The 576,716-nt window shown below is 39.3% G+C and overlaps 4 protein-coding genes and 1 long non-coding RNA gene across 13 annotated transcripts; 3 read left to right on the forward strand and 2 right to left on the reverse strand.

Annotated features, from left to right (window-relative positions):
- Positions 1 to 62,566: 62,566 nt before the first annotated feature.
- ABCA1 (ATP-binding cassette A1) lies at positions 62,567 to 443,209 on the reverse strand. 9 transcript variants are annotated; one of them, XM_089432766.1, is made up of 43 exons: positions 442,902 to 443,209; positions 442,298 to 442,362; positions 441,881 to 442,006; positions 441,649 to 441,782; positions 438,816 to 438,895; positions 368,290 to 368,461; positions 367,591 to 367,673; positions 357,331 to 357,547; positions 356,680 to 356,975; positions 356,238 to 356,298; positions 356,022 to 356,108; positions 351,020 to 351,252; positions 350,674 to 350,788; positions 350,489 to 350,578; positions 343,624 to 343,847; positions 343,370 to 343,482; positions 330,567 to 330,673; positions 329,914 to 329,976; positions 300,058 to 300,144; positions 267,860 to 267,958; positions 267,543 to 267,727; positions 251,756 to 251,810; positions 251,587 to 251,658; positions 249,029 to 249,739; positions 248,679 to 248,857; positions 232,699 to 232,909; positions 231,738 to 231,821; positions 212,563 to 212,604; positions 212,373 to 212,469; positions 212,016 to 212,143; positions 211,779 to 211,883; positions 211,342 to 211,488; positions 170,428 to 170,700; positions 170,187 to 170,322; positions 169,023 to 169,102; positions 168,812 to 168,919; positions 168,567 to 168,717; positions 102,070 to 102,206; positions 101,878 to 101,952; positions 101,441 to 101,738; positions 99,772 to 99,905; positions 63,097 to 63,155; positions 62,567 to 62,989 (listed from the first exon to the last, which is right to left on the reverse strand). In XM_089432766.1, the coding sequence occupies exons 4-43, from the start codon at positions 441,733 to 441,735 to the stop codon at positions 62,908 to 62,910; spliced, it is 5,763 nt and encodes a 1,920-aa protein (XP_089288892.1). In that variant the 5' UTR covers positions 441,736 to 441,782; positions 441,881 to 442,006; positions 442,298 to 442,362; positions 442,902 to 443,209; the 3' UTR covers positions 62,567 to 62,907. The 9 variants fall into 9 exon arrangements, with proteins under 9 accessions (XP_089288892.1, XP_089288889.1, XP_089288890.1 ...); XM_089432763.1 differs by having other exon boundaries at positions 441,881 to 442,140; XM_089432764.1 differs by having other exon boundaries at positions 442,298 to 442,464.
- LOC149166829 (uncharacterized) lies at positions 84,422 to 87,040 on the forward strand. Its single transcript, XM_089431416.1, has 2 exons — positions 84,422 to 86,069; positions 86,194 to 87,040. The coding sequence occupies exon 1, from the start codon at positions 84,520 to 84,522 to the stop codon at positions 85,822 to 85,824; it is 1,305 nt and encodes a 434-aa protein (XP_089287542.1). The 5' UTR covers positions 84,422 to 84,519; the 3' UTR covers positions 85,825 to 86,069; positions 86,194 to 87,040.
- LOC149166830 (uncharacterized) lies at positions 127,659 to 144,567 on the forward strand. Its single transcript, XM_089432570.1, has 3 exons — positions 127,659 to 128,390; positions 128,552 to 128,974; positions 144,455 to 144,567. Exons 1-3 carry the CDS (start codon positions 127,751 to 127,753, stop codon positions 144,565 to 144,567), a joined length of 1,176 nt encoding a protein of 391 aa, XP_089288696.1. The 5' UTR covers positions 127,659 to 127,750.
- A 2,835-nt stretch (positions 443,210 to 446,044) lies between the features above and the next one.
- LOC149166831 (uncharacterized) lies at positions 446,045 to 446,614 on the forward strand. Its single transcript, XR_016260475.1, has 2 exons — positions 446,045 to 446,391; positions 446,474 to 446,614. It is a non-coding gene; the product is annotated as an uncharacterized LOC149166831 (long non-coding RNA).
- A 2,427-nt stretch (positions 446,615 to 449,041) lies between these two features.
- On the reverse strand, positions 449,042 to 449,719 carry LOC149166832 (uncharacterized). Its single transcript, XM_089430275.1, has one exon. The coding sequence runs from the start codon at positions 449,717 to 449,719 to the stop codon at positions 449,042 to 449,044; it is 678 nt and encodes a 225-aa protein (XP_089286401.1).
- Between the last annotated feature and the right edge of the window lie 126,997 nt (positions 449,720 to 576,716).

Below are 576,716 nucleotides of genomic sequence, written 5' to 3' on the forward strand. Positions count from 1 at the left end.
TTCAGCCCCCTCTCAGTATTTCCAACATGGAGAGTGTATGGTAAGACATGAGTGAAGAGTCACACATCCACTTTTGTGGGGTTGCTCCAAAGTCTGACCAATCACTGCTTGTTCTTGAGTTTCTATTTCCTTTATCTTTATGCGTAGGAGTTTAGGTAGACCGAGGATAGCAAGGGTAGATTTATTTTCAGTTATAAATTTCCTACAACTTTTGGATCAGTTAATATACCCATTCTTACCGCTACTAATTGATATGTAGGCCTGAGACAAGAAGGAGGAAGTGTTGATGCCAACGTGGTTTTGGATCAGAAATTCTTAGATCGAGGGGAAAGGATCATTCAGCAGGTTGTCTTTGACAACCCTGTAGGAGAACCAGTTGAACAACAAGACAAGTTGAACGAGAAATCAACCAACATCAACCGTCTCTCAATACCCCATGTTCACACCATAATCAGCAAACCCCAACGGGTGCCGGTTGCATAAATGGATCACCAATATAGGGAGGACAGACACAACGAAGAATGCCAAGAAGAGGGAGAAGGTCCTTAACACAATGGGAACCTCTTTGGAGGGGGCAACCAGGAAGACGAAGAGGAGGTTACCTTCGAGTTCCCTATCCTAGATGTGATTTGTGATATCACCATGAAAAGCATTTTGATGACATCTCTCCCATTATTCTATAGTAAATCATTTGAACATCCTGATGTCTTTCCTTTTGAATTCAATATTTTATGTTGCAGTTATAATTACTATGACGATGCAGATAAACTTAAATTGTTTCCTGCCACATTAAAAGATGCAGCCCTTAGGTGGTTCATGAGTCTAGGGCAACACACTATATACACATGGGATGACATGAGATCAAATTTCCGTAAAACGTATCAAGATTTTTGTGAAATTATGGACATCAATGATATCCTTAGGATCTAGCAAACTGAAGATGAAAACCTAAAGGAGTATCTTGAACGATTCCTATACAATTTTCACAAATCTTGTGGGTCCAGCCTAAATGAAAATATTATTAGAAGTATGTTCCTAAAAGGGTTGAGAGATGATTGCATCAAAACATTTGTTATGAAACCAGCGCAAGAAAAGATAGAAAAGATAGATCAATGCCTTAGAATTCAGCCTCTTTGAGGGGGCAACCTCCTTTACATTACATAAATGAACAATTCTTGGATGATTCAAATGAAAAAACCTCCTTTCTATATATAGGAGTCTAAGGAGTCACAATATAACCCAGCCGACCTAATAATAATAATATAAAGCCACAAAAATAACAATAGAGGGATTCTATGGGGCACAGTAATAACAATATGGGGGCAATAGGGGCACAAAAATATTAATAAGGGGTACAACTACAATAGTAATGGGGTAATCACTAGTATTATAGGGACCCAACATGCCCCTCTCCTTCAAAAAAGTGTTGTCCTCAACGCTTGAGTAGTTCTGGATACTCTCGTATAAAATTCTCATCCTCCCATGTGGAATCCTCAGCGGATAAGTTCTTCCACTTGATAAGATACTCCAAAATTGATCGATTTCGTCGCTGTCGAATCTTGTTTCTATGGCTGCTTCTGGTTCCAATATAATTTTTCCTTCCTCGTCAAGTTCTGGCAATATTGTTTGAACTGGGAGCTTGTCGCCTATAACCTTCTTTAAACATGAAACATGGAAAACTGGGTGCAATTGAGAAGCTGCAGGAAGCTCCAATTTGTATGCCATAGTACCAATCTTTTGCAACACCTTGTATGGACCATAATACTTTGGTGATAATTTATTATCCTTCTTAGCTTGCTTGAGGGACATTTTCTTATATGGTTGTAGCTGTAGGAATACCCAATCACCTACATCAAAACTTCTTTTGCTGCGATGTTGATATGCCTGTTGTTTCATTCTATTCTGTGCCAACACAAGGTTATCCTTTAAGAGTTGGAGGACTTGTTGTTGATGTTCGATGTGATGTTCCACTACCTGAACCTTAGAATTTTCTCTTAAATATGATGTGATGGATGGTGGTTGATACCCATAAAGTGCCATAAATGGGGTCATTTTTGTTGCTATATGGAAGGAAGTGTTATACCACCATTCAGCCAGAAACAACCATTTGACCCATTGTGTCTGTTTATCATATACAAAGCAACGAAGATATCCTTCCAAACATTTGTTTACTATCTCAGTTTGGCCATCAGATTGAGGATGATAAGATGACCTAGGAGCTAACTGAGTACCAAGACAAGAAAATAATTCTGTCCAAAAATTTCCAGTGAAAATGGGATCTCTGTCACTTACAATAATCTTTGGGTTTCCATGTAGCTTTTGAATTGTTTCCATAAATGCAGTAGAAACTGTACTAGCTTTAAATGGATGTGATAATGCAAAAAAGTGTGCATACTTGGTAAGTCTGTCAACTACCACCATGATGACACTCTTTCCCTCAGACTTGGGTAAACCTGTGATAAAATCCATTGAAACTTCCTCCCAATGTTGGCTTGGAATGGATAAAGGTTGTAATAGACCCGGTGTCTTAATTGTTTCAACTTTATTTTGTTGGAAAACCAAACATTCTGCTACAAACTTTTGAATATCTGATTTAAGGCCATCCCAAAAAAATTCCTTCTTAACCCTGTGGTAAGTTTTTAAAAATCCTGAGTGCCCTCCTAAGGAAGAAGTGTGCAATTCCATAAGAATCTTTTGTTTTAGCTAGGAATTCTTACAGAGGTATAAGCGATCTTTGTACCATAATGAATCATTTTGCCAGCTAAATGTATCAAATGTACTAGAATCTTGTTGTAACTTTTGAATAAGTTCCCACACTTCTTCGTCATTCTTCCATTCCTCCCTTGCTTCATTTATCCAATCTGGTTGGATAATAGAAATGGCACACAACAATGCTTCCACATCCTCATCCTTTCTTGAGAGTGCATCTGCTACCACATTTTTCTTCCCTTTTTTGTAGATGATTTCAAAGTCATAACCCAACATCTTTGTGACCCACTTTTGTTGCTCTTCAAAGGATAATCTTTGTTCTAAAAAGTATTTAAGGCTATCATGATCCGTTTTTACCTTGAAGTGTCTTCCCATTAGGTAGGGTCGCCATTTCTTAAGTGCATGGAGTATTGCCAACATTTCCTTCTCATAAATAGCTTTGTGCAAAAACTTTCCCTTGATTGGACAACTTTCAAAAGCAATGGGTCTTTCATCTTGCATTAGAACAGCACCAATTCCATTTTCTGAAGCATCACATTCCACAATAAAGGTTTTTGTGAAGTCCGGTGTAGCTAAGACCGGTGCTTGGCACATTTCCTCTTTAAGATGTTCAAAGGCCTTTGTTGCTTCCGGAGTCCATGAAAATGCATTTTTTTTCAATAATGTTGTTAGAGGTGCTTCTATTCCCATAATTCTTGACAAACTTGCGATAATACCCTGTCAACCCGAGAAATCCTCGCAGATGCTTTATGGATGTGGGGATTTTCCATTCCTTAATGGCTTTAATTTTGCTAGGGTCTACCTTAACTCCTTCATGAGATACAATATGACCCAGATATTCCACCTCCTGGACTCCAAAGAAACATTTGGATCTTTTTGCATATAATTGTTTCTCCTCCAATAGTTGTAACACCCTGTCAACATGTTCAACATGATCCTTCCAAGACTTGCTGTAGATTAGTATATCATCAAAAAATACTAACACAAATTTTCTAAGGAATGGTTTGAAAATTGAGTTCATCAAACCTTGAAATGTTGAAGGTGCATTGGTAAGGCCAAAAGGCATGACCAAAAATTCATAATGACCCTCATGAGCTCTAAATGTTGTTTTCGGAATGTCTTCAGTCTTCATTCTGATTTGATGATATCCTGAATGAAGATCCAACTTGGTGAAGTAAATTGATCCATGCAATTCATCCAATAATTCATCAATGACAGGAATGGGAAACTTATCTTTAATAGTGAGCTTGTTGAGCTCCCTATAATCCGGACACATGCGCCATGATACATCCTTCTTGTGCACCAATACTACTGGAGCAGAGAAAGAACTTTGACTCGGTTGAATTATACTAGCCTCTAGCATTTCTGCAACCATACGTTCAATTTCACTCTTTTGGACATAGGGATATCTGTACGGCCTGATGTTTGGAGGAACACTTCCTGGAATCAGATGAATAGCATGATCATGATCACGCATAGGTGGGAGACCTTTGGGAGTCTCAAATACCTTGGAATGATTGTCCAGGACTTTTTGGAGATCTGGAGAAATAGATGGTTCCGATGTGGAAACATCTAGCGAACATAATTGTGCAATTACACCTCTTTGTTCCTTTTTTAGAAGCTTTTTCATACCATTAGAGCTGATTATCTTTCCTAGTTTCCCTGCAATACCCCTTAATTCAACTTCCTTTCCTTCCGTAGAAAATTTGATGAAAAGTTCTCAAAAATTAAAAACTATTGTACCCAAGGATTGTAGCCATTGGATTCCTAGTACAACATCAGCACCTCCCATTGGAATGGAAAGCAATGGGCTAGTCAATACATATTCTCCCATGGATAGCTTGATATTATGGCACTTTCCAGAGCAATTTATTGTTCCTCCATTTGCAATCATCACTTGACACTCTGGTGCTGGATATAGGAAGCAATTCAATTCTTTTGCTACCTTACAATGAATAAAATTGTGGGTGCTTCCTGAATCAATCAACACTATTACATTTTTCTTCTTGATTTGTCCTTCTATCTTGATGGTTTGAGGAGTGGTAATTCCCACCAATGCATTACAAGATATGGTCGGATTCATTTGTTCTTCATCTAGGCTTTTTTCCTGGGGTATATCCTCTTCTTTTGACCTTTCTTGCTCCTTTTCTTCTTCCTCTTCACAATCCATGTAGAATAATTTCTTCTCAGCACACTTATGACCTTTAGTGTATTTGCTATCACAACTGTAACAAAGCCCTTTTGCTCTTTTTTCTTCCAATTGTTGTGGTGTCAACCTTATAGGTTGTGGAAGACTAGGGGCAACAACACTTCCGTCTTTATAGTTGTGAGTGGTATGCTTTTTGGTTGCCATAATTTTGCTTTCCATTTTTCTTGCTAACCTGAATGCCTTCTCTAATGAATCAGGTTCCCAAAGGGGAACAATATGTTGGATATTATCCTTTAAAGACCCTATGAACACATCAATCCTATGCTCCTCTGGAATATCTTTTACCCTTATGTTCAATTTTAGGAACTCCTCAATGTGCTCCATTATTAAACCGTTTTGTTTGAGACTTATCAATTGGCTAAAAAAAGTGTTGCTTTTTGTATCCTCATAATGTGCTATCAATTCTTCCGTAAAAATTTCCCAAGGGATAAATTGTTTACGAGAGCAAAGCCATTGATACCATACAAACTGATTTGGTTCCAAATATAAAGTTTCCATATGTACCTTTTGTGTGTTTTTCACATTATTGAGATCGAAAAATTGCTCCATCTGTAATATCCATGTTGCGGGATCCTTGCCATCAAACTTCCTCATATCGATTTTTGGAATATGGTGGGTCTTCGATCCAACATTAGAGTCTATGGAATCATGATTAACATTTCTTTTGTTCTCATCATGAGTTTCCTTTAGTACCCTTTCACCATTAGTGACCATTTCTTGTAGCAACTTATTCATATTTATCTTCAATTCTTCCATCTTATCATCCATGCCATCAATTTTAGCGTCCATGTCATTCATCTTAGCTTCCATGCCATCTGTATTAGCTTCTAGGCCTTTCTTTAAACAATCCATCTTAGCTTCTACACCTTTCTTTAAACCATCCATCTTAGCTTCTACATATTTCCTTAAACCATCCATCTTAGGTTCTGTTGTTTTTTGTGCAAGTGACACTTGTTGCACTTGTTCTTGTAATTTTGATATATCATATAGCATTTCTTCCTCTTTTTCATGAGTCATGCTAGAGATTTCAGGTTTCTTACTAGGTGTTTGCATTTTCTTTTCTCGGGGCATCAGTTACTGATAATAATGCTCTACTATGCCCTTTGAATTCCTTCAAAATAAATTTTCAAACCAAGCTTAAGCAAAAATTTAAGAAAATCTACACACCTTTTTTCACTTTGTAGGAGCTCGATATTGCCTCTGATGTATCTTTGTACTTTCCAATCATCTAGTTCTGAATTTATGACCTGCAGTAGCCCTTTGTATCCTCTTTCCAATGCCACAAGTCTGACCCAAATTGGATTCTCAAAGGAAGAGTTATGCGAAATCTCCCACAATGACTTGATTATAGACTAGTTCAGTAGAGCGAACTTGTACGACGTGCCACGAGTCACTGTTTCGACCTCTGGATCTGAAAAATGCATACAAGAAACTACAGTCCATCCTCTTTCGGTACCTTCTTACGAAATTGCAATCTAATCCCTAGAGAGAAAGTTATGACGATTTTCCTCGGGTCACCTGTTTGGAATGTAATTCAAGAGTCTGTAAAAAGACCAACTTCCTCAGATCATATCTCCGCAAATATAGCGCGAAAAGCTTTGAAATTCGGACCCAAGGTTCGGCGTGATTTCTTATAAAATGGGGTTTTTTTGCAACTTCTGAAACGTCGCAGAAAAAAAGTTATAGCGAAAATGCCACGATGACCTGTTTGGAGCAGCGAAACCCTAGAATCCAAAGCTCTAATACCAAATGTTATGAAACCAGCTCAAGAAAAGATAGAAAAGATAGATCAACGCCTTAGAATTTAGCCTCTTCGAGGGGGCAACCTCCTTTACATTACATAAATGAACAATTCTTGGATGATTCAAATGACAAAACCTCCTTTCTATATATAGGAGTCTAAGGAGTCACAATATAACCCAGCCGACCTAACAATAATAATATAAAGCCACAAAAATAACAATAGAGGGATTCTATAGGGCACAATAATAACAATATGGGGGCAATAGGGGCACAAAAATATTAATAAGGGGTACAACTACAATAGTGATGGGGTAATCACTAGTATTATAGGGACCCAACAACATTAAACCTACTTAGTGGTGGAGACACTTATAAGAAGCCATTTGCTGAAGTAATTGAGCTTTGTTGCACCTATTCTAGGAGCCAAGCTAAAGTAGGAAAAAAGCTTTGGGAACTTAGAGACAATTCTAGAGACTATGTGCAAAAGAAAACTGCGGCTAATGCTGTTACAAGAGTTGAGCTGGGAAACCTATTAGAAAATTTTAAAACTGATATCCTGAACACAATCAATGACCAGCTAGACACCATGAAAATCAAACAAAAACAAGAAGCCGAGAAAGCAGCCATGGCAGTCTTTTGTTCCAAGTGTAGGCGTAAACATGCAGAGAGGGAATGTCCTTTAAACACCATTGAGGTCTGTGGAATCTGTACTCTAGAACACCCAACCGAGAAGTTCCCATCACTTCTCAGCTTATAGGCCATCTACAAGGGGAATGCTGAAACCATTGACCAATCTCAAGCGACCAAAAGACCCACCTAGAGAGGCCAGAGTCAAAATATGTTTCTAGATCCAAATTCTCAAGGTTATAGCCAGACTCAGCCTTGGACCTTTCCTGCATCCTACCCTCCTTAGGCTACTCAGCAACCACAAAATACTACCTGGAGCTAAAATTGGAGGAAAAACCCCTATGCCAACAGTTATCAACCCCAGCCCCAATTCTATGCGCCTTATCCAAATATGCCAAGTACTTCGTATAATCTGACCATGAAAATCTATCAGCAAGCGTATAACCCCAACATGTATCAACAACCTACGCCGCCACCACCTCCTTTGCATCAATTATTACATGCACCTACTGATCCAGATTTAAACAGGAACGCAACAAATTACAGAGATAACCATAAATACAGAGATGCAATAACCATAAACACAAAGATGCAGCAGAAATAATGCTTCATTTCATTAATGGAAAATACTGAACTATGCTTACAACCAGAAATGGAAATAAACCAGCTAGGGCAATGGTAGCTTATCTCTGAGAAGAGATGTGCGGCTACATGCCTCCGAACTGTGTTACAATGAGGCTCGAAGGCCTATTTACTGTTGATAAACAATGGAAAACCCTTAACATTCCGAAATCTAACCCTAGAAGATGAAACGCCAAATTGTGGGCCCCGTTTGGGTAAATTGGTACATCAATTTCCTGGGGTCGTAACTTTGGCATACGATCTCCGTTTGACGCGTACGATAGCTCGTTAGAAAGATCTATCCGAGTACTACCACTTTGGGAGGCAACATGGGTCCACGGACCCATCTTGCCCCAGATTCCCAAAAAAACGTCGTTTAGGGCCTCAAAACGGCTCCGAAAGTTCACGACCTGAAAAATTGCTAAAAATAGTAAATTGTGCTGCAATTTAGGAAACTGAAAATACTGAAAGAGACAGTTTGTGGGGGTCCAAATGGGATAGGTGGGTGGCCACCAACATCCACATGGATCATTCCTCCCCCCTTAGGAAGCAATGGTCCCCATTGCGTTGAGTTCCTCCATCTGCTGAACTTGGTCCCTGGTGAGCTGTTCTGCAATCTTTGATGTGTTCAGAAATGGTGGGAAGCATGGTCGACGACGGTCCACATTGATCACTTGGTGCAAGCGAAGGAATGGAGGAATGATGTGCTCCAAAGCATTGTTCCCCATAGCCTTGGTACTGCTGTAAGGACCATGTTGGAGTGATCTGAGCTTCTGATGGGTTCTGGTAAGGCGTTCTTTCTGTCGATGCAACCAGACTTTGTTGCCCACCTGAAACTTGTGTGGTACCCATGTGGGTGAGGAGATGTTGTTCCTGTGTTTTGTCATGACCGTATCCCTTTGCTGCTGCTGCTGCATGGAGGAACCCTTTGCAGGGGTCATGGATGTAGCAACGATCTTCCCCTTATTTTGGGAGTGAACCAGACAGATGAATTTCCTGGTTTGTGATATGAGCTTGCTGCCTTTTTTGGTAGTGATCAAAGATGTGGCGGTAGGTGGGGCTACCTCTGGTATCCTGTATAATGAATTATTTAAAGAAATAATGACAGCATGAGGCCGACTCATACACAGCATGTCACCTCCACAAGTATGGCTGGCCTAATAGTACATCACAAACATCCAGAGGTGTAACATCACACAATACCTCATCTGTGAAGGGTTTGATGCTGTAGGGAAGGTGGCACTGCTGGCGAACTTTCAGATCTCGTCCTTCGTGAAGCCACCCGATACTGTACGGCTGCGGGTGCGATGTAGTCGGTAGGCCCAACCGCTTCACGACCTCTGCTGAAATAAGGTTCTTTTGGCTGCCAATGTCGACAATGAATTGTAGTGGCGAACCCTTCACCCACATCTGTGAGTGGAAAAGACGCTCCCCTTCCTCTAGATTTTCGGGCTCATCTTTCTGGATCTTTGCGGTGGCAACAGTGGCGCTGGGATCCGCATCAATGATCTGCTTCCCTTTGCCATTCCCCCTGTCGGGTTCTGGCTCAAGGTCGGAACATGCATCTGATTCGGAAGCCTTCAACTCAACCACCAGTGACTGCTTGGTCCGGCACTCACTTGTGTTATGAGTGGGACTCTTGTGGAACTCACACCACTTCCCTGTGTCCTTCTTCTGCTTCATGGTGTTGTTCTTTTCTTGCGGCTTCGATGGGTTGTCTTGGGTCACCCCACCTTGGCTTTGTCCTTTGGGCTTCGGATTTGCAGATCCAAAGTCTCGCTTCTTCTGTTTGAACTTTTGCTCGATTTTGACAGCGTATCGGTATGCTGTGCCGAGTGAGGGGATGTTCAAAAACCCCATCTCTTCCTAGATGTATTTGTGTAGGCAGCCGCGGTATCTGAGTACTAGATGCAGCTCAGAATCTTTGATACCCAACTGTGTGCGAAGGGTATGAAAAATGTTTCTGAACTCCGGCACATCTTGGTCTCGTCCCTGCCGTAGTGTGGTCCATTTGATGTATTTGTCCTCATAGCTTCTGACGAGGTAGTACTGCTCCTTGATGGCATCTCGAAAGTCATTCCAAGTGGGTGCGGCTGAAAATAGTGAGCATGTACTTTCATCCTTTTGCTCGCAGTAGGTTTCCCACCAGTCTTTGACGTGGGGGGCTGATTTGAGAAGAGCGAAAACAATCTTTTCCCGATTTGAAAATTCATGAACAGAAAAATAACCCTCTAGCAGATTTAACCATTTATCTACGGCATCTGCGTCTATCTGACCCTCGAATATGGGGATTTCAAAATTAACTTGTACCTTAAAGGGCATGGCATTTCCAGAGTAGCTGCTGGAAGCCGATGCGTCACTTTTGGGTAGCCGCTGAAGGATCTGGGCAAAGCTGTCCATCATCGCGTTCCGTTGTCGCTCGAGGGCTTCTTCGAGCAAGATTTTGATAGGATCTCCTGCTCCCTCGTCTTTCTTCTCATCCGCCATGGGAGGCCGTCGGGATTTGCAAGGCTGGTCTTGCAAAGGTTCGACCAGTTCAAGCCCTAACTCCTTATATCCCAACCTCGTTGAGGACATCCAAAGAAAAACAGAGAAAAAGCAGACCGCTCTGATACCACTGATCCGGATTTAAACAAGAACGCAACAAATTACAGAGATAACCATAAATACAGAGATGCAATAACCATAAACACAGAGATGCAGCGGAAATAATGCTTCATTTCATTAATGGAAAATACTGAACTATGCTTACAACCAGAAATGGAAATAAACCAGCTAGGGCGATGGTAGCTTATCTCTGAGAAGAGATGTGCGGCTACATGCCTCCGAACTGTTCTGAACTGTGTTACAATGAGGCTCGAAGGCCTATTTATTGTTGATAAACAATGGAAAACCCTTAACATTCCGAAATCTAACCCTAGAAGATTAAACGCCAAATTGTGGGCCCCGTTTGGGTAAATTGGTACATCAATTTCCTAGGGTCGTAACTTTGGCATACGATCTCCGTTTGATGCGTACGATAGCTCGTTAGAAAGATCTTTCCGAGTACTACCACTTTGGGAGACAACATGGAACCATGTTGCCCCAGATTCCCAAAAAAACGTCGTTTAGGGCCTCAAAACGGCTCTGGAAGTTCAGGACCCGAAAAACTGCTAAAAATAGTAAACTGTGCTGCAATTTAGGAAACTGAAAACACTGAAAGAGACAGTTTGTGGGGGTCCAAATGGGATAGGTGGGTGGCCACCAACATCCACCTGGATCACCTACTAACCCATCATCTTCGCAAGAACCTGCTACCATAAACCCACCCCGACCTACATTGTTGCTTGCGCAACCCATACCTAACCCAAGCCATAATAGGTTACCTCAACCAATGCAAAACATTGATATTCAACCTTTTCCTACATACATGATCACTGCCATTCCTATGAATTAAATCCAATTGCGATAAGTAAAGGTAGTCAACAAAGGAAAATGAGTTGTTATTATCCAAGAAGAGGTACCCTCCACATCATCCAAAAATCATTCACAAAAAAAAACAACAACAATCACAGAAAGAAGAATCACCTGAACCACCGTACCCAGAAATACTAATTGTAAAGAAAGAGGAGATCCTGCTTGAATATGATTTGGAAAACGAACTTAGGAATGTCTGCATTAAAATTCCGCTCTTACAAGCAATTAGAGACATTCCCATATATACCAAAATTGTTAAGGATATTTGCATTAAGAAACCGTGGAGGAAGGGGCATAAAAACTAGAATGTCAAAATCATGAGCCAAATGTCCACTATGATTTCTGATATTCCTTCCAAATACAATGACCCGGGAACCCCATTGTCACCATTGAGATAAATGGAGTACTTCTGCCAAACACTCTCGTGGATCTAGGGGCAACAATAAATGCAATGACCTATGAAACAATGACATCATTACAACTACCTGGACTTAAAACCACCCCTATCCTTTTAGAAATGGCAGATAAATCTGTCGTCAAACCAATAGGATCCCTAGAGGACATAGTAGTCACTATTGCCTCTTGGAAATATCCCATAGATTTCATAGTCATTTCTCCAAAAACCTCTAGGCCCGGACACCCTGTGGTCCTAGGACAGCCATGGCTGGAAACTATTGATGCCGTCATTGGATGCAGAAATGGAGAAATGATTATTTCTAATGGTCCTCACAATCAAACATTGTCTATTTTTCCACCTGCTCAAACAACTGCCAAAGTACCATTATGGCTCGAAAACCCATATGGAGACGAAGACTGTATGTTTCCCTTGTTAACATTAAATCAGTCTAGAGGTCTCTAGGAACATTCTGATGAACATGTTTTGCAACAGTTTTTAGATGATAACTCTTGTATTGATTATCACATTTCTTTTAATGGTTATCATCATGTGTTTAGTGATGAGTTTCAGGAAACCTGACACCCAGTTGTCTTCGCCTCTTTTACAGCAATGGGGGAAAGCCATGAGCTCACCACAGAACCTGTGGAAATCTTTGAAGGAAAAATCTTACATATCGGTACAGGATTGGCTGCAGACCAAAGGCAGCAGTTGATGAGTATGATTCATGAACAAACTAGAGCATTCACATGGGATTTCTTGGATACGAGGGGTATACATACAGACACTTTCATCCACCATATCTATGCGAATTAAGAAATGAGACATGTTCGGCAACCACAAAGGTGTATGAACCCAACATTAAAAGACATTGTCAAAGATGAGCTTCATAAACTTTTGGCGCAAATTTCATCTACCCCATTTCTGACAGTAAGTGGGTGTCGCCTCTGGTAGTGGTTCCAAAGAAGAATGACAAGTGGTGGATCTGCGTTGACTACAAAGAACTAAACAAGGCCACATTGCGCAACTATTTTCCATTGCCCTTCATTAATCAAGTCCTTGACACGCTTTAAGGTAAGAAATATTTTTCTTTTCTAGATGGGTACAATGGGTACAATCAAATACAAATAGGTGAAGAAGACCAGGACAAGGCTACCTTTACATGCCCTTGGGGTACTTATGCATATAGAATCCTCCCCTTTGGTCTTTGTAATGCCCCTGCCACTTTTAAGAGAGCTATACTTGCCATTTTTCTCTGATATGATCCATGACTATGTGGAAGTCTATATGGATGACTTCACAGTCTATGGAGATGACTTTCCGTGAGCTTTGGAAAATCTAGAGAAGGTATTGATTCGTTGTTAAGAAGTTGATCTAACCCTTAGTAGCAATAAATGTAGGATGATGAAAACTAAGGGACTTGTTCTAGGCCAATATGTGTCATTTGAAGGGATTCAAGTTGACCCAGCAAAAATCAAGGTAATCTCACTTATCCCTATTCCGAGCTCGCAAAAATAGGTAAGAAGTTTCTTAGGGCCCGCAGGATATTATCGACGATTTATTGAGAAGTTCACTAGAATTGCAGTACTTTGTATGGAATGTTGACTGTCAACAGGCTTTTCAGGTACTGAAGGAAAATTTGTCAACAACCCTGGTGCTAAGAGGACCAAATTGGTCCTTACCATTTCATATTTGTACAAATGCTTCAGATACTGCATTAGGAGCGGTTTTGGGACAAAGGGAGGACAACTTTCCCTATGCCATTTATTTTGTCAGCAAAAATCTCTCTCATGGTGAATTAAATTATACGCTTATTGAAAAAGAGCTGTAATTAGTTGTGCATGCTATAGGAAAGTTTAGACATTATATTACCGTTTATGAGACATTTGTCTATACAAATCATTATGTTGTTAGAGTTTTAATGAATAAACCTATTACTAATGGTAGGATAACTAGATGATTGTTGCTTCTACAAGAATTCAATATAACTATAATTGATAGGCCTGGAAGAGATAACTTGGTAGTTGATTTCTTATCTCATTTGAATCTTATGCAGGAAAACATGCCAATGCCAGTGCCTGATGAATTTCCAGATGAAGCATTATTTTCCATTTCCACTATTACTCCTTGGTTCGCTGATGTCGCCAATTATCTGGTATCAGGAAAACTACCTCAAAACATGTCGGCCCAAGAGAAGCATAATATAGTGCAGCGCAGTGCTAGTTTCTCTTGGATCGAAGGAGATCTATTTTATATCGAGCCAGACTTGGTTATGAGGTGATGTGTGCGGGAATATGAAATGCATGATAAGTGCCAATCACAACGAGCCTTGTGGTGGCCATTTCACCGATAAAATGATAGTATATAAAGTTCCATACTGGATACTATTGGCCTACACTCTTTAAATACGCCAAGAAGTTTGTTTTGAGTTGTGATACTTGCCAACGAATGGGGAGACCAGTTGCCTCCGATGAAATGCCTCCTCAACCACAAATTGCCATTTAACCCTTTGAGAAGTGGGCATTGGACTTCGTAGGGCCCATCTCCCCAATGTTAAACAAGAAGAAATATATTTTGGTGTGCACTGATTACATCACCAAGTGGGTGGAGGCTAAAGCCTTGTATGCAACCACTAAAAAGGCAGTAGTAGAATTTTTGTTCGAGGAAATCTTTACGAGATTCGGTGTGCCTCATGAAATCGTCACAGACCAGGGTACACCATTTACATCGAAGTTGGTTAAGGCACTCATGGAGCAGTATCAAGTTAAGCATCACAAATCAACTCCTTACCATCCCCAGGTTAATGGGCAAGTGGAGTCCATGAACAAAGTTTTCGAATCCATCCTTACAAAAACAATTCCACTGCATCACAAGGACTGGGCAAATAAGTTACTAGAAGCACTATGGGCTTACCGGATCACTTGGAGAAATGTGACCGGACACACACCTTACGAGTTAGTCTATGGTAAATACGTGCTCTTGCCCATCAAGTTCCATGTAAAAACATTCAGAACTGCCACTTAGTTGGGCATAAATCTAAATGAGGCTCAAGAGCAGAGATTGATGCAATTGAATGAACTTGACGAGATCTGACAAGATGACTACCACAGAAATGCATTAGTACAAAACCAAAGAGCCCAATGGCACGACAAATTTATTAAGAAGAAAGTCTTCCATCCAGGTGATTGGGCCTTGTTACATGATAGTAAGTTTAAGCATTTCAAAGGTAAATTCATGGCGGCCCTATCAGTCGAGTACCTAAAGGTCCTTGGGGTCGAGTACCTAAAGGTCCTTATCAGTCGAGCCCCCTAAAGGGTGCGTTAGCACACTCGACTGTCAAGGAGAGGGACGGAGTCACTCACTATTCATATGGTGAGGGTCCTCTCGATGGCGGCCCTCTCCTCTCCCTTATGGTCGAGTACCTAGTAACTGAAGTTTTTTATAATAGTTCAGTTCATATTTTTACTATCGATGATGATAAGACTTATTTTGTAGTAAATGGTCATCGGCTTAAAGTTTATCATAAACCACTTTCATGTGATCTGTTTTTGCAGGAAGTTCGAAGGGGTCCAGGTTTGGAGCCGATTCATGCGAATGACCAGCCCCTACTAGTTCAGCTGATTAATTTATATATATATAAACCAGTGGGATATCACTTTTCATATTTGCAAGTGGTCCTCCCCACAGCCCATGTAGAATAAAGGAGGAATTCACTAGGAGCAAGTTGATTCCTTTATCTAGGTCTGGTGGATTACTTATGGAAAAGGAACTTGTGGAGTCTTCTTTGAAAGATTTCAGACTCTCTAAACATGAAGCTCTCGAGCATTGACTGATCCAGGCTCACAAATAATATGGACCAGTATTAGTCTAGGGATTCCTTGAGTATAGAATTGTTCTTTTCCGAGCTCAAGGAAATGTTTACGGAAAGGAAACCCCCTAGAGTCTACTATGGGCAATTCAGACTCTCTAAACATGAATGCCTCGAGCACCAACTACTTTAGGCTCATTAAAACAATAAAGTAATGGTAGTTTAGGGATCCTTTGGGCATTGAATTATTCTTTTCCGAGCCCAAAGGAATAATTACGGAAAAGAAGCCCCCTTGGAGCTCTCTTTTTGGACATTTCCAGCTCCCTAAAGAAGAAATGCCCCAGGTAGTCATCATTCCAGGCCTGGTTAAAATCCATGGATTGATAAGCAATTTCTTTTTCTGAAGACAATGAGCAGCATGATATATGGCATCAAGTCTAAGGGTCCTGAAATTATATTCAAACAGGCTATGCCCTATACTTTGTCTAAATTCAATTTGTTATTACATATGAGGATCCTAAAATTATGTTCAAACAAGCTATGCCCTATACTCTATCTAAATTCAATTTGTTATTACATATGAGGATCCTGAAATTATGTTCAAACAGCCTATGCTCTATACTCTGTCTAAAATACAACTTGTTATTACATATGAGGGTCCTGAAATTATGTCCAAATCTGTGTCTTATAATTACACATTTTCTATCACAGTGTGTGTGAAGAAGCCCTTCTGGATCATGAAGAGATTATTTTTATATATATGTCAACATGTTTCCTGAGTCAGTACTTGTCTTCACCAGCAATCAAGGATGATTGTGGTTAGCAAATCAATCTGTGTAAGTACAGATCCATAGGATCAATACTCAACTTGTCGAGGTCACAAACATGTCAATTGAGTTCCATTTTCAAAATTTGGATCACAGCACACAATTGCAGCTAGCATTACTTATATTCAAGTTCCGGTAAGCTGCATCAAATCAAACAATCGACACAAAATCACTAAAGTGGTTCAGGTACGCGCTCGTATTTTGCTTGAATTTGACTAGTAAGTGGTTAAAATGTATATTGTGTGCCTCTGAACCTCTCCTAAAGTTCGCCCATAATCATATACCATGCTTCCTCACCTGTCTATTCCACAACAATTACCCTCCAGCACATTTAATGAGACATGAACCACAGCCGCCACCCACTCATGATTCATACTTGTTGTGTGATGATGTCTGCCTTGCCCGCGCTTGGCCATTGTTTCATGGCGCCTCTCAATAATCATGAGGAGGATGCACCGCCTCTCGGCTGTGATACTCACACACTCCCTTAGATGCTTGCACACTGCAATCAAACGTTCGCACTCTGAACCAGTTGTGGATGGGACGATCATCATAATGGTAATCGATCTCACATTTCCAATCCATCATAATGGTGATCATTCATCCAAAATTAATACAAGGGGTGTCTGCGACTGTGGTTATAGAATCAGTGAGAGACCAAAGGTGTAGAAAAGAATTGGGAGAAAAATAATTGCAACTGAACGCAGGCACCATGGGGGTTGATCGACATGAACCTACCTTCGGCCAGTTCGCGCACAACACAGAGTATCAACAATGCAGTGGTATTTTGGAGGAAAAGGGTTGGATGACCTTTCTGCAAAGGTTTCAAGGTTACAATGACCAAGTTGCTATGGCATTTGCGCGGAGTTTTGATGGAGAGCACGCCCAAGTAGGCAACTTAAATTTCAGAGTCACAAAAGAATCTGTGAGCAGGGCCATTGGGCTACCGACCGTGGGTGAACAATTCTTCAAAGGTGGGCAGCTGGAAATTCCAAATTGTACCCTGTTTTTAAAGCCTGCCTACAAGTTGATCAGTTGGGCAAAAGGAGTGCTACACAACTGCATCGAGGAACGATGGCACCCATTACTTACGATGTTGCAACGCTTTGTGACCTGCGAGGGGAGGTATGTTGTTGTATTCCTTTACCATATCCGGCTAATGATCCATTTTACTGAGGACAGACAGTTGAACATTCCTCACTTTCTGAAATTAAGTTTGCACAAGATGGCTAGAGGCATGCAATCGCAGGGCAGGAAACCCGAGACCACATTATACCACCATAGCTTAATCAAAATCCTCTTGGTCGCTGAGCTCAAGAAGAGGAAATGGTCATGGGAAGATTTCCTAATTGAGGAGTTTCCTGGGCAGGAAACCTAGAACAAGGGTCGGCAACGAGCAGTAGGCCGCTCCCTAAAATTAGATGATGCCACACCCCCATCCAAATCTGAATCTACACCTACCCACTCTCCCACTCCTGTTTCTAAACTCCCCCAAACAGTCGATGATAGTGTGAAGGATGGTGAAAAAGCAGTTCATGTGGAAGCCCCAGTGGGCTCACAAAGGAAAAGAAAACGAGATCAGGCCAAGCCAAACCAACCTGAGTTGAGCCCCATTACAAAAAGCGACACATTCAAATCCCTGGTAGAGCCTTCCCTAAATCCCGAAAGCGCCACACTAAAGTCCAAATGTCGGTGACCCTTGTTTCCCTTCAACACTCCCTTGGCATCTCTAGCCGAGACCTATGCTCAAGGCCGCCATCGGACTCGAAGCATGGCTTAGGCCCTGCAGTCCAACGCTGAAGGCACCAGCTCAGAACGTATCCATATCTCATCCTCCCATGATATTGATGTCTAGCAATTTGAAATATCCCTTGAAAGAGAGCCCATTTCCACGGCCAAGGTGAATATCCTTGCGGATATTGCATGAGATATGGAGACCTTGTCTCCTGCCCAACCTTCAGCAAGAAGGAGCATCACAAAGGCTAGTCTGCATCATTCTTCCCCAAGAGAATGCAAAGGAAAGTCGCCCGAAGGTAGTACCTCACAATAGTCAATGACACCAACCAAAGCTCCTACATATGATGTTGAAGAAAACTTAAAGATCTGACTTGTCAAGTTACGGAAAATGATCACCAAGCTCAGAGAACAGGCCAACAAATATAAAGTTTTATTCCATTTCGTCAAGGATGTGAACCAGCAAGTGCGGGACTCCAACATGAAGTTATATGCTCATAACAATGCCTTGACCAGAAAAAACAAGCAACTACTATGTTGGAAAGCGGCAAGGAACAAGCCTGTTAAAAGATTGAATGCAAAAGGGTTAGCTCTTCAATTTCAAAAATGTTCACCACCAATCAAACAGGGGATCGAGGTATTGATCAAGACTGTTGGTCTTTGACCACGGTCTCTTTTTGGTTAAACATAGTTTTATTTTTGGCGGATGCATGAGGACATGCATCATAATCAGCGTGGGAGGATGTTGATCCCCCGTTTTGTTCCCACCACTACTGTTTTCCATCTCTATTTTGACCTTTTAGCACTCCTAAACCTAATCCCCTGCCATTCTTATTGCCCTAAACACTGTCATAATCTTACTATGAGCTAAAGTCTTTCATGGTAGCATTTTGTTGTTTATTAGTGAATTTAAGTGAATATGAGTAGCTATCCATGAACTAACTAATCACTATGGTCGAAGTGTAGACATTATAGCAGATGAACAAGGTGACAATAGGGGAATGCAGGCAGTGAACCATAGTTCCTCCACTTTCGTACTCAATAGCCATTTTGGGTTCATACCTATAAGAGGTTGTATACTTCTATATGGGCGAGCTACCTCCAGCCATGTTTGAATGTGTTTGACTCTAGTCACGACAAAGATCCTCATTATCCTCTCTAAATTGAGTGTTGGCATTATGATTCAAGTGTTGTCCTTGATGGCAACTCACTCAGAGGCAGGTACAGGTGATGGCAACTTAATCAGAGGACAGATCTTAGTACAGCAGGTCAAGAAGGTTCATACACGCAGGTTCATTAAGCCCAAGTCGCGTATACACGCTGGTTCACTATATACCAAGTCGCGTGTACGCAGGTTCGCTATATACCAAGTAGGGTATACACGCAGTTTCATGAACGGAAAAGAGCGTACACGTCAGAAAGCTTACTTTTGATCTGTGGTAGTTAGTCCTTGGAATTTGTGCCTATGGTTTTGGACCATGGAGTCTCGACAGACGTGTTGATCCCTAGTATTGAGTTGATGGTATTGGGTTACTATGGTTTTGGACCGTGGTATTGTGAAGGGCCTAAAGCTATATAAGGAGAAAGATCATTAGGCCAAAGTGTGAGTGTGTGAGTGATGAAGATCTGAGGAAGTGTGAGATCCAAATGCTGGTTATGGGTTGGTGATCTGAACCAAGGTTTCACTCATGTGGAGGATGATGGAACGAGATCTCAAGGCTTGGAATAATTATCTTCATATGGTTTGACTGTGGACAGACTAGATCTACTGACGCATGTTTATTATTATTATTATGATCTGGGTATGTTTTGATGTCTGATATAGCTGCGGAGTTTTAAGCTTGAATTTGCAGATCTGTACGCAGGATGGTTTTGGTAAAAGAGCGTATACACGCAGGTTGGGTTCATCCAAGTAGCGTATACAATGTGAAGTATGATATTTGAAGATGGAGTTGTATCTGGCTGTTGTTATGATGTTGACAAGGTTTCAGTGATTCAGTATTGGGTGTTTCAGTGATTGATGATGCAGGTTGTACTACAATGGTGATTGTCTTATGGATCCAGTATGAAAATGTATGAAACGTGGTCCCGGGAAGATCGTAGGCCGGCACCTACGTACTGGTAAACATATTAGCCAGTACAAGAGCCAGGGGGTTGTAGCTCCCTTCCAGGAGCAGCTGGAAAACGAGTGAAGGTTGTAGCCTTCTGTAGGGTTGGCACCTACGTACTAGTTAATGGATCGGCTAGTACAAGAGCTATGAGGGTTGTAGCCCTCTGCAGGTTGTAGCCTGCGTGCTGGTAAATGACTGCACCAGTACATTGTAAAAGAATTTTCTTATTAAAGAAGAAAGAGACGAATTGCAGCAGGTGGTTTTCACCCACATTAGGTTTCCACCTTATATCATGGTGTTCATGTGTGTGGCTTTTGTGTGATGATCTGTTCTTTTATACTGCACCTGTTTACTGTTAATATGGTTAGTAATGTTCTGATGCATTTACTGAAGATAAGCTAACTGAATCATAAGATTACTGCATGTACGCTAGTTGCCCTTAACGAAGTAGCGTATATACGCCGATATCCTTAACTGAAGCTGCGTGTATGAATATGAATATGAAATTGAAAAGTTTTATCTGATCTGATAATACTGATTCACCCCCCCTCTCAGTATTATTTCCAACAATTGGTATCAGAGCAGGTCCTTCAGAGAAGCTTGATCGCTTGAAGGAGATTCGTAGAACAATGGGGAAGAAAGCGCATCAGAAGAAGAAAACAGCTCAAAGGAACAATGACAACCTGCCGTTGAGTGGAAGCAAGAATTCAGATCCTGAATCACCTCAGATTGAAGATGGACAAGCAAATGAAGCATCAGATCAAATCATAGATCAGCAAGATCTACCTAGCAAAAAGGAGAATGCCCTCAAAGAAGAAATCATTAGATTAGAAGATCAGTTGGAATGTGCCTCCAGAATTCGACAAATGCTGCTAGCGCTGAATAAAGAGCAAGAAAACGAGATCCTCAAACTAAGGCATCAGCTGGATGAAGGAAGGAAAGCTGAAGAGACCTTGAAGAAGCAATGTCTGGAAAAAGAAGAACAACATCAAGTTGAGGTAAAAATCTTGAAAAGTAAATTAGAAGAAAAAGATAAACTATTACGATTTCAAGATAGTACTAAGATCTTGGATGATATTCTTAGTAGTCAAAGGTCCCCTGCTATCAAAACTGGTCTTGGTTTTCATGAGTCTATTGAAGGTGAATCTGGTTCACAAAGTAAGACAAGAAACTCTAACGCAAAATCTGAAAGGCTCTACAAGGAGATGAAAGGACAACCCCATCAACAACCAAGGAAAGAGACTCCTCAAAGAAAATCTTTTACTCCTCCCATGAATAATGTTGAATGCCATGTATGTCATAATCTTGGACATGTTGCAGCCATATGTAGAAGAAGAAGGTTTCAAGACCATCATGCAGAAAGATCATCACATTCAAGGTACTTTAATGGATATTGCTTTTCTTGCAATATGTTTGGCCACAAAGCTGCTGATTGCTATAAGAGGAATATGAAACATGTAAGATGTTATGCATGTAACAAGTTTGGACATAAAGCAAAGGATTGCAGGAACAAAGCTCATGATAAGAAGAAATCATCAACATGCCTGAAGATATGGAAGAAGAAGGAAGTTCAGTCAGAAAGATGTGGCACAACACAGGGTACTCAGCACAGCACAGACATAACAGACTCAGGGGGAGCTGAAGGTATAGAACTTCAGTGTTCTAATTCTCATACGCAAGTTTAATGAAGGGAAGTCGCGTATATACACGAGTTTCACACTGCAAAATCGCGTATATGTCAGTCTGAAGAAATGCAGTGGGGATAGGCTCAGAAAAGGGGTCTGATATGATTCAGTCCAATATCTGCTCTCTTGGTTAACGTTTACAGTCTGCTGAGGATGTTTGGAAATGTTTTGATACTTGTAAGATGTTAGAAGTGTTTAATCCTAACTTGATGATGATGAGATCTTGATGCTTATTACTGATGTATGCATGATCAGATCTAACTACAGATGGCACAGGCTCAGGGGGAGCATATACTTCAAATAATGCATTGTTGGCATTATGGTTAGAAGTTGTTGATAAAGTCTATGAAGCTAAATGATACATCTTGCTGTTTGATCAAAGGAATGGTATTGCAGGCTGTTGCTTATGGTACAGATCATATATGATGAATGATAGTCATGGTCTTGAATGAATGGCTGGTCTTAGAACTTGCATCTGCTCAGGGGGAGCATGGATGGATTGATACAACTTGGCATGTACTCAGGGGGAGCATGGATAGATTGGTACACTTTGGCATATACAAAAGGGGAACACATTTGGAGATTTCAGCAGGTACTCAGGGGGAGTATGGACAGCAAAAGGTATACCAAAGAAGAGAATATCTTGGTCCGCCCTTTGCCCTTGATGTCAAAGGGGGAGAGTGACTTGGTGTGGTGGTTGCCATCAAGTCCAAAGGGGGAGATTGTTGGCATTATGATTCAAGTGTTGTCCTTGATGGCAACTCACTCAGAGGCAGGTACAGATCTTAGTACAGCAGGTCAAGAAGGTTCATACACGCAGGTTCCTTAAGCCCAAGTCGCGTATACACGTTGGTTCACTATATACCAAGTTGCGTGTACGCAGGTTCACTATATACCAAGTAGGGTATACACGCAGTTTCATGAACGGAAAAGAGCGTACATGTCGGAAAGCTTACTTTTGATCTGTGGTAGTTAGTCCTTGGAATTTGTGCCTATGGTTTTGGACCATGGAGTCTCGACAGACGTGTTGATCCCTAGTATTGAGTTGATGGTATTGGGTTACTATGGTTTTGGACTGTGGTATTGTGAAGGGCCTAAAGCTATATAAGGAGAAAGATCATTAGGCCAAAGTGTGAGTGTGTGAGTAATGAAGATCTGAGGAAGTGTGAGATCCAAATGCTGGTTATGGGTTGGCGATCTGAACCAAGGTTTCACTCATGTGGAGGATGATGGAACGAGATCTCAAGGCTTGGAATAATTATCTTCATATGGTTTGACTGTGGATAGACTAGATCTACTGACGCATGTTTATTATTATTATGATCTGGGTATGTTTTGATGTCTGATATAGCTGCGAAGTTTTAAGCTTGAATTTGCAGATCTGTACGCAGGTTGGTTTTGGTAAAAGAGCGTATACACGCAAGTTGGGTTCATCCAAGTAGCGTATACAATGTGAAGTATGATATTTGAAGATGGAGTTGGATCTGGTTGTTGTTATGATGTTGACAAGGTTTCAGTGATTCAGTATTGGGTGTTTCAGTGATTTATGATGCAGGTTGTACTACAATGGTGATTGTCTTATGGATCCAGTATGAAAATGTATGAAACGTGGTCCCGGGAAGATCGTAGGCCGGCACCTACGTACTGGTAAACATATCAGCCAGTACAAGAGCCAGGGGGTTGTAGCTCCCTTCCAGGAGCAGCTGGAAAACGAGTGAAGGTTGTAGCCTTCTGTAGGGTTGGCACCTACGTATTAGTAAATGGATCGGCTAGTACAAGAGCTATGAGGGTTGTAGCCCTCTGCAGGTTGTAGCCTGCGTGCTGGTAAATGACTGCACCAGTACATTGTAAAAGAAGTTTCTTATTAAAGAAGAAAGAGACGAATTGCAGCAGGTGGTTTTCACCCACATTGGGTTTCCACCTTATATCATGGTGTTCATGTGTGTGGCTTTTGTGTGATGATCTGTTCTGTTATACTGCACCTGTTTACTGTTAATATGGTTAATAATGTTCTGATGCATTTACTGAAGATAAGCTAACTGAATCATAAGATTACTGCATGTACGCTAGTTTCCCTTAACGAAGTAGCGTATATACGCCGATATCCTTAACTGAAGTTGCGTGTATGAATCTGAGTATGAAATTGAAAAGTTTTATCTGATCTGATAATACTGATTCACTCCCCCCCCCCCTCTCAGTATTATTTCCAACATTGAGCAGACACCAAGATTGGGATTGGTTGAGGGTTGTTAGGATAAATCAGACAAGTTGTTCGAGCCACCCGATCTGAAAGAATGAATTAGCTAAGCTGTTAGGATTTACTATCCATGGTTCAGTTTGTTTCAACTTAGTTAATGCCTATAAAAGGATGCTCTGTAATACTTAGAAGCTAACTAACATAAGTTAAAATTATCACTGTGTATCCTTCAGACTTATTATTTTTAAGCAAATATGTTTACAATGGTTGTGCATTAAGTTCAAGTTAAATTGTTCAATGGTTCAATGTGGGTGATGAACTAATTGTGATCGAAGTCTCTCATTTTTTGTAAGTTAATCAGCAACCCAGGTGTGGTTGGGCCCATCCATCTAGGTTCAGCTCTGTACTATTGCCTAGGAGTATACCTGTGTGAGAGATATAATCACTCTTCATTTATCTTTGATTCATTACTAGTTTACCTTATGTGTGGAGATTTTCCTTAGTTTTGAATGATTGTATTACGCTGATGATATGATGCTTTTAGGCCCATTTTCTTCCGCAATCCAAATATAAATATCTTGTGTGACCATCGCTCTTGCTTTCAAGGCAAATACCTTCTCTATTCATGGACACTGCACATTGTATTGGACTGTGATTGTCATAGATGCATATGAAGTTCGTTGAATTACATTGTCATCTAATGCTTATGATGAGCTAGTTTATTGATTGACAACGCAGAAGCTAATTTCAAATGTCTAAATTGGATAACGTTTTTAGAAATCAAAGTTGAATAGAATCTGAGTTTAATTTGGATTGTGATTAGTCGATTTCAAAATCGCTTCTCTTGCTTCTTCTAGTAATTGAATTGATTGAATCTCTTCTGAATTTTTTCTGCAGATGTGTGTGCCATAGAAAGTATTTGTTTCAGGTTTGATTATTTGGAATAATTCGATTGGCATGAGCTTGATTTAGTTTAAGTCAACTGGTTTTATCTTAGGTTATTTGCATGAATGTGTATACAAAAGAAGCATTGCTTTCAGAGTAATTAATTTGAATGGTTTATTATAGCTTCAGTTAGCTTCATTTTTCAAGTGGATTCTCAGTTGTTAAGTAAACTGCGTGGATTGATTTCAGAGTGCAAAAGAGTGATCTAGTGTTAGTTTTCAAAGCAATTTCCTTCGGTTCATTTGGACTGCTTCATTCCCCTGTTTCGTTTGAATGCTTGGTTATATTTCCATAGCTTAGATGCCTAATTGGATTTCAAAAGCAGAGTATTGGTTTGTTAAGGTTTCAAATAGGGTTGTTTACATTTTGGAGATTGATGCGACTGTAGGGTAGCTTTGAGTACAGTTTCTCATAGTTGTTTCATTTGATTGCCATGTTTGAATAGAGTTAGTGCTTGACTTTGTGCTTGCGGTCATGATCAATTAGGAACTTGTATGTAGCGTGGTTGATAGTAAAACAAAGTATTTAGATTAGTGCTTAACACCAAGATCCTTGGTTTGTTGACCAGCTAGCAGGGTTAATGAGTCATTGAGTACAGTTTGATTGTTTAGCTAGAATTGGATTATCATTACAAGTAGTGAATCTTCAATTCCTTCGAGTGTGGATTGTAAGAATTATAACTTGAGTGTTTCGATTGATTAAGTTTTATATGCAGCCTGTTCGACTAGGTATTCATTCTCATCACCTAGAATCTGTGATAAAGAGTCAAGTCACCTATAAGTCCAAATTTCAATTCTAGTTCCAAATAGGTTAAGTTCATAGAGATTTTGGAAGTCTTTAAATTAAATTTGATTATTGATTCTGCTTGTGCTAGCTAGATGTTTGATTTCTTTTGAGTTTGCAAGCACTGGTGTGTCTATTACCCAGTTGATCATTACAAAAGAAACGTTAAAACTTTGACCTAGAACTGAATGAAGGAAGCACAAGACAGCTCGTGCTTACGAGCCTGGATTGACATATAAATATTAGGAGATTAATTCACCAATTTAATCTCTCAACAGTAACGTCACAGGTCTCCAAATAAATCAAAGATGCATGTAGACCATATGAAAGGGCTCAGATGATGGTGTAGGTGATGCCACATTAGTACACAAGTCCTAGGTCATCTTCCAAGTGCATGGTACAACTGTGGGATCAGCGCGACATAATGAACCAGGTGCATCTTCCTCGTCTAATAGGTGAATCTCGAGCAATTTCTAAACATCTTCGGGGATCCACGGAGTGTCCTCTATTGTTGTGGAGGACCATGGGTCTCTACACACACCCTACATGTGTCAATGTAGCCCTTTAGAGGGTTCAGACCCCGTATAGGGAGACCAAACCCAAAATGGAGAGCATCTGTAATCTTGCATAAGATCCAATGTGTCCCTGCACCTTCCAACATATCAAATCATTAAAGTAATGAAGTAAAATAATTTACAAATCATAGACAATAAGCAGTGACTTCATAATAGCATGCCCTTCCATAGTGGGCTTTGGCATGTGTCAATGTTTCCAAGCTCCAAAAGTGGTTAACCAATCATCCTATTAGGTGGTTTCTACTTCTAAAGGGGGTGATATGTTCATGGTACATCCATCAAATGGTGGTGGCATGTGATATAATGATGAAGTGGAGTAGGGGACAAAGGGCCAAAACATGGGTCACATCCCATGGCACAAGGGTAGGTAATAAAAGGGAAGCCCACACTTAGGTAAATAATGTAGAGAGAGCAATCGTGTTACATGAGTTACCCTGACCTAGATTTTTCCACCCTTCTTCAAATGGCATTTTCCTTTTGCGATTTTATTTGGTTAATTGCTTGAGGCTCAAAGAGATGAGACCATGATGTGCAAAGTATAGCAGTGGATACCCTCTTTTGAGGTGGGTTGATTCATCACCCACTGGGGGTTGGGACAATCATGAGTTCTTGAATGTTAAAGGAGTCTCATCAAGGGCCTTTAGGAACCAAGGTGATGACCATGAAAGGGGAAGAGCTCATGCAATGACTTTTTCCCACGTGCTAAATGTGTTTGTCTCAACCATCTTTTGCATTTTATGGTATAATTTCTTGTTGAATGTGGTCAATTATGTTTTCTCTTTTCTTTTTAGCTACATCAACCTTGGAGGAATCATTCCAAGCCTGACCCAAGATGCGGGGCAAGGGGAGGAGGTGGCTAACCTTATGTGGACCCAGTGGAGGAATTTGGACCTCGGTGGGATAAGTGATGAAAGGGAGTATAATGAGCACAAGAGGGATGACATGCATGAATCAGGGAGCAAGACCACACATCTAAAATCAAGGTTTCCCATGAAATACCATCCCAAAATCCCAAAGGTCAGTAAAAGAGATCCCATGGGACTAGGGTTCAAGGTTAACACCCCAAAAGAGATCTAGGGGACAAGGGCACAAACCTAGTCCACTCTTTCCGCCAAATTCCCCCATTAATTCATGCTCAATAATTTCCATAATAAGCAAACTAAAGTACTCAATTACCAAATGACAAGACATACCTTTAGGTTTGGGAGGCCCACCTTCAAACATATAATCATGACAAATGGGTGATGGACCACATGGTTGGCTCAGGTGGTGGATAAATGGCACAACGAGCTAGTTGGGGTTGCAAGGTGTTGTTGGCAGCCGACTGAGGACCATCATGGAGAAAAAAAATATTCTAAGGATATCACCTACAAAATGGTGGGTAACAATACTAGCAATGTGTAGTTTAGCAAATGGACTTGGATGACAAGGATTTTGTGCAGTTGACTCATAACCTTGATGCTCATTTTTTATGAAGTCGCAAGTGCCTACATAGCCTGAGATAGGATGGCACGTCTCCAAATAACCCAAGCGGGAGGCTACTATGCTGAAACTGATGAATATGAAGTAAGTGCCTACTAGAGCAGGGTGGGGAGGGGGCGCACGTCTCCAAAGGGAACCCGCTCCGAATGCTACTCTAGATATAAAAACTAATTTAAAATGGGCATAACTCTGTCAATATAAATCATAATATTTATTATAACGTGTTTTTCAAAATAGAATGATCATTATACATCTTCCCATATGATTGAAATCCCTATCTGGACACTTTGGAACTCATATCCGCACTTTAACTGTCTCGTCATAAAAAAATGTTCTGAAAAAAATAGTTGATTTTAAATCAGCGATATCTCCCTCATCTGAACTCCAATTCGACCATTTTTTTCAAATTGGATGATTTTTAAAGAGGAACCCATATCTACAATTTTTTATTTTTATTTTATTTATTTATTATTATTATTATTTATTTATTTATTTATTTCTTTTTATTTATTTATTTATTATTATTATTATTATTATTTTTTTATTATTTTATTTATTTATTTTTATTTATTTATTTATTTATTTATTTTTCCTGAAATTCTGCACAAAAACTGCAAAAAATTATAGGAAAGTCGTCGTCCATATATTGTCGTCAAAAAAAATTCTACAACATAGCTGATTTTAAATCAACGATATATCCCTGATCCAGACTCTGATTTGGCTTATTGTTTTTTTGAATTTGGGTATTTTTTCACAAGGAATCTAGATATGTTATTTGTTTTTGTAAATTTTGCACCAAAATTTTCATATATGATCTGCAAACTCACCGCCCTCAAAAAAAAAAAAAAAAACTAACTTCCTTCTTTGCGCAAGAAAGTTCTTTGTGGAGGTCATAGCATGTGCATGAAGTTTGTTGAAGATTGTTTAAAAATTTTAAAATTGAGATATGCGTCAAAACCTCATTCCCATGGAGTTGTAACCTAAATTTGATACCATTGATCCAGATCTTAGGGGGAGGCCCCCAAGATCTAAAAAATTGAAATGGGTCTTGGGGGGGATGCCCCCAAGATCTGAAAAATTGAAATGCTAGAAGAAAATAGGAAAACACACATTAAAGAAAACCACCAAGAAACTCGTTATTAAAATAGAGAATAATTGTAAAAATTGCATTGTGGTAGAAAATATGTCTTTTTACAAAATGTGACTTGTTACTTATAATCTTTTTTTAGTTATAATACCACAGGTAAATTCCATGGGTGGGTAGATACCATGGGTGATTGAATACCATGGCTGGATCTCACTTACAATACCATGGGTGGATGCCACTAACAATACCATAGATAAATTCCATGGGTGGATAAATACCTTGGGTGGATGTCACTTACAATACCATGGGTATATTCCATGAGTAGATAAATACCATGGGTGAATGCCAATTTCCATTTAGATCAGAAACTTCCATAAAATATAACTATAACATCATGTATAGATGGGTCTAGAGAAGAAACAAATGCAAGAAGACCAAGAAAATGAAAATGTCTAAGTAGATTTTGTAAAAGCAAAAGGTCATGACGAATCTCTAATGGAAGAGGTTGAAGTTCAAAATGATACGGTTGAAGAGATGGTTCACAAATTATTTTGAAGATTTGGCTTGTTAACTCCTTGTTCTGTGAACGTTGAGAAGGGGGAGTTTATGTACCAGTAGTTGTGCTTTTGAAGATCTATCTTTTTGACAAAGATGAAGAAGTATTCATTCAACACTATGGGTAGCTTCAATGGAGTAGCAGTTTTGGCAGCACAAAATCATAAAAGGTCCAATGTCGTGGATTTATATTGACAAGTAGAATTAGTTGTGGCAATCCATATGAAGCATAGCATGACAGGGTGAGGCATGATAGGGTGAGGCATGACAAGGGGAGGCAGATTGTTGTAGCTAGTATTGAGGAAGGCATTTCAAAGTAGACAGAAATATTTTCAAAAGACAGAGGAAAGCATTTCATCAAGGGGAGCACATGCAGGTTACAGGTCCATAGAAGCAAGAAATTTGTCAAGAGATTCACCCTTTGCCATTCATGTCAAAGGGGGAGAGAAAACAAGGCAAAAGGATCATAGGCATGGAGTCAAGGGGAGCAAAAATCGCAAGGAGAGTATGTGTTGCCATCGATGATAAAGGGGGAGTTTGTTGAATGGTGTTGTCATTGATGCCAACGTTTGATAATCCACAATCTTAATATTTGTCTGGATTGCATCAGTGGGAAGCTCCAAATGAAAATATGGTTGGAAACCCTAGTAACCCTCCATTTGTTGAGGTTTTCGCATATGAAGCTCAGAGAATTTGATATCAATATCATCTTTTTTGGATTCCCCTCATCGATCTGATTCCAGTGGTATATGGCACGCCACGAGAGCCTTCACGGTTTGTGAGTCATGCTCATTTAAAGATGAATGACCCAACTTGTGGGAAAAAATGCCAAAGGGTGATGATGAGGCAACTTCCCCTTGGCTAATACAACACTCATATCATAAGGCTCCTCATCAAAAACTAAAATAAGATATCTTGTGGCAAAAGGCTTAATTGTGAATATTTATTCTTTTAATCAAGGGCATGTGAGGGTTTTGTTTTAAAAGACATTAAAATTCAAAATTTAAGAAATGGGTTTTCCCTCCAATGCATTTAAATTTCAAAAGCCAATCTCCCTCTAAATAGGAACTCACTGCCTTCTATGAAGCCCCTCCAAAATCTATAAAAAGGAGCTATATTTCACCTCCAATTATATGAAAATTTCAAAAACATTCTTTGTGATTGAGGTATAATCTTCTTGGTCCAGTGGAGACGTTGAAAATGAGACAAGAGGTAGAAGTGGAGAACAATTTTTGGTCACGGTTCTTGGATAAGGGTTTTTAGTTATTTGCGGGATCAATGAAGGAGTCATCTTGAACATCTGTTGTATGGCTCGACCCTTATTAGGGAATCCAACTCTACATCAATTCCTCTAAGACTAGCGAAGGAGAGAGCGCTATTGTTTTCGTATGATACATAATTATCTATCAAAAGGCCTAGGACATACAGTTTGGTTGGGCATTATTGTCAAAGGACTAAACCCCGATAAACAAAACATGTGGTATCTTTGTCTATATTTCTAAGCTATGTGACCTTGAATCACAAATGAATCAGGTTTCAAATACTAGCCATGATTATAGTTCTAAAGCAACATGAAGGTCGCAATTTTCTCATCATATTTTTGTGCATGACATGAGGAATCTGAGCTCTAGATTGATCATCAAGTTTAAGGTCTTCTTGCAACCTATTCTGAGGTTGCAAGGTATCCATCCTTGCGGAAATGTTTGTAGACATTGAATATTACCTCTGCACTCCGTTTGGTGACTTTGTGGCATACTTCTTGATTCCAGTATACTTGTGAACCTAACGCATCATATCCGGGCTTGTATAAGATCTTGTCAACTGGTATTTGAATGAATAGTGAAAGGGTAAGGTTGTAAAAACTTCAATGATGATTGGAAGTCCCTTTGATGATACTCACTTGGATCACTAGAAGATCTATAATGGTGGCACAATCCGTTTACATGGAGCAATAATATAATCATGTTAAACAACCTATACATTGTCCTTCAATGACCAAATTTGTTGGCAGTCGATTCACTGTGGAGCAGACAAGAATCTATATCATATTGTCAATGGTTGGCTTGAAAAGGGGATATAATTGAAAATACACTTAGGAAGCATTTTGGTGTGATATTCAATTAGCATGACCTTGAGTACAATTGGAGGGATGGCCTGCAAATGCTTGGAAGCTTCCCATGAAATCATAATACCACAGTTGCTCAGAAAATGCACGAAGGGAACAAAATTGTGCTTGAAAATAAATAACGACAGTACAACAAGTAAAGGAGTGACAAGCTCTTGATGTGTCACTAATCTTTCAATGTGTTCTCTCATTGAAATAGGTGTCATTAAGCTAGCAACACGTTTGTTCCTCAAAATAGTATATGACAACTAATACCGAAGTTTTATTTGGGTGCAAGTTCGACATTTATATTTGGGTGCAAGTTCAAAGGGTAAGTTGAGCTTTTTGATTCATTAAGACTATTTTGTCGCATGGTTAGCATTTAATGGTCATTGGCACCAAAATATGTTAGAACAGTCAGAAAGTGATCTTTTGTAGAGAATTTAATAATTTGGTTCAATATGGTTACGTTAAAGTTTTTGAAGCCAATATTGTTCCAAATTGATAACTGAAAGAAGCATTGGGATCAGAACTCTGAGACAAATCTAGTTATAGTAAGTTTATTTGGTAGTAGTAAGGTTTGAGCAGGTTTTGTTCAGCAAATTGAGATGATTAGTTAGGGCTTGGACTGAGGCATAATAATATTATGAGGAGAAGTTTTTAACAGTATTATATAATGCTACATGTTTGATGAGCTAGGGTTTCATATTATGTCTATTCCTAAATGTTTCACAGTTTCTAGGGTTTTGGCAACTGATGTGCTAATGCTATCTTCACAAGCAGAGGTATTTTGGAAATATTATTGTTGAGCAGGGAAACATGTGGATCAAGTGTTTTGACAATATTGATTTGTGCCTTGAATGTCAGAGAGGAAATTGATCTGAAGATATGCAGAGAAGTATCTGTTGATGCAGCTAGGGTTTGATGCACAAACTGAGTAGAGGAAGATTTGATTATCAGAGTTTGTAATTACAGTTCTTTTTGTATCAATTATTGAGTGCAGGGGGATCCAATCTGAAAATTGTGAAACGTGGTATGTCGGTTGATTAGGGTGGTAGGGTGGTATGAGTTAGGAGAGTGGAGTCTCCTTCAAGTTGGAGCCTGAGAACACTTCAAGGTGGCAAGGTGGTGCTAGTGCAGGTTGGAACCTACACATGGAATTGGAACGCATGTCCGTTTGCAACTGGTAAATAGGGTGTTGGAGCATCCTTCAGGTTGGAGCCTATAAACCAAGGAGTTGGAGTGTCCTCCCAGTTGTATTTGGCAAACAGGGCGTTGGAAACCTCCTATAGTTTGGAGCTTATAAATGTGGGGGTTGGAGCCTCCTTTAGTTGGAGCTCAAAACGTGATGTAGATCTTTAAAAGACAAATATTAAGAAGCATTCAGTGGTTTTTGTCCTAGATGAATTTCCAGCTAAAAGTTTGTGTCTACTATCTTATTATTGTGCATTTTTGTAAAAGATTGTGATTGAGAGCAACCACATAGTATGTAAATATAATGAGTCAGGTGGCTTAAATATGATGGAGAGATAGATTAACATTGAAGATAGCCATTCATGGCTTGATATGAAACTAGTAATGGTGCCCATTGTGAAGCACACATTGCTCAGTGGTATAGCAGCTCACTGGCCAGGGGGCAACTCCTAGGTTCAGTTCCTAGCCCATCAAATTTCTAGGATGAAAATATGGGTTGAGGAAAGTGATGAAAGTATGGGTTGAGGACAATGAGTTGGCATGGGTGGATGGCAAGGTGATCAATGTTGGAAATGGGCAAGTTGTTGTTCTTACAAGCAAGCTGAACAATGATTGATATAGTACAGGTGACTAAAGGAGAAGCCTACATGTGAACAACAAGTTGGTAGCGATCAAAAGGAGATGATCTTTGTGTGAGCATTGGAGGCAAAGGACACCCTAGTACAAGAGTTGGAAGACAAGGTTTGTAAACCCTAGAGAAAGCCTTGGAGTGATGAATGCAAGTAGAGTTGGTGTGATTCATACTTGGTTTATCTCCTTGATAGCATGTGGAATGACTTTGTGTTGATGTTAACTTTTGTTAAGCCTTTGGTGTGGCTAGATAGCTTGATGAATGGTTCGCTAAGCCTAATCCACGAAATGAAGAAACAAAGAAATATAAGCTTGATGAAGGAGGAAAGGATCAAGAGGAACTTGGAGAATTCCTTACAACACTCAGCAATTTCCCTCTTAATCAAGAGATAAGTATTTCATATTTTTCTCCCTTGATTATTATTATTTTATTCCTTGGTGAGCCACTTGTATTCGTATTTTTTTCTTGGTTATGGTTTTTCTTCCATGACCTCCTGAATGGAGGGAAAGAATGGGTACATTATGGTAACTACCTATACAATGATTCATGCATCAAGTGGTGGCGTCAAGAAGTTTGTGACAAGAGGGTTCTCTCAGAAAGAGGGAATGGCTTACGAGAAGCTTTTTTTACTCCTATCATCGGCGATCAAATTCTTGGGCTTGATCATAGACTAAGAAAGAAGTCATTAATGTTTGAGCTGGCACAGTAACACTGGAAGGACTTGCTTATGTGGCAAAGTGAGAAATAATAGTAGAAGGAATTGATTACGTGATAGAGGAAGCAAAAATAGAAGAAGGACTTGCTTACGTGAGAAACTGAGCAGTAATAGCAGAATAAATTGTGTATATAAAATAGGAAGCAACCAAAAGGACATGGCCAAGTCACTTCATCTCAGATATGGTGCAGAGAGGACCAATATAGCTCTAGTAAATATTCAAAGATGAGCATATTGTGGACATACTTCAAAGACGAACTTAATATGATGTTGAATGTCTCCCTCATTGAAGGGAATGATGAAATCTTTGCAAGGTAGAGCAAACCATCTCCTAAATCCATAAAGGACTTAGGTTGGGTCTTAAAGACTGACCAAGGGAGATGGATACATTCACCTTTGAAGCCAGAAGGAATTGGCTAGATCATAAAGGATTTTGACCAAAAAGGTGAATAAAGGAAATTACAAGGGAAATTATAAGATACAGTCACTTGAGAAGCTAGAAGTACTTGGTTAGGTCATAAAAGACTTTGACTAGAGGTGAATGACCTAGGGAGATTATAGGATTGGACATGTCTTTTCTTGAGAAGCGAGAAGGACTTGGCTGCTAGAACAACTTAGCTAGGTCAACCAAAGGAGATAGATGTAATTCACCTTTGATGCTAGAAGGACCTAGCTAAGTCATAAAGTACTTTGACCAAAAAGGTGAATGGTCCAAAGGAAAATTATCTTCTGTGAAGCCAGAAGGACTTGGCTGGGTCATAAAGGACTTTGACCAAAGGAGATTGATACATTTTCCTAAGGATCCATAAAGGACTTTGGCCAAAACCCCTAGATACTCATGTGCATATGAGTTACATTGCCCACTTCAGGATGGAGTTATCTATAGACGTGCATCAACATGACAAGCTCATAAACTTTTCTTAAAGGAGAAATTTCAACTAAAAAAAAATCAGTTGTCACCAGGGAGAATACATCCCTCGCTAAGAGGGATTATTGATTTTTGTGTAGCATTGGGAGGTATAATTGCATACTAAGAGGCCTCCTAAGTCGGCCTAGAAAAACTATGGAAATTAAAATAAAATAAATTTTATTTCGGGTTTCATGTAGGCTCGAAAGGGACAAGTCGATTCCACAATGAAAGAGTGTGTCCTTTAGGGTAAATGCACCCATTTGATGATGTGACACTTCATTTGATCACTCACTCATTTTTTTTCAAAGATTTGATCACTTACTCTTTGTCATATGATCTAGGTGGATATTGGTGGCCACCCACCTATTCCACTTGGACCCCCACCATTATTTCTTTTAGTTGTTCAGTTTCCTTAATTGTAGCACAGTTTACTATTTTTGGCAGTTTTTCGGGTTCTGAACTTCTTGAGCCGTTTTGAGGCCTTAAACGACAGTTTTTGGGAAAACCACTAGGAAATCCACAGGAAACAAATACACATTTTTAACTCGGTATTCTCTATCAACAGTTGTAGTCCTCGGATAGATCTTTCTAACGAGGTATCGTGTGCGTCAAACGAAGATCGTATGCCAAAGTTACAACCTCGGGAAATTGATGTACCAACTTACCTCAACAGGGACCATAGTTTGGTGTTTCATCTCCTAGGGTTAGGTTTTTGGATGTTTAGAGTTTCCCATTGTTTCTCAATAATAAATCGGCCTTCAAGCTTCATTGTAACACAGTTTAGAGGCATGTAGCCGCCACATCTCTTCTCAAAGATAAGCTACCATCACCCGAGCATGTTTATTTCCATTCTGTATGTAAGCATATTTCAATTCTTTGATATTAATGAAATAAAGTTTTATTTCCGCTGCATCTCTGTGTGTATGGTTATATCTGTAATTTGTTGCGTTCATGTTTAAATTCGGATCAGTGGTATCAGAGCGGTCTACTCTTTCTCGATCCTTCTTTGCATGTCCCCAACGAGGTCGGGGTATAAGGAGTTAAGGCTCGATCTGGTTGAACCTTTGCAAGATCAACCTCGCAAACCCTAACGGTCGCCCATGGGGGAAGAAAAGAAAGATGAGAGAGCAGGAGATCCTATCAAAATATTGCTCGAGGAGGCCCTCAAAAAACAAAGGAATGCGATGATGGATAACTTTTCTTAGATCCTTCAACAGTTGCCCATCGACAGCACATCCACATCCAGCAGCCACTCTGGAGGCACCACTCCTTTTAAGGTACAAGTAAACTTTGACATTCCCATATTTGAGGGCCAAATAGATGCAGACGTCGTAGATAAATGGTTAAATATGCTAGAAGGATATTTTTTTGTTCACGAATTTTCCATCCAAGAGAAGATTACTTTTTCTCTTCTCAAAGTCGCCCCCAGATCAAGGACTAGTGGGAAACCTGCTGTGAGCAGAAGGATGAAAGTACACCCTCATTTTTTTTAGCCACACCCACTTGGAATTCGTTCAGGGATGCCATCAAGGAGAAGTACTACCCTGTCGGGAGCTATGAGGATAAATACATAAAGTGGACCACACTGCGGCAGGGAAAGGACCAAGACGTGCCAGAGTTTACCAATGATTTTCATACCCTTCGCACGAAGTTGGGTATCAAAGATTCTGAGAAGCATTTGGTACTCAAGTACCACGGCTGCCTAAACAGGTACATCCAGGATGAGATGGAGTTCCTAAACATCTCTTTGCTCGGCATGGCATACCAATATGTTGTCAAGATCAAGAATAAGCTTAAACAGAAAAAGCAAAACTTTGGATCTGTGAATCCGAAGCAAGGGAAAGGTGCTCCCAAACCGCAAAACAAAGGACAAAGATAAGGTGGGGCGACCCAAGACAACCCGCCAAAGCTGTAAGTAAAGAAAAACAACGCGAAGACGAAGAAGGACAAAGGAAAGTGGTGTGAGTTCCATAAGATCTCCACTCACAACACAAGTGAGTGTCAGGCCAAACAGTCACTAGTGGTCGAGCTGAAGGCTTCTAAATCAGATGCATGTTCTGACATTGAGTCAAAACCCGATAAGGCGAATGACAAAGGGAAGCATATTATCGATGGGGAGCCCAATGCCACCTTTGTCACCACAAAGACCCAGAAAGATTAACCCGAAGATCCAAAGGAGGAGGAGCACCTCTTCCACTCCCAGATGTGGGTAAAGGGTTCCCTGCTACAGCGCATTGTCGAAAGCGGGAGCCAAAAGAACCTCATTTCAGCAGAGGTCATGAAGCGAATGGGCTTACTGACCACAGCACACCCACAACCGTACACCATCGGGTGGCTTCACCAAAGATGGGATCTTCGCGTCAGCCAGCAATGTCGCCTTCCATATAGCATCAAGCCCTTCACAGATGAGATATTATGTGACATTGCTCCTCTTGATGTTTGTGATGTATTATTAGGCCAACCATACTTGTGGAAGTGACATGTTGTGTATGAGTCAAGGCCTCACGCTGTTATTGTTACCTTGAGAAATAAGTTGTACATGATATCGGAGGTAGCATCGCCTACCGCCATTTCTTTGGTAACTGCAAAACAATGCAGTAAGATCATTTCCAAAACCGAGAAATTTGTTTTCGTGATGATACGCCCTCAGGAAAAGAAGAAGAGGGTGGCCACAACCTCCAGATAGGGCCCCTTCGCACGACAACAACAGATGGACAAGGTCGCGGAGGAGTACAAGGACATCTTCACCTCCCCCGCAGGGGTGCCTCTACAATGTCAGGTCAAGCACTCCATCGATCTGACCCCAGGTGCATCGTTGCCCAATGGCCCAATCTATCAGCACTCTGTTCTGGAGAACGACGAAATCAAGAGGAAGATTCAGGAGTTGTTGTAGAAAGGTCACATCCGACCGAGTTCATTACCCTGTGGGAGCCCAATCGTGTTGGTACAAAAGAATGATGGGACTTGGGGACTTTGTATTGACTATCGGGCACTGAACAAGATCATTGTTCGGAATAGGTACCAAATCCCACGGATTGATGACCTTCTTAACCAATTTAAAGGGGAAAAATATTTCAGCAAGATCGACTTGAAGTCTGGATATCACCAGGTACTAATCAAACCCTCTGATGTGTTGAAGACTACCTTCAAAGACAAGGAAGGCCTTTTCGAATGGTTGGTTATGCCTTTCAGGTTGATGAATTCTCCTACAACCTTCATGACGCTGATGGATGACATCTTGAGGCCATTCACCAACTCATTTGTAGTGGTATACTTAGATAACATCCTGATCTTCAACCAGAGCTGGGAAGAGCACCTCCACAACATCCGACAGGTTCTCCAAACACTGCAGCAACACAAGTTGTGTGCTAGTTTGGAGAAATGCACTTTTGGCATGATCTGGGTTTAGTATTTGGGATACATTATTGATGAACGGGGGGGCATGTAGATCCATCCAAGATCCAAGTCATTCGGGATTGGCCAACCCCAACCACTCTGACAGAGCTCTGCAACTTTCTAGGTATTGCCAATTTCTATTGTGGGTTTGTGTTGGGGCTCTCTCATATCACTTGGAGCTTGAATAAATTCACCAATGGAGGAGCGAAAGAAAAATTATTTTGATCTGAATCTCAACAGAAGGCATTCGCAAAGTTGAAACATCGCCTCTGCTCTGCAGCAGTGCTCACATTACCAAACATGCAACAACCATTTGAGATCGAGACAGATGCCTCTGACTATGCTATTAGGGCAGTCCTTACTCAATAGGGGCATCCAGTGGCATATCACAGTGAGACATTTTCAAACACAGTCCAGAAGTATTCCACTTATGACAAAGAGATGTATTCCATTGTGAAGGTTTGTCGATAATGGAAGCATTACATTTTGGGGAAGGAAACAAGCATCCACACAGACCACTGACCCCTGTAGTTCATACAGACGCAAGGGAAGTTGCTGAATGATCACCATTAGAAGTGGTCCACATACTTGCAACAATTCCATTTGAATATCAAATACAAGAAGGGCAACACCAATAATGTTACAGACTGCCTCAGTCAACCCTCGATCACAGCGTTAACCACCATGCTCACCTCATGTGGGCACGAGACCTCTGATTGGCCACTTCTCTACAAAAGCGACCTAGAATTCGGCCACACATACTAGACGCTCTTGGAGGGTCATCAAGTTCTAGATTTTCACCTCCAGGATGCACTGTTATGCCACCTGGGACACCTTTGTATTCCTTGAAGCGAGCGTGCCAATATGATTTGGGAAGCGCACTATAGTCGGGTTGTTGGGCATTTCAAGGTTGAGAAAATAATGGCAGTACTGCAGAAGTATTTTTATTGGCCGAATCTTCAACAGGATGTCGAGAAGTACATTTGATTTTGCACTGTCTACGTCATTTCCAAACTGACCATCAAAAAGCAAGGCCTCTATACTTCGTTGCCTACCCCTAGTCGACCTTGGGAATCTATCTACATGGATTACATGTCGGGTCTTCATTCTACTAAGCATGGAAATGACTATGTTTTTGTGGTCGTCGACAAATTCTCGAAGATGGCCATTATCACAGCCAGCAAGAAGAATATCACAGCAGAAGCCACTGCTAAACTCTTCTTTGAACGAATGTGGGTACACTTTGGGATCCCATAGTCTATTATCTCTGATCAGGACAATAGGTTCCTCAGTACATTTTGGTCTAGTCTTTGGTCGGTGTTGGACACCAAGTTCACTAAGTCCACAACTTTCCATCCCCAAACCGATGGCCAGACAGAGGTCGTCAATAGGATGAGCGTACACATTCTGCACATGTACAACTCAAAGCATCCATGCACATGGGATGAGAGCCTTCCCTATGTGTAGCACAACTATAATCGGGCTCTCCACAAGTCAACTGGCCATAACACTTTTCAGGTGGGCTTGGGATTCCAGCCACTATGTCTCATTGATGTGGCCATACCATTTACAGCTACTTAGGCAGATTCAGCTCATGCCTAGTCTGAAGCCGACAAGGCAAACAACGTCATTGAGCACATTCACCAACAGGTCCATGACATATTGGAAAAATCCAATGCTAAGTACAAGCAGCGGCATGATCAACATCGAGTGCCACGCAAGTTCCAGGTGGACGACAAAGTTTGGCTACATTTGTAGGAACGCCTCGCGTGGCAACTCCGCAAGCTTCACTTGCTTCAATATGGGTCATACATCATCACCAAGGCAGTAGGGGACAATGCCTTCGAGCTAAGTATTCTGCCATTCCTTGGTTTGCACCCAGTGTTCAATGTGGACCGCCTTTGGCCCTACTTTCCACCATTGTTGAACACATCTGACATTGCAGAACAACTCACACCAACAAAGTTAAACCCAGATTGCATGGAACAAGCCACAACTGATCAGATCATGGACACACGGATCAAGAACACCTGACAGCAGAGCATCCAACTATATCGAGTCGTCAAAGCAAGCCAATTCCTTGACCAAGGCAAGTGGTTCACCAAGGACCAAGTTCAACAGAAGTTTCCTCATCTCATGGAGGAACTCAATGCAATGGAGACCATTGCTTCCTAGGGGGGAGGAATGATCCAGGTGGATATTGGTGGCCACCCACCTATTCCACTTGGACCCCCACCATTGTTTATTTCAATTTTTCAGTTTCCTTAATTGTAGCATAGTTTACTATTTTTGGCAATTTTTCGGGTCCTAAACATCTGAATCCATTTTGAGGCCCTAAACGACGTTTTTTGGGAAAACCATAAGCGGAAAATATGAGTTTTCAACTCGGTATTCGTTGTCAATAGTTGTAGTCCTCGAATAGATCTTTCTAACTTATGCCACTTGGGACACCCTTGTGTTCTTTCAAGCGAGCGTGCCAAGATGATTTGGAAAGCGCACTGCAGTCGAGTCGTTGGGCATTTCAAAGTCGAGAAAACAGTGGCAATAATGCAAAAGGATTTCTATTGGCGAATCTTCGACAGGAGTTAGGGAAGTACATATGATCCTACACTGCCTACGTCATTTCCAAACTGACCATCAAGAAGCAAGGCCTATATACTCCACTGCCTACCCCTACTCGACCTTAGGTATCCATCTCCATGGATTACATGTCAGACCTTCCTTCTACTAAGCATGGCAATGACTATGTTTTTGTGGTCGTCAACAGATTCTCGAAGATGGCCATTATGGTGGCTTGCAAGAAGAATATCACAACAAAAGCCATTGTTAAACTCTTCTTTGAACGAGTGTGGATACACTTTGGGATCCCACAGTGTATCATCTCAAATCAGGACAATAGGTTCCTCAATACATTTTGGTCCAGTCTCTGGTCGATGTTGGACACCAAGATCACAAGTCCACAGCTTTCCATCCCCAAACTGATGGCCAAACAGAGGTCGTCAACAGGATGAGCGTACACATTCTGCACATGTACAACTCAAAGCATCCACGCACATGGGATGAGAGCCTCCCTATGTCCATCACAGCTATAACTAGGCTCTCCACAGCTCAATTGGCCACAACCCTTTTCAGGTGGGCTTTGGATTCCAGCAACTATGTCTCATTGATGTGGCCATACCCTTTACAGCTACTCAGGTTGATTCGGCTCATGTCCAGTCCGAAGTCGACAAGCCAAATAGCTTCATTGAGAACATTGAGCACATCCACCAACATGTCCATGACATATTGGACAAAGACAATGCTAAGTACAACCAGTGCCATGATCAACATCGAGTGCCACACAAGTTCCAAGTGGACGACAAAGTTTGGCTACATTTGCAAAAGGAGCGCCTTGGTGGGCCCCACCGCAAGCTTCGACCACTTCGATATGGATCATACACTATCACCAAGGCAGTAGGGGACAATGCCTTCGAGCTCAATATTCCCCCATTTCTTGGTTTGCACCCAGTGTTCAATGTGGACTGCCTTCGGCCCTACTTTCCACCATTGTTGGACACATTCGACATTGCAAAACAACTCACACAAACAAAGTTAAACCCAGACTGCATGGAACAAGCCACAACTGATTGGATCATGGACACACAGATCAAAAACACCCGACAGTAAAGCATCCAACTATATTGAGTTGTCAAAGCAAGCCAACTCCTTCACCAGGGTAAGTGGCTTATTAGGGACCAAGTTCAGCAGAGGTTTCCTCATCTCATAGAGGAACTTAATGCAATGGGGACCATTGCTTCCTAAGGGAGGAGGAATGATCTAGGTGGATATTGGTGGCCACCCACCTATTCCACTTGGACCCCCACCATTGTTTATTTAAGTTTTTTAGTTTCCTTAATTGTAGCACAGTTTACTATTTTTGGCAGTTTTTCGGGTCCTGGACTTCTGACGCTGTTTTGAGGCCCTAAATGACATTTTTTGGGAAAACCACAGGTGGAGAATATGGATTTTCAACTCAATATTCGTTGTTAGCAATTGTAGTCCTCAGATAGATCTTTCTAACGAGGTATCGTGTGCATCAAATGAAGATTGTATGCAAAAGTTACGACCCTAAGAAGTTGATGTACCAACTTACCCCAACGGGGCCCATAGTTTGGCATTTCATCTGCTAGGGTTAGGTTCATCTGCTAGGGTTAGGTTTTTGGATGTTTAGAGTTTTCCATTGTTTCTCAATAATAAATAGGCCTTCAAGTTTCATTGTAACATAATTCAGAGGCATGTAGCCACCACATCATTTCTCAAAGATAAGCTACCATCGCCGGAGCTAGTTTATTTCCATTATATATGTAAGCATATTAGCCACATGTGGGAGCAAAAAAATGATCAAGTGACTGACGTTTGGATGGATTTTGTCATAGATTTCTAGACAATTTATTATAAACCTTGCTAACAAACAATTTCTCATAGAAGAAGAATTGCTAGGTTTTCTCCCAAGTATGAGTTTCCCAGGAAAAATTTGTTGTCTCTATTATGCATGGTTGTCTCCTTTTTATCTTATTGTTTTGTTGCATTACTGTTGAGATTTTATGTGTATAATTGCTCAATGATATCAATGGCATAAAGATAAATTGTTAAAGATCATTAGATAGTAATTATCATATCAGCGAATTTGGTTTCTACTCTGTATCTTGTAGAAAATTCAACACATACATCTTAACTCTCATCTGAATATTGTGGATGCATGAGAGAATTCATTGTTACTTAGAACCTAAAATCTATTTTGAGTGAGTGATCTTGACATGGGCTGATGAAAGTATTTGTTGTTTATTCTTATCACTAATCTGGAGTGAAACTCTGAATTAAACAACAATAATAAAGATGCTTGAATTATGGAAACCATATATCCTAATGCTCAATGATGATGCACTTGAAGATAAATGTTTTTTCCTGAGTAGTCAAATTTATATAAGTGATACATGCTATGCTTCCTTGGTCTATAATGGCATTGAGCTCTTGGCATTTACTTTGATGGTGATGATAATTACCTCCATGACAATGGTTGTGATGAGTTATGTTTCGATTGTGACTATATTATCTTTGTGAGTAATATCAAGTTGTCTTAGTCAACTTATCTTCCAATTAAGGGTATGCACAGTGAAAGGATTTGATTCATTGTGTTGGGATCGAAAATAACCAAAATAGTCTCAACACCTCATTTCTATAGTCATGAGGCCAAAAACCAAGCAATTTTAACCATGGGATGCAAAACCAGCCACAACCAAAGGACGTTTTGTTTGAAAAAGAGACCTCAAAAAAGTTGTCACCACTTCAATATTTATTATACTTGTAATTTGAAAGAAGTTTTTCTACCATAAACAACACCTTAAAATGCCTTTGTCACCAAAAAAAAACATGATTTTTCTTTTTCTAAATAGCAGAGCTCAATGTAGATTAGAAGATACTATAATGTACTCTTAATATAAATTTCTTAGCAACAACCCATGTAACGCAAAGCCTTTAACTTGATATTGACAATGCAAACTAAGAATTGTACACTTGATCTTTACATAGAAACGTGAATTAATTCTACCAATACAATATAGTCCCATTTGAATTAGAGTAAGGTCAAAAGCAAGGATGACTTTCAAAAACTAACATTTGGACAAAATGAAATAAAAATAAGCTTGAAGCTCCTCCATAGACCAGTTTGTTGAGGTTGCACCATGTTAGTTTTTGTCACATCAGACAGGTGTTCTAGTCTTGACTTTGGTCAGAGAAGCCAAAAAACACAAGATCTCTGAAACCCAAAAAAAGTTTAGGGAAAAAACACCTAGAGACAACTCAATTAAATTAATTGATCAATAATTAGAAAATGCCTAAGTCTAATTTAGGGAAATCGATTAATTAAAGGGAATTAATTGAGAAAAGTGTGAATGCTCTAAAAAATCACATATTGAGTTTGAGATGATCTTAGCCATTGATGGGGGTCTAATCATGGTTTTTGGTTCACCAACGAGAAATTATAAGAGCAGGACGATGGGGATGGACAAGACACATCAAGTGAGTGGGTGAGCTAGGCAGATAGAATTTCCCAGAGAGTCGAGATTCAACCGGGAAGAGAATTCAAGCCAGAGGTCAATAGTAGAGATTGAGTAGCAACAGGGTGATCCAGTGAAGTTTTCCAGTGTTGGAACGAGTCAGTGAGAGAGGTTAAGTTATTCCATAGGAGGTTGAACAAGGGCTTGCGCAGAGACTCAAGGAGGCAGTTCGATTCAGTTGAAGAGAAGGTCGATTCAAGTGTCGGGGTCTGGGATAATTTTCCAGAGGGCCAAATAATCACTACAAGAGGCAACAAGAAGTAGGACGTTTGATTCAAAGGAAGATTGGGGGAGCGCATGTGAGGGACTACGCAGGGGTATTCAAGAAGCCAGTTCTTGTGGCCAGTGTATTGCAGGATTGCTTGTGGAGAAGACAAAAATTCCCTCAATAATTTTTCCAGTAATTTCTTAGGAGATGATTGTTAGTTTAACATCCATATGTTTGTACTCAGATTTTTCTGCTGAAGAATAATAGTAAAACCCTCATTTGTTGCACTCGTTTTCCTACATTGGGTTTTTCCAGGGATATTTGTCCAAAATAATGGTGTCAATTTTAATGTGTTCACTCTATTTTCTCAGTACCAGTTTTATTTCCATAGTGTTTTTTATTGTGAAGAAATTGCAGTGTCATTCATTTATTATTTTGTTGTAACAAAATAAACTGTAGCATTTCAAAAAAGTCAGTTAAAAGAATAAATTCCAGTTGTTGCATTTCAAAAAAAATCACACACCAACCAAATCAACATGGCAACAATCCATGCTGATAAAAAGATTTAATTGACCTACCCAAAGCCTATCGATTAGTTATTGTGACTATTAGATGCACACAACGACAAAGTGCATTTTCATCCCCTTGTTGGTTTGACTTACATCTAATCTTGCCACTTGTAGCTGATAATTTGTGATTGATATAAAGAAAAAAGAAAAAGTAACTATAAGAGACATGCTGCTAAGAGTGTATTTTTGTAATGACCCATTTCGGTTCTTAAGCAAAAGGGTATTAGCGTGTATATGATGTAGGCATATGATAGCTACATATGCATACATCACATATCTTGCACTAGTATACTTACTGAACAATTATTCAAAATAACTAAATTATTTTAGGGAAGCCTAAAAATTCAACACCTCCAAAAGATACATCAAATATTTCATGATTATAAAGTTACTAAGTAAAATTAACACTTTTAATCCCCTTAATGTAAATATGTACAAATATTTATTTTTAAATATAGATTTTATATATATATCTAACAATTTTTTTTTCACAGGAACGGTTATGGATTGTATTAATTGATTGGCCTAAATGCCAGACTTCTGATTACAATGGGAGTGAGCCAGATCCAAATAGAATCGACCTCCTGTAGTACTGTGGGGCTTGTATTCCGCTTCCAGCTCTTTTTGGGTTCAACAATGGAGTTGATTTCTCTGATTTGCCCAAGCTTGAATATATAAACAAACTGATTTAGTATCAAACAATAAAACATATCAGTTGAAATGATTACGGAATTGGATCCCATGTTTCATCCCCATCTCTTACCATTGCCCTGGTAGAGAGAAGAGCAGCTTTATTACCTTCAAGATCTGCTCCTTTGTTGTTGTCTCTCAGAACATGAAAGTATTTCAGGTTTTGAAACAGCTTCCCCAAGCCTTTGATTCTATGTACCAGCCTTGCTAATCTTAAATCCGGGGGGTAGTATTGGTCACCATGAGTTTTATAATCACTTGGGAGTCCCCAAGAATGTTTGCCTCCTTAATTTCCAATTTCAAGAGCAGCTTTAGACCTTGGTAGAGGGCCAATGCTTCAGCTTGAATGCTGGAGTTGATCCCCAGACCCCAAGCAAAACTGTGGATCGATATGCCTTCATTGTTTTTAACAGTTCCTCCTGCCCCAGCCTTGCCAGGATTTCCTTTTGCTGCCCCATCAAAGAAGAGAGAGTGCACCTTTTGGTTGGAGATCCAATCTTGAAATTCTTCCTTATTTTTTCCCCTTATTTGCCATTCCTCGGGAGAGAAAATGTTTTTGTCGGCTTGGCGAAATTGCAGATTTAAGGAGGTCCCCCAAACAGTATCTAGCTGATTGAGGTTCGAGTCGTCTTTTTGATCTCCCAGGCATTCTTTTAACTGTAACTTTATCCTAGCCACTACCACCTTGACATCGTGCTGGATGCTTCTGAAAATTTTGTTGTTTCGCTCTAGCCAGATCTGCCAGCAACAAATTTTGAGGAGAGAAGACCAAGCCACTTTAATCACTTTGTTTTTGGGGGGGGACCGGGATAGCTGTTCTGCCAATTAGCGAAAAGATCAGTTATGGAGGCCGGAAGATCGAAATTGGGGTTCCAATGGTCCATCAACTCTCTCCAGACCTGCACAGCGAAGTTGCATTTTAAAACGAGGTGCATGGCACATTCCGCCTTCTCTCTGCACAGGGAGCACCTGGACGGGCCATAGAATCCATGCCTCTGCAGATTGTCTTCAGTGAGTATTTTTCTGTGGCATAGGAGCCAACAGAACATGTCGATTTTGGGCAGCGAGGGGATGCCCCAAACTGCCTTCCACGGAGCCGGATCAGGAGGGACGTTTGGAATTGAGGCGAGATTCGCATAGCCTTGAGCAACAGTGAAACCTGCAGTTGAAGTCCCCCAGCCACGCCTGTCTTTTCTGCGGATGTGCGAGGGGGCAACTCCATTCAGCATAGCGCGGAGGCAGATGGAGTCCTGAAGGAGATCCGAAGGTAAGTCGAACAAGCTCCAGCCAGCCCAGCGCGTCCCTTCCCACGTGGAAATATCCCACAGCGTGGATTTTCCTGAAGCAGTCAGCCAATCTCTCAGCGCCTTCACGGAGGGGCAGTCACCAATCGGATCGCGATCCATGATGCGATCGGTCCAAATATTAATTTTTTTCCCATTTCCAGGGATCCAGTAAGCCTTGGAGCGGATTAACGGGGCAGCTTTGGAGCAGAGTCTAGCAAATGGAGAGGTGCCTTGGGGGAGAGGCCCATCCAGACATCTTATCCTCTCGCCTTTGAAGTATTTCCTCCAAAGCGCTAGCTGGGCCCAGCCAGGCTTGGGCGCGATAATTTTCCAGAGGAGCTTGGCTCCCATGGCAATGTTCTGCAGGGGTAGTTTCTTGAAGTTTAGACCTCCCTCCATCTGAGGCTTGAGGACAGTCTCCCAATTAATAAGAGGGGTTTTCCTCTCATTTTGTTTGCCTCCCTTCCAAAAGAAGTTTCGAATGTGCTGGACCATTTTCTGAAGAATGCCGACTGGAGCTAGGAGCACTGAGAACTGAAATAAGGGGAGACTTCTGAGAACGGATTTGATAAGAACAGACTTGCCTGCAATGTTTAGCCAGTTAAATCCCCATGCCTGGAGTTTGATCTTGAATTTTTCTATTTGAGGCAGCCAATCCCTGCTATAGGCACATTTGAGAAAGATAGGGAGCCCAAGATACTTAAATGAGGTCCATACTGAGGAGGCAGCAAATCCTAAGCATCTGGAAATGGAACTAAGCAAAGAGGGCATGGTATTCCAGCAGTAGATGTGGCACTTTCCCTTGTTGAGACTACTTTCGGACGCCATGCAAAACTCATCAAGAGCCTCTTTGAATCTGATGGTAGAGTGGATCGAAGCAGCCCCAAGGAGCAGGGTATCGTCTACAAACAGGGCATGGTTGATGTTTTGGACTCCCCTCGCAATACAAATCCTTGAAATCTCCTGCTCTTGCATTTTTTTATTTAAGTGGAAACTGAGAGCGGAGGCTTGAATAACAAACAGGAGAGGGGACAGGGGGCAGCCCTGCCTTAGTCCTCTTGAAGCTTTAAAGAAACCTGCAACTCTGTCTTTAACTAGAGGAGAAATCCATGGCTCCAAGATGCAAGCCCGGATCCAGTTTATAAAGCTCTCCCCAAATCCAAATTTTTGCAAAACATTCAAGAGAAAGCTATGTCTAACACGATCAAAAGCATTTGCTAAATCCATTTTGATAGCCATACCTTTTTCCTTGCGCTGCTGGCTTGAAAGGATTGCCTCTTGAACTAAAATGAAGTTGTCCACCAGCTGTCTTCCATGGATGAAGCCCCCTTGATTCTCTGGAATGATTTTAGGGAGAATATGCTTCAGCCTGTTAGCAATTATTTTGGTGATCAGTTTATAGCCAGTATTGCAGAGAGATATGGGACGAAATCTATTGAAGGAGTTGGCGCCCTTCTCCTTGGGGATGAGTGCAAGGAACGAGGAATTTGTGCTTCCTCCAATTTTCTGGCAGGCTTGCGATTTTTGGACCATTTTATAAAGATCTTTTCCCACAATGTGCCAGCAGGTATGGAGAAATCTGGCGGAGAAACCATCAGGACCTGGGGCTTTATCTGGGTCCATGGCAAAGAGAGCGCTTTTGACCTCCTCCATGGTGACTTTGGCTTCTAGATGGTGATTTATCTCAGCTGAGATTGAAGGGGGAACCCCGTCCAGAAGACAAGAGTTCTGAGTCACATTCACCTCTTCGCTGTACAGATTTTTGAAGTGGAGAAAGGCTGCTTGTTTGATGCTTGTAAAGTCTTTGTGAATGATAGACTCTTCTTTAATTTCAGCTATGAAGTTGAAACTTTTCCTGGCTTGAGTTTGCTTGTGGAAATATGAAGAGTTTCTGTCTCCTGCTTTGAGCCAAAGGCAGCAAGATTTAATCCTCCATGTTTCCTCTTCGTCCAGGCAGGCTTTATGATATTGTTGTTGGAGTTGGACCTCTTTGTCAAGAATTTCTTTAGACACGTATACCTCTTCCGAGAGCAGATGATGGGCTTCTAGCTGACTTTGGAGCTTTTTCCTTTCAGCTGCTGGGTTAGGAAGAGTTTTGGCCCAGCACTTTAGGGCAGATTTCACTCTTCTGAGTTTTTCTTCCCATATGTAGAATGGAGATCCGTTGACTGGCTGGGACCAAATTTCCTTGACTATCTGCATAAAGTTGGGTTCCTTGATCCAAAGAGGGTTGAACTTGAAGGGGATGGGGCCAAGATCAGAGTGAGCCCGGAGATCAAGCTTAATAGGATTGTGGTCAGAGGTGCTACATGGAAGGATATGCATACTAGCGTCTAAACTAAGCGAAAGGAAGGAACTTTGAACAAAGAATCTATCCAGCCTTGCTGCAATGTGTCCAGGGCCTATTCTTTTATTTGACCACGTGTACTTACCAAAAACAAGCTTGATATCTAACAGAACCCAATCTTGAAGGAGATCCTCTGCCCATTCCCTTGTCGGATCTCGCACAATGCAGCCTCCTAGCTTTTCTGAGGAATGCAGCGTGAGATTTAGGTCTCCTGCAATGATGACGTTTTCTAGATTGCCCAGATTTGCTTGGTTTCTTATTGTATCCCAGCAGGTCTTTTTTTCTCCAGCATTAATCGACACATAAACATTGAAGAGGCAAAAAGTTTCTTTAGTAACTAGATGTTACATCTTTAGCATCAACCAGTGAGTATTTGAAATCGCAGATACTAGCGAGAACCTGCGATCATTCCAAAGAGTACCCAACCCTCCAGAGGCTCCTCGGGCTGAGGCAGCTATTGCTTTGCTCTTATTCCAGAGTTTTTTACTTGAATGAAGTCTGAATCCTCCATCTTAGTCTCTTGGAGAAGGAGTATGTCTGGGGCTTCTATTCTTATTAAATTTCTTATAGCCTCTTCTTTGGTTTTGCTCCCCATACCCCTACAGTTCCAGGAGATTATTTTCATTATTTACCTTTGCTTTGCTGGGCTCCCTTGGAGCCTTGATGCTGGTTTCTTGCCATCTTCGGCTTTTTTGCTAACAACCTCTCCAGAGTTGGTTGACTGCCCTACAACTTGTCCTTGTACGTTTCGTACTCTCTTTTCTCCCGATCTGTCTTGCGCCCTCTTGTAGATCTCCTTACAGAGGCTTGGGAATCGCCTATTTCTCCTTCCTCCTCCGAGTCTTCCGATTCTTGATCCTCTTCCTCAACTTCGACGGGGGTTCCTTTGGAGCTTTCTGCAACGCTTGTATCCTTGGAAAGGTTGGGCAGATTACCTTTTTCTAGAGTCACTGTTTTTTGGACCACGACTTCATGGGTGTCCTCTGGCTGTGAGCTAAGAGGATCGAACCTGTTTTCTGGGGCAGTCTTAGGCGGGATCTGCTGAGCAGGGGCTTGATGAGGACCTTTGCCATTGGTGCCTCCCGCCTTCTGTGTCTTGAGAGAAGTTTTAAATCGTTTGACTTGGTTCCAACCATCCTCCTTCCCTTGCATAGCTTCACTATGGGATGGGCAGCTTCTGGCTAAATGGCCATAAACATGGCATTTCCGGCATTTGAAGGGCCACTGTTCATAGTCTAGTTTCTGCATGTGCGTCCAACTTCCTACCTTGATTTTGATGGCCTCTGGAAGTCCCACCTCCAGATCTACCTCTATGCAGATCCTGGCACAATCATATTGATCCTTGTTGTTCGCTCGATCTATGAATTTCCCTAGGGCATTTCCAATGTGCATCAAAGAGTCCCAATTCCAGCAATGCACTGGGAGATTTGGAAGCCTAACCCAGACCGGGACAGCTTTGGGTACATCTACCACTGGATCGAAGTTTGGAGTCCATTTATTCAGGTACAGACCTTGAGGGCCCATGAAGTAGGAGCCATTTCGAAAGATCAGATCTTTATCATCCTTTGAAGTGAATTCGAAGAGGAAGAATCCTCGCCCCAGAAAGTAAGAGGTCACACTTTCTTTGATCAACGACGCCCAGTTTCTGTTGACCCAGCTCTTAGTGGTTTTGGGGGATGGCCATAGTCCAGTGAACTGGCTGATGAGAGCTCGCTCGGACAAAGACAATGCAACCTGAATCGGGGTTTCTGGAGGAAGAGAGATCTCTGGAATATCATCCAGTTTCTTGACAAATTTCGCAGCTTCAACATTCTTCTTCTTTGGGAGTCCTTCCAAGAGCCGGTTAAAAGCCTCAGCTGATGAGATCGGCGGAGGGGGAGGGGAAATAGGCGCCTGGGGAGTGCCCAACACCTCCATGGACGCAAGCCCTAAGGGGAGCCTGCCAAAAGCAATCAGGGAGCAGCTCAAATCTCCATGGATCAGGCCGACCGCAGGGTGGAGAGGAGCTCCGCGCGGACACGCCCGCAGTGAGCTGGGCGATGGAGTGCAGGCACGTGCGCTGTCTACAGGACGCGCGAGGAGCGGATCTCAGGGGATAGCAGAGCCGAGGGCTAGATTAGCAGAGCCCAAGTCAATATATATATATATATATATATATATATATATATATATATATATAGATATATATATATATATATAACAATTGACAACTATTCATTTATTCTAAAAAATAAAAATTAAGGCTATGTATTAAGACATTTGTTAAATGTTATAATTCCAATAAAATAAATTAAAACTTAAAATTCATCCTCCACTTTATATTAGCGTATAATGCCTTGAAGCAACACGTAACATGATGACGAATAGATAAAAGGCAGCAGAAGGAGAAAGGAAGCGGAGGAGGCGATCATGGAGGCGACTAGGGTTCCGAAACCTGGAAGCTGCTTGGAAACCCGTAAGGGCCACGGCTAGCCTGCAAGGTCAAAGGGGTGCAGAACAGATGCCGGCGCGGTTTCTCGTTTGACTGGCAGCTGGAGGTTAATCACTGCGACGGTATAGGCCTGATAAACATATCCACGAGAACCTTTTCACTTTGTTTTTATTACAGTTTGAACAACCGCCCTTATTTCGTTTCTCCCAACAAGAACCGTGAGGTTTCCGCCATTGACCAGCAACTGCTCCTAGATAACCATGGTTAACCCCGCAGATTTTGTCGATTTGGACCCAGCATTAGAAGACATTTTGTCCATGTGGGGGAAAGACACAAATGCTCAGGCTGTGGAGCACTATTTTGGAGCTTTCGACCTGTCGAGGCTTGGAGAAATAAACCCGAATGATACTCCTCTGTTTCCTCTAGTGGACAAGGCGGCGGAAAACGCGGAACTTCATTCAAGCATAGCAGACGGTTACAAGCAGAGCGACGGCGTTTCGACTCCCAGAGGAGCAGCTGAAGAAGGTTTACCCTTGGACCCAAAAGGTAAAAAAGACCCTTCGCGTTTTCGGTTGACTAAGGGTTTTGAAGATTTTCCCATTTTAGGGCTCGCTGCAAGTAACAGCCCTCCAAGGGCCTCTGAGGGGCTTCCCCCGATTACTAGGGTTTCGCTGCCAAGGGTATCCCATACCCTTGAAGGGCCGTTTGCTCAGGGTCCCGGAGAGCTACCTGGTGAGGCGCGGGCAGTTTCTGATGGACCGGCTAAGGGACTGTCATCTTCTGGGAACGGGGAAGCAGTTTTGGCGAACCAAAATCCGCCTCAGCCGGAGATAACATCCAGTGGGGGCTATCCGCAGACAATCGCAGATAGGAACGTCAGCCGTAAGGGTTATGATACCCAGGTGGAAGATTTAGGATTCAAAGGGGCGAAGAGGAAGTCTCAAAGACCCATTGGATCTCAGGCGATAGAGGGCAACCTGGTCCTTGGAATGGAGGTAACTATTGAAGAAACCCTAGCTGTTGCAGAAAGCACGCTGGTAGGAAGAGTTCGAGGTAAGAAATACTCCTCAGAATTTCTGCAAGTGTGGGGAGAATCCTGTTTTGTTTCAGACAGACCACTTCAGTTTGAAGCTCAAGTCCTAGGGAAGGGCTGGTTTAAGCTCGTTTTTGTAGATAAAGCTTCGGCAGAATGGGTTTTCCAACGCAACTGGCATATTGGGAACATTCCCATTCTACTAAAGAAATGGACACCCATGTTTGATGCTTACAAGGAGAGAGCCGATGAGTTTCCTGTGTGGATTCGGGTCCCGGGTTTGCCCTCCTTCCTGTGGACTGAAGAAGTGTTTAAATCCATTGGTAACCGGTTGGGGAAATATCTGGAGGCAGATATGACCTTTTTGCACACAAAGGATCGATCGATGGCGCGTATACTGGCCACCCTTAATCCGAGCAGAGGCTTAGCAAAAACAATTAATCTCCAGTATAAGGATTACGTCTTCGAGCAGATGTTAGATTATGAATATCTCCCGTTCCGATGCCATCTCTGTCATGAGTATGGGCATCTGGCTAAAGAATGCCCATTGATGCGAAGGAGGCGACACTTTCGGCGGGCCTCAGCGAATAGAGGAAATGTCCAAGACCATGATCAGCTATCCACGGAGTACGAAATCCCGGAGACGCTCGGAGGAGAGGATATGGAGGCAGAGGAAACTGATAAAGTCCCAGTGGATGGAGAGGATATGGAGGCAGAGGAAACGGATAAAGTCCCAGTGGATGAAAATGCCCCGCACCAAGAAGGAAATCAGGGAACTGCAAACTTTTCAACAGTGCATGAGGTGGAACCTGTCAAAGATTCGGTGACCGCGGAGGAGCATGTCAAGACTGTCCCGGCTATACAAGCTCATTGCGAAGACGAAGAAAAGGGTATGTCAAGAACCTTTACTTCTACACATCTTTTGTCTGAGCATGTTCCTGTTCCCCCGCATGTTATTTCTCAATCCTGTAATGAACATGAATATAATACTTATGAATCCATGGAACATAATTCCATTATGCTTCAATCCGGAAATGTTCATGAAAATAAAGCTGATAAACCTGTGGAAAATAATACTATATCCCCTTCCATAGACCTTATTGCTGATGCTTTACCAGCTCTGGATATTAATCGTGAAGACCAATGGCCACCCCTCTCTCTTTCGGTTGCCAGATCTCCCTGTCCATATAACCTGAGATCTTTGGGAGGGAAACTTAGTGATCCTGGGACTGTAGGTGGATTGGGACAAACCTCTGAACATAGCTGCCTCAAAAATAAGCGAGGTAGGAAGTCAGATATGTCCAAAGCTAAGATTAAAGCTAAGCTTGACGTTGCAGACGGCAAACAATATTCTATACCGGGGGTTCTTAGAGCAGCCCATCCCCCTGAGAATGTTATTAAATGATTTTGACATCATGGAATTGTAGAGGTTTGGCCAGCAAACCTAAAAAACTGGCATTAAAAGAGTGGATAAACAATTCTAATCTGGATGTAATCTTTCTGCAAGAAACTTTGGGTAAGGCCGTAGAGGTTGAGGCTTTGCTAATAAATATTTTACCAGGTTGGTTTTTTACTGCTGTTGACTCTTCTGGTCATTCGGGGGGCATTTCCATTGGAATTAAAGAAGGACGGATTAAAATTATAAACCAATGGGCTATGAATTCTGTTTTGGGAATGGAGGTTCTCTCCCCAGATTTCTCTTTCCCTATTACCTTGGTAAATGTGTATGGGCCCTGTCAGGGCAGGGAATCCTTTTGGGATAATCTGATGATGAAATCGGTGATGCAGACTCCTTACTTGCTTCTGGGTGGTGATTTAAATTTCTCCATTGGCAGAGCTGAAGCTTGGGGGCCATCTGCCAGAGAAGACCCTCTTTCTGAATTCTTCCTTAACCTCATATCGGATAACAATTTGACTGATCCTTCTCCGATCAAATTAAAGCCTACTTGGAGAAATCGAAGAATGGGTGAGGATCGAATTGCCAAAAGACTTGACCGTTTTCTGATAGCTGAGTCCCTGTTAACAAAAATTCCCTTGATCAAACAGTGGGTTGAGGAAAGAGGAAACTCGGACCACTTCCCTGTTTTTCTTGACCTTTTCCTCCCTCCCCCCAAGCCCCCAGCCCCTTTCAAGTTCAATCCTGCTTGGCTCCAAGATCCCTCTTTCTGCAATCTGTTCAATAATACATGGAGCCACCCTGTTCCAAACTCTGATGAGGATAGGAGTTTTTTGTTCATGGAGAACCTTAAAAATTTGAAGAAAGCCACAATCTCCTGGGCAAAGGAAAGAAAGCTGAAGCAAAATGAGGAGTTGGGAAATATTAGGGAGGAACTGAAGCAGCTGGAAAGTATGGAGGTTGATGGTTACTCATCTCAGTCATCCAAAGACAGAATCCTCCATTTGGAGAAACAACAAAATAAAATCCTACTGGATAAGGAAGAAGAATGGAGGATAAAAAGTAGGGCAGTCTGGATAAAATCGGGGGATGAGAATACTAAGTTTTTTCATAACTTTGCTAAAGGTAGGAAAGCTGCAAATACTATTTGGCGCCTTAAAAACGAAGAAGGGAGGATGGTCAATTCTTTCTCAGAGCTCTCTGGGCTTGGGAAAAGACACTTTCAGAACATTTTCTCAGATTCTGGGGAGGCTACGATTGCAGAAGTCCTCCAAACGGCACAAAGCTTTCCTAGGTTCATTGAGGAAGATGAATAAGAAGATCTGTCCTCCCCGGTCTCAAAGGAGGAGGTTGAAGCAGCTATGAAGCTCATGGGCAAAGACAAGAGCCCAGGCCCTGATGGCTGGACAATAGAGCTGTTCCTCCATTTTTTTGATCAATTGGGAACAGAAATAACTGAAGTAGTTGAAGAGTCAAGACAGAAAGGAGAAATCTATAGACCCTTCAACTCAACTTTCATAGCTCTTATTCCGAAGAAGGATGATCCGGATAGTTTCGAAGACTTCAGACCAATATCCTTGTGTAACTGCATCTACAAGATTATTGCAAAGGTTATTGCTCTCAGATTAGCACCAATCCTATCACAAAACATATCGATGGAACAATTTGGATTTCTGGATGGAAGACAAATTCATGAAGCCATCGGGGTTGCCCAGGAGGTTATTCATAGTATCCGGATGAAGAATAAGAAGGGTGCTGTGCTCAAAATTGATTTATCCAAAGCATATGACCGGATCAGTTGGCTCTATTTGCGAATGTTGCTTACACATCTCGGTTTCAACTATTCTTTTGTTAGCTGGGTCATGGGGTGCATCACAAATGTCAGTTTTGCAGTTTTGGTTAACGGTGCGGCCTCCTCATTTTTCAACAGTCAGAGGGGATTAAGGCAAGGGTGCCCTTTATCTCCCCTTCTGTTCCTTCTTGTGGCAGAAGGACTAAGTAGACTAATCCATAAAGCCAGAAGGACGGGAAAGGTAAAGGGTATAGAGGTAGCAATCAATCTCTTCATCACTCACCTCCTTTTTGTTGATGATATTTTGATTTTCACTAATGGCTCCTCTGATGAACTAAAGGAATTAAAATGTATTTTTGATCTCTTCCTTAAAGCCACTGGAATGCAGATTAATTCTGGAAAGTCCCAAGCTTGTGTGGCAGATTTTGAAAGAAGGGAAAGGAACAGTCTGGCTAATTTATTTCCTTTCCCTATTCAGCCTCTGGATACTCCTTTCAAATATTTGGGTTTTTGGCTAAAGCCTGTAGGCTACAGAAAAGAGGATTGGAACTGGCTCATAGCCAAAATTGAAGCTAGAATATCACACTGGAGCTTCAGGTGGCTTTCCAGAGCTGGGAGGCTGACTCTTATTAAATCTGTTCTCCTAGCTATTCCGGTATACTGGGCTGCCCTGACTTGGATCCCCAAAGGAGTGATGGAGAAAATCAGGAAAATATGTAGTAGATTTCTTTGGGCCGGCACTAAGGAATCCTCAGTTCTGCCTTGGGTGGCTTGGGACAAAGTGGCCAGACCAAAAGAATGGGGTGGATGGGGCATTAAAAGACTCCCAGAATTCAGTCTCTCTTTAGCTGCAAAATCCGGATGGAGGCTAATAACTATGGAAAACTTATGGACAAGAGTGGTAAAAAGGAAATACATTGACCCCATCCCCCTGGAAGACTGGATCCGAAGTCAAAACAAGAAGATAAAAAATACTTCTGCCATATGGAAGGCCACGGTGGAAGCTTTCTCCGTGATCGAACAAGGCTTAGCTTGGAAAGTTGGTGATGGTAGTCTAATCAAGATTGGCAGAGACCCTTGGGTAGGATGCAATGAAGATTATGCTCTGTCGCCTGGACTTCTCAGACATCTGGACAGCAAAGGTATTACATCACTAAATCAAGTGGAGAAGGTGGGACAGTCTACTATCTGGGGACAGGCCTGGAAGGATGATGTCGAGTTGGGAATCAATGTCAGGTGGAAGGCTGAGTGGGAGGTCTTCATAAAAGAACTTCAACGTTCAAATGTCAGGATAAAAGATGAACCTGACTGCCTGCTTTGGGCCCAGAGTAAAACAGGGGATTACTCGCCCAAAGATGGATACCTTTTCTTGATGGGAAAGAAAGGTTGGGGCATTCCGGATTGGTGGGCCAAAAAATTGTGGAAACTCAAAAGCCCAGCAAAGGCCAGACTGTTTCTATGGTGTATCTTAAAAAGGAAGATCCCAACTTGGGAAATTCTACAGGCTAGATTCTTAGTTGGGCCTGGAAGATGCCCGTTGTACAAGTCGGATGATGAATCCATAAACCACCTTTTCATATCTTGTGCTTTCTCTAGACAGGTCTGGGAGGAGGTTTCTGCGCTGCTCAAGATAAATGCTAGGTGGGGCCTCGATTCTTTGGAGTCAGCTTGGAGAAAATGGTGGCAAGACTTCCCTGATGGAAACCTGAGAAACTTGCCTCTCATATACTGCTGGGGAATATGGCTTGCCAGGAATAAAAGCACTTTTCAAGACAAGGACATTCCCTCCTTCGTCACAGCCACTAACATTGCGGCCATTTACTCTGCATTACCGCCTCCTGAGCAAAAAGAACCTAAGCAAAAGCAAAAACAAATCAACATACAAGAAGGCATTCCTTGGGGTTTTTTTGATGGGGCTTCTCAAAATAACAGGGCAGGAGCTGGCCTGTGCATTCATATCGATCCTGATCATTCATTAAAAGCTTCTGTTGGGCTGGGTTATGGCACTAATAACTATGCGGAATTATCAGCTCTTCGTTACCTTTTATGCTGGCTTATTCACAGAAACATAAACATGATACAGATTTTTGGGGACTCCCTTAATGTCATTAATTGGGTCAATGGAAAAGCATCTTGTCATAATCAGATATTGAGAACTCTTGTGGAAGAAATTTTCTTATTAAAGGCATCTTTTAATATTTTTTCTATCTGCCACATTTACAGGGACAAGAATGAAGAAGCAGACCAGCTATCTAAAGCTGGTGTACAACAGGATTTGGGCAACTGGGTCATAGAAGAGATTAGACAGGGGCATTCAGTCAGATCAAATATGCCTCCTTATGCACAGTCTCTTTGAATTTTGTCGTCCAGTTTCTTTTTGACAGCAGTTTTGCAGCGGCATTATATATTATATGTATATTCTTGTATTTTCCAGCTCTATTTTTCTTTAGATCTTGATTTCAGTAGCAGCTTTTAAAATTCACAGCAAACAGACTTTTATACTTGCTTCCGTTTTGAAACTGCTCACGGGCCTTGAGACATCTATATTTTTGTTTATTGGGGTTGTTTTCCTTCTGTTGAAGGAGATCCCAGTTTTTGTTTCACATTTTTGATACATGGTTGTTATTGCACCTCCTTTGGGAGGTTGACTGTAAAGGTTTTGGGTCCTACAGAACAGCAGAACAGCTCCTTAATTGTTGAGCAGAACAGCAGACTTATGAGCCAGATGTGGTGGCATATGTTTCAATAGCTTGTAAAACTTTTTATCGCTCTTAATAAAAAGTTGTGATTTTTTCCCCGGAAAAAAAAACATGATGACGAATGAATCAAATTGGACAAGGTTGATGGAATAAGGTGGCGACCGCCTGAAGACAAGTATTTATCCATGCACAAAATAATAGAAAGGGGAAAAAATTTGGACAGAGGAAGAAAATTACAGAGGAAATTCCATGCCACTGATAAGAAAAAGTTTGAGCTCAGTTGTTCTTGAAATTTTGGGCACGGGGGACCAAGGTACTTGAATTCGAAGTACTTTGGAGCTAGATACTAAAGGTGTGTCCAGTTTGGCAGGGTGGTTTTGGTCGTTTTGGTAACTTAGCGGGAGCAAGGGTTGCAACAGAGCAAATTTTCAGCCATAGAACACCAGAGCAATTGTCAGAAACACCATCAGACAGAATTCCAAGTAAGTACTATCAAATGAATAATTAGATTTCAAATTCTCTATTTAATCTGAATAACAAATTTTGTTAAATTCTGTTAAAAATATAGGGTTTCTCTGAGTAGCAATTCCATTAAATTTCCTAAATTGAGTATCTTACAATTTTATGCTAGTAAGAGTAGATTTTAGTCAAATTTTAACGATTAAATACAAATTCAACCATTATTACACTGCTTAGCCAATGAAATGGTTCTGCAAAATTATGAAGTTAAACATTCTCTGGGTAAATAATTATGGGCTTCTTAACCACAGCACCCAAAGTAGAGCAGAAAGTGTCCAAATGAGTCCCATCAATGACAGCCTCCAATAGATCTGTCACTTTCAAGCTTGCAAGTTGAGTAGGAAGGGCATCTTCTTTTAGGAAGATATGTGGGACATATCAACACATTCATGGAAGGATTCATGTTCTCTAGCTCAGGGGTTTTGATTGGTTGCCTCTGATCATCCATTGATTATGGAGTTGATATGGCTCATTTCCCAAAGGGGCATGTTCAAAATGAACATTGGGATGCCAATGCCATTTTGAAGGGTTTGGGGGTGGAAATTTTGTAGGCCCTTGCAGTAGTATGATTCCTAGCCATTGCATCCATTGTAGCTCTGGTACCTAACGTGAGATGGGTGTTAGTTGTTCTGGAAGATAGGTGGGTGTGCAGACTTCAGAGTGTCTAGTTTATTCAACTTTCTTATAAATGTGAGTTTTTCACTACCTCATTATCCCCTCCAAGGCCAGGTTGGCCAACAGTGGGCTCTCCCATGGTGTTTGCCTACTTTCCACCAAAGATGGTGAAGCATAATTACGAGAGTGCCAATTTGCTAAGATTTCATGGAAGTACGTTCAAGACCACTATTTATTTCTCCTTCAGGGCAGGATTCTTTGTGTGCTCCTTTGTTTGGGGATTGCAGCACTTTGGTTCACTCCTTTGGGATCTGGCAATGCTTGCAATTATTGGCCTTACTCGTCCTCTCGAAGGTCAGGTTTAAGCGTATTTTAAAGCATGTGTAGTTCTCTGTCTGCATTTGATTCATGTGGCATGATGAGGTATGCCATCAACATTTTGCTAAGGGTGCTTTGTTAATCAAAGATGAACAGACACTAGATTCCTTAACATATGCAAACATTATTTCAATTTTAGTGACTCTATGGAAGAAGTTATGAATTTCATTGTATATACAGTTTCACCCTTTGATCCTCTGTTTTGTAAATAATTTTCTAAGTCATCAAGATACGGATACGGATCCAGATTCGCTAGTTTTTTTAAAATCCAGGATCCAGATACGGCAATGATACGTCAAGTACAAAAAATACAATAATATTAATAATAGACACAAAATACATACTTCTTAACATATTTTTGACTTGACATATCAAAATGTTAAAATGCATACCTCAATTACTTCTCTATAACCTTTTTTTGGTCTTAATCATTAAAAAAAATTATATTATGCACTAGCATAGAGTAAGACCTACAAATTGTTTGATAACTTTAAAAACCTTTTACTAATAGAAGTCCAAGCAATTTCAAAGATATAATGGCTATCATAATTTTATAAAATATATAAAGTTGAAATTATAAATTTGAAAAATGTGATAATGTATTCTCTACAATTTTAAAAGTTTTGTAGCAGAATTCCTTTGCTTACCTACTCAAAGTTAGCATCGATGGGAATATACTATATATGCATTATATTTGCATGAAAAAACAAATAAGTTTTGTAGCAGAATTCCTTTGCTTACCTACTCAAAGTTAGCATCGATGGGAATATAATATATATGCATTATATTTGCATGAAAAAACAAATAAATTTCTCATTGTTACACTCAAACTTTGTAAATAAATTATATATTGATATATTTTTTTATATATTAAAGCTAAATCATTTTCATACATTTTGTGCTTTTACCATATATTCAAGTTCATCTTTAATTATCTCTTCAAATTAACAAATTGTTGTTTTTTAAGTTTGCATTCATAAAACACCATCATTAGTTTACACCCACACACCTATATTTTAAGATTATTAAGACAAACTAAATTTAAAATTTTATATATATCTATCTATATATATATATTTGAAATTTGCATAAATTTTATATATCATTTTAAATTTTAAATTAATTAATAAAAATCAGAAGGAAAAAATATATATATGTTAAAATTCCAATTTATAAGTCAAAACTAACTAAATTAAAAATAAGAGCACAAAAATGCCAATATTAGGGAGAATATAAAGTCTTCTGCTGCCCCAGAGGTTACTCTATCTATGAATCACAAAGGTTACTCTTTCAATGAATCACTTGCTTTTTTTGTCTGCTGTCGTTCCAGTGTCAAGAAAGAAAATAAAAAACTCTGCAGAACTATGTACTCTACGTCTACATGAGACCCAAATGTGATTCCCACAGACACCACGAAAACAAAGTAAAAACCGCATGGCAAAAAACTTAAAAATCCGGAAAAGTGACGCGGGATCCGTTTCCAGATTTCAACATCCGTTTCTAGCAAACATAAATACGCCACGTGCCGGTTCTTGGATGTCTTTAGGCAGATCGGATCCGTAGATCCTGTACCCCAGAAGGCCGGATCCCTTAACTTATTAATTTTATGTACATATAAGACAATTATTCAAAAATTAATAAATATGGCCCTTTTTTATTTCATTGAAAACTACAAATAAGTTCACTTACAAAATCTTCCATAGAGAATTTCTCGTTTCTAATTTCTCGATGACAAAAGACTACAATTGAGTAGACTGCACCGTAGCTAACAAGGCAATGCAAGTGGTTATCCTTTGTATTCTTGTAGATAGCATGTGTGGGTGACTAGATTATACTTCAAATACATATATAGAGTACAGGAGCTCCTCACGTAAATGTAGAATTTATGTACATCTTAATTGTGTACAAATTGAAAGACCAATTGCTGTGTTCCTGATCTGATTTCCTTTTCATTACCTGAAGATCTCTAATTTGAGTAGTAATACAAGAAGTGCAGGTATAGAATCCGGGTTAACAGAAATTCCAGAAGCTACAAAATTTTTATTGTCAAAAAGCTTTTCACTGCCAAATGCCAAGATATGAGCTGCAAATCTGGTAATGCAATAGAAGCATAAAAGGTACAGATTATGTCTAATGCAGGTCTTCACTATCCATAAGCATTTGAGGGGCCACTATATTACATATATCTCACATTATCCTGTTTAGTTGTCAAAAATCAAATTAACCTCTACTTTTTACAAAATCACATATTCTATATTCATCCTGAAAATGTTTGCAGCTAGACGACACATAAGATATAACTAACGTTTTGTACTACAACATTAAAAGCCTAAGTTGAAACTTAAGCTTCCTTACTGGTTTGCGGCAAAATGATTGAAAATTGTCTCCAACGTCGACTGACCAATGCTATATTCAGCAATACCAGCTATTTCTCTGAAGCCAATTATTGTGAAGTCAATTAAAATAAGGAAACTATAAAAAGTTTACTACCTAGAAATTAGAATAAATAACCACATTTTATTTGAGTTTTTGAAGCAAACCTGTTCATTTCCAAATGACCAAATATGTCTGCAAGAGATGCCCCTTCTCGATAAGGTAGCTGCATCAAAGTAACATACAAAATAGCAGATACAATAAGAAATTACTGAAAGAATTCCACTTGATACCATCCTTAATTCAGCAGAAAGGGAATCAAATAAAATAACTTAGATGAAGTTAAGGATCAATAAAATTTAGTTTCATAAGAGCAGAAGCAAAAGAAAAACAGGGCATCAACTACAATGGGGAATGAACTCGATACCTTTTCCACCTTTTGGCCTGAAAGCTAAACTAAGCGGAGATGAACAAAACAGAAGAAAAACGACTAGCAAATACAGGAGGGCTTACACTCCAGAAAGCACACATCTACATGATATATTCATGGCCAACTTATTAGTAGCACATGCATGTCTCACGTTGACCATAAAAAGTATCATTTTGTGAGGAAAAAAAATAGTTCGTTTTAAAAGGATAGGCATCTTCTACCGTTGCACAAAAGCTAGCATAGTCAATGCAGCAGATGCAGTCATTGACAGATCTGGATAACTATGCAGCTCATGATGTTGCAAATGTATACTGACAGCATGGTTGCACATTTTATCCTGCAACCACAATGAAGTAAAGATACCTCTTTTTTCAACCTTTTCAAGCAATTGATTCCTTTAGTATTAATATTTCTTTACCAAAAATGTGGGCTGTCGAGGAGCCTCCAATAGCCTCGAGGACATAAAAGACCCAAAATGCAACTTAAGACCAATCACTTGAAACTGGAAGGAGTCGAATGAAACATATAGGGAAAGTGCCAATATCACCTTGTACAGTCCCTTTCACTTCAAGCTAGTGCTTACTAGACTCAGGGAGACATCTCTAGTGATCTCAAGTAAAACAGAATATTCAAGTGTACCGAAGAAAAGACCTCAAATGAGCAATATGTACTTGCTGAAATCCCACAAAGGAACAAGATGCTAAATTATCACTTATTCGTAAAAGCAACAATTGTGGTTCTTACAGTGTATCATGTCTCTTATTAGGCCGATTTGTGGCAGTTCCATCTACCATATAAGTGGGAAATCCTCCATACACATTATCGAATGGCTATTCTTTAGACAAGCCACCATTCATCAAGTTGGACTCGGCAACAGCCACTGTGTTGTCTATCTTCAGTGCCCCTGTTGCTTCCTAGGCAACTGTTGTTACTACCATTTACCCAACTGCCACCCCACCGTCATTTCCTAGCCATCAATCTTTCATTCTATCCACAATTTATCCTACCCTCCACCCTGTAGCTATACCCAATCATCGTCTCTTGCTATCTGCTGTCCCCTGTGCTGAAAATTGTAGCTGCGATCAGTATTTTCATTGTCAAATTCAAAGGAAAAATATATTGTTTTCTAGCCTTCCAAGTCAACCTCAACTTGACAGGTTGGCCACACCATTTGAAGGGGTTTCACCCAAGGTCAAAACCCACTTGTTGTGACTCCTATATATTGACATTCGTTGGACCCCATTTGATCATCATCATCATCACATCATTCGACCTGTTCCACAAGGAGAATCTGCTCACACGTACGAAGAAGATCTGTTTGACCAGCAAGTTGACTTCTCTGTTCTCTGTGTTGACCAAAGTTGACTTGTTATTTCTGCTGCTGTTTGACTGAACTCTTGACTGAGGTTGGAGGCCAAACTATTCTGGAATTATTGACAATCTGTTGACAGAATTTAAGTAGTTGTTCTGGGCATTGACCAAACTCTTGACTGAGGTAAAAGATGGAGGTCTGACCGAAGTTTAACTGTGGAGTTGCAGACCAAATTTCGGCCTTTTGACCAGCTGACTGCAGGCCAAAATTTGGCCCTTTGACCAGATACAGACTTGTGAGCAGATCATTGATTCTCTCTCGCTTTTTGACTCAGTTTGACTTCGCATTTAATGTGGTGAATGGTTGACCTTTGACTGGAATATTCTGATGTATAATTTGGATGAATTGCTCTCTCTCTCATAAGGAAAGATTACCGGGTTTCCCCCTTGGGATTTGTCCCAAGAAATTTTAGTGTCTTTTGTTTTATTGTTTTTACTGTGATCTCTATTGCTCTACAGAAGTTAATGGTTGAAATTTTCAAAGTGTAACTGCTTAATGATTGGAATGCTCTAAAGAAGTCAAAATTGTATCATTGGAAGTAGAATCTGGAAAAAAATTGTTCTCGTCTTGTCTGCTACTAGAAAATGAACATGGTATCAGAGCCTATGGTAAAGAAAAGAGCATGAGATCACTCTTGAAGAAAACCTACCCTACATTTGAAAAAGATTGATCATCTACACATGAGGCGGCCCTGAAGATAGAGTCATTTCTGTTTGCCCCAGAAGCCCTAATACATTTCAAAATTGAGCTCTGTCCTTAAGGTTGAGCTATCTGACCAAAAGCCTCAGGAAAATGTTCAAAATAGCCTCAGATAGTCTGAAAATCTGAGAAAATTACATGGAGACTAAAGTCTTATGATTCCTCAGACCAGGTCTCAGTAAGGCCGAAATTCTTGTTGAACATCATTTGAGATTTGAAGAGGCCGAAATTACCTCTGTTCTAGCGGCACCAAAAATCTCAGAGCTTATGGGCCAAGTAGTCTCAGGACTATGGTTGGGACAAAGTCTCCATATAAGCAAGAAATCCAGCAGAGCCAGAATCTATAAAAAGGACCTTGAAGACCATCAATAGGTCACAAGTCTCTTATTGTCACAAGTGATAAAAGTCTGAAATATTGAACCAGAGCGAAAGTCTAAAGTCATCTCATAAAACTACAAGGATAGAGGCTGTGTAATTTCAGAGGAGCACGAATTACCAATCTCCATGAAGCTTAAAGTCTTAATCTCATTTTTTTGTAGAAGCCGAATTCTCAAATTGATTCAGAAGTAAATATGATGTTAGCTTAAAAGATCCTTGTTCTATACATAATGAAAGGTTATGAAACCTAGACAAGGAGCCAAACTAAGGTTCCTTTCAAGAAGGCAGCTCGAAGAAATTTAAAGAGACCTTTGTACTAACGAGATCCAAGTTGCAATAAGATCTGAAGTCTGACATGTGAGGTATGTATTGTCATAAATTCTGAAGTCTCAGTGATATTTTTTTTAGCTCTGTCTTGACATGATCTGTACAAGATTCCTATCTCGTGAAGATTGAAGGAACTCACTAGATCAGTAAGAAACCCTCGAGAACAGACATCCATACTTCGATGATTTGATATGGCAATGATATTAAAATATGATGATGTTGTATTATGACATGTTGAGTAAGAGATGCTCAGTTCTTTTTTGAAAACAAAGTAAAAGGGATCACTGTCACAGAAGTCCATTCAAGTGAAGAGAGGCCGAGTCCCTCTTCAAGGTTAAAAGTACAGGTCAGAGAAGGAGTCATCCGAAATGTATTAAAGTTTTCTGACGTTTGTTTTCACTTTGGTAAAGGAACTAAAGAGGTTTCTAGTTCGAAAGATTAAGTATGAAGGTTAATGTCTCCTAGAACCTCTGGAATGTGAGATGCATTATATAAGACAGTCATGTATGCATCTATTCATGACTGATATGATATGAAAAATGCAAAGTCTGGATGTTAAGGTTACAAAGGTTAAGCAGCATCGACATTTGTTGCCACAAACTCTGTTGCACATCAAAGGAAAGAATGTTTTTGGATTGGAAGAGATTTTCTCTTATGGCTACTGAAACTGAAGAACTGATGCCACAATTAAAGTGATTTACAGTGATGAATCAGTCATGGGAATATAGACCTACAAGAAAACCAGTGAAGCCAATGCTTAAGAGGTATGTACTATCTATGACAGTGTTGCAGGAAGCGCCCCCCCCCCCCCCCCCCCCCCCCCGGATCCTAGGCCGGAATCGCGTCCCGTACGGAAGCGTTCCGGAAGCGCCCTAGGAAGCGCGATTCCATTTTTTCCGAAGCGCGATTCCAAAATTTTAATGCGCTTCCTGGGATTCGGGTAAGGATTTTAGAGAGCAGTTTTGGTGATATGACTGAGATTACTATCTCGGATCTCATAGAAGATTGCGTTGAAGATTGGGTTCAATTTTGTTATGTATCACAATGAATGCGGATTGCAATGGAGACAGTTCTGTTATGTATTACAGTGACTCAATGTTATTCCTATCACAGTTTCGATGCTACCTTGATTTCGATGCTATTACAGTGATCACACTTCGGTGATATTACAGTGATCACACTTCAGTGCAGTGATGCAGTCACAGAAACTCGAATTATCTCTGAAATAAAATTTGGGTACCACAGTAAGGTAATGCAGATTAAAGGTTTTGTGCTACCACAGTCTTGGTGCCTCAACAGTAAGAACAGTCATCAATAGATTTTGGTATAACTACAGTGATACAAATTTGGTATCACAACAGTGAGAAAGTTTTCATCACAATAAGAAGATCTTTGTACCTAACACAGTCTCAATGATAAGGGTTCGGTGAGAAGGTTTCACTGTCAAAATCTTGACGCATAACAATGATATTACAAGGATAAGGACTTTGCATCACATACATAGAAATTCGATCAAGGCACTTCAGAGTTTCGATGATATTATGTAATGCTTAAATCAAAATTTTCCCATTTAATTTTACAATTGAATTGCTAAATTCATGTAATGCTTAAAAATTTGATGTATGTTTGTAATAGCTAGAATATAGATGATTGTTGTACATACTAGTAACTACAATGGAATCATGGATGCCATATCTATCTTGATTTATGCAAAAATATGCATGTTTTCATGTCTTCTACAATTAATTTGGTATTTGGGATGTTTGTTTTGAGTATAAATGCAAAAAAATATAAAAAAATATATATATATAGCAGACGCTTCCGCGGACGCTTCGCTTCCTAGATTTTTGGAAAATGACGCTTCCGCGCTCCGCGCTTCCGCTTCGCTCCCGCTTCGTGCAACATTGATCTATGATCTTTATTTGAAAGATTCCTGGATCTCAATATTCCTTTGTTAAGGAACTCTGTTCGTGAAGACCAAAGTTGAGGTCTGTAAAATCTATGAGTACAGTATATCTTGAAAATTGAAATGAGACCATAAGGTATTCTTGTAGAAACCTTTAAAGGGGGCAGGTATGAAGAAGTCTCTTCATGAATAGTCTTCAAGGAAATGTTGTGATACGAAAGTTGTATAACAAGAGGAAATAACATCATTACAATTCGAGCTGTAAGAAAGGATATTCAGAAAATGATGTCTATATTATGATTGTTGGATGATCAGTCTTGAAAGAAGGAAATCACTATCATAACACAATTTGATGACGGAATCTTGATTACAATGAGGCCGATTCCCTTTTCAAGATCAACGTCACGTACAGATCTGGCATTGTCCCATCATAACAGACCAGGGTATTGGATGGACTTGTTGTTGCCAAAGATTCTTAGTTTTTAAAGATTTGATGACATATGTGCTGGTGTGGAAGACCTTGCATTCACTGATGGTAAGGGTACTTGAATTTATTCCTTGCAAACTGAAATGAAGACCTAATTTTTGGTTCTACAATGAGAAAGCAAGAATTACCTGGACCAAGGACAATCAGTTGATGAATTGGTGATGAGTTCCATGACTAGTGTAAAGTACACGACAAATCTAGGGTTTTGACATTTGAATATGAAATTGAAAATAAAAAATTTGAAGACCCTTGTGTAAGCAACAAGGCTAGGATAAGTAAAACAATATGGTTTATGGACAAAACCCTAGGAGTGATTGCTTCCGCTCAAAGAAGAAACCCTAGCTCCTGCTGCTGGAATTTCTAAGTCTATCCATTAGAAATTCTTCCTATACTACCTGATTTATTTCTTCCTACTTGTCCAGTTACTTAACAAGTTATTTACCATGTAAATACTGAAAATAAATACAAGTACAGTATCAACACATATAGATCATCAACTAAAAGAAACAAGCACACAAGTGACACTGTTGTTTTTGGACTAATGTCCCCGGAAAAACCCAATGCAGGAAATCCAGTGCAACTATTCAGAGGGTTTTATTATTATGCAGTTTTCATAATACAACCTGGGTGCCATAAATGGCTCACCCAACAGAGAATTCCCTCGACAATAGTACCTCTCAGTCAGAGACAGATATTCCGGCTAAATCACCGGATGAACGATCCCACAGCAACAATGCAGCTTCCGCTACTCTGCGTCACTCTGATAGGGGCTGAATCACCCTATCTAGCTCTCCAGCTCTTATCTGTCCCACGAAAATCTCCCAGCGTTGCCTCTAGGGCCTGCATCAGCCTATCTGGCCCAGCATCAGCCTCTGGAGCCTCTGCGTCTCATGTGCTGACCCTCTGGCTCTGCGCAACTCCTGGCTGCCTCTGTGTGGCCTCTGGCTGCGTCTACGTGACCTCTAGCTGGCTCTGCGTCAACCTCTCCCCGCTTCTGCGTTGATCCTTCGGTACTAATTATGCCTCTCTGCTATGTATTCACTGCCCCTCAGCTGCAACTTAGATCACTTCACTCAATTTCCTCAACAAACCCTGCCCCATAAAATCAAGTTCTTGATTTCTCTCGGTGTGTTCTCCAACTAACCCTCAAGCCTCCTCTTATACTTTTCTCGTTGGTCCATTAACGGTCGAGATTAAATCTCTAATCAATGACTAAGATTAGATTTGGCTTGATCCATGACTTTTGGACCATTCTAACCCAGTTTTATATTAATTCACATTAATATTTTATTTTTCCTAAGTTTAGACTTAGGAACTCCATTAAAAATATTAATTATTTGAATATTTCCCAAACTGGTTAGATTCTTCCCAAACCATTTTTGGGTCTTGGAGATCTCATGTGCTTTAGCCTCTCCACCAATTTTCAAGGCTAGAGCACATCCAATGCTACCCCAAATCAACACTCCCTCTTAGCGAGCATTGTGCTCTAGTAATACTCCTCATTGAGTATCACCCTGATCATCCAGCATCGGTCCCTATGCTGATGCTAGGCTTCCCTGCCTAACGTCCTTTGCACTGCCACATCATGTACTGCTACCCATGGCCCTGCCACTGCCACTGCCACTGCTGCATCCATACGGCAGCTCCCTCTGCATTCGTGTTGTTGCCCATGGCCCTGCCATTGCCACTGCTACATCTGCACTACATCCCCTCTCATCATGTTGCATCGTGCTGCCCATAGCACTGCCACTGCTAACTGCTGCACTGCAACTCAGTTACTGAGAAGTAAGTAACTAATCCTCCCAATTCTTACATCTCTGTTAGGCTAGAAACACTCCCGATGCTAAAGCTCCCTCTGTCGCTGACAAGTGCTCCCTCTACTGATGTCTGCGTTGCTGCAACAACTCCATGCATCTCGCACTGCTACCTCACGTTGCCCCGGGACTCCTACACTAAAGCACCCTCTATCACTCCATCTACATCCATCTCTACCAACATCTGCCAGTCCTACTACTCCTCTTCGGGGCTCCCATAGCAAGGTATAATCCAAGAGGTTGTGTACCTCGAGGATCCCGCCCCTCATCGCCTATAGTCCGTCTGACTACAGCTCGATGTCTCCCCACTTCCTCTCAAGTGGCGCATGAGCACTCATGGCACAATCATCATCTATCTCCACTTCTTTCTCCGCCCTCACTGGCGCTGCCTTGGTCTCAAAAGCCTCTCCCTTGCTCTTCTTCCTCGGACATTGGTTCGCGTAGTGACCCAATTCCCCATAGTGGAAGCATTTGACCTTAGAGAGGTCCTTTTTCTGTTTCTCCTGCTCTCCCACAGATGCTAGGGCAGCATCCTCCTCTTCCTCCTCCTTGATTCTAACCCCCTTGTCGTTGCTTCCCGCCTTGGTTAGCCATCTGATCTCTTCTTGATGAAGAGTCGCCCATAGTTCCTCCCAATCCGAAAGGCTCGACCTGCCCAGTAAGCTCTAGACAAGTACCTCCCAATCCTCTGAGACTGCGTTTAATGCGGTCCTCACCAACATCTCCTCATCTGTCGTGGCCCCTATGGAAGTTAGTTGGTCCCAGATCTCTATCAATCGCTCGAGGAACATATCTATCTTCTCTCCCCTCTGCATCTGGTATGACGCAGCTGATTTTCTAGAAGCATCTTCCTCTGCACGGAAGTATGCTGATACAACTTCTTCAGGGAATCCCACATCTCATTTGTTGTGCCCTTCTCGGCAATATGTGGTACCACATGATCCTTGACCTCGTCAAGAATGATGCACTTAGCCCTAGCCATTACCTCCTCGTACTTCTCATTTTCAGCCGAGTCAACTGGGATCGCTATCATTTTCAAGACGAAGTGTTTGATGCGATACCTGTCTAGAATGGACAAGATCCTGGCCTTCTAGACTACAAAGTTCGAAGCTCTATCCAATCTACCCTGATCTCTTAGCCCATTCACCGCCATTTCGTTGCTCCTCTTTCGACTCTTTTGAATATCTTAACTTCCCGTCTGGAAGTTCTCAGTTTGATTCCCTCTGAGCCTCTAGTTCCCTCCTGGAAACCCCTCAGCCAATGTCGAGATGCCCCACTCTGATCGTTTGTGCAAGTGCACCACTAATCCAGATTTCTTGGCTAGAAATCCTCAGCAGCAACTCCCTCCTCCTTGGTCTTGCCCCATTAGGTATTGTTCTGACCAAAGTACCCCACTAGCTTTGCTCCGTAACTTACCCATAACCTCCTATGCCCCAGCAATCTGAAGGTTAGAGCCTCTAGGCTCTGTGCAATCTCGGCACCGACACAGTCTGCATCTCCTGGCAACAACGTCGACCCTTCCTGACTGAGGAAGCTGACCGGCACTGCGTAGGTCATGTCTGCTCCTCTCTGCCTCAGCGTTGATCCTCCTCCTGGCTCGAACTGATGATGTAGGCTCTCTACGTCACGCCTTCCTTGCTGCTTTCTGCTAGGAACAACTTCTATCACTCAGCACAGTTGTTTCTGCTGTTGCTGCTTTGCTCGGTTGATGCCTTCAGTTATCCTATGATCTGCAACCTCACTCTGATACCATGTTGGAATTTCTAAGTCTATTCATTAGAAATTCTTCCTGTACTATCTGATTTATTTCTTCTTACTTGTTCAGTTACTTAACAAGCTATTTACCATGTAAATACTGAAAATAAATACAAGTACAATATCAACACATACAAATCATCAACTAAAAGAAACAACCACACGTGACATTGTTGTTTTTGGACTAATGTCCCCGAAAAAACCCAATGCGGAAAACCAGTGCAGCTGTTCAGAGGGTTTTATTATTATGCAGTTTTCATAATACTGGCTCACCCAACAGAGAATGCCCTCGAAAGTAGTACCTCTCAATCAGAGACAGATATTCTGGCTAAATCACCGGATGAACGATCCCACAGCAACAATGCAGCTTCCGCTGCTCTGCGTCACTCTGATAGGGACTACGTCACCCTATCCAGCTCTCCAGCCCCAATCTGTCCCAAGAAAATATCCCAGCGCTGCCTCTAGGGCCTGTGTCAGCCTCTCTGGCCCAACGTCAGCCTATCTAGCCCAGCATCCACCTCCAGGGCTCTATGTCAGCCTCTGGAGCCTCTGCGTCTCACACGTTGGCCCTCTTTGGCTCTGCGCAGCTCCTCGCTGCCTCTGCGTGGCCTTTGGCTGCCTCTGCATGGCCTCTAGCTGCCTCTGCGTGGACCTCTCCCAGCTTCTGCATTGATCCTCCCAGTACTAACCCTGCCTCTCTGCTATGTATTCACTACCCCTCCGCTGCAACTCAGATCACTTCATTCAATTTCCTCAGCAAACCTGCCCTAGAAAATCAAGTTCTTGATCTCTCTCGGTGTGTTCTCCAACTGACCTTCAAGCCTCCTCTTATACTTTTCTCGTTGGTCCATCAACGGCCAAAAGTAAATCTCTAATCAATGGCTAAGATTAGATTTGGCTTGATCCATAACTTTTGGAACATTCTAACCTAGTTTTATCTTAATTCACATTAATATTTTATTTTTCTAAGTTTAGACTTAGGAACTCCATTAAAAATATTAATTATTTTAATATCTCCCAAACTGGTTAGATTCTGCCCAAACCATTTCTGGGTCTTGGAGATCTCACGTGCTTTAGCCTCTCCACCAATTTTCAAGGCTAGAGCACATCCGATGCCACCCCAAATCAACACCTGCAAGGAAGGAATGACATGATGATGGTGATGATGTGGACGAGGTTGATTGGCAAGTTGGATGTAAGAAGGCTATGATCAAGAGGGAGCCAACATGTTCTCAAAAGATAAGTATTTTATAACTCTCTTTCTTGATTATTACTATTATTGTTATTTTTACTATTAGTCTCTTGTCTTTGCATATCTTGCTTGGTTGTATTTGTTCTTCCATGGCTTCCTAGTAAGGATTGGAAGTACATAATGAACATTGTCAAGACTATGGCAGTCGATAAAGATTGGAAGGAAAAAGTAAATCTTATGACAAGAAAACTATGTTGAGAGATATCGAATTGGATGAGCTCTAGACTCGAAGGGAGAAGAAAGATTAGCGAGATTGAAGCTTGTTTAAATCTATGTCAGTTGTGACTTACAAGATGAAGATTGCTAGAAGTACAAAGCAAAGAATTACCTCAGTAAGAGGGAGAAGACTATGAAGTCAGACACCTTGTGCATGGTACTCTCGAATTGATGGCTATTCGATTCTACAATGAGTGATGCTGATCCGTTGTTGAAAATGAGCCCGTGATTTTGATTTCTGACTAAGGTTGAGGATCTCTTTGTCTAGCATAAGGGGGAGCTGAATTTTGTGAATTTGAGATGAAGGATTTGGGTCTAATGCATTATGAGAAGTTTGATGAAATCTTTGCAAGATCCTTCAGAAAACTTTGACATGATGGACTACAAGTCCTTGGACACTCACATGGCGAGAAAATTGTAGTTGTAAGACTCAAACTCTGACTTGGTTGATCCTACTATGTATGGCTCATTGAACTATCTGGTTAACAACAAACTTGATATTTGCTATGTTGTGAACACGTTGAGGCGATTCTTAGTTGAGGCCCTACATGTGCATTGGGTTGCAGTCAAACATATAACGAGATATCTACGTGGCACCATTGATTATGGTTTGAGATATGTTTTTAATGAATAATTGCAACTGTATGGTTTTGCAGATACCGATTAAGCTAGATTCAAGCCTGTTGTGAAGCAATTTGGCTTCAAAAGTTGTTTGTTGGTTTGTTTGATCAAGTGTTGAAATCGACTGTGATGTATTGTGACAATCAAAGTCATGTGAAGCTTTCGAGAATCCGCTTTTTTAGGACAGGTTGAAGCACATTGAGATCACATGTCACTATATCGAGGATGTTGTCCAAAGAAGAGTTGTGAGGCTCAAATGCATGCGTATCAATGTGCAGGTTGTTGATGTTTTGACAAAGCCACTATCCCAAATGAAGTTTTCTTGCTTCCGGGAGAATCTTGGACTTGCTAAGAATTCCTCTTAGAGAAAGAGAGCATTGATTGTAGAGCATCATGAATCTTCCATGGGCTTGGTTGAGAAGATGGTTCTGGTTACTCCCTTGGGTCACTGAGTTTGACTAAGAAACCATTATGGTTCGGGAAGTTGGTTTTGAGGCTTGGAGTGATCCCTTAGTTCATTATGTTTGACCGAGAGACCAGCTGGTTTGGTCAGGGACATTGATTTTCAGTACTCTCCCTTAGGTCATTGTATTTGACTGAGAGACCATTTGGTCACGGAGATTGGCTCTTTTGACATCGAGATCAAGATTCCAATGCTGCGAACATCGACATCAAGATAAAATTGGCAAGGGTCTGAAAAACCAAAAAATCGGGAAAATCAAGAAAATATCGATAAAAATCGGCAAACATTAGCAAAATCAAGATACCATCAAAATATCTGTAAAAATCAACAAACATCGGCTAGGCCAAAAAAGTCATGATTTCAAGATAAAATCGGGATGTTATCCAAATGTTTGCAACACTACAAGGTTCCCCCCTTGCGTTATGGACTAAGGGACTACACAGTTGGGGAGTTTGATATTGAGATAGGGATTCCTCCCTTAGGCCATTGGTTTTGACCAGGAGACCATTGGTGTGGTTAGAGAGTTTGATCTTATTACTTCCTTGAGCCATTGTGTTTGACTACACAGTTGGGGAGTTTGATATTGAGATAGGGATTCCTCCCTTAGGCCATTGGTTTTGACCAGGAGACCATTAGTGTGGTTAGAGAGTTTGATCTTATTACTTCCTTGAGTCATTGTGTTTGACTGAGAGACCAAGTGGACTTGGTTGGGAATTTTGTTTTTGAGCACTCTCTTGGGTCATTGTGCTTGACTAAGAAACCATTTCATATGGTTGGAAAGTTTGGCCTCATGAACAACATTGATTGATCCCATGGTCTATTGGGTTCTAACCTTGATGCATTGGTTTTGGCTTGTGGGATGACCTTGATGCTATGTACCTTTCCTTATGATGAAATTTATACATCTGTTGAGAGAGAGAATGAAAAGTACCTCCCTGGCTAAGAGGGAGTGTTGAAAATTGTAGCTACGGTTGGTATTTTCATTGTCAAAGTCAAAGGAAAAATATATTGTTTTCTAGCCATCCAAGTTGGCCTCAACTTGATAGGTCGGCCCCACCATTTGAAGCCTGTTGTGACTCTTATATATTGACATTTGTTTGACCTCATTTGATCATCATCATCATCACATCATTCACCCTATTCCAGAAGGAGAATCTGCTCACTCATGCGAAGAATAAGAAGATTTGTTTGACCAGAGAGTTGACTTCTCTGTTCTCTATGTTGACAAAAGTTGAGTTGATATTTCCACTGCTGTTTGACTGAACTCTTGACCAAGGTTGGAGGCCGAACTATTCTAGAATTATTGACCATCTGTTGACCAAATTTATGAATTTGTTATGGGCATTGATTGAACTCTGGACTGAGGTAAAAGATGCAAGCTTGACTAAAGTTTGACTGTGGAGTTGCAGGCCAAATTTCAACACTTTGACAGTTGACAGCAGGCCGAAATTTGCCCCTTTGACCAGACACAAACTTGTGAGTAGATCGTTGATTCTCTTTCTTTTTTACTCAGTTTGATTTGGCATTTAATGTGGTCAATGGTTGACCTTTGATTGGGATATTCTGATGTACAATTTAGATGAATTATAATACTATAATATTGTAAGTAGTTATCCGGAATAAAATTGTTCTAGTCTTGTCTGCTGCTAGAAAATCAACACCATACAACACAAAGACTCATCCTTGGCACCAGTTACCATCAACCGTTGTAATATTCAAGCCAACATCATTCTTATGCCTACCTATTCCATCATCACAATCAATTGCCAATCCACTAGTCTCATAAGCCACATGATTGGGAAGCATATCCAACATCATCATTCACTACATCTAGCCACCCCCACATCTTCTGTTCAACTACTATACCTCTTCCTGGTGATCACATTCACATCTGCAATCACACTTACACATTCAACAGATTAAATAGCACCAAAATCGATCTTCTTTTCAATCACCAAATTTCATTCAATCAAACTTAGACTCAACAGTCCTATGTCAAAACCAAGCTCAAATGTTGAAAATTGGATTGTTGATTAGACCAATTAACAACAAAATTTAAGGAGAAAATTGATCAGAGACCAAGATGGTGGGAAGCAAACAAAGCTAGATTAAATAAGATCAAAACTAGAAATCACGGAACGACTATCAAACTTGGGTTATAAAAGACATTGCAAATTTGCTTCAGCCAACAAAATTTGTCTCTAAATATGTTGGGTACTGCAAAAATTGGCAACTAGGGCCAAATTCCACTTTGGACAACTCTTTTGAAGAAGATAATTGTGGCATTGAATTCCTCTTTTTGAAAGGACAAAAATCGACCTAAAGATCACTATATTTGGATAAAGAAAAAATATATTTTTGAATTAAGCCATCTCATGTATAATTTATCAAGGTTGGCTTGGGGTTAATTTTACAAGTGAAACCCCTCTCCATTTCCTATAAAAGGGAGTGCCCTCCATCATCATTTGATCATCACACACACACATCCTTTCTCTCTGAAATAGCTGCAGAAGGAATGTGTTTCCAGTGAAGGAAGAAGGGCTAGGGCAATGTCATGACAGGGCTGTTCAATGGGCTGGGTCCCTTAGGCAGAAGGCCGAGCTTCTTAGGGACAAATCTGGGCTTATTTGTGGACTTTTTTTGGGCTTAGTCATCTTCTATTGCATGTCTGAGTTTTCTCTGAGGTTGGCTGCGGGCATCAGGAAGAACTGAAGAGTGTGGGTGTGTTTTTATGGTGAGAAATCCCTCTCCCAGGTAGTCCGTACCTTCAGGACCCTTCTTCAAGCAGGCCGCAGGCCTTATCTTGCTAGATATTGGGCCAAGAGGGCAATTATACCCAGGTGGGGCTCAGCCCTAATTTGGTGAAGGCTAGTTGACGTGGAGGGCTGAATTAAGTTCAGAAATATAACAGAGGGAGGACAGATTGCCTTGGAGGTAGGCCGTAGCAGTAGAAGGTTGTTTTGGATAAGGTCTGTAGCAATATGCCTCATATCCTAACCAGGAGCAGCAAGCAGCAGTCTTAATCTCCAGCACCTAGGTGGACGATTGTTCAGATTGGACAGCTTATAGAAACTACTTGATGAACTGCATGTTGCCCTATCCAGCCTAAACTTCTTCAGCAGTATGTCACCAGCTCTTGAAGGAAAAATATGTTTGCTTCAGAATTACAACAGTGAGTAGACATTTATTTATCTAAGGATTGTGATTCCAGATCTTCAATCTGGCATGTCAATCTTGACATTGTATTATTGCACTCTCTCTCTCTCTCGCTGCTGAACATTTGATTATAATAATAAGAAGAATTGATCAAGGGTTTGTCCCTGGCTTGAGCCATATTCTTGTGTTCTTTTGTCTTGGCTTGTCTTTAGCGTTTATCGTTCATGTTCTTTCTTCAGTTACTGTCCAGTGTCAATATGATAATATCTTATGTGATGGTTAATGGAAATAATGTGGATTGATAAATGGGCTCATATGGAATATTGAAGTAATTGTACTAAGCAAAGAACATGTTAATCAAAATTTAACATGGTATCAGAGCTCTAGAGAGGACAAGCCCAAGAAAGAGTAAAAGAGAAAGAAATCACTAGGAGGAGTTTATTGATAAGTCTCCTCCCTCTGCCGTCTGAAAATAAGTCTGTAAAAAGTTGAAACGGTCTCAAAATATTCAAAATATAAAGAATAGAAGCAGAGAGAGAACCCTCTTTGGAAGCCCTTATCAGTGACTAAAATTACAGGCCAAGTTCCCATGATCCCTGTGTTCAAAAAGGTAGCCAAATTGCCATGCAAGTTTGTATATCTTATCAAAGGAAGCAATTCTGATATAAGAAGTTTACTAATGGACTCATTTACCTCAGGACCTCACACACTCTACAGGACTATGACTTGTACTAGTATCCTTATGACTGTCTCGCACTTGCACAAATACAGGACCTTGGTTTAGCATTGACATTCAGCTCTTTTATTTTGATCACATCAACATGCCATGTATATCTCGGCATTATTACAACAGCAATATAGCATGATTGCTCATAGTTATGATTGTACTGATTGTCATCTCAGGATCTGTGGCATCATGTATCAGTTTCTATAGCCATGTACTGACATGATTTCATCGCATAGCAAGGAGCAGAAGCATTATGGCAATGTATGTCTTGAGAATTTTTGAATCATATACATTCATTCAGAATCAGTTGGGTACAGCTCTGCCCAAAATCTCGAGTTCTGTTGGAACCAAATAAGTTGAGATGGAGCCGAGTCTCCTTATAGTTGTAAATTTATCCATATGACTGAAGGGCCATAATCTGTCCCTACCCTCTAAGAAAGCCAACCTCCAGCAGTCATAAACCTCCGTCATGTCTTAAGAATGGAAGACTGTCTCTGTCATCAAGAAGCCTGCATCCTTCCTTGAACTGATTATATTACAAATTCAAGCTGTAATTCGAATCAGATTACGAGTTTCACATAGAGACTGAAAGTTTAGTTTGATTCAAAGGTAATTCTGTATATCTCTCCTGCAGCATTGTTAGTATCGCCTAATGGTGGTCACTGTAGCAGCCTATCAGTAATTAATATGCAGCCCTTCATTTATTGTTCATGAGTACAGAGAGGACAAATTTATATTATTGATCAAATGACCTTGAGTATATTGACAACCATGGTGAAATGATGGACAGTGGAAAGCATATTTTAAATTATAGTCTTGGCATTCATGTTGTACTACTATAGTATTTGTTAATCAGAGATGTGTGAGCTCATGGATTAATGCCTGAAAAGACAAAACTGTATCGTTGCCCTATCTATCATCTTGTAGAAGGTTTGTTGGTATACCCAGTTGTCACGACAGTTGAAGATATTTCAAATTCTGAAGGGAATCTCTAGTTTGTCACTATGAGTTGTTCAGGACAGAATCATTGTCGTAAAATGCAAGGCATCTCCAGACAACAATAGTATCCATGACCCAAAAGGCCTGATTGGAAGTGAATTAGCTTGACTCCTCAGTATCATTGTCAAGAATTCTCAAAGTAACAACAGGTGCATCAACTTTCATGATACAATGGGTTCTATCATATACCCTGCATCTCTGTTGGCTGTAAGAATTGAATAAAGGATAATAGACAGTATGTGTGCACCTGTATACAGAGTTCTTGTTTATTACAGCACCTTTGTCTTTGGCATCATGGATAAGGGGTGAAGTTAGAAATCTCCACTCTAAAAGAACACATATGAGATCTTGACACCCTATTGCAGGTCTTTGATCAGTACAGAGGCAGATGTGAAGATTTCTCGACACAGATGGGGATATGCATTTTCATCACTGATGATAGCAAGGAGGAACCTTACCATCTATCCGAGTCTCTGATGACAATGTGGCTATCACCATTACTGTCTGAGCTATCACCATTATCTTGATCTCCATGACAATAGATAGGCTTAGGAGATGATTGCAGTGCTCCTGTCGTTTCCGTAAGTTGACAACATACTTCCTCCGGCCTAATCAACCAAATCATCGAAATCTCCTCCAGGAAATTTAAAGGGAGTTGAAGTTTGTCAGCTCCTCTTCAAGCAGAAATGATCAATTGGCTTCATATCTCCTTTTGCCCAATGATTATTACAAAAAGGATGTCCATATCCAAGATCATTAGATAAGTCAAGACAGTTGATTATGATATAATGACTCTAATAATGATATGATACTTCTTTGATATCTGAAAAGCCACATGACAAGGATTGGATGACTTTGGCTCTTGGACCAAAGGATTAATAGCAGGCTACAGATAACTCGATGGGCAAGGTTTCTTTCCCGATATTCAGAGGGATCTATGATTCAGTTATTAATGATGATTTTCTGCAGATGATGATCCTCTCTCTTATCAATGTAAGAAGGAGTTGATTTCTTCTTCAGCTTATAATCTGATGAGATGGAGAAGCTGCTGATATATAGGATCCCTGGTGTTCTTGATAAACACCCATCATATGCCTCGCTATAAAGACTCTGAGTGGATCCATGGATAAGCCCCTTAAAAGATAGCTGCTTATTGAGATATTTCTGTAAGGTCTGAAGTACATTGCCCAAACTTGCTGGTCTGACAATATGATAAATGGAAAGTGCACATCCAAGTGCTATAACTCATGGAATCCACTGTGAATAAATCAAAGTCTGAAGTCTGTTACTCTAAAGCAGTATTGAAGCCAAATGTATAAATTTAAGGAAACTCTTCAGTAGTTGTTTATGCACATATTGTTGTATATTGCAGAATAGGATTCAGAGAATCCAGTGTTTCACCTGTTGACACCAAATACCATTTTATATGGTTACAGCAAAGGACATTCCTGTTTTATGGCACGTTTGAGTGGATAAATCTCATGATGAGCGGGTTGCCTGATGGACACTTTGCACTCTGGAAAGACAAGCTTAGGCTTGTGTGTGAAAAATTGGATGCCCAAATTTCTACTGCAGCAACTGATTATGTTTCTTCTATTTGTTAATTACTGAACAAAATTATTTATTGTTTCCTATAGTAAACACCGAAACTAATACACTTCAGCCCTCACCATTTAAATAAAATGCGTAAACAAGAAACTGAACAAGAAAGAAATACACAACACATCTACACAGTTATTTTTGGACAAATGTCCCCAGAAAAACCTTGTGTGGGAAAACCGGTGCAGCAGCTGAGGGTTTTATTATTATGCAGCAGTAATTTCTGAATACAATCTCTAGATGCCCTCCTAGCTATCTAGTACAAAGAATATCACGACAGAGAGATAAGTGAGATTACCTCACACTATCACTAGAGATCTGACTGATCCAGCCACTGAATGAACAGCACCTGGCTGCCTCTGTGCTGCCTCTGCGCAGTCACTGCGTCAGCCCAGCGTCACAGCCTCTAGGGACTGCGTCGCCCCTTCTGTTGATCGATTTTCTGCCCAGGAACTTCGACTTTCACCTCCCAGTCTCACACCCCGGCTTTTAGCCTCTAAAATTGATTCCTCTAGCAAATTTTAGGACCTCCTCAAGGCTCTGCATCAACCTACGCTGCCTCTGCGTGGCCCGACGTCAGCCTCTTCTGGCTCTACATTGCCTCTCCCGAATCTCTCTTTGCCTCCTCTGCTGAGTATTCCCGGATTGGGAGAAATCTCCAACCAAAACTATCCCTACCCCTTACTGCAAAATCTCATTTCGAATTTCTCACCGGCAGTTGCTCTGCTTCAAAAATTCAATCTTCTGAACTCTACTCAATGTCTCTTCCAAATGCCCCCTCAAGCCTCTTTTTATAATCCTCCAGTTGAGAATCAATGACCCATATTAGATCCTACTCAATGGCTTAGATTGTTTTTCTTTGATCCTCATCTTCTTCTAGAAGTTTCACCAGGAGTTAGATTGATACCCTTTAATTATTTTAATTTCCTAGTTTAGACTTAGGCACCCATTAAAAATAATTAATTATTTTAATAAAACTAATTCCGAGTGGAATTTCCCAAAACAATTTATGGGTATTGTCAAATACATGTGTCCAAGCCTCCCTGCAAATTTTGAGGCTTAGAGCACATCCGATGGTACCAGAAACCAACACTCCCTCTTAGCGAGGAATGTGCTCTAGTAATACAACCTGCTGAAGCATCACCCTTCTTTGTAACACCTCCCTCTGTCACTGATGTTTGACATCACTGCCCACCAACTACTGCGCAAAAACTGCATTCGTACTGCTGTTGACCTTGCCACTATCAACACTGTGTCTGTATTGCAACCCTTCTCCAAATGTTGTTGCTACTACATCAGCAACGAAAAAGCATCCAAAATTACTGAAAAGGTGTTCAGAATGTTGCATCTGTCGTTGGAGTTTTGACGGTTGCTAATCTCGATTCTCTGCACTGACCCTCTGAAGCCTCTGCACTGTTGCTAACTTTGCGTTGTCCCAACTGCACTGCTGCCAATTCTGCTCTATGTTGCTCAGTCTCTGGTGCTCTTAGCCACTGCAACTATCCCACTCCTCTACACCAACTGCCCTGGTCCATCCTGCTACTACTGATCTGGGCTCCTATAGCAAGGTATTGATCCAAGAGGTGGACTCCTCAAGGATCCTGCCCACCTGCAATTCTTTCGAATTACAGTTCTATATCACCCCACCTCTGGGTGATCATGGCAAACTCCTCCTCGATCTATGCAGACGTAGCCTTTGGATCATGCTTCTCGTCCTTCTCCTTCTTCTTGAGAGGACACTGTGTAGCGTAGTGACCAAGTTCGCCACACAAGAAACACTTGATCTTCGAAATATCTTTCTTCTTCTTTCGTTGCTCCTTCTGACCCTTAGATGCGAGGGCTGCATTCTCATCCTCCTCCTTGGGCTTCGACCCACTGTTGTTGCTACCATCAAGTTTACACTTGACCAAGTCTCTCCTCATCTCTTCTTGCTGAAGAGCGGCCCACATTTGTTAAGATTAGGTATGTTCTATGCTAGAGCAATTTATTTAAATTTTCACAGTTAGCAATCACATCAGCATTATGATAAACTGCAGATAGAACATAAATATAATATGCAGAAGACAAGCCAAGACAAGAGGACACAAGATATGGCGCGAGCCAGGGACAAACCCCACAATGTGTGGGGAAACCCTTTGATCAAATTTTCTTTTATCTTCAAAGTTCAGCAGAGAAAGAGAGAGAGAGAGAGATAATACATTTACAACAGAAGTCAACACTTTGACTTATCTGGATCTGAGCATAGATCATTTCTTATAATGATGAGATCAGTTGAAGACATTCTGTTTCAACCAGTGTTGTTAAAATCGCGATTTTATCGTAAAAGCGCGATTTTTTAATTTCGCCGATTCAAAGCGCGATTTTTATCGAAAAAATCGCCCCTTTTTTTTATAGCGATTTTTATCGAAAAAATCGCGATTTTTTCGATAAAATCGCGATTTTTTCACTTAAAATCGTGAGGGCGCGCGGCAGCGGGGTTTTATATGGGAAAAACGATTTTTTTTTAATTCATTCAGCAGTCCGCCGCGGAGGAGAAGGAGAAGAAGTGAGGGAGAGGGTTGCCGTCGGTTGTGGGAGCGAATCGAAGCGATTTTAGGAGGAATCCAAGCCAAGATCGCCAATTTGTCCATAAACCAGGTATGTAGATTAATTTTTTTTTTGTTTTGGTTCTATAAAAACTTTGTTTTTCATTGTTTTTAAAGAATTTTTGGAAATTTTTCATTGATTTGGGATGGGTTATTTGTTATGACTATGAGAACCAATTTTTTATTTTTATTTTCTCATTTTCTTTAAACATTGTTTATTTTTTTTTATTTTTCATTGTTTTTTGGCATTTGGTTGGGTAACTTGGGTTTAGAAATTGGGATTTTGGAAATAATTAGCTTGTAATTTTGCAAATGCTAAATTGTAATTTGTATTTACTATTATCATTTATGTAATCCTAAATTCCTATTTCCTAATCCTTATTTTTCCATAGGTTTGCAAATTCAAAATTCAAAAACAAACATGCCAAGGAAATTGGATCCTTTCTGGGAATATGGTGACCCTAAAACTCCGAATGATAGACAAAACTTGTATTGCAAGTTGTGTGGAAAGGAAATATTCGGGGGGTGTACAGGTTGAAGTTCCACCTTGCACAAATCCCTGGACGTGATGTGGGGCCCTGTCTAAAGACAAATGCTGAAATTATCCAAAAAGCCATGAGAGCATTGGGAGAATTAGAGCACACTAGAGACGCCAAAGAAGAACTCAAAAGGCAACTAAAAAGGTCAGTTGAAGAAAGTGGGCCAAGTGGCACAGGTTCTACTGCAGCGTCAGTCAATCCGGTAGCTGCATCATCATATTTTGTTCCTCGAACCACACCTGGTTCACAACCAACTATTGGTTCAATGCTAAAAAGAACTGAAAAAGAAAAAGCTGACAAGTTGATGACAAAATTTCTCCTCTGGAGTGATATTCCTTTCAGCATTATAAGGAATAATCCATTTTTCCAACCTACTGTTGATGCTATTGCCAGTGTTGGCCCGGGGTACAAACTCCCTTCTCTTCATGATTTCAGAGGCCGGCTTCTTCAAGATGAAAAGCGTGACTGCACCCAAAGATTGGAGGATTTTAGGGCATCATGGGCACAAACAGGATGCACTGTTATGTCAGATGGTTGGACTGACCAAAAGGGGAGAACCCTTATAAACTTCTTGGTTAGTTGTCCCTTGGGGACTATGTTTATCAAATCTGTTGATGCAACTCATCAAATCAAAGATGCAAAAACTTTATGTGATTTGCTGGATGTGTTTATTTTGGAGGTGGGTGCAGAAAATGTTGTCCAAGTCATAACGGACAATGCTGCAAATTATGTTGCTGCTGGTAGAATGCTTATGGACAGGCATCCTACTTTATTTTGGACACCTTGTGCTGCCCATTGTATTGATTTGATGTTAGAGGACATTGGGAAAATTCCCTTTGTCAAAGAGGTTGTTGACTCATCAAAAAGCATCACAAAATTTATTTACAATCACACATCTGTGCTTAGCTTGATGAGAAAATGCACCAACAACAAAGAGTTGGTGCGCCCCGCCATTACACGGTTTGCGACGAGTTTCATATCTCTTCAATCCCTCTTGAATTCTATGTGGGATTTGAAGAGAATGTTTCTTTCAGAGGAGTGGCGTGCTTCGTCAATGAGCCGCAAACCAAAAGGAGAGGCCGTCTGCAGACTAGTTTCATACCAGGAGGACTTCTGGGCGGGAGTGCAGGAGGTGTGCGCTGTTACAGAACCTTTGGTAAAGGTTCTTCGGTTGGTTGATGGTGAGAAGCCCGCAATGGGCTATTTGTATGAAGCCATGGATAGGGCCAAAGAAGCCATTCGGTCCTACTATGATGACAAGGGAGATGATGGGTTCCAGAGACAACTCCTTCTATGGAACGTCATTGATGAGCGATGGAACAACACACTCCATCGTCCCATTCATGCTGCTGGCCTTTTCCTGAACCCTGCATTTTCTTATGCATGTGGGTTTAATTTTGATGTTGAGGTCGTGGAAGGATTATTAACCTGTGTCCAGAAGATGGTGAGAACTTCAGAAGAACGTATGGAGGTCTCTAGACAAATTGAGCAATATAAGTTGTCAGCTGGCACATTTGGCTTTGAGATGGCTGTCATTGATAGGACGGTTAAAATGCCAGGTATTTTTTAGTTTGTAGTATGTACTTTGTAACTTTGTTTCAAATTTCATTGTTTCTTCAAATTCCATTTTTTTCTTATGTTTATTTAAAATTTTCTTTGTAATTTTGTTGTAGACGCATGGTGGAAGATGTATGGTGGCAGAGTACCCCTTTTGCAAAATCTTGCCGTGCGGATCCTCAGCCAAACATGCAGCTCCTCGGGATGTGAGCGCAATTGGAGTGTATTTGAAAAAATACACAACAAGAAGCGCAATAGGTTAACACTTAAACATTTAAAATATTGCAAATTTCCAAATAAATTTTTGAATTCATTAAAGTTTTAAACAATATTTTTTTTATAATATTAATTATTAATTTATTATTTCATGAACTTTGTACAGGTTGGAGTCCCATAGACTTAATGACATGGTCTATGTCTACTACAATCTTCGATTGTGGGTGAAACAACTAGAGAAGACACCTGATACGGAAGCCATCTCATTGGATGGGATTGACACCACTGCTGAATGGAGGGTTGAGACCGAGAGGCCTCTCATGGATCCCACTGAGGATTGGTTAGTGCAGGATGAGGGGGAGGAGGAGGGGGAGGAGGAGCAGGAGCAGGAGCAGGAGCAGGAGCAGGAGGAGGAGGAGTTGGAGGAGCAGGAGGAGGAGGTGACACCGCCTACCCGGGCTACCACTACCACCAGTAGAGGACGTGGTCTCCGTCCACCTCAGCCTCCTGTAGCTGCTACTACTAGTTCTTCAGCTTCTAGAGCACGTCAGACTCCACTGCCATTTCCACCACCACAGGCACCAGCTTCTACATCTAGAGGGAAAGAGAAAGTTGTGCCATTTTCTCGCAAGAGGGGCAGAGGAAATCAATAGGATTAGACTTTCATTTTATTGTATATGACATTATGACATGATGAGATACATTATCATATTTTTTGTTGATATTTTGAGGCTGAGTTGGACTTGGGACTCAGGACTTACTATTCAGGACATGATTCAATGTTATGTGTGATTTTAGCGCTAGAAATGATATTAAACATCTTATATATTAGTTTTTTTATCATATTTATGTGTCAATGTATTTATTTTATGTTGTAGATGGTTTAGATATTAAAAAAATTGAAAAAAAATGAATATTTTTGTGCCAAACGATTTTTTCCCGCTTTTTTCCGATTTTTTCCCGATTTTAACGATTTTTTCCGCTTTTTTCCCGGCGCCGATTAAATCCCGATCGCGATGTGTGCAACACTGGTTTCAACTGAATCTCCAAGGTGAAAACTTCACCTATCCATTTCGTTCATCTGCTGCACCTTACCGTGTAACACCATCATGCTGCATCATGCATCTTCATGCTGCTCATGATCACTGTGCTGCCCATACATCAAGTTGTCCATGACTTCATACTTCATGTTGCTCATGCATCATCATGCTGCCCTTGCATCATCATGCTACAACACTGTCAGATCTGCACTGATGAAGGCTTACGATCACCCAATCAAGCCTTCAAATTTGCTCCCACAAGCTGTCCAACAATCTGATCCAAAACTAGTCAACTTCCTTGATCCAACACAAGGCACAAATTGATGTTCCAATCTGTTTTCACTGTTGTTCCTAACTGTGACTAGTTAGGGCATCCATATGCTGCAACAGCCCTTAACCAAGTCACCAAACAACCTTCAAAAACAGTGTCCTACCCTTGTATAAGTCCTCTGCCTCCACGTTGTTGATTAGGGCTCAATCTAGCCACCAAACAGTCCCATGCAATGCCTTTTCAGTGGGCTTAGGGCCTGCGGCCTACCACAGATGGCTTCCTGTACCCACGGCCTGCTGAAACAGAGTTTCCAGCCCATACATAATATTCAAAACAGCCCAGAATTCTGTCTCCTTTATTGTGGCCTTTCTGCTGGTTAATTTTCACTCCAAAACAGTCATAGGAGTGACCTAAAACGTCCCTTCTTCCTTCACTGGAAATGCCCTTACCTGTGCCCAATAAAACAGAGATTTAGGGCCCAATAGACTGCAGATTTAGGGCACCTCTGTTTAGCGTGTAAGGGCCTCTTTGGACAGCGTATAAGGGCTCTTTGGAACTGTGGATTTAGGCCTTCACATACGGCTGGTTCAGACCTTTCCAACTGTGGCTTAGATAACCTTTATGACTGTAGCTAGATCTCGTTTAGGGTTTCCTTTCACAGCGTTCAAGCCTCCCTTTACTGCGTTATGGAAGCCTCCTAGACTGCGTAGATTAGGGCTGCTGATTGACCTGCGGCTAGGGCACTTGAGCTCTAATCAGACTGCGGTTATGCCTTGTTTGACTGCAGCTAGGGTAAGGCTAGATCAGCCTTTAGAACAACGTATTCTCCTCTAGATTTCTCTGTCCACAAAACCCAAACACGTGGAGAGAGATCACAAGTGATGTGTGTAAAATGTCTTCAAGTTCTCTTCTATTTATACTAAAAACGTAGAAGTTGAATAGACACGTCGGCTGGGCTTCTAGAGCCTACATAAGAGCTGGTCGGCTTGATAATAATTACATAAACAAAATAAATTCATATCTCCATAAATACTTATCGGAATTGGATGATCTTTGGATCAATCCTACACCTCTCGACGAGAGGGATCCAATAAAAATATCAGCTGCCATAAATAAGCTGACCCACATGGAGTTTTGACCTAGTTGCCAATTTAACACTCCCTCTCAACTAGGGGGAACTCCATCTGTTGATCCATATGTCCGACTGTACTATCTCTGCCATCAGTGCCCTGCACTGCTCTGCCCATCTTTGCTCAGCTCTGCTGGCTCTGCTCTACTCTACTCAGCTTTGCTTAGCTCTGCTCAGCTTTGCTGGCTCTGCTAGCTTTGCTCTGCTCAGCTCTGTTGACTCTGCTACCTCTGTTCTGCTCAGCTCTGCTAGCTCTGCTCTGCTCATCTCCGCTGAACTATGAAGAAGAAGAATTGATCGAGAATGAGTCATATCATTCTCCACTGACCTGAAGTCAGTCTCAGAGTGCATACCACTAGTCCCAGACCAGTCTCAACTGACCCGAAGTCAGCTTCATAGTAAGTACCACTCCTACCACTGGTCCCAGACCAGTATCGCAGTCTCAGAGAGTGTACCACTGGTCCCAGACCAGTCTCAACCGACCCGAAGTCAGGGTCATAGTATGTACCACTCTCACTGGTCCCAGACCAGTACTGCACTGACACGAAGTCAGTCTCGGAGTATGTACCACTGGTCCCAGACCAGTCTCAACCGACCCGAAGTCAGCGTCATAGCATGTACAACTCCTACCACTGGTCCCAGACCAGTATCATTGATCCCAGATCAATGGAGGACATCCTAGCGTAGGGAGTACGGTAGATACAACGATGCGTCCATCGGTATTACTATGGTCCCTAACTTCATTTCCCTGCTCATTGATCAGATGAGAGGTACTTCCCATGAGTCCCAGGGAAGTAGGAAGCCTCGACAGGAGAACTTAATCAATCCTGTCCTCACAGGAGAACACATCAATCCTGCTACAATCGCCATGGAGAACACATCAATCCAGGCTGCCATGGAGAACACATCAATCCAGGCCTCACAGGAGAACTAAACATCCTGCTACACAAGAGAGCGAATCATCTTGTCCCACAAGAGAGCGAATCATCTTGTTTCAGTGCGCACCACCAGGGGAGGGTCAGTCACCCTGTGGTCGTATGTTGCTCCAGTGGAACTGCAAGCCCCCAGAGCTCCCAAAGCTCAATGTATGCAACATGCAGGACCCTTTTACAAAGGTCTCTTGATGACTCCAAGTCATTCGAGAAAATCACAAATTTGATCTTTCCCTCGGGGCTTTAGCGACCTGTATATCATCTCAGTGCGATGGAGCCTCCTTGCTCATCGACTTTCCATATCCCAGATAAGGCAGTATTTGATGTCTATCTGCTGGAGCAATTGTCAAATACGGGATTCCTCAATAATCGAATCCCATCTCTGGTTGTCACAGAGATTCACAATGGTATTCATCATGTGTACAAACAGCTCACTGAAGAGCTTCAGCAACCAGACTGCCTCACAGAAGGCCATACCATCAGCAATGTATTCTGCCTTGGTGATGCTCAGAGTCACCGACTTATGCTTCCTGCTCATCCAGGATATCAAGGCAGATTCCGAACAGCACTGAGAAGTGCTCTAGTGATCCTCCATACTTCCTGCCCACTCATCATTCGAATAATCATGTGGTTTCATATTTCCGGCAGTGTATCTCAATTCATGAGAGATTGTGCCCTGAAGATATCTCTTGGCACCAATCTAGTGAGGCTCAACCAAATATGAGCTCACCATGCTAACTGCAACACAGATGTTCGGACAGAGGTTCTCCAAGAACATCAACACGAATGAGTTTATGAAACTCAGAGGCATTTCCCAAATCTGGTCCGACATCATTACCATATAACTTCTGAAAGTTAAGATCCTCGAGGCAGTCACAAGCTTGCAGCTTATCTTCTCACATTCAGAATCCAACTCCCTCTATCTTCTACAAATGAGAGGGTCTGCACCTGTTAGACATAGGTGTCGGTACGAGAGGTTTATCATCCACAACCTTCGAGTAATGGTTTGGATCGGTTTCACTCCTCAGCTGCATTAGACAGCTATCAATCCTCTCATACTACGCCCGAGGTGATTTTCTTCAAGCCATAGAGGGATTTCTTCCATCTGTATACATGAGTCTCAAATTCCTCGGGTTGTTCCAAGCCTGTGGACCTTTCCATTGACGAATGCCACCATAAAACCTTTGACTTCCATTCCCTTTTTCAGGATAGTTGGCGTCGGCTCCAAGTGTAATCCCACGATTGTTTCCATCTCTGTCAAATTAGAGAGTGCACCCTTCTATCTGATGAAGTGCCTTGAAGTACTACAACCAATATGCCAGATTCCCAAAGAATCTAAAGGAGAGGGCCAATACAAGATAACACTCCTTTATCAGAAACAACATTTGGTTCTTCTTACCAGGGTTCATTGCTTCCTTGAAGAGTTGGATGTGTCTTTGATGACCTGCATCTCTGTCATTCGAACACTCCTTCGCATAAGGGCAGAACTCATAACCAAGACATCTACCTTTCCATCCACCCTTATATCCGAACTTCCCAATGAAGTGATCTTTAGGTATACCATCAGAAGTTCTGTTACGCCATTCTAATAATATGCTCTGCTTCAACTTCACCCTAAGTGAAGTGTAAAGAACCCATTGATCCTTTTGTCTTGTCCCAACTATCTTTGGTGATTGCTCTTTCACTCTTGCTTGGGCATTGTCTTCACCTCAACTCCGATACCATGTTAAGATTAGGTATGTTCTATGCTAGAGCAATTTATTTAAATTTTCACAGTTAGCAATCACATCAGCATTACGATAAACTGCAGATAGAACATAAATATAATATGCAGAAGACAAGCCAAGACAAGAGGACACAAGATATGGCGCGAGCCAGGGACAAACCCCACAATGTGTGGGGAAACCCTTTGATCAAATCTTCTTTTATCTTCAAAGTTCAGCAGAGAAAGAGAGAGAGAGAGATAATACATTTACAACAGAAGTCAACACTTTGACTTATCTGGATCTGAGCATAGATCATTTCTTATAATGATGAGATCAGTTGAAGACATTCTGTTTCAACTGAATCTCCAAGGTGAAAACTTCACCTATCCATTTCGTTCATCTGCTGCACCTTACCGTGTAACACCATCATGCTGCATCATGCATCTTCATGCTGCTCATGATCACTGTGCTGCCCATACATCAAGTTGTCCATGACTTCATACTTCATGCTGCTCATGCATCATCATGCTGCCCTTGCATCATCATGCTACAACACTGTCAGATCTGCACTGATGAAGGCTTACGATCACCCAATCAAGCCTTCAAATTTGCTCCCACAGGCTGTCCAACAATCTGATCCAAAACTAGCCAACTTCCTTGATCCAACACAAGGCACAAATTGATGTTCCAATATGTTTTCACTGTTGTTCCTAACTGTGACTAGTTAGGGCATCCATATGCTCCAACAGCCCTTAACCAAGTCACCAAACAACCTTCAAAAACAGTGTCCTACCCTTGTATAAGTCCTCTGCCTCCACGTTGTTGATTAGGGCTCAATCTAGCCACCAAACAGTCCCATGCAATGCCTTTTCAGTGGGCTTAGGGCCTGTTGCCTACCACAGATGGCTTCCTGTACCCACGGCCTGCTGAAACAGAGTTTCCAACCCATACATAATATTCAAAACAGCCCAGAATTCTGTCTCCTTTATTGTGGCCTTTCTGCTGGTTAATTTTCACTCCAAAACAGTCATAGGAGTGACCTAAAACGTCCCTTCTTCCTTCACTGGAAATGCCCTTACCTGTGCCCAATAAAACAGAGATTTAGGGCCCAATAGACTGCAGATTTAGGGCACCTCTGTTTAGCGTGTAAGGGCCTCTTTGGACAGCGTATAAGGGCTCTTTAGAACTGCGGATTTAGGCCTTCACATACGGCTGGTTCAGGCCTTTCCAACTGTGGCTTAGATAACCTTTATGACTGCAGCTAGATCTCGTTTAGGGTTTCCTTTCACAGCGTTCAAGCCTCCCTTTACTGCATTATGGAAGCCTCCTAGACTGCGTAGATTAGGACTGCTGATTGACCTGCGGCTAGGGCACTTGAGCTCTAATCAGACTGCGGTTATGCCTTGTTTGACTGCAGCTAGGGTAAGGCTAGATCAGCCTTTAGAACAACGTATTCTCCTCTAGATTTCTCTGTCCACAAAACCCAAACACGTGGAGAGAGATCACAAGTGATGTGTGTCAAATGTCTTCAAGTTCTCTTCTATTTATACTAAAAACGTAGAAGTTGAATAGACACGTCGGCTGGGCTTCTAGAGCCTACATAAGAGCTGGACGGCTTGATAATAATTACATAAACAAAATAAATTCATAGCTCCATAAATACTTATCGGAATTGGATGATCTTTGGATCAATCCTACACCTCTCGACGAGAGGGATCCAATAAAAATATCAGCTGCCATAAATAAGCTGACCCACATGGAGTTTTGCCCTAGCTGCCAATTTAACAACATTCCTTCCAAGTCTAGCAATTTTTCCTTGCCCAAGATGCTCTGGACAAACACTTGCCACTCTTCTAAAACTGAGTTTAGGGCTAGCCTCACCATCTCGGTAGGCTGAGGTGTTGACCCAACAATTGCTAACTCATCATGGGTCTCCTAAAGCTTTGCAAGGAACGGATCAATGAGTTCCCCCCTCTGCATCTGTAGGGATCTCATCTTCTGCTCCATGTACATCTTTTGTTGCTCGGAAGATCCATGATATAGCGTGGAGTCATGGACAAGGCATCCCACATCTCCTTGGTAGTCCCTTTGCCTGAGATGTGACATACTACATGATCCTTTACTCCATCGAGGATCATCCGCTTGGCCTTCGCCATCTCTCCTTCGTAACATTTGAGCGAATCTGGATCCACGAGCTCAGCTACCACAATGCCGACATAAATATTGAGAAAATGTTCATCCAAAAGGCACGACATCCTCGCCTTCCAGATCACATAGTTGGATGCACCACCCAACCGATCTTGACCTCGCAATCCACTAGCTACCATCTCTACCAATCGAAAAAGTCGAATGACCTCCTCTCTCCTTTGCGCCACTGTTGGGCTAGCTTACGCACTCCCTGTTGGAGTCAGTAGATCTGTTGCCCCTTGTTGTTTCTCAGCAAATGAGAATTCGAATTCCCTGGCTAGGAATTTTCCAAGGAAAAAATTCCCTCAAGTGTCTCTCTCTCTCCCACTGACGCTATTTTGACAGCAACTGCTGCAAAATATCTGCGCCCCAGCAAAAGATCTGTTCTACAAGGAAAAATATGCTACTCCCTTTTGCCACTAGAAAGCTTCAATCTAGAAATCGAATTTCTCTGTCAACTCACTCAAAGAAATCGATTTCTCCTCAAAACTTCACCCTTCAGGCCTTTGAACTGTGATGCCTCTACGATTTCAAATTACTTCCTTTGTAGTGAATTCAAACTCCTCTTCCTTTTCACTTTTGAGCTCTTCTGCTCACGATCTATTCTCTGATATCACATAAAAAAAATTGACGCCCAAATTTCTACTGCAACAACTGATTATGTTTCTTCTATTTGTTAATTACTTAACAAAATTATTTACTGTTTCCTACAATAAACACCGAAACTAATATATTGCAGCCTTTACCAATTAAATAAAATGCGAAAACAAGAAATTGAACAAGAAAGAAATACACAACACATCTACAGAATTATTTTTCGACAAATGTCTCGGGAAAAACCCAATGTGGGAAATCGGTGCAGCAACTGACGGTTTTATTATTATGCAGTAGTAATTTCTGAATACAATCTCTGGATGCCATCCTAGCTATCTAGTACAAAGAATATCATTGATAGAGAGATAACTAAGATTACCTCACACTATCACTGGAGATCTGGCTGATCTAGCCACTGAATGAACAGCCCCTGGCTACCTCTAGGCTGCCTCTATGCAGTCACTGCATCAGCCTAGCGTCACATCCTCTAGGGACTGCGTCACCCCTTCTACTGATCGATTTGTTGCCCATGGACTTCGATTTTCACCTCCCAGTCTCACACCCTGGCTTCTGGCCTCAGAAATCGATTCCTCCATCAAATTTTGGGACCTCCCCAAGGCTTTAAACTGCCTCTGCGTGGCCCTGCATCCTCTTCTAGCTCAGCGTTGCCTCTCCTAGATCTCTCTCTACCTCCTCTGCTGAGTATTCCCGGATCGGGAGAAACCTCCAACCGGAACTATCCCTGCCCCTTACTGCAAAAGCTCACTTCGAATTTCTCATCAGCGGCTGCTTTGCTTCAGATATTCGATCTTTTGAACTCTACTCAATGTCTCTTCCAAATGCCCCTCAAGCCTCCTCTTATAATCCTATAGTTGAGAATCAACAACCCAAATTAGATCCTAATCAATGGCTCATATCATTTTGGCTTGATCCTCATCTTCTTCTAGAAGTTTCACTCACAATTAGATTAATACCCTTTAATTATTTTAATTTCCTAAGTTTAGACTTAGGCACCCATTAAAAATAATTAATTAGTTTAATAAAACTTATTCCGGTGGGAATTTCCCAAAACGATTTTTGGGTATTGTGGAATACATGTGTCAAAGCCTCCCTGCAAATTTTGAGGCTTAGAGCACATCCGATGCTACCAGAAATCAACATTGCGGTCTCCTTGAGTAAGAGCGAGTAAGATCAGTTAAATATTTTCTTCATCAAGATATGCAAGAAGCAGAGGATTGCTAAGTAGATCTCTGTTGTAAATCAATATGTTTGTTGTGTATACATCTATATGTTATGAGGCTCCCATTGACGATCCAATACCATCACCAAGATATAGTCTTGCAGGCTGGCATTGTTCCCTATAAGAAGGGATCTTTGGTTAAGATTGAACATTGAACTCTGGGAGCTCATGGGGCCTTGGGGTACTTCTTGAGCTATGAGCGACCATAGGGTGAGTGGTTCACCTTCCCCTATAGGTGTGTGGTGTACAGGGTGAATGGTTCACCTTCCCTTGTGATACCCCATGATGGTTGACATGTGTGTAGGGTGAGTGGTTCACCTGCTCCCACAGTTGATGACACGTGTGTAGGGTGAGTGGTGCACCTTCCCCTATGATTGATAAGATATGCATAGGATGAGTGGTTCACCTTCTCCTGCGGATACCCAGTGAGGGATGCATATAGGCATTTGTTGATTGTCACATGTGGACATGTCGGTGGGACGCAGTTCATCATTTCCCCACATGTAGGATGCTCATTCCTTACGACTGATGGTTGACATGTCGGTAGGATGTGGTTCATCCTTTTCCCACATGTAGAATCTTTCCTCTGATTAATGGTTAGCATGCATATAGGACGTGGTTCATCCTTTCCCTACTCTTGGTGGTTTGCATGCATGTAGGATGTGGTTTATCCTTTCCCTACATGTAGTTGTGTCATGTGTTTGTACGATGTGGTTTCCCCCTTCCCTACGTGTGGTTGTGACATGTGTTTGTAAGATGTGGCTTCTCCTTTCCCTACGAATGGTTGTGAGCAAGATGTGAATCGTGATATATTCTTTCCCAGTTGATGTTCTTGCATCATCCTACCCATGTAGTCCGAGACACATGGGAACTATCTCTCATCTGGCCAATGAGTTGGGAAAAGTGGATAGGGACCATAGCACTACCAATGGACGCATCGTGTAATGACGTACCTATAATTACAAATAGAATGTGAATATTAGCATGCGTGGAAATCCATATGATAGCTACATATGCATGACCCGCATGTATTGCAATAGTATACATACCGAGTAATATGGAAGAATATCTAAACTTAAGTTAATAAATCAATCATCGAAGTAAATTTCTAACTTATCAAAATATAATGTATATATTAAGTTGGGTACTTAATATGTATACCACCCTTACATATACAAATGATAAATCCTTAATCAAAAGAAAATATTAATTATGTTACAAACTATAATTGTTTAGATAAATAAAATAATAAAACAATTTAATTAAAATTATAAATTAAATTAATTAATTAAATATTTGAATAAAATTAATATTAAATAAACTAATCAAATACAACATATATAGTCTATCCTCAAAAAGAATGAGCCAACTCAATCAAAATTATATAAAGGCTGAAACAAAAATCAAATCTATAGCATGCAAAGTTCCATGTAACAAGGAGGGGCACAGAGACGGGAAAGGGAGAAAAGTGGTGAGCCAGAGAAGTAAAAGGAAGTACCACTCAGACGAAGGAAATTTTTCAAGACCTCTAAACCAAGACCAAGACTCTTCCAAGACCAAGCCAGACCTTCTTGATAATGTGCTTCTTCTATCCAAGTCAAACCCAATCAAATTTCTTCTCGTTGCACAACTTCGACCCCCAACTATAGAATTTTGGTCTCCATTGCAAGTTTGAAACTTTTGGCCCCAGCAAACAGTTGTTACTTCCACACGTGAGGGAAATTAGGGCTTCCAAGGTTTCGTTGCTCCTTCGCTTGGGTTGCTTCTTCTTCTAGGGCTAGTAGGTGACCTAATAGTCCTTTCTTGCATCAATTTTGACCATCTTTCTGCAACTTGAAAACTTTGCTTGTAGCTATAAAACCCTAGCCTTATCTTCGCACGTGTGAGAGAGAGAAGGAGAATCAACACAAAACTTCATCTTCTTCCTTCTTTTCTCCTTCGCTAGCCTTTCTTCTTCTTCTTCTTCTTCTTCTTCTTCTTCTTCTTCGCTTGGATGATAAGAGAATGAATGAATGCCCATAGGAAGTCAAATTCTCTCCTGTATATAGGCTTCCAAGGAGGATGGCATGCCCTAACGAGGCCAAATTCTTAATTGCAAGGCCGACTTGGTCTTCGAGGGGTATTCTGACACTTCAAACCAGTGTTAAAAATATCGGTATCGACAAAATATCGGCGAGGGTCTAGAAAACATCTTCTCAGAAATATCATCGAAAATATCGGCAAGCATAAAATATAATTTTTTCAAATTTTTAAACATAGCCGATATTTTGCCGATATTTTCAAAATATCGCGATATTTTGAAAATATCGCAATATTTTGCCGATATTTTCTCGGCGATGTATCGTTTTGCCGAAAATATCGCGATATTTTCGAATATCGCCGATATTATCAACAATGCTTTAGACACAAAAATAATTCTTTTGACATGTTACAAGATGCCCAATGTGGTCTTCTTCATATGACAATGACTCAATTGACTTATTGGCTCTATAACAAACCCTAGAAGCACTCAATGGGTGCTTGCCCTATAAATAAAATGACCTTGAGAATGAAACCCATGCTATAAAAATAACAATAATAATTTTCCTTTCTTTTACAATATACAAGAATCAAGAGTACATTTCTTATTTATACAGACGGAACCTAGTTACTTATTTCAACAATTAAGTCACAGATTTTAGGGGCAGATCAGAGGATACCTAAGGCAAGTTCTATTGTTATTCCTTAGCCAAGACTATATCAGGCCTGTTCTGAGGTCCTTTTGGAGGCAAAATTGAAAGCTGGCTGAAGCAAATCTGTGCCAAGGAATCATACACAATCACTGCAAGATCAAAGTCTCAGGTATGAGTTTTCTAAGTTCTTCTATAAGTTATTATTATTGCACTGTGCAATGAATAAGGTAAATGCTTAACAAGTTTCAGTAGAAGGCTAAATGAACTAAAAGTCTGATCTACAGCAGTCAACCATAATCAGCCATCTTGAAGACTGTGATTTGGGCATGTATTAGCAGGGACAACAGTGAAATATCATTGATTGAATGCCATTGTAAGTGGGTCATTATCCATGGTACAGGAGCCCACAAAATTCTTGCTCTATCTTTTACTTTCAAGGTGGCAGAGTGGTGCTAGTGCAGCAGATTGAAGCTAACAAGGTGTTGGTGCATCCTTCCAGTTGGCAGTTGTAAAGCTAGTGTGTTGGTATATCCTTTTAGGGAGTTGGTGCTTCCTAATAAAACTGAATGCTTTCTAACTGAGTACTAGGGGGTTGGTGCTTCCCTTCAGTTGGTGCTCATAAATTTTTGTACTCATCAAATATATTAGAAAGCATTGTGATTTTCTACCACATTGGGTCTCCACATAAAACTTCTTGTATAAAATTGATGTGATGTGATATGGTGTGATGTTGATTATCTGATTTGATTTATGCCAATGATATTTAATGCTCTGAAAGTGCAAAATTAATGAAATTAACTGAAATACTGATTCACCTCCCTCTCAGTTTTTCCAACAAATTTAAATATTCTTAAATACCAAATAATACAGTATTTTATATTATCACTACTTTGAGTATAAAAAAATAAATCTCAAATTAATTAAATCATAATAAAGTCACATTGGTCCTTAAGTTATCTACTGTAAAGACTTTATACAATATGTAAGTTATAACGTATCATATACAATATATTATATAAATTATGCATAATTGTTGTTTGTGTACTGAAGGCTGTTCTACATTGTCACAATATGATAATTGCTAAGTAAGTAGGGTTAGTATAAGTTAGTTATTAAATAATATTATATTCATGATTATATTATAATCATTGTTATTAGGGTTAGTATAAGTTAGTTATAAAATAATATTATATTCACAGTTATATTATAATCATTGTTATTATATTATATTTATTGTTCTATATAATACACATTTGTTAGTTACATGATGTATAAGTTACTTGTATCATATACAATATAAGTTATGTATATTCAATGTTTTGTGTGCCCCTCTCTCTCTCTCTCTCTCTCTCTATATATATATATATATATATAACTAACAAATATGTATTATATATAATAACAACAATGTTTATAATATAACCAAGAATATAATATTATTTTATAACTAACTTATATTAACCCGACTTACATAGCAACTATCATTAATGAGACAATCTAGATCAACCTTCACTAAATAAAACACACACACACACACATTGAGTTTTAGTTGGGTTTCTCTAGTGCTTGGGAGGAATGATTGTTACCGTCCTCACCCAAGTTCAATTCCCACAAGTAACATGATGTGCTCACATCGAATATAATGAGACAACGAAGATAAACCATCACTACATAACAGCTCTAACTTAGTGTAACATGGCATATGCTTTTACTATATTAAAATTTTCCTTATGAAGCCTTTTTTAAACCCCAAATTTACTTTAATACATCACTTGATAAACCAAGTTGGACGTTTAATGTTAATTTTTTTGGCTGTCTACTATCTTGAAAATGTAATAGTAATTTTATCTTCCTGCTTAGATATATAAGCATTTCTCCAAAAGAATATTGTAAACAACTTTCATGGAAACTATAAATAAAACAAATGATATAGTTTATGGTGGCTAAATGACCAAGGATTGATGAATGAAAACCTGATAACTAAGGCTGTAGCCATTGCGCCCTTGAAATGTTGCACCAGGAAATGATGAAAAAACAAAAGAATTGATTCTTGCTACATGCTCTTTTGCTAGCCACCACTCGCAAAAAACCCTCAATGGAATGCCACCTGAAAGGAAACCACTCGGAAATCAAATAAAACAAAGGTAAGAAACAACAGATCAAACCTTGACTACAAGAAGAAGTAACAAAACTTCATCAATGATGGTGTTCTTGGTTAATGGACAACACAGATTTTGCTAATTAACATTTATTAGGCAACAATTCATATACATAAATAAAGGCAAGCTTGAGTGGATTACAACTTTGCACTCAAAAAACAAGCAAAAAATAAGTAAGAAACACCATATGAAACCCTGATTACAGGAAATAAGAACAAAACATCATTGATGTTGTTCTTGGTTAGTGAACAATGTAAATTTTGCTAGTTAACATTTATTATGAAACAAATTATATACAATAATACATACATAAAGGCAGGCTTGAGTGAATTACAACTTTCCACTTGGAAAACAGACAAAAGAAGTAAGAAATACCAGATGAAACCTGAATTACTAGAAGTAAGAACAAACTTCATCATAGATGTTGTTCTTAGTTAGTGGACAATACAGATTTTGCTAATCAATATCGTTCATTTATTTAATTCAATTGCGTATCTGTTCTATATGGGTTTTCTGTCTAATGTCCTTTTTATGTTGGATTTTCCTTTGGTAGATGAACTTTGTTCATTTCAGCCTATCAGTGTAAATACCTAAAAGACAACATTGATTTTCAATAATAAGCAAAAGGCACATCCCTTGTTTTGAGTGGCATCTGTGTTGGCTACCATGTTCATCTGAAATATGGACTAATTTTCATGGTCATTGTGTTGTGGCATAGCTTCTCCATGTTATTTTCCTTTATCATGGATCCCTTTCCCATATGACATCACAGTCCTATTACTTCAACATGGCTTTGTGAACATTGGTATTGCAATCTATGTGTGTACACTATCATTTCCATTTGAAATATGAACTAACTTTCATGGTCACCATGTGGTGGCATAACTTCCCCGTGTATCTTTCCTTTATCATGGATCCCATTCCCATATTACATTACAATCAAATTTGGACGTCAACATGGTTTTGTGAAGGTTGGTATGGTCATCTTTGTTGTGGTATTAGGAATCCAATACTAAAGTTACAATGTAAAAAACTCATGGTATTATTAATGAGTTTGGTAAAATTATATTAGAATATTTGTTATTAAGTGGTTAGGAAAATAAGGTAATATAACCATCACAGTAATCATTGAGTTGAATTCATGAGAACTGCCAGCATTTAAACCTAGTTCAGCTGATCAGGTGTCCTCTAAATTGATTGTTTTCAATCAGACATCAATATAGTAGAGTTTCAGCTGCGGATGTCATGTCATCCCTAATCACTTATATTGGGCAATGGATGACATTAAGTTTTAGCCTGATGTTGTACATTAGGATGTATATGTATGTGGCCTATGCATATCTTATAATATGAAGGAAGTTCATGTAAACACACAATTGCAGCTTTGCAGACAAGAAGCATTTGGAGAACACAAACTCATGAAATAAAGAATAAAAAAAATAGTAATGTGCCAAATAGATCTTCAAAAAAGAATCGAGCATACCATCACGGAATAATTGTTCTGATAATTGCTCACTAAAAACTCCATCGATGCAAGGGCTGTTTGAAATTAGGTTTTGCACATACTCCTCATTGCCTAGTCTACGCCCCGCAACAATGATCATTTCATGTGACAAATTAGTTTCTGACATGTGAGTGGAGGAGCCAGCCTCTGATCCTCCAATACAAATTTCCAGATCACTCAAGATACCTCTAGAATGGCTCGGAAAGTCAAACAACATATCTTGTAGAGTATTGCACAAGTTATCTAATTCTACCACACTAACATCAACAGATTTCACCTGCAATTGAAAATAACATGCATTTATCAGAGAAATATAAAACCAGGTTAATAAGAATGACAGCTGTAATTTTGAAGAAACATCAAATCTATAATGTGTTGCCATTGTAAAATCTAATCCATGTCTGACATAAACTAACCTCAAGTTCAAGATAGTTGCCAAAGCGTGTTTTCAAATGTTGAGGACTTCCAAGACAACAGAGCCGCCCCCCAACCTTTACAAGTCAACAAATGCATCAAATTACCAGTCATTGCATGGTATCAAATAGAGACAAACCTTGGGAAGTGAATATTTGTTCTTAGAAATTTCCAAAGAAATTATGGAGTTGTACCATAATTCCAATGCGTGTACAAAGGGCCTGTGCTTCATTCATGCTATGTGTTGTCAGGATAACTGCTGTTTTCCCTTGCCTAGTTGATATACGTGAGATGACATCCCACATAAATCGCTTTGCAATAGGGTCCATACCTGGTCAGTATCAGATTTCAATCAGTACCTAAGCATGTGTTTTTAAGCTAATAACCCCTAGAATACATCTATAAGATTCTAAAAAGCATCTTGAAAGAAACCTCCTTGGAATGTGCTAAACCGCTGTTCTAAAAGGAAATAGAGCACACATTTTCCCAAGTATATCAAGTAAAACTTACTATACAAAAGGAAGGCAATACAAAATGACTGAACTATGTGGGAAAATATGCGAAGAACAGCAAACAGGAAATACATGAAAACTATATGCAAATAAGCTTTTAATAAAATAAAATTAAAAAATCATAAGTTTGAGAAATTCGATGAAACAAATCCCAAATTGCAACACAGAATGCATCAAAGAAGATGCAGATAATATTTTTTCCCAACATTTCCTGTAACTTTACGTTCAAATTAGGCTGTAAACATTCTTTATGCAACAAGTCCCATGATATATTGTGCTGCAACGTTTCTCTAGTATTAATTAACTTTTCAAGTTTGTTAACTGTAACGTAACTTTTTGTGTCTATTCCCTCGTACAGCATGCAGAATTAAATGGTTGCCCGCTACAGTACACAAATTTTCTCTCACCAATTTTCTCATACTATGAACAGAGACTCCCATATACCTTTTATGATTCCTAGCTTCATAAACAACTCAATTCCCTTGGTAGAAACACAAAACTAAGCCCTTTTTGTGCGGATGATTTGTTTACACTCAAGATAAAGGAAGGTCTTTCGAATATTCTCAAAATTAGGTAGATTATATAAGTGATTCGAGTTAGTACAATGACAGACCATGAAATTGACACAATAATATTGACAATATTGGTATTCATTTATTGATGGGCAATCTATGTTATCCCACAGGTCCCAATGCAGAAAAAGAACGCAAAATAATTAATGAACTCGATGAATTGTGATATTTACTGTCCTTGAAAGAGAAAATATTAAGTTGGGTGGTTCACTTTGAGAAATGTTGCTCTCCGGGTAAAGTTAATAGTTGGCCTGCTCCACACAGGGAGAAAATTTGTCAGTATGGTGCAGTTCAGTGAACCTAGGAGATATTGGACAGACCATCCTAGATGACATATCAACGACTCACTGGTATAGAATCTAGATACCCCTCAGAATCCTTCATTTCAACAAAACAGTAATATTCAGTTTGCACCACTTTATTGTTGTCCATCTTCCTCACATAATAATAGGGCTTTATGCATCTTAATGAGGCAATTTGCTCTAGAAGTGTGGCATCACTGTTAGTAAGTCCATTTAGGGTGCGGTCCAACGAACCTAGGAGATATTGGACCGGCCAACCCAGAGGCCATCCCAATGCCTCACTGCTATTGTTAATTTCGCAGATCAGTGACAAATTCCAACCATGGAACTAGATCCCTCTTTTCGAGACGACCAAAATTGACCTTTGAAGCACTTGATTTGGACAAGGGAAAATGTATTTTTGAAGTGAAGCCCACATGTGCACAAATGGACAGGTCGACCCTAAAAGGAAATTGTACACCCTTGGAAACCTATAAATACAAGTCAAGTGACCCTTGTTTGGACATCAACATCAAGCATCTTCTTCTTCTCTCTTCTTTGGATTGGTTCGCACAGGTCTGAAGCGAGTTCATGGAATTTGGTTCGTACAAGTCTGAAATTGCAAGGTTTTCGTCCAACTCACAAGAGGAAACCCAAGGCTTTTCGTCTTGGGGCTTACAGAAGTTATGAACCATGTTCTGAAAACCTCTCCAACAAGAAAATATCACAACTCCAAGACATCCCAAAATGATCTGTTTCCCCTCCTTTTAAAGACTTGATGGATGGCTCTCCAACTTCTAGAAGTATTTTTTTTTGTTATTTGAGTGCCACTCTAGAAGCTTCTCCATCTTATTTTATTTTAAGTTACTTTATTTTATTTTAGCCACTCTTCCCCTTTTTGGCCTTTTTCTCTCCTATTAAACATCTTTCCCCTTTTTTATCTAATAAAGTGACTAATTAAAACTCACTCTTTAACCATGTGAAATGATTATTCGGCCACCATACTTTTCCCAGCCACTTGAAGTCACATTTCACTATCCCATCATGTAGATCTCTTTGTTTCGGTTCCAACAAGCTAGTACACTAAGGTGTTCCTCCAAGTATTCTGCTCCCAGCTTAAATATGTTGATTAAACCCCATTTTATGGGAATTATCAAAATCCAGCAGAACCAAGAATAAGTTGTGCAGAACTGACCCTGATGATGAAATATAATGAGCGATCCCCGCCGCCCCCATAAAACTCTTCAAAACCCCTCTGGGACCTCTGATGACGTAATCTGGCTCCTATGAACTGGTCATCACACACCCTGAAAATCCACCTTAGTTGTATTATAAAAAACACTGAAAATGGGGACATTACAGAAGATCCCAAACCAAGGGAAAAAACACAACCACCTTTTCTTAGAGAAGTTTGTCCTAGTCAACAAGGAATATAATTTGAATTTTCCAATCAAATCAAATCAAACTGACCAGTAACCAAACTCAGGTCAAACCTATTCAAACTGTCCATGAATAGCCTCAGAAATTTTCAGACTGCCACAGATTTCATCCTTCCATTTTTCTCAGATTTCATTCTGTATTTGCCTCAGATTTCATCCTGTATTTGCCACAGATTTGTCCCTCATTAGCCCCGAATTTCTTCCTCAGAAGAGATCTCTACAATCCGAAATTCCTGCCCAAATGGAGAGGACGAATAGCATATTTATAGTGGTCAAATGAGCCCAAGTGTTGTGACCTAAGTCACATGACACGAGGACACGAGACACGGAGGACACGTAAATACGTGGTATTCAATACGAAACGCAGCGACCTGGAAACAGGACACGGGGGACACGTTTTATATATATTTAATAAAAAAAAAATATATATATATATATATATACCGAAATATAGTTTTTTATCCATATTAAATTGCAGGTTGCAGCTTATCTAATCAAATTAAAATATAATTACTTCTCAAAGTTCATAGTTCAATTCAAACGTCAGATAACTTGATGTGCATTATACAATTCAAACTTTAGAATTGAACCGACTCACAGACGCTGTGACAAATATGGGAGTAACTGTGTGTCATGTACCCAGTCGCCTTCCCTTGAGCAGTGGGCCACCATCTGAAAGGAATTCTTTCATTTCTGCCCATCTGATTTTTGTAACAGGTTTCTTATGTAATCTACAAGAATTTTTTTGATTACAAAGCTGATATTGTTTCCATGGAAACTGAACGGTCATGAATCAGATAATGATTCTCATATATTGCAGAGGATTAATGAACAAAGACTTGTTTCTATTCATCCATTATAACCAGGCTTTACAGAGAAAAATTACAATAGTTAGCAATCTGAAAATAGTGCCATGCATATATAATTCACATATACTGCAAGGCCCCATAAACATAAGCAGCATCAAGTAAGTCCACATTTCATTTATCATATTATGATCTTCGCATTTAAAGAGCCATAATTTATTCATTTTCAAGCACACGTATGAAACAATGAAAATGCCAGGAATAACAGAGCTTAATAGAACAGCAAATAGGAGTACTCAATCAAATCTGTCCATGGCAACTGGCTACATCAGAGCTATTCACCACCCAGCCACCTGCTTTCAACATGGGCACACCCCTGAGCTGGGCTATGAAGCAACAAGGGCTAAGGAACTTTCTACTGGGCTCGATTCTCCCTCAACCCAACCCAAAATGCTCAGGACTCAGCCAAGTCTCTTGCTACAAATATTTCAGGCTTCTCAACCATCCTTGAATCACCGTGCGGAATTCTCTTCTCTGCTATGCACTCTAGTAGAAAATCATCTCAGTCCATCTGCTGATTGCCCTCTGGTGAAACCTGGTATTATAGTCTTCCAAATGTAAAGACACGACTCGAAAACGGAGAATACGCGTATTCAAAAAGTATGACACGACTAGAAAACGTAGAATACGTATTCTATTTTTAGAATACGTTAAAAAACGTATTGGACACGTATTTTGGACGTTTTCGTGTCCAATACGCAAAATACGGGACACGGCACCCTAGGGGACGTGTCCTGTGACTTAGGTTGTGACTGTTGAGTTGAGCCAACATGAGCTTATGGAGGAGCTGACCTTATATTTTTTGAGGAAAAATTCAAATTTTACTTCTTTTAGAACCAACTTGAAATACAATTCATATTTGTCATTTCCTTTTATTTTGGAGGGCTAAGACAATTTATGAAGACTTACCATAGCTACAAAATTTCAACACGTGACTTGATAATGTCAGCGATTCTCAACCTCAAATTGTTTGAACTAGCCTATAGAATGACTCAGCTACCCTTGTGCTTATTCTCCAATCAATTTGTCATTGACTTCATAAATTTGTTGTGAGAGAAACCCCACGAGCCCTACTACATCTTAACCCTTGGTGACTGGTAATTCGACCTCCAAATTAGCTTGAACCCTTATGATTTCCGGCCTCCACTCAATTTATTATTGGATCCTAGGTCTAGTAGTACTAATCGACCCTCTTAGATAATGAAACACTTCGCCTATTCACTTAGGTTCACAATGACCCTCTTAGATAATGAAACACTTAGCTTGTTCACTCAAGTTCACATTGTTCATAAACATTGAGATTTTTTAAACACACACACACACATATATATATATTATTCAATAATGGATGATGGAATTTACAAGGCTAGGGCAGTTCTCCTTTATAGGAGTTCACTGGCCACGAGCCCAGAAGACATGTCCCTTTGGACTGATGCCTCCTCAAAACTAATTGAGTAACCTAGCTTAATTTAAATTATTAACTTAATTATTAATTGATATTTATTTATTAGTATTTTGTCATTTTATTATATACATAGTCATGAAATATTTAATTCATAACATTGCCTCTCCCTTAAAAATGCTTTTTCCTCAAAGCATAGGCAATGTTGGGTGTTGCTGAAGAAAACGTTTTGTCTCCCATGATGAGTCTTCCTCTGGTAGTTTTTTCCATTTGATAAGGTACTCCTTAATAGTCTTGGATCGTAGTACCTTCTCTCTAGAAGAGAGTATGCCTTCAAGTTCTAAGATGATCCTTCCTTCTTCATGAGTGTCAGGTATTTTTACCTTTTTGAGACTTGATACATGGAATGTATTGTGGATTCGACAATTGTCTAGTAGCTTCAATCCAGAGGCCATGCTACTTTTTTTATTATTATTTGGTATGGTCCATAGTATTTCAAAGATAACTTATTTTTCCCTCCTTGTTTTAATGATCATTGTTTATAGGGTTGAAGTCTAACAAAGACCCAATCTCCTGTGTTGGTCAGCTTGTTGCTACATTCTATTACGTGTCTGTTGACCACTACATGTCAACGACCCATAGCAGTACACCCCTTTTTTCCGCAAAAGGGATAGCGCCTGATCGATGTGTCTGTGCTGTTCAGCTATCATTATCAGCCTGATCATCATGTTATAATGTAAAACTATTCTACATGTGTATAATGTAAATAATCTCAACAAATCCGTGTCGTGTATGTAATTGCCTAGGTAAACCTACTTTTCTAGTGATGATCTACATTCTGGGAGGTTTTTTGTCTCACTGATCCATTCTCGAATGGTCGGCAGAGTTTTCCTTCAGCCTTACCCCAAAGCCGGAATGGATTTTGTCACTAGGATCTTAGGCGAGTCCTAGTGTTATAGATCGAGTCTATGTAAAAGTGATTTGGGAATAATCATAACTATTTGGTTAGGTTATTTTATTACAAATTGCTTGGTCTATTGGATTATATTTGTGTCGCAAAAATGGGTAGCCTATGGGGGTCTTTTTCAAATGGGTTTTACCCCTTATGATATAAAGTGTCTCGAGAGTTGAAAAAAATAATTTATCCCCTTATAGGTTAATTAATTAAATTTTCCGGCCAAAAAATTAATTAAAATCATAAGCCAAAAATTTAATTAATTCAAGATCCTAGGTAAATTTAAATTCTCCGAAGGCAAAATTCATTGGTCCTTAAAAATCAAAATTTGAGAGGTCCCGAGCCTAAGGTAAATTGATTATTTTGCTAAATTTTAACCCTTTGGTCCCTAGCGTTAAGTCAAAGTCAAAATTTTGAGAAAATAAATTCAAAAATTAAATTTTTGAATTAATTAAAATGCATTTAATTAAAAAATTCGAATTTCCTCAAGAATTTAAAATTTCGACGAATGAGATTAAAAGAAATTTTGATCCTCATCAATAGTCGAGATTGCTTTGACAAGGATCACTCGAACTAGCCGTTAGAGGATTTATCTTTCAATAGGAAGTCATTTGTCAGTCAATTCATCCGACCTTTGAGTCGTGTGTTAAGCGAAAAGCTCTCGTGTAAATTTTTATTCCGATAATAAAGAAAGACTTTGGGGTTAATTTTCACCGATGTTACTCTTCATGGAAGTATTGTAAGATGTGTAGTTTTTCATGTGTAAATATTTTTTAGCCATTGATAATAGCTTCTGAAGAGTGATTTCAGTACAGGTATCTTGCTTAGTCGTTAGGGTTTATGTGATAATTTAAATTTGAATGTAATAGCAAGTATCTCTTTTTATTTAAATTTTATTATCATTTTCTCGCTCTATTTTGATGGTTGAATTGAGTTTTGCAGGAAAGTCTTGATTTTTATGATCATCGAGCGTTTGGGGAAGTTTTTAGTTGGACTAGCGAACTCTCGATCGTGTTTTATGAAAAGCCCATCTTAAATTGTTCCCAAGCTTATCATAAGATATTTTTTACTGGTGATGCATGAAGGGTTTTGAGCTCAGCACCTCCTTTAAACTTTAAAATTTTAAATTTTTTACATGCGAAATCAATAGATCTGGTCATTGAGAGCCTTAGATTATTAGATCTGGGAGCAGAGTTGGACTCGCACTCGCCAGATCTGATAGATCTGCCATTCCTGTACATAGATCTGTAATTATTCTTAGTTTTCTGACTTGGGTTTTCTGGGTTTTAGTTTTTATCATTGTATATATTGTTTGGGTGTTTTCTTGTTGTCGTGCAACTACAGATCTGAAGAAAAAATCCGTGTAGAGTCCAGATCTAGGCCCTGGAGGGTAAGATCTGGATCTTTGGGGTTTTATTTGCAAAATTTTGAAGGGAATGTTATTCAGCCTTTGCAATCCAGGGGTTTAAATTTAAATATTTTTTTAATCTGGAAATTTTTTTAAGGGTTTCACTAATGAATCTTAAGCAGAATATATGGATGTAATCAGAGATTTCTGGAATGTTCTCTTGGCTTCTTGGGCCACCATTTTGTTTGCTGCCTGCGGTTTTTTGCATTTTTTCTAAACAGAAATTTCAAAATTTGTATTTTAAGGAGAGGCCCACAACTACAGCTCTGCGGTTCCATTTTCCTCACTCTTTAATTCCGTCCAACCTGTAGTTGTTCCCTCCCTATACGCAACCCTTATCTATTCCCTCACTACTTGCTGCGTGTTGCCTGTCTGCAACCCTAACCCATACCCTCATACCCCTCGAAAGCTCCTTGCTGCTTTGTCCATCACGTTGCCCAACCCGTCTTCTTCCTTGCTCCATCCCCTCTCCTCTACACAGTACACACAGCTTCCTCCATCCTCAAACTTTCGTCCCTTTCCTTATCAGCAGCCTCTGCGTGATTTCCCTTCCTCTCATCTTCATCGTTGCCATCGACCTGTGTTTCTTCCAAACACTGCCTCGGCCCTGCAGCTTTCAGATTCCATTGACTTGCCCTCCTCGCATCCCTCCCCTCGCTGCAGCTTGAAACCTTGCTGCCCTCTTCCAAGCTTAAACCTGCAAACAACCCTGCGTCCTTATCATGTCTGCTACCAATGATATCGTCAACCTGCGACAGGCTTGTCCCTTCCTCGCTGCTTCTTTCGTCGTCGAGCAGACTCGACCTCCTCCGTCATCCAGTTCCATCCCCATCGTCAGACCTTGCTTCCTTTCCCTTGCCGCAACACACTCAGGCTAACCTGCACAACGACAAACAAAAACATTCAAAAAAAAATTTATTTATTTCATGTATGTGTTAGTTTAATTAGTTCTTAGTTTAGTTAGTTCTTTTATTTCTTATTTTTATTTCATTTGTATATTCCTTTAGTGTTAGCGTAGTTTTTTAATTTCTTTATTTGAAGTTTGGTTTTGATTCTTTTTTTTTTTAGTTTAGATAATTTCTTTTTATTTTTCTATTCGTTCCACTTTTATGTTATTTGTATATCCATTAGGATCAGGGTTAGAATATTTTTTCATTTTTTATTTGAGATAAATTTTTATTTTATTTTATTTTATTTTTTTCACTTGATTTCATTTCATTTATATTTGTTTTTATTTATGATTTTTTTATTTTGTTTTCCCTTTTATTTTCGATTATGATTTTTTTTTCTCACTAAAAAATCTAAAAATTTCCTAAAAAAAAACTTAAAAAGTCTAAAAATCTTAAAAACATTAAAAAATCCTAAAAAATTTTAAAAATCTAAAAATTAAAAATGAAATAAATTAAAGGGATTTGGGCATTCACATTAAAAAATTTAATGTGGCCTATGGCTCATTAAAATTTTAATTTATTAACCCTTTTGATTTATTTTACTTCTTCAATTTGTCTAAGGAATAATTAAATTGTTTATCTAAAGTTCCTTGGTGTCTCTTCATGGTAAGTAATTTTTCTATGGTCAAAGTGCGATAACTCTTTTAAATCATATTCGCTATAGGAGAAAGTTAAATGTTCTAGCTCTGAATTCCTAACGAAAATCATTTTAAATCTGGAATCTCTTGCATATTAAAGTTTTGGGCATTTTGCAATTAATTGTTCATGATCGTCACTTTGCCACATCTACAAGTTTTCTCTGGATGACTTGTTATTATTTAGTCTATTGTTAATTCAAATTAAAGGCATTGATCTGTAGTCATTTATATCTTGTAATTGTGTCTTATTTTAATTGACCAAGACTTATTCTACATTCGTCAAGTTGTCCATCATTAAAATCTCCTAGAGCCCATGTTCCACAGGTTTCTCATCCATTTACCTTAGGGACTACCCCACTTGACTTGCCTAGGAAAGAGTCTAAACGGAGTGAGTAAGGATTAGAGTGATAGCCCTTACTCTAAGCATTGTTGCGGTGCCTAGACACTTTCTGCAACAACATTTTTTGGCGTTGTTGCCGGAGACCGATTTACTGGGCCTTGGCTCTACGACATTCATCTTTCATCTTTCTATCATTCATTTTAGCCGGCAATGCCAACATTTTTTGGCGCCGTTGCCGGGGATAGAGTTTTTCTGTCCTTGGTTTCCTCGACATCATTTTAATCATCTCATCTTTTCCGCCATTCATTAGCCTGTCAAGCGGCACAACATTTTTAGGCGTCATTTGATCTTTTCATCGCTTCATCTTTCGTCATTTCATTAATCATTTCATCTGCACTTTTAGAACCTAGAGATATCGGTTCGTTTCTTGTTTGGATGGCGACTCCACTTCTATCATCTATTATTTCTCAGACAAGAAGTCGTCCCTTATATCCAGTTGTTTTTGTCTTTTGGATCCTAGAGCTAGATTCATGTTCAAGTGGTGACTCCACTTCTTTCATTGCTTACAAGAATTTCTAATAGAAGCTCGTTTCTTGTGGATCTCTTGATTTTCTTGAGTAGGGACCTCTCTCTAGCATCCATTTGATCCCTCCTTATCCCTTCAAGCAAGTCATCATGGATGATTCATTTACCTCGTGTCATTTTACTGATTTTCTCCATGATACGCCGGAAGAGGCCATTCATAAATTGCCTTTGTTCTCGAGTGGTGATTCAGTCGCAATCGCTATTAGAAAGCATATATGCAGTTTTACTCATACAATAATCAAATATTGTAGTTCTCCCCAATATAAACATGAAGATGTCAAAATGCACCTATTTGACTTTTCTTTAGAGGGTGATGCTTTGAATTGGTTTCATAATTGTCTTGAAGATTCTTTCACTTCTTTACAAGACATCATCAATGCTTTTACAGATCGATATGGTGATCACGGTGGTCTGCCTTGTGCCCCTATACTATGCAACAAAATGAAAGTCATCTTGTAAAGGATCCAACTGTCAATGAAAGATTTCAAGACAATTTTCCGTATCAGAATGTGCCATCCACTTGTACCATTGCAAGACAAATCCATGATAGTGGAAAAGCAAGAACAAGTTATCAGATCAATGTCGACAGTGAAAGAGAGAATGATTTGCATCTTATAGAAGAACTAAATCAGTTGGTTAAAGACATACAATTCAGTCAAACACAGCTAGTAAAAAATATGGAGCTTAATCAAGAAAAAAATATAATTGATTACGTCAAGGATATGAGAACTTTGTACACTCAACTGGAAAAACATGATGAGGAGATGGAAATCATGAAAATTAAACACTTCGATCACGTAGTCACCGTAGTAGAAAAGTGTGCTCAGAATATGGAGGATATGAGGACTGACATGCAGAGTCAGCATGCTAAGGAAATGGAAACCATGAAAGCTAATCATGACAAGGAAATTAATTCTACGCAAAGCAAGTTATTAGACCTAGAGGAAAATATGGCGATCATGGAATTTAATCGTTCAAATCATGTGACTGCCATGGAAACAAGTTATCAAGAAGAAATAAGTTCGATTCAAAACAGAGTGTCAACTATGGATGAAAAAATGACCATCATGAGATTCAATTATAATAATCAGTTAGAAAATCATGAGAAAGAGATAAACTCTATGCAACATTGCTTGATGACCATATAAGCAGATAATGACAAAGTAATAAAAAATATGGACGCTGGTCAGATATGTCTTCAGAATAAGTTATTGACCATGGAGGAAAACCATGCCAAGGAAGCCAGTGCTATGAAGGATGAACACTCTACCTAGATGGATGCCATAACAATACAGGTACAGAAACTTCAACATCAGTCAGAGGATGAAAGAAACAAGGAAACTTCAATAGATCATAAGCCTCCCTATCTGCTGTAGCAAGCTCCATCTTATTATGAGGTCATTTGTTCCATTGAAAAGTGGCTAATTGAAGGTGACTCGGACAAAATGGAAATTAATAAGAATCAAGTTGATGCTTGCATGTTTGATCCACTAGTCATAAAAGATCAAGTTATAACTCATGACACATGACACTGATCCATCATTCTTGACAGAGCAGATGCAGAATGAAGAAAGACATGTCATGCATATCATACATACTTCATCTGAGAGTTTTGAAGCGGAATGTTCCACATCATCAGTGATACAGCCTACCACAAAGAAAAGCCTCAAGAGAAACAGAATGAGAAAGAGGTTTGATGCATCAGATGGTCGCGAGCAGCTTGATTCTCGGATAGGGAAAAGTCCTACAGTATGCAGAATTGGACATGGCACATCTGAGAAACAGCCGACAGATTTGCCTGAAAGCAAGCAAATGCTCAGTATGCACTATATTAAACACAACTGATACCATGGGGCATCTTTGTATTGTATTTCTAAAAATATTAAAAACATTAAACACATCTGATGCCATGGGGCATCTTTGTATTGTATTTCTAAAAATCTTAAAAACATTAAACACATTTGATGCCATCTGATGCCTGCTACTTATGTTATATTGTCTGTTGCATGGATGCAGATTCTGAATTCTCTCATTCCTTTGGTGCAACAACGTGTCCCCAAGTAGAGCCATATGTTGACCACTACGTGTCAACGACCCATAGCAGTACACCCCCTTCTTTCGCAAAAGGGATAGCGTCTGATCGACATGTTTGTGCCATTCAGCTATCATCGTCACCCTGATCATCACGTTATAATGTAAACCCATTCTGCATGTGTATAATGTAAATAATCTCCGCAGATCGGTGTCGTGTATGTAATTGCCTAGGTAAACCCAATTTTCTAGTGATGATTTACATTTCGGGAGGTTTTTTGTCTCACCGATCCATTCTCGAATGGTCGACAGAGTTTTCCTTCAGCATTACCCCAAATCCTGAATGGATTTTGTCACTAGGATCTTAGGCGAGTCCTAGTGTTATAGATCGAGTCTATGTAAAAGTGATTTGGGAATAATCCTAACTATTTGGTTAGGTTATTTTATTAAAAATTGTTTGGACTGATAGATTATATTTGTGTCACAGAAATGGGTAGTCTGTGAGGGTCTTTTTCAAATGGGTTTTACCCCTTATGATGTAAAGTGTCTCGAGGGTTGGAAAAAAATAATTTTTCCCTCATAGGTTAATTAATTAAATTTTCTGGCCAAAAAATTAATTAAAATCATAAGCCAGAAATTTATTAATTCTAGGTTCTAGGTAAATTTAAATTCTCCGAAGGCAAAATTTGTTGGTCCTTAAAAATTAAAATTTGAGAGGTCCTGGGACTAAGGTAAATTGATTATTTTGCTAAAATTTTATGCATATGGTCCCTGGGGTTAAGTCAGAGTCAAAATTTTGAGGAAATTAATTCAAAAAAAAATGAATTAATTAAAATGCATTTGATTGAAAAATTCGAATTCCCTCAAGAATTTAAAATTTCGACGAATGAGATTAAAAGAAATTTTGATCCTCATCAACGGTCGAAACTGCTTTGACGAGGATCACTCGAACTAGCCATTGGAGGATTTATCTTTCAATAGGAAGTCATTTTTCAGTGAATTCATCCGACCTTTGAGTCGTGTGCTAAGCGAAAAGCTCTCGTGTAAATTTTTATTCAAATAATAAAGAAAGACTTTAGGGTTAATTTTTGCCGGTGTTACTCTTCATGGAAGTATTGTAAGATGTGTCGATTTTCATGTGTAAATTTTTTTAGCCATTGATAATAGCTTCTAAAGAGTGATTTGAGTACAGGTATCTTGCTCAGTCACTGGGGTTTAAGTGATAATTTAAATTTGAATCTAATAGTAGGTATCTCTATTTATCTGAATTTTATTATCATTTTTTCGCTCTATTTTGATGGTTGAATTGAGTTTTGCAGGAAAGTCTTGATTTTTTAGATCATCGGCCGTTCGGGGAAGTTTTTAGTTGGACCAGCCAACTCCTGATCCGTGTTTTCTAAAGAGCCCAACTTAATTTGATCCCGAGCTTATCATAAGATATTTTTTACTGGTGACGCATGAAGGGTTTTGAGCTCAGTACCTCCTTTGAATTCTAAAAATTTAAATTTTTTACGTGCAAAATCGATAGATCTGGTTGTTGAGAGCCTTAGATTATCAGATCTGAGAGCGGAGTTGGACTCACGCTCGCCAGATCTAATAGATTTGTCATTCATGTACATATATCTATAATTATTCTCAGTTTTCTAAGTTGGGCTTTCTAGGTTTTAGTTTTTATCATTGTATATATCGTTTGGGTGTTTTCTTGTTGTTGTGCAGCTACAGATCTGAAGAAAAAATCTGTGTAGAGTCCAGATTTAGGCCCTGGAGGGTAAGATCTGCATCTCCGGAATTTTATTTGCAAAATTTTGCAGGGAATGTTATTCAGCGTTTGCGATCCAGGGGTTTAAATTTAATTTTTTTTAATCTGTAAAAAATTTTAACGGTTTCACGAATGAATCTTAAGTAGAATATATCGATGTAATCAGAGATTTTTGGAATGTTCTCTTGGGTTCTTGGGCCACCATTTTGCCTGTTGCCTGGGGTTTTTTGCATTTTTTCTAAACAAAAATTTTGAAATTTGTTTTTTAAGGAGATGCCCACAACTACAGCTTTGTGTTCCAATTTCCTCACTCCTTAATTCCATCCAACCTATAGTTGTTCCCTTTCTGTACGTAGCCCTTATCTGTTCCCTCATTGTTTGTTGTGCGCTACCTGTCCGCAGCCCTAACCCGCACCCTCATACCCCTCGAAAGCTCCTTGTTGCTCCGTCCATCACGCTGCCCAACCCGTCTTCTTCCTCGCTCTATCCCCTCTCCTCTACACGCAGCTTCCTCCATCCTCAGACTTTCGTCCCTCTCCCTATCTGTAGCCTCCGCGTGATTTCCCTTCCTCTCGTCTTCATCACTGCCTTCGACCTGTGTTTCTTCCAAACGCTGCCTCGGCCCTACAGCTTTCGGATTCCATTGACTTGCCCTCCTCACATCCCTCTCCTCGTTGCAACTCGAAACCTTGACGTCGTCTTCCAAGCTCGAACCTACAAACAACCCTGCGTCCTTATCATGTCTGCTGCCAACGATACCGTCAACCTGCAACAGGCTTGTCCCTTCCTCGCTACATCTTCCGCCGTTGAGCAAACTCGACCTCCTCCGCCGTCCAGTTCCATCCTCGCCATCGGACCTTGCTTCCTTTCCCTTGCCACAGCACACTCGGGCTAACCTACACAACAACAAACAAAAACATTCGAAATTTTTTTGTTTATTTCATGTATGCATTAGTTTAGTTAGTTCTTTTATTTTTTATTTTTATTTCATTTGTATATTCCTTTAGGGTTAGCATAGTTTTTTAATTTCTTTATTTGAAGTTTGGTTTTGATTCTTTTTTTTTTAAGTTTAGATAGTTTCTTTTTATTTTACTATTTGTTCCACTTTTATGTTATTTTTATATCCATTAGGATCAGGGTTAGAATATTTTTTCATTTTTTATTTGAGATCGGATTTTGCTTTGGTTTTTTTTTTAATATTTTGACTTGATTTCATTTCATTTATATTTGTTTTTATTTATGATTTTTTGATTTTGTTTTCCCTTTTATTTTTGATTTGATTTTTCAATTTTAATTTTTTTTCTCGTTAAAAATTTATAAATTTTCTTAAAAAAACTTTAAAAATCTTAAAATCTTAAAAACATTAAAACATTAAAAAATCCTAAAAAATTTTAAAAATCTAGAAATTAAAAATGAAAAAAAGGATTTGGGCATTCACATTAAAAATTTAAATGTGGCCTATGGCCCATTAAAATTTTAATTTATTAACCCTTTTGATTTATTTTACTTCTTCAATTTGTGTAAGGAATAATTAAATTATTTATCTAAAGTTCCTTGGTGTCTTTTCATGGTAAGGAATTTTTCTATGGTCAAGGTGCGATAAATGTTTTAAATCATATTGGCTACAGGAGAAAGTTAAATGTTCTAGATCTGAATTCCTAACGAAAATCATTTTAGATCTAGAATCTCTTGCATGTTAAAGTTTTGGGCTTTTGCAATTAATTGTTCATGATCGTCACTTTGCCACATCTATAAGTTTTCTTTGGATGACTTGTTATTATTTAGTCTATGGTTAATTCAAATTAAAGGCATTGGTCTGTAGTCATTTATATCTTGTAATTGTGTCTTATTTTAATCCATCTATTTTGATTGACCAAGACTTATTCTACATTCGTCAAGTTATCCATTATTAAAATCTCCTAGAGTCCGTGTTCCACAGGCTTTCTCATCCATTTACCTTAGGGACTACCCCCCCCCCCTTGACTTGCCTAGGAGACAATCTAAACAGAGTGAGTAAGGATTAGAGTGACAGCCCTTACTCTAACCATTGTCGCGGTGCCTAGACACTTTGTGCGACAACAGTGCCACTGTTAGACTTTCCATTAACAAGTTAATAATTCTTTGGTTTTCTTCTAAGTGGTCCTTTACTACTTGTACCTTAGAATCGAGTAGCGCAAAATCCTTCTATCTGGGTGGTTCATAGCCATATAGGGCTTGGAAATGAGTCATTTTTAGCTTAGTATGATAGGTGGTATCATACCACCATTCGGCCAGGTGTAGCCATTGAAAACATTTGTTTTGTTTGTCAGTGACGACAACGTTGATATGTTTCCAAACATTTATTTACAACTTCAGTTTGACCATTTGTCTAGGGGTGATAAGTTGAACTCATGTTGAGAGATATGCCTGCTTGGTGGCAGAAATCTTTCCAAAAATTGCCTTTAAATGTTGCGTCTCTATCATTGACAATAACCTAGGGAAAACCATGTAGTTTGTAAATGTTTTTACAAAACACATCCGCAATTTGCTTAGTTGTGTCAGTTTTCTTGATTGCCATGAAGTAGGCATATTTGGTGAGTCTGTCGACTATGAAAAATATCGTGTCCTTACCATCAGACATAGGTAGTCCTTCAATGAAATCCATCGAGATTTCCTCCCATTTTTTATTTGGTATATGTAATGAGTGTAGTAAACCAGGGGTTGGGATATTTTCACTCTAATTTCTCTGACAAACATCACATTTCACGACATATTTTTGGATTTCCTTACTCATACCCTTCCAATAGAATGATTGTCGAATGTTATAGTAAGTTTTGAAGAATCTGACATGCCCAGCTGCAAGAGAACTGTAAGATTCCTTTAGAATATTCATTCTAAATTTGGATGTTGGGATCAATGTTTTAAAACTCCGACTCCGACACCAACTCGGCCGAGGATCGACTCTGACTCTGACTCCGACTCGATATCGACTCGCCAGCTCGATTTCAATGACTCGATCGTTGTAAAAAATGCATTAAACATTTATTTAGGCATAATTTTAAAGATTTTCATTCATGTTTCCAAACACACAGCATTAGAATATAGATGGAAGACAACATATGATCAAAGTAGGCTCATGAATATATCCATTATATCAAAATGGCACCCAGTGCACTGTCCAATAGTATATAGTAGTTTGGGGCTCTTGTTGAGTCTGTCTTGGTGGAGGAGGTCTATTTGACTCAATTTACATAAAAAACCAATTTTCTTCTTTGACAAATAAAGCCCAAGAAGGATCTATTACATGAAGACATGGACTAGGACTTATGACATAAACCCTAGAAGCCTACAATGGAGGCTTTGACCTAATAATAAAATAATAAAGCATGGAACCCATGCTAAATAAATCATTTTTCTTTTATAATAAAATTTATTTTTCTTTCTTTTGACAAATAAATTACATCATGACTCAAATACAATTATGAACACCGACACTAGTTACATTCTTCAACATTTCCAACTCAGGGACTTATCAACATAGCAACAGTAATAATGAAGACACACCAATTTCTACAAATCACTATCTTTCTCCAAACATTAGGTTTGTCATGTCCAAAACAGACTTACTCCAACAAGGTCTGCTATATGACAGAGATCCTTTTTCAAGTTTTGACTACTTTGGGGTGTAAGGAATAGACTCCATGACTTAGCATCCATGCTTCATTTTTGCAACGTAGATCTCATACTTGACATTCTGCAAGACTTCGCATATACTTACAAAATGAGTACTAAAAATTGCCAAAGCCTCCTCAATAGGAGGTCAATACCAGCAACATGTACTTCATGGATTCGTATACTATTCACGGCCTCTTTTTCTAATATATGACATTAGCTTGTTTGTAAGATAGCTAAGTAAAGACCTTGAGTATTGTACACATGATCCTTTAGAGAGCTTTGCAAAAACTTCTCTGCCTCCAATTAGCAAGATATGGTATGTCATGATTCTTGAAAGATGATCCAGCATCTATTAGATGCTTTGACTGTCATCAAGCTCGTAATGTCCTGCTTCTGAGCATGTGATACATTAGCTTTAAAAAAATATTTGTTAACTCACACTTAATTTTCCAGTATTGGTCTTTGAGTAAGAACCTAAATTATAATGTTGTCATTTGAGATATCAAATTTGACAGATCATGTGTGATTCCTTCAATAGTCATCATACCAGTCATCAATAGTCAGCAATTAATAAAAAAAATTTAAAAAATCGCAGTTTTTTTGGTGCCTGGGCCGCTGTACGTAACCCGGTCGGGTTGATACGGACTCGGCCGAGCTGGCCAGGTTAATACCGAGCCAACCGAGTTGTTAGACAACTCGGCCAGCTCGGTATTAACCTGACCGGCCGAACCGGTTGCTTGGCCGAGTCACAAAATTGAGGCCTGGCTCGGACCAACTCGGCCAAGTCGGTTCCAAGCTGGCTGTTTTTTAAAACACTGGTTGGGGTTAGGTAAATTCTACCTTTTTACCATAATATGTCATTTTTCCATTCAAAATTGGCATATTGACTGATATTTTCAATCATAGAACCACAATCCAAATCCATGGCATATTCAACTCGTATTTTGTCTAACCACTCAAGAACAACTAACAAGGCAACGCATGTTGTGTTGTCATCATCCTTACACGAGAGTGCATCAGCTACAAGCCTACAACATTTTCCTTTCCCCTTTTGTGTAGTATTTCTAAGTCGAATGCTGAAAGTTTCTCCATCCAATTTTGCTATTTTGTTGACAATGTTTTTTGTTGAAGTAGATATTAGAGACTATTGTGATCAGTTCGGATTGAGAACTTACTTCTGAGCAGGCACTGTCATCATTTAGTTAAAGCATGTATGATGGCAAGCATCTCCTTTTGGTAAGTAGATTTCAAGCTTTCCCGTTTGTTAAGTTTCCTGCTCTCGAAAGCTATAGGGTGGTTGTCCTGCATTAACATTGTTTTTTTTCGAACCCTGAAGCATCACATTCGACTATGAATGGTTTGTAGAAGTCTGGAGTTGCCAGTACTGGTGTGGTTGATATCACTTTTTTTAGATTCTTGAAGCATTCGTCTGCCTAGTTATTCCATTGAAAAGTGTTCCTTTTTAACAAGTTGGTCAAGGGCACTGTCAAACTTACATAGTTTTTTATGAACCTTCTGTAATACCCAATTAAACCTAGAAATCCTCTTAGTTTTGATATGTTCTTGGCTTTGGGCCATTCTTTGATTGCTTTGATTTTGTTGGGGTCCACTTTGACTCTTTCCCCAGATACAACGTGTCCCAGCCTCCAGGCATTCAACTTCCTTTTGCCCAAAGGTACATTTGATAACTTGGCATAAAATTGACTCTTCTCTAATACGGACAGTACTCCCTCTAGATGCTTGAGGTGCTCCTTCCACGTCTCACTGTAAATGAGAATATCATCGAAGAAGACTAATACAAATTTTCGGAAGTATGGAGGGAAGAGTTCATTCATGGTTCCCTAGAAGGTGGTTGGTGCATTCGTTAAACCAAATGGCATTACCTTAAACTCATAGTGCCTTAAGTCTTTTCAACGTCTTCTAATCTCACTCGAATTTGATAGTAACCTGATCTCAAATCTAATTTTGAGAAACATTTTGCGCCATGGAGCTCGTCTAGCATCTCATCAATGAATGGAATCAAAAATTTATGTTTAATAGTAATTTTGTTTAATCCTCTGTAATTGTTGGCTTAGTGGGTCCTGACCCAGGTTCAAAGTTAGTTTTGCCAAACAAATTCCTACACTACTAGCCCTTACGGCATCAATCCGTAGAGCACAGACTAAAGTCTCACTCTAAGCAGTATGGGGGGATGCTGGAACCAAGTGTCCGCACCCAGAGATGGTTATGATGTTGTTTTATGCACTAACCCTGCCTTCGCACAGATCGATAAGCCCTTAAGGTTTATCGATATGACTTTCTCTTACCAGCCTCTAGACCTTCGCGAAGGTCTACGACTGTCTTTCACGGACCTTAAACAAGCGAATCAACTACTTACACGCTTCTGAGATTGCTTCTACTTCTGTATTTACCCAAATCAGCTTAAGTGTCTGATAATTTTAACATGCATTAAGATATTCTTCGCGTAAACAGATATTATGACTTGCGTTCATATAACAATGTAAAACATATAGATTCGCGCATCAACACAACATTAAATCATAAACCCATTATTCATCATAACATAATCGCATTCATTCATAACAGAAGTAAAAGGACAAAACACAGATATTTCCAGAATAGTCTCTTTATTGATACTTCAAATTTGCTTACAGACTCAAAACTACCCTGCGCACTCAGCTGCAGGGGTCTGCGCACTCAGCTACGGACTCTACTCTAGGCCTCTATGCACATAGCTGCAGAGCCTCTCTTCTACTCTAAGACTCTTCGCTCGTCACTTCTACTGACCCATTACATTCATTCTTCGCTACCCAAAACTTGCCTTAGACTCTCTAAGACTCTCCTTTTTATACAATCCCATGGTCCGTAGACCATGGGTAGGTCTATACAAACCGACACAACTTACATAAAAGAAGGGAAAAATCCCTTTATGACACTTTACATCTACGCGCTCTACGACCACAACTTGCTGAGACTTTACATTTTGTATACAAAAACTTGGGCTTTCAGCCCCAAAACTCGGGCTTTTGCCCCAAAATTGACCTTAGGGAACCCTGTCCCAACAGTAATCTATACACTACTAGAAAGACCCATCTTTCTTCCTGACCAATACTATTGATGCAGCGTATGGACTTCTACTTTTCGTAATGACTCCATGCCTTAACAGATCTTGTATTAATCATTCTATTTTTGTTTTATGATTATGGGGGTAGTGATATGGATTTACATTTACTCGTGTTGAATCTGGTTTGACTTTAATGATATGTTCAATTTTCCTTTCAGGGGGCAATTTCATCGATAGATCTTGAAAAACCTTCTCATATTTTTGGATTAGGGATGAAACTTCAAACTGTTGGTGAATCCCTTCGAACGATAATAACTCTAACTGTTGACATTGTGCAACGAATACTGGGGCTCCCTTGCGAATAAGCTTTTTCATTTGCTGAGCAGAGATGACTTGGGTAGGTGGGGCTTAGAACCCGAACAACTTATACTTCTTTCCATCCATTTTGAACTTAATGAACTGCGTTTGATGATTTGTCGAATACGTACCTAGTGTTTGCAACCATTGTACTCCTAAGACGACGTCTACTCCTCCTAAAGGGACGATATAAAAATTGGACTCCATTTCATATTCATTCAGTTGCATTTTAACTTTATGGCACTTTCCTACCCCATCTATTTGTTTTCCATCTGCCAGCATAACTTTTAAATCTGCTATGAGGTATCCAAAAATGTTCAATCTCTTTGCGACATTGACATCTATAAAGTTGTGTGTACTTCCTGAATCTATTAAAATGATAATATTTTGTTTCTTGATATGTCCTTTAAGCTTCAATGTTTATGTTGAGCTATCCCCAATGCCCATGATGGTTTCCAGAGAAATTCGTGGCATATTCTCTTCTTCTGGATCTGGATTAGGGGCCTCATCTTCTTCATTGCTTTCTCCATCGGAGCTATTCTCTGAAGATTCTTCTTCTTGTTTTGCTTCGCAGTTGTAATGTTTTTGCATAGTGCATATGTGCCCTAGGGAATATTTGTCTCCACATGTCCAGTACTTGCCATCCCTTTTTCTTTCAACACTTGACTATTGTTTTCCAACATTGTGCATTGGTGGTGGAACATACTTACCCGTGTCTTCTAAAGACGATTTACTTGACTTCCCTTATGAGTAGTTGTCTGAATTTTCATTACTGGCATATGGTGCTTTATGGAGTTCATATTTTTTCTCAACAACTGTTGCTACATGTCTAGCTTCTTCAATGGTTTGGGGTTTATATAATTTTAATTCTTCCCGAATATAATCCTTAAGGCCACATTGATACATTTTTAGTAGCTCTTCGTATGAGTATCCCCTTTGCCTTATAGCTAATACTTACCACTCGTGGTTGTATTCACTTACCGATCCTTTCTGTTTGAGGTGAACGAATTTTTCGTAGACATTGTCTTCTTCTTCATCATTAAACCTTTTTCGCATGGCATTTTTAAAAACTTCCCAATTGAACAAGAGAGTCACACATCTGTTGGACCACCATAGGAAACAATCATATACTTCCGCTTCCAAGTTGTTGGATGCAGTCATGACCTTCTCTTGTTCAGCTATTGGTGGGTTTGCTCTGAAAATGGCATCCATTTTATCTACCCATACAATGGTACCTTTATGGTCCTTACCATTGTACTTAAGGTAATTCTCCTTTAATTTTAAGGTAGTCTCTATCGGGAAACTTTGTGTGGTACTGATTTCCTTCGAACTGTATATGCGGTAATCATGGCTTTTCATGCATCAACAAAAATTCATGACTTGGAAAATTTTCGCTTTCCGGAGCCTTTGGACTTTGCGTGGTTGAGGGATTAAAAGGTGGATTAGCTCCGCCCATAAATTGGCTCATCATGCTCTTAATTTATTTGATATTCTCTGCCATTTGGTCTTGGCTCTTCCCGAATTAGCCTTGCTTTCTTTCAACATTATCAAGGCACTTGCGCATTCTGTTGAGTTGTTCTTGAAATTTCTTCGAATCGTCGTCATTACTCCCCATTTTGTTCTTCTTTTCCTAGTGGACCCAATTTTTTTATATATAATAGTTTTTTTATTTATATAATAATTTTTTTAATAATTAAATAATTTTAATTAATTAAATTTATTTTGGAATATAATTATAATGTAAAGCGCTCAACTATATATTGTTCACAGTGTTTACAGTGTACACAATGTAATACTGTTGATGGTATATCAAAAGTATATGTATTACGTAATATAACTATCGACCATATAACTATGATGCAAGACCCTGTATATTACTCACTATGTATTAATGCAAAATGTAAGTGTATTGAGCCACGCTGGAACAGATCACGGTGTATCTCTTATATATATACCGAGGCTGCACGAACCGACGTCAACCTTATCCATTGACCTTCAACCAGGGGCCACATCATTTGACAGTGGAAGACAGCACGTTTTATTAACAGTGTGGGCAGGGTGCATTGTTTAAGTAGTAGACAGGGAGAACAAACAAGCGGTAAGACTGGAACGCGACAGAGGACGGGGATCGATGTGTGACTGTGGTGGGTTCGATGGTTGGTGTAACAGAAAACGACTATTGATGGAAGCGTAAAGAGCATGGTGCAAGAGAGAGACGTAGTTAGTGCAGAGAATTGATAAGACTGTGGTTGCACAACATTTGCAGGTGGCAGAATCGACCGCTCTGATAACAATGAAACACTTAGCTTGTTCCCTCAAGTTCACAATGCTCATAAACATTAAGATTTTTTAAACATATATATATATATATATATATATAGATATTATTCAATAATGGATGATGGAATTTACAAGGCTAGGGTGGTTATCCTTTATAGGAGTTGACTGGCCACGAGCCCAAAAGACACGTCCCTTTGGACTGATGCCTCCTCAAAACTAATTGAGTAACCTAGCTTAATTTAAATTATTAACTTAATTATTAATTAAAATTTATTTATTAGTATTTTGTCATTTTATTATATATATAGTTATGAAATATTTAATTCATAATAGATAACCCATCAATCGGTGCCTAACACATAAAGAATTTTGCCCAATATGCAACCTCGGCCTTCACAAGGGATGAACATATTGTTCTTGTTATCGGCTCCCATGACTTGATATGTTCTATTGTCCAACAATTGTGAGTCCTAAACCTGGTGTACACAAGCAATGACTCGCTACCCTTGCCACGACTTAGATGCCTAACACCACAAACTTTGCGCTCCACTGATGAGTTTAGATGACATGTCGACTTTCACACTGATGATGATTCAGCCCTTCAATGAGTTAATTCCCCAAGCTACTACAATAAACAACTCCATGTTTGCCTATGACGTGACCTTGTTAACAACAATGTGCCAGCCCTCTAATTAACATTCCTTCACACGTTACATCCACTACAATAATGCCACACAACGTTACCAGGGAAATTCTTGGCATGTTAGGGATCGATCAGTTGTCACTGCCGAATTATTTACACCTAAGTCCCAGCTTGTGAAGTTTCAAACCTGCTTTGAGTTAAACATTCTTCAGCAGCCAATAAATTCAATGTCACACGAACTACTCTAAGACAGTGTTTTACGAAACGGCCATACCGAAACGGAAACGACCGTTTCTGACCGTTTCATTGCCAAATTTGATGACCCGGACCATGACCCGGTTCGGCTGGCCGAGTCAGCTATGACTCGGCCGAGTCAGCCAATGACTCGGCCGAGTCATAGCTGACCCGGTCAACCCGGCCGGGTCCCGTAATGACTCGGCCGTTTCAATAAAGTCCGGCTGGGCAGCGTATTTACCAAAAAAAAAATGAATTTTTTGCTGATTTTTGATAAAGTTAGTTAGGGTTTGTGGAGCTGAAAGGGTTATTGTGATTTGTTTAATGCTTTTGGGGTCCATTTCCCCCTCCCAAACTCTATTTAAGACAGCCAAATGCTCTCATTTCACTCACAGCAGTGTTATGCATTTGAGTGAGAGTCTTCTTTGAGAGTTAGTGAGCAGTTCTTGAGCTTGTTTTGGAGCAGCAGTGAGGAGTCTTGGAGGAGCATTGTAGCTGGAGTGAGGAGCTTCTTGGGCAGCCATTTGGAGCAGCATTGAGGAGCTGATTTTTGGAGCAAGCTTGAGGAGGCAGTTTGTGCCTGGAGGTATTTTTTTCCACCCTTACAAATCTGTTTTTGCTTAGTAAATTTTAGTTGCATATCAAGAAAGCTTCGAGAGTGTTTTTTGTCAAATAAATGAACATTGAATCAATTTTTTTTTTTTTTTTTCATTTTCAGATTGTTTTCCTAGTCAAAAAATGGCACCTAGAGCAAAAGATCCTGCTTGGGCATATGTTGAAATGGTTGATAGTCAGATGTGTTGCAAGTTTTGCCATAGGAAAATTAAGGAAGGTCCTGGGGGGATTAATAGGCTGAAACAACACTTGGCAGGGATTAAAGGCAATATTACTGCATGTCAATCTGATCAAATTGAGGAGATTAGAAAGAATTTGTTGGAAAGCTTTGAAAAATTTAAAGAAGAAAAGAATAGGCAAAAAGAGATACAGGCTGAAATTGGGAGGAAGAGGGAGATACAAAGAATGATGGCTGCCAACCCCCACTATGAGTTTGAGGGTTCTTCCTCTATCCCTCAAACTGATGCATCAAACCCTTTCCGTTATGTTCCTCCCTCTTTTGCTTCTGTTCAAGATAAGGGAAAGGGTAGAATGAAGGGTGATGGGACTATCAAAAGTTTTTTCACTCACTCAGGCTCCTCTCCATCAGATGCACATGGTCCTGAAGTTAGTATTAGTAAAGGTCTTGCTCAGCCCACTTTAGATGACCATTGGAAGAAAGAATTGAGGGAGACTGCTTGTGACTACATAGCTAGATGGTGGTATGATGCTGATATCCCCTTTAATGCTGCTCGTTCACCATATTATGAGCCTATGTTTGAGGCCATACATGCTGCTGGAAAAGGCTTCAAAGGCCCTACTATGCAAGAGCTAAGGGGGTTTCGTTTGCAGAAAGAAATTCAATCAATTAATGAGTATTTGCAAGATTTCAAGGAATCATGGGCAAGAACAGGGTGTACCATCATGTCAGATGGATGGACTGATCAAAGAAACCGTACCATCATAAACTTTCTTGCCTTCTGCCCACGGGGAACCATGTTTTTAAAATCAGTTGATGCATCTGATAAGGTAAAAGATGGCCACTTGTTGTTTCAGCTATTGGATGAGGTTATTCAGGATGTGGGGGTGGCTAATGTTGTTCAAATCATCACAGACAATGCCTCTAACTATGTTCTTGCTGGTAGACTGTTAGACGAAAAACACAAGACCATCTTTTGGACCCCATGCGGTGCACATTGCATAGACCTCATGCTTGAGGATATTGGAAAATTAGATTGGGTCAGAAACACTGTAGATAATGCCAAAAGCATAACAAAATTTATCTACAATCATACACTGGTTTTGAGTCTCATGAGGAAACACACTGGAGGCAAGGATATCATTAGGCCTGCCATCACTAGATTTGCTACACATTTTTTGACATTGCAATCTATGCTTTCCCAACATAGAAACTTGCAAAAGATGTTTTCCAGTGATGAATGGAATCAAAGCAGTTGGTCTAACAAACCAGAAGGCAGAGAATTGAAAAGGAAAGTCCATGATGAAACTTTTTGGAGAAAGGCAGCAGAGATTGTGAAGCTTGCTGACCCACTAGTTAAGGTGTTGCGGTTGGTGGATGGGGAAAGGTTGGCTATGGGCTTCATTTATGAGGCTATGGATCAAGCAAAGGAGCAAATAAAGACAGCATACAAGGATAGAGTGGCAAAGTATGGGCCCATTTGGGCAATCATTGATGAAAGATGGAACAATCAACTCCATCGCCCTATACATGCAGCTGGGTATTTTTTGAACCCACGGTATCATTATAAAGCTAAGGAGTCAGGAGCTTTGAGGGGGGAGGTCAGAGATGGACTGGTTGATTGCATTGAGCGCATGGTCCCATCGGAGTCTGATCAGCTGCTGATACATCAGCAGGTCACATCCTTCAGCAATGCAACAGGTACCTTTGGGAAGAACCTAGCAAAGATTGCAAGAGAAGCAGATGAGCCAGGTAAACAAAAATTTCAATTTTCAATTTCTTAATGGTTTTACTTTTTTTATTAAAGTTTGTTAAATCATTTATAATTTGAAAGTTAGATATAATTTGTAATTTTGTTGAGCTTCAGCCTTCATCTAACTCATAATTCATTACACTCCTATGTTTTTTTGCAGCACAATGGTGGGAGGCCTTTGGTGGCCAGTGCCCTGAATTGCAAAGGTTTGCAATTCGTATTTTGAGTCAAACTTGCAGTGCATCTGGGTGTGAGCGCAATTGGTCTGTCTTTGAGAGGATTCACACAAAGAAGAGAAACCGTTTGGAGCAAAAACGGTTGAATGATCTAGTTTTTGTCCAATACAACCTTCGGCTCAGACGGAACCAATTGCTGAACAAAAGACCTGATTCAGATCCCATTGTGTTGGAAGACATTGACCCAACATCAGATTGGGTAGTGGAGAGTCGTCTACCAGAGTTTGATCCTGATGAGGATCTTGATGAAATTGATGTTGGAGATCCACTGCAGCGTGTTCAGTTGAATGTAGATCCCAATCCACCAGCCTCAGTCTCACAGCCAGCTAGTAGGACTCCAGTTGTAGGTGCTTCCTCTGCTCAGCCACGACAGAAGCGCAGCCGCATTTGTACTCTATCTCAGCTTGCATCTGCTGCACAGCCTAGTGGTACTGGCACCACTTCTACAGTTGCAGTTGGAGACGATGATGATGAGGAGGAGCCATGGGGCCCCTTGTCTGACTCTGATGATGATGATCCAGAGATTGGTCGAGATGATCTTGGCTCCTCTGGCAGTAGCGACTAGCCTCCTTGGTTATTTGTATTTTGTTTTGACTCTTGAGTCTTTGATCATGTATGACAGACTACAGTTGACTATGTATTTACTATTGCCATTGGGTACACCGTACCATTTTGATATAATGGATTGGTTCATGAGCCTACTTTGATCATATGTTGTCTTCCATGTATATTATAATGTTGTGTGTTTGGAAACTTGAATGAAAATCTTTAAAATTATGTTTAAAATATTTAAAATTATGTTTTTTTATAAAAAAAATAAATATTTAATGTATTTTTTACAACGACCGAGTCATTGAAATCGAGCCGGCCGAGTCATTACCGAGTCCGAGTCCGAGTCCGAGTCGATCCTCGGCCGAGTCCGAGTCCGAGTCCGAGTTGTAAAACATTGCTCTAAGATGCCTCGCAACTAATTCCTGTCCTCCTCTTTGCTCAGCACCTATCGGTCTCGGCCTCCCCTTTGCTTAGTACAGCGATTTAATTGTGAAAATTCCACAACTGGAATCCCTACTGCAGCAATTGATGATATTACTCCTATTTGTTAAATTCCTTTAAACAAATTAATGGCAGTTTCCTACGGCAAAAATCGTAATACATACACTGCAACCTTCACTTAATTAAATATTATGCAGAAACAAGAGCCTAAGCAAGAAAGAAAATACAACACAATGGACACCATTATTTTTGGACAAATATCCCTGGAAAAACCCAATGCGGGAAAACTGGTGCAGCAAATCTGAGGGTTTATTATTATTAAGCAATAGAAAATTCTGAATACCTCTCTGATTATTCAGTTACAGAGAGAAATACTGGCAGAAAGATTTGTGAGATTACCTCACACAATCACTGAAAAAAATCCCAACTGATCCGGACTCTAGATGAAGTGCCTCTAGCAGGCCCTACACGCAGTCCCTGCGTCAACCTCTCTAGACACTGCGTCACCCAGTTTGCTGATCGATTTGCTGCCTGGAATCTATGCTCTCAGCCACCCGGTCTCACACCCAGCTCCTGGCTTCTGAAACTGACTCTCCCCAACAAAATCTCGAACTCTCTCACCCTCTTCGCTACCTCAGCGTGGCCCTGCGTCAACCTCTGCGTCTGGGCTACTGGATCTCTCTCTGCCTCTCTCTGTTGATGATTCTCCAGCTGAAAAAAAATCTATCTCTGGATGTTATCCCTACCCCTCAACTGCAAGAAATCTCCTCGATCAGAACTTCCTCTTGAGAACTTCTCACTTCAAAAATTCGATCTCTTGATCTCTCAGTGTATCTTCCTAATGGCCCTCAAGCTTCCTTAAATAATCTTCACATTGACATTCAACGGCCCATATTAAAATATAATCAATGGCTAAGATCATTTTAGCTTGATCCTCATCTTCTTCTAGAAGTTACTCCCACAATTAGATTAATACCCATTAATATTTTTAATTTCCTAAGTCTAGACTTAGGGTCCCATTAAAAAATATTAATTATTTTAATAAAATTGTCTCTAAGTGGAATTTCCCAAAACACTTTCTAAGTTCTTTGGAATACATGTGCCCAAGACTCCCTGAAAAATTTGAGGCCTAGAGCACACCCAATGCTACCCCAAATCACAAGGGATGAACATATTGATCTTGTTGTCGACTCCGGCGTGATATTGTTAACAACAATGTGCCAGCCCTCTAATCGGCCTTCCTTCACACATTATATCTGCTACAATATTGCCACACAATGTTACCGGGGAAATTCTTGGCATGTTAGGGATCGATCGGTTGTCACTGCCGAATTATTTATGCCTAAGTCCCAGCTTGTGAAGTTTCGAACCTGCTTTGAATTAAATATTCTTCACCAACGAATAAATTCAACGTCACACGAACTACTCTATGATGCATCGCAACTAATTCTTGGCCTCCTCTCTGCTCAGCACCTATGGGTCTTGGCCTCCCCTTCGCTTAGTACATCAATGCATATCAAGCTCAATCTTGCACATGTACTAAATCTAGTCATCCAATAGAATCTCAATCCTAGCATGATCATCCTAGCCCTCACAACGGCAATCTACTATGACTTGAGCTTCTCAACCTTTAGTCAATGGTGGAATCGACCCTCAATTTCATCCTTCTAAATAATATCAACACTGATTTGATCCTCCCAAGATTGGTGTTGCCTTCATTCTCGGTACTTGCAATTAAATTCATGATTAATCCCCAGTGAGGAATTTGAGTGATTCCTCCAAATAACTAGCTAGGGTGTATCTTGTAACATCGAAACTAGTATTGAACCTTAGGGAGGATGGTTTCAGCCCCAAAGAAGATCTATACTCAGGGTTACAAACCCCCATAGAAAGCTCAATGAGCCCACAAAATCAATTTAACAAATATGCAATCATATCTCCTAATGTTGAACGAAGTGGGGACAAAGTGGGTGTGTTTTTTGGAAACAAACCATTAGAAGCGTCATTTTCCAAAAATCTTCGGAAGCAAACCATCTCGAAAGCATATATATATATATATATATATATATATATATATATATATATATATCATTGCATTTATATTCAAAAAAACATCCAAAGTGCCAAATTAGTTGTAGAATATATCAAAGCATGCACATTGTACACAAATCAATATAGAAATGGCATCCACAGTACATTAATGATAAATTATTCGAGCATCAACCATCTAGAATCTAGATTCCTCTCCTGTTGTCTAACCTTTGCCTCTACTTCGATTCTCTAGGGATATTAGTCAACATTACCCAATTTTCATCAAGTTGCCTAATCCAAGCCTTATAATACGGTAGAAAAAGCTTACCATGCCTGCTCAATGATTTTGACTTGAGTGAAGGGTACATTTTTGCTCAGGCCATGACAAAGGAGTTCAACAATCAACACCACCAACATTGCGGTACATATAGGGCTTGGTGCTCTTTATTAAATGCCAATCACATTCTCTCATACATGATATAATCTAATGAAATACCACAATCCAATTGATCATGAAATCCTGAAAACTGTTAAGTCGCTGAATTTTGAATTAGATATGAAATTCTATTTTCTCCATATGAAGTTCGATGAAGTTGGAACCACTCTCAAACATCCTGAGTCATTTCATGGTAATGTTAAAAATTTAATTAGAAGGATGAAAATAAAAGATAAAGGAGAAAGTCATTGTTAATTTAAGAATTTAACAATACTATTAGCAGGAACTACGAAGTGTATAGGGAGTATCAAGGGAGCACCTTGGGATTGTCCAGGAAGCCTGGTTCCTCACATAGCGATTTGAAAATTCAAAAAATAAATAAAAAATCCCCTAGGGAACCATAAGAGTGGTTTCCGAAATCGTGGCAAAATTGCGGTTCAAAACCATCATGGTTCCAAAAGTCCTACAAGCGTGAATTTCGGGCAAAACCACAATTCTGCATGGGACGTGAATCCAGCTTTTGAATAGGGGGGGCGGGGTTCCTGGAGCATTGGTATCTCAAAATGAGCTCCTCCTTTCCGATTATTCAAATGGCTATCTGAATACCATGCATCCTTCTCTTCTTTTAATAAAGTGACTTTACAGTATTCTCTTTCCTTAATCACTTTTAACTTAATTATTCCCTAATATTTCTCAATTAATTCCAATTTGTAGCCCATGACAAATGACTAGCCCATTGAGTTGTTCTTCATTACCCACTTTTGGAGAAAGGGGCATTTCAAAAATGAAAGAGGAAGAAAACCCATGTCTCATATTTTCCAAGTTCCTCAGAGCATTGGAGATATAGCATAAGGGTGTGATGACGTAGCAAATGTAGTGATGATGTGACAACGCAAGGCATGATATGGAAAACTAGAGCAAGATCAAGGAAAATTAACAGCAAGTTACAAAAATCCTAGGTGGCAGAATCATTAAATTCACCAAGGCATTGGAGATCAAGCAAAAAGTTGGTGATGCCAAGTTTACTATTCATTAATGGTCAAGTTATCTAGTCATTAAAGCTTCAAACTAGTAGTTATGGACAATCAAATGGAATGTTGGGGTGTTATGTACCTGTTGCACACATTTTGTCAAAGTTCCAAGGAAGTGGTTCTACCAAATTTTCTCAAAGACCCGGATCATTAGCCAAGAATTTTTTGTGTCATTGTAAACCCATTCTGCAAATTTGTAATGTAAATGATGCTAGTAAGACTGTGTATATTTGTAACAACCTAGGGAAGCCTATTATTTTGGTGACGAATTTCATCCTAGGAGGTTTTTGTCTCATTGATTATTTGTGTTTCTAAACACGAATAATCGACAGAGTTTTTCCCTCCAACCTCACCCCAAAGCTAGGGTGGAATTTATCGTCAAAGTCTTGGGTAGTCCTAGTGTTTTAATCGAGTCTTTTGTAAAAGAGATTTAGGAATAATTTAAGCTATTTGGCTAAATTATTTTATTACAAGTCACTTAGTCTACTAGATCATATTGTGTCGCAGAATTGGGTAAGTTTTATGAGGGTCTGTAACGAATGGGTATTCCCCCTTTGAAGGTTGAATTTGTAAAATCTTATGTAAAAAATATTTGAGTGCATGGTCCCTCATACTTAGACACCATGGCTAAAATATTTGAGAGTGAAAAAATAATTAATTCCCCCATGAGTCAATTAATTAATTTTTCTGGCAAAATAGAATTAAATCCTAAGCCAGAAAATTAATTAATTTAGAGTCAATTAAAATGTTAAAAAAAATAATTTCTCCAAGTGGAAAAATTCGTGGGTCTAAAAGAAATTAATTTTTGGAAGTCCCCCACCAAGGGAATATTGGAAACTTCAAGAAAATTTGGACACTTGGACCTTGGTAGTTGAGTCAAAGTAAAAAAAAAATAAGAAATTATCTCAAAATAATTCTTTTTGAGCTAATAAAAAATGGCTTTAATGAGAAATTCGAAAATTCCACAAAAATAATTATTTTTGACAGCAAACGTTAAAATATTATCAAAGATTTATCGACAATCGAAATAATTTTAATGGGGGTCAAACCAACTCGCTGTTATTTTCCACTTGGAGGAATTTCTCTATAAATAGAGGGCATTTTGCCTCTATTGATGGATCTGGATCTTGAGCTCTAGTCTGATGTAATTTTGTAAATGCTAGTGTAAATTCGTTGTCCCGCTGGGAAAATTTTCATCATCATAATAAAAGACTTCCGGGTGCAGTTCATGGTGTCTTTGTCACACTGATTTGTGGTATGTGCTGGTATGTGCATTCCTATATCGTGTTTCAAATATTAACTAAATCGTTATTTCATTGTAGATGATAAGAACATTCTACTGATAAGTTTTGGGCTTATCTTTAGTGATCTGATTCATTGTACGTTCTACTAGTTTCTTCTTGAGAAAATATATAGAGTTTGCAGGTTCCCCAACCCTTGGGCTCCAAGTTCACAAATTGTGGCACAGACTGACTATGTTTGGATTCCGAGTATTTTATCTGATTTTCTAGCTTCACTAAGGCTGTGGTTTAACATTTATTTTTCGAAATACATCTAGCCATTGTCAAGGTTTATAAAAATTATATTCTTGAAAATCTTTCTAAGCATTGTACATTTGTATATTTTGTAAATATATTTTGTATAAAATAATTTGTAAATAATTTTATCCTGCTAACCCTTGTTTTGCAGCTAGGGTTTGGGGTTTTTGGATTTTGAATTTTTTGTATATATTGGGATTTTGGGAGTTTGTAAATTCATTTGTGCAGGTAGGCTCCAAGCTAGATCTCAAGGTTTTCCAGGGTTTCAAGCCTTGAAATATTTTCGTGAGGGTTTCTATAGGTGGATCTAGGCCTAGGAAGGCAAGATCCACCATCTTTTTCCCCTCCAAGCTCAACACTCAACCAAAAAGGAATACATCCAGCCCTTTGGAGGCGATTTCATGGCATTTTGGGCACATCTGGAAAATCTGAGGTGAAATTTGTGGTTTTACAGGGCATCCGAATTTGTTTAGGCCTTCTAGCCCTAGCATAGCTTCTTTCTTTCCTTGTCGTGGGTTTTTCTTCCATACTACACTAGACATAGGCTGTTCTTGGCTTCCTCCTCCTTCGTCTACCCTCTTTCAAGCTTGTCGCATGCCTAGTCTGCCCTTTGTGCCCCTCTTTTCCCTTCCTTTGCTAACAAAAACCTCCCTATCCTTGGCAACTGTCTAAAAGAATCATTTAAGGTCTTATATGAATCAATGGCATAAGTGTTTTTCTCCTTATTTGCTTGCTTCCTTGAATAATCTCATCTAAAGTGAAAGAAAGAGGAAAAGTCTAGGCTTGTTTGGCATTAATTCCCTTACTATGGTCATAGCAATGTTGCACGAAGCGGGAGCGAAGCGGAAGCGCGGAAGCGTCATTTTCCAAAAATCTAGGAAGCGAAGCGTCCGCGGAAGCGTCTGCTATATATATATATATATTTTATATTTTTTTGCATTTATACTCAAAACAAACATCCCAAATACCAAATTAATTGTAGAAGACATGAAAACATGCATATTTTTGCATAAATCAAGATAGATATGGCATCCATGATTCCATTGTAGTTACTAGTATGTACAACAATCATCTATATTCTAGCTATTACAAACATACATCAAATTTTTAAGCATATTATAAAACATGAAACATTTAAGCATATTATAAAACATAAAACATAGAGCATATTATGATTTATCTAGCAAGTGAGCAACTGTCAACATTTGTCATGTCCAAAATTCAAATAATAATGTTTACAAAATATGTCACTTGGTCACTGCCAAGCCAAAAAGGTTCAAAATTCAAATTCACAAATCTACAAGTCTAATGAGTAATCTATGACAAAAAGTAGTAGATTGTGAATATATCTACTAATCTCTCCTCCTTCCACCACGAATAGAACGTGGTGGCGGGCCTCCACGTGGTGGCAATGAAGAAGATGGTGCCTCTGGAAGTCGTGGCACTGAAACTGATGAAGAAGAACCCCCTGCTGTTGGTGTTGAACCATGGAACCTAGGAACCAAGGGACCAGATGAGGGAGCATCTGCTATATTTATATTTTTTTTGCTTTCATTTGTCACCCTAACCCAAGGTGGACCCACCCGCAACAAGCAAACTCACCTAAAATTTAAAAAAAAATTGAAAAAAAAACGATTTTCTAAATGCTTTTCCGGAAGCTTTTCTGGAAGCGTCTGGGAAGCGCCTGGGAAGCGCCTGGGAAGCGTCTGGGAAGCGTCGTACGAAGCGCGCTTCGGCGCTTCGGAAGCGCCAGCACTTCCAAATTTCCAGGAAGCGTCTAAAAATTTCGGAAGCGCGCTTCCGGGGGCGCTTCCGTACGGGGCGCGCTTCGGGCCTAGGATCCGGGGGGGGGGCGGGGGGGGCGCTTCCTGCAACATTGGGTCATAGTATCTCACTGTTGTCATAATACTTTCATTCAAGCTTCTTGAATTAGTAAGTTGTGCCATGAACACAGGTAGCATTGAAAAAATTCATTATTGTTGCTCTTTTGATAGTACTCATTTTAATTGCATTGTCTACATTGAAGCAAGTTAGTATTGGTTTGGTACACTAACACATTTGCTCGTTGTGAGTTACCTAAGGCTTCAAAGTTTGCAATAAGATCACTCTCTAAAAGCACTTGACAAACCAAATATCATAATCCAATCATTTTGCTAAGTTGTTGCTCAAGAGCTAATCTAAGGATCCAAGATATTGGTGTTTCTTGCATCTAAGAGAATATTGGCATTAAGCACAAATTGTGAATGGTTTGTATTGCCTTAGCACCTTGTCACTTTGAAATCTAATTTGCTAATTGTGTATAAGTTTGAATCATTGCTTAATAAGTGCTCTAATTGTTTATGGTTCCCTTGACATTTATTTTGGACAATAATAAACCATTGTAAAGGATATTTCTTACACTTAAGCGGTTGTCTTGCTTCCTTGGTATATATTGTTGATTTTTGGTAGCATCGGATGTGCTCTAAGTCTAAAAATTTGCAGGGAGGCTTAGACACATGCTTTCTCCAATACCCAGAAATCATTTTGGGAAATTCCACCCAAAGACAGTTTTATTAAAATAATTAATTATTTTTAATGGGACCTTAAGTCTAAACTTAGAAAAATAAAATAATTAATAGGTATTAATCAAAACTGTGGGTGTAACTTCTAGAACAAGACGATAATCAAGCCAAACTGATATAGGCCATTGATTAGAAGTCAATAAGGGTCGTTGGTTGTCCAACAGAAATATATAAGAGGCTTGAGGGGCACTTAGAGAACACACAGAGGGGAGATCAAAAGTCCTATTTTCTGAAGTAGAGCAGCTAGCTGCCTAAGAGATTTTCGATAGTGATCTTTTACAATGAACAGCAGGAATAGTATTCGAAGGGAAATCTTTCCCAATCAGAGAATACTCAGCAGAGAAGAGAGAGAGACATCCAACAAAGGCAGCACAGAGCCAGAGAGGCTGACGCACTGGGAGGTGCAAATCGAAGTTCCTGAGCAGCAAATCGATCAGCTGAAGGGGTGACGTTGGGCTGACGCAGTGGCTGCGTAAAGGCAGTGCAGGGGCAATTCATTCAGTGGTTGGATCAGCCATGATTTCCAGTGATAATGTGAGGTAACCTCACGTATCTCTCTATCAGTGATATTCTCTGTAACTGGATTATCGAGAAGGCATCCAAAGATTGTATTTAGAAATTACTACTACATAATAATAAAACCCTCAGAGTTGTTGCACCGGTTTTGCCCGCATTGGGTTTCTCCGAGGACATTTGTCCAAAAAAAACTATGTAGATGTGTTGTGTATTTCTTTCTTGTTCAATTTCTTGTTTCCGTATTTTCTTTAAATGGTGAAGGCTGCAGTATATTCCTTTCAGTGTTCACTGTAGGAAACAGTGAATAATTTGGTTCAATAATTAACAAATAGGAGAAATGTAATCAGTTGTTGCAGTAGGAATTTCGGCATCCAAATTTTCACATATATCTCTTGTGGGCAATATCTCATATTGATGATCTTTTCCTTAAGTAATGTAAACATCTATCTTGAGTAATTGACATCTTGTGTTGGGAATCATTGGCTAAATGAATTGATGTTGTAATTGGTTCATGTTTGAAGCTCTTTGTCGGTAAATCATTGTGAAAAGCACCTATTTCATTCTTGGGCAATCGTATCTTATTGGCACTATTGAACTTGAACACTTGTCTTTTGGTTGATACCTTTTCCGAGTATTGTCATGCTTAATATTTTAATTTGAAGTAAAACATAACCAAGTACTCGAAGAAATATTTAAGTAATCTCACCTTAAGTATCACTAATCCCTCTTGCATTGCATTCTAAGTCTAGTTGCATTAATAATTCACCTTCAAGCATAATCTTGGTTGATAGACATTTAGGGCCACCCTTTCTCAATTTAACTTGAGGGGCTTAGCACCACTTTAGTGGTTAACACGGTGACCTTGCAGTCGTGAGACCCACAATCTCTACAGCGCCAAAGGCACCGGGTGGTTGGAACACAAAGGGAGGTATCGTTAATCAAGCCCTTGTTTTCTTCTTGTTGGCTTCCATCCCACAACCTACTCTAGAGACTTGTTCCAAAACAGTTAAGAAGAAGGTTACATATAGAATAGGCATCTAACTTAAAATCAACCAAGATTTTGCATTTCACCTAGCTTGTAGGACTTGCATTTCATCTAGGTTAGTGAAGCATCCAAGCAACAATTGTTCATCCAGTTACTTGGCATTTAATTGGTAATAAGCAAGAAGTTGACTCCATAAGGCATTGGTCTCACATTCAAATCTAATCTAATCTTTAAGTCTTGCTAAAATTAACCAAGTAGCTAGGTCATTCAATCGTATCTCCCAGACTCATTGGTTGCCAACTTGTCCTTCATATTCACATTTCCATAGGGACTACCCCCCATAGCCTGTTGCTGGGAGACAGCTAGAACGGAGTGGGCGGGGATCAGAATGACAGCCCCCACCCTAAGTCGTTGTCGTAGTGCCTGTACAATATGAACGACAACAGGACCAAGAAGTTGATGAGCTAGAAAAAAATTAGTTGATAGAATGTCAAGATTCTTCTCTTCAACCAAATCAAATTCCAAGAGGACAAAGTCGAGTTTTCCAAGTTGGATGTTGGGCCTCCAAAGTTTACTATTCTTTATTTTCGGTCTTCTAGGGACATAAGCGAAGGGAATATGGACCTCCAATGGAAATTTGAGTCAATTCAACCCCTTGGTGGGAAAATTCATGAATCTAATGTAGTATTTTATCAAATTACTAAGTCTCTCACATGTGGATTACTAAATGTTATTTTTAGAGGAGTCTATCTAGATGTTTTACAATAAAGAAATCATTCATCCCATAATAAACAAATCATTCATCACGTAATTGTGAGATCATTCATCCCATAATAAAGAAATCATTCATCCCATAACTGTGAGATCATTCATCCCATAATAAAGAAATCATTTTGCAAAATACTTGTGTATTGGGTGGATTCCTCTATGCTTTTTCTTCTTAGCTGTAGCCTTTAATTTCTACTTCATAAAACAAATTTGCAAGTAATATTTAGTCACTACAGTGTTGCTATAGTTATCCACTGAGGAACAAGCAATCATGAGGAATGGGATATCTAGGATCATCGCCTTCACCTCACCCTTAACTAGCATCAAGAAGACACATTTTATGCAATATCCTAAACAGGATATTTTGACTAATTTTGCAGAAATTCACTTAAGAAGAAATTTTCCATAAAATCTATCATTCGTTTAACAGAAGATTGCCATGCAATATATAACAGATAGAGTGCATGCAATTGCATAACATGATAAGTAGAAAATAATCTCAGGTTTTATTATGATAGATAAACTGGGCTACATGCAAATACAATCAATATAGCTGAGATGAAAAGCTTGCCCCAAAAAATTTGCTCCAATGATGCATCGACCTCCCAAAACTGAACTGAAATCAATCACTGCACCTGTGAACTCTCGCTAAATCCACCAAGGAGATGAGGTGGGGTTTCCGTCCACTCTCACCAAAATCAACCAAGGGTTTCTATCTTGGGGCTACCAATGAAGTAGAGAACCGGGTTCTCAACCTCCCATACAAGAAGTAATATCAAATCCAAGATGTCCCCTAATGGCCTCCTCTTTTATAAATCCGATGGACCCCTCTAAAACCTCCAATTTTATTATTATTTTAATCATGGAGCATTTTTCCCTCTTTTATTTCAATTAAAAGGGTAAATTGGCCACCACACTTCCTCAAGTCACTGAAAATCACTTCCAACAATTTTGTCATGTAGATCTTCTCGTTCTAGTTCCAAAGAGCTATTACACTAAGGTGTTATGCGAAGTAATCCTCTTGAAATGCCACCTTAAGCGTAATTAAATGAGTTAGGCCCCTTAATAACTCTGTTTTTTGAAAGTGGTTGGAATTCCACGGAACGAAAAGCAAATTGTGCGGATGATGGAATATACCAAGCAAATGCCATCAGACCTCATAAAAAATCCTCAAAACCCCTCCAAAAGCCCCTGGGCCCACTGATGACACCAACTCGCACCTATGACCTGTCTGCCCCCAACTCTAAAAGCCCATCCTAACCATGTCACAAAGAACATTCCAAATCCTCCCGCCCCAAGATTGCTTGCCCTCAAGAAATCCAAATCTATGGACCAATCTAGTGGTCCAGCGCAACTGAGACCCAATGCCCGAATCCCATATGAACCACTAGGTGATTCTCTACCCCTGTGTCAACCCACCATGAATGGACCCTTCAATGCCCGGATCGCAGACCAATCTCTAACTGAACCTGTCATCAACAAATCCTCCTAGATCCCAATGCCACCAAGAACAAGTATCAAGGATCCATGGCTCCTGTTGTGCTATAACTCCAACCATGAATGCTGCTCCATCCACCGTGTACCAATTCATCACCTCTCTCTAATCCAACCCTTGGCATAGACCAAGGTCAATCTCATTGTACTGATGTTGTGCTGAAATATTGATGAGTGGCCAACCTACATCTTGCTGCCAACTGAAGCATGTAATATCCCTCACCTCTAAGGGCTCCTGCAATACAATGCTTCTGACTAAAAATGATACTCCATCAATAGGGTACCAGCTCATGATCTCTCGCCAATCCAATGCATGGACACCTGTGTAAGGAACAAGTCTACTGGGCTGATATGGGTCCCTGCTCAATTGATGATGCTCTATCTGGCCAATAAATAAAATATGCCTAAGGAAACCTGCCCCTCTCACTATAATAGGCAAAAGCAGGGAAGATGTGCTACAAGCCCTGTCTATGTAGTCATGGAGAGGGTTGTGTCCTGGAAATACTACAGCGCTACTGGCTTCCACTGCACCTATCTGCACCGCATCAATGGTTAGGCCAAAGGTGGATGCACCACCATCACCAACAGCTCCTCCCTCCTCTGATTGAGAACTTCGTGCTCCTGTCGTCTACTAGCCTTCAACAAAACTACACTGTCAGCCTCCAACACCTTTTGAGGACAAGTGCCTGCAAATACTACCACCTTGCAAGTTGTCTGTACAACTGTCTACTCCTCATCAATGGCTGACCCCAAGGATGGTTGCTCATCCTCCACCATCACGGGCTCAATATGAACCTCCAACTGGATCTCCCCAGAAGGCTCATCATGCATATTGTGTACATCATCCTCCTCAGCTGACTCATGCTCCACCATATGCTGCTCATGCTGAATCACCACTGGTGACTCATCATCCTGAATGTCTCACATAGGGTCCACTGACTGCTCATCATATGAATCTGGCCTGCTGACAACGACTCTACATGACTCGTGCTCCTCGAAGGCATCCTCGTATGAACCCATGGACTCGTCCAAAGAAGAATCCTCGCCTTGAAGGTCAGAAGGAATCTCCACCTGCTCTACCTCTATCATCTCCTCAGTGTCACTCAAGCATGAGTGGTCAGGTCCCCTGCAGATGAAGCAAAGTCCCTTCCTCCTCAACTCATTCCTACTGCATGATCCCCCAAACCTGAGTAGCTCCTCCCTGGTCAATTGTCTCCTGAACAGCCCAATGTTTTGCTCAACCAACCTCTCAACTAGTTCATAAGCAGCAAGTGAGACCAATTGTTCTTTCCTCCAAACGGACAACAATTGGGACTGCAACCCCACCAAATGGCATCACGGCCTCTCATACATGATAAAAAGATGGATTGCATGTGTGCTATGACTGTGTCAGGATGATGTTCCCTAATGTTGAAGAAGCATTGGAACATCTGCAGGATAAGATCATCACACTCAAGATCAAACATGACTTCATATGTGTTGACCATGGCCATGACTTCTAAAACCTCAAGCTTCTTCCCAAAGATAGAGCCTACACTGTTGTCCAAGTCCTGGAAAGTATCTATTATCAGACTAAAAATTCTCCTCATAACATCATCATTGTAAGGAGCTACAAGGGCGGTTATTCTCATGATGTTATTGAGACAAGATGCAACAGAAAGCCTAACCCCTTCCCAAGGTTCCTCCATGAACTTGTGTTGTATGAGAGCAAGCATGGCGGGTTTTAAAGCCCAACTTAGCTTCTTCCCCTTTGATTGACCCACCTTGGAAAGGAGTGAGTCTAGTTCGTCCAATTTGAAGAGGGCTTTCACAGTGAGCCTCGTGTTTCAAATCAGTCCCAAGTGCAAAGATTTTGTGTCCTATTTCTGGGTTCTTCTACAAATCTCTTGGCTGCTCATGGTTAAGAATGGCATGGATCTCTTTTGAGAAAGGTTTGTTGGCCAATTTTGTCTTATGATCTATATTGTATTATGCTAAGGCATTGTTGTGTTGGCTTAAGAGGTGTTTCAAATACTCCATTTTACTGTACTATTTCCTACATAGTGTGTAACAGCGATACAAAGGTCATGCCAGTGGGTATAAAGGTTGTTGCAAGGCACAACCAATCTCAGCTCTCAAGCTCAACTGCCCCACTCATACATTGATATCATTAAAAAATGATTTGAGACCACGCGCAAAGGACAACATACAATCAGTGCTCTGACCTTGTACTCAACTCAGCCACACCCTCATTATGACTGTTAGCATTGTTGTCGCACAGATTGTCTAAGCAGCGCGACAACTCTCAGACCGGGGGCTGTCACCCTGATCCCCGATCTCTTCGTTTAAGCCGTCTCCCTGAAGCAGGCTAAGGGGGGTAGACCCTATGGGATAAAAGAAGACCAACTGGTAATCAGCTGGGTTGGGAGACAGCGGGGGAAAACAAGCACTTGATCAATTTTAGAATTTGATTAGATCTTTAAATGCTTAAGACCAGTGCCTTATGGAGTTAATGAAAACCAAGTAATGAATTAGCTGTTGCTGCTTATTTGACAATTGCTTGAAAATAGTTACAAAATATCCAGATGTGAAATATTCAATAGATGCGCAATGTTCTAGCAAATAAATTTCAAAAGATCGAATATTTCAAGAAACCACGAAATTTTAAATGCTAACCAACTCACAAAATGATTCACCACTTTTCAATAGTTAATCTTTAGATAAACATTTAAGTGCATTTAACTATAGAGAATTGGAACATAGATACCACAAAGGACACCAAAATGAATTTTCAATTTTTACTTAATCTTTTCAAAAAAAAAAAAAATTTTATATATTTTTATATTTTTATAAAATTTTAAGTTAAAAAATAAAACAAAACTAAAATCCTAATAAAATTAAAATTTAATCTAAACTTAAATCTAAATTAAAAATAACCTAAAGACTAACCATTTTTAACTTTTTTTTTATTTATTATTTTTTTTTTAATTTTGATTTGAAAAGTTAAAATTAAGCTAAACTAAGATCAAACCAAAAAAAAAAAATCCTAAAATCCTTTTTTTGATTTTTTATTATTTTTATACGAGATTTTTTTTATTCATTAAAAAATAAAACAAAACTAAACTTGAAACCACAAAACAAAACTAAAATTAAATATGTCCAAAGCTAAAACTAGAACCAAAAGTAAATAAATAAAAGTCTTATTCTGAAACTAAATGAAAATGAAATATATACAAATAAGATGAAATCTAAAATTGATAAAAAATCTAAATGAAATCAAAACAAAAATAATTAAATTTTAAACTAAAAAAAAAAAAAAATAGAATCAAATCTAAAATCTAATTGAAAGTTTCAAAGTATTGAAACGAAACTAAAATAAGAATTACGCTAACCTTAACCTAATATGCATAAACCATAAAATCACAATGGCAGCGCACAGAAAAATCGAAATTTTTGTTTTTTTTGTTTTGTGTGACTGGTGTATTGTTTCTGCAGGTTTGTCGGCGGCAGCAAAGGGAGCCACTCAGATGAGGAAGCAGCTGCGTGACGAGGCCGAGGGAAGGAATGAGGGTTTGCAAGTTCGAAGAAGGGGTCTCAAGCAGCAGTGAGGGTGAGTAGTAGGTGACACACTGTGTGGAATAGACGCTGCGGATAAGTAAGGTGAGCTGCAAAAAAAATGGACGGCAACAGATGGATGGCAGAAATTGGAGCAATGTGAGTGAGTTCGATGGGCGGGAATTGGACAGAAACGTTAAGGAACGACACTGGGAAGAAGAGATCCACGCAGCAAGGAGAGTAATGACAGCGGAGGAGGGTGTGAGGTATGACGGCTGCGCGCAGAATCCAAGACGTGGGGAAGGGAAGCGTTGAGGAGAATGCAGCTGGAGGAATGGGGAAGGAACTGCGTGGGATGCAAACGGAGATGCGGATCAGTAGCAGCGTGGAGGTTCTGATTGCAGGTGAAAGAGGCAACTCAACTGAGGTAGAGGAATTAGTCTGCGGGTTGAATGCTGAGACAGAGCAGTTTAATGGATGGGACAGCATGGAGAGGGGCGTGAAAGAAAGGTTTGCGGATTGGATAGAGGGAAACTCGATGGCAGCAGCAAGACAATACGCAGGTTAGGGAAAGGGTATGGCTTGGACGGCCTTGAAACTTCTTCTGAAACCTTCGCATAAAACAAGACTTTACCAATTCTAAAAGTTCAGCCCTGTACAACCGTCTGACACTTGAGACAATCTACCCTTGATGCTTTGTTCAACAAATAAAAAATATAATTTCACTGTGTTTCTTAGTTTTCAAGGAACTTTCAGTGAAACAATTTGTCAAACATATTGCATAAACACTGTTGTAGGTGAAGTACATTTACAGGTGCAAGATATAAAATACAGGGGTACATATATGAAGAAACTAGCCCCTAATCGGCAACTGATATTTCATTTTTTTTTCAATTCAGAAACATGATCAAGTATTGGCACTGTTGAACATGACATGGCTTCTACTAGCAAATTAACCAGGAAATACATGACAGATAACGCAAGAAAGGAACCTGGTTACAAATCTGAGCTCCATGCAACATTGAATAGGAATTCTAGAATAAGATAGTGAGTATCATTCGATAGAAGTCTTAATTCTATAAATGCGCTATCGCTCAGGTAGCATCTTCCACCTTTTTCTGCATTTGATTTCAGTCACTGAATTTATGAGTGCAACGGTTCTCCTTCAGCAGAATGGTCTCAGTCTTCTGAGTTGCAAATGTAGAGACAAATACAACAGACAGAGGGAAAACTCGTCCTCTACATAGCAGCAATGTTAAAATTGGCAACCAGGGCCAAACTCCATGTGGGTCGTCTTATTTATGGCAGTTGATATTTTTCTTAGATCCCTCTCATCGAGAGGTGTAGGATTGATCTAAAAATCATACGATTCCGATAAGTATTCATGGAGTTATGAATTTATTTGTGTTAATAGACAATTTGTCAAGGTCGGTCAGCAACCAAATAAACCCCACATGTGCTCAACGTTTTAGTATAAAAGGAGATGACTTGAGAGTCATTTTACACACACTTCACTCTTGATTTCTCTCCACTTGTTCTGGGTTTTAGTGGAAGAGAAATCTAAGTGAGGAAGCCCTAAAACGCAGAAGGTAAAGGATCCCTAGTATGAAGCCCTAAACGTAGTCTCTACAAGCCCTAGACGTAGTCCTAAGGAGGATACCCTAACGCAGTCCTAAGAAGGACGATCTACACAGCTATGGAGGAGGTCTTAGCAGCCCTAGCCACCGTCCTAGCAAGCCCTAACCTATGACAGCTCTACGCATGAAATCTGCGTGGAGAAGGAGGCTTGGAACCATGGTTAGGAGGCTGCCCTACACAGCGTGGAAGGGCTGTATGGACAACGTATTTCTGAGGTAAGTTTAAGGGTTAGACAAATCTGTTTGGGGTTGTTTCAAGTGCAGATTTAGAGCAGGGATTGCAGGAGTCTTAGCCGCAGTTTGAAGGGCCAAAGGGGCAGTGTGGGGGAGCTTAAAGAGTAGCATGGTATTTCTATGGAGAGGTCGAGTTGTTGTAGGTTACAGCGGGCTGCTTTGAGGCTTGTTTGAGAGCCATCTTAGGTGCAGAGTGCTGGGCAAGGAAGGCCGCAAATCTGGAGGAGAAAACAATGTTGTTTAAGGGTTGTTTGGGTGGTGTATAAGGGAGCCGCAGCTACATGTAGCTGCTGGCCTAGGCCGCAAGCCATAGCCAGCAGCTCGAGGCCATCTATGTGCTGCGTTTGAGCAGACAAAGGTAGCATAGGACAGCAGTGGCTAGCATGTTGCAGCTATGGCACATGGGACAGTTGTGGCAGTATGGTGCAGCAATGGCACATGGGACAGCTGTGGTAGCATGGTGCAACAATGGCACATGTGACAACAGTGATAGCATAAGGTACAGTAGTATGATGTGTATAACATGGTTATGAGGTCCAACATAATGATGATGGGTGCAACACAGTGAATGATGAGGTGCAGCACAATGATAGGTGAAGGAGTCACCTTGGAGAATCAGCTGAAGCAACATGTCTTCAACTAAGTTTAGTTATCTCATGTATCATCTTCTTAGAGATGATCTATGCTTTTATTTAGATAAGTCAAAGTGTTGACTTCTGTTGTAATTGTACTATCTCTCTCTCTCTCTCTCTCTACTGAACTATTGAAGAACAGATAAGAAGAATTGATCAAAGGTTTCCCCACATTGGGGTTTGTCCCTCGCTAGCGCCACATCTTGTGTCCTCTTGTCCTAGCTTGTCTTCTGCGATCTATATTTATGTTCTATCTGCAGTTTATTTTAATGCTGATGTGATTGCTAATCTGGAAAAGATATTGAGCTAACTGTGAAAATTGAAATAAATTTCTCTAAGTATAGAACATACCTAAAATTAACATGGTATCAAAGCTAAGGTGAAGACAAAGCCCAAGCAAGAGTGAAAGAGCAATCACCGAAGACAGTTGGGAAAGGACAAAAGGATCAATGGATTCCTCATCCCTCTTCAAATTCACCAAGGGTGAAGTCGAAGCAGAGAATATTATCAGAATGGCGCAGCAGAAGCTTCTGATGGCCCACCTAAAGATCACTTCATTGGATGTTCGGATCTAAGGGTGGAAGGAAAGGCAAATGCCTTGTTTGTAATAAGTTCAGCCATTATGCGAAGGAGTGTCTGAATGGTAGGGACACATCACTTGATGATGATAACAATCATTCCAGGGACATCTTCAATGATCAGAGGAATGACAGGTAATGCAGGTCATCAAGGAAACAACCGATTCTTCAAAGAAAACAAGGAACCCTAGGTATGAAGAATCAAATGTTGTTTCTGATAAGATAAAGAAGTGTTATCTTGTATTGGCCCTCTCCTTCAGACTCTTTGGGAATTTGGCTTATTGATTGTAGTGCTTCAAGGCACTTCAACGTGTAAAAGGGCGCTCTCTCTAATTTGGTAGAGATGGAAACAATCATGGGATTATGCTCAGAGTCAATGCCACCTATCCGAGAAAGGGTGTAGGGAATGTTACCACTCAATTGAATAAGGGTAACTCGATTCATTTACAGAATCTCTTTTATGTACCTGATCGCAAGAAGAACTTGGTGTCCATTTCGGCAATGGAAGTGAAAGGTTTCAAGGTGGCATTCATCGATGGAAAGGTATGTGTTTAAAAATAGAAACGCTTTTACTCATGGGTTCAGGGTTGGAAATTTGTATCAAGTTGCAGGATGGTCCATTGGGGACCATGTCAGTTGACACATCTCATCTATAGCACCGGAGGTCTACTTATGGGGCCCTACCCGATGTGAGTTAGATGGTGACTTAGAAGCCTGAATTCAAGAAGAGCATGAAGGTACATGTCTGAGATGTACCAAAGGAAAAATCTTACAAGGGGACCACTTCCCTCATATCGCAGGTCCACAAGCTTCAAACAACCCAAGGGGTTTGAGATTCATGATCAGGAATCTCATGTATACAGGTGGAAGAAAACCCTCTATAGCTTGAAGCAAAACATCCCACACTTAGTATGAGACGATTGATAGTTGTCTAATGAAGCTGAGATTCACTAGGAGTGAAGCCACTCCAAACCATTACTTGAAGGTTTTGGATGATAGACCCCTCATACCGGCACCTTATGAGGACTACCTCTTTTTGACAGGTGCAGACCCTCTCATTTGCAGAAGTAAGAGGGAGTTGGATTCTGGATTTGGAATGGTAAACTTCAAGCCCATGACTACCTCGATGGAGCTTAACTTTTAGAAGTTATGTGGTAGTAATTCCGGACCAGATTTGGGAAATGCTTCTTAGTTTCATAAACTCATTGGCATTGATGTTCTTGGTGAACTTTCGTCCGGACATATGTTTTGCAGTTAGCATGATGAGCTCATATATGGTTGAGCCTCACTAGATTGGTGCCAAGAATCTTCTAAGATATCTTCGGGGCACAATCTTTCATGGATTGAGATACACTGTCGGAAATGTGAAGCTGCATGATTATTCAAATGTTCACTGGGCAGGCAGTGTGGAGGATCGCAAGAGCACTTCTGAGTGCTAGTTCTCTTTGGGTTCTGCTTCGATATCCTGGATGAGAAAGAAGCAGAAGACGGTTGCTTTGAGCACCGCTAAGGCAGAATACATAGCTACGAGTATGATCTCGTGTGAAGTTGCCTGGTTGTGGAAATGATACCACCGTGATCTTCTATGTCAACTAAGGGGGGGATTCGATTGTTGAGGAATCCTGTATTTTATGATTGCTCCAGTATATTGAGATTGATGTACAGGTCGCAGACATTCTATCGAAGCCCTTGGGAAAGGTCAAATTTGTGACTTTCCCGAACGACTTGGAGTCGTTGAGAGACCCTCTTATGAGGGTCCTGCATGATGCATGCATTGAGCTCTAGGAGCTCTGGGGGGTTTGGGGTACTTCTTGAAGCAACAAGCGACCATAGGGCGACTCACCCTCCCCTAATGGTGCATTGTGTACAGGGTGAATGGCTCAGCCTTCCCTGTGACACCCCATGGCGACTTAGGGACAGGATGAATGGTTATCTTGTCAAGGCATCCTACCCATGCAGTCTGGGACTCATGGGAAGTACCTCTCATCTGGCCAATGAGCAAGGAAATGAGGTTAGGGACCATAGTAGTACTATCGATGGACGCATCGTTGTATCTACCGTACTCTCTATGCTAGGATGACCTCCATTGATCTAGTATCAATGAAATTGATCTGGGATCAGTATGAGTGATTTGGGACACTCGCTTTTCATATTGATCTGGGATCAATTGGATTTGTCTTTGGATCAGTAAGAGTGATATGACTCACTCTCTTAGAACTGATCTAGGATCAATAAGAGTGGTATGACACACTCTCTTCACATGGAACTGACTTCGGGTCAGTAGAAAATGGTATGAGACATTCTCGATCAATTCTTCTTCTTCATGGTTCAGCAAAGCAAAGCCGAGCAGTGCAGGGCACAGTTGGCAGAGATAGTATAGTTTGGCCGATGGATCAGCGGATGGATTTCTCCCTAGTTGAGAGGGAGTGTTAAAATTGGCAACTAAGGCCAAACTCCATGTGGGCCATCTTATTTATGGCAGTTGTTATTTTTCTTCGATCCCTCTCATCGAGAGGTGTAGGATTGATCTAAAGATCATCCAATTTCGATAAGTATTCATGGCGTTATGAATTTATTTGTGTTAATAGACAATTTGTTAAGGTCGGCCACCAACCAAATAAACCCCACATGTGCTCAACGTTTTAGTATAAAAGGAGATGACTTGAGGGTCATTTTACACACACTTCACTCTTGATTTCTCTCCACTTGTTCTGAGTTTTAGTGGAAGAGAAATCTAAGAGAGGAAGCCCTAAAACGCAGAAGGTAAAGGAGCCCTAGTATGAAGCCCTAAACGCAGTCTGTACAAGCCCTAGATGCAGTCCTAAGGAGGATGCCCTAACACAGTCCTAAGGAGTATCTACGCAGCTATGGAGGAGGTCTTAGCAACGCTAGCCACAGTCCTAGCAAGCCCTAACCTATGACAGATCTACACATGAAATCTACGTGGAGAAGGAGGCTTGGAACCGTGGTTAGGAGGCTGCCCTAGACAGCATGGAAGGGTTGTATGGACAGTGTATTTCTGAGGTAAGTTTAAGGGTTAGACAAATCTGTTTGGGGTTGTTTCAAGTGCAGATTTAGAGTAGGGATTGCAGGAGTCTTAGCCGCAGTTTGAAGGGCCAAAGGGACAGCGTGGGGGAGCTTAAAGAGCAGCGTGGTATTTCTGTGGAGAGGCCGAGTTGTTGTAGGTTACAGCCCGCTGCTTTGAGGCTTGCTTGAGAGTCGTCTTGGGTGCAGATTACTGGGCAAGGAAGTCTGCAAATCTGGAGGAGAAAACAATGTTGTTTAAGGGTTGTTTGGGTGGTGTATAAGGGAGCCATAGCTATAGCTAGCTGCTGGGCTAGGTCGCAGGCCATAGCCAGCAGCTAGAGGCCATCTATGTGCTGCGTTTGAGCAGACAAAGGCAGCATAGGAGTGGAGGCATACTCCCTTGGTAAACCATAGTCTTTTCGAGGGTTGATTGCTGAGTTGTGTGAAGGAATAAGGTTGTAGGTGATGCCCTAACCAGAGAGCAACAGTGCAGCAGTGCAGTGTGATGGGACAGCAATGCTAGCAGCAATGGCATAGTGCAATGATGGCACAATTGGGATAGCAAGTTGTGATGGGACAGTAGCAAAACAATGGGACAGCAAGCAAACATGGAATGACAATGTCACTAACAGTGGGACAACAGTATGCCACATGGGACAGCAGTGGCTAGCATGGTGCACCTATGGACACATGGCACAGCTGTGGTAGTATGGTGCAACAATGGCACATGGGACAGTTGTGGTAGCACGGTGCAACAATGGCAAATGAGACAGCAGTGGCAGCATAAGATACATCAGTATGATGTGTGCAGCATGGTTATGAGGTCCAACATAGTGATGGTGAGTACAGCATGGTGCAGCACGGTGAGGTGCAGCATAACGATGAGGTGCAGCGAAATGATAGGTGAAAGAGTCACCTTGGAGAATCAGTGGAAGCAGCATGTCTTCAACTAAGTTCAGTTATCCCATGTATCATCTTCTTAGAGATGATCTATGCGCTTATTTAGATAAGTCAAAGTGTTGACTTCTGTTGTAATTTACTATCTCTCTCTCTGTTGAACTATTGAAGAACATATAAGAAGAATTGATCAAGGGTTGCCCCACATTGGGGTTTGTCCCTGGCTAGCACCACATCTTGTGTCCTCTTGTCTTGGCTATCTTCTGCAATCTATATATATGTTCTATCTACAATTTATTTTAATGCTGATGTGATTGCTAATCTAGAAAATATATTGAGCTAACTATGAAAATTGAAATAAATTGCTCTAAGCATAGAACATACCTAAAATTAACAAGCAACTTGGTCGCTCTTCTCCCACTAATCTGTTCAGTTCTCTGATTAATTATGTTCAGCCAATGAGACTAGGAATGACTGGCTTTCTCCAACAAACCTTCTAACAATAATAGTTACAACTAAAAACCCACAGGTTGAGCCAAGACCAATGTTTTCATAACACTCTAATATCCCAAACAGGATATTTTGAATAATTTTGCAGAAATGCACTCAGCCAAAAATTTTCCATAAAATTTATCATTCGTTTAACAAAAGATTGCCATGTAAAATATAACAGATAGAGTGCATGCAAATTCATAACACAATAAGCAGAAAATAATCTTAGTTTTTATTATGATAGATAAACTGGGTTACATGCAAATACAACCAATATAGCTGAGATGAAAAACTGGCCCCGACAAATCTGCTGCATCGGCCTCTCAAAATTGAACTGAAATCAATCATTGCACCTGTGAACTCTCGCTGAATCCACCAAGGAGATGAGGTGGGTTTCTGTCCACTCTCATCAAAATCACCCAAGGGTTTCCGTCCTGGGGCTACCAATGAAGTAGAGAATCAGGTTCTCAACCTCTCATACAAGAAGTAATATCAAATCCAAGATGTCCCCTAATGGCCTCTTCCTCCTCTTTAATCTGATGGACCCCTCTAGAACCTCCAATTATATTATTATTTTAATCATGGAGCACTTTTCCCTCTTTTATTTCAATTAAAATATTCTTTTTAACATGGGAAAAGGGTAAATTGGCCACTATGCCTCCTCAGGTCACTGAAAATCACTTCTAACCATCCTATCCTATAGATCTTCTCGTTCTGGTTCCAAAGAGCTATTACACTAAAGTGTTATGCCAAGTAATCCTCCCGAAATGCCACCTTAAGCGTAGTTAATTGAGTTATGCCCCTTAATAACGTTGTTTTTTGAAAGTGGCTGGAATGCCACAAAACAAAAGACAAAATGTGCAGATGATGGAATATACCAAGCAAATGCCATCGGACCTCATAAAAACTCCTCAAAAGCCCCTGGGCCCACTGATGACACCAACCTGCACTTGTGTCCTGTTTGCCCCCAACTTTGAGAGTCCATCCTAACCATGTCATAAGAAACACCAAAAAAAGGAACATCACATTTTAGCATTGGAAAAATCCTCTAGGGGATATCTTCAACAAGAGTTTTGGATATTGGTGTTGTTGATATAGTGACTAGGGCACCTCAAATGAGTAGATCCTCCTAGTGGGATAAGATTTCTTGCAAATGTTCTAGATTAATTTGAGTGAAACAGTCTCACCCTTGACTCCTCATTCAATCATAGTCCTCAAGGAAAAGCTGACAAAGAAAGCGTTATAATTTAAACCAAGAAAAGTGTTGGGTAAAAGGTCAAGGTAGGCCTCACTCAGTCAACCACATTATCTATAAAAACTAAAAAAAATCCCTTTTTTTGTTTTAATAACTAGCTTGTTGCAAAGCTCTATCATACATAGCTAGTCAACTGTTGGGAAAAAGAGCAATTAATTCTAGATCCAACCCAAGGAATAACATACATTCATTTTGAGCCTATTTTACACATATTTCATGGGTTTTTTTAATTATCTATGCAGATCTGCAGCATAAGACCGCTGTAGCATATCACTTTATGCAAATTTCTCATCACATAGAGAGTTTTTCTCAAGTAAGTATGTTAAACACACATTTCTTTAACTTCAAGTTTAGTTTTACAAGTTTGCATCTTTCATTTCTAGTTAAAAGTAATTATTTCCAGCATTAAAACACTTACATTCTAATCAAATAATTTCCTACATTTGCATGCATGGGATTTGGACTCCAAAACCTCAACAACTAAATTCCTAACTTGCTAAAAAATCAATTTTCTTGCAGTATTAAGGCTTTGAAGTGGTCCAAAGTGACTCATATTTTGTGTTATAGCTTCCCCACCCATAGATCTTGGATTTAGAAGTCCATGTGTTATTCAAGTGAGATCATGCAAGTGCCATATCATTACAGTGCAAGATCATTGCCATTGTTATCACATAGATGCCATACCAAGTGTGAGAGTCATGTAGCCATATGCAAAGGAGTCCTGAAGCAATGTGAGAGTGTCTTGAAGCAATGCGAGAGAGTGTAATCTTGTGGAACCTCAAACCCTAGTGAAATATCTCAAAGGAGAATACATCTAAATATCTCAAAACTGCTTGTGCCATCTGAAGTGCTTTTGGAGATTACCTAAGCGGGGTATTTATACTTGATTGCCAATACAAATAGGTGTCTCTTTGGGGTCAGGCCAACATGAGGCCGACTTATAAAAATTTCAAATTTTCAAATTAATATTTTTCCCTCCGATAGATTGAAGTCGGCTTGATGACCATAATAAAATTCTTTTTTTATTTAATCACTTGAAATTATATTTCATAATTAAATGTGGGCTAGAGAATTTCTCCCTAGTTGCCAAAATTAACAAGCGAGAGATTATAAAATAAATTCAATGGGATGGAGATAGACACAATTGTGGATTGAGGGAGCAAGGCAATGTGAATTACCCAGTGCGCAATTTCCAGCGAGGGTAGAGTTCGAGCCAATGAAGCATCAAAGGAGGGAAGATTTCGAGGGGATATTTCCATAGAGATTTGTCATACCAGTTGGTGTGAATTCTCCAGAGCACAAATCTAGGTAGCAAATCGTTCACTAGTTGTCAGGAATCAATTCCGAATGGCAGAGCGAGTTTGCCTAGTGTGAGTGCAGGATCACCAAAGGAGTGCAGGATTAGCAGCAGCTCGAAATCTAGTTAGCCAATGCGCATCTCCAACAGTCAGTGATTTTTTTGTGCGAATTACAGGACGAGGCCGAGTTGGATTTTGCAAGGGAAACAGTGAGTTTCCAGGTAGATCTGCCAATTGGTGTGGTGGAAAAAAATTTCTGGAGCTTTCCCAATGTTTGGCAAGCAAATCATTATACTCCCTAATTTTGCTAAAGAATAATAAATAAACGCTCATCTGTTGCACTGCTTTTCCCTTCAGGGTTTTTCCTGGGATGTTTAGTCCAAAAATAGCAGTGTCATATTTTATGTGTGTGTGCTTCTATTTCCTAGTTCCAAATTATTTTCACAGTATTTTATTTGTGAAGATTGCAGTAGTGAGCTATTCATTATTTTTCGTTAAAATTAATTAACAAAAGGCAAATAAACTGCATCAGTGAGAAGAATAGTTTCCAATTGATTGCAATCATGGATTTTTCACATGGTATCAAAGCATGGTTGATCAAATATGAGGCTCAAAGGCGAAAGGAAGAGAGATCATGCCATTTTCGAGGCAGATTTGAAGCACAATGTTTAGATCTGCACCGACCAAGCCAAGGGTGTGATTTGCATAGGAGCATAAAAAATTAATTTCCAGATCCAGGAGGAGGAAAGTGTGATTTTGCTTCAAATTTGTGGCAAGCCGCAGCAGGAAGTGGTTCGCCAGGAAGTAATTCCAATGAGCGGATCAGTCAGTCCGCCACATATTAGATCCAGGCGCAGAAAATTTGCAGCAATGTTTGCAATTGCAGATCTACACAGGGAAGGAATATAAAGCACACTAGAGAGGGAATTTCCAAAAATCCTCAGTGCGTTTCAAGTTTTCCACTCCAAGAAAGGAGATAGAAATTTCCAACAACACAAGGTCCTATAGAATTGTTAGTCTAGCTAGTTTGATTTCCAGGGCCAACAATGTGTGTGACAGATCTGAAGGAGGACATCCAGAAGGTAGAGCGAGTTTCCCGGGGGGAAATAGCTGACAATGTGAATGTCAAAAAAGGACATCGAAGAAGAGTACAAGAGTAGATATATGCATTCCAGGGGGAGTTCAAGTAGAAAAAGAGGCCAAATCTAGTTGATGGAAGGAGAAGGGGAATTTCAGTACATAGACCTCCAACTTATTTGATTTTTGCAAGGATGGCCACAACAGTAATCAAGAATCAAGACAAACTTGACAGAGCCTCTAACTTTGGCATTTAGAAGGCTAGGATGACTTTCCTGTTGGATGAACATGGATTGAAGGAGTATGTGGAGAACACCATTACCATATCAACAGATCCACAACAACAGGCAACCTATAAAAAGGAGATGGTCAAAGCTAAGAGGATGGTCCTAGAGAAGGTTTGGGATCACATTGTCCTGCACATTGCAGACAAGCGTACAACAAAGGAGATGTGGGATGTCGTCTTGAAGTTGTACCAGAATCCATCTAGGAATCGAAAGATGATTCTCAAGGAGAAGTTGAGGACCATATAGATGCAAAAGGGTGAGAGTGTTACATCCTACCTCACCAAGATTCAGACGATCTGAGAAGAACTTGCAACCATTGGGGAGAAACCATCAAATAGTGAGCTAGCACGGACAGCCCTCAACGGTTTCACCAAGGAGTCGCGTACTTTCATCCACATTATATCTGGGCAAGATAGATTTCCTGGTTGGGATCATTTATGGAGTAACTTCACTCAGAAGGAGCTAAGACTCAGTCTTGCAAATGGTACTACCAGAAAAAGGAGAAAAAGACCAAAGGACGAGGAGAATGAGGAGAACGTAGCCCTTGCAGGTAAGGGAAAGGTGAAAAAGTGTCTCAGTCAGGACAAGGCACAATGGGAGGAGAGAAAAAGAAGAAAGACCTATCGAACATCAAGTGATTCAGGTGTGCTGAGTTTGGTCACTATGTCACCTAGTATCTGAAGAAGAAGGACAAGGAGCAGACAACAACTTTGGTAATGATTGATGAGTTGACTACCAGAATGGAGGGATTTGCATCAATAGCAGCAATACCTCTAGATAGAGGCGAAGGATAATACTTAAGTGTGTCAGGATGGGCAGGGTCCAATGCAGAAGCAGCAAGGAGATCAGTTAGTTCAGTTTTAGTTGTTGCAACAAGACCATCACCTTTGTTATTGGGAGCCCACGGTATTATAGTAGCAGGAGAATAGTCGTTCAGTGTCAAAAGGCACAATCAGTCATTTGGATGACAGTTGCAGACCTAGTTGCAGTCAGTACTCAAGAGACAATTGCAGAGCTAGTTGCAGTGACACAAGCAGTGCGAATTGCCCAGTTGTAGATAGTAGTTGCAATTCCAACCAGTGAGTTTCCTAGCACAGAATTGTGTAGTCCAATTTCCAGTTGGACAGTGGGAGTTACCAGAAGGGAGAAGAGAGATATCCCAATGGGAGGTCAAGACTCAGAGGGATCTAGCTATAGAGGGGGCAGCCCTATGGAAGCTTAGTGCTTTAGGATCTGAGGTGATCAGCACACAATTGCAGTGATAGCAACAGTGCAGATGCAGTACAGTGAAGTTACAGCACAACAGCAGTAGCGCAGAGGCATCAGCAGTGTGAGATCAAAGATTGGTTCAGCCACAAGTCAGTGGCAAATGAATGAGAGTTCACGCAGTGGCATGGTGGACAGTGAGAGCTAGTTGTATCACAGATGTCAGACACCAACGACATTGTCAGTCCAGCTACAGAATGTAGAGGAGTATAATGGAGAGAACGCCCTCCTCGCTAAGAGGGAGTATGTGAAAAATCCACAACCGGAATCCTAATGCAACAACTAGAAATTATTCTCCTAATTGTTAATTTAATTTAACAATTTATTTATTGTTTCCTATAGCAAATACTGAATAACTCACACTACAACCTACACAAATAAAATTGCGGAAGAATAAACGCTGGAAGAAATACTAGCACACACATAAAATAACAATGATTTTGGACAAATGTCCCCGGAAAAACCAAACTTGGGAAAAAATAGTGCAACAGCTAAGGGTCTTAATATAAAGCAGCAGTGAAATAATTTGAGTACAACTGGATGTGAAACTGGCAACCCTACAGAGAAATACTGGCAAGCAAAATCTAGTGAGAAAGTCCTCACTCCACAGGCGAATTACGGCTCTAACCTCAACTCTAGATGAGTCATCCAAATTGGCTTTGCGCATCCACTGCGTCACCCTCGAGCAGTCCTTTCTACACTCAGTTTGAATTAGCCTCTCCTCAAGCCGTTTGGTCTATGACTGTCTAAGAAAATATCTCTCTTGGCCTCCAGAACCTCTATCCAGCTTCTGGCACTGAAACTCGTCCTTCCCTAGCATAACCGAAACTGTCCCTAGAGGCTACTACGCTACCCCAGCGTCAGCTTCTATGTGACTCTTCTGCCTCTCTGCAAATGCACTCACCGGGTCTGGAAATCTTCCTATGGCTTCATTGTCTTTGCCCCTTTCTCACTGCTTCGATCTCACGGGCTCTCTCTCCGGCATCTAACTACTACTACTCTGGAAATCAATTTGCTCATGAAACCGAACTACTCAAGTGTCCATCGACTTCTTCTTATAATCCTCTATTGGGACTCCAATGACCAAGATTAAATCTTACTCGATGGCTAGGATCATCTTGAAGTCGATCCATGTGAGTTTCTAGATCATTCATGCCTTGACTTAATTAATTTTGATTAATTAACAATATTCCCTAAGTTTAGACTTAAGAAATATTTTAAAACTGGCTAATAATCTAATTAAGTCATTTCTAGGCAGAATTTCCACAAACGATTTTTGGGTTTTGGAGATCCCATGTATTCTAGCCTCTCCACAAAATTTCAAGGCTAGAACACATCCAATGCTACAAAAACTAGCACTCCCTCTTAGCGAGGAATGCGTTCAAGTGCTACTGCTCACCCTGTAGCAGCACCCTCTCTCTGCATCATCTCCTGTCACACTAATGATGTCTAGCCATACTGCCCACCAACCACTGTGAACCTCTGATATACATTGCATTTGTGCTACTACTGACCCTGCTGAACTACGGCCATCAATGCATTTGAACTGCAACTCCCTCTCATCTATTGTTGTTGCAACTACAACAACTACAACTGAGAAGCATACTAAATATTGAATCATCTGTGATCAGTGTGATGCATCTTTCACCCGAGTCTCTGGCTGTTGCTAGTATCTGCATTGTCACTGAGGAATCTTCGCAGCTACTAACTCTGCACTGCTGCCAACTCTACATTGCGCTCCCTAGCATCTGACTACTACTAGTCTCTGCATCTGTCACTCTGGCATCTGAGTGCATCAACTGTCACTGATCCATCCTGCTACTGAATACTGTGGTCCCCCCCATAGCAAGGTATTGATCCATGAGGTCGACTCCTCAAGGATCCTGCCTATCTGTAGCGCTCTGGAGCTATAGCACCAAGTCATCCCACCTTACTCCTGGAGGTATATCAACAAATATGGTGAAGTCTTCCACCAGCCTGGAGGAAAGCCTATCGATCTCTACTGATGTTGCCTATTGGTCATGCTTCTCCTCCTTGTCCTTCTTTCTAAGAGGACACTAGGTGCTATAGTGGTCGAGCTCACCACATCTGAAGCACTTGACCTTCGACAGGTCCTTTCTTCTCTGCTCCCCCTGTCCCTGACTGGGATACTTTGATGCGAGGGCCACATTCCCCTCCTCCTTCACCTGCTTTTATCCATTCTTGCTGCCACTGATGGAGCTCTTCAATAAAGCTCATGTCAACTCCTGCTGCTACAAATCGGCCCACATGTTGTCCCATCTTGGCAAAATATCTCATCCCAAAATACTTTGGACGAATACCTACGACTCCTCGGAGACACTGTTTAGTACCAATCACACTAGCTTTGTGGATTGAGGTGCTGCCCCAACAACTAACAACTGGTCCGGCACCTCCTGAATCTTAGTGAGGAAGGGGTCTATGGCTTCCCCCTTCCACATCCATATGCATCTCAACTTCTCCTCTAAGTACATCTTCCACTACTCGGAATTTCCTTGGTATAGCGTGGAGAGAGTCTCCCCCATCTCCTTGGCAGTATCTTTGTCAACTATGTGTGAAACAATATGATCCCGGACTCCATCTAGGATCAATCTCTTTGCCTGTGCCATCTCCTTTCTATACTCCTTCAGCTGATCTGCATCTTGGGGAACTGCTACCACTGCATCAATATATATCTTAAGGCCAAACTAATCCAGAGGGAAGGACGTCCTTGCCTTCTAGATGACATAGTTGGAAGCTCCATCCAACCTGTCTTGATCACAAAGCCCAACAGTGGCCATCTCAACAAAATGTCGAAAACCTCCTCTTCCCTTCTACTCAGTTGTTGTTCAGTGATTCGCACTCCCTTCTGGACTGAGAAAATATGCTCGCAACCACAATTGATCTGCAAGGAAAATCGAACTTCTTAAGACTAGAAGTTCCCTAAGGAAAATTTTCCCTCAGTGTGTTTTGTTCTTCCTTCCACCCAACGCTAGCTCTGCTCTAGCAAACTGTTGCAAAACTACTGCGTCTAGCTAGAGATATGCTGTGCAAAAACACTAAGTTGCTCCCTCTGCCTCTAGAATCACTCGATCTGGAGAGATCAAATTTTTTTGTCCCTCACTCAAAAAAATCGAATCTCCTCAAGTAACTTGGCGTCTTGGCAAAGTGACTGCGTTGCCCCTGGGAGTTTCGATCTGCTGCCCACACTAAACAGTGAAACTCCTCCTCTCTGTTGATTTTTGGTAGCATCGAATGTGCTCTAGCGATGAAATTTGGTGGAGAGGCTAAGGCACATGAGATCTCCAAGACTCAGAAAACATGAAGTTCCACCCGATAATGAGGTATTAAAATAATTAATATTTTTAATGGGTTCCTAAGTCTAAACTTAGGAAAATAAAAATATTAATGTGCATTAATATAAAATGGGTGAGCAAGTTCTAAGTGACGAGGATCAAGCCAATTCTAATCTTAGTCGTTGATTAGGGACTTAATCTTGGTCGTTGAATCATTAAAAGGAGAAGTATAAGAGGAGGCTTGAGGGTCAGTTGGAGACACACCAAGAGAGATCAAGAATTTGATTTTCAGAGGCGACGTTTGCTAACGAAATCGAGTTAGTAATCAGTTGTAGTGAGGGGCAGTTCAGCAAGGGATTTCCATTGAGGCTGAAGAATACATATCAGAGAGGCAACGCAGTGCCGGAGAGATAGCACGGGCCCTAGAAGGGCTAACGCAGAGGAACTAGGAGCTGATGCAGAGGACGCAGAAGGTCATAGAGGCTGACGCAGAAGGCCGTAGAGGCTGACACAGTGTCATGGGCAGCAGTACAGGAAGCAGCAGTGCAGTGGATGTGAGGCAGCAAGCCAAGCATCAGCACAGAGGACCGATGTGGAGGATCAGTGTGATGTTTCTATGGTGAAGCATTGCTAAAGCACATTCCTCGCTAAGAGGTAGTGTTGATTTTTGGTAGTATCGGATGTCCTTTAGCCATGAAATTTGGTGGAGACGCCAAGGCACATGAGATCTCCAAGGCCCAGAAATCATTTGGAGAAATTCCATCCAAATAAAAAAATATTAAAATAATTAATATTTTTAATGGGTTCCCAAGTCTAAACTTAGGAAAATAAAAATATTAATGTGTATTAATATAAAATGGGTGAGAAAGTTCTAAGTGACGAGGATCAAGCCAGTTCTAATCTTAGCCGTTGATTAGGGACTTAATCTCGGTCGTTGAATCGTCAACAAGAAAAGTATAAGAGGAGGCTTGAGGGTCAGTGGGAGACACACCAAGAGAGATCAAGAATTCAATTTTTGGGGCAAAGTTTGCTGAGGAAATCGAGTTAGTGATCAGTTGCAGTGAGGGGCAGTTCAACAAGGGATTTCCATCTGAGGCTGAAGAATACATAGCAGAGAGGCAGCACAATGCCGGAGAGACAGCGCAGGCCCTAGAAGGGCTGACGCAGAGGACGCAGAAGGCCATAGAGGCTAACGCAGGTAGTGCAGAGGGTCGTAGAGTTTGACATTGGACTTCAGAGGCAGCGCTGGGGAGATTTTGTAGGGCGGACTGAGAGCAGATTAGCCGAGAGAGGGTGACACAGTTCCTGAAGGGTGACGTAGTTCCAAAGCAGTGCTTGGAGCATCTTTCACTGTCCAGCACAAGGAACAGTCAGAGTCACTATGGGGTTGATCATCCGGTTGTTGATTTGCCGAAATATCCGTCTCCAGATAGAGGTACTACTGCCAAGGATATTCTCTGTTGGGTGAGCCATTTCTAGCACCCTAGTTGTATTCACGAATCTACTTAATAATACAAACCCTCTATATGTTGCACCAGTTTTCCCGCATTGGGTTTTTCCGGGGACGATTCTCCAAAAATAACGGTGTCCCTTATGTTATTGTTTCTGTTTACTTCAGTGCATGATCTGTGTATCTGTGAAGGCAGCATTTGTGTTTACTTCAATATTTATGCAATTAAATAACTTGTTAATGTAAAGAACAAGTAGGAGATGGTAAACCAAAAATTGCAGTAGGGGTTTCTAATGTGTTAGATTCAGGAATTTTAACTCTCTTTGCCTCTAAGCTCTCTCGCTGATCAACTATGCTTTGATACCAAGTGAAAATTCCACAACCGGAATCCTATTGCAACAACTAGAAATTATTCTCCTAGTCGCTAATTTAATTTAACAATTTATTTATTGTTTCCTATAACAAACACTAAATAACTCACACTGCAACCTACACAAATAAAACTGCGGAAGAATAAACGTTGGAAGAAATGCTAGCACACACATAAAATAACACAGGTATTTTTGGACAAATATCCCCGAAAAAACCCAACTTTGGAAAACCGGTGCAGCAGCTGAGGGTTTTAATATTAAGTAGCAGTGAAATAATCTGAGTATAACTAGATGTTGAAACTGGAAATCCTACAGAGAAATACTGGCAAGAAAAATCTAGTGGGAAAAATTCCTCACTCCACAAGCAAGTCTGGGCTCTGACCTCAGCTCCAGGTGAGTCGCCCACTAGCTCTGCGTAACTACTGCGTCACCATGGCGCAGTCTCTTTTGCACTCAGTTCGAATCAGCCTCTCTTGAAGTCGTCTAGTCTACTGCTATCTGGGAAAATGTCTCTCCTCGCCTCCGGAACCTTTGTCCATCTTCTGGCATTGAAACTCATCTTTCCCCAACAAAATCGAAACTGCCTCTAGAGGCTACTGCGTTGCCCCAACGTCAGCCTCTCTATGGCTCTTCTACGTTTATGCAAATGAACTCACCGGATCTGAAAACCTTCCTCTAGCTTCACTCTCTCTGCCCGTCTCTCACTATTTCGATCTCACAGGCTCTCTCTCCAGCAACTGACTGTTGCTACTCTGGAAATTGATCTGCTCATGAAATCATATTGCTCAACTGTCTTCTCCAAGTGCCCCATCGACTCCTCCTTATAATCCTCTGTTGGGACTCCAACAGCCAAGATTTAATCTGAATCGATGCTAGAATCATCTTCAAGTCGATCCATGTGAGTTTCTAGATCATTCACACCTTGACTTAATTAATTATGATTAATTTACCATATTTCCTAAGTTTAGACTTAGGAAATATTTAAAAATTGGCTAATAATCTAATTTAGTCATTTCTAGGGAGAATTTCCAAAAACGGTTTCTCGGTTATGAAGATCTCCTGGGGTTATGAAGATCTCCTGTACTCTAGCCTCTCCATAAAATTTCAAGGCTAGAACACATTTGATGCTCCAAAAACTAACAGCATTAGTTTTGTATGGTTTGGAGTAGCATCGGACAAGTATCCTAGTCTCGGATTGTGTGTAAAAGGCCAAGGAACAAGAGATCTCCAAAGCCCAGAAAAAATTTAGAGAGAAAACACTGAGAAACCACTCAATTAAATTAATTGATCAATAATTAAAAGTTCCTAAGTCTAACTTAGGAAAATTAATTAATTAATGAATGGCTAAGTCACCTGACTTGGGGATTCGGGATTCGGGATTCGTAGGATACGGGGATCCGGGAGTCGGATTCGGACAGGTTGACCCCCCAGAACAGGACATGTAGGATTCATTATATATATATTAGCAATTAGATATTTCTTACACAAATTCTCATTAATGATACAAATTCATTGATTTCAAACATAGATCTTCATCTAGATGTTAGTTTTACTGTTTACAAAGTAATTTAGTAACATTATAGCATGCATAGTACATACAAAATTCAAATACATGTCAGTTGTCACATAAATCATGATTCATAAATGAAAGACAACTTACAAGATAGTAAGATAAAGACACTGACAACTGTAGTTTTCTCATTAAGTCATCAAATCAAAATGTGTTACATAGGTAGTGCAATGCCAATGGCAAATAGAAATAGAAAATATAAAACAACTACAGGTATACAAGCCTCAAGGCAATAGGTAGCCCATGACTCATGAGTCAACAATCCTCATAGTCATCATCAGAATCAGCATCAATGTCCTCATCATCATGGTCACCAGACTCACCACTGCTCTCCTCTGCATCCTCCTCCTCCCCTGTATCCATAGTCGCCTCTCCATCTGCTGGTGTGGAGGATGACCCCTCTAAAATATCACCGTCATCAAATCTAACAAGCTCTAGCACTGGATCATTGAAATCCATGTTGGCCAATGCCAACTCAACACTGTTGTCCAGACCCATATCATCAGGAAAGACATCCCACATCTATCTTTCCCCTCAACCACTCTTCCCTCTGCCTGTAAATAAGACGAAGGTTGGTGTGCACATACACCATTGTCTCTGCCCTAGACTGTTCAAGCCTGCTCTTCTTCACACTATACAAATTCCCATATGTGCTCCAATTCCTCTTGCAACAAGAGGATGAAGTCACCTAAGAGAGGAGCCTCATGGCTAACTGCTAAAGAGGAGGGCTTGTTGCCCCATGATTTGCCCACCAAGAATAGGGCTTCTTAGCCCCCCTGTCTCCAATCACATCATATCCTGCAAATCGACCAATGCTAGTGGAAAACTCTGCAAAGGCGTCCTCCACCTCATCAAGCAATGCTCTATCCTGAAAAACCCGCCTGAATGCATCTTTCCTTCCCTATGAGATTTCACCATCCATGTGAGGAGGGAATCTGCGGGAAGGTCCACCACTCAACCACTCATGGTTGTAGTATTTTGGATTCAATGAGTGAGCCAAACAATGTAAAGGTGTGCAATTCTTGTCCCATCTGCTAACAAGCATATCCTGTATAGTACCACAGAAGGCCTCTGGTGATGTCTCATACTCGGGGCACTCACTCTGTAGAATAATGCTCCTCACAGACTCAATCATGGAATCCCATCCCTCATAAACCTCTCCTAGGATGGGTTTGTCTGTATCTGCAAATCGAAGCAAAGAAATGATAGGGTCCATGATCTGAATAATTAGATCTACCCTCTCCCACCAAGCATCATCTAGCACTGTGTCGTTCACTCTTTTAGAGGCTACTTGATCTGTCTTCCTCCAAAAAGACCAAAACTCAGAAATAACCATGGCCCCAAGAGTGGTCTTGACCTCCCTCAACCTCTTCAACATCATGAATGAAGAGGCAAACCGTGTATCAGCAATCTTCAACAATAATAAATTGTTGTACTCCTTCTAGATAGTGAGGGCATTTGTATGATTTTGCACAAAGTTACGGAGATGTCGTGCATCCTCAATAATGTTACCAATCCAAAGCACATCAGAAGCAATGGATTTCAGTGCTAAGTTCAATGAATAGACAATGCAAGGTGTCCAAAACACTTGTGGATATTTAGCTTCCACAATCATGCAAGCAGCCTTGCAAACAGGTGCATTATCTGTAATGATTTGCACACAAGAATCAATACCTACATCTTCAATAACTTTAATAAATAACTCACCCATAAATTGTGCATCCTTGTATTCTCCAAGTGTATCCACTGCTTTCAAGAAAACTAGACCATTCAAGGAAGACACCATGAATTTGATGATTGGGTGTCGTGCTAGATCTGTCCATCCATCAGAAACAATGCTAACCCCAGATGTTGGCCATAATTCTTTAATAGGCTCAAGCATTTTTTGCACCTCTTTTTTTGCCTTCGTCAACAATGTGGTTCTAAACTTCTCTGAACCAGGAGGCACATACAATGATGGAGACCTGTGAGTTAGAGCTCGACACATCTCAATAAATAGAAGTGAGTGTGCAACATTAAATGATATGAAGTTTTGATAGAAAAATAAGGCAATGGTGAGATCAAGCTCTTCCCGTTTCTCTTTTTGAAAAATCTTTTCCATTGGACCAAGTGAAATTGCTCTTCTTTTTGCTGCTTGTCCCCCAATTGAACTCTCAAATGGAAATTTGGTGGTGCCTTTCCTCAAAAATGGAAGGGGGTCTTCATTCTTGGTTTTTCTTGATTTTGCAGCCACATTTGCCATACCAATAGTGAACTCCTTTTCCATTTCTTTCCTTTTTTGCAAAGGAACAGCTTTACAAGCTCCAATTCCACAACCTAGTAAAGCCAACAAATGGCCTTTCACACAGTAATATGTGCTTTTGAAAGAAATGTCGCAAAAGTTGCATCTCCATTGCACATTGCCTCCTCCCTTCCCCTTGGTGCTTGTCTCATCCTCTCTTGTGACATATTTCCACAAGGGATATTTCTCAATGCTGTCTTTAGGTCCTCCTCTTCCCTCAACATTACTTGAAGCAGACTTTGATGATATTGGGGGAGGAGGGGCATCTCCAATGGATACATTTTTCCCCTTCCTTTGCCCCCTAACTGCTGCCCTTGATTAAGCCATGAATACTGTAAAAAAAATAAACAAAACATGCACAAATTTGTAAAAAAAAAATCATATACAAACTGCTGTAATAGAAAAGCAAAAAAATAGAAATGAAATGCACTTACCTGGTGCGTGAATCTCCTTGCCGAATGCTCCATACCCTTAGCTCCTTGCCCACAGCTCAATGTATGCAACACTGAAAGAGAGAAATGATAAATCACTGATAGAACAGCGCATTTTTATGCCCGCGGGTTTCCCTTTTATGGGATTCGAATCCCAAAATCGTGACACGTTGTGTTCTAACGTGACACATGCGGGATTCGATCGTGTCATGTTAGGACATGACATGTCACGTTCTAGGATTCGAATCACCACCGAGTTGTGTCCAATTCGTGGGATTCGGACACGTAGCCCATTTCCAGCGAATCCGATTTCATAGATTAATGGGTATTAATTGAGGAATTAGACTTTTGCTCTGGAGAAAAGTGATATCATGGAGTCAAATTAATCTTAGCCATAGATCATGATTAGATCTTGGCAATTGAACCTTCAGCAAGAGATTATAAAAGCAAGTCAACAGGATGGAGATAGCCACAGTTGTGGAGGATGGGAGCAAAGCAGTGCGAATAAACTAGTGCGTAGTTTTCAGCAAGGGTAGAGTTTGAGCCAATGAAGCATCAGTGAGAGGGTTTCAGCAAAAGGCAGAGAGAAGATTTCCAGGGGGGATTTCCACATAGATTTCCAGAGTCAGAGAGAAGATCGAATTCATCTGCAGGAAGGCTATACTTGATGGTGTGAATTCTCCAGAGTGCAGATCTGACCAACAGATTGTTCACCAGCGGTCGGGAATCAGTTCCAAAAGGCAGAGCAAGTTTTCCTAGTGCGAGTGTGGGATCACCAAAGGAGCGCAGGATCAGCAGTAGCTCAAAATCCAGTTAGCCAGTGAGCATTTCCAGCAGTCAAAGTTTTTTTGTGTAAATTACTGGACGAGGCCGAATTGAATTTTGCAAGGGAAACAGTGAGCTTCCAGGTCAATCTGTCAATTGGAGTGGTAGAGAAAATTTTCCAGAGCTTTGCCAATGTTTGGCAAGCAGATCATAGTACTCCCTAATTTTGTTGAAGAATAATAAATAAGCCCTCATCTGTTGCACCGGTTTTCCATGAGGGGTTTTTCAGGGGACGTTTAGTCCAAAAATAACAGAATCATGTTTTATGTGTGTGTGCTTCTATTTCTCAGTTCCAGTTTATTTCTGCAGTATTTTATTTGCGAAGGTTGCAGTAGTGAGCTATTCGTTATTTTCCATTAAAATTAATTAACAGAAACAAATAAACTGAATCAGTTAAAAGAATAGCTTTCAGTTTATTGCAATCATGGATTTTTACAAGCAAAGTAATGAAAGATCCAAATTTGTATCCAACATGTCTTAACTTTCTTTCATTTAATTATTGCACTTATTCATTCGTTTTACATTTACTTTTGCTTATTTTCTTCACATCTCCTTTACATTTTAATGTATATTTGGCCACATAACTGAACTCCATACTCAGAAGTGCTGAATCCCAACATATTTCCACAGCTTTAAACACTGGTAATCTTGTTATCAGTGGACATATGAGAAAATGACTACACTCCATCTTCAAGAAGCTAAGTCCTATAATGTGTCTTTAACTTACTCTTCCTCTAAGATCAATCATGCTTTTCTAAAACATGGGAACAATGTTATGAAATTATGAATATAATCAGAGGAAGATTCACACAGATGCTGCATGCTAAGTGAAATTGAAGTATATTAATACATCCCAGTCAACCTCCCTCATATCTCCTTTGTATTTCATGATTCTATGTCATATGGCAATTACGTGCATGGAATTAAAAATTTAGTTGAATCGTTTACAATAATGGACCAATATCAGCTAATCTGTTTTGACACAGCAAACATAATTTACACATATTTATGCTCCCTCTCCAAATACATTTGCTGATAATTTAATCAAACTTTTACTTGATTTATAGGTAAAAGAAAACCATTAAGGCCCCTACTGAAATGTTACTTTTTCAAGGTTATTTTAAATACTCACTGAAAGGACAAGTACTAACCCGTTGAAGGTTCATCTAAAATGATTAGAGGAGGATCTCCAATCATTGCTATGGCCACTGATAACTTGCGTTTATTGCCACCACTTAGAGAACAGGAAGGTTTGTTTGCTTGTGGCCATAAATCAAATTCTGCGAGCTTTCCTTCCACAACCTGATTAAGAAAATATGCAGTACATTCATGAGAAATGAAAACATAGGATGCTTACAATAAATGAAAACACACACTCTAAAACATGATAACATACTTGATCTAATATTTCCTTTGAAACTCCCTTGATCCGTGCATAGAGCTCGAGATGTTCTCGAACAGTAAGTAACTCTAGAAGGGCATCAAACTGAGGACAATAACCTACCTGCAAATTCAATACAATAAAAGGATAATTACTTATTTGAATCATTATAATAACAATTATACATATTGCACAAAATCCCAGTTATAATAATTTCTGTCAATACATGCTGATGTGCTGCCTTTGGATGTGCAAGAATATCCTTGCCAAAAATGTATGCAGTCCCTCCCGTAGGATGCTCTTCGCCTGTCACATAAGATAACACAAGATAAGATTAATTTATTAATGTCCAACAAATGACCATAAAAAGTTCAATGGAACTGCTAAGCACATCTATGTCAATGTGAAGTGGATATGCAAGGACAACTACTATAAAATTAAGACAAAAGCGGATATCATCTAAAACCTAAGGTCCAAATCCTAAGCATATAAAACTGCAAGGTCAATACATGAATCATCTCTCTGACGAGAATACACAACCCTCTGGCCAAGAAGAGAAATGCCATGCATGAGAAAAACTGGGCAGCACATCCTGGTGCTACTGCTGTCACCTGTAGAAGAGGGGGAGGAGGGTAGAATGTCTCCCACCAAAGCTGCAATCTCAATTGTATTCATGAGCGAAACAACTGAAGATTGTAACAACAGAGGTGCACATGAATAATGACCTTTCTCTCTGACTAATGCATGTCAAGATAGTCCATTAGAAGATAAATATTTGGCAGGTGGCAGGCTTTGGAAGAGAATGAAGCAGGTGAGACAGTAAATATGAAACAGCTGAATCTGCACTTATAGAAGTATGGTGGAGACCAATCAATGTTGAAAGGACTGACTATTACAAAGGAGAAAATAACAATTACAATGGAGGAATTCACCTGGTAATTCTTGTTGGTAGTTTGTTCTCAACAGAGAAAAACACTAGAGGATTTAAGTGCTGCTCCTCAAACATTTGGAAGCTAAAGCATCCCATATAATAGGTAATATTAGGAAAAAAAAATGCATAGCCATGTGCTTTCAATGCAATGATGCATCCCTATAAGAATGAACCACTGAAAATAAATGATAGTATTGTCTTACTGTCACACCTTGAGAAGCATACTACCAACAAAAATTACCAGTTGAATTCTTCCATTGCAATAGCTATTTTCTCCTTTCCTGTTTTTATTACACCTTACTATAAGATTTCGATGGGATGTGAGAATTCCATTGGGTTAGAAAGTGCAGCCATCGCAAATTTCAAATATATCAAGACATCTCAGACTAAACATGATGACCAACCTCTTTGTTAATGAAAATCCCTCAAACATATCTATCATTAAATAAGGCAGCTTACCACATAGCATTGACAGTGTTGTACTCTTTCCAGCACCTTTTGTGCCGAGAAATCCAAAACACTCTCCTTCTTGAACTGCAAAGCTCAAGGAATCAACTGCAACCTTCTCTGGCTGATTTCCACTTGATGGATATATCTGATAAGAATCAGTAAGGATAGTCAGAATCTGGATAAACTACTCAAAGGCTAAAACTGATCATTTAATCAGAGTAATCATGGAGTTAAAGAATCTTGCAGAGACCTTTCTGAGATTCTGTAGGTAAATTATGCTGTCTTTCGCTGCACCAGATAGAACTCTCACCCTCTCTGCTGTTACATCTTCATCCTCATCCTCAAAATTTGAAGCATGTGATTCAACAGAAGAAACAATGAAAGGCTCCGTAAGACCCTTTGGCCATAGTAAATAGCGCTTGTTACCCACCAGCCATGTACACCAAGATCTTATTGAAGCCCAACAGATAGATGGACCAGGCAGGAGGTCAAACCCAAGAACAAATATGAAATATATAACACTCTGTTTCCAGAATAACAACAGATTAGAAATCTTTCTCATAACCATTTCGACACGATCTTTCTATCAGAAAATATGTCATTTATACTTGCCAATGCACTATTTTATTCTATCATTAAGAAATAATAAGCAGAAAAGAGGGTTGGTGTAAGAGAGAATAACATTGGAAAAAGAGTTCCATGATTGACAACTAAAAGGATTTTGAGATGATGCATCTAAGGGGCTAGTTGTTACAGGCACACCCAACCAGATTATTGAACTCACCCCAAGGGGGATCACTAAAAAAATACTCTAGTTTCTGATGCAAGGAATACCTCATAGGAGTGTACACCTTTTCTATTACAGCGTGTAGGAATTTCAATTTCTATAAAGGATTGAACTCAGAAGGCTGTACCTTTTTCTGTTCGATGGGAAAGTGGTATCATGTATGTTAAATAAAAATTATATCCCAGTCTACTCTCTCCTTACTCCCCCAACGGACTTGAAAAATGAAGAAAAATACATGGGGCCTACAATCTAAGATGCAATTCAACTACTGGGACACAACACAAGAATATTGCAGTAGTAAAGTAGAAGCTGATAGTTCACAAAAATAGCGCTTCAAAAGAGGAAATTGGAAAAGAAACCCCAAAAGGAGGCAACAGTATGACATCGACAACTTCAACTTAGAGGAAGAAACTGAAATTCAAGACAACTTGAAACTAAACCAAAGCGGGGATAAAGGGGGGATATTTTTTGGAATCGAAGCATTGCAAGCATCATTTTCCAAAAATCTAGGAAGCAGATCAACACGGAAGCATCAATTATATATACATTTTTTTTATATTTTATTGCATTTATATTGAATAAAAAACATCCAAAATACCAAATTAGCTGTAGGAGATATGAAAACATGCATATTTGTACATAAATCAAGATAAATATGGCATCCATTGTACATCAATGATTAATTATTCAAGCATGAACCATCTAGAATCTAGATTCCTCTCTCTTGTCTAGCCTTTGCCTCTACGTTTGATTCTCTAGGGATATTAGTCAACGTTGCCCAATTTTGATGAAACAGCGTAATCCAAGCCTTATAATATGGTAGAGAAAGATTAACATGCCTGAACAATGATTTTGACTTGAGTGAAGGGTACTTTTTTGCTAAGGCCATGACAAAGGAGTTCAACAATCAACACCACCAACACTAGGGTACATATAGGGCTTGGTGCTCCTGATTAAATGCCAACCACATACCCTCATACATGATATAATTTAATGAAATGCCACAATCCCATTGATCCTAAAATCCTAAAAAACTATTAAGTCTGTTGAATTTTGAACGGGATATGAAAATCTATTTTCTCCATATGAAGTGTGATGAGGTTGGAACCGCTCTCAAACATCTTGAGTCATTTCATGGTAATGTTGAAAATTTAAGTAAAAGGATGAAAATGAAAGATAAAGGAGAATGTCACATTTACATTAAGAATTTAACATTACCATTGGGTAGCATCTAACCTCATCCTCTATTTTCCCTAACTCACCCTCAACTCACCTAAACCCCCCCCTAAACCTGAGTTAAAAGCATAGAAAGTAATGAAAAACTGGCCCCTACGCGGAACTCTCTGCCTTCTCTAGGATCCGCTCTTGATCCTTTTTGGATCCATGCTTTAACCTCCATGGATCCACTGCCAATCCTTACCAGATCCGTGGATCAGGAATCCAAAACCGCAAATCAAGCCTACACGGTTCCGAATTTCCAAGAATTGCCTCAAAACTTCGGAATCGCAGATCCATACAAGACACTGTCCTGGCCTCATATCCTTGGGGGGAAAGAATCCTGCAACGTTGAACTAAACATTCCATCAAGATAAAAACAAGATTTGGCCCAAATAAAACCCAGGTGACAAATGCAAAACAGGTACATGGGAGGAATGGACGAAAGAACTGGAAAAGGATACTTGCAAGATGTTCAAAAAGGGAAAGGTCGAGACCAAGCAACATTTCCTACTACATTCTGAAGCATATAACCACGTTAGGAAAGAAGAAAAATTAGAGAACGGTTGGGAGTCAAAATTCCTAAAGAGAGCCTCAACAAAATGATGGTCATATAAGGGAAATGACCAAGAGAGCCTCAAGGATGATGCATCATGGACACTAAAGACAAGTTACTAAAACCCAATCTAGTTCAGATAGAAAACCTACCAATGGAGAGAAGGTCAAATCTGGTTGACTACTCCAAAAATATTTGTACCATACCATAGATCTCGCCTCCCAAAAAAATTTCCTCTTCTTTTGTATAATGAAATATGACATTGGATGTAAACTTTCCTATGCAATGGACTAGTTGGCCTTGTAGATATTCTAATAGAAGTTAAGGCATATCATATTTAATTCCACAAATATAAAAGCCAATTGACAAACATTAAGATGCAATACAGGTACACGGGAAGAACCAAAGGAAAATCAGGAAAACAATACTTTAGTGTTGGAAATATTGTTTTCATCGATGTAAAAGACAAGGGGGAACTACATATGTCCAAGATAAATATAGGAAAATGTAATATTCCAAATTGAAATTTACAGCAAATAACAGAGGCAAGTACAAGGAAACAACAACAATAAACAAATTCCAAACATGCACATCGAAATACACAAGAAACTGAGCCAAACAACTGAGCCATTTTATTAATACACAAATCTGAGTACATAAACGACAAGGAATAATAGAACCTGGACCTGCTATGAAAGCTAGGCAAACCCCAGGTGAGATATCACTAATCCAACTGCTGCAAATGGGTCCCACAAAATTTGTGCACTACCCAGAAATTCTGCTAACTACTGCTAGAAGGAAACTGAAATCCTTACCTCAACAACGCCTAGATCTCTAAAATTGCAGCAACAGACTTCTCTCTTATAACCCGGAAATACCCAGAAAAGGTTTGGCCTAACTCCAAGCCAAAATTGAACCACAATGTGATTCAAACTACCCATCTAACCAGCAATATGCCCTACTATAAGAATGTACAATTTTGGCCTAAATATTGCCCAGAAAATTCTATAAAATTAGCTATAGGCTCCCCACACTCAAACCAAAAAAACCAGGAAATCGGGTTTATTCCAACTCACCCAGAATGCCCAAAATAGGTGTGAACTTCCCAACTACACAGTTTTGTGCCCAACCAGAAATAAACTGCTAAGAAGTGATAAAACTTTCTTGCAAATAGCTGAGAAATTTGTGCACAATATCCTCTGGCAAATAACTATCACTCCCAACTGAAATCACCAGACAAATGCCAACACCAAACACCAACAAAAACTATGTTCTTCAATCCCTGCCAAGAACTATAAGAGAAAATTCGGCCTAGCTAAAAGATACAAAAACAACTCTGAAAAATGGTGCCAAACTCCTTCTCTAATCAATAGAAAATCCACTGAAAAATCTCAGAACCTCCAATAGACAGATGATGCCCCAAATAAGCTTCGAGGTTTGTCTTCTGTGCCCAGAAATAATGAATTTTTGAGAGAATACTCTGCAATAAACTCCAATGGACGTCCTAAAATAAACTCCCCCAAAGCCTCACTAGGGAGACACTTGAAGTTCTTCGAAATGAGGGAGAGTTTCGCTTGAAACTCTTGAGCTAAACAGCATTTCTTCTCTTGTGTAGAACAGCGTCCAAGAGAGAATTCGATCTTCAAAAAATAATGAGCAAAAGATACAATGTGGAGCTGAAATGTGCTATTTATAGATGTTGGTCCCTTTTTTCCCTTGGTGGTCCCCTCTCTCCACAAGTTTGAACTCCCCTTCTTTTCTCTTTCCTTCTCCTAGTGTGAATTTCCTAAGGGGATCAAATTTCCCTCTTTGGTCGTCCCCATAGTTCACTCAACAAAAATTATTTCCTTTTCCTCTAATGTTTATTTCTCTTTTTTCTCCAAAAAATAAGTGGGGTCTCCATAACCCACTTTTCCTAAGTTTTATATGCCAAAATATTCCCTAATGCCAAAATTGCAAAAATGACGATTTTACTTGGCGAAATTATTTATTGGGGACATGACAGTCCTCCCCGCCAAAAATTGATTACCCTCAAGCAATGCCTAAACAAGCACCCTCTCAAAAAGTTGGCAGAAATGTCTTCTGCAATCGATCCAGGGGTCCCGAATATACCACTGAGTCATCCCTATCCCCATTACTATCCTATCATAAAGGAATTCGCTAACACTAGGTTTCCGAGCCATCCTAACCAATGTGAAGCACCCCTTGCTCCACTCACTATCCAACCTGGTACAGGCACCCGAAGCCATCTCCAGACCATCAATGAGTAGAGCATCATGATAATATAAAGTCCTGACCGACTCCCCATGCGATTGCTCTACTAAGTCACCCATCTCATGCACTCCAAGGGTGGACTCTTGAAGATACAATCCAACCTCTATAAAGATGAAGTCTTGCCTGCATGAGCTCCCCCCAATCTCCTCCTATTGATCATCCCGCCATGTTGGTGAAGTTCCCCATGCCAACAACAAACCACTAAAACCTAATGGAAGATCTTAATGATCTTCCCCTATAAGAACCAACTCATCCCTAAGGGTAGTTAAACTACCGAATCTTGTGATTCTAAGATCCCATGCCCATTGCAATGTGAGACTGCCCTGCTCACACCGCAACACCCCGGCCATGATTGACTGTCCAACACGCTCATACCAGAGCCTCCTCTCTTGTAACACTTGGCCACAATATTTGTCATGATCGAAGTTATGCCCAACCTGCAAGGGCAACGCAGAAATGCCAAAGTCTACCACTCCATGGCTAGCCTCGATCCTGAGCAGCAACCTGCCTCGCCATATGATGGAGACTGCTACGATCCCTCGTGTGTCAGTTGGAGTATGAACTGAATCGCGTGCTATCGTGGGCATACTCACCACAAAGTGGAAGGACACATTAGTCAACTAGATCCCTGGATCCCATAGCCACATTGGAAGTTCACAACTCCCACTCCTCACTAGCTACCACTGTGAACCCTGCTATCTGCGAGGACCCATCTATGCCTCGTCTTTGACTCCTGTATGTAATCAGATGACCACCAGTCATCAAGAATCAATCATGTACATGCCAAACTACTTTGTTCCTACCAAACCACATAATGAACTCTGGACACTACCTGGAGTCTGGACACTCTCCTGTAGTCAAAGTCTACCATCCATTGTACCTTGTGCTCATATATCGCCTCAGTCTGTCTTGCTAAAAGTACATCATGTAGCTCCCTCACGATCGTCTCCCTAAGTGTGAGCTCAAGGGAAGAACATATGATACCTCTGCAACAAACCACGCAATCCTTGAGCCTGTATTCGTCAACTCGTACCCTAACCAAAAGCCATTGTCGAGAAGTCTCTCTCTAGATACACTTGTCGCATCTGAATGTCTCAAGTGAGCCTCTCGCGTCCTGCATACTGAGAGCATCAAGGGGAAACAACCAAACTCTGTGACTGTGAACAATACTGGAGAGTGATAAGTGTATAGGTTCCCAAGGGTAGGATCAAGAACCCATATGGATACTCAAAGGTAATCCTATAGATTTCACTCTCTCTGCCTCAGATTTGCAGATGACAAAATCGAAGACCTGTCTCCATCAAACTTGATGTTGTTAGATGCTCATTCATCCGCTCATCGACTCTAGATAGGCCAAACCCAATGATATGCCTAATGTCACTATCAAGAATCCCCCTCAGAGGCAACGCTCCAAGATCTCGCTGCACAGCACCACACGCTGCTACACACAACCATTTGTCCCTGTACACTCCTGCGCACCATTGTGCCTTGCAGCATACCGTTGTATACCACCAAACGCCACCGCCCGTTGTTGTGTCACCTTGTATCATCTAGTGTCCCGTATGTACCGATCCATCTCTCACTCCATCTACAAACCCAATGAAGTGAGAGTCGCTCCTACTCCACGATGGAAACTCATGCACCACAGCACACCACCATACACCTTTGTGGTCCTCTACAGGCCACTTCTCATCGTTGCATACCCCTATACATCACTAGATGCTAGGGTCAAAAAACGGGTCTGTATGCATTAGGTCACATCCCTCTGCATAACATTGGACTCTACGACATATCTCTGTGCATCCTTGGGTACCACTGCTTATTGTCGTACCATCATGTATCATATGGTATCCCACATGTGCCAAAGTGTCTGCCACTCTACCAGTGAACCCACCATGACGCGCATCATATCTCCTCATTTGTCTTGGTATACCTAAGCAGCCTAACTCCACACCTACTAGAGGAGATATCGCTGCTATGTTGATCCTCGATGGCTCTTGCACCCAATACATCAATGGGAGAGCGTCGTCTCCATACAATGCCCTATATGGTGGCCTAACCATGCCACCTCCTCTGACAAGCTCTTGCTAGAATATGTTAATCATCTTGCGACCCCATGCACAACCAACATGCCCAAACAACCCACAGAGTTTGCTCTCAAATTAACTGGCCAATAGTGTCCACTAGAACTCCCCTAGAGAATGTGTGCGCTCAATTATTGCGTCAACTATACCACCAATGTTGTAGGCATCATGCATCTCCAGTATATGATAGGAATCCCCACCTCAATCTCAATGCCAACCTAGGCCTCCAACATCCCCAATGTTTGAAAGCTCCCACCGAGCTTCACTCTGGATTACGATCATCTCCATAGGTCTGGGCCACTCCACCATGTACCAACTCAGAATCTCTGGCCATCCAACCTCGAAGGAAGGGTTGAATGCACGTATACCCATACATGCAACAACCCCAACACGTGAGTGCCACGCCATGTGCAACTCATGTCACCTCATCTCACTGTCCTAGTCAACACATGAGATCTGCTAGGTAACTCTGTCTCTCTCCCTCCAATGTTCTAAGGTAACCCAACAGTGTTGCAAGTCCCATCTATCTATGCCTGAAGAGGGTTGCTTTGATGTTCCAATGTGTACTCCTCTAGTTGTACCATTAGGGAATCCAGTTGTTCCCCAACACAAACCACTTTCATGCCATTCAGCACCTCACTCTATTGCAGAATGGTCTCTCGGACTATCGTGACTTCTCTTTCAATGCCAAAAGGTTGGCGTGGAGCATATGAAATTGATATGGGCTGCTAACATCTGTAAACTTGGGCATAGCTCTGGGTACCTCTGGGTCCCCCAGCACCTCATCAACAGTGGATGTGCCTTTCGGCACCTCATCAATGGTGGGTATCCTTGTGTCTCCTGCCACCTCATCAACCAATCGCCCTACAAGTGTATGCTCATCTGTCTCCACCAATGTGTCAATCGGGGCTATCAAAGGAATCTCCAACAAGGGTGACTCCAACATCACATTGGGTGTATTTGCGTGCTCCTCATAATCATGTGCGCCCTCAACCCCATGCTCAACCTCCTCTACAGGCTCCTGATATCTAAAGTCAGGTCTCAACCAGCAGAAGCGTTGCTTGGTCTCACCCTCTAATTGTCTATGTCCTATCCACTCCTTTTGAGGAGGTATGGTGCCCTGCATGTTCTGTATTCATATCGCCGCCAGTCGTTGCATCATCTCTAGAATCTCCTGATCCTGCCTCAACCTTCGCTAGTTCTGCCTCACCAACTCGTCCATGATCCCTTTTCGCATCATTGGCATGTCCATAAATTCACCAATCAGCAGAAGCGCCACTTGGTCTCACCGTCTCACTGTCTATGTCCTGTCCACTCCTTTTGAGGAGGTATGGTGCCCTGCATGTTCTGTATTCATATGACCGCCAGTTGTTGCATCATCTCTAGAATCTCCTGGTCCTACCTCAACCTTCGCTAGTTCTACCTCACCAACTCGTCCATGATCCCTTTTCGCATCATTGGCATGTCCATAAATTCACCAATCACTGAGCATGTACCTCTAACACCTCCATGACATCTAGCTTCCCCACAGCTGGCCAAGATCATGCTCTGATACCACTATAATGTCCCAAATTGAAATTTACAGCAACTAACAGAGACAAGTACAAGCAAGCGGCAATAGTAAACAAATTCCAAACATGCACATCAAAATACACAAGAAACTGAGCCAAACAGCTGATCCATTTTATTAATACAAAAATATGAGTACATACATGGCAAGGAATGATACAAATTGGGCCTGTTATGCAAGCTAGGCAAACCCCAGGTGAGTCCAACTATTGGAAATAGCATCTACAAAATCTGGGCACTGCCCAAAAATTCTGCTAACTGTCACTGGAAGGAAACTGAAATTCTGACCTCAATAATGCACGGATCGATTTGAATTTGTAGCCACGGACTTCTCTCTTATAACCTGGTAATACCCAGAAAAGGTTTGCCCTAACTCCAAGTCAAAATCGACCCCACAATATGATACAAACTTCCCAGCTAATTAGAAATACGCCTTGCTATAAGAATGTACAGTTTTTCTCGTATATTGCTCGAAAAATTCTATAAAATTAGTTACAGGCTCCTCACACCCAAACCAACAAAACCTAGAAATCATTTGGGCTTATTCCAACTCATCAAGAATGCCCAAAATAGGTGTGAATTTCCCAACTACATAGTTTTGCACCCAACCAGAAAGAAACTGCTGAGAAATGATAAAACTTTCCTAAAAATGGCTGAGAAATTTGTGCACAATATCCTCTGGCAAATAGCTATCACTCCTGACTGAAATCCCCCGACAAATGCCAGCACCAAACACCAACAAAACTTTGTTCTCAAACCCCTACACTGGCTCTATAAGAGAAAATTCAGCCCAGCTAAAAGATACAGGAACAACTCTGAAAAATGGTGCCAAACTCCTCCTCTAATCAATAGAAAATCTCATGTAAATTCTCGGAACCTGCAATAGACAGAGGATGCTCCAAATAAGCTTCGGGGTTTGTCTTTTGCACCCATAAATAATGAATTTCTGAGAGAATACTCTGCAATAAACTCCAATGGAAGAAGTCCTAAAATAGACTCCCCCAGAGCCTCACTAGAGAGACACTCGAAGTTCTTCGAAATGAGAGAGAGTTTTGCTTGAAATTCTTGAGCTAAACGTTGCTTCTCTTATGTTGAACAGCCTCCAAGAGAGAATTCAATCTTCATAAAATAATGAGAAAAAGATACAATGTGGAGCCCAAATGTGCTATTTATAGATGTTGGTCCCTTTTTTCCCTTGGTGATCCCTTCTCTCCACAAGTTCGAACTCCCCTTCTTTTCTTTTTCCTTCTCCTAGTGTGAATTTCTCAAGGGCGTCAAACTTCGCTCTTTGGTGGTCCCCATATTTCACTTAACAAAAATTATTTCCTTTTCCTCTAATGTTTATTTCTCTTTTCTCTCCAAAAATTAAGTGGGGCATCCATAACCCACTTTTCCTAAGTTCTATATGTCAAAATATTCCCTAACGCCAAAATTACAAAAATGAGGAGTTTACTTGGCAAAACTATTTATTGGGGACATGACAGAAAATGAAGATTGTTGGAAATATTGTTTTTGGACTTTTCATGCCCAATTTAGTAGCCTATCTTTGAAGGAATTTTTAGTCTAATTTAATAGCTCAAATTGTAGCATAGGATATATGGTTGGAAAGTTTAATCTGAGACCTTTCCAATGGTATATGGCACTCATAACTCCATATGAATGAGGAGATATGAAAGATTCTATCAAGATGATCCATTCAAAGTACAAGCAAGCCAACCCAAGTAGTTTTACAAGTCAACCCCATAAGTGAATGTACAACACTATAAATAAAGCATGTGTGAGTTCATTTGTATACAATTCAAGCAATAAGAGATATAAGATTGCAAGAGGATCTAAGGAATAATTTTTGTGGTGATTCTTGGAGTCTAAAGGTTGAAGCAAAAATGTGATTTATGGGGTGAATGAGTCATCTTGGCATTTTAGCTATAACTTTTATTTTGGGATGTTTAGGAACGTGAAAATTGAAGGACACAAATAGAAGATCTTCATGTACTTGTGGTTAAAATTTCAGACCTTGGGTCACTATAATTTCAGAGATATGGTCTAAGGAAATTAGGCTTCTTGAATGCCATCAAACAGGTGAGCTTGGCATTTTTGTTATAAATTTTGTTCTAGGATGTTTTGGAACATGAAACTTGGAGGATACAGATAGAAGATATTCGCGTACCTATGGTTAAAATTTCAAACCTTGGTTTGTTAAAATTTTAAAAATATGGTCCAAGGAATTTACGCTCCCTGAAAGCTCTTGGAATCTTCTTCACACGTGTTAGCTTGGTATTTTAGCTATAAATTTTTTCTGTGATTTTTTAGACTATGAAATATAGGAAATACAAAGAATATATCTCAAGGTACCTGCGGTAGAAATTTCAGATATTATTTCGATATAATTTCGGAGATATAATCTAAGGACATTATTGTTTCTGAATGCTTCTGAAATCATCTTCAAACAGGTCATCTTGGTATTTTCACTATAGCTTTCCTTTTGTGATGTTTTAGACCATGAAATCTAAAGGAGACAGAGAAGCGATCTCAATTTAACTATAGTAGAAATTTCAGACCTTGTTTCTCTATAATTTTTGAGATATGATCTAAGGAAGTTCCTGTTCATGAATGCTCCTGAAACATGCTTCAAATAGGTCAACTTGGCGTTTTTGCTAGAACTTTCTTTCTAAGACATTTCAGACTGTGAAATTTGGATGAGACGGAGAAGAGATTGTGAAAATTTCCTTGATATGCAACAACTAGAATTTATTATTCTAACTGATTAATTATGCACTTTATTTGTTACGGCAAATAACGAATAAATCACACTGCAATTCTTCACAATGAAATTACGCTACGAAAAATAAACTGGAACTGAGAAAATAGATGCACAGACAATAAAAATGACACCAATATTTTTGGACAATAATCCTCGATAAAACCCCGAAGGGAAAACCAGTGCAGCAGGTGAGGGTTTATTTTATTGTATGAAGCAGTAAAATCTGAGTACAATATCTAGATGCCTTAACTGGCAATCTCTAGCAAAATAATCTAGCCAAAATATTAGTGAGACAATTTCTCTCACCCAGCAATTGATCCTGCTCCAAAATCTGGCTCTATCTAGGCCACTATGATGCCCTTGCGTCAGCCTCTGCGTAGGCTCTACTCGCACTGCCTGAGGAGCTACACGAAATATGTCGTTTTGCCTGACTCTGCTTCTGGAGATTACTCGCTTGGCCTTCTAAAAATTTCCCAGGCCACTAGTAATTGAATCGACCTACTATTCAGCTGAACCAAACTACTCTCTGAAGCCTCTACGCTTCCTCTACGCAGCCTCACTAAGAAAATAATGTGGCCCTCTTGTTGCTAACTCTCCGACACTGGAAATCACTACTACTACTCCCTCTCACTGTTGCTCTAGCTCGAGCTCTTCCTCTTGCTGCATCATTGCACTGGATAGGTTGATCTACCCAAGGAACTTACTCTCCCTCTTGCTCGATGTGTTTCTAGTGTATCTATCTCCATCCCTATCGACTTGCTATTATAATATCTCATTAGATCACCAACGAGTCACGACCATGATTAAATCATTAGCAATGGCTAAGATCATCTCAAACTCAATCCGTTTGAGTTTCTAGACCTTTCTCACCTTTCCCTAATTAATTACTATTCATTAACCAGTTTTCCTAAGTTAGACTTAGAAAACATTTAAATGATGGTCAATTAATTTACTTAAGGAATTTTGCAAGCTTATCTCACGAAAACTTTTCTGGGTTTTGAAGATCTCATGTTCTTCACCTATCTGACACAAATCAAGACTAGAACACTTGTCTCATGCTACAAAAAGTAACACTCCCTCTTAGCTAGGAAGGTCTTCTCTCCCATCACATCTTCCCTCATGATGTTAATGTCTAACACCTGTAACAACATGACATTGTCCATCAATCTATTACGCATACTCTGATTCATCTGCTAACTCTATATCTGAAGCATCCTGCATCTACATCGATGCTGACACTGCACTGTGCCACCCTGTACTCCTACCAACACTGCTTTGCACTGCATCTGATCTCATGATGTTGTTATTACTGCAACTGAGTCCTAATCAACTGATCCATTGTGCCTGTATTGGCTCTACAACCGTCTCCTGAGTCTTTGAATACCACTAGTATATGCATTGTCTACTAAGTAACTATTTGCGCCCTCACTGGTTTTGCACCTTTCAAGTATCTGACTACAACTAGTCTCTGCAATTGTCTCTCAAGATCTGACTGTGCCTACTAACATTGATCATCATGCTACTGAAATAGACAAACTAAGCTCTCCTTATAGCTTTCGTGAGTATATCTACAACCTGCTCTTATGTGGGAACATGTTGTAGTTGGACTTCTCTGAGCTGAACACAATCTTTGATGAAGTAGTATCAAATATCTATGTGTTTCAACATATCATGAAACACTAGATTTTCAGAGCCCGATGCAACTCTGATTGTCGCAGTAGATATTGGTCGCCTCCAACCTCTAGCTAAACAAGCCTACTAGCAACTTCCAAAGCCATATAGCTTTGGACGTGGCTATGGTAGTTGCCATATACTCTGCTTCTGCAAAGCTCTGTGCTATTGACTTCTGCTTCCTCCTGCACCAAGATACTACCCCTAATCCAACACTAAAGCAGCACCTTGATGTGCTATTCATGTCCACTGAACTACTCAATCTACATCTGTGAATCCACATAGTCTGACACCATCACCTCAAGTATACCTCAATCCATACTCGACTGTGCCGCACAAATACCTCAAAATGTGCCTCGTTGTTGTCCAATGCACTCTCTTGGGTCCCACCATAAACTGACTGAAAGTGTTGCCGCGAAGCATATATTTGGCCTCGTGTTGACTAGATACATGAGGGAATCGATAAGCTATTTATACACAGTTGGGCCAACATCCCCATACTCTGATGCATCGATCTTCCTCCAATTTGTAATCATAGGCATAGACATTGGTCTATAGTCCTACATCCTGAATCTCTTCAAAATCTCTGAAGCATATCTCCCTCGACCAAGGAAGATCTCACCATCCTTCTAGCATACTTCCAAGCCTAGGAAGTAAAGCATCAACACCAAAATCTTCATGTCAAATTTTGCTGCCAAGTTCCTCTTGCAGTCCTCTATGAGCCTTGATGACCCATTCAAGAAGAGGTCATCCACATACAACACCAAGATGAGTGGCTCATCCTCTACCAACAAATAGTAAAGGTTGGGATCTGCGTCACTCTTGACAAACCCCCTCTGCTACAAGTAGCTATCAATCCAACCATACCATTCCCTGGGAGCCTGCTTGAGCCCGTATAGATCTTTCTTCAGTCTGAACACATGTGTTCCCCTCTCATGTGTCTCGAAGCCCTCTGGTTGTTCTATATATACCTCCTCCTCTATCACCTCATTCAAGAATGTTGTCTTGATGTCCATCTAATGAATCTGCTAGAGATATAACCAATTGGATAGAAGTATATCTGGCAACTGGGGCGAAGGTCTCATCATAATCTATCCCTACCTTTTGCGCATACCCTTTTGCCACAAACCTAGCCTTGTACTTCTCCACGCCGCCATCTACAGCGTACTTGATCTTATAGATCCACCGAGAGCCCACAACTGACCTATCCTCAGGCCTCGGCACTACCTCCCAAACATCATTCGTCATGATGGAGCTATACTCTTCCACCATGGCATCTATCCACACTTAATGTTATACAGCCTTTTGATAACTAGAAGGTTCTACAACCTGTGCCACCAATCCTTGGTACCTATCTGGATGTATGTGTTCTCTCTTGTTTGTCCTAGGAGCTCCTATGAACTTCTCTGTGTCCCTCAACATTTGACGAACTTCTCTACTGGTCCGTCCACTTGTAGTGGGAGGGATCAACCATCTCTTCATCCTGCCTCTATTGCAAACTCACTAGATCCCATGCACCTGAGCTTGTGTTGGTATTGGTGATTGTACTAGATCCTTGCGACTATCCCTACAGCTACCTCTATTGTTGGACCAATGGAGCTCTCGTTGGCTCATTCTGATAATCTGCTAGCAACTTGCGAGATCTCTTTAAGGCTCTGTCCTCCATGAACTTCACGTCCAGTCTCACAATAATCTTTCTAGTACTAGGAATGTAGATCCTATATGCCTTTGAGGTTTCGCTATACCCAATGAAGAACCCCTTTTCTGTAGTCTAATCCAGCTTAGTGTGTTTTCTATCTGGGACATAGCAGTAAGCTATTCTAACAAAGATTTTGAAGTGACTTACTTCTAGCTTCTTTCCTGAGAAGACTTCTTTTGGTGTTATCCTCCCCAAACGCCTCGTGAGGAACCCTGTTCTGGATATATCCAGTTGTGTTACATGCCTCTGCCCATAAAAACTAGGGCAAATTTTGGTCATATAACATTGTTTTTGTAGCCCCAATTATTGACCTATTTTTCTACTCCGCTACCCCATTCTATTATGGATTGTATGGAGTTGTCCATTCCATCCTGATGCCTTCCTTCGTACAGAATCCTGTAAGGTCACTATCTATGTACTCTCCTCCATTATCTAAGCAAAGTACCTTGATCTTCTTCCCTGTCGCATTCTCTACTAGAGTCTTAAACTCAATTGAGCAACTGAAGAACTTATCCTTAGTACTTAAGAAATAGATTCAGATTTTCCTAGAATGGCCATCAATGAAGGTAATGAAGTATTCGTACCCTTTGAGAGATCTACTGGACATTGGAATGCAAATGTCTGAGTGTATAAGTTGTAACACACCATCTGATCTATTGTCACTTCTTGGGAATGTTGCCTTAGCATACTTCCCAAGTACGTACCCCCTACACACATCATTGTGTTACGTGGCTAATTCTGGAACACATGTTACTGTTTCCCCGAGCACCCTAAGTGCTCCATGAAGTAGATGTCCCATTCTCCTATGCCATAGCTCATTCAGGTCTTCTCCCATTGCTACTGCAATTACTGTTGTTGTTGCCAACTAGTGCCTTTGGAGAATCGAGTTGTAACTTGTATAACTTGTTGCTTCAAACTCCAATCTGTTTCGCTATCTTCTAGCTTTGGTGTTTGATGAACACCTTCTTCCCTACAAAGTGGAGATCATATCCTTTATCCTGTAGCTGGGATACTGAAACAAGGTTCATGCCCAAGCATTCCAGTTGCGCTAGCCCTACATCAGCATGGTGAAATTGACTTCTGCACAAGGTCCATGTGAAGGGATGGATTGGAGAGAAGTGATGAGTTGGTAGCTTACTGAGTGGATAATTTATGGAGCAACAACAATAGCCAGGGACAAAGTACAATTGGAGCCATGGGGCATGGGCAATGATGGATGACCAAGGTGGCATTGGGATCTAGGTGGTTCGATTGGTGGCAGGGTCAATCAAAGGTTTGTTTGGGATCTAGGTATCCAGGGATCCATTCATGATTGGGTGGCACAAAGGCACGATGTGACACAATGTTCATATGAAATCCTGGTATTGGTGTATAGATGACCAATGTGGATTGCTTGAGGGCAAGCAATCTCGGGGCAGGAGGACTTTTAATATACCCAATTTTGGTTTCCCTTTGATGCGGATAGGGTGGATTTCCAAGGTTGTGTCAGCCAAGTCATAGGAGCAAGATTTCATCATTGGTGGGCTCGGAGGGTTTTGGAGGAGTTTTATGGATTCTGACGAGGTTCGTTTGCTATATTTCATCATCAGGGTTAGTTCTGCACAGTTCATCTTGGTTTCGTTGCATTCTGGAAATTCCCATAAAACAGGGTTATTATCAAGCATATTTTAATTAAATATGTTAAGGTGTTATTTGGAGCAAATTATTTGGAGAAATACCTCAGTGTAATAGGTCATTGGAACCAAGATGAAGAGATCTACAGGATGGGATGATGAAAAATTACTTTCTGTGGCCAGAAAATCGGAGGCGAAATAAGCATTTTCAGGGAATAAAAGTGACTTAAATAAAATAAAATAAAAAATGCCACTTAAATAAAATAAAAGGGAGAAACTTGTAGAATGGAAATAACATAATAAAATGAAAGTGCTTGTAGAAGGATGAAGAGAGATCCATCAATTCTTTAAAAGGGGGGAAGCAAGTCTTTTGGAATATCTGGAATTAATCATTTGTCATTTGTGAAGTTTCGGGAAATTCCTCACGGGATTAATGTACCTAGGATGAAAACCCTTGACTACTGTTGTCGCCTAAAGTGTACACCTAAGGCACAACGCTCAGAGCAGGGGTTGTCACTCTACTCACTAGTCACTCCATTTAAGCTCTCTCATAGGCAAACTAAGCGGGGTAGTCCCTAAAGATGGAAAGCCTAAGAAAACTTGTTGGCACAACAAGTCTAGGAGATCAAGAGGCCAAGCAATTACTTCCCTAAATAACTTGAATGGCGATTAGATGGAAAGCTAGGCCATTAGATTGAGCAATGTGAGATAAATATGTTCAATTAGATCAAAATGACACTTTAGATGAAACAATAAGAGACCAATGCCTTAATAACAATGCTCAAATAAATTAAGAACTTGCACAATAATACCTCAAGCTATAAGGTAAGCAATGCTGCAAGGAAGATGTTAGCACAAGAAAAAGACCAAGACAATCAAAGATATGAGCAATACTTTAAGGGAAGACAATTGCAAGGAAGATAGAAGATGTTATTCCAAACACAATTGCAACTATAAATTTAGCCCACAACTCCAATTACCGATGATCAATGAGAAATGAATGCAAGATCTAAACTAACGTGAAATACAAAATCTTCGTTATTTTTAATTATATGCCTAATCTAAATGAAGTCTTCTCCTCAACTGTTTTGAAGTTAGTCTCAAACAAAATTGTAGAGAGAAGTGTTGGGGAAGGAGGCTACGGTCTCATTAACAATACCTCCCCATGACCTCTAACCACCCATTAGGGGACTTTTGAGGTCTAAAATGGACCTCCGAAGGAAATTATAAAATAATAGTGGAAATAATAAAATAGCATTAAATTACATCATCAAATTTATAGGGAAAAAAAAAGAAAAAACTATTTTTTTCAACTCGTATTTTCAACTTATCTCCCTATGGATTTACTCAAATTTTGAGTGGAAACACTCGTTGGATGCAAAGTTTGATTCCTCATCCAAGGAGTACCCATGTTGCATACTTCGGATGGACTCTACTACACAAGAAATGAGAAAAACATGAAAAATGTGATTGCAATCATGTGTTTTCATGTAGGAGGGTCTATAGAAAGTATGCAACATGGGTACTCCTTGGATGAGGAATAAGATTTTGCATCCAACGAGTACTCTCGCTCGAAATTTGAGTAAAACCTAAGGGAGATAAGTTAAAAATACGAGTTAAAAAGGTTGTTTTATTATTTTATTATTTTTTAATATTTTACTTTTTTACTCCAAAAATGGTGAATCATCTCCCATGGTTGACATCATCATCTTGAATCCTATTGGTTCTTATAAAGTTTACTTTTGTTGTACATTTTTCTTAGGAGGCCCATTTTAGACCTCAAAAGTCCTCTAATGCAAGTGCCTTTGTTCCTACAAGGTATTGCCCACAAGAGAACTACAAGGTCACCTGTGTTAACCGTGAATGGGGGTCTAACTTCTCAAATTGAATGATAGAGAAGGTGTCCCTAACTTTCTACTTAACCAAGCTTATGCATGGAGGTTAATTTTAGATATGCAAATTAAACTAGGATGTTTATGCAAGATGATGACAAAGTTAGATAGTTTCAAAGAGATGAGATAATGACAATATGCTTCAATGTAAAAATGTAAACCACTTATAACCAAGCTTTATTGAGATATCTGATTAGAACACAACGCTACAAGATTCCAATAGCAAAGCAATGAGGCAAGCGTAAAATTCTCAATGAAACAATGACAATATCAAGTACCTTTAGTTATAGTGTTTATTAGAGTGCCCTTCACTTATGAGATACAGGGATTAGGAACAAGTGAAACTCAAAAGATATCAACACAATTAACTAAAAGACAAATGAGATTGATTACAGGGAACCAAAATGAGACGCACCACTTAGATTAACCGATTGCATCCAAATGAAACAAGACTAAGTAGCAATTCAAGAGAGGAAATATGTTACGCAGCTTTAGTTAAATGTTTCGAATGCAAGCAATGTAAGCAACTTAACCAGAATTATGAGGTGCAACTTGAAACAAAAACTCTTCAACAATATCACATGCCTTTAGTTACTTGCTTTAAGTGTTTCTAGGAACAAGTGATTTTAAGAGTATGCAAGCACAAATACTAGTGACTTGAAATGATGCAATGCAACCAAGGATAGTGCAGTCTTTAACAATGCTATGGAACTCAAAAGAATGCAATCGGTCAAGAGAGAAATTGAGATAATTAGTTAGCCTCACAAGGGAGGAGAAGGTTAGCCTTGACAAGGCCCAAAGAAATGCAAATCTGCTTATCCAAGATGCATAATGATCAACTTTAAAATATACACCAGACCTCAGGAACACTTCTGTCAACAAAAATCAGTCACCTGTAGCTACTGTCAATGAGAAATCAGTTCACTGTAGCTTATAATCAGTCACCAATTATAACACAGTCGCATAGGATCGGTCCTCAAAGATGCAAGAAAGAGAGTCAAAACATGTTGTAATTCTTATAATTATTAAGTGATGTTTCTTTACTATTTTTCAATGAGTGTCTTCAGATCTAAAGTATTATGACAGTCAGCAAAAGAGTGACAGTGGAGAGGAACAAGACCTTGAAGGCTTGCGGCCTAGCCTCAAAGGCTAGTGTGAATGTATAGCCCTCAAATAATTCTGCAAACTTCTTCAAAGGACACGCTACACCTGTTACCACCACTGAAGTTAGCCCTGAACTAAACACAAAATAATCAGACCTCGAGAAGGCTTGTGGCCAAGGAAGAGGAGGCCTCTAGGCCTTTGGCTAGGCATAGAGGGCTAAAATTGATGAGAAAAATGAGATCCCAAGCCCAAATAGAAAGAGAAAAAAAAGCCCTTTCCCAAATCTGCAACAAAAGATTAGTACCTTGTTACCACTCAAACTAGCAGGTGGCCTAAAGGGGATAATATGTTCAAGGTACATCCTTCAAATTGTGGTAGCGTGTGACAAATAGGTGAATGAAGTAGGGGATGAGAAGGGGCAGCCCTGGGCCACATGTTGGCGTACGAGGGTAGCCAATAAAAGGGAAGCCCGCACTTGGGTTTATAATGTATAGGAGAGAGCAATCGTGGTACATGAGGTACCCCGGCCTTAATTTTTCCACTCTTCTTTGTATGCCTTTTGTCTTTTTATGATTTTCTTTGATTAACTGCTCGAGGCTCAAGGGGTAAGAGCATGATGCCTAAGATATCGCAGTGAATACCCCCCTTTTAAGGTAGGGTGGTTCATTGCCCACCAGGGGTTAGGACAATCATGGGTTGCTACATGATGAAGGAGGCTCATAGAACCTGTAGGAACCAGGGTAATGGCCATGATAATGGGGTAGAAGTTAGAACTCATGTATTGGCTTTTGCCCACATGCTAAATGTGTTTGTCACAGCGATCTTTTGCATTTTGTGGTACATTTCGTTGTTGAATGTGGCCAAATATGTTTCTGTCTTCCTTTTTAGCTGCATCAACATCCGGTCATCATTTCAGGCCTGACCCAAGGTGTGGGCAAGGGGAAGGGGCGAGCTAACCCTATGTGGACCCAGTGAAGGAATGTGGACCCAACTAATAGAAATGATGAATGGGGTAATAATGCATGGAAAGGGGGTAATATAAGTAGATAAGGGAGCGAGACCACACAACCAAAATCGGGGTTTCCCGTGAAATACCATCCCTAAAGCCAAATAGCCAGTAAAAGAGATCCCCCGGGACTAGAATCCAAGGTTAATATCCAAAAGGGGTCTAGGGGACAACAGCACAGACCTAACCCATTCTTTATGTCGAATCCCCCCATTAATCTATGCCCAAAAGTGTCCATGATAAGCAAACTGCAATACTCAATTACCAAATGATGAGGCATACCTTTGGGTTCGAGAGGTCTATCGTCAAAGATACTATCATGGCAGATGGGTGAGGGACCATACGGTTAGCTTAGGTTATGGAGAAATGGCACAATGAGTTAGCTAGTGGCTGCAAGGGGTTGTTGGCTACCAGCTGAGGACCAGCTTGGAGAAAAAAATTATCCTAGGGACATCACCCACAAAATGGTGGGTAACATACCTTAAATTCAATGGATCACAGTTTGTAAACGCTCAAAAAACTTCGCTTAGGCCTACAAACACACGAAATTAGTCAAAAAATCAATTGCAGGGAGCTTGATTAGTCCCTAATGCTATGCGGCTATGGTTTTATGGGCCTTTTAGGCTTGCGATTGGATCAAATTCAAGGCTAAAGGCTTGCGGCGAAGAGGACCCTCACAGCTTGCGGCAAGGCTTGGGATGGCCAAATAGGCCTACGACCAACTATTATGGCCCTGCAAAAATGAAACTAAACCACCAAGTGATGAAACTATGACTGCAAAAGTACCCAAGTTGGATTTTGGCAAAGAAATTTGGTAAAAAATTTGTAGAAATTATCTGCAACTTTTTTGTGTCAAATTCTTGAAGAAACTCTGAATTTGCAATGGAATCAACCCTTTAGAGCTTGCGGCCTCCTAAGAATTGATATGCAATGAAGGAATCGGGGTCAAAAATGGTAGATCTAGGCCTTAATAGACTAGATCAAAAGATCAAACCCCTGCAGCACTTTTCTAGCAGTTGGACGGCCTTTAGAAAGTGAAATTTAAAGCCCAAACCTTAGTCATCTAGGCTAGGTGACGGCTAACGCCCTCAAAAAAAAAAAAAAATCTCCCCTTCACATCTGCAAAAATCAAATAATAAAAAAACCTTGACTACTATATACAAAAAAATGGAAAAATATGAACAAAGGTTAGATAAAAATTATTTACAAAATCATGTACAATATTCACAGCGATTTATGGCTCTTATAAGCAAATATATTCATTAATGCACAAATAAATTCAAGTAGATAGGAGAAATAATATTTTACGGTGAGCAATAGCCAAAATATTTGCAAATCAAATCATTAGATAAGCCGTGAAATTTAATCAAATGAGCTCTTGAGTTTTCTTGACTTGAGAGTGGGTTGGTCCAGCCAATGACTTCCCCTCACGCCCAAGAACTGAATACCTGAAGTCTCTACACACTTAAAACCAAATTATTAGATCAATAGAGGCATAGACAACATAATAACCTTCAAAATCTAGAGATACATGTTAGATATATCCAATTAAAATGTTTCTCTAAAACCCATCAACTAATGAAAGATACCAGTGCAAATAGTTGATCCAACAAATGGCTAAAGAAATAATAATCTATAAAATTTATTCAGTAGAGTATTAAGCACATGATCCAGAAAACATTACCACAAGAAATGCACAATTTTGACTTGATCCTGGAGAATAACAGTTGGTTCATGCTTGAACCATGCCAAAATTAAAACTTGTCCCTTGATCTGGAAGAAGAAATTCGAATTCCTTGTTTAAGCCTTTGATCCCAGTCCTAAAAATATTTTTTTCAATTTTTTTCCTCAATAAATCCCTTTTCACTTAACCACCTTGGTCCATAAGTTCAATTTCTCTTAAAAAATTGATTTTCCCTTGATGGAAGACCTTAGAAAATTAATTTCTTTTGGACCCACGAATTTTTTAGGGATTTTTCTACTTGGGAATGGGTCTTTCACATTTATTTACCTTGGGAATGTCCACTTTCTCCAAAATTTCGTTTTTCCACTTGGAGAGAATTTTTATTTTCTCTCATTTTTATTTTTTGACCATTTTCTGGCTAATTTTTTGCCATTTTTTGCCAAAAAATAAATTAAAATGACTCTAGAGGGGATTAAACATATTTTCACCCTCAAAGTGGGTCTAAAAAATAGTTAGGAAATGATGTCTCACTATGATTAATCATCCACATCAAATATTCCTAGGCGACATTTTTTACAATAATTATTACATGAACATCCCATACAGAGGGGCAATTTTTACAATTTACACATGACCTCTAGACTCAACCAAATTCTGCGACACAAGACATATGATCTAGTATGATAAAAATACATAGACTTGATAACACTAGGACTCACCTAAGACCTTACCATCGAGCCCCACTCTAGCTTTGGGGTATGTGTGGGAGAAAAGCTCTGCCAATTATTTGGATTCAGAAATGTGAATAATTAGAGGGTAAAAAACTCCCTAGACTCTAGAGTGAAACTCTTTGCTAAGAATCAAAGGCTTACCTACATGTTTTTACATGGCTTCATAGTCATACTAAAATCATTTTTACAATAAAGGCTCACAAGGCAACACAATTTGGATTACAATTTTAATCTGGAAGTTGCATGATGAATATGATCTTGAAAAAAAAATTATCTATTGACATGTACTCAGCTTCTTGGGGGTGTTGACACCAATGTGGTAAATAGGTACCTTGGTGAGATTGGACAAAACGCTATGAAACCGGATTCGTCCCCTAGGCCCTACGTGTCCCGAATCCGGCGAATCGGACACGATTCGAGCAGATTCATGTCCGAAAATTGGGACACTTCGAATCCAGAACGTGTCCCATTCAAGACACTTCGAATCTGGAACGTGTCCCGATTAGGACACTTCAAATCCAGAATGTGTCCTAATTAGGACACTTCTATTTACACATTCACTTGTTTAGTTTGTTGTGGGTTTGCTATGGGTGTTTGGGAGCAAGGAGCAAAGGGTGTGGGAGCATTTTCAAGGAGATTCAAGCAACAGGTAAGTGCTAGAGCCTGTCAAATTTGATGATGGTAATACTATAGAGGGGTCATCCTCCACACCAATAGATGCAGAGATGACTTTGGATACAGAGGAGGAGGATGCAACAGAGGAGAGCAGTGATGACCATGATGATGAGGACAGTGATGCTCATTTTGATGACGACTATGAGGATTGATGACTCATGAGTCATCGGCTACCTACTTACCTTGAGACTTGTATACTTGTAGACTTGTAGTTGTAGTTGTTTTGTATTTGCTATTTCTATTTTCCATTGGCATTGCACTACCTATGTAAACAGTAACACATTTTGATTTTGATGACTTAATGAGAAAACTACAATATCTTTGTCTTACTATCTTGTCTTTCTCCTATTGGATCATTGATGAATTGAATATGTATTATAAATTTATAATATATAAATATATATATATATAGATAGATAACGTATCCAAACGTGTCATGTTCCAAGGGGTCAACGTGTTTGTATCCGACACTCAAATCCCGAATCCCTGTGTCAAGTGACTTAGACAAAAACCCATCTCTACAAATGCCTTGGAGAATTCATTCAGAATTCACATGTGAGTATAATGGTTCTAGTTAGAGTTTTGGGAAGCCAAGATCATTATTGCCGCAGTGATTTGGAGGTTGTCACCCCAGCGATTTCCCAACTCAACATGCCAATTAGCAAAAGTCATTGTGTAATATTCCTAATGGAAATTTCAAGTGATAATAGCGATAAATTTCGTACATGCAACCAAAACTCAAAAACACCGCAAAAATATCAACACATCACAATTTACTCCAAAAGAGACTAAGCCATTTTATTATATATCATGATAGGAGTACAATAGGCAAGAACAAGTGCACCTGGGCTTGCCAAAGGCAAGCTAGACAAATCTCAAGTGAGAAGACAAGGTACCCTAGATGATGGGAAATGACTCATCCTCTATGCAGGTGGAAATCTACATTGCTAGCTGGAAAGAGACCCCTGTTTGAGCCCTCTAGACTGCTCAGAAAATTCCACCAAATTAATCTTGGCCTCTCCTCAATAAACCCAGAAAGACCCAGAAAGGGTTGGACCTAGTTTTACCGACCACCCGAAACCCAAAATTTAAGCTCACTCCTCCCAACTGGCTGCCAAATAATTCTTCTGGTTTGGGGCACCAAAACTCCTCCAAAAATTCTGCAAAATTAGGAGCAGACTCCTTGAGGCTAGTCCAACAAAACCCAAAAATGATTTGGGCTAATTCGACCTCTCGGAATTACCCAAATTTGGTGCTACGCCCTCCTTGATAGTTTCTGCGTCCCCCACAATTCAAACTGCTGAATATGTCACAAATTCCTTCTCAATTAGTTGTAGGATTTCCTTGCAAATTTCCTCCAAAAGATGTGAGACAAATTCCTTCCAAAATCCAGCACAAATAAGATGAATCCAGCCCCACAAATTTTGCCCATTAACACTTTTGCACAGGCCCTAAAAAGGTGAGTTTGGCTCTCAGGAGCAGTAACTTCTAGCCCCGAAATTCTCCACAAATGTTGGTCCACCCTCAATGAAATTTATCCTAAATTCGTTGGACAAAATTCCCCTTAAAACTCCCACAACTCAGTGGTACGATTTATGACCCTGCGTCCTCCTGGAAGTTTGAACTGGTTGAAACAAAACCTGATGTGTCCCACGAACTCCAGCAGATATCTCCCCACTAAGCTCTGAAATACTCTCCTAGGGTGACACTCAAATTTCACTGAAGGTAGAGGTGGAATTCCCTCTTGGGAATTAAGAGGGAATTCCTTGTGCTAAACAGCATTGGTTTACTTGGCTAAACAGCGCAAGAAAACTTGTATTCAAAAGTTAGATTGTCAAAAGATGCCAAATGGAGGCCTCCTTCCCTTATTAATGGAAGTCAGTCCTCTCTCTCTTGGTGGACCCCATTTTCCACTAACACGCACCCCCTTTCTTCTCTCTCTTCCTTCACAAGTGTGAATTATCCCCAAGGGTTGAATTGCCTCCTTTTCGTGGCCCCCACATTCCACCAAGGCTTAAATTTCTCCTATTCTCCTAAGTCCTCATGCCTCCCATATCAAAATTGTCTCCCATACCCGACTTTCAAAATTGTGTTATGCTTAGTGTTGGAAAATCACAGTAGTTATATTAGGGTTTCATTCTCCTTTCTTGATAATTACTTGTGAGTGTGTTGCCTTCTTTTACTTCTTTATTATCTTATCTTTCATCAAGCAATTACCATATTATGTGTGTATGAAGATCACAAAACAAGAGACACAAGATATAGGCACATGCCAGGGCAAAACCCCCCTCGAGGGGAAAACCCAGTCAAGATAATTCTTCCTTTCAATACTATTTTTTGAGACTCTTTACCCTAGACCAAGACCAAACTTTCCCTCCACACCAAGTCAACCTCCCAGATCTTCGACCCCTTCCAACAACTTCGACTAGGCAACAACTTCTGGCAACAGGCAACTTCCGGCAACAACGAAACTTAGGAGACTTCGATCTCCCAATCCAGACCACGAAACAGAGAGAGAGGCACCAAAATTTCAATTTTTCCTTTCTCCTTAGACTTCCCCAAACTCGCATTCACTTCGGCTTCCCGACAACAGACTTCGCACTCTTTCCCAGCTATAAGAGAACTTCACACTTTTCCCAGCTACAAGAGATTTTGAACTTGTGTGAGAGAATGATGCTCCAAATGAATTCGATGAGCTTCCTTTTATAGGCTTCATGTGGGGTTGAATAGGGTCCTTAGGCCGACTTGATCTTCTTCTAGGCTGACATGGTGTGGAGGTTACATAATTCATATTTGACTCAATACTTAATCGTTTTACATGATTCAAAAGCCCAAGAAGGATCTCTTTAAATGTACAATGACTCTATAGACTCAAAATAAATCCTAGAAGTCCTCAATGGGAACTTTGACCTAAGACATGGTGACCCAAGCATGAAACTCGTGCTTTAATAAGTCACAATAATAATAATAAAACTTGTTTTCTTTATTCCTTTGACAAGTACATTACATGATGACTCAAGTAAATTATTGAAGACCAAACATAGTTACATTTTCCAACACTCCCTCTTAACTAGGAAGGTATTCATAATGTACAAATACAATGGAAGATCTCAAACTATATGAACCATGAAGAACTTTAGGCATCGCAATGCCATGGACTAGATTCCTAACCAAGGCAATCTATCCAGGTGGGACTAATATGGACTCAAGCTTTCAACCCCTTTAGGTACCCTCAGGCTTACTTGCTAACCATCAACCCAAAAATCCAAGTGTGTATCCAAAACAAAGCTCAATAACCAACACCATCTTTCCAACTTCGGGACTCAGACATCAACACAAAGTGTCAGCCAGATGTCTTCCCAGGCAATGCTTCACTCACAAAGCCTCAACACCCCTTGATCCAGCAAATCAAGAATGACCAATCTCTCCCAATCAAACTGATTGGTAACCAACATGCTATCAAAAACCTTCGAGAGATTCACCTGTACAAACACAACCCCAATCAATAATATACTTTCACATGTACATAATCAAATACAAACCTCTAGGTCTTTCAAACAACTTGATGTTGCTTCTCAACTTTCCATAGTATGACTATCAACCGAATCTTTCGTAGAAGATTCCTCAATCATATGTTTTCCTTCCTACTTCTCATGTAGCAACATATCCTCTGAAATTCATTCTTCAATTAACACCAAGCTATGCCCTCCCTCTCAACTAGTGAGCACCCCTTTATCCGGACACCCTCTTAATCTTAGGGAGATCTCTTCTATTCATGCTACCTCCGGGAGATCAGCGTATTCTTTTTCGATATCAGAGAATCTATTGTGGCTTTCAACCATTTCATCAGAGTTATCATCATGCTTATCACATCAGCGAGCATCTTCACCAAGTTGAAGATTGTGTACCTGCACAATTTAAATAGCTAGTACAACCAAATCTATAGAAGCATGATGTTAGACATATCAGAATCATGGAAGCATTTCATCTTTATATGTATCGAATACCCAAACTCAATTACAAACAAGAGACACATACTCTTCAACATCTTTGCTCAGGACTTTTGTCATAAACCCTAGACTACTTCATAACACTTTTCATAATTTCATTCCATCTAGGGTTTCAATGTTTCTGCCAAGGGTATGAAATTCCTTCCTTCAACATATAGAAAACCCTAAAAACAATTCACACAAATATAGATCTACAAAGCATCTAACAACCTTTCAAAATACATATGCGGATTCATACAAATCCTAGATTTCATACAAAGGAATCAATCAAAGTTAATCACAGCTTAGTCATTAACCTGACCAGCTTCCACTAGGGTTAGTTCCAACCCCTAGATTTTCAATCAACCATCAATCAGTCACTAACATGACCAGCTACCACTAGGGTTAGTTGCAAACCCTAGATTTCCGATCAATCATCAATCTCAACCAAAAATTCAAATTTCAACAATCTTTCACAAATCTCAAATTATCATATAGTCATCATATATCAGAGATTTCTACTTCAACTAAGGTTTAACTCCAAAACCCTAGAATTCCAATTTCACAATCTCAGCAATCTTACACAAATCTCAAATCATCATATTTTAGAGATTTTACTTTGACTAAGGTTCAACTCCAAAACCCTAGAATTCTATTTTCACAATCTCAACAATCATTAAATACATAGATCTCAGATTGTTATATTACACACATTAGACAATGTCACTACTAGGATTTAACTGCAAAACCCTAGATTTCATTTTCCAACAATCATTTAAATATATTTCATTATTGTTATATCACACATACGAGACAATTTTAACCTTACTAGGGTTTAGCTACAAAACCCTAGATTTACAAATATCATCATCCTAGAATCTCAGACAAGGATTTCCATTACATCCTAAGACTCATGAGCATCAATAACTAGGTCAACACACATATCTAGGAATTCATAATCATTCATAAGCATATCATATGTCCAACAATATTAATACATATAACCTAGACCAAGCTAGGGTTTCACCCAAAAAAACATATCCATACATGCCTAGATTTCATCATCGTACAAAGATTTTTCATATCATGTGTTAGTCAAACCCAACTTCACAAAGATCAACAAGAGTTAGACACAACCATCTTGATTACACTAGGGTTTGATCAGACAAACACACACATACCAAGGAAATCATTTCTAAGATAATGTCACAACTAGGATTTAACTGCAAAACCCTAGATTTTCATTTTCCAACAATCATTTAAATATATTTCATATTGTTATATCACACATACTAGACAATTTTAACCTTACTAGGGTTTAGCAACAAAACCCTAGATTTACAAATATCATCATCCTGGAATCTCAGACAAGGATTTCCATTAAATCCTAAAACTCATGGCCATCAATGACTAGGTCAACACACATATCTAGCAATTCATAATCATTCATAAGCATATCATATGTCCAACAATATTAATACATCTAACTCAGACCAAGCTAGGGTTTCAACCAGAAAGACATATCCATACCTGCCTAGATTTCATCATCGTGCAAAGATTTTTCATATCATGTGTTAGTCAAACCCAACTTCACAAAGATCAATAAGAGTTAGACACGACCATCTTAATTACACTAGGGTTTGATCAGACAAACACACACATACCAAGGAAATCATTTCTAAGACAATATAAGGATCTTGATCACACATTCCACCAAACCCTAATGAGCTAGGGTTTCAATGTAGAAACATAGCAAACCCAACATTACCAAAACTTCAAAGGTTCGGGATTTTAGACCTTATCATTCAACCCTAACAAGTTAGGTTTTCCTAATCATACCAAAATCCTAAACATGACATCATCAGACTTCAAATAGCATTTCTTAATCTCCCCAAGCAGTTTAGGGTTTCAGACATTCACATTAGCATACCCTTCAATTACGGTTTTCTAGAACCTATCTAGGGTTCTACAAAATCAGTTCAGAATATGAGAGGGGGTGGGTAGATTTATCAAGAGATGAATCACCCAAAAACAAGAATCATTATGATTCAATATAGCTAGACATAACAATGTTAGTAATAGATTGTCAAATGAATAATCCTTTCAATATAAAGACATCAATGTATCCTTTCAATATAAAAAAAATCAATGCATTTAAAACATACCTTTATTCCTTGTCCTAACTTGTCCAGAGAGGTTCTCCTTCATATTTCTTGAGAATATAGTTGATGACTTACAGAACATGAATATATGTTGGACTTCTAAAGATTTGGCGCTGATCCACACTCGGCTTCTTTCCTGTGAATACTTCTTTGGGTGTTGTATTATCAAGACTCTTATGAGGACTCCTATTTTGAATGTATATGTTTGTCAACGCTGCTTCTTCTCATAAGAACTTTGGTAGATGTTGATCAACGATCATAGTTCGAATGCCTTCTTTAATTGACCTATTCTTCCTTTTGGCCAATCCATTTTGTTCGATATAATAGGGAACAATGTGCTCCCTCTTAATATCAGTGTTCTTACAATATGCAATCAATTCCCTAGAAGTGTATTTCCCATCATTTTCAGACCTCAAAGTTTTTATCTTTCTTTCGGTTAGGATTTCCACTTTAGCACTAAACTCCTTGAATTTATCAAATACTTCATCTTTGTCTTGAGGAGGTAGATCCATGTCTTTCTAGAATGGTAATCAATGAAATGTTACATAGTAGAGATGACCTCCAAGTGATTGTCAGACATGGGCCCACACACATCGGAATGGATGAGGTCTAATATCTCTTTAGACCTAGTTTCACTAGTTTTACAAACTCCAATAACCCTAGCATTATCAATACTAGAGTCTTTTCCCAAACCAATACTGTTTCATCAACAAAAACAATTATTTCCCTTTTATCATCTAAACAATAAAAAGCAAATTCTGTTAATTTTTTAAACTACAGTAAAATTCCATCTTGGATAGCTCAAATGACCGAGATAGTGATTGCATTAGATTCCCCTTTTTGAGAGGACCAAAATCAACCTAAAGATCACCCAATTTGGTCAAGCAGAAGTTAAGTTATGAATTATTTTATTCACACATGTATTATGGAATGGATCGGCCCTAACCACATGAGTAACTGCTTGGGTCAGTCTTAACCCCAAGTGACCCCTCAGGAAATCCTATAAATAGAAGAGACCTCAAGATCATTTGGACACACACATCTTCTCTTCTCTTTTGTCTTGGTTCGCACAAGTTCAAAGGAAAGAGTTCGCTCCAGAGTCTGAGATAACGAGAAAAAGGTTCACTTTGGGTTAGGGTTTTTTGGATCTCGGTCGCTGGCACAGATCTGAGGTTTTTCGTCCTCAGTCACAGGCACAGAGTGGGTAAGAGAGCGACTTTGGCCCTTTGGTCATTGGGAGGCAGTTCAGAGGGAGCGACTTTGGGTTTAGAGACAGATCAGAAGGTTCTTGTCAGTTCAGTTGCTCGGATAGCACTGCGAGGGTGCAACTTTGACTTGTTGGTCGCTCGGACAGCCCGGCAAGAGAGCGACTTTGGTTCTTCTCTATTCAAGGCCATAGTCGCAGGCACAGAGACCTCCTAGGAGTGACTTTGTTGTTACAGTCGCTCGGATAATGTCTTCATGAGTGCGACTTTGATGAGAGTGACCCAGTTCAGATCTGGGATTTTGGCATCTCAGCATCAGTGATCTGTGGATCTGGGTTTCTCTGTTGCAGATCGGTGGATCTAAGTTTCTCTGTTGTTATGACAGATTTGTAGATCTGTAGATCTGGCTTATTGTTACCTGTTGTTGATCATATGTATTGGGCTCATTGTACTCACTGTTGTAACTTTTTATGACGATCTAAGAAGAAGAAGAAGATTTGCAAGGGTTTTCCCCATAGTGGGTTTTGCCCTATTCATGGACCAATCCCGGTGTCTCTATATGTGTGCATTCTTTCTTATACTCTCCCTTTTATATTCCATTGCTTTGATGATGGTGATGTTGTTTCTTTCTATGTTATTGCACATGTTGATGTATAATAGTGTAGATCTGAATAATGAAATGATGATATGGGGTGAACTTAAAGTATTAATGGTGAAATGCAACTATCATAGTAAAGAACAATGTTGCCTTAAGGAAAATTAACATGGTATCAGAGCTAGGCTAAAGAAAATCCATGGAGATCACCCTGATGATGACACCATTGATGGAAGCAAGAAGAGGATGGTGGAGACCTAAAAGAATTGTAGGGTTTGAAGAAAACCCTAGGCATCTTGATGATTAGGGTTTGATGTATTATATGAGGTTAGGGTTGGAGAGAAAATCCTGGTCTATGGCAAAGTCTTGAGATTTGATGTATGAAACTCCAGCATGATCTATGTGAAGATGCTCAAGCACTCGTGGAAGATTTGATGAAGTTCCAGATGGGATAATCCTTAGCAGATCTGGTTGGATACTTGAAGACAACATTGGTATATGGACCATGGACATTGATGGCTCTTGAAGATTAATTTAAGAGGGAGAGGATCGCCTCTCATTGAAGATAAGTATGTCTTGACTTATGATGCTTCTTACTTATAGATCTAATGATTATGGTTATTGTTACATATGTATTTGAGTATATGGATGTTTCTAAGATAAGTATGTCTTGACTTATGATGCTTCTTACTTATAGATCTAATGATTATGGTTATTGTTACATATGTATTTGAGTATATGGATGATGAGATGTGATGAGTAGGTCCTTCTTGAGGATCCTTTTGAGATGCAGATTTGGAAAGAGGTAAAGAGGTACTTGATGAAAAGATGACAAAGTACTTCAAGCAGCCTATGACTAATGAGAAGATGCTCTGGTATTTGAATACTACAAGGTATGCATGGTATGTTGTGTTTCAGCTATTGACTTGGTAAGCCCTAAGGTTGGATGAGAATGCCTCTTTCTTTATTGGCTCATACATGTATATGAAAGTGACTTGGATCTATGTTTCCTATGATGAAAAGATGCACCTGGTATTGAACACTTTGATCTTATTGAATTCAATGAGGTTATCTAATGTTGATACATTGATACACTTGATGTTTGGCTAACATCTATGATCTATTTGTTGGATATCTTGATCCTAAAGAAGGCTAGCACCTTGGCTCTAGAAAATGATACTTGGCATAGAAGGATAGTTCATTGACTCCTATACATGAGTTTGTTGGTAATGCTTGCGATAAGCATGATGAAAGCATATGGAAAGAGTGATTGACACTCTTGTTGTTTGACCTAATTTGATCTCATTGGTCATGAAGAGCACGTAACTTTGATATGAGAAGTATAAGTGTAAGATTGATATTCCAGATCTCTTACTACCTATGGTCTTGTCTTGATGGCATATGGTTAAACAGGATACAGTAACTTGATGGAGTGACTTGACAGAAAATGCTCTTGTGTTCATAATCTTTGAGATATGATGTTGCTTCTATTTGTTGCTTTGAGTCTAAACCTTTGATGAAAGATTGATGTCATGATGCTGATAGCCATATGTTTATGATCTAACAGATCTATTGTTGCATGACTCAAGTCGAGACAGGTTGCCTACATGAATGAAGATGAATGATGCAGATCCCCAGTCAGAGGGAGAATCGCTTCTCAAGATTCTTACCCTTATCACTATTTGTATTCTATGTTGTTGAAGTATGATTTAAGTGCATTTGATAGTATTGATCTGCAACAGGACCTTAGATTTGAAGCCCATACAGAAATTAGGGTTTCTGCTCCGGTCGCAGTCACAAATCTAGGAGATCTCGTCCCTGGTCGCACTCATGCTAAGGCCTAGATAGTGACCAGGCAACTAAAGTCGCTCCCATGCTAACCAAAAGAGAGCGACCAGAGGTTTGACTACTGTTGACCATCATCTAAAGCTTTCTGAAGCTGTCTGAACTCTGAATGATGATGTCCCTGACATATTCTGCCACTGTTAACTGATTTCTAAAGTTGTTGAGTTAAATTGTTGATCATATAATGAAGTATTGTGCTTGAAATCAGATGGTCACCTGAAAGATATCAGGACCAAAGATGTATTGCAGATAACAGCAAGATCTGCTAACAGGAAAAGGTTGAATGTTTGCCATAACATGAACATGCAAACTAAATTTGTGTTTGCAGGTGACCGAGACATACAGATAGATATGTCACTATATCTAAGCTACAAGAGGTTGGCATGATTTGGCATTACTGGTATATATGAAAAGTGTTTTGTCATGATGTTTGACAATAACTTTGAATTGAAGATTGAGATGTGCTTTGACTATAGATCTCTCTTCGATATCATTTGGACTTGATCTGATGTCTAGTGATTTGATTTGACGATTGTTGATTTGCCCTGATATCGATATTATGTGGGCATGATGACTTATTGGCCTCCTCATTCTTAGCACAACAGTTGAAATAATGATAGTTGTGATTTGGCATGAAAAATAGAACCTGCATGACTCATCCTTGACATATACATTTACACCTAGTGACAAGATGACTTATATTATGCTTATGAGAATGACTTGATAGAGTTAGGATTGATAATGCATGACTTGTTGGTGTGATGAAGTCATGATTTGATATGAGCTACACCTATCTTCTGGTTGAAAGTATTAATACTATGATAATGATGACTTTCATAATGGTCATGATCTGGCTTCTAAACTCTGATGAGTTGACTTTATTGTTGATGGTACAACAACGAGTTATGTAAGGATGATAATGTTGGCATTATGCTTAAAGCATTGCAATCCAGATATGTCTAGCTTTAACAATCATCTGATGAAGTTGGGATAATGAGTTCCAAGGTATGGCTTTGATATTGATTATGGTTTTGGTTTTATATCCTGATGATCTACTTGTGACAGGTGATGAGCCTCTGATGATCTAATCAGAGGGAGAAGGCTTATGAAGCCCGAAATAATGTATCATGGCATGATGAATCGATTTCTGGAATTTGGAAAGAAATTCCATATTGCAAAGCTATTGGAAAATGTCATGAAAATGAAAATCCTTGGATACTCTGATTTGAAGTTCAAGATGTTGTTGAACTTGACATGGCATCCGACAGTTGGAGCATTGATGTTCCGTTTTGAACATCCATCTATATATGTATGATGTGCATAATGAATTCATGAGTGAGTTGCTTCACTCACATAGAGTTGCCACCGAGCATGCTTTGAAATATCTGCATGAGGTGTTCTATTTTGAGAATGTGATATTTCTCCTATGATATGTATCTGCATAGATGTATTGCTGATACTTGAGATTATTGCTGATATGCACATTCAAATGTTGCTTTAGCATGAGATCTGCCATGATATCTTGGATGAGAGGTCCATAGCATGACCAAGGTTGATCATGATGTTGCTAGCATAGCTAGCTGTGAGGCAGGATACGAAAGCTCCTTAGAAGAGTTGTTTGAGCATGATCTAGATATGACATGGATACCATGGATACATTGTGATGATCTGATTGGCAGTAAGTCCCATATCTATGGTTGGGACCGAGGTACTCTCATATATTGAGACAGTGCAGTTGTTCGAAACAAGCTTAGGCTTGTGGTTGGCCCCTCCGTGAGAGGGAGGATGATTATGGTATCCTTTTGTGATTCATATGATTATATATGATCTGACATGATATTTGATTTGATGTTCTGTATGAACAGGAAACAACTGCTATTGAGGCAAGTTGATGATGAGAACAACTTGGACTGATGGATGTTGCCCCTCCGGATAAGGGGCAGCGCTGATCGAGGACACTGAGCATACTCTTCCCACCCCACTTGAGCTCCCAAGGTGAGGAATTGAGATAGAGGGCTCCTAGGGTTGAGGGAACTTTGGACAATAGGGCATTACCCTATCTGTTACCCAGGGTTGAAGAATATTGCTCCCCTATCTTCATAGGGTCGGAGAATGCTACTCCCCTCTTGGTCTTTGCAAAGTATACCCCAGTTGGCATCATAACCTCAAGCAGGCTAGCTTGACGGGAATATCGCTCCTCATTTTAGCCAACGAGTTGAGAGTGTACTTGAGGTGTACAACCCAAGTTGATTATGATGCAGGGGTTCTACCATCGAGGGGAAGATCAGTAGGCAATAGGATGGGTTGAGATAACCCTATGTGACTCCAAGTTGAGATTGAGCTCCCTGATGAGATCCCAAGGTCGACATGCGCTCCCTTGTATGTTTGGATATCCTATTGCTAAGATATGGGGTTGTAGATGTGTTCCCCGATGAGATTCCAGGGTTGAGGGTGTGCTCCCCTATGAGGAGAGTTATCCTATTGCTCAATATAAGGTGATATCTATATACTCCCCTATACGAGATAACTTGGGGTAAGAGTGTCCAACAGGACCTTCCCCATTGTCATGGACATGAGGTGAGAGTGTCCCACAGGGCCTTCCTCATTGTCATTGGATTTTGGGTTGAGTAGTAGCTCCCCGATATGGTTCCAGGTTGAGACATGCTCCTTGATGATATGCTCTCTGATGATGATGTGGGTCATAGATCTAACTCCCTGCTGGTGTTTCCAAGTGGCAGCCCGATGACATTTCCAAGTGCTAGCCTGATGATATTCCGAGTAGTAGCCTGCTAGCAAAGATTCCATGATAGCAACCTAATGGATAGAAGGTGGTAGATTGAGCTCCCCTCTGGTAACAAATTCTTCTTCTTTTAGATCAAAGAAAGTTTCAGCAGTTAGAGTTGAGCAGAGATAGTCAAGCATTACAACAACTTGACAAGACGTAAAGATATGGACAAGCAAGAACAATCAAGAGATAAACAGGAATAAGCAAAGGATAGATCGAGATGTACAATGATGATTTGTGATGATGAGACAGTTGAGATGGACATGGCACGATGACTACATGACAGAGATGATCCGTGATGATACATGATGACACTCGAAGATTCCAAAATGACATATTGTTCGAGGGACAGATATTAACAGGTGGAATTCTCCTTGGTTGAGAGGCAGTGTTAATTTTTGCAACTGCGGTAAAATTCCACCTTGGACAGCTCAAATGACCAAGATAATGATTGCATTAGATTCCCCTTTGCGAGGGGACCAAAATCGACCTAAAGATCACCTAATTTGGTCAAGCAGAAGTTAAGTTATGAATTATTTTATTCACACGTGTATTATGGAATGGGTCAGCCCTAACCACATGAGTAACTGCTTGGGTCAGTCTTAACGCCAAGTGACCCCTCAAGAAATCCTATAAATAGAAGAGACCTCAAGATCATTTGGAAACACACATCTTCTCTTCTCTTTTGTCTTGGTTCGCACAGGTTCGGCGTAAGGAGTTCGCTCAAGGGTCCAAGATAACAGGCGAAAGGTTCGCTCTAAGCTAGGGTCTTTTGGATCTCGATCATTGGCACAGATCGGAGGTTTTTCGTTCTCAGTCGCAGGCACAAAGTGGGTAAGAGAGCGACTTTGGCCCTCTGGTCGCTGGGAGGCAATTCAGAGAGAGAGACTTTGGGTTTAGAGACAGATCGGAAGGTTCCAGTCCCCGGTCGCTGGCTTCAAGTAGCCCAGGGAGCGACTCTGTCAGTTCAGTCCCTCGGGTAGCACTACGAGGGTGCGAATTTGACATGTTGGTCGCTCAAACAACCCAACAAGAGAGCAAATTTGGTTCTTCTATGTTCAGGGCCATAGTCGCAAGCACAGAGACCTCCTGGGAGCGACTTTGCTATTACAGTCACTCGGATAATGTCTTCGTGAGTGCGATTTTGAGGTTTTCATTCGCTCACAGACAATACTGATGAGAGCGACCCAATTCAGATCTGGGATTTTGGCATCTCGACATCAGTGATCTGTGGACATGGGTTTCTTTGCTATAGATCGGTGGATCTAAGTTTCTATGTTGTTATCACAGATCTGTAGATCCGGCTTATTGTTACCTATTGCTGATCATTTGTATTGAGCTCGTTGTACTCACTGTTGTAACTTTTTATGACGATCTAAGAAGGAGAAGAAGATTTGCAAGGGTTATCCCCATAGTGGGTTTTTCCCTAATCGTGGACCAATCCTGGTGTCTCTATATTTGTGCATGACTACTATTCCTTTTATATTCCGCTACACTGATGATGGCGATGTTGTTTCTTTCTATGTTATTGCACATCTTGATATAGTATAGTGTAGATCTGAATAATGAAATGATGATATGTGGTGAACTTAAAGTATTAATGGTGAAATGCAACTATCATAGTAAAGAACAATGTTGCCTTAAGGAAAATTAACAAATTCTTTTTCAAACCTGGAACATATAGAATGCAGCGCTGATCAACTTCAACGATGTTGATCCCAGGCCTCTAACAACATAGTCATCAGTAAGAGACCCTGTAAGAGCAACCAAGAATATTGAAACCCATTCTTATGTAGTTCATCATAGAGGGCGAATCTATGCCAACAAAGTGATCTTCGACTCTTCCTGACCTTACCTCTAAAACCATGTTGGAAAATCAAAGTAGTTATATTACGGTTTCATTCTCCTTTCTTGATAATTACTTGTGAGTGTGTTCGCTTCTTTTACTTCTTTATTATTGTATCTTTCATCAAGCAATTACCATATTATGTGTGTATGAAGATCACAAAACAAGAGACACAAGATATAGGCACAAGCCAGGGCAAAACCCCCCTTGAGGGGAAAACCCAATCAAGATAATTCTTCCTTTCAATAGTATTCTTTGAGACTCTTCACCCTAGACCAAGACCAGACTTTCCCTCCACACCAAGTCAGCCTCCCAGATCTTCAACCCCTTCTAGCAACTTCGACTAGGCAGCGACTTCTACCAACAGGCAGCTTCCGGCAATAGCAAAACTTGGGAGACTTCGATCTCCCAATCCAAACCACGAAACACAGAGATAGAGGCACCAAAATTTTGATTTTTCCTTTCTCCTTATACTTCCCCAAACTCGCATTCACTTCGGCTTCCTGGCAACAGACTTCGCACTCTTTCCCAACTACAAGAGAACTTTGCACATTTTCCCAGCTACAAGAGATTTCGAACTTGTGTGAGAGAATTATGCTCCAAATGAATTCGATGAGCTTCCTTTTATAGGCTTCATGAGGGGTTGAATAGGGTCCTTAGGCCGACTTGATCTTCTTCTAGGCAAACATGTTGTGGAGGTTACATAATTCATATTTGACTCAATACTTAAACTTTTTACATGATTCAAAAGCTCAAGAAAGGTCTCTTTAAATGTACAATAACTCTATAGACTCGGAATAAATCCTAGAAATCTTCAATAGGGACTTTGACCTAAAACATGGTGACCCAAGCATGAAACTCATGCTTTAATAAGTCACAATAATAATAATAATAATAACAATTCTTTTCTTTATTCTTTTGACAAGTACGTTACATGATGATTCAAGTACACTATTGAAGACCGAACATAGTTACATTTTCCAACACTTAGCACCATCCCAAGGGTCTCTGCTGACCTCCTCACATGAAAAATAAAAATTGAGGATATTACACATTGATAGTTTGTATTCGCATGTAATCTTATTCTAGAAAATAAAATAAATTTGAGTTTGCTGTTATTTCTCATGTTAACTTTGACTTGCAGCATTTCTGGGTTTTCATATTGCAGAATTTATTTGTTGTGCTGCTAACTTCATGGTGCAAATTGTGCAATTTGATTGGGTATAAATAAAGAAATTTATGGTGTAACTTTTTTAAGGGAAAGTCTGGAAAATTTTGTCCAATTATTTTTGGAATATTAAAATCCTTTTATAGTGAAGGGGAGAAAAATGCTTCGAAAAAAAAAAGTAACGGGGAGATAAAAACCATAAGCGCATAAACACTAAATGCATGAACCTTAAAATGACTTAAATGTTATTTAAGCCATTAATACAACACTAAAGCATGAAATAGACTAAGTTAACAAGTGACTTTATTAATACACCTAAATGTCTCTCCTTCCAATGCAGTTTTGAGCCCTTTTAAGTGTTTCTTTTTTGGATAATGGAATCCATCTCTAAGGGAGGAAATGATTCCTGATTTTGGGAAACAATTTCTCCTTTCGCAATTGACTCTCATCGATTGCAAAATGATGGCTAAATTTTGATTAAAATCCTTGAGAACAAAATACAAATCCAAATTTCAAAAAAAAATCTAGAAAAGAACTCACAGAAACTGAGAGAATCTGATCCAAATCAATGATTCTGCAGATTCTGTATAATTCAGGTGTGAGTATGAGGCACGCTCTAGTGAATCTCACAATTCTACAATATCTACATTACCAATTTTCTATTCTGCTCATCAAATTTGCATTGATCATTCGCAGCTAATGTTGTTCATGTTCCCTGCCCAACATAAGCTGATCCAAACACTTATGCTCAAAGATGGTAAACATACATTACTTCCATCTTATATAATTCTTCCCATAAAAATTATTATTACGCTTTAACATGATGTTAGACAAACTAGCCATTAGAGCATCAAAAAATTGGCATAAATGTTGTTGAAAATCAATTCTGTAACTGAAATAGAAACTTGCAGACAAAATATTTGTGTTTTTCCTCCATCAAACTAAAGATTACCGACCTAAAACCAAAAATTATTACTAGAAAACTAATAAATCTGCTGAAAAATGCACAGATGTTTGGCATATTTGCCAAAGACTTTGCAAAGTTAAACAAATATATGTTCTTTCATCCCCCGAACTGCAAATCACTAATAAAAAGAGCAAATTTTTTGTCCAATCTGTTAAATTTCAGCCAATAACTTGCTAAATTGAACAAATATTTGCTAGATTTCATACAAATACTTGTTAATTTAAACAAATTTCTGTTTTTTTCCCCCAAGACTACAAATTACTAAGAAAAACAGAGAATTGTCCAATCTACCAAATTTCTGCCAATTACTTGCTGGATCTGCAAAACTACAATAAAATTAGCCAAATTTCACAACTGTTCAGTGAAATTGACTCAAAATACTGAGGCATTCCACTGATAGACTTTCCTGTTGTCTATATAGCACTTCAATTTCTATCATAGGTATCTGTATAGCCCAACATTACCTGTAAATTGTTGTAAGATAATCCATATGACTCAAATGGATATCATTTTTATGCTGCTGTATGGGTTGGCTGCAACTGAACCCTACAGCCCTGCATATTGTACAACTGATGTGTATCATGGCTGATCCATACCATTGGCAGCTACCCAGTCAAAATTTTCTCTTTTTTCTATTTTTCTAATCACTTTTTTTTCACAAAAGCCAACCCACCATTCAATTGAGAAAAATGAACCTAACCCATCTAAAAATCTAGAAAAACGACTCAAGAATTTCTCTATTTTCAGAAAAACAAACCCAGCTTAGTAAAAACTCGAATGAAATATACTTTAGCTTTCTTTCCCCAAAAGTCATTCACTCTTCAGCTTCTCTGCTTTCTTGTCTGTCACAAATCTATACAATCCCTAGGCATTCACCCACTTAGGCTTCCCCTCATTATTGCTCTAGTACCCCAAACCAAAAGAAACAAAACAGAAAGGCACCAACAACACAAAAGAACTTGGAAGAGGAAAAACACTTTGTAGATTATGAAATGAAGAGAACGTGTCCTTTTGTAGTAATGGAATCGACAAAACCCTAACTGCATCAACCCTAGATGCATGAACCTTAAAATAACTCAAACAATCCATGAGTCATTAATAATTTAATACAATACTAAAGGATGATTTGCACCAAGTCAAAAAGTGACTTTATTAATATACCCATGTCCATAGTCTACATGAACATTGTTAACTAGCTACTTCTAATGAAGCAAACAAAATCTTATATCCTGATTATAAATCAAATCTAAAATAAGGACTGAGGAATTTAGGTGAACAAACCTCCAAAAGTAGATAAAATACAGATGCACCAGTTACATTCCAATCTAGAGGTCCCTCTCCAGATCCAAGCTTCATACCTTGCCTTCGCAACGCAAGGGATGCAAGTCCATCAGCAAGGCAGAATCCTGGTGATACCCTGAAAAAGTTCTGCCACCAATGTACAGGACAAATTTTAGGAATAGAAGTGTTTTTAGAAGATTAAACAAGTTATGTAATTTAGATTAGAAAACATAAAAGCATAATCTGCCCCACTTTTCCGGACAGGATATTGTTCCATATCTCTTAACACATCATCTACTTCATTGTCCAAATAAAACACATATCAAAGTAAAACACAAACTACAGACAACTACGGGTAGACGTGTAAAAAAAATTCAGAACTATCATAGATAAACATCATGAAATCAAGTGTTCTGGAACTCGGTGAGGAAACTTGCCTTAAGTAATGAGTTTGCATGTTTGGTTGCACGGATGAGACCCATAATGAATGAGATGACCATAAGAACAAGGCCACTGAAAAAATGTACCAGCAACACCACATTCTGCTTTGTTTAAAATACAAAGGATGGCATTAGATGTCTAGCACAATTGATAATTCATGTTGAAGCTCAAAACACGAGTTTAAAGTTTAAATAGCATGTAAAACAATTTAAAATACTAAAAAAATGGCTCACTTGGGCAACAGAATAATCAGTAAAAAGGAATGTAAGGCAATATGTTAAAGCTGCCACTGCTGGCCCATATCCCAACAACATGAATAAAGTTGGTCCAAAGCTATCCCTGCCAATAAACTGCTCTAGACCTGAAGGGAAGAAATGTTAAATATTATGTACAATGAAAATACCCATTCTACCAGTAGCAAATCTATAAATCATACCTAACTAAAAGGAAGGCATTAGTAGATCATCCGTTAAAATGAAAGATATGGTATATGCATGCTTATGGTGTTCAATTTTTCCTTTAGTAGAGTTTAACATAATCTCTACAGATTTCCAAGAAATTAAACTTATATAATGAACTTTATAACATACCAAAAACATAAAATAGAAACATTGCAAGTGATGCTGGAAGAAGATAACTGATGAAATCCCATACATAAGTTGAGATCCAATAAGCAAGAACAGAAACCTGAAACATAGACAAACTTTGAATTCTGAGCTTACACCACAAAATTAAACACATGAAAAGACAGAAAAGAAGATATGAATGAACTTAACGAACCCCGCTAATAATCTGTTGGTGTTTTGCTTTTACTTCACGTTCCTGGGAAGCAATGACGAAGGTAACATGTTAGTTCATTGAACTTCAAATAAACCTTCACATACAAGATAACATGTCTTAACAAAAAAATCAACCTTCACATACAAGATAACATGTCTTAACAAAAAAATCAGCCTTGATCAGTAAGAAGTTAGAACCAATAGTGAATAATTTCAATAAGGAATTAATCTCGCCACAAGTTTGTGGCAAATTACCCATGCCTAAAATAACCAGAATACATGTGTAACAACGAAAAAGAAAACTTAAATACGAAAGACGTGTAAACTACATTACAGGGAATATAATCCAAATGTAGATCATCTTAGTTGCGCTTTGAAATGTGCATTTGCTAAATAAGAAACAATCAATATTTATTTAGCACCATAGAAAAAAGGGGCACATGTGATACATAATATCAAAATAGATGGACAACAAATTATGAGATTGGACTGTGTATCGAATTTACTGCTGTCAGTGTTCTGCGGTTTGGTAGCATAAACTAGGATCAAGAATAAAGATTGCTGGATTAGAATCAATGAGACAATGCCTATTCAATATTAATAGGATGCCATGCAGATTGACTGTACAGCTTGTGAGAAGCAGGGCACTGTCTTCATTAGCAAGCAAGCTTATGGAATCATACTCACCATATTTAATCCATGAAGTTTGAAATCCACCATTTTTGAAAGGATTGGAAAGAATCCATTTTAGGCTGGCACTTTTCTAGTGAAATCCATCCTCCATTCTGTGTTTTTGGTCTTTGAAAGCTTCCCACAAATCCTCAATCTTCCCTATAATTTATTTCCCTCTGAATGGTTATTCGCTGCCTGGTAATAGTAGATTGGACAATACTTGCCCTCCTGAAGTGGCATGTTATGCTTGGTAATGATCAATGTGCACACATTTTCCTCATCCAATGGTATGTGTGGAAATGGTGGTTTCTTCAGGAAATGTTCTCCCTGGAAATGGTGGTTTCCCAACATAAAAGAGAGCTGTAAATAGTCCTTGTCTTCTTGAGCTTATCTTCACCAACGCTTTGATACCTTGTTGAAATTCTGATGTTCTATGTTGTAACAATCACTTATTACAAAATGTCTTTATGTTGCAATATTAGATAAGCAATTGTAGATAGAACACAAATCAAATGCACAATAGAAGACAGCCAAGAATACAATGGGACACAGACAATTTAGGTCCAATGACCAGGAAAAAACCCACAAAGGAAAAAACTGTTAAAATTGGCAACTAGGGCCAAACTCCATGTGAGTCATCTTATTAATGGTATCTGATATTTTTCTTGGATCCCTCTCATCGAGAGTTGTAGGATTGATCTAAAGATCATCCGATTCCGATAAATATTCATGGAGTTATGAATTTATTTGTGTTATAAGACAATTCGTCAAGATCGGCCAGCAACTAAATAACACCCACATGTGCTCAACGTTTTAGTATAAAAGGAGATGACTTAAGAGTCATTTCATAAACACTTCTCTCTTGATTTCTCTCCACTTATTTTGGGTTTTAGTGTGAGAGAAATCTAGGAGGAAGTAGCCCTAAGGCGCAAGAGGAAAGGAGGCTTAACAATCTGCCCTAGCCGCAGTCCTAAAGAAGCCCTAACGCTGTCATAAAGAAGCCCTAGACATTGTCCTAAAGAAGCCCTAGACGTTGTCCTAAGGAAGCCCTAGCCGCAGTCCTAAGGAAGCCCTAGCTGCAGTCCTAGAATACCCTAGACGTAGTCATCTAAATGAGGTATGTTCACACTAGGGTAGGCCACATTTCATAAGGGAAATTCTAGGCTAGATTTGAGGATGGTTAGGGACTGTTGTGTGCCCTAACCAGTCCCAGAAATTACAGCAGTAATGAAGTGACAAACAGCAGCATTTGTATGGTGTATTGGCAGCAAAGGAAAATGGGACAGCAAGGTCACATGGTGCAGAAAAGGAAGATGGGACAGCAAGGTTACATGGTGCAGCAAAGGAAGATGGAACAGCAAGGTCACATAGTGCTGCAAAGGAATATGGGACAGTAAGGTATCCAGTGCAACAATGTACATGGGACAGCAAGGTAACTAGTGCAGCAATGTACATGGGACAGCAAGGTAACTAGTGCAGCAAGGTAACTAGTACTGCAAAGATACATGGGACAGCTGGGCTACATAGTGCTGCAAAGATACATGGTGCTGCAAAGATGCATGGGACAGCAAGGTCACATGGTGGATAATATTGATGAAGCATTACGGTTGGCTACAGCAGTTGATGCAACATGTTAAGATACAGCCTATGGATGCAGCTACATATCTAGATGCAGCAGTTGGATGCAGCATGGTGTTAGAGACAGCAGTATAGTGCTGCATAATGATCGAGTGCAGCCCAGTGATGGGAGCATGTGATGAAGTGCAGCATAGTGATGATGGGTGCAGCATGGTGCAGCACAGTGAGGTGCAGCATGATGAGGAGGAGAAGCACAATGATAGGTGCAGCAAGGCGATGAAGAATCAATTGAAGCAGTATGTCTTCAACTGAGTTCAGCTACCTCATGTATCATCTACTTAGAGATGATCTATGCTCTTATTTAGATAAGTCAAAATGTTGACTTCTGTTGTATATGTACTATCTCTCTCTTTCTCTCTCTCTGCTGAACTATTGAAGAACATATAAGAAGAATTGATCAAAGGTTTCCCCACATTGGGGTTTGTCCCTGGCTAGCGCCACATCTTGTGTCCTCTTGTCTTGGCTTGTCTTCTGCGATCTATGTCTATGTTCTATCTGCAATTTACTTTAATGCTGATGTGATTGCTAATCTGGAAAAGATATTGAGCTAACTATGAAAATTGAAATAAATTGCTCTAAGCATAGAACATACCTTAAATTAACAAAAACCCAACCAGATTCTTCTTCTATTAGAAATCAATTGTTCAGCAGAGATACAAAGTACAATGAGAGATCAAGAGAATGAGTAAGTTCACCCAAATCTGAACAAGTTGTAGCATGAAGACCACTAGTAGCAGTAGTAGATGCACACTGAATCAATCTTCCCTTCAACTGGATCAACACTGAAGCATTGAATCAACCTTGGCTCACCAAGTTCTACTCTTACTCTCCAAGTCTCTCTCTCACAATCCTCTTCAACTCTCTCCAACTCTTTCTCAAGTTCGAATTCTTCTTTCACAATGCACAAGTAGTGAGGGGAGAAAGAATGAGGCACATATATATAGGATGAGCAATGAATCCATGCCATAAAGGAGGAGTAACTCGCATGCCAAGGGGAGTGTAACTCACGCCCATTTAAGAAATGTAACTCATGTCATTAAGGAGGTACACATGCCTTTGTAACTTATGCTTTTAAGAGAGAGTAACATATGCATTAAGGAGTGCGTAAGAAGAATCTTTTATGACATGCTCTTATTGAGTGCAAGGGAGGGTAAGAAAATCTTTTATGCAGTGCTTTAAGGAGTGTAAGAGAGTGTAAGAGCATTAATGAGAGTGTAAGAGGAATATGCCATGCCAATAATGAGAGTGTAAGAGAACATTACTAAGAGCCATGATTGAGTGACACGGATTTCTTTTTAATAATAATATAATAGTATCATAGGAATAAGAATAATAATATTAATGATATTATTGATAATTAAGTCAAAATTGAACTATTAGGATTGATTGATGATCAAAAGGGATTTTCCATCAACAATACTTGATTACCAATTGATGCAAGGTGATAGACTACTTTTGGAAAGTCATACTTGAGACCTTCTATTTTTAGACTTTCTAGTTTTAGAAATTCTATTTTTAAACTTTCTATTTTTAAAAATTCATCCTTGAGCTGCCAAATTTTCAACATGAACTAGCAATTTACCATGCAACTAATGTTAAAGATACTCATCTAAAATGCAGATGGGCAACTAAATCTGGGATAGGAACTCTCCTCTCAACCGTAGACAGGTTGCAACTAGGATTCTTGCACAGTTGTCACCCCCGAGCTTGATTTCCAAATCTTGAGAAGGCAGGGCTCCAAGGAGCAACCTCCACCCTGGCAATCAAGGGAATCCAGAGGTTTGTTGTCCTCATCTGAAGGAATTTCCACCAATCTTCGTCACTCAGCCAAGATACACTTCTCAACATTACAATCTCCCACAAACTTTGCCTCAACGATTGATACACGAACTTCCAAATCTGTGACTGGAAATAATGGAGAACATCACATCCTTTCCCAAAGCACTACGCTGGCTCTCTTAAAGACAATTGTGGCCCAAGTAATGGCTCACTCCCAACGACAAACCCAAGTTTCAAAGAGGATGAAACTCAAACCAAACTCGCAGAGAACTCAACAACAGTAACAATATATCCCAATAAGGGACTGAACTAATCCTCAACCATGGTTAGACCCCAACTTCTTGTGTGTATTTCCACTCCTTTTTCAACAGAAGTTGTGCACGCTCCATGAGAGATTCTAACTAAAGTTTTTAGATACTAGGCTCCTCCCCTTCCTTGGTTGTTCAAACTATGCTTCCTGATTGTTAGTGTCCAACCTGGTCCAATTCTCCAGACCAATAAGAAAAAATCTTCCACCTGTCCCTTGTACTCAGATTTTTGTGGTGCTTGGCCCTATCATCATTGGTCAGTCTTGAAGGCCAATCACCCTCATGCCATTTGGCTATTTGTCCCTTTGTCTGCCATTATCAGCCTTCAGGCTTCTTCTAAACAACAAAATATGTTCATGTAGGAATATCCCCTCAAGCCCTGGAATCTCTATCCCTTTTGCCCTTAGCCCATGTGCCTATAAAAATATTTGTAATAAAGGTGAAAAGTGATCAGGGTGACAATAGAGACAATATTTTTACCCTGGGAAACCCAAACTTGCAAGAAAACCAACCAAACTTTTCTTTAGGAGAAATTATTCTTCAACAAGGTTTACAAATCAGCAATTTGTCTAGAAATTTGTGCTAATATCCAAGTCAAAATATCAGTCAAACCTGGCGAACCTCTTGTCCTTTGAGGTCAACCCCTTTAACCGTTCTTATGCCCTGGTTCACCTATAGTATTGCGGCTCTTGAAGCATTCTTGTGGTTCTTGCAGCCTTCCTGCCTCTCCTACAGACTTCCTGTTTCTCAGCAGACTTCCCACTTCATATGCAAACTTCCTACTTCTCATACGTGTGGTTGTCAAGAGAGATAAGAGAGAATAAACTTGCTCTTGAGTTTGTGTAGAAAATGAGATGTCACGTCAGCTATTTATACTTGTCGAACAGGGTAAAATAACTCAAGGGACACACCGTTTAATTGGTCAGGCCGACTTGACTTCTCAAACTGACATGTCACTCCAAAAATAAATTTTATTTTAATTTTTTTCATAATTATTCTAGGTTGACTTAAGCATGTGAGAATACCTAACTATGTTACACAAAAAATCAACACACAACACTATAACAGCAGTTTTTTTCCCTCCAATTGCAACCGCACGCACTCCACTCCTCACTTCCGCCTCTATCCAACCACAACATTGTTGATTTTTATAGTATATTTGAAAATTTGATAATCACTTTTGAAGTTGATCTTCTTTTAAATTATTCCAATATAGCATTCAGCAATTATACTTCAGAAATTCAACCATACAAGAACTATAGAATAGTAGAGATCACAATGCACAAAGAGAAGACAAGATTTACCCTAGGAAAACCTACCAAGGGGAAGAGCCCAGCGACCTTTTCAATAGAGAAATTCTTCTATTCAATAAGAGACACACCTAGACATATGGTCAAACCTGGTCAACCCCTCCAAGTCAAGCCTCCCAATCTAATCCAACAATTCACTTTGTCTGATGTATCCCAGAATTTCAGCCCCCCCTACAACTGCCAGTAAACCCAGAATTTCGACCCTTGCAATTACCCAAAATTTTAGAACCATAAGAGAGCCTATCCACACATGTGAGCTTGAGAGAGAGAAAAAGATGCAATTTGTCTTCTTCTTTGTCCTCCTTGTCCTTCTTTATCTTCACTAAGATGCCCAAAAACTGTCTTCTTAAGGAAGTGAGAATCAGTGGAAAGAGAGTGAGGTAGAACTACATTTACATAGTGTTATGCTAGGTCGAATGGTTGTGTCCTTTGCCCTGGGCAAACTTGACTTGGAGGGAGGCCGACTTGACAACTTTGGAGCCAAAAAAATTCAATTCAAAAATTCAATTTTTCTTCTTTTAAAAGTGGCAATGGGACTTTGACTCAAAATACACCTTTCTTTTAAATATGTTTTACAATAATTAATACAAAATACATCGAGTGGCCAAATATACATTATGAAAGGCGACCATAGTTACAAATTCAACAAATTTGTCTACATGAGAATTCGAGGTTCCTTTTCTTCGACTGCATGGTCAATTTAGAAGTCTCCAAAATTGGTATGTAGCCCATACCTAGAGAATAGTTTAATACCACTTCCCCATTCCTTCCCATAACTGCTAGTAATTTGGTAGTTAATTACCAAATCTAAAATTTGGCCATTTAATTCAAGGTAAGTTAGGAAACTTACCACTTCTCCCTCACAACTTCATCTCAGGCATTGGCATCAGTGTTGGCTACTCTCTTCTTCATCTTTTGGCAATATATTAAATAAAATGCACATTACATCAAGGTAAGTTTGTGAAGATATCCATGCTAGCCATTTCTAGCATTATAAGACTTAATTACAAATTATAAAACTTGGGGGGTTAAAAAGGGATGTAAGAATTCCCTCCCCATTAATGGAACACCATCCTCGGTGTTCCACTATTCATGTCGAGGACTATTTCCACTTAACAAAAAAGGGCATGCCTTTTTCATCGCATCCTCTAGCTCACATGTTACCTCATACATTCCAAAGTGTTTCGACTGTAGCTTGACCTGCATGATGCTTATGTTATGGAGCTTAATCTCATTTGGATCTAGAATGCATTGAGGTTCCAGCTGGAATTCTCCTTTTGGTTCCACCTAAATCACAATACAATCAATTACACTATTAGCATCATGTACATATTTATCAAGTAATGACACATGGAAAACATTGTGTGCTTTCACCAAAGGTAAAGCAAGCCTATATGCCACTGATCCTCTTTCTAGGATCTCAAATGGTCCACACTATCTTCGAGATAGCTTGGCACAAGGCCCTATTCTCAAGGAACTTCTCATTGGCTTGAATCTAATGTACACACGCTCTCTCACCTTGAACTATTTACGAGTTTTGTTCTGATCAACATATATTTTCAGTCAATTTGTTATTAACATAAAAAGTAGTAAATATATTAATTAATTACAAATAAATAGTCAACGGGTGTGTACCCTTTCACCCTGTGACCAGTCCATGCTATATAGCAAACCATCATGAGGGCTATTGCACCATCAAGTCATATCTTAGTCAATAATAATTATTATTGTTTGCAAGTATCTTTGTTACACTAGTATCAGAGCTTCGTGAGCAATCCCATACAGCAATCTTAGCCCCGTCCGCCATCATTATTTTGTTATCCTCACTTTGTCAACCATTTCCTGACTAGTCCCTTGCTCATCTGTCGCCTTTCGTCACCCTATTTCCCTAACACCTACTGCCATTTCTTGCAAGTTTCCATAGCAGAATCTTGACCTTCCGCCACTATTGCCTATGTAGCCACAGTCATTGCCACATAATCTATTGTCGTCGTTGCCAATTTCACCAACACCCTGTACATCGTTGTACACCTCTCAACAGCACTTACACCTCATACACTACCAAACAACTTTGTTGTTGCACAATGCCACCGTCCACAAGTTCTATCCTTGTCACGAAATATCTTAAATCGGATAGGTGCCCAATCATATGGTCGTTTCCATACAGCTTGATTTATAATAGATCATATTATAATGAAAAAATTAATCATATTATAGTTTTAAAAAACTAACTTCTCTGGAAATTATATATATATATAATAAAAAGAAAAGGAAGTGGAGTCCACAAGGAAGAAGACCAAGCCCAAGATGGTACAATGACAATCTACATGCCAAAGTCAATCAATATAGAGACAGTCAATGGGGGGAGATATTGTCCCAACAACATGGAAAAGGCACAAACAAAATTTAGGGTAAGAACAAAAGTTGTTGATTGAGAAGATGAATCAGCTAATAGAGAAAGGAAACATAATTGATAATCAGCTCGCAAAATCCAAAGATTGATGGCAATATGCACTAAGAATGAGGAACAATGACAAGGAAGAAACTACCAGGACACCTAACTATCATGGCAAACAAATTAAACAACTAATTGAGAAGGTAGATGCATTAACGATACTACCCCTAATCTATCAAAGGCTAATACCTAGTTCACAAAATACAGAACATAAACATCAAGAACCACCTGAAATAATATTTTTAGGCAGTCAATATCACACAAGAACTCTAGATAGAAATCATCAACGATTTAAGAAAGAATTACAAAAGTATGATGGCAAGGACCATAAAGAACCAATTCTCTAGGTCAACAAAATGAAAGGGATTTTTGAATCAAATCCTCCATTAGGTGAAAGAGAAAAAGATAATTACAACTTCCGACAATTTAGAAGGGGAAGCTTATGACTAGTTCCTATGGTGGACAAAAAAATGTTATGTCCATTCCTTTCATTGGCAACCCTTCATGACATAATTATTAAAAAGGTTTCATGATGAAAACGAAGATGATTTGTACAACAAATTTGTACATCTCAAACAAAAGGGAAACACAACTAATACTCATGAATGCTAAGTTTTAGCAACTTGACAAAATGGATTCACAGACGAACAATGGCTAAAAATGTACATCTATGGATTAAAAGATTATATTAGTAGTGAAATAAAGTTATGAAATCCTAAAAAAATTGAGGATGCCTGGCACGCAGTAAATTGATCGAACAAAAGAACATGTTTAACAAGCCATCTTTTACAAGTCCAAAAAAATCAAATATATACTCGAATGAAAGGTCAAAAAGTACCCCACGATTAAGTCTAACAAGAATATACCTCCTCCCATAAGAGAAGAAGAGAACCAGCACTAGGGCACAAACAAGAAATGGGTCAACAAATATTTGCAAAGTCAATTGCTTTGCAAGTAGATTTCTTAGTAGTGAAGTGCATTACTTCCTCAACTTATCCACCACCACCATAATTGCAGTATGTTGTTTGGCTATTTTGGCAACCCAATGATGAAGTCCATGCATACGACTTCCTACTTCCATTCTACAATTTGTATGGGCTGCAATAATCCAACAAGATGCTTATGCTCCGCTTTGACTTGTTGACACTCCAAACAGTTGTCAATGTAACCCGCAATATCTTTTTCCTTCTAGGCCAATAATATAACTTCTTTGTTGTTCTTATGATCTTTTGATAGCCTAGATGGCATGTATAAGTCCTCTTATAGAGTTCATCCATTATGAATCTCTTCAATTAATCTGAGATGGGTATATATAACCTATTGTTGTTCAAGCTCACGAGTCACAAGTGCTTATCTTTGTCAGACGTATATTCTACATGCTCCTATTGAATGCAACTTCTACTCAGCTTTTTTTTCCCTTGATATGTTAAATTTTGAAGTCAAACTTGTTCATGAGAGCCATCATCCACCAAGTCTGTCTAGCATTCAAGAAAGGTTGATTATACAAATATTTCAACCAACTGCAATCTGTTAACAACACAAATATTCCTACCAAGGAGTAATGCCTCCACATCTTCAAGGCATGTACAATTGCTATAAGTTCCAAATCATGTGTTACATAGCATTGTTCGTGTTCATTTACCTTCTTACATTCATTCGTGATCATTTACCCTTCTTGCATAAGAACTCCTCCTAGCCCGCCCCTATAGCCATTTGTACAAACTATGAAGTCCTTATTTGGATTTGCAATCCTGAGGATAGGTGCATTTGTTAAGAAGTGCTTCAACTGCTCAAAGCTCATTGCTTGTTTTGATTCCTAACAAATTTCACCCCTTTCTTTTGCAATAAGGTGATTGGGTGACCAATCTTTGAAAATCCTTGGATGAATCTTCTATGGTACCTGACCAAGCCCATAAATGACCTCACCTCTATCACACTTTGAGGTGTTGGCCAATCCATAATCGCCTTAACCCTTTCAAGGTCCACTACAAACCATTTCCTCTGAGATTACATGCCCCAAATAATGCACCTGTTGCTAAAAGAACTCAGATTTGCTAAATTGTGCATACAACTTATGCTCCCATAGCACCTGTAACACTATCCTAAGTTGTTCCTCATGCACTCTCTAGTTCTTGGAATACACCAGAGTATCATCAACAAATACTAAAACAAACTTGTCTAAGTACTTGCTGAGAATGATATTCATCAAGCACATGAATGGAGATGGCACATTGGTGAGTCCAGATGGCACCACTACAAACTCATAATGAACATATCTAGTCCCAAAAGAAGTTTTGTTGATGTCTTCATCTTTTATCCTGACTTGATCGTAAGTTGATCTTATGTCTATGTTGGAGAACATTGTGGCTTCCCTCAATTGATCGAACAGATGGAACTGCAAGGTAGTTAGACGGGTCAGGGGCGCCTTGCTTTGGAACTGTTTGGAGTTGGTGCTTTTGGTGCTATGAAGAAGAAAATCGATGTACGTTTGTGCATCGCCGAACTGACCTCAATAATATCCGTTGAACCCCAAAAGAGGAGGCTAAGAATAGACATGAGATCTCACCTTTGTATTTTCTAATGCACCATGAAATTTTGCTCGTCGCTTGTGGTTCTAATCTAACAAATCCACATGAAAGTATGAGGTGATTGGCCTAGTAATCCCAAGGCAGGGAAAGGTGTGCAAGAACTGAGATCTATGGCTAAAATCTCCTTAATGAAGATGGATAAGCATCGTTGACCCTAGTAGTTTAAGAAGGTGGAGAGGAACCTATCGAATCCTGATATAGGAAGTGATAGCATCCTCTGATCTCATAGTATAGCGGAAACCCAAGAAAGAGGTGTGTCTCTATCTTCGTCTCCTATAAATGGTACATTTGGCAGATCTTATGCGACCATGGTATGTGGTGGTTAGTCCCTATCTGAAATCTATGAGAACCGATTCGGAATCGTCACAGCAAGATCCTAAGTGAATGCATCCAATGTATTTGTGTGCAAGGAAGTGGATTATAATGCCATCCTAAAACTCCAAAAATTGCCCTAGGTAGAAGGACATCTTCAAGCCCGGGGTTGTCAAAGGAAGAAGTAACCTGAATGAACAATCTATAGATATCCTCTCTAATGGTCTAATTCAATACCTTTTGAGTCAACAAGAGACGGCTCGACGCATCCAAGGAGAATCTGAATGAAGGCACTCTAGGAATATAGTCAACAATTGGGGAAGTCGAGGAGAGAACCAACTTTGATCACATCCAAGGGGGGCGGGGGATAGGTGGGATTTGATGCGAGAGCCTCCAATGAGCAAAGAGAAAGATAGTGGTACCTCTCTCTCTCAATAGCAGTCTCTGAAAGCCCTGAACCTATGAAGAAAAGAGACCAAACAGAAAAAGACATCAAGGCAAATGGGTGGACACCAAACTGTGCCTAAATAATTGGCTATGGAACTGCCCGTTTATAGCAAATAATGCATCTAAGAAGAAGGATTTGGCCTCTCTCCAAGCTAGCCCAATACATTTGCAACAAGATTGGACCTCAGGATTCGAAAACATAAAGGACTCTGCGTCTAATGATCACCTCCATTAGGTAAAGTTTCGACTAAAGATGTCCAAAAACTGCATCTGGAAACATTCTCTCAGTGGAACCTGAGGAACCATATCCTTTACTAAATCTAGGCTGGATGGCCTATCGCATACCAAAATCAAGCTCAATGAATTGTACCCCAAGTAGATGCAAGCTATGGTGATCTCAATCTCGACACCCCAATAGTAGAAATGTAAGTTTATAAGACACCTCTTTGATGCATTGAAGAAAAGAAACTTGATTTTACACAAGTTGACCGTCAATTGTTTAAGTCACAAAAGTTGGATAGTGTGTCAATTTGTCTCTACAAGCACTCAAGAGTAGAAGCCAACAAGACCAAGTCACCAACGAAAAGAAGTGAAACCAACATCACATGTAGAAGACACCCATCTCCCTCATAAATATCCTCATCTAGGAAAGACTCCAGCTCATCAATATGGATCCCGAAGAGTGTTGGCAAGAGGGGGCATCCCCATTTTACCCTGAATGGTGTACTCTAGATGAAATTGGAAAGGCCATTTGTCATCCTAAGCCATCCCAAAACTAAATCATACAGCCTCATAAAGGCTGCCAAAAGGATCTCAAATATGTCAACATCGCAGAAACTTTAGAACAATGCCTCCCTTGGAACTATGTCAAATACTTTCCAGAACTTTACAAAGCAACTATATACCTTCGAAGAGTGATATCAATCCTCCTCAACAATGGCTCGAAGATTGAAATGTGATCAATTGTCTAGTTGTTGGTTGGAAACCTACATGTCCTCGAGCTCTAAGATGACAACTCTCCAACTCCTTAAAAATCCACTGGTGTAAGAATGTCACATAAAGCTTGGGAATGTATGACCCACAATGATAGTTCAATAGATGTTAGGCTTAGAAGATCTACTCCCTAATTTGTGCAGTGAATGAATAATGTCTCGTCCAAGAGGGAAAAAAGCTTGAACACACTACATGGTTAAATAAATCGGCAATATAAGACTCAAGAAACTAAATGCCATGTTGAAGGAATTCCTCTTGATTCCATTCCCCATATGTCATTTCGTTGGCACTCATAGACCTGACAACTCTCCTACTGTCCCTCACAAAGAAAGGTGGCATGAGGGGAAGGGAGGAGGGGATGCAAATAATAGGTTGTCCAGGAATGTCACAGAAGGAGGTTGTGTGGGGGAACAGGGACTTGGGGTCAAGGCCAGCCAAGATGGAATAGTGTCTAGGAAAAAGAGTAAGCCAAAAGGCTTTTGAAGAGTGGCAAAAGGCCTCATAATGTCTAGATCTCCTACTGGAGAGAAAGGTTTACTTTTTACATCAAAGGAGTTGATAGTAGGTTTTGTAGAGGCGAGGCAAGGCAAGGAAGATGGGTCATGCATGAGATTAAGACGAAGCTATTTGTAAAGGGATTTACATTCATTTTCAAGCCAACAGTTCATGGGATGGGAGCCAGGGCGAGTTTTATGGGCCTTTTGATAGGTAGAATAAGGGTAGGAATCAAGCGTTGCCTCCATAATGACGGTGAACAGCATCTTGATTTTGGTTGTGGTTATGCCTAGTCACCTTAGGTGGGAAAATAAGGGGAGGAACTCGTTGAGAAAAGTGGTGTAGGAGTTGACCTAATCTCTATAAAAAAGCATGGTAGTATGGAGGGTTGCCAAGGTGGACTGGGGATGGGGAGATAGCAAGAATGGAAACTTGTTTTTTATAGTAACCTTGTTTAGTTGTTGATAGTCGATACACAATTTGACGATTCCATCTTTCTTTTTTACAAACAAGGCTAGTGCTCCCCAAGGGGATACGCTTGGCATAATATATCCCTTATCCAACAATTCTTTTAACAACTATTTCAGCTCTACCAGTTCAACTATACTCATCTTGTATGGCACCCAAGACACTGGTAATCTCTCCAATTTCCCCCTAATAACTTCATCTCAAGCATCAAGATCCATGTTGGATGTGTTGGAAATTGTAACTAGTTTCGGTCTTCATAATTATCATTTGTGTCATGTCATCTGTATTGATCAAAAAAGAAAGAAAATATAAAAAGAAATATTTATGAAGCATGGGTTTCATGCTTGGTCATTGGTCACATAGGTCAAGGCATCCATTGCATGCCTATACGAAATTGTCATAAGTGTCATTGTCAATATGTAAGGACCCCATTGGGCTATTGGATCAAAGAAAGAATTGTTACTTTTGTATTTAAATGTGTCTAGAAGGGCTCCCATATAACAGGTCAGCCAATTGTTAAAGTCGGCCCAAAATGGGCTTAAAAAACCACATAAGAAGGCTATATAAAGGAATAAACTCGACCTCATTAAGTAAGCAAGCAATATTGGTTTTGTTCTAAAATGAATAAGTACTACGAAGTTCTAAAAGTACAAGAGAAAGGCAGCAAGGAAGGAGGATGTCCTAGAAGAAGAAGTGAATGTCTAAAAACTACTCATTGATGGTCACATGTGCGAAGTTGACTTGATTGCTAGGGTGTCCTTAGGTCTGAAATTGCAGAACATATTGAAGACTGTTGTGGTAAGGATCTTGCATTGGAAGAAGGAAGAAGGAAAAAGAGTTGGCTAGTTTGGTTCTGATGGGAGCCCTAATCTAGGGTTTGGTCTTGGAAGTCTCCTTTAAAGTTGAAATGAAGAGAATCTCTTGTGGGTTTTCCCCTGTTGGAGGGGTTTTCCCTGGCATGGAGCCTATATCTTTTGTTCATACTATTTTGGCATTTATTTGATGATAAGAACACTAACATAGTTAAGAACAAGAATAACATAAACTCACAAGTAAATGTCAACTTGTCAAGTAATGGAAAATGATAAATCATGCTTCCCTAATAGATTTTCCAACAGGATGCTCTCTTCTTGATCTGTGAGCATTGTGTTTATGGAAAATAGAAAATTGTTATGTTTCTCAAAGTTGGGAAGGAAACGAAGGGTGAAAAGTTAGAGTTTGTGGATATAGAAGTATGGGGACCATCTCAAGTATCGTCTCTTAGTGGCCCTTATTATTATGTTACTTTTATTGATGACACAATTAAGAAAAATTAGGTTTATTGCATTAGAAATAAATCCAATGTCTCTCACATTTTTAATAAATGGGAAGCTTTGGTTGATAATGAGACAAGAAATAAGTTGACGTGTCTCATATCAAATAATGGAAGCAAGTATTGCAACAATGAATTTGATAGTTATTGTTCATACCGTGGGATTTGTAAAGAGAAGATAGCTCCAAGAACACCACAAGAAAACAGTGTGTCGAAAAGTGTGAACAAGACAATCATGAAGCATGCAAGGAGTATGAGATTGCATGTAGGATTGCATTTACATTTTTGTGTAGATGTTGTCAATACTTTTGTTTACTTAATAAATAGAGGACCTTCATGTTCCTTGGATGGTGACATTCTAGAGGAGACATGGACAGGTAAAAAGGTAAACTACTCATTTCTAAACACTTTTGGTTTTGTAGCATTTTTCCATATTAATAGAGAAAATATAACAAAGCTCGAGGCAAAATCCAAAAAGTGTACTTTTATTGGATATGAAATTAATGATTTTCGATATCACTTACGGAATTATCAAAATCAAAATCATTAGGAGTAGAGATGTGTTATTCAATGAGGTCATGTACAAAGTTATGTGACAAACAAAAAAAATAAGACAAGGAAAACATAGGCTACACAGTGCTTGATGAAATCATAGGGAAAAAAATTCCAAATATGCTAAAATATCAAAAATTTCAACAACAACAACAGCAACAAATACCTCAAACTGCCACAAATGTTGTTAGAAGATCAACTAAGTTAAGCAGACCCCCTAAATGATACTCTCCTTCATCGTATTATGTATTGTTGATTGATTCTTGTGAACCAAAAAGATATTAAAAAGCACTGTAGGTACAAACCATAAAGAAATGGGAGCAAGACATGAAAGAAGAGGTGGACTCTTTGGTACATGACCATACTTAGGACTTGGGCCCCGTTGCTTGCAGCTAAAATAGTATTGGAAATTAAATGAGTTTACATGTTGAAGGAAGAAGGTAGAGGCAAAAAGAGGTACAAGGCTAGACTTGATGTCAAGGGGTTTGCACAAAAGAAAGGCATACATTTGGATGAAATATTTTCTCCTATTGTCAAAATGACTTCAATTAGAATTATTTTAAGTTTAGTGGTAGTAGAAGATTTGCATCTTGAGCAATTAGAGGTAAAGACAACTTTTCTCCATGGGGGCTTGGAGGAAGAGATTTATATATAGCAGTCACATGAATATGAGGTGAAAGTGGAGGAAAACTTAGCATGCACACTGAAGAAGAGCTTGTATGGTTTAAAGCAAGCTCCAAGACAATGATATTTGAAGTTTGATAGGTTTATGACAGAACAAGATTATAGTAGATGTTAGTTTGACCATGATGTTTATTTTAAGAGACTAGATAATAGCAGCTATATTATCTTCTTATTGTATGGAGAAGGCATGCTTGTTACAAGGTCTAACATGTAGGATATAAAAGTGCTCAAAAGAAAATTATCTAATCCATTTGCTATGAAGGATTTGGGCGTTGTAAAGCAAATCCTTGTTATGAGAATAATGAGAAATGGAAAAAATCATAAATTAACATCGCTCGGAGTGAATATATAGAAAAGGTGTTGGAAAGATTTAAAATGAAAGTTGTGTAACCGGTTAGTACACTTTTGGCTAGCCATTTCAAATTGACTAAGGAGATGTGTCCCAAGACATGAGAGGAGATAGACTACATGTTCAAGGTTCCATATTCATCATCACTTGGTAGCTTGATGTATGTGATGGTGTGCACAAGGCTAAATATTGCACATGCAATGGGAGTTGTGAGTAGATATATAAACAATCCAGGTAAAGAGCATTGAAAGGCAGTAGAGTGCATTCTAAAGTGTTTGAGAGGTACTACTACTCAACAATTAGGTTTTGGAAGTTCAAAAATTGTTAAACAAAGATATGTGACTCAGATATTGAAGGTGATATAGATAGCAAGAGGAGCGCCACAAGGTATGTTTTCACTATAAGTCGAACAACAATAAGTTGGATTTCGAAATTGTAGAGGGCTCTTGCACTTTCAAAAACAAAAGAAGAGTATGTTGTTGCTACAAAGGCTAGCAAAGAGATGAATTGGTTACAGAGGTTCATGGAATAAATGGGAAAGAAGCAAGAGAATAGCAAGTTGTACAGTGATAGTGAGAGTACCATTCATGTTGCAAAGAACTTAGCTTCTCATTCTAAGACTAAGCATATACAAGCTCAGGTACCATTTCATACGATCAATTTTGGAAGAGGCACAGTTGCATGTGGAAAAGATGCATTCTAACAAGAATCCTGCAGACATGTTAACGAAGGCGATAACCAAGGAGAAACTAAGTCTCTACTAATTTTTGTTTGGGTAAATAGGATATTCCATATAGGATGAACACCTTCAATAATCACTCACACAACTGGATCAAAGATCACAACGCCAGTATTTTTAAGTGATTAAAACCCTCCGAGAGGGAAATAGTCTACAGCCCCAAACAACACAGCCACTTGAGGCAATTTTATTAATGCAGAAGATAATATTTTACATAAGAGAGTTCCCACAACCAATCATCTGCTATGACCCCCCATGCCCTTTAAATAGAGATCATGGAACAGTTAGGTGTTCAGTCATGGATTAATAGTCATTAGTATTGAGGAGAATATGAGTCGTCAGATCACTCTATGTCTAGAACATATCGTGACTGACAGATTACAATGCAACTAATGCATACTAAAGAAACAACATTTTACCTAAGACACATTAAACGAAGTTGAACTTTACTAAATCCTAAGTGTCTAAATATCAATCAAGTTTCAATTAGTCATCAAGCATGATGATGAAGATCAAAAACTAGCCAAGTTCAAAATTGAAGCATAGTCCAATAGGTGCAGTCGAAATGGAGTTGTTGCAATCAATCTCCAAGTGAGAGATTGTTTGTTGTGGAGCTTGATTATCTTCTTGATTCATAAGTCTTGTTTTTTAGTCATGTTTGGACCCCAGTTCTTGACGGGGGGTGTAGGAGGGCTTGCCCCTTACTACTGTCGCCAAAGGGTCCACTTTGGGGGGAAGGAGAATTCTTTGGAGTACCCCTTGGCAGGGATATGAGTGTGGTGCCCCAAAGAGAAATTTTTGGAAAAAATTCCTTGTAAAATATCATAATTTCATAGTCAATTTGGATTGTTCATCATTAGGTCACAAATCTAACAATAGATGTTATGCTAGGGTTTTTGGCCCCAGAAGGAAGCACTATTTTTGAGGGAATTGTATTGCAGTTGTGTATCACTGAGATAGCATTGTAACTAAGAGAGAGTAGACTATTAGAGAGAGAAGAGGAGGTTAGGGCAAATGTGTTGTATGTTGTAATCCCCTCATTTTGTTGGACGGATTAAAAGGAAGGACTCGCTATTTATCCATGGACGTAGCCCAAATCCAATGAAACAACATTTAATTTTATTGCTTTGTGATTTTATTCCTAACACTATCAAGCCACTGGTCCTCCTTCTACACTCTATGTTCTTTTCTAGATGATGAAAAGCTCCCAAGCAAGATAGGATAACCTACATGCCCTCAACATCTATCCCCAACAAGATTGGGTGCATGGCCTCCAAATCTCTCCTTGCAACGTATAACTGCCTCTATACTCCAAAGCACTTTTTGTTGTGCTGGTTGGAGAAGAAAGCCATGAAAATACAGAATAGGACATGTATTTTCAGGTAGTAACAACTTTTGTTGGAGCTAATAATTTGAGAACAGATGCACCATAATATCTTGAAAATCTAACTCAATTACTCATATTCTACCTACCAAAGTAGAAAATTTATTTTACCAACCATTAAATCAAGCATAGATCTTGTTAATGACTTCTTTCCATTAAATTTGCCACACTATCAAACTTATCCAGCTTAACATTTCAAGGCTTTAGTCCCACTAGTGTTTGACTTTGGGACATGGGTCAACACCCCATCTCAACCACTAGACAAAGGGCAAGTAAACTTCAAGATATTTGCTAGGAAGAAATGCGCATTGGAAATTTTAAAAATGAATAATATTTCTTTGCATACTAAATTCAGTAATAAAGAAAAAAATTATGACATATCTTCACTATTCATACCTTCTAATGCTAATAGAGAAATATGGAGGGCTTGTCTAAGATTCTAAGACTCCTGAAGTGTAGCTTCATCAATGGCTAGTGGATATACGTAAATGTTTTGCTTTAAGAGTTCTTTATTTCATAACATACTAAGTGGCCCAGTATTAATATGAAGATTATTCGAAAGAAAACTGTTTCCACAAATCAAAACATAAACACATTGACAGAAGACAAAAATTTGTTAGTTAGGAAATGAAGACACTGAACAGACTTAACTACAAAAGAGGCCTATCCAGTGGACTTCACATTAAATTACCTTTACAATTGGCACAGCAAAAGATGAAGGAATGAAAGCAAAAGCAATGTTGACAATAATTGCAGCTGAGAAGGCATCCAAATCCTGCAAAACAAAAGGAATCAAATTAAAAATGGATGCAAAACATGCTTTGAAAAGTAGCCAGAACTGTAAGACCAGTTGAATTTTTGTGTCATCCAATGCTAGTAATTACAGGTCTTCAAGTGATCTTTTTGTAACTAAGACCAGAAATGATTGATTAATGTTTAATGTGTAGACTTCATAATCAAGATAAGAAGAGCATAAATAGAAACTGACAAACACATAATTGCAAAAAGAAAAGTTGTATCTTATGACAAATACAGAGAGATTCAAAAAAATATGTGATGAACAATACAGTGCCTATATTGCTCTTCTTGAGTGGCCATTAGTTCCCATAGCATCTGCATCTCTTCATTTTGAATGCAGTTCAGACTATCAAACACAACATTAAATTGAAAGAATGCAAGTAACCACATAATAACTCCAACACTCATTTGCCTCAACCAACATAACCCTGGGAGCACTCACTACTGCAGCTGCTTAGAGAAGCATTAAAATGAATAAAATCCCACCTCAGTTAGAACACTAATATTGAGCTTCAGACTAGAGCCACAGAATGTATGCCAAGCATGTTGGACAAGAGGACTGCCAGAAGAAATCCAAGCTTGCTTGTAAGGCCAAAGAGATGGGATTCTTTTGCTGGTCATTAAGTTCCTTGTATTTCATATGGTCTTAAGGAATGATAAGATCAACTGAGCTATACACATACATTTTAAAATTTTATTTGAAAAAGATAATCAAACAAGTGAAGAATTCTATAGTTAATCGTAGTTTCAGTAAAAGGACATCGGACTAGTATTCTGTAATTGTAAATTCAAAGTTTCACCCTTTTAAAATTAAAATGAAACAACATATTACAAAGAGAAGAACTACAGCATACATGATGCTGAGTGTGCTGTGATTCTGTCATAGGCAATGGATGATTTCGCGTTTGAATGGACATGTTTGACTCCTGTGTTGCAAGCCTTAAAATTGCATTGTTCATTACGTTGATATATGTTGGTGCAGCATGTTGACAAGAACTGTTATGCAGCACAGTGTAGCCTAAACTCCCATCAACATTTGGTTCAGTCATTACTACAGCACCATACCTGTTTGTAACAGAAAAATAAAAGGAACAAAAATTATAAATGATATATGCAACATGTGTACCTAACAAACAAATAAACTAACAACAACAAAAACTGGTACAAATTAAACTCTGCAAAACGAAACCAAACCTTGAGGACTTCACCAACACTTCTATGCAAACTTGAAAACATAAGCACCATAAAAGCCAACGAAATCATCCATTTATTTTAACATTAGACTCATTCCTTCGAAAAACCTTTGCCTCCCATGAAATAGAATCAATAGTAAATACCAGTTTTGCAAATATCTTCTTTTCTCGCAATATTTCAACAATATTTGCAACATTGGTACATACTACTAGAAACACCAAGAGGAGCACTTAGCTGTTTCATTCAACTACAATTTCTCATTAATCGCAGGATACAAAGCTCCATACAAAGAAACATAATCACCACCAAAACCTAATTGACTTTCAAGGATTTCTGTTAACATCTGTTGAGAAATGTAACATAATATGTATTTGCAGAAAAGAAGAAAAGAAAAATTATTGTAATAGGTCAAAGAAAAATATTTTTATAAGCATGGGTTTCATGCTCATTTTACTATGTTCCTAGGTCTAAGCACCCAATGTGTGCTCTTAGGGTTGTGCCATAAGTCATAGTCTTTGTCATCATGTATTAGACACTTCTTGGGCTTCTTATGTCAAGAAAAAAAATTATTTTTGTGTCAAAATAATCATTTATACCTCCTCCACCAAGTCGGCCTCATCTCCTAGCAAGTTGGCCTCATTGAAGGGATTCGACCACCCTTGAAGACTATATAAAAGAAGTGCATTCGACCAATTAAGGAGCAATCAATCAAGGAATTCGATCTGCAATATTTATGAAGGAAAAAGAAGTACGAAGTTGAAGAAAAGAAGAGACAAACCGTAGCGAGAAGGAAGGATCCATTGTCAAGCAAGAAAGACCAAATATTTTGCTATGTCTGCAACATGTGCGAGCAATTAGGGTTACTACAGGTCCGAAGTGTTGCAGGGCGAGTTTCAGAAGTTGCAGTGAGGGTCGAGACCCTTGTTGGTTTGTTTTGGAAGAATTGACTTGGGTTGATTTTTGGAGAACTTGACTAGAGTTTGACTAGTCCATCTTGGGAGGTTGACTTGGTGGAGTAGAGGAGGTCTCACTATTGGTCTAAAAGGTCTTGATTGTCTCATTTGCTTTGGTTCTACAGGAAGAGAAGAGAATTTTTTGGGTTTTCCACTAGATGAAGGGTTTTGCCCTGGCTGAGAGCCTACATCTTGTGTCTTTGTTGTTTTGATCTTCATGCATTTATGTTTTGGTAGTTGCTTGATGATAAGAAGATAAAGGAAGATGTAAAAGAAGATAATAAGAATACTAAGATATCACAAGTAATTATCAAGATAAGAAAATCTTTTTGCCTTTCTGATTTTCTAACATCAACACCCAATAAGCAGACAGCCACAAGTAGCAAATATATTTCACTTTTGCTTCAAAACTTGACAAAGACAACTACAACAGAGGAAATGGATATAAAGCAAGCCTAACCATTGTAGCATCAAGATATGTTTCAATCAATTACTATACAAACATGTCGCTTAAGGTTTTTACGGCAGGGTCTTATGCATTGGGTATAAGCTTTCCACCTGACATACAATAATGAAAATTATACTAAAAGCAATCCTCTACGTTCTCAAATAATGCAAAGACATGGCAAGCAAAATGCAATTATGCTAAACTATGATGAGGCATATGAATCTCCATGCTAGTTAGCCACTAAAACCTTTCACCAATTTGATGAGAACATATTTGAGAAACCTGATGTAATAGCAAATTGAACAACAGATCATAAACCATGAAGGATAGTTGTTTGTGTGTGTCTGTGTGTGTTTCAGATAGAGAGAGAGAAGATAAGATCGGACAATTTTAGTAATGTCCAACATATATCCTCAAAAGAATGTTACTTGGACTAAAACTACAACCAGAATAATAAAATATGGGACCATATAAGTAGCTCAGAAAGCCATACTAACAGAAAAAGAAAAAGATCTAACATAGCTAATGGACCCTCTCAAAGAAAAAAGGAAACAGAAAAATAATATGAAAGAAAGAAAGAGAGAAATAAATTGAATACATGGGCAAAATACCATAAAGAACATTGTTAAATTCTTTTATAACAGATTTGATTTACTTTACTTCAACAATTTATTAAAAACCCAGAAAATATCTCTCTCAAATATTTCTGAAATTGCTGATAAAATAAACACACTGGTATATTAAGTCAAAAATAAAATGCAGTGGAAATCAACCACACTACAACCGCAAATTTGAACCCAACACCATCTTCCTTCATATTAAAATTCTCAGGAAAATTTGGGCCTAGACCCATAGAGAATACATAGAAAAATACAGCTGCTGGGAACCTAAAAACTTGGCCCCACTTAGCAAGTTGGCCTCAAGGAAATCAGCCCCAGAAATCGACCCTTCTGAAGAAACTCGGCCCTAAAGAATTTGTCCTTACTCACCAGCAAATTGGCCCCACCGCGCACTTGAAAATTTGACCTCTCTGGATATTTTGGCCTCCTCCACAATTCGGCCCTCCTCTTCAGCAACCCAGCCTCCCTCTTTCTTGAACTCAGCCTACCTCCATCGAAATTCCTTGCTACATTTCTCCTCACTTCTCTTCAGTCTATTCAAGCCTCTTGCCCTAGAGAAATTGCTTCCTCCACAATTGTGTGTCTCTACCTCTCCCTTAGGCTTATTTTATAATTTCATTAAGACAAAAAATCCCTAACCCTAATCTCCTAAGTGATCAATGGCCAGGATTTAATCCTAAGCCTCACTTGAGATCCACTGTTGAGATTATATCTAATTCACTTAAATAATTTGATTATTTATCCTTAAAACTTTGGCCTAATAGTCCACAATAATTAATTCGATTTATTATTGTACTTTTTCTAAGTTAACCTTAGGAAAAAATTATAATATCACTTACTCCACCAAACAAGCACCTATAAAGGCAATCAAATATCTTCTACATGCTAAGACACCAACACAATCTAGAAGACCTTCCAAGGCTACAAAATCAACATTTTGTCCTAGCAAGGAAAGGATTCTCTACCAACCCCAACGTGTCTCTATAAAACACAAACTTCCACTTCGTTAGAGGCTTGGTGGGAATATCTGCTATCCGCACAAAAGTGGATGGCTCCGACTCACAAACACTACTCGATAGTGCCAAATAATTGGAATATTTGGTTAGTGGTCTGCTCTGCCTAAAAGTGTTGCTAGGATATGCACATGCTCCTCAGCAACCCTCAATGTCTGTTCAGCCCATCTTAGCCTCTTCCGGGTAGAACTCAAAGGGATATCTAACTCATCCTCTCAATTTGTTGGCTATGTCCCTATTAGTGTTGGTGGTCCCTGCTCAGCCTTAGGAGCCTCTTGCCCCTTCTCCTCTACTATTGTTAGCTCTCACTCATGAGATCTTCTAAGGGCGTTATCCTCATCAAATCTGACACCCCAACTAAAGATCACCTTTCTCTGTCCTTGAATGTAGACTCAATAGGCCTTCGAAACCTCATTGTAGCTAAAAAACATGCCCCTCTCGAATAAGAGCTCTAGCTTAGTCCTCTTCTTTATAGGCACGTGCACATAAATTGGAGCACTAAATATGCGCAAGTGACTCACATCCGATCTCACTCCTGTAAACAACTCCTTAGGAGTCATGTCCTCCAATACCCTGTGAGGACTTCTATTCTACCAATACACAGTTGTATTACAAACCTCCACTCACAAAAGCATAGGCAACTCCTGATCATAGATCATTACCCTTGTTGCCTCCATGATGGTCCTATTTTTCCTCTCAGCAACCTCATTCTGATAAGGGTTGTATGGTACTATGAGCTCCTTCTTAATTCTTGCCTCCCTGCAAAAGTCCAAGAACTCATTGGACAGGTACTCACTACCATTATCTGATCTCAGCACCTTAATCTTCCTTCCTATCTACTTCTGCACAAGAGCCTTGAAACCCTGAAACCGATTGAAGACCTCATCCTTGGTCTTCAAGAAGTATATCCAAGTCTTCCTCGAATAATCATCTACAAACGTCACCAAATATAAGGACCCTGTGATCGACATCAAAGACATAGGACCACATATATTAGAATGCACCAAGTCTAGCACACCCTTAGACCTAGTCTCATTATGAGGATACGCATTCCTATCATGCTTGTCAAGCACACACCCTTTACACACTCCATCCAACTCCACCAGGATCCCTAGAAAGTTAGTCACCATCCTCTCCACCATGAGAAAAGCTTTGTACTTGTAGTGTAGGTGTCCCATCCTTCGATGCCAAATCTCGTTCTGGCTGTCACTCTCATGTATGAGAGCCTTCACCCGCTGCCCTCACAACAGATAAAGATCCATCTCCCTTCTACCAATCACCCGCTTCTTGATGAAATCAATCCCCTTCGGCCCAACAACCACTTCACAACCTGTAAAGTTGACCTTCAATCCTCTGTCTTCCATGGCCTAAACTGAGATGAGATTCTTCTCCAAACCTAATACATATAGCACTTTTTCCACCTCCATGATGCCACTTGAATCCATTTGGAACTCGATGCTCACAGTACCCTCAACTACATACTTGGCCTAGTCACCAAACTCCACATTACATCTTCGGGCTCCCTAGTCATGTTGGTAAAGAAGTCCAGCGATCACGACATATGAAGAGATGATCCATTATCCACGAACCAAACAACTCTCATGACGGTTCCATTATCTGCTCATTTTAATACTATTTAACTTTTCCCACAGCACTATTTTTCTATTCTCATTTGTACTTTGATAAAGACTAGTCAGAGTTGCCCACATCTTTCTACTGGCATCCTTCCTCGATATGTGAGGAATTATATGATCCCTCGAACCATCCAAAATTATGCAGCTCACTTTCATATCCTCGGTTCTATGTACTGTTGCTTGAACCAGATCTAAAGGAACCTCCACGTCTATACTCACTAAATACCAGAGATCATTCATCTTCAGAATCCAAGTAATTCGCCCCTTCCATGGGGTGAAATTTGATACTCCATCCAACTTGTGTTCATATCTAAAATTTTAAACCGACATTTACAAGTTTGACAAGTCGACTTAATGAATTTCATGTCGGCCCCTCAAGTGAAAAGCCACCTCCTAAGCACCATATAAATACAACTTCGTTGACCATCATTTGGAGCATCACATCACACTTGAGTTCGATGTGAAAATTACAAGAGCATCTCATACGTTCGAAGGAGTCGAAGAGCATTTTTCCTATTTGTGTTGACAAGCTTCTTCTCTCTATTTTGAATATCGTTGACTTGGGTTGGTTTGCTTCTATTGACTGATATTTTGCATTGTCTTGGACAACGAGCTTTTCAGGAGACTTTGACTCTAGCTTGACTGCATATTCATCTATGTTTTGGCTTGTTTGACTAAGGTTGACTTGCAATCAATCTCTCTCTTTTGACCAAATAATTATAGGATTGTTTGACTCTGTTTTCACCAAAATTTTGATGAGATGAAGGGCCGAATATTTTGTGGTATATTCTCTATGTTGATTGGCTAATAGAAGAAGAAGAATTGATTATGGGTTTTCCCCCTTGTGGGATTTTTCCCTAGTCCTTGAACAAAACCTCTATGTCTAATTGTGTTTCGTTATTTTCTGTGGTACATTTTATGTTTATTGTTCTATCAATAATTTATTAATTGTTACTGGGGTGAATGAAAATGTTTTAAGTGAAAATTAACACAAATTGTTTAATGATGCCATCTTTGCAGATCAACTAGAGCCAGAAAACCCAACTGCAAAATGTTTTGAAAAAATTTTGTTGTTGCAAAAAGGAAAACGCTTTGTTCCAAGCCCTTTTCATCTCAAATCTCTCTTTCAAATGCTTCTAGATAGCTTTGGTACCATGTTAAATTTCTAATACCATCCAGATTTATTTTTTCATGGCAATTTAATTTATCCCCAATTTATTAATTGTTTACCCTAATAATATTTGGATCACCGAAAAATAAAATCATTGATATCATTAACTTCAAGATTTAAAAATATGCAAGCGAAAAGAAACCAGAGAGATCAATCACACATTGCAAAATTAATTAAACTACAAACAATTCTCCGTCATTTCTTTATTTGGAAAAGTTGGGTTATTCAACCCACAGTGATACAAGGAAAAATACAATTTGGAACCTGCAACACGGTTCCCTCGCAATGAATTCGACCCAGGTAAATTGGCCTCAAGGAAATCTACCACTAGATGAAATCGCTTTGAAGAAATCAGATTTGCATTCATCTACATCCTGCCACTAATGTGCACTAGAAAAAAACCTAGCACTCCAGCAACTCAGCCTCCTTCAAACAAACACGATCTTCTTTTGGCAACTCAACCCTACAATCTCCTCCAACTTGCCCTCTTGGATTCACTCAAACCCACTCATACATCTTTCTTCTCTACGCATTGAAAATCGCTCTCTCCCGTGATAACTCACTCATACACTCGTGCTCTTCGTTTTGTCTTCTCCTCCATCGCTAGCCTCCATTTATAATCTTCATTGAGTCCAAATCTCTAACCCCAATCTCCCCTCTAGAAACATCTGAATTCTGGAATATTCCTTCTAGAAACATCTTGAAGATCAACAGTTGAGATTATTTCCAAGTCACTTCAATAATTAAACTATTTATCCTTAGAAAATAACCCAATAGTCCATAATAATTAATTGACTTTAATTATAGTACTTTTCCTTAGTTAAACTTAGGAAGGAAGACATAAATCATTAGAAGAGGCAAATAATGTCTTCCACATGCTACGACACTAAGCAATTGTAGAAGACCTTCCAATGCTACTCACATCAACACTTTTGTGATTAAGCTTCCCTTCTACAATATTGTTTCAGTAGCAAACCCATGGCAATTCTTGCAAAAATCTTAATCATAAATGAAAAAAAGTAAAGAAATGGAAAAACCTCAAATTGAACCCATCCTTCTTCCAATCCTCCCAAAGATATGCAAATAAGTGCTCAAAGAGGAACACCCAATCTTCCAACCATGCCTTAAGCAAATGAATCTCTCTTATATTTGTAGTTTTCCTCCCTATGTACATCCCAAATTAGGGTTTACTCCTTTAGGGTTTAGAGAGGAGAAAATGATATTTTAATCCTTAAATTTTGCCCTTCCAACTAAGGTACAACCCATAGGCCTTCCCTATAGGTGTTCAAGGCCTTTTTAACCATATCACACATCTTGAAAAGCTTTACAACACTAATGCACGTCCTCTTCAATGATAATAATTGTTGAAATTGACCTTTCTTTAGCTTATAGATAAAAATTTGACATGGGATCCTCTTTCCCTTTTGCATGGGTACACTCGTCATATATATATATATATATATATATATATATATATATATATATATATATATATATCACTGTTGATAATATCGGCGATATTCGGAAATATCGCGATATTTTCGGCAAAACGATATATCGCCGAGAAAATATCGCGATATTTTCTGTTTTGAAAATATCGCGATATTTTCAAAATATCGGCAAATATCGGAAAATATCGGCAAAATATCGCGATATTTTGAAAATATCGGCTATATTTAAAAATTTGAAAAAATTATTTTTATGCTTGCCGATATTTGCCGATATTTTCGCTGATATTGCCGATAAGATATTTTCTGGACCCTCGCCGATATTTTGCCGATACCGATATTTTCAACACTGATATATATATATATATATATATATATATATATATATATATATTTCTCCAAACTATCCATCAGTTCTTTGTTTGAGGGTTTGGATCATGTTAACCATAACACATGGCATCTCCTCATGCAAATGACTCTCCTCCATATATGTAGAACATGACTCAAATAAGTGCCCTTGCTCCAAATACCTCAAAGGTGAAATATGTTTCCACATAAGTTTACTACACCTCAAATAATGTGTAATGCCCCATAAAGACACTCTAACATACTTTAATTCCATCTTGCCAAGACATTTATCTTAAAGGGCATAGATAAATACCGAAAATGTTATTCTTATAACACTTAGAGGAACCCATAATTGTCCCAACCCCTGGTGGGCGATGATCTGCCCCACCTCAAGGGGGGTATCCACTGCTACATATTACACATCATGCTCTCCATCCCCTAGAACCCCAAGCAGTTATGAAGAAAAATCAATCAAAGGCAAAAGGCATATGAAGAAGGGTGGAAAAACAAAGGTCGGGGCAAACTCATGTACCATGATTTGCTCCCTCCTACACTCATATACCCTAGTGTGGGCTTCACTTATTATAGCTACCCTCGCACCTTGACATGTGATCTAAATGATTCCCTTGATCCCCACTCCATTCCATTATTATATCATTTTCCATCTACCACTGAGGGATGTACCATGGACATGTCACCCCCTTTAGAGGTTGAAAGTTGAAACCACCTAATAGGGTCCTTGGTTAACCCCCTATTGAGCTTGGAGACACTTATACATGCCAAAGTCCACAATGGATGGGCATGCCACCATGAAGTGCCCCATTGATCCCATGACTTGTAAGATTTATTGCTTGATTATTCTAATGACTTGTTGTATTAGAAGGCAAGGGGTCGCATTGGATCTTATGCAAGATTGCATGTGTCTTTATTTGGGGTTTGGTCTCCCTATACGGGTTCCTTGCCCTCAAGAGGGCCTCATTGGCACTTGTAAGGTGAGCATTGAGAGCCATGGGCCTCCACCATAGCAAAAATTATGAAGCGAACAAAGTTTGTTCTTCACATTAAATACTCCAGAAGACTTGGAATATGTAGATCCCCATTGAGATACAAGATTATATATTAAATGGATGAATAAGAATGATGATACAATGAGAATGAGGGTCTTGTATATATAGCCAGGTAAGTACCCTTTCACGAATAGATATGTCCTTTAGGGACATACCTTTTCATTAATTTCTAACTAATTAAACATTTAATCGTTTTTGTTGTTTTTACATTATTTGTGTTTATTTTTATATAAATTTAGTTTGTTACATTGCCTTCAAAAATTTATCCTCAAAGCTTACTAATGAAGGATTGGTTCTCTTTTGTTGATCGACATATCTTCTTATTTCTGAGCTTTCATCTTTGTTAATACAAGACGATATGATGTTCTGAGCGATAGATGGAATTGTCGTACTGAAAACAGATCAGAACATCCTAGATTAATCTTTTGGGAAATCTTATGACCCTTGGACTTGTGTGGTGAATAGTTATCGTATGACTGGATTGAGCTCACTTCAATATTCTTTGGAACATAAGTTTGTTGTTTATTTTTGCGTGATATAGATTTGTAGATTTATTAAGGCGTCTACTCTTGTGATTCAGATGTAGATAAGGAATTTTTTTTGTTTGAACTTCCTTAAACGTTTTTATGGCAGTTTCCTGATTTCCATCAGGCATTGTTGTTGTTGACTTAACTACTGAATCCTTACTTGGGGTGTGTTCTGTTTGAACGACAACCTCTGAGTATGTTTTTACTTCAATAGAATTTGGATTTGCCTGAACTGCGGGATTAGTGGTATTGATGTTTGTTTCTTCAGTTTGGACTGCTACATCTGGAGATTTTGGTGCTTCCCTTGCAATAAGTTCTTTGAACCTATTCATCAATGATTTATTTTCATCCTTAACTGTTTTAATCTGTTTGCGTAGATTTTGATTATGATTTTTGAGACGTAAGCATTCCTCATTCTCTGAGTCAACTTTATTTTGTCCTTCACGCTTCTCGTCTTTTAAACACTTGATTTGTCTACTAATGTTTGGTTAAGGCTCTTTAAATGTAAATTTTCTTCTTCTTGTTCTAATAAACGCTCATTTTGTTCCTTCTTTGATGCTTTAGCTTTCTTGAATTATTCGAGTAGTTTTTCTTGGTGATCTCTCAAGCGCGAAATTTTTGTCTTTGTTGCAGATGATTCTTCAAGCTCTTTTTGCTTCTTTGATATGGTTTTTTCGTTATCTTGAAACATCAAGTCTGAGATATCCTTAAGGTCTTCTAATGAAGATTTTATTGATTTTGATTTACTTGTTATGTCTCGAAACGTGACCATCTTCCCTTAATAAGGAAACATCAAAACTTGTTTCTCTATGTTTAACATGAATGCACCCAAATCCTTGAACCAGGGTTGACCGAGTATGATGTTTGCCTTTTTATCCGTCCTTACAACATGAAATCGAGATATGTACTCATAATGACCTATTGTCACTTGTAAATCACTAATTTTATACTATTTTTGGTCAAAAACTAATTTTATACTATTTTTGGTCAAAAATATTTTTCTTTACACCAATGCTTTGATCTGGAATTAATAGTTGATTTGCCAAGTTGATGTTGATATAATTTTTATCGTTGCTTGGGCTGATAGCGACATTAACTTCTTTTCCTTGTATACTTCCTTTTAATGTAATTACTCTGTTATTTGTAACTAAAAAACCATTATAAGAAAAACTTTCTTCCTTATATTTGGAAAGATTCCCTCTTAACTTTATCATGCACTTTTTATCAATAATGTAAAACCTTTTTATATATGAATGTTCTCCTTCAAATTTTACACCAGACTATATATATCTTCTTTTTTTTAATAGTATAATTTTTATATGATTTTTTTCCTTTAATTTTTTTCTTTTTTAGTCTTTATATGTACTTTTTTTCTTTGACTATCTTCTTTTTTTCTTTATTTTTTTTGTTTAATGGACAAAGGCCTCTGACGAATTAGCGACGCAGAACTCCCAAAAGTGTAGTGAAACGCTTTAATCTCGATAACAACAATGTTGACGAAACAAGGATGGCCAAGGGCCTGGATCGAAGAGCGTAACTCTGTGCAATGGTGGAGCCGCCAAAGGATCGAATTGTTTTGATACCAAATGAAACGAACAAAGTTCATTCTTCACATTAAATGCTCCAAAGGACTTGGAATATGTAGATCTCCTTAAGATACAAGATTATACATTAAATGTATGAATAAGAATGACGATACAATGAGAATGAGGGTCATGTATATATAGTCAGGTAAGTACCCTTTCACGAACAGATATGTCCTTTAGGGAAATACCTTTTCATTAATTGCTAACTAATTAATCATTTAATTTTTTTTGTTGTTTTTACATTATTTGTGTTTATTTTTATATAAATTTAGTTTGTTACATATTACTTCATGGATCCCCAGCACCGATCATTTATTGCTCATGTTCCTTCTTTTGGATGAGGATGATGCACCTAGTTCACCATAACCAGCCGGCTCCACACTTGCACCATACACTTGGCAGATGTTCTAGGGTATAGAGCTATGTTACACGAAACTTCAAAGAACCTGGCATTTCGGGTCGTACCCGTACCCGAAACTCTGAAACTTGGCCGAAACTCGACCATCATGTAATCATCTATTAGAGTTAATATAGACTTGTTTTTCCTTTTAAATTGTCATCTATGGGTCTTATTCCCTTTTTTCTTGCAAGATAATGTGTCATTCACTTATTTATTTCTAATTTTTTTTATATATACATATATGTCGTTTCGGTTGATGTTTCGGCCAGCATTTCTATTTTTGGGACGTGACATTTCTAAACGTACCCGTTTCAGAAACTCTGAAACGTTTCGGCATTTCGTGCAACTTAGGTCTAGAGGATGTCTCCCGCAGCAGAGGGAGGGCTTACATCACCATCCTAGCCCTTACAGATGGTCTACATGAATTTCCGATCCAGCCACCACTTCGCCCTTTGTGGTCCCGCAACTTGTTGACTCCAATTCCATAAAGATCACTTAGAAGCCAGCATTCATAGGGCCTTTTGAGTCTAGGGGCTTCTTTGATAAGATATACTCTCAAACCCTAACCTCAAAGACCCTCTTAGCCCTTCCTAGAGAGCCTATCACATTGCTTCCCGAGAAAACAAACCATACAATTGAGTCTCTCTTGTGAATAGACCTTAGGAATCACTCCTTATCCTTCATTGACCTACTCATCTTGTGATTCCCTTTATACCGAATCTCCTCCCATAAGTGAAAGTTCGTAAAGAGCAGGGAGCCTTAGCTGAGGCGACAGTGGGCTATCACTCCATTGTTTCCCTTTACCTAGTAGTTGCCCTTTCGAGATCCCCTCTTAGGACCCCTCCTAGTTTGAGCGGTAACAGGTCATTCGTGTCTACTCGGCATGGTATGCATTGACTGATATGGAAGACAGGATGGTGAGCCTTTAAGTAAAATGGCAAGTCCAATCTATAGGAAACATCTCCAATCCTCTCAAGTACCTTGAAAGGGCCCTCAAACATATGTACGAGAAATGAAGACATCCTTGCCGATAACGTGAATTGTTCCTAGCTTAGCCTAACAATGAACAAATCTCTCGCTTTGGACTCTGCCTCACATCTCTCACAATTGCTTCATCCTATTAATCACACCAATGAAATGCACTCAACCTAACCCCAACGTATAATGTCAACTCATCATGAACCCCAACAACAAAGGGCTCCTTCCATAAATCCCTGCATCGCCAAGTGTGGCGTGATAGGTTGTTGTCTATTTGTCAACTAGAATGGATTGTAACATGGTGTTGAACTCTCCTATAAGTTATAGCTAAACTATGTCGCATCCAACAAATCCGGCCAATTTGCCTGATCGACTCATACATAGTGTCTCAAGTACTCCTCCAATAGTCTATTATTGTGTTCCATCTCTGGATGAAAACTAGAACTCTGCAGCAACTTTGTACTAACAAGCTTGAACAATAATGTCCAAAGCTTCCCAGGGAACCTCATATCCCTATCTATGCAATGCTCAAAGGAAGAACCCAATACTTCACTACATTCTTGAAAAACATTCACACCACCTCCTCTACTCCACAAGGCATCTTCAATGAAATGAAGAATACTACTTGGAAAAACAATCATCTACAACCATAATCCCATTGTACCCCTACACCAGTGGAAATTGCGTCATTAATTCCATTTAGATGCTCTCCCATGGTCTTTCCAGAATCAGTAAACACCACAATAGACTTGCCTATAATCCAGTGTCCATCTTGTCTTGCTGATAAACAATACAAGTCTAGACGTACTCCTCAACATATCAACCTCATATGCTCACGAAAGTATCTTCTCTTCAGCCCAACACTAGTCATGACATTCCTTCAAGAGCTTCTTGAGGAGAGTACCTGACTTGTGCAAATAAATGCACTCACCAAAATACAAGAGTCCATCACAAATCGAAAACTTCCTCATCTTGCCTTCCCTCACCTGCTTCATAAGGCTTTTAGCAGATGCATTAGTCTGTAAACCGTCTGGAACCTTGTTTTGCAAGTCCAATATCTAAATCTAACTCTCATCCACTGTAGGCAAATCCTCATTCTCAATTGCAACAACTTGTGCCTTCCCACTCAAGCATCAGTTATAGTATTCAGATAGTCTAGCTTATACTCAATGGACATTGGAAATATCAAACTCTTCAAAGAAGTCTTGCCAATATTCTTGCTTGGGGGGCAACTTGGATTGAGTTGCAAAGCAGCTCATCTTAATGTTATCTGTCTTGACCACAAATGGCATATCCAACAAGTAATGCCTCCACACCTGCAGTCAATGCAGTATTGCAATCATCTTCTTCCATGAAACAAGTACCTCCTCTCCCAATCCTATAATGTCCTACACTTGAATGTTATGGGGAGCCCATATTGTGTCAAGACTCAAAGCTCCTCCAATGGCAAACCTGATGCATCTGTCTATAACTCAAACAGATGCTCAAAGTTTGGCAACTTCAATACTAGGGCCGAAGCAATCCTACATTTAAATTCCTCAAATGCAAACTTGCTCTTATCTGTCCATGTCCATTGTGACTCCTTTTTCAACAAGATTAGACTGTTGCGTAGCAATGTTGGAGTAGCCCTACACAGATATCTGGTAGTAGTTGGCCATCCCTAGGAAGACCCTCACATCATGCACATTGCATGGTTCATCCCATTCCTCAATCGCCTTGACCTTCACAAGATCCATACAAATACGTTATGTCCAATCTAATGGCCCAAAAATGGTATCTCAATCTACCCAAAAACACACCATCAAGCCAACCATACTCCTACACCCATGTTCTTATGTTGGATGACAAAAAGTGTCTCGCAAAGATAGAATAAGTTGCATGGCTTCCAAAACTCTCTTGACATCCTGCAATGTTCCACCAAGTTTGGACAGGGAAGCGTGGGAGTGGGGGAGACGTGTGGGAGCACTTCAACATTTTAGGAAAATTCAAGGGGGACAGGGGGATGTTGGGGTCCCTAGCATAAGGATCCCCATCTTTAAAATTATAAAATATAAAAATAATAGTGATTAAATCCCAACAATAACAATTCATCCCATGCAAATTCATTATTGTGCAAACCAATAGAAATGCAATAATGGTGCCAATCACAAAATCCTGAAAACTGTTACATCTGCTGAATTCTGAATGGGATATAAGATAAGATAAAATAGTTATATTAATGTCCGACAAATGACAAGAAAAGTAGGTCAATGGGATTGAAGAGTAACCAATATGAATACAATTTGGGAGTACAAGAGCAACTCCTAGAAATGCAAAAAATAACATAAAGAAAGAAACCTACTTAAGTATAGCATCAGAACATATATAAAGAACCGTGACAAAGGCATGATGTTACAAAACACACTGAGTTTGGACACCTCAAGAACCTGTCAAGAGAGGGAGTGAGGAGGGGAGAGAGAGAGAGAGAGAAGGTGAGGCCTATGATGTCACAGTCTCCTAAGTCTAATGACCAAGGGCGAGGACATAGCAGATAATGAGGTTGGAACTTGGAACCACTCTCAAACATCTTGAAACAATTAATGGTAATGTTAAAAATTTAAGTAAAAGGATATATCCTTCTACTTTAAGAATTCAATATTACCATTAATTACCAAGGTCCTAAACTCCTCAAAGTTCTATCCCTTATATTTGTTTTATCTTCATGGGTTGTCAGACAAAAATTCGGGGGCAGAGCATCCAGGCATTCCCCCTTCTAGGGGATGGGGGAACCCAGACATCCCCCTTTTGGGGGAAGGCAACCCCCACACTGGGGAAACATTTCCCCATGTGTTTCCCCAAGTTTCCCGCAAAGGGAGACATTGGAAAACATTTTCCCAGGCATCTCCCAATCCCCGGAGCATGGAAAACATTGGAGACACACCCCAGCCCTGGCGAGCACATCACCGTGGAACACTGGCATCCTGTGACAACCACTGAACTACAAGGCTCTACTGTTGCGCTAGTGAGAGAAGAAAACCCATGAAGATGTGAAAAAGGACACACATTTTCAGGTTGTAACAAAATATCAACCCGAATAACTTTCACTGCAATTGGTGGACAAGCTTCATATATTTTATCATTCTTTTCTGATTTATTTATAAATTTATAATTCACATTAGTTAACATAATTTAGTCAATTTCTCTTCATTGTGATAAGTTTATCACTTTTATCATTCTAAGCATGATGATGGACCAAATTAGTCTGGTCCAAAACATTACTGAAATCAATATAAAAGCAATGTATCCAGAAAATTCTATACCTACAGAAACTAATTGCAGCATTCTGAAAGAAGAAATTACGTCTGAAATAACTGGAAACCTCAGTTGAATCAGAAACTTTGTAGTTCTTGCTCAAACCAAATAGAATAAAAAGAGTCAAAACAGCTTATATATATCTAATATCATTACCTTGACTGATAGGATTCATTTAAACTGGTGATCAGGAATTCACTCATAGATAATAGGCTCGGTCCCAATTGAGGTCCTGCTACAGCAATGGCATCAGCCATCACCTGCTCTGAATCTGGAAAATGGTATGTACGTGGCTCTTGCTTTTGAACCCAGCCTCCTTTGAGATGCCTTGCAACCTACATCACCGACAGTTTACAGACCAGTGACAACTTACTTTCACATTGATCTTTACAAACAAACAAACAAAAAATGGAAAGGTAGGAAACTATGATTTCATTGTCATTGAAAAATAAAATTTCACAGCCACATATTTATCAGAGACAAAATTAAAAGGAAGCATGGCATACCTGTTTTGCCACTGTCAGTGACAGATTGAATGGGATAGGCCCACCACCACCACCCCGAAGAAGAGGATTAAAATTAGAAGTTGTCAGAGTAACAGAAATTTGATCTCGATGTGGCCTCAGCTTTAATAAGAGTAGCCCAAGAAACAAAAACAATGCCGGTACAATTAGCTGGAATGCAATAGTTCTTTTATCTCTTCGAGCACATATTGCACGCTTCTTAATAAGAGCCTTAAAATGTTCCCAGAAAGAAGGGCTATCTCTGTTACTCACTAGGCAGTGATTTTGTGTTCTACATAAGCCTAGTAAACTGAAAAACATAGAGAATATCAGTATGAAAGAGCTACAAATTGCACACAATATCCTCTTGGCTGCCTTTGTGGACCTACTGCCATAACCTTTTATAGTACAAGCTTTGGAATCTGTAGATCTGCAACAGAGTTCTGAAACTGCTTCGACCTTCGCATTGATATCCGTAGCACCCACATAAGTCTCATTTTCATCACAGTCACATCCAGCAACCCTTAAGAACACCTCTTCTAATGTAGTAACAGAAACACCATAACTCTCAATACCAATGTATTTTTCACCATTGAGGTTATTGCTTCCAATAGAATTACGTGTGCTACAGATACAACTTTCAATCTCCCTAAACAGCCCTTCAAAAGACGAAACTGATGAAAGTGGAAGTCGAAATGACAACTCAGACCCAACCTGCAGTTATATTTCCAAGCCAATAAGACCACTGTAAGTTTGTTTCATGGTGTTCATACCCCATGGCTTCACAAGTGGATGATAGTTAAACCATAAGGAAGAGAAAGCATGATCTCGAACATGAAGAACCATGAAAATAGCAACAGAACAAGAAAACATCGATCCCAGAATTACAACATAAACCTTAATTTGGATTTTCTATCTATCTATACATATAGATGTATATATTGGTTTTCCAAGTATCCAAGCAAACATCCTTTTCTCACATTCTTGCATGTCTATTTTATTTCTAGCAACACCTAAAACAATTACTGAGGTTATCATGGCAATTATTTTCCAGAGGTTGCAGCTTGTGTGAGTGTATATTAAAATGACCAGTATCAGAATCTTTTCAAAACATGGGTCTGTCGATTAAAATGACGGTTGAGAAACCAAGTACTAGTAGATAATGATGATTTCTCTTTCTTGATAATTAGTTGTGAATATTTGTTGACTTCTTATTAAATTTTATGTTTTCTTCATCAAGCAATTACCAAAACCATAAAGATCACAAAGGGACAAAGAACACAAGAAATCAGGCTCCACGCCAAGGAAAAACCTCACAAGAGGGAAAACCCAAACAATCCTCTTATAGAATCAGATCAAAGTAAGATATCCAAGACCAAGATTGCCACAAAGACCCAAGTCAACCCTCCTCCAAGTCACCTCCAACCAAGTCAAAGTCAACAAAAATCAATGTTGGTCAAATCTCTGAAAAACTGATCAAACCACAGAAAATTTCGCTCGTGCAATAGAGGATGAATTTCGGCCCCGTAACAGCCTCATAAAATCACAAATCTCACAAGTGTGAGCAGAACTAGGGCAGAAAAGTTTGCTTTTCTCTCTTCTTTGACTTCGACTGGTTTTTCTTCCTTTTCTTTGCACAGAAATCAATATATTGTGATGATGATTGATTGGCTCCTCAAGTGGTCGAGTTTGACTTGTATATATACATGTCCAAGAGGGTCAAATAGCTGCCTCAAAGGCTGACTTGTCCAAGGAAGGCCGATTTGGTCTTGTGGTTGACTATTTGACTCAACATAAAATTCTTTTTCTCTTTCTTTCAAAATTCCAAATAGGACTTGACTCAAATACATTTCTTTTGACTCACATAAATTCTCTTTTGACTCTTTTGAGTCTCTACTCTAAAAGCATGAAGAACATGCTTTGACCAATAAATAAAATAATAATGAATATGGTAAATACATCAATGATACATTTGAATTACATTATGAAGACTGACACTAGTTACAATTTTAACAATGATTACCTTTCACAACATGTCACCTACGAAATGTAAGAATATGAGTCATCTTGGATAGATATATAATTATTTTCCCCTATAAAATAAGCTCTTTTACAGATATGCATTATAAGTTGACGTGTTTGCACATTTTTAAGCATGGAGAGCTTTTGATCAAGATATGTCAGTTAACCAATTGTTCAATGTTCAGACATGAAGTATGATTTTACTAGATTGTCTCTCCTAGTTCAAGCAAATCAGGTTATGTCAACATCAAGGTACAAGAACAATGGGAAAAAGTCTTCACATCCTTTCATTTTTCCTTCCCAATTCTTAATCAATTCATTCACACAAAAAGGATGAGTTTACTGGTTTGTCTTTCCCAGCTCAAGAACAAGAATGAGGAAAAAATATTGATGTCCTTTCATTTGCCTTCTTTTGATTTAGTGTTTTCTTTCCAATTTTAGGTTCAGTAGCAATATCCATGCACATATTACTTGCATTTAAGTTTCTTTTCCATATCTATGTTAAATGTCCAAGTGCAGTACAATGAAGAGAAACTTACATCAGTAAGCAGTTTTGCAGAAGGCACATGGCGAGAAACAATATCAGCAGCTGCTGATGCACATTGTGATTGCTGGAAAACAACAATCATTGTAATCAGGTTGGAAGAATTTGATTATAAATTCTCCATTCATTTACAAAAACAATAATAAAGTTGCAAAAGTACACACCTTTACTAGTGTAAGAGTGTAACCCACACCATAGCGATGCTTCAGGAAAAGAGAACTGCAATGTCAGATGCAAAATATCACTCCAGTAGTGATCTAAACATCATGGTGTAACCATTTCATGCTGTAATCACCATTTGCAGGATGACCACAAGACCTGAACCAAAGTATGCATAGCATGTTTTACCCTAGAAACTACTACTAGTCCTTTTTTAAATTAAAATGCAAGGAAAATCATTTCCCAATTATCATGCATAACAAAGAATACAACAAGACCTAAAAAAATCCACAAAAGGAAACTGTAACATTAAAAAACACATATTCATAACTAGCATCAATCAAAACCTCACAACGCAATGTACACAAAAGATGTCTAAAGAGCTCCTCTGAAAAATGGATCAATCATTTTACCGGCTAGGTAGTTCTACCATTTAAAATATGAACGAATGAATTTTGAAAGGATGTGGCATAAACTGTAGAAGATGATCAGTCCAGTAGAAAGGTTTCCTTTTGAAGTCATATGTTTTGTACCAATTACTGCTGCAGCACAATCCTTCAATACTTTTGTTTTCCTCTAAAAATCCCTCGCTTTCTGATCAGGTAATGGGAGTAGTTCATCAGGTGATTAGTAAATAATGTCTGTTCCAGCACTCCTTTCTAAACTTTCTCAAATCGTTTGGAGGAACAAACAGCAAACCCAAACATAATATCAAGTAAACTTTTGTATTATTTGATTGTACCAAGGCTACTGTTAGGTGGTTAAACCGCAAAAACAGATCTATAGCACTACTAAAAATGTGTCAAGGGATAATGTAGTGGTCTATCTTGCACGGGCATGATATACTCTGCTGCACTCTAATATATTGAGTCTCAACGAGGAAATACTGTTGATTTGTGGTAACATCGGATGTTCTCTAGCCATGAAAATTGGTGGAGAGGCTAAAGCACATAAGATCTCCAAGACCTAGAAATGGTTTGGGGAAAATCCACCTGGTTGGAAAGATATTAAAATAATTAATATTTTTAATGGGGTTACTAAATCTAAACTTAGGAAAATTAAAATATTAATGGGTATTAATATAAAACTGGGTGAGAACGTTAGCCAAATCCAATCTTGGCCGTTGATTAGAGAATTAATCTCGACCGTTGAAGACTCAACGGAAAAAGTATAAGAGGAGGCTTGAGGATCAGTTGGAGACACACCAAATTGATCAGTCAGTTCGATTTTCTGGAACAGGTTTTGCTAAGAGTATTGAGCTAGTGATCTGTTGCAGCGAGGGGCAGTTTGGCACAAGGCCGAGAATACATAGCAAAGAGGCAGAGATAGTGCCAGAGAGACAGCGCAGAGCCTGGACAGGCTGGGGAGGCCAGTGTGGGTGACACAGAGGGCCAGAGTACTGACGTAGAGAGCCAAGGGGCTGACGTGGAGGCATCAGTAGCTATGCAAAGGCTAGCAAAGCTGACACAAGGCCAAGAGGCAGTGCTGGAGGTTTTCGTGGGGCACACTAGAGCTGGGAAGGGTGACGCAGTCCCTAGATGAGTGACGCGGAGCATTGGAGAAGCTTGGAGCAGCTTTCTTTGTCCAGCTAAGGATTTTTTGTAGTTGTTGTGGGATTGTTCCTCCGGTGATTGATCAGCCGGAATATTTGTCTCCGAGGAGAGGTACTATAGCTGAGGGCATTCTTTGTTGGGTGAGCCATTTCTGGCACCCTAGTTGTATTTAGAAACTACATAATAATAAAACCCTCATATATGTTGCGCCAGTTTTCTTGCATTGGGTTTTTCCGAGGATGATTGTCCAAAAGTAATGGTGTCCCTTGTGTGTTTATCTCAGTTATTTCAGTTGTTGATCTATATCTGAATTAAGGCTGCATTTGTGTTTATTTCAATATTTATATTTATAAATAACTTGTTTATGGAATGAACCTATGTTGCAGGCAACGTAGGGCAAGGGGGCGTTTCCGTATGGAAACGAGTACGAAACACTGAAACGCGTGTGGTACAGCCCTGAAATGTGTTTCAGGTCGTACTGCCACGTTTCACGAAACTGAAACATGGCCAGTACGGCCTGAAACGTGTTTCAAGGTCGTACGACTCACATTTCAGCTTTTTACTTGTGTTTTTTTAATTTACTTTTAGGTTATCCTAGTGACTTCTAGGTGCTTCTAGATGCCTGTCTAAAGTTATAAAAGTGAACTTTTGCCCTAGTGTTGATATGCAATTCATCAGGAAGTTTGAGGCATATGCAGTTCATGGTAATGTTAAATTCGTAAAGTAAAAGTGATATTCTCCTTTATTTTTCATTTTCATCCTTTTACTTAAATTTGTAACAGTACCATGAAATGACTCAGGATGTTTGAAAGTGGTTTCGCCCTCATTGGATTTCATATGGAGAAAGTAGAATTTTAGATCTCACTCAAAATCCAGCAGACTTATCTGTTTTTCAAGATTTCAGGATTGGGGGGATTGCAATGTTTCCATTGGATTTTATCATGTACTAGGGTATGGAACTTGTATTTAATCAAGAGAACCAAGCCCTCTATGCAGGGGAGACTCCCAATAATGAAGAGCATGTAGGGTACTAGGGTATGAAACTTGTATTTAATCAAGAGCACTCAGGTCGTTCGACTATGTAGGAGGAGACTCCCAATCAAGCACAAGACAAGAAATTAGAAATTTCTCGTCGCTGATTTTGGATATTTCTATTTTCATTATGTGATCATTCATGAGTAAATGTGATGTAAATTTAGAGACTTATAGTTTATGCATTGACAATTGACAATTTTATCATAATGTAATAAATTAGAATGTATCGTATATGCTTTATGATTACACATATTTCTTAAATGTCCTATATATATATATATATATATATTCGCATTTCCCCGTTTCCAAAATTTGGGGAGTTTGCGTTTCGTATCGCTTCCCCTTTCCCCGTTTCATGCAACCTAGGAATGAACAAATAAGAGAAATTAAACCAAATAATGCAGTAGGGATTTCTAATGTGTCAGACTTAGAAATTTCAACATGGTATCAGAGCATTGCAGATCACAGGAGGATTGAAGGCACCAGCAGTAATCTGAAGAATTTACAGCGATAGCAGTTGTCCCAAGAGACAGCGTTGTTCCAGAGCAGAAGCAGCAGAGAAGAAGTGACGCAGAGGGCCTGCGTCATCATTTCAAGCCAGGAGGAGGGTCAGCACAGAAGCAAAGGGGAAAAGGCAGTGCTCGGTCAACCATTGACGCCAGCAGATTTTGCCAAGATTGCGCAGAGAGGCTTAAATTGTGGGCAGATTGTGATTGAGAAGCTGGTGGGGTGTTGTTTTTGTCAGTGGAAAACAATACCTAAGGAGACAGAACCAACGTAGAGGGAGTCGCTACCTTGACGGATTTCTAGCCAAGAAATCCAGATCTGAGTTATAGTTGCAAGGAGGATTGCGAGGAGTGGTTCGACAGTTGGCTAGAGGATTTCCAGCAGGGAAAGCAGAACTCAGAGGGAGTCCAGAAGAGGAGTTGAAATGGCAGTGAACGAACTGAGGGATTAGGACGGGTTGGACGGGGCTTCCAACTTTGTCATCTGGAAGGCCAGGATCCTAGCAATCCTGGATTGACATCGCATTAAGGACTTTGCCTTGAGAACCATGGCTATCCCAATCGACCCAGCTGAGAATGAGAAACATGAGGATGCAATGGCGAGGGCGAAGTGCATGATCCTTGATAGGGTCAAAGATCATGTCATACCACATATTGCTGAAAAGACGACAGCAAAGGAGATGTGGGATACTTTGAAGACCTTGTATCAGGGCACCTCCAAAAATCGATCTAACCACTGGAAGGCTCATGGCCTTCATGTGCAACCTGACATAGCCTCACACTGGCAAATACGGCATGTATGGCCCCACATGTGCAACTCCTAAACCCTTTGATGCTCATAGCCTGGATGGAATCAACCTCTCGACCCTTCTGGCAATTCATATGGCCCTCTTAGCAGTCTCGTATGGCCTCCTCCTAGAAAACACGGCCTCCACAAGGAATCTCAGCCTCTCTCGTAGAAAACACAACCCTCCTAGAATCCTCACAGCGTTAATAACTCGGCCTCCCTATCTGAAGAAGAACTCTAGGAGAATTCAACCTCCAAATCTCGGAAACTTGAAGAATACTAATGAAAGAAAACCCTGAAAAATATTCATTGCTTCAAATGTTGTTGAAACCCTCGTTGGTGTCAAATCTCAATAACCATGATCATGATCTCCAAGGCTACCCATTGATTTCTTTTATAATCTCTCATTGAGAAATCAACAGCCAAGATCTAGATTTGAAATGATTTAATTGATGGCTAAGATCATTTAGAAACTTTTATAGATGTCTCTAGAGGAAAATCAACCATGTCTCAATTATTACCAATTAATTAATCCACTTCCATAAGTTAAAACATAGGAAAATAATTAAAACTAATTAATTAATGAAATTAAGACATTTTCATTCAACATAATAACTTGGCCTTGGAGATATTTTATGCTCTTGTGTTCCTAGCCTCACTGACACCACCTAAGGCTACAACACATATCCGAGCTACATCAACCAACAAGAAAAGGTATAACTCATGCGTCCACGACTGCACCCTCCACACATCTATACACTTGGGATGATGGACCTCCATTAGTTGGTCCCATGACCATGGCACTTAGCCATAAAGCATTTCCCGTCTATTACCACAATATCATAAACGCCTATGAATTGAAGGGATGACCTTGGTCATGTCACCTCCCCTTAGGGGTTGGAAGCACCTAATAAGGTTGACCATCTAGCCTTCCTTAACAAGGTAGGGAACACTTTTATGGGACTTGGTCTAGTTAGATATTTGAAGGCGATCCCAGTTTGAAGTCGTATTATGCCCTTAACGCTTAAGTATGGTCCACTATGATGCATCTATGGTAATTGTCTCTATTGATTAGTAACATTCACTGGGTTTGAGATTGATTTTATAGGTGGTCCTTCACAGAGCAGCAGAGGCCTTAAGGGCACACATTCCTTGCCTACACTACACACGATGCCCAGGTCATACCATACTTCCAGTGAGTAGTAATGACCTTGTGGATGTAGCATTATCCCTCCAAAGCAAAGCATTGGGCACTTTGATGATTCCAAAAATTGATTGACACCACAAATCACCCCCTAATGTTGAAACGTTGAACTCAATTTACTTGGTGATGGATATTCTTGATGCAGTGCGAGAGGCACAGAGGTGTATGCAGCAGCACAGTGGCAGCAGAGGGAGCATCGGATAGCAGCAGAAGCAGCTTCAGTTTCACAAGGCTTCCAGACTGACTAGGATGTCAGTATTTAGGAGAAGTCAGTTACCTATTTCTCGATAACTGAGTTGCAGTACAACAGTTAGCAGTGGCAATGCTAGGGGCAACATGGGCATCATATTAAGAGGGAGCTACAGTATAGATGTAGCAGGGGCAGTGGCAGTGTAATGGGCAGCAGTACAAGAAGCAGCAGTTTAGATGATGTGAGGCAGCAGGACAAGCATCAGCACAAGTATCGGTGTGGAGAATCGGAGCATTACTAGGGCACATTCCTCGCTAAGGGGGAGTGTTAATTTGTGGTAGCATCAGATGTGCTCTAGCCATGAAAATTGGTGGAGAGGCCAAGGCACATAAGATCTCCAAGACCCAGAAATGGTTGGAGAAATTCCACTCGGTTAGAGAGATATTAAAATAATTAATACTTTTAATGGGGTTACTAAGTCTAAACTTAGGAAAATTAAAATATTAATGGGTATTAATATAAAATTGGGTGAGAATGTTCTAAATGACATGGATCAAGCCAAATCTAATCTTAGTTGTTGATTAGAGACTTAATCCCGGTTGTTGAAGACTCAATGGGAAAAGTATAAGAGGAGGCTTGAGGGTCAGTTGGAGACACACCAAAATTGATCAGTGAGTTCAATTTTCTAGAGCGGGATTTTGCTGAGAGAATCAAGCTAGTGATCTGTTGCAGCGAGGGACAGTTTGGCATGAAGCCGAGCGGCGAGAATACATAGCAAAGAGGTAGAGGTAGTGCCAGAGAGACAGCGCAGAGCCTAGATAGGCTGACACAGAGGAAGTTGGAGCTTACGTAGAGCTGAGGAGGCCAGCGTGGGTAACGCAGAGGGCCAGAGGGTTGACACAGAGAGCTAGGGGGCTAACGCAGAGGCATCAGTAGCTACGCAGAGGCTAGCAAAGCTGACGCATGGCCAAGAGGTAGCGCTGGAGGTTTTCGTGGAGCAGATTGGAGCTGGGAAGGGTGATGCAGTCCCTAGCTGAGTAACACAAAGCAGTGGAGAAGCTTGGAGTAGCTTTCGATGTCTAGCTAAGGAGCTGTCGTAGTTGTTGTGGGATCGTTCATCCAGTGATTGATCAGTCGAAATCTCTGTCTCCGAGGAGAGGTACTTCTGCCAAGGGCATTCTCTGTTGGGTGAGCCATTTCTGGCACCGTAGTTGTATTCAAAAACCGCATAATAATAAAACCCTCATATCTGTTGCACTAGTTTTCCCGCATTGGGTTTTTTCGGGGACGATTGTCCCAAAATAATGGTGTCCCTTGTTTGTTTGTCTTAGTTATTTCAGTTGTTGATCTATATATGAGTTAAGGCTATGTTTGTGTTTATTTCAGTATTTATATCTATAAATAACTTGTTTATGCAATGAACAAGTAGGAGAAATTAAACCAAATAATGCAGTATGGATTTCTAATGTGTTAGACTTAGAAATTTCAACAAATACAGAGAACATCTAAGGTGAGACCTGTTACTCACCAAAGTGGGTGGTAACCCCATAGGGGAAAAAATTTCTCATGCCTTGGAAAGCCAGCCATCCAGCAGCCTTATCTTTGCTCAGTATATGATGATATGCCACATTCATCAACATTTTCACCAGCCAGCAGCCCTATCTTTGCTCAGTATATGATGATATGCCACATTCATCAACATTTGCACCAGCCAGACACCTCTCACCATCTGACATTCGTCTTGAAGGAAGGTGGATCACTACTAAGCAGGTACTTTAACCATTTTGAAATCATGTGCTTTTACTTGAAGGCTTGGGTATTCTAACATGAATAAAGGGATGATCTAGATGATTGACCGATCTTGACTATAAATTTGTTCTCTCATTTTACCAAGGAGGTTATATTTTGACTTTGGTCCACCTCTGAGGCCTTAGGGTTATAGGAGCGGCACTACTTGGGAAACTTGGACTGAAGTAACATGTCCATAACCATTCAATACTTAACACTTTTCACCATTCCCCTTATTTCACATCCATCCTTCAGGCCTGCTGTCATTGGTTCATTGAGATTGGCACCCTTATATCCTCATCCTTCAATTTAGGTCAAAGACTTTGCCTTGGAGGTTACTGCAGCTTAAAGAAAAGTAAAAGCATAAAATGGCCACAATGAAAGAAAAAGAAAAGTCAAAATGATGGCTGAGACATTACTTAGCGCACGGGAAAAAGTCTAGCATGAGCTCTACCCCCTCATTAGCCATCACTCAATTCCTAAGCACTTGATGCTCCATCACATAATACAAGACCCTTGCACATCCCAACCCTAATGAGCGAGAAGTTGACACATCATGAAGGGGTAAATCAATACTATATCCATTAAAAGCAAGCTTGGACACCTAAGTTATGCTCCTCTTTAAAGCATTATCAAAAAGAAGTAAAGGCACACCAAAACGGTGGAAAAAGTAGACTGAGGAATGTGAAAATTCGATAAAAATATCACTTATTTCAATCAATCAGTAATTATCCAATGTATTTAATTATGAGCAAAATTACATCACTGCAAATATAGAATGAAAACACGATTGCAATATTCACAGAAAATAAACTACGAGAAAAACCAATCACAAAATAGACACCAATATTTTTTGACAAAACATCCTTGAAAAAACCCTGAAGGGAAAACCAGTTCTTTAGATTTGAGGGTTTTTTATCGGTGAATTTTGCAATTGATAAATATTATAATACTGCTTGCCAAACCCCGCCAAAGCTCTAGCATAATACTTCTTCACCCCCACAAGTCGATCTAACCCCTAGCGTCTCATGGCCTCCCTATGGAACCAAACACGGCCTCACGTTGGCAAATATGGCCCCAGAATGCGGCTCCTGGACCCTCTAATACTCACGGTCTGGACCAAATCAACCTCTCGGCCCTTCTAGCAACACATACAACCCTCCTGGCAATCTCGTACGGCCTCCTCCTGGAAAATACGGCCTCCACAAGGAATCTCAACCTCTCTTAAAGAAAACACGGCCCTCTTGGAATCATCACGGCCTTAATAACTCGGCCTAGTTGTCTAAAGAAAAACTTTGTGAGAATTCCTCCTCTGAATCTCGCAAACTAGACGAATATTGATGGAAGTAAACCCCGGAAAATATTCACTGCTTCAATTGTTGTTGAAACCCTTGCTAGTGTCAGACCTCCATAACCATGATCATGATCTCCAAGGCTACCCATTGATTTCCTTTATAATATCTCATTGAGAAATCAACGGCCAACATCTACATCTAAATTGATCTAATCAATGCTTAAGATCACTTAGAAATGTTTCTAGATGTCTCTATAGGAAAATCAACTATGTCTCAATCATCACTAATTAATTAATCTATTTCCCTAAGTTAAAACTTCGGAAAATAATTAAAAGTGATTAATTAATTTAATTAAGACATTTTCATTTAAAAGAATAATATGGGTGCCAAATACCAAAGAACTCATGACAGATTGAACCCAAATTAGAATCAAGGTGAAAAAAGGGCTTATAATGTATGATGGAAAGCGTTAATATGACATAGGGGTAGATGGAACTACACTATCTCAGTCAGCTCCTTAGCAATGCCCCTACTATACCCATTGGGCCATTAAGTAAGGTCCCACTGAACAAGGATCAAAGATTAATCCCCCATTTAAGGTGAGAGAACAAGATCACATTCAAACACCATCATTCTTCCAAATCACCCCATTGACAAACAAGTATAAGGACCCAATTAAAAAATGACCAAAGTAACTCTTGACTAGAGTCCCACCTTCGTCCATGTGCTCATGTCAAATCGGTGAGAAGAAAATGGTTGATGCAAGTGGGGAGATATAATGGCATATCATCAGTAAGCGGTGGTTGTCAATGGTTGTTGGCTATATGGCTAGTCGGCTGGCTGTTAAGAATAGGAGAAAGTTTTCTTGTATAGGGTTACCCATTTCAGTGGATAACAGGTCTTTAACCCTCCAAATTTACAAAGGGAAAATTTAGGGGTTAATAGGTAAGACACTAGCATTGCTATAGCCTCCACTTCAGTTTAGTGCTAAATGATAAAGCATGCCACTCATCTAAAAGGAACATTCTCTTCACCTCCCACATAAAATTCAAGAGAGACTAGAAAGATTTGAAGCTAGTTGCAAAACATGTGATTGTAGAATGCCCGAATCCCCATTATTTCTTTTCATCAAGCTAAGCACAAATGCAAGATTATATGTATCTTTTGCTGAGAGATCCAAGGAGGTGGCAATTAAACGATTTATTTTATTATATGACATTATCTTGTGATGTTTTCATTATTATTATTTTTTCTTTAGAATTATCTTTTCTTATCATCAAGACTAATGGCATGCAACAAATAGAAGAGAACACAAGATGTAGGCACGCTGCCAAGGCAAAACCCCATTCTAGGGGAAAACCCAGTCAAAGTTCTTCCTTCAGTGGATTCAAAATGAGACAACCAAGACCCTTACAACATAGAATCGAGACTACCTCCATCCATCAAGTCAACCTTGTCATGTCAAACTTTAGTTATTCTTTGCTCCTGTAGCAATCAGTCTTCTTCACACTTGTGTCTTTGAAGAGATCATTTATGCAACCAATCTGAGCTCCTTCATCTACTGTGATAGCACCACTCTAATAGCATCAAGTCACTATCAAAGCACCATTGTAATAGCACTGAACTGAAGTCATGAGGTCACTGTAATAGCACCGAGATAAGGTCACTGTAATAGCACCGAGATAAGGTCACTATAACAGCACCGAGATAAGGTCACTATAATAGCACTGAGATGAGATCACTGTGGTCATGTGAGAGCACCGAATTGAGGTCATTGTACTGTGAGTTCCTCTGTAATGACACTAAATCTCTCCTTCTACAATAGCACCGAAACTCATCCCTGAAGTTATCCAAACTGTGCACACATAGCATCGAACTAAGGTTACTTATTCGAGCTCCTTTAAGCTAAGTTGCAGGAAACGATGGAGAAGGGTCCATTTTCCGCCGGAAATGAAACGGAAACGAGGAAACTCGTATCGTACGGCTTGGAAATGCGTTTCCGGCCGTACTGGCCCATTTCTCGAAGAGGAAACGTGGCCAGTACGGCCGGAAACGCGTTTCCAGACCGTACGACGGAGTTTCCTCTTCTAACTTGACTTTTTCTTGTATTTTTTTATTTTTTCGCTTCTAATTTTTTATTGGGCGACTAAAATATCTTTTAGATGCCTCTCAAGTTATTAAAAAGAGGATTTTTTTGAGTGGGGCACCCTAATGTTCAAGCCTATGGCCCTAGTGTTGATATGTAGTTCATGGTAATGTTAAATTCATCCTTTTACTTAAATTTTTAACATTACCATGAAATGACTCAGGATGTTTGAGAGTGGTCTCGCCCTCATTGGATTTCATATGGAGAAAGTAGAATTTTAGATCTAACTCAAAATCCAGCAGACTTATCTGCTTTTCAGGATTGGGGGATTGCAATGTTTCCATCGGATTTTGTCATGTACTAGGGTATGGAACTTGTATTTAATCAAGAGAAACAAGCCCTCTATGCAGGGGAGACTCCCAATAATCAAGAGCACATAGGATACTAGGGTATGGAACTTGTATTTAATCAAGAGCATTAAGTTCGTTCGACTATGTAGGAGGAGACTCCCAATCAAGCACGAGACAAGAAATTAGAAATTTCTCGTGGTTGATTTTGGATATTGCTATTTTCATTATGTGATCATTCATGAGTAAATGTGATGCAAATTTAGAGACTTATAGTTTATGCATTGACAATTGACAATTTAATCATAATGTAATAAATTAGAATGTATCATATATGCTTTATGATTGCACATATTTCTTAAATGTCCTAATATATATATATATATATATATATAGATATATATATATATATATTGCATTTCCCCGTTTCCAAAATTTGGGGGGGTCATGTTTCGTACCCGTACCAATTTCAGAAACTCGTATCCGTTTCCCCATTTCGTGCAACTTAGCTTTAATGTAATGACACCGAAGCTTATCTCTGAAAGGAAAATCCTTATCTGATTTTCTCTGTGTTAGTAATGCAAAGTCTTCATCCTTATATCTATAGTTGTTTCCATATGAAAATAGGCTGACATGTGATCATGAAGAGTAGTGTTTTTGTATTGAGTCGACATGGGTTCTTTTGAGGAAGTCGACTAGGTGAGGATTCTCTTTGAGGCCGACATCAAGGACACTTTGATGGAGGAGGAGTTTTAATATAGACTTTAACTCAAGCTAACAATCCTAAAGCCTTCAATGGAGTCTTGACCTATACATTTGACCAAAGCATGAAACCCATGCTTTAACATGTCAATTAAAAATAATAATAAAATTATTTTTGCTTTCTTTTGACAAATATATATTACATTTTGACTCAAGTACAATTTATGAACACTGAACCTAGTTACATTCTTCAACATATTTAGTGATGCGCCTAACTGGTTCAACAATTTGCTTGCTATAAGCAATTTTGCCTATATACTTGTAAATCAAATCAATGCAATGTTCAGCACAAGGAATCCAAAACAAGGTTGCATATCTTAAAATAAGCAACCCACTAGCAAGTTAGCAACCACATAATTAGCAGTGTTATCCATTACAACTTGGACAACATTCTATGACCTATCCCTTGGATGAACACATCCAAAAACTCACATAATAATTACACATATTTAACATGTACAGATGCATCAACAAATTTAAGAGCCATTGTCACCTTGCGACAATAAACCAATAAATTGGGAGTCCTACCCTCCTGATCGATCAATCAAACAGTCTGACATCACAATGCATCCAATGGCATCCCATGATTCCTTAACCTCCTCCAATCTATGAGTGCAACCAAGCTTTACATTTTGGAGGATAGGCCCTCTCAACTAATCATAGGTAGGGACCTTGTACTCCAGCCAACGAATAGCAACAACATCAGACATAGACAGGTAGAATGGATTGCTCTTGGCAATATTGAAAGGAATCTCACTACATAAAAAGCATCTACCCACAAGCTTCTTTTCTTCTTGGTTCTCCTTTATTTTAACAACTAACCTAATAAAGCATTGTGCACCAGCTGTGATTCTTGGAACAAAAGTAGATGAGGTCATTGAGGGCATTGTAGAAGGTGAGGCCAAGGAAATGTTATCACTTCTTGCCGCTCAAAATCTTGTAATTCCTCCGGCTATAGGCACAGTTCTTATAGCTTCCCTCTCATCTCTTTTTTTATTCATTTCATCAAGTGATTTATTGGAAACATGATTTCTGAGGTTGCAGCAAGACAAATTCCCAGTTCATGTCCCAAAATTTGTACAAGGTGGTATTTTCAACCTGCTGATTCCCCCATCATTTCCTTTCCACAGAACTTACAATTAAACTTCTGTTGATTATGTCCATTAGCAAGACCACCATATTCCGCATAGTGAGCAAATCTTTCAGCATTTTCATATAGCAATTATAATCCGAGGAATAGAATTTGGAAATCAAGATTTAAATTACAAAAATGTTGGGAAAACTTAGTTAAAAAGGAGAAACAGAAAACAAAACAAAAAAAAAACAAAATTAAAAAAGGATCTAACTAAATGGTAGATCTCCCACTAAAAATCGACAAGAAGGAAATTTTATGGACATTGCAAAAACCTATCAAAAAAATAAGAAAAAGAACATGTTAACAGTGTTACACAAACCTACAAATAGGAATCAATCCCCTGCCCACAATAGTCTACTGATTGCAAATGAAAACACTCTATTTCAGGTCATTAGAAAGATGTTAGAGACCTTCTTGCTCTCAACCCATTCACTCTGTTCTGAAAATACAAAAAAAAAAAAATCAATTTTCCATTTATGAAGTAGCTTGTCCGTGACATTGACAATAGTTTCCATCGACTCATGAATTTTTAAGGCTATATCAGCATCAACATACACACATCGCAACATACCATGATGCTCGTAATAATATCTTGATGTTTGCGAAAATATCCTAGTGCTTACAACACCAAAGAGAGTAAATCTTAATTTCTTACAAAGACTTGCAGTATTATTTTTTTCTTTTTTGGAGGAGGTCAAAGAGACAACAGTGAGGACGGACGCTACAAGATCATACTAACACAATGTAGGCAAGAAGAATGGGAGGAGAAAGTCAACAGTAAAGGAACAATGGTTGACCTCCACAGTTTAAGGAAATAATTCATTACACAATGGCATTAGAGATTTAACAATCCCCAACAAGTATATAGTTTGTCATTATGAGAAAGAGTCAAGGTCTTGATGGACCATTCAGATGTTCCTATCATATCAGACATACTTTAATATGCAAGAACAACCATATATATGTTATTAAAGATGAGGTGGGAACTTTCTGGTGGAAAATACCGAGAATATGTTTCCTACAACTTAGCTTTGTTTATTTTTGGTAGCATCGGATGTGCTCTAGCCATGAAAATTAGTGGAGAGGCTAAGGCACATAAGATCTCCAAGACCCAGAAATCGTTTGGGGTAATTCCACCCAGATGGAGAGATATTAAAATAATTAATATTTTTAATGAGATTCCTAAGTTTAAACTTAGGAAAATTAAAATATTAGTGTGTATTAATATAATATGGGTGAGAAAGTTCTAAATGACATGGATCAAGCCAGATCTAATCTTAGCCATTGATTAGGGACTTAATCTCGGTCGTTGAATCGTCAACAGGAAAAGTATAAGAAGAGGCTTGAGGATTAGTTAGAGATACACCAAGTTGATCAAGAATTCGATTTTCTCGGGCAAGGTTCGCTAAGAAATTGAGTTAGTGATTGTTGCAGCGAGGGGCAGTTCGGCAGAAGGCCGAGAATACATATCAGAGAGGCAGAGAAAATGTCTGAGAGACAACGCAGAGCCTAGGAAGGCTAATGCAGAGGCAGCCAGGACTGACGCAAAAGTTGAGGAGGCCAACGCAGAAGACGCAGAGGACCAAGACGCTGAAGCAGAGGGACAAGAGGCTGACGCAGAGGCAGTAGAGGCTGCGCAAAAGCTAGAAGAGCTGACGTCGGGTTGTAGAAGCAGTGTTGAGGAATTTTCGTGGGGCAGACTGAGAGCTGAGAGGCAGATGCAGAGCAGAAGAGGGTGACGCAATCCCTGGAGGGAGACATAGTTCCAGAGAGAAGCTTGGAGTAGCGTTCGTTGTCCAGCTAAGGAACTGCCGAAGTTGTTGTGGGATCAATCATCCGGTTGTTGATCAGCCGGAACATCTGTCTTTGAGGAGAGGTACTTCTGACAAAGAAAGTCTTGAACGGTGAGCCATTTATGGCACCCTAGTCGCATTCAGAAAATTGCATAATAATAAAACCCACATTTCTGTTGCATCAGTTTTCTTGCAATGGGTTTTTCCAAGGACGATTGTCCAAAAATAATGGTGTCCCTTGTGTGATTGTCTCAATTACTTCAGTTGTTGATCTGTATATGTGTTAAGGATGCATTTGTGTTTATTTCAGTATTTATATTTATAAATAACTTGTTAATGGAAAGAACAAGTAGGATATGATAAACTAGATAATGTAGTAGGATTTTTGATGTGTCAGAGTTAGAAATTTCAACAAGCTTCACCTTCAACCCTTCAAAACCCTAAAAAGTGCATTCCACTCCATTGAAGATAAAATTGAACACCTGCACTAGCAAGGTGTGTATGAAATCCCTTGATCTTGTAGTACTTTCTACACTTGCCAAATTAGTCATTCCATATAAACTAGACTAAGAGACCATATTGTCGATACTAACCATAACCAAAATCTTGTGTTGCTATGATTTTGAGTTAGTTGTCATGATAAGTATGTACGCTTTAAAGAAAAAAATGTGGAATTGGTGAAGGATGTGTTGCTTCAATAAGGAAAATAGTGTTGAATGATTTATATGCCTTTGCAATAGTGAAAATGTCTCGATAAGCTAAGGAGGAGAAATCTTACACCACCACTTCTTAATTGTTCAAAAATCAACGCAACGATGGCAATTGATCGCTTCAAACCATGTTGTCCATGTCATTTTAAAATTGAATGCACCTAGGAGTGTAGAGTCTCGCAAAATTCAAATTCATTGACATTATTGTGTATTGGAAGCATAGTTTATGACAACATTCTTCAAACTTGATTTCAGATTTATATAAACAATATCAGCAAGTGCAATCCAGCTAGATGTTACATCAGAGAATGTTAGTTTCAATTATTTCCAACCAAACTATAGCGATATTTCTCAACAAAATTAATGACAAAGAAAAACCTAAAAATTAGTTCAATACGCTAGATGCACAAAACAACTATGAGAGTATCACTGAATCAAACATTACTAAATCTGATAATACAATAAAGTGTGTGATATATATCATCCTCTTGTATTACAAGACTAAACAATAAACATTACCATGCTATCAACCTAACTAGACACAACAAACGTGTGAAAACATTAACCAAGAGCACAGTATTAAAGTAGAGAGAGAACCTACCTGCCACAACACCGTAACGAACCATTTCCCATGATAGCTATACGATCACCTAATACATCAGCTTCATCCATAGAGTGTGTTGTTAGTAAAATCACTCTCCCTTTCTTAAACCGTTTAATTAATTGCCAAGTTGAACGCATTGAATAGGGATCCATTCCACTGGTTGGTTCATCTAGAATGACCACCTGCAAATACATAATTGAACTTCTTATAATGTTTCAATGGGACTACAAAAATTGCAAAGGATCATGTCAACAAAGAATACATCCACCATTGTAAATAAATTTCAATATTCTTCATAGCGAACAGGGACTTACCTTACTATTGCCTATAAGAGCAATTGCCAAGGACAACTTCCTCCTCATTCCTCCAGATAATGATCTCACATTTGAGTTCATTTTGTCACATAAGTCCATCTAGTGCAGCAAGCAAATGTAAACATTTACATAACAAAAAACCATCATTATAGTAAATATTAACAAGAAATGACAAAAAGAGAAATCACTATGAAATTATGAATGATACATTTTTCTTATGTGATAATCTTTTTGTGGGTCCTATAACACTATTTTCTATGTCCTCTTTCTTTCTTCATCAACACAAAACAATTTTCTAATTCAATTTAATTTGCAAGAAAAATATACAAGGCAAAAGAAAAAAGTATAATACCCCTAAAAACAAAACAAAAAGCATGCCAATCCAAAGAATGTAGGAATGTAAACACTACAAGTAAAAGCACTCCAATATACTTCAACAACTCAAACACACAAAAAAATCTCTAAATAAAAAGCCAACCTAACATTTCTGAAAATGGTTAACTACTAGGATTTAATAATTTATTAGAACAATATGCAAAACATGTATTTTAACCATAGGATATTACTACTCCAACATAAATCACTAGTCACAACAATACAGTAAGGGAAAATTCTAAGATTAAAGAAAACAATAGTATCTTAGTTGTTATAATTTCAATTAATTGTTTCATGGTTATGGTTGCACCATTTGATAAAGGGGATTATTAGAATTGAACATTTTTTAACCTCGATAAGACAAGGAAAGATAAATGTATTAATGTCCAACAAATGACCACTAAAGTAGGGTCAATCAGACTGTTTCAGGAGATGCATACACAATGCGGGAGCGCTAAAGCTGCTCCTATACAAGAGCAAGAAACATGAAGTAAAATAAAATAGTAATCTACTCTACAACCTAAAAGGCCAACTCCAAAGAATGGAAAAGCAGTCTAGGAGACAAATGTACATATGAGTGGCTCTATAGCCCATGCTACCAACGATAAGAAGCAATCATGGTCCATTGGATCCATCTCCCCTAATATCCAAGTTCAAACAAAGAAAACTCAAAATAGATGTGTATCTCGAAGGAGAATCAAGTAAGGAGCTCAATGTATGATGTACAACCTATGTTGCACTAGATGTGGGGACGGGGGGATGGGGGGTACAGGGGGACGAGTTTCTGGGACGTAGAGCACACCACCAGATTTTCAGGGGGTGGCAGGTTGGGGACGGCAAGTGTGTCAACTAATTTTTATATTTATTAAAAATTAAAACTTAGTAATTCAACATAAACATGAATCAGAATGATAAATTAAAATATAGAAATTAGAACTATTACTAATTTTGAAATTCAAATTACAAAATAAAATACTAATACTAATAATATATAATCATCATTGCACATCACAAAAACAAATCTCGTTATCATTACACATCACAAAAACAAATCTCGTCATCATTCCCCATTGTCAAGAACTTAAGAAGTACTATTAGTCTGTTACAGCCAAAAATCTACTACTGTCTACATAATCATTCTATGATGGATGATGAATCATTTCAAAATTTAAAAAACAGCGAAAACAACTAAATTGAATTATAAATACCAAATTAAAAGTCTAGGAAACCATGGATTATAAATTTATAAATTATAGACTATAGTCCAAAATGGCAAATTAATACATAGTCACTAGTGTAGGTACCAAATGGAAAAATCAAAATGTCTCAAGACAACAAAAAAGTATGAGTCAATATCCATAGTGGCATGAAGGCTGAAGCTACTCAGAAATTCATATCTTATGCATCAAGCCTATCTGAAAATGCTTGAGCCTCAATATCTTCTCTCCCATCATCATCAATGCTTTGCAACTACAGCTCAATGTCATCTAAAGGTACATTAACCAATCATGCATAGATAGATGGCCCATCATCATCATCATCATCAATCTGTGAAGCATCCTCAAGATCTACATCCCACTGTGTTACAAGTCCCTATAAATACTTTGGCTTCTTCCTTGTAAGAAGGCAAAGATTGTTGTGCACATAAACTAGTTTCTATGCTCTTTTAGAGGTAAGCCTATTCCTCTTAATAGAGTGGATAAAATTAAATGTAGACCAAGTACTTTCTACAGCTAAAGAACTAGCAACCTGAGATAGTAAATGCATAGCAAGAGTGTGTATTTCTGGTGCATTGTCCCCATACATCCTCCACCATCCACTGGGACTTCTTTGTGCCATACCCAACAAATCTTCCTTTGCAGCTTTAGAGAAAGTGGGGCTACTGAGCAAAGAAAAATAAAAAAATTGTTATCGAAATATGGTTGCTTGCTCTGGTGTATACATCTTTTCTATGGCATCAATAAAGCCTTGTTTCACTTCAAGGTCATCTATTGGTGAAACTCTGTCTTCCCTCTCCACATACCACTTTGGATTAAGTGCATAAGCGGCCATATGAAGAGTTGTGTTTAACCTGTTCCATCTCTTTTCTATCAACTTTTGGAGTTCATTAAATAACCCCAAAGAGGGCTCCCTTTGACGTATTATGGACTTGATCTTTCAATCATGTTATTAATAGACTCATATATTTCTCCAAGGCAAGGGGAATCTAAATCTACATAACTGATTAGCACCACTATTGGAGCGGTGAAAGCAATGTTACTTGGGAGTGGGAGCGAAAGCGGGGAGCGGGAGCGAAAACGGGAGCGAGAGCGACATTTTCAGAAGCTCCCGGTTTGGGAGCGAATCCGAGAGCGATTTTTTAAAAATATATATAATTTTTATATTTTTTAGTTTTTGATACATATATGTCAACAAAAACATGTAGAATGATGAATTAGATATAAAAAACATAAAAAAACATAGATTGATCATTGAACCATATCACATCAATCATCTAGAAGTTATAATCTTCATCAACCATGTCCACAAGTTAGTAACATACATATTACAACTGCAACATATTGAGTCTCGTGAATCATGATTCATCAAATTCAATCTTAAAGTTTCAACTTCAAGCTTTCAAAATTGAAAATTCAATATATAACATTTATCATCATTGATCACCAAAGTTGTACTTGTAAGCTAAGTTTAACCATTACAAGAAATAATATCTTAGATATTTCTAAGTGCTAACTTCTAACTGTTAACATGAAATGGAATGTTATAAAATGAAACATGAATAATGAAATGAAATGAAACAACTTTAGTCTTTCACGAAGCATCATATTCATAATTCACAATCATTACCAATGAGTTATAATTGCCAACTTCAAACTTCAAACTTTCATTGTCACAGTCATATATTGTTTACAAAAAATATCATTATGATCTGAAAGATTCAAGAGTCAAAAGACAAGGACTCAAGACTCAACAGTTATGAAAACTAATAGAAACTAGAAAAGACAAGTAAACTGTAAATCTACATGTGGCCCTTGCCACGAGAGTCTCCTGTATAAGCAGGTCGTGGTGGTCTTCTAGGAGTCTCCTGCACAGACCAACGACCAGAACTAGAAGGCACATGCCCTCCACGTGAGGGTGTAGATGGAGGTGGCGACAGCAAAGGAACAAGACTCAGAACTCGAGCACTGCTACTGGATGGTGGAGGTGGCATGGCTGTTGCAGCTACTACATCTTCATCCCTTATAAGTTCCTCTTCCAGTTCTTCAAGATGTATAGTGCCATCCTCCAAATTGTCATCCTCTAGGTTGTCGTCCCAAATTTTATATGTGGGATCCTCATAAGCCCGATCACAGTAATGACTCAACAACCTCAAGTTGTAGTGCACATAAACCAAGCTTTCTGCCCGGTTTTCATTGAGTCTGTTTCTTTTCACATTATGTATGAAGTTGTAGGTGCTCCAACACCTCTCTGCAGAAGAAGTATTTACAGCCTGTGATAGAACTTTTTTTGCCAATTTTGGCAAAAGTCCCTGGCCGCCATATGTTTCCCACCATGTGAGAGAATCGAATCTGTCCGTGTCTTCCATTGCATGGAAGTTACCAAACAAACTAGTGCCACTGAAGTATTTGCCTATATAAAAGCGCACAACTACACATTCCTCCCTGTCAGGTATCAACTTTTCTAATGCTTCCAAATATCCTCTAGTTACCTCTGCATCTAAATGGGGTTTGGTCCTAATCCCACCCCCTGGAGCAGGTTGGCCCAACCAAGATGTAGAGTAGTATTTTGGCATAAGGATATACGCCAAGCAATGTAGTGGAAGATTAATTTTATTCCACCGTACACACACAAAATCGTGAATAAGTTTGTACAAGTCGAGATCTCTGTTATGAACAATATCTTTTATTTGCCCCAACATGGTATCCATCTGCTCATACACCTCGCCAATCACTGGTTTATCTGTATCTGCAAACCGAATCATGTGATAAATGGGCTTGGTGAAATCCAATACTTGCCTCACACTTGACCAAAACTGACCATCAAGAGCGGCCTCCTCCACCAGTTTAAAACCTCGCCTATCCGCTGCATTTGTAGCCCTTTCCTTTAATACCTGCCAATGTGGACTTGATACCATGCTAGCCAATGACTCTCTTACCTTCAAAAGGCACCTGAAGGTGAGGTAATAGCTACCAAATCTAGTCTTCGCAATCTTCAACAACTCCAATCTTGAGTGACTGCGGAAAAGGCCATGGGTATTGCTATGATTTGTAATAAATTTTATCATTTGTTTGCCTTTCTTGTACAAATCACCAATCCATTTGTATTGTGCATTTTTGTTCTTGACAACATCATGCATTAGAAGGTTCAATGTGTGAACCAAACATCTAGACCAAAATATGTTGAGGTATTTATCCTCAATAATTGCTCCCGCTGCCTTACAATTAGGAGCATTATCAGTGATGACTTGGATGACATTGTATGGCCCAATACGGTCAATTGTTTCAAGTAATGCTTCTGCAATGTTGATGGCGGTCTTGAACTTGTCTGAGTAATCATATGCAGTTAGAAAGATGGCACCACTAACAGACACAGCAAGAACACTTATCAATGGCTTGCCTTTTACATTTGTCCATCCATCAGATACAATGGACATCCCATGGTCAGTCCAAGAACTTGTCATTCTATTCAAAGAATGTGATATTTTTGCTTTTTCATGATCAAGTCCAACGGTTCTTGCCTTGTCATACCCAAGGCTCTTGTATCCTTTAGGGGCATCATTTATGGTAGAAACCATTTCGTGCCAATAAGGTGAGCGAAGAACATTGAATGGTATCCCACATGCATAGAGAAACATGTAAACCTTTGAATCCACATCATTCCTACACCCCTCATCAAGGAAATATGATATGGTTCTATGCCTTAAAGTTGGTGACCCTGTGCCTCCATATCCACTGCCTTGGGAGGATGCTAAAGGAGTTCTTTGTGCTTGTGATTGTGAGCTTGGTTCAAAGAAACCCCTTGACTTTTTATATTTGTATTGGGCTTCCTCCTCTTCCCTTATGTATTTGGCTCTATCTGCTGCTGACACAGCTACACAAGTTTTGATTCCTATTTGTTTATCTCCATCCCATGGCCTTTTCTTGCAGAGGTGTTTTTTGGCATGGGTGTATGAACCTGTGTAATTATTGTTGCAATGGAGCAATGAAATTTAGTGGTTCCACCTCCTCTCCCTGCTTCAGGCCTGTTAACATATTTCCACAATGGGGTTTGGTCTTGTTTAGTTTTTTTGGAGTCATGTTCACCCTCCTCCAGCTCCTCCTCACCAGGGTTTTCATCAAATCCACATCCCCCTCTTCATTTTGGCCCCTCTGTTTCCTACTCTCCAACACCATAATAACCAGAAAATGGACCAAGAAGTGGAAAATGCCAAGAAATATAACCAGGTCCATGATGTTTGATATTTGTAGACTTTTGAATCTGCAAAATTTAATGAGAATGGGAATGGGAATAAGAATGAGAAAATTAATTTTATTTATTAATTTTATTTAGATTCATGATTTTTTTACTAAATAAACTAAACTAAACTAAATTACTACCTAACTAAGGTTTAAAATACTAAATTACTAAGTTACTAACCTCTTTGCAGGCTTTCTCCTTACTCCTCGGCGCTCGCTCCTTGCTTCTCCTCGCTCCTTTGCTCAATCTTCTTTGTTCTCCTCAACTCATTCAAGTCACAATGAAAAATTTTTTGCCCCCCAAGTCGTTTTAAAACAAAAAAAAAAAAAATGAAATTTTTTTCGCGTCCGCGGAAATTTTTTCGCGCGAATCGCTCCCGGAGCGAAAATTAAAAGCTCGAGAGAGATTGCTCCCTGATCACTCCCGAGCTTTAATTTTCGCTCCAAGAGCGACAGGAGCGATGCTCCCCAACTCGCTCCCGATTTGGCAAGGAGCGGAAATTTTTTTATCGAGAGTGTGCTCCCAAGCTGCTCCCGCCTGGAGCGCGGATTGGGAGCGGGTTCGAGGGGGGGGAGCGCTCCCCCGCAACTCTGGGTGAAAGAGATAATGTATTTCACATCAACCCACCAATCATCATTCAACACCAACTACCTTTCTTTCCCTAATTTATTTAGATTCCCCCCATGCAGACCACTCAGAACTTATAACAGTGGCCTTTAGGGCATGTTGCACCTCTAGCATACGATCAAGAAGGATATAGTAGGTGGCATACCTTGTATTTGTTGGTTTCAAGAACTCCTTTTTTACATAAATTCTATAAATAGCTAGAGAGGCATGGTGGTTGCAAATGAACATTTGCACCTCTCTTGCATCCAAAATAATGCGGGTGATCCAAGAAATTTTACCAATGTCTTTGAGTGCATTATTTAAATCAACCCACAATAAGGAGTCATGTACCTACTTTGAATCATCAACCCTGCAGATCTACAAATTGGTGCAGGATCTATGATAACTTGAACTACGATTGTAGGACCAATCTCCTCAATTGCATCATTTAATACCTCATACTGAAAGGTTGCATCCTTCATCTTTCTGGTACAATCAATTGTCCTTAATAAATATGGTCCAATTGGAGAGGTGATAATGATGTTCAACAAAGGCCTTTGTTGAATATTTGTCCAACCATCCATGATGATTGAACACCCATATTCAACCCATGATTTTTTAAGGCCTTCCATCACCCCCTGCATCTTTGTGACCCCTCTATCTAACAATGTTGTCCTCAATTTATTGTAACTAGGGGGTTGAAATGATGGACCAACTACAATAACTTTCTTCATCATCTCTTTGTAGTAAGGGGAACGGGTGGCATTAAATGATATTCCATTGGCAAAGCATAATTCGACCACAACATCCTCTGCCTCATTCTTGTATTGCACATTGAACCACTCTGCCACAACAGCTCTGCCTTTTTCACCTGATCTAGATTTACTAGAACCAGAACCCCCAAATACATCAGTTGAATCTATTTCATTGATTTCTCTTTGAGAATACTCTTCTTTTGTGATTAAAATTTTTGGTTTTTTGAAGACAATAAGGTTGTCCTCCATCTCTACAATGCCACCTGTGGCAACCATGGGAAGTTTAGTAAGTTAAAATTATCTTTTCCAATGGACAAAGTGCATGCCTTTACTCCATCTCTAGGAATAGTCAAAAGATGATGGCAAACCCTAGAGTAGTTGCCCTTAAAATTATGACCACAAAGGTTGTATACCCAACCCTTTGAACCACCATTGTTTTTCTTCTTATTCTTCGTGATTTTTTTGACACATTGAAGCAAGGGTTTCTTTGTGTTGATTAAAACAAAAATTTTTGTTGCCCCTGCTAATGTTTCACCCTTAGGTTGAGCAATTATTGAAGTATTGTTGTCCATTTGATTTGTTTTTAGAGGTGAGGTCTTAAATTAAAAGAAAATGTCATTTCAATTTTTTAAAATGCAATAGATTTGCTTTAAATTTTTAAAATTTAAAGAAAAAAATATAATTAAAAATCTCAGACTATACAACTGGTTAAAAATAGAATTTTAAACTTTAAACTTACTTTGACAACCAACAAACGAAATGTTGCTCCAAGTTTAGCGGGAGCTCCAAGCAAGAATCTTTGATTAAAAACCCAAAAAGACTGTAATATCTCGGGCTTCAGCATATTTTTATTATATTTAAGCATTATATTGTAACAATTTAGTGCGGAGTTTCACTTGTGACTTTCACCTGCCGTCACTGTGAAGCCTTGAGAATCATTGTGAATTGTCATCATTGTGAAGCCTTGCGAATCATTGTGAATTGTCATCACCGTGAAGCCTTGGGAATCATCGTGAATCGTCGTCACCTAGAAGCCTTGTTCATTGTTCGACGTGTTTGTTATTCAGCCTTCTCGACTGTAACCTTGTTCAGTGGTTCGCTGTGTAATTTCGTCGTCATCTAGAGTATGCTATGTGATATACAATAAGTTTGAATTTTGTATTATTTAGAAATTAGATTTGGTAAGTATGCAGATAGGGTTTAGCATTTAGCTTAGTTTTTTCATTTTTTATTTAGATTTTCGTTTTTATTTTTTTTTTTAATTTCATTTTTTTAAATGTTAAATGTGCATTATATCCAGGGACATCCAAGCGTCTCTGATTTATCGAGGGACATCCAAAAGTCCCCGATTTATCGAGGGAAGTTTGGGATGTCCCCTCAAATTCCCCATTTTTTCGAGGGACAACCCAGGAATGGCCTTAAAGTCCCCAAGTCCTTGATGGCGTCCTTGGCCAATTGGGGACATTTCCAATGAGTTCCAAGGTACCCGGATTGTTCGAACAAAGGAAACGTCATGATTTTTGGTGGGGACAGGTCCCCATGCAGTATAGCATGCAACTGACTGGAAGGAAGGGCCCGTCATTATAGTGTGGAAGATATCATATGGAAACTATATTGTCGGAATAGAGATCCATGTCTTCCTTGATCTAGAGACATCTTTGTCCCTTTAGTTTGCTGCCCTTATTTGGGAGCATCGTAAAAAAGCAAGTAATCTGATGAGTGAAAGCCACTACAAAGAGTGAATGTAGCTAGAGAATAAAAGAGTTGAGACAGAGGGCCTCATGCATGTATAAGGCCAAGCATTTTTGAATGGGAGATTAAAGCAATTGCTAGGCATTTGTAACTTTTGGAACAGGCAATTGAACCATCCTTGCATCTCACAGTAAATCGAGCTATGGAAAATGAAGCGCTCCTCAATCTCCACCTCATAGAGATGGAAAAATTGATAGATTTCGTCCAATCAACTAATCTAGTGATTAACCTCAACCCATAGGCTGCGAGATCCAACTCTAAACTAGCACAAGGCGATCCAAAGCTTGTGCATCCAATGGCGAAGTGTATAATGGGGACGCATAATGAGTTCATCCCTCATAACAATGAAATGATCATCATAGAAGACCATCTTTAGACACAACCCACCAGGAGGGTTTATTCAGGTAACCTACAAAAAATACCTATAGAAGTCATCTTTGATGATCATGTTCATCTCATGTAGTATAGGTAGGAGGTGGCTCAATGCATCAAGAGAGTATCTAAGCATAGGGAATCAATCCATTGAACTGCCAACAGACGCTAGGAGATTTGAAGCCCTAGCATACGATCACTAAGAATGAACTAGAGAACTAATGGATGCAATGGATTCTCGTAAGCGATATGCCAAGTAGGGGTATTGATCTCCTCCCTTTGTTGTATCAATAAAACTTTGAATGCAGTGCAAGAGCAAGACAAGACCAAACATTATATCAAGTCGAAAGGGACAAGCACCAAACTCTACAAGGATGACGGGCTAGGGGGCAATCTGCTTGCGCCTAGTTTTGTGATGAAGGAGGATGATTTGTACTCTCTTTGTTGAAGACTAATCGAACTCTAGTAGACCCATGCTTCTAAAATTATGAAGACTACAAAAAATTGAGGACATCAATAGCAAGTGGAAAAGGTGTATTCATACATTTCAAGCATAACAAGGACTCACTTTATCCTAACACAATAAACAAAAGTTTAACTTTGCAACACATTAAAGTACCTCTATACCCCAACATTACTTAAAATAAGGGTGTAAATTTATCTTTCAACCATGGTTGTCCTTATATTGTATCATTATTATATATAAAAGCTTGGCTAACGACAACAATCTACAAGTATGCTCAAAGCCATATTGGGAAAAGTGCCCTACCTTTGAGTTGGGTATTTATACACCCACTCCTATTTGAATTTGCATTCAAGTGATTCATTCATTATTAACTAAAGTTATTTTCCCAAGGTCATAATTAATTGTTGTACTTTTTCTTGTGTTTGGCTTCCTTTTTCTCTTTAGCGCACTTATTGGGTTTTTCTCTCTTGTGTTATGCCCCTACTAGCCGATTTCTCTTAAAGAGTTGTGCTACCCTAGCAACGGTTTATTTTCCTCTTTATTGCAAAACTTATTTTTGTGTTGTTTTTATTCAATTCTATCACAATCTTTTGTGAATCTCAATATGAATTCAAAAAGGATGTCAATATCACTTAATTTAAAACTTGTTTAAATATTTTTGGCTAATGGCATCACATAATGCTTTTTTGTGACTATGAAACTAGCATTTTTTTACCATTTTTTCCTAATGTTTCCAAGGGTTTTAACTCACCTACAAGGCCAACACCCTCCTTCCCTTGCTCCGCAACAAGAGGTAGTGCAATACAACTTTTTCAAAAGAAGTTAGTACTTCTCATTCAATCTCAGTTTTGTCTAGGAAAATTTCTGAAAAAAATCATTTTTCTTCATACAAAAGCTTCTTCTTTGTATTGTTGAATGGACTTACAGCGCATATTTTCCCAAATAAATGCGGCTAATTATTTTTGCCAACCAAATGATTACCCTTCCACAGCAAGGGCTCATGGAAGTACTTCGAGAAACCCCCTTCTCTCTAAACAGATGACAACTATGAGCTCATAAATTCAAAGACATCATATTTATTGTATTGATTTATTTATGAAGAATTACAAGTCCTATTGAGAATATGGTCAAGAACAATGGATGACTAGGATCATTGTCGTCAAAATAGTCTTCCAACAACTACAGATCCAAGTTGAAACTATCATCACAAAACCAACTATCACCATATGAAAAAGCATCATTACACAACACATTTGGGGTGGTGGTCACTTCATCCAAAAACAAATGACTAGAATATACATCCAAGAGAGAGAACAACCACAGAAAGGAGGGTACATGGCAAATTGTCCCAAAACTATTGAGGGAGTATTTAGAGGAGCACATATAGGTGGACCAACATCAAATGGAGATGAGGAGAAGTCAACTACAACTAACTAGGAATCATCAACAAGTGACCCAACAAGAGGAGAAGAGACATGCACCATGGAGCCATGCACATAACCATCACTAACAACAAATGAGAAATAGATCTTGGCAAACCATGAGGAAAAGGTTCATCTAAGATAACATCATAATGTTCAATCCAATGGTAGGAAGTGGGGTTGAAGAGATGATGCCCTCCGAAAATTTTGACCATAGGCAATGAAGTACTACAAGAAATATAATGGACATCCTATTACCTACCAAACCTGCAACTTAAATGGTAAAACCCTAAAACACAAGTGCAAACTTAAGGAACCAAGAGGAGTTCAGCATTGTTAGCACAAAAACACCCTCTTGCACTTGGGGCTAACTCTCCTCTAACACAAGGGGGGTTTTCCAAAGAAAATATATGATGAACTTTTGAAATAAATAGATGGGTGGGCATCCCCATTGGTGCAAAACCCGGATCCACAGCAATCCATTGATCATTGTCACCAACAGATATTCCATTTTGAGCTTCCACAACTCAAAGCTTTGTCGATTAAATTTCTCAATCTTTATCATTGAAATGTTTGCCCTTTCCTTTCACCACAAGAATCGATTCCATAGATCTCCCACTGTAATACGGACTACCATAGGCTCAAGCCAAACCCATTAGACACAAAAGCATCCCCTTGAAGCCAAAACTAGTTTTAACATTGTACATTTAATTGTTGCAAACATATTATTAGTAAAAAGAAAATAGAAAAGATGCAACAGTGTGCACACACACACACACATTAAAACGAATATTTTACACCAAAAACCCAAATCAGGAAAACCAAAAATATTTTTTAGTATATTCTACTTTACAATAGTACAATACAACAGCGTTGAAAATATCGGTATCATCAAAATATTGGTGAGGTCCAGAAAACGTCTTATTGGTAATATCGACAAAACTATCGCAAATATCGGCAAGCATAAAAAATGCATAATATATTCATTTTTTTCAGATTTTTAAACATATAAAGCAATAACAACATGAAATAAACACATTGGCACATAAATATGAAGAAAGCACTGATATATATGATGTAAAATAAAAATGGTATACCAAAGGCGATACCAAAACATGTTGATCCCTGATAATTGTCCAATCAAGGACTCAAATGTGGAGAACCAATACAAAATAACATCACATATATAAAAGTATCTCATTGTCATGAGTTATATGTAGCAAAACAAATAAAACTAGCAGCTATCTATCTGAAATCAGTGCCTTCTCCCCCTTTTACGGGAAAACATGATGGGTTGTTTGCCAGGCCTACCCCTAGCAGTAGAAGGCCCTACCCCTACACCTAATGTCAAATAATGAGTGCTAGGTGTGGTGTTGTGCTCTCCTATATCTATAGCAGATGATGTTGATGTTGATACTCCCACAGTCTCCTCCTCCTCCTCTTCCTCTTGCTCCTCCTCCTCGTGTTGCTCCTCTCCTAAGTCGTCCTCCTCTTATTGCCCCTGTTCTAATGGATACTCTAGCTCTAACTATGAAGGTGACTCCTCCAAGATGGGTACCTCAGACTCCACCTTCCACTGAGACAATACATCAATATTGTCTAAGGAAATTGCATCTGGATCCATTGGTTCTTCTATTTGCTTCACTCGAAATTGGATATTGTAATGCACATACAGTAAATTATTGAAGCGTGAGAACTCCAACCTGTAAGAGTGTCAAAAAAACTAATGAGTCTTGACTCTTGACACTTGAGGTTCATTAATTAAAAATTAAAAATTACAATAAATGTAATTGCTCAATTGAAGGCTAAAGCTCAAAGTTATACCTGTTGCACTTTTTTGAGTGTATTTTCTCAAATACACTCCAATTGCGCTCACACCTTGAAGAGCTACATGTTTGACTTGGGATTCTTATGGCAAATTTCTGCAAATTTGGTGCCCTTCCACCATAGCTTCACCACCAAATATCTACATAAAAATAAAGAAATAAAAAGGTCAAAAACTTAATACGTAATTAAACTTTCAAATAAAAGTTACATAATAAAAATCTAGAATTATAAATAAGTAAATTCTAAATTGAATATTCTAATGAATGATGACTTGTTACTTACGTGGCATGAAGATGGTCATTTCCCTAATAGCATCATCAAAGCCAAAAAGGCCAACACAATCCCGATAAAACTATATCTCGCGATTGATTTTGCTACGAAGCTCAAGATCAAGTACCATCCTCTGAATACTGGAATGGAGCCCTTCCATCACCTTGCCATCAAAATCAAAGGTGCATTTGTATGAAAATGCGGGGTTGAGGAAGAGTGTTGCTGCATGAACGAGTCGGTGAAGCATCCCTGTCCACCTACTATCAATCACATCCCATAACATCGTATCTCTATCAAGCCCAGCAAAACCCTTGTCTACATAATAAAAACAAATGGCCTCCTTGGCCCTATCTGTGGCCTCATACAAATAAGCCATTGCAAGCTTGTCCCCATTTACCAATAGCATAATCTTTACTATAGGTTCACTAACTGAGCAGACTTCTTCTACCCCTTGTCAAAATGTGTCAGTGTACACCATTTTTGCAACGGCTCTCCTGTCCTGTCTCTTGTCGTATCTACAATCACACCACTCATCAGAAACAAACATTTGCTTCAACTCAAACTGGCATCGAAGAAAAGACTGAAAAGTAATAAAGTTAGAGGCAAAACGTATGAATGCAGGACGCCGCAACTCCTTGTTTCTAATGTATCTCCTCATGAGGCTAAGAACAAACGCATGGTTATAAATAAACTTGGGGACGCTCCTAGCCATATCAATCACCTCCTTGATGAAGGAGAGTTCCCCATATCCTCAAGCAGCAAATCGATACAATGTGTTGCACACGGAGTCCAAAACAATGTGCAGTGCCTCACCATAAGCACCCTGCCGGCAGACACATAATTTGTTGCATTATCTGTTATGACTTGCACCACATTCTACACATCGATCTCTCAGGATGAACCCATCTAACAACTAACATATCATTGTTGCATCTTTTATATGTGTTGATGCATCCATTGATTTAATAAACATGGTACCTTTAGGACAATGTACCAAGAAATTTAGAAGGGTCCTACCCTTCCTATTTGTCCAACCATCAGACATCACTGTGTTATTTTTTTGTAGCATAATAGCATTAGATGTGCTCTAGCCATGAAAATTGCTGGAGAGGCTAAGGCAAATGAGTTCTAAAGAACCCAAAAACCGTTTGGTGAAATTCCACCCGGATTGTATTTTATTAAAATAGTTAATATTTTTAATGGGGTTCCTAAGTCTAAACTTAGGACCATTAAAGTATTAATGGGTATTAATCAAAATATGGGTGAGAATGTTCTAGAAAGTGGATCACGTCAAGTTTTAATCTTAGTCATTGATTAGAAACTTAATCTCGACCATCGAAGTCTCAACGAGAAAAGTATAAGGAGGAGGCTTGGGGTTCATTTAGAAATACACAGAGAGTTGATCAGTCAGTTCGATACTCCTAGGTCAGGGTTGGCTAAGGAATTCGAACAAGTCATCAAACAGTGAGGATCAGAGGTAGTACTAGAAGGAAGTGATTTCCAATTCCAATGAATATGTTTCAGAGAAGACAGTGAAGGATCATAGAGGCAGCGCAGTGCCAAGGAGGAACAGTGCAACCACTGGAGGAGGTTGACGTAGAATTGTTGGGAGATAGCAGAGATCAGTGTCGGGAATCACTGTGAGTGATTGACAGATGAAATCTCGATTTCTCAGCGATAGACGCAACAACAACAAGGGTAACACAGTTGGAGGGAGTATCCACGTAGTGACTGCGTAGGCTCACGCAGAGACTGCGCAATGGGTCATCCAAGCGCTAGGGCCAATGCAAAATCTCCAGATTCAGTGTGAGAAAACTCTCACTATTTTTCTATCAGTTATCTTCTCTGTGTGGATTGCCATTTCTCTGGGGCATCCAGATTGTATTCAAAAATTCACTGCCAATAATAGAAACCCTCAGATCTGTTGCACCGATTTTCCCACATTGGGTTTTCCGGGGGCTATTATCCAAAAACAAGTGTGTCAATGTGATTGTTCATGTGTTGGTGTTTCTCTTGCTTTTCTCGGTTCATAATTTGTGAAGTCTGCACTGTATTTATTTTGATATTTATTGAAGCATTGCTAAATAACTTAGTATTGTAAATAAGTAGGAGAAATAAATCAATCACTGCAGCATAATATTTTCACACACTGTGCATCCAAACACTTCCCATGTCTGTTTTAACTCCGCCAATCTAGAGTTGATGTCCAGCTTTTCTACTTGAAGGATTGGCCCCCGCAACTCCACTTTCGTACTCTGGGCCCACAACAGCAATAGCATCACACATTGGTTGCCAAAATGGATTGGTTCTGGTGATGCTGAGAGGTAAGTCACTCCAGAAAAGACACCTCACTATAACTCTATCTGCTTCTTGCTTCTCGCTTTTTTTAACAATTGATTTTATGGAAGGTTGTGCTCCATGTCTTGTTCATGGAACAAAAAAATGATGACCTCCCACTCCCACTAACATTAGCACTAGTAGTAGCAGGTGACGTTGTGGAGCCCCTCCCACTTCCCTCAGCCTCAAAATCAGAAGAAGATATCCCAAAAGATCTACCTACACGTTCAGCCTTGTTTCTTTTCGCCTCTTCCTTCTTTCTGTCTCTTTCATCCACTGCTTCAAGAGCTTTTTGTATAGGCTCCGCACTAGAATTGTACAAAGCCCAACATCATGTCCAAGGAGTCTAACCAGATGGTATTTCAATCGCGCAAACCCTCCTGTCATCCGGTCCCACACAATTTGCATGATATATATGCCTGATTTGTCCAAGGCTTTTAGCATATTTGTAGTGAGCTAATTCAAACCTAGGGCACCAAAAAAACAAAAAATTAGCATTAATGATTAAATTTTAAACACCCATACACAAAAAATAATAAGTAATAACCACCTCATTTTAAAAATTAATTTTTTTTCTACATTATTTGCAATGTGAATCCAATGAAAAATGGCAATAAGAGGGTGCATAAGAAAGTTTTAAAAAGAAATGGAGTTTGATGTCCAAATATGGAGAAAACCCTTGCATTGGCTCATGGGCATGAAAATCATAGCAAATGAGAGAAAAAAAAAGAAGTGTTGGTAGGCAAAGAGGCAAGCAAGCATAACCCTAAATCTATGAAAAAAATCATTAACATAGGGGTTTTTAAGAACATCCCTGTTAATGGAAGAAATGGAGTTTGTCTCACTGTTCTTCAATCTTTGATACACAAAAAATTCTTAGTTGGTGGTGAAAATGGTTGTTTGATCCTCTATCCCTCCTTGACAACCACCACAATGCTCTTCCCCTTCCTTCTCCAACACTCGAAAACCAAAATGAGGAAAAAAAATTGAGAAATTTCCTTTTTCTAGTTGCAGCCTAGCCCGCCCGACGATAGTTCCTATTCTCGCGCGATATTTTGCCGAGATATCGGCAATTTCTCGGAAATATTACGATATTTTCGGGAGAGGAAATATCGCGATATTTTCTCTGCGATATTTAGGCTCGTCGAAAATATCGCAATATTTCCGAAAATCATCGATATCTCAACGATATTATCAGCATTGTAATACAATATGTATATCTTGTAGCATCCATAAACTGCCAATTTATTTTCCCTAGATTACAATACAATCATAGTTCTTTAAGCAAAATTACAAAACCATGGGTTGAACCACCATGTGCCACAAAACAACTAAAGGTGAAAATCATGAGCCAAAATTTGCCAAAAACAAATGCAAAAACCAACCCAAAAAACAATTTCAAATGCATTGTGCGCGACGCAACATGCAGTGCAGAGGTAGTCATGTAAAGAATATAAAATATACCCAACATTCTCCCAATTGTTAGTTTGTTTGCACAAAAGGGATTGCAGGAGTATATGATCAACAATACAAGCCATCAATTCCCATCGTTTCTCTACACCAAGAGAAATTCTTAGTGCTCAGGAATTTTGTTAACAAATCGACAACATTCTTCAAAGTGTCCACCTTTTCCAGAAGCATTGTCTTGTCTTCAACCATATCTCTCACAAAGTAAAACTAAACATCAATATGTTTTGTCCAAGGATGATAACCTAGGCTCTTTTCCAAGAAGATTGCACCCTCACTATTGCAATCTATCCTCATAGTTTGTTGTACCAACCTAATACCTGAACATAATCTCTATAACCATATTGCTTCCTTGCTTGATGAGTGGCTGCCATGTATTCAGTTTCTATAGTTGATAGTGACACTACAGATTGTCTCTTTTTCATCCAACTGATTCATCCTCCAAATATGTTAAACACATACCCACTTGTAGATCTTTTGTGATCCAAATCTCCGGCGTAGTCTACATCAACAAAACCATGAATATCCAACACTTTTCCCAATCCTAGTCTTCTTTAGTAGCATAATCCATAACCAGTAGTACCACACAAATACTTGAAAACCCTATTTATTGTTGTCCAATGCCCCTTCCTTGGTTTTGACATATACTTGCTCAATACTCCCACTACATGTGCAATGTCCAATCTAGCACAGACCATTTCATACATCAAACTTTCAACCGTATTGGCATACAGAACACAAGACATGTCTTCTCCATCTTCATGTGTCTTTGCACACTAATATGTGTTGATGTTTATAGCTCAAGAAGGTACTTCTACACAAGCCAAAGTCTTTAGGCTTGTAGAAGTCACCTGCAAGATCTCCTAGAACACGTGCTCAAGTGTGAGCAAGCTGCTAATATAACTTACCCTTAGTTAGACTCAAGAAAGCATGTAATTATTATGTTGGCTTATTAAGCTAAAGTAAACTTAGGAAAAGTAAATTATTTACTTTATTGATTATGCTCTAATCTCAGCTCTCGCTCTCAAATTGGACGAAATCTCTCAGTAGTCAATCACTTTTGAGATTAGGGTTAGGGATTTAGCTCAATGTAAAGTTATAAAACCAAGGCTAACGAGAAGGAGAAGACACACCATAAAGCAGCGCAAGATCGAGCCAGACATCTCAATGAGGAGTGTGACATTTTAGTGTGTTCAATCCAAGGAAGGGGGAAACAAGGAGATCCATATCAACCAAGGAGAGCTTAATCATCTAGATCAGACCCAGTTGTTATATGTATTTCCTCAATCAAAGCCATTTTCCCAGGAACAAAGCCCAAGTAAATTCTGAAAAATTTAATGAAGAATTGTGGTTGGGTAGAATCTATTGTGTCTTCTTTTCGTGACTGAGACTAGTATATTTTGCTTCCACTAAAATTTTGTGTTAATGAACCTAGCTGTGAAATTCATAAGTAGATTGTAATCCGCTAATAATTAAGTGATGGATACTAGGTTTACAGGAATTCTAGTATGGTATCAAAACATAAACTCCAAAGAGTATCGGTCGATGAGTCACAACCACCAATTTCGTACAGGATCGTCGAGGCCAAATTCAGTGGTGATCATACGAGCAAAAAAATGTTTGAAGGCCGGCCGAAGAAATTGGTCGTACAGTTTGACTAAACAGACAAAAATTTAAAATAAAAATTGGGTGGGCATCCACAACCTTAGTGGGTCATTAAACCCACTCAACTCGTCGTTGCACTAAGCGATACATAGCCAGTCGTCGAAGCAGCAATTGGCAGAGATCATTGGCCAAGGTAACCATAGGGCAACAGTTGCCAAGCAGTAGACAGTTGTCGACAAAGATCACAGGCCAAGGTAAACATACGATGATAGTGGTTAGGCAGCAAACAGTTGTCGAGACGTGAACAGGAAGCAAACAAGGTTAGGTAGTGGAGATGACCATGACCATAAGTCGAACAGGGACGTAGGGACTTGTTGGCCAGGATGCGAAAGAGGAGGTAGAGTCGGCAAAAAGTGTCTAGGCATCAGCAAGGGTTTGCACAGGAGCAGTGTACAGCCAGTTGCATGTAAAAATACGGCGACAAGCTTTGTAGTTGAGACCAATAGAGAAATTTCATACCACAATGAGCGATCAGGTTAGGAATACCGTGCAGCAGCAACAAAGGAGGCTAATGCAGTAGATTCGCCAAAACCATGGAAAGTAGAGTACAAGCTGTAGAGGAAGCAGCCAACGGCTATTGTGGGTAGCACCCAGCAACCAAATAGAAAACCAGCCAGCTTAAGGAGGATTGTGAGTCTATCTAAAAATTGGTATTCGTGCCTAGACAGGTAGCTAGCGACAATGATAAGTCATAGAATTGTAGCCAATAGTAATGGTGGACGTCAACCCTTCAAGACACAGAGGGAGACCATACCAATTAGTGGGTAACAACTAGAAATTTTGAGCGATTTTCTGATTTCGGGATGGCATCAACCGGTCTAAGGTACGAGGGCAAGTTGGATGAGGCCTACAACTTCAGTCCATGGAAGGAGAGAATAGCACTAGTTCTCAAGGAGAACAACCTATGAGAGTTTCTAAACACCCAAGTTACAGCTCCTTTATACGCTACAGCTCTAGAAACCAATGAAATAAAAGATGAGACAACCAAAAGTATCATCATGGATGGCGTGAAGGGTCATGTGATCCCTCACATATCAAGGAAGAATAGTGCACATGAGATGTGGACTGCTCTTATAAGCCTATATCAGAGTGACAATCAGAATCAGAAAATGGTGTTAAGGGAGAAGCTCATGAACACCAAGATCACTGAATCATATATCGTGTCATCATACCTCACTAAGGTTCAGCAAGTTCGAGATACAGTTGGAGCTATTGGGCTAGCCCTGCCAAATGATGAGCTTGTAATGACAGGCCTGAGCAAGTTCTCAAAACCCTTGGCTACCTTTGTGACAAGCATTCTAGCAAGAGAAAAGCTACCTGATTGCAACCAACTATGGAATGACTTAACCCAAAAGGAGATATGGGAGAAATCATTGTCTAGAGGACAGAAGAAGAATGGGAATAATGAGAGCCTTTCTCGTTCTAGTCAAGCAACAAGAGTAAAGGTTCAAGTAATATGGGTGATGAGTCAACCTCATAGCGTAAAAATAAGGGTATGACTAAGGTCAATTGTTTTGCCATTCATAAGATGAGGCAGTATTCTTCACAATGTCTGAAGAGGAAGAAAGGGGAAAAGGGCACGTAGCCAGGTGTAGTTGGGTTGGCAATGTTTTAAAACTCCGACTCCGACTCGGTATCGACTCGGTCAGCTCAATTTCAATGACTCGGTCGTTGTAAAAAATACATTAAATATTTATTTTTTTATAAAAAAACATAATTTTAAAGATTTTCATTCATGTTTCCAAACACACAACATTAGAATATAGATAGAAGACAACATATGATCAAAGTAGGCTCATCAATATATCCATTATATCAAAATGGCACCCTGTGCACTGTCCAATACATACATGATGATGATATAGAGATCAAAACAAAAACAAATAACCAAGGAGTCTAGAAATGGCGTTATCCTCCAAAATAGATTGTAGGTCATCAAAGAACTAATACAAGGGTCCAAGAGTGTTCCTCACTCCAAGAAAGTCCCAAAGTGCATGTGTACATCTTCAAAAGGTGCATCCTCCACCATGATGTCATCTAGGAGAGACCCTATGTCACCCTTTTCAAGCATGTGAGTGACATGGCACCCCTAAGGGTAAGCATTGGAATCAAAGAGGGATGTGCTAGCCCTCCTAAGTCATCTCAATGATAACCATCCTCATCTATGCTTTGGAAGAAGACACCATCCACCAAAATAGGGTCAAGGCCAGCTATGGGGCATCTTCAGTTGATTTGGGCATATCAATAAATAGTCCAACATCCAAGCTTTTAAGTTTAGTGTTTTAGCATTTGGAAGCTCAACAAGGGGTGTAGCATCACGTGGAATCAACTCAAGGCTCGATGCTCATCTTTGAAGGGCCAAGGTTGGGGCCACAAAGTTAGGTTTGCTTTAAGAAAGGGGCAAAGAACCTATTGGAAGGTTTTGAAGAAGAATGAAGCTATCCCTTAAGGAATCTCTACTACATATGTGATACCACCTAAACAAACCTCTCAAGATCAAGCAAGATAAACTTATTTAGGGACAAAAAACCATTAAAGTATCATCGTGAAAACCTTGGAGTCCCCCAAAACAAAAGAATTTAAAAAAAAAATCGTTTTTTTTAATTCACGGGTCGTTGTCATCCAACCTGGCCGAGTAGGCTTGGACTCGGTCGGCTCGGTAATAACCCGGTCGGCCTAACCAGTTCACTAGCTGAGTCGACCCGGTGAGGCCTTGACTCGGACCAACTCAGCCGAATCAGTTCCGAGCTAGCCGAATCTTAAAAACAGGAGGATTTGTCCAAGAAGTTTTAAACAAAATTCGTACTTATTTCCTACCTTACCTCAAGCACATTACTAGTAGGTGTGTAACTACTAGCCAACGGAGCCACAAGGCATATGACAAGAGCACGAGAACAGTTTGACAACCTGATTGAGCAGGACTCGTAACTCCATGTGGAGTTTGGTGTTGATACCAAACATGTAGTAAGGGGTTGGAACAATGATTCCAACTTGAGTCAGAAGGCAAGATGGAAGTAAAGAACGTGTTGTGGATGCCAAAACTCAAGTGGAGTTTTCTCTCACTCTCTATGATGGAGAAAAATGAAATTTGTGTAGCATTCTAGGAGGGGAAGGTATTGATCATGCCCAATGTATCTAGCTCTGATGAGGGACATGTCATAGGAGTTATAGAGAGCAACATGTATAGGCTAGAGGGCCATCCAACCTATTCGATCGATGGCACAAACCAAAGCAGTGATAGAGAACAACAACCAGGTAGCTCCAAATGTTGAGAAGCTCAAAGGGAGTCAGCCTTCAAGTAAAAAATTGGAGGAGAAGTTGAGAAATTCCTCCAAATATGTCAAAAAGGTCTCTTGATACGAGATGACCTTACAAGATGTTTAGGAGAGGGAGGCCCCTGTGAATCAAGCCAAGGACAACAAAATTTTGAGGATGTTTCCAGACCAGATGGCAGGGAAGGCTTCTAGTTTAGAGCAAGCAACCAAGCCAGTAGATGCAATTCCAGAATCAAAGTCAATTCCAAGTGGAAGAAGTACCTCCCTTACTAAGAGGGTGTGATGATGTTTGTAGCTCGGGCAAGTACTTCTGCAGAGGCCTAAGCATATAGACATGTAGAAGTCACCCACAAGATCTCCTTAGAACACTTGCTCAAGTGTGAGCAAGTTGCTAATGTAACTTAACCTAAGATAGAGTTAGAAAAGTACATAATTATAATGTTGGTTTATTAAGCTAAAGTAAAATTAGGAAAAGTAAATTATTTACTTTAGTGATTGTCTTAACGCAGCCATTAATCTCAGGTGAGGTAAGATCTAATCTCGACTATCATTCACTTTGGAGATTAGAATTAGGGATTTAGCCTAATGTATGTAGAAATTGCAAGAAATTTTCTGCTGCTAATGAAATCGAACTAAAATCAAGAGACAGAAATTTCTTCTACTATTCTGCAGAAAGGAAAACACACGATAGAAACACATGCAATAACATGCAACCATTAAAACACAAGGAACACAATGATTTTACAAGGAAACCCAAGTGGGAAAAACCCTTCCTCTGTTTGTACTATATTAGATGAGAAAAAATTGATCAATTACAATGTCTTGCTTCACACATGAAGCACACCCTATACTACAATTCTGAACTCCTCCTGAGATTGCTCTGCAAAATACTTAGCCAAACCTTGGCCTCCTACTCCTATTTCCTTGCGCAATTCTTGACGAAATTGGTTCCTAAAGAATAGGACTACTCAACTAAACTCCCACTGACTCCACTAAAGACTAGAGCTCAGTTAATTGAGTTTAACTAACAATAACTCCACTAGATTGCTAAATTTTAGCAATCAACCCATGCACAACTCTACTTCTAGCCTATAACTCGAATTTACTAACTTAACTAGGAGAAAAAGCCATGTCACTCCAGCTAACTCCAATCCAAGTCATCTTGCTGATGTGGAAAATTGAATTTCTCCATTTAACTAAGACACAAGTCAAATGAAGCATTTTCTTGCTACAATTCCAACAATGTATAATTATAAAAGCAAGGTTAAGGAGAAGGAGAAGACACACCATGCAACAGCACATGGTTGAGAGAGAGACATCTCAGTGAGGAGTGTGATACTCTAGTGTGTTGGATCCAAGAAGGGGGCAGTAAAGATATCTAGATTAGTCGAGGAGGGCTTGATCAGTTGGATCAGATCCAATTGTTGTATGTATTTTCCATAGTTGGACATTTTCCTAGGAAGGAAGCCCAAGCAAGTTGTGAAGAATTTAATGAAGAACTATGATTGAGAATGGTATATTTTGATTCTGTTGAATTTGTGTTAATGTACCTGATTGTGTAGTTAATCAGTAGATTATTAAACTACAAGGAATCAAGTGTCGGGTTCTAGGTTTGAAGGAATTCTAACAATATGCAAAGAACTTTACGTCTACAAGAATAGGCACCTTTACTAGATTAAATTCTTGCATATTAAATCTCTATAATATTGTTTTAACATACTTATTCTTATTTAACAAAGAGTTTCTTGTCTTCTTGATCTCTTTTAATTTTCATGCCCAAATGAAATTTGCGACACCAAGATCATTCATATCAAATTTAAAAGACAATTGGGTTTTCACTTCTTGGATGATTTCCCTATCATTTCCAATAACCAATATATCATCCACATATCAGACCAAATAAATAAGATGATCACCAATTAATTTGAAATACACATAATGATCCACTTTGCTCCTTGTGAAGCGAAGTCCCAATACTTTGCTCAAGCACTCCTCAAAAGTCTCTTTAGTGGTGCCATGCTTCATGGGGTCCTTAGGAACATGATGAGAAGGATGAAGGGATGGCTAGCATGAAGGATCACAACAAATAAGTTGTTTTCCCTCATGATCATATTCAAAATGGGGAAATGACCTAGGCTCATCATCATTAATGATCGTGTGTCGAGGAATGATAAAAGGGTCCATGGATGGCTTGAATACACCTCCTGAATCATAAGGAAGGTAGGGAAAAACAAGGTTTTTATTGATGTCATCATCGATACCATAGATAGGGTCCTTGTCAAAACAAGGGCCAGTGATATCCCACTTTCCTTCTTCAATATGCAGGTAATAACTAATGCCAATGTCCAAGGGCTTATTAGGGTTATCTTTCTCAAGGTCCTTGATATGTACAATGTTAGGGATAACATCCTTGAAAAAGATGGGGCTATCTTCAATTGTACTTTCTAAGGAACCCTCTTCATCAAAATCCTTATCATGCTCCCATTCAAGATCTCCCTTAATGTCTTCATCAATGATTTCATCTTGATGACCTAGAAAGGGATCCTCTTCTTCCTAAAATTCAATAAAGGCTTCCTCTTGAAAATCAAAATCCAATGTTTGGCAGGCTCATCCTCAAGATCTTTATCAATGTTCCCATCTTGACGATCCAAAGAGGAACCAAGCTCAACGTATTCTCCTTCAACCTCATTGGTATACTCAATGAGCTCTTCCTCTTGGGCTATGTCCAAGATTTGACATGCTTCTTCAAGGGTTTGAAAACTTGGTCCTTGATGCAAAAAGAAACATGAAACCAACATAGAGAAAGAGGAAATGCTTCTAGGCTCATATGATTCAAGCCAATCGGTATCCGAAGCAATAGATAGAACAAACATTTCCATCTTGTCATGAGGTTGGGTTATGTTGAGTCTTGAAGTATACCTTATGAACCTTACTATATGATTGGTTGTTGAAAATGGATCCCCATCGAATATTGGCATATCCTTCAAGTATTCCAATTTTGGGTATTGTGAGATCCATGGTATATCTAAGGCAGGAAAAGACTTAATCAGCATGTTGTTTAACTTTACATATCAATGACATGGGAGTCGCCAAGGAGAATGAAATTTTCTTTAAAAAATGCTTTCTTCACCCAACAAGCATTGAACTTTGAAGCTCATTGGTATACTCCATGAGCTCTTCCTCTTTGGTCATGTCTAAGATTTGGCATGCTTCTAAACAATTTGAAAACTTGGTCCTTGATGCAAAAAGAAACACAAAAACAAGATAGAGAAAGAGGAAATGCTTCTAAACTCATATGATTCAACCCAATCAGTATCTGGAGCAATAGATAAGACAAACAATTCCATCTTGTCATGAGGTTGGGTTATGTTGAGCCTTGAACCTTACTATATGATTGATGCTGAAAGTGGATCCCCATCGAATATTGGCATATCATTCATGTATTCCAATTTTGGCTATTGTGGAATCCATGGTATATCCAAGGCAGGAAAAGACTTGATCAGCATGTTGTTGGTCTTTATATATCAATGACATGGGAGTTGTCAGGGCGAATGACATTTTCCTTAAAGAATGCTTGCTTCACCCTACAAGCATTGAACTTTGAAGCTCAATGAAGAACAAGGGCTTCGTTCTTCCAATGGAGTCGCTGGGAGAGGGTCTATATTGTTGTTAAAAGAATCACCTCTTCAATTATTTGACCCAGAAGGTAGACTAGCTTCCTCCCCAACAATGGTGCCAAAAATGTTACCGCACAATCTAGCAAGCCCCAAGGAGGGAAAGCTTATATGTCCAAAGAGCTAGACTAAGTGATAATAATGGGACAATGGCCCACTGTCACCTCAGCCAATGTCCCCTGCTCTTTACGGACTTTCAACGATGGGAGGAGTCTCGGTAGAATGATAATCACCTTTTGATGGATATTAGAGGCTTTATGGTCCTATGTGAAGAGGTAGGACCTCTCAAGGGAAGCTCTATGTGATGATATGGCACTTCAAAAGGTACTTTGCTCCCTCTAAGAGACCTAGAAAGAACTTACACAAGATCTAGGGTTTCGTGAATTATCATGGACAAAGGTACTCCCTCATAGAGCTTATTATGATTTACGCCATAGCGTACTCAACTCATACAACCCTCAAAGAAGTCCCGGAGTCAAGGAAATGCAAACTAGGGTTTCCCTTCTAGGGCACACCTAGGGAAAGAGATTTTATGGGTGAAAACCTAAGAGAAACTTATCAAACTTGAGGTCTTGTAGGCAACACCCTAGGCTTGAAGTATGTGCTCCTAGAATCCACCAATTCTCCCTCTAATGCAATTCGTTCTATGCCCTAGCCTAGTTGTCCTATTCAAGGGGACCGAAATTTAGAAGAGAAATATTGAGAAAAAGTGAAGTTGATCACCAAAGGCTTGGACCAGCGCCTTGTCCTTTGGGCATATGGAGTCCTAGATGCTTTAGATCAACTAAACTTGTCTTTAAGGCGGTCAAGAATTGATGCCCTATGTACCAACCCTCAACAATTGCCCGCTCAAGAATTATGGAGTTTTATGGAGAAAAACAATATATCACAACTAGGAACATCCATCACATGTCATATCATGAGTAACATATGCAATTGCCAACCAAATAGCTTTCAAAAATAAATCTTCAATAATTAGAGAACAATATAGCATTAACCTAGTTGCAACAATTCCATACATTAGACATTATTTCCAAAAGAACTTACAAGATGACAATATGATATATCAATCCACAATTCATGGGATAACTACAAAGAAGATGAAGATTGCTATCAAAATGCATCCAAGATCATCCAATAGCCAAACCAAGAACAAGTGCGAATTTGCCAAGAAGGCCGAAATTCCCAAGTGCAATGATGATCCAATAAAGTGAACTTAAGTTATATTTAAATGAGTCCTACTAGGTCAAATTATTAGCCTAAGCCCCTCTACATTATAAAAAATGGGCAAGAGGCATCCCTTGGTCACAAGCAGACCAAGTAGCTTTACAAAATTTCAAATTATCCATCCAAATTACAGTCGAAATGATGACGTCATGTTGATGTAGTGTCGTTGGAGGGCCACGTTGAGTCCTCTTCGTGCCAAAATGTGGGAGAGAGCTCCATAAATCTTGAACTAGGGGATGACCCCTTAATCTCCATGTAAGTCATCATGTGGGGCCCCAATGTGTTTGGGGCACAAAAATTGGTCTCATGGGTCTCCTGACGATAAAATAGCATGTAATGCTCCAATACTTAGGGATCTGACGATGGTGCTTGTCCTCCCATGTCTCAAGGGGTGAGACAAACCACCTTTGGGCCTTGGATCAGCTGCCACATCACATGGTACATGCTAGGTCGGCCAGGGCACACTGGTTCAAGTGCATCATCTCGTGAATAGTGTGGGGGAAATGAGCAGATTGTTGAGGGTGTTGAAGGTGCCCATGGCATGAAATGATGCTCTACACAGATGAGAGTCCCATGGCTCTCAACGCTTCCCCTAGGGTGTCCATATGATCCTATGTTAGACATGGGCCTTAATTACGTTGCCCAACCCATGCCGAAACCACCTGTCAGTTGCCTATAATTTCCATTGTTGCATCCTCACCATCAAGTACAAAGTGCATTTAAGTGAACCAAGCTTGTTAACCAGGGGCATAGTGAGACTCCATATTGCGCTTCCCTTCCAAATTTGGGGCTTTAATCTTGTAATAGTGCTACCTCCCTAGGTAGGAGTAGTTAATAAACAACCCTATTAGGTACTCCCAACCCCTAAGGGGAAAAACAGGTGCCTAGTACACCCTTCAATTGATAGGTGGCATATGAATGATGATGAAATAGATGGGGTCACAGGGGTCTCAAGGCCAAATGCCATGGGTTCAAGGATAGCAATAATGAGGGATGTCCACATATTGGGAGTATAGATGTAGGAGGGAGAAATCATGGATACATGAGTTACCCTGACCTTTTTATTCCACCCCTCTTTATTTTCCTTTTGCCTTTTCTTGAATTTTTCTTTGTATTACTACTCGACCCTCTAGGAAATTAGAGCATGTTGTGTATGATGTAAAGTAGTTATTGCCCCCTTAATGTGGGGTAGTTCATCACCCACCAGGGGTTGGGACATGCATGGGCTCCATAATGATGTGGGGCCACTCCTGGGGCCCTAGGAACCAAGGTGATAGCCATGATAAAGAGGTAGAGCTCATGTTTTGATTTTTCCCACGTGCTATGTTAAGTTTCCCAACCATCTTTAGCAGTTTACAATATTCTTTCCTTTTGTTTCTTGCTTGTGGCCATGATATGCTTTTAACGTTCTTTTAGCTACATCAACCGTCAGGGCAACACTTCCAAGCCTAACCCATACATGTGGACAAGGGGAGGGGGTGTGCCAGTGCATTGTGGACCCAGAGAAGGAAAATGATGAAATAGGGCTTATAATGTGTAGACGGGAATGAAAAATGTGGAACGCGAAAACAGGACCATGCGACCAAAATCAAGGTTTCCCCAGTAATGCCCTTCCTAAAACCATATGTCAATAGGGGATATCCCATGGGACTAGCACTGAGGATTAACCCCTGATTTAAGCTGAGGGAACAAAACCACAGTCAAAGCCCTTCCTTCCAAGTCACCAAATAATCCATGACCTAGATTCCCAAGAAAAACAAGCATAAGCACCCAATTGCACAATGAAAAACATACCTTTTGGGTTGGATTGCCCACCTTCTAACACATGCTCTCGACAGATGCACGAGGGGACATATGACTGATGTATGGAGCGGAGATCAAATCGCACAATGTGGCTACATTGGTGGATCTCAAGGGTTGTTGCTTGTTGGCTAAAGAGATAACTACAAGAAAATTTCTCCTATGAGGTCATCCACTTTTGGTGGGTAACACTATGGACAAAGAGTTGTGAAGAGGGACACAGCCTCACTAAGGCTAGGTCACAGCCCTAGAAGGGGTCAAGAGGCCTCAGTCTAGGTGCCTTAGGATGCTAGTAGGCCAGCTCCCCCTCCATGGAAAACACATTCCCCATTGAAGGAAGGAGTAACTACTCTTCCTTGGATTTGTGCAATCTGGAAACCCTGACCCCAAAAATTTGGCATTTAGCGACCAAACCACATCTCATATAATGGCATCACTATCCAAGCAATAAGGGTAATGCAGTGTGGAGGAAAGTGGTCATCTAGATAGCTTCCTTCCCAATATGAATTATCCAAACTGACAAAGGAAACCCATAAATGCCCTCAATCACAACTTTTCCCTTCCTCACTAGGATTCCCCATCAAGGACCTAGCCCATTGACTAAATGTTGTTTTCCTTTGCTTATACGATCAGTCATGCCATTTGTATGGCCACATATTCTCTATGCTTTTCAACCACAATCATATGTCCCTCACTTGAGCCTATGTGTCTTAGCGCATGCATAATCGTACTCCCATCCACCCCACATGCAAGCATCCCACTATTGGCTCCTTGCTTCATCAAGCCCCTACCCCCACAACACATTCATACCTACACTCCCATCTCTCTCTATCTCTCTCTCATATTAACAACCTAGAACAGTAAGCATTTAATAAGACATCAAACTAAATAAGGGTCTCTAGTGCTCAAATATAATGAAAAGAATTACAGTGAACATAAGAAGTTGTAGCTTAAGTTGTTTGAAACTTTGATTATGTTTCCATTCATGAAAGCTTTATTTTGCAACAATGTGTTGTTTTTCATTCAAGGAGGGGAATTCAGTTTAACAAAGGTTGATATCTACATAATATTTGAATACCTAGAGTAGTAAAAGGTCTATAAGGTATCTTTCACACCACAATTGAAGTGACAATTTATATAAGAGAAGATCAAATGAACCGAAACTGAGAAAAAGCTTTTACAAATCTAATTCACATATATAACATCAAATTTTAGGGCATTGATTTTGGTCCAAAAAAATAGGCAACCAGTCAGATGCTAAAATAGATGTTTGAGTACTAAGTTACCGGAAACGGCTACCCTAACCCCCGAAACGGCGTTTTCCCGTTTCAGATACGGATCCGAGAACGAAACGCCAGAAAAACGTTTTGGTGCCGTTTTTTGTTTTTGGATACGGGACGTTTTTTTCAAATGGCGTTTTTGTAGAAAAAACGTGCTGTTTTAAAAATTTGAAAACATTTTCTGAAATTCTAAAACGTATTTGGAAGAATTTTAAACGTTTTACAGCAAAAAAACTGTTTTGAGGTCCGCAAATACCGCATCCATTTTTTCTGGCAGCCATATTCCATTATTGTATATCAAAAATTTTATCAGGGATCGCTTCTTAAACCAAATGAATGGTAATCTGGAAAATTTATGGGCCGCCTTCACATTACAGCTAAGCACCTTGACAATCCACATCTTTTATGCAGCGGCCGAGTATGATAAATTGGTCGGAACCATGTTAAAACAAGTTATGAGCTCGATATTTCATGGGTGGTCAGCTAAAGGGATTTTTTGATATAATTAATGCATCGAGCTTAGAAGGGGCCAAAAAGTATTTCAACGCTACATCTTTTTTCGTTGAACTCTGGTCTTTGAGGACGCGAATACAGGTTCAGTTTTCGGGTCCACGAAGATATGGTTTACAGGAGATGATTTTCATTTAACCATGTGGTTGACCTGAGCGTTGTAAAGAGAGCCGTCCATATTATGGCGTTTTGATCAACCTCATGATGGGGCCATCCCCATTATCTAGTATCAAGGGCATTGATGTGGCCACCAAGTCCATCTAATTTCTTCATGTTGTGTTTTGTGTAGGCTCTATTGATCTATTTCGCCCATTTAGGATACTTTTATAATTCTCTCAACATATGTTAGAATAAATAAAAATAATATTTTATTTTGTGAGGTAGGTTGAACTATTTATAGTTCTTTCCAACGCCTTGTAGAATAAATAAAAATAATAATTCATTTTGGACCTTAATGGCAATAAGCAAATCTTTTTCTGTCTGGAGAATCAGTGATTTGTTCTGGTGCAGATGTTTTTATAATACTATGCCATCATGTAGTTTTGATTAACATGTGTTTGTTCCCGATGAAGTTCTCTCCAAGTTACTAAATTCACTCTCTTGGTTTCCGATTGAGAAACCTCGAACCTGTTCTTGAAGTTATATAAAAAAAGTTAACTACTTGCCATTTTCTTGAAGTTTCATCAACCCTGTTTTACTGTTTTTGGATGTATTAATATATTATGCTTTTCTTTGAGGCACAATTCAAATTTTATTGATAATCGTTAATGATGTTGACAATGTTGAATGGTTATGGCAAATGTTGAATTGATGATGATGAATCATGATAGATCATAGATGATAATCTAGATTCTGAAATATGAATGGTAATATGAAATTCTTATTTTTAAAATATATATATATATATATATATATATATGTGTGTGTGTGTGCGTGTGTGCTGTTTCCTGCCGTATCGTATCCAGATTGTTTGAAAATTTGTCGTATCCGTTTCAAACCCCGTACCCGTATCCGTTCCTGTATCCGTTTTCCGGTAACTTAGTTTGAGTACAATCACTTTCTTCTTTAAGTTCTTTGTCGTAACATGCACTATATTTATTGTAAGAGTTAAGTCACTATGAAACAAACATGTAACAGTATTGTCTCATGAAGCATTATCTTAGTAGATAACCATATATGGAAAAAGATGATAGTAAGAATTAAGTCACTACGAAACAAACAAGTAATGGTATTGTCTCATGAAGCGTAAGCACATATGGAAAAAGATTATAGTAAGAATTAAGTCACTACGAAACAAATATGTAATAGTATTGCCTCTTGAAGCATTATCTTAGTACAGAACCACATATGGAAAAAGATTAGCAACCAACGAAAATTCTGAAAAAAAATTAGTAATGGTAATGTAACCTGACAACTCACTTCATTTAACATCTGATCAACTTCAGCTAAGTCATTATGAAACAAACGTGTAATAGTATTGTCTCATGTAATATTATCTGATTTACAATAAGAGTTAAGTCGCTATGAAACAAACATGTAATAGCATTATCTCATGAAGAATTTATCTTAGTAGATAACCACATATGGAAAAGTATTAGCAACCGACGCTATAATGATAAATCTGAAAAATAATAGTAATGGTAATGTAACCTAAGAACTCACTTCATTTAACATCTGATCAACTTCGTTTCCTAACACATCATCTTCAATCCCCTTTAGAATGCCAAAAATTTCTAGATGCTCCTTCACCTAATAGATAAGATCAAACATGTGAATAAAAATTAGGTGATGCACATCCCATAACCTAAATCAAAAGCCATAAAGAATCATTCTACCATAACATATACTTCTATTTAAGCAAAGTAGAATTTAATTGATATCAACAACTGACCAAAACTAATCAATGGAACAATGAACTGAAATACAAATCAACATGCAAGTACAATGAGTGAGTGAATGTTTGATGTATTTTGTAAGACAATGTAAACCGTATGACAAACATATCTAAACCAAATAGAACCAAAAAGACAGAGGGAGAAAAACAAAAACAAAACATAGATGCAAAAGAGGCAAAACGTAGTTGTCTTCTTTCAGTTACCACAAAATAAAGCCTAGCTATGTCTAGTGTATTATCCAAAAGCTATATCCACATACATAGTTGGGATAAATATAATGAAAATAAATGAGTTTACGGCTAGAAGAAAATTAGCAATATATATGGCACTAAAGTGGCCCAAAACTTGGTAAAGAATGTTCAAAACAAAAAAATATTTATCTCAAGGAAGATATTAATAATGTACTTTCTTTGGTACATAATGAGTCTTCCATGTCCAACGATGGTATCCTATACGTTCTTGAATTGTGGAAGATCCATGACTAACATTCAGCTTCATAGAAATCAAACCCTTCTTATCCAGAAACTGTGTATTTTATCTCTCGACCGTCACAAATTCTTGCTAATTTCATGGCTAGTGGGTTTTGATAGACTTTGATCGCAAGCAAACCTTGTCACTGCATAATACTACTATTAGCCATAGGAGGTTCACGGTAGGGGATTTCATGCATTAAATCAATGGGTTTGAATTATGGTGTGATCAATTATTGTTTGCCCATTGTTAACACACAGCCACAAGTCTTTCACTATGGAAAAAGCTAAACTATTAGAACCAATACAAACCAATACCTTTTATGTAAGAAATGTACCAAGAAACAATACAAAACAAGGTTCTCACATGAGAAAGGACCATAAACAGTTCATAATTTTAGCCAATAAATGATTGTTTATAAACCATTATCACATAGAGTTGCTTCAACAATAGAAGACATACACAAAATAGAAACCCAAATGTCAAAAAAAGCTAACAACTCAATGTGAAAACACAATTTTGTACTCTTTCCACATTTAACAAAAGCGAAATTTGAGCAGTTTATGACCATGGCAATTGTTTCAATGAGGGATTGAGGGTTGTGTATCCTTTTTGAGTCTTTGAAGTTGTAGTTGTGTCCTAGGGCAGTATTACTTGAGTTATATAGTCAATCCAATCACATATTGGATTGAACATTAAGCTGGATAAATTTATTCAATTTTATGACTTGCAATTTCTCGTATTCTCTTCTTATTGGCATTTTTTTTTTCTAAATTTTATCCTCTCAAAATTCCAATCATTGGTAATACAATGGAAAGCTCAAGCAACTCCTCTACAAATTCACAAGATAAACCTAGTGTTGCTCCAAAACAAATTGCATCAAATGTGTTCCTAAAAGCCACAAAGGTAGTTGAAGATAGGTTGTGAGAAATGATCAGATATAGACACTAATAGAGTGTGGGAGAATGTGGATCCATTCAATAAGAGGTTTGGGGTTGATCTTTATTGCAACAATAAAAAAGATATACATCAATGGAAAGAGTACAATTGCATTTATTTCAAGTGAAGTGGAATTTATTTCGAGTTGGAAAGTGACAAGAAACAAAATCTATGACAAAACATCAAACTTAGAAAGGGTAACATTGATGCTTTGACTAATAGTAGAAGTCAGTTGTGTGACCCCCTCATATCTAGCAGTAACTAGAGGAGATTTTTTTTTCCAATAATACACATTGCAGACAATGGTCTTGTTACCAATCAAACTAGCAAGGGTCCTAGGAGGGCATCCTATAGAGCAACTACTAGGTCAAGGGCAACAATGGAGCGATAGCCCACTGTCACCTCAGCTAAAGCTCCCTGCTCTTTACGGACTTTCACCGATGAGAGGAGACCCAGTATAAGGGAAATCACTGGATGAATAGATCAATAAAAGGATGAGGAGTGATTCCTAATGCCTATTCACAAGAGAGACTCAATTATGTGGCTTTCTTGCTCGGGAAGCAAGGTGATATGCTCTCTAGAAAGGGCTAGGAGGATTCTTGAGTCTAGGGTTTGGGAGTATATCTTGTAAAGATGATTCCTAGACCTAAAAATCCTTGTGGAGAATTGATCTTTATATGATCTTTGTGGAATTGGAGTTGTAAGGTTGCGGAAACACAAAATACCAAGTGGACCCAAAATTAGGTCAAGGATATGGAGTTGATCAACCAGAGGGGCTTGACCTAATTATGGAAGAGAAGAGCATCAAAGGACAACTTTTCTTTTGAGAATTGAACAGAATGATCTAATGAGGACACTAGCCAATGGAAACCTAGGGCAAGAAAAAGGTCCTCGAGCTAGGGCTTGTTATAACTCAGGATCCCACAGTCACAATTGCTTCAAATTTAAAGGGCTTCTAGAGGAAACCCTAGTGCAATTATGGACCAAAAATCAAGGTGGTTTGATGGCTACAATGGAATTTATGTGATGCCCTAGGTGACCTATTAAGGCTAGGCCTAGAAAGAGAAAGAGGAGGCAAGAAAGATAAGCATTTAGGTGACCACCAGTGGATGGATTAGTATCTTGCCTTTGGGAGAGATAAAGTCAAGGAGAATTTATTGTTTGGAAAGGATTTACCCAATCAAGGAGGCCTTCAAGCAACCTCGCATGGAATTAGGGCAAGAGAGCAACTACTTAAGGTATTTATACTTCGATATGCAATAATCTATGGCTTATCAAAATGTATTTAGCAAAAAATAATCTCTAGGAACATTCATCCATTCATACATGGCCCATGCAATGATGCAATGCTACAAAAAATGAAAATTTCCACAATTTTGCATAGAAAAACAGTAAATTCTTGACTTATATAGCAAAAATCCCAGCGGCAATCATGTGACAAAGTAAATAACAAGAATAAGCATGAAAATATTACTTATGTGTACAAATGAGTATATCCAATGATCAAATTATGTCAATAATCAAGCTCCAAGACAAGAGAAATAGATCCAAACATCAAAATTCATCCATGCAATCCAAACTTGTCCTCCAAAAGGGAATGTGAAATTCTCTCAAGAGCTAATAACCCGACCAAAGTGATGATGATGAAAATGAATCACCTCACTTGTATTTATACAATCACTAATGAGTTTGATTTGCCTAATTGGCCTAACTAATCCCCAAATAATAAAATAATGTGCAATAATAACATCCCTTGGTGACAAGCCCACCAAGATAGCTCAATAATACAATAATAAGCCTCTCAAGAGGGTAGAATGATCAATAAAGTGAGTCGTTCGGCCTTTGAGGAGGCCTAATGAAGTCTAGAGTGTGCCATGATGTGAGAATGGACCTCAAAAATAGTGAGCAAGGGGTTGGCCCCTTGTTTCCAAGAAAATCCCTATGGTGCCCCCAAGTGGGTGCGAGGGGCACAGGGACATCCTAATGGGTCTGCAAGTGGATCGAAAATGCCTGTAAACCATCTATAAGGGCTAGGATGATGTCATCTAGACCCAAATCATCTGCCAAGTGTATGGTTCAAGTGTGGAGTCAATTGCACATGGTGAACCAGGTGGATTATCCTCATCCAAAAGGTGGAACACGAGCAATCAATGAGTGGTGTTGGGGATCCATGAAGCAATCTGTGCTATGGTGGAGGCCCATGGATCTCAACACTCACCCTACAGGTGTCAATGTGGCCCTCTAGAGGACTAGGACCCCGTATAGGTAGACCAAGCCACAAACGGTGTTAGTTTATATAACATCAGATGTGTTCAGAGGCAGTCCAGTGTCGTAATTGCCTGGAGTGAGGGTAAATTCCCTCTAGATATTTTTGCCAGTGTTTTCTCTATAGGATAGCCAGATTTCGGCATCCATATTATTGTACTCAGAATTTCTCATTGTTGCATAATAATAAAACCCTCATTTGGTGCACCGATTTTCCCAAGTTGGGTTTTTCCAAGGACATTTGTCCAAAAATAACGGTGTCATTTTTATTTTGTGTGTGTGCTAGATTTTCTCAGTTTCCATCGCTACTTATATTTTGCATAATTTTATTTGTGAAGGTTACAGTGTGTTTAATTTGATATTGTCGTAGCAATAAACTAAATAATTAATTTATCAGTTAGAAGAATTAATACAGTTGTTGCAATAGGATTTCAGTTTTTGGAATTTTCATATGGTATCAGAGTGTGAGTGACTAGCTGGGAAGCTCAGAAGCGGAGGAGAGAATTTCGCTACTCAAAGGGAGAAACAGACCGAAATTCTCAGAGGCTGCATAGTACCCAAATTGGCAGTTCAAATTTGTGGGCCAGGAGTTCGATTTTCAGTTACAGGCTTGCAAAAAATTCGAGTTGCCCGGAATAGTGATTCCAGCAGTCAAAGGGAGCAACAACAGCTTAAATTTTCGCTGAGCAGATTTCTGGTTGAACGCACAGGGTTTTGCAGTAGTTTGCAATTGCACAATCAGCGTCGGGTGGAAGAGAAAAGCACACAGCAGAGGGAAGATTTCTCTCAAGGAACCTCGAGTTTCAGAAGTTTGATTTTTTCCAAGCAAATTGGCAGTAGCTGAAAGCATATTTTCTCACTCTAGCAAGGGGTGCGAATAACAGTTCCAGCAGCCAAGTAGAGGGAAAGAGGGAGATTTTCAAGGTTTATTTTCTCCAATTTTAAGTTTCCAGATTTTGCAGCTCTGCAGGGATGACAGTACGAGATTGCCAGAGGAGGCTATGAGAGTTAGCCAGAATGCAAATCTGTTCAGCAGATTGACTTCCAGTTGTCAGAGGCAAGATGTCGGAGGAAGTGTGAGTTGTCTAGTGCGAGTTGCAAAGAAAGGAAGGGTCCCAACCAAGGACTAGGCTTGAAAGGAGATACTTGTGCACCAGATCCAGGAGGTGGAGTATGAGACTCCAGTCTGCCAAATGGGCAGGGTCCAAGGCAATTGCAACAAGGAGATCAGTGAGATCAATTCCAAATTGTTGCAGCAGGACCATCACCTTTGCTACAGGAGCCCACAGTATCATAATAGCAAGTTCAGTGTCAGTGGACGCAATCTGTCATTATACAGTTGCAAACAGTACCCAGGAGACAGTTGCAGAGCTAAATGTAGTTACATAGGAAGTGTGAATTTCCCATTTGCAATATGTACGTGCAGTTCTAGCCAAAATATTCCTAGTGCAGAGCTACATAGTCCAGTTTCCAGTACAGGAGGAAAGTGCGCGTTGCCAAGAGGGAGCAGAGAGATTTCCCAAAGGGAGATTGAGACTCAGAGGGAGTTTAGCTTCAGAGTGAGCAACCCTATGGACGCTACTGCTTCAAGATCTGAGAGATCAAACTCATTCTTGCAGTAGCAGTAGTGGTATGAGTAGATCAGATTTTTCACGTATGCAGCTATTCCTCGAGGAGTGAAGTGGGGTGACTTGGAGTTGTAGTCCCAGAGAGCTACAAAGATTGGGTAGAGTCCTTGAGTTCACCTCATGGATCATTACCTGGTTACAGAAGTGCCCACATATTCAGTAGCAAGATGGGTCAGTGGCAGTTGATGTAGTCAGTACAAGAGTGATAGTTGTAGACTAGTAGTAGTCAAATGCTGAGGAGCGCAGTGTAATGTTAACAACAGAGCAGGTGGCTCAGTGTAGAGTTGGCAACAGTGCAGAGTCTTTAGTGACAGTGCAAATGCGTTGTCAAAGACTGGGGAGACAAATGCATCATACTGAAGACAAATGATTCAATATTTTTGATGCTTCTCAGTTGCAACAGCAACAAATGAGAGGTAGTTGCAATGTAGACGCAGAGTTGGTAGTAGTATGGTAGTTTATTGCCCACCAGGGGTTGGTGTTAAAATTGGCAACTAGGGCCAAACTCCATGTGGGTCATTTTATTAATGGACGCTGATATTTTTCTTGGATCCCTCTCATCAAGAGGTGTAGGATTGATCTAAAGATCATCCAATTCTGATAAGTATTCATGGAGATATGAATTTATTTGTGTTATGTGACAATTCGTCAAGGTCGGTCAACAACCAAATAAACCCCACTTGTGCTCAATGTTTTAGTATAAATAGAGGTGGCCTTCAAATCATTTCAACACACTTGGGATCTCTTCCTCTCTACTTGTCTTTGGGTTTTAGTAGGAGGAGAGATCCTAAGAGATAAAGCTGCCCTAATCCAGAGGGCAGAAGCCGGAATTGCCGGAACTGCCAAGAATAGCCGGAATTGCCGAAACTGTCGGAAATAGTCGGAACTGTCGAGAAAAGCCGGAACTACCGGGAAAAGTCGAAACTACCGGGAAAAGCCGGAACTACCAAAACTGCCAGGAAAAGTCAGAACTGCCGAAACTGCTGAGAGCTGCCGAGCACTGCCGAGAAAAGCCAGAACTACAAGAACTGCTAGGAATAGCCGAAATTGTCGGAATTGTCGAAACTGCCAGAACTGTCGGGAACTGCCAGAACTGCCGGGAAAAACCGGAACTACTGGAAAAGCCAAAAAAGCAGGAACTGCCAGAACTGCCGGGAATAGCCGGAAATGCCGGAACTACCGGGAATAGCCGAAATTGCCGAAACTGTCAGAACAGCCAGAGCATCTGTCTCTGAAGAAGAGCAGCATGCCAGGGACAACTAACTAACATTGGGACAGTTGTATGGTACTTAGCAGCAAATACACCAAGCATCCAATGTTACAGCTAACATGCAAGGGACAGCTAGCATGCAAAGGACAACAAGCATGCTAGGGACAACAAGCAAGCAAGATGCAACCAGCACATAGGTTAGTATGGCAACATGGTGCAGCAATGGCACATAATGCAGTACAGTGATGGGTACAGTCATGATTAATGAAGCATGATGAGATGCAACATAGTGATGATGGGTGCAACATGGTGCAGCACGGTGAGGTGCAGCATGATGACGAAATGCAGCACAACGATAGGTGAAGGAGTCACCTTGGAGAATCAGTTGAAGCAGCATGTCTTCAACTGATCTCATGTATCATCTTCTTAGAGATGATCTATGCTCTTACCTAGATGAGTCAAAGTGTTGACTTCTGTTGTAAACGTACTATCTCTCTCTCTCTGTTGAACTATTGAAGAACATATAAGAAGAATTGATCAAGGGTTTCCCCACATTGGGGTTTGTCCCTGGCTAGCGCCACATCTTGTGTCCTCTTGTCTTGGCTTGTCTTCTGTGATTTATGTTTATGTTCTATCTACAATTTACTTTAATGCTGATGTGATTGCTAATCTGGAAAAGATATTGAGCTAACTGTGAAAATTGAAATAAATTGCTCTAAGCATAGAACATACCTAAAATTTAACAGACAATCATGGGTTCCTTAATGATGGAGGGGGCTCATCTAGGGCTTGTTACCGCTCAAACTAGCAGGGGTCCTAAAAGGGGATTCTAGAGGGGCAACGGCTAGGTCAAAGGCAACAATGGAGCAATAGCCCATTGTCACCTCAGCTAAAGCTCCCTACTCTTTACGGACTTTCACTGATGGGAGGAGACCCAATATATAGAAATTCACTTATGAAGGATGAATCAACAAATGGATGTGAAGTGACCTTAATGACCCTTTTCCTAGAAGGAGGTTAAGAATGGAACTTGCTCTTCAAGCAAGGTACAAAGCTTTCTAGGAGAAGGAAGTGAATGTTTAAGGGCTAGGTTTAAGGAATATGCCTTGTAAAGGAGCTTACTAATCCCTAAAATCCTATTGAGCTTGACTTCCCATTTGGTTTTTGAAAAATTAATTTTTCAAAGGTATGGGACCACACGAGACCAAGTGGACCTAGCCTAGGTTAAGGGGAGAGAGTCTAGCAACCAATGATGATCTTAACCCAGACAAGAAAGAGGAAAGGATCAAGACAAGAATTTCCACTTAAAAGGTGTTAAATTGATCCCATGAGGTGCTAGCCTAGGGAACACTAGGGCAAAATTTGATCTCAGAGCTAAGGCTTTGGATATCCCAGTGTCGAAATGAATTCAAATTTGGAGAAGGCCTTGAGGACACACCAACGCAGTAGAGGTTAGGAGATCGAACTTTTTCTATGGCTACTTTGTCAGGAAAGTGATGCCCTATGTGACCCAACTTGGCTAGACCTAGAAGAGAAAGGGAAAGGTGAAGAAAATAGTTCTTTAAGTGATCACCTATTGGTAGAGCAGTGCCTAATCCCTTGGGGAGAATGGAGTCTATGAGAATGATGAGAAAGGACTTCGTTTCTCGGTCAAGGAGGCCTTAAGGACTACTTCGCTTGGCCTTTAGGGCAAGAAGAAGTGACCTCAAAGCTTTTATACTTCGCTTTGCAAAAAGAGATGGCTTACCAAGATAAATTCCATGGTAGAATTATCCCGAGGAGATTTCATTCAACATGCATGGCCCATACATTGAGAGATGTTATATAGAAACAATAATTCCACAACTTCACAATTATGCAATGCAACAATTAGCCCTAGTATAGCGAAAATCCCATTCTAATGCATATGACAAAGTAAAACAAGAATAGCAATAAATGTGTGTACTTGCATGTAATAGAACATATCCAACCATCAATAATTTGACAATAAAGAAGTTCCAAGATAAGATTCTCCAATCCAAACATCAAAATTCATACATGCTCCAATTCATCCTCCAAGAACAAGTCTGAAATTCTCAAGAGAGAAGAATGTTCCAATCCAAAGTGATGATACAAAATGAATTCATGTCTCTCCTATTTATACACTCATCAAGAGTTTGAATTACCTATTTTGAGCCTACATTAGCCCATCAACTAAAATAATGTGTAAATAACTATCTTTTGGTGACAAGCCCATCAAACTAGCTCATAAACAATATAACAAGCCTCCCAAGAGGTCGAATAATCAATAATGCATGTCGTTGGGCTCTCTAAGAAGCCTAATGAAGTCCATAAGTGCCAAAATGATGAATTGGACTTCCAAAAGTAATGGAAAAGGGGTTAGCCCCTTGTTCTCCACATAATAAACTTGTGGTGCTCCCAATGGCTGTGAGGGCACACAAGTGACCTCATGGGTCTCCAAGTGAGTCGAAGATGCCCATAGATCATCTGTAAGGGCTAAAAAGACGATGTAAGTGATGCCACATTAGCATACAAGTCCTAGGCGATTTGCCAAACGTCTGTTACAACTATGGGGTTCGCTGGGCAAAGGTGAACCAGGTGCATCTTCCTCGTCCAATAGGTGAATCTCAACCAATCTCTGAACATCTCTGTGGATCCATGGAGTGTTGGCTATGTTGTGGAGGCCCATGGCTCTCAATACACACCGTACATGTGCCAATGAATCCCTTTTGAGGGTTAGGACCCCGTATAGGGAGACCAAACCCAAGATGGAGACCATATGCAATCCTACATAAGTTCTAATGCGTCCCCTAGCCTTCCAGTACAACAAGTCATCAAGGAAATCGAGTAAAAGAGCTTACAAACCATGGACAACAGGTGGGGACTTCATAATGGCATGCCCTTCCATAACGGGCTTTGGCATGTGCTCGTGTCTCCAAGCTCCAAAAGGGGTTCACCAAGTATCCCATTAGGTGGTATCTACTTCTAAAGGGGATAATATGTCCAAGGTACATCCTTTAAAAGGAGGTGGCATGTGATAAAGAAATGAACGGAGTCAAAAGTGAAAAGGAGCAGCCCTGGCCCACATGCTGTGATACAAGGGTGGCTAGTAAAAGGGAAGCCCACACTTGGGTATGTTGGAAATACTGAGAGGGGGGTGAATCAGTATTTCTTATTTATTTTTTTTAATTGTTCCAGTGATTGCCAAAAGCATATATAGATATGTATATGTATACACAGAACACAGAAATCAACAGCTGGAATTAATGCTTTTATTAAAACTCAAGACAAAGCAATGAAATAAATATAATATAAGTATATATCTGATTGTAAATAGTTGCCAAGCTCCAACTTGGACTTCATTGAGGCTCCAACCTCCAGAGCACCAACTCTGTTTTGCAGTGGTTCTGCACTTAGGAGCACCTACCCCCAATGACTTCAGTCCTGTTCAGTTCTGAGGCTCCAACCTCTTGGGCTCCAACACAACCTTGGTATAAATTAGTACGTTGCTCCACTCTATTCAGCTGAGGTTCTCTCACTCCTACTCTCTTGCTTCTGCTGCCTCTTCTGCCTCTGCTGCTTTTGCTACCTCACACTCTGGTTTTTCACCACAACAACAGCACCAATAGTTCTCTGTTTTTACTGTTTTATACATTCCCATGCCTCTGTCCATTCGTTTCCGCTTACACCACCTCTTAGGCTTCCTCCTCGATCGCTACGGCTTCCTCTGCGCTGTGCAAGTTCACTGACTTTCTGGGGATACGTAGATTCATTAGACTGTTCCAAACGATCCATGGAGAACACATCCTCCCGGTTTACCGTAACAATGTTCCTTATGGAAATGATTACGGCATACACAGAGTTCTTTCAATTAAACAGAGATGTTTTGTCCCGATCACAATCATAGTTGCCATGATTCACCCCTTTTTCACTGACGTTCAGCCTTCTGAACCGTCGGAACAGCCATTGTAAGCCTTTCGGCTTAAAACACCCCGCGCAAGCTAGACATTCCATTACACAGAGAATATGAGAAAAAACAGTCAAACAAACTAAAAGGCGGACTTCAGGAAATATTACAATCGCACCTATTCCTGTATCGGGTCCGCGCTTAAATCGCAATCGGCGATTCGTGACTCCCAGGGGTCCTTTATATATCGAACCCATGACTCTGTCGATGGCCGATGGTCGATCCTCCACTACTCCGATGGACTCGATGTGATATCGTATTAAACCATAGTTAATATGCCCATTGGGTCCACAGCCTATCGCAGTTGGTGCTTCCAATGTGGTGAGGCTTTACGGCTTGCGATATGCGACGGATGCGATCATAGATTAAGTCATATTTGTAATGTGTGGCGGGTTCGCGTGGATATGCATCTAAGTCGAGAGTTGCCCTTGGCGAAGGTCCGATGCGATATCGCTATCGGCGATCACAATGGACCGCTTGACATACTGTAGCTCCCACTTCCGAAGTGCCGATATATGCTCCTCCGCCTGTATCTTCATGCATATAATTCTTTTGTGGCCCAATAGCTCCCGATAATATAAATGCACCCATTGCTCCTCTGATGGCTCTGTCTGCTTCCTTATAGCTCTGCTTGTTCCTCTGTTGCTGCGATGGCTGTCTGCGTCCTCTGTTCTGCTCCTCTTGGCTCCTTTTGCTCCTCGAATATTGCCATATTGACATCAATGACAATCTGTGTCCAACAATCTCCCCCTTTGTTATTGATGGCAATATTCTTCTGCTCTCCCCCTTTGACATCAATGGCAAAGGAATGCATATGGACTCCCCCTGTCAAACTGCTCCCCCTGTCCTGCTACATCTTTATGAATGAACTTGAGTGATGATAAAGAAATAACCCCCATCTTTTGACACAGATGTTCGAATGCTTCTCGAGGAAGAGGTTTTGTGAAAATATCAACTATCTGCTCCTTAGTACTGATATATTCCAGGACGATGTTTTGTTCAGCTACTTGCTCACGGAGGAAATGATACTTGATTGGTATGTGTTTGGTTCTTGAGTGCATCACTGGATTTTCGCTGAGACTGATAGCACTTGTGTTGTCACAATAGACAGTAATCGATTGATCTGTACATATGTCGACATCTTTTAGAGCTTCCTTCATCCATAGTATCTAAGTACAACAGTCTGTTGCAGCAATATACTTGGCTTCGGCTGTGGATAATGATATGGATCACTATTTTTTGTTGATCCAGGATATTAAACAGTCTCCTAGGAAGAACGCATTTCCACTAGTACTTTTCCGATCATCCATACTTCCAACCCAATCAGCATCGATGTATGCAGTGACAGTCAGTGTTGAGCTCTTTGGGTACCAAAGACTGAAATCAGAAGTTCCTTTCAAGTATCTAAGAATTCTTTTTACAGCTAATAAGTGGGATTGTTTGGGAGCAGATTGAAATCTTCCCACCATTCCTACTGCCTGCATTATGTCTAGTCTTGTAGCTGTTAAGTATAGAAGGGCTCCAATCATTGACCTGTAATGAGTTGCATCTACTAGAGGGGAGTCATCATCTTTGCTCAGTTTGCAGTTTGTGGTCATAGGTGTGCTCATGGGTGCACAGTCCTCCATTCCATATCTTTTGAGCATGTCTTTTAGATATTTGGTTTGAGATATACACAATCCTGCTCTCGTTTGAGATACTTTAAGTCCAAAGAAGTGGGACAGCTCTCCTATCATTGACATATCAAACTCTTTTGACATGCTTTGAGAAAATTCACGGCTCATTTCATCATTATTACTAGCAAAAATCAAATCATCGACATAAACAAGAGCAACTAGTAACTTACCTTCATCTGTCTTTATGTATAGATTACTTCCAGCCACTCCCTTTCTGAAGCCTTGTTGTTGTAGGTAGTGATCCAATCTTGCATACCAAGCTCTAGGAGCTTGTTTCAACCCATATAAAGCTTTTTTCAACTTACAAACTAAGTCCTTTCTTGCTATTAGATCAAAACCTTATGGCTACTCCATATAGACTTCTTCCTTGAGTTCCCCATTTAGAAATGTTGATTTCACGTCCATTTGATAGATTTTGAATCCTTTTGAGAAAGCAAATGCCAAGAACATCCTGATAGCTTCCATACGGGCCACTGGTGCAAATGTCTCTTCAAAGTCAATTCCTTCAATTTGTGAATAGCCTTTGCAGACAAGTCTTGCCTTGTTTCTAATAACCTGTCCTTCCTCGTTCATTTTATTTTTGAACACCCATTTGGTTCCTATTATGTTTTGTCCTTTGGACGAGGTACCAGATCCCATGTCTTGTTCTTCACAATTTGGGACATTTCTTCTTCCATGGCTTTTACCCAATGAGGATCCTTGCTTCTGCAAATGTTTCTGGTTCTATCATAGATAGTAGGGCAATGACTTTTCTCTTGGGTGTGATTGTTATCCTTCTTCGGGTTCGCACACCTTCATCTCTATCACCAATGATCTGCTCTTCTGGGTGATGTCTTTGGACATACTTCATCTTTGAAGGGGTATTAGGTGGTTCTCTTTCCTTTTCTTCTTTTTCTTCTTCCTCATCTATTTCTTCTTCTTTAGGTTCTTCTTCTTCAATGAGAAAGTCATCTTCATGTTCTTCAATTTCCTTTTCTGGAAGATCTTCATCAACCTTTACATCAATGCTTTCCACCATTTTCTTCAGTCGATAATTATAGCACTTGTAAGCCTTGCTCCGTGTAGAGCATCCAAGAAATATCCCTTCATCGACCCGAGATTCAAACTTTCCAGGTGAGCCATCATTTATTTTTATGAAGCACTTGCTTCCAAAGATCTTGAAGTACTTCACCGAAGCAGGGTTTCCTTTCCATAGCTCATAAGGAGTTTTTTCACAATTTGGTCTTAATTGAGTTCAATTCAATGTATAGACAACTGTCCCTACTGCTTCTCTCCAGAATCTAGGCTGTAAGTCTACTGCTAACAGCATTGTTCTTGCCATTTCTTGGACTGTTCGATTTCTTCTTTCAACTACCCCATTTTGCTGAGGTGTTTTGGCAGCAAAGAATTCCCTTTTAATTCCATGAATGTTACAGAACTCACTAAATTCATTTGATGTTAATTCTCCCCCTCGGTCTGTTCTGAGGCACTTAATTTTTGAATCTTTTTCATTTTCTACAAGGGCTTTTAGATTCTTAAAACACTCAAAAGTTCCAGATTTATACTTTATAAAATATATCCACATCATTCCAGTGTAATCATCAACAAATAAAACAAAGTACCTTTCTCCTTGGAGTCCCTGATTTCTAGTTGGCCCACACACATCAGCATGGAGGATCTCCAAGGGCTTTGATGTAGAGAGCTCCTTTGTCTTGTGGTTGGTTCTGGTCTGCTTTCCATGTTGACATGGACCACATACTCCTTGATTTGGTTTGAACAACCTTGGGATGTCTCGTACAGCTTTGATCTTGCTAATATTGATCAAATTTTCGAAGCTTGTATGTCCAAGTCGCTTGTGCCATAGCCAACTCTCATCTGTCTGACTCAAGTAGCATTTATTTTCTTGAATCTTGTTCAGAATGTAAATGTTGTTTGATGTTCTCACCCCTTTTGCCACAAGTTCCCCTGAGGCAGAGTTCCTTATTTCACAGTCTTTGGTGCTGAAAACAACCTTATGTCCTTGATTATAGATTTGGCTGACACTCAAGAGGTTGTATTTCAGTCCATCAACTAGCATAGCATCTTGAGCTTTTCCTTTTCCATTGATCAGAGTAACTGTTCCACTTCCAAAGGACACATTCCCTTCCCTTTTGCTCAGTGAGACAAACTTTCTTTTGTCTCCTGTCATGTGTCTGGAGCACCCACTATCCACAAACCAATGGTTTCCATTATTTTGAGCATATAGAGCCAGGGCGCATTTATCCATGTTGGAGTTCTTGCTACTCGTCTTTCTTCGAGTGGACAGTCTTGTTCATAGTGTCCATTATTGTAGCAGAAAGAGCAAATCAGATCAAATTTGGTCAAGGGATCAAATGAATTGAAGGTTTTGATTTGTCCCTGCCTTTTGGGGGCATATGAGTTGATTATTCGGTCCTTTAGCTTTGTCTTTTCACTTCTGCGAGCCATACAATGTCTGGCTTGATGACCGAAGTTTTTACAGTGAAAGCAGTGTCCAAGAAAGATGGTTTTGTACCTGTTGAAGCAACCACGGTTTGAGTCGATTTCCTTCCTGGGAATTACTCCTCCCTCGTTCTTTGGATTTGCGATGGGCCCTTGGTGGAGTACAGGTTTGTATTTGTTGTAGTGTCCATGATTCGACTCCACATTCTTCTTTGGAGTAATTCTCTCTTCATTCTTGGGATCTGGGATGCACTTTTGATAACATACTTTTTCATCTTTTGGATTGCAGGAAAGTGCATCGGCATAGCTTTTCGCACTATTCTTAGTGCTTGAGGATTCTCCTTTGAAACCTATTCCAGACTTGTCATGTTGAGGTTTTTGATTTTTCAGAACAGTCTCAAGTATTTGAGAGCTTTTACAGCCTTTTTTAATTTGCTCCAACTCCTTTCTCATAGACACTATTTCGGCCTCACGTTCTTCACAAGTCTCTTCTTTTTCTTTAAGCTTTGCTTCCAAGAGATCTTCTCTCCTTCTTATGTCCTCGTTTTCCCCTTTGAGAGAAATGATTTTGTTTCGTAGTTTCTCATTTTCTTCAATGGCACTTATTAACAGTTCCTCTACATTTCCTTCCAGCGCTGAGTCATCATCATCTGTGAGTGCCATGAATAATGTTTCTTGGCTTTCATCACGATCACTTTCCTCATCTGATTTCTTTTTGATGACCATAAACTCATCCTCATCAGACTCATCGTGCTTGGAGAAGAAGTTTTCCTTATTGAAACCTTTCTTTTTGTGTGCCATTCTTTTAGAATTTCCTTCATCATCACTGTCATGTTTATGAGGACATCTTGCTACATAATGACCTATTTTACCACATTTAAAACAGATAAGAGGATACTTGCCTTTAAGCTTAGATCCTCTCTTCAGCTTTCATACAAATTGAGCCAATTCGGATTCCACATCTTACTCATCACTACAGTCATTCCTTTCTTCCCCCTTCTTTGACTTTGAGGCCTTGAATGCTGCATCTTTGGAGCTTGGGCCACCTTTCCTCATTTCATAGGCAGTGAGAATTCCATGGAGTTCATCCACTTTGAGGGTATCTAGATCCTTTGCTTCTTCTATAGCGCTTATTTTGGAGTCAAATCTGTCTGGAAGAGACCTTAATACCTTTTGAACAATGGTACTTTCTTCAATTTTTTCATCCAATCCTTTCAGGGAATTTACCACTTCAGCTACTCGGAGGAGGTATGTTGCAATATCTTCTCATCTTCCATCCTCAAACCCTAAAATTGTCTTCTGTGAGTTTGAAGCTTTGCCTTTTGAATTTTGAGTCTTCGTCATACAAGCCAACTAGCTTCTCCCACATTTCTTTGGCAGAGGTGCAGTGCATGACTTTTGTAAACTAGGAATCAGTGATTCCACTAGTGATGGAGTTCAAGACCTTTGCATTTGCGATGTAGGCTTTCCTCTCGTCTGGGTCTGTTGAAAGAGTGGAAGTCGTTTGGTATTCATTTTGAACAAAATGCCAGACTTCAGGTCCAAAGGACATTAAGTAGTAGGTCATTCTTTTTTTCCAGAAACCAAAGTTAGTGCCATCGAACAAAGGAGGTCTTCCTGATGCTTCGTGATTTCTCATCATGGCTGCGGACCCTTCTTCAAGCCGTTAGGCTACTATGAAGAAGCTGGCTCTGATACCAATTGTTGGAAATACTGAGAGGGAGGTGAATCAGTGTTTCTTATTTATTTTTTTAATTGTTCTAGTGATTGCCAAAAGCATATATAGATATGTATATATATACACAGAACACAGAAATCAACCGCTAGAATTAATGCTTTTATTAAAACTCAAGACAGTGCAATGAAATAAATACAATACAAGTATATATCTGATTGTGAATAGTTGCCAAGCTCCAACATGGACTTCAGTGAGGCTCCAACCTCCAAAGCACCAACTTTGTTTTGCAATGATTCCGCACTTAGGAGCACCTACCCCCAATGACTTCAGTCTTGTTGAGTTCTAAGGCTCCAACCTCTTGGGCTCCAACCCAACCTTGGTATAAACTGGTATGCTACTCCACTCTATTCAACTGAAGTTCTCTCACTCCTACTCTCCTACCTCTGCTGCTTCTACTTCCTCTACAGCCTCCACTGCTTCTGCTGCCTCTTCTGCCTCTGCTGCTTCTGCTACCTCACACTCTGGTTCTTCACCACAACAACAGCACCAACAGTTCTCTGTTTTTACTATTTTATACATTCCCATGCCTCTGTCCATTCGTTTCCGCTTACACTGCCTCTTAGGCTTCCTCCTCGATCGCTGCGGCTTCCTCTACGCTGTGCAGGTTCACTGACTTTCTGGGGATACGTAGATTCATTAGACTAGTCCAAACGATCCATGGAGAACACATCCTCCCGGTTTACCGTAACAGTGCTCCTTTTGGCAATGATTGCGGCATACACAGAGTTCTTTCAATTAAACGGAGATGTTTTGTCCCGATCGCAATCATAATTGCCATGATTCACCCCTTTTTCACTGACGTTCAGCCTTTTGAACCGTCGGAACAGCCATCGTAAGCCTTTCGGCTTAAAACACCCCGCGCAAGCCAGACATTCCATTACACAGAGAATATGAGAAAAAACAGTCAAACAGACTAAAAGGCGGACTTCAGGAAATATTACAATCGCACCTATTCCTGTATCGAGTCCGCGCTTAAATCGCAATCGGCAATTCGTGACTCCCGGGGGTCCTTTATATATCGAACCCATGACTCCGCCGATTGCCGACGATCGATCCTCCACTGCTCCGATGGACTGGATGCGATATGGTATTAAACCATAGTTAATATGCCCGTCGGGTCCACAGCCTATCGCAATCAGTGCTTCCAATGTGGCAAGGCTTTACGGCTTGCGATATGCGACGGATGCAATCATAGATTAAGTCATATTTGTAATGTGCGGCGGGTCCGCATGGATATGCATCGCAGTCGGGAGTTGCCCCTGGCGGAGGTCCGATGCGATATCGCTATCAGCGATCGCAATGGACCGCTTGACATATTGTAGCTCCCACTTCCGAAGTGCCGATATATGCTCCTCCACCTGTATCTTCATGCATATAATTCTTTTGTGGCCCGATAGCTCCCAATAATATAAATGCACCCATTGCTCCTCTGATGGCTCTGTCTGCTTCCTTATAGCTCTGCTTGTTCCTCTGTTGCTGCGATGGCTGTCTGCATCCTCTATTCTGCTCCTCTTGGTTCCTTTTGCTCCACGAATATTGCCATATTGACATCAATGACAATCTGTGTCCAACAGGGTATATAATGTATAGGAGGTAGCAATCGTGGTACATGAGGTGCTCGGGATGTGATTTTTCCACCCTTCTTTATATGTTTTTTGCCTTCTATGATTTTTCTTTAATTAACTGCTCAGGGCTCAAGGGATAAGAGCATGATGTGTGAGATATAGCAGTGGATACCCCTTTTAAGGTAGGGCAGTTCACTGCCCACCAAGGGTTGGGACAATCATGGGTTCCTAAACGATAAAGGAGGCTCATCTAGGGCATGTAGGAACTGTTGATTTCTGGTAGCATCAGATGTGCTCTAAGCCTCAAAATTTGCAGGGAGACTAGGGCATGTGTGCTCACAATACCCAGAAATTGTATTGGGGAATTGCACCTGGAATCAGTTTTCTTAAAATAATTAATTATTTTTAATGGATGCCTAAGTCTCAACTTAGGAAATTAAAATAATTAAAGGGTATTAATCTAATTGTGGGTGAAACTTTTAGAAGAAGACAAGGATCAAGCCAAAATGATCTGAACCATTGATTAGGATCTAATCTGGGTTGTTGATTCTCAACATAAGGATTATAAGAGGACGCTTGATGGCCATTTGAAAGACACATCAAGTGAAGATCAGAAGATCGAATTTCTGAAGCACAACTATTGCCGGAAGAGGAATTCGAAGTGTTCTTTTGCAATGAGGGGCAGGGTTAGTATCCGGAGGAAGTTTTCCTGGGCCTGAGAGTACAAGGCAGAGAGGGCAGAACGACGTCCAGAGAGACTGACGTTGGGCAACGCAGAGCTACACTATGGCAGCACAGACCCTGAGAGGGAGATCGAATTCCTACTGTGGAAATCGAGTTTCAGAGGCCGAGAGTTGGGGTGTAAGACCAGGAGGCTGAGAGCTGAAGTTTCCAGCCAGCAGAGGATCAGAAAGAGGGGCAACATAGTGCCAACAAAGGTGACGCAAAGATTGCATGGGATTGATGCAGAGACTGTGTGGGGTTGACGCAGTTTTGCACAGAGGCTGACGCAAAAGGGACGCAGAGGCTCATTTCCAACGAGATCAGAGTCGGTTCTTCCAGTGACAGGGTGAGATCATCTCACTATTCGTTTTGCCCAGTTTCTCTCTGTATCGGATAGCCAGTTGGGCATCCAACGAATTGTACTCAGAATTACTATTGCTTAATTATAAAACCCTCAGCTTCTGCATTGGTTTTCCCACGTTGGGTTTTTCAGGGACTTGGTCCAAAAACAATGGTGTCACTTGTGTGTGCTATTTCTTTCTTGCTCAGTTCCTGTTTCCAGATATTATTTAAGTTGTGAAGGCTGCAGTTGTATTTACTTCAATATTTACAGTAGAAAACAATAAATAACTTGCATGGATTAACAAGTAGGAGAATTAATATCCGTTTGTTGCAGTAGGGATCTGGGTCACCATATTTTCACATGGTATCAAAGCAGCAAGTGAAGCAAGAAAGCAGAGCCAAAACAGCCTAGCATTGAAGAGAAGGAGGAAAGTCTAAGTGCTGCATAGGTAGCAAATCCAATCCTCGGAGGGATTGCGCAGTCCAAGCCAGGAGGGCAAAATTTTCATGGGAGAATCCAATGTTACTTGGGAGCGGGAGCGGAAGCGGGGAGCGGGAGCGGAAGCGGGAGCGGGAGCGACCATTTTCAGAAGCTCCCGGTTTGGGAGCGAATCCCGGAGCGATTTTTTAAAAATATATATATATTTTATATTTTTTAATTTTTGATACATATATGTCAACAAAAACATGTAGAATGATGAATTAGATATAAAAAACATAAAAAAGCATAGATTGAACCATATAACAACAATCATCTAGAAGTTATAATCTTCATCAACCACGTCCGCAAGTTAGTAACATAGTAACATACAACATATTGAGTCTCATGATTCATCAATCTTAAAGTTTCAAGCTTTCAAAATTCAATATATAACATTTATCATCATTGATCACCAAAGTTGTACTTGTAAGCTAAGTGTAACCATTACAACAAATAATATCTAACATGAAATGAAATATTATAAAATGAAATGAAATGAAACAACTTTCAACTTTCATGAAGCATCATATTCATAATTCATTACTAATGAGTTATAATTGCCAACTTCAAACTTAAATTGTCATATATTGTTTAAAAAAATATCATAATAAATATGAAAGAGTCAATAGTTATAAAAGCTACTAGAAACTAGAAAAGAGAAGTAAATCTATTATCTATTTCTTATGCTTGGGCCTCTTGCCACCACGAGAAATGTCTAATTTTTTAGTCTTGTTGCAAAATCAGGATCTTTGTCATTAATATCACCCTCCAAGCATTAATATCCAGAGGTATCTTTGTCATTACCTTTGTATCTGTATAGGGATCTTTGTCATTAATATCACCCTCTAAGCATTAACATAAGATAGAAAAAGCATAGCATGTCAAGTCAAGATTTTGTTTGAGTGATGCGTACATTTTTAGAAGGGTCATGATAGAGGAGTTCGACAACCAATGTCACTAACATCAAGGTACATAGAGGGATTGGTACTCTTGATTAAATATGAGCTCCATACCCTAATACATGACAAAATTCAATGGAAACATTGCAATCCCCCAATCCTGAAATCCTGAAAAACTGATAAGTCTGCTGGATTTTGAATGAAATCTAAAATTCTACTTTCTCCATATGAAATCCAATGAGGACGAAACCACTCTCAAACATCCTGAGTCATTTCATGGTAATGTTAAAAATTTAAGTAAAATGATGAAAATGAAAATTAAAGAAAATGTCACTTTTACTTTAAGAATTTAACATTACCATGAATAGCATATCAATACTAGGGCCTAGACTTGATCATTAAGTTGCCCCACTCAAAAACTATTTGTTTCTTTCAAAAAAAATTGCATTTTGAACATTACTACAAAAAAAAATATGCAAAAAAGGCAAAACGCTCCCGAAAAGGCAGGGAGCGAAATTTTTTTTAGGGAGCACGCTCCCGACCCGCTCCCGAGTTGCTCCCGCCCGGAGCGCGGATCGGGAGCAGGAGCGAAGGGGGGGGGGGGGGCGCTCCCCCGCAACACTGGGAGAATCACTCTCTCAGTGAGTCGACAAAGAGAAAGATTTCCAGATCAAAGTTTGCCAGTGTTAGAGGGAGCAATGGAGAAGCATCAGTGCAGAGCAGTTTTCTAGGGAGACAGTTTTCTACAGCAGTTGCTGGGGCAGAAAAGCATCAGAAGGAAGGAGACACTGTTGAGAGAATTTATTCCTCAGAGAATTCCTATCCAAGGAATTTGATTTCTCTATTGTTGAGCAGCAGTAGAGAAGAGCAAATCTACTAACTCCAGTAGGGAGTGTGTAGGCTAGCCTAGTGCTGCGCAGAGGAGAGAGGAGGCAGTTCGACATTTCGTTGGTAGAGATGGCAGCTAATGGGTTGCGAGATCATGATTGGTTAGAGGGAGCATCCAACTATGTGATCTAGAAGGCAAGGATCTCATGCCTTCTAGATGAGCATGATCTCAAAACCTACGTCGACAGTGGTAGTTGTACCGGCGGATCTAGATCTGCTCAAGAAGTACAAGGCTGAGATGGCAAAGGTCAAATGATTGATCCTCAACGGGGTGAGGGATCACGTAGTATGTCACATTGTCAGCAAGGATACAGCCTTGCAAATGTGGGAAGCATTTGCTACGCTATACGAAGGATCTTCCGAGCAATGGAAGATGTACTTGGAGCAGAAGATGAGATCCACGCAGATGCAGAAGGGGGAACACATTGATCCTAACGAAGCTTCAGGAGATCCGAGACTCGTTGGCAGTTGTGGGGTCAACACCTCAGCCTACCGAGATGGTGAGGCTAGCCCTAAATTTAGTCTCAGAAGAATGGCAAGTGTTTGTCCAGAGCATCCTGGGTAGAGAGAGATTGCCAGATTGGGAAGGGATGTGGGCCACTCTTCAGCAGGAAGAGATGAGGAGAGACTTAGTCAAGTGCAAACTTGATAGTAGCAGCAACAGCAGTGGGACGAAGCCAAAGGAGGAGGATGAGAATGCAGCCCTCGCATCTAAGGGGCAACAGGAGTAGCAGAAGAAAAAGAAAGATGTTTCGAAGATCAAGTGCTTCTGGTGTGGTGAACTTGGTCACTACACTACACAGTGTCCTCTCTAGAAGAAGTACAAGGACGAGAAGCATGATCCGAAGGCTGTATCCGCACATATCGAGGAGGAGGAGGAGAAGTTTGCCATGATTGCCCAGAGGTGGGGTGATATAGAACTGTAGTTCGAAAGAACTGCAAATGGTTCGAACTGCAAATGGGCAAGATCCTTGAAGAGTCCACCTCTTGCATCAATACCTTGATACGGGAGCCCAAATCAGTGGTAGCAGGATGTATTAGGTCTGATGCAAAGGAGTGTCAAAGTGACAGTTGCAGTGGCTAGGAGTGCCAGATACTAAGCAACACAGAGCTAGGGTTGACAGCAATGCAATTGGCACAGAGCAAAGTCAGCAGCAGTGCAGAGGCTTCAGAGGGTCAGCACAGAGACTAGTAGCAGTCCAAAATTTAGCAACAAGATGCATCTTACTAAACACATGTTCAGTGATTTTGGATACTTTTCCGTTACTAAGGCAATAGCAGCAGCAGCTGAACAAGGTTGCAGTATAGATGCAGTGTTGGCAGTGACAGTGCCAGCAGCAGCACAGATGCAAAATTTGAGAGGAAGTTGCAGTACAAATGCAGTGCAGATGCAGCATTTGCACAGTAGTTGATGGGCAGAAATATCAGACATCAGCAGTGCAGAGGGAGATGTTACAAAGAAGGGTGATGCTTCAGCAAGTTGCATTACTAGAGCACATTCCTCGCTAAGAGGGAGTGTTGATTTCTGGTAGCACCGAATATGCTCTAAGCGTCAAAATTTGTAGGGAAGCTAGGACACATGTATTCTACAATACCCATAAATCGTTTTGGGAAATTCCACCCGAAATCAGTTTTATTAAAATAATTAATTATTTTTAATGGGTGTCTAAGTCTCAACTTAGGAAATTAAAATAATTAAAGGGTATTAATCTAATTGTGGGTGAAACTTCTAGAACAAGACGAAGAACCAGCCAAAATGATTTGAGCCATTGATGAGGATCTAATCTGGGTCGTTGGTTCTCAACAAAAGGATTATAAGAGGAGGCTTGACAGTGATTTGGAAGACACATCAAGTGGAGATCAGAAGATCAAATTTCTGAAGCACAACAGTTGCCACAAGAGGAATTCGAAGTGATCTTTTGCAGTGAGGGGCAGGGATATTATCCGAAGGGAAGTTTTCTTGGGCTAGAGAGTACAAGGCAAAGAGGGTAGAATGACGTCCAGAGAGGTTTGGGCCACGCAGAGCTACGTTGTGGCAGCGCAGAGCCTGAGAGGGAGATCAAATTATTGCTGAGGAAATCGAGTTTCAGAAGCTAAGAGCCAAGGTGTAAGATCGAGAGATTGAGAGTTGAAGTGTCCAGCCAGGATCAAAAGAAAGGGCAGCACAGTCCCACCAAATGTGACGCAGAGATTGCGTCAAGTTGACACAGTTCTAAGCAGAGGCTCATTTCCAGCGAGATCAAAGCTTGCTCTTCTAGTGACAAGGTGAGATCATCTCACTATTCGTTTTGCCCAGTTTCTCTCTGTATTGGATAGCCAGTTGGACATCCAACGAATTGTACTCAAAATTACTATTGCTTAATAATAAAACTCTCAACTATTGCACCGGTTTTCCAAATTGGGTTTTTCCGTGGACATTGGTCCAAAAACAACGGTGTCACTTGTGTGTGCTATTTCTTTCTTGCTCAGTTCTTGTTTCCACATATTCTTTAAGTTGTGAAGGCTGCAGTTGTATTTACTTTGATATTTACAGTAGAACACAGTAAATAACTTGTATGGATTAACAAGTAGGAGAAGTAATATCAGTTTGTTGCAGTAGGGATCTAGGTCACCAGATTTTCATAGGAACCAGGATGATGGTTGTGATGATTGGGTAGAGCTCATGTATTGGCTTTTGCCCACGTGCTAAATGTGTTTGTCCCAGGCATCTTTTGCATTTTGTGGTACATTTTCCTATTGAATGTGGCCAATTATGCTTTTGCTTTTCTTTTCAACTACATCAACCTTTGGGGCATCATTCCAGGGCCGACCCAAGGTGTGGGAAAAGGGAAGGGGAGAGCTAGCCCTATGTGGACCCAGTGGATGAATGTGGACCCAGGTGGGAGAAATGATGAGTGGAAAGGGGGCAATATATATGGATGAGGGAGCGGGACCATGCAACCAATATCGGGGTTTCCCATGTAATACCATCCCTAAAGCCCAAGGGCCAATAAAAGAGATCCCATAGGACTAGGGTCCAAGGTTAATATCCAAAAAGAGGTCTATGGGACAAGAGCACAGACCTAGCCCATTCTTTCCGCTGAATCCCATCATTAATCCATGCCCAAAATTGTCCATGATAGGAAAACTACAATACTCAATTACCAAATGACAAGGCATACATTCAGGTTTAGGAGGCCCACCTTCATACAATCATGGCAGATGGGTGAGGGACTACTTGGCTGGCTCAGGTGGTGGAGAAATGGCACAATGAGCTAGTTAGGGGTTGTTGGCTACCGGCTGAAGACCATCTTGGAGAAAATATTTCTCCTAGGGATATCACCCACAAAATGGTGGGTAACAGGGACCATAGGAAACAGGGAAAAGGCCATGGACAAGGAGTAGAGCTCATGTTTGGTTTTTTCCCACGTGCTAAATTTGTATGTCCCAACCATCTTTTGCATTTTGTGGTACATTTCCTGTTGAAAGTGGCCAAATTATGCTTTTTCTTTTCTTTTTAGCTGCATCAACCTCCGAGCATCGTTCCAGGTCCGACCCAACGTGTGGACAAGGGAGGGGGAGGCTAACCTTTTGCGGACCTAGTGGACACATGTGGATCAGGATGGAAAAAACGATGAATGGGGCTAAAATGGGTGGAAGGGAGTGGTGTATATGGTGTCGGGAAGAAGGACCCACAACCAAAATTGGGATTTCCCGTGTAGTTCAAACCCTAAAGCTAGTGGTCAGTAAAGGAGATCCCACAGGACTAAGATACAAGGGTAACCACGAAATTGGGAAGTGGAGACAGAAGTACAAACCTAGCCCACTCTTTCTGTTGAATCCCCCCACCAATCCATGCCCAAAAGTGCCCATGACAAGTAGGGAAAATGTTCATTTTAGGTATGTTCTATGCTGAGAGCAAATTTACTTCAATTTTCTATATTAGCTCAATATCAATTCCAGATTAGCGATTACATTTAACATGATAGTAAAATGCAGATAGAACATAAACATAAATCACAGAAAACAAGCCAAGACAAGAGGACACAAGATGTGGCGCCAACCAGAGACAAACCCCAATGTGGGGAAACCCTTGATCAACTCTTCTTATGTTCTTCAATAGTTCAGCAGATAGAGAGATAGTACATATACATCAGAAGTCAACATTTTGACTTGACAAAATAAGAGCAGAGATCTTCACTAAGAAGATAACACATGAAGTAGTTGATCGGAACACAGGTGCTTCCATCACCATGTTGCACCCATCACTGTGCTGCACTTCATTACACCATGTTGCACTATATATGCTACACCGTTCATGATCACTATGTTGCACCCAACAATGCGCTGCATTAACCATGCTACATCCAACAGTGCGCTGCATTCATTGTCACCATGCTGCACCCAACAATCAGTGCATTCATTGTTCATGTTGCACCCAACATTGATATGTTCTTATTACGGTGTTGCTCCCATCACTGAGCTGCACTTTGTTGTACCCTTCATTGCACTCAATGTATATTGCAATACATCATGTTGTTTCTATACATCCATGCCCATCATCATGTTGCATCCATTGTGTTGCACCATACTGCACCATGCACCTTACTGCACCATGCTGCTCCATGCACCTTACTGCACCATGTTGCTCCATGCACCATACTGTCACCTATCACACCATGTCCATCATCACTACACTACAATACTGTATCCAATTACCAGCCTTAGCTGCTTGCTATGGCTTGCAGCCTAGCAGAGCAGCTAGGCTATAGTTACACTCTTCATGACACAGTGTTACTTAAGGACAGCGTTCAAGATCCTCTCCTATGACAGCGTTTAGGCAGCGTAGAGTTTCTTTATGACAACGTGAAAGGCTTTTACAAGTAGCCAAATTATAACACCTTTGATGACACCGTTTGCGGCAGCGTAGAGTCCTTCTCTTGCTGTGGAATAGGGCTAGCCTTTAGGGTGCATCTGAATAGAGACTAGGGCACACACAGAACTGTGTCTAGGTCTCTTTGGAACAGCATATAGACCTGTCCTTAGGACAACGGATTTAGGACCCTTTGAACAGCGTATGAGAGCCAATATTATGACAGCGGTTAGGGCTCCAATTGACTGCAGTTAAGGCACATAAAACTGCGGCCTATTCTATTCAAAGTTAGGGCCAGGACTGTGGCCAAAATTCTGTGGCTAAAACACTTCCTTACTGCGGCTAGGATAAGGATTAGACCAACGTTTAGGCTAACTCCTTACTGCGTTGTGGAAGCCACCTTCATCTTGACTGCATATAAGACATCGTAGAGCCTTCTCCCTTTGACTGTAAGTAGGGCTAGGGAAACTCCTCTTAGGGTAGCGTATAGACTTTCTTTAGATAGTGTCTAGAGTTAGGGCAAACCCTCTAAGGCAGCGTATTCTCTTAGTGACTCCTTCCACCAAAACCCAAAGACAAGTGGAGAGGAAGAGATCACAAGAAGAGTGTGTATCCAAATGACTAGCAAGCCACCTCTTTTTATACTAAAACATTGAGCACAAGTGGGGGCAATTTGGTTGTTGGCCGACCTTGACAAATTGTCCCATAACACAAATAAATTCATATCTCCATGAATACATGTCGGAATCGGATGATCTTTAGATCAATCCTACACTTCTCGACGAGAGGAATCCATGAAAAATATCAGCTGCCATGAATAAGTAGACCCACATGGAGTTTGGCCCTAGTTGCCAATTTTAACAGAAAATTACTCAACTATGTCAATGAAAAGCCATACCTTCGTGGTTGGGAGGCCCACCTTCAAACATACAATCATAACAAGAGAGCGAGGGGCCACATGGTTGGCTCAAGTGGCGGAGATAATGGCACATCGAGCTATTTGGTGGTTTCAAGGCGCTGCTGGCTACCAGCTGAGGACCATCTAGGAGAAAAAAATTCTCCTATATACACTACCCATAGGTGGTGGGTAATAGGTCTCAAAGATGACTTTCAGCATTCTCCACGAACAATCGCCCACAAACGCCTCATAAATTATGCTCAACTCATTCATTTGATGATGGTGGTGACCCAGCACACATGAAGTACATTAGCCATTATTTCATATGAAGTGTTTAAGTTTAATGTGTTTTTCATTTAAGTAATGATCACGGTTTAAAATCAGATAATGAATAGTGATGCTTGGAAGCTATGAATTTTTCCTTGTTTCACCTTGGTGGCCATCATATATATTCTAGTCAAGTGTTGCAACTCTTGGGGAGAGTTGTTCTATTGGGGAACCTTGATAAGGTTAACCTGCCTATGTCCTTTCTATAATTAACATAGTCAATGCTAGGGGCACAAAATTGCTTCACACAATTCTTTCTTTCAAATATCTTTCTAGCTGATGATTTGTAGGCAAACTACCACACTTGTGTTAGGGATGATTATGCAATTAGTTTAGGTGCTTCCATCCCTAAACGGTAGGGACATTTCCTAGGTAGGCCCATCAATCCATAGATGCATATGAGAAATGTGATCATGGAACGGGAGAAACTTCAAGGAAAATGACCATAGTCATGGTACCAGCTGACGGAGGTTCATGCATTGAGTATAATGATGATAAGAGGGAACAATAGTAGAGGCATGAGTTACTCCTTTCATCAACTGCTTTTTCCACCACTCTAGTGCACCTTTTACTTTTATTTTCTTTCTTGCATAGCCCAGGTAACCAGCTTGTTTTATGTTCTTCCAATACCCCTTATAGATGGAGCAATTTATCGTTCATTGTGGTTGGGACAATCATAAGTTTCTTTATTTTAGATAGAGCATGAATGCTTAGGAACTGGGTAATGGCTAATGACGGAGGTATAGCTCATGCTAGGCTTTTTTCCACGTGCTTATTAAATGTCCCAACCATATTTTGCATCCTTCATTTTCTTTCATTTGTGGCTTCAGATGCTTTTATTTTTCTTTCAAATACATCAACCTCTTAGGGCAAAGTTTCAAGGAACTGACCCAGAGATGGGGATATAGGGTGCCAATCCCAATGACCAATGACAATCAGCCCAAAGAATGCAAGTGAATATAAAGGGAGATGAAAGGTGGTAAATATTACCTTGGGCATGCCATATTAATCAGTGCCTCCTATTAGTGCCCCTCCTAAACAGTGGAAGAAAAATGGTATGAGGTTACATTGAACTAGGGTAAAAGGATAATCTCCCAGGTGAAGTATGGGAACAAGGGTACAATCAAAAGCAGTCAATCATCTGGCCTAGCCTGTAATCCATATTAGTATAACCTTAACATTAAAATAAAGCATCTGATTATAGTAATGGTTAGTGTACCTTATGATAGATGATGCACCTTCCTTCAACAAGTGAGAAAGCACTGACCAAAGCATAGGTGGAGAGCTCTGAAGTAACTATCTGTGGATAATCATAGGGCTGCTGGTTGGCTGGCTGACCAATGGGAAGAACAATTTTCTCCTAGAGGTTACCCACATTTGGTGGGTAACTATGCCAAAATGAAATCTCATGGTGAGACATACCACTGGAAAGTCTCCATCAAGTCAACAATACTCCTCCGAAACTTTTATCTTTCCCTCAGATGATGAGTCTCCCACAACTTGTAACTATCACTAAACTCTAACAGTCTTCTGTTATGCTCCATAAGAGAGGAAAGCCCACAAAAAAGTGACATGAACCATTTTTTTCAAGGGATAACGTCTTTGTAATAAAGTGATGTAATCATGATTTAATAAATATTCAGTCATTAAGAATTAGGTATTTGGAAGTCATGTAACATACTCCTCCCTTTGTTTCTATGTATTGAGACATTGGATCACTCAATAATCAAGTGATTGTTCTCTCTTCTTCATATGCATATTCATCTTTGTTTGGTGTTTGTAAATCTAACAGTCAAACATTTAGATGGGAGAGAAAAATAATGGACAAAACAGCCACAAACTAATATAGAAATTTAGAAGCATATATTGGTGTAACAGCTCCATTCTTAGCAGATAGGTTATCCATGTCTAAAGCTCTGAAGGATCATTTTAAGGTAAGGCATTAACATTATGTAAAATTGTATCAATGCATAATGGGTCTTGAACACCCTTGTGTTTGGGTTGGATCCTGGTGAGCAGTGCATTAACTAAAAACCACACCTCAACACTGCAACATCTCACCAGGGCCTTGGCCTTTTGCAACTAATGGAGTTAAACATGGCTGATGTATCTTATCCATGTATACAAGAACAATTGAAACAACAGTAACAAGAAGTCAAATAATGCTCTAAAATGACAATAAAATAAACCTTTCCCTGCCTAAAAATAAAGATCAGAAAACAACATGACTGTAATCATCATAATTGGAATCACTGACTTTAATATAATCCATCAAAATATTTTCCAAGTTATCTATGAAATGAGGAGACTCTTACCGTTAGTTCAGGAAAGAGGATATCGTATTGGGGGCACACTCCAAGCTGCCTCCGTATTTCTTCCTATCGAGCAACAAATGGGAATTTTTAAAAAGCAAGTTCCAAAGGTGTGCCCATTAAAAAAATATATATGTTTGTCCAAGCTTGAATGGCATGTAACTGCACTATCAAGCTTCTTCACAGTCAAAGGACATTGTTTAAAATACTTTACTTGAAAAAAGTTACCACTTAGACATGGATAATGAGAGTCAAAACAGGCCATTTTGAGAAATAACATTCATTTCTCAGTACAACAAAGGTAGTAGATATATGCATATATAAAATACAAGGTGAAGACAATTAACTAATGGACAATTGCGTATCAGTAGCTGCCACTCAAATATGCAATCTATCAGGAAATGATTCTATTCACATTTATTTTTTAAGTCGTAGTCTAAAAACACTTGTAACAGACAAGACTTCAAACCTTTCCATCACCCCTTTGAATGAAAGATAAAATAAATGCACCCAAGAAAGAACTGCATGGTTAATGATTAATCACTGTAATAGATCTAAAGCTAAATCAAATCAAAGACATGTTTTATCATTGATCAAAGGAAGTTGTATATTGAACAAATCAAATAAATAGAAATAGTTGAAGAAAAATATACAACCATGTTAGTTAAAATGCTCTTTCCAAACACAAGAGCATCTCCAGAAGTTGGAGGAAGAAGGCCAACTAGCATTGATATTGTTGTGCTTTTCCCAGCTCCATTGTGTCCTACAAAGCCCAACAGAAATAAGTTTATAAATGCACAATGGTAAAGCAAACCACCTAAAAGGTATACTCATCAGAATACATGATGGATTTTGCCTGACAATGGGCTACAGGACCTTAATCCAATCACCCTTAGCAAGGAACTCCAATGGAAGTAAACAAAAGAATCAATGCCAGAAATGAACTGCCCCAGAAGACCAAATATTATGCCTAGTGGAAAAACATGCCATAAATGATAAATGACTATATATCAAGAAATTTAAAAAATCAAGAGCATTCACAAGCATCCTTCACCGACCACCCAACATGAATGAACATCAAATCTACTAAGTAGAAAATTCAGCACTAATTCATAAATCAACTACAAATCTACTTAATGGATTAAACAAGAGAACTAAGGTTCCTCTCATCAACTCAAAGTGGACATGAGAATACTCAATGCACTTTCATGAAAGGATCCAAAATTAAATCAAATGCTACTCTGGATTACAAAATGTAAAGCCTAAAATGTTGAAACATCTCATACAGGCCTTCCATGAGATTACACGAAAAATAGAGTCCAAACTCTAATGCTATCATGAATTTCTAAATGAACAAAAAAGCATAGTAAATTTCCTCTTGACCCCTAATTGATTTCCCTTCATATAATGAATAAATGCATATTCAGTCCAGTTTGCATCCAGACCGAAGAACAGAGTCTCAATGCACTTTCACGAAAGGATCCAAAATTAAATCAAATACTACTCTGGATTACAAAATGTAAAGCCTAAAATGTTGAAAAATCTCATACAGGCCTTCCATGAGATTACATGAAAAATAGAGTCCAAACTCTAATACTATCATGAATTTCTAAATGAACACAAAAGCATAGTAAATTTCCTCTTGACCCCTAATTGATTTCCCTTCATATAATGAATAAATGCATATTCAGTCCAGTTTGCATCCAGACCGAAGAACAGAGCCTCTTAGCCTAAAGTAAGTTGCACTGTTTTGTCTATTGTTTTTGCTTTTGTTGCTGTGTTAACATTGCTGACCAAAAGAAGGAAGGTCCCCCGCCACAGTACTGTCCCCATGCAACCTACACAGCATATTGATAAGGGAAGAATAACTCTGGTCTTCAGCAAAGTAAATCCAAGGCCTGTCCTGCCAATCTTCATAAGGCTAGGCTTAGTATTCCCCTGTCAACTGTTAGTATGAAGGCTTGGATAGTCTCTAAAAGTCATTATACTTTCAGTTATGTAACTGTCTATCAAAACTAAGGTTAAGTTATCACAAGTTGGAAATATCATTGAAGAAAGTTCCCTCCAACCTTTCCTACAGTATTAGGAAGGCATACTCAACATAATGGTGAATCACTAACCTGAACTGCTCGGTGAAAATGCTATTGAAATTTGAATCATACTTCTCTAGTTGTAAGAATATTGGATCATATGCCTGCCAGAATGCTATTTCTCTCATCCTCCATGGCATTATTGATGAGTGTAATGTCCCCAATTACTTGAGCATAAAGATATTGTTCCCGCTGCCTAAGTGTCTCCTTTAGGCTAGCAATAGGGGAAAATTTACTTAGGGGACACAGGAATTTTGCCCAACTCTATTTTGGTATTAAATTAAAAAGGGGCAAACTATTATTGGATGAAAAGGGGTAAAAAGTCATTTAGAGAGAATAAGTGGTTTTGTCAATAAAATAATAAAAAAGAGAATTCTAGAAGATTGGAGAAGATCCAGTGAATGTTATAAAAAGGGAGAGAAGTCACTACTCATTCATTCTGATTGGTCATTATTTTCTGGTGATTAGGTTATGGCTCAAGCGAGTCTAGCTCGAGGGTTTCAGGGAAACTCTAGTTTCGGTGGACTTCGAGTGCCACCCTAGCTAGGAACTAGTCAATTTTGGTGGTCTTCCAAAGCAGCCCTAGTTGGCTCATTGAGGAAGTCACTCAGACTTTCCTATTGTGCTTATTTCAGATGATTTTTCAGTTGATCTCCAAGTACCGAAGGAAATATATTTGCCAGAGTTATATTGTTTGCAGGTGTTGATCGATCCATCCAAAGGCCGATTTCATCTTGCTTCAATATTGTGGGCCGAGTTATTCCAGTTGAAGGCAGATTGCTTCTCCTTTAGAGGCCGAGCAGACATTATCTTGAGGGCCAACATCAGCAAATAGTAGCAGGCCAAGAGCCATCTTCCATTCAAGGCGGAGAACACTATCATTCAAGGGGCCGAAAGCATTATTAAGTGGGGATCGAATTGCTTGGTTGGAAGGTCAGTTATTAAGCCCCGAAATAAGGCAACCAAGAGCTATTTACCAGAGAGCCAAGAGCCTCATCTTCTACAGGCCAAGAGCAATTATCCTAGAGGGTCGAGAGCCTTATTTTATTGGAGCCAAAAATAACTTCCATAGAAGGCCGAGTCTCAGCAAAATTCAGGAAGGCTGAATTCATCACATTTCTGGAAGGCCCAATCAGTCTCCTAAAAGCTGAAATTACATCTTATTAAGGAGGCTGAGATCACTCACATTCAGAGACAGAATTGCTTCAGAATTAGTTGATCATTGAGGCCAGCATCTACAGCATCTACAGGCAGAGTCGATCTATTCTGAAGGCCAAATATATCCTCCTTATTTTGACGCCAGGGTCATCATGTATATCATTATCTGCATCATACATTCCAAGAGCCTAATTGTATTTAATGTTAAAATTGGCAACTAGGGCCAAACTCCATGTGGGTCATCTTATTTATGGCAGCTGATATTTTTCTTGGATCCCTCTCATTGAGGTGTAGGATTGATCTAAAGATCATCCGATTCCGATAAGTATTCGTGGAGTTATGAATTTATTTGTGTTATAAGACAATTCGTCAAGGTCGTCCAGCAACTAAATAAAACCTACATGTGCTCAATGTTTTAGTATAAAAGGAGATCACTTGAGAGTCATTTCACACACACTTCTCTCTTGATTTCTCTCCACTCGCTTTGGGTTTTAGTGGAAGAGAAATCTAGGAGGAGGATGCCCTAGCCGCAGTCCTAAAGGATGTCTAGCTGCAGTCTGCCCTAACCAAGAAGACGCAGTCATGTAGTAAAGGAGATAGCCCTAAGCTAGAGGCAAGGGAACTCTGTCTTAGCCGCAACAAAGGAGAGCTGAACAACATGGGTATAGAGGCCTGTTTTGAAGAGGCCTAACGCTGTCCTAGAAGAGGCCTAACACAGTCTTGAAGGAGAAGCCTTAACGCTGTAAAGAAGGCTCCCACAACGCTGTTTAGACGAGGCCACTACAAGCCCTAGCTGCAGTCCAAACAAGTACCACAAGCTGGTGTTTTAGAGTGACCCTAACTGCAGTCCTAAGTTTGCCCTAACCAGCAAGAGGGACAGAACAGTGTGGGCTGTTTTAGGGTCATTCTATGAAGACCGAATTGCTGTTAGAAAGGGCTGAAGTACCTTCCTTGAGGGCCGAGGTAGTGGAGTGTAATATTCCTAATTAGCTATGGCTAATTGGAATATTCGATTTTGTTCGATTTTTGCCTTCTATAGTTATTTGTAAATAAAAAGTGAGGAAGGGGGAACACAACTCACTTTAGAATAAAAAGTCACTTCCTAGGTAGCACAACGTTGTGACTTAAGGGGGAACCAATGGGGCCAAAGGGGGATGCAGAAATGGGACCCACGTGGACACATGGAGGGACTACGCAGGAGGGAAGGAACACATGGCAAGAAGGGGATCACGCAGGAGAAGGTGAACCTAGGGATTGTGAGAGGCGGAGGCTATAAATAGAGAGGAACTCCCTCATTTGAGATCATTCAGTTATGTGCATTTGGAGCTAGTTGTTCGACTTCTGAGCACGCTGGCTGTTTAGCTAGTCTGCAGCACTGTTTAGTGCATCGAGTGTCTCCATTCGGAAATCTCACCCTTAGCCCCAGGGGACTTTGAGTGCCTGCTCGAGCAAGGTTTTTCTTTGGTGTTTCAGTAGTAGATTCATCAGCATTCCAGCAATAGTTTTAGTAGCATTTTGGAGGACTGCGCAGCACTGAGACAGGGACGCAATTCATTCTGGCAGCTGTTGGGGATTGGGGTTTGCAGGAGGATTTACGCTGTGTGAGTGAGCAGGGGACCAGCCCTTGCCTATTGGAGGATCTTGGCAGAGTTTTCAGGTGGAGTTTCAGGCAGGATTTAGAGAGGTTTTCAAAGGCAGCGCAGAGCCTTGGAGGAACTGCGCAGATCCCCAAGAGGGTTGTTTTCGGGGGTCGGCCATTCCAGGAAAGCTTTCTGGGTTTTTCTGGGTTTCTTGAGTAGAGCCCAAATCTAGAGTTTCAGCTTTTTCCGACGAGGGGAGCAGCCCCAAATCATCATTTGTTTCCTAGCAGCAGCAGCAGCAGCATCCACGCAGAGAGGCCATTCTTGTCATTCTAAGAGTATTTCTTCACTTGCCTTGTGCAAGTCGACGTGCCATCTGTCTGATCACCTCTTGTACTCATTTTATTTCTCAGTATAATAAAATGGCTTAGCATTTTCTCACTGCATTTCTTGTATCTGCTTATATTTCCGGTTTACATTATTATATGTTGTTCCACTGTTATTTTATCACTTCTGGGTTACTATATCATTTGCACATATTTGGTTGGAGTTTTTGCTGGGGTTTGAGGTATATTCCAAGTTAGGAATATTACAGTGGTATCAGAGCATAGATCTGGCTCAGCCTGTGGAGCTAGCAATCTATGACACCGGGAGAAAAACCATACATTTATTACAGAGGTAGGAGGCACAAAGATAATGGACGTAGGTTGGAGAATATCTATGGAGAGGGAGATTGTGTTCCTGTGGCAGACGTAGAACAAGAGGAACCTGTGGTAGACACAGAATAGAGAGAGCCAGTAATGGACGCAAAACAGATGGCAGACGAGGACGGAAAGAGCTTTGCGGATATGCTCCTCAAATCAGTGCAGGATTTCTCGAGGCAGATTGAGGTGATGGGGCAGAGATTCACAGCAGTAGAGGCCAGACAACGTGAGAGCCCACGAGTTTTTCAGATTGGTGAGGGATCGTGTGCATCTCATCACTTGCCAGAGCAACGTGATACTGCGCAGCAGGTGGCCTCACATGCGCCTACACGCTCTACCATGCCCACTTTCTTAGGAGCAGACACGGGGCCATAGCCCAGCAAGAGGCAGAGCCCGACATATGGGCGATTATTTTGCAGAGTACTAGGCCTATGGGCAGGAGTTCAGGGAAGCCCTCTCATTCAGAGATTTTGTTCAGCTTCAGTGGGATAGCAGACCCCACAACCATCACAGAGGGTACCGGCATTACCATGACGGCGACACCCACCGTGCAGCGAGCAAATTCCACTTGCCTGCGCTTGATGGCTCATCAAACAGTTCGGCAAAGTCTTGGGTAGAGAAGCTGGACATTTATTTCCAGCTTAACCAGACGTTGGAGGCAAAGGCCATCAAGGTGGCAACATTGTATTAGAATGGCGAGGCCCAGGATTCGTGGTTTCACGGGATGGTTACACTCGAGCATTCTACAGTGACGATATATGCGGAATTTACCAGGAGATTGATGGAGCGATTTGATCGGAGGGATCCAGAGCAGCTTTTTGTTGAGATGACAAGGCTCAAACAGACAGGGAGTCCAGAGACCTACATTGCAGATTTCTTGAGGGTCTTCGTGATGGTGCCAAACCTCTCCATGGCATGGAGGGTCTATATGTATGTTGAGGGGTTAGCAGAGCCACTTCGGGGTTTAGTGCGATCCACTAGACCAGCTACGCTCCAGGACGCTATCAGCAGGACCCAAGACTTACAGGATGTTTTACCCAGGACCCGGCCACCTTACCCCCAAAGACAGCCTTTTCAGTCTAAGGGGAAGGACGTGAGGATTCCACCTCCAAAGGGGAATCCAGGACGAGTAGAGATTGAGGACGATGTCAAGAGGGAGCTAAAGAAGAAGCGGTTGTGCTTCACATGTCAAGAGCCATGGGCACCAGGACATCGATGTGCTGCTGGAAAAGCACATTTTATTGAGGTCTTCTCCGAGAGCAATGGAGAAGAGGATGACGAGAGGATGTGGAGGCAGGAGATAGCCACGCCATACAGGGACCTTTGCCACCTCCACCACCAGCAGCAGGTGGTGCATCTTTTGCACCCACCAGAGGGGCCCTTGCAGCGTTGCGAGGCGTTCCCAAGTATCTGACGCTATGCGTACAAGGGACAGTACGTGGCCAGCGCGTATCAGTTTTGGTTGATAGTGGGGCAACCCACAACTTCATCGATGCACAGATGGTTGAGCGGAGAGGCATTTAGACAGAGAGCTTCGATGGGTTTTTAGTATTGGTCCTAGGAGATCAGACCATGACGTGTGCTCGTTATGTTCCGGAGCTTTCAGTGACGATGGGAACCTACACATTGACTGACCACTTTTTCGTGGTCGATATCTCGGACACCAACATGATACTGGGTGTCCAGTGGCTTATTACTCTAGGGAAGGTCACGACGGATTGGAAGACCCTAGAGATGGAGTGGGATGATGAGAAGACCAGGAGGCATGAGAAGATACGGGGACAACACACATATCCGCCTCAGACTGTGTCGGCTCATCGGATGGAGGCAGTCTTCCGGAGGGGAGACATAGAGTGGGCAGTGGAGCTGCATGCATCAAAGGCAGGGACCACAAGACAGATGGTACATCCAGAGATCCAGCCCATCCTTGATCGGTATGCCATAGTGTTCGAAGAGATTCCACCAGGACAGCCACCGGATCGGGGGTTCGAGCACATTATCGAGCTTGAGCAAGGCATCCAGGCAGTGATCACCACCCCCTGTAGGTACCCCAAGGCCTATCGAGATGAGATTGAGCGGGCTATCCAGGAGTTGCTGGCACTTGGGCACATTCGTCCGAGCACGAGTCCTTTTGCTTCTTCTGTGGTGTTGGTGAAGAAGAAGGATGGTACATTGAGGATGTGCATTAACTACAAGGCCCTGAACAAGAAGACCCTGAAGAACAGGTACCCCATACCCAGGATCGATGAGTTGATGGACGAGTTGAGGGGAGCCCGATTCTTCTCAAAGATTGATATGAGATCTGGGTACCATCAGATTCGCGTGAGGGAGCAAGATATTCCCAAGACCACCTTCAAGTGTCACTATGGGCACTTTGAGTTCTTGGTGATGCCTTTTGGGCTAACCAAAGCCCCAGCTACATTTCAGTCCTGCATGAATCACATCTTCCGTAGTCATTTCAGGAAGTTTGTGTTGGTATTCTTCGATGATATTCTCATTTACAGCAGGACTTGGGAAGATTATCCCTAGCACATTGAGACAGTATTGTGTATCTTACAGGAGCAGCAGTTCTATGCCAAACTCTCCAAGTGCGAGTTTGGGTTGACGAAGATGTTGTATCTGAAACACATCATAGGGGTGGACGGAGTGAGGGTCCACGAGGAGAAGATCAGGGCCATCAGGGAATGGCCGGAGCCGAGAAACGTGATGGAACTTCGAGGATTCATTGGTATTTGCACTTATTACCGGAAGTTCGTCAAAGGTTTCTCACAGCTTGCTTGCACCCCTGATAGATTTGACGAAGGGGGCATTCAGTTGGTCAGATACAGCGCAACGAGCCTTTGACAGGCTCAAGGAGGTTATGAGCAACTGCCCAGTGCTTGCATTACCAGATTTTACGCTGCCATTTGTCTTGGAGTGTGATGCGTCGAGAGAGGGGTTCGGCGCAGTATTGATGTAGGGAGGTCACCCTATAGCATTTGAGAGCCGGAAGCTCCTTCCGCACAAGAGGTTGTATTCCATATACGACAAGGAGATGCTGGCCATCATGCATGCATTGGCTAAGTACCGACAGTATTTGGTAGGCAACAGGTTCAGGGTGAGGACTGATCACAACAGCCTCAAGTTCTTTTTGGAGCAGAAGCAGCTACAGGAGAGGCAGCAGAAGTGGATCAGTAAGATCCAAGTATATGACTTTGACATTGAGTATGTCAAAGGTAAGAACAACGTGGTAGCAAATGCCCTTTCACGTAGACCAGCCACGTTGTCTCTTATGAGCTTGGATACAGATTGGAGGACTCAACTCTTAGTAGAGTACTCCAAGGACAGGTTTGCATGTGAGGTTCTGGATGGGCAGGTGGCAAATGACAGGTATAGGGTGGTCGATGAGATCATCTACTACAGGGACCGTTTCTTCTTGACTGAGGGTCTCAGCTCAAGAAGAAGATACTCTAGGCATCACATGATTCCTCATTGGCAGGACATCAGGGTTTTACCAAAGCCTACAGGGCCATTAGGGAGAGGTTCTCATGGAAAGGCCTCAAGGAGGACGTACTCCAACACATCCGGGAGTGCCATGTTTGCCAAAGGAACAAGAGAGAGATGAGCCATCCCGCAAGATTATTGCAGCCTCTTCCCATTCCGGAGGGGAAATGGGAGAGTATTTCGATGGATTTCATCACAGGGTTGCCCATGGTACAAGGCAAGGATTGTATCTTTGTCGTCGTTGATCGACTGACGAAGTACGCACATTTCTTTGCCATATCCGCACACTATACAGCAGCACAGGTGGCCGAGCTGTTCTTCAGGGAGATCTTCAGGCTACATGGTCTTCCTAAGACCATCGTCAGTGACAGGGATAGCCGTTTCATGGGCGGGTTTTGGCAGGAGCTTTTCCGATTGGTGGGGACGAAGCTGACACCGAGTACCAACTATCACCCACAGACGGACGAATAGACGGAGATAGTTAACAAGTGGCTAGAGGGCTACTTGCGTAACTATGTCAGTGGGCAACAGCGAGCATGGCTGAAGTGGTTGCATCTGGGGGAGTACTGCTACAATACTTTACATCACATGTCCATTGGTATGTCACCATTCTATGCCTTATATGGGTATCATCCTTTATCTTTTGTCGACGTGATGTTTGGTGATAACAGGGCTCCTAGAGCCAAGATTTGGATCCAAGAGAGTCAGGATATCCTCCGAGCTCTTAAGGATAACATAGCTACAGCGCAGAACCAGCAGAAACTGTATGCCGACAGGGGTCGAGTGGAGAGGCAGTTCGAGGTAGGGGACATGGTCTACCTACGATTACAGACATACTAATAGTCATCACTGAAACAGAAGGGGGCTGAGAAGCTCAAGCCCCGCTTTTATGGGCCATATAGGGTGATACGCAGGATTGGACAGGTTGCATATGAGTTGGAGTTGCCCCAAGGCAGCAAGATTCATAACATTTTTCATGTATCATGCCTGAAGAAGGCATTGGGGCAGCAGGTGACCGTGACGGATGAGCTACCACCCATGGACGATGAGGGGCATTTGGTATTGTAGTCGGAGGCTATCATTGACACTAGGGAGAGGCGGTTGCAGAGCAGGACGATCCGGGAAGTCTTGGTGAGGTGGAAGAATTTGCCGAATGAGGATGCCACTTAGGAGAGTGAGGAGATCTTACAACATCCATCACTTCAGTTGCTTGAGGACAAGCAACATTTTGCCGAGAGAGACTGTAATATTCGTAATTAGCTATGGCTAATTGGAATATTCGATTTTGTTCGATTTTTGCCTTCTATAGTTATTTGTAAATAAAAAGTGAGGAAGGGGGAACATAACTCACTTTAGAATAAAAAGTCACTTCCTAGGTAGCACAACGTTGTGACTTAAGGGGTAACCAAGGGGGCCAAAGGGGGACGCAGAAATGGGGCACACATAGACACATGGAGGAACTGTGCAGGAGGGAAGGAACACATGGCAATAAGGGGATCACGCAGGAGAAGGTGAGCCTAAGGATTGTGAGAGGCAAAGGCTATAAATAGAGAGGAGCCCCCTCATTTGAGATCATTCAATTATGTGCATTTGGAGCTAGTCGTTCGACTTTTGAGCACGCTGGCTATTTAGTTAGTCTGCAGCACTGTTTAGTGCATCGAGTGTCTCCGTTCAGAGATCTCACCCTTAGCCCCGGGGGGACTTCGAGTGCCTGCTCGGGCAAGGTTTTTCTTTGGTGTTTCAGTAGTAGTTTCATCAGCATTCCAGTAGCAGTTTTAGCAGCATTTTGGAGGACTGCGCAGCACTAGGAGAGGGACGCAGTTCATTCTGGCAGCTGTTGGGGATTGGGGTTTGCAGGAGGATTTATGCTGTGTGAGTGAGCAGGGGACCAGCCCTTGCCTATTGGAGGATTTTGGCAGAGTTTTCAGGTGGAGTTTCAGGCAAGATTTAGAGAGGTTTTCAGAGGCAGCGCAGAGCCTTGGAGGAACTGCGCAGATCCCCAGGAGGGTTGTTTTCGGGGGTCGGCCATTCCAGGAAAGCTTTCTGGGTTTTTCTGGGTTTCTTGAGTAGAGCCCGAATCCAGAGTTTCAGCTTTTTCCGACGAGGGGAGCAGCCCCAAATCATCATTTGTTTCCTAGCAGCAGCAGCATCAGCATCCACGCAGAGAGGCCATTCTTGTCATTCTGAGAGTATTTCTTCACTTGCCTTGTGCAAGTCGACGTGCCATCTGTCTGATCACCTCTTGTACTCATTTTATTTCTCAGTATAATAAAATGGCTTAGCATTTTCTCACTGCATTTCTTGTATCTGCTTATATTTCCGGTTTACATTATTATATGCTGTTCCACTGTTCTTTTATCACTTCTGGGTTACTATATCATTTGCACACATTTGGTTGGAGTTTTTGCTAGGGTTTGAGGTATATTCCGGGTTAGGAATATTACATGGAGGCCTGTTTTGGGCTTGATATGTGGGCTGTAAAGCTACAGCAAGGCTGTGTGATAGACCGCAGGCCATACCACCACAGCAAGGGACAGCGTGGGCAGTTTTGGGGTCATGTTATGCCCTACTCTTCAGCGTGGAGGCAGAAGGTTCACACTAGGGTAGGCTACTGAGATGAAGGGCTGTTTGGGTAACTGTTTGAGGGCTGTTGCAGCAGTCTGAGGTGCTCTAACCAGTCACCATCACAACAGCAGTACAGCATACTTGGTGCAGCAAGTACAGCATGGCAAATGGGACAGCTAGGCAAGCATGCTTAGTACAGCATGGTAAATGGGGCAGCAAAGGCACAACTGGGACAGCAGCAATGACATGTGGCAGCAAAGGCACAATGGGACAGCAGCAAGGTACAACATGCCACATGGGACAGCAGCAAGCACGGTGTTGAAAACACAATAGGACAGCAAGCTATGACATGGTACAGCAATGTCACAATGGGACAGCATGGCAAGCATGGTGCAGCAAGCACATGGGATAGCAGTGGCAAGCATGGTGCTGCAAGCGCATGAAACATGCTGTATGACAACATGGTTCAGCATACCACATGGGATAGCAGTGTGGAAACATGGTGCAGCAGAGGCACATGGGTGCAGCACGGTGAAGTGCAGCATGATGATGAAGAGCAGCACAATGATAGGTGCAGTATGGTGCTGGAGTCACCTGGGAGAATCAGTTGAAGCAGCGTGTTTTCAACTGAGTTCAGCTACCTCATGTATCATCTTCTTAGAGATGATCTATGCTCTTATTTAGATAAGTCAAAGTGTTGACTTCTGTTGAATATTTACTCTCTCTCTCTCTGCTGAACTATTGAAGAACATATAAGAAGAATTGATCAAGGGTTTCCCCACATTGGGGTTTATCTCTAGCTAGCGCCACAATCTTGTGTCCTCTTGTCTTGGCTTGTCTTCTGCGATCTATGTTTATGTTCTATCTGCAATTTAATGCTGATGTGATTGCTAAACTGGAAAAGACATTGAGCTAACTGTGAAAATTGAAATAAATTGCTCTAAGCATAGAACATACCTAAAATTAATATTTAAGGATACTAATTTCTGAGTATTGCAGTCATCTTTGGGAGGTCGAAATCACTGTCTCTTGAGGAGACCAAGTCTCAGATGACAGAAGCCGAGTTTCTCAGTGTTTAGCAGACCAAGTCATCATTTCTGGAGCTAAGTTTGGACTGTTGTTTGGTGACCGAATTTCTGAGTTATATATTATCTTGAGAAGACCGAGTTTCCAGATCTTAGAGGCCAGATTCATCAATTAATCTGGAGCTGAGTTTCCATATCAGAACAAGGTGCCAATTGATTGTAGCAGAGGTGTCCAGATTGTCATTATATTGCTGAAGCTGGTTGGGAAAAGTATTATTCTGAAGATTGTGTTCTTATTGTTATTCTGAAGATTTTATTGCTGGAGCTACACCAGGTTCCTCAGATTCACTGTGCATTGCTAGTCTCCCCTACAAGTTAATAGAATTACTATTTTCCTTCCAAATCTATTGTTGTTGCAAGTGTTTCTATTATGTCTGTAGTATGTTTGACAAACGTCCTGTGCATTAACTGCTTGTTAAAAGGCATATTTTAGCTTTGATATATTACAATGACTATACAAAGAAGCTGGAAGATAGTCTAAATTTGTTTAAAATTTGTACTGATATAAGTTGGTAATAAAAACTGTAACTCGGTCCAATAATAGTTCACAATTCAAATATATATCGTTATTCAATCCCTTTTCATTTGTCAGTCCCCAATGCAATATGCTATTGAATAATCTTGCTTTCAGTGGCCTGGTTGGAACTAACAGTTACAGTAATAGCCCTCAGTAATGAACAAGGGATTGGACTGAACCATGTAAAAACTACCCTATATTCATTCATATTACTTTTAATTTCATTGATGAACTATCTTTTAAACCATAACACAGGAAATTAGGGGAAAAAATGTACCAAGTAGAGAAAGAATTTGGCCTTCATACAATGATAGTTGGAAAGGGTTTACAGCACAACATTTTCCCTTTGGGGTCTTGAAAACCTTCCGCAAGTTCCTTATCTGTATACAACTGTATATTGAACAGAAAATCAAATAAAGATAACTTTTACCTCTTAGGTTAAATGAAAAATGTAAAAGATAACTAACGAATGCTATAAGATTTATTATGCACACTTAAATTTGCAAAAACTTCAAAAAGCACTATACCTACCGACCATCATTTTCTTGTTGTTTGAGATCTGAGCTTACTGGCTCAATTGCAGGCTCAAAAGATTGATTCACTTCACTTGAATAATCAGTTTTCCATTCCATGGCACTTCCATGTGAATGTTTATTAACCCAATCAAACTTGAGTTTTCTCTTCTTTCCTTTCCAAAATTCCAACGTACAAAAGAAGTTCCAAGGATGTTGAATACCATATTCTTGAGGAAGGACCTGGTATCAGAAAACAATTCAATGACAAATATAAATAATACAAGAGTAGCGGAGAATGAAGCATCATGATTATGATATCCATTTATATGTTTATGTTATATAATTACATTGTTGTATATCCAATTGAAATATTGTGGTTTTAGTTTATTTATATGCAGATCTAAACTACTACCACATTCTTGTGACAGGAGGTTATTGATTCAGGAATCAGGACAACATATTTCATGCATAGTTTCTCAATATATAATAAATTGAATAGCTCATTGTTTTACTAAAGAAAATAATCTTTTCTAATGAATACTTGCATTAAAATAATATTGAATTCTTTATGTTCATGATAATCTATCTTCTCTTGCCTTATCATATGTGTAGTCTTTTATTACCTGTATGAAGAATCTCGATGTTTTAGTCAATATCACCTACTAACAATGATGCACGTATGTGTCATCCTCCCTATCATGAATGCCTAGTGGTACTATTCCTATAACCCCATAATAAGCATCTCGTACCCCACCCTCCACTAAGACATTATGTAAATAGTTTTCAAGGAAATGGCATCCACATCACTGATTTTTTCCCTCCCACAGTTATGTTGAGAATTATAGCTCGAACGGGAACTTCCACATTGGTTCGTTGTGAACATCTAAGAAGCAGTTTGAGATATTTTCAGAAAGTCAATTCTATTTTGTAATTCACTTGAGTTAAAATAAGTGAGAAGTCTTATATTTAGTTGTTGAGTCTAAAAAGTTATGTCTCATGCCTGCATGGCTTACTCTAGGAGTAAACTAAAAAATAGATCAAGGTTCCAAAATTAATTTTCAGAATTCACAGTTTGTGCAATGGATTTCTGAGATGGCATCAACTACCCTTAGATTTAGGGACAAATTGGATGGTACCTCAAATTTTCGTATAATGGAAAGTGAGCTTTGCACTCTTTTACTAGAAGAGAATAATCTCTGGATATTATCAAGGACATTGTTGTTAAAACATGGAGAATGTGAGAGACAGGTGAGAGAATATGAATAAGAGAGATATATTATTTCAAATTTTGTGTGTGTGTATTATTTCAAATTGTATATATATCATAGTTATTACAGGAGAAAAAACTCAATTAATTATCAAGCGTTGAAAAGCACAAATAATTAACCAAGTAAAAAAAACTCCCTACAATGAACTCACTTGATAACAAAATCTTAAGCTACCTAGGCTTGTTACATGACTCTATTTCATAATGCTACCATCACTTTACAATATCCTCATAGGGCTGTGGAATTTGAGTACAATAGAGAAGGCGAGAGAAGAAGGCGCTTAAAAGCCCTGATGATATCTAGAACTCTGTAGGTGCAGGAATCCTCTGACATATCCTTGGGCATGGAGTCTTCAAGTGTACTTCAATGGTCAACACGGTCAATGTCAGTCAAAATATTGCCTGCGGTCAAACCTGTACGTGCGGCATGCGGTCAATTCGCACGTGAAACCTACAGTCAACTTGATCAAACCCTCACATGTGCAGTTGTGGTCAAACCCTTACACGTGCAATTGTACAAACTATGGTCAAACCTCACACGCGCAACTGTATGGATGTTGGTCAAACTCGATCAAACCCTTCACATGTGTCCTCCAAGAGAGAGATAATGATGAAGAAAAGATGAAAGATGAACAAATTTCTCCTTAGCTGAATTTCTCCTCCACTAGAAAAAATGAATGAGCTTGCTATGTTGATGAGTGTCTCCTCACATGCATGTCTATTTATATAGAGCTCTAATGTTGAGTGGAGACCCATTAAGAAACCCCTCATCACAAGAAACCCCTTCACTTATTGAGCCTACATTACAAATCAACATTAGATTAGAATTGTTTATTCCACTAGAGGGTGAAAACCCCCACTAAATAAACAAATCAACCCTACTCTATAAAAAAATAAATCACTCCATCCTGGAGCAGGCAATGTGAGCATTGTGGGCTAATCTCCCCGAGCTAAACACCAGAGCTAATGGGACAAATACTTCCTCGGGCTATTCACCCCTAGCCAAATCAGCATAACCCCATGGGTGAATGTACCATCCCCCCTTAGTCAAATCAGCATGACCCCATGGGAGAATGTTCACCCAATGTTGCAAATTGTAGAAACATCAACACTCCCTCTCAACGAGGGAGACATTCTACATCACACCAAGCTTGTCTTTGAAGTATACAAACACCCCCCTAGATAAAGGCTTAGTGAGAATGTCTGCAATCTACTCAGATATATACTAGAGATTCACTGCACCGTTCTGCACCATGTTTCAAATGAAGTGGTATTTGATCTAAATGTGCTTCGGCCTGTCATGAAATACTTTATTCTCCAAAAGCTTGACACAACTTTGATTAGATATCATTTTGGGATTCAACTGCATTAAGTAAGTCATTCATCTATGACCATTTCCATGAGAGGTAGTTGTAACTGACTAATTTCTCATGATTTTGAATAGTCCATTTAGCACTCATTGCATCGGGTGATGCTCACAGGGGTGAAGAAGTGGGATTGAAACTAGTGAAAGGAATCACATAGCGTCAATCATCACTTCTGGGGCTTGCACCCAGTAACCAGGACTTCCCAAAAGGTCACCCATCCCAAATTGCCTCTGGCTCAAGCGCGCTTAACTGTGGAGTTTTCCCCACAATCAAGCCCACTTAGCTTGCTAACCCATTTGCAAAACCTTAGCAAGTATTGTGCCTCATGAACCATTCAAGTAGAGTTCCCTTCACTCTTTTTGAATTAAGTATTGGAGGTTTTCGTAGTGCATTATATTAGATATCATTTTGGGATTCAACCGCGTTAAGTAAGTCATTCATCTATGACCATTTCCATGAGAGGTAGTCGTAATTGACTAATTTCTCATGATTTTAAATAGTCCATTTAGCACTCATTGCGTCAGGTGATGCTCACAGGGGTGAAGAAGTGGGATTGAAACTAGTGAAATGAATCACATAGCATCAATCATCACTTCCGGGGCTTGCACCCGGTAACCAGGACTCCCCGGGAGGTCACCCATCCCAGATCACCTCTGGCTCAAGCGCGCTTAACTGTGGAGTTTTCCCCACAATCAAGCCCACTTAGCTTGCTACCCCATTTGCAAAACCTTAGCAAGTATTGTGCCTCATGAACCATTCAAGTATAGTTCCCTTCACTCTTTTTGAATTAAGTATTGGGGGTTTTCGCAATGCATTATATTAGATATCATTTTGGGATTCAACTGCATTAAGTAAGTCATTCATCTATGACCATTTCCACGAGAGGTAGTCGTAGTTGACTAATTTCTCATGATTTTGAATAGTCCACTTAACACTCGTTGCATCGGGTGATGCTCACAGGAGTGAAGAAGTGGGATTGAAACTAGTGAAATGAATCACATAGCGTCAATCATCACTTCCGGGGCTTGCACCCAGTAACCAGGACTTCCTGGGAGGTCACCCATTCCAGATCGCCTCTGGCTCAAGCATGCTTAACTGTGAAGTTTTCCCCACAATCAAGCGCACTTAGCTTGCTACCCCATTTGCAAAACCTTAGCAAGTATTGTGCCTCATGAACCATTCAAGTAGAGTTCCCTTCACTCTTTTTGAATTAAGTATTGGGGGTTTTCGCAGTGCATTATATTAGATATCATTTTGGGATTCAAATGCGTTAAGTCATTCATCTATGACCATTTCCATGAGAGGTAGTCGTAACTGACTAATTTCTCATGATTTTGGATAGTCCACTTAGCACATCTCTGATTATCACAATGTATCAAAGTCGTCTCTAGCACCTGATCAAATAGTCCTACAAGAAGCTTTCTGAAGCCACACTGCTTCTTGATTTGTGACATTGCCTGCGATATACTCTTATTTTGTTGTACTAAATGTGACAGAAGTCTACTTGCTACTAAACCAGGATATCATAGATGATCCCAAGCTAAAGCAATGCCTTGAGGTGCTCTTTCTTCTCACTACACTCCTGGCCCTGTCAAAATCAATATTCATGTAGTCTCATTTCACCACCTGCGACATGTCTTAGACCATATCCAACTGTACCACACAGGTACCTCAACACATGCTTCACTGCAACCCAATGTACATGCCTCGACTCAACCATAAACTGGCTCAGGGTGCTCACTACAAAGAAAATATCTGGCCTAGTGTTAACCAGGTACATCAAGGATCCAATCAACTGCCTGTACATAGTGGGATCCACCAAATCTGAATCTGAAGCGGAATCACTCAGCTTCTTCATATTTGTCATCATAAGTGTAGCCATGGACTTGCACTCCATCATATCGAATCTTCTCACCTAGCCTCTACCACATCTCCAATCCCAAGAAATAATGCATCAAGCCAAGATCCTTCATCTCGAACTCTGAAGCCAACTCCCTCTTGCACCTGACAATGAGCCTCTCTACCCCAGTAAGGAACAAATCATCAACATACAGCACCAAGATCAAAGGATCACCATCAACAACCTTGTAGTAAAGGTTAGGATCCGCATCACTCTTGGTGAAGCCCAAACTCATCAAGTATCCATTAATCTTGGAATACCATATCCTAGGTGCCTGTTTGAGTCCGTACAAAGCCTTCTTCAATCTGCAAACATAGGACTCCTTCCCATGTATCACAAAGCCCTAAGGTTGCTCTATGTACACTTCCTCCTCAATCGCACCATTGAAATACAACATCCAACCACAAAATAGTAGGAGAAAGGCCACTGAGGTGACAATGGTGACCAATCTGTTTGTTTCCCTAGGACCTAGGTTTCCTAGCGAGGCTTTGCACTAGGCTACTAGTTTTGCGATAACAACACCATATCAAAAAATGCATATAAAGTCACAAAAAATGTAGACCAGCAAAATATGAAAGATCCATTCAAAGTTTAAGGTGTATTCCAAAATATATGAAGGTCAATTACATAGCCTCAATGAGAGCAACTGTCCATTTCATATTCCCCAACATCTAATTATTAAATATGACTTAATTAATATTAATTCATGACACTACAAGATGTAGAAAAGTTGGTCATAGAGTGTTTTATTCAGGCACTCCTTGTGTGGCGGTCGCTAGTTTGAAGCCATGTGTGTACCAAAAATCCACCCATGTTAAGGGTTGGTGTGGTCCAAGTCATGTGCGATCCCTAGGTGATTTTGATGGCTTAGATGCTCCTGGGTTGCAGTTTCTTAGCCAAAGGTTACTCTCACAAGTCACAAACAAACTAGCCAAAAGAAAACCAAAAAAAAAAAAAATCATGACAACTTAACTTTATACTAAACTTAACTTCATAGCTTAACTTTGTAACTTCAACTATTAAGTTACAAAGTATGACCATTATTAAAATCTAAAACATCTACTTTATCACAGGTTGGGTTCAAAAGTTTTCCTAAACAATATCATCATACCCACCAAGATGGGCCCCACATTTTTAAAGGTATATCTACTTTCACCTGCTTCATTCCAAATTGCTTAACATGCATTCCATTTCAAGATTCTCCTTCTTATTTGGAGGCACACAAAAATGATGCAACACCTGGATCTGATCTTTCTCAAGATATCAATAGAAACTAAATGACAATGCATTGTTTTATAAATAGTTTTCTGGATAAATCACATTAGAGATTTTACAGATTGACGTGTTTCGAACCACAGAATGTGGTTCATCATCAGGATCAAGTTTGCATTCTGAAATGCATTGTTTTATCTCTCATCTGTCCTACTCAAATTAATGTCAAAGCAAAATAAAGTGCGACTCAAATTTAACCATCTTATTGAACATATTCACCACAAGGATTCAGTCCAATGTACCAACAGGAGGGTCTCATAAGAACAGCCTGTAGAGCAAGAAACATGATTTGCATAGCAGAAAGAGCAAAAACAGAATATTCAAGCCCAAGTGACTAATCATCCATTAAACAGGCTAGTTGCAAGCAGGAAATGCAATCAAGGGGCAATCCTGAAAATGGCAATAGTGGATGGAAAAGATGCACTGGAAAGTTGTAATCTTTAGCGATTCCAGATATCATATGTCATAAGCCTTCACAGGGATCTGGAGCTGACTCGGAGCTACTGCATTGTTCGCCCTCTAGAACCTAGGGTGCAAATCTGTTTATGCTAATGAAGTCAATTCACTTCAGTTTTTCCATTGTAATTGGAGGGAAAGATATGTACACAATTCTGGGCTAAAGACTTTCTTCCCATTAAAGATGCCCAGCTTATGCTATTTTATTTCTGCATTAGTAGCACTGAGGAAGAGTATATGATCATTGTATCTACCCTTCCGCATTTTTTTCTTCAGTAAATATTTCTATGTTAATATATGTTGTTTTTTCAATGAAAGATTCACTCAGAATTGAACCTAATTGGGTCTCATACCTACAGAGCTAGGCAAAAGCTCACGAGTATGTGTGTTCTTCGTAAGGTTTTAATTTTTAAATGACAGACACAATACTCATATAGTCCCCTAAATTGTGTCAATCAACAACGTCCATGAAAATCATGATATATTGGATTATCAATAAGAAAAAGCTATCAAAAACCTAATACCAAAGACTTCATGATTTTCATGAAATTTAGAATTTTAAATCTTCTTAAAGAACGGGGCCATCTGACTCATCAATGAATCCCATGTATTCTCCAACCTTGTCAAGGTACAATCCAATTGCACAATAAGCAACCGCATCAAAGGCCATCATCAACAAACAGACCAAAAAGTTCACTCCAGACGAAGCCTGCATCCACAGATCTTGGCTTAGAATCTTCCAAAATGCCAAAGCAATACATGAATTATAGAACAACACAACTCAACAAAGGATACATAACCAACCTCCCAAATATTGCTCCATCTCACTCCTACATGTGCACGCTCATAATCAGCAAAGTTTATTGTGCCAAGTGCAAAAGCTGTAGGTGATAGCAATGAAGCAGCTATCTTCACTGCCCTGTATATTTGATGAAGGACAATAATAAGTGCCCCAAGATCAAAGTTTAACCAATTAAATAAACATTAAGAGCAGACACTTTTAAAGAATGAAAAGCCGGAAGACAATCAAAAGTATGGAAAATATTCTAATTAAACTTTACTCCATTTAATAACATTAAGTACAGGCACTTTTAAAGAATGAAAAGCCAGATGACAAATTACGAGTATGGATAATATTATCATTGCGTACATGGGAACTGCTATATCGATGACGGTGTAGTAAGGAAAATAGGCACCAATAAAACAAAGAGTTCCTACTGCAACAGCAGTCTTTGCTCGTGAGAAAAATGTAGTAATTAAAAATGACAGCATGATTGCACTGAGCCCGAATACAAAGAAATACATAAACACCACAGATTTGTCGCTGTACTGGAAAATGCTGGTCATAGTGCAGGCCGTAATAATTGCTGCTGAAACTGCAAACTGCATTATGACAAAGACAAAGACAATTATCAAAAAATGTGTGAAATTAATAACAGTACATAAAAACAACTAGAATTGAACAACCTGTTGAATTTTTGTAGATATTGTCAGTCTTCATAATTAATATTTTTGGTCCTGATGTATTTATAATGATAAATGTAAAGCATGTTCTTCATGCTACCGTCAAAAGCAAAATATGACGGCATGTTCTTCATGTCCTTATTAAAATAGAGAATTTAAATTTTGGAAAAATAAATTATTTGGCTACAAAATAGCCAAGTCAGACTCCTCCTAGTCAAGTTGGCCCAATCCGAGAAAGGCACCCATTTGACCTTCAAGATAACTATTTATATGGGACTCGACCTCTCCAAGAAGCAATTCGGATCATTCATCCAAGCAAGTTTTTTTCTGTTGACCAAGCAAAGAACATATGGAAGGAAGAAGGATGAAGAAGAAATTATCTCCCTCTCTAGCCCTTGCACATGTGAAACAGCTCCTCCTTCATGACCTCGCACACATGAGAAGAAAGACCGAATTTCTGTGGTGAAGCAGGGTTGCAGACCTGAGTTTATGGATGAAAAGGGAGGCCAAAATTCTACCCTAACAACGCAAGCCAGATCGAGTTTCTTGGGCAGCCAGTTGACTTGACTAGGAGGCTATTGGACCAGGTTTGACCATGCTTATTCTGTTGGTCAGTTTGACCTTGTAAATGACTAGGATGATCTAGGTGTGTCTCTTGTTGAACTGAATAATTTCTCTAAGGAAAAGATTGCTGAGTTTTTCCCCCATGTGGGTTTTCCCAGGGTAAACTCTTGTGTTCTTTGTTTGGCTGTATCTTCATGATCCTTCTGTCATAAATGTTATATTGTTGATGCCTTCTGTATAATTACTTGTTGATGGAATAATGGATAAGAATGTGAAAAAGAAACTAAACCATTAAAAGTAATTATTGGTATAGAAGAACCTATGAAAAATCAACACAACCCACCAACAGTATCTTGTTTAAAATTGGCCTTAGGAGAGAACGAGTACATGTTATTCAATGCATCTGATAGCTCAAGAAAATTGTGACCCCCATCAAAGATAAGGTGCTCAACATATGACAGGTGGAATCACAAGGAGGTGAATGGCAAAAAAGCGACAAAGGTTGCTAGACAGTGGGGCAACACCATTTGATCAAATCTACTTTAATTTCTGAATGGGAATCATACAACCTCAACCTAAAAGTGGTGGGTTAGTTGTGAAGTACCTTTCTAATAATGCACCAAGGCCTATAATAAAGGTAACCTTTGTGCTTATTAGGGGTTAGGTGTGCCATGATAAGGTCTAAGACATTAATGAGGGACACCTTGCCTTAATTAGGCGTTAAGTTTGTTTTAATTATATAATAATTCTTAAGACATTGATTTGAACAAATTTGAGGGATCAGGTATGTCCCAATTATGAAATAAGACCTAAGGCATTAATGAAAATGACCTTGTGTTAATTAATGTTAGGGTTAGGTATCTTAGATTTGCATGAGTGAAGTACCTTCCTAATAATGTACCAAGGCCTATAATAAAGGTCACCTTTGTGCTTATTAGGGATTAGGTGTGCCATGATAAGGTCTAAGACATTAATGAGGGCAACCTTGTCTTAATCAGGGGTTAAGTTTATTTTAATTATGTAATAATCCTTAAGACATTAATTTGACCAAATTTGAGGGGTTAGGTATGTCCTAATTATGAAATAAGACCTGAGACATTAATGAAGCTGACCTCGTGTTAATTAATGTTAGGGTTAGGTTAGCATGTGTGACAAGGTTCATAAGCCGATAAATAGAGGGAGCCTCAATATAAGACATCAAGGTTCATAAGCCTATAAAAATAGGGAGCCTTCTAAGTAAAAATTACTGATTGGCAAGTTGGTTTGCAATCAATTGACACAGTACACGTCCCTTTTTTAATTTCTTTCCAGAATTCATTTCTGGGAAGAAATATTTGAAAGCGCTGTATATTAGAAAAATATCAGGCTCTACAAGTATTGATTTTCTTAAAACTAAGAAGTTTTCTTCCTTCATAGAATGATGGTGTCATAGAAGCTTCATATTTCAAATATTTGCGATTGTTATTTGACCCTTCCTTTTGCAAAGATCCCTGGAGCTTTTCTTTCTACTTCTCAAAGAAGGAGGGCTAAGGTTTTGATAGATACCTAGTGCCAAGTATGAAGCTATATTGATGCCTTTTTCTGAGAAAATGGATGTATTAAGTGAAAGATTTGCATACATTTCAAACTGCTCTCTCTACGTTGAGATTCAATGATCAGGAGAAAGCATGCTCCAAGACACAATGGGAAAATTCTCGAAAACTTGTCTTAGTGGTGGGCTGAAGCATTCAGAATTAAAGCGGTGAGAATCATAGCTTTTTCTCTTTAATGCTTTTAAAAAGCATCAATCCAGCGAAAATTGCAGATTTAGTCATTTAAAAACAAAAAAGCAGCAATCAAGGAACTTTATTTATTCAAAACAGCAATTTGCGTTGATTACTCCTGCTCCAAAGCAATGGGCCATTCTTTTGGAAGTTACACTCAGGCATTGTTTTTCACACTATGCCACATTCTACAAATCTATATGCTTCTCATGATTTTTTACCTGCATTTTCCTGCCAATTACCCACCTTCAATCTCTTTCTTTGTATCTTAAAGGACATTAAAAATGCAATTTTTTCTTCCTGCAAATCTCATAGCAACTTAACATCTAAACAATTCATTGTGGGGAGCTGATCACACTGGTGAATTTGTTGATGTATGCGAATTAATTGCATTGTTGAGACATGGTAACAGGCAGGTTTCTAGGGCAAGTTGTGAAGCTGAAATCTATTATGTTGGATGTCATCTAAACTCCAACAAGGGAGCTGCCTCCATAGTAATAAGATAAAAAACCGTGTGCAGCATATGAATAGCAACTCACCATATAAATAGTGTGAATATATAATGTGAGTGAGAAAAAAAACTCATAGGTGCTACCTTATCAAAAGCAGAAAAAGAGGTAGGCACCCAGCTAAAGTAAGTACAGAATAAATGCAGAAACAAAACTACGACAAGAATATAGAGTGGATGCCAATGTGTGCTGGAACTAGAAGTTGAGGCTAAATAAGGGGAAAGAGAAGGATTCTCAACCAAGTCATCAATCACTGTGAACCAGCGAATGCACTATCTGACAATGGTGTCTGGAGAATACCCCAGCAAAAGAATAAGGTAGTAAACCATTATCAATTGATTTGGAGAAAAAGATAATCAGTGATTAAAGAACCTCATCAACTACAGGTTCTGAAGTCTAAAGGAGAAGGATGAATCCCAGTCAGACCACTCCTACAAACATCCTGGGACCTGAACCAATGGATGGCATATTGTGACTTGAATAATGTTCAAAGGATGAATTTAACCCAGACAATGGTCTTCTGAATTGGCAAACTGAAATATATGAGTGTGAATACCAACCTGCTTGCAAGTGTTTCTGGAAGAAGACACAATTGAAGATCAAGAAAAGATGATTCATCAATTTCTTCAGTCTAAGTAGGTTGCATTGCATGAGAACATTTATCTATACAAAAATTGCATTACAAAATGTTGAGGGACCTGTTCAAACTTCATATCGTAAAAGATTGTACTGAAGACTATGGTGATCAAATGATTTGAAAAGATGGATGGGAACCTAATGAACTCAAGGGGGCTCTTTAAACTTCATGAAGCAGAGGTTGAACAAGTTGAAAAAGGGTATTAAGATTTAGCTCCAAACCTGAACTGAAATAGGAGAGAAGCAATTGGAAGGAGAGTATTTTGGTATTTAGTATTTACTGGGAATAATGATTTGACACAACAATTTAATTTGTTGGGATATTTACACTTACAAGTTAGTTAAGATCAACTTGGTCTAATGTATCTTTAAGTAAAAGTGTGTTTCTTTAGTATGCATTAGATGCATTGTAATCCAATACCACCATATGTTCTAAGACATGGAATGATCTGATTACACATATTCTCTAAGATCCTAACAGCTATTTATCTGTGGTAAACACCCAATTGGTCCATGATCCTTATTTAAAGAGCATGGAGGACCCATTTGCAATCACTGCTGATCAATTGAGATAAACTATCTTATGTACAAATTTTCTTTTGCTATAATAAAATTGCCTCAAGTGACCAAGTTAGCTGGGGCCATGGACTACTTCCCTCTTAGAGGTTTTAACTTTTAACCACATAAAAATACTGGTGTTATGATCTTTGATCTGGTTATGTAAGTGATTACTTAAGCTGTTCATGCTATATGGATTACCTTGTTTTCCCAAACATAATTATTGACTACTTTGGTGAATCAGAAGATTGTGAAGAAGAAATTGACACTAATGAGTATTGACAGCACTGCTGTACTAAAGGCCCACTTTAGTCCTTTCAGGGTTAAGGAAGCCCTAGATTACCAGTTGAGACTTCTAAAAGCCCTTTGTTTATCAAGAAAATGTCATTTGTATGTGGACCCCAAATGAAGAACATGGAATTTATGTCCAGACTCCACACAGTCTGTAGGCTGGCTTCTGTACTAATAGCATAACAGAAGGCCTTGCATAGGTCACAATTTTTTATATCTATTTCTCTATATTAATCTATAACTTTTGACAGTTTCACTCTTAGAAAAGAAAAAAGAAAAAGAAAAAACTTGTTTAATTTTCGTGTCTTTTGATTTTATTCACTCAACAAACTGCATATTCATAAATCTACAAGTTTATAAAAGTTACCTGTATTGCATAGGTAATAAACCAAGACAAGTAAAATATGTGATCCTTCAGACCCATCATGTGTAACCCTTCCTTGATCTTCTGTTCCTGAAGCATCAAAGCAAACTAATCTGAAAAATAATTTGATAAATAGCAAAGCAAGTATCATTATTGATATGATCATTCAAGTTATACAACAAATAACTCGCACACTATTATAAACAATAATAAGCTTACCTTCTCAACGACAGAGTAGCTGATAAGCCGTGAGATTGGATACAGAAAACCTAACAGGTATCTGTTCTCTCCAATTCAATTGAAATGCAAACGAAAATCATTAGAAAAGTGGAAACGGTAATAAAAATAAAGAGAAGTAAATTGTCAACTGCTTTTGCATTTGAGTATAAATTCAATAAAAATCCATCAGCTATGTCCACAATTAAGCAAAGTTAGCAAACCAACAAGGCGCCAGCACTGAAATTACAAAATCTCCTCCATAAATCCAAGTTAACAGTAAACACACATTACTTGAATAATAATAAAGACACATTAGATCTCAACTCAAAGGTTTCAAGCAACAGCTGATGTTCTATAATCTATTGTGGCATTGAAAAATATGAAACCGCTGATTACCTAAATCTGAAACAAAGACAAATGGAGCATAGAAGGTATTACTTACAACACTCCCATAACTTCTTTGACAATAGATTGAAATTCATCATCTGTGTATTGGCGAGTTGGAAAAGGTGCAATACTGATGTTTGATGGTCTAAACAATGTCCAGACAGAATTCTTATCATAGCTCTCATCACGCATGCCAAACATTTGCTGGTTCATCCCCATATCATTAATATCAAAATAACTTGGAATTTTGTGTAAGTTTAAGCTTCCTTCTTTATCCATTCTGTCCTGGGAAGCTAAGCTTCCATTCCATTGGGAAGCAAATATTATAAATGAATCCAAGACTTGTTGTAACTGTTAAGCAAACAAATCCACGAAAACAATACCAAAAATATTAATAAAGCTCCACCCCAAAGAGTAAAAAGAAGCACTAAAAATTTGAGATGTATTTAGTTTATTCTGTATCAGAACCATCTCAAAAGATGTACAATGTTCCTGACAGAAAAAAGTTAGCAGCCAGGCTCAAATCACTACTATTGCCATTAAATCAAGAAATCCTAAGTATTACGCACTCAATGTAGCGTAAAGTTATAAACAAAGAACACAATGAAGGTCAACAAAGGTTTGGACTGCTTGGGAAGTCCCCACTAACTAAATTACATAAAAATAAGTTGAAACCAACATGACACCAAAAATCATGAGTAAATACCGTCAAGAAGCCACTGTAACCATACTGCAAAGTTGGTATGGCACTAAACCCCAACTGTAAATCATTTTGATATGGTCCATTTGTATCCATGATAGTCTTCACATCAGGGAACCCTGAAGGTGCCCATGAATGATTAAGACGGATGCTATAATCATAAAAATGTGGCCCCTGCTCATGAAATATAATTGCTCCTTTGATTTTTGGATACGTAACATTCCTGGAGAAAGGGAAACAGCATTCATCAGAAGAACTTCAATTGAAAAGAATATGCTATAGCCACTGTATGTAACAGGAAAAGAAGTCTGAATAAAATTATTCAACGAGACCAAAATGATTAATGTTTATTTAAAACACCCCATATGAACAGTGGTTTGCCAGGTCTGTGAAAGCAGTTAAATAATATAGCCTGGCAGGGTTCAAGTCCTACCAATCGACATGTTAGCACCTGTGGATGTGTGCCAGCATACATAAATGATAATAGCAGCTGGGGCCAGGCATGAGCCCTGTGCAACTTTCACGGAAGAGATACCCCCCACTCATGGTTGCTTAGCCCAAGGTAACCAATTTGAATGGTGTTAATGGTTTCCCTGTAATGCTAAATGTGGGTGCATTAAAATTGTCATGATAAGAGAAAGCCAGCTCAAGAAATACACGTCCAAACATAGAATCTACTATATTGCCCATAGGTATTTTCCCACCACTTAGTCCCTGCTTTGTAGTTTTCCATTCCAACAATGTTTATAACCAAATTTCTGTTTACTCAAAAGTATTAGAAATACAACTCTAGAAGATCTAGAAGAACAATAATCTCTGAAATTAGAATATGTTAATCAAAAGGAATTATCTTCATGAAAACAATATCCTACACCCCAAGCAATTCTAATGAACTGGCACGTGGAGAACAACAAATGGAGCTCATTTCCCACCTCCCCCTTAAAAGTTAGACTCAAGGAAAGTAAAACCATGTTAGGATAGCCCAAGGGTTTAACTCAAGGGTCAACCAGTTGTGGCCAATGTCACTGGGCATTTGGCTAGTTCCGTGCAAGCAGGCCTGAATCCCCCTGATTTAGGCACACCAGTCTATGCTGACAGGTTTATTAGGGATGCCATCAACAAATGTGGGGAAGCATCACTTGGATTCCCCGCAAGGTTTTCCTTGGAAAGAACAAACACACATTAAGACGACTTAAGATCAGTGTTATCAGAACTGAAATGGTCATCGAACTGATCGGCCCCAAAAATGTGAACTGGACCAGAATCAGAAAAAACCAGACCAAAAAATAGGTCACCCAAAAAATACAATATTCAAATTTTGAAAAATACATGCATACATGCATACATAAACACATACACGCGTGCATACATACATGGATGCATGCATACATACACGGATGCATACACACATACATACATACAATGCATGCATACATACATGCATGCATGCATACACATCCATATATACACACATACATACATACACACATGCATACATACATGCATCATAGAATGATTGAGTCATAGTTTGAAGCATACACGCATACATAGACACATACATACATACATAAATACAGACATACATGCATGCATACATACATACATACATGCATGCATACATGCACACATGCATACATGCAGGAATATATATCCAAACCATTTATACATAAATATGCAAAGTTTCTCATTTACATAGCAAGGAAGAGTGCATATAATCCAAATAGCACTAAGTGCAATACATCGTTGAACCAAGATACACCAACAAAGGGGCTCTAAATGGCCTCTAGAGTCCAAAAATAAGCATAGTAGTAATGAATAACTATATTGACATAGTCTAAAGTCTAGACTCTAGACTCTAATCTGATTATATGGTACTAGTCTCTGGCCATGGTTGCATTGATTGTTGAACTCCTTTGTCATGACCCTAGTGAAAATGTACCCTTCACTCAAGCCTTGGAGACATTAGGGTCATTGTAAAGGAGTTCAACAATCAATACAACCAACATCAAGGTACATAGAGAGCTTGGCGCTCTGGATTAAATGCTAGTTCCATACACTCATACGTGATAGAATCAAGTGGAAACCCTGCAAGCCTACCAATCCTGAAATCCTAAAAGATGTGAAGTCTATAGAATTTTGAACGAGATCTAAAATTCTACTTTCTCCATATGAAGTCCAATGATGTCGAACCACTCTCAAACATCCTAAAACAATTAATGCTAATGTTAAAATTTTAAGTAAAAGGATAGAAAAGGAAAGATAAGGAGTGTTGAGAAAACTAGGGCAGCGAGTATTAGGGTTTATTTTGTTGGTTTTCTCTTATTACGTTGACATTCCTTGTGACATTAGATAAGATCATCATCATTCTTATTAAGTGTGTTTTTCATCATCAAGACAATGCCAATAAAGAAGATCACAATGCAAACTAGAACACCAGAAAATTAGGCTCCTCGCTAGGGCGAAACCCCTCCACGGGGGAAAACCTAGAACTTCTCTCTTTCTTATAGAATCTCAAGGAAGACTTTCAGTGCAATTCACCAAGACAACTCACCAAGTGAGGGCCAGCCACCCAAAAAAATACTTCCTTTTCTGCAACTCGATTTATTGTCTTTCTGTAGACCGAAATCTGAACAGAATGACCTTCCTTCACACGTGCAAGATCTCCCAAACAATAAGATGGTGACAATGACAAACTCAAGAACCTTCCTTTCTTCCTCCCTATCCTTTTCTCCTTCCTCACTCTGATTTACTTCAAATTTTTTAACATATACGAATTTCTTGAATGTGTTTTAGGGAGATCGAGATGCTCTCCTTACATAGTCTTCTGCTGGGTGTGAGTACCTCTCATGAGGCCGACTTGGTGAGTTGGCTAACCAATCACTTGGTAGTTTCTAGGCTTTTTTACATATATAGAAATTATTTTTCTTACATTGATTCAAGAGTCCTCCAAGGTACTTTACATCAGGACCTTTGAGATTGAACCTGTCAAAAACCCAGGGCACACAATGGGTTCCAAAACTAAAATAAAATAATCATATGGGCAAGAAACCCATTTTTCATAAATAATTTTATTTTGCAAAAATACAATTTTTCTTTTCTTTTTCTTTTCACAAGTACATGGAATACATCCAGTCATGGTACATAGACAATTATGAAGACCAAAGCTAGTTACCATTTTTCAACAAGGAGAATGCCAACAAAATTGACATTATCCTTATCTTTCCTTTTCTATCCCTTTATTTTAAGAATTTAATATTACCATTAATTACTAAGGTTAGGTTTTGTTGGGCCCTAGTGTTAGATATTTTTCTTTCCTTTTAACTATTTTTTTTATTAAAAAAAAATAATTCCTTTCAAGTAATTTTTTTTATTTATAAAAATATTAAGATTTGGTGGTTTTAGTTGTGTCATTATGTCATATGGTATCATACTGAACTATCCGGTTTTGTATGGAACCGGTTGGTTCAATGCTTTAAGGCCAGTTCCAATATGGACCTTAACCAGTCTGAAACACTGAACCAAACCAGTGTGGCATGGAAAATGACCAAACTGGCCAGTTCCTATAACACTACTTAAGATAGCTTCAATGGCCATTCTACAATCTACACAAAGTAGGATGGCGTTCACACTCGATTGGTAGAATTCAAATACAAATTTCAAGGTTGAGTTTTTGGGTTCTTGTTATGTAGGATGCAAATGTACATTCTAGAATCTATTGTACTCTTGTCTCACAATGTTTCCAAACCTTATAGATTCTATGGAACAATGTTAGTGACTTTTTTCACACTTCAAACTAATAATAAAACAGATCTTGGCCCACAAAAAAATTGACTAAATTAACGGTAAATTTCAGATGATTGAAGATATTTTTGAAATTTTCATTCGCAAATTTAACTGTGAAATTAACACCTATGCCCTGAAAACCCTGACTTTTGAAAAGTTGGCTTGTACCTACACTCACAATACCTGATATTATAGCCAGAATGATATGCAATTGTCTATGGCAATGCATGCAATACACAATAAATATAAACCACCCTTCCACTGGCCAAAATGGCTCTTTCTACTTACTATAATGGAAGAGAAATAAAGACATTGAATGAAATGACCTATCGAAACAAGTGTTGTGCTAGAAGTTACTTCATGTAAAAAAACAGCAAGGAAGAGCATTGAAGAAATTTCAACCTCCACTCTGGTTATCAGTTTTCCTTATCACTCCATGCATTTAGTTTTAAATCCAAGCATCATAAAAATTCTAAAATCTAGAAATGACAATATTTTCTGAAAACACAAATTTAGAGATTTCACAACTGTTGAAATTGCAAAAATAAAACACAGCAAAATTATGACATCCACACACAGAAAATAACACGGTGATTTTTTGTCAATGTAACCCTAGAAGAACCCCCTACAACTCTTGGGGAAAACCAGTTTGAGAGCTCTTCTTTATTTCTGAAAATGCTTTTACAGAGAAACTGAAATACACAGTAAAAATTCCAGCAACCACAAATTACAACTTATCTCGATTTCCGTGCTTGAACTCCACCTCGAAAATCGTGCCAATCAACAAACAGCCAAAACGAAAAAAATTCAGCAACAAAACAGCGTTAAATGTACGGCCTGCCTCGAAAATCATGCTCAAAACCTGCCTCAAAATTCATGCCCTTGCTGTTGTCCCTCTTCCTCGATTTTTGTGCCTCTATCCTGCTATACAGTTTTGCCTTGGGATGCATGCCAATAAATGTTGCTGCCCAGATTTGTTGAAATGTCTTCTTGCTGCTCTCCTTCACTTACTGCTCAGAAATTTTCTCCTTGCTCTCCCTTATCTTTCTCTCAAATGCTCATGAAAGAATGAATTGATCTTTCTCTCTTCTCTTCTCCTTTCACTCTCTAAATAACCTTTTGGGTTACTCTAAGTTCTAATGGTTGAGATTCATTTAGATCTAGGGATGAAAATAAATGTGCACTTAATTCTCACTTTCTATTTTTTGACTCACCCACTTAAATAAAGACCCACTTAGCATTTTATTTCCATAGTCACTTTTTCACTTTCTAATTCTTCATTGACTTTAATAAAATCACTTTTAAATTAGAATGTAACTTTACCACTTATAAAGTCACTTTTAAATTAAATTGACTTTACCACTTATAAAGTCACTTTAGGAGAAAAGTACAAATAAATTTGGACATGTTTCCCTAGGCCAAAGATCAAAGCCTTAGGGAACCACTTGTCCTCTGGTACCCAAATTTTAACACTCCCTCTTACAGAGGAAAGTGTTCCTCACCACTCCCATCTTGTCTCTGAAGTAGACATGCTTGCCCCATGGTAAGGCTTTGGTGAAAATGTCTGCTACTTGCTCATTTGTGGAAATGTACTCAAGCTTGAGAGCTCCCTTTTGGACATAGTCTCTAATGAAGTGATACTTGATCTCAATATGCTTTGACCTGTCATGAAAAACTGGATTCTCTGTGAGTTTTATGCAACTTTGATTACCACAGTAAATTACTGAAGGTCTCAATGCCTGACCAAATAAACCAAACAACATCTTGCGAAGCCATATGGCCTCACAACTAGCCAAACTGGCAGCCATATACTCTGCCTCAGCTGAGCTCAATGCAACTAACTGTTGTTTCCGGTTGATCCATGACACAACAGCCAAGCCCAACCCAAAACAGCACCCGAAAGTACTCTTCCTATCTGAAGCACAACTTGCCCAATCTGAATCCGTGTACCCTGCCAGTCTCACTCCATCACCCTGTCTATAATCCATACCAAAATCCACAGTCCCTTGCAAGTAACGACGAATGTGTGTTTTGCAACCACACAGTGCACTCTCTTGGGCTCACACAGGAACTAACTCATAGTGTTAACTGCAAAACATATATTTGGTCGACTATTGACCAAATAATCAATTTACCAATCAATTGTATGTACTATGTATAGAGTAGGATCCACCAACTCAGAATCAAAAGCGTGAAGCTTCTTCCAGTGAGTGATCATAGGTGTAGACATGGGTTTGCAGTCGTCCATGTGAAATCAGCTAAGAATATCCACAATGTACTTCCCTTGTCCTAGGGAGAAATGCCCCTCCTCCTGCCACATCTCCAATCCCAGAAAATAATGCATCAAGCCAATATCCTTCATCTCAAACTCTAAAACAAGATCTCTCTTGCAGCCCTCAATAAGTCTCTATGCACCAGTGATGATCAAGTCATCAACATACAACACCAGAATGAGAGGCTCCTCACCCACCACAATGAAGTATAGGTTCGGATCAGCCTCACTCTTTGTGAAACCCAACTACTACAAGTATGTATCAATCCTAGAGTACCAAGCTCTAGGAGCTTGCTTCAGGCCATAGAGTGCCTTTTTCAATCTGCATACATGGGACTCCTTCCCATGCACCTCAAAGCCCTGCGACTACTCAATATAAACCTCCTCCTGAATGAAGCCATTGAGAAATGCGGTCTTCACATCCATCTGGTGGATCTTCCAACCCATCTCTGCTGCAAACGATATAATGGAGCGAATAGATGTATACCGAGCTACGGGAGCAAAGGTCTCCTCATAATCAACTCCCTCTACCTATGCGAACCCTCTTGCCACAAATCGAGCATTGTTCTCGATGCTGCCATCTGCAACATGCTTTATCTTGTAGAGCCATCTGGAAGTAACAACTGATTTACCTTCAGGCCTCGGCACTACCTCCCAAACATTGTTCTTCATAATAGAAGAATATTCCTCCATCAAGGCCTCTCTCCAGAGTTGTTGGCTGGCTGCCTCATAACTAGAAGGCTCGGAGTCAACAATGCTTGTTACCAATGCCATGTAACTACAGAACTGCTCAGGGGGTTTACTCTCTCTAACCTGTCTCTTTGGCCCAGCAACAGATGTGGCCTCGCGCAAGGTATCTTGAAGCCACTTGAGCTTCCTCTTCCCTGAGCATACTTCTCCCACCAGAGTGAAAGAATCCTCATCATCATCAGAAGCCTGAACTCCTAAAGGCCTGCCCACTGACCTCATGCCTAAATCTATGCCTTTAGATGCTGAAGTACCATGCGAACTGCCCATTAGTGGACTACCCAGTGAATTGCTCTGTGGATTGCCTTGCATGCTACCCGAAGAACCACCCACCTGACTCTGAGAGCCACTGCTCACTGATGGACCTAACACTATAATCGATGTACCTCCTGATCCCTGACCACTAGATCCTTGTGACTGACTCAGCTGCTCCTAAGGGTCTGGTGACTATGGATACTCTAACTCTCATACCTCCTGAAAGCTCTCTCCTCCTCGAACTTCACATCCCACCTAACAACCACTTTCCTCTACGCAGGAATATAAATCCAATAAGTTTTCGAGGTCTCGCTATAACCCACAAAGATGCCCTTGTCTATAATGGGCTCTAGCTTGGCCCTGTTCTCCTTGGGGACATAGGAATATGTAAGGCACCCAAAGATACGAAAGTGTCCAACATCAGGTTCTTCCCAGAAAAAGCCTCCTCTGGAGTCACATTCCCCAAGGCAAGATGTGGACTCCTGTTCTGCAAGTACACAGCAGTGTTGCAAGCCTCTGCCCACAAAAATAAAGGTAACCCCTGATCATGAAGCATGGCTTTGACAGCCCCTACAATGGATTTGTTCTTCCTCTCTGCAACCCATTCTGCTGGGGGTTGTAAGGAACTGTTAACTCCCTCCTAATGCCTGCCTCAGCACAAAATCAACAAACTCACCAAGGGTATACTCCCCTCCATTGTCCGACCTGAGGACCTTGATCTTCCTACCTGTTTGGGTCTCCACAAGAGCTTTGAACTCTTGAAACCGCTTGAAGGCCTCACTCTTGGTGAGTTTCTTGAGTATGCTATTCTCCTGCACTTTGTGTGATCTGGAGGATCAGAAAAAGAATTGCTATGTTAAAAAATTGGAATGGGTATCAGAGAATACTCATTGCTTAGTAGAATACTCATTACATAAGTTCATGTCTCATTGAGTCTTTTTAGTTCCTTAAGAACGAAATTGGCGATATGTGAAGTTATGAATGGGACTTGATTTGTTTTTACTTTTGCCTTTAGTTTAAATTGCAGCAGTTTTATTTGTCTTGCTTTCTTTTCTTAAATATTTTGCCGGCTTAAATTAATCTAACTGTTCAAAGTTTTGATTTGTTTCATTTTCTCTTTTCTTTAGAAATTAGATTCTAACATAAGAAACAAAACCCCCAAAAACAACATAAACTATAAAACAACGAAGTAAAAAAAAGGTTAACTAAGCACATATGGTGCACCACACTTCATCAGTTTACGATTCCCGGATTGATAATTTATATAAAGCAACTTAGTGACTAGACATTTTGGCGTTGTTGCCCGGAAAATGTAATTAAGAGACCTTATTTCTTACATCTAGAAAAAATTAATAATTTCTTGAGTATGCTATTCCACTGCACTTTGTGTGATCTGGAGGATCAGAAAAAGAATTGCTATGTTAAAAAATTGGAATGGGGTATCAGAGAAAGAAAGTATTACATTGAGCACAAAAAAAGGAAATGATTCTAAATATTTTATACAGCCTAAGTAGGTTGTCAAGAAGGAAGGAAACAACTCCCTATGGAGATCAAGGCTAGCACAGTACAGAATGCAGTTGTTTATATTTCAGAAAGCAGAAACAGTTCCAAATAAGGATCCATAAAGTTAAAATATGAGGATATTGTAGACAGTAGAAGTCTGCATCCCAGCAGTACAAAGGAGAAGAAAGTTACAGTAAATCTAAGTTACTACTGACCAGGATACAGATACAGATCCACCAGATTTTGGAAAACAGCAAGAAAAGCAAAATATAGAAGTATTTTTTTAATAATTAATGAGCCATGTATCAAAACCATTCAAGAATCACAAGAGTAGAGCTATACGTTATACCCAAACCCAAAAAAGAGAGTTCTCATGCAGATGTCTATTAGCCATCCATGTAACATCATTGATAATTTGATAACTTATAACCATCATTGACTATCAATAATTTTGAAGACCATTTCAGCATGAACATGCAGCATGTCATAAAAGCATTTTTGTGAGCCACATCCGCAAGTCCATATCAGCAGAGAATAAAGAACTTTTCTTGAAGTTTATGGCAAGACTAAATAAGCCAAGTTGCTTCCATTTGTTGGTCAGTTCAATAGACAGAAAGGCCAGAGGAATTGAAATCCATTCAGTAAGATCGGTCCAGAATATATATTGCAGCGACAGTTCAAGAATCATTTGAAGCACTTATGATAAAGTGAGCAATAGCATATCGCATAAGGATAGATCAGGCATTGACAGCAGACCTTGACCATAACAACAGATAAAACCTTGCAAGCAAACCTTTAAGAGAGTAGACCTTAAGAGCAGACCTTGATATATCAGACCTCAAGAGCAGGTCTTGACAAAAGGATAAATCGGATCCTGAGTAGGAATAGGGATTAGGGTTTAAACCTTTAGGAGTTTAGAGTTTTGGAAGTTTTTTCGTTAAAATATCGATTTTTTAAGGATCAGTGAGAAAAAAAGCAATGGAAGTTTTGGAATCCATTTCATTTTCCATATGATCTGTTTTATCATTTATGAGCTCAGGATCCATTTCCTTCTCCAGGGGATCCCCTTCCAAAATGGATCTTGGCAGATCTGGATTCTCGATCAGATCCAAGGATCCTGCACAAAGAGGTGGCAGATCCGGCAACACAGCAGTAAATCAGTCATCTTTAAGAACTGGGACAATATTTCAAGTTGAACTCCTTAAGCTTTTGGATTCTGACTCAGTTGCTGATGCAATGGATTATAATTCAAGCAATGAACCAGGAATCCATGAATCTCAGAAGAAATAAGAAAAAAAATCAGAGAGTTGCTAAAGAGTATGACTGATCTCTAAGTGATGTTTTACATCCCCAGAGGATACTTGTGAGTATTGGAAAACATTTCTGGCTACTCACATAGAAATGCTGTCATTGACATTCAATGAAGTCTCAATGTCTGTTGCTATGATTACTTTCTGCCATTTGTATTTTCAATTTTAATATAAAAATCACTTTCTTCTGAAACAAAATAATACCTAATAAAGGTACTTGGATGCAATATGGTAAAAGTCAAAACTTAAACCAAGTTTAACAACCAAAAGGGAGGGGGGGGAGAGGAAGAGACAATAAATGCTAAACAATAGGTTTTGTAGAACATTAGACAATTCCAAACACAGTGAAAATTTAAAACATAAAAGTTGTTGAGAATGAATTCAAGGTCTGCATACCTGATAAAATCATGTGTTCCATATTCCCTTGACCGTATATATGTTTCAACTTCGAGTTCATCCTTGTATATCCTCGCAACCAACTAGATAAACATGCAAAAATAAGATGCAGAAACCAAAAGGAAATCTCCTTGAAACCTACAGAAAGGTCGATGGAATTTATGAAGGATAAAATCTGAGATATGTAAACTGAGTTTGCAATAAAGACAACTGATACTTATATAGCAGAAAACAGTAACGGATACACAGTTCAAGATGTCATATCCCATGATGACAAAGTGGACTGAAACTGTACAATTAGATAAAATATGATACTACTCAAGTAAAAACATCGACAAATATGCAGTGCAGTATGACATCCTCCCATCACAATAACAATTAAAAAATCATTGCAATACATATCATCACATTATAACAAAATATCCAGCGACTCATCAACATGCTCCTAACTAAGTCAACATGAGGGCACCCAGATCTTGTATATAACTTTAAAAGAGGAAACATTAGAAATAATAGTCTAGTAAATCCAAATCAGGTTTAGCTAAAACTTAAAACAGTACCTTTGACAACTTTTAAGTATTACTAAGGAGGCTATCGGTGAGGTATCACAATGATGAGCATTGAAACAGTAAATTGACTATCCCAGGTGTAGAGACCCATCACAAGAAGATGTGCATGCAATTACAGGAACCAAATTACCTTTAAAAGTGGGAAGCGCAAAGACAAAACATTCAACATTTTTCTTGTCTCTACAGTGTCCGGTGCAAAGGCCAAGTGCTCGCCAGCAACAAATGAAAGCTTAAGAAGTTTTTCAAAACTGGGAGAGATCTGACTATTCCCAACTTCAACAAACATGCCCTTCCGAATATACCTGAAACCACAGGAGTTAAATAACACAATTACTTTAGGTGAAGATAATAAGAACCAAAGTGACACAAATAGTGAGTGTGACTGGAATCAGCAGAATATGCATTAAAGTCAGATTTCCAAAATTTCAACAAACTCCCCTTGCGTTAGGCACACTAGTCTATGCTGACAGATGTACAAGGGATGCCATTCAAGAATGTGGGGAAGCATCCCTCGGGTTTCCCCATGAAGATTTCCTTAAAAACAAAAACAAAAAAAGTACAAGCTTCTCTTAGGGGTTTGGTCTATTACTTGTAGGATGTGATGAATTAACTCAATTCAAGTCATTATGCCCAATTAATTTTTAGTCAAGAATGATTATTAATGGGAATTTAATCTAGTAGCATGCACTACAAGTATCATTTCTTTGTGTGCCATCTTATTAGATTTTCCACATTCACAATACCATGTTTTGCATGGGATACACGAAACCCTTTGGTAGGGATTTAAATGTCTAGAAAAGCTTCATGTGAATTATCCTTGATCATCTTTAGAGCAAATACTTATAAAACTTTGGTTATCAATTGAGCTTAGAAAGATACATCTATATAATTTGAGCTTTAACAAATATTTGCCAAAAAACAGGGGGTTTTCCTCCTAGTTTGGTGTGGCGGTGGTATTACCTCCACAAATTCCACATTCATGATATACCATGTTTTGCATGGGATACACGAAACTCTTTGGTAGGGATTTTGTTAAAATTGGAAACTAGGGCCAAACTCCATGTGGATCATCTTATTTATGGCAGCTGAAATTTTTCTTGGATCCCTCTCATCGAGAGGTGTAGGATTGATCTAAAGATCATCTGATTCCGATAAGTATTCATGGAGTTATGAATTTTTTGTGTTATAAGACAATTCGTCAAGGTTGGCCAGCAACCAAATAAACCCCACATGTGCTCAACGTTTTAGTATAAAAGGAGATAACTTGAGAGTCATTTCTCACACACACTTCTATCTTGATATCTCTCCACTTGTCTTGCGTTTTAGTGGAAGAGAAATCTAGGAGTGGAAGTCCTAAACATTGGAGGAAAAGAGGCAGCCCTAGACGCAGATGGAATGCAACCCTAGACGCACACTAAAGGGTGCCCTAACGCAGACCTAAAGGCTGAAACACTGGTCTAATCCAGCCCTAAACGTTGATCTAATTCAGCCCTAACGCAGTCAAGTTTATGGGCCACAGTGAAGGTTTGCTGTAGGTGACAGCGTGGTAAGTAAGAGTTGTTCCAAGTGCATAATGCTGACCAGATTAGGCCGAGGAATAGTTGTGTGGACAACGAAGTTATAGCCGGAATATAAGGGGTCAAAGGAACAGTGTGGAGGCTGCCCTAGACAACGTAAAGGGGATGAAGGGACATCGTGACCTTAGCCGCAATTTGAATGACCAGAAGGACAGCGTGGAGGCTGCCCTAGACAATGTGAAAGAGCTGAAGGGGCAGTGTGGCCTTAACCGCAGTTAAACAAGGCCTAAAGAAATATCGTAGGTATGGAGGGTTATTCCCTTGCTTAACCGCAGTCTTTAGAAGGTTACCTTGCTGATTTGTATGGAAGATAAGGGTTGTAGCGTGATGCCCTATCCAATGATGCAGTGTAGTAGTGCAGCATGCTGAAACATCACATGGCAGCAAGGGCACATGGTGCTGCTCAGCAAGCAAGGTGACTAGTACAGCAATGCTCAGGTTACATGGTGCTGCAAACTAGTGCAGCAAAGTAAATAGACAGCTGGGCTACATGGTGTTGCCAAGATGCATGAACAAGCAGACTACATAGGCTGAAAATTCACACAGGACAACAATAAGGTATAGCAACTACGCTGGGACAATAACTATGATGGGACAGCCCTATGACACAGAACAACAGACATTGTACAGCAGTTGTGATATAACACGGCAGCAAAGTGGGACAGGAGTTGTGATATGACATGGCAGCAAAGTGGGACAGCAGTTGTGACATGACAGCAGCAAGCATGGTGCAGCATGGCAAGTGTGGACAACATGGGCATGGTGTTGCAAGCACATGAGACATGCAGTATGACAACATGATTCAACCATGGCACATGGGACTGCAGTGCAGCATTAGGTGCAGCAGTCATGAGGTCCAGCATTGTGATGATGGGTGCAGCATGGTGCAACACGGTGAGGTGCAGCATGATGACGAGATGCAGCACGATGATAGGTGAAGGAGTCACCTTGGAGAATCAGTTGAAGCAGCATGTCTTCAGCTGATCTCATGTATCATCTTCTTAGAGATGATCTGTGCTCTTATCTAGATAAGTCAAAGTGTTGACTTCTGTTGTAAATGTACTATCTCTCTCTCTCTCTCTCTCTCTCTCTCTCTCTCTCTGCTGAACTATTGAAGAACATATAAAAAGAATTGATCAAGGGTTTCCCCACATTGGGATTTGTCCCTAGCTAGCACCACATCTTGTGTCCTCTTTTCTTGGCTTGTCTTCTGCGATTTATGTTTATGCTCTATCTGCAGTTTACTTTAATGCTGATGTGATTGCTAATCTAGAAAAGATATTGAGTTAACTATGAAAATTGAAATAAATTGCTCTAAGCATAGAACATACCTAAACTTAACATGGTATCAGAGCTGAGGTGAAGACAAAGCCCAAGCAAGAGTGAAAGAGCAATCACCGAAGACAGTTGGGAAAGGACAAAAGGATCAGTGGATTCCCCATCCCTCTTCAAATTCGTCAAGGGTGAAGTCAGAGCAGAGCGGTGCAGGGCACTGATGGCAGAGATAGTACAGTCAGACATATGGATCAGCGGATGGAGTTCTCCCTAGTTGAGAGGGAGTGTTAAAATTGGCAACTAGGGCCAAACTCCATGTGGGTCATCTTATTTATGGCCGCTGATATTTTTCTTGGATCCCTCTCATCGAGAGGTGTAGGATTGATCTAAAGATCATCCAATTCTGATAAGTATTCATGGAGTTATGAATTTATTTGTGTTATAAGACAATTCGTCAAGGTCGGCCAACAACCAAATAAACCCCACACGTGCTCAACGTTTTAGTATAAAAGGAGATGACTTGAGAGTCATTTCTCACACACACTTCTATCTTGATTTCTCTCTCCACTTGTCTTGAGTTTTAGTGGAAGAGAAATCTAGGAGTGGAAGCCCTAGACGTCGGAGGAAAAGAGGCAGCCCTAGACGCAAATGGAATGCAACCCTAGATGCAAACTAAAGGGTGCCCTAACGCAGACCTAAAGGCTACCCTAAATGCTAGTCTAATCCAGCCCTAAATGTTGATCTAATTCAGCCCTAACACAGTCAAGTTTATGGGCCACAGTGAGGGTTTGTTGTAGGTGACAGTGTGGTAAGGGTTGTTCCAAGTGCATAATGCTGGGCAGATTAGGCCGAGGAACAGCTGTGTGGACAACGGAGTTATAGCCACAATATAAGGGGTCAAAGGAACAGCGTGGAGGCTTCCCTAGACAACGTAAAGGGGCTGAAGGGACAACGTGACCTTAGCCGCAACTTGAAGGACCAAAAGGACAGCGTGGAAGCTGCCCTAAACAGCGTGAAGGAGCTAAAGGGACAGTGTGGCCTTAACCGCAGTTAAACAAGGCCTAAAGAAATAGTGTAGGTATAGAGGGTTATTCCCTTGCTTAACCGTAGTCCTTAGAACGCTGCCTTGCTGATTTGTATGGAAAATAAGGGTTGTAAGGTGATGCCCTATCCAGTGATGCAGTGTAGTAGTGCAACGTGGTCAAACATCACATGGTAGCAAGGGTACATGGTGTTGCTCAGCAAGCAAGGCGACTAGTACAGCAGTGCTAAGGTCACATGGTGTTGCAAACTAGTGCACCAAAGTAAATAGACAGTTGGGGTACATGGTGTTGCCAAGATGCATGGACAAGCAGGCTAGATAGTGCTGCAAAGTCACATAGGACAGTAGCAAGGTATAGCAACTATGTTGGGACAACAACTATGATGGGACAGCCCTATGACATAGGACAACAGACATTGTACAGCAGCTGTGATATGACATGGCAACAAAGTGGGACAGCAGATTGTGATATGACATGGCAGCAAAGTGGGACAGCAGCTGTGACATGACAGCAGCAAGCATGGACAACAGCAAGCATGGTGCAGCATGGCAAGTGTGGACAGCATGGGCATGGTGTTGCAAGCACATGAGACATGCAGTATGACAACATGATTCAACCATGGCACATGGGACCGCAGTGCAGCATTAGGTGCAGCAGTCATGAGGCCCAACATTGTGATGATGGTTGCAGCATGGTGCAACACGGTGAGGTGCAACATGATGATAGGTGAAGGAGTCACCTTGGAGAATCAGTGGAAGCAGCATGTCTTCAATTGATCTCATGTATCATCTTCTTAGAGATGATCTATGCTCTTTGTTGGAATTTCTAAGTTTAACCCGTTAGAAATTCTTCCTGTACAATCTGGTTTATTTCTTCCTACTTGTTTAATTACTTAACAAGTTATTTACCATGTAAATACTGAAAATAAACACAAGTACAGTATCAACATCTGCAAATCATCAACTGAAAGAAAACAAGCACACAAGTGACACCGTTATTTTTGGACCAATGTCCCTGGAAAAACCCAACGCGAGAAAATTGATGCAGCTATTCAGAGGGTTTTATTATTATGCAGTTTTCATAATACAACCAGGGTGCCAAAAATGGCTCACCCAACAAAGAATGCCCTTGGTAGTAGTACCTCTCCTCGGACACAAATATTCTGACTCATCAATCACCGGATGAACGATCCCATAGCAACAATTGCAGCTTCGACTACTCTGCATCACCCTACCAACGCACCAACACCCACTTTGTCCCACGAAATCCTCCCAACGCTACGCCTTGGCCTCGCATCAGTTCTGCCAGACTCTGCATCATCTTCTGGAGCTTCTGCATCAACCCCTAGACCCTCTGCGTCTCACACGCTAGACTCTCTTGGTTGCCTTTGCGTAACACCCAACTGCCTCTGCATCAACCTCTTCGAGCTTTGCGCTGTCCCTCTAGTACTAACTCTACCTCTCTGCTATGTATTCACTGCCCCTTACTGTTGATCACTAATTCTATCTCTCTTAGCAAACCCCGCTCTAGAGAATAGTATGATTGATCACTCTGGTGTGTTCTCCAACTGACCCTCAACCCTTTTCCTATACTTTTCTCATTGATCCATCAACAACCGAGATTAAATCTCTAATCAACAACTAAAATTAGATTTGGCTTGATCCATGACTTTTGGAACATTCTAACCCGGTTTTGTATTAATACCCATTAATATTTTATTTTTCCTAAGTTTAAACTTAAGAACTCCATTAAAAATATCAATTATTTTAATATCTTCTAAACCGGTTAGAATTTGCCCAAACAATTTCTGGGTCTTGGAGATCTCATGTGCTTTAGCCTCTGCACCAATTTTCATGGCTAGAGCACATCCGATGCTACCCCAAATCAACACTCCCTGTTAGCGAGGATTGTGCTCTAGTAATATTCCACACTAAGTATCACCCTAATTATCCAACACCGGTCTCTGTGCTGATACTAGGTCTCCCTGCCCAACATCCTCTGCACTGTTGCATCCATACGGCCGCTCCCTCTGCATCCGTGCTACTCCCAACATTGCATCTGCACTGCATCCCCCTCTCATCATGTTGCATCGTGCTGCCCATAGCACTGCCACTACTAACTGTTGCACTGCAACTCAGTTACCAAGAAATAAGTAACTGATCCACCCAACTCTGACATCCCTGTCAGGATAGAGACACTCCCGATGTTGAAGCTCCCTCTACTGACCTCTGCGCTGCTGCAACAACTCCCTGCATCTCGCACAACGTTGCACACCTCTCTGTGCCATCCTGCACTGGTGCAATATTCCTGTGCCTCTTGCATTGATGCAGCTTGCTAGCCTCACGTTGTCCCGGGACTCCTGCACTGTAGCACTCTTTATCACTCCATCTGCATCCGTCTCTACTGATATCCGCCAGTCCTGCTACTCCTCTACGGGGCTCCTGTAGCAACGTATAATCCAAAAGGTTGGGTACCTCAAGGATCCTGCCCCTCATCACCTGTAGTCCGTCTGACTACAGCTCGATGTCTCCCCACTTCTTCTCAAGTGGCAAATGAGCACTCATGGCACAATCGTCATCCTCCTCGACTTCTTTTTCCACCCTCGTTGTACCTTGGTCTCAAAATCCTCTCCCTTACTCTTCTTCCTAGGACACTGGTTTCCAAAACAACCCTGTTCCCCACGGTGGAAACACTTGACCTTGGAGAGGTCCTTCTTTTTTCTTTTCTCCTGCATTCCCGCAGATGCTAAAGTCGCATCCTCTTCTTCCTCCTTCTTGATTCTGACCCCTTTGTCGCTATTCCCTGCCTTGGTCACCCGTTTGATCTCTTCTTGACGAAGAGCTGCCCACAGTTCCTCCCAATCTGGAAAGCTCGTCCTGCCCAGTATGCTCTGGACAAATACCTCCCAATCCTCTGAGCCCGTGTTCAATGCAATCCTCACCATCAATTCCTGATCCGGCGTGGCCCCTATGGAAGTTAGCTGGTCACAGATCTCCTTTAATCAACCGAGGAAGACATCTATCTGCTCTCCCTTCTGCATCTGGTATGACCGCAGCTGATTTTCAAGTAACATCTTCCTCTGCACGAAAGTATGCTGGTACAATTTCTTCAGGGCATCCCACATCTCATTTGTCATGTCCTTCTTGGCAATATGCGGCACCACATGATCCTTCACCCCATCAAGGATGATGCACTTCGCCCTGGCCATTGCCTCCTCATACTTCTCATTTTCACCTGGGTCAACTGGGATCACTATTATTTTCAAGGCGGAGTCCTTGATGCGATATCTGTCTAGAATGGACAAGATCCTGACCTTCCAAACCACGAAGTTGGATGCACCGTCCAACCTATCATGATCTCTCAGTCCATTCACGGCCATCTCGCTGCTCTTCTTTCGACTCTTCCAAGTCTCTCAACTTCCTGTCTGGAAGTTATTGGTTCGACTCCCTCTGAGTCTCGATTTCCCTTCTGGAAATCCTCTTGCCAACACCAAGTTGCCCCACTCCAATCGTATGACACCGATCAAGATTCCTTGGCTAGAAATCCGCATTGGCAGCAACTCCCTCCACCTTGGGTATTGTTCTGACCACAGTACCCCACCAGCTTCGCTCCGCAAATTACCCGCAGCCTCCTATACCCCAGCAACTGAAGGATTGAGCCACTTGGCTCTGTGCAATCCTGGCACCGGCAAATCAACTCCCCTAGTCAACTGCATCAGCCCTCCTAGCCTCAGCATGGCTCTGCGTGAGCTTGATTCTGCCTCCCTTAGCCTATGCACTGCCTTACTCTGGTCTAGAATGATGACGCAGTCTCTCTGCGTCACTCCTTCCTCTGTCGCCTTCTGCATGGATCAACTCTGTCACTCGGGATAGTTGAATCCACAGCTACTACTCTGCTAGTTGATGCCTTCAGTGATCCTGTGATCTGCAACTATGCTCTAATACCATGTTGGAATTTCTAAGTTTAACCCATTAGAAATTCTTCGTGTACTATCTGGTTTATTTCTTCCTACTTTTTTAATTACTTAACAAGTTATTTACCATGTAAATACTGAAAATAAACACAAGTACAGTATCAACATCTACAAATCATCAACTGAAAGAAACCAAGCACACAAGTGACACCATTATTTTTGGACCAATGTCCCCGGAAAAACCCAATGCGGGAAAACCGATGCAGCTATTCAGAGGCTTTTATTATTATGCAGTTTTCAGAATACAACCAAGATGCCAAAAATGGCTCACCCAACAGAGAATGCCCTCGGTAGTAGTACCTCTCCTCGGAGACAAATATTTCGGCTGATCAATCACCAGATGAACGATCCCACAGCAACAATTGCAGCTCCCACTGCTCTGCGTCACCCTACTCGGCTCACCAGCACCCAATCTGTCCCACAAAATCCTTTCAGCGCTACCTCTTGGCCTTACGTCAACTCTGTTGGCCTTTGCGTCAACTTCTGGAGCTTTTGCGTCAACTTCTGGAGCTTTTGCATCTCACACGCTGGCCTCTCCTGGCTGCCTCTGCATCAACCTCTTCAGGCTTTGCGCTATCTCTCTGGTACTAACTCCGCCTCTCTTCACTGCCCCTCACTGCTGATCACTGATTCTATCTCTCTTAGCAAACCCCGCTCTAGAGAATAGAATGACTGATCACTCTGGTGTGTTCTCCAACTGACCCTCAAGCCTCCTCTTATACTTTTCTCGTTGGTCCATCAACGACCAAGATTAAATCTCTAATCAACGACTAAGATTAGATTTGGCTTGATCCATGACTTTTGGAACATTCTAACCCAGTTTTATATTAATACCCATTAATATTTTATTTTTCCTAAGTTTAGACTTAGGAATTCCATTAAAAATATTAATTATTTTAATATCTTCCAAACCGGTTAAAATCTGCCCAAACCATTTCTGGGTCTCGGAGATCTCATGTGCTTTAGCCTCTCCACCAATTTTCATGGCTAGCGCACATCTGATGCTACCCCAAATCAACACTCTTATCTAGATAAGTCAAAGCGTTAACTTTTGTTGTAAATGTACTCTCTCTCTCTCTGCTGAACTACGGAAGAACATATAAGAAGAATTGATCAAGGGTTTCCCCACATTGGGGTTTGTCCCTGGCTAGCGCCACATCTTGTGTCCTCTTGTCTTGTCTTGTCTTCTGCGATTTACGTTTATGTTCTATCTGCAGTTTACTTCAATGCTGATGTGATTGCTAATCTGGGAAAGATATTGAGTGAATTGTGAAAATTGAAATAAATTGCTCTAAGCATAGAACATACCTAAACTTGAAAGATTTAAATGTCTAGAAAAGCTTCATGTGAATTATTCTTGATCATCTTCAAAGAAAATACTTATAACACTTTGGTTATTGATTGAGCTTAGAAAGATACATCTATATAATTTGAGCTTTAACGAAGATTTGCCAGAAAACAGGGGTTTTCCTCTTGGTTTGGTATGGCGGTGGTTTTACCTCCACAAATGCCCAGGCACTGCTCCTTTGAGAGAAATATGTCTGAACGATACAACAAACTCTTCTTGTATACTTGTGCCAGAGGTCACCTTCACCAGGTTGTGGAATTGTATTGTTGTGGGAGATATAGCATTCCAAATAATTACCAATCATGCCCGGCCACACATTTCTAAGCTTTACACTACTACTCTTCATCTACCATTATCAAAGGAACTTGAGAAGAGACATCATTGGGACAAAGGACACGCAGGTTTCCAAACAAGGTATTGATCATGTGGTAACATTTGGGCCATCAATGAAGAGACAAGACACCACTCTTCAAAAGTCATTTGTTGCTTTGTAGACTTTCAAAAGGCATTTAACTCAATCCCAAGGGAGGCCCTATTCCATAGAGTAAGATACATTGGCATCTTGGAAATTCTCATCTCCATTATCATGTGTCTCTACAAGATTGTACTTGGCCACCTCCTCATAGCACACCTAGTGTCAAATTTTATCTAGAGCATAATTGGGGTGTAGTATGGGTGCCCTCTCTCCCCTACTTTGTTTGGGGTCTACAAAAGCAAGTTGGAACCATTTCTGCATGAGCATATCCAACCTATGGATGGTTTTCTCCTCCACCCTACCTTGTTATGTACTCTCCTCTTTGCCAACCACATAGTTCTTTTGGCTTCAACCCCAAAGTGTTTAATGAGACAACTAGATGCCTTATCTGGTTTTTGTGATCTTTGATACTTGACAATCAACCTAAGATAAAACCAAGGTTATAACCTTCAATGGGTCAAATAATGTCCTCCCAAAATACTATTGGAAATATTATTTTCATTGATGTCGAAGATAGGGGTAGCCCACTTATGTCCAAGATCAAGATTAGAAAATGAAGATCGTTGGAAATATTGTTGTTGGACTTTTGATGCCCCATTTGGATACCATACTTTTGAATGCATTTTTACTCTAATTACCTAATTCAAATGGGAGCATAGGATATATGATTGGAAAGTATATTCTGAGACCTTTCCAACGGTATAGGGCACTCCCTCTAACTCCATAGGAATGAGGAAATATGAAAGATTTCATTAGGATGACCCATCCAAAGTACAAGCATGCTGACCCAACTAGTGTTACAAGTCAGCGACATAAGTGAACATATAAACATTATAAATAAAGGGCATATAAGTTCATTTGAAAAACAATTCATTGAAAAACATATTTGAGGTCACAAGATAAGTTGAAGAATAACTTTTGGAGTGATTCTTGGAGTTTAAAGGTGTGAGCATAAATGTGATTTATGGGGTGAATGAATCATCTGGGCATTTTTGCTATAACTTTTCTTCTGGGATGTTTCGGAACGTGAAACTTGACGGATACAAATAGAAGATTTCATGTACTTGTGGCTCGAATTCCAGACCTTAACTGGCTATGATTTCGAAGATATGATCCAAGGAAGTTAGGCTTCCTAAATGCTCCTAAAATCCTCTTCAAACAGGTCATCTTGGCATTTTCACTATAACTTTTCTTTTGGGATGTTTTGGAACGTGAAACTTGGAGGATATAGATAGAATATCTTCATGTACCTGAAGTTCAAATTTCATACCTTGATTCACTATAATTTCGGACATTGGTCTAAGGAAGTAAGGTTTCCTGAATGCTTAAGAAATCTTCTTCAAATAGGTCAACTTCACATTTTTGCTATAACTTTTGTTCTAAAAGAATGTTGAATGAATTAATTCACATGGAGCAAACAGCTCAATGATAATACAAAGATATTTACAAGAATAGAAACATCAGGTTTCTATGTAGAATATCGAACAAACAGTTTCATCTAAGAAACTGCTAAAAGAATAAGAATAGAAACATCTAAAAGACTGAGCATTACTAAAATAGAGATATAGAGATATATTCTAATACCCTCCCTTAATGCTCAATCTATTTACAACACCAATAGACCCGCGAAATTTTACAAATTTATCAGGACCAAGAGGCTTGGTAAAAATATCGGCGGGCTGCTCTGTGGTGGGAACATAGTGCAACTGAACTGAGCCGTCTTCAACCAGCTGTCGAATGTAGTGGCAGTGAGTTTCCACATGCTTTGTTCGTTCATGAAAGACGGGATTCTTGGCAAGTTTGAGCACTCCCTGATTATCACAAAACAAAGAAGTAGGCCCTGTCTGAAAAACATGCATATCTGCAAGCATACGACGAAGCCAAACTGCCTCACAGGCGGCCTTAACTGCTCCCCGATACTCTGCTTCTGTTGAGGAGAGAGCCACTACCTGTTGCTTCTTACTAGTCCAAGTAACAGCTCCAGATCCTAGACTAAACACATACCCAGCTGTAGATTTACGGTCATCAACCGAACCGGCCCAGTCAGAGTCAGTGTAGCCACTGAGAATAGGAGTGGAGATGTGAGTATATAAGAGGCCATAATCAGAAGTACCACGCACATATCGTAGCACCCGCTTTGCTGCTATCCAATGATCAGCTTTAGGAGCTGACATAAAGCGAGAAATGTAGCTTACTGCAAAACTGATGTCAGGTCTGGTAGCAGTAAGATAGATGAGACTGCCCACTAATTGCCTGAATAAAGTTTCATCCACAAGAGGAGAGGATGACTGTGCTGAAAGTTTGAGCCCTGGTTCCATAGGAGTCGTGGCCGGTTTGCAATCCTGCATTCTGAACCTTTCCACAAGATTTTTGGCATACTTGGACTGAGAAAGAAAGATCTGATTTTCAGTCTGCCACACTTCAACCCCCAGACAGTAATGAAGAAGTCCCAAGTCTGTCATCTCAAAAGTTCTGCATAGATCTTGTTTGATCCCATGGATCAAATGTGCAGAGCTACCAGTAATGATAAGATCATCCACATAGACAACTACAAACAAGATATCATCATCAGTATGCTTGATATACAGGTTTGCATCAGATGGACTCCGCTGAAAACCCTGATCTGTCAGATACTGATCAATTTTTATGTACCAAGCCCGAGGAGCTTGTTTCAATCCATAGATTGCTTTAACTAACCGACACACTTTCTGTTCTTGACCAGCAACCTTGAATCCTGGAGGCTGCGTCATGTAGACTTCTTCTTGGAGATCACCATTTAAGAAAGCACTTTTTACATCCATCTGATGAACTTTCCAATTGAACTGAGCTACTAGGGCAAGCACAAGCCTAATAGTACTCATCTTGGCTGTAGGAGCAAAAGTCTCCTCATAGTCGATGCCTTCCTGCTGTGAAAATCCTCGAGCCACAAGCCTAGCTTTATACTTGTCTAAGGTTCCATCAGCTTTGTATTTGACTTTATACACCCATTTGCAGCCGATGGGTTTTTTGTCTGCAGGAAGATCAGAAAGAGTCCATGTGTGATTCTTCTGAAGACTCTGAAATTCTGCTTCCATAGCCTGTTCCCACTCAGATATACCCTTAGCTTCTGAATATGTTTGAGGCTCAAAAGTACTGTGAAGGTTAGCCATAAGAGCAAAATTGACTGTAGACTGTTGTCTGTTCTTATGCCTAGAAGTTCTACCTTCAAGGAGCTCATCATCCCGGAGATCACCTATGGTTTTAGCCCACCATTTTGGCCGAAGAGAAGAAGAACCAATATCAGGATTAGAGGGACCAATATCAGGAGGAAGAGAGGCAGGCTCAAGAGCAATAGGGACAGCAAGAGGGGGATTAGCTTCTGGAGGAAGCTCAGATAGAGTAGTATCAAATCTTGATGCTACATCATCCCTCCCATCAGATGGACTAACTGGAAGAAGAACACTGTGAGGCGGATCCTCAGAACGCTGCTCAGAAGAAGAAGACTGAAAGAATCCTCTGTCTTCATCAAATACTACATCTCGACTGAAGCTAAGTCGACCAGTGGCTATATCTATCAGCCTATAAGCCTTGTGATGATCACTGTAACCTGTCATCATGAGTTTCTGACTTTTGGAATCCAACTTAGATCGCTTAGCAGATGGAATCCAAACATATGCAACTGAGCCAAAAACTTTGAGATGACTGATTTTAGGCTTACGGCCAGACCACACTTCTTCAGGAGTCTTCCCTTTAACAGCCTGAGTAGGGGATCGGTTAAGAAGGTAAACAGCAGTAAATACTGCTTCAGCCCAGAATTTGTTTGGAACACTCCGGTGTTGTAACATGGAACGAGCCATTTCAACAACCGTGCGATTGCGACGCTCGACAACACTGTTCTGCTGGGGAGTGTAAGGTGTGGTGAATTGACGTTTGATGCCATGAATATCACAGAAGTTGGCAAAAGCTGAGGAACAAAATTTCCCCCCATTGTCGGTCCTAAGGGTCATGATATTACAACCAGATTCGTTTTCAACTAAAGTTTTAAACTTCTGAAAGGTACTAAGAGCATCAGATTTATTTTTTAAAAAATACACCCACATCTTTCGACTGAAGTCATCTACAATAAGTAAAAAGTATTTGCAAGCAGTTATAGAAGCTGTATTCATAGGACCACAAATATCAGCATGAAGTAACTGAAGTACCTGGGATGCGCGCCAAGATTCGCCATTTTTGAATGACGACCGATGTTGCTTTCCTGCTTGACAGGCGCTGCATACCCCCAACTGCTGAGTCTGAATATCAGGTAATCCTGACACAAGTCCCTCCCGAGAGAGCTGAGAGAGATACTGCATATTGAGATGCCCATATCGCTGATGCCATAGAGTACTGATGGGAGAGACACGAGCTGCTAGTGCCACTTCTGGAAAGTCACCGGTGTCAAGTAGCCTGTATAGACCATGGTCCTCGAGGCCAGTAGCAACTGTCAGACTGGTCTCCCTGTCAATGATGGAACACTTGTGTGCACTGAACACAACATCAAGCTGAGGAGAATTCCTCATAATCTGACTGACAGAGAGCAGATTAATCTCCATACCAGGAACATAGTATACATTTAGAAATATGAGCGTGCGTCCACCAGACTGAATTTGAACTGTACCCCTGCCAGCAACAGTGTACTTTTCACCTCCACCAAATACAACTGAATCACTGAAAGGTGAAAAGTCAATAAACCAGTCACGCCTGTGAGAGAAGTGGCGTGATGCACCAGAATCAATGTACCATGCAGAGGAAGGAACATGTTCTGAAGACCTTTTAGCCATAAAGGCGTAAAAGGCAGAATCTGTCTGCTCGGAATGTTCTGCAACATTCGCTGTCTGATGTGACCCTCCCTGTTTCTTTTGTTCAGCAGCAATCCTCTGCCTGCAGTCTTTCTTCATGTGACCGAACTTGTGACAGTAATTACACTGTACACTCTTCTTCCTGTTAGGATCAAAAGACTGAGATGATCCTCTCTGCTGAAAACACTGAGAGGACTGATATTTTGCAGCAAACGCATTCTCCAAGGGCACTGATGCAGTACCACTACCAAACTGCTGTTTCCACCTATCTTGCTGCAGAAGTTTGGTACATAAATCTGAAAACTTCAGATCAACATTTGTGGTTGTAATGTTGAGTGTTTCAATGAAGTGTTCATAAGATTTTGGTAGACTCTTCAGGGTAATGACTACCATATCTTCTTCCTCCATGGTCCGACCAATGGCGTCGAGCTGATCTCGAATGTCTTTAATTTTGTTGAGATGTTCCTGTAAAGACATATGTTCATCCATCATGATGGAGAACAACTGATTTTTGAGAAAAAAAGCTCTGCTTTTATCAGATGTCTCATGCAATTCTTTCAACTGTTGCCAGATTTCAGCAGCTGTCTTGCCAGAAGGGATCTGTGGTAACTGATCATCAGCGACAGAGAGCTTGAGAAGCATAACAGCCTCTCGATTTCTATCATCAAATTTATCTTGATCGGTCCCGGCTGTACCTGGACGAAGCTCTTTGCCCAAAATGAGTTGATCAAGACGCCTGTACTCAAAAATGGTCAGCAGTCTTTGTTTCCAAATGTTATAGTTGCTGCCATTAAAGCGTTGATTTCCTTCTAACATCAAATTGGTGAGCGTGGCCATTTTCTTAAAGAAAATACAGAAGTCTGATACACAAAAAATTGTAGCTGCCTCTTTATCCTGATGTAAATCAAAACAGATTTTGTTCTGGAAAAAAAATTCCCCAGCAAAAATATCTCTCCCTGTCTAAAAAAAATAGCAATACGGCTGTAGCTGTATCCTTCTTTAGGCAAATACCACAGGACAGAAATTTAATGAATGTAACAGGTCCAAATCATAAGATAAAGCTCGAGATTCCTTTCTCTGTCCAGTTCTGAGATTTTTCCTAAGGGAAGCACAGGTCTGACTGCTGCAATGTCCAGGCTATAAGCAGGTAATTTTCCTTCAAATCTGAGTTGTACTGGAGGCTGTCAGGATCACTATGGGACAAAAATTTGCTGACTGGAAAACAACTGCTGGCAGACAAAAACTGTTTGAAAAATACGTAGATTGAGACAAGGAAAGGGACCCACGTCTGCTTCAACGCTTCACTTCCACAGATCTAAGATATATCAGTTATGATTTTAAGATTTTACGGCTCACAAAATAAATAAAAAATGAACCCACGTCTGCTTCAACGGTTCACGTCCACAGTTCTAAGGTAAAGCAGTTATGATTTTCAGATTTTACGGCTCACAATGGACCCACGTCTTCAGCCACGGTTTAATTGCTCACGGCTCACCACAAGAAAAGAACCCACGTCTTCACGTCGCAGCTCTGATTTAATTTGTTCCGGCTTCACATCCACAGTGCCGCGGAATATTAAATCGATAAACGATTTCTTCTAAATCGAATATCAAACAGCATAGATATGGGAGGTATATACTAACTGAATGTTCATCCACGCATTTCTAAGATAGCTGACCATGAAAAATGGATGGGTTTGAGCATACCGAGGCGAGAATTTGAAGCACTCGAAGCCGAGAACGCAGATACCAAAACGCTGGAAGCCGTGAGGGTTTTAGAAATCAATATACGAGAGCTTGATTGAATACAGGTTCCACAACTTCAAAGCAAATAACCGGATTCGCCAGCCAAAACAGAATCCCGCTCCCACGAAAATAACCGGATATGCGTGCGATATCGTGACAGAAAAATACTAAGATGCTATGTTCCCGTGGTTATCGATTCACAATACTTCACTGACTGAAAACGCTGAGACTGAGAATTCACGGGCCACAAAAATAAACAAGACTTCAACACAGATAAACTGTTCAACCGACAAATCGACTGCTGTCCCCAGATTCAAAATGCCGGATTTAATTTCAAGAGAATTTCACGATCCCGAGTATCGCCACAAAGTTAATTCCTCATAATAAAGATAATGTAGAAGCAGAATCCCTTTCTGTATCGAGATTGACGACTGTAAGCTTTTATCACAATGAGCAAAGCCGAAGCTAAGACTCAGTGAAGGCTACCTGGCTTACAGAGGGCTCGACCTTAGAAAGAAATGAAGAGGATAGCTGATCAAGAAATCTACAAACCCTGAGAGCAGTTTCGAAATGAACTCCTGAATTTTTCAAACTATGAAAAATTATTTCGAAAAATCCCTGTGCTCTGATACCATAAAAGAATGTTGAATGAATTAATTCACATGGAGCAAACAGCTCAATGATAATACAAAGATATTTACAAGAATTGAAACATCAGGTTTCTATGTAGAATATCGAACAAACAGTTTCATCTAAGAAACTGCTAAAAGAATAAGAATAGAAACATCTAAAAGATTGAGCATTACTAAAATAGAGATATAGAGATATATTCTAATATGTTCTAGGATATTTCATATCGTGAAACTTGGACAATATAAATAGAAGATCGTCATGTACATGTGGTTCAAATTATAGACCTTGGTTAACTATAATTTCGGAGATATGTTCTAAGGAAGTTAGGATTCTTGAATGCTACTGAAATTTTCTTTAAACAAGCCAGCTTGGTATTTTCGCTATATCTTTCTTTCTATGGTGTTTCACAATCTGAAATTTGGAGACAAAGGAGAGATCTCAAGGTACCTGTGGTAGAAATTGCAGACCGTGTTTCGCTAAATTTCGGCGATATGATTTTACAAAACTAGTGTTCTTGAATGCTCATGAAACATGCTTCAAACAGGTTAGCAAATCATTTTTGCTATGACTTTCTTTCTGAGATGTTTGGACTGTAAAATTTGGATGAGACATAGAAGATCTCTAAGTACTAGTGGTAGAAATTTCAGAACCAAATTTGCAAAATTGGATACATGGCATGCTATACAAATTCATTCTTAGGAAGAAAGCCAAAAGCAACAAGTTTTGGGAAAAGTAGACATGGTGAAGAGAGAAGCAGCAAGTAGACCTAGTGAAGGTAAAAGAAACTAACAGAGTTGGTGAAGACAGAAGCAGCAAACAGACTTGGTGAAAGCAGAAGCAACTAACAGATGCTACGAAGAAGCAAGCAAGTAGGTTGGTGCCTATGAATATTTGCAGTTATGGAAATTGATGTCACCTGTAGGTTGGTGCCTATAAATCTTGCAGCAGAGCAGATTGTTGTCTCCCACAGGTTGGTGCCTACAAAGCAGCAGAGGGGATTGTTGTCTCCTATAGGTTGACCCTTGGTGCCTACAAAGTAGCAGAGGGGATTGGTGTCTCTTGTAGGTTGGTGCGTATAAAGCAACAGTGGGATTGGAGCCCCTTATAGGTTGGTGCCTAGAAAGCGGCAGAGTGGATTGGTGTCTCATGTAGGTTGGTGCCTACAATATCTTTCGTATAAAGCTATGTTGCAGGAAACGTGGTATAGAGGTTCGTTTCCGTACGGAAATGAGTACGAAACGCGGAAACGCGTTTGGTATGGCCGTGAAACGTGTTTCCGGCCGTACTGCCACGTTTCCCGAAACGGAAACGTGGCCAGTACGGCCGAAAACGCGTTTCAAGGCTGTACGAGCCACGTTTCCTCATTAACTTGTGTTTTTTTTAATTTTTTTTTTAATTTGTTTTTTAATTTACTTTTAGGGTATGTTACGGACTTCTTGTTGCTTCTAGATGCGTGTCTAAAGTTATAAAAGTGACTTTTTTCCCTAGTGTTGATATGCAGTTCATCAGGAAGTTTGAGGGATATGCAGTGCATGGTAATGTTAAATTCTTAAAGTAAAAGTGATATTCTCTTTTATTTTTCATTTTCATCCTTTTACTTAAATTTTTAACATTAGCATGAAATGACTCAGGATGTTTGAGAGTGGTTTCGACCTCATTGGATTTCATATGGAGAAAGTAGAATTTTAGATCTCACTCAAAATCCAGCAGACTTATTTGTTTTTCAGGATTTCAGGATTGGAGGGATTGCAATGTTTCCATTGGATTTTATCATGTACTAGGGTATGGAACTTGTATTTAATCAAGAGAACCAAGCCCTCTATGCATGGGAAACTCCAAATAATCAAGATCATGTAGGGTACTAGGGTATGAAACATGTATTTAATCAAAAGCACTAAGGTCGTTGGACTATGTAGGAGGAGACTCACAATACAACAATGGTCCTTCTAAAGAATGGGATGTGGATGCAGAAAATCCTGATTTGGATCTCTCTCTTGCAGCCTTATAGTCTTTATTGTACTTGCAGCCTCATATATTAATATAAATAAAGGCTGATTTTGAGATTTGGATATATAATAAAGGTTGCTTTTGGATATTCCGATATTTTTATTTTCATTATGTGATCATTCATGAGTAAATGTGATGTAAATTAAATAATAATGTTTAAGTGTAATAAATTATAATGTATCATTTATGCTTTATGATTGCACATATATATATTTAAATATTTTCAATATATATATATATATATATATATATATATTCGCGTTTCCCCGTTTCCAAAATTTGGGGAGGTCGCGTTTCGTATCGCTTCCCGTTTCGGAAACTCGTACCCGTTTCCTCGTTTCGTGCAACTTAGGTATAAAGAGGTTTTGCGGTTTTCTCCCATACAGATTTCGACGTATATCTTGTGTTACTTGTTCAGTTTATGAGATTGATGTTTTATGATGTTTGACTAGCTTTAAATAAGTAAAAATTGTCATTATACTTATTCACACCCCCCTCCTTAGTATAATTGTGAATTCCAACAACTACCACTTCTTAATTTAAGGGGCAAAGATCGATATTACCATTGTTTACACAAACCTGGAGGTTCAATTGTTATGGCCCAAATTTGGGTTTGAGGAAAGCTCTCCAACCTACAATCAACAAAGAATATGGATCCCTTCCTCTTCTCAAGAGATAGTGTTTTCAAAACCATTTCTTAAACATTTCGTCCAAGATGGTGCTCATGGACGACATTATCAAGTTCACAGTTTTCTACAACTCAAAGATTTGGAGAATTACTCACTAGAGTCAAGCTAGGCCATGATGAAGAGGGTTCAAGTATTAGTGCTTCATTGCATCTCCAAATGCAAGAAGGCACTGCAACAATGCATCAATCAAGTAGAGTTTAGAACATAGCCTTCCATGTATAAACCATTCTTAAATTGATCTCATTTGTACATCAAGTTTAGAGATTTGCTAACTCTATCACTAGTAGAGATGAATATCCTCATGTCACCTTCTACTCCTCAAAGGCCATTGCCTTATTCAGTTCCTTCTAAGCATACACTATTGATTTATGGATGCTACATGTTTACTTCAATTAGTTGACATATAGATGTACAAACTTCCCCTATTCAAATACCCTCTAGAGGTTAGATGTCCCTAGCCAACTCCTATTAACTAAGTAGGAGTTTAATAGGATTACTAGAGAGGTTTACTTGGGCCACCACTCTAGGCAATTTGAACCCTAAGATGGCCTTCTATGTAAAGCACTTCATGGAGTTAAGGGATGACCACTTTGTCACTCGACACATGCCATTAGGATAACCCTAAGCTAGTTTCAAATTGGATTGCATTGGAGTCCAACCAAAGCAAAGCCTCATATCACACATGCAAACAAGATCTACCAATTTAGCCACCTTCTTGAGAGCAATAGGGAAAAATAGTTCATCTTCAATGCTCCATTTGCTACATTTTGGAGGAGTCCCATAAGTCCCTCTCCACTTCCTTAATGTATCTATACCAAATATGTTTGGCTTTGTTCATAAGAGATACCCTTGACCTTTGATCTCACTTACTCCGACCACCCTCTTTCAGACCAGACACTTCCAATACAATTGCAACATTTTTTTAGGTGCTCCCATCAGAAAAGCACAAAGAAGCAAGCATGCAATAGCATAATATCAACCACTAGATCTATAAGACCCTTGAAGAATATTTGTGCTCAACTAGTGAGACCTCTACAAGGATGTCATCATAGATCTCAAGGCAATTATGAATTCACACAACATCATTAGCAAAGCAACTTCTTCCATATCTATGTTGGAAGAAACAACCCCCTACTCGATGTACCCATACCAGAAACACCTCGAAACGTTGAAATGTCACCAGCCATACCGTATAGCATTTCATTATTTGAGAACACCATAAGATAAGGTTGACAAGGTTTCTACAACCTTTCAACCCAAATCCACCCCATTTAGACACAAATCCACAGCCAAATTTCGTTTGCAGGGCCATTCAAGCCCAAGAAGGGTGTGGGGCCCTTCTATGCCCAAAAAAGCTTTATCTAACATTAAATTTTATTTCTAATCGCTCCAAAAACTAATTAACCCAATTGTACATTTATTTCAAAAAAAAATCTCTAGAAACCCTAACAGCCCCCTCCTTTCTATAAAACAACACTTCATTCTCTCATTCTTGACACATTCTTCGACAAGAGAAGCTTCCTACAATAGCAACAAGCATTTTGCTTGTGCTTTGGAGCATTGAGAGCAAGCTTTGGTGCAATTCCAGCAAGAGGACAGTTGTGGGCACTGGGCAACAAGAAGAAGAGTGCGGGCAACATATTTGTTTGGTGAGTGGATTTATTTACTTCTTTTGCTACATTCATGGCTTCTCAAAGTGGTTTTTCTAGCTCATCAAGCAAACAAGCAACAAGAATACTATACACCTTGGAAGTATGTCACCAAACTCAAGCAAATGGGTGATGGGGGTTCATGAGAATGGAGGTGCAATTTATGTAAAAGCAAGAGGAATTTCAAGGGTCAAGGCTTGTGTTTTGCATGAAGAGATAAAGGGTGTTGAAGTTTGTGCACATACTAGAAATCTGAAGGTGGGAGCTACATTTAAGAAAAAGTGAGATGATGCTCAAAAGTTGAAGAATCAAAGAAGTGGAATTAGTATGGGTAGCACTAATAATCCTTGCTTGGGTGCTAGCAACGAGCCAAGAATTGTTCATGAATCAAGGAAGAGAAGGGCAATAGTAGTACAAGAAGAGATATCCAAGCCATCAAATGTAGCTAAAGATGATAGATTGTTGAAAATGCTTAGCATTCAAGAGAGAGAAGAAGTTGAGTCACGAGTGGCAAGCGCCATCTTTGCTTGTGGTATCCCTCTTAATGTGCTTCAGTGTCCATATTGACGGGATTTGGTAAGAGAAATTAACACAATCCCTCAAGGTTTCAAGGGACCAAACTACGAAAATCTCATAACAGTGTTGTTCAAGAAAGAGAGGAAGTCCTCGAGGATGTTTTAACACCAATTCATAGCTCATGGGGTAGCACTAGGGTTTCCATTTCCTAGATGGATGGACTGAAACAAGGCATAGGTCATTGATTAATGTCACTACATCATCACAAAAAGGAGCCTTGTTCAAAAAAACAAAAAATTGTTCAAGTGAGATAAAGGATAGTAATTTCATTACCGAAATTTTAACTGCTACTATTAAATAGGTAGGGCTAGAAAATGTGGTGCAAGTTATCACAAATAATGCACCCATTTGCAAAGTTGCAGACTTGATTGTTGAGAGTACTTACAATAATATATTTTGGACTCCTTGCATTGTCCATAATGTAAATCTAATCTTTGAAGAGATTGAGGCTAAGGTTGCATGGATTAAGGTCATAGGGCAGGTTAGCGAGATTATAGAATTCATCACCAACCACCATCAATCTGAAGCAATATATGGAGAATACTCCAAATCGGAGTTGCTCAAAGTTGTTGAGACAAGATATGCCTCAAACTTCATCATTTTGAATTGCCTTGTTGAACTCAAACCCGCATTAGTGAGTGTGGCAATGGATACAACTTGGCCTGAGTAGAGATAGAAAGATTCAGAAGGGAAGTATGGTGCAGAGAGCAATAATTGATGAAGATTGGTGGAGCAAGATTGAGTTCTTGATCAAGCTCACATTACTTGCAGTGATCTTCTCCGAGATGTAGACACAAACCAACCTTTCTTGGGAGAGGTTTATGATGACATGGATACCATGGTTGAAAAAATTGTGGAAATTATTAAACATGAGGTTCCCACTCTTCTTTTGTTGATTTTGATTTTGTAGAGCATGTGAGATCCATTATTGTTGTGAGGTCAAATGGCTTTAACACTCCATTGAACATTTCGGCACATGCTTTAAATCCAAAATTTTACAAAGATTTTATTGCTCAAATCAATGAGAAGAGGAAGGCCCAACACCAATTGAAGGAGCTCACCAATGGAGAGAGAAAGTCTTTCATAGGTTGTTTCCAACTTCTTTACAAACTATTGTAAGGGAGGAATTTACTTGTTTTGATGTTGGATTAGAGGATTTTACAAACATATCAACGTTGGATGAGAGGACCACGGACCTGATCAATGTTGATTTTTGTGTAGCATTTGAGGAATTCCCGCATGCCTAAGTCTGTCTTAAAGAAAAATCAAAATAAAATTATTTTTTTGGGGCAGCAAGTCGGCCCATGAAGACAAGTCAGCCCAACCATGAAATAGTTTGTCCCTTGGGCAAATTTACCCCATTCGTCAAGTATATATACATGATGTGACGTTCCATTTTGATCATCCATTCATCAACATCTTCTCTTCCCTAAAGCACTCGCGCGTGTGACAGAAGAAGGCAGAAGTCTGACTGAAGTTGACCGAGTGACATGTTTGACCAGGTTTGACTAGTAATTGACTTGAATAATTGGCACACATTTCTAGACAAATTGTTGATTTGTAAACCTTGTTGAAGAATAATTTCTACTAGAAGAAAAGTTGTTGGGTTTTCTCCCAAGGTTGGGTTTCCCAGCGTAAAATTGTTTTCTTTATTGTGCATGATTATCTCTTTATGATATTATTGTTTAAACTGCATTTACTATTGAGATTTTTTGTGTATAATTGTGTTATAAAACCAGCTCACAAAAAGATAAAAAAGATAGATCAACGCCTTACAAATAAGCCTCTTCGAGGGGGCAACCTCCTTTACATTACACAAATGAACAATTCTTGAATGATACAAATGACAAGACCTCCTTTTTATATATAGGAGTCTAAGGGGTCTAATATAATCAAAGCCGACATAACAATAATAATGTAAGGGCACGATAATAACAATAGTGGGCCTCTATGGGGCACAATAATAACAATATGGGGACTACATGGACACAACAATATAATAAGGGGGTTGCACTAATAACAATAAGGGGTTACACTAATAGTATAGGGACCTAACATGCCCCTCTCCTTCAAAAAGTGTTGTCCTCAACGCTTGAGTAGTTCTTGATGCTTTTGTACAAAATTCTTGTCCTCCCATGTGGAATATTCAGCGGGTAAGTTCTTCCACTTGATGAGATACTCTGAAATTGATCGATTTCGTAGCTGTCGGGTTCTTGTTTCTGTGAATTCCCCAGGTTCCAATATGATTTTTCATTCCTCGTAAAGTTCTGGCAATATTGTTTGAACTGGGATCTTCTGCAACTTTTGAATGAGTGGCCACACTTCTTCGTCCTTCTTCTATTCATCCCTTGCTTCATATATCCAATCTAGTTGGATAATAGAAATACCACAAAACAATGCTTCCACATCCTCATCCTTTCTTGAGAGTGCATCTGCAACAACATTTTGTTTGTAGATGATTTCAAAGTCATAACCCAACATATTTGTGACCCATTTTTTCTGTTCTTCTAAATATAATCTTTGTTCTAAAAAGTATTTAAGACTCTCATGATCCATTTTTACCTTGAAGTGTCTTCCCATTAGGTAAGGTCGTCATTTCTTTAGTTCATGTAGTATTGCCAACATTTCCTTCTCATAAATTGCTTTCTTGAGATGTAGCCGCAAAAATACCCAATCGCCTACATCAAAACTTTTTTCACTACAATGTTGATCTCCTTGTTGTTTCATTCGATTCTACACCAAAGTGACGTTATCCTTTAAAAGTTGGAGAACTTGTTGTTGATGCTTGATGTGATATTTCACTGCTTGAATCTTTTTCTTCTTGATATGTCCTTCTATATTGAAAGTTTGAAGAGTGGTAATTTCTTCCAATGCATTACAAGATATGGTTGGATTCATTTCTTGATGCTCGATGTGATCTTTCACTTCTTGAACATTTTTCTTCTTGATATGTCCTTCTATCTTGAGAGTTTGAGGAATGGTAATTTCTTCCAATGCATTACAAGATATGGTCAGATTCATTTCTTGATGCTCGATGTGATCTTTCACTTCTTGAACATTTTTCTTCTTGATATGTCCTTCTATCTTGAGAGCTTGAGAGGTAATTCTTGCAAATGCTTTACAATATATGGTCAAATTCATTTCTTCTTTCTCTTGGGTTGGTTCTTGGTGTATATCCTCTTCTTTTGACGTTTCTTGATCATTTTCTTCCTCCTCTTCACAATCAATGTAAAATAATTTCTTCTCAGTACAGTTAAGACCTTTAATGTATTTTTATCACAATTGTAACAAAGCCCTTGTGCACTTTTTTCTTCCAATTGTTGTGGTGTCAACCTTGAAGGTTGTGGAAGGATAGGAGAAATAATACTTCCATTTTTATAGTTTTGAGGGGTAGACTTCCTTGTTGCCATAATTTTGCTTTCCACTTTTCTTTCCCTGTCCAATGAATCAGATTCCCAATGAAGAACCTTATGTTGAATGTTATCCTTTAAAGTCCCTATGGAGACATCAATCCTCTGCTTCTCTGGAATATCATTTTCCCTTATATTCAATTTTTGAAAGTCCTCAATGTTCTCTGCCATTGAACACTTTTGTTTGAGATTTATCAATAGGCTAAAGAAGGTGTTGCTCTTTGTATCCTCATAATGTGCTATCATTTCCTACGTGAAAATTGACCATATAACAAGTGGTTTACGAGAACAAAACCCTTTATACCATAAAATTTGATCCGGTTCTAAATAATTAGATGCAATACGTACCTTTTGTAACAGTGGTACACCATGTAGATCAAAATATTTTTCCATTTGTAGTATCCAATTTACCAGATCCTTGCCATCAAACTTCCTCATCTCGCTTTTTCTTGATTTTAGGAGCTTGATCTTGAAACGACTTTAACTCTGTAATTTCGGATCTTTAAGTTCTAAAATTTCGGCCTGTAATAGCCCTCTGAGTCCTCTTTCTAACTCCACAAGTCTGATCACAATTGGATTCCTGAAGAAAGATTTATTCCCAATATCCCGCGATGACCTAATTATAGACTAGTTCAATAGAGTGAACTTGTACGACATGCCACGTGTCACTATTTCAACCTTAGGTTCTGAAAATTATACCCAAACAAAATACAGTCCGTCCTCTTTCTATAACTTCTTACAAAATTTCAATCTGATGCTCAAAGAGAAAGTTATGACGATTTTCCCAAGGTCACTTGTTTAGGATGTAATTCAGGAGTCTGCAAAAACCCTAACTTCCTCAGATCATATATCCGAAAATATAGCGAGCCAAGATCTGAAATTCGGACCCGAGATTCAGACCGATTTCTTCTCAAATGGGTTTTCTTTTTAGCTTCTAAAACTTTGTAGCAAAAACGGTATAGAGAAAATTCCACGATGACATGTTTTAGATGAAATTTTGGAGCTTACTAAAACCCTAACTGTCTCAGATCATATCTCCGAAAATATAGAGAGAAAAGATCTGAAATTCGGACCCGAGGTTCAGCGCAATTTCGTCTCAAATGGGGTTTTTTTCGCTTCTGAAACGTCGCAGACAAAACGTTATAGCGAAAATTTCACGATGACCTGTTTGGAGCAGCGAAACCCTAGAATCCAAACCTCTAATACCAAATGTTATGAAACCAACTCACAAAAAGATAGAAAAGATAGATCAACGCCTTATAAATAAGCCTCTTCGAAGGGGCAACCTCCTTTACATTACACAAATGAACAATTCTTGGATGATACAAATGACAAGACCTCCTTTCTATATATAAGAGTCTAAGGGGTCATAATATAATCAGAGCCGACATAACAATAATAATGTAAGGGCACAAAAATAACAATAGTGGGCCTCTATGGGGCACAATAATAACAATACAGGGACTACATGGGCAAAACAATATAATAAGGGGGTTGCACTAATAACAATAAGGGGTTACACTAGTAGTATAGGGACCTAACAAATTGCTAAATGATATCAATGGCATGAGATAAATTGTTAAAAATCATTAGGTAGTAATTATCAGATCAGAAAATTGGCTTCTACTATACATCTTGTAGAAAATTCAACATGGTATTAGAGCTTTCTTGAAAGAGCAGTGTTACACTAAAAAATGTCACCATGGCTATGTACAGTTAGTATGGCTCTATCAACAGTCATGCTATCCTCCTGGGCAAGTCTTAAGCCTCTGCTCTCCATGTCAAACTCCAAAAAAAGAGAAAGTCTTTATAAATGTATTTATCTCTGGGTACGCAGGTTCTCTCAACCTTACCTGCGGGTATGCACCCAATGTTCACAAAAGCTGCATCCTTGGACGCTCTGTATGTAAAGGGGCAGGTGCGTCCCCCTGTAAAGGTTAAAATGCGCAAGTTTCATCTTTAAAAAGTTACTTGTGGTCATTTCTAGAGCATTCTAGAAGGTTGTTCGACGTGTATTGAGCGCCTCCAGATGGTTCATGCACTCCTACCAAAGAGGAACTTATCCCATCAATAAGGGAGCTATCCCATCCAAAGAGGGGATTATCCCATTGATGGTGGACCTGATTAACCTCCTCTTGAGCACTATAAATACAGGCATTGGGCCAAAAAGAGGGGAGGTTGGAAGCTATACATTTCTAAGGGTAAATGCTGCAGGAATTAGGACTCCCATTTAGAAGCTTGTGAGGAGAGATTGCCATCTTTGCTTGTTCTATTTGGAAGTGGGTGAGCTTTGTCAAAGTAAAGGAGAACTCTTGATGGACCCTGGGAGGGACTTGCACAACACCAAGGCTCAGGTTGTATTTGTTCCTTTTGTTACCTATTAATGCAAATGAGCCCATTCTTCTCAATAACTTGTTATTTATGAGTTGTTTCATGTACTCCTTGGTCTATGTGTTAAATATGTTTTATTCTATGAGATTATCAAGTGCTATTTAATCGTTTGATTGTTAGTGTATGCAGGTTTCAAAGTGAAGGAGGAGCTCATCCGGATCAGCGGAGCTGGACTGCTACAAGAGCGTTGGATTACAGGTAGGATCTAAACACTTGACTTCCCATATAGTAAATGCATGTTTAGAGAAGGATTGCTCTTGTTTGTCTTGTTTGTCACTAGAGAGTCTTAGACTCCTAGGGAGGTTGGTTGTGTCCGCACTATCGACTCTTTCCGCCTGACAAATTGGCGACTCCACTGGGGATTCCATTGATGTGAAAGTCTTTTCCTTTGTATGTAACTTTGCTCTGAGAAAAGTCATTTATTTTCTGGTTTTTGGCTCTGTGACTTTGTTTTTGGGTTGGTTAGTTTAGGGTTAGATTCATTTAGTTTTTCTTGAATTTTCCAGTAGGACGCACCCTCTGAATATTGCACAGTGCGTCTCTGGACGCACTGTCGCTGTGTGCACAGAGCGGGCCCGCACCTGTCTTAACGGGTTGCCTGCGTCCCCTGCTAAAATTTAAGAAAATTCCATTTTTTGCATTTTTTCTCTTAGATTTTGCTTTTACTTTGTTTTACTGCCCAGATCCATCAGTTTACTGTCAAAGATCTTCACCTAAGCTTGTTTCATTAGCATTCCTACTCTAAGCTTTCATCAATTGGGTGTTTTGAGTCTCTTTTTTGAGAAATTCTTGATTTGTTTTCCTTTGGTCATTACTTGGAGGTTTCTCTCAGTCCTTTCACAATTTTGCATCTTTTTGCTTTTGTTTTTGCAAAAAATTGTGTATGAGTGTTAATCGCCTTTGAGTGTTTTTATTTTTGATCTTTGGAACTCTCGCCCAATTTTCTCGACTTGCACTTGATTGGTTCTTAGATTACATTAGAATCGTCCTGTGTTTGAGAATTCTCTTGCATAGATCACGTTTGCATAATTAGAATTCTCATTTTCAGAATATGAATGAAAAATGTGCATAGATTACATTTGCATACTTTTCAAATGAATTGTGCATAGATTACAATTGCATAGTTTACATTCTGAAAAATCAATCGTAGATTTAGATCAGTTTTCTTTGATTTGAATTTACACAAAATAAAAAATAAAAATAAAAATTGGTTTGGAATTGATTTGCATTAGTTTTTCTTGATGAAATTAGTGCATTAGAGAATTTGTTAAATTTTCTCTTAGTGATCAATTTTATGCATTGTTGGAAGTGAATGGAAACTCTCTCCTTACTCTAGTTAGGATTCTTCGAATTGAAAGGATTACATTATCATATTCGATTGCATTCAGTTGAGTCGGGTCATAACACCATTGGTTTCATATCCATTTACCCATTTGAGTAATAACAGCCTTAATAACACAGCGCTTAATTAAAATTCATCTAGTAATTTTTACATTTCTAGGACTCTGATACACCAACATAGCTTAGGCTAGTGTCTTGGAGTAGGAGAGTAATTAACTCTCCAAGACAGCAAAACCAAACAAGTAGCTCATCTTGTGGTAGGATAAATCCAACTGTTACATTTATGCTCTGGGAAAGCTCCTCTTAAAGGAGAAGCACGAGACCGTGTCCGAACCAGTGAGGGGATCAATCCTCCTTCATTGGGAAAGACGCCAGATACGCACGTACTACAAACGGTAAACCTCGGATTATTGTCGAGGAGCCTGGGGTCACTTGTCGGTAAACCTTGGATTATTGTCAAGGAGCCGGCAAGGGGATTGAGCTTGTTACTCTGCCCTTGCGTGCTATCGGGTCGTAGACTGTTCCCCCAGGTGTATTTGTTGCTGTTGGTGACCTTAGTGACCATTATCTTTAGGGTTCTACCCAAGGTGACGGTGGAGGGAAGATCCCACTGTACCTGGAGCAGACATCGGCTAGACTCACTTGGATTTTCTGGGGGGTTCACTTCACTCGAGACGGTTAAAGTGGAGGAACTTGGTCCAGTCTATTCATTAAGCAGGTTTCCGGGGTAACTGTTCCACCCGCCACTTCTGTACTGAATTCTGCGATGTTGGGCTTCATCACCAACTAGTGTTTTCGGTCCGGAAGGCTACTGTTTGTGTGTGGTTTGACTCCTAGATTTGATAGCGCGTGAATTGTGAATTTTAATTGTTAGGTGTGAATTGTGAATTGTTAATTTTAGTTTTAAAAATTGTTAATAAAATTCACTGAAGTTGAATATAATGGCAAATGCTCCGCAATTTACCAACCTAGGAACCCCTCCTAACGAGAATGCTAGTACTTTTCCTTACTTTGGAAATGTTGGTCCTCCGTATATGGCTACTTTGTCATTACCTGGATTTACAATAGGTTTACCGATATGGTTATTTTCAACTTCGTTGGCCCAAAGTACTCCAATTGTTCCACCTCAACCGGATGCTTCACCTCAACAGAGTTCACCATCTCAACATCACCAACCTTCTGTTGACCCTTTACCTTCTTCGCCTAATTTTTCTTCCTCCATTTCTCCCTCTTCGCCTAGTAAAATCCTTGATGCTAGTAACCAGGAGGCTAAGAAGAAGAAGAAAGGGAAGAAGAAAAAGAAGAAGAAGAAGCAAGATAAGAAAGAAGTCAACCAGCCAACCACGACTGTAAGTGTTAGTGGTGTTGAGCAAAATTCCGACATGCATCGTAAACCCAAATACCCTTGCAGACTTTGTAAGGGTGACCACTTCCTTGTCAATTGTCCTGGTATTCCAAAGGTCTTGGAAGTATGGTCAGAAAAATCTCATCAACTTTCCGTTGTTCCATCAACCAGTGATAGTCAGGTTCCTGGGAAAAAGGGTAAAGTTAGGTTTCCTTGTAAGTTATGCAAAGGGAGTCATCAAACTCACATTTGCCCTCACATGGATGAAGCCTCAACATTGTTGGAAAACCTTACTTTTCCACAGCAAGAATTTCCAACTGGTTACCGTAAACTTTCTCCCAACCTACCGTCAACTGACGGAGTGATTGATCAAAATTCAAGTACGGTCAATCACACTCTTCCATTGGAGAGTGAAACTCATGTCACTCAGGTTGATGATCAATTAGTTGATCAAGTGGTCGATTCAATTTCACATTCGGTCGATCCCACTTTCCCTTTAGAGAGTGAACTTCATACCGCTCAGGTTCTTCTTGTTACATCAGATTCTTCTATGCCGGGGGGCATTTCACCTATTTCTACAGAACCCCCTCCAAGCACTGAGGTCTTTTCCTTTGATTGGAATAGACTGACAGAACCTCGTCTTCCTTCCTCCATCCCTTTCCAAATCATTGTCAAGGCTGGTGGTAGGGACATACATCGTACTCAGGTAGATGAAGGTGCTTCTGTCAGTATTTTATCCTCAACTGTTTGGAAAACTTTGGGTTCTCCTCAGCTTGCGCCTATTACGCAGAATCTGAAAGCTTTTAACAGAACCATTAGTGAACCTTTAGGGATCCTTCCTAAGTTTTCTATTACCTTGGAAGGTAAAACTGTCTGTATTGATCTTATGGTTGTTCGAGGTCCCTTGGATTTCAATTTACTCCTTGGGCGAGACTATGTTTATGCAATGAAAGCTGTCGTATCGACACTCTTTCGCGTGATGTCTTTCCCTCACAATGGCAGTATTGTGACGGTAGACCAGCTTTCGTTCCCTAGTCTTGTTTCAACTACCAATAATATGACACCCCTAAATGTTCCTGATTCTAAAGTGGTATCCACCCTGCCACGGGTCAATTATGTGGCAACTGGTCCCATGTAAGTGAGCCTCTCACTGTTTGCTCATCTTCCTTTGATTTAGATCCGGTAATTGACATGGAAAACTCTAGGGGATTACTTGAACACGATGTTCTTATCCCTTTCGAGTCCCTTGACATGTGTTCCTTCCAGAGAACTATTCTTCCTTCTGATGAAGACCTCTTGGAAGCCATGATCAAGGTGTGTCAATTGACATGTCTTTCTTCCAGTTGGAAGCCATGATCAATGGTGTGAGGATAGTTTCTTCTAGTCTCAACCTCATTAAAACATGAAACTGGAAGTCATGAGCATAGTTCCTTGTCTTGTGTCAAGCTCATTAAAAAATGAAACAAGGAATTGGGAGGAAAGTTCCTTTTACTGTGTCAACCTCGTTAAAAAATGAATCAGTGTGTAAGAGGACAGTTCTTTTCTTGTGTCAACCTCGTTAAAAAATGAAACAACTCCCTTTTCAAGTCGAATCTTTACAAGATCTTGAAAGTAAAGCTTCATTCCATCCAACTGGTTGAATGAAATGAAGCTTGGGGGGCATGTTCCTTGATTTGCGTCATTGTGCTGGGGGCATGCGAACTTTTTGAGCATAGTTCCTTATCTTGTGTCAAGCTCGTTAAAAAATGAAACAAGGATAGGTTAAATAGGTAGATTTTAGAGAGTAGTCACGAGCAAAGTTCCTTGTCTTGTGTCAAGCTCGTTAAAAAATGAATCAAGGGTTTTAGAGCATAGTTCCTTGTCTTGTGTCAAGCTCGTTAAAAAATGAATCAAGGTTTTTAGAGTAGAGTTTTTGTTAGGTAGATTGTAGAGAGTAGTTATGAGCATAGTTCCTTATCTTGTGTCAAGCTCGTTTAAAAAATGAAACAAGGGTTTTGAGGATAGTTCTTTTCCTGTGTCAACCTCACTAAAAAATGAAACAGCTCCCACAAGTCTTTCCAAGATCTTGAAAGTAAAGCTTCATTCCATCCTCCTCATTGAATGCAATGAAGCTTGGGGGGCATGTACCTCGTTTTGCGTGATTATGCTAGGGGCATGTGAACTTATAACAAGCATAGTTTTTCGTTTCAAGCTTGCATAAACATGAAACCGAATCCGAGCATAGTTCTTTTCCTGTGTCAAGCTCGTTAAAAAATGAAACAAATCCTCCTCTAATTGAGTCGAGAGTTTGACTAGATCTCATAAATATTAAGTTGTATATTAAGGTTAGTTATTTTAGTTTTTTCTTACAGTTTTAGGTCGGGTCTTTCAAATGATCTCGTCACTGAACCTTCATTCCATCTAGCTAATAATTACCAGCAGTGTACTTAGTTGAATGAAATGAAGCTGGGGGGGCATGCATTCTAACAGTTACGCTTAGGGGGCATCAAGCACAGTTTTTTCTCTGTTTCAAGCTTGTGTAAAAATGAAACTACTTTGAAGCATAGTTTTTCTCTGTTTCAAGCTTTTGTAAAAATGAAACCTATCTCGAGTCAATTTCAGTTATTTTCAAGACTCGTTAAACTCATGAAAATACCGAGATTATTTTGCTATCTTTCATTCTCGTAAAACAAATGAAAATGCCGAGTTCTTTCCGTCTTTTCCTGCTCGTAAATTAAATTGAAAGTCGGCCATATGAGTACATTTTTATCATTTTTTCGAACTCATTAAAACTTCCGAAAAAGTGAAAACCATGAGTGCATTTTTATCATTTTTTCGAACTCGTTAAAATTTACGAAAAAGTGAAACCTTAGAGTCATCTTCTAAGCCCTTTTCTGACTCCTAAAATATGAAAAGATTGCCGAGCGTTTCTTTTACACTCGTTAAAACGGAATTAAAAAACGGTCCCCTTATAGCCCTTTTCTGACCGTAAAAACAGGAAAAGGTTGCCGGGTTTTTGTCGTTTCAAACTCGATACTGGAAATAAAACGATGTGTCCTTGATCGCTTTTTACTTTTCAGGTCAGTGGCACTAATTATGAAAGTACTCCTTGGTCGCAAGATCAAGCGGTTCCCCCAGGTATTATTTTATACTTTTTCAGGCTTCAGGGACACAAATCTACGAAAAAGTTCAACTTGGAGTCTTCTTAAGTTTTTCAGACTCTCTAAAATTGAAAAACGTCGAGTTTCTCCTATACTGGGCTCGTTAAAATTTCACAGTAAAGGACCTGTTCAATTACAAACAGGAACGAACCACTCCTTCCTAGGGTTCGAATCAAAACTAGGTTGGACTCATCCGAAGGATGAGCTTATAATCAAGCATATGTTATCCTCCTCAAGCTTGTTAAAAATAAAGAGGTACTTGCCAAAAATGGTGGGGGAAAAGAGAGAAGAATGAGCCTATTTGTTATCCTTTGTCTCAGAAGAAACTTTATTACCACTCTTGAACACGACACTTTTCATTCCCCTGGGTTGGGAAATCTTTTACCTCATAGTTGATCAAACCACATTGAAAGTCTTCAGCCGGGTTCCGGGGATTAACTTTGAGTCATTCGTCACCAAGCCATCTGTTGTGTCGTTATGTGTTCAAGAGGTCTGCAAGCAAAACTTTCATCTGCAAAATACTTGTCACCCATTTGACCATCCCTGAGTCAGTCCTTACAGCAACATTTCTTCAACTTGAACAATGATTTCGTGTTGTGGGCTTGCCTGCAACGGGTCGCTTTCTATCGACATCAGCACATTATCTAGAGAGATGACTTAGAAATCATCAGTGCCTTGAAGTCTGCATGCATCAATGGCAGGTTTCTCGCCTTTGACGTCAGTTTACATCATTGACTTTCGATCGAAGGATTCCGTGAAATGTTCGACATCAACTCATTCATTCACATCTCATGGATTGTACTGGGTACTTTGAGAACCATTGACATTACTGGTGGTCTCTCTCACACTTGTTAACAGTTTACATCATCGACTGGTAATCGAGTGGTTTCTACCATGTTCGACATCAACTCATTTATTTGCATGGCTAGAATCGTACCAATTCGGGAAGCAGAAATGAAGACCCTGGATCTAGTTTCCACCATCTAGGCTGCGAGGAGTTTTGTATTCATTATCTAAGTAGACTAATCATAAACAGATGGCTGCGCCCATACTGTGTCTACAAAAGTCTATGATTATGATGTACTGCAAGATCATTCCTGTATCAGAGTAGTTAGTCAGTTAGTTAAAGTTTTGATCTGAGTATGGGAATGCCTACCTCAGTGATGATATAATCTTATACATGTATTTTGTGTTGAAAATTGCAGGTTCTGACCAGGCTCTCCACGAGATAATCCTTGAAATGATAAAGCGCTTCACCCTTCCTAGATTTACAAAACCCTAATCTACTACAGACTTCGCACTTTAGGGGGCAATCTGTTACACTAAAAAATGTCACCATGGCTATGTACAGTTAGTATGGCTCTATCAACAGTCATGCTATCCTCCTGGGCAAGTCTTAAGCCTCTGCTCTCCATGTCAAACTCCAAAAAGAGAGAAAGTCTTTATAAATGTATTTATCTCTGGGTACGCAGGTTCTCTCAACCTTACCTGCGAGTATGCACCCAATGTTCACAAAAGCTGCGTCCTTGGACGCTCTGTATGTAAAGGGGCAGGTGCGTCCCCCTGTAAAGGTTAAAATGCGCAAGCTTCATCTTTAAAAAGTTACTTGTGGTCATTTCTAGAGCATTCTAGAAGGTTGTTCGACGTGTATTGAGCGCCTCCAGATGGTTCATGCACTCCTACCAAAGAGGAACTTATCCCATCAATAAGGGAGCTATCCCATCCAAAGAGGGGATTATCCCATTGATGGTGGACCTGATTAACCTCCTCTTGAGCACTATAAATACAGGCATTGGGCCAGAAGGAGGGGAGGTTGGAAGCTATACATTTCTAAGGGTAAATGCTGCAGGAATTAGGACTCCCATTTAGAAGCTTGTGAGGAGAGATTGCCATATTTGCTTGTTCTATTTGGAAGTGGGTGAGCTTTGTCAAAGTAAAGGAGAACTCTTGATAGACCCTGGGAGGGACTTGCACAACACCAAGGCTCAGGTTGTATTTGTTCCTTTTGTTACCTATTAATGCAAATGAGTCCATTCTTCTCAATAACTTGTTATTTATGAGTTGTTCCATGTACTCCTTGGTCTATGTGTTAAATATGTTTTATTCTATGAGATTATCAAGTGCTATTTAATCGTTTGATTGTTAGTGTATGCAGGTTTCAAAGTGAAGGAGGAGCTCATCCGGATCAGCGGAGCTGGACTGCTACAACAGCGTTGGATTACAAGTAGGATCTAAACACTTGATTTCCCATATAGTAAATGCATGTTTAGAGAAGGATTGCTCTTGTTTGTCTTGTTTGTCACTAGAGAGTCTTAGACTCCTAGGGAGGTTGGTTGTGTCCGCACTATCGACTCTTTCCGCCTGACAAGCAGCCACTAAAGTCAGCCTAAGAGACAAGTGTTCAACAACTTGACAAGATTTTTTTATCTGTTGCCAAAAGTTTCCAAGTCTCATAATGGAAGACTTCAAAAGGAAGTTATTCTAGAGCCAAAGGGAGTTGAGGCCTTTATTGATGTATTCGTCTCGAAGTCTTTATGCTTGTGTGTGTTATGAATATAATTCATATAGAAATAATAATAAATATAAATATAAAAATAGATAATAAATAATAATCATAATAATATGTAATTAAATAATAATTAGTTAAACAAAGAGGCGTGTCTCTACAAACATGTTTGTTCGTGAAAGGGTACTTACCTGGCTATATATATAGGACCATCATTTTCATTTATAATCATTCTACATTCATTCTTTTATAAGATATACAATTTACGATTACTGTCTTACAATGGAAATCTTTGTCTTCGAAATATTTTAAATATTTCCGTTGCGTATACGACTTTTGGTCATTACATTGGTATTAGAGCCACATCTGATCCCGGCTTTTGGCCATCAAACTCCATCAACATTGTTGTCGTTGATATTCAAGCATCTTGCTACGAAGTAGGAGTTTCTCCGATCTACGAGTTCGACATCAAGCCTTTGGCCATTGACCAAAAAAAAAATGGAATGATTCAAAAAAATAAAAATAAAAAAAAGAAGGGGGTCAATATAAAAAGAAAAAATATTATATTTAAATTAAAAAAGAAATATATATATATATATATATATATATATATATCAGTGTTGTGAAAAGCGCGATCGGGATTAAATCGGCGCGGGGAACGAATCGGAAAAAATCGAAAAAATCGGGAAAAAAAGGTTTGGTACAAAAATATTCATTTTTCTCATTTTTTTTCAATTTTTTTAATATCTAAACCATCTATAACATAAAATAAATACATTGACACATAAATATGATAAAAAAACTAATATATAAGATCGCGCGCGCCACTGTCCAAATGAGCAACTGAAAAACCAAAAAAAATTATAAAATCGTGTTGCCCCGACCCCGCACGATTTTTTCAGTAAAAATCGGCAAAAAAAAAAGTAGGCGATTTTTTCGTATAAAAATCGCGATTTGATTGGCAAGCTGAAAAAATCGCAATTTTTTCATTAAATCGCGATTTTCACAACACTGATATATATAATCATAAATCATATATATAGAGAGAAAAAAACAATCAATAAAAACAAAATTTAAACAAAAAAATAAATTATTAAAAAATAAATAAATAAATAAATATTACCTTGTCAATACCAGTCGCAACACGAAGCCACAATTACCATTGCCATAAGCCCTCCCGCCGACATTCAACGGTCGTGGTTGCACCCACAATAGCCTTCAACAAATCCATCACAACAAAGAAAAAAATAAAGGAGTCGCAGTCTTGGCTAAGCCCCAAGACAACTATCGTTTTGCAGCTCCAACACGACCACATCGCGTACCCTTGTGGTTGCTATGTCGCACGACTGTTGTCATCTCATTGTCCACAGCTCATGTCGAATGCTTGTCGAACAGTGACCTCTCTCGCTGTCGATCAACCACCAACACTACCAATCCCACTAGTCTCTCCCAACAACCACCAATTCACCTATTGTCAACGTCGTTCTCCATCGTTCTCCATCGTTCCCCACTATTCCATCACCCACCGTTCGGCCCGCTGTCAATGCACTTGCGTTGTCTTCCACCCATCTCTTTCGACCACATTCCTTCAATCTTCTGACATCCCTATCCCTCGTACTCCCTTCGTCGTCATTAAGTTTTCCCTTCGCCATCTTCTCGCCTGGCAAAAACCCCCACGCCACCCTGCCTGTCATCAGCCCTGTCGATCCTCTGTTTGGCGTTGTTATTCGCCATTGCATCGACTCCCTTCATTCGTCATTATGTCTCCCCCGCAACTTCCTATTGTGTCTCCGTCCTATCCCCCGCTGCGTTGACCCCTACGTCCACTCCTCGTGTCAACAAACTACCACCCACAGCCTTCCCCACTGCATCGACTCCCTTCACGTTGTAGTTCCCTCCACATTGCCATCCCGACATCCGACATTCAGTTGATTGTCAAGTCTGCAGCGATTTCAATCGGTCGTTGTGTCCCCTGGTCCACGAATACGTCGATCGTCAATCATTGTGTCCCACCATATAACCATTAGTCACGTTTTATCATTTCATAACATTATTATATAACAGATAAATATAATAACATTAATACATAATTAAATTATTTTAATTATTTAATATATATATATATATATATTAATTTAATTAATTAAAAAAAATTATTTAATTAATTAAATTTAATTTAATTATAAAAAAAAGAGAAGAAGAATAAGAAAGGAGAAGGTTCACATTTAAAAAAAGAGAAGGTAGGAAGAACATATCAGTGTCGCTAACGAAAAATTATCAACAAGCAAAGGGAGCCTAATTCGAAAATGACAAGGGAAGGACAATTTTCCTACCAAGGTCTTTCAGTTATGGATCACAGTTTAATTACATTAAAAGGAAGTATCCAAGGAAGAAAAATTAATATCGCTATCAGCACAAGCAACCAAGAAAATTACATCAATATTAATTTGGCCAATCAGCTATTAATTCTAGAGCCAAACATTGGTGAAAGGAAAAATATTTTTGGCCAAAAAGAGTATAAAATTAGTGATTTACAAGTGACAATAGATCATTATGAGTACATATCTCAATTTCGTGTTGTAACTATGGATAATAGAAAGATTGACATCATTCTCGGTCAACCTTGGTTTAAGGATTTGGGTGCATTCATGTTAAACATAGAGAAACAAATTTTGATGTTTCCTTATAAGGGGAAGATGATCACATTTTGAGACATGGCAATGAAGTCAAAATCGATAATGTCCTCATCAGAAGACTTTAAATATGTTACGAAATTAATACCTTAAAGAATCAAAACTCAATATCTGAGAAGCAAAAAGAGCTTGATGAAGCCATAATTAATAAAAACGAAGAAAATTCTCGTTTAAAAGATCATATCTAGAAACTACTTGCACAAGTCAAAAAGTGTAAAACTAAGAAGCAAAAGTTAGAACAAGAAAAAAAAGTCTTGACGAGAAGCTCAACGAAATTTTATCAGAGAAGGAAGAGGAAAATTTACATTTAAAGAACCTTAATAAAAAATTATTAGAACAAATCAAGTGTTTAAAAGATGAGAAGCTTGAATGCCTAAATAAAGTTGACTTTGAAAATGAAGAACTCTTACGTCTCAAAAATCATAATCAAAGTTTACTCACTCAAATTCAGAAACTTGAAAGTGATAAGAAAACATTAAACAACAAATTAGAAGAATTTCTCATAAAGGAAGTATCGAAGTCGTCAGATGTGATAGTTCAAGTTGAAAATAAAAGAACAAATAACAATTCCATCAATATCATAACTCAAGAAGATGAGAAACCAAAGAAAGTTAAAACTTATGCAAATGTTGCAGTTCAAACAATGGAAATTCCAAATAATGATGACAGCTCAACAATGGCAAGACCTGAAGGAAATCAGGAAGCTGCCAAAATGATAAAGGAAAGTCCAACCAGAAGAACTATTTATCGACATCCGAATCACAAGAGCAGACTTTCCAATCAATCTACGTACCAATATCATTCAAAACACAAGAAACAAATGTATGTACCAAAGAACACTGAAGTTTGTAAAATCCAGTCTTATGATAACTATTCATCACAAATTTCCAATGATCAGAAGATTCCACAGAAGGTTAATTTAGTATGGTCAAATCCTTCCTCCGTGTGACAATTTTATATGTCACTCCAAGGATTGTATCAACTTCTATTGACAAAGATGACTATCCCGAGACGTGAAGACATCCGTAGCAAAAAAAGATATCAAGTCCTTTCATCAACAAGCTTTGAGGACAAAGCTTTTTGAAGGGGAAGGAAATGTTATGAATATAATTCATATAGCAATAATAATAAATATAAATATAAAAAAAGATAATAAATAATAATCATAATAATATGTAATTAAATAATGACTAGTTAAACAAAGAGGCATGTCTTTACAGACATGCTTGTTCGTGAAAGGGTACTTACTTGGCTATATATACAGGACCCTCATTTTCATTTGTAATCATCCTAAATTCATTCTTTTATAATGTACAGTTTACAATTATTGTCCTACAATGGATGTCTTTGTCTTCGAAGTATTTTAAATATTTCCGTTGTGTATATGACTTTTGATCATTACGATGTGGTACAATAGTTGGAAGACATAGGGTTTGAGAGGGGAAATCATAGAGTAAATGGTGTTCGAGAGGGAGGATTGTACAAATTGTTAGGATGTCCAAGGTTGTGCTAGATGGCCGGAAGAACTTTGAGTTCAGAGGAAGCAAACAATTAGGTGGAGTGGAAAGAGCAGCGTTCCAAGAGGATGTCTTGGGTTGAGATTGTCAAACTAGATGCTTAGAGACGAGAGGTCTCTAGGAGCAGTTTACCTTCTATGAGGGGACCATGCCAGACAGTTGGGTATGCTTCAATGACAAAGGGAGCAACGATGACAAGAGAATTTGCTTCCGTGACAAAGGGAGTAGCCAAGATTGCCACAAGGGCATCTGCTTCAATGTCAAAGGGAGCACCCACTGAGGGTGACCAAAAAGCAATTGTGGTGTTGGATCGAGTGAAGGAAGCTAGTCAATTTATGGTTGAGTCGAGGCATGCAGCAAAGCATGTGTTGAGGTACATGCGTGGTATAGTTGCACATGGTGCAAAAGGGAGCAATGAAGCTCCATAAACGCACAGATTGGAGACATTCTCACCAAGCCTTTATCTAGAGCAAAGTTTGTATACTTCAGGGACAAGCTTGGCGTGATGTAGAATGTCTCCCTCATTGAGAGGGAGTTTTGACGTTCTTGTGGCTTGCAGAATATGGCAGACATTCTCCCATGGGGTCATGCCGATTTGACTAGGGGAGAATGATACATTCACACATTGGGCCATGCTGATTTGGCTAGGGGCGAATGGCCCGGAGTGTTGACGCTTGCAAGATTAGTGCAGACTTTCTCCCATACAACCATGATGATTTGGCTAAAGTAATGTTGATTTGACTAGGGGAGATTCTTACATTTACCCATGAGGCCATGCTAATTTGGCTAGGGGTGAATGGCCCATGGCAACTGCAGCATAGGGCATACATTCTTCCATTGGAGCCATGTTGATTTGGAATCCATAGGGTCATGTTGACTTGACCAAGGGAAGAATGATACATTCACCTAAGGAGCCATGTTGATTTGGCCAGGCCATGAAGATTTGGCCAGAGGTGAATGGCCTAGGGGTAGACCTCCTCAGAAGCCAAGCTAATTTGGCTAGGTTATGCTAATTTGATCAAGGGAGATGGACACATTTATCTGAGAAGCCATGCCGATTTGGCTATGTTGAATTTTCTACAAGAATGAATAGTAGAAATTAATTTTCTAATCCGATAATTACTTCCTAATAATTTCCAATCAATTTATCTTATGTCACTTATATCATTGAGCAATTATACACAGAAAATCTCATCAGTAATGCAATGAAAACAGTAGGATCATAAAGAGACAGCCAAGCACAATAGAGATAGCAAATTTATCCTAAGAAAACCCAACAACTTTTCTTCTAGGAGAAATTTGTTCTTCAGCAATATTTACAATTCCAAGAATATTCTAGAAATTTGCGTCACAAATCCAAGTCCAAGATACCAATCAAACTTGGTCAAATACCATCTAGTCAATGTTGGTCAACCCTCCAAAGAACAGAAATTTCAACATTGGTCAACGCTAGTCAAAAATCAAAAATTTGACCTGAGGCCAAGCTAGAATCTGTGGTCAATAAGCCTTCGGTCAACTTCGATTAACTGCGGTTAACTATTGTTTAATTTTGCAGTCAAATTCTGAATTCTCTGCGGTCAAACATGGACAGAATCTTGATCAAAGTTAACCTCATGCTCAGTATAAGTCAATAGGTCAAAACTCGGTCAAATGTAGTCATCTACGCTTCGGCTAAACTTCAGATCTCCTCCTCTTGACTTCACGCGAGTAGATCAGAAATAGAAGAGATATGTATTACTCTGAATTGGTTCAAATGAGGAGGTCAACTTTTGTTTTTATATTTGTCAAATGGGTGAGTTTTGACCAAAAGTCACACCCCTTCATGGTGGGGCCAACATGACCATTTGGGGCATACATAAAGCTCAAAAAAATACAAATTTTTATTTTATTTTCACAATTTTCCTTGGCCGACTTGGGAGGACTTTTGGCATGCGGGAATAACTCTTGATGCTACACAAAAATCAACAGGTTGGGCCACGCTGATTGGGCCAGGGGTAAACCTGCTCCAAGATGGACTGATCTATATCTATAGATGTGCATGTGAGGAGACACTACATCAATGTAGCAAGCTTGTGAACTTTTCTTGTGGAGGAGAAATTTCAACGAAGGGGAAATTTGTTTTCAACAAAGGGGAGTACCTCCCTCACAAAGAGGGTGTGTTGATTTTTTGTGTAGCATCAGGAGGTATTCTCATACGGCTAAATGGTTTTCAAGTAGGCCTAGAAGGATTATGAAAATTTTAATTTTTGAAGTGACAAGTCGACCCAGGAAAGTCATGTCAACCTAGCATATGAATGGGTGTGTCCCTTAGGTTATTTCACCTCATTCTTCAAGTATTAAAGTGTTGAACTTTATAGCTCGAAAGGTACTTCTAGTCTTGTATCTTGACTAGAAAGACTTTGATTTGCATCGTTAGGCACTTGCATTCGACATGCAGAGTGTGCAAGTGAGTTGCACGCATGTTGATGTGATGTGCATGTAAGGCAAGCTAAATTTATGACTTGTACTTGAGTTGAAGTAGAGAAAATTAAAGATAGGATGGTTAACTAAAGTAAAGTCATTTATCTTCAGCTAACTTGACAAGCTAATTTTGGTCGTCAATCTTATCTTAGGAAAGTTATAAATTGAGCCTAAAGTGAGGTGTTAAGAAAACAATAGCACAAGATTGAGAGAGGCTTCTCAGTGAGTGTGTGTTGGGCCCAAGAGAGTGTAGTGAAGTTAGTGATCAATATTGTATTTTCTTAGCTGAGCCATTATCCCTGGTACGGGAGCCCAAGTGAGTTCCATGATTAATTTATTAATGAAGCACTGGTGATTGGGCAAAAATTTGTGTATGTGTGTGTAATTTAGATCAAGTAATATTTGCTTCCGCTATATCTTTTATGAGTTAGGAATCTAGCTGTGTATTCATTCCGCTTATTGATTGTTGGGAACCAGAAACCAAGTGTTGGGTTCTAAAATACTAACATGGTATCAGAGCTCAAACTCTAAATCAATCTCGGAATTATAAGTGAGGGTTCATATTGGATCACCGGAGCTAGCATGGTTGGGATCATATGAACGATAAATTTAACAAAAAAATGAGGAAATATTTTTTAAAGGGCCTTTATTTAGTCGAGGAAAAACAAAAATTAAAAAAAAAAAAAATGTGATAAAAGGGGCCCGACTTATTTCAAAATAAAAAAGGGTGGTGTGGGCATGGGTGGCTGACATCCCACCAGCGGCCACAGCCACCACTACTGCTGGAACCATCGACCAGGCCGAGAGCCGATACAGCCCGACAACAAACAGTCAAGTTTGACGAGGAAGAAGGATCGAGGCGGAAGATCGAGGGTCGAACCAGATCAATCAACTAGCAAACAAGCGGACTACATGACAAACAGGCAGTCGCGCAAGGTTTGCGGGAGGAGGTCCAAACCAAGATAAGGGCGCAGTGGTGAGGGGCCAAAGGGCCACAACAAAGCCCATACATCACACAGTCGCCAAACGTTTGATTGTAGTTGAGCTCAGTCGAGCTAGCCGGAAGGACCATAGCACAGCAGAGAGATGTCGACAAGGGTGGCAGCCACAAGACCCCCGCAATAATCCACAGGTCGCTAGTCGAGGGACATTGTTCCATTGGAACAACAAGGAGACCAGCCAAGTAGTTGGTGTCAATGGCGATCACAACAATTTGTGACTATATTCGTTGGGCTTGGCAAAAATATTGCGAATAAGCGTAAGTGACTAGGTTGTAAGGTTAAAGGCATCGGTTTGGGTTGTGGGACGAGGATTGTCGAGTGATAGTTAAAGTTGCCAACCAACAAGTGCAAGCATAGGTGCGATAGGATCGTGTCAACGGAGATTCGATAACCAATGCAGGTGGACGTAGCAAAAAAATCCATTGAAGATCGAGTTGTGCAGCAAGTTCGCGAGGTGCAAGGGAGTATAGTCATTTTGGTTAGCCATGAGAAATTTATATATATATATATATTCACTACTATACTTTTGAAAAGTCTCAGACAACGGGCCTGGGCAGTGTGCAGAGGGAGAAAACCAGTGGTTGGTCAGTTTGACAGATATGGCTAATAGGTTATGTTACGAGGACAGGTTGGACGGGGCATGAAATTTCAGCCCGTGGAAAGAGCGGATTGTTCTACTATTTGAGGAGCAAGAGTTGTGGCACATCGTGGAGAAGGTCGTCCAAATTCCCACAAATCCTACTTAGTTAGAGGATAAGCATGAAGGCTAAGAGAATATTCTTGGACTCCATTAGACATTGTGTTATACCTCATGTGACGGGGAAAAAGTATGCCTATGATATGTAGACATCCTTAACCAAGTTGTACCAAAGTACAAACCGAAGAAGGAAGATGTTGTTGAAGGAGAAACTGAGAAACACCAGTATGTTTGAAACTAACACAGTTACATCATACCTAACCGAGATCACTCAGATTAGAGATGATTTGGCAGCAATGGGGGAAACAATTGACAGTGAAGAGATGGTCAGATCAACCTTGAGTGGCTTTCCTCCGAAGTGGGATGCCTTTGTTGATGGGATTGTCACACATGAAAATCTACCCGGTTGAAATAGATTGTGAGATGACTTGATATAGGAGGAGATGCTACAAAATTACAGGCCAGCATGATGAAAAGGATGATGAGGAGAATTTTGCTCTTACTGGAAAGGGCAAAGGTAAAGTAAAGGGAAATGGGGGATCTGCTTTTGTGAAAGACATGAGCGAAGTGAAGTGCTTTGCATGTCACAAAAACTGGTCACTATGTGAGCCAGTGTCCACGCAAGAAGAAGAAGGATCATGTGGTTGTTGTTGGGTCTTGAAAATGTCATTCATTTCCATTACACTTTCACTATTATGTCCATTATATCACCTCCATTTCACCTCTATTTCACTACTATGTCACCACATTCATCCCACTTTCATTATCATTGGGCCACATTTATGTTTTTCCAAACTTTATTAATTCTAAGCCTTTTTAAGTGAATTTGTGGTTAAAAATTAAAAAATAATGTGCAAATACTTATACCTAACAAGTGGGTTGAGATTGTTAACATGTATAGGTTAAAAGGAGGCTTCTAGAAGACCTTTATGTGGCACCCTAAGGCCAAATTCGAATTTGAGTGGAGAGAATCATGGGATCATGAGGATATGTGTCACATCTCCTAATTGTATTGAAACTCTAAGAAGACATGTGTCTTATCAGTTCCTATTTTGATTCGGACTCTAGAGGTAGAGGGAGAGATTCATGGACTCTCATTAATGGATTCATGGACTTTCATCTTTTTGTATAAATAGGAGATCTTTCTCCTTCATTTGTTAGTTTAGCTTCTTAGTTCTTAAGCTTGTAGCTTTTTGGTAGCTCTTTAGATTGAAGCTTGTAGTTCTTCTTTCATAGCTTTGGAAAGCTTTGGAGAGATTTGTTGTACTTTGTAATTTTGAAGAATTTGAATAAAGCTTTGATGTTCTCAACATGAAAGGAGATGTGAAGTAGATGTCATTGAGCACATTGGAATATAAGGTAGAGTAGATTTTGTTTTGAAGTTTTGCTTTCATTTCATTCAAGAATGTCATTTTCTTGCTTTCAAGTTTGATAGATTAGAGTTTCCATTCATGCAATTTTAATTCATGCAAGTGTGTTCAACCGGTTGATTGTAGATTAGTTTTCTTTACATGTTTCTTGTATTTGCTTATTAGATTAGTCTCTCATGATATATGATGATATTTCCAGAGCCTTTAGCTTAACACCGTTTTAGAAGTTAATTGGCGAAATATTGTGATTATAGGTGAGATGATTGGCTTTGCTTTTCATTAGTGTGCAGTTAGATAGTTTACATGTCAGTTCTTTCATGCTATATGATGATATTTCCGGAGCCTTTAGCTTAACCCCGTTTTAGAAGTTAATTGGCGAAATATTGTGATTATAGATGAAGTAATTGGCTTTGCTTTTTGGTTATTAAGATACTCATTACATAAGTTCATGTCTCATTGAGTCTTTTTAGTTCCTTAAGAACGAAATTGGCGATATGTGAAGTTATGAATGGGATTTGTTTACTAAGATAGTTTACATGTCAATTCTTTCGTGCTATATGATGATATTTTCGGAGCCTTTAGCTTAACCTCGTTTTAGAAGTTAATTGGCGAAATATTGTGATTATAGATGAAGTAATTGGCTTTGCTTTTTGCTTAGTAGAATACTCATTACATAAATTCATGCCTCATTGAGTCTTTTTAGTTCCTTGAGAACGAAATTGGCGATATGTGAAGTTATGAATGGGACTTGATTTGTTTTTACTTTTGCCTTTAGTTTAAATTGCAGCAGTTTTATTTTTCTTGCTTTCTTTTCTTAAATATTTTGCCGGCTTAAATTAATCTAACTGTTCAAAGTTTTGATTTGTTTCATTTTCTCTTTTCTTTAGAAATTATATTCTAACATAAGAAACAAAACCTCCAAAAACAACATAAACTATAAAACAACGAAGTAAAAAAAAGGTTAACTAAGCATATATGGTGCACCATACTTCATCAGTTTACGATTCCCGGATTGATAATTTATGTAAAGCAATTTAGGACACTAAATTGACTAGACATTTTGGCGTTGTTGCCGGGAAAGTGTAATTAGGAGACCTTATTTCTTACATCTAGAAAAAATTAATAATTTCTTGAGTATGCTATTCTCCTGCACTTTGTGTGATCTAGAGGATCAGAAAAAGAATTGTTATGTTAAAAAAAAAGAAAAAAAAGGTGACAAAATAAACTTCATCATTTCATTTGATTCAGAAAAAAAATATATATGTATATATAAATTCAAAACAAATATTACAATAAACAAACCCACAAAAAAAAAAAAAATCCAACTGTTTTGATAGGTTCAGCGGTCCAAGATTGACTGGTTATGGTTTGTAGTGACCTTCAAAACACTGTGTCCTGTTTTAATAAGATTCTGCAAATTAGCTGCGAAATGCACCCTGATTCCGCAGCTAATTGTGAATTCCGCAGCTAATTCCAAGGTTTAGCAGGTTACAGGCATCCAATGAAGAAACCGACTACATGGACATCTCCGGCACTATCCCGACATGAATTCTATCCTAGTCACCCAGCCCAGATTGATAAAAAATCAGCTTAAGACCTCAGTCAAAGTCCTGTTTTTAGCATATTTTACTTGAAGTCTTTGCTGCCTGAAATTGAAAATCATTAATCATTCTTATAAAATTTCACAATTTCAGAAGAAAAAAAGAAACAATCAATGGCTATCCCCAATTCCAATTTCCATTGTGACCTTAATAAGAAATCTGCATTCCTGTTTGAACTTTGGCCTTAAAATAAACCTACAATATAAACAATTCTCCCATCTTTTTGCAGCTTGAAATATCCTCTATTTTTTGGCCTCAACCTCAAATTTGACAATTGTATTATGAGCTGTGAAGAGCAAAAGCAATCAGATCATCACCTTCAAAGCTTCTGTCAAACATGCACAAAAATCAGCTGCAAGATTTACTGCAAATAAGCCAATTCTAAGAAACAGCGGCAGAAGAAATGCTTTTACTGCAAATAACGTGAAAGAGCTATATCAAAGAAGAATTTTACAAACTGCATTTCCTGTTTAGACCGTACAAATGTTGCCCAATATGCATATGGATTAGTTGCAATAAGCCGACAGCTGAATGCTTTGGGCTTGATAGATGTGCCAGAAATTGATTTGGATAGTAGTTTAGCTGAAGCTCTAGACAATGGGTGATACGATTACTTTACAATATGTTGATTCTGCTATTCATAATAACAACAAATGATTCAAACATATGCAGCAAAAAAAATTCATTTCATAGCCGAATGCAGCAACTCAGGAAAAACGCAAAGCACTGAAAAACGTCAAACTTTAACTGCACAATCTAGCCAAACAAAGACGAATTTGGGAAAAATAAAACATAGGTTTTTTCGGCAATTTGGTCAATTAGATAACCCAGAAATCGTTTTAAGGAATTTGAAGCGGTTTGGGAGATATCCTCAGTTCTTTGAAGCCCCATTTCGCTCACTGCATGAAGAAAAACAGTTGTTTTTTTGAACAGTTGCAACCATATTCCGATTTCTTTGAGAAATCCGCCCAGATCCGATTTCCCTGGCTGCCAGGTCATCCACTGTGTCACTGAATATGTGAGGGAAAAAGGATTTTTATTAAATGAACAAGGAATAGTTTGAACACGTCTTCCGCCACCCGTCTATACATGTTCTGTTACTTCCCGTTTAACAGTAAGATGATCAAATACGGCACTTCTCCAAGCACCCATCTAACAGCTATTCCTATGCTCGGCGTTTTACTTGCTAAAATATTGGCACAGGTGTTGGTACTCATGGATCTTGTCTTCATTGACAAGTTTTGTGTACGTGTTTAACTTTATTATGACATGCTTGGCAGTCTGACCATACTTTCAGTGAAAAACTCTGCAATAAAACGACCTCTGTCAACCCGTAATCCCATGAAAAGCGCCAACCAAGCTCATGACTATTTTCCACTTCATCTTTATCAAACTGCACTTACAGCTAGGTTGGATTATATGCTTTGGTTTCACCTCTCTGATTTATCCAACCATTAAAGCTCTTGGGCAGCAAATATTTGACATCATAATAAATGACAAAAAAATATACATCGAATAGATATCCTTAAGGAAGTGGGGAGCTTCGCTACGCTTTGGTGGCAGTATATTGTAGGCAACTTGAATAAATCAACAATTAGTATACAGTTGAATCCAGTTTCTAGAATTCCTTTAATCAGTAGCCTTGAGACTGTCTTTTAGTTGCAGAATGTAGCTCTATTCTGCAGCAAACCTGCAATTCGCAGCCATTTTCATACTTTTGTAGGTTACAGGTGTCAAGAGACAAAATGAACCACATGGGTAGCTTGGAAAATGTCAGTACATGGATGGTGTCCTATCCATTTGATCCAAATCGATGAAAAAGACCCCGGTCAAAGGGAAGTCAAGGTGTGTGTTATCACTAAGTCGCCACATTAAGTCGCCGCATGTCAAGAAAAAAACAATTTTGAATCAATGAAATGAATAAGTTATTTGCTCACTTTTCTGAAGGTATTGATTAATTTTGGATTGATGATGAAAGATGAATGGCTAACTTTTTATTCAAGATTTTTAGCTACAAAAACTGTGCACATTCTGCAGCTAAAGTCCAATTCCGCAGCTGAAAAATCTCATTGTTCAAATCAGCGTAACTTTCTCATACAAAATCAGATTTTGATGATTCAAGTGTCATTGGAAAGATCTCAACAAGATCTACACAATGAGAAATCCATCATCAGAATTTGAAACAGTAAATAATAAAATAAATTGCTGAAAATAAGCAACATTCAACTTGAGGCACCAATTCCAAAGCAGGTATAAATTCTTTTGATTTTTCCTTTGAGAACTTGTTTCATTAATACAAATTCTTAGTTTTGTGTGTAAATATCATAACTAGAGAGATTGATCACCTCTCTCCTGTGATAATCTTACATTCCATTGCAGAAGAAGTATTAGTTTTTTTTGCAGGGTCCAAGAGGAAGGACAAATGACTACAAGTGAATAGTGTCTCTCTAAGGGACCAATTTGTTTCATAAGAGGATGCTCAGCAACAAAGAGGAAATATGCTAATGCAAAATCAGATCCAAATACTTGAAGAACTTTCAGATACCATTGTCCCCATCACATCCATATTTCATAATAAACCATTCATCTCATTTTCCTCCATATTTCCATTTACATTCACATACACTTTCCATTTCTTTTTGTCCATTCATAACCCACAAATAAAAGCAAGAGCCTCATTCACATGCTTATTGCCCATTGCCATTTCTACTCTCCATTGTCATCTTCCATTTTCATCTTCCCTTTCTTGTCATTTTCATTTCACAAATAAGCCTTGCTTCAGTGCAAATTATTGAGTCCATAGTCCTTTGAGTCTAAGTTCCTTGTAGAGACACCTTGAGGATAGCATGCCTTAATGGCAAGTTCTCACGCTGACAAACAATGGGAATACATTAATGTCCCTTGTTCATCAGATCTTCTGGGTGACTCGACATCGGCAAAACTATTCGTATCTAGCGAGATATGTTTGGGCATCTTGACTCTCATTGTCATCAATGGTGAGAGTTCTCGTGTTGACTAATGGCATCCATTAATGGCCACTAAGTCAACAATTTCCTGCTATGTTCGACATCAGAACATCTTTTCACATAGTAGGAATTGTGCCAATGAGTTTTGAAAACATGAAGACTATTATTTCAGCATTTTGGAGCAGATTCAGCAAGTTTTAGTAGAAGCAATAAAAAGTCATCTTAATTCTTTATCCATGATTTTTCTTGTTCAGCCACTTGAAGAAGAATATGATTAGAATTTTGCAGCCACCACACATACAACTCATTCATTCCAAAGGGTAAGTTAAGGTATGTCATTTTCTAACTTTTGACCATAGAATTCCATAAAAGCTAGAATGATAATTGTTGGAAAAACATTTTTCTTCCTCATTTCATAAAATTGCCAATACTATCAGTTGGGGGGGGGATACATTCATCTTCATATCTTGCCATGTCCATATCATATTCAGAGGCCCACATACATCCAACATATATTAACTATTACATTGTTATTATGAGCATACAATGGCTTTTCAAAAAGTGCTTAAAGGATAAATTGGATACAAACACAATCATGGTTGTCACACAAGAACCAACCATCATGCAATCCAATAAAGATATACTTTGCAACAATAATCAAAATATCATTATGCAAAGTTCAAAGATCAAAATAGAATGCAACAACCAAATATGGTTGTAACACAAGAACCAACCATGCTACAATTCAAGTAAAACACTTTGCAGAAATATGAAGTTAGCAAATGATATCATGCAAAGTTAAGCCAAAGCTCAAGGATCAAAAGAATTAATGTAATATATATTGCATGAAGACATGCAATAGCTTCAATTGGGGGGTATGTTGGGTCTTGAAATGTCATTCATTTCCATTACACTTTCACTATTATGTCCATTATATCACCTCCATTTCACTACTATGTCACCACATTCATCCCACTTTCATTATCAATGGGCCACATTTATGTTTTTCCAAACTTTATTGATTCTAAGCCTTTTTAAGTGAATTTGTGGTTAAAAATTAGAAAATAATGTGCATATGCTTATACCTAACAAGTGGGTTGAAATTGTTGACATATGTAGATTGAAAGGAGGCTTTTAAAAGACCTTTATGTGGCACCCTAAAGCCAAATTCGAATTTGAGTGGAGAGAATCATGCGATCATGAGGATATGTGTCACATCTCCTAATTGTATTGAAACTTTAAGAAGACATGTGTCTTATCAGTTCCTATTTTGATTAGGACTTTAGAGGTAGAGGGAGAGATTCATGGACTTTCATTAATGAGATGGCTTCTCATCTTTTTGTATAAATAGGAGATCTCTCTCCTTCATTTGTTAACTTAGCTTTTTAGTTTTTAAGCTTGTAGCTTTTTTGTAGCTCTTTAGCTTGGAGCTTGTAGTTCTTCTTTCATGGCTTTGGAAAGCTTTGGAGAGCTTTGTTGTACTTTGTAATTTTGAAGAATTTCAATAAAGCTTTGATGTTTTCAACATGGAAGGAGGTGTGAAGTAGATGTCATGGAGCACATTCGAATGTAAGGTAGAGTAGATTTTGTTTTGAAGTTTTGTTTTGATTTCATTCAAGAATGTCATTTTCTTGCTTTCAAGTTTGATAGATTAGAGTTTCCATTTATGCAATTTTAATTCATGCAAGTGTGTTCAACCGGTTGATTGTAGATTAGTTTTCTTTACATGTTTCTTGTATTTGCTTATTAGATTAGTCTCTCATGCTATATGATGATATTTTCGAAGCCTTTAGCTTAACACCGTTTTAGAAGTTAATTGGCGAAATATTGTGATTATGGGTGAGATGATTGGCTTTGCTTTTCATTAGTGTGCAGTTAGATAATTTAGATGTCAGTTCTTTCATGCTATATGATGATATTTCTGGAGCCTTTAGCTTAACCCCGTTTTAGAAGTTAATTGGCGAAATATTGTGATTATAGATGAAATAATTGGCTTAGCTTTTTGGTTAGTAGGATACTCATTACATAAGTTCATGTCTCATTGAGTCTTTTTAGTTCCTTAAGAACGAAATTGGCAATATGTGAAGTTATGAATGGGATTTGTTTACTGTTCAAGATAGTTTAGATGTCAGTTCTTTCATGCTATATGATGATATTTCCGGAGCCTTTAGCTTAACCCCGTTTTAGAAGTTAATTGGCGAAATATTGTGATTATAAATGAAGTAATTGGCTTTGCTTTTTGCTTAGTAGGATACTCATTACATAAGTTCATGTCTCATTGAGTCTTTTTAGTTCTTTAAGAACGAAATTGGCGATATGTGAAGTTATGAATGGGACTTGATTTGTTTTTATTTTTACTTTTGCCTTTAGTTTAAATTGCAGTAGTTTTATTTGTCTTGCTTTCTTTTCTTAGATATTTTGCTGGCTTAGATTAATCTAATTGTTCAAAGTTTTGATTTGTTTCATTTTCTCTTTTCTTTAGAAATTAGATTCTAACATAAGAAACAAAACCCCCAAAAACAACATAAACTATAAAACAACGAAGTAAGAAAAAAGGTTAACTAAGCACATATGGTGCACCACACTTCATCAGTTTACGATACCCGGATTGATAATTTATGTAGAGCAATTTAGGACACTAAATTGACTAGACAGTTGCATCAGCATCAACTGAGATTGATGACTTGACGAAGAAATTCGAGAAGGATTTCTCTAGTTGCCTGTGTTTATGACAGTGGAATTGTTGTGTATGAGGACAGTGGGTTATTGCTAGTGGACAGTAGAGTGTCCAATCATATGACAAGGATGAGGTCAGTGTTTTGTAGTATTTCAGAGACAGACTCAGATTGCCATTTAAGTTGTGGACCTGGGGGTTGGATGTGTCAGATTCCAGCTAGATTCAGGAGAATTTCTAGAAGTCACAGGGATGTTGTTTGTTCCAGGGTTGACCGCACATGTGCTCTCAGTATCAGCGTTGCAGGATGTTGGATATAGAGTTTTGTTTCAGTATGGACAGGTGCTTCGATATTCAGAAGGAATGACCTTTGATGCAGTTGTAGCGCTTGGCATCAAACAAGGGCAATCATAAAGGTTGCTAGGACAACCTTTGGGTATATATGAGGGGATCTTCGATACAAGATCAGTGTCACTTACCAAGAGGGAACAAGTGGCGAGGAAGAGTGATTCTTCAGGTATTGCTAGGAGCCTCAACTAGTATGATATGACATTGATCGATGCTCAGTAGCAGGATCTCAGATCATGGTTGGATGTGACAGGTTCTCGGCTCAGGTTTAAATCAAGTAGCAAGACGGGCTTGAGTGTCAAAGGGAGCAGCCATAGATCCTGAGATGGGCTTGGAGACAAATTCAGGTGGAGAAGGTTCTTCCAAAAGTACCTCCCTCACTAAGAGGGAGTGTTGAGCTTTGTAGCTCAGAAGGTACTTCTAGTCTTGTGTCTTGACTAGAAGGACCTTGATTTGCCTTGTTAGGAGCTTGCATTCGACATGCAGAGTGTGCAAGTGAGTTGCATGCATGTTGATGTGATGTGCATGTAAAGCAAGCTAAATTTATGACTTGTACTTGAGTTAAAGTAGAGAGCTAAAAATAAGATAGTTGACTAAAGTACTGTCACTTATGTTCAGTTAAATGACGAGCTAATTTTGGCTGTCGATCTTAGCTTAGGAAAGTTATAAATTGAGCCTAAAGTGAGGTGCTAAGACAACAATAGCACAATATTGAGAGAGGCTTCTCAGTGAGTGTGTGTTGGGTCCGAGAGAGTGCAGTGAGGCTGGTGATTAGTATTGTATTTTCTCAGTTGGGCCATTATCCCTGGTATGAGAGCCCAAGTAAGTTTTGTGATTAATTTATTAATGAAGAACTAGTGATTGAGTAGAAATTTGTGTATGTGTGTGTGATTCAGATCGAGTAATTTTTGCTTCCGCTGTATTTTTTATGAGTTAGGAATCTAGTCGTGTATTCGTTCTACTTAGTAATAGCTGGGAACTAAATACCGGGTGTTGGGTTCTGAAAGTCTAACAAATAGAGGGTGTGGTATCTCATTTTTTCCACCAAGCAAGAGCAAGTTTCTTCTCTCTCTGCATCATTTCTCTTATCCCTCTTGGACAACCGCACGTGTGGAGTAGGAACGCCGCAAGAGCAACAAATAGGCCACAAGCGCTGTAGGAAGGCCACAGAAGCAACAAGAAGGCCGCAAGAGTCATAAGAAGGCCGCATGAGCAAAAGAAGGCCGCTAGTTGTAGGTGAAACAAGGCTAAAGAAGGGTTAAAGGCACTGAACTTAAAGGGCACGGATTTCTAAACAATTTGTTGATTTGTAAACCTTGCTAAAAAATAGTTTCTCCTAAGAAAAGTTGTTGGGTTTTCTCCCAAGGTTGGGTTTCCCATGGTAAAATTATTGTCTCTATTGTGCATGGTTGTCGTCCTATGATGTTAACTGTTTTCGCTGCATTTACTATCGAGATTTTCCGAAATGTAATTATTCGATTTTCCAAAATGTAATTATTCAATGATAGTAGTGGCATAAAATACTAGTTGAAGATCATTGAGAAATAATAATCTGGTAGAAAATTGTCTCTATTGCGCTCTTGCATAGAAAATTCAACAATTATATGGCTCCAAAAATAATAAAGTGCAGAGCCCACGGGGTGTAGAGTAGACGGCACTATTTGTTAAACAACACAAATGGAATGGACTAGATGTGAAAGATAAACATGAATTACATTTCTATTAACAAAGATACCATTTATAATACATTCTTGTGACCCTTGGTCTTCATCTACCAAGTGGTCTCTTAGACTCCGTTGACTGTTCACATTCCACACCAACCCTTAGCGTATTAGGTGTCCAACATTCCCCCCCTTAATCCGAAGGGGTATATACGTGTCCAAGAAGAGAGCTCTAATACAAAAATACAATAATGCATGATAGCAATAAGGTGAATGTGCTCTCTGAGATGATGGTATAAGGTGGGAGAACTCAAGGTCTCAACCAGCAATGGTTTAAGGATGACCACCAACACTGGAATGCTTAGTGCAATTCACGGAACTCTTCCAAATCTGGCAAGAAGTTGAAGTCTTCTACTAGAGGAAGTGCTCCTTAATGCTTTGAAGAGGGAGACCTTCAACCTGAAAAAAGGGAGGTCTACAACCTACGGTGGTTTAAGGAAGGCCACCAACCAAAGGAACGCTTAGTGTGATTCCCGGAACTCTTCCAAATATGGCAAGAAGCTGAAGTCTTCTGCTAGAGGAAGTGCTCCTTAATGTTTTAAAGAGGTAGACCTTCAACCTAGAAGAAGGGAGGTCTACAACCTGCAGTGGTTTAAGGAAGGCCACCAAGCAAAGGCATGCTTAGGGGCTTCTCTGAATCTGGGTATGGTTGTCTCTCGATGTAGGTCAGGCAACAAGTTCAGGTTGTGGCTCAAGCTCGCTTGATATCTTTGAAACTTGTAGATGACCATCAATTCCCCCCTTGTCAGATATAAGGTGAGAAGATGGAGAAAACTCAACTGCAAGACTTTTTAGTACTCGTGAAAAAATTCTATGATATGAGCGAAATATCTTCTTGGTTGTTGAAGCCCATTGCCAAGAAGCGATCCATCCAAAGTGAATCTTTGTTCTTGCAAGAGGTTTGTTTTTGAAGCATTTGTTTGAAGAATGAGTGTGTTGACCACAACGCTTGCACAGGTGAAGATCAAAACAATGATAGTTCACATGGCCAACTCGATCACAATGTTGGCATTTGACAATATGTTGTGAATGTGGAGAAAAAGCAGAAACAGGTGAAGAACTGTCCAAAAGAAATCCAGCACTCAGAAATTTGATGGGCTTTGAGTAGTCTGGAGTATGAAATGACGCTTCCTTATCATATCCAAGACTTGTTATGTGCTTGTTGCTAACAAGCTCTTCCCAAGGTCTGATGATGGGCTTGGGAAGTGCAGGGTGAATTTCTGCATCAACATGGAAATTAGCTCTTGAATCAACCTCAACTTTACTATCTTGATTAGTTTCTGCTCAAAAAGGGGATTGTTTTGAACAAAAACAAGTTCAGAATGACGACTACACTGTTGTAGATCCTCTTGTTCTAGTTGAGACTCAAGTTGCAAGAAATCAGTATCTTCTTGTGTATTTTTTACATAGATTCTAATGCCAAAGTGTGTGTCCTTGCTGATTTTTACTATCCCATCAATAGTGGAGAGCATCAGAGTATTTTGTAACTCTAATACTTCATCAACTTAGGCCATTTTCTCCGATTCAAGTAAATGAAGGGTTAATGCAGAAGCAAAGCAACTAAAAATGTGGTCCTTAAAGCATGAGAACCAAATGCCTTTTCACAATATCTGGGCAATAAAAGCATATGCAACTACAAGTGGAGGAAAAGCAAGGTAGTTTGCCTAAGTCAAAGGATGAACACAACCCTTGAAAAAAAAATCTCAAGTTAATATCCTCCAATCTGTACTTGGATTTGATCAAGAAGAAACAGTAACAATGAGTGGGATGACTGCCTTTCAAACCTTGGATTGAAGTATCTGACTCCTCTTCTCTATTATGTTTATTAACAAAAGGAATAGTGTTACATTAACAGCGCCCTCGAACTATACATTTCGTCCACTATTGATGACAATCTTCCATGATAATTGCACAAAGTAGGCCAAAATAAAAATGAATGATGTCAACACATAAAAAGAAATGTAATGCCCCTTTTTACAGCAACCATACTCGATAGAACCGCGATAGATGAAGAAAAGGCCATAGGTCTAGGGAGTAACTCCTTTATCAAGCACCAACAGTTGGATTTGCAACACTTGGGTGAGGAACCCTAGCAAAGCAATGCAACAAGAGAGGGACCACAACAAATTCAATAAAATGTGGTTCTTGCGCCCACAGAAAACTTTCTTCCCTCCAACAAAAAAATCACAATCTGAGCACTCTACTCTGTCTAGAATTTTCAATTTTTTTTATCCTCAATTTGAGAGAGAATCTTTTGTACGCATTTGTTAAACAAGATACTCCTTGTCGAAGAGGCTAGAATTGTTTCACGTGTCACCTGCAATACAATGCCTCATTCACTGTTGTGGAATTCAATACAGCGCCAAATTATTTTGTATTCCCTTTGACCTTCAAACCCGGGATACGCTAGTATGGTCAGACCTGAATGGAAGGTCGTTGGCGAGGAGTAGGCACAAAGACATTATGGAAAGGATTGTCAAACACCCTGGATATGCAATGTTAGTGTGTCATGGATGGTTAATGCAAATGTAGATTAGTTACATAAGCGCACTGAGGTAGGGCAATCTAGTAATGCAAACTACTAAGTAAGTAGGTCGATTAACACAACAATGAGACACTCAAGCTGACAACAACACAAAGAAACGCCTACCCTGAGAAATCCAGAGCGTAGAAAACTCAGACCTACAGACTTGACGCTCTAATACCATGTTAAACAACACAAATGGAATGAACCAAATGTGAAAGATAAACATGAATTACATTTCTATTAACAAAGATATACATTTATAATGCATTCTTGTGACCCTTGGTCTTCATCTACTAAGTGGTCTCTTAGACTTCGATGACTATTCACATTCCACGCCAACCCTTTGCGGATTAGGTGTCCAACACTATTAAGTCACTCTGTGATGTGAAAGTCACTGGTTTGAAACTCCGTGGGAAAAAATCCAGTAATGTTAAGGGTTGGTGTGGCCTAGGACAGGTTCGATCCCCGTGTGATTTTGACAGCTCAGAGGCCCCTAGGTTGCGGTTTCTCAAGCCAAAGGTTAAGCATGTAGTCATCACTAAAGGACACAGACAACTTGACAAACAAACAAAAAAATAATAATAAACTACAGAGTATGGGAATAGATATGGATTGTTGGGTACGCGCGAAAATTGATCAGTGGTCATCGGATAGATGCATGTTGCTAATCAAACCCTTGCTTTCGATTCCAACAGCAATATTTCAATCCAACAATCTAGTGTTATTTGTGAGTATTTGACCAAGAATACTCTAATCACTAATATCAATTGTGTTTGGTCTCTATGTGGACCAATTCAACTCAGATCCGATTCAGAAATATATGGATTGGGAAGACTTGTTGGAAAAAATATCGATCCACGAACCTTGAGAGCAATTTTGACTCATTTTGATTTTTTTACTTTTTAATCACTCAACTAGTGAAGGAAAAGCCTTTCTATTTGATTTTCTAACCAGATTTACATAGCAGATCTATAACAAGTTTACACAACTGGATCTATATCTATAATAGTTTTTTTTCTCTTTTTTGATAAACAAGACAGAGTGATAATATAAATAGTAAATACCAAGCTTAAACGCCCCTCGAAATGCAAAAGCTCAAATGCTTAGATCACTCTAGATTTGCTTTGTCATCCCACGAGTAGACATCATTCATCAACATTAATTTTGAATCACTCATGCTCCACAATTGTGGATTCATGTTCATCTTAGAACTCTCGCACCTCTTAAGCTTTGATAAATATCAACTCCCTTGACCTCACTAACCTTGCTTTGATGCCACGTTAAGAATTAAAATGAGCAAGACCAGACAAGCAAATTGGCAGAAAGGGCTTAATGTTGTCCTCGTACGCATTGTATTGATCACAAAATATGAATTTACAATACACCAATTTGATCTAAATCTAGATCTCACTGACGACTCATCAATTGATCATGACAACACCTCATCAAGATAAGGATTACATGAAAGCGAACGAGTTGGAATAACAACTAGTTAAAGAGTTGGAATAACACTTGTTGGAGAGCAAATACTTGGATAATGAGCCACCATGGAAGCACAAGAGTTGGACTACAAAATCTTGGAAAACACACCATCTTGAAAGAGTGCTATTGCCGCAAAATCTAGCAAGCCCAATACAAAGCCTCACCGAGCAAGGGGCCAAACCATGGGGCAACAATGAGAAAGGGTTGCCACTGTCACCTCAGCGACCTTCCTGCCATTTAGTGGAATTTAAACCACAAGGGAGGCTCGCCTAAATCGCCTATAAGAATATTCTAATGCTAGGGCTCATGGTGATAAGTTTTTGAAGGTCTAAAGATGTATAACATACTTGGCAAGGCCAAAGATGACCTAGGTTTTCAATGCTAAGGGGTTCAAGAAATCTACACTTAGACCACTAGATGAGCTGCTATAAGTTAGTGTTTGGATGATCTTAGCAGCCTTAAAAAAGGCCTAAAATGATATTCAACAAGAATGGGACAAGGCTTTCAAATAAAGGTTTAGGTTTGACTAGGGTAAATGAGATTCAATAAGAATGGGACAAAGCTTTCAAATAGAGGTTTAGGTTTGATTAGAGTAAATTGTTTTATGGCTGTTAGATATGCATAAACAGCAAAATAAAAGGGTGATGTCAGCCCTATTAATGTATGTTAGGCTATCCCCTATGCTAGATTTTGCTTGTAGATGATTTACAGAGACTAATCCTAAATTATGAGCCACCCATATGCAGTAAAATGACACTTTCTATGCATAAATCAAACCCAAAACCCTAGCAGCTACCCTAGCTATCTAGGAGAAAAGAAAACAGGTTTTTTATGGAGTTTTGTGGTAATCAACGCACTCTTTGACCAACACCTTATCCTACAAGGGTTAATGGAGCCTTTACGGCACGAATTTCCAAGGATATTGAAAGAGTAAGGCATCCACATATAAAACCCTAGTTATTGCTCCTATGAGGGGAGAAATTAAGTATAGAGTCTGCAAATAAAGAGTTTCCCTATAAGCCTTAATGAGGACAATTTCACATGCAATATTGAAGCAAAATTTCAGCAATGATAAAGCATTTAGTCATGGAACAATTGAAACCCTACTTTAAACATTAAAGCATGCAAAATATCAATAATAGACAATAAAATTACAACAATCCTCCACAAAGGCACTTCTTTCAATCCCAGAACAATGTCTCCAAGCAATAATCACATCCTTTAGCAAGTTGCATCCATAAATCTCACATTTTGCCCAATTTAACTAAGAAAAGCTAGCTTGCGCTCTCTTAGAGAGGAATAGAATACAATGTGTGATAATGAAAAAACAAAATGAGGGGAGGATCTATTTATATGAGGCCTATCCTACTCATGTTTTACCGATTTACTACTGCTAAAACCTGTTCTAATAAGACATTTCAGATCTATTGCATGTCTTTAAAAGTGTGCTCTAAGTGGCATTGAGGTATTAAAGTACACTTATATGGCATTTATTCTCTTAGGCTGTCAGATGAAATAGGGATGAAGGGAAGTGAAATATTACTGTTGTAATTTAATATTTCAGATCAACCCTAAGCTGAAAGCTTACAGGAAATTGATCTCGGAAACATCAAGTAAATGAGGTGAAATTTCATAATACACATTAAAGGCAGATTTCTGAACTTTCAACAAATTTCCCTTGGGTTAGGTAAACTAGTCTATGCATACAGGTTTAAAAGGGATGCCATACAAGAATGTGGGGAAACATCTCTTGGGTTCATCCGTGAAGTTTTTCTCAGAAAAACTAAAAAAGTAAATGCTTCTCTTGTGATTTTGGTCCATTACTTGTATGATATGGTTTTGATTAATTCAATTCATGTCATCATGCCCAATTAAGTTTTAGTCTAGAATGTTGATTGATGGCAATTAATTCTAGTAGCTCTCACTACAAGTATCATTTCCTTGTGTGCCACCTTCTTAGTTTTTCCACATTCACAATACCATCTCTGCATGGGATACATGACACTCTTCAGTAGGGATTTAAATGTCTAGAAATGCTTCATGTTCTTGAATTATCCTTGATCATCTTCAGATCAAATACCTAAAAAACTTTGGTTACCAATTGAACTTAGAGAGATACATATATACAATTTGAGCTTTAAAAAAGATATGCCAAAAACCTTGGGGTTTTCTTCCTGGTTTTGCGTGGTGGAGGTTTTGCCTCCACAAATGCCCAAGTACTATTCCTTTAAGAGAATGGAATCTCAAGAATACAACAAACTCTTCGATACTTGTGCTAGAGGTCACCTTCAATAGGTTGTGGAATCATATTGTCATGGGAGATATGGCATTCAAGGGGGCTTTTCACTATGGAACACATATTGAAGAATAAGGAGAGATGTGAATCTTCTGATGTAATGTCTTCTCTCTGTGGCCCCTTATTTAGATTAAGGGGTGATGTTGAAAATAGGGGTGTTATCTTCATTTTCAGACACAATCAACATCATAATGAGTTGGATATATTTATAATAACACTTTCAATTGTATTTTAGTCATAATAGACCTTATATTGAGTTGGGTATTTATACACCTGCTCACATTTATATCTCAGGCTTCAGCCACAGTCAACCTTATATTGAGTTGGCTATTTATACACTCACCCGCATTCGTATTCCAATCACAAGTGAGCTTATATAGAGTTCGTGGCCCCCTTTTCAATGTAAAGGGTCATGTTGAAAATGGTGTAAGCCTCACCTTTAACCACAACTGACCTTTTATTGTAATCATTATTATATTTTTAGGTTTGGCTAATGCCAACCTTGTACACATAGGCTTATAAGAACCCCTTGTAGGCTTATATACACAACTCCCATTTGTGATTAACCATTAAAAGATTATTCATTCTTGATAAATTGATTTGCCTAAGGGAACCCATCAAGGGTTATGCTCTCTTATGCTTGGGCTTATTTCTATTTCTAGACCCTAGTGCACTAGTTTTTTGGTTCACTCTCTTTCTAGGGTTGTGCTCCTCTTGGCTGATTTATCTTCAACTGATACACTGCCCTAGTGCTGATTTTATTTTTCTCTATATTACAAACTTAAGGTTTCTACTGGTTTTGTTTTATTCTCCCTCTTGTGAATCTCGACATGCATGTTATGCAAGTTGATACACTAGCAATTTTTCGACTATTGAGTATTCACTAGATTGATAACCTAGTTATTTTTTTCATAACCTTTTAGCCATCTTACTATTACTCCTCCCACTTACAGTATTTTCCACTGTCCCTTTTCCAACTATCTTCAAGGCAACTGTAGTAGCTACAAATTAATTCTCATCTACCTTGGGATTCAAAAATTCAATTTCCACTAGAGGTACTAGGCACCATTATTGTCCCATAGGTTGATACCCCTTCATCTCTTTAGGCTATGCATTGAACCATAATCAATTGGTCCATACTCTATGCAAGATATATTCTTCATTAACCCCATGGATGTATATTGTATAGTCTCGATTAATGATTGTATTTGAGATAATTCATGTAATAGATTTGTGATAACTTCCCTTTGCTCGTTGGAAAAATGAAATAGCTTCATTAGTTTCAATAGCAAGTGGAGTTGCCACGGCAATCATCGCTACTTATCACCATCTTATTAATTGCCAACTTTGAAACCAATATAATCCATTTGGTTAGTTTAGAAAGTTGTATCCCATAAAGTCAATATGCACCTTTCTTAATGGCCGTGAAATTCCCTTTGGAGTAACCATCCATTTTATAGGATACATTCATGGAAAAGAAAGGTCTCTTACCTTTCTTTCTTCAACCACTTTTCAATAACACCTTTCTTTTATAAAGTAACCAACCACAAACACCATGCCAGAACCACATAACACTCCTTTTGCTCAAGTCAAGTCAGTTTTATCATGAAGAGACTCTATGGACATGTACTAAAATTCACCGTAAATGCATGGAGTGAGCTAATTTTGTTACAAAACGGACCTCATTGTGGGCACAAGCCCCCAAGCTCTTTCCATGGAATAACCATCAAGCATATCTATTATTATGGGTAGTTGGTGCATATCATCTATCATAATCTTAAAAACTTTCTATGTCTCCAATGCATCTATATTATGATCTTGGTAATTTTGTTCAACTCATGAAACATTCAAAACTGATCCAACAAGAAGTTATGGTTCATCTTTGAAACTTAATTCCAAGTTTATGTTGCTCCTAGCAAGGTTAGAGAAGTTGTCTTTTAATCTCCTCCTAGCCAATAATATATTAAAGTGTTGCATTGTTAACTTGTTATGCTCTTAACCTGCAAAATGATACCCAAATACAGAATATGCGAAGAAAAAGATACCCAAAACACAGAATAGCAATGATTTTATTATTCAAAGAGTAATGTTCACTTGCCTCTTCAAGGGGGCAACCTCCAATAGAGCAAAGCTCGATTACAAAATAAGACACGATGCTCCTCGCAGGGAGTCTCTATCCTTTATATATGACTCATACATGCAATACCACGAACCAATACCGTGGGTTTTATTAATACCATCTATCTAATACTACGGCCCATTTGCAACTAACTGTGGTTCCATCATTAATTGCGGATTAACCACTTACAATTATTAATATGGGCTTTATTGACTCTTGACTATGACGTGATCCCATTACATAAATAAGGGGGTTAGGGTGGGACCCTAACATGCCCTCCCCCTTAAGACTAGCCTTGTCCTCAAGGCTGAAGCTGCGGAAACTGCTGAAGAATAGTGGCTAGTTCCCAAGTTGCATCTTCCGGAGAGGTGTCTTTCCATTTGACGAGGACTTCCTTAATCATGCGGCCGCGCAGTTGCTTGTCTCGTGTGTCTAGGACCTGTTCAGGTTGAAGCCAGATGGACCCTTCTTTGTCCAATTCAGGTAGACTGGTCTGAATTCTGCAATTGTTCCCAATCACTTTCTTGAGGCATGAGACATGGAAAACTGGATGGATTTTTGCAGTAGGTGGCAAGGCCAACTTGTAAGCCACTTCTCCAATGCGCTGAAGTACTTGATATGGTCCGTAGAATTTGGGAGATAGTTTCTGACACCCCTTGTCTTTGAGTGATGTTTGCTTATATGGTTGTAGCCGTAAAAAGACCTGATCCCCTTCTTGAAATTGGCGCTCGGAGCGATGCTGGTCTACTTGTTGCTTCATGCGGTTCTGAGCTTGATGAAGATTCTCTCGAAGATGGGCGAGCATGGTTGCGCGGTGTTGTAGGAGTTGATCCACTACTTGTACTTTTGAGCACCCCTTGAGATACGAAGTATGTGAAGGCAGGAGTTGACCATATACTGCTTCATAGGGAGTCATTTTGGTGGTGGCATGATAGTTGGTGTTATACCACCATTCAACCAAAGGTAACCACTGTACCCAAAGGTGTTGCTTTTCTGAAGTGAAACACCTAAGGTAGGTTTCTAGACATTTGTTGACGGCTTCGGTTTGACCATCTGTTTGCGGATGATAGGAAGTACTGAGTTTTAGTTGAGTGACTTGTATCCTGAAGAGTTCCTGCCAAAAATTACTGGTGAAGATCGGGTCGAGGTCGAACACAATAGAAGTGGGCATGCCATGCAATTTGAAGATCTGATCCATGAAAGATTGAGCGACCAAAGTTGGTGTAAACGGGTGGGGTAGGGCGCAGAAATGAGCATACTTCGACAGTCGGTCCACAACCACCATGATGACTGACTTGTTCCCTGACTTTGGAAGACCTGTAATGAAATCCATAGAAACCTCCGTCCAAATTGATGCCGGAATGGGCAATGGTTGTAATGTGCCTGAGGTGTTGAAGGTTTCCCCTTTGTGGCGTTGACAGACATCACATTCTGCTACGAAAGTAAGGATGTCCTTTTTCATGCCTGTCCAAAAAAATGATCTTCTGGTGCGAGCATACGTCTTCTGAAAGCCCGAATGTCCTGCAATGGGAGATGAGTGCAATTCTGCCAAAATGCGACTTTTGAGGGTGGATGTTGGTGATATTACGACTCGGTCCTTGTAGCGAAGAATATCATCCTGCCACGAGTAGTCCTTGGTGGAATTTGGATCTACCTGCAATTGAGAAATGAGTTGGGAGAGCCTGGGGTGTGAAAACCATTCCCTACGAGCCTCTTCAATCCATTCTGGAATGGGGAGGGAAATTGCTAGCAGAGTACTTTCCTCCTCAAATTGGCGAGATAATGCATCTGCTACACTATTGTCTTTCCCTTTCTTGTAAATGATCTCATAATCATATCCCAGCATTTTGGCGAGCCATTTACTTTGTTGTGGGGAGGATAGGCGTTGCTCCAAAAAATATTTAACACTGTGATGATCTGTGCGGATTTGGAAACGTCGCCCCAATAAGTAAGGTCGCCAGGTCTCGACTGCATGTAAGATGGCCATCATTTCCTTCTCGTAGGTAGATTGGCCCAGATTCCTCCCACTTAGTTGTTGGCTTGTGAAGGCCAACGGTCGCCCTTCCTGCATTAAGACTGCCCCAATACCTGTACCCCGAAGCATCACATTCAATGACGAAAGATTTGGTGAAGTCAGGTAGTGCTAAGACTGGAGTGGAACACATGGCATTTTTTAGAGCTGTAAAGGCCTGTTGTGCTTCCTCATTCCAGAAGAATGAATTTTTCTTTAGGAGTTGGGTGAGGGGCTTCGCTATGCGACCATAGTTGCGGACAAATTTACGATAATAGCCTGTGAGACCCAAAAATCCTCTCAAGCTCTTCAAGGTCTTAGGTTGAGGTCATTCCTGCATTGCCTGGATCTTTTTGGGGTCCACCTTGACACCATCACGCCCCCCAATGTGGCCCAAATACTCTACTTCTGCCATGCCAAACGAACACTTGGACATCTTGACAAATAATTTATGCTTGCGGAGCAGTTGCAAGAGTAGATCTACATGCTGAAGATGTGCGGCCCAAGTGCAACTATAGATGAGGATGTCATCGAAGAAGACAATGACAAATTTCCTGAGATATGGTTTGAGAATGTGGTTCATAAGGCTCTGAAAAGTAGAGGGGGCATTACAAAGACCAAATGGCATGACCAGGAATTCATAATGGCCTTCATGAGTTCTGAAAGCAGTCTTGGGAATGTCGACTTCCTTCATGCGAATTTGGTGGTAGCCTGAGCGAAGATCCAGCTTAGTGAAGAATTAAGCCCCATCGAGTTCATCCAGCAAATCATCAACCACCGGGATGGGAAATTTATCTTTGACTGTCAACTTATTGAGGGCCCTAAAGTCGGGACACATCCGCCACTCCCCATCTTTCTTGAGCACCATGACCACTGGGGATGAATAAGGACTAATGCTGGGACGAATGACACCTGCTTCCAAAAGTTCCTTGATGATTTTTTCTATTTCATTCTTTTGGGTGAACGGATACCTGTATGTGCGCACATTTGGTGGTTGGGCCCCTGGAACCAAGGTGATGCTATGATCATGTTCCCCTCGCGAGGGTGGAAGCTCATGAGGCTTGTCAAAGACCGGCAGATGGTTATTTAAAATCTGTTGCATCTCAGGATGAATTGGCAGAGGCTTGGTTTCGACTGCCTGGATGGCATTAAATTGAGCTACAATTCCATGATTGCCCTTTTTTAACAATTTTTCCATCCTATGTGAGCTGATGATAGAGGGGGCTCCCGCCTGGAGTCCACGAAGGGTATGTGTGTAGTTGTTCTACTTAAAACTCATATATAACTCCTGGAAATCCATTATGATTGGCCCAAGAGTGCGGAGCCATTCAGCGCCGAGGACAATGTCGCAACCCCCCATGTGTATGGCAAACATGTGGGTTTTCAACTGATAATCCCCCATTTGAAGTTTGACATTTTCACAGCGGCCTTCACATTTCATTGTGCCTCCACCCGCAATTTGAACTTGGAAGTTAGAAACTGCTCGTACAAAACAATGCACTGCTTCTGCGACTTTTTGATGGATGAAATTATGTGTACTTCCACTATCAATCAAGACTACCACTGGGTAATGTTTAATAAAACCTCTGATTTTGAGAGTTTGAGGGGAAGAAATCCCTGCCAAAGCATGCAACGAAATAACTGGTTCGTCAGAGACATTGTCCTTTTGGTTGTCTTCTTCTAGCGGCTCATGTTCCTCAAGTGGTGGATCTTCCTCTGTTGAGCTGTAGTCAGTGGCATCAATTTGAAAAAATTTGGGCTCCTTGCATTTATGACCTGGGGAGTATTTTTCATCACAGTAGTAACATAGTCCTTGCTTTCTTCTATCGGCCATTTCCGCAGGGGACACCTTTTGGACCTTAAGTGTTTGAGTCGTGTTATGAGCCTGTGGGGGGCGACCTTTAGCGGAGAAATTTGGGCAACTGTATTGGGCTGCTAATGCATGTTCCACGTTACAAGCTACCTTGCAAGCCTCCGTCCATGTGGGAAGGTGGTGCAGTAGGACTTGAGCTTTGATGGCTTCTTTAAGACCGCTGATAAAACATTCCGTGTAGAACACATCTGAGAGACCCCAAGTGCGGAAGGCTAAGGCTTCAAAAGCTGTAATATATTCATCCACTGTACCAGTCTGTCGGAGCTTAGTAAGACAACCCAAAAAAGATGATTCCTGGTCAAAGCGGTCTTGAAGAGATTTGGTGAATTTGGTCCAAGTCCTAAAAGGTCCAGTGCAACGTTGATGCCATTCCCACCATTGCCACCTTTCATTGTCCAAGTACATGCTCCCCAACATAAGCTGAGTCTCATCATCTAAGATGTGATTCAGCTTGAAATACTGCTCCATTTGTGCTATCCATGCCGATGGGTGAGAACCATCAAATTTATGCATATCCAACTTAGGAGGTCGCTGACTGGGTTGTTGGTGGGTGTGCCAGACGTGAGGAGAGTGGCTAGACTCACCCTCATTGTGTCCATTGCCATTATACTCCTCCTCGTGGGCTTGCTCCTTGCCCTTCGGGATTATTTTCTCGACCATGCTACATAGTCCGCTAAGCTGAATGTGGAGGGTTTGCACTGATTCTTCAAGTTTGTCCATCCTTTCATTGGCCATTGCTTGAGCTCTAGTTTCTACCATACACCAACCTGATTTTTTGAAAATTGGGACCGCCTAAAAAAAAATTCCACTAAGAAGTGAATGGTACCACCGTGCTCAGCTCGTCGTCCTGATTCTGATGGGCTAGATCACCAATAAGCGCCCCGAAAGATCTCAGACTTTTTTCTTTTTTTTTTCTTTTTTTTTTCTGAAAACTCCTAATGGAGTTTTACTCCTTCCTTATCAATACTGCAGTCGCCAAATCCTCAAAATGTCAATGCGGCCAAAAGTCCTGCAAAAATTATACCCCGGTATAGGAACCCTTCACAACGACTCCGATCTGGTGGATCTGAGAGATCTGAATGGCGGATCTGATAGCTCTGGGCGGCGGAACAGACTGCTTCTGCGGATCTGATGGATCTAATAGATCAGAATGGCTGATCTGCGAACTCGAGACTGCGGGACTGATGTCTGCTGTTGCTGCACCCCTTTGCACAAGCGGATCTGGAAGAGATGATGTGTGATCCCCCGATAGAAAAGGGAACTATGGTCTTGAGGAGTGTCAAGTGCTACAGATAGCAATATACATAAGGGTCTCGCAGTAGTACTCGGCCCAATGTTTCAGGGCTCTAACTAAGGAGGATCGACCGTACCCTTAGCCGTACAACCCGACTACCCTATCGTACGGGCGAGTAATCTCTCCGAGTGCTGTTCTCAGTGTACTGTAGCCGCAAGACGGCCGACGGTTTATCTATGGCGAGGTTTCAAGGGAGCCTAGGGGGCTTCCGATATACCCAGAGGGTACGTGGAAGACAGTTCGTGCGCGGTTCTGTCTAATGCGCTACTACTCGAAGGGGTACCCACAGGGGTTACAAGGGAGTCCAACAGACGTGACCACCTCTTGTATTTCCTGCGTGCATGCCTCCCCAAATCCGCAGGTTTATGCGCTCAACGACAGATCCCGTGGTTTAAAGACGCCGGAACACGTCTCTAACCAAAAAAAATTTGCTAAGAAATGGAGATCCCACCGGCCCTGGAAAGTGCTTTGATACCACTTGTTATGCTCTTAACCTGCAAAATGATACCCAAATACAGAATATGCGAAGAAAAGATACCCAGAACACAGAATAGCAATGATTTTATTATTCAGAGAGTAATGTTCACTTGCCTCTTCGAGGGGGCAACCTCCAATAGAGCAAAGCTCGATTACAAAATAAGACACGATGCTCCTCGCAGGGAGTCTCTATCCTTTATATATGACTCATACATGCAATACCACGGACCAATACCGTGGGTTTTATTAATACCATCTATCTAATACTACGGCCCATTTGCAACGAACTGTGGTTCCGTCATTAATTGCGGATTAACCACTTACAATTATTAATATGGGCTTTATTGACTCTTGACTATGACGTGATCCCATTACATAAATAAGGGGGTTAGGGTGGGACCCTAACATAACTAATGTCACTAATAATGTTATAAGACATCCATCACTATTGTAGGTCATGCAGGACACAGCATCATTTCAAAGAACCATAATAGTCAGAGGATTATACCCACTAAACTATTCAACCATTGTGTAGTCCAACTAGACATAAGATTAACAATAGTCCTTGTAGTGACAATCAACGCTCTTCCTCCTCTCCTAGAAAGGGAGAAGCTTAAACCATATATTTACTCAATGTATTCAATATTGACATCATAAGCCACAGGACCTCCTTAAGCCCTTTATCAAACTCCAAGTAAAGCCAACTCTTGGTCTCCACTGCCTTCAATATTGTAGCCCTTCAACTGTCCTACTTCAGCGTACACTTGAATTTTCTCTCCTTAAGGAGACCACTTTTTTGGATAACAATTTTCTCCACTGAGGTTTTAATCTTCCTATTTAGCCTTCCTTTGCAATTACTTTCAATATAGCAAGGTGATTCTTGCAATCAAGATAGGTATTCTTGTCTAGTCTCCCTCAACATAGATAACTTCTTAATTGCGTTAGAAAGACAATGATTGTGCAAGGATTTAGTTAGAACCCACCATGTCAACTGCAGCCAAGGTTGTTGAGATAGTACATGTACTATTATCTCTTATAATCTACGTAAGTAGGATAGCTAGTCTCTTGTTTGGCCTTTAGGTTCAAATTACACATTGCAAATTTTTAATGCAATAGAAGCAATGCTGTTAGGTTGGGGACCACCATTATTCCCCAGGACATAGATCACTAGTTGGTTAATAAGCATTTATTTGCTACAAATAATTGTACCATCACACACATGCAGATAAGTAAATGAACAACAATAAAAATTTGGCCACACAACCTTTTATTCCATTGCTTATAATAAGAGACAATTTCATTCATTTCATTGACATGGTTTTGATTAATGCCCTTCTATCACTAACTGTAATATGTGCACAATGCTAATGTAGAAAATAAGTAATTGAAAAATAAATTTGAAACTATGATTGGCAATATCTAGTTTATATGAGAAATTAATGCTGCAAGGTTAGACTAAATACAGACGTTTATATTTGTTATTTATTCTTCTAGAAAAGATAAACAAGTTGACTGTTGTCTTTTCTAAACACCATTAAAGTAGAATGACGTAAACATAAATCAACAAAAATAAATCTGAAGGAACATACGCTTGAGTGGGATGCAATGTAGTATCGACCCTTGTTCGGACAGCAATAAGCATAAGCATGACAATCGTTGGGAGCATAATCTGTCAAGGAATAAATCAAGTCTAGTCAGAGAGCAGTTATGGTCTCAATCTATCTTTTGAATTCAAGGCCAGGAAGTTGCAAAAAGAAAAATAAAGAAAAGAGTAAAAATGCTGTAAAATTTCTTCAGAATGGACCTTGATTGTTTAGGATCCTAGATCAAAGCAATTACACATTTGTTAGGGAGAGAAATTGGAAAATTCATTCATTCAAAATCCCAAAAAACACTAGAAACAACTGTAGAAGAAAGTCATTTATGCGCCTTCCAGATCACATGGATATTTACTATATTTTTATTTTTGGGTTTCTCTCTTGCCTTTCATACTTGATTTCTGGATATTCAGACCCAGACAGCTCTGAAAAAGGGTCAATACAAAGAAGCAACTGCATTTGCTTCCCAAGAAAGCTCATTTAAACAAAATATAATGATTTTTCCCAGTAGAGTGTTGTTCTGACCAAAAAAACCACTTTTCCTCTTGAAGATTGAATAACCAAAGTTCCACCTATTAGACAGAGCATAGAAAAGTTAAATAAATGATATGCTCAAACAAATCAAAAAAGACATTAAATGTTGAGGGGCTTCCACTGTCCAACATATAAGATATTATTTTTGGGATTAACTGCATAGAGTAAGTCATTTAACTATGACCCATATCCATGAGTATTAGTTGCAACTGACTGATTTCTAATGACTATCAATAATCCACTTGGCACTGATTGCATCAAGTGATGCTCACAAGGGTGGAGAGTCGAATTAAAACTAGCAAAATGAATTGCACAGCATCAATCATCAGCTCTGTGACATGTACCCTGTAACCAGAACTTCCCAGTGTCACCCATCCCAAGACTCCCCTGGCTGAAGGTGCATAAATATGGAGTTTTCCCCATAATCAAGCACACCTAGCTTCCTACCCCACTTGCAAAACCTTAACATATATTTTGCCTTATGAACTATTCAGTAAGAGCTTCCTTAACTCTTGGGTCAGGTTTCCACAGTCCAACATATGAGATTTATTCATAATCATGAGAAGACAATCAGTAGCAACTAATGCTCATGAATATGAGTTATAGATTAATGACTTTATGCAATTAATCCCAAAAATGATCTCATCAAGAAGACATCTGTAACTATTTTAATTATTATTAAATTCAAAATCCCAAAATGACATCTCATCAAAAAGACATTTGTAACTATTTTAATATTTTAATGCTTACATTAGAATTGAGTAGTTATGAATTTTATTTATTAGTAAATTCAAATTCAAGTTTTATGAGGAAAATTGGCACAAAATACTAATTCATTGAGACCATTTCGAAAGATAATTACTATTTTTGTATGTGTAACCAAGTAAAAGAATCAGGAAATGGGTTTCCAAAAAGGGATACAACAAAAGTCCAAAAATCTGTCCCTATAGATCACAAGTCAGAAATGGGATATGCCAGGAAAAAGTACAAAAAGGATCCAAAGGTATCAGAAACCTTTGCGTAGTCTATATATGAAACCACAGGAAACAGGAAAACACTAAGAAATGGTTTCCAAAAAACAGGAACGAGTGTTTTCTAGCAAAGTCTGCCTAAAAAATCTGCTACAGTGCTCTTCGGTTTGCTGGTCTGCTACGTTCTTATAAAAAAATCAGAACTTTGAAGAGGGTTTTTTTCACTTTAAAGTTTAAATCGCCTTCATTTACATTTTTGGGTTACTAGACACTTTTAAGTTTAGTGTAGGTCTTTTTTTTCCCATTTTTGAATTTTAAAAAAGGTGAAAACTGTTCAAACTGAAAGCAGTTCTGGAAACACTCAAAAAATTTACCCAGATGTTTCTCAAAACTGGCAGAAACCACTAAGCAGATTCTGGAACAGCTCCCGGTGACCAAAAAGGCTTCAGAAACTGTATATGGTTTCCAGCTTGCTTGAAACGGTCTCCAGGATTAACACTGCTAAAAGGTCTCCTAAACTTGGGGTAGATTTCTTAGGATACCGTAAGAAATGTGAGAAATGACAAGAAGAGGAAGAAAGTAATCTATATTCTATCTATTGAATTTATTTTATAAGACACAAAGCAATAAAATTATAAAATATAAATTATTTGAATCTCAATAATACATAAACAAAATATTTTTTAATTCCCCATAAAATTTAATTCGATATTCAATGTTCATACTTCATGATACATATATTTAAGGATCAGAAGAAAAAGAATCCTTAATATATGAATGCCAAGTTGCATCAACATGGCTCAAATGCATTACTTTTCAGGTGATGGGTCTACATCATTATCATCGTCCAATGAAACTCTGCTCAAAAAACATTGATGAGTGCCCTTTTTGTAAAATTATAAATCTGCATCTCTTTCTTGTGAAATTCTTTTCGAGCTAGTTGGGATTTCATTTGATGGTTTAGGGTTAGTAAAGACTTTTAGTAGGTTTTCCTTTTGTTTTATTATGTATCAATAAAAAAGAGTGAAATTGCCCTGTGGCGAGTGCTGACCCTTTTCTAGTGTCGGAAATTTTCCTGGAGAAATACGTGGAAAAAGAAACATAGAAACGACAGGAAACAATTTCTGGGGTTTGTATTTGCAATATAAAACTCTTCTCGAATAAATAGATAAAAACCCGCTAAACTGAACATAAAGAACATAAAATCATTTCAGCCCTAAGAAAACTGAGCTTAAAGAACACAGAGACATTTCAATCTCAAAACAAGCATAGTTCAAGAGATCTGTATTGAATAGTGCAACCAAAGAAATTAACCATACCTCAAAAAAGGTAACCCAGGGATGCCTAATTTTGAGCAGCCAATTCTTGCGAAGCATTGCCTTGAGCTGACGTTGAGGATGCGCCATTGTTGGTTACAAATAACAGTCTTCAAGCACCTTCCAGAAGCGTCCTACTACTCAAAGAAAGTATGTCCTTATATAAAAAAAGTGCGGGTTCAAATAACTCGAGGCCAGCAGAAAAGTTGAAGCATCTTCAAGCCTCGAAACAAACCTTAAATCTCCATATGCCCTCTTTTAGATAAATTCCCGGGTCAAATCGCCATATATCCAAAATTTCAGCCAAATGCTCAAAATTCAATATGAAGTCCTGCTGTACTTCGAGCTAATGTCACTGACACTTCAAAATCCGCAATTTTCATCATTTGGTAGGAGATAAATGTTTCAAGGTAGAAGACAAATTTTGCATTTGATTATGCATATTTTTTTACGGCTAAGTTCCAAAGATACATTATCAAACCAAGCCACGCTAATCTGCATTCATAGTAAAGCCAGGACAAATCTCCATGAATGAACTCAAAACAACATTCTCTCTTAAGGATCAGATAGAAATCGACATAGATCCTATCAAGCAACCAAATATTGACTTAAAGTTATATAACATTCTCAAAAGGCAGGACAAGTTCTGTACCATTAATCCTAGTGAACCCTTCTTTCGAACTACTTTCAAAAATCAAACCAGTATAATCACCACTTCTTTCAAACAAACAAGCATATCTCCTCAAACTTTACAAATTTAATTCCAGCCTAGGCAAATTATCCATCATTAATCTCGTGTAAGCCTTTCTCTGACGTTCCCTTTAAAAATCAAATCAGAATGATCACCATTTCCATCAAACAAAGGAACATTTTCATTAACATTACGAACTCATTGCAAGCTTGAACAAATTTTCCTTGACATGTCTCGTACGAGCCTTTTTCTACGATTTCCTTAGAGATCAAACTGGCATAAAGCAAATTTTCCATAATTATTCTCGTGTAAGCTGTTTTCTAACAATTTCAATTTTCTTTGCAATTCGAACTGGCATAATCGCTATTTTTATGAAATAACAAGAAAAGGAAAGAAAAATACTAAGTATTATACAATGTTACACAAGGCCAGCCAAACTCGGAAACATTTTCCTGGCAAAGCCTTTTATCATAATTCCTTCAAACGCAAGTACTTTCTTGAACTAGTCAACCAAAATCTTAAAAGCTTCTATTCAGTAAACATCCCGAGCTGAAAATTGGGGCACCTTTTCCCGGTGCATCCGTTTGTGTGTAACAAATCCCGTGGTTGCATCATCTTAACGATCTTTGAAGACCTGCGCACAAATTTAAGTCGGACCACATCCAGCAGCAATTTACACGCCGTTGCTGCCAATTATTTCCTCTGCCATTACAGACAGACACGCGAACCTGTATCACTAACCTCTCTGCATGGTTTTCTCTGTGAAGGACATGGAGACCAGAGAGACATAGCACTCGAGATCGATTCCCGCGGTGGGGATGAAGAATGGCAGATAAATGTCAATTCGGGCGTCAGGGGAATAAGAACTTACTCTAGCGAATATCTCTTTTATGGGCCCGCATACAACTAAAGAGTAGGGCGGCGCTCCTGGGTCCCCTTTAAACGTCAAGTCTAAAATACGCCCTAAAATAATAGTGTCGCCTGATTATTTTAATTACGCTTACATATGAGTTTTTATCCCTCGCGTGGGTTTCGCTTTGTCGGGAGTATTTAACCTATCCAGTCAAAGCCGCGGCTAAGAAACAAAATAATCTAACTGGTGGAATCGTTTCTTTTACCAAATCCCTGTGCGTTCAACCCAAATCTCGACATTTTTTTCCGAAGGTGGTAAAATCTATCTCGACATTATTATTTTATTTTAAAGTAATTAAAAATAAAATAAAAAATAAAAAATCGTTGTTAATAATATTTTTTAATTGGAAAGGTAAAGCGCACACTTCATGGTTTTGTACAAGGTAAGTGTCGGTACTTTCAATATCATCTCAATTGTTTATCAACTTGTAACAATTGGAGTTGGGAAAATTGATGACGCTATCATTTGAAAATGATTACATTTTTTTATGATTATATTTTTCCAATCATATATTGTATAATAGATTAATTTAAAAGTTGGTTGATTTTTAAAAATTTGTGAAGTTTCAAAATCAACCCATTTAAAAAATTAAACATATAATTATATTAAGTTATATTTCAACTTAAGGGATTATTTTAATGAAAATGGTGAGTTAAGTAGTTTAAAAGTGATTTATATTTAAAAAAAATATGTAACAAGATTATTAATTATGGAGATTTATTTTTATTTTATCATAGAAACTCTTAATTTCTAAATAAGCTTTGTTACAATACCATGGATCAATATGATGACTTATCAATGCCACATGCTTAAAAAATCATAACTAGTTTCATATAACACTTGCTTATATCACATTTTTTTAATGAATTTAATTTAATTTAAAAAAAAAAAAAAAAAAAAAAAACAACTACTTTGGAAATAAATCTCATCTACTACTAAGAATATTCTAAAATATTTTATGGAGGTTAAATCCCTACCATCCATCTAATAATTATTGATAATCAAATTAAAATTCTGGAAACCCTATTCCAAAATAAACATGCCTATGGCAAAAATAAGAAATCAATTAATAGATAACTAGTAATAAAGGTAGAATATTTCCATTTATGATTTAACTAGTGCAACCATATAAATTAAATGATTAGTAAAAGCTAATATGCACCAAAACACTTACTTCATGATACATTGTCTATAGATGAACCAAAAAGTAGTCTTGTGCAAATGGATATCTTTGTGTAGAAGGATGAATTCGAACCTTAGATTGTATTCTTTGAAGTCGAAACCCTTGGAAGGAAGTAGGGTAAATATGATAAGAAAGAGTAGGTGAGATATAAGAGCAGAAGACTGTTCTATGATTTAGCAATTGGCAATGACAATTTTTATCACTATTAATAAAAAAACAATAAACAGACGCGAGTGGTACATGAGAATATTAGAGTACAATTTTAATCTTGGTAAGATATAAATTACTTGCAATTATAAGAAAGAGTACATTCTTGGATATGATAGAACAGGAAAGAAAAAACAGACGAAGAATGGTACATTGGTAGCAAGACAAAAATCCCTCACAAGGAGAAGAAAAAGTACATTATGTAATGTGCATAACTTCTATGTATATACGCTTGCAGGGTTCCTAACGGATGAAGGTCTCTCAGTTTAATAGACAAATCCTTATGGGCAGTCATTCAATGATATGAAATTAAAAGTAGGTTGCAGTGAGTATAAATCCTGGAAAAAATATCAAACCTTGTTATCCAGTTCTATTTAATGTACTTAATCCTCATGCCACTCACTGGTGTGGTTTACTATTCATATGAATGTCATATGGCAAACAGTTGGTTTACTATTCATATGAATGTCATATGACAAACAGTGAGGTGACATGATGCTGATGAATGATAAGGGCAGATAATTACATAAATATGAAACCTAGTTATCCATTTCCATTCAATGTACTTAATCCTCTTGTGCTACCCGTTGGTGTGTCGTTTGATGGTTTACTATGCACATGAATGTCATATGGCAGGTTCAACAATCTCAAGTAAAGTTTATACAGAATTAGTTTGAGAGTCGATTGAATATGGATTTAGTTCATACCGAAATAGATTCATCTAGGTTTAAAGTTAAAGCACAGTTCAACCAACTAATTGAAGATGTGCATCCTTTTATTACCATGTTTAACATATATATCAAACTAATATTCAATGTATTTAAACCTATTAAAATATGGATCCTTGCATTATCATGCTTCTGTGATTAAAATACATCCCCTACATGCAACGAGAAAACCACAATTCCAACATCCATAACCAGAAAAAAAATTGAAGACACCCACTTCTATGTATATACGCTTGCAGGATTCCTAACGGATCAAGGTCTCTCAGTTTAATAGACAAATCCTTATGTGCAGTCATTCAATGATATGTAAATAAAAGTAGTGTGCAGTGAGTATAAATCCTTGAAAAAATATCAAACCTTGTTATCCTTGTTATCCAATCTTCTTTCTCTTAAAAGGATTATGATGCCTCTGTGGAGTTTTTCTAGGAGTTTGACACAAGGTACACCATAGTTATTATGATTAAGTTGGATGCATAGTTGAGTAGAGTTGATATGTAAATATAGGAAATAAATATATAGTATATGGCAATGCCCACCACACTCATCATCAGTGATTCAGTGCAGACAATGCCATGATTTTGAAACAAGGAAGGTAGAATAATTTGATACATTCTTTTGGATTCATAAGATTTCTTGTAAACCTTCTATGTGCCATTTCAGAATCATCGTTCAATGGTACCAGAGAAAGAGCATACTTCTCATTCATAACTATATTTCAGTAGCATCCAAGAATAGCATAATATGCAATTTTAAATATAGCTGCTAATCTTGCAGCCTGCTATAATTTTATTTATATCTGTTGCAATGTTTGTTTTTCTTGCTATGTCATCTCATTTTGAACTAAAGGAACAGGTGCTTAGGACATTTTCAGGCTATACAACTCACAGGAGGCTTACAATTAAGGCCCGAGTCATAAGAGATGGAAATCTAAGCACTTCATCAAGTTGGAGGCAACCACATGTTTGAGAGATCCAGAGTCTGCAATGAATTCACAGGATCGAGCAAAAGTATGCTAAATTTAAATGTAAGTACTTGTTTGTTGTCAGAATAAATTTTCTCACTGCAAGAGGGGCAGTTGACAGCAAAAATTGTCAATTTTGATACAGATTGGATTGCCATGCAGTACCATATTCTTCTACAGTTCGTTACAGTAAGGTTGGAAAATTGTAAAAGGAAGGTGACTTAGCAAAGGCTTTGATGATGTCAACATCATAAGAAGGCCAACATTTCGCTTTGATGTCTTGGAATAGCCAACCATCAAACATGACCTGTAACAAATTTCGAGTCGAGTTGTTTGATCTGCCTTCATTAGATGCCAGATAGTGGCAGGGCCATTGAATTATGAATATTTTGCCCATATGCACCAAACATAATTTACAGGCTGATATAAGAAAAGAATGCACAAGTAATTAAGTGAGTATTAAGTTTGTCCCAATTGTGTCCTGGAAAAACAGGAAAATATTCCTCTGAACAAATTTCAAAAAAATTTAAGCAGCTAGTACAGACCTCCCAAGCCATGGTGAGAACATATCGGTGCCTAATCATCTCCACACATTACTTATTGCACAAGTGAAAACATACCCTCACCGATATCGCCAACCATTTTGAAATTGAAAACATCAATATTTGGAAATACAGAAGCCCTTATTTTGAACTCCCAAGAGGTTCTTTTAGAAAATTGTAAATAGCGATGGATAAGAGAAATTTGCAAAGGACAAATGAATCTGGAAAATACAAATTTGCAACTCATTGGGATACCTGGTTAACTATGTGGACGAACCGAAGACAAAAAGAACCATGTGTGTCATGATTTCATACAATATCTTTCAACTTCAATAAAAAAACCAAAATATGGCTTCTTATCATTTGTAATCTTGACATTATTGGACATGGTAAATTGATATTGGAATTGGATTTTTGTCCATATCTGCAAATTTCTAAGCAATTGAGAGTTTTAGAATACAGATTAATAGCAGTGTGCAACCCATTGTGAGTGTCTGGAGCATCTTCCAAAGCTGAACATCCAAATGATATAAAAGTCAAGTATGTGAATGTGATGAAAGGCTAAAATGCTGACATGTTTTTGTTGTTTAATGTAGAAGGATTCTTGCCATTTGGGCTCTAGAGCCCAACCTGCTCTCTCTTATTGCAAAACACAGAGCATTTAACCAACGAAAAACACAGAGCAGTGGACCATGTACTCGATTATTCTTTGTTCATACCATAGAGAACTGTTCTATCAAGTACGTGAACCCCTGTTGTGGGGTATACTGCTTTCAATTGGAAAACAACTCATCTCAACTACCTGCTTAACCATTCAGAGAACAGAAAATGCACCGTGTTGTGGATGCCTTAAATTTAGTAGACCTTGGCCATACTATCTTATGAAGTATGGCTATGCTGGCTATCAGATTATTTTAGGATTGTGATTTTGGACACCAAGGTTTAGATTATTTCTTTATTATGGTGGCTGTAATGAATGATTTTATATTCCATTCATTCTTACTGCATTTGGATAAATGCCCTTATTACTTTTTCAATAGGTTGTTGTAAACATCGACCTATCTAAAGTGAGAAACGTTTTTCTTTATAAAAAATGTTGTTGGTTGATTCATAAAACCCAAAACAAAGAGCAGTGGACCACGTAATTGAATACTTTTTGTTCATACAACAGAGAACAGTTCTATTAAGATATAACTAAACATGCCAGATATAACTAAACATATATACAATGAAAGTATTCGTTGGCTTCTAAACATATGTACAATGAAAGCATTCTATTATGTAGAGATGTAATTGAGAATGAGCCGCTAATCATATATGCATGATGGGCCATGGCATCGGCAACACCAGTTAGTGTTTATTGTGGTGCCATATTGTGCGAGCTGTTCCTGCAATTGATGGCGCATCTGCCTGTGTGCATCCCTTTCATGGATGTGAATTGTTATCTTAAGTATGTTCCTTATTTTCTTTAACAATTCAATGGCTGGGCGCAAACGGTAAAGTGGCATTGATTGTTGTGGCAGGATCCTTGTCTGCATATCTTGTAATGTAAGTTCTTGTTGCTGAATTTCTTCGCAACACTCGTACAACCTTCGTAGGTAGCATGTATTCATACCTGTTGCCATCCAAAAAGGAAACACTGTAAGTGACAATGAATATGTTTGACGATTTTGTTTGAATATTCGAAATAAATTAAACGATTCCAAATGAGTATAAAATCATATGAAATTAAATGTAATCGCAAGAAATCTATGTGAAACTTCGTTATGTAGTGAGTGGTGTTTACCATGTGGGTAATTCTGGAAGACAGGTTGTATGATTGGCTAAAGTGTATTATCCTGGATAGATTTTGATGCAAGGAATGATTCCTCTTGCTGTCTACGCTTAAGATATGGATTCTTGTGCATTTGTGCAATGCGGGAGAATGGGAATGCTGGATTGATGTGTATGTCTGCTAGTGACCGCACCCTTGAAATTGCAGTGAATGTTAGCCCTTGGCGTTCTCTGGTGCCGATGTCCACTGTTGCTTTGTCTAATGTCATTCCTTGTGACTTGTGTATCGTTAAAGCCCATGCCATTTGAAGTGGTATCTGACGGCGTGCACCCCTTGTGATGGGAGGAATGGGTACATATGTTGGGTGTGAAATGTCCCACGGTGTTCCTCTGTATTGTCAAAAGTCAACAACCACAAAGGATGGTAATGCTGGGGGCTTTGAGTCAATTGAATAAAATATTGAGATGACCTTCCCAAGCGCGCCATTGACAAGGCCTGCATGTACCCATAAGTTGCTGGTGAGCATAACTTTTTGTTCACTGCATAAGAGCACCTTTGCAGGTAGGTGCTCATCTTCTGTTGTAGTACGAATTTTCTGCCTTTGTTGTTTCGCAGAGCAAAGTGCTACTGGGATGTTCAATTGTTTGAGCATTTTCTTATTATGCAAGACAACTGCGTTGTTTGTTGCGAATAGGTGCATGGACTCGTCGAATGTGCATTTCTCTTCATGTGTAAGAGATGAACTTGTTCTTGACATTAGATGTTGCCAATCTTCAAGTGTAGATATTCCATTCCTAAGATTTGCAAGTATTTGCCGGAAAGCAACCTGGGACGAGCTAGCTCCTTGTTGACGAAAAACGGTTGAAAGTGCTATGAATATGTCGAAGCTGCGCCAAAGTGCAGTGCCACGCGATGTCCCAGCATATAAAGGAATGTCTTTTACAGGTGGTAGTTGGCCTAAATCTCCGACAAGGATAATTGAGCGATTACCAAATGGTGTATTCCGATGAAGAGGGAATGCCTCTCTTAGACGATCGTCAATGCGAGAAAGCATTTTTGGACCAATGAAGCTCATTTCGTCAATGAGGATGTATTCTACATGACGGAGTTGCTCTTGCAGGTGTAGGAGCGGCTGGCCTTCGAGAGGATGCATTGTCTGGATAGGGATATGAAGGGCAGAGTGAATTGTGAGGGCATTTATGTTGAAAGCTGCAACGCCGGTTGGTGCAAGTAACAATAAAGGGTTTTTGTTGGCTGGCGAGTTTTCCACAAATGCTTGGTGCAGGCATTTAATCAAATGGGATTTTCCTGTGCCAGCTGTTCCTTGTACGATGATCTTCCGTGGGGATTTTGGTGAAGGGGTTTTGAAGTGTGTAAAAACAGCGGTGAAAGCTATGCTTTGGCTAGGGGATAATGTATGATCATGGGGAAGGTTGGAAAATGAATGATGTTGGTTTTGAATGGGTGAGCGGTTGAATTCAATGAAATTGATAGCAGTTTCTTGCAAGGGGGGAGGGACAGTATTTTGTGACCAATTGTGGTTGACATCAAAGTCGCGGTAGCCAATCATGTCGAGGTCATCAATTGCAATATTGTAACCTGGGTGTAGTTGAGAGAGGATTTTCCATTCATTCATCTGCATGGAATCAGGGGGGGTGTGTGGGGTAGGTTGATCTTCAGTAGGTGGGCTTTGTGGGTTTTCGGGTTTGCGATGGACATGCCATGGTGTATATGCACCTTTTTTTTGTTCCCAGTGTGCAATAATTTCTGCATCAGTTGAACCGATATCATCAGGGAGTGTTCGGAAGGGGAAATACAAGAGTAATTCACTCCAACAGAAGGTGGCATAAGAAGGATTAGTAGAGGAAGGAATGACATTGTAATGGGGCAAGACATGTACAATCATTGGGGGGAATATGTGTTTCCAGTGGTTTCTTCTCCGCTAGGCAGAATATGACCACGAGCGAGCAGCTTCAAGGAGGGGCAGTGGTTCTAGTGAGGCAAGCCTGTTCATATATGCAACGATAAAGTTTGGTGTCGAACCAGGATTTTCAGTATCTTGCGAAACACGTTTGAAAACAACCCTGTTGACATTCAAAGAACTGAATGTACGGCTGCAAAGAGAGAGAGGTAGCTTTTGTAACATATGGCATATTTCTTGTGCACCAATGTCTCTATCTGCAATGGTTTCTGTAAGGAGTTTTCGGATGACACCACTAGTAGGTGCTTCTGGAAGGGCACTTTGTGATAGTCGCGATAGCATTTGACGGTAGCTCTCAGATCTTGTCTCCGCTTTTGTTGCATACTTTGAAATATATTTCAATACAACATGGCAAGAAAGGACTGGTTGGCAATCAACATTTGCTCTCCAAATAGAGAGTAGATTGGCGTTGTGAATATTCAATCTTTCATCATTGCGAGCAGGGACATAGGTTTTATGACCCTTATCATCAATGAAAAGTGAAGAAGTGGACTTCAATTCCCACGGTACTCCATATCGGCAGCTAAGCACATTGTCTTTCTTACGAAGACAAGAAGATTCATGACACTTTGTATGACGTTGAACGCAGTTGACAAGCTCTATGTAGTCTTCAAATTGATTGGACGCGAATATTGCTGCTGTGTCAAGGAGACACGGGTTATGAATTGTTGACTGGTGAAGCGGAATAGTTCGGTGTTCTGCCTGACGTGGATTCCAAGCAGTTACGTAGTGGTCGAAATATTTCTGTGCATTAGCAACTTCTAATGCATTGTCCCAATCAAGTGTGTCCATGTCTGGTGCATTTTGTAGCCAGAGGAAGCCATGAATGTGTGCGGATCCTCTATGTTGCCATTCGTATCTGAATATAACATGAAGGGTACATTTAGTTAATACATGTATATGCAATGTATAAAATTAATGTAGAGGGATATGTATATTAAATAATACCTGCACCAGTAGTCGGTTGCATGGAGGCCTTTTTGAAGGATTTCTTCAAGGAAAATTGTAAATCTACAATGCATATATTGGGCTGTTAGATGTGGGTTTTTAATTATGTTTTGGATTTTCCATTGGAAGGGGTTGACTGAAGTGGAAGGAACACTGGTGGGCATGATTGTGTGCAAGTCATGCCATTTAGTATCAGCTGCACTGAGAGTGAAGAAGAATGTTGGGCTTCCTATTTGCGTGATTATGTTAGTCAGCTCAGATCGGCGTTTGTTCCAGAAAGACCGTGTTCCTCGTAGTGCTGACCCAAACCTCATCATTTGCTCTGGCAATCTTGAATCCGGAGAGTCATGAAGACACTGGCGTAGGTCTGATACCGTTGTTGGCAAGTTGTTCTCAATGTACTTCTTCACGAAAACACTGGCTGTTGCTTGGCTACGATGGCGCATTAGAATGTTATAAAGATAGTAGCAGAATCTTGGGTGTTGGCCAAAGCGGTTATCATGGTAGTGCAGCAAGTGCAAAGCATATTCATGCATTTCAACTTTTGTAAGTCTTGGTTGCATGATCATTGCGATGCCTGTAGGGAAGAGTGTGGGGAATGCCATGGCAAGGAGGCCGATGGTGTTGTATTCATTTATAGCAGTTGGAGATATTGGAGGCCAATCAATAAAGCTTGTTGAACTTGAATGGGTCGAGTGCAAATAGTTACAAATGTGGTCACGCTCAGTACATGAATTTGGGAGGACTGGAATGAAAGAAGAGGGTTGGATTTCTGATGGAGGTAGCATGACATCAGGATTATAAGTGGAATCAGTAGTGGTTTGATGGGGTTCAAAAGAGGAGGTGGTTACACTGTGGAGAAGAGAAGAAATGTCTGTAGGGAGATCTGGCAGCGTAGAAATTGCAGATGAATTCAATTGAACATCACGGTAGTAAGGGTCATATTTTATTTTGTATTCAAGAGCTGCAAGGACACGTGATTTGCAAACGTATAATTCATAGGCCTTTTCAGATGGATTTTGCCTTTTCACAATGAGGATGTCTAAGTCAGAGAGCAGCCGGGGTAAGTATTTGGCAATACTGGTGATATCTTGAGGGAAGCTAATCATATGGCCACTATATTTATATTGACCACCACGGGAATGAGTGACTTGTAGAATGGGGTTGACACGTGCGATGAGCATTTCTTCAACTTGTGTTAATTGGTGAAGGACACAGGGTTGTTCTCCAAGGTCCATGTTGTTTAGTTCAGAAAAACGATTGGTAGATTTAGATGATGCACAATGAGAACAAGAGAGTCTACCGTGGAAGAGCTTTGTTTTCATTCCTGGGTATGCTTCCTTGCATGTTGTGCAAACATGCAAGGTAGAAAGTCCATCAATCCTTTCTCGAAAGCGACGGTGTTCTTCGTTAAGAGGAGGGTTATATTGGATATGATGAACGTGTGGTGGGTTGGTTTGTATAGGTGGGAGGGCATTTGAGGTGGGAAGGGATGTAGAGGAAGTAGTAGGGTTGTTGTGGTGTTCATAAAGTAGTCGACGTCGTGCATTTATTTGATCCTTTTGTTGTGCATAAAGAATACGTCGCCGCTTGTTTTTGGCCGCAATTTGATTGTTTGGTGGCATATCTAAACAAGTACAAGTAATAGTTGTTAGTTTTCATAAACAAGTAGTGCATGTTTGGTATCTCATTTTATTGGGTGCACATCCATTGTGAAATTAAAACATTATATTTTGAACATAGATTTAATTTTTTTTGTAGTTCAACATCGGTGAACGTAGGTAGATTAGGTAGAAGGGAAAACATGCAATTAGGAATGCTATGAAATCATATGTTATTTCAGCATCTATCATTGAGAGGAGAGAAACAAGACTAAAAATATTTCGTTCCCTTCTTCTTCAAAATTTTTTTGTTTGACATGTTTGAGCGATAAAATGCATAGCCTAGCAAGTAAGGGATCAATGTATAGCATGTAGACATTGAACGAGAAACATATGTAGTGACTCTTTACAAATGTTGATATTTATATTATGTAAAATGTAAATGGCAAACATACATATGTTGGAATGACTGGAAGAGAGTATTTGCACTGAGAACTATAGGTTTCATGATAATAACATGGGTGTGTAATTTACAAAGATGAGACAATTAGTTGTGTGGAAATGTTTGTTTATGTACAAACAGGCGTGGTAGATGAAGCCCTAAGAAGAAGTTCAAAGGCGGCGAACAATAGTTCGTTTTGAAGCGGACAGTGCTTGAATGTCGGTGAGTGCTTCCTTGCATGCAGAGGCATATTGAATTTCTTCTGAATTGATCAGTATTGGTTGCAAGCGTTGAACACCGTTGAAGTAATCTGTTTTAATGGAAAGTGTTAGCTGGAAGCGGTGCCCTGAAATCCGGCCACAAATTTCCTGTAGATCAGTTGGTTCGATAGAAAGTAGGAACAGGTCTTTTGCCGTGATGCCCATGAGCTCGTTCCCTGCATCATTGAAAACTGTGACGTTCTGTAGATTCCCGGTGTGGTCATGTAGCTCAATTTTAAGTTTGTAACGGTAGTCACATTCTAGGAAGTCACCATTACATTTTGTACAATGCCAAAGATTGTTAGAATGCTCCACAACCTTCTTCATGCATTGTTTTCCATTGAAATCTAGTGGACATGCTAGAAAGTAGAAGTCATCCATATGAAGAGCAGTAATTGTTGCTCGAACTGAAACCCAGATTGCTTTATCAGAGGGTTGCATGCCAGCAATTTCATGAAACGTCTTTCGTGGTAGGGCACGTTTCGAAGCAACACCATAGTTTCTACTCAAAGATGGAGAAGAAGAGCTATAGCCGGTTTCACGGAACCATGCATGTAATTGCTGAGTTTCTTCAACCTGTGGATGTATTGTGAGAGTGCTCGTTGGTATCGTCCCTATTGTGGTGCCATTAAATTCAGACACGCGGCCTCCTTTGATTGCAAGAATTGGTGGGTTGTCGAAAGAGTAGAATTCAGAAAGATGTTGTCCTATATAGTCACAGTGGTCTCCCCATAATGTTACATCAATGCTAAAACCCGACTTGTCCTTTAGTATGAGTGTTTTCCTTAATGTTTCACTTCCATCTTTTCGTCGAATTGTTGATGCAGGTGACGTGGAGGTAACAACACCAATGACATCCACATTTGTATTTGGAGTTGCACTTTTTACTTTAGCAATATTCTTGAAGTGAAAGCTCTGGTAGGGAAACGTTGGATCATCTGTAGGACATGGATTGATAGTGGAAGCAGCAGACAAGTAAATCTCCCATTTGTTCTTGAGGTGGTTGTAGTTTGGATTTGCTTCTCTCACTGTGCCATTTGATACAATGTATAGTTGCCCAACCTGAATTAGATTGTAAAGAGATTCGGCCAGTTCAGCAAATGCAGAAAGGTGGATCTCTTCCTTATCACGGTTGATAAGGTCAAATCCGAAAACTTTTCCTGAGCCTCGCACATTGTTGTATGCCTTCAATGATGTCTTCGCAGATGCTCTACCTTGGATAGACCAATATTTTCGGTAAGGGTTGAGTGCCGTGAATGGAATTGTTGTAGTTGTTGCCGTAGTTGGTGGAGTAACTACAAAGGGCAAGGTATCTTCAGCTGACGAAGAGCTAAATTGGGCTGAACCCGCCTGTGCATGTTGCAGCGTCGATGTGTCCTTCATCAACGCTGCTGAGCGCTTCACAACTTCAAGCTCAACGACTCGGATGGACCTTATGTAAACAAGTAAGAAATGAATTAATAAAGATTCCATTTTCCTTCTTTTGATGCAAAAAACGGCTAGGCGGGAAAAAGTAAAAGAGGGTGATTTCAAATGATGGGCCTTACGAGGAGTTTTGGAGCACTGTGCAAGCTGCTTTTTTGAGCAGAATTATTGAGCCAATTTGGATGTCTCCAGAGACAACTTGTGGGCCATATGCGGATGGTAGCAAAGTCTTATGTTGATGTGTTCCATCAGATAGAGTAATGTGGAAGTGCGAGGATGTTGTTTTCAATGAGGTAACGGAACCTACATCGATTATCTGAAGTAGTGGTTGAATCTCGGTGCAACCATTCAGCAATAGAGGAATGGCATTCGGTGTCAAGGTTGTCTCCATAATAGAACAAGAGGTTTCTTTTTCCCGTGATAGGAGTACCTGCAATTCATCGATTTCACCACAATACAGAATTCTAGTCAAAGAAGATGTGACATGAATGCGGAATCTAATCTAAGAAGGCTAACTGTTGATGGTGAAACAATAATAAGGGCACAACCTACACGGGGAGGAGAATAACCTCTCATATTAACCACCCAAGGTAATCCACGTTAACAAAATGCTTGTTATTTGATTCAGGGACAAGCTACATATTGTTGGAATTTAGAAGCACCTAAAGCGGCTCAAAAATGCTTATAGTCTTACAGTACCGGAAAAACATCAATGAAATAGGAACATTTCTCAGCCAATCCTAATACTGATCCTACACATTAAGAGATGTGGTTCAATTGAGGCATTTGCCATGTATTTCACTCACTTAATTTACCCTTTGCAGACCCTTCTAAAAGGCTGACTGGACTCCCTATGGCTTTGTAATAATTTATGATATATTAAGTATCCTGTGAACAATGCACAATTTTTTTTTTCTTTAATATGCTATATTCGGGTGTACTCACTGTGCTTGTGCATTTCTACACATTTTAGGGATGTTGAATAGCAGGCATTGCATATAGTGAACACGTTATTCAAACACCATGTATAGCTATTGAATCTGAAAGTTCACACATTCCTTCAGTCCAGGCATATAGAAGAACTATCTGGGGCCAAGCTCATGTTTGTAATAAGAGCTATCTGGCTCCTCCCTCTTGTCAGAAACAGGACCCTGAAAACAGCGGCCAGACCATAACAACAATCAGATTCCATCAGTCACATAACAGTGGCCAGATTGCGGACTATCATGGGCAGTTTCTATTTATTTGCAGCCTGACCAACCCACCTAAATGCAGCGATCTGGAAAAGAGGAGTAATTCAATTCCCATTTTCTTTTTGTACAAAGTTAAAAAGAGGGAAATGGAGTATGATGTGAAAGGGGAAAGAATGTGGGCAGTTTCAATATAATTTTAGCCTTACCAACCCATGTAATTTCATGACCTGAAAGGATGGGCTTTGAATAACCTCACCTCCTACCTATCCTTAGGTGTGGACAATCAAAATTTGCTCTAGAAATGTGTGCTCACACCATGTTTTGTCTACTGGTATTGTTAGTATGTCAGTTTCTTACGCACCACACATGCAGAATTCAGAGTAGAATGACATATGTTGAAGAGAAATAGGGAGGAGCCTCAGCCCAATAAATAGATAGATCATGAGAACTTGCCCCTACTACGGACTGTGTTCTCCTTGGAAACCAGCAGATGTTCATGTGGGAGACGTGTTCACCACAGAGGAATTTAGGGGTGAGTGCTTAACAATAGGGCTGACACAGCAGGTGTTACAGTCCCTGCCTTCCAAATTTCAGAGGTAAACTCTGTATGTTGACACTTTACCATATTCACTTTAGGGAGGCTGGCATCATATACCTATTTTGAACCCAATCATGAACTCCATGGGTAGCAGTGATACGCCAATGGTGTTGCACATGGCTTACCCAACAAGGGATAATATTGGCATTTGCATGGGATGAGTTGACCTAGTAATAAATTTAGGTATAATTCGGTAGCAATGATGAGTTAAACGTTAATTATGTACATGCCAGTAATGCAGTGGAGTTGATCCTAGCTAGGGAACCATCATCATTATACCTGTTCTAGCTGTGTGTGTATGTATGTATAAAGCTGGTTGGGTGAAGCTACATATTTGTTTCTTGAAAGAAGAGAAGAGTACTTGATGCAAAATTGTCTACTCGATAATTCTCATTAAAAGTGCCATGAAACTAAACATTAACAAATTAACAGCTAATACGCTCATGACAGACCAGCGGAGATATGTGGCAATTTAATTTTTAAGCACCAGAAAGTCCCTTGGCAAATTACATGTGCATAGCTTCCTCCCTATCACGACTTGTGCCTCTCCTAATAAGAATCAATTATAACAAAATATGATACAAGAAGCGAAACAAGAGATTGGTATAAATTATGGTAAGAAATAACTTCCTTACAATGATAAGAAAGAGTAGGTGAGATATAAGATATACATGAAGCGAAATAGTAAGATATAAATTCCTTATAATGATAAAAAAAAGTGCACATCATTGGAACAATGGAACAACAGAGAGAAGAAAGAGCAGAAGACTGTTCTATGATTTAGCAATGGGCAATGACAATTTTTATCACTACTAATAAAAAACAATAAACAGACGCGACAAAAATCCCTCACAAGGAGAAGAAAGAGTACATTATGTAATGTGCATAACTTCCTCTGTATCACAACTTGTATCTCTCCTAATGAAAAAAATACAACCAAAATTACATGCATGAAACAAAAGAAAAGGGACTGGTAATATGAGTAAGATACAAATTCCTTCCAAGGAGAAGACATAATACATTCTTGCCATGACAGAACACAACAGACAAAAGAAACAGAAGAAGATTGGTTAAAGAGAAGTACTTACAAGGAGAAGAAAGAGTGAATAACCAATATGATTCCAAAATGATTACACGCACTCATTTCTGCTGTAGAGCACATTTTTCTTTTTTTATTATTTGAATAGATATACTCAACTTAAACCCCGCACTGTAAGGGGGAAAGTTGGAAGAAAAATCTCTTGTTTATCCATTTACAAATGCTGTCTGCCATATGTGTTTGCGTTGTGACTCCTGCAACTGCAACCATAGCCCAATGGTTTTGATTTTGAGACTTTTAGGCAATTTTCTCTCCTCATTATGCCGAATCAGAGTGGTGTCTAAATGAGCTCCTACTTATGTTGGAGACGATGGAGACAGGCCAGTCAACCATTCTACCACCCATTTGTGTCCTGGAAAAACAGAGAAATATGCCTCTGAACAAAATAGGGAGCAGGCTGCAGGTAATGTTCAAAAACATTTAAGCAGCTAGTACAGACCTCCCAAGCCATGGTGAGAACATATCGGTGCCTAAAAAACATGGAATTACATCAACTCGATGTCAAAGTAAAAGTTCCAGTCAATGAATCTATGCTTCCACGAAGTGGTGCATGAAGGCACTATGATAGCTCCCAAATCACAGCTTAAATATGATGCCATAACAAAAAAACCTGAACAAAATAGGGAGCAGGCTGCAGGTAATGTTCAAAAACATTTAAGCAGCTAGTACAGACCTCCCAAGCCATGGTGAGAACATATTATGCCGAATCAGAGTGGTGTCTAAATGAGCTCCTACTTATGTTGGAGACGATGGAGACAGGCCAGTCAACCATTCTACCACCCATTTGTGTCCTGGAAAAACAGAGAAATATGCCTCTGAACAAAATAGGGAGCAGGCTGCAGGTAATGTTCAAAAACATTTAAGCAGCTAGTACAGACCTCCCAAGCCATGGTGAGAACATATCGGTGCCTAAAAAACATGGAATTACATCAACTTGATGTCAAAGTAAAAGTTCCAGTCAATGAATCTATGCTTCCACGAAGTGGTGCATGAAGGCACTATGATAGCTCCCAAATCACAGCTTAAATATGATGCCATAACAGAAAAACCTGAACAAAATAGGGAGCAGGCTGCAGGTAATGTTCAAAAACATTTAAGCAGCTAGTACAGACCTCCCAAGCCATGGTGAGAACATGTCGGTGCCTAATAAACATGGAATTACATCAACTCGATGTCAAAGTAAAAGTTCTAGAATGGCTGCAGGCATATACACTGGCAATCAAGGCAGCATGGGTATTATTTTGTTGGTCCTAGTGACACATATCCTTTCAAGTTAGAGAAATATCGCCAACCATTTTCGACACTGGAACTAAAGACTACTCCACATCAAACAGCTGACCATAACCGTTGAATGTTGAGTATAAGCAGCGACAATCAGAGAATGCAGAAGATGACAGCTATGAGAAATCATTTAGTTTCTGTACAAAGTTTCTATGCCTCTAACTTCCACTTCATTCGATTCCAGCCAAACGATAGTGGGCATCTATTAAAGAGGACTGAGAGAGCTTCAAAATTAAAGAGGACTGAGAGAGACGATGACCTGATCTGGAAGAAATGATGTCCTGCAGATGTTCTCTTCCGGTTCGATTTCCAGCTCCATTACCTGCTCGTGAACAGTGGTATACTCTGTGAGATTGATCCAAGACTGCCGGTAGTTTGATCCAAGAAGGCTCCCGGTCATGGAAGCACGGAAACCGCAGAACAGTTGATCGTGCATCAGAATAGCTGTGCACCGCAAAACAGGGACCGCAATAGAATGCGCCATTACTACCCTACTCTGGAGTGCCGGGCTTTGTGTGACGGTTACCTACATTCTCGCTCAGGTTTGCTTTGATTCTCGACGCTCACAAGGTCCCTGGACCCCACTGTCAACCTGGTTTGCTTTTACTTAGGCGCCGCTTGCTAGATTTATGGCGGGCGAAAGGAAAGGGCGGCTGCTGGAAGAAAAAACGGGCAGACGTGCGATCCTGGTTTGAGTTGTTTTACATAAAATTCTCTGAAAGTCAATGGCGTGTGCTCTGCACTACACATTCAATCCTCTGGGCAATCACACGCTTTGACGCGGATTGCGTATCAGAGGCTAATATATAACACCACTTCATTGGCATTTTCTGGCATTAGAGTGGCCTCAATATGCAGAATTGAACTCTCCGGAGAAACCCATCGTTTCTTTGGGCTTTTAAGAATAACCCAAAATAATACAAACAAACAGGGAAAACATAACTCAGCACGACAGCGATTCGTCGGCATTTTCGGGCATTAGAGGGGCCTCAATATGCAGAATTGAATTGGTTGCCTAACTCTCCGGAGAAACCCATCGTTTCTTTGGGCTTTTAAGAATAACCCAAAATAATACAAACAAACAGGGAAAACATAACTCAGCACGACAGCGATTCGTCGGCATTTTCGGGCATTAGAGGGGCCTCAATATGCAGAATTGAATTGGTTGCCTAACTCTCCGAAGAAACCCATCGTTTCTTTGGGCTTTTAAGAATAACCCAAAATAATACAAACAAACAGGGAAAACATAACTTAGCACGACAGCGATGGCATAACTCTCCACGTGTCAGCACGGGAGACAAAGGGACGACGAAAGTCTGTTCCAAAGGAAGGCCTATCGGCCTAAAAATTAAAAAAAAAAACAACAACAACAAAACTAAATTGTAGCTTTATTATTATTATATAAGTTTTACAAATATACATCTAAAATTTGATTTGTCTAAGCAAGCTACAATTTCACTTGGATGATTTTGCGTGGGAATCTGGTATTTTTTTACAAAAAAATTGAAACTAGGGATGTTTGAATCATTTTTTTCACGGTGGAAATGGATTCAGCACCCTTAAGAACACTTGAAGCACCTAAAATAACTTGACAGTTGTAACTTGGATTTCCCAAAAAAGAAAAAATCATTCTTTATTTCGTGGAGGTTAAATCCTTACCATCCACCAATTGTTAATAATTAAATTAAAATTATAGGACCTCTATTCCACATCCTTACCATCCACTGATTGTTGATAATTAAATTAAAACTAGCAATTGTCCCAAAAGGTACAAAGAGAGGCCGATAGAATTATTAAATTGGAATTGTTGAATTTCTCTAGAAGAGATGTTGGTTCAAGCCTAACTAATGAGCAATTTGAGCTGGCTAAAGTCCTTCTAATTATTTTTTATTATGGTAAAATTATATTGATAATTCATTGGTTTTACTTTCAAAAGCTTGAAGGAATTTGAAGAGCAAGTATAGAATTACTTTGTGGGATTTGTTCCCAAAATCACTTATTTGTAAATACATACTCAAAATGGTTAAATGATATTCTTATATATAATTTAACTCAGACATATAATATAAGTGTTGATTTGTGAGGCGTAGTACAGGTGTCATATCACCGAAATGTGGTTTTGGATTATGTTTAATATTCTTATATATAATTTAATTCAGACATATAATATAAGTGTGTTGATTTGTGAGGCATAGTCTAGGTGTCATATCACTGAACTGGTCAAGTTGTCAATGAGGAGCATGTTGGTGCCGTATGACTAGAGATCTACCTAAAACTATACAATGTTTCTAGGGGCGTCATAAGTGGTATCAAAGATATCACCACTGAGGTGGTAACAACACACTTATGAGAGTAAGTCACATCAAACATGATAGTGGAGCACAATTGGGACTGGAATACTTGACATGTGGATATATCATTACAGTGTTTTGAGCAGGGCAATAGAGACTTGGTGTAGGTGTGCTAGTAGGGAGATATATGGTGTTACTATAAAGGGTCCTTTAGTACGTTGAGATGGAAAATTCATGGTAGGTTGTAGTAGGTTAGAAAGTTACGATTGCCACAAACTGAAAGAGAGTGTTTCTACTATTGAAAAAAGAGAGTGTTTCTACTATTGAAAAATGCAGGATCAAAATGATGAATGATATCCAGGTACACATAAATGCATTAGAAGAGATAAGGAGGGACATGGGGACTATGAGGGAACATTCATGGCATAAGTGAACTTGAGGGGATTTCTCAAATAATGGAGCAAGTCTACGATGATGCATGGGCAAATTGGTTGAAGCACCTAGAGAATGAGGTGGCTTCTATTGTAGCCTTGACCCTAGAGCAGGAAAACATTATTGAAAGTGGGGTTACACATAACTTCATGCGAGAGGATGTGGCTAGAGAGTTTGGATTGAAATTCAAGATAGCCCATGCATCCTTTAACCATTTTGATTTTTTGTTATATACCTAGGGGGAATAATATGGGGTACAAAGGGAGGTACCCAAGGGAATAATGTAATAATGGGATGGGCCATAGTAATAAATAAGGTGGTTAACCCGTATCATGTAAGGGACCACAAGTAGTTAGTAATAATGTAATGGGCCCATGGTATTAGATAGATGGTATTGAGGGAACCATGGTAATGACCAATGGTATTGTATGTATGAGGCCTATATAGAGGCTAGAGACTCCACATTGAGAGGTGTGAAGGATTATTGTATGAACAGGCATATGGCTTGTGGAGTGTTCTCCTTCCTTTTCTATATTGATCAAACCCTTAAGGTAGGGCGACGCCGGTTGCCCTACCTTAAGGGTTTGATCAATATAGAAAAGGAAGGAGAACACTCCACAAGCCATATGCCTTTCATACAATAATCCTTCACACCTCTCAATGTGGAGTCTCTAGCCTCTATATAGGCCTCATACATACAATACCATGGGTCATTACCATGGTTCCCTAAATACCATCTATCTAATACCATGGGCCCATTACATTATTACTAACTACTTGTGGTCCCTTACATGATACGGGTTAACCACCTTATTTATTACTATGGCCCATCCCATTATTACATTATTCCCTTGGGTACCTCCCTTCGTACCCCATATTATCCCCCTAGGTATATAACATTTTTATCTTTCATCTTTTTTTTATTTTTTTCTAATTTATGTGAGTTGTAAAATGGTTAGCACAACTAACTTATGGCAACCTATGGCTTAAGTAATCGTCACCAAATACTCCCAAGTTACTCACACCCTTTACCTTTACACTATCTTTGTTCACTAAATACACTTTTACATTGATTTTAATTACTAATATATCTATAAATGTTGAGGAATTTGTTACATTCTTTTGATGGAAAAATCCATGCATGAAATTGTCTAAACTTGTGACTTGAGTTTTTCCTATGGAATTTCAAATTAATAACTTTTACAACATAAAATACCTAAATAAAAATACTTTGTCACAATTTACTCTAAACCCCTTAAAGTTTTTTTTTTCTTTAAACACAATTAAATACAAAATTATTATCAGTAAATATTATTAAATATATTTAATAAAATAATAATAATAAAATAAAAACTATATATTAAAAACAAAATCTTATAATCTTTAAACAATATAATCATCTCAATTTACTTATCCCACAATCTTTGGACAACATAATCATCAATTTACTTATCCCACAATCTTTAAACAACATAATCATCCTTTGACATTTCCTTTTGTAAGCTATCCTGGTAAATCATAACCATCAACCATTTTAAAATTTTATATTAATTTATAAATATTAAATCATAGGATATAAAGTGATAAATATTAAATATTTAGTTAAGTTTTTGTTTTGCTTTAACGAAATAAGTTAATAGTTTAAAATTTAGAGTAAAATATTGTTTTATAAACTACAATTTAAATGACTTAGAATTCCTTTAAATAAAAATAGTGAGTATTCTTTAAATAAGAATAATGAGTGACATATATTTAAAGATAAAAGCCCATGATAACTTTCCTCAATATTAATTAATAATAATTTACTATATTAGTGTTAATTAGTAATAATTATTCTCAAGGCTGATTTAAAAACTGAATTATTAAACATTTTACAACTTTGCAAAAAATATACAAAGTGATATCGCTTTGGTGAAATCTAACTCCAGCAATCATCAAACCAAAATCATATTTGTACTTAAATGAAACCCATATTCATATGAATACCCAAAAGCCGACACGCAATAGAAAAAGGTTGTATATAATAATACCTGGTATTCTCAATCTAGGCTAGACTGCCCCTTATATGCATATAATTTAAGCGCAACACAAAGGACAATGGATGGACAAACATACAGAAATCCCATAAAATCATTACAAGTGGCAGCCCTGATGAGGTTGTTGTGCAGCTTTCAACATTATAAACACACTTACACCGACGACAAGATAATGGCATGTACCCTAGTCTAGCTTGCTTAACCACTTCTTGCAATCATATACAGAGCAAAAAGCCTGAAAGCAAGTGAAGATCAAAAGTATCGCTGCAGCTACCACAGACAGGAATTTCCATGATCCAAATATATGTTCGTTCACGAAATCCATTACAACGACATTCCATTTTCTATAATAATATCTATTGAGACCTTCTATAATGTTGTCCAGATATCGAACCTTTGTGAGCCGAATGCCCTTACCCATGATGTTCCACAGGCTCGCAACCTCTTCATTGCTTTGGAGGTGGTTGTAAATAATTCCACTTTGTCTCAACAATCTCACATCCTCTTCGTTGTCGATCATCTCGTTCATGAAATCGGTATATCGTGTGAACGCACATAAATATTACATTTGCCTCCCTTAACAGAATGAGGGATAATAGTCATCGCGTGGGGATTACATTCACCTACCTTAACTGAACGAGGGATAATAGTCATCGTGCGTGCAGGAAAATTTGTTGGTCGTGCACCACAAAAATAAATCAACATTATGAACACCCTCCTGCAGCAAGTGAAACAGCAGGTGTATTGGCGGTTGCGGAAAACGGGGAGGCAAGTACAGACAATCCACTTTTGAAGAAATACGGAGGTGCGGGAGCTGAGAGGACGCATCCACAACACAGTGAAAGAGTTTACCTTCATGGCTAGATCTCCGCCCTCCGCCGTCGATGAGACCACCGCCACCAAGAGAGACAGGTGCCAAATTACAGGGAAATCCACAAGAGAGACAGGTGTCAAATTACAGTGTGATGGGCACATGTCAATCAGATCAGAGTATGCCACATGTCAATCAGAAAATAGAAGTGTTGACGACTGAACTGATTCAAAAGGAAGGCCTATCAGCCTAATTATAAAACCTCTCTTCCACAATATACGCGACCTAATTACATTAACAATGTGGATATATGGATTTGAGAGCTTTAAATGTAATTACAATGCATAAGAAACTATCAAATGGGATATGTCAACATAATCCAGTGTGAAACAAGCTACATAGTAGCCTGCCACTTAGTTTAAATAAAAATAAATATAATTAAGATATTAATAATTTTGTTATTAAAAATATTTAAAAATTATATAGTGATACAAATTTAATATTGTAGATAAAGATTAAAATAAAAAAAAAAAAAAAACTTTTGTGAATTCTTTAAATAATTATAATTACACTCACTTTAAAAAATCAAAACAATAATAATGTGGATTGAAAAATATAATACACTTAATACTTGAATTTATTTTATTTTATTATTTTAAATTAAAAAAATAAAATAAATATATTAAATTAAACAACATTATAAATAAATTATTTTAATAATATTTTTACTTAAGTATTGGGGGTTTTTGCAGTGCATTATATTAGAGTCATTTTTGGGATCCAACTGCGTTAAGTAAGTCATTCATCTATGACCATTTCCATGAGAGGTAGTCCTAATTGACTAATCTCTCATGATTTTTGAATAGTCCACTTGACACTCATTGCATCGGGTGATGCTCACAGGGGTGAAGAAAGTTTAACTATGTAAAAGTTTAAGTTTGAACTCTTTAATTTACATATTGATTAGAAATTCACTTTGCAAATTAACTACAAATGTCATATTTAGAGTGATGCTCTTACATTGACATTAATTTTTTTAAGTCATTTTATGTTATAAAGATATGAAATATCTACCTTTATGAAAGATACCAAATTAAGAAAAGCACCATATGATCTATGCCAAGGACAAATCTTGAAAGGTTAAGTAACATGAATTTACTTTCATAAATAAATTCTCAAATAAATATTTAATATGTTTTCTCATACATATAAAAATAAACATATTAACAAATGCTTATAAATTTTATCATATGTTACTTTAAAATGTAAAAAAATTTGTAATTTACTTACATAAATAAATTCTCAAATAAATATCTTATATGCTTTCTCATACAAACAAAAATAAACATATTAACAAATGCTTATAAATTTTACCATATATTACTTTAAAATGTCAAAAAAGAATTGTAAACAAATATTGAGGACGCGGGAAAGAAAATAATGAAAATAATTAATATGCATTCACTCAAAGGCCCCACCACACTTACGAATATAGTAAGCATTTGTAAGACTGAATATAATGCCAAGTAACTGAGTTTATTGGAGAAACAATATAAAAACACGTATTAAATGGACTTGAAAGCGAGTGTTCTGCCTAAAAAACTACGTGTTAACTTATATCCAAGAAGAGGACAAATTTTAATCCACCTTTTAGCTTAGATATCTAAGAATGAGACAAATTGTATTGGTGGAGAATTATTTATTTTAAGCATTTTATTGCTTTTATCCTGTCAACAATTTATATTTCTAAGTTATGTGAACACTCTATACCTTGGTCCTTTTTTATGAATACCATTATCGCTATCCTATATATAGAACTAGGTTCGCTTTGAAAGGTTCAACCCCTAGAACTAGGTTTTCTTTTAAAGGTTCAACCCCCTCTAGCACTCTGAACGTTACTCGATGAATAATTAAACCTGTGGTCATTTTACCAAGCTTCAAAAGGGTATATATTTGCTACTAGCATATAATGTTCTTGTCTATATAGTTTACATTTGAGCATGCCTTAGACGTTCGTGTTATAATGAATTTAATATGCTCTGGTGCGAATGAGCTCACCTGTACTCCTTTCGAATCTCGATGCAAAGGTTTAATGTAATTATTTCTATGAAAATTATGAGTCAATTGTTGCTTGCCACGTTGAGATGGCCATGTCAGCCCCTTCCTAGCAGACGGTTCAATTTGAAGTCTACTAAACTGAGATGAGAATTAATGATTATGACTGGAGGTACACCATGTATTCATTATTAAATATTTGAAAATATTTCACTGTACAGTGTAATGATTGCACAATAAGAGTGCAACCAATCATATTGTAAATAAATATATTTAAACATTATTAAAAAATATTAAAATTAAATTTCTAATGTTAAACATTGGTAAAGGATACAATTTTTTTTAGTCAAAGCAAACTAATAGAAAGTCAAACAAAAATTGAACACAATATATCATGCTGTGGCAGGTATATGCTTTCTCATACATACAAAAATAAACATATTAACAAATGCTTCTAAATTCTACCATATAATACTTTGAAATATAAAAAAAAAATGTAAGCAAATATTAGGACCCTTGAAAGAAAATAATGAAAATAATTAATATGCATTCACTCAAAGGCCCCACGACACTTACGTCGACGTCAAATATAGTAAGCATTTGTACGACTGAATATAATGCAAAGTAATTGAGTTTATAGGAGAAACAAATTAAAAAAAAAAAAAAAAAAAAAAAAAAAACATGTATTAAATGGACTCGAAAGCCAGTGTTTTGCCCAGAAATCCATGTGTTAGCTTCGATATCCAAGAAGAGGACAAATTTTAATCCACGTTTTAGCTTCGATATCTAAGAATAAGACAAAATTTATTGGCGGAAAATTATTTATTTTGAGCATTTTATTGTTTTTATCCTATCAACATTTTATATTTCTAAGTTATGTGAACACTTTATACCTTACTCCTTTTTTATGAATACCATTATCGCTAACCTGTATATAGAACTAGGTTTGCTTTGAAAGGTTCAACCCCCTAGGTTTGGTGACTAGCATATAATGTTCTTGTCTATATAGTTCACATTTGAGCATACCTTAGAGGTTCGGTGTTATAATGAATTTAATATGCTCTACTGTGAATGAACTCACCTGTACTCCTTTCGAATCTCAATGCAAAGGTTTTAATGTAATTATTTCTATGGAAATCGTGAGTCAATTGTTGCTTGCCACATTGAGATGGCCATGTCAGTACCTTCCTAGCAGACAGTTCAATTTGAAGTCTACTAAATTGAGATGAGAATTCATGATTATGACTAGAGGTACACCATGTATTCATTATTAAATATTTGAAAATATTTGACTGTACAGTATAATGATTGCACAATAAGAGTGCAACCAATCATATTGTAAATAAATAGATTTAAACATTATTAAAAAATATTAAAATTAAATTTCTAATGTTAAACATTCGTAAAGGACACAATTTTTTTAGTCAAAGCAACTAATAGAAACAAGCAAAAATTGAACACAATATATCGTGCTATGGCAGGTATATGCTTTCTCATAAATACAAAAATAAACATGTTAACAAATGCTTCTAAATTTTACCATATATTACTTTAAAATGTCAAAAAAAATTTGTAAACAAATATTAAGGACCCCGGAAAGAAAATAACGAAAATAATTAATATGCATTCACTCAAAGGCCCCACGACACTTACATCGATGTCAAATATAGTAAGCATTTGTACGACTGAATATAATGCAAAGTAATTGAGTTTATAGGAGAAACAATATAAAAATATGTATTAAATGGACAGGGAAGCCAGTGTTTTGCCGATAAATCCATATGTTAGCTTCGATATCCAAGAAGAGGACAAACTTTAATCCACATTTTAGCTTCAATATCTAAGAATAAGACAAATTTTATTGGTGGAGAATTATTTATTTTTAGCATTTTATTGTTTTTTATCCTATCAACAATTTATATTTCTAAGTTATGTGAACACTCTATACCTTACTCCTTTTTTATGAATACCATTATCACTAACATGTATATAGAACTAGGTTCACTTTGAAAGGTTCAACCCCCTCTAGCAGTCTGAACGTTACTCGATGAATAATTAAACCTGTGGTCATTTTACCAAGCTTCAAAAGGGTGTATATTGGCAACTAGCATATATTGTTCTTGTCTATATAGTTTACATTTGAGCATGCCTTAGAGTTTCGGTGTTATAATGAATTTAATATGCTCTGGTGCGAATGAGCTCACCTGTACTCCTTTCAAATCTCGATGCAAAGGTTTTAATGTAATTATTTCTATGGAAACCGTGAGTTAATTGTCACTTGCCATGTTGAGATGCCCATGTGCAGTGCACATGGGCTATCAGCGCCTTCCTGGCGAACGGTTCAACTTGAAGTCTACTAAACTGAGATGAGAATTAATGATTCTGACCGGAGGTACACCATGTATTCATTATTAAATATTTCAAAATATTTGACTATACAATGTAATGATTGTGTTGGAAATAGCAACAACAAATGCTATAAATAGCATTTCAGGTACGAGTGTTGGACATAGCAACAAGGAATGAAAAAATGGAAATGCTAAAAATAGCATCGCTATAAATAGTATTTCGAGATAGATTCCAATTTTAGTTAGTCCCTTAACTAAAATTGAGAAGTAAAATTCGAATTTGATCTTAACAATTGTTTGAAAAATAATTAATTAATTCATCTTGAGTTAATTAGTTGAAGAAAATCAAACATGAAGTCTATGTGAAGACATGCAACAGTTTCCCATTTGATTGAGGAAGTTATCCCTTGATTAAAGGAGATTAGGATGAGTTGTAATTAGTTAGCTCAATTATCTGAGTTAAGTCCAGTTAGATTAGTTCCAACAATTTGTGGAATTAATTGTGAGTTCAGTTAGTTAATGCATGTATGCATGTAACTGCTGCACTTTAGATAACTGAATATTCTCTCTTAAATAACTCATGCATGTCAGTTCAGTCAGAGACCCAGTTGAGATCAGAGGAAGGGACAGTGTACTATCAGTTGGAGGATTTTTCCTATATAGGAAACTCATCCATGCAGAAGGAATTATCTCCTTCAGGACTGCATAGTTACTTTTGAGTTTAATGTGTTGTGTGAGAGGTAAATTCACACAGGTGGAAGCATTGGACCCTAGGAGAAACTGCACAAGGAAATAAGAGGCTTGGAGGGCAGAGGAGAAGGTTTGTGAGAAGCCTTTAACTGTCTATGAGCAGCAGAGGGATTGTACTAAGAGCTGGATAGCTTGTGAGCTAAATCTTTGTGTAATCCGGATTATTTTCCACTTGTATGATAATACAGAGATCGGGGTTTTTAGTTGAGGCTTTCCCAGAGTATTCTTCAGTGTTCATTTGTGATTGATTTCTCATTCTCTAGTATATGTGTTCTATTTGATCTTGCTCATAATCGATTAAGCTTCCACAAGTTTGTTGTAGAAGTAGATCTGGTATTTTGATTTAGTATATTGCATAATTTGTTGATCTACAATGGGAATTTCTACATGGTATCAGAGCAAAGGTGATAAAAGCGAAGAAAAGTATACAAAGAAGGGAGAAGTTTGAAGGTTGAAGTTCCTGATTATAGAATTCATTCTTATCACATCTCAAATTTCACCAATGGCGTTCAATAGTTTAAGACTCGAGTATTCCCTTGATGGCAACTCGAATTATATAGCTTGGAAGGATCACATGGAAGCAGTATTAGAGGAAAACGGTTTAAAGGACTTCATTGATCAAGAATTCCCCAAGACAGCAGCAGCTAATGCTACAGAATTAGTGGAATGGAAGAAATGTGTGGCTAGAGTGAGGAGAATCCTTTTGGAGGGAGTTCGAGACCACATAGTCTCGAGTCTCCATGGGAAGGAGACACCATTTTCAATGTGGAAAACATTGAAAGATCTATATCAGAACAGTAGCGATTAGAGGAAGCTGGCGCTGAAAGACAAGATTCGGGAAATCAAGTGTGAAAAGGGCGACACGATCTCTACATATCTGAACAAGCTCATCACCTGCAAGGATGAACATGGAAGTGTAGGGGCCACCACAACCAATGATGACATGGTGAGTGTTGCTCTCCTCGGTCTTCCTAAGAGCTAGCATAGCTACCAAGACTCGGTAAATGGAAGAGAGAAACTGCCAGATTGGGAATGACTTTGGTCGGATCTGATGCAGGAGGAGATAAGAAGAAGCACCAGAGATGGTTCTTCATCCAAGGAGAATGAAGAAAATTGCGCCTTAGCGAGTAAGGAAAAGAAAGGGAAGGAGAAGGATTCTCATCCCAAATCAAGTTCTTCCCATGGTGGGAAGAAGTTTGACAAATCGAAAGTGCGATGCTTTCATTATCATGAGGTGGGTCATTTTGCAACAAATTGTCCATTGAAGAAATCCAAAATGGGATCCAAGGAAGGATATGAAGGTGAGGCATTAACCTCACAGTTTGAGTTGGATTTCACCCTCTTCGCATGCATGGTTTCATCCATGGTAGGATGTGGTTGGTTTTTTGACAGTGGAGCTTCATTCCACATGACCAGCGATAAGAGTTTGTTCAGTACCTTGGAGGAGAAAGATATCAAGATACTCATAGCGATGGGTAATGATGAAAAGTATAGTGCCTCAGGAGTAGGCACAGTTATTTTTCAGAGGGAGCATGGAGCTCGCATTACCTTGACAGATATGAAGTATGTGGCATGACTGGACAAAAACTTGATATCGATCGCGATGCTGGAAGACAAAGGCTATGATGTAGTCTTCAGTAAGGGAAAGGTTTTCTTAGACACATCACCACAAGACAGGTGAAGCAGATCGGTTCACAAGTCAAGAACTTGTATGCTCTTAAGGTTCAAGATGCATGCAAAGCCTTTAGGAGCAAGGCAACTGTTGGAGACTTGGTGGTTGAGAGGGAGAGTACATTACCTCTCAACATGCAGCGCCAGAAGAAGTCTAAGACAATTGTGAAGGAGCCACAATTGGTGAAGCAGCTTCAGGAGGTTGTGGAGTAGCCACAACTGGAGAAGCCGAGAGGAGATTGAGTGGAGGCATCCACTCATGCAGAGACCTCCAGTAGGGGGAAATTTCGAGCCAAGTGGGCAGAGGGATCACATGCATCCATACCTCCAGGTAGGAGGTGGGGCGATGTGGACTAACAGTCCCAAGAAGGCTGGAATAGGGGCATGATCATTGAGGTACCCAACCTTTTTTATTAGACCTTGCTACGGGAGCCCCGATGAGGAGTAGCAAGACTGACTGAGTGGGTAGAGACAGATGCGGATGGAGTGGCAGAGAGAGCTACAGTGCAGGAATCCCAAGACAATGCAGAGCTAGCACCCTGCAACAATGCGAGAGGCACAGGGGTGTTGCACTAGTGCAGGATGGCACAGAGAGGTGTGCAACAATGTGAGATGCATGGAGTGTTGCAGTAGCTCAGAGGGAGCATTTGTCAGCGGTAGAGGAAGCTTCATCATTAGAGGGTGTTTCTAGCCCAACAGGGAGGTCAGTTGGGAGATTTTTTTATTTCTAGAGTTGTTGGAGCAACAACACTTGGAAGAAGTGTTGCATGCAGAACATTCCAAAGGTTCAGGATCGGGTTCGAGTTGAATGCCTTTCTTGTTGAGAGGGAGTGTTGGAAATAGCAACAAGAAATACTAAAAATAGAAATGTTATAAATAGCATTTTAGGTACCAGTGTTGGACATAGCAACAAGAAATGAAAAAATGGAAATGCTAAAAATAACATTGCTATAAATAGTATTTCGGGAAAGATTCCAATTTTAGTTAGTCCTGAACCAAAATTGAGAAGTAAAATTCGAATTTGATCTTAGCAGCTGTTTGAAAAATAATTAATTAATTCATTTTGAGTTAATTAGTTGAAGAAAATCAAACATGAAATCTATGTGAAGACATGCAACAGTTTCCCCTTTGATTGAGGAAGTTATCCCTTTATTAAAGGAGATCAGGATGAGTTGTACTTTGAGTTGTAATTAGTTAGCTCGATTATCTGAGTTAAGTCCAGTTATATTAGTTCCAACAGTTTGTGGAATTAATTGTGAGTTTAGTTAGTTAATGCAGGCATGCATGTAACTGTTGCACTTCAGATAACTGAATATTCTCTCATAAATAACTCATGCATGTCAGTTCAGTCAGAGACCTAGTTGAGATCAAAGGAAGGGACATTGTACTATCAGTTGGAGGATTTTTCCTATATAGGAAACTCATCCATGCAAAAGGAATTATCTCCTTCAGGACTACGCAGTTACTTTTGAGTTTAATGTGTTGTTTGAGAGGTAAATTCACACAGGTGGCAACATTGGACCCCAGGAGAAACTGTGCAAGGAAATAGAAGGCTTGGAGGGCAGAGGAGAAGGTTTGAGAGAAGCCCTTGACTGTCTATGAGCAGCAGAGGGATTGTACTGAGAAGTGGATAGCTTGTGAGCTAAAGCTTTGTGTAATCCGGACTATTTTCCACTTATATGATAATACAAAGATCGGAGTTTTTCGCTGAGGCTTTCCCCAGAGTATTCTTCTGTGTTCATGTGTGATTGCTTTCTCATTCTCTGTTATATGTATTCTATTTGATCTTGCTCATAATTAATTAAGCTTCCGCAAGTTTGTTGTAGAAGTAGATCTGGTATTTTGCTTTAGTATATTGCATAATCTGTTGATCTACAGTGGGAATTTCTACAGATTGCACAATAAGAATGCAACCAATCATATTGTAAATAAATAGATTTAAACATTATTTAAAAATATTAAAATTAAATTACTAATGTTAAACATTGGTAAAGGATACCATTTTTTTAGTCAAAGCTAACTAATAGAAAGTCAAACAAAAAATGAACACAATATATCATGTTATGGCAGGTATAATAAGGATTCTTCTTGACTTCTTAACATGGGCATTTTTCCTTTTTTTTATAGCTTTCGAAGGTATAGGAGAAGTGAAGGTCCTTTAATGATGGAACACTTGATATCAAAGTTAAAGGTCAAATATTGATGTTCAACATTACCAATATTTATTACACCTTTTGGCAATGTCATATCTTGTCATTTATGTAATGTTAATGCCATACCTTTTAATGGTAAACTATGCACACCTTCCCATTTATATAGATACAATTGGCAAAAAAGTTGGATTAATGGGATCCTAAGGAGGACCAATGTAATTTTTGATGTTAACCATTATAAATGTTGCCATGTAGTGTTTTGTGATCTTCTTTGTGGAATATGGTAATAATCTATTTAGTGATCTATTAGCAACGACAATTATGACACGTAAGTTGGAAATTTAAAGATAATTCAATATCGATTGGAGCAAACAATAGAAATGACATATCCATGTCTAGTGTGGTTGATCAAATTGTTTCTTTAATGCATCCAATTAATTCTATTCTTTTAGTCTTGGTAATAAAACAATAGTAATCAAGCATTGAACAATGTTTCCTATAACCTATCAACACATAATTTTGGGATAATAACACCAAGACATTAAAACAAATCCAAATAAATAAATAATATTAAACAAATTTTCTGTTTAGAACATTTTGTATAGTAATATTACAATATAAGGGAGGTAGTGGGTGCAAGGGAGTTATTCTTACTCTCAAAAGAAAACAAGAAATTACTTTTGTTTTGGGAATAAGCAAAGGAATTAGCATTGTTCCAAGATTTGTAACAACCCTCGTCACAAATCCATGTAATAAAGTTAATAAAGGCAAAAATAATAACTAAGGTCATGGGACACATATTCCAAGTTGAATGTTGGGCAAAAACATAGTGTGGGAATAACTTGTGATTAATTAATGGCTATGGAAATTGGCAAAGAATTTGGAAAGGCACGAGGAATTAATTGGCATTTAATTTATGAAAATAATGGAAAATAGGAGAAAAGGAAGGTGAAAGGTCACAGATTGCATGTAAGGAGGAAATTGAAGAAAAATAATGGAAAATGAAGAAAATAGAGGCCTTATTAAAAAAAGGCTTATGGGGATTAATAGCCTTGGTGAAAATTTCATGTAATAAAAGTTAATAAAGGCAAAATAAGACCACGGTTAAGGGACACTTATTCCATGTTGAATGTTGGGCAAAAATATCCTAATGGGCATCACTAGATGAGTTTTTGGCTAAGGAAATTGGCAAAGGCTAAGGCTAAGGCATTAAAAGGCAAAAATACATTTTTGGCACATTTATTTATGAAAATAAAGGAAATTAGGAGAAAAGTAAGGTGAAAGGTCACAGGTTGCATGTGAGGAGGAAATTAAAAGAAAATAATGGAAAATGAAGAAATTAGAGGCCTCATTAATAAAAAAGCTTATGAGGATCAGTTGGTAACCTTTTGTCAGTTCAAGTTTTGGAGCTCTGCCATTATTCTCTCTCTCTCTCTCACTCTTGGTCACTTAGAGTTTTCTTTTAGCACTCTAGCTTTGGATCAAGGAAGGAAAAGCAAGCAAGGATCAAGGAAGGAAGAGCAGGATCGGGCAGCTTCAGCAGGAATACTTGCAGGTAACATATTGCATGTGTGATTTCCTCACTAGTTTTGACATGCATGGCCTTGCATGTTGGTGCATGGTCTCTTGTTGTCAGTGGCATGGTTTTGCCGAGTTATCACAGTGGTTTTCAGCCTAGCCTTGCCTTTTTCCAGATGCCATGGTATGTTGGGATGTTTATCTCGATTTTTGAGCTTTGGTTTGCCGGATTGATTTCGAAATCCAGGGCAGAGGTAGTCTCAAGGTTCATTCCCAATGGCCTAGGAATCCCTTGACCGGTTTTGGCGGGATAGACGGTAAAGCATGAGGGAGAAGTCTCAGTTTAGGGCCTAGTGATCCGGGTTTGGATTGCGTTAAAGACTGAGAGACTGGTCTCGGTTTAGGGCCTAGTGATCCAAGATTGGATTGTGGTAAAGCATGAGAAACAAGGAAATGGAAAATTCCTCAAGGATAGTGATGGATTTCTGATGGCATTCCAAGTTCGGTTTAGTTGTGATTGGAGCACCAGTTTTGGTGTGATCATGGTTTGGTGAGGGTGGAGGTGGTTTAACCTTTGGATTCCCTTGGTTGTTTTTAGATTGGTTTATCCATGAGATCACACATTCCAGCTTGGAATATGGCACGGGTGTGACTCGCTGAAAGAAAGATTTGGTTCATCCATGTCTAAGGTTGGGTGGAAGTCTCGAACCTGGTCGAATTTGTCGATGAATAATGAAAGCTAAGTTCTCTTGCTTTTGCACTTGTTTATATGTGGATTTAATGGTTGTTATATCTATGTTATTTACATGGTTTTATGTTGGTTAATTGACCGTTTCATGTCATGGTTATCTCTTGTATTTACTTGTAATTGTTAAATTGATGGATGCAAGACCTAATTGATGTTATAATAGTTTAACGGAGAAGGTGGTGATCCTTCTTGTCATGTTTCATAAGAGTTTTTAGTCATTCTTGCTTTTTCTTGTATCCTAGACCTGTAAGTTGCATTGATGCCAAGTGTTTAACGAAATTTCAGTCCCGATTAGGGATGGTTAGGCCTAGTCCTGAGGTTGATTTTTGGTTTAGTAGTCTTGTCATCGTGTCTTCGATGGATTCTAAGAGTTATAACAAGTTCTAGGTAGTGGCCATAATTCTGGGCTAGAAAAGTGCCTTGAATTCTCCGGACGCTGGCACAAGTCTGTTGGGAAAAGTCCCTGGACGTTGGCTTGTAGACCTATGAGAGCGTCCAGAGGTCCTTGGAAGCTGACATGCCTATAGCATGAGAGCTTCGAGAGGTCAAGAGGTCTAAATGATTAGTGGGACCCAGGGGCAAGATGTTTGAGTGGCTGAGATGTCACCTGGGAGTGTTGTTGTTGATGAGGAAGGTGTGGTTGATGTGTTTCTATCAATTCCATTTCCTTAAGGTCACTAAGGAGGTTGAATCATACTGTAGTAGCCTCTTCGTTACATGTTTACCCCGGTTGGAAGGTTACTTAGCTAGATGTGGGAGGAGGGTGGTTGCGGTCTCCTTGGGTGAATGTGTTTGTCATGCATTCATGTCAATTGTGCATATGTTAATCATCCTTGAATGCTTGTTGCATATGCATGGTGTTGGTCACGATCGTAGTGATGTCGCCATGGGGATAAGAATGTCGTTGTGTGAAGCATGTTGTCATGAGTGTATAATTGGTTACATGTTGGTATATGTCTCTTACATGTGTCATTTTGTATGCTTGGTTACATTCTCGTATGTTTGGTTACATTCTTGCATGCTTGGTGACATGTATCATTCTTGTAGGTTTGGTTACAAGTATCGTTTTTCATGCTTGATCATATGTGTTCATACGTGTGTGTGTGGATTACACATTGCTTATGCATGTTAATGTTTGCATGTGGTCAAGTATACAGTGGTGTTATGGTTGTTTTTGTTGTCGTGCATGTAGTCACGGTATGTGTGTAGTTGATATGGTCATGCATTAATGACTAGACTCTAGCTAGATTGATGGTTACATGGTTATATTCTTATGTATCATATGTCTATCTGTTGTTGTGATTATGTTATACATGTATCACGTTGATTTGATGATCTTGCAGAAGAGATATCCTCCCCGAACTATGCTAACATAGTATGCCTTGCAGGAAAGAGATCAAATGACTCGCAAGATGGTAGACTACAAAGACTCTCCCTATGAATCGAATGAGCAATGTGGTGTTGGGCTCATACATTGAGAATATGGAAGGAAGAAATATGGAGTTGTAAGGCGGACAATGACAAAATCATGCAGGTAGAAGAGAAACAAGCAGAGGTTAATGCAATACTACTTCAAAGTTTGTCAGAATTGCAGCAACAGGGACCACTTCAGATCAGCCATGAGTAGGAGGACATAACTAATGGGGCACTGCAGAAATGTGGTGTTGGGAAGATACATTGAGAATATGGAAGGAAGAAATATGGAGTTGTAAGGCGGACAATGACAAAATCATGCAGGTAGAAGAGAAACAAGCAGAGGTTAATGCAATACTACTTCAAAGTTTGTCAGAATTGCAGCAACAGGGACCACTTCAGATCAGCCATGAGTAGGAGGACATAACTAATGGGGCATACGGTAGCAGGTCCCTTGGTGGTCACATGTCAGATGGAGATGACACTGTTAGAGATGACAGGTTGTTGGACACTCCGTATAGGAGAGGTGATGGACACAGGTATTATTCTAGTTCTGGTTCAGACAGGCATCCTGATCGTCATCATTATCATCCTTACAGGAGGAGTGATAGAGGATACTTTCTGGATGAGTTTAAGAAAGAAAAGCCACCTACATTTGATGGAGATATGAAGAAATCACATGATGCAAAGGCATGGTTGCTTGGTATGAGGAAGTTCTTCATATTGCATGACTATTCAGAAAACATGAAAGCAAAGATAACCACTTTCAGTCTTAAAGGTAAAGCAAATATTTGGTGGGAAGATGTGAAGAATGTTAAAGGTATACATGAGGATGATCTGACTTGGCATGAGTTTTAGAGGCTCTTCAAGAAGAAGTATTTGTCAGAAAGATACTTTGATGACAGAGCTAAGGAGTTTTATGAGTTGTGATGGGTTCCATGACAGATGATGAGTATACTAGTAGGTTCTTGGAGTTGTTGAGATATGCGCCTTACCTCAAGGAGGACAAGGCCAAGGTTCAGAGGTTCATCAATGGGTTTCCAGTAGCATACAGAGACCGGATTGAGTTCGATGAGTCTAGATCATTGGAGGAGCTCATTCGAAAGTTGAAACATTGTTATGAGAAGTCGAAGCACAAAGTTGAGCCTAAGCATGACTTGAAAAGAAATGAGGAAACTAAAGGAAAATGGCCACCTGCAAGGAAGACCTCGGGATGCAAGTGAAAGAGAAAATGTAGTCCCTTACAAGAAGATCACTACAACTAAGAAGGGATATGCAAAGAAGTAGGCTAGAGGCGATGGTAGGGAACCATTGCAATGTTGGATATGTGGTAAGGACCATCGTAAGAGGGATTGTCTGCAGTATCAGGGTGGTGGTAGATCCCAGTTCTACGGTGCTTAAGAGGCGCATTCAGTTGGTGATGTTAGTCATAGCGTTACTTGTATCTATGCAATTGTGGACAACAGGTAGGTGAATCATTAGGCATCTATCATTGAGATGGAGGGTAAGCTTTATGATGAAGTTGTTTCTATTTTGATTGATCCTAGATCTAATTATAATTATATTAATCCCGACATGGTGGATAAGTGTGGATTGAGAAAAGAAGTGTATGCAGAATCTTGGTTGGTATAGTTTTCTACAGGTACAAAGAAGAGAATTCACCATTGCGTAAGAAATTGTGCATTTGAGTTAAATGGTATGCCTACCGCAACACATTTGAATTCATTTCCATTGGGATCATATAGTATGCTTTGGCTATGGATTGGTTGTACCTTCACAAGACTAAAGTGGATTGCTTCGATAAGGCCATTGTGTGTGTGGATGATAGTGGGGAAAAGAGAACTTTGCAGGGGAAGAAGAAGCTTACATCAGTGAGGATGGTTACCGCTGTGCAGGTTAAGCATAGTTGCAGAAAAGGTTGTGTGATGTTTGCAATGCACATTTCTAGTGACAAAGGTAAGGAAGTTAGGGATGCATATGTTTTGAGAAGATACGCAATTCTACAATAGTTTTAGGATGAGGACATTCAGAGTTGCCACCTCACAGGGAGGTAGACTTTTCTATTGAGTTGGTTCTAGGGGCAACTTCGGCATCAAAGGCAGCTTACTTGATGAGCACACCTGAGTTAGAAGAGTTAAAGTTGCAGCTAAAGGAGATGCTTGACAAGGGATACATTATGCGAAGTGTATCGCCTTAGGGTGCACCAATGTTGTTCGTAAAGAAGAAAGATGGTGCTCTTAGATTGTGCATTGACTACAGGCAGTTGAACAAGGTAACGATTAAGAACAGGTACCCATTGTCGAGAATTGATGATCTGTTTGATCAGTTGAAGGGATCGGCTTTAGATCGGGAAACCATCAAGTACGCATCAAGGAAGAGGATATATTCAAGAGGACGTTCAGGAATAGGTATGGGCATTATGAGTCTATTGTAGTTCCATTTGGTTTGACTAATGCTCCAGCTACATTTATGTGTTTGATGAATAGTGTGTTGCGTCCTTATCTGGACAAGTTTATGATTGTATTCATTGATGACATACTGGTATATTCTAAAAATGAGGAAGAACATGCAGAGCATTTAGCAGCATTGTTGAGATTTCTAAGAGAGCATCAGTGTTATGCTAAGTTTAGCAAGTGCAGCTTCTTTCAGACTGAGGTACATTACTTGGGGCATGTTGTTTCCAAGGAAGGCATAGCAGCAGATCTAGAAAAGATAAGGGCCATCATGGAGTGGGTAACTCCTAAGAATGTGGATGAGGTGAGATCATTTATGGGATTGGCAGGCTACTACAGGAGGTTCATTAAGAACTTCTCATGCATTGCATATCCTATCACATAATTGCAGAGGAAAGGTAAGAAGTTTGAATGGACAGAAGAATGTGCAGCTAGTTTTGAGAAGCTCAAGCAATTGTTAACACATGCACCACTGTTAAAGATAACAGATTTGGACAAGGAGTTTGCAGTGTGTACAAATTATTTCAAGAGAGGAATTGGTGGATTTCTCGTGCAAGGACAGGTAGTGTGTTATGAGTCACGAAAACTGAATGAGCATGAGCATAACTATCTGATGCATGATATTGAGCTAGCAATGATCATACATGCATTGAAGATGTGGAGGCACTATCTTCTTGGCAGGAGGTTTGTACTGATGAGTGACCATAGTGGGTTGAGGTATTTGTTTGACCAGTCGAATCTAAATGCCAGGCAAGCTAGATGGTTGGCCACCCTCAGTGAGTTTGACTTCGAGATTAGATACATCAAAGGGAAGGAGAATCAGGTTGTAGATGCTCTTCACAGGAAGGTACAAGTAAATCATATAGTAGCTATGAGCTCTTATGGGATAGAGTTATAAGATAGGATCTTGTAGGCAGGACAACGAGATGACAAGTACATGGAGATCATGCATAGGTTACAACAGAGTACATGTATAGGTGCAGGTATAGGTATAGGCACAAGTGTGGGTGTAGGTGCAGGTACAAGTACAGGTACACATGTAGGCACAGGTGCAGGTATAGTTACAGGTGATCATGATGCAGACTATTGTCTCACGGCAAATGGTTTGGTGAGGTTCAGGGACAATATCTATGTACCGAATTGCAGTGAGCTCAAGAAGCTTATTTTGAGGGAGTTTCATGTCAAGCCATATTCGGGTCACCTAGGATATCATAAGACATTGATGACGGTGAAGAAGTTCTACTATTGGCCGAATTTGAAGAAGGAAGTGGCAGAGTTTGTGGCTAGATGTTTAGATTGTCAGCAGGTAAAGGCAGAATGTAAGCATCCAAGTGGTCTACTACAGCCTATTGCGATTCCAGAATGGAAATGGGAGGTCATTTCCATGGATTTCATTACAAGTATTCCGAGGATAGTGAGACAACATGATTCTATTATGGTCGTGGTCAACAGGTTGAGCAAGGTAGCTCACTTCATTCCAATGAAGACTACATATTCAGCCAGTGAGGTAGCACAGGTTTTCATTAGAGATAGTGAGATTACATGGTGTTCCGAAGAAGATTGTGTCGGAAAGGGATGCAAATTTCACTTCCATGTTCTAGAAGGAGCTATTTGCAGTTTTGGGTATATAGTTGGCCTTCAGTACAACTTATCATCCACAGACAAATGGACAGACAAAGAGGGTCGAAAGGATCTTGGAGGGTATGTTGAGGATGTATTTGATGCACCAGCAAGGGAGATGGGATGAGTATCTTCCATTGGTTGAGTTCGCATACAACAATGGTTATCAGGAATCATTGAGGATGAGTCCTTTCGAGGCATTGTATGGGCGGAGTTGTAATACTCCCATTAGCTGGAGTGATCTAGTGAACATGGTACTTGTTGGACCAGATATGTTGGCAGATATGGAACAGGAAATGCAGGTTATAAAGAAGAATATAAAGGCAACAAAGGATAGATAAAAGAGTTATGATGATCAACACAGGGTGTTCAAGAAGTTTCAAGTTGGAGAGCATGTATATTTGCGCATCGAGCCCAAGAAGAGCTCTTTGAGGATTGGATCATGTGCCAAGTTGGCATCATGGTATTGCGGCCCTTTTGAGATCCTTGAGAGGATTGGACTAGTGGTCTATTGATTTGAAATGCCTCCAATAGTGAAATTCCATGATGCTTTCCACATTTCATTGCTTAAGAGGTATATAAAGGATGTCGATCATTATTTATTGGTCTATATTGCAGGTGGAGCAAGGAGGAGAGTTCCAGCCGGAGCCTAAGTGCATATTGCAACGAAAGCATCTCATGCTGAGGAACAGAGCCATAGAGCAAGTTAAAGTGTAGAGGAAGCACTTTGGGCATGAAGAAGCTACATGGGAGATGGCAGATCAAATGTGGGCCCTGTATCCTTCATTGTTTTCCAGTTGAGAAAAGCAATTTTGGTTAGATGTTTGGTATATGTTTTGGTATATGTATATATGTGGATGTAAATACTGCCACGAGATAAGTTATAAAGATCCAATAAGAGTTATGGTTGTTACCTTGTCATGTTGTCATGATGTTATGCTTTTGAGCATGTCTTTTAGTGTAGATACTGCAACGAGCTAAGTTATAAAGCTCCATGGGCAGTGTGTTTCTTTTTAGCAGTTTTGTTGAGGTCTTGGTGTGGTTTAACACCGAGGACGGTGTTCCCCAATGGGGAGGGTTCTGTAACAACCTTGGTGAAAATTTCATGTGATAAAAATTAATAGAGGAAAAATAAGACCACAGTTAAGGGACACTTATTCCAAGCTAAATGTTGGGAAAATATGTCCTAGTGGGCATTACTAGATGTGTTTTTGGCTAAGGAAATTGGCAAAGGCTAAGGAAAAGGAATTAAAAGGAAAAAAGGCACTTTTGACACATTTATTTATGAAAATAAAGGAAATTAGGAGAAAAGTAAGGTGAAAGGTCATAGGTTGCATGTGAGGAGGAAATTGAAGGAAAATAATCGAAAATGAAGAAATTAGAGGCCTCATTAATAAAAAGGCTTTCGAGGACCAGTTGGTAACCTTTTGTCAATTCAAGTTTTGTAGCTCTCTCATTATTCTCTCTCTCTCTCTCTCACTCTTAGTTACTTAGAGTTTTCTTGGAGCACTCTAGCTTTGGATCAATGAAGGAAAAGCAAGCAAGGATCAAGGAAGGAAGAGTAGGATTAGGCAGCTTCAGAAGGAATACTTGCAGATAAGATATTTCATGTGTGATTTCCTCACTACTTTTGACATGCATGGCTTTGCATGTTGGTGTATGGTTCTCTTATTGTCGGTGGTATGGTTTTGTCAGGTTATGATAGTGGTTTTTAGCCTAGCCTTGCATTTTTCCGGATTCCATGGTATGTTGGGATGTTTATCTCGGTTTTTGAGCTTTGGTTTGCTGAATGGATTTTGGAATCTGGGGTGGAGTTGGTCTCAAGGTTCATTCCCAAAGGCCTGGGATGACGATTAAGATGATGTCTAGATACTGTGATGATTATGATTATACATGTATTGTGCTAATCTGGTTGACCTTGCAAACGAGATATCCTCCCCGAACTACACTAAGGTACGTTAGTTTGTTTATAATTTGGTTTAGCTGACATGATATACCTTGCAGGAAGAGAAGATCAAAGATGACTAACAAGATGGTAGACTACAACTCATGAGATTCTCCCTATAGATCAGATGAGCAACATGGTGAGGGATATTCTCCTGACAATGTAGATACTTTGAGAAGTTTGAAGGCAGAAATAAGGAGTTGCAAAGAAGACAATGACTGAATCATTTAATCACAAGAGAGACTTGCTAGGGCACAGGAGAAATAAGCAGAGGTTAATGCGGTGATTCTTCAGAGCTTGTCAGAATTGCAAAGATAAGGACCACTTAGAATTAGTCATGGATAAGAGGATAAGACTAACGGGGCATATGGTAGTAGTTCTCATGGTGGGCACAGGTCAGATAGAGATGACATGGTCAGAGATGGCAGATTCTTGGATGCACCTGATAGACGAGGAAGTGGACATGGGATTTACTCTAGTTATGGTTTAGACAGGTATCAAGGTCATCACCGCTATCTTCCTTATAGGAGGAGTGATAGGGGATATTTTCCGAATGAGTTCAAGAAAGCAAAGCCACCTACATTTGGTGGGGAAATGAAGAATTCATAGGATGCAGAAGTGTGGTTGCTTGGGATGAAAAAGCTCTTCAAATTACACGATTACTCAGAGAACATGAAGGCCATAGTAGCTACATTTGGTCTTAAAGCTAAAGCATATATCTAGTGGGAAGATGTAAAGAATGTCAGAGGTATTCATGAAGAGGAGTTGATTTGGAGTGAGTTCGAGATACTTTTCAGGAAGAAGTATCTATCAAAGAGATACTATGATGATAGGGAAAAATAATTCTATGAGATGAAGATGGGAACTATGGCTGATGAGGAGTACACTAGTAGGTTCTTGGAGTTATTGAGGTATGTGCCTTATCTTAAGGATGAGAAAGCGAAGATTCAGATATTCATCAGTGGGTTGTCGGTAGCATTCAAGGACAAGATTGAGTTTGATGAGCCTAACCATTGTAGGAAGCCATTAGGAAAATAAAGCATTGTTATGACCAATCAAAGCGCAGATCTGAGACTAAGCAAGTTTGGAAAGGTAATGAGAAGAATAAAGGAAAATGGGATAAGAAGCAAAGAAGACTTCAAGAAACAGGTAATAAAGAAAATGGAGCACCACTTAAGAAGTTCAATGCATCTGATAGAGGACAGGGATTTCGGTCTGAGGAGCAAAACAAGGGTGATGAAAGGAAGTCCTTGCAATGTTGGACTTGTGGAGGAGAGCATTGCAAAAGAGATTGTCCATATCATCAGGGTGGTAGACTGCATATCTACAGTTCCCAGGAGGCACAAATAGTGGGGGATGTTGGACAGAGTATTCCTTGGATTTATGCAGCACTGGATAAAAGATAGGAAGATAACCAGGTGTCTATTATTGAGATGGATGGTAGGCTCTGTGATCAAGTTGTTTCTATTTTGATTGACCTAGTGGATAAGTGTGGTTTGAATAAAGAAGTGCATCTAGAGTCTTGGTTAGTGCAACTGGCTATAGGTAATAATAAGAGAGATCATCATTGGATAAGAGCTTATGCATTTGATTTGAATGGTATGTCTACATCAACGCATTTGAATGTGCTTCTGTTGGGATCATATAGTATGTTGTTAGGTATGGACTGGTTGTATCTTCAGAGGACCAAAGTGGATTGTTATGAAAAGGCAATTGAGTAATTGGATGACAATGGAGAACAAAGAATTTTGCAGGGTAAGAAGAAGACAACATTAGTTCGAATGATGATAGATATGCAGGCCAAGCGCAGTCACAGAAAAGGGTGTGTGTTATTTGCAATTCATATTTCTAGTGACAAAGGTAAGGAAGTTGAGGACACGAATGTCTTGTGTAGGTACTTAGTTTTACAACAGTTATAGGATGTGTTCCCCGTATATATTTCAGAGTCTTTGCTTTACATGGAAGTGGAATTTTCTATTGAGTTGGTACCAGGGGAAGCACCAACGTCAAAGGCACCATACATGATGAGCACACCAGAGTTATTAGAGTTGAAGTTGCAGTTGAAGGAAATGATTGACAAGGGATACATTAGGCCAAGTGTATCACCTTGGGATGAACCAGTGTTGTTTGTGAAGAAGAATGATGGTACTCTTAGGATATGAAATGATTATAGGAAGTTGAAAAAAATGACCATCAATAACAAGTATTCATTGTCGAGGATTGATGATTTGTTTAACTAGTTGAAGGGAGCAACAATGTTCTCAAATATTGATTTGAGATCAGGATATCATCATGTACACAATAAAGAAGAGGACATCTACAAGACTGTTTTCTGTACCAGGCATGGGCATTATGAGTTTGTTGTAGTTCCACTTGGTCTGCCTAATGCTCCAAATACTTTTATGTGCTTTAAGAATAGTGTGTTGCGTCCTTATCTAGAAAATTTTGTTATTGTATTTATTAATGATATATTGGTAAATTATAAGAATGTGGAAGAGCATGCCGAACATTTAGCAACAATATTTAGATTGCTAAGAGACCATTCATTGTATGCCGAGATTAGCAAATGCAGTTTCTTTTAGACAGAGGTACATTACTTATGACATGTGCTTTCCAAGAAGGCATAGCAATTTATCTAGAAAATATAAGAGCTATCATGGAATGGGCAACTCCTAGAAATGTGGATGAGGTAATATCATTCACGGGGTTAGTAGGTTATCATAGGAGGTTCATCATGTATAGATGCTTGCAAGAGAGGACTTGGTGGAGTCCTGATGCAGGAAGGATAGGTAGTGTGCTATGAATCAAGGAAATTGGATGAGCACGAGTAGAATTATGTGACACGTGATCTTGAGTTGGCAGCAATCATCCATGCATTGAAGATGTGGAGGCACTATCTTCTTGGCAGGAGGTTTGTATTGATGAGCAATCATAGTGGATTGAGGTATCTATTTGACCAATCGAACTTGAATTCCAAACAAGCTAGATGGTTGGCCATGATCAATGAGTTTGATTTTGAGATCATGTACATTAAAGGTAAAGAGAACAGGGTTGCAGATGCTCTTAGCAAGAGAGTACAAATAAATCACATAGCAGTTATGAGTTCATATGGGACAAATTTACAGGATTGGATCTTGTAGGCAGGACAACAGGATGACAAGTATATGGAGCTTATGCATAGGTTACAACAGGGTACAGGTGATTAGGATGTGGACTATTGCCTCACAACAGAAGGTTTGGTCAGATTTAGGGACAAGATATATGTACGAGATGACAGTGAGCTCAAGAATCTTATCTTGAGGGTATTTCATCCTAAGCCATATTCGGGCCACCTAGGGTATCAAAAGACATTGACAATAGTGAATAAGTTCTACTATTGGCTGAATTTGAAGAAAGAAGTGGCTGAGTTTGTGGCTAGATGCTTAGATTGTCAACAGGTAAAAGCATAATGTAAGCATCTAGGTGGATTACTACAGTCGATTCTGATTCCAGAGTGGAAATGGGATGTCATTTCCATGGATTTCATTACAGGTTTACCTAGGACATCTAGACAACATGATTCTTTCATGGTTGTGGTAGACAGGTTGCCAAAGGTAGCACACTTCATTCCAGTGAATTCAGCTAATGATGTAGCACAGGTCTTCATCATAGATGTAGTGAGATTGCATGGTGTTTCGAATAAGATTGTGTCAGGCATCGATGTCAAATTCAATTATAACTTCTGGAAAGAGTTATCTGCAGATTTGAGTACAACTTATCATCCACCGATAGATGGACAAATTGAGAGGGTCAACAAGATTTTGGAGGAAACGTTGAGAATGTACATCATGCATCAACAATGAAAGTGAGAAGGGTGTCTTCCACTGGTTGAGTTCACTTACAACAACGGGTATCAGGAGTCTCTAAGGATGAGTATGTTTGAGGAACTCTATGGCGGAGTTGTAATACTCCCATCAATTGGAGTGATCTTGTGAACAGGGTGTTGATAAGACCGAACATGTTGGTAGAAATGAAACAGGAAATGCATGTAATCAAGAAGAATATGAAGGTAACACAAGATAGACAAAAGAATTATGCAGATCAGAACAAGATGTTTAAGGAGTTTCAGGTTGGGGAATAGGTGTACTTGCACATCAAGCCCAAGAAGAGATCCTTGAGGATTGGATCATGTGCCAAGTTGGAACCTCGGTTTCTTGGCCTTTAAAGATTCTTTAGAGGATTGGACTAGTAGCCTATCGACTTGCACTTCCTCCGACAGTGAAAGTCCATGATGCTTTCCATGTGTCATTGTTTAAGAAGTATGTTAGAGATGTGATTGAATGGTATGTATTATAGGTGGATCCAAAAAGAGAATTCCAACCGGAACGTCAGTGCATTTTGCAGAGAAAGATGCTCATGCTCTGAAACCGAGCAAGTTAAAGTGCAATGGAAGCACTTTGGGCCTGATGAAGCTACATCAGAGTTGGTTGATTAGATGCGGGCTATGTATCCTTCTCTATTTGTTGGTTGAGCAGATATCTTTTGGTATATGTTTTGGTGTGGTGTTTTGGTATATGTATATATGTGTGTGTGTGTGCGTGTGTGTGTGTGTGTGGATGTAAATACGACCACGAGTTGTGTTATAAAACTCCAATAAGTAGTATGGTTGTCATGTCGTTATGTTTGTCATGTTGGTTTTCTTTTCAGCAAGTTAACCATTGTAAACACTGCAACGAGCTAAGTTATAAAGCTCCATGGGCAATATGTTTTGCTTTTCAACATCTTGTTGGTTGTAGGTGTCACTGAATACCGAGGATGGTGTCCCCCTAAGGGGGAGGGTTCTGTAACAACCCTGGTCAAAAATCCATGTAATATAGTTAATAAAGGAAAAATAATAACCAAGGTCATGGGAAATGTATTCCAAGCTGAATGTTGGGCAAAAACACAGTGATGGGGATCACTTGTGATTAATTAATGGCTATGGAAATTGGCAAAGGCAACGGAAAAGGATTTGGAAGGGCACGAGACATTAATTGGCATTTTATTTATGAAAATGATGGAAAATATGAGAAAAGGAAGGTGAAAGGTCACAGGTTGCATGTGAGGAGGAAATTGAAGCAAAATAATGGAAAACGAAGAAAATAGAGGCCTCAATAATAAAAAGGCTTATCAAGATTAGTACACAGCCTTTTTTCAGTTTTATCTTGGAGCTCTCTCTTCTATTCTATCTTTCTCATACTCTTGGAGACTTAGAGTTTTCTTGGAACACTTTTGGAGGAGTGTGGCATACTTGGGATTTGGAGCAAGAAGGAAAAATAAGAGCAGGAAACAAGAGGACATCGGGATCAACAACTACAATGGGTTTTTCTTGCAGGTACTGAGTTGCATGTATGGTTTCCTTGCTAGTTTTGGCATGCATGTGGTTTCTTGGTTATGATCTGTCATTGGCATGGAAGATTTCCTGAATTGGCAGTGGTTTTGCCTAGCCTTGCCATTTCCTAGATAGTCATGGAGTTGTGGATTTCTTTCCTTTTGTTTTCAAGTTGGTTCTCATGTTCCTTATGGTTGTGGGTTGAGTTACTATTTCCTGGAGCCTTGGTTGGACAAACGATCTGGGAGCCCTGTAATAGCTTGGGTTGAGTTACTAGTCCTGGAATCCTTAGTTGGACAAAAGTTCTAGATCCCTTGGTGGGTTGAGTTACTAGTCCTGGAAGCCCTGGTTGGACAAATGCTCTGGAGCCCGAAAATAGTTGTGGGTTGATTTACTAATCTTCGAAGCCTTGGTTGGAAAAAATGCTTTGGAGCCCTGGATGACTTGAGTAGAGACCGATCTGGTGATGGTTAGTGATGTCTGACTGTGAGGTGGAATCACTGGTTGAGGGTTGAGGTGGTTTGGCCTCTGGAAGACCTAGTTTGGTTTTGTTTGAGTTGTTTAATGAGATCCCACATTCATGCTTGTAATATGGTGCGGGGGTTATTGGCTGAAAGAGAGATTTGGTTCAGTTCAATCTATGGTTGGGTGGTACATGGAAGTCCTTGACTTGCTCGGATTTGCATATGTTAATAAGAGCTCTTTTCCTTTGGTATTTCATGAGTAAATGCGCTTGTCATTTGTGGCTTTAATGATTGTTTCATGATTGATATATCTCTTGTTAGTTGCTGGTTATGAGCATGTGTTATGATAATCTTGACGTATGGATCTCAACATGTTTTGGTTAGTAGATGAAATAATAATGAATGAATGACCTAATAGATAAAAATGCAGCTATTGAGAGGATATATCAATCCTCCTTGATGATTCTCATATAAGTATAACACCCCTATGCTCAGATATGTTGTTATGACCTGTAGATTTCATGTTTATGATATGTTTGATGAAATTCCTATCATGGATGGTAGGGGTCATGTCAAGTCCTTGCCCAATTTTTTCCATTATTAGCCTTGTTTCAATTTAATTATCCTTTCCAGAACTTTCATGAAGTTATGGGCAGTGTCCTGAGTCCTGGCCCTGAAAAAGTGGCACATAATCTAGGGTCGTTGGCACAAAACTGCCTGAAAAATGCCATAGTCGCATGCATGCCTTGTTGTGGCAGTGACTGGAGGGTTTGAGTCTCATGCATGGCTTGTCATGGGAGCGACTGGGGGTCTAGATCAACAAAACATCAAGTTGTCTCAGGGTCTGGGCATCTGGAAGGGTTGGTTGTCTCGTGAAGGTTCTATAGCTCCCTAGGAAAATTAGATTGGTCTTTTCTTGTTGGTTCCACTTCCTTAAATGTACTTGGGGAGCTGAATCACATAATAGTAACTCTTCACCACATTTTTCTCTCGGTGGGCTGGTTACCTTGGGTAAATGTGGGAGGAAGGTGTTACAAGGTTATCTATTATTAAGTAATTCACAGTAGTCAAGTACTATACAATGATAATTTTCCATATGCATTATCAAATGACTCCACGAGACATTCAGTTGAATAACCTAGATAATAGAGTTCAAAGAGTGATGGAAAGCTTTGAATCTAAGACTATTATTAGGTTTTAAGACTTGATTGCTCACTAATGGATATGCAAGCAAACAAAGTGGTTAACAGCAAAATGGGATGTCAAGGATAAATGAGAGGGATACATTCCAGACCCACCTCCCATGACACACTAGTTAAGCTCAATATTAAGGATGATGCACTTGCATTCAAGGGATAAGTGGTGCTTATAAAAGGAGGTAAGTAAATGGGCATTAAAGTCTGTGATTTTTTCCATTACACCAAAACTCACGGGTTTTAGTAAACTGCCAAATGCTTACCATTACCTTGAGTGGGAAACTAATCACTTATTCTTAGGGAAATTAATCCTTGAGATTCTGAATAAGGTGGATGTGACAAGTACTCCAACACACCCCCCACCCCCCCGCTCGAATGAAACTTGGGGAATTGAACTTAGGCCAAGGCTCTGATACCATATTGAGGTTTTCAATTACACCAAAACCCATAGACTTTAATAAACTTTCAAACCCTTACCATTACCTTGAGTGGGAAATTAATCCCATGTTCCCTAGATGGCAGTTAGTCTACATAATTGATTCCCAATGAGGCGAGCGTGACAATTCCTCCAACAGTTGGAATAATTATCACGCTCACCTCATTAGGAATCAATTACATGGACTAACTGCCACCCTGGGAATATGTGGCTAACTAATCTCTCTAGGTAATGGTAAGGGTTTAGAAGTTTACTAATGGCAGCGAGTTTTAGTGTAATGAAAAACCTCAATATGGTATCAGATCCTTGGCCCAAGTTCAATTCCTTGAGTTGCATTTGAAGGGGGTGTTGGAGTAATTGTCACACTCACCTCATTGGGAATTAATTGCATGGAATAATTGCCACCCTGGTAGCATGAAACTAACCGCCCACTCCAAGTAATGGTAAGGGTTTGGAAGCTTACTAATACCTATGAGTTTTGGTGTAACAAAAGACCCCAATAATTAAATGGGTGTTAAATTCTCTCATCAACATGTACTTCCACAAATTTCATTGTAGAAGGTCTCATCTATCAATAATGTGAGGATGGAATGACCGAATTCATGTGATATTATGAGTCGATTGGCATAAAAGTCGCTAGTAATCGAGCTTTTTTCTTTTCATGGTCATCCTAACTCTAAGAATGGGACAACCTTAGAGATGCAACACCTTGGCTTGATTTTTAAATTAGAGCCTATCCCATGTGACATCATTAGAAGCTGGCTGGAAGGTTTGGCTTGGGATAGAAGTAATGGCTAACACTCATGGACACTTTGAGTAGTGTGCAATTTGAAAGAAATTTGACTTGTGTAGAGGAACAAGGACATGTGAGATGCATATGGGTGAAATCCATAATTATTTATCGCTCTATGTTCTAATATGGAATGGATGGAGGAAAGTTGGGAGAGAAGATATTCAATGAAGGCTCAAGGAAATTCACAGAGAAATAGAAATTTCAAATATACAGATAGAATCTCTAAAAAATAAGCAAATGCACTTTGGAGTTTTCATGGAAAACGATAGCCAAAGGTTTAAATAAATGGAGGGAAAGTGTGCATGTTGCAAGGAAGAATTATAAAGATGTAAAAAAATAAGAAATATGTGGTTTGTGTTCTTCAATTATTGGCTTATCCTCTTATTGTTTATGCGAGATCATTTGAGTTTGATCACGTGATGTTAAAAGAAAAATATACAATGCAATGGAAACCAACACTAAGAAAAAAGAAAGCATTAATCAATTACTCATCCAAAACCAATAGCAATTAAAAAGTTCTTAATGAATATAATCTCTTTTCAAATATGAATATTGTAATGTGTTATAAAATTATATTTATTGGATCAAGAGGCACTCTACAACCCAACATGGGTGATATGTTGTTGTGGTTGTAAATGAGTGTAAACATTTAAATGTTGGCTCAATATAGGAGAGATGTTGTAGTGTTCGCAAAATAAATCCTTAAATAAAAAGATAATAATAATAAAACATAACATTACCTCAATTAAAAAATAATAAAAATAATAAATTGATTCGATTCAATTTTATAAATTTGTTATTTTGTTTTTATAATAAAATTATACACATATCACATTAACATAAATTTAAATAATAATGATTCATATTTCACAACATATAATATAAAAATAGAGTAGTCTAACAAGGCCACAATTTTGCCCCAAAAATAGTGGAAATTTCTGCATGATTTTGGCCAAAACCCAAGATTTTTTTTGGGAAATCTAGGTTAAGTTGTCAAGCTTCGGGATTTTGGGTGCCCCAGGGGTTTTTATGGTGTTGAATCCATTTCCACCATAAAAAAACAATTCAAACACTCATATGGTCAGTTTTTTGAGGGGAATCCTTGGGGAAAAAAGTCGGATTACGAGAAAAAATAACTTTCTGGGCAAAATTGTAGACAACGCCTATAAAAATTAACAAATTTAATTAATAAACAAATGATATATATATATATATATATATAACATAGTCTAATTTATAAACGAAATGACCTTTTTTCAAAGTATTTTCATGGTTAGTTTTATTCAAACTCCGGGAGATTTTTAAAACTCGAGTTTAAGTTTTAGATCTTATGCTTTTGTGATCCATATTGTAAACAAGAATGTCTTTCACATTAATCACATCATTAAGAAAAAATGATGTTTCGAACCAACTAATGTGGTTCATCCTCAGGACAAAGGTTTAATCCAAGTTGTTTAATCTGTAGAATTCTAGTACCACTAGGTTTTCAGGGTGTTGAATCCATTTATGCATTCAAAAATATATTTAAACAACAAAAAATCACAATCTTGCTAGATATTGTATCCTCCTATATTCTCGTGAAAATGTCATTTCATTTATAAGTTAGTGTGTGTATATATATATGTGTGTGTGTGTATAACCATTATCTTTCGTAATTTTATATTTATAATTAATTAATAAATATATAAAAATTTAATAATTATAATAACCTTGTTTTTTAAGTTATATATCTATCTATCTATACTATCAATGTTATGCATATCACATTAAAAAAAACTAATTATAAAACACGTTAAAGAAAAATGTGGCACATATATGTAATTATATGTATTATCGGATTTTCATAATAATAATAATAAGGAATATTTTAATATATAAAGATCTAAAATTTAGATAAATATAACTAATTTTTTCACAGGTGGGAAAACCTAGCATAACTTAGTTGTCAAACAAGCAGCGAGGACAACCATCTCTGACTGTTAACCACAAATGCAGGCTGACTCATCACCGTTAATCAAGGAAAGGTACGCCACCTAGAATAACCCGCTGGTGGTCCGTAAAGGGGCAAACTTTCACTCTTGCCAGATATCTCTGGGTCTTGGGCCATTAACCTGTTCCCTTATGTCCAAAGAAAACCAACTCTTAGCCAAACAAAAACACTTTTAAAGCGAGATAAATATAACTAACATTATTAAAACTGACGTATATCATTTTAATTTTGAATTTACCAAGTATTAAAAGGAACCAAATCTATAAAGTACAAACCTTTTCTTAAATTTTATACAAAAAAAACTTCCATCTGGAAAGATCTATTTTTTTTTTACTTAGTTAAAATTAATCTATATTTATATTAAACCAATTCATTTAAAAATATATTATTCATAAATTAATTATATATATATATATAATAATAAATTTTTGAAATCTAATATTTAAAAAGAATCATCGTACTGTTTTATTGGACAGTTCACTTCAGTACGTATTTAACCCAAAAATATATATATATATATATATATATTAAACTATATTTATATGGAAAGCAAACCTAAGGTGTGACAATATTCACATTTAATGTTAGATATGTAGGTGTGTTGTGTTACTTCAAATGCAAAGGTAAACATCTGCTTATAATATTGGTATGAACGTTTATTTAATTATGTGTTGTCCTCTCACTATACCTTGTTCCCATGATGATCAAACCAACCATCTTCGAAGATGAGACTTCAAATCACAGATAACTTGTTATAAATCATATCATATCACATTGATGCATCAAAAAAATTGCCTTTTTAACTTGGGGATACCAAACGCCCAGGGAAAGTAAAATGGTAGTATCGATATATCATTTGCGCAATCGATTTTATCACACCATAATTTAAAATCGATAATATCAACCACTTTATGAAGCGTACTTATACTGTGACGTCTAATTATTATTTGTTTCATATAAAATATCGACCGAAGTCTGACCACGTTGACATAAGATAACATTAAGTTTTTAAATGATTTCCCATGATAACACAATTTTCTTGGAAAACAAAAAAGCAATATTATAGTGCTTTTTCCTAATTTTAAAGCATATGCATATATAACAACTATTGGTAATAACGATGTAATATTGCTTTGTCAGGCACTACAATATTCGATTTCCATATGCAACTCGAGCTTGCGGGCTTGACCTTTCCCAATCTACTTGTAAGGAGCTTCGCGTGCAATTTTTTCCCCCCTTCGATCGTTTTTTCTTTCTACAGGTGTTTTGTGTGGATCTGGTTTCCGCTCTTCCCTGGCCGGGCAGCCAACCATGGCTAAGTCGGCTCAAGATTCAGCCGTGGCAAAGGAGATCACGACATTCGATTCGTTGGTTGTATCTAGCCCTAAGTTTCAGAGGTCAGGGCCTTGGCGGCTGAGTTCGTTGGGTAAAACCCGAGGTTAGGGGTCAAATCACACTGAGTATATTATCGTGCTATGGTGTGCGACTCAAGGAGTAGACTCCCCTTATCCTTGAGTCTTGGTTCTTGCCAAAATCATAAGAAATTAATATATCTGCTTGTAGGGTATTGGATGTACTCTTGGTGTTATAGTGGCAACTACGAGAATTGATCTTGGGTCTTCCTTAAATTAGGTCTCGCAGTTACCAATTCACCCTGTGCCTAAAAAAAAACTAGGTGAAATTTCCGAAGTTGAGATTAATGTCGTCAAGTTAGGATACTACTTTTCAAATGCAATGTTTGTCATGAATATGGGCACTTTGTAAGAGGATGCCCAAAGACCTAAACTGTATAGGAGTAGCAAGGGGAGTTGAATGAACAATGGCAACAGGATAAATGAGAAAAAGAACAAATAAATAACAGTCCCAGTTGTCCCCAACCAAGGAAAAGGCTTGAACACTTCCAACCATGTTCCAGAGGGTCTTAGTCGTGAGGGTAGTTCAGGCAATGGAGGAAATCATTTTACTACTCTTTCTGGCCAATAGGGAGAAGGGGAACCCTCCCGCCAACCCCTCCCGAGGCCCCCCCATCAGCAGGGGCTTGAGTCCTCTTAAAACCGAGGACATATCCCACCCAAAACCCCACCCTCTATGGACGAATCGAGTAGCAATTCAAACAAGAAACCTGAAGCAGAGGAGGATGTTTTTCTCTCATCCCGGGAAGTTACGGGGCCTGCTATAAATGCAAACTTCGTAGATGAAAAGTCAGAAGTGGAGAAAGAAAAAGAAGTCATAAGAAGTAGATCAGGTCATAAATCCAACAAAGAGAACCGCTATAAATGCAAGCTTTGCAGATGAAAAGTCAGAAGTGGAGAAAGAAAAAGAAGTCATAAGAAGTAGATTAGGTCGTAAATCCAACAAAGAGATTAGAATGGAGCAAACAAAAAAAGACAAGGAACTTAGTTATCAACGTACTATCCCTCATCTATTAACAGATCATGGAAACAAAGGTGGGAAAAAGGAGCATCATCTACCCCTATTAAGGGGGCTCCCTCCTCTAAGGGTAAATGATGAACATCATCTCTTGGAATTGCAGGGGCCTTGGATCTGGAAAATAAAATAATTAATAATAATAATAATAATAATTATCTATATATATATATATATATATAAAGCAAAGCCCTTGATTCTTAAAGAGAAACCCTCGATAGCCCTATTCCAGGAGACAAAAATGGATGAGAATGAAATCTCACCTAAACATAACTGGATATGGAACAAAAGCAATATGGCTATAGTCAGCTCGCGCGGAGCAATTGGAGGTCTTTTCACTCTATGGGATCCATCTCAAACGCAACTACTTCATTCTAGGAAAACAACGCACTAGATCGCGACCTCCTTCAACGTATTGAAACTTCAACAGGTATGTACAGTGATAAATTTATATATGTCAATACATTTCCGTGAAAAGCAGGGATGTTGGAAATCTCTCATGGACCTAAAGAACACTGAATATGGCCAAAATTGAATTATAGGAGGGGATTTTAACACTACTATGAATCATAAAGAAAAGTGCAGAGGATCCCTGGTCAGGGACCCCTTCCAAGAAACAATGGAAGATCTCATTAAGTCTACCAACCTCTTTGATATTAAACCCCTCCATTTTCGCTATACCTAGAATAACAAACGTTCTGGTCCTATTGGATAGATTCCTTGCCTCATACAATTTTCTTTCCTTATATATTTCTCTTCACTCTTTTATTCTTACCTGGAACGAATTTGATCACCGCCCTATTCGTCTCTCTGTTTCGCCCCTTATGAACTATGATCCCATTCCTTTTCACTTTTCTCCTCTTTGGACCCTCACTCGTGAATTCAAATATTTTTTTGACTCATCTTGGTCTGAATGGCTGGACGGAAGTCCCATTGTAATCTGGGAAAAAAGATCAAACAGTCGAGGCTTTGTATCAAAAAATGGCTAAAGGAAGGCAAGTCTTCAAAACAACAAACAATAGTGGAGGTAGAACAACAAATGACCACTATCCAAGAAAAACTGGGATTAATGTTAGTGACCTAAGAAGACTTGCAAAAATAAGTTGAAATATTCAAGACCTATCATTCACTTCTATAACAGGAGGAGGAATATTGGAGGCTCAAATCCCGAAGTGTTTGACTCCAAACAGGTGATCGAAACACTATGTTCTTCGAGAAGCAATCAAAATTCAGAGAGAGAAAGAATCACATTTCGGAGATTCAATTCCAAGGGCAGAGAATCACAAATTTTCAAGCCATAAAAGATGTTGCCATTACCCACTACAGTAACATGTATCAAGACATTGGTCAAGGCAACCCATCAGATGAAGATTTTATGCTAGAGCATGTGCCTATGCTAATCACTGAAGATATGAACTTACAACTTACTAGTGCTCGATCAATAGAAGAAATCAAGAATGTAGTATTCTTCTTTCATCTGAACAAGGCCCTCGAGATGGATGGCTTCTCGACCAACATTTATCAAAAATTTTGGGACATTATCAGTAAGAATCTATGTGAATGATTAGATATTCTATCAAGTGTCTTTGTATTAGTGGTGGACTAAACTCTTTCTTTTTAGATTTAATCCCCAAAGGTTCAAATCCCTCTTCCTTCTCTCGCTGCCGCCTGATCTCTCTTTGCAATGTTTCCTATAAGATCCTTTCAAAAATCTTGGCCTCCCATCTTAAAAAAGTTCTCCCACTCCTAATTTCGACTAACTAAGGAGGTTTCATTTGTGGTAGAAAAATATTTGACAACATAATTTTGATTCAAGAAGCAGTGGATTCGAGTTGGAGAAGAGGCGATCAGGGGATGCTCATAAAGCTTGACATGGTTGATGCCTTTGATTGAGTCCATCATGAATTTCTCTTCCAAGTTATGAGGAAAATGGGGTTTGATGCAAAATCCATTCAATGGGTGGTGTTGTGCATTTCTTCCCCTTTAGTAAATGGAAGAGTGGCAAAATTTTTCAAAGCCTCTCGGGGACCGCGGAAAGGTTGTCCACTCTCGCCTTTGTTATTCATCATTCTGGTAGATTTTCTTAGTAGACATTTAGAATTTGAAATACTTTCCTCTAATCTCCTTCACATCAAGTTCTCAGCTGCGATAAAGAGCATCAATAATGGCTAGTTTGCGGATGATACTATTTTGTTGGGAGGGACTTCACATCTTTTAGCAAAGAGATTCAAAGAAATGTTGGACAAATTTTTCTCTAACTCTGGGGGGATCGTCAATGATATCAAAAGTCAGATCTTTACCTGGAACACACCAGCCCACAAGGCACAAAGAATTAACGACGTTTTGGTATACAAAGTACTTAGGGGTTGGAAGGAGTTCAAATACCTAGGGGTTCCAATTTATCTCAGAAAAACGACTCTTAAAACTTGGTAGAATATTATGGACAAGATAAAATTGAAATTAGAGAAATGGGGGGCCTCCTAGCTCAATGTGGCAGGTCGAACAGTCTCGGTAAAGGCAGTCCTCTCGACAATTCCCATATTTCAATTCTTTGCTCTTTTGGTGCCCAAATGTGTGTTGCATCAAATAGGCGTCTATCTCAGGAAGTTACTTTGGGAAGGAGGCAAGATGAAAACCAAGAAGTATCACTTTGTGAATTGGAACATCATCAGAGCTCCAAAGTTGCATGGTGGGCTTGACATTCGAGACCCCTCTTTAGTAAATATTGCAATGGGAGCTAAGTTATATTGGAAGTTCAAAACTCAACCCGACCTATGGTGGGTGCAAGTTTTGCAGGCTAAATACACGCAATCAAATAATATACGTTCAATTGATCAACCGTCAATTCAAGGATCCCCGATTTGGAAGTTGATTATCTCTTCTTTCCATCTAATCCTTGATCATCTATGTTGGATTCTAAGCAATGGGAGCAACATTAGGCAATGGGAAGATTCAATATTGGGGTGTCCTCCTTTGGGACAAGATGACTTCATCCATCCCTTGCAGGAGCACTTAAGTTAGATAGGAATTGGCTCCCTTTCTTAATTCTCAATTTGGGGCACGACTAGTCTCTGGAAAGGTTGGAAGATGGAAATTATTTCAAACATTTTGAAACGTGTTGGGGAAATTATGATAAGTAAACTTAATGGCTCTCCACCAATCAACTTTGGACAGACTGGGTTGGAAGACCTCTTCTTGTTCAATCAAAGAAGGCTATAATACTCGTCTATTTCAATCTCAGGTTTCAACAAAGTCTTCAATCTAGAACAAGCTATGGTGAGCCAATGCAATTCCAAAGGTTAATTCCTTTTTCTAGTTGTTATTACATAAAAAAATTCTTACTGCTGACAATCTCAGAAAAAGAGACATTGTTGGCCCCTCTCGATGGCCCCTCTGCGAGAAGTTGGAGGAGTCCATCTTTCATCTCTTCATTTCATGTTCGTATACCACGGTCACTTGGAACATTGCTTTGGATCCTCTCTTCTCCAAACACGAGGGCCTTTTGTAACGTCACTCGACCCCTCAGGTTACCATTAGAGCAATGGGGTAATTGTATTTTGTTTTATTAACTATGTGTTAATGGTTCCATATATGTGTATGTATGTATGTATTCTCTATGCCCACCAAAACCAATGGCTTCCACTCTCCACATTAGCCAACGTTTTTCGGGTGGGTCCTATTGAACAAGTCACCCCGCTCAACCTCTCATGATGCTTGCAATTATCTCGACACCTCATATCTTATGATGACACTTATTTCCGTCGGGAACACAACATCGAGATGACCTGGTTGTGGGTCCTCCCTCTGCAAATGAGAGCTCTATCTGGCTTGCATGTATGGCCACACAGTCGACCCATGTCACCATGTTCGGTCCCTTCCAGCGCACTACTAAAACCGACCCTTTTTCTTCCTGTCAAGTTTCACTTACCATGCTTATGTGGATGGTCGGGTTGTACGGCCTTTTCCCTATTGGTACACTACAACCAACTCCCTAATGCCACCATGATCACTCCCATGTCATCCCGCTTGCCTCCATCTCGATGCTTTACAATTGACTCCCGCTTAAATCTTTCGGCGTGAACTTAGTCAGGCTGACTCAGTGAGTGGGCCTATCTCCCACCAATTGCACTATGGCAACAATGCGATCTCAACCACATAAAATCCTTACGTCATCCTGCTAGGCTTTACTCGGCATTTTCACTTTGTGCCTTCTCTTCATGCTTCTAGGCTAGGCCATCCGGGCCTATGTGGCTATGGGCATCCCATTCCAACCAATAACAATCCTGTCAAGTGCACGTCATAGTGGCACATCATCTCGCTTCTTTTCACTTGACTTTTCTTTGCTCGTGCCCTTAGAAATGTTAAGGGGTAAGGCCTCTAGCTTTTATCTCTGGGCCACGTCAATTTGGTGGGCCGCACCCCTGCACGACCCTTGCTCCCGATTGGGACATATAGTGGCACCACCACCTCATCCCACTCCCTTCTTCCTACACGGTCTTATATGAGTGCTCTGGGTGAACCTAACGGGATGACCCATCAGGTAGGTCCATCCCCGACCAATAACATAATAGTCGGGGTTATGTGGTAACCAACGTGTCCCGGTTATCGCTATCCCGGTTATTCCATTTTGCCTCTCTTAATAATCTTCTAGGGTATTCCTTCTGGGCCACATCAACACTTTAGAGACCAATCATATTAGAGGAGAATCGAGTTGCGCCAATGGGAAGCCTCTGCAACTAGGTTTTTGATCAGCGAAAGGAAAAAGGTTACCTGATCCTTTCTTATAAGTTCAGGGCTTGATCCCTTTGCGTTGCGACAAGTTTTTCCTTCTCATTCTCTGCCATGGCTTCGCTAAGGGACTTCAATCCTGCCTCATGCGACATCTCAAGTGGAGATCTCTGCGATCACCCCAAAGACAAACTTTTCTGTTGCGTAGACTTCCTCGAGCCAGTCTGCTCAACCATGGCCCTGTTTTAGAGGTCTGACAGACCTTTGGATCAATTCCAATGCCAATGGTTTATTAAGGTGTTCCACGATGCTAACCCTCATGAGCTTGGGTGAATTCAACTCCAAGGAGTTCTTGGGCTGCCTACATTCCCTATTCTTGGATAGGGAATCCCACGCATGGTGGAGTAGGTGCTCTGGTGTCCATTACCTACCACAAGCTTAGTGTGAGCTCCTAAGAGGTCTCCACCTCACCCGCTACACGCCAATAGTGCCAAAATCCATGTTGAGCCTATAAGCAGCTCCATGGCGCTATACAAAACCTTTCAATGCCTCATTGGCGGCACTAGCACACTAACGAAAGACATCTAGCCTACTCATAGTGCAAGGTTGAAGGTTATTTAGGTAAAGTTGATGGGATAATCTGGCCCCAAGGGAAACAACCCTCAATACTCATTTAATGCCTGTCTTAGCAAAACAACCCGTAATTTAAGCAAATAAATGGATGTAAGCGAATGCAGACCTTGTTGAGAAGACAATATTTATGTAACTTTTTCATATTAATAAATGGTATATGAGTCCATTGTTTCAATTTCTATTCCAAGCTCTTATGACTTTTGTTGCGGCCTACAACATGGCCTTATGTTCCGCTATTATTCATTTATGTGTTGTTCTACATTACAGTTAGGCATTTCATTCAGGTTAAGGTTTAGTTCAATGTTAATGTTTTGTTTTTATTATCATATGCTTTATTACACATTTTGTGCATCTAATGTTCTGTGATCAACACTAGCAAGTTATTCGCACAACATTTAATATATAGTTCAAAAGCTCATGCTTACTTAGGTTATTTAATGGTATCATTCGTTCCACACACACACACATATTCAACATGTCCATCAATATCATATCTACATAAAAATGCATCCACATATTCATACATAAACAACACAAATATAGTTCCAGGATCGAGAACTATCACAATCAAGAATGCATCATGGTTCATCAACAGATAAATAAGTATAAGAAGATACTTATCTTTAAACTGGCAGGGCAACTGAGTCTGGGACAAGGACTCTCCACCCAACCATAGACAACTGCAACCACACTTACTTGTAGTTGTAACCCCCGAGCTAGGTTCCAGAGTCCGAGGGGGATTCTTGCTTAAGGGATCTCAATACCCATTGCCAATTGAAAGAGGGACTCCAGAGGACCTCCTTCCTCAATCCCACCAGCTAACTGCCACATTTTTTGTCAATACAGGGAGTCCAGAGGTACTCTACATCACCCCCAACTATACACACAGTGATTCACCTCCTCCCAGGGTGTCCATAATCCACTGTAACAATAATGTAGTGACCAAAAGTCTTCAACCAAGTCTTCCTTTGATGTTGCTTCAGGATGGCCTCTTCCCAAGTTGTTACAAGGATTTAGAGTCGACTATCTCAACCAACAGCCTCCAAGGGACCTGTTGTCGCTAAATCTTGCACCATGCAGTACAAGTGCAACATGAGACAAGAAAGCTCCCTAGAGGTAGCCTCTAGGTTGATTGTAGCCCAATGCCTAAGACATCTTGAATAGAGGAGTGCTTGTAAGGTTATATGTGAGGGGGTTGCAACACTCCAATTGTCACGTAAAAAGTAATAGGAGGGGGCTTGGTTCAATTAGCTTTCAAAGAGGTAGATTCAAGCCAATTCATGGATCCAAATGCTAGGGGTATATGGAGCAATCTCAAAGAGAAATGGTTTCTTCTTCTGGTGGCCTACACATGGAAATGAGACAGCTTGAACTAAAGTTGAAGTGGTGAAGGAGAGGGGGAGGAGAAGGAGGAAATTAGGTGCAGAGGGTTGTGACAACATAATCTTCAGCCACTAATTTCCAGCAGAAAGTGGAATTCGATGGATAGGGCTGTAAGCAACATAGAATCCTAAACCATGGTTTTCCGATGAAATGATAGAAATAGAGGGAGCTGATTTTATAGTTTCAGGCATGCATAGTAATGGGTATCAATCTCTGTTCAACAGTTGAGGTAAGTCTGAGCCACCACAGGTACTATAAGCTACTCACAAACATAAGTAAATCTGAAGGATTACAGGTACTACATGCATATTAATTAATTATGTGGTCTTGCACAGGTACTCTCTTCTATTTAGCAGTGAAGACAAATCCATTAGTTAGAAAGAAACATAACAACTATCTTAATACTATTTCAGAGAAGAAATACATGTGAAATGAGGTTACAGAAGGGAAAACTTACTGCACATTAATCATGTTAGGAATCAACAAGAAAATACCATTTAACTCCAAGGGTCCAATAACCAGTCCATACACTCAGCAATGATATCAGTGAAACCCCCATGAACAAGAAAATTAGAACCAAAATGGCATCACGGAGTTCAGCCCTCCCGGGTGAGAAATTTTGGAGCCTCTGTTATAGATTGCTTCCCCCTATTTATAGGAAGAGGGGGAGAGCAAGAGTTACAATCAAAATATCTCAGAGTACAGGGCTCCAGCTGCCATACTAGACTAGTTGTGTTAGCCTCTACTACCACCTACCTAAAGATTACAACAGGGATTGAATCCATTTCTTGGAAAAATACAAAAATAAATGCACAGAGAAAGAAAATTGAGAGAGGAAATAGGAGGTGTCCCCTTGCTGCTTCAGTGGAGGCCTTGAATTGAGCCACCTCCCTGCTGTCATCAGGCTCTTTTCGGCTGTTTGAGGCGGTTCACTGTTGTCTTGGTCGACTTCTATCAATTCTCCTTTAAATGCCTAAGTGACTTGTTTAGTGGAGTAGGGAGTGGAGTGGGAAAGGCGTGTGCCCGAGTGGTCCTTTGTTGCGTGATGAAGTAGAGCACCATGTCGTGCCATTAAAACTTCCTGAATCCTCCCCATACCAATCTGCAATTGTGCCATGTCTTATTTAATATCACCATTGTCGACCCATCCGCCCATTTAAATCTTTGTACAGTGCTATCGGTGTACCGTGCCACGGGCCTTTAAATTATTTAAAACAGACGAACAAGCGGGCATTTTCAATTAACTCTTAGGCCCCCTTTATTTATAGCCCCTTTTATGAATTTCCTTATACGACTGGGGGCTGGAACCAAAGGCCCATGTGTTTGGCGCTAAAGCTCTCAATAACTACGCGGGGGGCCTTTTTCTTTTTCTTTATATCGCAGAAGTCCCACATCGGCTAATTTCCTAGACCCGAAATCTTTATAAATCCCAGCTCATTATATATCACATCCAGGGCCTTTCCTTATTGCAATCACAATCGCCGATAAGCCTGAAACCAAGAACCGTCGATCGCCGATAAACTTGTTGATGTCATCACTGCCACGTGTCACCTTGTGAGTGGTGACATGTGGCACCTAGAAACAACCCCATAGGACCCCAGAAAATGCCAAAAAGAGTGACACGTGTCCACCCGCCATGTCATCATACGTACGTGCCATGTCAGTTCGGTGGAGCAATCAGAGGCCGCCACGTGCCCCCCTAGAGGAGAGAGAAAAATGTCGGTCGAGCCTTGGTTTTGTAAGGAATTCTTTTGTATTTAAAAATCATCTCTCCCTAGGACTTTAACATAAGCATCTCAAATCGATGGTTTTTCATTGTTCTGGAGCTGCGACCCTTTTCGATCGCTGATGCCACTTGGAGGAGAGAGAAAGGGAGAACCTGACCCTTGTTTTGTAAATCATTTCCTTTGTATTACCTCTTTCTGGCCCTTCCCCAACGGTGTACCAATATATCGCAAATTGGCCCCTACATGCTTTGGAGTATGCTGTGACTCTGGGACTGCTAGATTTGTAGGATGCGATATCGATGTTCAGGACTGCGACGTGCTGATCACCTTAGCTATGTGCCCCAAGGATCTTGCGGATGGACGATTGCGATAAATGCTCCACCCAGACCTGCTGACTGCTGATATGCGATATCGACTATCGACGGATCACTGCTTTTCATTTTGCTAGTGTTCCTTGCCAGCTGATCTCCTCCGATAGCCTATTTGCAATTGCGATCGGCCCTTCAGACCTCTGATTGCGATTTGCCTCCACACTTAGTCATTTTCTTGGTTTGCTGGGCTTTTCCAAGGTAGACTTCAAAATGCCTTAACTTTTGCTCCAGAAATCCATTTTTGGACTTCCATATATCATTGGAAAGTTATTTCTGAGAACTACACAATGGAGAGGGACCGATTAAGCTTTAATAGCTTATGTGGCTAAAAGTTTGGCATCAAACGTAACTACTTTTATGCACTTGAGGAAATTGAAGACTGATAAAACAATGAGTGACAACAAGACCCAAGATGTTACAGGGCTCCAGAGATTCCATCCCAACCCACAACCTCTAGGAACCCATGCTATTACAGGTCTCTAGATACCTCTGTCTCAACCCAAAGCCTCGAAGAACCCAAGTTGTTACAGGACTCCAGGGACCCAAGTTGTTACAGGGCTCCAGGGATCCTATCTCAGCCCACAACCTCCAGGAACCCCAAGCTGTTATAGGGCTCCAAAGGCTAGAAGCTCAACCCACAACCTCTAGGGAACTGGAGCACTAATCCCCTTCTCTTCTCTTCTCTTAAGAGTTTCATGCTTATTTTCTCTCACTGGATGCTCGAATTCCATTGCCTTCTCTGTCTACCTCTTGCATGCTTTAGAATGCTTCTAGCCTTACCATTGAATGAACCCTCCTATTGTATTTTCCTTGTTTTGCATTTGTTGTTGCGTCCTTACTGACCTGCGATGCACAATCCGTCAACTGGACTATTTGTCCTATTTTCTTGTTGATGTTTCTCAAGCAACATGGGCTTGTGTACTTTCTATTGCATCCCATTTAATTCAAGAACCAGTGTCTTAAATTTATGCACCAACCAATTTTTAATGGTTGTCTTGCAATTCAGGTTTCCTGCACAAGGAACCACAACATCCCAAGCAAGCAATCCTCCTCCCTAGCTTTGGAATCCATGTCCCTTTGACTCACACCCCCCCCCCCCCCCCCTTTTTTCAAATTTCACATATAGCAAAATATTTACAACGTGTTTTATGAGAGGGCCATGGGTGGGGTTGTCACACCTTTTGACATCCAAGTTCTTTTCTCATCTTGGAAAAAATCTTATACGAGCTCCCCTCAAACCAATTCTTTCCTTAAGGCGATCTAGATAACTCTCTCAAAATACCTCTGATGGCAAATTTGGCTTTCCAGAAATAATGCCATTTTCAAATCAATCTCTCTCTCGACCAAAATTGTAACTTTTAATTCCCTTTCCTTTTGATTTGAATATAATTCCCCTTCCTTGGACACATTCGAGAAACAATGGTGAGACCCCTGGATCAATTATTCCCACCCTTTCAACCCCCGCTCTTTTGCTATAAGAAAATCCCCTTTTGCGTGGTTGTTGTGTCTCTCTCACCATGAATTTGTTGAATATAGGCTGAAAACTCAGAACTGGGTCCTTCAATTTGATCCACTTCATCTATTTGTACTCATTGAAAAAGAAAGAACATGTAACGGTGTGAGGTTAAAAGTTCATGTAATAAAGTTAATAAAGACAAAATAAGACCAAGGTTATGGAACATGTATTCCAAGTTGAATGTTGGGAAAAACATCCTAGTGGGTGTTCATTTTGGTTTATTATGGCTAAGGAATTTGGCAAAGGATTTGGAAAAGGCTTCGAAAAGAAAAATAGACATTAATTGGTATTTTATTTATCAAAATAAAGGAAAATACGAGAAAAGGAAGGTGAAAGGTCACAAATTTGCATGAGGAAATTAAAGGGAAATTAGAAGAAATTGAAGAAAATAGAGGCCTTAATAATAAAAAGGCTTCTGAGGTTTAGTTCACAACTTTTGTTCGTTAACCTTTTGCCAGTTTTAGCTTAGAGCTCTCTCTATTCTCTCATACTATTTCACACTTAGAGCATTCTTGGAGCACTTTAGCGTTGAGGAAAGAAAGCAAAGGAAGGACAAGGAAATCAAGGGACAAGCAAGGAACAATTGGATAAAGCAGCTTCAACAGGTATAATTGTAGGTAACAGGTTGCATGTGTGATTTCCTAGCTGGTTTGTGAATGCATGAAATATGCATGTGTGTATTTGGTTCTCTTGCTATCATTGGCATGGGTTTTACTAGGTGTGATAGTGGTTTTAACCTCGCCTTGCCATTTCTAGATAGCCATGATATGATGGGGTTCTTTCATTCGGTTGAGCTTTGGATTGCCATATGATTTTGGAACTGGGTGAGGTGGTCTCAGGAAAATTCCCAAGAGCTTAGGAATCCCTTGATCGGTTTTGGCGAGATTGCAGTAAATCCTGAGGGTGGAGACAAGACAATTTCGCATGGTATTGGTGAAAAAAATTTGTGGTATCCAAGCTTGTTTAGGGCCTAGTGATGCCTTTATTGATTTTGGCGGGATTGCGGTAAAGCCTATTGGTTTATGTTATTGTTTGAGCCTAGTGATCCCTTGACCTGTTTTGGCGAGATTGTGGTAAAGCCTGGTTGTTTAGGTACTTGCTTTGGACCTAGGAATCCCTTGATCGGTTTTGGCGGGATTACAGTAAATCTTGAGGGTGGAGGTGGTTTAATCTACGAGAAGCCCTGGTTATTTTTTTCTTGAGTCCCACATTCATGCCTGGAATATGGCATAGGGGTGATTGGCTAAAAGAAATATTTGTTTTAGCTCAATCTATGGTTGTGTTGTACGTGGAAGTCCCTTACTTGGTTGCCTTGTGCATATGTTAATAAGAGCTCTATTCCTCTTGTGTTTTATTAGTATTTGTACTTGTTATTATGTGGATTTGATGTTTTTTCTATCATGGTTATTATTTTGGTTATTTGTTGGTTATAAGCATGATTTCATAACAAGTTCTAGTTATGACTCTTGACATGTTTGATTTATTGATGAATGGTTAATGAATGCATGAGATAACAAATGTGACTATAGCTATTATGAGAGGGCATTAGACTTTCTTGATGATTCTTAGACAAGTATCAGACCCCTATGTTCAAATATGCATTCATGACCTGTAGATTACATGTTCTCAATATGTTTGATGAAATGACTGTCATGGTAAAGCATGGTTAGGTTAATTCCTTGATCGAGTTTTGTATGGATGGATTTGTCTTGATGTCATTATTGATTCTAGAAAGTCTCACTGAGTTATGGGCAATGGTTTGGAGGATGACCTGGAATTTAGGCTCAGAATCCGGGACCGCATGCTCTAAACTGGACATTTTAGGTTACAACCACATGGATGTTGGCTTGTGCATGCAGTTGGAGGCTTCCAATCGCATGGATGACTTGTTGTGGGAGTGGTTGGGGACGCAAGTTAGAGAAAATGGTGTCCAACACAAGGTTTGGCCACTTGGGATGGTTTTTTAGCCCCTAAATGTCCTATGGAACTCGTGGGATGTTGTGGAAGGTCAGTTTGTTGTCATTTGTTGGTCCCACTTCCTTAATGGGACCTAGGAGGTTAGGTCATGTCATAGTAGCTCTCCGTCTAATGTTTACCCTGGCAGGTCGGTGAAACTGGGTAGATATGGGAGGGGTGATTACAGAACATGAGCCAATCATTTCCGAGCTTTATGACTTAAATGTCAGACTTCATCAATAGAGGACCTCAGACAGTAACTCTTTTGACCTGATATTAGCTTTGTTGCAATTAATTTCAAAGTTAGAAGATGAGGTTAATGTGCTTCATTCAATCATCATGGACCTCAAGCTTCAGAGAGACCAACCACACAACCCGACATAGATCCAGTCTTGAAGTATTGATCTCAACCATCTAGCAGATCCTTCATATTAACCTATTCTGCCATATCTGGTTATAAATGTAAATGGTTTTTGTTTCAATTTTGTCCAATGTACATGATCTGACAAATAAGGGTATTGACTGGGTATGGGATTTTTTTATGTAATTTGGGTAAGGGTAGATAGTTTCAATTCAACATCCCATATATCGTAATGGAGCATGTCAATGTAATTCTCACGGGTTTTTGCTACGACCGAGCGCATATTTAATGCAAAATGAGTACTCATTTTTGTTAAAAAAAAACCATTGATAATAAAAAATTGAATTAAATATTAGAGTTTGTAATTGATTCTTATGAAACTAGCTCAAGAAAAAGATAGAAAAGATAGATCAACGCCTTAAAATTCAGCCTCTTCGAGGGGGCAACCTCCTTTTCATTACATAAATGAATGATTCTTGGATGATTTAAATGACAAAACCTCCTTTCTATATATAGGATTCTAAGGAGTCATAATATAACCCAGCCGACCTAACAATAATAATATAAAGCCACAAAAATAACAATAGAGGAATTCTATGGGGCACAGTAATAACAATATGGGGATAATAGGGGTACAACTACAATAGTAATGGAGTGCTCACTAGTATTATAGGGACCCAACATGTCCCTCTCCTTCAAAAAAGTGTTGTCCTCAACACTTGAGTAGTTCTGGATGCTTATGTATAAAATTCTCATCCTCCCATGTGGAATCTTCAGCGGATAAGTTCTTCCACTTGATAAGGTACTCTGAAATTGATCGATTTCGTAGCTGTCGAGTTCTTGTTTCTGTAACTGCTTCTGGTTCCAATATAATTTTTCCTTCCTCGTCAAGTTCTGGCAATATTGTTTGAACTGGGAGCTTTTCGCCTATAACCTTCTTTAAACATGAAACATGGAAAACTGGGTGCAATCGAGAAGCTGCAGGAAGCTCCAATTTGTATGCCATAGTACCAATCTTTTGCAACAACTTGTACGGACCATAATACTTTGGTGATAATTTATTATCCTTCTTAGCTTGCTTGAGGGACATTTGCTTATATGGTTGTCGCCGTAGGAATACCCAATCACCTACATCAAAACTTCTTTCGCTGCAATCTTGATCTGCCTATTGTTTCATTCTATTCTGTACCAACACGAGGTTATCCTTTAAGAGTTGGAGGACTTGTTGATGTTCAATGTGATGTTCCACTACTTGAACCTTAGAATTTTCTCTTAAATATGATGTGATGGATGGTGTCTGATACCCATAAAGTGCCATAAATGGGGTCATTTTTGTTGCTGTATGGAAAGAAGTGTTATACCACCATTCAGCCAGAGGCAACCATTTGACCCATTGTGTCTGTTTATCAGATACAAAGCAATGAAGATATCCTTCCAAACATTTGTTTACTATCTCAGTTTGCCCATCAGATTGAGGATGATAAGATGAGCTATGAGCTAACTGAGTACCAAGACAAGAAAATAATTCTGTCCAAATATTTCCAGTGAAAATGGGATCTCTGTCACTTACAATAATCTTTCGGTCTCTATGTAGCTTTTGAATTGTTTCCATAAATGCAGTAGAAACTGTACTGGATTTAAATGGATGTGATAATGCACAAAAGTGTGCATACTTGGTAAGTTTGTCAACTACCACCATGATGACACTCTTTCCCTCAGACTTGGGTAAGCCTGTGATAAAATCCATTGAAACCTCCTCCCAACGTTGGCTTGGAATGGATAAAGGTTGTAATAGACCTGGTGTCTTAACTGTTTCAACTTTATTTTGTTGGAAAACCAAACATTCCGCCACAAACTTTTGAATATCTGATTTAAAGCCATCCCAAAAAAATTCCTTCTTAACCCTGTGGTAAGTTTTTAAAAATCCCGAGTGCCCTCCTAAGGGAGAAGTGTGCAATTCCATAAGAATCTTTTGTTTTAGCTGGGAATTCTTACAGAGGTATAAGCGATCTTTGTACCATAACGAATCATTTTTCCAGCTAAATGTATCTGACGTACTGGAATCTTGTTGTAACTTTCGAATAAGTGCCCACACTTCTTTGTCACTCTTCCATTCCTCCCTTGCTTCGTTTATTCAATCTGGTTCGATAATAGAAATGGCGCACAACAATGCTTCCACATCCTCATATTTTCTTGAGAGTGCATCTGCCACCACATTTTGCTTCCCTTTTTTGTAGATGATTTCAAAGTCATAGCCCAACATCTTTGTGACCCACTTTTGTTGCTCTTCAGAGGATAATCTTTGTTCTAAAATGTATTTAAGGCTATCATGATCCGTTTTTACCTTGAAGTGTCTTCCCATTAGGTAGGGTTGCCATTTCTTAAGTGCATGGAGTATTGCCAACATTTTCTTCTCATAATAGCTTTGTGTAAAAACTTTCCCTTGATTGGACAACTTTCAAAAGCAATGGGTCTTCATCTTGCATTAAAACAACACCAATTCCATTTCCTGAAGCATCACATTCCACAATAAAGGTTTTTGTGAAGTCCGGTGTAGCTAAGACAGGTGCTTGGCACATTGCCTCTTTAAGATGTTCGAAGGCCTTTGTTTCTTCTGGAGTCCATGAAAATGCATCTTTCTTCAATAGTGTTGTTAGAGGTGCTGCTATTATCCCATAATTCTTAACAAACTTGCGATAATACCCTGTCAACCTGAGAAATCCTTGCAGATGCTTTATGGATGTGGGGATTTTCCATTCCTTAATGGCTTTAATTTTGCTAGGGTCTACCTTAACTCCTTCATGAGATACAATATGACCCAGATATTCCACCTCTTGTACTCCAAAGAAACATTTGGATCTTTTTGCATATAATTGTTTCTCCTCCAATAGTTGTAGCACCCTGTTAACATGTTGAACATGATCCTTCCAAGACTTGTTGTAGATTAGTATATCATCAAAAAATACTAACACAAATTTTCTAAGGAATGGTTTGAAAATTGAATTCATCAAACCTTGAAATGTTAAAGGTGCATTGGTAAGGCCAAAAGGCATGACCAAAAATTCATAATGACCCTCATGAGTTCTAAATGTTGTTTTCGGAATGTCTTTAGTCTTCATTCTGATTTGACGATATCTTGAATGAAGATCCAACATGGTGAAGTAAATTGATCCATGCAATTCATCCAGTAATTCATCAATGACAGGAATAGGAAACTTATCTTTAATAGTGAGCTTGTTGAGCTCCCTATAATCCGGACACATGCACCATGATCCATCCTTCTTGTGCACCAATACTACTGGAGCAGAGAAAGAACTTTGACTCGGTTGAATTATACCAGCCTCTAGCATTTCTGCAACCATACATTCAATTTTACTCTTTTGGGCATAGGGATATATGTACGGCCTGATGTTTGGAGGAACACTTCCTGGAATCAGATGAATAGCATGATCATGATCACGAATAGGTGGGAGACCTTTAGGAGTCTCAAATACCTTGGAATGATTGTCCAAGACTTTTTGGAGATTTGGAGAAATAGATGATTCCAATGTGGAAACATCTAGCGAACATAATTGTGCAATTACACCTTTTTGTTCCTTTTTTAGAAGCTTTGTCATACCGTTAGAGCTGATTATCTTTCCCAGTTTCCCTGCAATACCCCTTAATTCAACTTCCTTTCCTTCCACAGAAAATTTCATGAAAAGTTCTTGAAAATTAAAATCTATTGTACCCAAGGATTGTAGCCATTGGACTCCTAATACAACATTAGCACCTCCCATTGGAATGGAAAGCATTGGGCTAGTCAATACATATTTTCCCATGGATAGCTTGATATTATGGCACTTTCCAGAGCAATTTATTGTTCCTCCATTTGCAACCATCACTTGACACTCTGGTGCTGGATATAAGAAGCAATTCAATTCTTTTGCTACCTTACGATGAATAAAATTGTGGGTACTTCCTGAATCAATCAACACTATTACCTTTTTCTTCTTGATTTGTCCTTCTATCTTGATGGTTTGAGGAGTGGTAATTCCTGCCAATGCATTACAAGATATGGTCGGATTCATTTGTTCTTCATCTAGGCTTTGTTCCTGGAGTATATCCTATTCTTTTGACCTTTCTTGCTCCTTTTCTTCTTCCTCTTCACAATCTATGTAGAATAATTTCTTCTCGGCACACTTATGACCTTTAGTGTATTTTCTATCACAACTATAACAAAGCCCTTTTGCTCTTTTTTCTTCCAATTGTTGTGGTGTCAACCTTATAGGTTGTGGAAGACTAGTGGCAACAACACTTCCGTCTTTATAGTTGTGAGTGGTATGCTTCCTGGTTGCCATAATTTTGCTTTCCATTTTTCTTGCTAACCTAAATGCCTTCTCTAATGAATCAGGTTCCCAAAGGCGAACATCATGTTGGATATTATCCTTTAAAGACCCTATGAACACATCAATCCTATGCTCCTCTGGAATATTTTTTTACCCTTATGTTCAATGTTTGGAACTCCTCAATGTGCTCCATTATTGAACCCTTTTGTTTGAGACTTATCAATTGGCTAAAAAAATTGTTGCTTTTTGTATCCTCATAATGTGCTATCAATTCTTCCGTAAAAATTGCCCAAGTGATAAATTGTTTACGAGAGCAAAGCCATTGATACCATACAAACTGATTTGGTTCCAAATATAAAGTTGCAATACGTACCTTTTGTGTGTTTTTCACATTATTGAGATTGAAAAATTGCTCCATCTGTAATATTCATGTTGCGGGATCCTTGCCATCAAAATTCCTCATATCGATTTTTGGAATATGGTGCGTCTTCGATCCAACATTAGAGTCTATGAAATCATGATTAACATTTCCTTTGTTCGCATCATGAGTTTTCTTTACTCCCCCCTTTCACCATTAGTAAGTATTTCTTGTAGAAAATTTGTCAAATTTTCCTTCAAATCTAACTTCAAATCGTCAATCTTGGCTTCCACGCCCTTTATCTTAGATTCCACGCCATTTATCTTAGCTTCTGTTAACTTTTGTGAGAGTGAAATTTGTTGCACTTGGTCTTGTAATTTTGATATATCATGTAGCATTTCTTCCTCTTCTTCATGAGTCATGTTAGAGCTTTCAAATTTCTTACTAGGTGTTTGCATTTTCTTTCCTTGGGGCATCAGTTACCGATACTAATGCTCTACTATGCCCTTTGAATTCCTTCAAAATAAATTTTCAAACCAAGCTTAAGCAAAAATTTAAAAAATCTACACACCTTTTTTCACTTTTTAGGAGCTCGATATTGCCTTTGATGTATCTCTGTAATTTTGGATCATCCAGTTTTGAAATTGCGACCTGCGGTAGTCTCTGTGTCCTCTTTCCAATGCCACCAATCTGACCCCAATTGGATTCTCCAATGAAGAGTTATGCCAAATCTCCCACAGTGACCTGATTATAGACTAATTCAGTAGAGCAACTTGTACGACGTGCCACGTGTCCCTGTTTCGACCTTTGGCTCTGAAAAATATATACAAGAAACTACAGTCCGTCCTCTTTCTGTACCTTCTTACAGAATTTCAATCCGATGCTCGGAGAGAAAGTTATGATGATTTTTCCCAGGTAACCTGTTTGGAATGTAATTTAGGAGTCTGCAAAAAGACCAACTTCCTCAGATCATATCTCTGCACATATAGCGCGAAAAGCTCTGAAATTCAGACCTAAGGTTCAGTGCGATTTCGTCTCAAATGGTTTTTTTTTTTTCGCTTCTGAAACGTCGCAGAAAAAATGTTATAGTGAATATGCCACGATGACCTGTTTGGAGCAGCGAAACCCTAGAATCCAAAGCTCTGATACCAAATGTTATGAAACCAGCTCAAGAAAAAGATAGAAAATATAGATCAACGCCTTAAAATTCAGCCTCTTCAAGGGGGCAACCTCCTTTTCATTACATAAATGAATGATTCTTGGATGATTTAAATGAAAAAACCTCCTTTCTATATATAGGAGTCTAAGGAGTCACAATATAACCCAACCGACCTAAAAATAATAATATAAAGCCACAAAAATAACAATAGAGGGATTCTATGGGGCACAGTAATAACAATATGGGGACAATAGGGGCACAACAATATTAATAAGGGGTACAACTACAAAATTAATGGGGTAATCAGTAGTATTATAGGGACCCAACATTGAATTGATGACATGATGTAGAAGTTAAACACGAGAAATTATCATATTGTATTCTTTTTTCTTGTAATTGCAATTTACATATATAAAATTATGTGTAAATAACAATTTATACGGTCTAGATTCATCTTAACTCTAGATTTAAATGCGTAGAGAGATCAAATATATTTTCACTCTAAAAGAGGTTTGCATCTCAAGAGATTTGATCCTCCGACCCTCAGTAAATCTGAGTTAAGATAGATCTAGGTTGGTTTAATCATTAATTATAAATATAAATATAAATGTTATACTACAGAGTTCTATTCCGGAAATCTCCAACAACAATAAATATAGTTTGGTAATTACAATTTTCATATACAAAATTATGTGTAAATAACAATTTATCTACTAGCCTAGGTCCATCTTAACTTCGAATTTAAGAGCATCAAATCCCTTTACACGCAAAAAGAGGTTCCATCTTGAGATATTTTATCCCTCTCAATGCTTGGTAGATTGTTAAGATGGATATAGACTAGATTAATTATTATATCTATATCTATATATATATATATATATTAGTTTGATGTAATTTGATCAAGTAAAATTATTTTATTGATAATTATAATTATAATTTTTTATTTTATTTGTTATTATTATTATTATTATTATTTTTTTTATGTAATTTGACCGAGTCAAAATGTTAAAGAGGACATTACCATATTAGAGAAATTTTGTGGTCTAAAATGGGTCAAAACAAAAATATACAACCAAAATCAAGATTATAAGAACTAATAGGATTCAAGATGATGATGTCAGCCATGGGGGATGATTCACCATTTTTGGAGTAAAAAATTAAAAAGGTTAAAGAAAAACTATTTTTCAACTTATTTCCCTACGGTTTTACTCAAATTTTGATCGAGAGGTTGGATGTAGAATTTAGTTCCTCATCCAAGGAGTACCCATGTTGCATTACTTACGATGGACCCTGCTACAGGAAAAATGATAAATACATGAAAAACATGACTAATTTCTCATCCAAGGAGTACCCATGTTGCATACTTATGATGGACCCTGCTACACGAAAAATGAGAAATAAATGGAAAAATGTGATTGCAATCACATTTTTCCATGTATTTCTCATTTTTTGTGTAATAGGGTCCATCGTAAGTATGCAACATGGGTACTCCTTAGATGAGGAATTAAATTATGCATCCAACAAGTGTTCCCAATCGAAATTTGAGTAAAACCGTAGGGATATAAGTTTAAAATACAAGTTGAAAAGGAAGTTTTTTCTTTTTTTTCCCCTATAAAATTTGATGATGTAATCTAATCCTATTTTATTATTTCCACTATTAATATTATTATTATTTTAAATAAACGATTATATTTATATTAATAAAATTGAAATCTAGCCAAAGCCATTACAATTTTCAATGATGTCAGTTCTTCATTTTTCCAAAACTGCTCTGACCACAAACATAGAGCTTTCACATGCTTCCTTTCCAGATAATCAACATGGTTTTTCTTGTACATTCTCCAAAAAAATGCCATTCACTTCAACATACTTGCAACACACACACACACACATAAAACCACTATTGAACTGCATCTATTTAGCTCCCTCGGTGGGTTGTTGCACTTCATCTTCCATTTCTTCCTCTTCTATGTCTTGCGGCTGACTTGCGACCTCAGGTTCCTGTTGCTCCACATCTTGTTGCATCTCCATTTGCATGGTGAGCTCCGGAGAGGGAACTCCCATTTCACTGTGATCATTGGTGCCACCCTCCTCAAGTTCGAAGACTTCTTTGAGGACAGACACCACAACAATCTCCACCCTCTCATTGAGGTTCTTGAACTTTCTGTCCAAATTTCGTAGCCTCGTAATAATGACCTCCGCAGAAGCGTGGACGCTCTCTACATCCTTTTGCAAACTCTCCAATTGGTTCACAATAATGGTGAAATGAGACTTGGCCTCTGAGATAATTTGGCCTCCTATCTTTGAGACCATATCCTTAACCTCTTGCCTGAAAGCTTCAAAGGAATTCCCGGATGCATCTCCAAGACCATTTCCTGATGATGAAGCCATCACTTCGGCCCGACGGGAATGTGCCTCTAACCATAATGCATAGACTTTCCAGAGCCATATTCTTATAGCTATGAGCAATTCCAATTTGACAACGCAAGAGGATTTCCCATTATTAATGCGTTGTGATAATTTCTTCCCTGTAACCATGCCAGAATTCATAACTGCTTGCCTTGAGTTGTAAGGCTACACGATGGAACTAAGTCGATCCTCCTCGAGCTTGGAGGTCACCCTTTCAATACATCCTTTCTGCCTTAAGTTTCTTCCTGCATGAGCCCACATGTCCTTCATCCTGCCACTAGTATTTAATATTGTCATGCCAATAGTATTTAATATTGTCTAGCTGTGTGTTAATGGCGCCAACTTATTCCCTATACTTCCCTTGCTTAACAACTGTACCATGGCATAATTATGGTACTTAATTCCCCTATCAGATGAAGCTCTTCTCTCAAGGTTCTTCCTCATATTCGAGGCCTTCCTTTCATATGAATTCATGGGATATGAAAAATGGTGGGTGCGCCTTCATTAACCCTTAGTTCACCTTGTGCTAACAAAGCAACATGATTCTCTTGCGTATCTGCTAAACCATTATTTTCTCTTTTAATGTGGTATAGCTCTAAGGAATCAAATTTATCCATCAATAATGTTATTCTTTGAATTGTTGGATTTGGATCTAAGTTCTTGGTTTTGAGCCAGTTCATGCACTTTTGGATGGTGATCTGGGAGTCTCCAAAAATTATTATGTGTTATTCCTTCAGCTAGCGCCAACCTTAATCCTTGCCACAACACATATTCTTTCGCCTAGTTGTTTATGGATATTCCCAGTCCCAGGGGAATGTTGTTCATATTTCTCTGTCGGGTCTAACGATTATCCCTCTTGCTCCAACCTCTCCCTATTTCCACTATTATTTTATAATATTCCTTAGGAAGCCCATTTTCCACAACATCTGTACCATACTGGGCTGGAGAGCACCTCTTTGTGCAATAATACATAATAATATGTTAGAACTCTATGTAAGAGTTTTTAGGTCAATTTTTTAGTTCCCATTTGCAAATGTTTCCTTGAATGTACATACATACATATATATATATATATATATATATATATATATATATATATATATCTCTTTTTTGCAGTTGTCTATAATGAGACTTTTTGGAAGCCTTTCCGGTGGGTTTTTTTGGTCAAAATCCGGCAGCAATTTATTGGAATCGCAAGTTTGATAGCTAGTTTCTGCACAATCAAAGCGTCCCAGGGGTTTTTCAGGGTGCTGAATCCAAATATGCAGTTAAAAAACCATTTTAACTGCAACAAATCAAGATTTAACCTCAATTTCTTCCGCCGGATTCCGTCACCGGAATCTCCAAAAAGTCGCATTATAGACAACTCCCTCTTTTTTCTCAATAAACTATTTTAATATTATATATTAAAACAATAGACCAAATTAATTTATGATATAAACCATATCATATCAATCGCATAAATAAATAAATAAATTTATCTACATTAAATATAAAATAATACATCTTCTAGTATAAAATGCCTTTTCTCCCTTTGTTTTCTAGAATTTTAAATAATAATAATAATAATTTGTTTCTCATAAGTTATATTTTTATTTTTGTTAATATAGTCTTGACTCAATTATTTTTTAATAAGGCTTTGATTCCTTTTGTTATTTTTGACTTCGCTCTTTGTTTGAAGTTTGACTTTGAAAGTTTGTTTTCTTTTTATATATATTTAACCTATTCTAGATTAGTTTGATTATATATATATATATATATATATATATATATAAGCCATTTATTATAGAAATTATAAAAATATATTATTTATAAACTAGCCTCTTCATCTTGTTTTGATGATGATCTACACTGGATGGTTCGAAAAGCATCGACAAAATAATTTCCTATGTGAATTTTACCAAAAAAAATCTTACTTAACTCATTATGGATCACAAAAGCTTGAGTTATATATATATATATATTAAATTTTAATTATAAATAATAAAACAAAATTCTAAACTATTAATCAATCAATCAATAATAAATAAAAATACTTCTTATTTTTATAAATTAACAATTAAATATAATAGTATAAATTAACTCGGCCTGGAGTATGCCGTAAAACTGCTTCTGCTTGGCTAAGAGCTCGTCTTCCTCGGACGTAAGGAAACAGGTTAACGGCCCAAGACCCAGAGGCATCTGGCAGGAGTGAAAGCCTGCTCCCTTACGGACCACCAGCGGGTTATTACAGGTGGCGTGGTTTTCCTTGATAACAGTGATGAGTCAAACCGACATTCGCGGATAGCAGCCAGAGATGGTTGTCCTCACTGTTGGTTTGACACCTGAGTTTGATAGGTTTTGCCACCTTCGGAAAAAAAAAAAAAAAAAAAATAGTATAAATTAACTAATTTCTCAAAATGTAAAACTCATACCCATTTACCATTTTATCAATATTATATAATTGATTTTTTTTTTTTTAAAGAGTTGATACTCTTATTTTATTTATTTATTTATAGTATTTCTATTCATTTTAATATTTTTCTCTACTTATTTCTTTGTCTATATAATCTAATCAATTTCTTCTCATTATATAATTTCTCCTCTCCTTTTGACTATTTATGCTCTCACCTATTAACCATTTAATAATATAAATTGTATTTATATAATTTAATATTTATAATATAAATTCTAATTATATAAATTTAAAAAATTTAAAATTAATTTAAAATTATTGATGATGATGATGGTGGTTAACGTCTATTGATACCAAACTTTGGTCTATCGGATAATAATATTAACTATGGGATAATTACACCGTAAGGCGTTCCCTTATGAAATGAACTACCCAAGCTGCTTACGTGTAAAAATATGCGCCATTCGATTTTGTTGTTAGACGATTAAGTAATCGTTAACCGTTGATCTGAATTGAACCATGCCAGCCGTGACGCTTGTTACTGGGTCGTTCAACATTCCACGATGTTTCGTCTCTCTGGCTCACTCTGTATCGGAATATGCAAGGAAAATTATAGGAAGACATCCATTCAACTCCTGTACCAGGGGTTAGCAAACATAAGCGGCATCAAGATAAACCTGCAGCAATAGAGATAAACCTGCATGCTTGTTTTGCCCTTGCGATTTTATTTTGTATTTTGTGGCTGTATGGAGGGCAGAAGAGTCGTTAGAGATAAATTCTGTGTAGCCCATTGTGAATGGAGGTGAAGATATGAATTTGTTTTTCAATTTATAATATATTCAGATATGTTAGCAGTGGCATTGTCCTGAAATCGATGCTGGGTGATTTCCTCTTTGGCCTGAACAAGTTTTCCCATTTCAAGGTTCAAACTGGAAGCTCCAGGATGGATGATTTGAACTATCTTGCCAAGGATGGCAAAATTGGCAGAGCTCTGCTCATTTTTTCCGGCCTTCTTGAAGTCATCGAGCTCTGCCAAGAGGGCAGATGCCCACGATTCAGCACAGCTCATTTCATCTTCGTTATTCTCATCCATATGTACAGTAGATGCCACGCTGCTGGCATTATCTACTGAATGGCGAGAATGGGAACGGCGGGGAGATTTCAGGGTGGGTAATTTTGATGCAGAGAGCTGGAGGAGGTCATGGTCCAACAAGTTTTTGCTTGAATCAGGTGAGGCTGGACACGGCTTGGTTAATGATGATCTGCTTGGCTGGGATATATTCTTGCCCTTCTTGCCCACTAATCCTCTCAGCCTCTGGCATTCTGATTGGAGCTGAGCAATCTTTCTGACATTCTCCAGGTATTGCATGTGGGAAACCTCTGCAGCTTTCATGGAGTGCTCCCTCTCTTCGCTCCGGATTTCAATTTCCTTGTTAAGCAAGTGAAGTTCATACTTCAAACGAGACTTTTCCTTTTCTGCAATCTCCAGTTTCATCTCCATGGTGCGTAATTCATCTTGGGATCTCCTTTTGGAGTGGAGGACGTCTTGGTATGATGTGAAGAGAAGATTCTTTTCGGATTTCACCTTATCGATCTCTTCCCTGCCCAATTGAAGTTCTATCTGGCATTCATTCAAGGATCTTTTCAGTTCAACCTTCTCTGCAATTGCGACCTCCAGCTCACGGTTTGAAGTTGCCGCTTCAGCTTGAGCAGTTTCCCATCCTACCTCGAAAACAAAAAGAAAAGAATGTATTATCAAATTTCAAGGATTGTTTTTTCACTGGGTGGGGTAATCTACAATAGAACGCCACTGGATGCATGAAATTGAGTATGCTCAAACAATCTGGGGCTCATAAAATACACCACAGGATAATTGGAACTTAGTGCCATGTGAAGTAATTGAAGGTTATGTGGAAATAAGCAATTGAAACCCACAAATTCTTAATTATTATTTATTCATGTGTTGCAAAGGGGTTTTAGAGAAATAGGTTCGGTTTACCTGTATATTTTTATATGCATTAGATAATGCTCGTAATGTTGGTAGTGATAAATATACTTCATCTGTTATATAAGGTTTTCTCTATAGTCTAAATGGGTAGAAGATTGTTACCTGAAACTGCCTCTTCCAAAAGTTTTTCACGCTGCTTCACCATATCTTCTTTGCTTTCTGTTGCCAATTCTACCTCCAAGTGCACTTCCTGCTACACCAATAATATAGAACATAAAAAATCATTTCAAAGCATTAAATCTATATAAAATGAGTTCTGATATATAAGAAATTAATGCCCCACCTCATGAGTCTGACCAGACGAGCAGGTAACATTAGGCTTCTCTTCTTCCCTTTCCTCCTGCTTCTTTTTCCATGGCCAATTTTTTCGACCCATCTGGTTATACAAACATGAAATACAAAAAAAGCTGGTTCATCTACCCAATTTCTTCAAGCTTTGTCACAATGAAACTTAATAGGGTATATATTTTTACACTTCTCTTCATTTTCATACTCCGGTTTTCTTTCTTAGACAATGTGACACTCCCAAGTCAGTTTTCATATTCAGATTTGCATTCCTGTGACACTTTCACTTCAGTTTCATGTTCAAATGTGCACTGTCAACTCAGTTAATCAGATTTGCATGTTTAAATAAGGTTTGAGTTGTAATATTTATTGGTAAAGCATATAGAGTATCTTTGACTCACCTATATTTAACATTTCAATGAGCGCAATTCCAATTAATAAAGAAAGCATAAAACTTTAAGCATCTATCTTATTTCTATGTGTAATATTATAAAATGGTGAATCATTTTTTAAGTCAATTTATATGTTTATTTAATTACGCCATAAGGCGTTCCCTCTGAAAGGAACTCTCCTCCATGCCGCGGTGTCTCGTTATGAGCCCTTAGATCGATTGTTAGACGATGGAATAAACTCCAGCCATGAGATCATCGGTGAAAAATGGTGTAAACCGTTCAGTTTATTGGAATGTCGTCAATGACAATTGTCACTCAATGATGGGCCTTCCCATCAATTCTGCCATCCCTTCTTCATTTCCATTCCCCCTCTTCTTCCATTAATTCCCTCGCCGCTCTTTCCGCTTCCTCTCTCTTCACCAATGCATCTGCGCCCTTCTACGCTTCAATGCCCACCTTCATCTCCTTCACTAGAAGGAAGCCATTCATTCTCTGTTCAGCAAAGAGAGGCCAAGCGATCATCGACACTCCATGTAAGATGCTTTCGATCATTGAATTCCAACCGCAATGAAAAAAGAAACCGTCTGTGGATGGATGAGAGAGGACAGCAATCTGAGGTGAGAGATCCAAGGTGAAGGCCTTGGAAGTTTTTTCATATTCCCAATAGCAAGATTACATATATAGAGATTATGCTCCATGCAATTATGGTAACATCATAAGATTTCACTGACACAAACACAACAAACCCCAGATTTAACAACCATACCCAAGATATTATCACTGGAAGGAATCTCAGGGAAAAGATTAAAGTTCTTGAAAAGAAATGGTCGAAACTCCATCGGAAGTTTGAACAAAACTGAATTTCTTTCCGCACACCACAGCTCTGCAGCCCTCCCACCATTGTAGCATTCACGTTTTATTAAAAAAACAGGGGCACGGAATACCTGGTTTTGGTTGGAGAGCAGATAATTCCAGCGTTTGTACGTTTGAACAAAACTGAATATCTTTCCGCACACCACAGCTCTGCAGCCCTCCCACCATTGTAGCATTCACGTTTTATTAAAAAAACAGGGGCACGGAATACCTGGTTTTGGTTGGAGAGCAGATAATTCCAGCGTTTACAAACAATCCTTAACCTATTTATGCTCAGAAAAGGTAAGCGTGAAAAAATTTCACTCAACAAATCCTCCGGGAATTCTTTACCTGTATCTCCAGAAACAGTTAATTTTTCCTCCGTGAATTCTTTACCTGTATCTCCAGAAATAGACATTTTTTTCTCTGTATGTCTTATTTCAGAGTTGTTGTCCTTTTTCACCTCTTTTGCAATTGCAACTGTTAAACTCTATAAAACTCTGATAGTGCAAGGGTTACAATTATTAGTGTTTGACAAAAGCAGAGAAAAAGCGTGGAGGTAATGCAATGGCAGTTTGTAGCCAATTATAGCCATTCCGAATTGCAACAGAGAGATTATCTACAGCCAAGTCGCTTCCACTTACCACTCAATTCGGCATGTTGTTCACCTGAGTTTTCTCCATGTTCATTTGAGGCGAAATCCAACATGGGTGTACCGTAAAAATCGATTATGAAAGCGCAGACAGTAAACGAAAAGTATGTGAGAGCATCTTGCACTAATATTTTAGCTTTCTCCAATAGTAACGGCATGCGTACAAAAATGTTCATCTCGGCATGATCCCCTTCGATCTGAACATCAGGGAGCTCTATGAAGCGGATCATGTCCCTTGACGAAGATGGTAGGGTGTGGTGAGGAGAGCCGTCCATCCATATGGCGGTGAAGAAGGTGACAGAAAAGCCATGGTACACAGTCAGCCGCTTTGCAAGCTCGAGCAGTGGGATGTGATGGCCCGACCCAAACCCAGGGAAGATTGCGACATGAGGCTTTTGGCTCTGCTCTTGCGACTCCATGAATGTCTCTATATTCCAACAAGCAAATGCCAATATTTGAAGGGTGGGTTCTGTAATGATGAAGCAGAATTTATAGTTATAAAACAAATGTATGACATTCACCCATTTTTAGCACAACTTATCATCTCATTTCAGGCCAAAAGTTTGGAGGTTTAATCCGAACTTGCAGGAGACCAGGAGGATGAAGAGGAGCATGAGGAGGACGAAGAGAAGCATTGAGGTCCATGGCGTCTGATTCATCTGCAACCTTCAAGCCTTTTGGAGTTCTCTTTGTTTGCCTTGGTGAGTACCATCCATCCAATGATTCAACGAGTGAGTTCGGTATCGGTCATTGTTCGAAATGATGATTCCATAACGTCTACCATTATTGTCAGCCATCCAATTGTAGAAGCTTATAGTATATTGTACACTAAAGATCCAAAGCCTGAAGCCAAGCATAATTCTCTGTATCATGCCTGACTTGAGCTAACTAAATTTTTGTAGTTCTATTCAATTCAACTAAAGGAGCTAGGTTCTTTGTAGCTTCTATATTATTAAAAACCCAGACCCAATTTCTCATCTATGTTTCTATTAGAACAAATCATAATAAACTGGCACTGGAGATTTTTACAGTCATACAATGCACCCAATGATTGCAGAGAGCAAATTTTAGTAATGCCTGAATACTAGCGAACGTCCGGTTAGGACATAGAAATTTTCTTCTACCCTTTTGAGCGTTTCAAGAAGAAACATGATGTGAGGGGCTGCATCCTCCGACTGAGGTGCCGGGTCTAAGGGATAACTATTCTGTTAAAATCCTTTGAGATCTGCACCTAGCCTCATTCCTTGGTGCCATATGGATCGGGTAGCCAACAGTGAGAAAGCTTGGGGGACAACTTAACACTTCACCAACCTCACTAGTGAATCAATATCCCCTTAGGCTATTAATGCTATGGGTGTGACCTCTCAAGGCAGGGTGGGTGCCTGATAATCAAAGAGTTAAGGGATACGAGTTGAGTTGATAATTTTAACAATGATTCTGCATGCGGAATAAACTCAAAGAATCATTAAACCTTATTGCCCAGGGATACGAGTTACCTCCAGCCATTGGTGATGTATTGATGCAGGCCACAGTCCACAAGCTTCTCCTTCAGCACTCCAGCTTCTGTCCAAGCAAAAGAACACAAAATTCTGAAGGCACTTCCGAGCTCTGCTATCTCAGCTAGATGTTGTAGAACTGAAGGGGGTTGAGATATGAGCTTGGGGACCAACAGATAAACATATAGCTAAGCTTCCATCAAGCTTCTAAATGCTATGTGTTAGAAAAACCACAAATCAAGGTAGAGATGAGATCAAAGTAATGGACCACTTTAGTAGCTCCTAATTATTAATTTAGTAATTGCAGTTGATTTTCTTAACTTAAGGAAACTACTGCAGTTGGTTTCCATAAGTTAAGAAAAGCTGCAACTCCATAAATCAAGGTAGCTTTTGTGTTAAATTAATGGAGCTTAAAATTCTCCCACTTGGTCCATACTTCCAAACTTAATGTCTCAACTTAAAAACCATTGATAATCTGTATTAAGTAATAGATACATGAATCATGGCGATAAGTCCTCTAATGACGAGTATTACCTTCCATGTATTACTATGCATTTATTCTTATTATAATTTATGTGGCAATAATTTCTTAATGAATAAACCCTATGTTTATTCTTGGTCCTTCTTAAATGAATTTTCTCAAATCAACTTAAGGTGCACATAATATGAGAAAAAACATCACAATAATTAAGAATTTCATTAACATTGTCCATACAATGAAAAAACTGCATAATGGAACCAAGTCCCATATTCAATACATGATCCTTGAAATTAACTGTGGCATGCCCTTAGTCAAAGTATCATTGATCATTAACTCAGTGCTGACGTGCTCAATGACCACTTTATTTTCTTTAACACGTTCCCTTATAGCTAAAAACTTAATGTCGATGTGTTTATTTCGACTCCCACTTTTTTAGCCATAAAACCAGCAGCTGAATTATCACAATATATTCTCAATGGCTTAGAGATAGAATCCATAATTCTAAGCCCAGAAATGAAATTCTTAAGCCATACACCATGTAAAGCAGCCTCGAACAGGATATACATAAGCATGTAGTCTTTGGTCCCTTGAAGGTACCTCATTACTTTCTTTGCAGCTCTCCAGTGGTCTAAACCTGGATCACTCTGACATCATCCCAACATTCCTACATTAGGCTTCCGACAGCAGAAGCATATGGAATGTTCTTCATGAATATTCAATAATTCGCAGACAGGTTCTGATTTTGGCATTTCTGATGGACAAAACAATAAGAAACAGTGGTGTTTACAGGGATAACTATATGAAACTATCGTTACTTACGTGCACAACTATTCTCCGGATTCGCAAGGAATTCTAAACCTGAATGAGACAATAGAAATCATAAATCACTCCATACGATGAACCCTTCTAGCAATTCATGATCTATCGTGATTATCATGATCTATCTGCTTATGAATCCCCCTTGTAGCAACTCAGGTGATCCAAGACACTCTTCAAATTACCTCCACATGAAAATGAAATAGCAAATGAATACGTATGCTGGGGAAGAAATGGTCATGACTTGACCAGGGTTTTGTGCCGGCCAAACGACGGTTAGAGAGTAGTACGAACGCTGGTCAATTCGACTCATGAGATTCTGTTGAATAATTCGATGATCCAGCAAGAGTCGCATGTAGGTTATGCAAGGTATGATGATCGATATCGACCCCTTTTCGCCCAGAACGGAATGACTGAAACATTGTCATGTTCCGGCTTTTAGTCAAAAGGGTTTCTTAATCGAGTACAGCCTGATGATTTCATGATCAGGTGGGAAACGCACATGTTAAGAGACAACTGCCATGTTGCAGGCGAGAGAATACCATGATCGCATGAACGAAAAAAAACAAATCATGAACAGCTTATATGGGAATTTGAGAAGCTCGATTACAGTCTTTACAAAAACCCATTAACTTAAATCCCGCAAAGACTTGGATAAGATGGAGTGGAAAGCATGCCAGTCAAACAAATGGAAATGTAAACAATAACGCATGCATGACATAGATTCTTGGCCAACACACAGCAAGGTAGAGGTAAAACTGCTCTGATACCAAGTATTTAACAACTATTCTGAGGTGCCGGGTCTAAGGGATAACTATTCTGTTAAAATCCTTTGAGATCTGCACCTAGCCTCATTCCTTGGTGCCATATGGATCGGGTAGCCAATAGTGAGAAAGCTTGGGGGACAGCTTAACACTTCGCCAACCTCACTAGTGAATCAATATCCCCTTAGGCTATTAATGCTATGGGTTTGACCTCTCAAGGCAGGGTGGGTGCCTGATAATCAAAGAGTTAAGGGATACGAGTTGAGTTGATAATTTTAACAATGATTCTGCATGCGGAATAAACTCAAAGAATCATTAAACCTTATTGCCCAGGGATACGAGTTACCTCCAGCCATTGGTGATGTATTGATGCAGGCCACAGTCCACAAGCTTCTCCTTCAGCACTCCAGCTTCTGTCCAAGCAAAAGAACACAAAATTCTGAAGGCACTTCCGAGCTCTGCTATCTCATCTAGATGGTGTAGAACTGAAGGGGGTTTTTAGATATGAGCTTGGGGACCAAACAGAAAAACATATAGCTAAGCTTCCATCAAGCTTCTAAATGCTATGTGTTAGAAAAACCACAAATCAAGGTAGAGATGAGATCAAAGTAATGGACCACTTTAGTAGCTCCCAATTATTAATTTAGTAATTGCAGTTGATTTTCTTAACTTAAGGAAACTACTGCAGTTGGTTTCCATAAGTTAAGAAAAGCTGCAACTCCATAAATCAAGGTAGCTTTTGTGTTAAATTAATGGAGCTTAAAATTCTCCCACTTGGTCCATACTTCCAAACTTAATGTCTCAACTTAAAAACCATTGATAATCTGTATTAAGTAATAGATACATGAATCATGGCGATAAGTCCTCTAATGACGAGTATTACCTTCCATGTATTACTATGCATTTATTCTTATTATAATTTATGTGGCAACAATTTCTTAATGAATAAACCCTATGTTTATTCTTGGTCCTTCTTAAATGAATTTTCTCAAATCAACTTAAGGTGCACATAATATGAGAAAAAACATCACAATAATTAAGAATTTCATTAACATTGTCCATACAATGTAAAAAACTGCATAATGGAACCAAGTCCCATATTCAATACATGATCCTTGAATTAAACGGTGGCATGCCCTTAGTCAAAGGATCAGTGATCATTAACTCAGTGCTGACGTGCTCAATGACCACTTTATTTTCTTTAACACGTTCCCTTATAGCTAAAACTTAATGTCGATGTGTTTATTTCGACTCCCACTATTTTAGCCATAAAACCAGCAGCTGAATTATCACAATATATTCTCAATGGCTTAGAGATAGAATCCATAATTCTAAGCCCAGAAATGAAATTCTTAAGCCATACACCATGTAAAGCAGCCTCAAAACAGGAGACGAACTCGACTTCCATAGTGGAAGTGGCAATCAAGGTCTGCTTGGCAAATGTATCCTGATGTTGATTTGCGTGAATCAACACATTCAGCAAAGTCAGAATCTGAGTAGCCAGTTACTTCCAAGTTGTCCGTCCGTCTATACATAAGCATGTAGGTACCTCATTACTTTCTTTGCAGCTCTCCAGTGGTCTAAACCTGAATCACTCTGACATCGTCCCAACATTCCTACATTAGGCTTCCGACAGCAGAAGCATATGGAATGTTCTTCATTTGTTTCCTTTCTGAGTCGTTCTTCGGGCATTGGTTCAAATTGAACCTATCACCCTTCACAATGGGAGCTATACTTGGTGAACAATCCTTCATCTGAAATCTCTCTAAAATTTTATTAATATAGGTTTCCTGGGACAGACCCAAGATGCCTCGAAATCTGTCTCTATGGATCTTAATGCCAATGACATAAGATGCCTCACCTATATCCTTCATATCAAAACTTTTAGAGAGGAATTGTCTCACCTCATGTAGCAAACCCTTATCATTGGTTGCTAGCAAAAGGTCATCCACATATAAAACAAGAAAACAAATTTTACTCCCACTAACCTTCAGGTATATACATTGATCCATAATGTTTTCTACAAAACCAAAAGAAGGAATTACACTATGGAATTTCAAATACCATTAGCGGGATGCTTGTTTTAAACCATACAATGACTTCTTGAGCTTGCAAACCAATTGCTCACCATGACTAGAGGGGAATCAATGAACATGTGTTATTCATGAAGAAGTGTTATCAATCATTAATGAAGAAGTGTTATTAATCATCATCTTTTAGTGCCAGTGTGAACATGCATTGAATCATATGTGACTTTGTTTTGCAATAAAAACCATTAGATAAATGAGATTAAAATCAAATTTACATTCCTTAGTCTCACTGTCCCATAATTTATTTAAGACTAATTCTTAAATCAATTACAAAATGGGCTCTAAACAATTTGCAAACAAAACTGCAAATTTGAAATATTCAAAGACTAAATTATTTCAAATATTGAAATATTGAAATATTTAAGAATGCATGAACTATTTCCTTTAACATGACTCATATTAAAAAGAATAGACTTCACAACCATTTCACGTTCATACCCGAAACTTTGGTAAGAGCCTTTATGTCATGAATATTCTTGAATGAATCAAGTCATATAATGACCTTTCCATTTACTTTAAATATATATTTATAAAATCATCTAAAGTTATGTAACCAAAATACATATAACCAAAGTTATAACCAAATATATATAACCAAAGTTACAACCAAAGTTATAACCGAAATATATATAAGTTTATAAAGTTATATAAATAATAAAAAAATATATATATAACCAAAATATATATATCAAAATATATACCAAACGAAATAAACCATACAATATGGTATATCACAAACTTTAATATACATATATACCATATAAAACAAAAACCAACGTATCACAAATACGTGGCAAGGTAATCGTATGGTTATTTGAAAAGGAATATTGTTATAACCAAAACCATAATATATAACCATAATATATATTAATCCCCTCATTCACGTGGACATAACATATGGTAAAGTTTGACTTCCCAACTCCATGAAATTGATACGAGTAATTGCAGAAGTCATTCGTTAGTTTCCGACATTAATTGCTAACCATTTTCCAACAACTGAGATTCGGTCTACTCAGTACTAAAGTGTTATGTCCATAACCCAGCCACTAAAATTTTCCTCCGCTTAAAAGTCTAAGAGGTGATCAACATATTAAATTACTGAATGTCATAATTGCCAGGGTTCGATTTGCATTGTGGTAGCCAGCAAACACATGATTATCAGGCACCCACCCTGCCTTGACTATCAGGCACCCACCCTGCCTTGAGAGGTCACACCCATAGCATTAATAGCCTAAGGGGATATTGATTCACTAGTGAGGTTGGCGAAGTGTTAAGCTGTCCCCCAAGCTTTCTCACTGTTGGCTACCCGATCCATATGGCACCAAGGAATGAGGCTAGGTGCAGATCTCAAAGGATTTTAACAGAATAGTTATCCCTTAGACCTGGCACCTCAGTCGGAGGATGCAGCCCCTCACATCATGTTTCTTCTTGAAAAGTATGTGAGAGCATCTTGCACTAATATTTTAGCTTTCTCCAATAGTAACGACATGCGTACAAAAATGTTCATCTCGGCATGATCCCCTTCGATCTGAACATCAGGGAGCTCTATGAAGCGGATCATGTCCCTTGACGAAGATGGTAGGGTGTGGTGAGGAGAGTCGTCCATCCATATGGCGGTGAAGAAGGTGACAGAAAAGCCATGGTACACAGTCAGCCGCTTTGCAAGCTCGAGCAGTGGGATGTGATGGCCCGACCCAAACCCAGGGAAGATTGCGACATGAGGCTTTTGGCTCTGCTCTTGCGACTCCATGAATGTCTCTATATTCCAACAAGCAAATGCCAATATTTGAAGGGTGGGTTCTGTAATGATGAAGCAGAATTTATAGTTATAAAACAAATGTATGACATTCACCCATTTTTAGCACAACTTATCATCTCATTTCAGGCCAAAAGTTTGGAGGTTTAATCCGAACTTGCAGGAGACCAGGAGGATGAAGAGGAGCATGAGGAGGACGAAGAGAAGCATTGAGGTCCATGGCGTCTGATTCATCTGCAACCTTCAAGCCTTTTGGAGTTCTCTTTGTTTGCCTTGGTGAGTACCATCCATCCAATGATTCAACGAGTGAGTTCGGTATCGGTCATTGTTCGAAATGATGATTCCATAACGTCTACCATTATTGTCAGCCATCCAATTGTAGAAGCTTATAGTATATTGTACACTAAAGATCCAAAGCCTGAAGCCAAGCATAATTCTCTGTATCATGCCTGACTTGAGCTAACTAAATTTTTGTAGTTCTATTCAATTCAACTAAAGGAGCTAGGTTCTTTGTAGCTTCTATATTATTAAAAACCCAGACCCAATTTCTCATCTATGTTTCTATTAGAACAAATCATAATAAACTGGCACTGGAGATTTTTACAGTCATACAATGCACCCAATGATTGCAGAGAGCAAATTTTAGTAATGCCTGAATACTAGCGAACGTCCGGTTAGGACATAGAAATTTTCTTCTACCCTTTTGAGCGTTTCAAGAAGAAACATGATGTGAGGGGCTGCATCCTCCGACTGAGGTGCCGGGTCTAAGGGATAACTATTCTGTTAAAATCCTTTGAGATCTGCACCTAGCCTCATTCCTTGGTGCCATATGGATCGGGTAGCCAACAGTGAGAAAGCTTGGGGGACAGCTTAACACTTCGCCAACCTCACTAGTGAATCAATATCCCCTTAGGCTATTAATGCTATGGGTGTGACCTCTCAAGGCAGGGTGGGTGCCTGATAATCAAAGAGTTAAGTTTGAGCTGAAAGCCGTGCAGCTCAAACATGAAAAAAATGACTGCAATATATACCTCTAATTTAAGGATTATTAAAACTTAGGATGTTCAGTTTTCCTGAACATCCGATGAGATTTAGTACACGGTTACTACAGAAATATATGTAATCCACCAATTAGGCTAAACTGGTCTAATGCAGGGTAACAACCAACGTTGTGGAACCGCAATAAAATTAAGATAGCTCATTTGGCTACTTTTGTACAAAATGATATTACTACGATAGGCTACATATTTATCATCGTTTGTCCATAATTGGACAACCATCTCTCTGACGAGTTTCAAACTAGCTTAAGGTGCCCGTAAGGGGATTTTGTCATCCTTACCTTGCTATTGTGAAGCTTACAGAATTAGTGGATATCACTGAACAACTTTACAACCCGTTAAGCTAGTTACCGACAACCAACTGTCAAAAATACAAAAAGACATAGACACTAAAGGCTGTGCATTATTCTTATGTGCCTCGTTGTCTAAATTCTATTGAAGTTCTTCTGCAACGCAGAGACCCGCATGGCTATCCCTTGTCCTATCATTGTTAGATCCTTGATACATCATCAGAGTGTTTTAGCAGCTGCTTATATATATATAAAGGAATCAACAACTAAGCCGAGTACAGGTTTGAATTCGCATGACATGGAGTCAATTGTGACTACTACCACTATAACTTTTAGGTGAATATATGCACGCTCCCACACACTGTCCACAAAGTTAATTAAGTATTTTGGACCACAAACTTTACATAAGACTTTATAGGAAATCCACCACCGATTGAGCTGCCCAGGGACTATTAGTGGTGTTAGCTTTATCAAACAACAATGCTTAGATTTATTTTGGAACTCATAGGTAGAATAGCTTTGATTGCCACAATAGGCACGCTGCTTATCATGCCCATTGCCATTCCATCTATGACATATTTTTGGTTTATCCAAGAGCTTTCAGTTTGCGGTTCTCTACACGTTTTCAGATTCTCAAAGTCCCATCAAGGTAAGTAATAGTCATACCGACAATAACTCTATGATAATATATTTTTAACAGCCTTAAATATTTATATCGAGCACAGAAATACTATTAAATATTTTCATTGCTGTTTAAGGACCAACTGTTGACAAAATCCTGGCATTTTTTACGATAAAACCAGATCTGATCTGAGTAAAATTGCTAGAGAAATTAACATGGAGTCTAGGGGCTAAATGCCAACTCTTTATTGGGTGGAAGCTGCGGGGCAGCTGAGGTTGTTAGTTAGGGTACAACTTTGCCATGATGACACAAGATAAAGAAATGGTACATTAACGGGGAACTAGGTCCTCATGAATAAGGAGGGCCTAATTACTATATACAAGAGATTATTATAGCCATTCTCACACAGTTGTGTATGATTTTTCAATATTTTGGTTATTAAGAGATATTTTCCTATTTCTAAAGAGATGTAGATGTGTCTCATCATTATTATACTTTTGAGCCACACTGCCTTTCTATATTTGATGTATTTAGTATTTTTCTAGTTATTTCTGGTAACTTGGAGCATTACATCAAGGCCTAACCTTGGATGTGGAAGAGAGGGGAAGGGAAATCTCACCTCAGAAAGGCCTTGGCTTTGTCTCAACTATTTTCCCCATCATACAACCCCTGAAAGTAGATGCTTTGATGATCAATCTTAATGGACTAGGGCTTATCCTTTATCAAATAAGCCTTCTGCTTCTAAGGAAGAAATCAAATCAAAGGTTGTCATGTGCGGAGGGCCATTGAAACAAGGGTCCGACTCTTGACATGATCACTTTGTTTGCTACTTCCAATTGCCTGAACTTTCTAAGTTCAATGGTCAATTTACTGCTTCCATAAGGTCTCTCCATAGTATGTATTTTCTAGATTATTTTTGTGTGTTTCTGGTTGTCAGTTTCATGTCAAAACAGAGCTGGTCACCAAGGAGTGTGGCTCATTATGCTCTCTGCACTCAATGTTTGTGTCTCTAGTCATTAAATCTAGCTGAAACATTTTAGTGGAATCCAGGGCCAAGGATTTGGTTTCCATCTTTTTGTTTTTAGTGCTGAGTGATGCATTTCAGTTTTATTTAAATACGTGAGCCTGCTTCATGTTTACATAAGTTGTTGAGTTTATAATGATGCACATTTTTTAATATTTAATCATGAGTTCAACTTACCAGTAGAAAATGGAACAAAAAGAACAATCACATGAGATAGTATCCACTATAAACTTCTTCATAAAAACTTTGTAGAATAATTACCAATTCATGGTAACTAAATATTTCATGTAGAGTTATGCATTACTTCAGTCCTTTAAAAGCAGAAATTCTAGATGCATTACTTCATTCCTTTACAAAGCAGAAATTCTAGTAACCAGTTACCGTTGATATCTCAATGCTCATGATTGCTTTTTCAGGGCCGTGATGCATATCAATGTCAAGAAGGATAATGATTATTAGCTGTGGAAAAATTATTATCTGATTTGTCAAGGATAATGATTTGTTATCGGCTCCTATTGTTGCAATTGGGGATGATAAAAGCATTGCAAGTTTAGATATCTTAAGTAGTTGAAAAAATATTTGCTAATCTCTCCAGGAAAATAATCTCTTTTTATTCTTGTTCTTGGAAGGCAACATTTGTCGGAGTCTCACTGCAGAGGCTGTATTTCGTGATGCTATGCAGAAAAGGGGATTGACATCAGCATTCAAAATTGACTCTGCTGCAACTATTGACTACAATGAAGTAGGTTCCAGCTTATCATGGGTCAAGGCTAATTGAATTGGTATTTTAAATTTTTTTGTATTATACTGCAATAAATAGGTATCACGTATTAATATGTTGAAATTATTTGAAGGGCGATCCTGCAGATCCCAAGATGAAGAATGCAGCCAAGAAACGTGGAATAGAGATAACTTCTATATCACCTACAAACTTTAAAGAGTTTGATCTAATACTTGCAATGCACAAGCAGAACAAAGGTAAATAAAAAGCATAAATGGCATATAAAACTCCCAAAATTTTCAGTTTCATTTGCTAAGTTGTTCCAAACAGAATCTAATAAGCCAATACTATTGTTAAATTCAGCAAAATGTACATTAAAGTTTGTCTATGTTATTGTTAACATATGCTTCTAATTAGTTTCTAATTTGTGTGCAAATATAAATTAATAACATGGGATGGATATATTTTGTAGCTGACATATTGAAAATTCTCCTTCAGTTCCCCCAACACACAAGGCCTTTATTGCTTTTCCCAGGTAATTGTTTATATTTGGTATTCTTTATCGTTTCCCTGTGATACTCATACCATGGAGGAAGCCATTTTTATAGTCAGATGGAGAAAGTGGAGGAGCAAAGTAGCTGTGAGATATCAAATGGACAATTACTGTGCCAATGGCTTGCAACCTTGGAGCTCTGAAAAGCTTCCTACAGCAGTGGTATGAGAACTCAACTTTGCTCAATTATGGTGAAGTTTTAGTGTGATAGCATCTGAGATTTGTTTTGAGGTTGGTTCTCTGTGTAACTGATTTTTTGATTTTGTGTGTTGTTGTTCGCATTACAGATGTGGCTGATACTGCACTGATATTGAGAAAGCACACCCTTCCAATAAAGCTATTTTCTTGCATGTTATTCAATGAATTAGAAATCTTCGATCCTCGGGATCAGTTACCATTTGCATATGTAAGAGACATGATGACCCCCAAAGTGAGGATTCACATGCTCGAATAAGCCATTTTTAATACAATAACAAATGAATATCAACATTCTTACAAAGTCAATCGAAGCATTTTCAAAGAGCCTCCTTTGGACCTGCAAATTTCTTTGGTTTATGAATCCAGAACCTGCAAATCGTATTTGGACAGAATGTGGGCTACATATTCTGTTTGATTGTATTAATTCATTTCAAATTTGATTGGCTGCTAATATTACAACGTCCATAAAATATCAATTTTTTCAACTGTGAAGGGTCATGAAATAGCAAGAAATAACAAAATATGGGAGGATCCATACCTGCAAATTTAACCAATCCATGATGTTGATGGATGCCATGAGTGTTAATTTTGTGCTAGATTGGATTAGATGATTGAAATAGAAAAATATGGGAGGATCCATACCTGCAAATTTAACCAATCCATGATGTTGATGGATGCCATGAGTGTTAATTTTGTGCTAGATTGGATTAGATGACTGATTTACTTCTCAATAATTGAAATCATTTTTACTGCTTCTGCCAACATGAGATGATAGAGACTCTGCACCTATATCTAATATGTGTATTGCATTTAATGGCGTTCATGGAGACTGAATTGTTTTTCCATGTGAATTCCAGTGGTGATTCTGGTTATACCGGAAATGAAGGAAAATACAATGAAACGTGCTCTTCTGGACAGCTGGTATCCAAACTGGGTGTACGCCATGAAAACAGTTTTAACTCAAACAGAAACAAAGAATTTTTCTAGGTGGCTCTTTGTTGTCAACGCAATCTTGAACTGAAATTTGGTACAAGTTGTATAGGCTTGCATGTGCACCATCGTGACAGAGCTTTTATTAAAGGAGGTGCGACGTGGGGACAAATGTCCCCAGATGTTGATTGTTACATTTCTGCATCTTTTTTAGATTTGTCTATCCCTATGTCGCCATTGCTCTTCAATTTATGCACATTTCTGCATCTTATTTAGATTTGCATATTCCTATGTCACTATTGCTCCTCAATTTATGCACATTTCTGCATTTTATTTAGATTTTCCTATTCCTATGTTGCCATTGCTCCTCAATTTATGCCTTACGGCGTTTCCTTTGCAACATTTGGTGCAAATGCTAGTAATAATATTATCTCTATTCAATATTATTTAAAAAAAAAAAAATCTTCTCCTTTTAAGTGTTCATACTCTTAATTTAATTTAATTAATTAATTAATTAATTTTTTCATTCTTATATTTTAATTTTTTTGACTATATATTTTAATCAATTTCTTCTAATTATATAATTTTTTTCTTTGCTTTTTGATTGTTTATGCTTTTATTATAATTTTTTTTCCTTATGACCATTATTTCAGTCTTTTTCCTATTACTGCTTATATGTTAGATAAGATCTCATGCTTACTATCTATTTTCTTTCTAGTCCTTGATGGTGGGTGGAGCGTCCACCCAAAGTGTCGGACAGGGAAACTATTACTATTTTCATCCCCTGCTATACAACTCATATCCAAAAGATTCAAACAACATTAAATGTTTTAGTAAATCAACTAGTGTAATTTGCATTGGTGGGTTTACACATTATACTATCCCCAATTATCCCCAATTTGGTAAAGTGTTTTACATTTTTTTATAATTATAAAATATATTAAGTTAAAATATAGAATATAATAATAAAAAAAAAAATTTAAAGTAAAAAGTAAAAGAAAATATTAAATGTTAGGAAATTGTTATATTCTTCTACTACTTAAGTGAGTTAAATCATTTGAATTTTTCTGTGATATTACATTAGAACATTTTTAACCTTTGATACTATAATCAACTGTGGTACTATATGTTAGCTCTGCTACAATTTTGAACAGTTGAGGGTCAAAGACAGGACTGGTGGTTGGTTTGTGCTGAGAAAGGAGCTCACAGCAGTGCATTGTATTCCTTCTCCTTCATTTGCATTATGCCTTTATAATCCCGCTACCTCCATTTCCTTCTTTCCTTTCATTCTCCTTATTCTCCTAACTCCATTATTACTGTTGTCTTCTATAAACCCAGTTTAACCCCTTTTCCCTTCGGTCCCGGGTGTAAGGTTAATACATCAAACTGTGATCTTATAACCCCTGCGCTAAGGTCTTAATCCTTCATAACCCCGTTGTTTTGGTTTTATTCCCAAAAACCCACGTAAACTCATGTTTATTCAGCCCGGGTGCTTAACGCATGAATCCGCGCCAAAATAACCCTCTGTCGCTTTTGCAATCGTAGCCGTTCATTACCCCGATCTAACGGTCTCCGTTTGACTTCCGCGCGTTAAACATCGTTCGTTTCTCTGCTGTTGATCGCGTCCATCGCTAGATCTGACGGTGGATGCTTCCCCCGATCGCGCGACTTGCGCGCGTGTTAACCCGCGGGGGCAACAGTTTTAATCTGCCACGCAGCGCTTTATTACTTGATCGCACTGTTGCATACAGAAACTGCCCGCCTCCGATGGGTGGTGCGGGGAAACCGCCCGCCACGCAAAATCGCCTTCCTCGCCATTTAAACCTCGCACACCTTTCGTGCCCGATCGACATCGGATCTGCCCGACTGCGATTCGACGGCTGACAGTTGTCTTCACCTGTCCGCCTCCCGATTCCTCCCGCCAACGATCTCCGTCGTTCATTTGCTTGATCCGACGGCCAGTATTTGTCCCCGGCTTGCTCATGCTTCCACCATGAAATCTGAACTCCTTTTGACTGTTTCGAGCTCGCGAAGGACATCAACCATCAATTACCTATACCCGGAACATTCAAGCTGCAACCACCGCATTTAAATGACAGAATGACCGAAGGACAAAAAAGGACTGCCTCGAGAAGTTGAAGGCATTTATCAGGCATGGAATTTCATCCTTTGTTCACTCCATCTGCTCAGAGAAGGACTGCAGAACACGAGAGAAAGGTCGATTTGTCCATTAAAGCAGCAGATCATGTCAGAAGCCCATTCCAGAGAATTAATATGGTTGTTGATCATTATGATCCTTCCTCGTATAACACAGTAGAGTGTTTTTGTAATCGACTTCTATATATATGCAAAAGAAAGATGTAATCAGGTTGATGAATGTCATTTTGTTGTAAGCTTCAACTTCTGGAGACTGTAACTATTGTGACACCTGTAGCTTCTGGTCTTCATTTTTAGCTAATGCAAGCTTCTTTTGCTGTTAATTTCTCACTTTCCACTTCTTCTTCTTTGTTCTAGGTTGTCCCTGTTATGCATTTATTAATGTGCTGTTGATGTTTAGCATTAGAGGGGCTGTCATCCCACCTCTGTGTTTGGATCTAGCATGTATCATTGAATTTTTATGCAGGTGTCTATTATTTTAATGCCAGAGAGCTGTCATCCTATCTGTGTATTAGGAAACATATTTACAGACCTCTTTACTAGTTGCAGCTGGCCATCACAGGGTCCTGTGCATCTGCTGGTGTGATTAGTATTCTCCATCATCACATTTTACTTAAACTGTGAGTAATTGGTGGTATAAAGCCTTGTAGTCTAGGGGTGTTCACCCATGTCTGGGGTTAAGCATACTAGAAGTGGTTATCTGGCTTGAAGATGCAGCATTTCTTTCATTCATCCACCAATTTCCAACATTTTTGTTGAGTTTGTAATGTTCTCGAGCATCTCTGATATACAACCTAGGAGAGTTTCTTGGGGTGATAACATTAATTGGCGTCATTGCCGGGGAGAGGAGAATTGAAGCTCAGCTTCCCTGGGAGAATGACACAGCTTCAAGCTTTGATGATAGACAAGGTTTGAACACATTTTCTGGTTGTAATCATCTATCTGGCGACTCCACTGGAGGAAGACCATCCTTTGGTGACTCCACATTGAAGTTCTGGCTCAGTTTGTGAGAAATACTCGAAGAAATCCTTAGAAATCACCTGTTGAATCGATGCCTGAACCTGAGAAGACTGTCAAAGCGAAGAAAGCATCACAGAAAGGGGCATCAGGATCAAGTAAGCCTAAGAAATCTCATTCATCTCTGAAAGATAAAGTTATTGCTGAAGACATACAGTTTGAAGATTTAGAGCCCAACATTGTTAATTAGGAAATTATTTCAGAGATTAATTCAGCCCCTTATTCAGTTAGTTCCCCTTTGAATATTAGTCCAAAGAAAGGTTCCCATTTAGTCCAAAACATCCCTTTATCTCTGCCATCCATCACATTACTTCCTACCATTCAATCTGCTAGTGTTCCTCCACATATCCCAGTCATGGGAGGACAGCGAGCACCTACGAAGATAGAAAGAATTGTTGCTGCTAGATATGGACCTCTCATTTTGCCTGTCCCTTTAAATCCTATGCCTATGGGGGAATATAAAAAATATATGCCTAATTTATTGGCGCAGAGGGAGTAACAGCAGAAGAACACCTTGAAGCTTTTTACAGTTATGCTGATAATTTAGATATAAGTGAAAATGATGTGTGGATGAGAGTTTTTGTCCAGAGCCTTGACGGAAAGGCTAGGAAATCGTTTAGAAATTTACCCCCTAGGTCCATTGCAGACATTGAGGCCTTAGATGATGTGTTTTTAAAGCACTGGGGGAATAATAAAGATTTGCTCTTTTATCATACTGAATTTTGGAACTTGCTGAGAGAAGATGGTGAGCTGCTGTCTAAATTTAACATCAGATTCAACCATATGTACAGCAGAATGCCAACTGAAATAAGACCCACCCCTGCTTCTTTCATGCTTATTTATGCTAATGCCTTTGATTCTCAATTCTGCCTGCTGTTAAGAGAAAGAAGATGTACTTCTTTGGTTGATATGGAAAATGCAGCCTTTGAGGTAGAAGCAAACATTATTGCTGCAGAAAGACTTGAAGGCGATGATGAAAAGAGAAGGCAGGGAGGTGAATCCTCATCATCCTATGATTCTGAAATGGATGAATTGGCTAGGATGATTGAATTTTTGGCCTTTGAAGTTTCCAAATTAAAAACTGAGCAGTATTTTGAAGAAGCTGAAGCTCATTGTTCTTTTTCTCTTCCAACTCCAAATCCTTATAGAGGAGCAAATGAGCATTTGCAGATTCTGTAAAGAAATAAAATTACAAATGAAGATCAAAGGGTGAAGACCCTTTGTCAAAATATAGTCATGGAAGAAGAGCAGCCTGAAGAAGAGGAGGAGGTCTATGGTTTGGAAGGTGCTCCTTTCCTAACTAGGGCTGCTTATGAGAAAGCAATATCCGGAGGCACTGCTTGTCAATTTGTTGTGCCTGCAGAACAACAAGCTAATCATTAGCAACAGTCAGCAGCTGGTCTTACCAGCCTCCAAGAATTTGTGCCCGAAGCCAGCTTATCTTCACATGGCTATGCAGATCTGCAAATTAGCTAGCCTGCTATCATCCCCTGCCCGGTGATCAATAAGGGAGAAGAAAGCTCCCCATCATCTCCTGTTTCTCTGTCTACTCAAATAACAATCCCTCAAAGTTGCCCCTTGAACACTGAGGTAGGAAATAACTCTATTCTCAAGGCTGAGACTGATCACCTCAGTTTTGATTTTCTGAAACCTGCTCAGATGGCCTCCACACAGAATGAAAGGGCAGCTTATCAGATAACAGAGGAAGAGGATGCTTAGTCTTGGAACTCCTACTTGGATGTGGACTGTTTCAACAAAAATGAAGGAGTAGATTATGTCTCTGTGTCCCCTACACAAGAAATTGATGGTTCATCATTCATATTAGTTATGTAGACCGTAGATGACACAGATAAATACACAACATTCATGGTTATCCAGTAGGTGTACAAAGGCTCCCATGAAGAACATCCAAGGAGGAGAGCACACAGAAGGGGAATGAAATTTGATCCCTATCTACCCATCAAGGTCAAATCTCCTAAACTCTTTGAGGTAGAGGATCAAATAAATCCTGTTTTGCAGCTCTATGATGAAGGGGCTGAGAGCAGGAGAAACAATTTTGAGGGCCTATCAGTTGGCCAATTTTTGAGTAATTGTGTTTATTGTAAGCATTTTCTTTTACAGGTTTTAGTGTAGACCTAGTTTGACTCCATGCCCAATGGATACTAGGCAAATGTTTTTAAGCTGGTTTTGCATGAAGGCATTGGTCTGTAGGTTCTTGAGACCTCACAGAGAGGATCTCATCCCCAGAAGGAGCCAATGTTATCTCTGCTACAATTTTGAACAGTTGAGGGTCAAAGACAGGACTGGTGTTGGTTTGTGCCGAGAAAGGAGCTCGCAGCAGTGCATTGTATTCCTTCTCCTTCATTTGCATTATGCCTTTATAGTCCTGCTACCTCCATTTCCTTCTTTCCTTTCATTCTCCTTATTCTCCTAACTCCATTATTACTGTTGTCTTCTATAAACCCTATAAACCCTATTTAACCCCTTTTCCCTTCGGTCCCAGGTGCAAGGTTAATACATCAAACTGTGATCTTATAACCCCTGCGCTAAGGTCTTAATCCTTCATAACCCCGTTGTTTCGGTTTTATTCCCAAAAACCTGCGTAAACTCATGTTTATTCAGCTCGGGTGCTTAACACATGAATCCACGCCAAAATAACCCTTTGTCGCTTTTGCAATCGCAGTCGTTCATTGTCCCGATCTAATGGTCTCCGTTGGATTTCCGCGTGTTAAACATCGTTCGTTTCTCCGCTGTTGATCGCGTCCATCGCTAGATCTAACGATGGACGCTTCCCCCGATTGCGCGACTTGCGCGCGTGTTAACCCGCGGGGGTGGCGGTTTTAATCTGCCACGCGACGCTTTATTACTTGATCCCACTGTTGCATACGGAAATCGCCCGCCACGCAAAACCGCCTTCCCCGCCGTTTAAACCTCACACACCTTTCGTGCGTGATCGCCGTCGGATCTGCCCGACTGCGATCCAATGGCTGACAGTTGTCTTTGCCTGTCTGCCTCTCGATTCCTCCCGCCAACGATCTCCGCCATTCATTTGCTTGATTCGACGGCCAGTATTTGTCCCCCGCCTGCTCATGCTTCCGCCATTAAATCTCAACTCCTTTTGACTGTCTCGAGCTCGCGAAGGACATCAACCATCAATTACCTGTACCCAAAACATTCAAGTTGCAACCAATGCATTTAAATGACAGAATGGACGAAGGACAAAAAAGTACTGCCTCGAGCAGTTGAAGGCATTTATTAGGCATGGAATTTCATCCTTTGTTCACTCCATTTGCTCAGAGAAGGATTGTAGAACACGAGAGAAAGGTCGATTTGTCCATTAAAGCAACAGATCATGTCAGAAGCCCGTTCCAGAGAATTAATATGGTTGTTGAACATTATGATCCTTCCTCGTATAAAACAACAGAGTGTTTTTGTAATCGACTTCTATATATATCCAAAAGCAAGATGTAATCAAGTTGATGAATGTCATTTTGTTGTAAGCTTCAACTTTTGGAGACTGTAACTATTGTGACACCTGCAGCTTCTGGTCTTCATTTTCAGCTAATGCAAGCTTCTTTTGCTGTTAATTGCTGACTTTCCACTTCTTCTCCTTTGTTCCAGGCTATGCCTGTTATGCATTTATTCATGTGCTGTTGATGTTTAGCATCAGAGGGGCTGTCATCCCACATCTATGTTTGGATCTAGCATGTATCATTGAACTTGTATGCAGGTGTCTGTTATTTTAATGCCAGAGAGCTGTCATCCTGTCTGTGTATTAGGAAACAGATTTACAGACCTCTTTACTGGTTGCAGCTGGCCATCACAAGGTCCTGTGCATCTGCTGGTGTGATTAGTATTCTCCATCATCACATTTTACTTAAACTGTGAGTAATTGGTGGTCTAAAGCCTTGTAGTCTGGGGGTGTTCACCCATGTCTGGGGTTAAGCATAGTAGAAGTGGTTATCTGGCTTGAATATGCAGCATTTCTTTCATTCATCCACCATTTTCCAACATTTTTGTTGAGTTTGTAATGTTCCCGAGCATCTCTGATATACAACCTAGGAGAGTTTCTTGGGGTGATAACATTAATTGGCGTCGTTGTCGGGGAGAGGAGAATTGAAGCTCAGCTTCCCTGGGAGAATGACACAGCTTCAAGCTTTGATGATAGACAAGGTTTGAACACAGTTTCTGGTTGTAATCATCTATCTGGCGACTCCACTGGAGGAAGACCATCCTTTGGTGACTCCACATTGAAGTTCTGGCTCAGTTTGTGAGAAATACTCGAAGAAATCCTTAGAAATCACCTGCTGAATCAGTGCCTGAACCTGAGAAGACTGTCAAATCGAAGAAAGCATCACAGAAAGGGGCATCAGGATCAGGTAAGCCTAAGAAATCTCATTCATCTCTGAAAGATAAAGTTATTGCTGAAGACATACAGTTTGAAGATTTAGAGCCCAACATTGTTAATCAGGAAATTCTTTCAGAGATTAATTCAGCCCCTTATTCAGTTAGTTCCCCTTTGAATCTCAGTCCAAAGAAAGGTTCCCATTTAGTCCAAAACATCCCTTTATCTCTGCCATCCATCACATTACTTCCTACCATTCAATCTGCTAGTGTTCCTCCACATATCCCAATCATGGCAGGACAACAAGCACCTACGAAGATAGAAAGAATTGTTGCTGCTAGATATGGACCTCTCGTTTTGCTTGTCCCTTTAAATCTTATGCCTGTGGGGGAATATCAGAAATATATGCCTAAATTCACTGGTACAAAGGGAGTAACAACAGAATAACACTTTGAAGCTTTTTACAGTTATGCTGATAATTTAGATATAAGTGAAAATGATGTGTGGATGAGAGTTTTTGTCCAGAGCCTTGATGGAGAGGCTAGCAAATGGAAATGTTTTTGTTAAATCTTGTGATAGGTGCCAAAGATTTGAAGGAAAACAGTAGTTGAAATCAATGCCCCTAAAACCAATTCAGGCAAAAGGACCTTTTCAACAGTGGGGCTTGGATTTCATTGGAGAAATCAATTGACATTCCAGTGGCCAGCACAAATGCATATTAGTAGCCAGTGATTATTTCACTAAGTGGATTGAAGCAATCCCTACCAGGAAGGCTGATCACAATGTGGTCATGAAGTTTTTGACAGAGAATATCTTCAGCAAATTTGGTTGTCCACATAAATTAATAACAGATAATGCAGCAACCTTCAGGGCAAAAGAATTGGTGGAAATGTGTGATTCAATGGGTATTAAACTTGTTCATTCCACCCCATACTATCCTCAAGGCATTGATCTACAGGTTCTTGAGACTTCACAGGGAGGATCTCATCCCCAGAAGGAGCCAGTGTTAGCTCTGCTACAGTTTGCAACATTTGATGGGTAAAATCAGGTCAGGCAGTGCTGGTTTGGGTTGCAAAGGGTTTGCAGCAGCTTATTTCATCCTTCCCTTTCATTTGCCTTATTCCCTTATAACTCCCCACACCTCTGTTTCCTCCTTCCCCTTAAATTCTCCTCATTCCCCTTTAAACCCCTTTGTCCTTGTTTTCCTCCCATAACCCCGCATAAACCTTTTTCACGGCTTCTGGGCACTTTTTGTTTATAATTCTATTAAACCCCGATAACCCGTTTAAACCCCGTATAAACCCATTATTTGTTTAGTCACCGGCACTAAAGTCTTAATCCTTTATAATGCCGCGCATATAATAAAAAATTATAACTCGTCGGGCCCTCACCTGTCACATCATCCAACAAATATGTGCGTTAATCCTGAGCCGTCCGATCTTTTGCCTTGCGATCTGACGGTGTTCACAGCCCCCGCCCCTGTGAACTGTACGTCCATTAGTCAACGGGCAAAGCGGTATTCCCGCCATCCCATCATCCACGCGTCGTCATATTACTGCATCGCGCCCTGCAGTACGTAAACCGACCATTCCCGTAGAGCGGTGCGAGGGAAACCGCTTACCGCCCTTCCGGTATGACCCCCCGCTCGTTAACCTGTGCGCACCTTTGGCTCCCGTCATTCATTGGATCATTCCCGCTCTGATCCAACGACCATCGTTCATCCATTCCCATTTACTCCCGATAGCCCTCTCAGATCCAATCTCCGCCGTCCATTTTGTCATCCAACGGTTAATATTCATGCCCAGTCCATCGTCCATTTTCAATGTATTTTTCAGTGTTTTCAGCCTGTTTTGTGCGCGCGAAGAAGGAAGAGATGATCCGGTACTCAGTGCATTAAATCCTCAGCAACTTCATTCAAAGAGCAGCACGGCCAAGGATGAGAAGGACGATCCTCGAACAGTTCAATGACTGCAGCAGTTATTGAAATTCATTCAAATAATACTTCACCTGTTCAGGAAGGACATCAAAGTACCAAAAAGGCCGATTTTGTTCATTTAAACACTCAGCTTGCAGCAGAAACCCATATCTAATTGTAAATGCGGTTGGTGGTCAGTTATGACCCCTCCACGCATAGGTTAGCAGAGATTTTTTGTGAACAAACTCTATATATACCAAAAAGCAAGATGTAATCAGGTTGATGAATGTTATCTTGATGTAAACTTCAACTTCTGGAGACTGCAACTATTGTGACACCTACAGCTTCTGGTCTTCATTTCCAGGTAATACAAGTTTCTTTTGTTGTTGATTACTCACTTTCCACTTCTTCTTCTTTGTTCTAGGCTATGCCTGTTATGTATTTATTCATGTGCTGTTGATGTTTAGCATTAGAGAGGTTGTCATCCCACCTCTGTGTTTAAATCTAGCACGTATCATTGAATTTGTATGCAGGTTTCTGTTATTTTAATGCCAGAGATCTGTCATCCTGTCTGTGCATTAGAGAATAGATTTACAGACCTTTTAACTGGTTGCAGCTGGCCATCACATGGTCCTGTGCATCTGCTGGTGTGGTCAGTCTTCTCCATCATCACATTTTCCTTAAACTGTGAGTAATTGGTGGTCTAAAGCCTTGTAGTCTGGGGGTGTTCACCCATGTCTGGGGTTAAACATAGTAGAAGTGGTTATCTGGCTTGGATATGTAGCATTTATTTCATTCATCCACCAATTTTCCAACTTTTTGTTGAGTTTGTAATGTTCTCGAGCATCTCTGATATACAACATAGGAGAGTTTCTTGGGGTGATAACACTACATATTTAATATCAAATTATTCAAACACTTTGATATTATATGATATGTAACATTTACATGATGTGACAATACTATAAATATGAACACATATGCACTACCACATGTATAATTATGTGCAAAACGAGAAGCAACTAAACATAGGATAAAAACATTTATCTGGCAAGAAGCATCGATTCGTTGTAGACCTCAAATGTTCCTCCCAATCATAGGTTCCGTTGCTCCATCTCTCTCAGTAGTGGGTCACACTCGAGTTGGGGCCATGACTCCATAAGGACAAAGGCTTGCCTGAGCTAGTTATGGTACATAACTAGTACCGAACATAATCAGGGCCAAGGTACCAAACCCCTACAAACTCTAACTAATAGTCTTTCATTCCCCATAAGTCCACACAAACCAAAGTAGTGTACTCCCTTCTCTACACTTGCAATCCATTGGGCTATGCAATTTCCCTTCTAGGGTTCCCAACTACGACCCACCAGGGATATCTCAAAGCCTTGTGGCTTACAAGGTTCCCTAATATCCTCAAAGTAACAATGGCCAATTACCCTCTAACTATCCTTAGAACAATCGCCATAGGCATGTTGGTAGCATTTGATAAAATGGAATGCTACATTGTCATTCCCCCTTTAACTTTTATCTAGAGCTTAGGATAAATAATATATTAATCTTATCCCATGAAGTTAATTTAGGTATATTATAATAGCAATAGTTATTTGGCTTAGGAAACATGTCTTGGTTTCGCTCCCCATACTCTTTCCGTCCTCTATTATGAAACCATGGTGTTATTTATTAACATTTAATTGTTTACATGCTAACTTTGCTAGGCTCGTTGGCCTTGTATTTCATAGGCTATCTGGCCTAAACCACGCAAACACTTTGACATCTAAACACAATTGTACACAAGCCTACGAGCCCAACTCACCTATACACACAGGTATGCAGGCCCTCAAAAAGCCTAACTCATCAACCTAATTAGCATGTATAAACTCACCAACCTAAGTGTCATATGTACATATACATTACAATTCAAGGTTCAAGTAGGGGAATCCAAAAAAAATATAAAATATAATAACTAAATTAAAAGCAAAGGAAATTTTTTAAATGCTAATAACTAAAGGAACACTTTGCATTGAACATCTTCCAAATTAATACTAGCATAGCTTAGCCATAGTTGTGTACTTTATGGGTTTTTTTGCCTTCTAGTTGTTGTATATCCTTGTATGCTTTATAGGTATGTTTGCCTCCTTGTAATGTCATATTTCCACGAGAAATATCTTTATATTTCGATATTTACTTGCTTTCATAGTTGCTTTACCTTGTGGTTGTTTTTAGGATGACACATTTCTTAATTGCAAGCATATTAAATTAGAGGAAGCAATATTTTATTTATTGGAGATTCTATTAAGAATCATTTCTATAATTATTAATGTGATTCCAAATATGGTATATTAGCGGAAAGTTACGTTCTTTTTGTAATATAATGTACTAGACTTTATTACATGTAAAAACATATTGGAGTTGAATGGAAGAACACAAGATAAGATAGTTATTTTACGACATAAAATGATGATGTGGATACAATCAATAATAATACATGGAAAATCATGAGATTATTAACAATTTAGTAGTATAAGGAGACTTCTAATCACCTTGAAAGTTTAGTGTCACCATGAATATTTGGTGCGACCTCCCTATTAAATGACAACTAGCAAAAGAAATGTTATGCAACCTTCTTCCAACTTGCCATGCCATCAATTTGTGGGTGTCACTAATAGGAGGCGTGAATGACCTATCTCCTCATAGCCTCTGTTATCCAACCAAATCACAAAATAGAAGAAAAGATAGATGAACGACTTGAGAAATAACCTCTTCGAGCGGGCAACCTCCTTTACATCACATAAATGAACAATTCCTAGATGATACAAATGATAAGACCTCATTGGTATATACAGGAGTCTAAGAAGTCTAAAAATAATTAGAGCCTACATAACAATAATAATGTAAAGGCACAACAACAATAATACTAGGCTTCTATGGGGCACAACAATAACAACATGGGGGAAACATGGGCACAAAAATAACAAAAGGGGATACAATAACAATAACAATAAGGGGAATATAGGCACCTAACATGCCCCTCTCCTTAAAAAAGTGTTGTCCTCAACACTTGAGTATTTTCGGATGCTTCTGTATAAAATTCTCATCCTCCCATGTGGAATCTTCAGCGAGTAAGTTCTTCCACTTAATGAGATACTCTGAAATTAATCAATTTAGTAGTTGTCGGGTTCTTGTTTCTGTGACTTCTTCAGGCTCAAATATGACTTTTCTTTCTTTGTCAAGTTCTGGCAACACTGTTTGAATTGGGAGATTGTCATCGATAACCTTCTTTAAGCATGAAGCGTGGAAAACTAGGTGTACTTGGGAAGATGCAGGGAACTCCAATCTGTATGTCATAGTACCGATCTTTTGAAACACCTTGTAAGGACCATAATACTTGGGTGATAATTTATTATCCTTCTTAGCTTGCTTGATCGACATTTGTTTGTATGGTTGTAGCTGTAAAAACACCTTGTCGCCTACATCAAAACTTCTTTCGCTATGATGCTGATTTTCTTGTTGTTTCATTTGATTCTGCGCCAAAGTGAGGTTATCCTTCAAGAGTCAAAGAACTTTTTGTTGATGCTCGATGTGATCTTCCACTGTTTGAAACTTAGAATTTTCTCTTAAAGATGGTGTGATGGATGGTAGATGATATCCATAAAGTGCCATAAATTGGGTCATTTTTGTTGCAGTATGGAAGGAAGTGTTATAACACTATTCAGCTAGAGGTAACCACTTGACCCATTGTGTTTGTTTACCAGATAAAAATCAATGAAGATATCCTTTCAAACATTTGTTCACTATCTCTGTTTGCCCATCATATTGAGGATGATTTAAACATGAGCTATGAGCTAATTGAGTACCAAGACAAGAAAATAATTTTGTCCAAAAATTTCTAGTGAAAATGGGATCTCTGTCACTTATAATTATCTTTAGTTTTCCATGTAGCTTTTGAATTATTTCCATAAATGCAGTAGCAACTGTATTGGATTTAAAAGGATGAGATAATGCACAAAAATGTGCATACTTGGTGAGTCTATCAATTACCACCATAATGATACTCTTTCCTTCAGACTTGGGTAAACCTGTGATAAAATCCATTGAGACCTCATCCCAATGCTGACTTGGAATGGCTAAAGGTTGTAACAAACCTAGGGTCTTAATTGTCTCAACTTTATTTTTTTGGCAAACCAAACATTATTCCACAAACTTATGAATATCATATTTTAGGCCATCCCAAAATAAATTCCTTCTTGACCCTGTGGTAAGTTTTTTAAAATCCCGAATTCCCTCCCAAGGGGGAGGTGTTCAATTCCAAAAGAATATTTTTCTTGAGTTGGGAATTTTTACAAAGATATAAGCGATCATTGTACCATAATGAATCATTTTTCCAGCTAAATGTATCAGATGTACTAGGATCTTGTTGCAACTTTTGAATGAGTGTTCACACCTCTTCGTCATTCTTCCATTCATCCCTTGCTTCGGTTATCCAATCAGGTTACATAATAGAAATGGCACAAAGCAATGTTTCCACATCCTCATCCTTTCTTGAGAGTGAATTTGCAACAACATTTTGCTTCCCTTTTTTTTAGATGATTTTGAAGTCATAACCGAACATCTTTGTGACCCATTTTTGTTGCTCTTCTGAAGATAATATTTTCTATAAAAAGTATTTAAGCCTATCATGATCCAGATTTTACCTTGAATCATCTTCCCATTATGTAAGGTTGCCATTGATTTAGTGTATGTAGTATTTCCACCATTTCCTTCTCATAGATAGGTTTGTGTAAATACTTTCCTTTGATTGGATGACTTTAAAAAGCAATGGGTCTTCCTTCTTGCATTAAAACAACACCAATTCCATTTCCGAAGGCATTACATTCCACTATAAAGATTTTTGTGAAGTCTCGCGTAGCTAAGACCGATGCTTGGCACATTGCCTCTTTAAGATGTTCAATGGCCTTAGTTGCTTCTAGAGTCCAAGAATATGCATCTTTCTTTAGTAATGTTGCTAGAGGTGTTGCTATTCTCCCATATTTCTTAACAAACTTGTGATAATACCTTGTCAACCCAAGAAATCCTCGAAGATGCTTTATGGTTGTGGGGATTTTCCATTTCTTAATGGATTTAATTTTTTTAGGGTCTACCTTAAAACCCTAATGAGATACAATATGACCCAAATATTCCACCTCATGTAATCCAAAGAAACATTTGGAGGTTTTTGCATATAATTGTTTCTCCTCCAATAGTTTGAGCACCTTGTCAACATGTTGAACATGATCATTCAAAGACTTGTTGTAGATTAATATATCATCAAAAATTACTAACACAAATTTTCTAAGGAACGGTTCGAAAATGAATTTCATGAAACCTTGAAATGTGGAAGGTGCATTATTAAGGCCAAAAGGCATGACAAAATATTCATAATGACCCTCATGAGTTTTGAATGTTGTTTTTAGAATGTCTTCAGTCTTCATTATAATTTGATGATATCCTGAACAAAGATCCAGCTTGGTCAAGTAAATTGCTCGATGTAATTCATCCAACAATTCATCAATGACAGGAATGGGAAATTTATCTTTAATAGTGAGTTTTTTTAGCTCCCTATAATCCAGACACATACGCCATGATTCATCCTTCTTGTGCACCAATACTACTGGAGCAGAGAAATAACTTTGACTAGGTTGAATTATACTAGCCTCTAACATTTCTACAACTATACGTTCAATTTCACTCTTTTGGGCATAGGGATATCTATAAGGTCTGATGTTTGGAGGAACACTTCCTAGAATCAAATGAATAGCATGATCATCATCACGAATAGGTGGGAGGCCTTTGGGAGTCTCAAATACTTCGAAATGATTGTCCAAGACTTTTTGGAGATATGATGAAATAAATGATTTTGATGTTTGAACCTCCAGTGAGCATAATTGTGCAATTACGCCCTCTTGTTCTTTCTTCATAAATTTTTTCATGCCATTAGAGTTGATTATCTTTCCTGGTTTCCCTGTGACACCCCTTAATTCAACTTTCTTTCCTTCCCAAAGATTATAACCATTGGACTCCTAGTACAACATCAACACCACCCATTGGAATGGAAAGCATTGGACTATTCAATACATATTCCCCCATGGTTAGCTTGATATTATGACACTTTCTAGAGCAATTTATAGTTCCTCCATTTGTAACCATCACTTGACACTCTGGTGCTGGATATAGGAAGCAATTCAATTTATTGGCTATGTTACAATAAATAAAATTTTGGGTACTACCCAAATGAATCAACATTATTATCTTTTTCTTCTTAATATATCCTTCTATCTTGAGAGATTGAGGACTGGTAATTCCTGCTAATGCATTAAAATATATGGTTAGATTCATTTCTTCTTTCTCTAGGGTTGGTTCCTCATGTATATCCTCCTATTTTTATGTTTCTTGTTCCTTTTATTCATCCTCTTCACAATCTATGTATAATAATTTATTCTCAGCACACTTATGACCTTTAGTGTAGTTTCTATCACAACTGCAACAAAGCCTTTTTTCTCTTTTTTCCTCCAATTGTTGTGGTTTCAACCTTGTAGGTTGTGTAAGGCCAGGAGCAACAACACTTCCATCTTTATGATTGTGAGTGGTCGACTTCATTATTGCCATAATTTTGCTTTCAAATTTTATTGCCACCTTGAATGCCTTCTCTAATGAATCAGGTTCCCAAAGGCGAACCTCATTTTGGATGTTATCCTTTAAAGTTCCAATGAAAACATCAATCATATGCTCCTATGGAATATCAGTTACCATGATATTCAATTTTTGGAAGTCCTCAATTGGCTCCACCATTGGACCCTTTTGTTTGAGATTTATCAATTGGCTAAAGAAGGTGTTGCTCTTTGTATCCTCATAATGTGTTATCATATCCTCTGTAAAAATTGACCAAGTGACAAGTGTGTTATGAGAACAAAGGCATCGATACCATACAAATTGATTGGGTTCTAAACATAAAGATTCAATGTGTACCTTTTATGTGTGTTGCACATCATGGAGATCAAAATGTTGTGCCATTTTTAGTACCCATGTTACCAGATCCTTGCCATTAAACTTCGTCATATCAATATTTGGAATGTGGTGGTTCTTAAAACCAACATTGGAGTCTCTAAAATCATAATTTATATTCCTTTGTCCCTCATCACGAATTTCATGGCATAACATTTTGCCATTAGGAATATTTTTTTGTAGGAACTTTGTCAAACCTTCCATGTATGCTTTTAATCCATCCTTCGAACCTTCCATGTCTGCTTTTAAACCATTCTTTAAACCATGCATCTTAGCTTCCATTTCATTTTTGGTTACTCTTTTTGAGAGCAAAATTTGTTGCACTTTGTCACGTAATTTTGATATATCATGTTGCATTTCTTTCTCTTCTTGATGTGTCATAGAAGAGCTTTCTGGTTTCTTACTAGGCACATCCATTTGTTTGTTTCGAGGAATTTGAGAACCAAGCAATGATATCTATACTTTACGATGCCCTTCGAATCACTTCAAATTGATTTTTTCAAACAAAAGTTATGCAAATTTGAAATAAATACACACCTTTTTATTTCTTTTTTGGAGCTCAATATTGAAACTGTTGTATATCTGTAAATTCGGATCTCCAAGGTCTTAAATTTTGTTTTTTATTATCCCTCTAAGTCTTCTTTCCAACCCCCCAATTCAGACTGAGATTGGATTCTTCCAGAGAGAGTTATGCCCAATCTCCCACGATGACCTGATTATAGACTAGTTCAGTAGAGTGAACTCGTATGGTGTGCCACGTGTCACTGTTTTGACCTTCAACCTTGAAAATGATACACAAAAAACTACAGTCCGTGCATTTTAAATAAATTTTGATGAAATTCAAATCCAATGTTGGGAGATAAAGTTATGATGATTTTCCCTAGGTTACCTATTTGAGATTGAATTCTGGAGCCTGCAAAAACCCTAACTTCCTTGGATCATATCTATAAAAATATAGCGAACCAAGATTTGAAATTCATAAACAAAGTTTACCAATATTTAGGCTCCATGTGTTTGTAATTTTAGCTTCTAAAGCCTTCTAGAAAAAAAAACTTACATTGAAAACGCTAAGATGATATGTTTGAAGAAGTGAAACCCTAGAATCCAAAGCTTTCATACCAAATGTTATGCTACCACCTAAAAAAATAGAAGAAAATATAGATGAACGACTTGAGAAATAGCCTCTTCGAGGGGGCAACCTACTTTACATCACATAAATGTACAATTCTTGGATGATACAAATGATAAGACCTCATTGGTATATATAGGAATCTGAGTCATAATATAATCAGAGCATACATAACGATAATAATGTAAGGGCGTGACAACAACAATAATGGGCTTCTATGGGGCACAACAATAATAACATGGGGGATTGTAACACACATCCTCTCATATCTACCCACTTTCATCGGATTGCACAGGGTAAACTATTGATTTGGGGTAGCATCAGATGTGCTCTAGCCATGAAAATTGGTGGAGAGGATAAATCACATGATATCTCCACGACCCAAAAATGGTTTGGACAGATTGTACCCGGTTTGGGAGATATTAAAATAATTAATATTTTTAAGGGAGTTCCTAAGTCTAAACTTAAGAAAAATAAAATATTAATGGGTATTAGTATAAAACTGGGTTAGAAGGTTCCAAAAGTCATGGATCAAGCCAAATATAATCTTAGCCATTGATTAGAGATTTAATATCGGTTGTTGAAGGACCAACGAGAAAAGTATAAGAGGAAGCTTGAGGGTTAGTTGGAAGACACACCAAAGTGGTCAATCATTCATTTTACTAGAGCGGGGTTGCTAAGAAAAGTTGAATCAGTGATCAACAACGAGGGGCAGTGAGTACGAGGCAAAGAGGCAGGGACAATACTGGGAGACCAGCACAGAAGTAGAGAGAGCGAGAGCAGCAGTCAGTCTAGGCTATGTAGAGCCCAACAGAGGCAGCGCGGAGCCCAGAGAGACTGTGTCATCCATGCAGAGGGTAGAGGGAGTGACGCAGAGGCTCAAAGAGGATGCATAGTGCCTTAGAGGGCTAACGAAAAAGGTCCTAGGGCTGTCAAAAGTCAGCAGGAGGCTGACGCAGTGGCCATAAGGGACAGCGCTGAGCTTCAGTTATGCCGGAGAGGGTTTCGTGGGACAGGTTTTCTGAATACCTGTTTCCGAATATAGAGGTATTGCTGCCGTGTATTTTTCTCTGTCAGGTGAGCTGGTTAGGCACCCAGTTGTACTCAGATAGACTGCATAATAAGATAGCCCTCTGAATAGCTGCACCGATTTTCCCGCATTGGGTTTTTCCGGGGACATTGGTCCAAAAACAACGGTGTCACTTGTGTGCTTGTTTTCTTTCAGTTGATGATACGTAGATGTTGTGACTGTATTGTGTTTATTTCGGTATTTAATGTATTAAATAACTTGTTTGATTTTAAACAAGTAGAAGAAATAAACCAACATAATATATATTAATTTTCTAATAGACAGACTTAGAAAATTCAACATGGTATCAGACCATAGTTGCAGATCATAGGAAAACTAAAGGCATCAGTCGAGCAGAGCATTTGCAGCAAATTCAGTTGTCTCGAGTGACAAAGATGATCCTTGCAAAAGGCGATAGAGGAAGAATTCACGCAGAGGGACTATGTCATCGGTCTGGACCAGAGAGAGGCCAACGCAAAGGCTAAGGGAGGCAGAATCAGGCTCATGCAGAGGCTAGGTTGGCTGACTCAGTTGGCTGAGGGAGTTGATTTGCCGGTGCCGGGATTGCGCAGAGCCAAGTGGCTCAATCCTTCAGTTGCTGGGGCATAAGAGGCCGTGGGTAGTTTGTGGAGTGAAGCTGGTGGGGTACTGTGATCAAAACAATACCTAACAGGGCAAGACCAAGGTAGAGGTAGTTGTTGCTGAGGCAGATTTCTAGCCAAGGAATCCGGATCAGTGTTGCAGTTGCACAGACGATTGGAGAGGGGCAACTTGAAGTTGGCAGAAGGATTTCCAGGAGGGAAATCAGGACTTAGAGGGAGTCCAAAAGAGAACTTCCGTGGAACTTCTAGACAGGAAGTAGAGAGACTCAGCAGGAGTCGAACAAAGGACTTCCAGATGGGAAGTAGAGAGACTTAGCAGGAGTCAAACAGAGGACTTCCAGGAGGGAAGTAGAGAGACTTGGAGGAGTCGATAGAAGAGCAACGAAATGGCCGTGAATGGGCTGAGAGATCAGGATAGGCTGGACAGAGCATCCAATTTTGTGGTCTGGAAGGCTAGGATATTGTCCATTCTAAACATACATCTCATCAAGGGCTTTGTCTCGAGAGTGATAGATATCTCAGTTGACTCGGTAGTTAATGAAAGGTACGAGGAGGCAATGGCTAAGGCAAAGTGCATCATCCTTGATGGGGTCAAGGATCATGTGGTACCACATATTGCTGAGAAGGAAACAGAAAAGTAGATGTGGGATGCCTTGAAGACATTGTACTAACATACTTTCGTGCAGAGGAAGATGCTCTTGGAGAATCAGCTAAGGGTATACAAGATGCAAAAGGGAGAGAAGATAGATGTCTTCTTCGGTCAGTTGAAGGAGATTTGTGACCAACTAACTTTCATAGGGGCCACGCCATATGAGGAATTAATGGTGAGGACCGCATTGAACGCAGTTTCCGAGGATTGTGAGGTATTTGTCTAGAGCATACTGGACAAGACGAGTCTTCCAGATTGGGAAGAACTGTGGGCGGCTCTTCGTCAAGAAGAAATTAGACGGCTGACCAAGGCGGGGAGTAGAGGCAAAGGGGTCAGAATTAAGGAGGGAGAAGAGGATGCAACTCTAGCATCTGCGGGAAAGCAGGAGAAGAGGAAGAAGAAGTACCTCTCCAAGGTCAAGTGCTTCCATTGTGGGGAACTGGGTCATTTTGCGAACCAGTTTCCTAGGAAGAAGAGTAAGGGAGAGGCTTTAGACTCGAAGGTAGTGCGTGCGAAGGTGGAGAAAGAAGTCGAGGAGGATGACGATTGTGCCATGAGTGCTCATGTGCCACTTGAGAAGAAGTAGGGAGACATCGAGCTGTAGTCAGGACAACTATAGGTGATGAGGGGCAGGATCCTCGAGGTATCCAACCTCTTGGATTATACCTTGCTACGGGAGCCTCGAAGAGGTGTAGCAGGACTGATGGATGTCGGTAGAGACAGATGCAGATGAAGTGACAGAGAGTGATATAGTGCAGGAGTCCCCGGGTAGCACGAGGCTAGTAGGCTGCAACAATACGAGAGGCACGAGAGTGTTGAACCAGTGCAAGATGGAACAAAGAGGTGTGCAATGGTGCAAGATGCATGGAGTTGTTGTAGCAACACAAAGGTCAATAGAGGGATCACTTGTTAGCAGCAGAGAGAGATTCAACATCGGGAGTGTTTCTAGCCTGATAGGGATGTCATTAGTTGGGTGGATTAGTTACTTACTTCTTAGTAACTGAGTTGCAGTGCAGTAGAAATATGCAGTAGCACGATGCAACATGATGAGAGAGGCTGTAGTGCTGGGAGGATGGACCAGCAACAACACCAATGCAGAGGGAGTTGTCATACGGATGCAGCAGTGGCAGTGGCAGGGCCATGGGCAGCAGTACAAGATGCAGCAGTGCAGAGGAAGTTGGGCTAGGAGGCCTAGCATCAACACATGTACCGGTGATGGATAATCAGAGTGATGCTTAGTGAGGAGTATTAGTAGAGAACAATCCTCGCTAGGAGGGAGTGTTGATTTGGGGTAGCATTGGATGTGATCTAGGCATGAAAATTTGTGGAGAGGCTAAAGCACATGATATATCCAAGACCCAAAAATGGTTTGGATAGATTGTACCCAGTTTGGGAGATATTAAAATAATTAATATTTTTAATGGAGTTCCTAAGTCTAAACTTAAGAAAAATAAAATATTAATGGGTATTAATATAAAACTAGGTTAGAAGGTTCCAAAAGTCATGGATCAAGCCAAATATAATCTTAGCCATTGATATTAGAGATTTAATCTTGGGTTGAAGGACCAACGAGAAAAATATAAGAGGAGGCTTGAGGGTCAGTTGGAAGACACACTAGAGTGATCAGTCATTCATTTTGGTAGAGCAGGGTTGCTAAGCAAAGTTGAATCAGTGATCAACAGTGAGGGGTAGTGAGTACGAGGCAGAGAGGTAGGGACAATACTAGGAGACCAACACAGAAGCAGAGAGAGCGAGAGCAACAGTCAGTCCAGGCTATGTAGAGCCCAGTAGAGGCAACACAAAGCCTAGAGAGACTGCGTCATCCACGCAGAGGGCAGAGGGAGTGATGCAGAGGCTCCCAAAGGCTGCGTAGAGGGTATTGGGCTGACGCAGTGGCCAGAAGGGCCAACGCTGAGCTTCAGTTGTGCCAGAGAGGGTTTCGTGGGACAGGTTTTTCGAATACCTGTTTCCGAATATATAGGTATTGCTGACGTGTATTTTTCTCTGTCGAGTGAGCCAGTTAGGCACCCAGTTGTACTTAGATAGACTACATAATAATATAACCCTTTGAATAGCTGCACCGGTTTTCCCGCATTGGGTTTTTCCGCGGACATTGGTCTAGAAGCAACAGTGTCACTTGTGTGCTTTTTTTCTTTGAGTTGATGATCTGTAAATGTTGTGACTGTATTGTGTTTATTTCGGTATTTATTATATTAAATAACTTGTTCAATTTTAAACGAGTAGAAGAAATAACCAACAGAATACAGATTAATTTTCTAACGGATAGACTTATAAAATTAAACATAAACATGAGCTAAGGGGTTACTATGATAAGACTCAACCTCCTAGATGACCTTAAGGAAATGGAGTCGACACACCTAGACCTTATTGACCTCTTCCTAATGCCACAGGGCCCCCAAGGGCTGACCCACCCTTCCTAGACCTCTGTCCTTAAGACAACTCACCTTTTTGTTGAACTAGAGCCCCAGTCACTCCCTTGCTAAGCCCTCCAAGTGACAAATATTCCCTAGTCAGTCGCATGAGCTTGCCTGAAGAAACTGCGAGATTTAAGGCTATTTTTGAGGGCTGGGGCTTAACCTCTACCCGGATCTTTCTTTTATTGAAAGAGAACAAACAAAAATAGAATCGGATTTGTCCTCAAAGTGTTTATCAAAAGATTATCCAATCTCTTGCTAAAGTTGGGTCGTATAGCTTTTTTTTATAGCTTGGTTTTTTTCATGGCGAATATCGATGCTCAAAATTTTTATTCTTCATTCCATTCCAATCCAATACATTGCACAACAATTTATAACAATTGAAGAGTATTACGTCCAATAGGATTTGAACCTATACCGAAGGTTTAGAAGACCTCTGTCCTATCCATTAGATGATGGACGCTCTTTTTTTTCTCTACCCCTTCTTACCCTGAAAAGGGTAACCTTGCGTCCTTGAACCGATAACCATCTTTCGGCTAACCTAGCTCCAATTTACTTTAACTTCCTTGATTTCTCTATTCTAGAGCATGAAATGTTTCTGTTGCAATATGAACTGAGGTTCTTGTTGGAATTCTCCTTCTTGCTCCACCTACAATAAAGACTAATAAATATCGTGATCAACATCCTTTACATATATTTTAAGCAATGGAAATGAAAAACATCATGGAATTTCACGGTCAGAGGCAGTGCAAGTTTGTAGGCCACTAATCTAATCCTCTCAAGGATCTCAAAATGACCGCAATATCGTGGTGACAAGTTGGCACATGATCCAATCCTTAAGGAGCTCTTCTTGGGCTTGATGTGCAAGATCACGAGTTAGATAATTTTTTTCGTGCTCATTCAATTTCCTGGATTCATAGCATATCACTTGTCCCTCCTGCATAATGACTCCTCTCTTGCAAGCATTCATGCATACTACAAACTCTTTATTCAGATCCGCAATATTTGACACTGGAGCATTCACCAACAACTGCTTTAACTGTTCAAAATTGGCTTCACACACCTCTGTCCATTCGAAATTCTTACCTTTCCTATGCAATGATGTAATATGGTAGGAAAATGCGTGAGAAATTACTGATGAAACTTTGATCGTAACCTACTAACCCCATGAATGATATGAATTCATCCACATTGCTAGGAGTTACTCATTCCATGATAGCTCTTATCTTTTATGGATTTACTGCTATGCCTTCCTTGGAGACAACATGTCCTAAGTAATGCACCTTTGTCTGGAAGAAACTGCACTTGCTAAGCTTGGCATACAACTGATGTTCTCTTAGCAACCCCAACACCATTGCTTAATGCTTGGCATGCTCTTCCTCATTCTTGGAATATATCAGAATGTCATCATTGAATACAATAACAAAATTTTCCAGATAAGGACGCAACACACTATCCATCAAGCACATAAAAGTGGCTGTAGCATTAGTCAAATCGAATGTAACTACAATGAACTCATAATTCCCATACCTGGTCCTGAAGGTAGTCTTGTAGATGTCCTCTTCTTTGATGCGTACCTGATGGTATCTTGATCTCAAGTCAATCTTTGAGAACATTTTTTCTCCCTTCAACTGATCGAACAAGTCATCAATCCTCAAAAATGAACTCTTGTTCTTGATCGTCACCTTGTTCAATTGCCTGTAATCAATGCACAACCTAAGGGTACCATCCTTCTTCTTCACGAACAATACTATGCACACCAAGGCGCTACACTTGGCCTAATGTATCCCTTATCAAGCATTTCCTTCAACTGCAACTTCAACTCTACTAACTCTGGAGTGCTCATCCTATAAGGTGCTTTTGATGTTTGTGTTGCCCCTAGTACCAACTTAATCTCTACTGGAAACACATCATGAACTGTTGTAGTACATGGTACCTCTTGTAGATTTATGCATCCTCTACATCCTTACCCTTGTCACTAGAAATATGAACTACAAACATTACACACCCTATTATGTAATTGTGCTTAGCTTGCATAGTTGTGACCATCCTCACTGTTATAAGCTTCTTCTTTCCCTACAAGATTTTCTTTTACCCATTATCACACAGACACTCGATAGCCTTGTCATAATAATCTACTTTGGTGTTTTGAAGATACAACCAATCCACACCCAAAATCATACTATATGATCCCAACGACAGTACATGCAAATGTGCTATTGTAGGCATACCATTCAACTCTAATGCACAAGCTCTTACCGAGTGATGAAATCTCTTCTTAGTACTTGTAGCCAACTACACCAACCAAGACTATGCATGCACTTCTTTCCTAAAGCCACACTTCTCCACCAGGTTAGGATTAGCATAACTATAATTAGATCTAGGATCAATTAAAATAGAAATAAATCGACCACAAGCTTACCTTCCATCTCAATAATGGATGTGTGGTGAACTGCCTACTTGTTGTCCACAACTGCATTGATTTGAGGAATACTATTACCAACATACCCAACTGTCTGTGCCTCCTAAGAACTATATATCTGAGGCCTACCTCCATGGTATAATGGACAATGCTTCTTACGATGATATTTGTCACATATCCAACACTGCAATGGTCCTCTACCATCACCTTTAGTCTATTGCTCTTCAGGCTGCAACCCATGCCCCTTCTCAATTGTATTGAACTTCTTGTAAGGAACTACATTTTCTTTCTCACCTGCATCTTGAGGTCTTCGCTACTTTGGTGGACACTTCCCTCTAAATTTATCATTTCCCTTCGAGTCACGTTTAGGCTCAGCTTTGTACTTTGACTGTTCATAACAATGTTTCAATTTTCAAATGGCTTCCTTTAGCGATCTAGGCTAATCAAAATGAATCTGGTCTCTATATGTTTTTGGAAACCCAATGTTAAACCTCTAAATCTTAGCCTTTTCATCCTTGAGATAAGGCACATACCTCAATAGCTCTAAGAACCTGCTAGTATACTCATCATCTGTCATAGAACCCATCTGCAACTTATAAAATTCCTCAGCTCCGTCATCATAGTACCTATCCAACAGGTACTTCTTCTTGAAGAGTCTCTAAAACTCCTCCTAAATCAACTCGTCTTCCCAAATTCCCTTGACATTCTTCACATCTTCCTACCAAATATCTACTTTCTCTTTAATACTAAAGGTGTTTATCTTGGCTTTCATGTCCTTTGGGTAACTATGCAATCTGAAGAATTTCTTCATCCCAAGTAACTATGCCTTTGCATCTCTGTGATATTCCCACTTAGCAATATTGCTAAGGGGAAATATCAATTTTTCCAATTTTGTCTTATTTTGCATTTACACTTAGGAAAAGTGGGTTATGGGGCCCCACTTGAGTTTTGGAGCTAAGGGAAGGCCCAACTTAGGAGAAAAGGAAGAAAATCGAAATGTTGGTGGAAGGTGGGGACCACTCATGGAGAAATACAACCCCCCTGGAAATACACACTCCTTGGAGGGAAAACAATAGGGAGTTCGATGGTTGGGCCCCACATGGGCAATTGGGAGGCACAATGACAAAAAGAAGAGGAGGCACTCATTTTGGGAATTCTTGATCATTTGAGCATTCACCTTGACTAGCATGCTTGAGCTAGAGGCCAAGTTTGGATGTGCTGTTGAGCAAAAGAGATTTTCAGGCGATAATCTCACCCCTTCCTTCGGTGTACTTTGAGTGCCATCTCTAGGAGGGAATTCCATCATTTTTATATCGATCTGGGAGCATTGTAGTGGGAGTGTGGAGGAGTTGCAGCCATGACTACGTAGGGCCTGCACAACTCTTTTTCATGCCACATGTGGGATTCAAGTAGAGAGGGAATTTTGGGCTGATATTTGTGGGGAAGTTCGGGAAGGAGCCTTGTTGAAGATTTCAACCATTTTGGGGACACTCAGCAGCAAAATTTATAGGGTCGAAATACCCAACAGTTGGAGGAGCTAGGGGAAATTGGATCGAAATTCTGAGGTTGAAATTTGGCCAATTCCTTTGTGGGTTTTTGTGGGTTATTGGAGGAGAGCCAGAGGTTAATTTCTCGGAATTTTCTAAGCGTAAGAGGAGGCCCTAACAACCATTTATTGCAACTAACAATTTAGTTTTCTGGGGAGATTAGTGCAGATCTATAGAGAGATCAACCACTAGCATTTGGGGTACTTGTCTTCATCACTTGGGATTTGCTAGCTTGCCTTGAGCAAGCATAAGAGCACACTTTAAAACACGAGATTATAACTCCATGATTTTATAATAAAATGGCTTAGAACAACACATTTTTTGGCTCAAGATATGGTGTTTGATTTGTGTGTAAACTTTATATGCATTTTTGCTATGTTTGCTTTGTTTATCATTGTATATTTTCGTTAGGAATATTACGGTGCTATCAGAGCTCATAGTCTTGGCGTAGCATGTGGGAGCAACATCGGTCTATGACACTAGAAGACCAACTGAACGTGACTTACTAGAGGCAGAGGTACACGAGCAGAGAGAGGCAGTTAAAAATTACCCTAGATCTAGTGATAGTTGAACTGAAGGTTGAAAGGTCAAACATGGGAGATAATGAGGGAGACAAAAGGAGTAAAGAGGATGTGTTTTTCCAACACCTTCTCAATGTCGTTCAGGATTTGCCTAAGGGTATTGAGGAGCCGAGGCAGTAAACTTGCAACAACAACAAGGTAAAATCGATTCAAGGGGAATTCCAATCTGGAGAGGGCTCCAACACTTCGCATCACCACGAGGTTCATGGCCCCAATGCACCTTTCATTCCCAGTACAACACCTAAGTCCACTATTCCCACATTTCTAGCATCTGGTGTTGGAGGTCCGCAAGGGAAAGAGGAGATACCCACGAGGAACTATTTTGTGGAGTATCAGTCCTATGGGACGAACTTTAGGGAGGCCATTACCTTCAGGGAATTTTGTCAGTTGAAGGGTAAAAATATGGGAAGAGGGCAAGGCAGAGGAAGCTACATGCATGGTACCAATTTGTAGTGCACCATGGGGAGATTTTTCTTCTTGAATTTTGATGGTTCGTTCAAGAGCTTAGCGAAGCATGGGTTGAGAAGTTAATTGTCTACTTCCAACTCAACCAGATGATAGAGGGGGAGGAAACTAAGATTTCCATGTTGAATTTGGAGGGAGAAGCCCACGAATGGTGGTTCCATGGGCTAATCATGATGGGGCATGCAAGGGTTACAACCTATGTGGATTTCACTAGGAGGGTGTTCGAGCGTTTTGAGAGGAGAGATACGAAGGAGCATTTTGGGGAGTTTACAAGGATCAAGGAGACAGGGAGTGATGAGACCTACATCTTCAAGTTTCCGAGGTTGTCAGTGATGGTGCCTGACCTATCAGAGGGTAAGAGGGTTTTCATGTTTGTAGAGGGGCTAAATGATCCATAAACTTCTGTGGATATTCCGCTCGACAGTTAGTCACAACACATCTAATAATATTATATTAAAACTCTGAAAATTCTACACTATTACAGTTTACTAAACTTTAAGATTTGTGAATTTAAATTTAATTAGTGCATGCATGTGGATGGAATATGCAGAAAAATAGACAAACAAAAAAATAAGCACACACACACACATACAAACACACACACACACACACATGACACAAGATATGCTATTTGGGAAACCCTTTTGGGGGAAAACCTAGCTGGAAGGTGAGGCTGCTTCACTCTCTTTCTCTGTCTGGAAATATGGATGCAGATACAAATAAGTAATTCTTGTGGCTAGTGGGTTGCTATAGTGCACATATCCTCTCTATGTGATCTACCTCCTATCTCTCATGGCTATCTTTTCTCAGCCATGGAACAAAATTCTCTTGAAAGAATGGAATGCCTCTCCCTCCTAGTGGCCTGGTTATAACACAACTCGATAGCCAACTAGTGGTTAAGTTTGACTATATCAACTCTTAACTAGAGTTACAAGATAGAATATTCTAGAGTATCTACATCACAAACAATGGCTATCCCCTTTTCCATAAATAATGGGGGTTGACGCGACACCCTCTTGAATTATAGGTGTGAAAACATGAAGGTCAACAACTGAGTGGCATAACTTTTGCATACGGACTCCAATTGACGTGCTTCTTGCGTCGTTGGAAAGGTAAATGTGTGTAGAATAGCATGAAAATGTGCATGCTAGCGTGGCTAAGTTTTACCCCCAAAAAACGTCATTTGATGCCTCAAAACGCTCCTGGAAATTTTTAGACCTCGTTTTGCCAAACTGGGTCCTGCCGGTAAAAACGGTCGCGTGAGTTGATTCCTCCATTTTTCCACTCCAAATGCATTGAGATGGATGAAAAACAATATAATGATCCAATTCAGATCTCATCTCCCCATTTTGGAAGGATTTTGGTCCCAAAAACCTTTTACGAAATGAGGTGAGGAAAATTTTCCTCCACCTTCTCTCTGGTGTAACATTTATCTTTGTCTGGAAGTTTTCCCTTCAACCCAATCTTACAAAGGTCATGTTGCCCTTGTCTTGTAGTTCTGGACCTCTTCTACAAAACTGTATCTTCTATCAACTCTGCCTAAGCATCTGGTGCCAAATCCTCCATAGAAGGTAGGACTTGTTCCTCTTCCCAAACTAGCATGGAAGGCTCATAGAGTTTCAAATTATCTACATTGAAAACTGAGTAAATGCACATATATGGTGGTAAATCGAGTCAATAGGAATTATCACCAACCTTTTCTAGTATCTCAAAGGGACCATACCTTAGAGCCTTGATTTTCTTACCAGGCCCCTGCAACCTCTCCTTTTTGAACTGTAGCCACACTCTGTCTCCTGCCTTGAATGATTTCTCTGTTCTGTGCTGATCATGCCGGGCCTTATACTTCTCCTGTGACTTCTACAGTGTTTCCTATACTTGTATACGGATCTGCTTCTTCTCTATAAATTTTTCATCCCTCAAAGCATCTTCTATAAGATCTTCCCTCACTCCTTCTTCCTGCCCATATCCAATATCCAAAGGTGAAGGTGGAAAATATCTAAAACAAGTCTCAAATGGGGACTTTCCTATAAAAGTTTGGATTGATATATTATAATAATGTTGTATATATACCATATTTTGATCCTAGATCTTCGGATGCTTCTAGTTGTATCCCCTCAGAAGCTGCACCAAAGTCCTATTGACTACTTTTGTCTGCCCATCTATCTAGGATGGAATGCTGTAGATCTCTTTAACTTTGTGTCCATATTCTCCCACAATGTAGTCTAGAATACATTAAGAAATATTGTGTCCCTCTCTGAAATGATTCTCCTTGGTATCCCAAAGTGCACCCATACCAGTCCAAAGAACAAGTTTGTTGCTTCTTGTCCGTTGATGGTATTTTTACATGGCATCAGAACACACATCTTGCTGAACCTATTCACTATCGCGAATAGGTAGTCATGTCCCTTTTTGGTTGTCATTAAAACTCCCACAAAGTCCATGGAAATTATTGCCCAAGGATGAGTAGGTACAGGGAAGGGATGATATAGACCCTGTTTCCTATTTCTAGGCTAGTACAAAAAATCATGCATCCTCTTATGAACCTATCTACCTGATCTTGCATCTTGGGCATGCATCCTCTTCCCTACACCAAAGTTCCCTGCAGCCTTGAAGGTGTGAGCCTCTCTAATCAGTTGAAAACACTCACCTTTAGGAACACATAGTTTATCGATCCTGTAGAGTAACCCATCCTAGAGATGGTAGTCAATGGTGTTTTCTCCATCGTGCACATGAATTTGACTCTGCAATTGCTGATACACCTCCTTGAAGTCCTCATCTTCTGAATATGCCTCTCTGTATGCGTCATGGGTGAATGGCTCCATGTGCATAAGAGTCCCCAAAGCTGTAATCTTTGATATGGGTGGCCTTGAAATCATATCGACCAACTTGTTTGTTCGACCCTTCTTATACTTAATCACCCAATGAAACTGTTGCAAAACCCCATCCACTTGTAATGCCTGGTCTGCTGTAGCTTACCCTGGGCCTGCAAGTACTGTAACAACTAGTGATCTGTGTGGATTACTGTCTCCTTTCCCATCAAATAGTGCTTCGACTTCTTCACATCTTTCACCATGGAATAAATCACTTTGTCATAGGTAGGGTAGTTAAGAAATACCCCATGAAATACTTCATAATGGTAGCAAATGGGCCTTCCTCCTTGCATCAAGAAAACTCCCATAGCATACCCACTCGCATCTATCTCTAATTCAAAGAGCCGCTTCAAGTTTGGTAATAGCAGAACTGGTGCTTAACTGATCTTCTTCTTTATCTCCTCGAAAGCCTTCTACTGGCATTTTCCCCACTAGAAACTCTTGCCACTTGTTGTTATGGCGTGGAGCGGTGCTGCTACCGCTGAAAAATGAGGCTACGAATTTCCTCAGGTACTGTGTTGCCCCAATGAAAATCTTGACCTCAGAAACATTAGTAGGCACCGACCATTTCATGATGGCCTCCATCATGGAAGGATCTATATTCAACTCTCCTCCATCGATCACATACCCCAGACACACCAAGGACTACTGCGCAAACTCACATTTCTTAAGATTTGCTAGTAGCTAGTGCTTCTTCAATGTTTCCAGTACCTGCGTGAAATGTGAAATATGCTCCTCCTAGGTAGCACTATATACTAGTATATCATCCAGATAAACAATAATAAATAAATCTATAAAAGGGCACAACACATCATTCATTAATCTCATAAAAGTAGTTGGTGCATTACATAGGCCAAATGGCATAACTAACCACTCATACAAACCTTGCTTGGTTTTGAAGGCGGTCTTCCATATATCTTCTTCTTTGAATTGAGCTTGTTGATATCCATACTTCAAGTCCATCTTGGTGAAATCCTTTTCTTTTCGCAACTGATCTAGCATGTTCTTGAGCATGATTTTGTTTAACACACTGTAATCTATACACATTTTCCAAGTCCCATCCTTCTCTGGCACAATGATGATGGTGCCCCACATGGTGATGTACTTGGTCGAATGACACCCTATTCCAGCAGTTGCTGCAACTGTTTCTTCACCTCACTTGCTTCTATAATAGACTGCTACAACCCAATATTTGGCAATGGGGAGTTTGGAAATAGCTATATCTTGTGCTCCACTTCTCTCTTAGGTGGTAACCCTTTAGGCTCTTGTAACACATCCTTGTATGCCTACAACGACTCCAATTGTTATTTTTGTTTCTTAGTACACCCCTCCAGGGATGTATTGCCTCTTATTGACTCCTCTTCAGACTAAATTTCTCTTAAAAATAATAAAACATACTTCTTTCTGGAACTGATCAATTTCTTGGCTTGGTTGGCACTTACCAGTGAAATTTTTGACTTGCCTTTGTGCGCGTTGATGATGAACGATTTTCCATCCTTGATGAGTCGGTACTGGTTATCTTTTCTCATGAATATTGCATCATGTATGTACATGTATGGACTTCTAAATACGAATCCACATACATCAAGGGGAACCACATCCATATCTACTTCATAAAGTCAACACTGATAACAAATCTAATTTTGCACTATTTTGTTACCTGCATCTCTACATCCTTATTTACCCATCCCAATGGATATGGGTTTGGATGATCACGAACTTCCACCCCCAAATTCTTGACCAGCTCTTCTGCAATGAGATTCGCTTGCAATCTTGAGTCAAACAAAGCATCAATCTTTGCCTTCTTGACCCGTATCTTTATATGGAAGAGTTTGGTCATTTCTTTCTCTTCCTGTTGCTAAAGGCTACTCAGATTCACCTCCTTCTACACTGATGTACAAACGATATTCTCATCCATGTTCGAGATACTTTCAACTTGGTTGCTCGAATCAATGGCCATGATATTCTTCTTATTATTATCTTTCTTCTTGTTCTTTGGGTTTAGCTTTGGATGGAACTTCCATCACTTCTCCTCTGTATGGCCATCAATGCTGCAGTGGTTGCAGTGGTTGCTAGTATCTTTTCATTGGTGTGTTGTGGTCGTCGTCTTTTTACCTTTTCCCCTTTTTTGATTCTTCTTCCCCTCCTTAGAAGCTTCATGTTGCTCCTCCTCCTTCGATCCACTTGATTATGCTCTTTTCAGGGCTTTTTTGTTTTGTTTTGTTTTGTTTTTGTTTGTTTGCTTTTGTTTGTTTTGTTTTTGTTGTTTTTGTTTTGTTTTGTTCTTTGCTTTTTTGTTTGTTTGTTTGTTTTTGTTTGTTTTGTTTTTGTTGTTTTTTGTTTTTGTTTTTCGTTTTTTTGGTTTTTTGGTTTTTTGTTTTTGTTTTTTGGTTTTTTGTTTTTGTTTGTTTTTTGTTTTTGTTTGTTTGTTTGTTTGTTTGTTTTGTTTTATTTTGTTTGTTTTGTTTTTTGTTTGTTTTGTTTGTTTTGTTTTGTTTGTTTTGTTTGTTTTGTTTTTTGTTTTTTGTTTTTGTTTTTGTTTTTTGTTTTTTTGCCCCAGGTATTGTGCATATACATAAGTCTCATCCATCGTTTTGGGCTTGAATAACATCACTTGCTCAGGAAGATGGCGGTGCAGAGCCCCCAAATATTTGACGAGTACATATGGGTTCATTGGAGAGATATCCAACATTATAGCCATCTTCCTGAATTCTGTGGTGTACTCCTGCACACTTTGCCCCAACTTTTGCTTGAAGTAATGCCACTGGATCCACTAGTCCTCCACGTACCCAACATGATAAAACTATGACTTAATGAGGGTTTTGAAATCCTCCCACTTAGTTGCTAGAGGTTCTCCTTCCATCCTAAGGGTTTCCGTGTGGTTCTCCCACCAAGTCAGTGCATGACCCTCTAAGTTCAGTTGTGCGAATGAGAACTTTTGCCCTTCCTCGATATGATGGACGCTGAAATAAAATTTCAGTTACTGCAACTAGTGGTTTAGCTTCAAAGTGTCGATCTCCCGTGGTATGCCTTGTTATCCACCTTTGCTTCCATTTTGAATAGAGATGGATTCACGAGACTTGAACTAGGTTAATCTTTTCCGAGTTCTTCTTCGATTGGTTCTTCGTGTCTTCCCCATCCCCCTTCTGATTTGTCCTATGCATTTGAACCCCCATCTTCTCCAAATATCCCCAGCTTATTGCTTAGGGCAGCCATGAGGAGGTTTACATTGCGGTTTATATCTGCGACTTGTTGTTCAAGCTGTGAAAACCTCACCTCTGCGGGATCATAAGGTTCATTTACAGATTCGTCGGCCATGATTATGGTTTTATGATTTTCGACCCCGTCGAACTAAATCCCGTGCAAATATCCTCAAATACCCAAATAAACCTGATCTGATACCAAATGATATGTAAACTTCTGTGGATATTCTACTCGAGAGTCCATCACAACGAATCTAATAATATTATATTAAAAATCTCAAAATTCTACACTATTACAGTTTATTAAACTTTAAGATATATGGATTTAACTGTAATTAGTGCATGCACGTGAATGGAAAATATGCAGAAAAATAGATAAACACACACACACACACAAGACACAAGATATGCTCTCCGGGAAACCCTTTCGGGAGAAAACCCAACTGGAAGGTGAGGTCGTTTCGCTCTCTTTTTATGTCTGGAAATATGGCTGCAGGTACAAAGAAGTAATGCCTGTGACTTGTGGGCTGCTACAGTGCACAAATCCTCTCTGTGTTCTCTACCTCCTACCTCTCTTGGCTATCTTTTCTCAATTATGGAACAAAATTCTCTTGAAATAATGGAATGCCTCTCCCTCCTAGTGGCCCGGTTATAACACAACCTGATAACTTACTAGTGGTTAAGTTTGACTACATCAACTCTTAAATATAGTTACAAAATAAAGTTTTCTAGAGTCTTTTATATCAAAAACACGTGGCTAGCCCCTTTTCAATGAATAATGAGGGTTGACGCGACATCCTCCCGAACTATAGGTGTGAAAACAGGGAGGTCAACTTTTGAGTGGCATAACTTTTGTATACGGACTCCAATTGACACGCTTCTTGTGCCACTGGAAAGGTCTATGTGTGTAGAATAGCATGAAAAGGATGAATGGTAAAGTAGTAAATTTTTACCCCCAAAAAACATCGTTTGATGCCTCAAAACGCTCATGGAAGGTTTCAGACCCCATTTTGCCAAACTCGATCTTTCCGGCAAAAACAATCCCGTGAGTTGATTCCTCCACTTTTTCCACTTCAAATGCATCAAGATGGATGTCAAACAATATAATGATTCAATTCGGATCACTAGCAAATCCACATAGGGGATTGGTGAAGTCCAATAGGAATACGACCTTGCAAGATGTAGTTGGAGAGCATGAGACTTGGAGGATGCTCTACCCTAGACCAGAGCGCCAGTACCACCCAGACTTGGGTTCCAGCAGAGGGGGAGAGATACTAGGGCTCCACCATCGAGAGCCAACTAGGGGCGAGGACAGTTGGATGGGGAGACCTGAAGAGATCTCCGAAGGAGGAAGCTATGCTTCACTTGTCAGGAACCGTGGGCACCAGGCCATAGATGCACATCGGGCAAGGCCCACTACATTGAGGTATACCCTAACAATGACCAGGAGGATGATGTAGAGTTGGAGGCAGGTGGAGATGATAGTGTGGTACATGTGGAGAGGGGACAACCACCACCACCACCACCCGAGGGAGCCCCTTTCGCACGAGCAAGAGGGGTCATTGCATCCTTACGTGGGGTACCTAAGTTTTTGACGTTGAGGATTAGAGGCACAATGCAAGGGAAACATGTCTCAGTTTTTGTGGATGGTGGGGCCTCCCACAAATTCATTGATGCATAGATGGTGCAGAGGAGAGGGATCACGACTGAGGAGTTTGAGAGGTTCTCAGTCCTTATGCTGAGGAACAAGATCATGCAGTGTACACACTATGTTCCCGCTCTGACAGTGACCATGGGGAACTATTCAGTCATGAATCATTTCTTCATGGTGGATGTACCAGAAACCAATGTGGTGATGGGTGTACAGTGGCTCTATTCTCTTGGTCAGGTCACTACTGATTGGAGGAAGTTGGAGATTGAGTTTATAGGGCCAGATGGAAACTTGGTTGTCCTTAGGGCCATGCACTCTTACCCACCACAGGCTGTTTCAGCACACATGATGGAGGCTGGCCTGAGGCATGGTGACATTGAGTGGGCAGTGGAGTTGAGGATTTCTGATGCTGGGGGTCAGCTCAGGCCACCACACCCTGACGTACAGGCCATCTTAGATAGGTACCCGGTGGTGTTTGGAGGCATACCACTAGGGCAACAACCTGACCGGGGATTTGAGCACACGATTGAGTTAGAGATGGGGATACAGGTTGTGATTACTACCTTGTACATACATCCCAAGGCTTATGTGGATGAGATTGAGAGGGCCATTCATGAGCTACTAGCACTTGGGCATATTAGGCCTAGCTCCATCCCTTTTGCTTCATTAGTTGTCCTGGTCAAGAAGAAGGACGGGACATTATGCATGTGCATAGATTACCAGACCCTTAACAAGAAGACCCTAAAGAACCACTACCCCATCCCATGCTTAGATGAGTTGGCGGATGAGTTGAGAGGGGCTAAGCTATTCTCTAAGATCGACTTGAGTTCGGGGTACCACCAGATTAGAGTGAGGGATCAGGGCTTCCCTAAGGCAACTTATAGGTGTCGCTATGGGTAATTCGAGTTCTTGGTTATGCCCTTCGGGCTAACCAATGCACCTGCCACTTTTCAGTCTTGCATGAACCACGTGTTCTGTGGGCAGTTGTGGAAATTCGTGTTGGTGTTCTTCAATGATATTTTGATCTATAGTAGGACCTGTAGTAGCACTTGAAGATAGTGTTGCATATTTTGGAGGAGCAACAATTTTACGCCAAGTTGTCCAAGTTTGAGTTCGAATTGACGAAGACGCTCTGTTTTTTTGGGGCATACCATTTGGGAGGATGGCGTGAGAGTGAATGAGGAGACAACCAGGGCTATCTGGGACTGGCTAGTGCTCCAGAACGTGACAAAGGGGTTTCGTGGGTATCTATACCTAGTAAAAGAACTTCGTGAAGGGCTTCTCTCAATTAGTAGCTCCCCTCACCGGTTTGACAAAGAAAGGAGAATTTAAGTGGACAAATGGAGCACAAGAGGCTTTTAATCACCTTAAACGGGTTATGATCAACTTCCTGGTGTTTGCACTTCTAGATTTCGCACAACCCTTTGTACTTGAGTGCGATGCATTAGGGGAGGGCGTAGGAGAAGTCCTGATGCAGGGGAGGAACTTGATAGGTTTCGAGAGTCAGAAGCTACTACCTCACGAGAGGTTGTACTCCATTTACAACAAAGAGATGCTAGCCATAATGCATGCACTAGCGAAGTTCAAGAAGCACTTGGTGGGGAACAAGTTCAGGGTGAAGACAGACCACAATAGCCTCAGATTCTTCTTGGAGCAGAAGTAACTGCAGGAGAGGCAATAGAAGTGGGTGAGAAAGCTTCAGGAATACGAATTTTACATTGAGTATGTCAAGGGTAAACACAATGTGGTGGTTTATGCATTGCCTAGGAGGCTGACCACCATCTTATTGATGAGCATTACGCTATATTAGAGGGTGCATTTGCTAGTGGAGTATTCCAAGGACCAATTTTCATGTGAGTTCCTTGATGATGCAGTGTCAGATGACTGGTATAGGGTGATGAATGATGATTTACTTTCGAGACTGAATTTATTTAGTGCCCAACTCCCATTTGAGGGTGAAGATCATGCAGACTGCCCATGAATCACCGTTAGTAGGGCATTAGGGGTTTAACAAGACATACAAGGCTATCAGGGAGCGCTTTGCATGGAGGGGCCTTAAGGATGTTGTTTTGAGGCATGTCAAGGAGTGTGATATGTGCCAAAGGAACAAGGGTGAGCAGAAACACCTTGCTGGGTTGCTACAACCTCTTCCTATCACTGAGGGGAAATGGGAGAGAATATCGGTGGATTTTATTACCGGGTTGCTTACAGTCCACGGAAAGGAATGCATATGCGTGGTGTTAGACAGATTGATGAAATTTTCCCACTTCTTCTCTATTTTAGTCCGGTCCTCAGCCTCTCAAGTGGATGGACTATTTTTTAGGGAGGTGTTTTGACTTCATGGTCTTCCGAAGACCATTGTCAGTGATCGGGACAACAAGTTCATGGGGGGATTTTGGCAGGAGTTGTTTCAACTGGTGGACATGGAGCTCACCCTGAGTACTAGTTACCACCCCCAGACTGATGGGAAAATGAAAATTGTAAACAAATGGCTGGAGGGATACTTACACAACTATGTGACGAGCCATTAACGTGCATGGATATGGTGGTTGCATTTGGGCGAGTACCACTACAACACAATGTACCACATGTCCATAGGTATGTCCCCATTCAGATCTTTGTATGGTTATGATGCATTATCTTTCGCTGATGTGATTTTTGGAGACAGCAAGACCCCTAGGGCCAAGGATTGAATTTAAGAGAGCCAAGATATTTTACGGGCTCTCAAAGATAACTTACAGACTGCACAAAACTAACATAAAATCTATGGAGATAGGGGCCTAGTAGAAATGCAGTTTGAGGTTGGGGATAAGGTCTTCCTGAGACTTTAGCCATACAAACGGTCAACACTCAAACAAAAGGGGGATGAGAAGCTCAAGCCCCACTTTTATGGGTTGTACAGAGTCACTAGGAGAGTTGGGGAGGTGGCGTATGAGATGGAGTTACCACGAGGGAGCTGAGTTCACAACATTTTCCATGTGTCTTGCCTGAAAAAGGTATTGGGTCAGTAGATGACATCAACTACAGAGTTACCACCCATGGATGTGAGGGGCATTTTGTTATGGAGTCGGAGGCTATTATGGACACCCGTGAGAGACACTTGCGGAATAGGGTCATCAAGGAATTGTTGATCAGATGGAGGAATCTACCTGATGAGGATGCCATTTGGGAGGGGGAGTAGATACTTCAACATCCTTCATTGTAGTTTCTTAAGGACAAGCAACATTTTGGCGGGGAGGACTGTGCTATTCCCACTTAGCAATATTTCTAAGAGGAAATGTAAATTTTTCCAATTTTGTCTTATTTTGGGGACACTCAACAACAAAATTAACAGGTGGGTTGAAATACCTAGCAGTGGGAGGAGCTATGAGAAATTGGGCCTAAATTCCAAGGTCAACATTTGGCCAATTCCTTCGTGGGTTTTTGTGGGTTATTAGAGGAGAGCCCAGGGCTAGTTTACCAGAAATTTCTGAGCAACGAAGGAGGCCCTAGCAACCATTTCTTGCAACTAGCAGTCTTGTTTTCTAGAGAGATCAATGCAAAGCCATAGAGAGATCAACCAACAACATTTGGGGGACTTGTCTTGATCATTTAGGCTGTAGTAGTTTGCCTTTAGCAAGCCCAGGTGCACACTTTCCAAACATAAAATTGTACATCCATGATCTTATAGTAAAATATCTCGGAAAAATGTAGTTTTTGGCTCAATATATGGTGTCTTATTTGTGTGTAAATTTTATATGTGTTTTTGCTGTGTTTGCTTTGTTTGATTTGTTTATCATTGTATATTTTCACTAGGAATATTACAATCTTCTACCTTCTTCATCTCTCCATCAAATGTAGGAGGCTTGACTTTCTTGAATTGCTCAGGTAAGTACTCACCCTCCTATATGGATGATGACGGTGATGACTGTGATGAAGTCTCCTAGATGAGGAACTAGAATGAAGCCCATATATACTAGTCCTCCTGACAGGTGTATCCAATGATCTGTCACCTCTAGCTGTGTCCCCTCTATCCAACCTATATCCGGACCAAGACCTGATACCATAAGCTCCATTAGATTTCTCTTCATGCTCTTGACTGATCCTCAACTGTCCCTATCTTTGTAACTCTGAAAAGCTCTAAAGAATCATTGAATTATCCTCTACCTGCTTCTCCTCAGCCCTTGCAAGTCTTTCCTGAGCCTCAACCAACTTGTCATTGTCTACTTTGCAACTTCTGATATTTCCCTAAAGCTCCTCAATGTATCTGCTATACTAGGAGAATATTCTTCTCCTTGCTGCCCAATTGATATGTAGGGAGAGTCATGGGATCTGATTCTCTTCTTCCTGCAAGTGTACCATGTCAGATAAACCAAATAGATACCAAAATTAAATCCATACCTTAGTGATGTTCAGGGTAGGCTTATCTCATATGCAAGATTAGTCCACATTAGCATGTGCATGTCTAATCATAAGCATATCCATATAATCATATAAACACTTCAACATAACAACATAATGCATGACCATACCAAATTTATACCATTAACCCCATGCATGACAACCATAACCTTGACAACATCAAAATTTACCCAAAGAGAGTGCAACCCTCTCTGGTACCACCTTGTAACACGCCTCCTCTCATATCTACCCACTTTCACCAGATTTCTCGAGGTAAACATGAGCTGAGGGGCTACTATGATAAGAATCAACGTCCTAGATGACCTTAAGGAAATGGAGTCGAAACAACTAGACCTTACTGACCTCTTCTTGATGCCATATGGCCTCCAAGGGCTGAGCCACCCTTCCCGGAACTCTGTCCTTGAGACATCTCACCTTTTTTCTGAATTGGAGCCCCAATAGTTCCCTTGCCAAGCCCTCCAAGTGAATAATCTTCCCCACTTCCTCGCATGAGCCCGCTTGAGTGTGAATGTAGCCTTTTTTTGCTAGTGCTATGC

Source organism: Pinus tabuliformis, chromosome 5_1 (assembly GCF_031772625.1).
Source record: "Pinus tabuliformis cultivar Carrire ecotype Pingquan chromosome 5_1, CPIR1, whole genome shotgun sequence".
NCBI lineage: Eukaryota > Viridiplantae > Streptophyta > Pinopsida > Pinales > Pinaceae > Pinus > Pinus tabuliformis.

Excerpts from the sequence above, each read along its gene's own strand:
- LOC149166829 (XM_089431416.1), top strand. The coding sequence starts at position 84,520 with ATGCTAAAAAGAACTGAAAAAGAAAAAGCTGACAAGTTGATGACAAAA.
- LOC149166830 (XM_089432570.1), top strand. The coding sequence starts at position 127,751 with ATGAGGAAACACACTGGAGGCAAGGATATCATTAGGCCTGCCATCACT. Across the intron at positions 128,391-128,551 it reads AAGAGAAGCAGATGAGCCAG|CACAATGGTGGGAGGCCTTT; the intron begins GTAAACAAAAAT and ends GTTTTTTTGCAG. Across the intron at positions 128,975-144,454 it reads TAGTAGGACTCCAGTTGTAG|GTTTGTCGGCGGCAGCAAAG; the intron begins GTGCTTCCTCTG and ends TTGTTTCTGCAG.
- ABCA1 (XM_089432768.1), bottom strand. The coding sequence starts at position 441,735 with ATGGCGCATCCTCAACGTCAGCTCAAGGCAATGCTTCGCAAGAATTGG. Across the intron at positions 357,548-367,590 it reads GGAACACATGATTTTATCAG|GAATGTTACGTATCCAAAAA; the intron begins GTATGCAGACCT and ends CCCTTTCTCCAG. Across the intron at positions 267,959-300,057 it reads TTGATCAGATGTTAAATGAA|ATGGACTTATGTGACAAAAT; the intron begins GTGAGTTCTTAG and ends TTGCTGCACTAG.
- LOC149166832 (XM_089430275.1), bottom strand. The coding sequence starts at position 449,719 with ATGAGCTTCATTGGTCCAAAAATGCTTTCTCGCATTGACGATCGTCTA.